The following is a 576,716-nucleotide window of genomic DNA, read 5'->3' on the forward strand; positions in this document are numbered from 1 at the left end:
TGCTGTGTACCAGACCTGATGTAAACCTTGCCGTAAGTTTGGTAGGAAGGTACCAAAGTAATCCCGGCAAGGAACACTGGACAGCGGTCAAGAATATCCTGAAGTACCTGAAGAGGACTAAGGATATGTTTCTCGTCTATGGAGGTGACGAAGAGCTCGTCGTAAAGGGTTACGTCGACGCTAGCTTCGACACAGATCCGGATGACTCGAAGTCACAGACCGGATACGTGTATATTTTGAATAGAGGAGCAGTAAGCTGGTGCAGTTGCAAGCAAAGCGTCGTGGCGGGATCTACATGTGAAGCGGAATACATGGCAGCCTCGGAGGCAGCACAGGAAGCAGTCTGGATGAAGGAGTTCATTACCGACCTAGGGGTGATTCCCAATGCGTCGGGCCCAATGACTCTCTTCTGTGACAACACTGGAGCTATTGCCCTTGCGAAGGAGCCCAGGTTTCACAGGAAGACCAGGCATATCAAGCGTCGCTTCAACTCCATTCGTGAAAGTGTTCAAAATGGAGACATAGATATTTGTAAAGTACACACGGACCTGAATGTAGCAGATCCGTTGACTAAACCTCTCCCTAGGGCAAAACATGATCAACACCAGGACGCAATGGGTGTTCGATTCATCACAATGTAACTAGATTATTGACTCTAGTGCAAGTGGGAGACTGTTGGAAATATGCCCTAGAGGCAATAATAAATGGTTATTATTATATTTCTGTGTTCATGATAATAGTCTTTTATTCATGCTATAATTGTATTGTCCGGAAATCGTAATACATGTGTGAATACATAGACCACAACCTGTCCCTAGTAAGCCTCTAGTTGACTAGCTCGTTGATCAACAGATAGTCATGGTTTCCTGACTATGGACATAGGATGTCATTGATAACGGGATCACATCATTAGGAGAATGATGTGATGGACAAGACCCAACTTAAGCATAGCATAAAAGATCGTGTAGTTTCGTTTGCTAGTGCTTTTCCAATGTCAAGTATCTTTTCCTTAGACCATGAGGTCGTGCAACTCCCGGATACCGTAGGAGTGCTTTGGGTGTGCCAAACGTCACAACGTAACTGGGTGACTATAAAGGTGCATTACGGGTATCTCCGAAAGTGTCTGTTGGGTTGGCACGGATCGAGACTGGGATTTGTCACTCCGTGTAAACGGAGAGGTATCTCTGGGCCCACTCGGTAATGCATCATCATAATGAGCTCAATGTGACTAAGGCGTTAGTCACGGGATCATGCATTGCAGTACGAGTAAAGAGACTTGCCGGTAACGAGATTGAACTAGGTATTGGGATACCGACGATCGAATCTCGGGCAAGTAACATACCGATTGACAAAGGGAATTGCATACGGATTGATTGAATCCTCGACACCGTGGTTCACCCGATGATATCATCGTGGAACATGTGGGAGCCAACATGGGTATCCAGATCCCGCTGTTGGTTATTGACCGGAGAGGCGTCTCGGTCATGTCTGCATGTCTCCCGAACCCGTAGGGTCTACACACTTAAGGTCCGGTGACGCTAGGGTTGTAGAGATATATGTATGCGGAAACCCGAAAGTTGTTCGGAGTCCCGGATGAGATCCCGGACGTCACGAGAGGTTCCGGAATGGTCCGGAGGTGAAGAATTATATATAGGAAGTCCAGTTTTGGCCACCGGGAAAGTTTCGGGGGTTATCGGTATTGTACCGGGACCACCGGAAGGGTCCCGGGGGTCCACCGGGTGGGGCCACCTGTCCCGGAGGGCCCCGTGGGCTGAAAGTGGAGGGGAACCAGCCCCTAATGGGCTGGGGCGCCACTTTGGGCCTCCCCCCCATGCGCCTAGGGTTGGGAACCCTAGGGGGGGAGTTTCCCCTTGCCTTGGGGGGCAAGGCAACCCCTTCCCCCTTGGCCGCCGCCCCCCCCCTTGGAGATCCCATCTCCAAGGGCTGCGCACCCCCCTTGGGGGCCTATATAAAGGGGGGGGAGGGAGGGCAGCATACTACAGCCTTTGGCGCCTCCCTCCTCCCCTGCAACACCTCTCTCTCGCGCGCAGAAGCTCGGCAAAGCCCTGCCGGAGAGCCGCTACATCCACCACCACGCCGTCGTGCTGTTGGATCTCCATCAACCTCTCCTCCCCCCTTGCTGGATCAAGAAAGGAGGAGACGTCGCTGCACCGTACGTGTGTTGAACGCGGAGGTGCCGTACGTTCGGCACTCGGTCATCGGTGATTTGGATCACGGCGAGTACGACTCCGTCATCCACGTTCATTGGAACGCTTCCGCTCGCGATCTACAAGGGTATGTAGATCCACTCCTTTCCCCTCGTTGCTAGTAGACTCCATAGATGCATCTTGGTGAGCGTAGGAAAATTTTAAATTATGCTACGATTCCCAACACAAACCGGATACGTATTTATATTGAATGGTGGAGCTATCAATTGGTGCAGTTCCAAGCAGAGCGTCGTGGCGAGATATACGTGTGAAGCGGAGTACATAGCTACTTCGGAAGCAGCAAATGAAGGAGTCTAGATGAAGGAGTTCATATCCGATCTAGGTGTAATACCTAGTGCATCGGGTCCAATGAAAATCTTTTGTGACAACACTAGAGCAATTGCCTTGGCGAAGGAATCCAGGTTTCACAAGAGAACCAAACACATCAAGAGACGCTTCAACTCCATTCGTGAACAAGTCAAGGATGGAGACATGGAAATTTGCAAGATACATACGGATCTGAATGTAGCAGACCCGTTGACTAAGCCTCTTCCACGAGCAAAACATGATCAACACCAAGACTCCATGGGTGTAAGAATCATTACAATGTAATCTAGATTATTGACTCTAGTGCAAGTGGGAGACTGAAGGAAATATGCCCTAGAGGCAATAATAAAGTTGTTATTTTATATTTCCTTATTCATGATAAATGTTTATTATTCATGCTAGAATTGTATTAATCGGAAGCCTAAATACATGTGTGAATACATAGACAAACATTGTGTCCCTAGTGAGCCTCTACTTGACTAGCTCGTTGATCAAAGATGGTTAAGGTTTCCTAACCATGGACATGAGTTGTCATTTGATAACGGGATCACATCATTAGGAGAATGATGTGATGGACAAGACCCATCCGTTAGCTTAGCATTATGATCGTTCAGTTTTATTGCTATTGCTTTCTTCATGTCAAATACATATTCCTTCGACTATGAGACTATGCAACTCCCGGATACCAGAGGAATGCCTTGTGTGCTATCAAACGTCACAACGTAACTGGGTGATTATAAAGATGCTCTACATGTATATCCGAAGGTGTTTGTTGAGTTGGCATAGATCGAGATTATGATTTGTCACTCCGAGTATCGGGGAGGTATCTCTGGGCCCTCTCGGTAATACACATCATAAGCTTGCAAGCAAACGACTAAGGAGTCGGTCACGAGGTGATGTATTACGCAACGAGTAAAGAGATTTGCCGGTAACGAGATTGAAATAGGTATGAAGATACCGACGATCGAATCTCGGGCAAGTAATATACCGATGGACAAAGGGAATTGTGTACGTTGTCATAACGGTTCGACCGATAAAGATCTTCGTAGAATATGTAGGAGCCAATATGAGCATCCAGGTTTCGCTATTGGTTATTGACCAGAGAAGTGTCTCGGTCATTTCTACATAGTTCCCGAACTAGTAGGGTCTGCACGCTTAACGTTCGATGACGATATTGTATTATATGAGTTATGTGATTTGGTGATCGAATATTGTTCGGAGTCCCAGATGAGATCACGGACATGACGAGGAGTCTCGAAATGGTTGAGGTAAAGATTGATATATAGGATGATAGTATTCGGACACCAGAAGTGTTCCGGAGTATATCGGGTATTTATCGGAGTACCGAGAGGGATACAGGAACCCCCGGGGGGGGGACATATGAGCCATATGGGCCATGAGAGGGGAGGGGTGGCGCCCCCCCTCCCCTATGGTAGGTGGCTGAATAGGAGAAGGAGAAGATGGGGTTCGACCCTCCTTCCTTCTCTTTGTCCCCCTTCCTTTTTTCTCCGGTGGAAATAGGAAAGGGGGGGGCACTTGGGGAAACCCCAAGTAGGATTTGGATCCTACTTGGGGCGCCCCCTGGCTGCCTCTCCTCCCCTCCCACCTATATATATATATATATATATATATATATATATATATATATATATATATATGTGTGTGTGTGTGGGGGGGGGAGGGTGGCGCCTAGAACACACAACATCAACTGTTAGCCGTGTGCGGCGCCCCCTCCATAATTTACACCCCCGGTCATATTCTCGCGGTATATAATTGTTTTTGTTTTCCATGCAACGATTCTCAACACTTGGGTCCTTGTAGTCGTCGCTAGATGTCTATGAATTTGGATGTAATTTTTATTATTTCTTATGTTGGTTGTACTACCATGATTGAAGATGAATAGACTGGAAGATTTATCGTAAAAAGAAATACTCCATAACTTTCTTTTGTGACTTGCATTTCCATCATATAAGCTTTTGGTATGTGAGTGATATTTTGAGTCCCCCGTGGTGATGAGTGTGAAAAAGCGAAGCGCCGAACCGCAGCCCTCCTCATGCGTGCCGTTTGCTGGGGTCGATCCAACGGTCCAAGCGAGTCCCCTCTTTCCCTTGACGCCGGTTTCCCTGCTGCTGTATTTTGGATCCCCCTTCTCCTTCCTCGCCCGATCCCCAAATCAAATCGCTTTCTCCACCCTAACCCTAACCCTAACCCTAGCCGCGCCGCCACCATCGATCCCCAAATCCCTTCTCCTCCCTCCAGCAAACCCTAACCCCTAGCCGCCATGGCCCCCCCGATGGTTCTGCTCAAGCGCCATGTTGATTTCTCCCACGACGAGGCGGAGGCGGTATCCGCCGCAGTGTCAATCCCCTCCCCCTGCCCGTGGGGAGCAAGCAACAAAGTGAAGAGTGATGCAGTCATCGAGTACCTGCGCGCCCTCAAGGCCCGCGCAGTCGTCGCCTCTCCGCCGCAACTCTCCTCCCTCCGCATACTACCGCCGCCGAATTCCGCCCCGCTCCTAGGCCTGGGCTCGGGCCGCATCTCCAGCGCGGACAAGAACCTGGTCGCCCTGGCGCCGATACGATTGCGGAGATGGGAGCCTATCTCATCTACGACGCCAGGGATGGCTCCCTCTCCGTCATCCCCCCTATCCCCTCTGACGACGAGTATATGGCCATGGGGCACCAGTCGGCCGTCGTCATGTGCGACGCCACCGTGACCGGGGGTGGCTACCTTCTTGCCGAGCTCGTCTGGGTCATGCCAGGGTTCTCTCGAGCCGCCGTCTGGCTGTGGGAGTCGTCTGCCAAAGAATGGGTCTTGAAGCCCGGCTGCCTGCCCCTTCCACCCAACATCGCCATGGATTTCTCCATTCACTCGTGCTTCTCTTATCGGGGCTCTACCTTCTGCTGGGTAGATCTCCACCAAGGCATGGTGCTCTGTGATCTGCACCAAGGCTGCAAGTTCAGCTTCATTGAGTTGCCCCAAGGACGTCCAAACTATGATGCGTCCGACTATCCAGGCGGCCTCTGCGCTGAGGAGTTCCGTTCCGTGGCCTGTGTTAGTGGCTGAGATATTTACCCAAAACCACCACACTTGGGGCTAGGGTAACAGGTCAGTACCACATTTGAGCCATGTCACAAGAAACCACCAACTCTGGGACTAATTGGTAACGCGGAGCACTGACGGGCCGTTTTAGCCGCGGAAACAGCGAATCCGACAGGTCGGGCCCACCTGTCGGGTCGACGTGGCGCGGGCTGACGGACGACGTTAGACGGGGGTTGACGGCCGTTTCCGCGCACGTGTAATAGGCGCCGCACCGCCGTTTCGTCCTCCAATCCCCGATTCAGTTTCCCTCCCACGCGTTCCTCCCGCTCTGCTCATGGCGACTAGCTCTGGCGGCGGCGATGGCGGAGAAGGTCCCGACGGCTCCGGCGGCGGTGGTCGTTCTTCCGGTGGCCGCCGCCCGCAATGCGACCCCGTTGGCAAGTTGGGCCCCAACCCCGATGGCGATTTGCACTCGACGGCTGATTGGGGAAAATTTGTCCTGCCGCCGCCGTCGCAGTATGCGGAAGAGGCAGAGAAGGCTACTGCGGACGCAGAGAAGGCGTCGGCGGCGGCTTATTCGTTGGGGGAGGAAGTACCCCCCGGGCATCCATCTCCACCCAGGTAAATCTGAGTGCAAAAAACCTAGGGTTAGGGTTCTAGCAATACTGCTTAGTTAGAGTACTCGCTTAGTTAGCATATACTTGTAGCAATACTGCTTCGTTCGGGGAGGAAGCTCCTATGCCTAGATGAAAATGAAGTTTTTTCTTTGTTTTTTTTTTCTGAATTACTAAATGTATCATAGTTTATTCTGCATTTGTTGGTTCTTGTGGCATAGATCTTATTGCTGTTACTTTGTTTTATATGTGAATATGTCATAGTTTTTATCGTGCCACTCAAAATGTCATGGTCCTGAATTTGATTTGTGTTCTGTAGGCCTGAAAATGTTACTGCAAATGTCATGGTCATTAATATGTTTTAATATGTTTTGTGTTCTGTAGGCCTGAGGAGCCATGGTCATTATATTTTCAGTTTCCTTCTAAAGATGCTGCCAAAAAATATGCCCTTGTGAAGATGTATGAGAGAGACATCACTTATGGCAGTTTGCTTAATGTGATGGTCAGAAATGGATATGGAAGTGATGACAGTATTTGCTACTTGAGGAAGGATGGCACAGGGCTGCAAGGGATTACTTTCATCAGAAACAACACTGAAGTGGATGAGATGATAAAGCATTTTAAAAGCAGTCAGACACTGTGTTTGTATGTTAAAGAGGGGAAATTAGATATAAAGCAAGCACCAGTTTACAAAAGTGCAGAAGAAGAAGAAGTGGACCCAGATGAAACAATTGAAGATTTAACAGTGGACCCACCAGTTGTATTTGCTGTTAATGATTCAGGTGTTGTGCACAAAACAACACATGATTATGTTGGTACACAAGAAAGTGTGAACTATATGCCAATAAAATCAGTTCCTCCACCATGCCAGTTACTGCTTGGGACACAAGATCACCCAATTGAGCCAGAGATGCTAGATGCAGATGAGGAAAATAATGCATTGCAGCAGGTTAACACTCAAGTTAGTGTAAATTATGCTGATTTCTAGTTTGATACAGATGAGGAGGAGCATGCAGGAAATGAGGACACATCTGATGAAGATGATGACTCAGTATTTGATGAAGACTTTGTAGCTCATGAAGACCTCCCAGATGCAGATTCAGATTCAGATTCCATGGACTATGAAGAAGAAGATATTGTAGCTAGAGAAGAAGAACAGAGGAGGAAAGTGGACAGTGATCTGAAAGACACAATTGCTGACATTAAGAGGAAGAGAGCTCAATACATGAGCAGTACACACTGTGAAGGGGACACAGACCATGAAGATTTGTATGACATAGAAATGGAGGAAGAGGATGATGAGTGTCAAGAGATACCTGTTCCTGAGCCTGTTGAGAAGAAGATAAAGAGGGGGCCTACTAGTAGGTCCCACTCTAGTGCTAACAGAAGCATGACTGAGGACTGGTATCCATCTTCAGAAGAGGATGATACAGGCTTTGAAGCTGATGATGATGGCAATGAACCAATGTCCTTCATAATCCCCTCTGGAAGAAAGAGCAGAGCTAAGAAAAGACCACCCAGGGTCTGGTACGATGAGAACAGGCTGCATCCAGAGCAGCAATTCCAGCTCAGGCTCTGTTTCAGAGATGTGTACCAATTTAGAGAGGCTCTTCTAAATTTGCATGTGAAACAACTTAGAAGATACAAATATCACAGAAACTGCAGTGACAGGGTGATAGTGTGCTATGATGGAGAGGGTTGTCAGTTCCACATGGTTGCAGCAAAGATCAGTAATGAGCCCACTTTCTGCATTAAGAAGATGTTATTGGAGCACACATGTCCCACCCAATCTGAGAAGACAAGGATCAGCTCAAAGTGGCTTGGCAACAAAATGCTTGAAACTATCAGATCAGACCCCAACACTAATGTACCTGCTATAGTTGACAAGGTAAAGAGGCAGTTTGGTGTTGAGGTGCCCAAGATGATGGCATGGAGAGCAAAGAGGAAAGCAAAGGAGATTGTGCTTGGAGATCACAAGAGGCAATACAAGAGGCTGAGAGATTATTTGGAGACTGTGAAAGCTACAAATCCTGGATCAAGATGCATTGTTGCTACTGTGAGTGGAAAAACAAGAGAAAATCCTACTGCAGGACCAAGGTTTCATGGTCTTTTTTCTGTTTGAATGCATGTGTTGAGGGATTTCTGAATGGATGCAGGCCATTCATAGGCCTAGATGGTTGTTTCATTAAGTTGACTAGTGGGGCACAAATACTAGCTGCTACTGGAAGGGATGCAAACAACAATATGTACCCCATAGCATTTGGAGTGGTTGGAGTTGAAGACACACCAAACTGGTCTTGGTTTTTGACTCAACTGAAGTATGCCCTAGGAGGGACTGAAGAGGGAAAATTTGGGAAGTACACATTCATGTCTGATAGACAGAAGGTGAGTTCATCTACATCTTCACATGTCCCTAAATTAGTAGTATATCCTCTTCATTTATTTGTTCTGCATTCAGTTTAATTACTTCACTAATTTGTTCTGCATGTAGTGTAATTAGTTCAGCACTTAGTATAATTAGTTCATTATTTTGTTTTGCATTCAGATTAATTACTTCATTAATATGTTCTGCATTTAGTCTAATTAGTTCAGCACTTAGTATAATTAGTTCAATAATTTGTTGGGGGGGTCAGTTTAATTAGTTCATTCATTAGTTCTGCATTTAGTGTGATTAGTTCATTAATTAGTTTAGCACTTAGCCTAGTTGGTATGTGTCGAGGGGTAACGTGTCTTGTCGACAATTAGGTCAAGAGGGTCTAGGGTGGCCCAAAAGGGCCAACATAGCCTAACCAACCTTTCGTTGACCCCACCTACCCTAGTTGGCATGTGTCGAGTGGTAACGCGTCTTGTCGACAATTATGTCAAGATAGCTTAGGGTGACACAAAAGGGCCAACCTAGCCCAAGCAACCTTTCTTTGAACCCACCTACCCTAGTTGGCATGTGTCTAGTGGTAACGCGTCTTGTCGACAATTATGTCAAGATAGCTTAGGGTGACACAAAAGGGCCAACCTAGCCCAAGCAACCTTTCTTTGAACCCACCTACCCTAGTTGGCATGTGTCAAGTGGTAACGCGTCTTGTCGACAATTATGTCAAGATAGCTTAGGGTGACACAAAAGGGCCAACCTAGCCCAAGCAACCTTTCTTTGAACCCACCTACCCTAGTTGGCATGTGTCGAGTGGTAACGCGTCTTGTCGACAATTATGTCAAGATAGCTTAGGGTGACACAAAAGGGCCAACCTAGCCCAAGCAACCTATCTTTGAACCCACCTACCCTAGTCATTATTTTGTTGTGCATTTAGTTAATTTAGTTCATTATTTTGTTGTGCATTAAGTTAATTTAGTTCATTATTTTGTGTTGCACTAAGTTAATTGAAATTCCTTTGCAGGGTCTGTTGAATGCAGTCACAGCAGTCTTTCCAAGCTGCCCTCATAGGTACTGCTTGAGGCACATTTATGCCAACTTTCAGAGAGCAGGATTCAGAGGAGAAGACTTGAAGAAATGCATGGATGCAGCTGCATATGCTTACACTGAACATGACTTTCAGTTGGCAATGGAGAGCATGAAGGCTGAGTGCAAGGAAGCTTGGGAGTGGATGTCAAGGATTCCTGCAAAAGCTTGGTCAAGACATGCAATGGATACTAACTGCAAAACTGATCTGGTGGTCAATAACTTAAGTGAAGTTTTTAATAAGTACATACTTGATGTAAGGAACAAGCCAATTGTCACCATGATCAATGAGATCAAGGACAAACTTCTGGTAAGGTATCAGCAAAAGAGAGAGGGTGGACTAGTTGCAAGATGGGAAATTGCACCAACTTATGTTGAGAAGTTAGAGATGAACAAGAGATTTGCAAGGGACTGCAAATCATTGATAGCTGGACCAGGTCTTTTCCAAGTGAGTAGTGGGGACAAGACCTACTCTGTTGACACTAACCTGAAAACATGTGGTTGTAAGAAGTGGGACATCTCTGGAATTCCTTGCAACCATGGTTGTTCTGCCATCTACAGGTCCAAACAACTACCAGAGGACCATGTAAATGTGTTCTTCAAAAAGGCTATGTACTTGGAGTCATACAAGCCTATAATTTACCCAGTTCCTGGTCCTGATTGTTGGGTGAAAACTGCAACTCCTGACATTGACCCACCTCAGTTCAAAGAAGACAAGAAGGGACCAGCAGAAGAAAAAAGGAAGAAAGGCAGGTTTGAGCCTCCTCAAGCAAAGGAGACATCAAGGATGGCTACAATAACTTGTAGTAACTGCAAGTTGCAGGGCCACAAATACACAAGCCGTGCAAAGCCATTGAGGCCAGATCTGCAAATCAGGAAGAACAAACACATGGTACGTTCTTTTTGACTTCCTTCTCTGTCTCATCATTCATTAAGTATCACTGATTTTTATCCAACAAAAATAATTGCAGGAAAACAGGACAGCCCCTGCATGGCAGCAAGGTGGAAGCTCAACATCTGGTACAACAACTCCTAGGGGTGCAAGCTATGCATCTGCTTCAAGGGGTTCTTCTGCTGCTGCTTCAAGGGGCAAATCTGGTAGAGCTGCTGCTACATCTGCTAGAGCTGCTGCTACAGGCACTAGAGCTGCTGGTTCATCTGCTAGAGCTGCAAATTCTTCTCCTTCTGGTGCTGGTACTGCTGCTGCAAGGAGAGGTGCAAAAACAGGTGCAAGAAGCTTCAATCCTCCAAGAACTACTGCAGAAGCTTCAACTAGCCAGCCAACAGGAAATAGGTCCAAAAGGACAAGATACATGAGCAAAAGGATGGAGGGGTACTTCTATGCCAGTGGGAACTACTGAGAGTTCTTGTTTTGACTATGTATCCAAGTGCATTTGTGCTCCATCAAGCACTAGAGCACTTTATCTATGCCAAGACTAAATTTGAACTTATGTAATGCTATGTTGAACCTATGTGTGGCACTAAGAACTACTGCCGTGTAATGCTATGTTGAACCTATGTTGAACCTATGTGTGGCACTTTATCTATAATTCTGTGCTTGCACTGCTATATTTACTTTGTCCTGCTATGTTGATTGCACTCCCTGATCATCACATTCTGTGCATATTAATAATGCCATAAGTTCCTGGTATACTCATGCCATAATTTACTAGTATTTTAAATTTTTCTGTGCACAAAAATTTGACTATCACACCAGTTTCACCTGGAGTGAGGTAAATATAATAGAGTACTCAATATAATACAAGAGATAGTACTGCAAATTAAGTTCAAATTCATGCCATAAGTTCAAATTCTAGACTTGCATATAAACTGCATAATTCAGTACAAATTTAACCATTACAATACCAGTACAATACCACATTACAAACTTGTAGTTAGGTCTGAGTATTCAGTGCAACAGAGCACAGCTACACCAGTACAATACCACATTACATAATTAAAATTCGTCACAGATCTCCTTCAACTTCTTGATCTTGTCCTTGTAGCCATGCTTCTGTTTCAGCAAATCAGAGATGATGTACTCCAGCTTCTTCTTCTCTTCCTTTAGTTGGTCTCTCTCAGTCAGCACTTGGTCTCTCTCTGCCACAAGCTTGTCCCTCTCCTTCTCTGCCTTTGCCCTGAGTAACTGATGTAGGTTTGTGCAACCATGCTCTGCCAGCTTCTTCTTCTCCATCTCCTCTTTCAGATCATTGAGAGCCAACCTAGTATTGCCCAGCTCAGTAATAGCATCCTCCTTGTCAGCCACCATTTTTGCAAAATCAAGTTTGAAAAATCTCAGCTCTTCTTCCATCTTTCTCTTTTCTCCAACTACTTTGTAATTGTGTTCAGCAAGCTGAACATTGTCTCTCAGCCTGTCCTTGTTTTCTTTGTCATACATGCTCCACAATTCAGTTAGGCAGAACTGCAAAGGCAGTGACCACTCAGGGTCTACCCACTCCAGATAGTTGCACTTTAGTTCAGCCTATAATTCAGAAAAAATATTGTCAATCATACTACACAAGAAATTGTGTTCATTGAAATCCACAAACAATTAAGAAAGCCTATGAAATTAATATGTGTTGTCAATAAGAATTTTTTTGGAGCAAATTACTACTGTCACTAACAATTTCCACCAAATTATTTAATATACCATAATTTCCTACTGGCACTAACAATGTTGTACACTACTAAATTATTTGGAACAAATTACACTGTCAGAGCATAATTATATCCAAAATAAGCAATGCCAGTACTAATAAGCAGAGCAAAATTTCCTTCTGGCATTTGAATGGAGCAAAAACTAACAAAGATTAACTAAAGACAGTACTAACCAACATACCTTCTCCTCAGCACAAGCAAGAAAGCGTCGGCCAGTGTCCGTAGAGTCAAATGCTACTAGCCTGAGGCAAGGCTCGCGATGCAGACAGCGAGAGGAGAGCTCATGAGCAATGCCACTCCATTCATAGCATGGGATGGTCCTAGGAAGCTTAAAACCAAAGAGATTGAACAAATCAGCGAGTTGGTAAGAAATCCCCAACTCAAGAACCCTAACCCTAACACTAAATGCTGGAATCCCCAAATGAACGTACCTGGCTAGTCACTGACTCGTCGTCCGAAGAAGAATAGCTTGACCCCTCGCTCCAGGAAACCATGGCGGACCGGCGGACAGCGGCGAGACGACGGTGGCGGCAGCGGCGGCGGCGGTCGTCGAGGTCGAGACAGAGTGGTCGTATGTGGATGGGTGCTCTGGTGCGGTCTGGTCGGACCAGCGACCCGCGCGGCGCCTATTACACGTGCGCGGAAACGGCCGTCAACCCCCGTCTAACGTCGTCCGTCAGCCCGCGCCACGTCGACCCGACAGGTGGGCCCGACCTGTCGGATTCGCTGTTTCCGCGGCTAAAACGGCCCGTCAGTGCTCCGCGTTACCAATTAGTCCCAGAGTTGGTGGTTTCTTGTGACATGGCTCAAATGTGGTACTGACCTGTTACCCTAGCCCCAAGTGTGATGGTTTTGGGTAAATATCTCTTCGTGGCTCCATCAAGTTCCTTGCCTTCAATCTATTTGTTGAACGCAAGCCCGGCCAAGAATATGGACTGACCGTCTGGACTCTCTACCCTGACCACTCAGGGTGGAGCATAAGCTACCAGTGCAGCGTCCGAGACATCTGGGCAAACGCCAACTACCAGTCTGCTGGTTTGGGACAGCTTGCTCCGTCGTTCCCTGTCCTGAGCATCCATCAAGACGGCGTCGTCTACCTAGTCGTAAACGATACCCGTGTGGTGGGGAAGGACCGTCGACTAGTGCACAAGGCCCAGTATTTGCTTCGTGTCGACATGGGGAATAACAACGATGTCCAGGTCTATCAACAGAAGACGACACATATTTATTCCCAGCTCTTTGCAAGTGAGTTCAGTGCGCACCGACGACAGGATCACCCGGTACTACTACCACCACCAAGCATGGTTTCATTTGCATACTACTGTCATTTTATCTATGTATGTTCACTATCACTGAACATGCTTTCATTTGCAGGCGTGCTACTATAATTTTGCTTAGGTTTTATAAAATGATTAAAATTCCAATGCTTGCTTATCGCGTCCAGTTTGCTTCATACTTGCTAATAGAAATCAAGATATTTGGCCACCTCCTCATGTTGAACAGTAGATGTCTGATGTAGATGCTCATCCGCAATCATGATTCTGTAATCAATTGTCACTACCTGAACATGCTTTCATTTGCAGGCGTGCTACTGTAATTTTGCTAATATTTTATAAAATGATTAAAATTCCAATGCTTGTTTATTGCATCCAGTTTGCTTCATACTTTTGAATAGAAATCAAGATATTTGGTCACCTCCCCTTGTTCAACAGTAGATGTCTGATATTGATGCTTATCGGCAATCATGATTCTGGAATCAATTTTTACTATCAAATTACTCTGCCCCCTTGTCATGTCAGTACCAAACTTCTTGCACATCATGATGACACTCTTTTGCATGTTTTAAGGCTGTTTTTTCTTATCTTTTTTCTTGTCATATCAGTACCGAACTTCTTGCAAACCATAGTGTTGTCATTAGCTTCACCCCTACACTTTAAGGCATTCAGTGAATATAGCAGCGTATGTGTAGTTCGTTTCTGAACTTGGAATTGGTATGAGCCAAGTCCATTCAAAGATGCACATAGCAGATGAAGCATAATTTCAAAGTAGAGCTGAGCACTGACAGTGTCTGAATGAAAGATGTCAAAAGTAAATAAATGTACCCTTGACACAGATGGCTGTTTCAACAATTTTAATTCAGAGCATCCTAGACTGACCTTTAGACATTGTGTTGGGTGTTTCCCAAATAATTAATATCGACGCATGTTTACTCTAGCTTGCAGTTTTTTCATTTTTAAAATTGTTTTTAGGTAATTATAACCTGTCATATGGTCACACTAAAGGTATTATGTTTCGTTTTGCCAGAGAGAGATAGAAGCAAGCGAGTTTGGTGCAAGTGGAAAGAAGACGAAGGCCTGAGATGTTGCAACACATCAAGTGGAAATTTGGACCGCATCATTATCACTTGATGTTGTGTGGGTCCACTGGAGGCATTTAATGTGGTCATTATCAACTGTTTTTATTTATTAAACTGGTTTTTGGGTAGAATGCATTATGTACTCCCTCCGTTCCGAAATATAAGTCTTTTTAGACATTTCAAATGGACTACAACATACGGATGTATGTAGACATATTTTAGAGTGTTGATTCATTCATTTTGCTCTGTATGTAGTCATCTATTGAAATCTCTAGAAAGACTTATATTTTGGAACGGAGGGAGTATGAGTCATGGCTCTATGTCTAGTGAGCGGCTTCTTCTGGATTGTAACTTGCATCATTGTCATTTTCTTACATGAATTCTACTACTATGATGCCTCCCTCGGCTGTTTGCTTGCCCATGATTTGACTGGCATTGACAGACCAAAAACAAGATAAATTGTGGATTTTAAAAGGAAACAATTTGTTAACTATTAGACATGAGGCATTGGCTCTTGTTCTGTAGCGTGAACTTGTGGTGTTTGAAAAAAAATGAAAAAACCCATGTTCATAAAGTTTAAAAATAATTTGAAAACAAATGTCTAAAGTTGAATGTGTTTACCACATGAAATTTGGTTTGCACACACGTAATATACATTTGTTCGGTGGCATGGCTGGATTTGTTTGACCCTCTGGACTAGTGGTCAAAGATTGATGCCTTCAAAGACTGGTTGCACCACAAGGCGTACAATCGCTTGTTTTGAGTGTGCCTATTTTGAATTAATGAAACAAAAAAATTCAAGCTGAAAAAAGTGAAAAGGTCCAGTTGGATGACAATCTCGTTGAAACAATATATTTTCAAGCTGAAAGAGCCTGGAATTGTGTACGTACACGATGACTCAACCAAAGGTGCAACAAAACCAAGGAATGAACAAACACACACAACAAGCCGCCACCCGAGTGTCCAGCACAAGAACAAACACCAAAGAGTAGCAGTGCATTTGGGTGGGTGGGTGGGTGGGGGTTGGAGCAGATCTCAGCCAAACCAACTCGGAAGCTTGAAAATATATTGTTTGTAATGTTGAACCCTCACAAAAAGGGTTACAACAATTACCACTTGCCACTAGTATTAGACATGAATTCAACTCTCACAAAAAGCGTAGCAGGCCCATCTAGCTAAACAGTCAGTCACCCGCAGGCATTGCGCTTGAAATCAGTTATTTTGGACCATCTCACAATCAACTGTGTGATCACCAAGCAAAAAACATATCAGCTAAGTTGACATATTATGTATGAGTACCAACTAGCAAGTGCATAGCTCACATTTGAATCACTTCATCAACAAAAGTCTCAATCGATGCAGGGCATGGCTGCTGGCATTTGCTTTTGAATCTAACTAAAATTTTAAACAGCATAGTAGCTAGAAAATATTCGTCAGCCACCACCAATGAGAACGCTGCTTCAAGCTTATCTAATGGGAACCCCTGCATCAAAATAAGTTTTATCAGCTTGTCATACAAAAATAGCTTGTCAAACTTATATACAAGAGAGAATATTTGAAAAAATATCTTACTAAGCGGTGTTTGAAGAAATTGTGAGAAAACGCGAGCAAACTGACTCCATTATTCTTGTACGGGTACCATATGTTCCCAAAATCATCTTCCCACCAAATATAAGTGTACGTTTGATTCATTGCTGGAATCTGCCTCAACCTGAGCTCCCAATCAAATTGCACGAGAATTTTTTTCAAGGCGATTAGATCATCTTCACCAAGCCTTTTAATCAAAAGGTCCAGAAATGCACTGTGATTGATCCTTTCAGAATATGTCAAGAGAGAAACGTGATTTGTGACAAAAGCAATCACTGCCTTACTTTGACAGTCAACATTTGGACCTTCAGCTGACAAGAAGTCAATCAGATGATAAAAATCCATTGGATATTTGTCAGCTGCGTCTCCTAAGGCCCGGTCAAAGATTCCAGAAACAGCATTGTAGTCCAACAAGGCAGAAGGCCGACTATATTCTTCTGGGGCAGCATCGATACGGACATTTCCATCACTGTCAAACATAATTTGCTGGGAACTGAAGTTTCACTACTCACGCCACCTGGAACACCACAATGTAATGGTGTCCGAACGTCGTAACTGTACTTTATTAGATATAGTACGATCTATGATGTTTCTTACCAATTACCACTATCGTTTTGGAGTTATGCATTAGAGACAGCTGCATTCACGTTTAAAAAGGGGGCACCATCTAAATCCGTTGAGATGACACCATATGAACTGTGGTTTAGCAAGAAACCTCAGCTGTCGTTTCTTAAAGTTTGGGACTGCGATACTTATGTGAAAAAGTTTCAACATGATAAGCTCGAACCCAAATCGGAGAAGCAAGTCTTCATAGGATACCCAAAAGAAATTATTGGGTACACCTTCTATCACAGATCCGAAGCTAAATTGGATCCTTTCTAGAGAAGGAGTTTCTCTCGAAAGAAGTGAGTGAGAAGAACGTAGAACTTGATAAGGTAATTGTACCTTCTCCCAAATTGGAAATTAGTTCATCACAGAAATCAGTTCCAGTGATGCCTACACCAATTAGTGAGGAAGTTAATGATGATGATCATGAAACCTCAGATCAAGTTACTACTGAACCTCGTAGGTCAACCAGAGCACAAACTGCACTAGTGTGGTACGGTAATCCTGTTCTGAAAATCATGTTACTAGACCATGACGAACCTACGAATTATGAGGAAGCGATGATGGGCCCAGATTCTGCAAAATGGCTTAAGGCCATGAAATATCTGAGATAGGATCCATGTATGAGAACAAAGTGTGGACTTTGGTGGACTTGCCCAATGATCGGCAAGCCATTGAGAATAAATGGATCTTCAAGAGGAAGACGGACGCTGATAGTAGTGTTACTATCCACAAAGCTCGAATTGTCACAAAAAGATTTTCGACAAAGTTCAAAGTGTTGACTACGATGAGATTTTCTCACTCGTATCGATGCTTAAGTCTGTCCGAATCATGTTAGCAATTGCCGCATTTTTGAAATCTAGCAAATGGATGTCAAAACTGCAGTCCTTAATGGATTTCTGAAAAGAAGAGTTGTATGTGATGCAACCAAAAAGGTTTTGTCGATCTTAAAGGTGCTAACAAAGTGTGCAAGCTCCAGCGATCCATCTATGGACTGGTGCAAGCATCTCGGAGTTGGAATTTACACTTTGATGAGTTGATCAAAGCATATGGTATTTTACAGCTTTCGGAGAAGCCTGTATTTACAAGAAAGTGAGTGGGAGCACTACAGCCTTTCTGATAAGTACATGTGAATGACATATTGTTGATCGGAAATGATGTAGAATTTTCTGGAAAGCATAAATGAGTGTTTGAAAGAAGTTTTTCAAAGACCTCGGTCAAGCTGCTTACATATTGGGCATCAAGATCTATAAAGATAGATCAAGACGCTTGGTGAGACTTTCAATGAGTACATACCTTGATAAGATTTTGAAGGAGTTCAAAATGGATCAGTCAAAGAAGGAATTCTTGCCTGAATTATAAGGTATGAAGTTGAGTAAGACTCAAAACCCGACCACGGCAGAAGATAGAAAGAGAATAAAAGTCATTCCCTATGCCTCAGCCATAGGTTCTATAAAGTATGCTATGCTGTATACCAGACCTATTGTGTACCTTGCCATGAGTTTGGTAAAAGGGTACAATAGTGATCTAGGAGTAGATCACTGGACAGCGGTCAAAATTATCCTTAGAGGACTAAGGAAACATTTCTCGGTTATGGAGGTGACAAAGAGTTCGTCGTAAAGAGTTACATCGATGCAAGCTTTGACATTGATCTAGATGACTCTAAGTCCCAATCTAGATGCATATTGAAAGTGGGAGCAATTAGCTAGAGTAGCTCCGTGCAGAGCATTATAGACATAGAAATTAGCAAATTCCTTACAGATCTGAATGTGTCAGACCCGTTGACTAAACTTCTCTCACAAGCAAAACATGATCACACTTTAGTACTCTTTGGGAGTTAATCACATAACGATGTGAACTAGATTATTGAATCTAGTAAAGCCTTTGGGTGTTGGTCACATGGCGATGTGAACTATAGGTGTTAATCACATGGTGATGTGAACTATTCGTGTTAAATCACATGGCGATGTGATCTAGATTATTGACTCTAGTGCAAGTGGGAGACTGAAGGAAATATGCCCTAGAGGCAATAATAAAGTTATTATTTATTTCCTTAATTCATGATAAATGTTTATTATTCATGCTATAACTTTACTAACCGGAAACATAATACATGTGTGAATACATAGACAAACAGAGTGTCCCTAGTATGCCTCTACTTGACTAGCTCGTTTATCAAAGATGGCTATGTTTCCTAGCCATGGACATGTGTTGTCATTTGATGAACAGGGTCACATCATTAGGAGAATGATGTGATGGACTAGACCCAATTGTTAGCTTAACATTATGATCGTTGTTATTTATTGCTACTGCTTTCTTCATGACTTATACATGTTCCTCAGACTATGAGATTGTGCAACTCCCGGATATCCAGAGGAACACTTTGGGTGTAATCAAACGTCACAACGTAACTGGGTGATTATAAATATGCACTACAGGTGTTTCCGAAGGTGTTTGTTGGGTTGGCATATACCGAGATTAGGATTTGTCACTCCGTGTTTCGGAGAGGTATCTCTGGGCCCTCTCGGTAATACTCATCACTCCAAGCCTTGCAAGCAATGTGACTAATGAGTTAGTTGCGGGATGAAGTATTACGGAACGAGTAAAGAGACTTGCCGGTAACGAGATTGAACTAGGTATGAGGATACCGACGATCGAATCTCGGGCAAGTAACATACCGATGACAAAGGGAACAACGTATGTTGTTATGCGGTTTAACCGATAAAGATCTTCGTAGAATATGTAATATGAGCATCCAGGTTCCGCTACTGGTTATTGACCGGAGATTGTCTCAGGTCATGTCTACATAGTTCTCGAACCCGTAGGGTCCGCACGCTTAACGTTTGGTGACGATCGGTATTATGAGTTTATGTGTTTTGATGTATCGAAGGTAGTTCGGAGTCCCGGATGAGATCGGGGACATGACGAGGAGTCTCGAAATGGTCGAGACGTAAAGATCAATATATTGGATGACTATATTCGGACATCGGAAAGGTTCCGAGTGATTCGGGTATTTTTCGGAGTACCGGGTAGTTACGGGGAAGCAATGGGACTTGATGGGCTTTAGTGGGAAGAGAGAAAAGGCCACAAGGGCTGGCTGCGCCCCCTCCCCCTCTGGTCCGAATTGGACTAGGGGAAAGGGGCTGCCACCCCTTTCCTTTTCCTCTCCCTCCCCTTTCCTTCTCCTTCCTTCCTCTCCTAGTCCAAACTAAGGAAAGTGAAGGAATCCTACTCCCGGTGGGAGTAGGACTCCCTTGGACGCACCCTAGGGGTGGCCGGCCTCCTCCTCCCTCCCTCCTTTATATACTGAGGCAAGGGGCACACCATGGACACACAAGTTGATTCCCTTAGCCATGTGCGGTGCCCCCCTCCACAGTTACACACCTCGATCATATCGTCGTAGTGCTGAGGCGAAGCCCTGCGTCGGTAACTTCATCATCACCGTCATCACGCCTTCGTGCTAACGAAACTCTCCCTCGGCCTCAACTGGATCAGGAGTACGAGGGATGTCATCGAGCTGAACTTGTGCTGAACACGGAGGTGCCATACGTTCGGTGCTAGGATCGGTCGGATCGTGAAGATGTACGACTACATCAACCGCGTTGTCATAACGCTTCCACTAACGGTCTACGAGGGTACATGGACAACACTCTGCCCGCTCATTGCTATGCATCACCATGATCTTGCATGTCCGTAGGAATTTTTTTGAAATTACTGCGTTCCCCAACAGTTACCGGTATTGTTCTCTTTTCTCGTTACCGTGTTCTGGCATCCCGATGATCAAATCACAAAGTGTCTGCCCAGAAGATGATGGATACCGTAACACCGAGAGGGCCCAGAGATATCTCTGCATCGTCGGAGGAGCAAATCCCAATCTTGAGCTATTAAGTTACTTGACATACTTTTCCATGAACCCGTAAGCCGCCGTAATAGCCACCCATTTACGGATGACATTTAACAAACCCCAAAGTTCATGAAGCAAGCATGAAGAAACTCGATACTCTCATGGTGTAAGGAATCATGCAAACGTTAACCATCTCTGTGTTATTAACTTGCGACAAAAATATCTCATAGCATAACATTAATTTGGGTCGATTCAACACAAGTGTTCTACTAACATCGTTCCCTCAAAATTGCCAGCATCGACATGCCCATGATCAGGAAAACAAGATCATCATGCAATACTTGAGCCAGTCTTAGAGGCAAGACTAGGAACACATTTTACCGTTTAGGTGCCACACGTGCACATGAGTTTCCCTCCGAGCCTCGTGGATATTGCAGACTCGAGAATCATTGCAGTTATAGCATGGAAGCTAAACATTCATTACAAACTCGGAGATACTAAATAACTGATGTTACTGACTCTAGGGCATATCTCCTACAATCAATCCTTGGCGGAGGCGTTTCTTGGTGAGAATTTTTTTGTCGAATCGGTGATTCCCACCCCTTTTCCCACCCTTCTTCGTGAGCGGCGGCGGCGGTGATGTATCGGGCGGCGTTGACGGAGAGGTTCATGGTGGCGGTGTGGAGGCGCTGGAGTCAGTGAGAGTTCGGGCATGGACCAGTAGAGCAGAGGTGGTTGTTCCAGTACTTTGCTCGAGTAGTAAAATCCCACGTTCAGGCGTTGATCTGTGTGCCAGGGATGCGTGGATCTCGGTGGCGGCAGGATCAGAGGTTTAGGGACGTTTTCTAGGTGATTCCTAGTGGTAAAATTCCCAATCTACGCCTCATATCAAGGAGATGGGACGCGCAAAAGCAATCGATGAGGCGGATCTTCAAGAGGTTCTATCCTTGCGCGATGATTTTGGTGTCCTGCAAAAAGATAGTGCCCAAATGCAAACTCAGGTGTCTAAATTACAAGAGGAAGCACAGTCGATAAGTTTCAAGCAAGGGGAATTTCATTACAAGTTGGGTATGTAGAGAAAGTACTTTTGGACTACCAGTTCTGTTCTTCACACATTGGTGAAACAAATGTAGAACATGCCTCAAAGTGATAACCCTTCCAGTTTGACTCAAGTGCTCAGATCTCCTATCTTGCATCATGAGCAAACACATGAAAAAGTTGAAAGAGTGAATCTGTTGAGGAAGCAATTAGTAGCAGAGAATGAAACGTCTAAGCAAGTGGAGAACTTAGAAATGCAGAATTTGCCACCTATTAGAACTAACAGAGCAACAACGCCTCCTGGGTTTCCCAACCAGGTGAGACACGACACTAATAGTGTGGCAGGAAACCCAGTTACTGCAAGAAACAATGTACACACTCATGCATTCAATCAGTTTTATCAACAGGACAAAGACATGCAACTATGGCAAGGTTACTATAGAACATATGTACAAGAGGTGCAAGCAGAGTTCATGAAATCCTTAACTAAAGGTCCCAAACTATATTTCTCGGAGAATATCCAGTAGACTGGATAAGGTAATGTAATAAATATTTTTAGATGTTTGTTGCACCTAAGGATTACAAAGTATCTCTTGCTCAAATGTATGTCACCGATGAAGCTGATATATGGTTGAGAAGACATGGGAAATCGAAGAAACAACTCTCCTTGAAATAGTTTGGAGTTGAGATGGCGAGGATATTTTCAGAGCAAGGCTCTTATGACTTAACTGAAAAATTCAATTCCTTGAAACAATTCAACGGTTCAGTACCTGAGTACACTAAAACCTTTGAAGGGCTAATGGAAGATGTGCTGGAAGAAAATGCTGAGCTGGGAGAATTGTGGTTTGTTAGGTGTTATGTGAATGGTTTAAGGGAGGGAATTAAATCACAGATTAGACCATTAAGGCCACAATCACTCACTCGTGCTTATTGTCTAGCCAAGGAAGTGGAACCTAACTATCCTCCAATTAGTGCAATTCCTAAAAAGCAAATCAGTCCTTATGTCAATTATTATCAGAAGAACAACGGAAGTTTCTAGAACAAAAACAATAACACAACAACACATATACAACAAAGTATACCTGTCAAACAAACATAAAGCACTACTAGCATATTTCAGAAACTCGGGAAAGTAGGAGAATGTTGGAGGTGTGGAGACAAGTGGATGCATGGTCATACATGCAAGCTCATTCCTAATGTTCACTTAATGCAACAATAATTGGGAGAGCAAACTTCTAATGCAGAAGAAACTATTCGAAAAATACAAGAGGAAATTCTTGAAGAAGGGGAACAAACTATGTTCATTACTTAAGGATGATGTTATCAACCGCTCCTCGGTGACCTCCCTAGCAGGGGAGACGAAGACCCTCTTGCATGGGAGCACAGAGCATCTTATCGAGCATGTCCTCGCTCCATCAACGACGCTGCTCACCTAGCGACTCACATTGTGGCGTACCACTCGACGCGATAGACTTATATCTACACGCAGCAAAACTTATGTAGTGTTTGAGTTTGTTGGTTTGTTGCACCTTGGATGTTATCTTCTTTCTTTCGTTATGGTACCTTTCTGATAGTGGGACATGATCCATTTTTTGATCGAATGTGAAAAAATTACGCCCACTAACAAGTGTATTTGCACATGTATTGTGGAAAGGACCTCCGTCCGGAAATAATTGTTGGAGAAATGGATGTATCTAGACATATTTTAGTTATAGATACATTCATTTCATGAGTAATTCCATATGAAGTGAGTAGAAAATAATCCATCTCTATGTATGGCAACAACATTCTTCGGTTGGGTTGACTAGCCCGCGCGTGTCGAATCCGTGTGGCACACAATTTTATTTTCTATCTCCTTCTCTCCCCACAAACATGTGGGACTTGCTACCACGGTGGCATGACATGTAGGCGGAATCCACAAACCACTGACAGCGAGTGACGGAAATCTGCCCCAAGTGTTCCCGAACATCAAGTTACATGATCAACTTGTGTCTTTCTTAAGTTGTTGTATGACTATGTACCCATCGTGCAAGTTCATGTACCGTAGGTACAATTACTCTTTTTAGTCTTCCTTCTACCTATCACCTCCGTCTTCTCACCGAGGAAGCCGTCGGCCTGGTCCTTGCTCTCACAGTGCAAAAGTCGGTGCCCTACATTGTATCGTATGCCTCGTCCTTTGTCGCATGCATCGTCTACTACATTTCGACCTTAGTTGTGTCTGCCATCTGGGACGTTTTGTCCATGTCCTCGCCATTTGTAAGTTTGTTGTCGTGGCGGTGACGGCAGCTCCCCTTTACAATTTGGTCATACAGACTCCTCTTCGTCATGTTTGTGCGGGCTCCGATGTCGTCATGAGGCGTGTGAACTTATTTTGAAGATTGTGATCTTGGATGTGTGGATCTTCCGGCGGCGATTGCTTCGACGTTTGTTTTATCGAAAGCATTGGTCATGTAGGTCTTGATGGCTTACTGCGCGCAATCTACAATGACGAGCTAGCTCTGCCGATGGAGAGGCATCAGGGGTGGCGCGCCATCAGCTTGTTCTCGAGGAAGAAGACAATCAGACCGTAGGGACATTGGTGTATTTTTGTTTATTTTAGAGGGGCGTGATGCCTTTTTCGTAAAAGAAAGTAAAGCAAAACAAAAATACAAACCTGGGTCCCTCTTCGCTGATTTTGTAACAAAGAAATATTATTTTTCACAATGTGCATTTTTTTTTAACAAAGAAGAACGGGCGTAATGCAAAAGGAATAACATAAACTTTCCAAAACCATAGTGAGTACTCCAGATTAATCGTGTTCGAAGGCTTTATGGGAAAACAAAACAATGTAGGTTAGTTTTTAAAATAAATACTTTAAATATATTGTTGTCTAATCTTCGGCTTTTATTTCTCTTTGTATAAAAAATAATAATCGATGTCCAGTTAATGTAAGGCAAAAAAGAATCATGTAAACTTTCTAAAACTATAGTAAGCACTACAGATTAGGCACCTTTGAAGGCTCAATGGAAGAGCAAAATAACTTTGGTTAGTTTTCAAGATACGTACTTTTATTTCTTTTTTATCTAATACAAAATCTCTGGCATTTAGTATATCTTGCTTTTTCAGAGTTTTTGAACTCCAATTTCCTCATTTGCTCAAAGTAGAAAATGGATAAGCAAGCAAACACTTATCCATATGTGCACCCGTGATACTACACACACAAAAAAAGTGCGCCCGTGATACACATACACTACACAGAGGGGTCACACACGCCCACAGACGTACATGGTCATCCAGTCAAAAGTGGGGACGAGTCCTACTCCCTCCGTTCCTAAATACTTGTCTTTCTAGACATTTCAACAAGTGACTACATACGGAGTAAAATGAGTGGATCTACACTTTAAAATATGTCTACATACATCCGTATGTGATAGTCATTTGAAATGCCTAGAAAGACAAGTATTTAGGAAACGGGGGGAGTAGATGGTAAGGTGGTACGCTTGTTTACTCGAGCGGTAGAACCCTTGCCCGTCTCAAATCGGCAAACGAAGTCAGCCCTCCCCTCCCTCTCTCTCTACACACATTTTCCTCGAATCTCGGCCTGCTTTTCCTCTCTCTCCATCCCCAACTCCCATGATCATGCAGGACCCATCCTCGGTCCGCTTCTTGCTTGTGTTGTCTTGATTGATTGGTTGCCTGACACTACACGACACGGAGCTGGAGGCCGCGCGACGTACGTACGTCCGTCCGGCCGGGAGGACTCGGCCCGGACGCAGCGAATGCAAGCAGCACCGCACCGCGGCGGCCGATGAACGTAGCCGTACGTATGTACGTAGGTGAGACACCGGCCGGCTCCACTCGCGGTGGGGGCGTCGATCGCCGCGAGCGCGCTCGCCGGCGCTCGGCATTTGGCGGGGCCCGGAAGGAGGAAGCCCGGCCGACGTGTCCGTGCATGCGTGCTCGTGGACGCGACGGCAAGGGAGGGAACGGGGGCGGGGCGGCGTGCGTGCATGCATGCATGCAAGGACGGACCGGGCGGCGGCCGAGGCGCAGCGCGATCGCAACGCACAGGAGCTCGCTCGCAGGCTTTGGTGCGCAGTCTGCGTGCCAGTCTGCTGCCCGGCCGGCCCCGTCGCGATGCGCAGCGCACCTGACAAGCCCCGTGAAGGAGTAAGCCAGCAACGCGTGCCCGGGCTTCCCGGGGCTCGGAGTGAACGCTTTGCATGTTGCAACCAAGCGTACCCTTTCGTGCGTGCGTGCCTCTTCGGTACGTACATGCCCCTGTCTCCACACATGGATGATGGAAAGGCTACACACTCAACGATGCCCTCCAATGAAAGATGACGACTTGCTTAGTGCAAGTTTTAAAAAAAGGAGGCATCCTCTACTTGGAAAAGCATCGTGGCATATATATTAGCAAAAAGAAAACATTGTGGCATGCGAACACCGAAATTCCGCTTCGGCACCCACACACCCCTCTAAAAAAGTTTACATATTTCGATGCAGGTTAAAGGTGAAGATTATAAGTTGCCCCTTCAATAAAAATAAATAGATTGTTCTGACCTCTTATCCGGTCCATTGGGAGAACAAGGATCAACTAGAAAGGATTGTTGGTGCTATAATCCGTGATCATAACGGGAACTTCATAGCGGTAACCAATGAGAAGATGGGCTTCTGTTTCGATGCTTTCACCGCAAAAGCGACAACGGTTAGATTTCAGATAAACTTGACTAGAACAGTCGGATGAAACAACCTAGAGTAGGAATCTGCTAATGCCAAGTTGGTTTCGGCCTTTCAAGCGGTGATGGGACCTATCTTTTTTTTTTCGAAACGGAGGCAGGAGTTTTGCCTCATCTATTAATTAAGCAAAAGAGAGTTGGTCGGTTAATTAACGGGAAACCGGGCTAAAACCATCACAACCGCTGAACGACACACATAAGATATCTCACATAGACCACTCGAAATAGTGCCTCGTCGAGACAACACACATGCATCATCCTCGTCATTCCTCCCCTAGAGGCGTCATCCCCAACCCTAAACCCCGAGCAAACGACTCCAATTCCGTTGTAGGCGATCGTTGACTCAACCCACACTGTAGAGGCCGAGTGAAGTTGTATGAAGATCCGCGCCAAACTCAGCCACCACCTACGACCAGACAACGCAGCTCCGACTCTGACGGAGAACAACGAATGACAAAACAAGGCACGACTGGCGCCGCGGAAGATCACCCAACAGTCCACCTGCACCAGTCATCATATACCACTGGGCCCGCCACCACAGCTTCGACTTCACAGCAACAGAACAAAACCGAGGAAATCCCGTTGACACGCCAAAAAAGAACCGACTACCTCAACCATTGCCGCGCCGCTGATGTCGCTCCCACCATCGTCATTGCCACAAACGGACGGGCCGCGGTATTTTAATCAAGAAGGAGAGTGTGAAGCACACTTGTTTAACAATGACCATGCATGCACGCATGTGGTTCCATTATTATTTTTGTTTGCCATGTCATGCCATGACACACGATGCATTTTATTTTATTTTTGCGAAAAAACACACAATGCATGTTCTCAAACGGACCTTTGCTACGTAGGACTGTGAGCCCGTGCATACAACTGGAAGTTAAAATACTGACATGAAGGTTGTGCACATGCATGGAAGAAGCTAGAGGCGAAGTAGGAGTAGGCGCACAAGTCAACCGACGACACAACAGCCTCAGCACTCCATCCATCCAGCAGGCCAAGAGGATGTCGGAACACACACACACACTCCACTGTTGGACGAGCCGAGCCCCACATGGATGGATGGATGGATGAGACGACCTCGGTCTTGGTCTTGCCATGCATCCCCGAGCCGAAACAAGACAAGGATGCCAACACATGGCCACCTACGCCATCGCCACCTAGTGGCTACTGGCTAGTAATAATATACGTATATACTCTACGTAGGTTTAGACGCAGCATGCAGTCGTCAACCTCCCATCCCATCCCATCCCGACCTGTCTCGCCTCGCTAGCTGCTGCCCGTGGCGTGCGACCCGGCCGGCCATACCGCTGACTGCTGCCGTGCCGCGGGTGATGGTGCCCGCGACGACGCCGGGCGGGCTCGAGACACGCACCTCTCTCCATCCTGCTTGCCTGTGGACTCATACTGGATAGACACACCATGACACGAGACGAGACGCACCCCCCGCGGCGCGCTCGACCCCCGCGCTCCACAAAGCCAAGGTACCGCCAGCCGATTTTAATGTGGCTCCGGCCTATCGCGGCCCGTCCATACGCCGCCCCTCTCTGCGACTGGGCCATACCCCACTCACCCTAGGTCTGGCGCTGACGTCCTGCCTGCATGCTGGTATTGCATGCACTCGAGTGCTCCTCACCCATCCACGCCTTGCCCTTGCCTTGTCACCCATCCCGCAGCCTAGCTAGCTACAGTCGTCCATCGCCGGCCGGAGAAAGCCTATCCACTTACCCTACCCTACCCTACCCCGGCGTCTCGTCTCGATACCGCTGCTGCCCCGCCGTCTCGTCTCTCGTGCGTGACGTCAGGTGAGGTTGCACGCCTCAGCTTCGATCGCTCACCTAGCCAACCCCATCCCAGCGCACCAGCTACATCCGTGACGCTCTACCCACGCACCGCACCGTGTCAGCCCGCCCGTCGCGGTGTCGTTGGGCACGCCGGCGGAAAAAGTCCAAAATAAACCCTGAACTCGTAGACCCTAGCTAAATCGAACCCTCAACTCCTAATTCCGGTAATCAGCACTCTCAACTCTCCAATCCCGGTCCAAAATGAACCCTGAGCCCACTTCCAAACAGGGATTGATGAGGTGGCAGACCAAAACTGGGATCCGTGGGTGTTGGCCGCGTTGCGGAGAAAAGTTGGGCCGGCCCATAAGGCCCAGAGCGTCCACGCAAGGGGCAGTCCATCCCCACTCGCGGTGTCCCCTGAAATTCCCCTGCTCGAGCGGCGGCAATGGCGACGGGCGGGTGATCGGCTCCGACGACAGCGATCGTGACGGCTTGACGACGAGCGACGTCAAAGGTACGGTCTCCGACCTCCTCCTCCTCCTATGGCTGCAATTGAAGCTCTGGCTGCACTGTTACTATTAGGGTTTCAGAGAGAAAAATTGGGGATTTTCTGCGATTAGAGAGTTAGGGTTTTTGGCGATTTTCTATTCGTTTTTGTCAGTCCAATTGCTCGGATTAGCACAATGTAGTGATATACTCTTGTTTGTTGCTGCTCAATCATGGACCCTAGTGAGATTTTGAATGTCAGATTTCATTTTGGGGGCCAGTTCGTCCACATTGGTCCTGTTTTGGATTATGTGGGGGGAGATGAAGCACTTTCATTGATTGAGAGGGACAAGTTGTCATTGTTTGAAGTTCAAGGGCATTTGAAAGACCATCTGGAGTTCAAGGAATCGATGAAGTTGTATTTTCATGTTCCTGGGAAAGAACTAGCTGATGGTTTGAGGTTTTTGTTTGATGATAGTGGTTGTGCTAGCATGTCAGACTACATTTGTGTTGGAGATGTAGCTGATATTTATGTGGAATACCATGGGGAGCAGGACAGTGAGAGTAGCAGCAGTGCTAGTGATTATGAGAATGAGATTGTTGATGTTGGTATGGATGATGATGAAGCTGAAGAACCTGACATGGTCATTACTGCAGAACCAGATGATAATGGTGTGCTCACTCAAATGAACAACATCCAATTTGAGCATCCTAGGGCAAGCAAAACCATAGTGGCAAATGAGGTTGATGAAGTGGCAGGAACTCAGTTGATATTTTCTCAAATATGCAGTCCAGATGAAGTGCCAGATGCAGTGCATTTTTAGAGCAATTTGAGGACAGATGCAGTGAACTTTCAGAGGAATGTGAGGACAGAGGAAGTGAAGGATCAGAGCAACAACCCAGCAGATCAAGTGAATGTTGAGAGCAACAATGCAGTTTCAGCTAGTGATTCTGAAGAAGATATAGAGTACATACCACACAGTGAGGACAGTGGAGAAAATTCAGAGGTTGTTGAGCTCAGAAGGCATGCTAGAAAATTTAAGAAGAGGATGAGAGATACAAAGAGTTGGCTTGCAGGTGATTCAACAGCTCCTATTCCTATTGACTTAATTGCAAATATGGAAGATCAGTTAGAGGGAGAGGAGAAACAGTGGGGCTATGATTCATCTAATGAGGATTATTCTTATGATGAAGATTCTGATGGGCACATGGTGAGGAGGAAGAGCCAGTATCCAAGATACAATAATGACTCAGAAATTCCACACTTTGCATTGACAATGGTATTCAGGAGCAAGAATCAGCTTGTGAAAGCATTGAAGAAATATGGGATTGTGACCAAAAAAAGCATTGTGTTCTTGAAGTCAGAGAGTAACAGAGTTAGGGCTAAGTGTGGATGGCCTGGCTGCCCTTGGCTTATTTATGGAGCCAAAACCTCAAGAACAAGCAGGTTTCAAATCATAACATTTAATGATGAGCACCATTGTGCACAAAACAGGGAGAACAGACTTGTGACAGCTAAGGTTATTGCTGAAAGATATGAGCACTTCATTTTAGCTAATCCAATGTGGAAAATTGAGAGCATGAAAGCAACAGTTCTTCAGGACATGTTTGCTGATGTATCAACTTCTAAGTGCAAGCATGCAAAGAAGCTTGTCATGGACAAGTTAAGGGCTAGAATGAAGAATGAATACACCAGGGTTTTTGATTATCAGCTGGAGCTACTTAGAAGTAATCCTGGAAGCACTGTTGCAGTCTGTTTGGATCCAACAAACATGGAACAAAACATATTTCAGAGTTTCTATGTCTGCTTTAATGCACTGAAGTTGGGATTTAAGGCTGGCTGCAGGAAAGTGATTGGTTTAGATGGTTGTTTTTTTAAAGGTGCTGTCAAAGGAGAGCTATTGTGTGTTGTTGCAAGAGATGCAAACAATCAAATGTATCCAGTGGCATGGGCAGTTGTTGAGAGGGAAACTAATGATACATGGAAGTGGTTCATTGCCATGCTTATTAAAGATCTTGATATTAATGACAATGGAGCTGGCTGGGTGTTCATTTCAGATCAGCAGAAGGGACTGATAAATGCAATGAAGGATTATTTGCCAAATGCAGAGCACAGAATGTGTGCTAGGCATATCTATGCCAACTGGAGGAAGAAGCATAGGGAACATCAGTGGCAGAAGAAGTTCTGGGCAGTTGCCAAAGCAGCAAACAAGCAGGACTTCAACTACTATAAAGCAAAGCTTGCCCAAGAAACTCCAGAAGGTGCAAAAGACATCATGAGAACAGAGCCAGTGCACTGGGCAAGGGCTTTTTTTCCAGTGGGACCAATTGTGAGTCTATTGATAATAATTTGTGTGAATCCTTCAATCATGCAATTGTTGAAGCAAGGTTTTATCCAATAATTTCAATGCAAGAAAAAAATAAGGAAAAATGTTATGGTTAGAATTCAGGAACAAAGGGAAAAAGGTCAGAACTTCCATGGAAAAATATGTCCAAGTGCATTCAAGAAATTGAACAGCAGCATAGCAAGAACCCGGTTCATGGAAGTACTTTGGAATGGCAAAGATGGATTTGAAGTGAAACTTGTCACTGGGAGAAAAAGGCAGTACACAGTGAGTCTTGACAACTGGACATGTTCATGTGGCTACTTCCAGCTAGCAGGTCTACCTTGTTCCCATGCAATAACAGCTATCTACAAGTGTGGAAAAAAAGTGGAAGATTTCATTGCCCCTTGCTATTTTGTTAATGGTTTCAACAATATTTATGAACATTGTTTGATGCCTGTGGAAGGTGAGGAAATGTGGCCAGTTTCTGAGAAACCTAGGCCTCAAGCTCCAGCATATGCAACCATACCAGATAGCATGCCAGGCAGGCCTAAGAATAATGATAGAAGGAGAGAAGAAAGTGAGAAACCTAAGCCTCACAAAAAATGACCAAGCATGGCACTGTAATTATTTGCTCAATGTGTGGCACTGCTGGACACAACAAAACAGGTTGCAAGCAAAACCCATACAGAGGCAAAAAGAAGAAGACTACCAAAAAAAGGGACACAGCAAAGGTGAGTTTTATTTTTTCCATGCATTTCTCTGGATTTAAATGATTTAAGTTGGTTCTTTGCAATTTAAATTATCTAAGTTAACATCACTTCAAATATTTTGACATGTAGCAAACTGGAGCTAGTGCACCTGCTACTGGCCCAACAACAGCATTTGCAGCAGCTACTGCCCGAGCAAGAACTTTTGCAACAACTACTGCCCAAGCAAGAGCCTCTACACTAGCCACTGGCCAAGCAAGAGCATCTGCAGCAGCCACTGCCCCAGGAAGAGCATCTGCATTTAAGCCCCCAAGAGCAAGAGCTGGCCGAACAAGTGCACAACCTGGGCCATCTACTGGCTATAAGAGAAAAGGAGCTCCTGCATCATCTATTCCTAGCTTCAAGTACTTTATTGCTAGTGGCAATGTGTAATCTTGCCTAGTTTCATTTGTTGCAAACATTAAGGTTGTGTTGCAACAGAAATCTTTTGCAATGCCAGGCATATTAAGGCTATGGTCCTAGCTTTTGTAATCTATTTGCAAACATGGATTTGATGTTGCAGATTCTATCTACTAATAATGCCAAAGATATTTGCTACAATTTTCTTACGATGTTGTTTGCAAATGCTCAGGGTAAATGATATTTGCTATAATTTTCTTATTACAATTGGCAGCAAATGCAAATGCTATCTTATATTGTGTACATTCCAATGATCAGAGAAGTAATATATAACTTGGTTGCAATTGACTGCCAGATCACAAATTTCATTCCATACATTGCATTTCAAACAGAGTTACACAACTTGACAGATAATTGGAATGATCCATACAGATAATTGGAATGACAGATAATTGCATTGCATACAAGATCCATACATTGCACATGCATACACTTGTGAGATCACAGCAACTTGACATTCAGTTCACTACAAATTTCCCTAGCACTAAACCAAGCACAAAGACAATCAGGACAAATATCACATTCATATACTTGCTCTTCATTGCATCTATTTCTTCATTCTTCAACCTCAACTGCTCTTGCAGAGACATAGCCAGCATTTCACCTCCTGCTTCATCCTCACTCATAGCCACAGCTGCAAATGCATCTTCAGTTCGAGCAACAGTACCTCCACCCTTCAACCTCCACACCTCATCTCTCAAATCTCCAATTAAGTCGCTAAAAAACTTTGGCAACGGATCATCATGCCATTCAACATACCCACAACCACCATGCTACGCAATTGAACAAAAGAAATAAATCAGAATGAGGGGATGAGGAAGAACAGAAGAATGAGCAGAAAAATCGGGGCTAACCATTGCATTGACGCACGTGTAATACCTCCTCCCCGGGTTCTGACGGCTCCAAGAAATCCATCTCGGTGCTTTCCGCCGTGGATTGCAGCGGCATAACTTCGTCGGCTCGTACGCCATAGGCTGCTCACGATAGCGCACCAGCGACCTCGCATCCGTGTCCCTCCTTCCCGACGCTCACCGGAATCCAGGAGCAGAAGAACCGCCTGATGACCATGACATCGAGTGTCCGCCGGCGCCGCCGCCGCCGCCGCACCAATCGCCCACTCCTCTCTCCCTGGCCGCCGCCGGGCTAACCCTAGCTGTGCTGAGGAATTCCCCAATTTGATTTGGATCGGGATATATTCCACCTGCGCGCGCACCGGTCAACTGGCCCACCTGACAGAAGAATCCCGGTTGACTATGCCACGTAAGTGTTTTCCTGCCCAAATCGACTGCAGGGTTCATTTTGGACCTGGATTAGAGAGTTGAGAGTGCTGATTACCGGGATTAGGAGTTGAGGGTTCGATTTAGCTAGGTTCTAGGAGTTCAGGGTTTATTTTGGACTTTTTCCCACGCCGGCCGGGCAACCGGTCCGTCGTCTCCTTCCACGACCTCGCCTGCCTGGACCGAGGCCTACAACAACGCCATCTATCGCACGCTGCTGCGGGCCCCGCTCGACTACTCACTTGGAGCACATCGCCGGCGTCGGTCACGCCGACCACTCTCGGCTCACCGGAGCTCCTGACCGCCCTCAAGACCGATTATACGAGTACAAATTTGGTTTTAAGGGGTTAAACCGACCTAGTGATCCCTGGCCGATTTTTTTCCTCCTCGTGTCGGCCATCGCTTATATTTACTTGGCCGAGGCATGTTCACTAGAAAAAAAAATCTCCTTCTCCCTCACTCACACCGCATCCACTCCAGTGCCACCCAATTAAATCCCCCCGCCCGTACCGCAGCTACCCCAACACCCCCAATGACACTTCCAATCGGTTTGCACAATGAGGAGCCCTGCCGGATGCATCTAGAGCTCGTCGCCGAGGAGCGTCGGCGACTCAAGCTGCACAAGAAGGGGGCTGCCGACGAGGACGAGGTCGGTCCGTCAGATGGGGAGGATGAACCGGAAGTCATCGATCTTTTGTCCATCGACCCTCACCCCGACGCGGTGTGAATTGGAAGATATCCTAGCCTAAAAAGGCTACAACTAGTTTATTTTTTAGTTTTTTCGTTCGAATCAACCAGTTTAAATCTGTGTTATGCAATGTAGTTCCAACCGAATTGTGTTATCTATGTTTATATTCTTTTTTTGAGTGAACTCTATGTTTATATTCGTGTTATGCAATGTAGTTTGAACCAAATTGAATTATCTATATTTATGTTCTTTTTTGAGTGAACTCTATGTTTATATTCGTGTATGCAATGTAGTTTGAACCGAATTGGGTTATCTATGTTTATATTTGTGTTAATGCAATGTAGTTTGAACCGATTTGGGTTAACTATGTTTATATTTGTGCTAATGCAATGTAGTTTGAACCGAATTGTGCTATCTATATTTATATTTGTGTAATGCGAAGTTGTTTGAGTCAGATTGGGCTAGCGATGTTTAATTTGTGTGATTTTTTAGGGAGTTAAAATCAAGAGCCCAACACCATCCACAACATTTGGGCCATACCTCTGGTCACCGGCCTAGACATCTGTCTGTGGTCCACCATGGCCCTATCCAACCTATGGAAAATTTGGGACTCTCGAAGTGCGCATGTCTTTCACAATGATGTGCATGCTTCAAATGTAACGATCCAAACCATTGTTCGAGACATCTACCTGTGGCCCACCATGTCCCTATCCATCCTATGGAAAATTTGGGACTCTAGAAATGCACATGTCTTCCGCAATGATTTGCATGCTTCAAATGTAACGATCCAAAATATTATTCGAGATATCTACTCGTGACCCACCATGTCCCTATCCATTCTATATAAAATTTGGGACTCTCGATATGCGCATGTCTTGCACAATGATTTGCATGCTTCAAATGTAACGATCCAAAACATTATTCGAGACATCTCCCTGTGGACCTTTGGATGTAATGCTCCCTCTCTAAAGGTGACGGCCAGGTCTTTCGTTTTTAACAACTACACTTTGAGTAATGATTCAGGTGGCAACCCTCTCCCCTCGGTGATTGTTAAAACACACACACACACACACATGAAAAATTAGCATTAGCTATGATACAACTTATAAAAGCAATTCTCTATTCGGTATCTCCCCTATATCATCAACTATCATACACCGCAGAATTAAGAGAGATTTTTGTTTTTGAAGTTGAATTAAGAGACATTTTGATATAATCATCAAAATGTGTCCACGAAATTTGGAGCCATCTTGCCTCGACGCTGGCCCAACTTCTTGTCCCGCTGACGCGTGGGGCCTCCCAGCCAACCAAAAGTTTGCAGGAACCATTTACGTTCACCATGGGACCCACTCGTTAGCAATCGCCAATCTCCTGCTGCCTGCCCAAACCACGACCACGAGGCTCCTCCCCCCTAGCCACCGGCGAGCCGTGTCGGCGCCCAGCATGGACCATCCCCGTCGCGGCTCGTGCGGAGCCACGGTGGTCGCCGGCTTCAAGTGAGGGGAGGGAGGGAGGAGAGGACCTGGCTAGGTCAACTGCGATCGAGCACCCTAGGGGCTGGCCGACGGCGAAGTGCGCCGCCGCGATGCCCTGCGAGCTCTCCGGAATCGGCGGTAATTTGAATCTAAACCTGCCCCATTTCCCGAAATCACGATGAATTTACCGATTTCGTGGGAGGCGCCTCGTAGACAGACTTCTTAATCTGAATTTTTACTGATTGCAAGTGTAATCTGGCCTGATCCAAGTCTTTGCGGCATCCACACAACGACACGACACACCGTAGAGATTCATCTTCCTACATATAGCTTTATGGGTTTGATGGGATGGTGCCATGGAGTTAGTTACCTATGGCAAAATGCTAGTCAGAAGTTTTTTTGTATTGTTGCTAGTCAGAAGTTCAGAACCATGCCAAGATGATCATGCTTGTTAGTTTATTTAATTTTTGTTTCATTAGTAACCCACTTTGCTGAGACTAGCCAGAGGTAGTACTGAGTAGTAGTAGTAGGTAATTCGATTTCAATGATGTTCTTGCTTATCTAAGAAGCGCAGGAGGGGTTGGTAGATCTGATTAAACATACAAGTTTGTTGTACACTAAGTCGTTAATTGGTATATGTAATACATTTAGTTGAATAGTATATACGAACACATCCGTTTGTCATGTATCAGGAAGAAAAAAGATTGGCACTCATTATCGCTTCCTCCCTGGCAAGGCACTACCTTGATGTGTATCCTGAGCACGACTTGTAACAAATTTAGGGAAAGATTTATGAGGGGGTATCCTTCATTCCCATGCAATTAGAGTGAAGTCCCCGTTCGGTCTAACACTAGGATCTGTTATAAGTCCCCCAAATGTCACACTTCACCATTCCTTCTTGATTGAGACATTAACACTATAAGGTGCCATGCTAAGTGGATGTTAAGCAATGCCCGTTATGTCCACTGGATGGCCTTTGCCACAACACGTTGCCGCGGCGATTGCCGGACGTGAGCAGAGTATACAAGCTGCTGTGGAGAGCAGCCACACCAAGGAAGAAGAAGATTCAGGGTAGAAGAAGCAAGCAGGCGATGTAGAAAGTTTGTTTAGTTCGGTTCGATGATTTTCCTTGGCAGTTGCTGCATCGATCTTATCGTCACCAAGCTGAACCACAAGTCCATCGCGTTAGCCTATGGTCCATGTCCGATGAGCCCAGTGTACCTCTACTCATGGATATGACAGCTTTGTTCCATATGCATGGTTGGGTGCACGCCATATATGTAGAGGATCTTTTAGCCATTCTTATCGCCTTGTCCAAAATATGCAATGCCAGAACTGAACATTGAGTCTGCTTGTCAACCCATCCATGAACATATTTATTGGGACAAGTGAGTGAGGCTACAGTCTCGTAGAGAGATGGAACAACATAGATCCCCAATCCTTGACCAGGTTCTTATTCTGATCATCACCACACACATGAGCAACCGAAGTTTTCTTCCCAACTGCGACACCACCTATGAGTGGAAGAACGTGCAATACATGATCACTTGGAGGATCGTTCTGCTCCAGCAAGAAGCTCAAGAGCCTTTTCTTTTCAGCGTGTTGGCTGAACATAAAGTTGTCAGGTGTAAAGATAAGTGTCGTATGGCCTGCTAGTCATGCACTCACATCCACCCAGAAGCACAACAAATTCTGACATGTTAGCAACAACAATTTTTAAGCTCTGCAAAGCAGCATGTGGCTTGAGGAGCATGGCCTTGTCGTCTTTCCCCGTTGTTGTTAGAGAACACTTGAGGGGAATGGCTAAATATAAACTGCTGCTACATGAGACATTGCTGCTAACCTTGTCGAAGCCTGCAGTATCTTCGAGGGCTATGTACCTCGAGGTATCATGCAGATGGTGTCCTCTGGGAGCATCTTGAGCTGCATCATCATCCCGGAGTTGCTTATGTATTGACTATCCGCCTCCTTGACTATGGTGCCAACTCTTATCAGGAGATGCTGCAACCTGTCCACCACCTTCTCCTCTAATTGTGCATGGCTGGAGGAGTGGTACTTGCTCATCAGGAAGGAGACGAATAAGCTCACTAGTTCACTTGCAACTGCAGATATGGTAACCTCCATGGCCGGGTTGATGAGGTAAGCTGCTGGTAGGTCTGTGGACAAATTTAACTAGGCTGGCCTCTGCCAAGTCTTGAAGAGACTATTGCTAAAATTGAAAATGCTCCAGGGATGACTAAACCATTGACTGTGAAGAGTGAGTGGGTGGGTCGGTGGGAGGCACAGATATTTTTTTAAATGCCCAAACACGTGACAAGAACAAGCCAAGTTTCCAAGTAGCTAGCATAGAAAAAGTTGACCGACCAGTATTTGTAACATTCACGGTTGTCCCGCTGCAAAATGTATATTTAACCATCTTTGCATTTGTCATTCTTTGGACTCCTTATGTTTTACATACGAGGGAATGACATCCCATATATGTGCAGTCTACTATTGCAATGTTTGACCATGGAAATTGTTTGGGTTTTTCCAGATGAACTTCAGTAGAGAGAAGCAACGGACAGCTCATTCACAAAGAAATGGCATGCACACTTTTATCTTGGTCAGTGTTGAGAATCACAATTCTTTACATTAGAAATCTTTCAGAGCACATGTATAGTTTGTTTCTACATTTGCTCATTTGGTTTCGTCAGAACCTAAAAATCGAACAGGAAGGCCTCAAGGAGTTCTTGCACCACTACATGTACATGCCACTAGATAAATGTAGAGTTCCCAGGATGTCAAAAAAAAGTTGAATTCCAGGGTCCCACTTAATGGTGGCACTCATGCTCAGTCGCACTTAATGCGCAAGCATGCGATCGAATAGGGCACACCACTAACCTATGGATTCGTGTGGTTGTTGATCACACATTTACCACCATAGAAGTTTCGGAGATCATGCTGATAACGTATTTCAGAACCATAGAGAGTCTACCGAGAGTGGACGATCCCATATTTGCCTCAAACTAATCAGTGGCTATTAGTACAGAAGGTCAAGAGGTTTAGCTACTACTTTGGTATATGTATGTACAGAAACAGAAAGTCTTAAAAGCTACTGGAATGAAAGGCCACTATCGTCAATTAGTAGTAAAACTGGAATCAAAGGTGTCATAATCACTATTGGCGAACTGGGGATACATATGCGCACTGTTCTGTACGCTAGAGCCTTATACAGAAAATATATCTAGATACCATGATTCCTCTTGACCTCTATTCTTGATAACAGGACATGGCAAACAGGGAGCAGAGATGATGAGCTGGGCTCTGTAGAACAGAAGATGATGGTTTCATCATTAACCTTCCTATGCAGCCTCCTTTGCAATATAGGTGATCATTATTACCAGTACTTATTATAGTATTTTTGCTAGGAAAATCTGCTTAATATTGATGATGAATCATTACAATTCTGATGCCGCATACTAGAGTACAGTTCTATATTATTTTTCAAGAAAAAAATACTGGTCTGAACATGAGAAATTTTTTGCAACGAGAAATGCTGGATGATAAGAGATAGAGATGAATAACATATTTCGAAGACATGCCAAATGTTTTCAACCATTGACTGATGAGTTCAAGGATGTGTGATTTCACATAGTTAATTAGTTAAATGTCCAAACACGTGACAAGGACAAGCCAACTTGTCCAAGCATTTTAATGAAAAAACCGACTAGTATATTTAATATTTGTGGTAGTTATGTCCAATTTAATTGTTTGTTCCATGTATATTTAATCATCTTCATATTTGTCTTCCGTTGGACTCCTACATTTTACATATGAAGGAATGGCAAGACCGGGACCTCTCCCATATGCTCTGTGTAGACATCCAAAGGATCACTCATGTAGACTAATGTGTGCTCATCTTCCAGAACAAGCAGACATGTGGCTTATCTTTATTTCTGCCCATATGAATCTCATACCTTTTGAACTGTTTGCTGTCTCAGTTTGTTATTTTATTTTCTAATTCATTGTGTATGCATCTATTAGTCCATGCATGCTTTGAATCTTTTCAATCACATTTCCTTAGTACATATACGTACAAACAATTTAAGGCTAAACATTTAGCATATAGTGTTTTATGAGGTCATGCGTTTTCCGGGCAAGATGTTGACTACATACAACAATATCCTCAATTCATCATCAAATGTACATTTATTTGTTTATCAGGAGTTTAATTTTGGCCTTGGTATTATTTATAACTACTAGCTGGGTACCCGTGCGTTGCTAAGAAATAATAGAAGATGTATATGATAGTGATTTTTTTGCTTCGCCCATACATAGCAAGTGTGTGATTCCAAACAACACTAAACACCTCTCTGCCCCCTCCCCTAGACTGCCATGCACCCGTTCGGGCATCTTCCTCCTTGTTGTACATCCTCCTCTGCACCCTCATCCTTGATAACTGATTGTGTGTTTGGTTCCTGCATGAGCTTGTCACAAATTACATCCCCCTCTCCGCCCTCATCATGCCAGCCAAAATCCCTTGAAATTAGAACCCTTGTCACAAATTCATAACTGAAGTCGCAAAATCATACCGTAAATATTCTTCATTTTTATTTTGCAATTTGCAGTAGTTCAAATAATGTATCAGTTACCCCAACACCATAGTTGAACTTGTAGCCGAGAAGATATCCCAAGGGCAATCCAAAAACTTGCCATCCTCCTCCAATATCAACCTCTTGAACCATCATCCGATCAATGTCATCAATTCTAGAGATGAGGTTGAGGCGACTTGAACGAAACAAAATCATTATGTTGTGAGATGAAAAAGCATAACTGAAACCCATAGGCTGCACGCTGTTGCACCATTGTCAAGCCAAGCAGTCCTCTGCTGAATCTTCTGTTCTTTGCCTCTTATGTGGCCGCTTATCATCTAAGCCTAGGCGCTAATCCAGCTTCACTGAGCATGATAAAACCCTCGATTTTAAAATCTAGACATTCTTATTGGACCGCTCAAGTTAGCACCAAAGATACAGAATGAGTTCAAAAGATTCTGTTGATCGAATTCTTTTGTCATTCCCAGGGAAATTGCTCTTCTTACACACAAACAAAAAGATTGAATATCCATGAAACTTGATCAAATTAAGCAGAACAAAGAGTTAGAAAGTGGAAATATTTCTTGCCCAAGCAGGGAATTCAAATATTGAGCTACAGCAGAGAGTACTTGCGGACATATGTTGTGCTTCTTGGCAAGAGATAGGCAAAGAGTTCATTCTGAATTCTACCCATGAAAACCAGCAGTAATTCATGGTATGATAATAGTGCTGCGAACAAGGGCTAGCTCATTGTCGAGCAAAGAGTTCATTGTTCGTTCTTCTCTCCATCGGACAAGACATCAGTTGCCACTGCCGCCATTGTCACCGCTGGGGCAGCGATGGCGACCGAGATGAGGGCGGTATGACGGGGACGGAGACAAGCGTAGGACAACGATGGTGAAGGGCCGGTCGTCGTGCAGATGTGAGTGGTGGGAGGTGCAGGGCATCGTCATCCATGCCAGGACTGCGGCCACCGCGACCATGGGGTGGACGAGGAGGGAGTAGCGGCGGGAGGCATGGATTGGCCACACGGAGCAGAGCACACGACGGCGGATAGAGATCTGGGCCAGTGAGGTGGCATGCAGAGGAGTGTGAGGGCGGGCGGTGAAGCATAGGCTGTGGTGATTTTTACTTTGGAGAGAAATGAGATCAGGAGCGAGGGGACCGGGGGAGATGGGGGCTTGGGACCTGTGTTGGTGGGTCTTGGTTGTTTGCTTTTCCCTCGGTTTTTCTGCTATTTACTTTGAGCGAGGATGGGACAAGGGGTGGACTGGTTTTTCAGGAGAGTGCGAGGGATATCGATCGATTAAGACAGCAGACTTGCCTTTGTAGTAAGGATAAGAGAAACTGCTAAGATAACTGTACCGAACATATTACTATTACTATTCATCTCTGGAGAAGCAGGTCATGTGCAACTTGTGAAGCAGCACTTGGTAATTTTTTAACTTTCTAATCCAAACATACACCCACCACTACATGTACATGCTGCTAAATGCATGTTTGCCGTAGTGATATGGTGGATTTGAGATGAGGATACCAGGGGAATTAGGCAAAAAGGAAAGATCAGTAAAAAGGAAAAAGGTTAATTCTTGTTGCATTTCATTCAGTCAAGCTGGGGCTATAGTACTTCCACAACGGTCACATTAGGCACTTGGAAGTTAGTTCACCTAAGATTAGCAGCTTAAACCAGGCTTAAACAGCTAACTAGAGACAACAAGGAAATGATAAATGACAAGTATAATCGTTCCGCTGGCTACACTTGGTCACTCCTGAACTATCGATGAACCTTGAGTGAAGGTGGCAAAGCGATTGCCTGCATCGTCTTGGAGGGCTCAGTACCTTGAGGTATCAAGCAGACGGTGTCCTCTCATGGCCTCTGAGAGCATCTTGAGCTGCATCATCATCCCAGAGTTGGTAATGTATCAAACGTGCGCCTCCTCGACGATGGTGCCAACTCTGATCAGGAGATGCTGCAACCTCTCCACCACCTTCTCCTCTGATCATGCATGGATGGAGGAGTGGTAATTGTTCATCAGGAAGGAGATGAACCGACTTACAAGTTCACCTGTAAGTGCAGATATGGCAACCTTCATGGCCAGGATTCATGACATAAGCTGCTTGTTGATCTCTGGTTAAATTTAACTAAGCTGGCCTCTGCCAAGTCTTGAATTATTCGTGCATTTAAACAAACTATCCCTGAATGAGTTGGTGGGTGAAAGACATGGAGTAGTTTAAAGGCCCAAAGACATTACCGGGACCTGTCAACTTTCCAAGCAGCTTGAAAAAGAATTAACCAACCAGTATTTGTAATGTCCATGATAGGTCCAAATCAGTTATTGTCCTATTGCAAAATGTATATTTAACCGTTTTTGCAATTTTTTTGGTTGTACTTTTACATTTTACGTATGAGGGAATGGCATCCCATATACATGCAGTCTACTACTGCAAGGTTTGACAATGGACATTGTCTGGGTTTTTAACAGATAACTTCAGTGGAGAGAAGCAGCGCACAACTCATTGACAAAATATGGGCCCCTTTATCTTGTTCAGTGAAAATCACAACTCTATACCTTGGTAATTTTTCTGAGCACATGTAACTAGCTTGTTTCCACATTTTCTCCTTTTGTTTTGTCAGAACCTATCAATCTCTGTGTGGCTTATCTTGTGCTAATTCAGTTTTTAATCGGAATTGTTGTACCGTGTGCATTTTTAGATTCCAGGCTTACCTGACGTTGATCTCCACAATGGTAAAAATTGGAAAGCAAATACTGTGATCCAACTTGGTTTTGTTGTTAAAAAAACTAAAAGTAGTCGTCCTACAAGAAATTGTTTGTACCCTTGTATATCTGCTCCATGTATTGAGTACGGTCAGAACAGTTACCAGAGCACGAGACAGTCTAAAATTTACGAAAAAAATGCTTCATCACTGTGGCCCAAAATCGAACAGGAAGGCCTCAAGGATGACCGAGTGGTCCAAAAGGAATTCTCTACCAAAGGTTAGCTGGGGCTATATACTTCTGCAGCAGTCACATTAGGCACTTGGCAGTTAGTTCAGCTAAGATTAGTGGCTTAAACTGGGCTTAAACAACAACCTAGAGACAACAAGTAAATGGCAAATGACAAGTAGAATCATGTCGTTGGATACACTTGGTCACTCCTGAACCGTCGGCAAACCTTGAATGAAGGCGGCAAAGCAAACGATCTCCTGTTTTTGCCAGCTTCAAGTTTAAAGTGCGTTCTGAATGTTCAGAAGTTCCATAATCCTTAAACTAGACAACACTTGAACAAATATTCTTTTCTTATTTCAGTTATCGTTTCTCACCTTTATGGATCAGGATTCATTCAATGGTGCGAGATGATGTTGTTTGTTATCAAGAAAGTGCAGGGGGGTTGGTGGATTGGATAAAACAGAATTTTATTTATAATTGAGATCTCCAACTCATTTAGTTGAATGGTACTCCCTCCAGTGCAAACCCACGACACCTATTTTTAATCGGAGGGAGTATATAATCATCCTGTAAAATGGTTCCTCCATGGCCACTTGAACACATGTGTTTGTCATGTAATGTAAAAAAGTACCAAGGGTCACATTACACGAGTTCTGAACAAAATTAGATTGGCACTCCTTGCCGCTTTCTCACCTTCTTCATGTGTATCCTAAGCATGACTTGTAACAAAGTGAGCAAATGAGTTATGAGGGGGTATCCATGATTCCCATGGAAATAAAACTAAGTCTTATTTTGGTCTAACATTAGGAATGCTAGCAATTACCCAAATATTTCACTTGGCGATTCCTTCTTAATTGAAACATTAACTGTATGGCGTGTTGTGCTAAGTGGAGTCCAATATGTCAATCTTCTTCCTCATCCTCGTCTGATTCCACCAAGGACGCGTTGTCGGAGTCTTCGTCTTCTGATTCAGACTCGGGCTCAGCAGCAGAAGGCTCGTACCCCTGGTCTGATTCCTATGTTTCCTTTGCCCCAGAATCACTTGCCTCCATGTTCAGGAACTCCCAGCCACCATCGTCAACAAACTTCTAAGGATCATTAATGATAGTCTTCAGGATAGGATGCCAGTTCAGATACAACCTGCTCTCATAGTACTTGAGATCAGTGGTGTCAATCCACTCCTTTATCGCGTCAAGTGAGGTTGACTGGAGGGAATATCGATGCGGAGAACATCCCTCTTGAAGTCCTTGAACACGATAGCCATGTCAAAGTTCTTTGTTCCAAAGCCCACCCTCTCCAGATTAACAATCTCTATATCACCCAGGGTCACCACTAGGAAAGTGAAAGTGCAACTAATCTCTGGGTGGTTTTGGTAATTCTTAACAACATATAGCACATTGAACTAATACTCTTTCAAGATGATCATTTCAGAAAGTTCAGTGATTGGCATTGGCATGGACTTGAGATGTGGACCCCTCAAAATGCTAAGGACACACATTGGCAAAAGCTCAAGACTCTACATTTTCATTTTAGCGATCCAAGATCACATTGAGTCCATAGGAAAAGCCAATACTATTAAAAGGGGATGAGGTGTTGCTTAATGGCTTGGTTGCTCAAAATGCTTAGTGATATGCTCCAAAACCCTTAGCTACTTCTCACTTTCCACATTTGTCCTAAACCTAAAAGTCAAACTCGGCCCCACCAATTTGATCTATCCAGCGCCACCGAGTTCACTTGACATAGCCACAGCCAGAAACCCTAATCAGTTCGGTCTCACCGATAGGGATCTCGGTCTCACCGAGATGGGATAGCAAACTCTCTGTTTCCTTCGCAACGTTTCGGTCTAGCCGAGATGAGCGATCGATCCCACTGAGTTCGCAATGCGAACTCTCTGTTTCCTTTTCGTAATGTTTGGGTCTCACCGAAATGACCGAATCGGTCCCACCGAGTTTGCCTGACCAACTCTCTGTTAGCCTTTTACTGAAATCGGTCTCACCGAGTTCATGTGATCGGTCTCAACGAGATTATGTTATGCCCTAACCCAAATGAAATCGGCCCTACCGAGTTGATCATATCGGTTCCATCGAAAATCCTAACGTTCACATTTGGAACTAAATCGGTCTGACCGAGTTTCACTATTCGGTCCCACCAAGTTCGGTGAATTGTGTGTAACGGTTAGATTTTGTGTGGAGGCTATATATACCCCTCCACCCATTCTTCATTCATGCAGAAAGCCATCAGAACGGGCCTACACTTCCAGCATACATTTTTTGAGAGAGAACCACCTACTTATGTGTTGAGACCAAGATATTCCAATCCAACCACAAGAATCTTGATCTCTAGCCTTCCCCAAGTTGCTTTCCACTCAAATCATCTTTCCACCAAATCCAAATCTGTGAGAGAGAGTTGAGTGTTGGGGAGACTATCATTTGAAGCACAAGAGCAAGGAGTTCATCATCAACACACCATCTATTACCTTTTGGAGAGTGGTGTCTCCTAGATTGGTTAGGTGTCACTTGGGAGCCTCCATCAAGATTGTGGAGTTGAACCAAGGAGTTTGTAAGGGCAAGGAGACCGCCTACTTCGTGAAGATCTACCCTAGTGAGGCAAGTCCTTCGTGGGCGATGGCCATGGTGGGATAGACAAGGTTGCTTCTTCGTGGACCCTTCTTGGGTGGAGCCCTCCGTGGACTCGCGCAGCCGTTACCCTTCGTGGGTTGAAGTCTCCATCAACGTGGAGGTACGATAACACCACCTATCGGAACCACGCCAAAAATCTCCATGTCTACATTGCGTTTGCTCCCTCTAAACTCCTTCCCTTTACCTTCATATGCAATGATTTACATTCCTCTGCTATACTCTTAGAATTGCATGTGTAGGTTGATTGCTTGACTTGTGCTAAGATGCTAAAATCTGCCAAGACTTAAAATTGGGAAAAGCTAGATTTTTATTTGGTCAAGTAGTCTAATCACCCTCCCTCTAGACATACTTTCGATCCTACAATTGGTATCAGAGATTTGGTCTCCATTTGCCTTGATTTCCATAGGTTTGGTGATCATAGCTTTGATTTCACAACCTAGGAGAGTATGGCGTCTAGCGAGGGAAATTACCACCGTAGAGGTCCTTACTTTGATGGTACTGATTTTGCTAGTTGGAAGCATAAGATGAAAATGCATATTCTTGGACATAACCCCGCCGTTTGGGCTATTGTGTGTATTGGCTTGCAAGGTGAATCCTTTGATGGGAGAGAACCAAATCATGAAGCTACCGCGGAAGAATTGAAGATGTTGCAATAAAATTCTCAAGCTAGCGATATCCTCTTCAACGGATTGTGCCCCGAAAAAATCAACAAAATCAGCCGTCTTGAGAATGCAAAGGAAATTTGGGATACTTTGATTGATATGCACAAAGGTACCGACTCTGTCAAGGAATCCAAATTGGATGTGCTTCAAAGTCAGCTTGACAAGTTCAAAATGAAGGATGGTGAAGGTGTCGCTGAAATGTACTCTAGGCTTGCTCTCATCACAAATGAGATTGCCGGCTTAGGAAGTGAAGAGATGACCGACAGATTCATCATCAAGAAGATCCTAAGAGCCTTGGATGGAAAATATGACACCGTGTGCACATTGATCCAAATGATGCCCAATTACAAAGATCTCGAGCCAACCGAAGTCATTGGTAGAATTGTTGCTCATGAGATGTCACTCAAGGATAAAGAAGAGCTTCACAACAAGTCTAGTGGTGCTCACAAAGCATCGTGTGATGCTCCTACATCATCAAGTGAGAAACAAGCCTTCAATGAAGAATTGAGCCTAATGGTGAAGAACTTCAACAAGTTCTACAAGAGTAGAAGCAAAGAAAAGAGCTACAAGTCAAGGTCCTACAATGACAAAAGATCTTCTATTCGTGAGCGTAATTGCTACAATTGTGGAAGACCTGGACACTACTCCAATGAGTGTACGGCTCCCTACAAAAGAAGAGAAGACTCACCTAAAAGGATAAGCAAAAGAGAAGAATCACCACCAAGAGAGAGAAGGAGTAGAGATGATCGTTATGAACGAAGATCCTTTTGAAGAAGCAAGGATTCGGAAAGGAAGGACAAGTCATCAAGGAGCTATACAAAACGAAGACATCAAGCTCATGTTGGTGAATGGGTATCCGGCTCCGACTCCGACAACTACTCCGAGAGAAGTTATCACTCCGACTCCGAACATACTCAAGATGAAGGTGTTGCCGGTCTCGCACTTGTGTCATCCAACTCCTACGATATATTTGATTCACCAAATGAAGGGATTGGAAGATGCTTCATGGCTAAAGGCCCAAAGGTATCACACCCCGAGTATGTTGATTTCAATAGTGATGAAGATGATTTGCTAGGTGATGATGATTTGCTTGTTGACAATGCTAGTGATGAAAACTATGATGAAATTGCTATTAATCATGCTAATCAAGATAAAACGAATGACAATGATAAGAAGGATATTGAGTGTCTAACTAAAGAACTAAACACTCTTAAGTTAGCTCATGAAACTACTTTAGATGATCATTGAGAACTTTTGAAGACTCATGAGAAGTTACGCTTTGAAAAGCTCAATCTAGAGCAAGAACATGAGTTTTTAAAGGCAATCAATGATGATCTTCGAAAGAAAAGTTCTTCTTACATTGCCAAACGTTTACTCTTGTCTACTTACATGCCTCAATTAAAATCTAGCGATATTTAATTTGTGTGATTTTTTAGGGAGTTAAAATCAAGAGCCCAACACCATCCACAACATTTGGGCCATACCTCTGGTCACCGGCCTAGACATCTGTCTGTGGTCCACCATGGCCCTATCCAACCTATGGAAAATTTGGGACTCTCGAAGTGCGCATGTCTTTCACAATGATGTGCATGCTTCAAATGTAACGATCCAAACCATTGTTCGAGACATCTACCTGTGGCCCACCATGTCCCTATCCATCCTATGGAAAATTTGGGACTCTAGAAATGCACATGTCTTCCGCAATGATTTGCATGCTTCAAATGTAACGATCCAAAATATTATTCGAGATATCTACTCGTGACCCACCATGTCCCTATCCATTCTATATAAAATTTGGGACTCTCGATATGCGCATGTCTTGCACAATGATTTGCATGCTTCAAATGTAACGATCCAAAACATTATTCGAGACATCTCCCTGTGGACCTTTGGATGTAATGCTCCCTCTCTAAAGGTGACGGCCAGGTCTTTCGTTTTTAACAACTACACTTTGAGTAATGATTCAGGTGGCAACCCTCTCCCCTCGGTGATTGTTAAAACACACACACACACACATGAAAAATTAGCATTAGCTATGATACAACTTATAAAAGCAATTCTCTATTCGGTATCTCCCCTATATCATCAACTATCATACACCGCAGAATTAAGAGAGATTTTTGTTTTTGAAGTTGAATTAAGAGACATTTTGATATAATCATCAAAATGTGTCCACGAAATTTGGAGCCATCTTGCCTCGACGCTGGCCCAACTTCTTGTCCCGCTGACGCGTGGGGCCTCCCAGCCAACCAAAAGTTTGCAGGAACCATTTACGTTCGCCGTGGGACCCACTCGTCAGCAATCGCCAATCTCCTGCTGCCTGCCCAAACCACGACCACGAGGCTCCTCCCCCCTAGCCACCGGCGAGCCGCGTCGGCGCCCAGCATGGACCATCCCCGTCGCGGCTCGTGCGGAGCCACGGTGGTCGCCGGCTTCAAGTGAGGGGATGGAGGGAGGAGAGGACCTGGCTAGGTCAACTGCGATCGAGCACCCTAGGGGCTGGCCGACGGCGAAGTGCGCCGCCGCGATGCCCTGCGAGCTCTCCGGAATCGGCGGTAATTTGAATCTAAACCTGCCCCATTTCCGGAAATCACGATGAATTTACCGATTTCGTGGGAGGCGCCTCGTAGACAGACTTCTTAATCTGAATTTTTACTGATTGCAAGTGTAATCTGGCCTGATCCAAGTCTTTGCGGCATCCACACAACGACACGACACACCGTAGAGATTCATCTTCCTACATATAGCTTTATGGGTTTGATGGGATGGTGCCATGGAGTTAGTTACCTATGGCAAAATGCTAGTCAGAAGTTTTTTTGTATTGTTGCTAGTCAGAAGTTCAGAACCATGCCAAGATGATCATGCTTGTTAGTTTATTTAATTTTTGTTTCATTAGTAACCCACTTTGCTGAGACTAGCCAGAGGTAGTACTGAGTAGTAGTAGTAGGTAATTCGATTTCAATGATGTTCTTGCTTATCTAAGAAGCGCAGGAGGGGTTGGTAGATCTGATTAAACATACAAGTTTGTTGTACACTAAGTCGTTAATTGGTATATGTAATACATTTAGTTGAATAGTATATATGAACACATCCGTTTGTCATGTATCAGGAAGAAAAAAGATTGGCACTCATTGTCGCTTCCTCCCTGGCAAGGCACTACCTTGATGTGTATCCTGAGCACGACTTGTAACAAATTTAGGGAAAGATTTATGAGGGGGTATCCTTCATTCCCATGCAATTAGAGTGAAGTCCCCGTTCGGTCTAACACTAGGATCTGTTATAAGTCCCCCAAATGTCACACTTCACCATTCCTTCTTGATTGAGACATTAACACTATAAGGTGCCATGCTAAGTGGATGTTAAGCAATGCCCGTTATGTCCACTGGATGGCCTTTGCTACAACACGTTGCCGCGGCGATCGCCGGACGTGAGCAGAGTATACAAGCTGCTGTGGAGAGCAGCCACACCAAGGAAGAAGAAGATTCAGGGTAGAAGAAGCAAGCAGGCGATGTAGAAAGTTTGTTTAGTTCGGTTCGATGATTTTCCTTGGCAGTTGCTGCATCGATCTTATCGTCACCAAGCTGAACCACAAGTCCATCGCGTTAGCCTATGGTCCATGTCCGATGAGCCCAGTGTACCTCTACTCATGGATATGACAGCTTTGTTCCATATGCATGGTTGGGTGCACGCCATATATGTAGAGGATCTTTTAGCCATTCTTATCGCCTTGTCCAAAATATGCAATGCCAGAACTGAACATTGAGTCTGCTTGTCAAACCATCCATGAAAATATTTATTGGGACAAGTGAGTTAGGCTACAGTCTCGTAGAGAGATGGAACAACATAGATCCCAATCCTTGACCAGGTTCTTATTCCGATCATCACCACACACATGAGCAACCGAAGTTTTCTTCCCAACTGCGACACCACCTATGAGTGGAAGAACGTGCAATACATGATCACTTGGAGGATCGTTCTGCTCCAGCAAGAAGCTCAAGAGCTTTTTCTTTTTAGCGTGTTGGCTGAACATAAAGTTGTCAGGTGTAAAGATAAGTGTCGTATGGCCTGCTAGTCATGCACTCACATCCACCCAGAAGCACAACAAATTCTGACATGTTAGCAACAACAATTTTTAAGCTCTGCAAAGCAGCATGTGGCTTGAGGAGCATGGCCTTGTCGTCTTTCCCCGTTGTTGTTAGAGAACACTTGAGGGGAATGGCTAAATATAAGCTGCTGCTACATGAGACATTGCTGCTAACCTCGTCGAAGCCTGCAGTATCTTCGAGGGCTATGTACCTCGAGGTATCATGCAGATGGTGTCCTCTGGGAGCATCTTGAGCTGCATCATCATCCCGGAGTTGCTTATGTATTGACTATCCGCCTCCTTGACTATGGTGCCAACTCTTATCAGGAGATGCTGCAACCTGTCCACCACCTTCTCCTCTAATTGTGCATGGCTGGAGGAGTGGTACTTGCTCATCAGGAAGGAGACAAATAAGCTCACTAGTTCACTTGCAACTGCAGATATGGTAACCTCCATGGCCGGGTTGATGAGGTAAGCTGCTGGTAGGTCTGTGGACAAATTTAACTAGGCTGGCCTCTGCCAAGTCTTGAAGAGACTATTGCTAAAATTGAAAATGCTCCAGGGATGACTAAACCATTGACTGTGAAGAGTGAGTGGGTGGGTCGGTGGGAGGCACAGATATTTTTTTAAATGCCCAAACACGTGACAAGAACAAGCCAAGTTTCCAAGTAGCTAGCATAGAAAAAGTTGACCGACCAGTATTTGTAACATTCACGGTTGTCCCGCTGCAAAATGTATATTTAACCATCTTTGCATTTGTCATTCTTTGGACTCCTTATGTTTTACATACGAGGGAATGACATCCCATATATGTGCAGTCTACTATTGCAATGTTTGACCATGGAAATTGTTTGGGTTTTTCCAGATGAACTTCAGTAGAGAGAAGCAACGGACAGCTCATTCACAAAGAAATGGCATGCACACTTTTATCTTGGTCAGTGTTGAGAATCACAATTCTTTACATTAGAAATCTTTCAGAGCACATGTATAGTTTGTTTCTACATTTGCTCATTTGGTTTCGTCAGAACCTAAAAATCGAACAGGAAGGCCTCAAGGAGTTCTTGCACCACTACATGTACATGCCACTAGATAAATGTAGAGTTCCCAGGATGTCAAAAAAAAGTTGAATTCCAGGGTCCCACTTAATGGTGGCACTCATGCTCAGTCGCACTTAATGCGCAAGCATGCGATCGAATAGGGCACACCACTAACCTATGGATTCGTGTGGTTGTTGATCACACATTTACCACCATAGAAGTTTCGGAGATCATGCTGATAACGTATTTCAGAACCATAGAGAGTCTACCGAGAGTGGACGATCCCATATTTGCCTCAAACTAATCAGTGGCTATTAGTACAGAAGGTCAAGAGGTTTAGCTACTACTTTGGTATATGTATGTACAGAAACAGAAAGTCTTAAAAGCTACTGGAATGAAAGGCCACCATCGTCAATTAGTAGTAAAACTGGAATCAAAGGTGTCATAATCACTATTGGCGAACTGGGGATACATATGCGCACTGTTCTGTACGCTAGAGCCTTATACAGAAAATATATCTAGATACCATGATTCCTCTTGACCTCTATTCTTGATAACAGGACATGGCAAACAGGGAGCAGAGATGATGAGCTGGGCTCTGTAGAACAGAAGATGATGGTTTCATCATTAACCTTCCTATGCAGCCTCCTTTGCAATATAGGTGATCATTATTACCAGTACTTATTATAGTATTTTTGCTAGGAAAATCTGCTTAATATTGATGATGAATCATTACAATTCTGATGCCGCATACTAGAGTACAGTTCTATATTATTTTTCAAGAAAAAAATACTGGTCTGAACATGAGAAATTTTTTGCAACGAGAAATGCTGGATGATAAGAGATAGAGATGAATAACATATTTCGAAGACATGCCAAATGTTTTCAACCATTGACTGATGAGTTCAAGGATGTGCGATTTCACATAGTTAATTAGTTAAATGTCCAAACACGTGACAAGGACAAGCCAACTTGTCCAAGCATTTTAATGAAAAAACCGACTAGTATATTTAATATTTGTGGTAGTTATGTCCAATTTAATTGTTTGTTCCATGTATATTTAATCATCTTCATATTTGTCTTCCGTTGGACTCCTACATTTTACATATGAAGGAATGGCAAGACCGGGACCTCTCCCATATGCTCTGTGTAGACATCCAAAGGATCACTCATGTAGACTAATGTGTGCTCATCTTCCAGAACAAGCAGACATGTGGCTTATCTTTATTTCTGCCCATATGAATCTCATACCTTTTGAACTGTTTGCTGTCTCAGTTTGTTATTTTATTTTCTAATTCATTGTGTATGCATCTATTAGTCCATGCATGCTTTGAATCTTTTCAATCACATTTCCTTAGTACATATACGTACAAACAATTTAAGGCTAAACATTTAGCATATAGTGTTTTATGAGGTCATGCGTTTTCCGGGCAAGATGTTGACTACATACAACAATATCCTCAATTCATCATCAAATGTACATTTATTTGTTTATCAGGAGTTTAATTTTGGCCTTGGTATTATTTATAACTACTAGCTGGGTACCCGTGCGTTGCTAAGAAATAATAGAAGATGTATATGATAGTGATTTTTTTGCTTCGCCCATACATAGCAAGTGTGTGATTCCAAACAACACTAAACACCTCTCTGCCCCCTCCCCTAGACTGCCATGCACCCGTTCGGGCATCTTCCTCCTTGTTGTACATCCTCCTCTGCACCCTCATCCTTGATAACTGATTGTGTGTTTGGTTCCTGCATGAGCTTGTCACAAATTACATCCCCCTCTCCGCCCTCATCATGCCAGCCAAAATCCCCTGAAATTAGAACCCTTGTCACAAATTCATAACTGAAGTCGCAAAATCATACCGTAAATATTCTTCATTTTTATTTTGCAATTTGCAGTAGTTCAAATAATGTATCAGTTACCCCAACACCATAGTTGAACTTGTAGCCGAGAAGATATCCCAAGGGCAATCCAAAAACTTGCCATCCTCCTCCAATATCAACCTCTTGAACCATCATCCGATCAATGTCATCAATTCTAGAGATGAGGTTGAGGCGACTTGAACGAAACAAAATCATTATGTTGTGAGATGAAAAAGCATAACTGAAACCCATAGGCTGCACGCTGTTGCACCATTGTCAAGCCAAGCAGTCCTCTGCTGAATCTTCTGTTCTTTGCCTCTTATGTGGCCGCTTATCATCTAAGCCTAGGCGCTAATCCACCTTCACTGAACAGGATAAAACCCTCGATTTTAAAATCTAGACATTCTTATTGGACCGCTCAAGTTAGCACCAAAGATACAGAATGAGTTCAAAAGATTCTGTTGATCGAATTCTTTTGTCATTCCCAGGGAAATTGCTCTTCTTACACACAAACAAAAAGATTGAATATCCATGAAACTTGATCAAATTAAGCAGAACAAAGAGTTAGAAAGTGGAAATATTTCTTGCCCAAGCAGGGAATTCAAATATTGAGCTACAGCAGAGAGTACTTGCGGACATATGTTGTGCTTCTTGGCAAGAGATGGGCAAAGAGTTCATTCTGAATTCTACCCATGAAAACCAGCAGCAATTCATGGTATGATAATAGTGCTGCGAACAAGGGCTAGGTCATTGTCGAGCAAAGAGTTCATTGTTCGTTCTTCTCTCCATCGGACAAGACATCAGTTGCCACTGCCGCCATTGTCACCGCTGGGGCAGCGATGGCGACCGAGATGAGGGCGGTATGACGGGGACGGAGAAAAGCGTAGGACAATGATGGTGAAGGGCCGGTCGTCGTGCAGATGTGAGTGGTGGGAGGTGCAGGGCATCGTCATCCATGCCAGGACTGCGGCCACCGCGACCATGGGGTGGACGAGGAGGGAGTAGCGGCGGGAGGCATGGATTGACCACACGGAGCAGAGCACACGACGGCGGATAGAGATCTGGGCCAGTGAGGTGGCATGCAGAGGAGTGTGAGGGCGGGCGGTGAAGCATAGGCTGTGGTGATTTTTACTTTGGAGAGAAATGAGATCAGGAGCGAGGGGACTGGGGGAGATGGGGGCTTGGGACCTGTGTTGGTGGGTCGTGGTTGTTTGCTTTTCCCCCGGTTTTTCTGCTATTTACTTTGAGCGAGGATGGGACAAGGGTGGACTGGTTTTTCAGGAGAGTGCGAGGGATATCGATCGATTAAGACAGCAGACTTGCCTTTGTAGTAAGGATAAGAGAAACTGCTAAGATAACTGTACCGAACATAGTACTATTACTATTCATCTCTGGAGAAGCAGGTCATGTGCAACTTGTGAAGCAGCACTTGGTAATTTTTTAACTTTCTAATCCAAACATACACCCACCACTACATGTACATGCTGCTAAATGCATGTTATCCGTAGTGATATGGTGGATTTGAGATGAGGATACCAGGGGAATTAGGCAAAAAGCAAAGATCAGTAAAAAGGAAAAAGGTTAATTCTTGTTGCATTTCATTCAGTCAAGCTGGGGCTATAGTACTTCCACAACGGTCACATTAGGCACTTGGAAGTTAGTTCACCTAAGATTAGCAGCTTAAACCAGGCTTAAACAGCTAACTAGAGACAACAAGGAAATGATAAATGACAAGTATAATCGTTCCGCTGGCTACACTTGGTCACTCCTGAACTATCGATGAACCTTGAGTGAAGGTGGCAAAGCGATTGCCTGCATCGTCTTGGAGGGCTCAGTACCTTGAGGTATCAAGCAGACGGTGTCCTCTCATGGCCTCTGAGAGCATCTTGAGCTGCATCATCATCCCAGAGTTGGTAATGTATCAAACGTGCGCCTCCTCGACGATGGTGCCAACTCTGATCAGGAGATGCTGCAACCTCTCCACCACCTTCTCCTCTGATCATGCATGGATGGAGGAGTGGTAATTGTTCATCAGGAAGGAGATGAACCGACTTACAAGTTCACCTGTAAGTGCAGATATGGCAACCTTCATGGCCAGGATTCATGACATAAGCTGCTTGTTGATCTCTGGTTAAATTTAACTAAGCTGGCCTCTGCCAAGTCTTGAATTATTCGTGCATTTAAACAAACTATCCCTGAATGAGTTGGTGGGTGAAAGACATGGAGTAGTTTAAAGGCCCAAAGACATTACCGGGACCTGTCAACTTTCCAAGCAGCTTGAAAAAGAATTAACCAACCAGTATTTGTAATGTCCATGATAGGTCCAAATCAGTTATTGTCCTATTGCAAAATGTATATTTAACCGTCTTTGCAATTTTTTTGGTTGTACTTTTACATTTTACGTATGAGGGAATGGCATCCCATATACATGCAGTCTACTACTGCAAGGATTGACAATGGACATTGTCTGGGTTTTTAACAGATAACTTCAGTGGAGAGAAGTAGCGCACAACTCATTGACAAAATATGGGCCCCTTTATCTTGTTCAGTGAAAATCACAACTCTATACCTTGGTAATTTTTCTGAGCACATGTAACTAGCTTGTTTCCACATTTTCTCCTTTTGTTTTGTCAGAACCTATCAATCTCTGTGTGGCTTATCTTGTGCTAATTCAGTTTTTAATCGGAATTGTTGTACCGTGTGCATTTTTAGATTCCAGGCTTACCTGACGTTGATCTCCACAATGGTAAAAATTGGAAAGCAAATACTGTGATCCAACTTGGTTTTGTTGTTAAAAAAACTAAAATTAGTCGTCCTACAAGAAATTGTTTGTACCCTTGTATATCTGCTCCATGTATTGAGTACGGTCAGAACAGTTACCAGAGCACGAGACAGTCTAAAATTTACGAAAAAAATGCTTCATCACTGTGGCCCAAAATCGAACAGGAAGGCCTCAAGGATGACCGAGTGGTCCAAAAGGAATTCTCTACCAAAGGTTAGCTGGGGCTATATACTTCTGCAGCAGTCACATTAGGCACTTGGCAGTTAGTTCAGCTAAGATTAGTGGCTTAAACTGGGCTTAAACAACAACCTAGAGACAACAAGTAAATGGCAAATGACAAGTAGAATCATGTCGTTGGATACACTTGGTCACTCCTGAACCGTCGGCAAACCTTGAATGAAGGCGGCAAAGCAAACGATCTCCTGTTTTTGCCAGCTTCAAGTTTAAAGTGCGTTCTGAATGTTCAGAAGTTCCATAATCCTTAAACTAGACAACACTTGAACAAATATTCTTTTCTTATTTCAGTTATCGTTTCTCACCTTTATGGATCAGGATTCATTCAATGGTGCGAGATGATGTTGTTTGTTATCAAGAAAGTGCAGGGGTTGGTGGATTGGATAAAACAGAATTTTATTTATAATTGAGATCTCCAACTCATTTAGTTGAATGGTACTCCCTCCAGTGCAAACCCACGACACCTATTTTTAATCGGAGGGAGTATATAATCATCCTGTAAAATGGTTCCTCCATGGCCACTTGAACACATGTGTTTGTCATGTAATGTAAAAAAGTACCAAGGGTCACATTACACGAGTTCTGAACAAAATTAGATTGGCACTCCTTGCCGCTTTCTCACCTTCTTCATGTGTATCCTAAGCATGACTTGTAACAAAGTGAGCAAATGAGTTATGAGGGGGTATCCATGATTCCCATGGAAATAAAACTAAGTCTTATTTTGGTCTAACATTAGGAATGCTAGCAATTACCCAAATATTTCACTTGGCGATTCCTTCTTAATTGAAACATTAACTGTATGGCGTGTTGTGCTAAGTGGAGTCCAATATGTCAATCTTCTTCCTCATCCTCGTCTGATTCCACCAAGGACGCGTTGTCGGAGTCTTCGTCTTCTGATTCAGACTCGGGCTCAGCAGCAGAAGGCTCGTACCCCTGGTCTGATTCCTATGTTTCCTTTGCCCCAGAATCACTTGCCTCCATGTTCAGGAACTCCCAGCCACCATCGTCAACAAACTTCTGAGGATCATTAATGATAGTCTTCAGGATAGGATGCCAGTTCAGATACAACCTGCTCTCATAGTACTTGAGATCAGTGGTGTCAATCGACTCCTTTATCGCGTCAAGTGAGGTTGACTGGAGGGAATATCGATGCGGAGAACATCCCTCTTGAAGTCCTTGAACACGATAGCCATGTCAAAGTTCTTTGTTCCAAAGCCCACCCTCTCCAGATTAACAATCTCTATATCACCCAGGGTCACCACTAGGAAAGTGAAAGTGCAACTAATCTCTGGGTGGTTTTGGTAATTCTTAACAACATATAGCACATTGAACTAATACTCTTTCAAGATGATCATTTCAGAAAGTTCAGTGATTGGCATTGGCATGGACTTGAGATGTGGACCCCTCAAAATGCTAAGGACACACATTGGCAAAAGCTCAAGACTCTACATTTTCATTTTAGCGATCCAAGATCACATTGAGTCCATAGGAAAAGCCAATACTATTAAAAGGGGATGAGGTGCTGCTTAATGGCTTGCTTGCTCAAAATGCTTAGTGATATGCTCCAAAACCCTTAGCTACTTCTCACTTTCCACATTTGTCCTAAACCTAAAAGTCAAACTCGGCCCCACCAATTTGATCTATCCACTGCCACCGAGTTCACTTGACATAGCCACAGCCAGAAACCCTAATCAGTTCGGTCTCACCGATAGGGATCTCGGTCTCACCGAGATGGATAGCAAACTCTCTGTTTCCTTCGCAACGTTTCGGTCTAGCCGAGATGAGCGATCAATCCCACTGAGTTCGCAATGCGAACTCTCTGTTTCCTTTTCGTAATGTTTGGGTCTCACCGAAATGACCGAATCGGTCCCACCGAGTTTGCCTGACCAACTCTCTGTTAGCCTTTTACTGAAATCGGTCTCACCGAGTTCATGTGATCGGTCTCAATGAGATTATGTTATGCCCTAACCCAAATGAAATCGGCCCTACCGAGTTGATCATATCGGTTCCATCGAAAATCCTAACGTTCACATTTGGAACTAAATCGGTCTGACCGAGTTTCACTATTCGGTCCCACCAAGTTTGGTGAATTGTGTGTAACGGTTAGATTTTGTGTGGAGGCTATATATACCCCTCCACCCATTCTTCATTCATGCAGAAAGCCATCAGAACGGGCCTACACTTCCAGCATACATTTTTTGAGAGAGAACCACCTACTTATGTGTTGAGACCAAGATATTCCAATCCAACCACAAGAATCTTGATCTCTAGCCTTCCCCAAGTTGCTTTCCACTCAAATCATCTTTCCACCAAATCCAAATCTGTGAGAGAGAGTTGAGTGTTGGGGAGACTATCATTTGAAGCACAAGAGCAAGGAGTTCATCATCAACACACCATTTATTACCTTTTGGAGAGTGGTGTCTCCTAGATTGGTTAGGTGTCACTTGGGAGCCTCCGTCAAGATTGTGGAGTTGAACCAAGGAGTTTGTAAGGGCAAGGAGACCGCCTACTTCGTGAAGATCTACCCTAGTGAGGCAAGTCCTTCGTGGGTGATGGCCATGGTGGGATAGACAAAGTTGCTTCTTCGTGGACCCTTCTTGGGTGGAGCCCTCCATGGACTCGCGCAGCCGTTACCCTTCGTGGGTTGAAGTCTCCATCAACGTGGAGGTACGATAACACCACCTATCGGAACCACGCCAAAAATCTCCGTGTCTACATTGCGTTTGCTCCCTCTAAACTCCTTCCCTTTACCTTCATATGCAATGATTTACATTCCTCTGCTATACTCTTAGAATTGCATGTGTAGGTTGATTGCTTGACTTGTGCTAAGATGCTAAAATCTGCCAAGACTTAAAATTGGGAAAAGCTAGATTTTTATTTGGTCAAGTACACTACAGGAAACAGCTACTTTGCCATCTGCCATGGCGGACGGCAAAGGCTCGAAAGGCGGACGGCAAAGACCTTTGCCGTTAGCCGGGGACGGCAAAAGGCTCCGGCAAAGAACGCTACGGTAAACAGCTCCTTTGCCGTCTGCTTCCTGGCGGCGGACGGCAAAGGCTCTTTGCCGTCTGCGGCCGACGGCAAAGAGGGCGGACGGCAACAATTGCGCTGTCAGTCCGTTAAGTGGCTAACGGCAGACCTTTGCCGTCCGCCGCAGACGGCAAAGAGCCTTTGGTCTTTGCCGTCCGCCTTATGATGTCATCTACACGTCACTAGATGGCAGGTTCTTTGCCGTCTGCCACTGATGGCAAAGTGCAGGTTCTTTGCCGTCTGCCACGGACGGCAAAGTCTTTGCCGTCTGCCACTGTAGGCAAACTGACCAAATGGGTCAGCTCCCAGGAAGCACAGTTGGCTGCCACGTGGCTTCTTTGCCGTCCGCGGCAGACGGCAAAGGCTCTTTGCCGTCCGCGGCAGACGGCAAAGAGCCTGCATATTGTCTGTTTTTTCTGTTTTTTGTTAAATCCCACAATTTGCACAGAAAATATATATGTCATATAGATATATTTCACAGGCATTCATCACATAAACAAGTTCATACATCATTTCATACATAAACAAGGTCCATCCATCATTTCATACATAAACAAGTTTCATCCATCATTTCATACATAAAGAAGTTCCATCCATACATAAAGTAGCACTCCATAGCTAAGGTGACTAGAATGAGAAGACAAGAATGAGAAGACAAGAAGAAGAAGAAGAGTAGAACAAGCACTCCATCCAGCACATAATGAAATCTGCAAAATGGCAAAATAAGAAAGTTAGAAATGGATCGTTTTTGAGGTAACTAAGGTGAAATGGATCGTTTTTGAGGTAACTAAGGTGAAATGGATCTTTTTTAGCTCACTTAGGTCAAATGGATCGTTTTTGAGCTAACTTAGTTGAAATGGATCGGTTTTGAGCTAACTTTGTTGAAATGGATCATTTTAGAGCTAATTTAGTTGAAATGGATCTTTTTGAGCTAACTTACGTGAAATGGATCATTTAAGAGCTAATTTAGGTGAAATGGATCGTTTTTTAGCTCACTTAGGTCAAATGGATCGTTTATGAGCTAAATTAGTTGAAATGGATCGTTTATGAGATAACCTAGGTAAGATGGGTCATTTTGGAGTTAACCTAGGTGAAATGGGCCATTTTAAAGCTAACGTAGGTAAAATGGATCATTTAGGAGCTAATGTAGGTAAAATGGGTCATTTCTGAGCTAACTTGGATGAAATGCATCATTTATAAGCTAACCTAGGTAAAATGGGTCATTTTGGAGGAAAATAAGCTAACTCTAGGTCATTATGGTAAGCATATTGGAGGAAATAAAGCTAAGTCTAGGTCTTTATGCATTTGTTAAGCAAAACACTAGAGAAACTTACCGTGATCAGGGAGGTGTAGGAGCGGGGTGGCTAGTGCCGCTACCTGGAGAAGGATCGTGCGATGCGTTTCTGGAGTTAAGCTGCACCAAATATCATTTCCAATGTCTCGTTAGCATTACGACACTCAAATGTTAAGACTACCAAGTAATGTCCATTCAAACTAAACTCACCGTGCTCCCAGGAGCAATCACTGGCATCGGCGGAGCGGGCTGACCGGACTTCTCGCACACAGACTGCACATTTGGTTTTCAGAACAGAGTCATACTAGTTAGTAATGAGACTCAAATGTTAAGACTAGCAAGTAATCTGCATAAGAAACTTACCACAAGGAGCTCGTACATGGCCCTTGCCTGCATGTCATTTCGTGCCCTCTCCTCCTCCATCATCTTTCTCGTCCTCTCCTCCATCTCCCGCTGCCTCTCCGCCGCCTCCGCCAGAAGTTTCTCCGTTCTATCTCTCTCAGTCTGTATAGCAGCCTGCAACACCACTCACATGACCATTTGTAATCATTGATGGAAGCGCACACAATGTAATGGAGAAAGATAACTGAGTACGTATCACTAACCTTGATGGCGAGTTGCACTGGCCGTTCACGAGGCCTTATCTCAGGAGCGGAGCTCGACTGGCGCGCCTTGATCTCCGGGAGAGTGCTAGGGCAACGGAAGCCATGGGACCTCCCGCCACCAGATATCAACACCAGCTCTGGATCAATGGGACCCTGGCTCGGGTTAAAGTCCTCCCCTTTCCTCGCCTTCCCCTCATCTCTATATCTCACGAGCTTGTTGTGGGAGGAGATGTTGGTGAAGTTGTTTGCATCATCGAGGTCAGACTGAGAGAAAGCCTTGACTTTCTTGTAAGAGCCAGTGTGGGCCATGGCATACAGGTCGTACACCTCTGGCACCTTATCCGCCTTATTGTGGCGTGCCTGAAAGAGAGAAACAATGAAAATTAGTAATTAAAGGGCTCAAGCTAGCATGATGAATGAATTGCATGAATCATGAAGCAAACCACATACCCAGTTGCGCCCGAACTGATATAAGTTGGAGCTGCCTTGATGGTGTGGCACACCTTCCATTTGGGCATGTTTGTCCTTGGCCTGGTTGTGGAGGGCTAGCCATTCTTGTGAGCACCACTCATCGACCAACACCTCCCAACAATCCATCCGATCCGCACACCATCTCGGAGGCGCCTAAGTTAGCAAATAGAAACTTGAGCGTTACGGCTAAGAATTACTAAATGAAGGAACTTAAGTAGAAGGCCTTAAGAATTACCTTCATGTACTCCTCCTTACTCAGGAACTTATCGCGGCACGCCGGCTTGGTCTTCTTGATACCACGCAAGGCGTAGTAGTCTCGAACAGCCTGCACCCGAGCCTCGTGCCGTAAGTTCTGGAGTAGGCGCTTGCAGACGTTCTGGATAACATTTGCGCAGTCCTCCTCGTATCCCTCCTCACACCTGTAGAATGTCTGCAATCAAATGAGACAATATTGATTAGTACAATTAATAACTAGCTAGTTGAAGATTTTGAAATGTGTAAAGGAGAAATTACCCAGAACGTCCTGATCACCATGTCTGCCCTCGTGTCGCACACGACACCGTCGATAATGACATCCGGCGGGGCCGGGGCAGCCACGTAGTGCTCCCAGCTCAACCCAAGCTCTGGAAGCCGACCCTCACCAGGCAACGTGACAAACCCCGGGAAGTTTTGCCGGCAAAGAACTCCAAGGACGGAGTTGGGCCGGCGGACACTATGATGGTGGTCCCAACCCCTGCAGCATGACAAGGCCAACGCATTAGTTATTTGAAGAAACGTGAATGCAGAAGGTACAAAAATATTAAATGCACTTACGTACCTCTCCCCATCAGGGAAGATCAACCACCTCTGCTCGCGGGTCGCCGGCACGGACGGGAGCCGTGTAGCACCACGCTGGTAGACGGTGCCACCCTCCTCCTCAAGATCAGTCGGCTCCCCGCCATCATCAGCATGGCCACTCGGCTCCTCGGGCTGATCCGGCCAGGTACCCCATCCGGACATGTGCTCCTCAGGGGTCTCGTGGGCCGAACTCTCATGGGCCGAAGGCCAGTCGACCCGAGGCTCGTGGGCCCAAGACCCGTGGACCGGAGGCTCGTGGACCGGAGTCCGTGTAGCCTCCTCCTCGGATGAGTCCACCCTAGCAGTCACGTGCTCGGGTGAAACAGCTGGGGGTGGCGGCGAGGAAGGCGCCCTAGGAGTCACCCTACCTCCTCTCCCGCGACCACGTGCCCCACCTCCTCTCTTCCTACCTCGTCCCCTGCTGGGCACCGCGGTGGACGAAGAAGGGCCCGGCGGTGTGGACATACTGTCCAGCAACGCTCGGCGAAGAGGTACGTCTGGAATCGAAGACCTCAGACCACGCGCCGAGGAAGAAGGGGCCTTGGCGCGCTCCCGACCAGCGCCCACCATCTTTCAACACCTGCCATGACAAACAGTAAACGAAATTAGTACAACATAAAAAAAAGACCGACATGAATAATAATATGTGTATCACTTAAGTGTATCATCATCAAGTACAACATTAAAAAATTTAATACCTGACACTACTAATAATCTCGATTAGTATCATCAATAAATGCATAATCATCATCATCACTATAATCAATGATGGGCTCATAGGGTTCAGTGGCATCAACATGTGCAAGGCCACCTTGACGTAATCGGTCAAGCAATGACAGGTCATCCGCAGCAGTAACCTCTTCTTGTTCCGGCTCTTCTTGTTCCTCCTCTGGGGTGATGTCGGATTCACTGTCGCTGTCTACTTCAATGTTTTGGGGTGAAGTATAGCGGTTCTTGAAACGCTTTTTGGAAAGACGTGTCTCTTGGAAGAATTCTCCTTCATATGTGTCTGGGTTAATGTGAGGTTCATAATCCTCTTCCTTTGGGGGAGATAGTCTAGCACGTGGCGGCACTTCATAAACGACATCCCAACCTTTCAGATTTGGATTAGTTTGGCAGGCCCACGGTAGATAGAATACTTGGGTCGCCTGTTGAGCCGTAATATAGACATCAGGAACATCTAAATGGGTGCTTTGGTTGATTTCAACTAGCCCTATATGTTCATGAGTTCTTCTAGTCTCCTTCGGCTGAAACCAATAACATTTGAAGACTACGACATTCGGTGGGTTTTCACCATAGAATAGAAGTTCATAAATTGCTTCAACTCTCCCATAATACTCGGTACCTCCTTCGCCGATAGCAGATACACAACAATTTGTAGACTTTCGGTCGGCCATAGATAGCTCTTTGCCATAGGTACGAAAGCGATACCCGTTGATGTCGTATTTGTCAAATGAACGGACCTTATAGTCAAAACCATTAGCGACTTGTCTCAATTCGGCGTCCATAGACTCTGAATTAGCCTACAAGTTTAATATGAAAGGATTGTTGCATTACGCACAAATTAGCGAATGAAACCGGGATAGCCGCCTACAAATTAGCCTACAGTCTAATAGAAATTACCGTTTGTTTGAACCAAGAGATGAAACCGGGATAGCCGCCACCTTGCTTTGCGAGAAGCTCATACTCTTCGACAGAATCCTTTTGGATCACCGCTCCATACGAGAATAAGGCGACGTATCGACTGTATGAAATATCTAGGAATAAGAGCAGTTCAAAGGAAATAGAAGTTGCGAAACTATGTACCGAGAACTTACTCGATGTACGACCGCACTTCTATCAGGTTGTTGAAGATATACAACGAAATGGTCCGCCATTGTTCGTTATCCAAAGATACTGGATTTGAAACACTGGCTGGTGCGAGATTCCCTTTGAATAGGCTGAGGTTGGATCCACCCTTTTTAGGGTCGTCAGCATTGTACCGAGGCTTCGGATTATGCAAATGACGATTTTTGGCTTCGTAGTGTGCTGTCATGAAGTTTGCCGCCTCCTCAGTGATGAATGCCTCAGCCATCGATGCTTCAATTCTACGTTTATTTTTACATTTTTGTCGAAGCGTCTTCTGCATCCTCTCAGTTGGGTAGCACCAACGATTTTGCACGGGCCCCCCCAATCTTGCCTCGGTCAGGAGATGCAAAATCAAATGTTGCATTGGATTAAAGAAGCCCGGTGGAAAGATCTTCTCTAACTTGCAGATCAACTCCGGCGCCAACTCTTCCATTTCTTCTAGCACGCCAGGCGATAGTTCTTTCGCACAAAGAACACAGAAGAAATAGCTGAGTTCTGCCAGTACTAGCCATTCATCCTCAGGGATGAAGCCACGCAACATCACCGGCATTACCCGCTCAATCCATATGTGCCAATCATGACTCTTGAGACCAAATATCTTCAATTTATCAAGACTGGCTCCCCTCTGTAGATTCGCTGCATACCCATCGGGGAACATCAACTGCATTTTCACCCACAAGATAATTTCCCTCATAGCCGGCCTTCCAAGATTGAACCATGCCTTTGGCTTCGTCTAGTTCTGCTTTCCTTTCGGTTCTTTCATGTTTTGTAACGGCCTATCACATAGCGCCTCCAGATCGACTCTAGCCTTAGTATTATCCTTTGACTTCCCATCTATGCCGAACAATGTACCAAAAAGTGCCTCGGCGATATTCTTCTCAGTGTGCATCACGTCGATGTTGTGTGGGCAAAGGAGGTCTTTGAAGTAAGGCAGATCCCATAAGCATGTTTTGTGAGTCCAGGCGTGCTTAGAATTATACCCCTTGAAGTACCCTGGACGCTCGGGATCTGGCTCGAGAGTGTTTAACTGATCCAGGGTCTGTTGGCCTGTCAATGCATGTGGTGCAGAGTTTTTGACAACTCTACCTCTGATGAAGTTCTTCTTGTCTTTCCTGAACTTATGGCGAGGATTCAGGAACTCTCTATGCATGTCGAAGCAAGAAAACTTGCGACCGGCCTGAAGCCAACGAAACTCAAGAGCTCCCTTGCATGTGGGGCACGGGAACCTTCCATGCACACACCAGCCAACGAATAGCGCATACGCCGGCAAGTCATGCGTCGAGTACATGTACCAGACACGCATTATGAAGTTCCGTTTGCTATAGGCATCGTATGTCTTGAACCCATTATCCCAGGCTTCTTGCAATTCGTCCTTAAGCGGTTGCATGTACACATTCATATTTTTCCCCGGATAGTTGGGCCCTGGAATTATCAACGTCAGGAAAATGTTCTTTCTTTGCATAATCTGTCCGGGGGGGAGATTGAGTGGAAAGACAAATACGGGCCAACAACTGTATTGGGCTGCCGTCATACCAAACACACTGAACCCATCTGTGCTGATGCCGACTCGAGGATGCCTCGGATCTGCCGCTTTGTCACCATGTAATTCATCAAACTTTTTCCACGCAACACCATCCGATGTGTGTACAATCATCAGATTCCCATCTGCATCTAGTTCGGTTCTTTTGCCCGTTTTGTGCCATGTCATCTGTCTGGCCGTCTCTTCGACCATGAAAAGACGTTGAAGTCTTGGTACGATTGGCATATACCGAAGAACACTAACGGGGATTTTGGTCTGTGTCTTCTCACCCATACCGTTGTCTACCACAACATACCTGGAAGACTTGCAAATGGGACAATAGTTCAAGTCCGCATAGTCAAGCCTAAACAAGACACATCCTTTCTCACAGGCATGTATCTTATCATAGGGCATCTTCAGTGCACGGAGGATTTTGTCCGACTGGTATAGGTTTGCAGGCATTACATGGCCTTTGGGTAGAAAGCGTCCAAATACTGTCATCATTGCATCGTAGCATTCTCTGCCCAAGTTGAACTGAGCCTTCAGAGCCATTACTTGTGAGATGGCATCCAACTGACAAAGCTCAGTGTGCTCATGGAGCGGACGTTTTGAAGACTCCAACATTTCATTGAAGGCCTTTGCAGATTCCTCCATCTCCTCGTCCGAATCCCGAGCATCATCAAAGTCTTGCACCATGTTTTCCATCCCGGTACCATGCTCGTCGGTGCGACGACGATCCACCTCAGCTCGGTCACGTTGGGCAGACTCACCATGAAATGTCCACACCATATAATCGGGCGTAAAACCACTCTTCTGCAGGTGTTTGCCCATTTCAGCCTCTGTCCTCTTTTCCCAATTGCCGCACCGTAAACAGGGGCACCAGGTTTTCCTCTGGCCATTCGCAAATGCGGCTCGCACAAACCCCTTGGTTTTTGTGAACCATTCAGTGCTCCATTTGTTCTGACCAGTTTGACCAGTGTACATCCACGCACGATCACTCATCTTGACTTTCAGAGCTACTAGACACACAACAAATATATATATATATATATAATTCACCATGTATGTATTCATCAGTTGATCTACTTTGTCAATTTTATTACGTCCATGCAACCTACACTCTAATAGGTAATGATAGGTCCTAATCCCACCCGAGTATGTTTAGATTGGGTTCATTTTCCCATGCTATGCTCCGGATCCTACGCAAAATTTCGGCAGCACCTCCCCGCTGTTCTCCTGATACACGTCTCTGCAATAAACAGAGAGGATGTGTACCCGGAGAACAACAGGGGAGGCACTGACGAAATTTATGCGTCGGATCCGGAGCAAAGCATATGGGAAAACGAACCCAATCTAAACATACTCGGGCTGTCCATGGATAGCGTTGGACAATTCGAAAGAATCAAGGTTATAAATATGCAAATGCATGCATATTTATAACTATGACGCTTTCGAACGGGAGACACATATTGGTTACGCATACTGATGATTCAAGACACATATGTAGCTAGCTATCAAGTTTCATCGGAATAGATCAAATAATTAATGGGGGAGGAGGACATGTCATTTGTGCTCACCCACGAACGAAGGGGCAGAGCTCGTCAAACGCACGGCGAGGTCGTCGAACACCAAACCTCGCAGCGATGAAACAACTGCACATTTAAAACTACCCGATCAACACAATTATATATGATGTTTTACATAACAAAATCGAAAGATATATGACCTAACTAATAATTCACAAATATATGACCCCGTCGGCTTCTGGAAGGCCAAAGAACACCTTTTCGGGAGGTGTCGGGGGTCGGGGTGTCGTGTCGGTCTCGGGGTGCCGTGTCGGGGTTGGGGTCTCGGGGTCGGGGTGTCGGGTCGGGGTGCCGGGTCGGGGTCGGTGTGCCGTGTCGGTGTCGGGGTCGGGGTGTCGGGTCAGGCTCGGGGTCGGGGTGTCGGGGTCGGGGTCCGGGTCGGGGTATCGTGGTCGGGGTCTCGGGGTCGGGGTGCCGGGTCGGGGTCGGGGTGCCGTGTCGGTGTCGGGGTCGGGGTGTCGGGTCAGGCTCGGGGTCGGGGTGTCTTGTCGGGGTGCCGGGTCGGGGTCGGGGTGACGTGTCGGTGTCGGGGTCGGGGTGTCGGGTCAGGCTCGGGGTCGGGGTCTCGGGGTCGGGGTGTCGGGTCGGGGTGCCGGGTCGGGGTGTCGGGTCGGGGTGTCGGGTCGGGGTGCCGTCTCGGGGTCGGGGTGCCGGGTCGGGGTCGGGGTGCCATGTCGGTGTCGGGGTAAGGGTGGGTGTGGTGTCAGGGTGTCGGTGTCGGGGTGTCGTGTCGGTGTCGGGGTCGGGGTCTCGGGGTCGGGGTGTCGGGTCGGGGAGCCGGGTCGGGGTCGGGGTGCCGTGTCGGTGTCGGGGTCGGGGTGTCGGGTCAGGCTCGGGGTCGGGGTGTCTTGTCGGGGTGCCGGGTCGGGGTCGGGGTGCCGTGTCGGTGTCGGGGTCGGGGTGTCGGGTCAGGCTCGGGGTCGGGGTGTCGGGGTCGGGGTGCCGGGTCGGGGTGTCGGGTCGGGGTGCCGTCTCGGGTTCGGGGTGTCGGGTCGGGGTGCCGGGTCGGGGTGCCGGGTCGGGGTCGGGGTGTCGTGTCGGTGTCGGGGTAAGGGTGGGTGTGGTGTCAGGGTGTCGATGTCGGGGTGTCGTGTCGGTGTCGGGGTCGGGGTCTCGGGGTCGGGGTGTCGGGTCGGGGTCGGGGTGCCGTGTCAGGGTCGGGGTGTCGGGTCAGGCTCGGGGTCGGGGTGTCGGGGTCGGGGTCGGGGTCGGGGTGCCGTGTCGGTGTCGGGGTCGGGGTGTCGGGTCAGGCTCGGGGTCGGGGTGTCGGGGTCGGGGTCTAGGGGTCGGGGTGTCGGGTCGGGGTCGGGGTGCCGTGTCGGGTCGGGGTTTTTTCCTCTTTTTTCCTTTTCTTCTTCTTCCTATTCTTCCTTTTCTTCCTCTTCTTCTTTTTTCTTCTCCTCCTCCTCTTCTTCTTCTTCCTTTCCTTTTCCCTCTTCTTCTTCTCCTCCTCTCCTCTTTTTTCTTCTTCTTCTTCCTCTTCTTCTTTTTTCTTCTCCTCCTCCTCTTCTTCTTCTTCCTTTCCTTTTTCCTCTTCTTCTTCTCCTCCTCTCCTCTTTTTTCTTCTTCTTCTTCTTCCTCTTCTTCTTTTTTTCTTCTCCTCCTCCTCTTCTTCTTCTTCCTTTCCTTTTTCCTCTTCTTCTTCTCCTCCTCTCCTCTTTTTCTCTTCTTCTTCTTCTTCCTCTTCTTCTTTTTTCTTCTACAACCTAAACCTAAAACTAAACCTAAAACTAAAACTAAACCTAAAACTACAACTAAAACTAAATCTAAACTAAAACTAAAACTAAAAAGGAAAAAAAAGAAAAAAACTGAAAAAAAAACTGAAAAACGGGGGCTCACCTGGGGGGTGGAGGAGGCCGGTGGAGGAGGGGGCGGGGCGGTGGAGGAGGCGGCCTGGGGGCGGCGGCGAGCCGGGGCGGCGGCGGCGACGGGGCGACGGGGCGGCGGGGGGCGCGGGGCGGCGGGGGGCGCGGGGGGCGCGGGGCGGCGGGGGGCGCGGGGCGGCGGGGGCCCGGGGGCGGCGGGGGGGCGGGGCGGTGAGGGCGACGGGGCCCCGGGGCGGCGGCGAGCCGGGGCGGCGGGGGCGACGGGGCGGCGGGGGGCGCGGGGCGGCGGGGGGCCGGGGTGGTGAGGGCGACGGGGCCCCGGGGCGGCGGCGAGCCGGGGCGGCGGGGGCGACGGGGCGGCGGCGGCGCGCGGCGGGCGGCGGCGTGGGAGGAGAGAAACGGCGGCGTGGGAGGGAGAGGGAAGAAGCGAGTAACGGGCGGGGGTACGGGCCGTTAGGTAGTAGGCTCTTTGCCGTCCGCCCCCCTTTGCCGTCGGCTTTTTTGCCTCTTTGCCGTCTGCTAGCGGACGGCAAAGAGGTGGCCCGTTAAGTTTTTCAAAAACGGGCGGGGGGTGGGGGCCACCTCACTCTTTGCCGTCCGCCAGCGGACGGCAAAGATTCTTTGCCGTCAGCTGGCCGACGGCAAAGAGCTGGCAGACGGCAAAGAGCTTCTTTGCCGTCTGCTTTTGGGTAGCTGATGGCAAAGAGCTGGCAGACGGCAAAGAGCTTCTTTGCCGTCAGCTAGCAGACGGCAAAGAGCTGGCAGATGGCAAATTAGCTGATTCCAGTAGTGGAAGTCTAATCACCCTCCCTCTAGACATACTTTCGATCCTACAATTGGTATCAGAGATTTTGTCTCCATTTGCCTTGATTTCCATAGGTTTGGTGATCATAGCTTTGATTTCACAACCTAGGAGAGTATGGCGTCTATCGAGGGAAATTACCACCGTAGAGGTCCTTACTTTGATGGTACTGATTTTGCTAGTTGGAAGCATAAGATGAAAATGCATATTCTTGGACATAACCCCGCCGTTTGGGCTATTGTGTGTATTGGCTTGCAAGGTGAATCCTTTGATGGGAGAGAACCAAATCGTGAAGCTACCGCAGAAGAATTGAAGATGTTGCAATAAAATTCTCAAGCTGGCGATATCCTCTTCAACGGATTGTGCCCCGAAAAAATCAACAAAATCAGCCGTCTTGAGAATGCAAAGGAAATTTGGGATACTTTGATTGATATGCACAAAGGTACCGACTCTGTCAAGGAATCCAAATTGGATGTGCTTCAAAGTCAGCTTGACAAGTTCAAAATGAAGGATGGTGAAGGTGTCGCTGAAATGTACTCTAGGCTTGCTCTCATCACAAATGAGATTGCCGGCTTAGGAAGTGAAGAGATGACTGACAGATTCATCATCAAGAAGATCCTAAGAGCCTTGGATGGAAAATATGACACCATGTGCACATTGATCCAAATGATGCCCAATTACAAAGATCTCGAGCCAACCGAAGTCATTGGTAGAATTGTTGCTCATCAGATGTCACTCAAGGATAAAGAAGAGCTTCACAACAAGTCTAGTGGTGCTCACAAAGCATCGTGTGATGCTCCTACATCATCAAGTGAGAAACAAGCCTTCAATGAAGAATTGAGCCTAATGGTGAAGAACTTCAACAAGTTCTACAAGAGTAGAAGCAAAGAAAAGAGCTACAAGTCAAGGTCCTACAATGACAAAAGATCTTCTAGTCGTGAGCGTAATTGCTACAATTGTGGAAGACCTGGACACTACTCCAATGAGTGTACGGCTCCCTACAAAAGAAGAGAAGACTCACCTAAAAGGATAAGCAAAAGAGAAGAATCACCACCAAGAGAGAGAAGGAGTAGAGATGATCATTATGACCGAAGATCCTTTTGAAGAAGCAAGGATTCGGAAAGGAAGGACAAGTCATCAAGGAGCTATACAAAACGAAGACATCAAGCTCATGTTGGTGAATGGGTATCCGGCTCCGACTCCGACAACTACTCTGAGAGAAGTTATCACTCCGACTCCGAACATACTCAAGATGAAGGTGTTGCCGGTCTCGCACTTGTGTCATCCAACTCCTACGATATATTTGATTCACCAAATGAAGGGATTGGAAGATGCTTCATGGCTAAAGGCCCAAAGGTATCACACCCCGAGTATGTTGATTTCAATAGTGATGAAGATGATTTGCTAGGTGATGATGATTTGCTTGTTGACAATGCTAGTGATGAAAACTATGATGAAATTGCTATTAATCATGCTAATCAAGATAAAACGAATGACAATGATAAGAAGGATATTGAGTGTCTAACTAAAGAACTAAACACTCTTAAGTTAGCTCATGAAACTACTTTAGATGATCATTGAGAACTTTTGAAGACTCATGAGAAGTTACGCTTTGAAAAGCTCAATCTAGAGCAAGAACATGAGTTTTTAAAGGCAATCAATGATGATCTTAGAAAGAAAAGTTATTCTTACATTGCTAAGCGTTTACTCTTGTCTACTTACATGCCTCAATTAAAATCTAGCAACAAGAGTAAGAAAGATTCTTCATCTAGTAGTAACAACAATCATGCTAAAAACAATATTGTTGCTTCTAGTAGTCCTCTTGATTCCACTAATGATTCTCTTAGCCAAGTTACACTTGAGAAAGAAAATAGCGTATTGAAGGGAATTATAGAGAAAGGTGTTTACAAGAGCCTTGCCAGAAGTAAGCAATTTGAGGAAATTGTACGCAAGCAAGGAAGGCACCGGAAGAATCAAGGTGTTGGTTTTGAACGAAAGTTCAATGCCAATGGAGTTGAGTGGGAGGAAGATCAATACCCCAAGACGAAGTTATTCCTCAACAAGAGAAGTATGATCCTACTTCTTTTCAAGGAACACAAGCTCAAGATGATCTTCCACCACAAGACCACAAGCTAAAAGGCAAGGACAAGCTTCAAGAGGAGATTGATGCATTTGAAGAAGCTCCTAAGGCCTTAGTCAAGTGGGTTCCCAAGACTACATCAAGTTCTACTTCATCAAGTATGACTACAACTCCAAGGATTCCTATCAAGTTGATGTGGATTCCAAAGAAGAAGAACTAGAGAGTTCTTGAGGGTGACTCCACCAACAAAATTCACTCATATTCATCTGGCAAGAACAAGTGCAAACAACCTCCACATCTTGCACTAGTTCAAGGAGTCACAAACCCTCTTGTTTGTAAGACAAGGGACAAGGTAAACTAATGCTTTCATGGACATCATCTTGTGTGAACTTCACTCTATGTCTATGGATATCCTTGTTTGTTCCTTATGGGACTAACCTGTGTAGGTATTGAAAGTGCAACTCACTCCAATGGATTGCTCCGAATGATCTACATCAACAATGAGCATCCACATCTTCAACACCTACATGAAGTCATCATCGACAAAACCCAAGGTTAGTTCATCCCTCTTAGGGGGGATATCACATCTAGGGGGAGCTTTACTCTAAGAATTGAGCTAAAGCAACTCTAATGGTGTGAACACAACAATGCTTTATGTAAAAGTGGTAACCCCACTTATGGTTAAACGATGAGTATGACCTATCAAATGCTCTCATTTGACTCCTAAGTCAATATACTCATATATAGATGACCTAGTCATCGCCAATTCCTTGATAGATGCTAGAGTGTTTGTGCATGCTTTGTCACATATTTCATTTGCCATTTTATTGTGTGAGTATGTTGATTGCATATTTCTCTCATTCGAGGACATCCATTTGTTACTTTGATTGTTTGGGTCTTCTTCTCTTGCCAAATGGATGGACAAGAACGCCTAAGAACTTCCTCTAGCTATCTATTCTTTTCTCGTCTCAAACTCTATTCATGCTACATCACAAAGTTTGGTCAAGTCAGATTCGAACCCTCTGGGTGAGGAGCACTCGGAGTCACCGATTAGTCATAGACTTAAACTTCCAAAACCTCTCTGTGCATTTCTGTCTGACCGATTCATCCTTTTCGGTCATACCGAGTTCACTGAGTTGATCTAGTTTTTCGATCTCGGTGCAACCGATTTGAACTGTTCGGTCACACCGAGTTGCAGTAACCGCTTGCGATTCTGCATCTCGGTGCCACCGAGTTGTTCCACCCGGTCACACCGACAGGGCCAGGATATATATATATCGACGGGTCCAAATTTGGAAATTTCTCCAAAGTCTCTTCGCCCGCGCATGTCCTGCTTTGCCGACTCGGGTCTCCGGATCGTCCTCTCGTCGCCAGCAACCTCCCGCCGTTGGTCTCCGTCGCCGTCAACGGGAATCTTCACCGCCGTTGCCACCGTAGCGAGCTCATCGCCAAGTTAGGGTATGAGTTCGACCCTTTGTGCAATCTTTACCTCCGATTCTTGCACTTAGGTCATTGCCATGATTCTTACCACGTATGAGATCATCCTATCCAACAAAAACTTCCTTTAGATTAGTTTATTCGAAAATTTAAGGTTAGGTTTCCGCTGAACTCATCTCGGACCGACCGAGTTGTAGAAATCGGTATCACCGATTTGGCTTAGGCCATTGCCCTTGTAATTTTCGGTCTGACCGAAACTTGCAAATCGGTGTGACTGACTTCAATTCTCTGTGAAACCCTAGCAATCTTGGAGTCACCGAAATGTGTCTCGGTCTGACCGATGTCACTAGTTTAGACTCCAAAGTTGCTTCGGTGTCACCGAGTTCAACAAATCGGTAGCTCCGAAATGCTTTCTGTGGAAAACTAAAACTAAGTTTTTGACTCATTTGCTTTGCAAAACCTCTTCACTTTGTGATACTCATCCACTCTACCTCATCTACAGCTATTCACAGGGTCAGCTTTTAGTTTGCAAAGTCAACAATGTCTGGTCAGAGTGATAGCCAGAACCAGTCTGAAGAGCAAGTGAACATGAGTGAGGGCACTAGTCCCTCTGACAGCAGTTATGATGAGGGTAGTAGAAGCACCCCAAGCAACCTGCCCAAAGCTGCAACAAGGACAAGGAAGAAAAGAAACTCAGATTCAGAGGATGAGGACTATGTTGCTGTTGAGCAAGAAGTCAGTTCCAAAAAGAAAGTTGTCAAGAAAGAGTTTGGCACAGCAGCTTCAACAAAGCCTGGTTTGCAGAATAAAGCTCCTACCAGAAGAGTTCCCACTTCCAAACCAAGAAAGTTTGCTACTGGAGAAACCTTGCAGTTCACAATTGAACAATCTGATGATGAGGCAGCTGGAGAAGGAAAGGAAAATAAAAGGGCTAGAACAACCACTGCCAAGGTGCTTGGATATTCTTCCATGAGAAGAAGTGATGATGAAGATGCAGAAGAGGATGCTGCACCAGCACCCAAAGCACAAAAACTGATGGGGGATGCCATCAATTCTGGGCTGCTCCATCAAAGCCCAAGACTGCCCCCAAAGCTACTGCTCCAGCCACCAAGTCTGCACCAAAGAGAAGCACCAGGAACATACCAGCAGCTGAGAAGAACAAGACCCAGTGCTTGAAATTGAAGAAGAAGATGAGGAAGCTCAAGTGCTCAGAAAATTAAAACCAAAGATCCCGGATCATGATGATACTCATCCAGTGGCTGAAAATATGAAGCTCAGAAAGGATGCAGGTCTGAGGAGATGGAGACAAACAGATCCATATGCTATGAGAAGGAGAACTGTTGTAGACTATAGAATTCACACCAAGGAACAACATGACTTCTATGAGACAGTCCTTCTTGACAAGAAGCCCATAGTGAGTATTATGAGATGGGTTGATTGGAAGCACATTGACAACAATGAAGATCAATTCCCTGGAGTGCACGAGAGTTTCAGACTATGTGGAGTAGACACTTTTGTGGGTCCGAAATTGACCAAGTGGAATGATGAGCTCATTATGCAATTCTACTCTACAGCTCATTTCTATCCTGATGGAAGGATTGTTTGGATGTCTGAAGGTACAAGGTACCAATCAACAGTTGATGAATGGGCCAAGCTGATCAATGCCCCTGCAGAACTTGAGGATGACATAGATGTCTATGCCAAGAAGAAGAAAGATCACAACTCCATGGCCGACATGTACAAGGAAATACCTAACAAGGCCTTGGAGAATCACAAGCTAGGGTCTGTGTATTTTCTGCTATCTGGACTGGCCACTATTAATACCATTTTGAGGCACACCTTGTTGCCCAAATCAGGAGATCACAGGATGATCATAGGCCAGTCCATCAATTTGCTTCAGTTATTTGATGTTCCCCAAAAGTTTAAAGTGATGAGTTTGATTGTTGAGACAATCAAGAGGACAACTGCTGACCAAAAGAGATCTTGTGGGTATGCTCCACACATCCAGATGCTCATCAACTCCAAGATGGGCACATGCACATACTTGTTAGACATAGAACACCTTCCTTTGAGGCCTGACTTTGAGGACAACACGGCTGTCATGGATGCTGAAGATCCTACATTAGTAGAGGCTCAAGAGGAGAGGGAGAAAGCACAAGTAGAGAAGGCAACCAAGACTCCAAGTGCTGAAGAGGTCTCTCAAATCCTTCTCAAATATACAAGATCAACTTAGCTATCTTATTCTAGCCACCTGGAGGCTTGAGAAAGGATTGGCTACTTTGTCTCAGAATCAAGAGAGCCTTGAGAGAGTCTTTGAAACAAAGCTTCATGACATGGATGTCAAAGTGACAGAAATTCAAACTTCTGTGGAGAAGATTCAAGAAGAGCTTGAGGAAAGGAGTGACAAGAACACAACCAATATGTATCAGAGGGTGCCCAGGAGACAGAGGTCTGCAGCAGTACCAGTGCCTGACACTAGAGCTACAACTTCAGCACCTGCAGCCACAGCTTCAGTTGCCCCTTAAGTTGACACTCCACCAGCTCCAACAACTTCTACAGATGCATTTGTCCTTGGAGTCCTCTCAACACCACTTCCTACAGATCAAGCTTAGAGAGCCGCATAGCACTATGCATTTTCAAGCTTTTTGGTAACTTGTTGCCAAAGGGGGAGAATGTGTATAGATCATAGGCTTCGAGAGAGAGAGAGAGAGATCTTTGCTTTTTATTGCCTCTTATTTGCTACTTGCTTGATACTTACTTGTGTGCTTGTTTGGATGATACTCTATGTTTATGTGTGTGAGATATTTGTATGGTCATGTGTTTGATCATATCATACTTTATGTTTGTGCTTGGATGATGATATTATTTATCTCTCATATATGATCATTCACTTTGCCTTGGTGATGAGTGCATATTTCATATTCTATCATTTTGAGCGCTCCACCAAGATGTATGTGACATGGAAGACTAACCCATGATCCTAATTGATTGTGCATTTGCATTCAAAGCAAATTTTAAATAATGCACAAATTTAGGGGGAGCTATTACTTATCACATACTTCTCAAAGCGACTATGTATTACATTCTTATTATCATTTGTCGAAGCTTTGATCTATATGTTGTCATCAATTACCAAAAAGGGGGAGATTGAAAGTGCAACTAATCTCTGGGTGGTTTTGGTAATTCTTAACAACATATAGCCCATTGAACTAATACTCTTTCAAGATGATCATTTCAGAAAGTTCAATGATTGGCATGGCATGGGCTAGAGATGTGGACCCCTCAAAATGCTAAGGACACACATTGGCAAAAGCTCAAGACTCTACATTTTGATTTTAGTGATCCAAGATCACATTGAGTCCATAGGAAAAGCCAATACTATTAAAAAGGGATGAGGTGTTGCTTAATGGCTGGCTTGCTCAAAATGCTTAGTGATATGCTCCAAAACCCTCACCTACTTATCACTTTCCACATTTTTCCTAAACCTAAAAGTCAAACTCGGCCCCACCGATTTGATCTATCCGGCACCACCGAGTTCGCTTGACATAGGCATAGCCAGAAACCCTAATCAGTTCGGTCTCACCGATAGGGATCTCGGTCTCACCGAGATGGGATTGCAAACTCTCTGTTTCCCTTCGTAACGTTTTGGTCTCACCGAAATGACCGAATCGGTCCCACCGAGTTTGCATGACCAACTCTCTGTTAGCCTTTTACTGAAATCGGTCTCACCGAGTTCATGTGATCGGTCTCAACGAGATTACGTTATGCCCTAAACCTAATGAAATCAGCCCCACCGAGTTGATCATATCGGTTCCACCGAAAATCCTAACGTTCACATTTTGAACTAAATCGGTATGACCGAGTTTCACTATTCGGTCCCACCGAGTTTGGTGAATTGTGTGTAACGGTTAGATTTTGTGTGGATGCTATATATACCCCTTCACCCACTCTTCATTCGTGCAGAAAGCCATCAGAACGTGCCTACACTTCCAGCATACATTTTCTGAGAGAGAACCACCTACTCATGTGTTGAGACCAAGATATTCCAATCCAACCACAAGAATCTTGATCTCTAGCCTTCCCCAAGTTGCTTTCCACTCAAATCATCTTTCCACCAAATTCAAATCTGTGTGAGAGAGTTGAGTGCTGGGGAGACTATCATTTTAAGCACAAGAGCAAGGAGTTCATCATCAACACACCATCTATTACCTTTTGGAGAGTGGTGTCTCCTAGATTGGTTAGGTGTCACTTGAGCCTCCGTCAAGATTGTGGAGTTGAACCAAGGAGTTTGTAAGGGCAAGGAGATCGCCTACTTCGTGAAGATCTACCCTAGTGAGGCAAGTCCTTCGTGGGCGATGACCATGGTGGGATAGACAAGGTTGCTTCTTTGTGGACCCTTCTTGGGTGGAGCCCTCTGTGGACTCGCGCAGTCGTTACCCTTCGTGGGCTGAAGTCTCCATCAACATGGATGTACGATAGCACCACCTATCGGAACCACGCGAAAAATCTCCGTGTCTACATTGCGTTTGCTCCCTCTAAACTCCTCCCTTTACCTTCATATGCAATGATTTCCATTCCGCTGCTATACTCTTAGAATTGCATGTGTAGGTTGATTGCTTGACTTGTGCTAAGATGATAAAATCTGACAAGACTGAAAATTGGGAAAATGCTAGATTTTTATTTGGTCAAGTAGTCTAATCACCCCCCCCTCTAGACATACTTTCGATCCTAGAGAAAGGAGTCTCAATTAACTCAACCAGACAAGTTGAAGTTGGAATGATGAAAACTGAAGCTTTATACAGAACCCCATGGAATCCAAGCTCTCTAAGAGGGATATGGAACTCCAGATCAAGCCCCTTGAACTATGGTTGCGACCAATGGTCATTAACCTTGTTGATATAGTTCTGGAACTACATGTTGATTCTGTTCTTCCAGTCCCTCTCACGCTGCTCTTCTTCAATCTCATCAAGATCAAGGGCTGATCTCCTTGTGCCACCAACAGTTTGAACAACATCCATCACTTCAACATAAAATTGGACATCCTTCGTCTTCTTGTTTCCAACCATGATATGATTGTACAAATGGAAATGAAGGAGGGTAATCATTTCTTTCTCTGCTGGCTGGAAAAAAAGTATATGTTTTATATTCCCGTACATGATATCCATACGCTCATCAGCCCTTGAAGTAGAATATCTGAAAAACATGGGCCTCAAGAGTTCCCGTCAGCTTTCTCCCACGACCACCAAATGCAGGTCGTATCCACACATCATTAGGCCTCATTTGCTTTGTTATGGTGCTTTGTCCTGGTGGTTGGTCACACTCTTTAACAGTAGAAACATGGAAGGGACCATGCTGCCATAAATAGGTAAGAGAACAATTTCATTCCTCTGATCCACTTGTATCACCAACTCTCTCTGAATAAGGTACATCATTCACATTCTTTTATGCAACAAGCTCATTTGAAGACCTAGAAGGACCACGGCCATCGCCAGAACCAGAACCACCCACAGCAAGGCTCGTAGCAGTCCTCTTCAATAACCTTCTCCATGGTCGGTACCACAAAGTTTTTCATTACATATGAAGTTAGGCAAGCAGCCTTTTCCACACATATGATCTCTGTGGCATCTTTCATGGCAAAAATCTCAGAAAACCCACGTGTTACGTCTGCAAGCTGTACAGATCCACCAGATAACTTTTCTGCCTATGTTTCAAGGAGCTTAATTACCCTCAGGTGCCTCTTTTGCAATGTGACCAACAACTTAAGTGTCAGATTTCGATTGAGCACAAACAGCACGCAGTATTATCATCCATCAGGTCAATGCCATCCCCATTCTTGCTTTTCACATGCAAGACAATATCAGAACCAACAGCCTCACTTGCAGCAGCATCCTTGATGGTTCCAATAAGATTTGCTTTCTTCTCGCTGCATAAGAAATGTATCTGCTTCTGCATGAAGACAATTATCGTTTCTGGAAATTCATCATATCCAAGTAACCAAACATCCAGAGCTGTGGATTTCAAATGACGGAGATCCTCAGAAGGAGGGGGAGTCGCAATTGCAATGGCATCGGAAGAAGCCCAAAGATGAGACTTATTTTCGTTCCAATGGTCATAAAACACCTTAAGCCGCTTACTGAAGGTCTCTAGATTGGTTGTATAGGCTGCTCCTGAGCCTAATTTTGCTTTACCATTATCTGCCATCTTTACCACGAAGCCAACTGCAGGGAAATTGATGATAATTAGCTAGTTCAATCGTCTGAGGAATACCAGTTTACAGGATCTGGTATGCATGTAGCTAAAACTTTTTATAAGCTAGCTAGTAGTAAAATGAGAATCAACGGCGTCAAAGTCATAGTACTGACAAAACGTGGGACATTTACGTACGTGGTCTAGAGCCTTATACAAATGCTTTTGCTTAGATATTGTGATTTGTTTTCATGACTTGTGTTCTCGATTGATGACAGGACACAACAAACAGGGAGCCACGGAGATGATGAGCAGGACGATGTAGGCCAGAAGATGATGATGGTTGAACCTTTGTATGCAGCCTGCCAGGGAAGCGATACCAAATCATCGACCTTGACCTGCTTTGCAATCGAGGTGACCATTCTTACCAGTAGGTACTTGTTGTTATGCATGAACCTAGCGTGCAATTTCGATGTGATATACTGGAGTACAAATTTGTGGAGGGAGAGAGAGGGAAAAAAAACCCAATGTGAAGATGATAAACTTTTTGGAGTGGAGAAATGCTTGCTGGATGCTAGAGATGGAGATGAACACCATAGTCTGTTGTGAACTGCTTGGTGTGTCAGCTTGTTTTTCTGATTCATTTTGTCTGCATATATCTAATGGCGATGCCGACACAAGGACCAAGAGCTGACATGAAGGCTAGCGGTGATGACGATCAGCTCCATCAGTGTACGTACAATGTAGATAGCTCTATTACATTCACAGGTGCAATGAAAAGAAAGGGATGGGGAAAATAAAGACTGATGAATGAATACAATTTTTGTTTTGCGGGAAGATTCAATGTATTACTCAAATCACACTCATGAGAGTGCAGCATATTACATACTCCCTCCGTTCCTAAATGTAAGTCTTTGTAGAGATTCCACTATAAACCACATACGGATGTATATAGATGCATTTTAAGTGTAGATTCATTCATTTTGCTCCGTATGTAATCTACCTACTGGAATCTCTACAAAGACTTATATTTAGGAACGGAGGGAGTATATTATTTCAGTTCTGAAAGAAAACTCTATATATATTGGTAAATAGCGACAAGAAGAAATAAAAGACACCGCTGCTGCTTGTACGCTACTTCTTTGATGTGTAAGAAAAGGTTCACACTCCATAATAAATCTAATCTTCTTGGAGTGAGCAGCAGCTCTCAAGCTTGATCGGTTTGAAGCAAAAGTCTGTATATCCTCCACGGATCACTGGAATAAACATGGTCGAAGGGTCCCCGTTAAACATATTATTTGCAAATATGGGTATTGTAGTATTAGAACTTGTGCCTGCCTCCGAATATCCCTGCTTCACAATAAGACGGAAACTATTTACAACTGTTGTGTTAGAATTAAATTGCTCGGAATATGTTCAAGAATTTCAATATTTGTTCCCTTCTATTAAAAAAATGTTTGCAATTTAAAAACCAATTATCGATTACCATTTTTAGTTTAGAATTTTAATTTTTTTTTACATTTTTTAACAAATTCAGAAAATATTAGTGAATTTCAAAAAATGTTCCCACTTTTAAAATTGGTTCACAAATTCGAAAAATGTTCATGTTTTCAAAGAAATCGAAAACGAAAAAATGTTTGACAATTGCAGAAATTTTCCCACTTTAAAAATTTGTTCACAGTCCAAAAAATGTTAATGTTTTCAAAATTTGTTCGAAAACTAAATTTTTTTTGGGGATTTAACAAATGTTCCCACTTTTAAAATTTGTTCACAAATTCGATTTATTTTCATGTTTTCAAGATTTAGAATTTTAAGTGGGGAATTATAGAAAATGTTTGCATTTTGAAGTTTTGTTCGCAAATTCAGAAAATGTCCGTGAATTTTAAAAATATTCCTGCTTTCCATTGTTCATTACAAATTCAATAATTGTCCATATTTTCAAAATTTGTCTGCTAGTTAAAACAATGTTCACATTTTGAAAATGTTCATAAATTTGAAAAATTTAGGGCTGTCAATTTTTGTTCCTGATTTTCATAATTTAGAAAATGTTCATGTTTGTAAATTTGTTTATTTTTTGAAAAAATCTTTGAGTTCCCAAAAAATGTTATGTTTTCGCAAAATGTAAGAGTTTTGTTTTTTTTCAGAAATCTCAAAAATAAAGTCACATTTGAAATTTTGAAAAAAGTTCATATAAACTGGGCTGCCATTTTGGGTACCAAATATTTAGAAATTACTGTGGCTAGCGATGTTGATCACGCGCAGTAGGTCTTCGATTCAAGTCCTCGCACAAACTTTAGTTTTTGGGAATTTTAGGGAATTGTTGTTTCGGTTTTGCCGCTGTCGTTTGTTTCTTTATATATGGCGCTGCAAATCTAGCATGAGTGTTTGTTAGGCGCAACGGCTAGCTCAGCACATGGATTTTGTTTTTGCATGGCGCAACACGTGACTTGCTAAGGTGGGGTCGTGGGAGCAAATCACAGCGAGCACGGTCCTATCTTTGCCTTTTTCAACTCTCGAAGACTCGAACGTGATGCCTCCGCCTGCCACTGCAAATGGACCGGCCTCGGTGCGAAACGCCGACCTTTTGCCGCAACGAGCGGCATATAGGAGGTCCCCGAAATGAGATGCAAGTAACTGACTGGTGGGCCTCCGAGAAAACTGTGTGGGATCTCGGCCCAACGAAACAAGGAAGCCATGTGTATAATGGCCATCAGTCCAGAGTCATCCGGCCACTCTCTCCTTGCCTCAAAAAAGAAAAAGAAAAACAAATAGCAGACCACTCTTCCGCTTCACTCGCCACCCCCAAACCCTCGCCGCCTCGTCGTCCGGCGACCATGGCCGGCCGGCCGCCGTTCACCAACGTGGACTCCGCGACGGAGGCCGATCTGCGGCGCAGGGGCCTCGACCCGCACGAGGTGGACCGATCCACGGAGCAGCGGCTCACCCACATCTGCACCGATCTCGTCCCCGCCCTGCCGGCCTCCGACCCCCGGCGGCACACGCCCCTGCACAAGATTCTCTCCCGCCGCGCCGTCACGGACCCCGCGCGCAACCCCGCCCTCCCCGCGCCCGACGGCGTCGACCGCCTCAGCCTCCTCCGCGACGCGCTCCTGCGCGAAATCCTCTGCCGCCTCCCCGTCAAGGACGGCGCGCGCACCTCCGTCCTCGCCTCGCGCTGGCGCCGCGTCTGGCTCTCCACGCCCCAAGTCCTGGCCGACGCCCACCTCCGCCCCAAAGGCTGCGGCTTGCCCCCCACGCCCGCCGACTCGCCGGCCATCGTCGCCGCCTTCTCCAGCATCCTCGAAGCGCACACGGGCGCCATCCCCACCGTCCACCTCACCTGCACCCACACGAACGCGTACCAGGCCCAGCTCGCGCGCTGGCTCCACCTCCTCGCCACCAAGGGCGTCCAGGAGCTCGTCCTCGTCAACCGCCCGTGGCCGCTCGACGTGCCCCTCCCGCCCGCGCTCTTCAGCATCACCACCCTCGCTTGCCTCTACATCGGCCTCTGGAAGTTCCCGGACGTGGCCAGGTTACCGCCCGGCACCTCCTTCCCCCATCTCCGTGAGCTCGGCATCTGCAGCGTCGTCATGGAGGACGGGGACATCGACTTTGTCGTCGCCAAGAGCCCCATCCTGGAGACCCTCAACATCCATGGATGCAACAAGGGGCTGCGCCTTCGCCTCGTCAGCCAGAGCCTCCGGTGCGTCCAAATTTGCAGCTCTGTTCTGGAGGACATTGCCGTGGTGAAGGCACCTCGCCTCGAGCGGCTCATCCTGGAGGGCCTTCGGAGCAACGCCGGTGGCTTGTGCACCAGAGTCAGGATTGGCGATGCTCCCAAGCTGCACGCATTAGGAATCTTGGAGCCAGGGAACACCATGCTAGAGATCCGAGACACCATCGTTATGGTACATGCTTCTCCTGTCTGCAGTCTAACAGTTTGTTCAGTTAGCAAAATGTCCAGCTGATGGAGGTCCATGACTAAATGTGTGACTTTTGTTTTTTGTTCAATTGGGTTCATTCCAGGCCGGGATGAAGGCAAGCTCAAGCACCATGGCCACCAGCGTCAAGGTCCTGAGTCTGAATGTGCGTTTCGCAAACCACACGGATGCCAAGATGGTTCCCTCCTTCCTCGGCTGCTTTCCCAATTTGGAGGCACTGCACATTATTGTAAGTTCTTTCCATTTCATGTTTTGCGTACATTCATACTGGTTTCCACTAGTATGCCTTATTTGTAGAATGTTTGTAGCAGCAGATTTTGTTCACTGCAGATGGGGTGTTTTCATCTTCTGTTTGATTAATTGCAGATAATGTGCTGTGCAGTTCTCCTGATGTCGATTGCTTTTCTTCTTTAGCTCTTGTTATATAGCGTCTCTCACTGTGGTCATATATCAATATTCATGCTGTCGATGTTGTAAGTGGCAGGCAGTGCTTGTTTCGGACTAAGAAATTTACACATGATAAACCAAACACATTGCCACCTACTGTTTTTTGGAGGTCTGTGTGGTTTATCATATTACTCTAAACCGCGCATATGAGGGAGTTCTCAATGGTTAATTAATAGCAAGGTATTTGTCATGGTTCACACCTGAACTTTGTTTTAAAGAACACATCTCACAAAATATGCACACGGTCCATTGTATATATTTGGTAAACACTGTGCACCTGTTTGGGACCCCATCAATGCAGAATATGTTTGATTTGTTCAGCAACAGCCTTGATTGGTTGGACCATGTTTTAGTTGCGATCGACAATGGTAGCAAGCACATGAATAGTTGAGTGAGATCTCTGGTGATACTAACTAACATGGGGAACTGCATAGTGCATACAAGGTATCAATTTCTGGTCTTTCACGTGTGGGCTACTTGGTAGTTGTTACTTTCTGCTAATTTCACGTATGAAAATATTGATCGTTGATTTGCATAGCTCTGTCTAAGTCAATGATCATAAATGTCAAGCATTCCATTTATTATCAGCCATCAGGTTTTCTCTTCTTACACCCACTAACTTTTGGAAAGCAACCTTCACCTTTAGGGCCTGTATTTCAGCTGTCAAGTTTGCAACTTATATATAATCATCTTGCTCATTCCTGCCTACATTTTTCTGGTGATCTGTGTGATATTACCACAGTGCCGTGTTAGTTCTTTGGTACTAGACCGTATCATGACATGAGTTATGTCTACTTAACTAATTGCACAGTTCTTTTCAGGCTTCCATTTATTCTTAGCCACCAGGTCTTCTCTGCACATACTAAACAGTGACTAGAGTACAAAATGATAATTCTGGGGTTTGCATGTTGATTTCAGTTTGTTATGAAATTTGTTATGAATTCTGGGGTTTGCACATTGCTGCCTACTATTTGTTGGAGGTCCATGTAGCATGCCATAATGCCATATTGATGCTGGTAAATTGTGCACTTGTTAGGAGAGCTAATCTGCAGCTCAAATGTGTAGCCTAACTTCTTAATTTGTTATACATGAAGTGTGATCATGAGGCCACCGTAGTTGCTGTTCTATCTGTACTACTAGGATAGTTGGTACTTTGTCTAGCTTCATTCATGGGAAGCATTGGCATCTCATATCTCTCTCATATATCAGAACCCACATTTAGGTATGCATGCTGTTTGTTTCACGGGACAATAACTGCCGCTTTTCAATTAATATGAAGCGCTGTGTGGTATTAATTTGCACCGTGTTTGTGTGTACCAGCATTATATACTCAGCATGATTCATCATAGCTGAACTGTGAGTGATTTAATTGTTTTTTTTCTTGCAGTCTGAAAAATGTGATCATCAAGCCGGCAGTGCCAGGATGAACCTCAACTTCTGGAAGCAGGCCAAGCCCACTGAAAGCCTCAAGTCGTGTATCAAGGTGTTCTCTTACAGAGAATTCCGAGGGGAGCTTGGGGAGGTTGCCTTCATCAAGTTCTTCTTCCGGAACGCGAGGGCGCTGAGGACTGCGTCCATCTCCATGGCTAACCCGAGCTTCATGACATTCTCGATGGATGAGGCGACTTGTAAAGCAAAGCAAGCTTCTAACAATATGGCCAGTAGGTCCTGCGAAATGGTGCTTCTCGGAAGCACAGGTCCTGAAGGAGGTAGCCCCTGGAGCTTCAAGAGAGGGACGGATTACTCCTTTGAGGACCCTTTCTCAGCGGTGCAGATTCACAACATAGCTTAATATCCGTATCTGCTTCTTTTGGTACCTGACTTTGGTGGTACTTACATTGCAGGCTCTGTTAAATTCGTCGTCCGATGTTTGATGAGAATCAGAAATACTATGGACTGATGATAGCTTGCTTGCCGCTTTCCCATAGTAAATGCTCCTTACAACTTTTTGATTGTGGCAGCATGCTTTAACTGTATTTTGTGGATCATGTCGTCCTGATCGCCATGCAGATCAATTATCATCAGAACTCTATGGTCTTCAGGCATGCATTGTTTTGATTATCATCAGAACTCCGTCTTCCTCACCCTGTCAGAGTCGTCGGTCTGCTGCTGCAAAGAGGGGACATCCCTGCGATCGATCGCATCGAGCAGTTTACCGAGTGGTGACCCTTTGGGAAGCAGCACCAAGCACCGTTCCCACGCGCCATGGATTACCGTGCAGAGGAGCAGCCGAAGCTCACACATGGAGACCTGTACGGACCGATCATCCGGGCCGGCGACATCAGCTAGTAACAAGTACTTCCTCCTCATTGTTGATGACGCGATTGGAAACACGTGGGCTTTTTTTTTCCCATTCAGTCATTCGAGTATAAATAAGACACTTTTCCTTCTGTACAACTCTAAATACATCAACTGATGAGAGCTCTCCGTACCTCTTCATAATAAAGAATAGGGTGTTTTTTTAATACATCGCCGGACGCTGTAGCATGCCTGCGATAAGCAAGCCGGATGACATGAAGCAAATATCTTGATTTCTATTAGCAAATACATGAAGCAAAAGCATTGGAATTTTAATCGTTTTACAAACCTAAGCAAAATTACAGTAGCATGCCTGCCTGCAAATGAAAGCATGTTGAGTGATGGTGAACATATATTATATCTCTATTATAAATGAAATGACAGCAGTATGCAAATGAAACTATAGAATCAAATGACAGGGTGAGATGCTGTAAACGCTGTGTGTCGGTGCGCACTGAACTCGCTGGCAAAGAGTTGGGAACAAATACGCCTTGTAGGCTGTGGAGAGACGCGGACCTCGTCGTTCTCCATGTCGACGCGAAGCAAATACTGGCCTTTGTGCACCAGTCGACGGTCGACAATGGTTTCGTCATTTACGACCAAGTAGACGACGCCGTCTTCGTGGATGCTGAGGACAGGGAGCGACGGAGCAAGCTGTCTCAAACCTGCAGACTGGTAGCTCACGTTTGCCCAGATTTTTTCGACATTGTACTTGCAGGTCATGGTCCAGCCTGAGAGGTCAGGCGACAGCGTCCAGACGATGAGTTCCAATCCATACTCATCCAAGGCGATGAGCTTTATGTGTGCAGCACAAACACAGGCCATGGACCGGAACTCGTCTGGGCGGACGATGTCTGGATACTCGGGGTTTACATCATAGGTTGGACAGTCTTGTGGCAGGTTGATAAAGCTGAACTTGTTGTTGCAGTCTTGGTTGAGATCACAGAGCAACATGCCTATGAGAAGATCCACCCAGCAAAGGAGAGAGCCCCGGTAAGAGAAGCACAAATCAATGGAGAATCTGCTGGATGGAAGGGGATGGCTCCCGGACAGCAAGACCCACTCTTTGGCAGACGACTTCCAGAGCCAGACCCCGGCTTGGGAGAATCCTGGCATGACGAGCTCGGCAAGAAGGTAGCCCTCCCCTTGGGCGTCGCACATGACGACGGCCGACTGGTGCCCCATGACTCCATGCAAGTCGTCGTCGTCGTCGGGGAGACGGGGGATGACGGAGAGGGAGTCGTTGCTGGCGTCGTAGATGAGGTAGCCTCCCCGCAAGCTAGAGCCAGGGCGGTACCCGCCGGCGTAAAGGGCGACCAGGTTCTTGTCCGTGCTGGAGATGCGGCCCGAGTCCAGGCCCATGTATGGCGGCGGGAGCGGGAGGGATTGCGGCGGCACAAGTATGTGGAGGAAGGAGAGTTCCGGCGGGTTGCCGACGATTGCCCGGGCCTTGAAGGTCCGCAGGTACTTGATTACCTGATCACTTATGGCTTTGCGGTTTGGTAGTCCACTTCCTTCCCAGAATCCCCACGGGTAGGGGATTGACTCTCCGCCGGATACGGCCTCGTCGGGAGAGAAATCAATCTCGCGGTCGAGCAGAACCATGGAACGGGCCATGGCGGCGCTAGCTAGCTCGCTAGGTAGGGATTAGGGTTGGGTGGACCGGTGGATTTGGGGATCGATGGTGGCGGCTCGGCCTGGGTCCTGCAAAAACTTGGTCTGTAAAATATACGGTTCGCACTAAAACGGATAGGCTGTACCGCGCGGTATCGCAAATCCGTTACGGCAAACCAAGTTGTAGACCGAGTTGGAAACCGTTAAAGGTTCCGGTCCAAATTTTGTGACGTGGGTCTGCCGTATTTGTTTCGCCCGATTTCGTGCGGTACCGCAAATCTGTTTTAGGGGAATAGGCAAAATCATGATTTCAAATAACAGTCTTGCTAAGTCTAAGTCGATTAAGACTTAACAAAGTCTCACTCGACACTATATCCGTAAGATCTTACATTGAGATTCGTGCAGGATTTTCTTTTTGGTTTTTTCATTTTCGCTCTTGCACGTTATGCCACTTGACTAATACTTGGTTAAATCTCAGTCGACTGAGACCTAGCCACACCCTTTAATATAATCTTGAAATAACAACAATATAAATCAAACTTAATAATGTTTTCCAGTTACTTTTTCTCAAGCTCCTAACCTCCTAGTAGTCAGCGTATGTATGACCCTTAAGCGTGTGACACCGTGGATTCAGTGAAATATAGACATGACCGAAACTCTTTCCGATCAATGATCAATAGCGGAACGGTAAACATCCTTATTGACTCCAATACCCACACGAATGGATATTTGAGTGAACCTTTAGTTACTGTGTGTTGTTCTTGTTGCTTTGCTATATGTTACAAAAACCTGAGGTGAGATTTATCGGCATCCCCGTGAATCAACAACTTGTTCACTATGCTAGTTTGCTCGTTGCAAGTTTTGTTCTCTTTTCTCATCCTCATGTTCTGGCATCCCTGTGATCAAATCACACTGTGTCTGACTAGACGATGATGGATACCATCAAACCAAGAGGGCCCCAAGAATATGTCTCCATCATCAGAGGAGCAAATCCTGATCTTGAGCTATCTAGTCCCTTGTCATACTTTTTCGTGAACCCATAAGTTGCCGTAATAGCCACCCTATTACAGATGACGTTTAACAAACACCAAAGTTCACGAAGCAAGTATGAAGGAACTCGATACTCTCATGGTATATGGAATTATGCAAACATTTACTTTCTGTTTGTTATAAACCATTAAATTGTGACAGAACGTATCTCATAGCATAACATCAATTGGGTTAGTTGAACACAAGTGTTCTTCTAACATTGTGTCCTCAAATTTGCCGCCATAGTCATGCCCATGATCTGGAAAACAGAACCATCATGCAACACTTGAGTTAGTATTAAAGGCGGGACTAGGAATCTATTTATCCATTAATTATTTCACACGTGCACATGAGATTCCTTACGAGCCTCGTAGTTATTGCAGACTCATGAATCATTGCATTTATAGCATAGAACATAAACATCAATTACAACGTGGAAGATAAATAAATAAATAAATAAATAATAATAATAATAATAATAATAATAACCTTTGGGGCATCTCTCCTACAAACTCCCACTTACATTAGAGTCAATAATCTAGTTACATAGCTTCTTTAACACCAATGGCTATCTGGTGCTGCTGATGCTTTGCTTGTGGTAAAGGACGTGAACATGATTTACGTCACTCACATCCCCAAACCGGAGCGAAAATGGTTACTTCGGGACGTTTACGCCTTAGAGCCCGTCGCCCCGAAGTATAACCCATGGTCTGCCTACCCGATCACGTTCGACAAGCGCGACCATCCGACCAGCATACGACACGAAGGATTGGCAGCCTTAGTCTTGGATCACATTGTTGATGGATTCCATTTAACACGCGCCCTCATGGATGGAGGCAGCGGCCTCAAATCGATTTATGCGGATACGGTCAGAAAGATGGGCATTGACTCATATTGGATCAAGCCCATCACAACCACCTTTAAAGCTATCATACCTGGTTTCGAAGCTCGCTGCACGGGAACAATCACGCTAGAAGTAGTCTTCGGCTCACCCGAAAACTTCCGGAGCGAAGAGATATCGTCCCCTTTCGAAGCGGCTACCACACACTGCTAGGGCGCACCGCATTCGCTCGCTTTAACGCAGTCCTGCACTACACATATTTAAAGCTAAAAATGCCGGGACCAAACAGTGTTATCATAGTGAATGGTAACACCGAACGCTCCCTCCACATAGAGGAGCAAACCGCGGTTTTCGCAATCGAGGTCCAGGCAACCGAGGAGGCGGCCCGTGCAACAAAAAGCACGCCCGGCTCGTCAAAGCGTACACGGGCCACACTGGCCGATCTTGGACAGCCATCCACCCACCCCAAATAGGGGTACAGGCTCCTCCTTCGCCTCCCTCTGGAAGGGCACTACATCCCTAGGGTGCATAATTTTGCACTCAAAAATCCCATGGGAGGCCGAGGAGCCGAAACACATGACACGTCGTTCTCGGCTCAACCAAGCAACGACAAATTAAAGACTCGCACACCAATAAGGCATTGTAAAAGGCCTAAACGGGAGCGACATGACTACATGGCTTCAACCATCAAGCGGCAACTGCAGGCCTTTTTGAAGGACCCGACCGTCAACAGCATCAAGCAAATGAACGGCCGAGGTGGCAGACCGCACACACCAGCCTCGCCTTAAACGAGGTTAAGCTGGTCAACAGCAAGGAGGTGCAGACATGCGACAGGGAAGGATCCGGACTAACTAACCCGACAGCGTCCACCCTATTCTTACTCCATTTCTTTTTTATCTCCTTTTCTCACCACATTGTATCTTTTATAAGTCTATTTTGATAAAGCTCGGCATGTACGCTTGACCATATGAAATAAAGAAGAATAGACCCTTCCAGGTCACCATGCATATTCTTATGTTCCTTTCATTGACTGCCTTTGAGTTAAGATACAACCTTATGGGGTCAACTTTAACACTAGTCCCAAATTACAAGTCCGAATTGTCTATTCGTCGTCTCGGATGTTGTGTTTGGTCCTCGATTTTGGTCAATAGTTGGGTTGCCCGACTTCTGTGCTTACCTCTTATGTTCCCGATCTATTCGGCTAAGAGTGTAAAGGAGAACCATAGCGATTGCGCTTCCTACTCTTATGGTACAGCGCCTCAGTGGAGAAAAGCTGAAAACTGACTGTTGTGGTAAGCGTAAACTGGTCGGCTAGCCGATGACAATGTCAAACAAAGGATCGTTAGAGATCCCCTGTGACAAACGAAGGGCTTTTCTTATTAAAATAAGCCAAAGTGACTAGTGGTGTAAACCCTAACAACCACCAAGCACTTCACACACCGGGTGCTTGTCACCAGCCCCAACAATTAAGCTTCTATGACTAAGTGAAAGCTATACAACCAATATAGTATGATTGCCTTGTTTCATATGCACGAACTGCCTTCGGGAACCGAGACATCGGCCAAGGGTCAAGACTGCGTATGAGACACCCTTCGTATCTTGTAAAAAGGGGCCGAAGCCGACGAATGGTTGCTTTCAGTTTTAAATCGGTTGCACGGGAGTAAAAAATATATAATACACACTGACACGTCGGAATTTAAAGCCACATTCATTCTAAACGAAAGCATGTCTTTACATCTTGCAAATTCGGCATTCCAAAGTATAATATAAAAATACAAAGAGTCCTTGGGACATTAGTCCTCGGTGATCCGAGCTCCCTCTCCATCACCCCAGCCAAGAACTGCTCCGCCGTCCGGTCCTTCCCTTCGGAGGGGGGGGGGTCCCGAGGCCACGAGTGTCGCATCAAGACGCGGATAGTGCGTCTTCATGCAAGCATACGCCCGTTGGACGCCCTCCAAGCACGTGGACCGCTTCCGGCACCACTTGAGGGCCGACCTCTTGCAGACGGGCCACCAGTCTGAAGAAACTGGCCTGCATAGCCTCCGTGGGCATGCTACTTCTTGAGTTTGCATTGGTTTTTCCCTTGAAAAAGAAATGGTGATGCAGCACAGTAGAGATGATTATTTCCCTCAGTTAGAGAATCAAGGTATCAATCCAGTAGGAGGCACAAGCAAGTCTCCAATCTATGCACCTACACAAACAATCAAACACTTGCACCTAACGCGGTAAAGGGGTTGTCAATCCCTTCACGGTCAATTGCAATGGTGAGACCTGATAGAGATAGAAATAAAAGATTACTAAAATGTAAAATAAAATAAATGTAAATAAATTGCAGCAAAGTATTTTTGGGTTTATAGGTCTGAAACATATATAATGGAAAATAGACCCGGGGGCCATAGGTTTCATAGAGGCTTCTCTCTTGAAGGAAAATAATATGATGGGTCAACAAATTACTGCCGAGCGATTGATAGAAAAGCGCAAAGTGACGATGATATCCAAGGCAATGATTATGCATATAGGCATCACGTCCGTGTCAAGTAGACCGAAATGATTCTGCATCTACTACTATTACTCCACACATCGACCGCTATCCAGCATGCATCTAGAGTATTAAGTTCATAAGAACGGAGTAACGCCTTAAGTAAGATGACATGATGTAGATGGATAAACTCAAGCAATATGATGAAAACCCCATCTTTTTATCCTTTATGGCAACAATACAAATACAAATACGTGCCTCGCTACCCCTACTTTGTCACTGGGTGAGGACGCCGCAAGATTGAACCCAAAACTAAGAACATCTCCCATTCCAAGAAATACCAATCTAGTTGGCCTAACCAAACCTATAATTCAAAGAGAAATACAAAGATATCAAATCATGCATATAAGAATTCATAGAAGATTCAAATAATATTCATAGAATCTGATCATAAATCCATAATTCATCGGATCTCGAGGAACACACTGCAAAAGAATATTACATCGGATAGAACTCCAAGAATATCGAGGAGAACATGGTATTGAAGATCATAGAGAGAGAAGAAGCCATATAGCTACTAGCTATGGACCCGTAGGTCTGAGGTAAACTACTCACGCTTCATCAAAAGGGCAATAGGGTTGATGTAGATGCCCTTGTTGGGGATCGTTGCAGAAATTAAAAAATTTCTACGCATCACCAAGATCAATCTATGGAGTTTCTAGCAACGAGAGGGGAGTGCATCTTCATACCTTTGAAGATCGCGATGCGGAAGCGTTGCAAGAACGCGGTTGGAGGAGTTGTACATGCAGCGATTCAGATCGCGGCAGAATCCGATCCAAGCACCGAACAACGGTGCCTCCGCGTTCAACACACGTGCAGCCCGGTGACGTCTCTCGTGCCTTGATTCAGCAAGGAGGAGGGAGAGGTTGAGGAAGAAGGCTCCAACAGTAGCACGACGGCGTGGTGGTGGTGGAGTGGCAGTTCTCCGGCAGGGCTTCGCCAAGCTCACGCGGAGGAGGAGAGGTGTTGGGGAGGGGAGGGGCTGCGCCTTGGATGTGGTCCTGCAGCCCTCCCTCCACCCCTCTATTTATAGGGAGAAGGGGGGCGGTCCCTCTAGATGAGATCTAGAGGGGGGCAGCGGCCAAGGGGAAGGGGGCTTGCCCCCCAAGCAAGGGGGGCGCCCCACTTTAGGGTTCCCCCCAACCCTAGGCGCATGGGCCCTAGGGGGGATGGCGCCCAGCCCACTTAGGGGCTGGTTCCCTTCCACCTATAGCCTATAAGGCCCTCCGGGGCAGGTGGACCCTCCCGGTGGACCCCTGGAACCCCTCCGGTGGTCCCGGTACAATACCGGTATACCCCAGAATATTTCCGGTGACCGTATGATGACTTCCCATATATAAATCTTCACCTCCAGACCAATCCAGAACTCATCGTGACGTCCGGGATCTCATCTGGGACTCGGAACAACATTCGTTAATCACATACAAACCTTCCTTATAACCCTAGCGTCATCGAACCTTAAGTGTGTAGACCCTACGGGTTCGGGAATCATGCAGACATGACCGAGACACCTCTCTAGCCAATAACCAACAGTGGAATCTGGATACCCATGTTGGCTCCCACACGTTCGACGATGATCTCATCAGATGAACCACGATGTCGAGGATTCAAGCAATCCCGTATACAATTCCCTTTGTCAATCGGTACGTTACTTGCCCGAGATTCGATCGTGGGTATCCCAATACCTCGTTCAATCTCGTTACCGGCAAGTCACTTTACTCGTTCCGTAATGCATGATCCCGTGACCAACTACTTGGTCACATCGAGCTCATTATGATGATGCATTACGGAGTGGGCCTAGAGATACCTCTCCGTCATACGGAGTGACAAATCCCAGTCTCGAACTACGCCAACCCAACAGACACTTTCGGAGATACCTGTAGTGCACCTTTATAGTCACCCAGTTACGTCGTGACGTTTGGTACACCCAAAGCATTCCTACGGCATCCGAGAGTTGCACGATCTCATGGTCTAAGGAAATGATACTTGACTTTAGAAAAGCTTTAGCAAATGAACTACACGATCTAGTGCTATGCTTAGGATTGGGTCTTGTCCATCACATCATTCTCCTAATGATGTGATCCCGTTATCAATGACATCCAATGTCCATGGTCAGGAAACCGTAACCATCTATTGATCAACGAGCTAGTCAACTAGAGGCTCACTAGGGACATGTTGTGGTCTATGTATTCACACATGTATTACGATTTCCGGATAACACAATTATAGCATGAACAATAGACAATTATCATGAACAAGGAAATATAATAATAACCATTTTATTATTGCCTCTAGGGCATATTTCCAACAGCCCTCCATGATCGAATCCCCCTCTGGCAGATCGCCGGAAAAGGCCCCAAGATGGGATCTCACGTGAACACAGGCTTGTGGCGGTGGAAAAGTATTTTCGTGGATGCCTCCGGTGGTTTGGGAATATTTGGGAATTTATAGGCTGAAGATTAGGGTTAGGGGAGCTCCGAGGGACCCACAAGGCAGGGGGCGCGCCCCCCTGGGGCGCGCCCGGCACCCTTGCCATAGCCTCAGGACTCCTTTTCCTTGGTCTCCAAGTCCTACATGTGTCTTCTGGTCCAAGAAAAATCATCGTAAATTTCATTCCGTTTGGACTCCGTTTGATATTCTTTTTCTATGAAACTCAAAAACAAGGAAAAACAGAAACTGGCAATGGGCAAACATCCGAAACAGATAATATAATAGCATGGAACAATAAAAAGTTATAGATACGTTGGAGACGTATCAAGCATCCCCAAGCTTAATTCCTGCTCATCCTTGAATAGGTAAATGATAAAAACATAATTTTTGATGTGGAATGCTACCTAACATATTTATCCATGTAATTTTTTTATTGTGACATGAATAATCAGATCCATAAGATTCAAAACAAAAGTTTAATATTGACATAAAAACAATAATACTTCAAGCATACTAACAAAGCAATCATGTCTTCTCAAAATAACATGGCCAAAGAAAGTTATGCCTACAAAATCATATAGTCTGGCTATACTCCATCTTCATCATACAAATTATTAAATCATGCACAACCCCGATGACAAGCCAAGCAATTGTTTCATACTTTTAATGTTCTCAAACTTTTTCAACTTTCACGCAATATATGAGCGTGAGCCATGGATATAGCACTATAGGTGGAATAGAATATGGTGGTTGTGGAGAAGACAAAAAAGAAGGAGATAGTCTCACATCAACTAGGCGTATCAATGGGCTATGGAGATGCCCATCAATATATATCAATATGAGTGAGTAGGGATTGCCATGCAACGGATGCACTAGAGCTATAAGTGAAGGAAATATGCCCTAGAGGCAATAATAAAGTTGTTATTTATATTTCCTTATATCATGATAAATGTTTATTATTCATGCTAGAATTGTATTAACCGGAAACTTAGTACATGTGTGAATACATAGACAAACAGAGTGTCACTAGTATGCCTCTACTTGACTAGCTCGTTGAATCAAAGATGGTTAAGTTTCCTAGCCATTGACATGAGTTGTCATTTGATTAACGGGATCACATCATTAGAGAATGATGTGATTGACTTGGCCCATTCCGTTAGCTTAGCATTTGATCGTTTAGTATATTGCTATTGCTTTCTTCATGACTTATACATGTTCCTATGACTATGAGATTATGCAACGCCTGAATACCAGAGGAACACTTTGTGTGCTACCAAACGTCACAACGTAACTGAGTGTTTATAAAGGTGCTCTACAGGTGTCTCCGATGGTACTTGTTGAGTTGGCATAGATCAAGATTAGGATTTGTCATTCCGATTGTCGGAGAGGTATATTTGGGCCATCTCAGTAATTGATACATCCATTTTGCATCATGCTTTTATATCGATATTTATTGCATTATTGGCTGTTATTACATGTTATGTCACAATACTTATGCCTATTCTCTCTTATTTTACAAGGTTTACATGAAGAGGAGAATGTCGGTAGCTGGAGTTCTGGGCTGGAAAAGGAGCAAATATTAGAGACCTATTCTGCACAACTCCAAAAGTCCTGAAACTTCACGGAGGCAGTTTTTGGAATTAATAAAAAATACTGGCGAAAGAATTAACCAGAGGGGGCCCACACCCTGGCCACGAGGGTGGGGGGCGCGCCCCCTGCCTCGTGGCCCCCCGAGCAGGCCTCCGGTGCCCATCTTCTGCTATATGAGGTCTTTTACCCTGAAAAAAATCATAAGCAAGCTTTCGGGACGAAACACCGCCGCCACGAGGCGGAACCTTGGCAGAACCAATCTAGGGCTCCGGCGGAGTTGTTCTGCCGGGGAAACATCCCTCCGGGAGGGGGAAATCATCACCATCGTCATCACCATCGATCCTCTCAGCGGGAGGGGGTCAATCTCCGTCAACATCTTCACCAGCACCATCTCCTCTTAAACCCTAGTTCATCTCTTGTATCCAATCTTTGTATCAAAACCTCAGATTGGTACATGTGGGTTGCTAGTAGTGTTGATTACTCCTTGTAGTTGATGCTAGTTGGTTTATTTGGTGGAAGATCATATGTTCAGATCCTATATGCATATTAATACTCCTCTGATTATGAACATGAATATGATTTGTGAGTAGTTACGTTTGTTCCTGAGGACATGGGAGAAGTCTTGCTATAAGTAGTCATGTGAATTTGGTATTCGTTCGATATTTTGATGAGATGTATGTTGTCTCTCCTCTAGTGGTGTTATGTGAATGTCGAATACATGACACTTCACCATTGTTTGGGCCTAGAGGAAGGCATTGGGAAGTAATAAGTAGATGATGGGTTGCTAGAGTGACAGAAGCTTAAACTCTAGTTTATGAGTTGCTTCGTAAGGGGCTGATTTGGATACATATGTTTCATGCTATGGTTAGGTTTACCTTAATACTTCTCTTGTAGTTGCGGATGCTTGCGATAGGGGTTAATCATAAGTGGGATGCTTGTCCAAGAAAGGGCAGTACCCAAGCACCGGTCCACCCACATACCAAATTATCAAAGTAACGAACGCGAATCATATGAGCGTGATGAGAACTAGCTTGACGATAATTCCCATGTGTCCTCGGGAGCGCTTTTCTCTATATAAGAGTTTGTCCAGGCTTGTCCTTTGCTACAAAAAGGATTGGGCCATCTTCCTGCACCTTATTTACTTTTGTTACTGGTTACCCGTTACAAATTACCTTATCACAAAACTATCTGTTACCGATAATCTCAGTGCTTGCAGAGAATACCTTACTGAAAACCGCTTGTCATTTCCTTCTGCTCCTCATTGGGTTCGACACTCTTACTTATCGAAGGACTACGATAGATCCCCTACACTTGTGGGTCATCAGTAATGCACATAAATATAAGCCTTGCAAGCAATGTGACTAATGAGTTAGTTGCGGGTTGATGCATTACAGAACGAGTAAAGAGACTTGCCGGTAACGAGATTGAACTAGGTATTGAGATACCGACGATCGAATCTCGGGCAAGTAACATACCGATGACAAAGGGAACAACGTATGTCGTTTTGCGGTTTGACCGATAAAGGTCTTCGTAGAATATGTAGGAACCAATATGAGCATCCAGGTTCCCCTATTGGTTATTGACCGGAGACGTGTCTCGGTCATGTCTACATAGTTCTCGAACCCGTAGGGTCCGCACGCTTAACGTTCGGTGACGATCGGTATTATGAGTTTATGTGTTTTGATGTACCGAAGATAGTTCAGAGTCCCGGATATGATCACTGACATGACGAGGAGTCTTGAAATGGTCGAGACATAAAGATCGATATATTGGACGACTATGTTTGGACATCGGAAGGGTTCCGAGTGAGTTCAGACATATATCGGAGTACCGGGGGGTTACCGGAAACCCCCGGGGAGTGTAATGGGCCTTATGGGCCTTAGTGGAGAGAGAGAGAGGGGTGGCCAGGGCAGGCCGCACGCCCCCTCCCCCTCTAGTCCGAATTGGACTAGGTAACGGGGGCGGCGCCCCCCTTTCCTTCTCCCTCTCTCCTCCTTCCTTCTCTCGTACTCCTACTACATGGAAGGGGGAATCCTACTCCTGGTGGGAGTAGGACTCCCCATGGGGCGCGCCATAGGAGGGCCGGCCCTCCCCCTCCTCCACTTCTTTATATACGGGGGAGGGGGCACCCCATGGACACACAAGTTGATCATTGATCTCTTAGCCGTGTGCGGTGCCCCCCTCCACCATAATCCACCTCGGTCATATCGTCGTAGTGCTTAGGTGAAGCCCTGCGCCGGTAACTTCATCATCACCATCATCACGCCGTCGTGCTGACAAAGCTCTCCCTCGAAGCTCTACTGGATCGTGAGTTCATGGGACGTCACCGAGCTGAACGTGTGCAGATCGCGGAGGTGCCGTACGTTCGGTACTAGGATCGGTCGATCGTGAAGACGTACGACTACATCAACCGCGTTGTCATAACGCTTCCGCTTTCGGTCTACAAGGGTACGTGGACAACACTCTCCCCTCTCGTTGCTATGCACCACCATGATCTTGCGTGTGCGTAGGAATTTTTTTGAAATTACTACGTTCCCCAACGGTGGCATCCGAGCCAGGTTTATGCGTAGATGTTATATGCACGAGTAGAACACAAGTGAGTTGTGGGAGATACTAGTCATACTGGTTACCAGCATGTCATACTTTGATTCGGCGGTATTGTTGGATGAAGCGGCCCGGACCGACATTACGCGTACGCTTACGCGAGACTGGTTCTACCGACGTGCTTCGCACACAGGTGGCTGGCGGGTGTCAGTTTCTCCAACTTTAGTTGAATCGAGTGTGGCTACGCCGGGTCCTTTTTGAAGGTTAAAATAGCACATACTTGACGAAATATCGTTGTGGTTTTTATGCGTAGGTAAGAACGGTTCTTGCTCAGCCCGTAGCAGCCACGTAAAACTTGCAACAACAAAGTAGAGGACGTCTAACTTGTTTTTGCAGGGCATGTTGTGATGTGATATGGTGAAGACATGATGCTAAATTTTATTGTATGAGATGATCATGTTTTGTAACAAAGTTATCGGCAACTGGCAGGAGCCATATGGTTGTCGCTTTATTGTATGAAATGCAATCGCCGTGTAATTGCTTTACTTTATCACTAAGCGGTAGCGATAGTCGTAGAAGCAACAGCTGGCGAGACGACAACGATGCTACGATGGAGATCAAGGTGTCGCGCCGGTGACGATGGTGATCATAACGGTGCTTTGGAGATGGAGATCAAAGGCACAAGATGATGATGGCCATATCATATCACTTATATTGATTGCATGTGATGTTTATCCTTTATGCATCCTATTTTGCTTAGATCGACGGTAGCATTATAAGATGATCTCTCACTAAATTTCAAGGTATAAGTGTTCTCCCTGAGTATGCATCGTTGCGAAAGTTCATCGTGCCGAGACACCACGTGATGATCGGGTGTGATAAGCTCTACGTTCACATACAACGGGTGCAAGCCAGTTTTGCACACGCAGAATACTCGGGTTAAACTTGACGAGCCTAGCATATGCAGATATGGCCTCGGAACACTGAGGCCGAAAGGTCGAGCGTGAATCATATAGTAGATATGATCAACATAGTGATGTTCACCATTGAAAACTACTCCATCTCACGTGATGATCGGACATGGTTTAGTTGATATGGATCACGTGATCACTCAGATGATTAGAGGGATGTCTATCTAAGTGGGAGTTCTTAAGTAATTTGATTAATTGAACTTTAATTTATCATGAACTTAGTACCTGATAGTATTTTGCATGTCTATGTTGTTGCAGATAGATGGCCTGTGCTGCTGTTCCGTTGAATTTTAATGCGTTCCTAGAGAAAGCTAAGTTGAAAGATGATGGTAGCAACTACACGGACTAGGTCCGTAACTTGAGGATTATCCTCATTGCTGCACAGAAGAATTACGTCCTGGAAGCACCACTAGGTGCCAAACCCGCTGCAGGAGCAACGCCAAATGTTATGAACGTCTAGCAGAGCAAAGCTGATGACTACTCGATAGTTCAGTGTGTCATGCTTTACGGCTTAGAACCGGGACTTCAACGATGTTTTGAACGTCATGGAGCATATGAGATGTTCCAGGAGTTGAAGTTAATATTTCAAGCAAATGCCCGGATTGAGAGATATGAAGTCTCCAATAAGTTCTACAGCTGCAAGATGGAGGAGAATAGTTCTGTCAGTGAGCATATACTCAAATGTGTGGGTATAACAATCACTTGATTCAACTGGGAGTTAATCTTCCAGATGATAGTGTCATTGACAGAATTCTTCAATCACTGCCACCAAGCTACAAGAGCTTCGTGATGAACTATAACATGCAAGGGATGGATAAGACCATCCCCGAGCTCTTCGCAATGCTAAAGGCTGCGAAGGTAGAAATCAAGAAGGAGCATCAAGTGTTGATGGTCAACAAGACCACTGTCGTGGTATTCTCACGGGGGGCTTGCGAGTCGACAGATGCCACAAGGGCTTAGTGTGAGGGTAAGACTGCAGCTGATAGGCCCGGGAGCGGATATGCGAGTAGCACACACTAGTTTACCCAGGTTCGGGGCTCTCCGGAGAGATAATACCCCTACTACTGCATGTCTGAATATCTCTGGTATGTATATCTGGTACAGAGTGCTCCTGGAGCTGTATCTAAGCTCAGTGCCATAGGCATCTGGCTTTGCATATGTATGTGGCATGGTGGCCGTTGCCTCTGGCCGTATGGGTGTGCCTGGGCATACTTGCCCGTGGGAGTGGATGGATGGATGGCTAGCTAGCTCTCTTGCTAGCTAGCTTGCTTGAGGGTGTGTGCGTGAGAGTCCCTCCTGGATGGATGGATGTGTGCCCATATATATAGGCATGGCTAGCTTAGAGAGTAAGTTATGTGGTGGCATGGGCAAGGCATGGTGGGGTGTCACACTTGTCCCCTGGGTCACTTCATAAATAGTGCCCAGGGACAAGTGTCACTGTACATGATGGCGTCGTGGTACAACTGTCTCGTCCGCGGTATGGCCGTCTCGTCGGGGTCTTGTCGGTGTTGGGTCGGGCTACAGTCACCAGCCGGCTGGTCGGCGCAGTCGGCAGCCGGCATCCGGCCGGGCAGAGCAGTCGGACGGGGAGCCGGCAGGAGCAGCCGGGCAGTCGGACTGAGGGGCTTTGCTAGCCCCGATGTCTTGAATTATTGTCTTGCCGTCTTTGGGGTATCCGTGGCCAATTACTCCGACAGTAGCCCCCAAGCCTCCGGGCAACTTGGCAAAGTTGGGCGAAGGTTTTTTGGCGGGTGTTCATGGAAATGATCATGCAAAAAGACAAAGTTAGTCCACGCAGATATATCAAATGATTGCTTTTAGCATTGAAGTTTTATGCGGAGGGTGCCGACTCGGTTTCGTTCGAGCCCCCTTCAATCTTTTTCATGTTCCCTCCGCTTTTTGGCTGGTGCTCTCGCTCGCCGGACAGCCGCTCTGCGGTCTGTGGCTGAGAGTGGGCTGCGAAGTGGAGTGTACAGTACTCAGAGTCTGAGGGCAGATTCGACCGAGCAGATACTTGTAAAGGAACGGCCGGGTCGCCCGAACCGTTTTTCTTCCCAGACGTCTTTCGCGTGGGTGGCCTCCAGCGTTCACTCTTGCTAGCCGGACAGCCGCTCTGCGGTCTGTGACTAAGAGTGGGCCTTTGGTACCGCGCACGCTACTAAGCCGTCTGCGGGAACTAACGTCTCAGGCCAAGCGGCCAGCCCCCGGGCCAACTCTGGCTGGCGCCGGGGCGAAGAGTGATGCAACTATAATAAAATGCGGAGATAGCCCCCGAGCATCGCTCAAGGTTATCCGTGCTCTCGTGATGCAAAAATATGCGGGTGAGGAGCTCACATTGATTTTCGTGTAGCCGAGGCGGAGGTCGTCGAAGACAGCCGGCGCGGCTCGGCGCTCGCGGAGCGCGTCGGCGCACCCGCTGGGTGTAGCCCTCGAGCCTCTAGGCGCTCGAGGAGGGTCTAGCCGGTCGGGCCTGACCGGCCAGGCGGCAAGCAGAACGCAGCCGAGCCGGCCTGGCACAGCCGGCCTGGCGGCGAGGCGTCTGCCAGCGCCCTTTTCTTTCTTTTCTCTTCTACCGGCTGCTGGGAGCCGGACATAACTCTTCTCTTGTCTGCAATCTTCCGTGGGGGCGCGCCAGTGCACCCACTGGGTGTAGCCCCCGAGATTCGGGCCGACTGCTGAGCAGTCGGGCCGGATCTTCCGGCAACTATTTTGTCTTCTTCTTCACAGGGGCGCGTCAGCGCACCCGCTGGGTGTAGCCCCCGAGATTCGGGCCGGATGCTGAGCAGTCGGGCCGGATCTCCCGGCGACTACTTTGTCTTCTTCGCAGGGGCGCGTCAGCGCACCCGCTGGGTGTACCCCCGAGATTCGGGCCGACTGTTGAGCAGTCGGGCCGGATCTCCCGGCGACTACTTTGTATTCTTCTTTTTCTTCTTCAGCTGGCTGGGCAGGCAGACTCCGACACATCAGTCGGGATTTTTGCAGCCGGCCAGGCAGCCATCGGTTGGACGCACATCTGGCAGTCGGACGCACATTTCTTTCATCTTTTCTTTTATTCCAGCCGACTCTCGGGCAGCCGGCCATCTCACCCGGCCACTTTTTTTTCACCAGCCGGCTGTGGGCAGTCGGCCCTTGGCTTTTTTAGCCGGATCTCGGGCAACCGACCCTTTTATTTTTCTCCCAGCCGGCCTTGAGCAGTCGGACACAGCTCTTCATTTTTTTCAGCCGGGCCGTGGGCAGTTGGCCCTTGACTTTTCCCTCACTCGACCCTATTTATTTTTCTTTCTCTCGGCTGCCCGAACGACACCGACAGGCTGCGGCAACGAACAACGGGAGCCGGCCGAGGCGCACCCGGGAGCCCGGAGGTGGGGCGGCGAGCGAGCCAGCGCGGGAGCCGGACGGTGGGCCGAGCACCCGGAGCCAGGTTGCGGCCAGGGCGGAGCGAAGGGGCGCGGCGACCCGGCCGTCGGGCGCTGGTGAAGCCGGTCGCGCGGACAGAGCCGGGTGATGCGGGAGGGAGCCGGCGGCCGCGGGCGCACGGGCGGAGGCAAAGCCGGCGCGGCGCTCGAGGCCGGACGGCGCGGGATAGGCCGAGTCGAAGCCGGCATGGTGCTTGGGGCCGGACGGAGGCGAAGCCGGCTGCTGGAGAGGCCGGGCAAGCGCGGCACGGCCGGAGCCGGGCGCGACGGAGGGGGCTCGTTGTGCGCGTGAGACGAAGGCGGCCAGGTGCGGCCGGGGGCCTGCTGGCGGACGACGAAGCCGGACTGAGGAGGAGCTAGCCGGGGAACCTGACGGCGAGAACAGGCGGAGGAGATGCAGGAGCCGGCCGGAGAGGCAAGGCTGCAGCCGGCGTGGGAGACTCGGAGCCGGCCCTAGCCGGATGCGCAGAGGAGGCGGAGGCCGGATACTAATGGAGCGGGGCGGAGGCCGGCGGCTCGGGAACCCGGCGGAGGCGGGGTCGCGGCAGGCCGGGCGCTGCAGCCGGCGGTCGGGTGCGGGGCAGCCGGCGCGGGGCCAGCAGCCAGGGGCTGGAGTAGCACAGGCAGAGCCGCGGCCGGCAGCAGCGCGGGCTGAGCAGCGCCGGCGTGTGGGGGTGAGACGCGTGCGGGAAGTAGCAGCACGCGGGCGCATGCACCTCTGGAGGCCGCGCCAGCTGCAGAGGAGAAGGCCCGCGCGGACGTGTGGCCACGGAAGCAGAGGCGTCGGGCAGTCCGGCTGGGTTAACGCAGCGCGACTGGAGATGCACGAGGCATGGTGCAGTATGGGCGCCAACAAGAAATCATGTCGTTCTTTGAGTAGTGTATGGATGATGTATGACCACGGTTTGACTTGCATCTAGCTAGCTCGCAAAGATGGCATGTGGAGGAGTGAACATGCGTTTCAGCCGAAGCAAGGCGCAACGCGGAGGGGAGCATACGCGAGCGGTGCGTGGATGGGCACGGCCGACTGAAGCGAGGCCCCGCGCGCAGCGCGCGTGGACCGACGGCCGGCGTCGCAACGGTGGTGGTGAAGAAGGCAAGGCCGACGACGAGGGCGCGCCGCCCCTCGCGGCCACTCCGGGGGCATGTCGATGTCGGGCCCCCGAGCGCCACCGAAGAGACGATGGCGACGCCGCGGTGACGATGAAGATGGCGAAGCCGACGGCGAGGGCGCGCTGCCCCTCGTGGCCACTCCGGGGGCATGTCAGATGTTGAGCCCCTGACCGCTATCGGAGAGACGGCGCGACGCCGCGGCGGTGAAGGCGAAAAATGGTCCCGCCCGGACTGCGAAACCAGCAGCAGCGTGGTAGCATAGTAGTAGTACCACACCACGGTGGGCGCCAACTGTCGTGGTATTCTCACGGGGGGCTTGCGAGTCGACAGATGCCACAAGGGCTTAGTGTGAGGGTAAGACTGCTGCTGATAGGCCCGGGAGCGGGTATGCGAGTAGCACGCACTAGTTTACCCAGGTTCGGGGCTCTCCGAAGAGATAATACCCCTACTCCTGCATGTCTGAATATCTCTGGTATGTATATCTGGTACAGAGTGCTCCTGGAGCTGTATCTAAGCTCAATGCCATAGGCATCTGGCTTTGCATATGTATGTGGCATGGTGGCCGTTGCCTCTGGCCGTATGGGTGTGCTTGGGCATACTTGCCCGTGGGAGTGGATGGATGGATGGCTAGCTAGCTCTCTTGCTAGCTAGCTTGCTTGAGGGTGTGTGCGTGAGAGTCCCTCCTGGATGGATGGATGTATGTGTGCCCATATATATAGGCATGGCTAGCTTAGAGAGTAAGTTATGTGGTGGCATGGGTAAGGCATGGTGGGGTGCCACACTTGTCCCCTGGGTCACTTCATAAATAGTGCCCAGGGACAAGTGTCACTGTACATGATGGCGTCGTGGTACAGCTGTCTCGTCCGCGATATGGCCATCTCGTCGGGGTCTTGTCGGTGTTGGGTCGGGCTACAGTCGGCAGCCGGCTGGTCGGCGCAGTCGGCAGCCGGCATCCGGCCGAGCAGAGCAGTCGGACAGGGAGCCGGCAGGAGCAGCCAGGCTGTTGGACTGAGGGGCTTTGCTAGCCCCGATGTCTTGAATTATTGTCTTGCCGTCTTCGAGGTATCCGTGGCCAATTACTCCGACAACCACCATTTTCAAGAAAAAGGGTAAAGCGAAGAAAGGGAACTTCAAGAAGAACGGCAAGCAAGTTGCTGCTCAAGTGAAGAAGCCCAAGTCTGGACCTAAGCCTGAGACTGAGTGCTTCTACTGCAAAGGGACTGGTCACTGGAAGCGGAACTGCCCCAAGTATTTGGCGGATAAGAAGGATGGCAAGGTGAACAAAGGTATATGTGATATACATGTTATTGATGTGTACCTTACTAATGCTCGCAGTAGCACCTGGGTATTTTATATTGGTTCTGTTCCTAATATTTGCAACTCGAAACAGGGACTACGGATTAAGCGAAGATTGTCTAAGGACGAGGTGACGATGCGCGTGGGAAATTGTTCCAAAGTCGATGTGATCGCGGTCGGCACGCTACCTCTACATCTACCTTCGGGATTAGTTTTAGACCTGAATAATTGTTATTTGGTGCCAGCGTTAAGCATGAACATTATATCTGGATCTTGTTTGATGTGAGACGGTTATTCATTTAAATCAGAGAATAATGGTTGTTCTATTTATAAGAGTAATATCTTTTAGGGTCATGCACCCTTAAAGAGTGGTCTATTTATATTGAATCTCGATAGTAGTGATACACATATTAATAATATTGAAGCCAAAAGATGCAGAGTTGATAATGATAATGCAACTTATTTGTGGCGCTGCCATTTAGGTCATATTGGTGTAAAGCGCATGAAGAAACTCTATTCAGATGGACTTTTGGAATCACTTGATTATGAATCACTTGGTACTTAAGAAACCATGCCTCATGGGCAAGATGACTAAAAATCCGTTCTCCGGAACAATGGAGCGAGCAACAGATTTGTTGGAAATCATACATACTGATGTATGTGGTCCGATGAATGTTGAGGCTCGCGGCGGGTATCGTTATTTTCTCACCTTCACAGATGATTTGAGCAGATATGGGTATATCTACTTAATGAAACATAAGTCTGAAACATTTGAAAAGTTCAAAGAATTTCAGAGTGAAGTGGAAAATCATCGTAACAAGAAAATAAATTTTCTATGATCTGATCGTGGAGGAGAATATTTGAGTTACGATTTTGGTCTTCATTTGAAACAATGCGGAATAGTTTCGCAACTCACGCCACCCGGAACACCACAGCGTAATGGTGTGTCCGAACGTCGTAATCGTACTTTACTAGATATGGTGCGATCTATGATGTCTCTTACTGATTTACCGCTATCATTTTGGGGTTATGCTTTAGAGACGGCTGCATTCACGTTAAATAGGGCAGCATCTATATCCGTTGAGCCGACACCTTATGAATATGGTTTGGCAAGAAACCAAAGTTGTCGTTTCTTAAAGTTTGGGGCTGCGATGCTTATGTGAAAAAGCTTCAACCTGATAAGCTCGAACCCAAATCGGAGAAATGTGTCTTCATAGGATACCCAAAGGAGACTATTGGGTACACCTTCTATCACAGATCCGAAGGCAGGACATTCGTTGCTAAGAATGGATCCTTTCTAGAGAAGGAGTTTCTCTCGAAAGAAGTGAGTGGGAGGAAAGTAGAACTTGATGAGGTAACTGTACCTGCTCCCTTATTGGAAAGTAGTTCATCACAGAAATCTGTTCATGTGACTCCTACACCAATTAGTGAGGAAGCTAATGATGATGATCATGTAACTTCATATCAAGTTACTACCGAACCTCTTAGGTCAACCAGAGTAAGATCCGCACCAGAGTGGTATAGTAATCCTGTTCTAGAGGTCTTGTTACTTGACCATGACAAACCTACGAACTATGAGGATGCGATGATGAGCCTAGATTCCGCAAAATGGCTTGAGGCCATGAAATCTGAGATGGGATCCATGTATGAGAACAAAGTGTGGACTTTGGTTGACTTGCCCGTTGATCAGCAAGCCATCAAGAATAAATGGATCTTCAAGAAGAAGACTAACGCTGACGGTAATGTTACTGTCTACAAAGCTCGACTTGTTGCAAAAGGTTTTCGACAAGTTCAAGGAGTTGACTACGATGAGACCTTCTCACCCGTAGCGATGCTTAAGTCCGTCCGATGTTAGCAATTGCTGCATTTTTTGATTATGAAATTTAGCAAATGGATGTAAAGACTGCATTCCTGAATGGATTTCTGTAAGAAGAGTTCTATATGATGCAACCTGAAGGTTTTATCGATCCAAAGGATGCTAACAAAGTGTGCAAGCTCCAGCGATCCATTTATGGACTGGTGCAAGCATCTCGGAGTTGGAATAAACGTTTTGATAGTGTGATCAAAGCATATGGTTTTATACAGACTTTTGGAGAAGCCTGTATTTGCAAGAAAGTGAGTGGGAGCTCTGTAGCATTTCTAATATTCCCTAGAGGCAATAATAAAGTTTTTATTTATATTTCCTTATATCATGATAAATGTTTATTATTCATGCTAGAATTGTATTAACCGGAAACTTAGTACATGTGTGAATACGTAGACAAACAGAGTGTCACTAGTATGCCTCTACTTGACTAGCTCGTTGAATCAAAGATGGTTAAGTTTCCTAGCCATTGACATGATTTGTCATTTGATTAACGGGATCACATCATTAGAGAATGATGTGATTGACTTGACCCATTCTGTTAGCTTAGCATTTGATCGTTTAGTATATTGCTATTGCTTCCTTCATGACTTATACATGTTCCTATGACTATGATATTATGCAACTCCCGAATACCGGAGGAACACTTTGTGTGCTACCAAACGTCACAACGTAACTGTGGTGATTATAAAGGTGCTCTAAGGTGTCTCCGATGGTACTTGTTGAGTTGGCATAGATCAAGATTAGGATTTGTCACTCCGATTGTCGGAGAGGTATCTCTAGGCCCTCTCGGTAATGCACATCAATATAAGCCTTGCAAGCAATGTGACTAATGAGTTAGTTGCGGGATGATGCATTACGGAACGAGTAAAGAGACTTGCCGGTAACGATATTGAACTAGGTATTGAGATACCGACGATCGAATCTCGGGCAAGTAACATACCGATGACAAAGGGAACAACGTATGTTGTTATGCGGTTTGACCGATAAAGATCTTTGTAGGATATGTAGGAACCAATATGAGCATCTAGGTTCTACTATTGGTTATTGACCGGAGACGTGTCTCGGTCATGTCTACATAGTTCTCGAACCCGTAGGGTCCGCACACTTAACATTCGGTGACGATCGGTATCATGAGCTTATGTGTTTTGATGTACCGAAGATAGTTCAGAGTCCCGGATATGATCACAGACATGACGAGGAGTCTCGAAATGGTCGAGACATAAAGATCGATATATTGGACGACTATGTTTGGACATCAGAAGGGTTCCGAGTGAGTTCAGGCATATACCGGAGTACCGGGGGGGTTACCGGAAACCCCCAGGGAGTGTAATGGGCCTTATGGGCCTTAGTGGAGAGAGAGAGGGGAGGCCAGGGCAGGCCGCGCGCCCCCTCCCCCTCTAGTCCGAATTGGACTAGGTAACGGGGGCGGCGCCCCCCTTTCCTTCTCCCTCTCTCCTCCTTCCTTCTCTCCTACTCCTACTACATGGAAGGGGGGAATCCTACTCCCGGTGGGAGTAGGACTCCCCATGGGGCGCGCCATAGGAGGGCCGGCCCTCCCCCTCCTCCACTCCTTTATATACGGGGCAGGGGGCACCCCATAGACACACAAGTTGATCATTGATCTCTTAGCCGTGTGCGGTGCCCCCCTCCACCATAATCCACCTCGGTCATATCATCGTAGTGCTTAGGCGAAGCCCTGCGCCTGTAACTTCATCATCACTATCATCACGTCGTCATGCTGACGAAACTTTCCCTCGAAGCTCTACTGGATCGTGAGTTCGTGGGACGTCACCGAGCTGAACGTGTGCAGATCGCGGAGGTGCCGTAGTTCGGTACTAGGATCGGTCGATCGTGAAGACGTACGACTACATCAACCGCGTTGTCATAACGCTTCCTCTTTCGGTCTACGAGGGTACGTGGACAACACTCACCCCTCTCGTTGCTATGCATCACCATGATCTTGCGTGTGCGTAGGAATTTTTTTGAAATTACTACGTTCCCCAACAATAAGTGTATGAGAGCTCAAAAGAAACTAAGTGGGTGTGCATCCAACTCGCTTGCTCACGAAGACCTAGGGCAATTTGAGGAAGCCCATCATTGGAATATAAAAGCCAAGTTCTATAATGAAAAATTCTCACTAGTATATGAAAGTGACAATATAGGAGACTCTCTATCATGAAGATCATGGTTCTACTTTGAAGCGCAAGTGTGGAAAAAGGATAGTAACATTGTCCCTTCTCTCTTTTCTCTCATTTTTTATTTTTTTATTTTTTGGCGGGCTTCTATGGCCTCTTTTTTTATTTGGGCTTCTTTGGCCTCTTTTATTTTTCATAAAGTCTGGAGACTCGTCCCAACTTGTGAGGCAATCATAGCTTCCATCATCCTTTCCTCACATGGGACAATGCTCTAATAATAAAGATTATCATACTTTTATTTGCTTACAACTCAAGAATTATAACTCGATACCTAGAACAAAATATGACTCTATGTGAGTGCCTCCGTCGATCTACTGGGATGTGCAATAATCTAGCGTAGCAAATGACATAAAAAAAGGGCAAGCCATAAAAACATCATGTTAGCTATATTATGATCATGCAAATCAATATGATAATAATGGCATGTGTCATAATAAAACGGAACGAGTGAGCTCGACGAACCCCTTGCGGCCAAAAACACACTGAAGCAAAAATATCTTACCAGCAGCGATCTGCCTGACTTGCTGGAGTACTTCGCGGTCCGCCCGGGCCCGGGTCTAGACCTCGGCGTGTGCCAAGCTCAGCTGCTTGAGCTCCACAATCGCCTCGTTCTCCTCCTTCTTAAGGGCGTCGCATTCAAGGTACACGCCCTTCAGGGTGTCGTCCACCTCGAGGACCCGGGCCTGGTCCTTGCCCCGAGCTGCCTTCTCTTCGGCAAGCTCCTTCTCGGCCAGTGCGGCCGCAACCTTTTGCTGCTCCGCCTCCCACTATATGTATGTATGTGAAAATTTTGCATGAACACACAATTTAGCAACATCATGCGGACCAACCGAAATATTCAATATATATGTATGTATGTGAAAACTTGTGTCTAACAATATCAAATTCTAGCCTTATCCTAGAAAGGTAATACCAACACACCACTACAAGATTCAACTTTTATAGACTTTGTTAACTGGAAAATTGTAAAATCCACCCCACCAAAAATGATTTTTTAGACAAGATATGACTGACATCTCCACCTTGGCCTGCACACCTATACACATATAGTGGCGTTGTGTGCACAACCAACACCGCCAAGGTGGTCCGGCACAAATAAAGGAGGGGGGTCTTATCCACCCAGTGGGAGTGGATTAATCTTATCCACTCCCCCCGCGCCCCCACAAACCCTTCCTCTTGCATCGGCGCCCACCATTGCACCTCTCCGGCCCTCCTTACACCCAACGCCGTCGTCCTCCTTCATGTTCAACGAGCTGACGAAGGTCCTGGCCATGCTGCCATTGACCCAGCCAATTGTCGGTGTCCCGCAAGTAGCCGAGATGCACACGCCGGCTTCCTGATGGATGCGTCACTGGATCAGTCCCCAACCCCTTCTCCGGCTGGTTCACCGCCACCATTCCCGACACGGACGCCGCCTCCGTCGGCATCCTGGGGCGTCAACATGGTGGGTGAGGTGGCTTTGTGAGAGCATCTAGTGGCTGCGCCGCGGCTCGCTGACGCTAACAGCATGGCTTTGTACCGTGCCGACCCAAAATTTGAGGAGGAGGAGCCCGCCATCGACTACTCCTTCGAGTCCCTCCGAGAGGACGAGGAGAAGAGGGAGGAAATGCGGAGGCAGGAGATGCAACCTCCTCAGGCTTCGCCTCCGCCTCCTGCATGCCATGACATGGAGGAGTTGTGAACGGTGGACACGCTTCTTGAGGTTCACATGATATTTTCGTCGCTTCCTCCCGATGAGTGAGCGGAGATTCTAGCGTTGCGAACCAACCTCCTGCATCCGACGTCGTGGAGGCCTCCAACTCTGGCTACAGACACGAGGACGTCATCGTCATCTCGGACGACAATGCGTAGAAGGCCCGGCGGTAGCGGTTGCAACGAAGACAGCGCGTCAGCATGGAATCAGACTCGCTGTCTAGTTTTAATTAGATTTTTTGTGATTTGATTATTTGAACTGTGTTGTTCAAGTCTGTGTAATATATGGATACAAACTAGTTTAATATTAATGTTTAAGTAAGATTTATTTTAATTACTGTGTTAACTCAATTTGTGTAGCTAGGGGTTATTAGATAGTAGGGATTTACTGACAATGGGGACGCACGGGGCAAAGCGAGCGTCAACCAAATGACGCATGACTTCTATTACTGTTGTCTACCATACATCTTGTGCTACTGATAATTTGTCTATTAGTGGCATTGCACATTGATACAACTGATGAGACATATACTAGTGGCGTTGGAAGCATACGCAGGTAATACCAGCCTAGCACGGGCATCATACTAATGGCGTCGGCATGCGGCGCCACTAACAACGTTCTCCGAACACTGCTAGTAGGCATTTTTGCACTAGTGTGGCCCTATTCCCAAATGTTCTCGACGAAAGCACCGGGCCCGGATTAATTCCTAGCTCAAGTTTTTCAAAATAATTGGCACGTGCAAGGTGAGAGGACGGACGTTACCAATGTTGTGATTAGGATATTGAAGGGAGGAGATTATGCGGAGGAGATTAACATGATGCTCATTGTTAGTAATCCTAAGGTACAAACAATACTTTTTTCGTAGTCCTGCTCTATTAGCTTGCTTAGTGTGGTTTATAAAGTCGATTCAAAAGTACTCGCAAACCGACTTAAGCAGGTTCTCCCTGAAATTATCTATGAACAACATCGACCTTTGTGCCGGATAAACTTATTGTTGACAGTGTCATTGCGACCTATGAGTGTTTGAATTTTATGAAAAGAAAGAGGCAAAAAGAATTATCATTATGCGGTGAAACTAGACATGCAGAACGCATTTGAGACAAAAAAAAACTAGCATATTGCAGAGCTCTGCAACCCAGGTGCGCTAGGGATATATCTCACTTACAGTGTGATGTATCAGATGTGGCTATGTGCCCCCCGCAGCAATACCTATCACAGGGTCAGCCCAGTGACCCCACCTGCTGACGTGACATTGAAGTCACCCATGCATTTCCATTTTTTTCCGTACAATTTTGTTTTCCTTTTTTGCATTTTTATTTTACTATTTATATTTCGAAATGTTTATATTTTGTACCATAAAAAATGTTTTGAACTATTAGAACTATGTACGTGACATTTTGAAGAAAAATTCCGGGGATTCAAAACTGTTTGTGACATTTAAAAAATATTTATACAATATAAAACATGTTTCCATAGGATAGAAAAATGTTTATTTCCATTAAAAATGCACAAATTTAATTTGTAAAAAATGTTACTGTGTATTCAAAAAAATGTTTACAAACATGCATTTGTAAAAAATGTACATCATGCATTTGAAATATTTCCAAAGTGTATCATAAAATTGTTTCATAAGTGCTCTAAATACGTACATTGTATACTGAGGAAAAAGAGGACATGTGTGGAAACAAAGTGGACCAATAAAAAATGAGAAAGGAACAAAAATAAAAGCAAAAGGATCATACAAAACAAAGAAAACCAAGAAATAAAAAAAGAAAACCAAAGTATAACGAAGAAAGAAAAACCATAGCAATACAAGGAAAATGTTCTCGACAAAACCATAGCAAAATAAACAAAAGTAAAAGCAAAAGGATCATACACTACAACTAGTGTGGCCCTATTCCCAAATGTTCTCGACAAAAGCACCGGGCACGGATTAATTCCTAGCTCAAGTTTATCAGAATTATTGGCACTTGCATGGTGAGAGGACGTTACCAATGTTGTGATTAGGATATTGAAGGGAGAAGATTATGCGGAGGAGATTAACAGGACGTTCATTGTTATTAATCCTAAGGTACAAACCATACTTTTTTCGCAGTCCTGCCCTATTAGCTTGCTCAGTGTGATTTATAAAATCGATTCAGAAGTACTCGCTAACCGACTTAAGCAGGTTCTCCCCGAAATTATCTCTAAAAAACAATCGACCTTTGTGCTGGATAAACTTATTATTGACAATGTCATTGCGACCTATGAGTGTTTGAATTGTATGAATAGAAAGAGGCAAAAAGAATTATCATTATGTGGCGAAGCTAGACATCCAGAAGGCATATGAGACGAAAAAAAACCCAGCATTAGCTCTGCAACCCAGGTGCACTAGGGATATATCCCGCTTGTAGTGTGATGTATCGGATGTGGCTATGTGCCCCCGGCAGCAATCCCTATCGCAGGGTCAGCCCAGTGACCCTGCCTGCTGACGTCACACTGAAGTCTCCCATGCATTTCCCTTTTACCCGTACATTTTTGTTTTGTTTGCATTTTTATTCTACTGTTTATATTTTGTACCGTAAAAATGTTTTGAACCATTAGAACTATGACGTGACATTTTGAAGAAAATTCCGGCAATTCAAAAATGTTTGTGACAATTAAAAAATATTTATACAATGTTTATTTCCATTAAAAATGCACAAATTTAATTTGTAAAAAAGTGTTACTGTTAATTCAAAAAATGTTCACAAACATTCATTTGTAAAAATATAAATCATGCAATTAAAATTTTTCCAAAGTGTATCATAAAAATGTTTCATGTGTGATCTAAAAATGTACATTGTATACCGATAAAAAGAGGACGTGTGTGGAAACAAAGTGAAACAATAAAAATGGCAAAGAAACAACAAAAAAAGCAAAGAAGATCATAGAAAACTAAGAATTAAAAAAACCAAAGTATAACAAAGAAAAAAAACAGTGAGAAAAAAATCATAGAAAAATAAAGAAAATGAAGGAAATCCGAAGAAAACCAACGATAAAACAAAAAAGAGGAATAAAATAAATAGGAAACCCTACAAGAACCTAAAACACGCAATGAAGGGAACCTCGCTACTGGGCCGACCCGCTTGACATCACCTGTAGGCAATTCCTATTAGGAATCGGTATGGGCAACTTATAGCCATAGCGTGATGTATCACCGTCTTGCCTCAGCATTCCGTGTGTGATCACATTAGTGGGTCAACCCATTAGATCGTTTTCGGGAAGGTTTGATAGATCGGTATGGATTGGATTTAGAACATTTCGTGCACTATATTTTTCGTATTTTGTTTGTTAACAGTTTTCTTTGGTTTTTATTTTTATATGTTTTCTTTGTTAGTGTTCATCCCTATTTTCCATTTTATTTTACTTTTTTTTCTATTCAATTTTTTCTTCTTCTTTTTCTATTTCTTTTTAATTTTTCAATATGCTAATTTTTTGTATACACGGTATACACTTTTCAATTACATGATGAACATTTTCTGAAATACATGTTTGAACATTATTTTGATTACCTGTTAAACATTTCTCAGGTACACATTAAACATTTTTTGAATACACGTTGAAGATTCTTTGAATACATGTTAAAAAATTCAGATACACATTGAACATTTTTTAAAAATACATGATTGTTTTCTCAAAAACTCGTCGATCATGTTTTGAATAGATACTATTTTTTTATACACGTAGAAAGTTTGTCAGAAACCTGAACAATTTTTTAATACATGTTAAACATATTAAAATGCATGTTGAATATTTTCTGGATATACGTTGAATAATTTTTAATACACGTGAAACATTGTTTTAATGGTGCAAACGTTTTTACTTGTGCCAATAATTGTTTACACTGCATGAAAGTTTAATTAAATGCTATGAAATTTTTCTGAGAATGAGATGAACATTTTTTACAAATTACATGATCTTCGAACACTTCTTAGTGTGCGGTGAGAATTTTAATTTTTAAGTAAAGTAATTTCTGAAAAATATGTATATTTAAAAGTTTTCAAAATATAAGCGGAAATAAAAATGAAAAATAAATTACGTAATGTACCGTAGACATGCAGACGGGGTGACAATTTCAGAAAACAATGAAATTTGCTCTCTTATTTCTGCGGGTACGAAATATTACAGTTAACATGAAAATTGTCAGCTTTTGAGGAGTCCCGCATTGCCCCTTCCCTGACGTTTGTGGAAATAGACCTGAGTTGCACGTTTCTTGAAACAACATCCACAGATTTCCCTCCAGACACGGTGCTTCCATATCCTAGAAACAGTCGAACGACACAAGTCGTCGCCTCGTCTCCCTTTGTTAGCTGGTGCCCATCGCTGTCACAGGGTTACCCAGCACCGACGATAGTGGATTAGTGGTTGCAACTACCAACTGAGTCTTTACGACTAGTTTGAAGTGGCTGTCATTATCTATAGCCTAGAGCTGGATCGATTTGGCGCAGAGTGTCAGTACAATATAGAGTTGGCTTCTTTTGACATATCATGTATTTGATTTGAAGAAAGAATAAAGCTGTGATAATAAAATGAGAAAAAACTGTCAAGTGCACAAAGACCGCTCCATAGTCAAGTGTGGACGTGTGGAAATATAAGCCACATAGACTAACTGGGTTCTGAACAAACCAAAGGAGAAGAACAAACATGTTACTAGTGCCCTTAGATTACTGAAGTAATGAGCTGTTGTAACTCCAAGACAAGAGTCTCTGCAAGTCTTGGCGGAAGCCGGACTGGTAAATTATTTCTTCAAACAGCCCGACTTACAGAAGCTTTACCTAATCAATCCTGGCCATGGAGGTTGCCATATCTGCGGTTGCAGGTGAACTTGCAAGTCGTTTCATCTCCTTCCTGCTGAACAAGTACCACTCGAAGCCTTCACGCTCGGAGGCAGAATAGCTAATAGAGAGGTTGCAGCACCTCCTGATGAGAGTAAGCATGGTCGTTGAGGAGGCGGATGCACGGTACATAACCAACTCCGGTATGTTGTTGCAGCTCAAGATGCTCTCAGAGGCCATGTACAGAGGATACCGCGTCTTGGACACCTCGAGGTACCGAACCCTCCAAGACAGTGCATGCTTCGATGAGGTTAGCATCAAAGACTCATCTAGCAGCAGCATATATTTAGCAATTCCCCTCAAGCGTTCTCGAACAACAACCGAGAAGGATGATAAGGCCATGTGCCTTGAGTCACTAGGTGCCTTGGAAAGCTTAGGAGTTGCTATTGCTAACATGGCAGAATTTGTTCTGCTTCTGGGTGGATGCGAGCGCATGTCTCGTAGGCCATACGACATCTATCTTTACACCGACAACTTTATGTTCGGACGGCATGCTGAAAAGCAAAAACTCTTGAGCTTCTTGTTGCAGCACAGACCTGCTGGTGATGCACCAGCCATTCTTCCGATCATAGGGGGTGCCAAAGTTGGGAAGAAAACTTTGGTTACTCATGTGTGTGGCGACGAAAGGGTTCGCTCGTGCTTCTCTTCTGTTTTGCACTTGAGTGGCGATAGTTTTTTGAGGCATGGAAGGACCATGTCTGGGATGAAGACGCTTGTAGTTATTGAGTTTGCTTCTGATGTAAGTGATCATGACTGGAAAAACTTCCACTCATTTCTCTTAACAAAGGGCAGAGGAAGCCATATCAACATCATAAGTAGAATTCAAAGATTAGCCCGATTTGGATCCGTGAAACCGATTTTTCTTAGTGTTCTGTCTTATGACGAGTGGAGGTACCTATTCAAGACACTAGCATTCGGGAGCGTAGATCCGGCAGAACATCCACGTCTACTCAAAATAGCAGATGAAGTTGCCAGGCAGTTGCACACACAAGGTTCACTTGTCGCAACAAATGCTTACGCAGATTTGTTGAGAAGAAATCTCAATGCCCAGTTTTGGCATTGCCTATTGGACAAGGGGATAAGAATGATTAAAAGAAACATCGCCATGTATGGTGTGCATCCAAGCATGCTTATAGAACCCCGGTGGACATAACAGACTTTGCTATGCATCCACTTAGAATGATACCTTATACGACTAATGTTTCAATCAAGAAGGAATCACCAAGTGTGACATTTGGGGAGTTGCTAGCGGATCCTAGTGTTAGACCGAAAGAAGACTTCATTCTTATTTCCTGGGAATCAAGGATACCCCCTCATAATGTATTTTCTAATTTTGTTATAAGTCGTGCTCAGGACACAGATGAAGGGAGTGCCTTGCCAGGGAGGAAGCGACGAGGTGTGCCAATTTAATTGTGCTTCAGCAACTTGAATAATGTGGCACTTTGATGTATTTTCAAACATATGTGTTTATGTGTCCATGGACATATAAATTTAAGGAGTGATAATACATTCAATTAAATGTATTGGAGATCAGAACTTTATATCCCCCCCCCCCCCCCCCCCCCGGGTGCGGGGCACTGTCTAGATAACAAATACCATCATCTCGCACAATTGCATTAATCCTTGAATGGGGTCAAATCTTAAGTGACAGGGCATGCAGTCTCTAGAAATTCGGGGGCCCATTGCGAAAAGCAAATGGGGTCATAAAATTTGTAATCTTTTTTACTCAAGCATGTATAATTTCTAAAACTTATCAAATATCAACGCAAAAGATTAAAAGTATAACTAAGTCAATAAATTGACGTTCGACCGAAAAGTGTCTTTCTTCTTGTGTTCCTTGAAATGAAATCTTCAACTATATCTTATATTTACTAATTGGAGGCACCATCGAAACCTCCACGTTAATTCTAGAAAATGCCTAATAATAGCTTTCGGATCATAATTATGCAGCTGAGATAACATGACAGAAAAAGAGTCCTATTTCTATACGGAAGTGGTAGAAAAAGAGTCCTATTTCTCTACTTATGTGACAGAAAAAGAGTCCTAGCTATTTTCATATGTACGTCCGAGACACCCTTCCAACAGCCCCACGTGATCTGAACATCCTATAAGCTGTTCGGCCTCTACCTTCCAACAACCTTACGTGATTATTCTAAAAAAAATCTGCATGTGATATAAAAAAACACATCCATATGTAATATCCACAAGTTGTGTTTGGTGTAACTAGGAACCAAAATAAAATACAAAGATGTCACTTAGAACACGCAAAAAAGATACTTCATTTAGAATGTTAAATATAGTTTATATTTAATTAGGTCACACAAAATTAGGATAATGCATATTTTAGTCAAACAGTCACCAAAAATATTGTAGGTCAATCTAATAACAATAAATACATGAAAAGTCTAATAAAAAATAACTGAAATGTCAGAAGTAAACCAAGGCAAACAATATATTTTCTAATCTACAATAATATATCGTAATCAATATACAGGGCCACTTTGGAACACATTTTTAACTGGCTGACTGAATTACAATTACATGGCCAGTCGAACAATACAAGAATATCAAACGCATGCATTGCTTTGAAATTAGTGTTTAAATTTTGCGTAGGAAAAAAGACATGAATTACCTCAAAAATATGTGCGACCTGCTAAAAGAGAAAACAGATAAAGATAGAAGTTATATTCACACTCTTATAGAAAACATTGCATGACATTCGATTTCATCGTCCGATTCCTCCAAAACTTGGAGGAGAAAAATTATATCCTATGATGTTCGTGAAATACAATTTCCGATTGCAATCCCCCATTTCTCATTCAAAAGTCCCTTACAGCCTACAGGGCCTTGAGTTTTGGTATTCCTAACAACCTGCTTTTTACAAGTAGTGTTTTTACAAGACAAAGTCATCTGATTATTTTAGATGCTAGACCGTGCTGTAGCACGGGCTGCTGACTAGTGTTCATAATTAATATTCTCGAAGACATCATTTTCATGTGCTATTGTTGCCAATCCATTGGATCTTTCTTCTGTCATAGTAGAACGCAAGTATGATTTCAACAACTTGAGTTTAGAAAAGCTTATTTCCGCAAATGCAACTGCCATTCATAGGAATGGTTAACAAAATTATGTGTGCAATTATAGCATTGTTAGGATAGAAGGGGCACTTCTTCAGAAACTCAAGAATATCAAGTGGGCTCATATAATCCTTAAGTGATCCCTGGATGATGAGAAGTAACTTGCAACACAATTGAGGTCCAACAATCTCTATGTTCTCCACTCTTAAGTGCGTCCTCACGATTAGCGGCCATGAAAAATTAATGCATTTGAACCAAACAAAAATAGTATCAATGCATTGGAACTCCATGTATTATAGACTTGACAAGATAGTACAATAGAAATAGAATGAGCCTTGATTTTAAACGATCAACCACTAAATATCTTGGGTGCGTGACATTATATTCCCCAAACAATCCAAATTTGTTCCAATTTTTTTTAATAAACTAAGATGGCAACGGTAGGGCTTTATATTTTATATCAGTAAAAAAATTAAAAAGGGAGGAGTTGTAGCCTATAGGGCACTAATTACTTGAACGATGGTCTTCAGTTCGGGACAGTGCAACCATGTCCGACGCAATGGCGTGAGCCGATGCTTACAACTTTTTCTGCAGTTCCGGTGTGCTACCGGTTGCCTACAGATTGTCGATCTATAGACGATACAGATCATCGATTTCAATCGAATCAAGAGATAGGCAGGAAATCCCATACGCTTGTGCTACCGTTTCGTCTCTCAGCCGGTCAATTCGGGAAAAAGACTGCTTGTGATCGGCTCTAGATGACTAGGCCCGAGAGGACCTAAAGAAGAACTTCAGGCGACTAGCTAACATAGGCAGATCCTACCCAAAATCTATTTGGCGCCCGTAGCACCATTTAAAGGAGTTTCAGCAAATGGTTGCCCACCCCCTCCGACACAGCTAGCTAACAGGGTCCACCGACATAGATTTTTCTTTCTTGACCACATATGGGTGAAGTAGACTAGCAACGCTGTTTATTTTCTCGTGAAAAGACCCAACCCGTTCTGTAAAGCTTCTAGAACCTTCCGATCTGTTTGTGATGCTTCTAGAAGGTTCTGATAGGGGTTTTTCTTTTTCTGGTTTTTCGAACGGTTTAATTTGGTCTTTCCTTATTATTTTTACCTTTTTATTTTATTTTCTTTTCATAAATTCGTGAACTTTTTCTCAAATCCATGATATTTTTTCAAAATGGGTGAAATTTTTTCAAAGTTAATTCTTTTTCAAAATGCATGATTTTTTTCAATGTCGGTGAGTTTTGTTTTCAATTTGTTGGATTTTTTTTTTTCAAAATGCACGATCAAATTTTCTTTCAAAGTCGGTGAGTTTTGTTTTAAATTTTTTGGACTTTTTTTCAAAATCGATGAACTTTTTTAAAATCCATGAACTCTGTTACAAAAATGATGAACTTTTTTCAAATTGATGAGCTTTTTTATGATATTTTGGACTTTTTCCATTTTTCAAGTCTATGAACTTTTTTAAAATCCAAGTTTTTTTTTTACAAATTTCGCTCCATTTAAAGAAAGACAAACGGTCAATGGCTATCCCGTGAACGGTTGACTGGTCAACCATTAACCGATTGATCTACTATGCGACCCATCCGACCAGAGCGATCTTTCTTCCTTTGTTTGGCCAGCCCAGACAGCTAGGTAAGCTTCCCGACCCTAAAGGCACCAAAGAGGAGCTCTCTTATACGCGTGTGCTATATCTTGCTTACAGCGAGAGTAGCATATGTCTTGCTTAAACCTTATTCGTGTAATCGTGTGGCTGAACAATACTGGGCCGGCCCATGCCAAGCCCTAATTCGCAGTACAACCTTATTCCGTTTCCATTCCTTCCTAGTTTTGATTTTTTTTCTTTCTTCACCGGTTTCTTTGTTTTGTATTTGTTTTTCACTGATTTTCTACATTTCATTCTCGGTTTTAATGGTTTTTTATCTTTTGTTTTTCTCTGATTTTGTTTTGTTTCTTTCTATGTTTTATTCGGTTTTCTTTGGTCTTTCATTTTTTCCTTATTTATATTTCATTTTCTTTGTTTTCGTTTGTTTCATCGTACTTTCTTTCTTTCTCAGTTTTCACCGATTTCCATTCTTTCGCACTACATTTTACTGATATTCTTTGTTTTTTCTTACACATGTCCACATTTATCATATACGTAAAAAAACCAATATATGTTAATTGTTTTTTGAATAAATAATCAACATGTTTTGCCAAATTTATGTTTAGATGCCTATTGTTTTTTTCACATTGTACATTTTTGGATTATATCTAAAACATTCTTTTATACAGGTTTAAAATTTTCATGTACAAGAATATTGTTTCAAATATATGTTCTGATGTCTATTTTTCTTGGTAAACATCGTACATTTTTCTTATACATCTAAAACATTTTTATACATGCTTAATATTTTCCATACAGATATAACATTGTTAAATATGATTAACACTTTTTTCAATATGTGTTTTTTATGTCTATTGTTTTCATACACATTGTACATTCTTGGTATAGATGAAAAGTTTTATATATATTGTATACATGATTAAAAAATTGAAAATATATGTTTCAAAGTCTACTTTCTTACGATCAAATCATACATTTTTCTTATACATCTGAAGTATTTTTTATGTCATTTCTTTGGAATTACACTGACATTTTTTTACATTGTATAAGCATCCCATGTACATTTTTTGATACATATGAGCATTTTTTAAAATGTAGGAAGCATAAGTATTGAAAGCTATCCACATTTCTTTTAACGTTTGCTAACTAAAACAATTACATTGGGTTAAAAAAAATCTGTTTCTCGATCATATATCTTTTGTAGTAATGCATGTTTTTGAAAACATGTATATTAAATATCTTCAACTTTTTTTAGAAAAAGTAAAACAAAAGAATAAATCAACCTTAAAAAGGAAAATACCAAAAAGTTGGACCATCCAGTAATTCCAAGTGGCATTACAGGACCGGCCAACCGGTACATCCTTGACGCGAGGTTACAACATGGTGGGCCGGTCCTACCATAATCTAGCTTAGGGCGAGTTCACCTACCATCTGGCCTGAAGCCTTTTCACCGTGGTTTAGCTATTGGGCTGGTCTATTGTTTCTGATTTTTTTCATTAGCTCGGTTTCCTTCCCTATATATTTTCTGTTTTCTTATTTCTTTTTCCTTTTTTCGAGTTTTCCTTGTTTCCTTGCTAGTTATCTTCATTTGTTTTCTCCCTTTTAGTGTTTTTTCTTTTATTTTCACAAGTTATCCCCGGTTTTTCAGTTTTTCTCATAGGTTTTCTTCGTCTATTTCTGGGGTTTCACTGTATTTTTCTGACTTCTTCATTGGTTTTCTCTGTCCTTTCTTTGTTTTCATTGGTTTTTTATTTATTTCTTCCTATTATTCAGTTTTATTGTTTTTCTTTGTCGGTTTTCAATGGTTTTCTCTGCCTTAACACAAATCTATTTTTTATCAATACACAATATAATTTTTAGTGTGCACATCAAACATTTTTTTGATACACCGCGAACATTCTTCAAATAAATGATGCACATTTATCATTTATGTGGTCACAAACATTTCTTCAAATGCATGAATATTTCTCTAAAATATAACATCCATTTGTTAATTGCAGTACACATTTTTAAACTAAAGAATCATTATTTTTATTTTTACATCATGTTAAATATTTTTAGATGTCCCAATTATTTTTGGAAATGCGAGAATATTTATTTAAAATATCATGTACATTTCGTTAATGGTAGAAAATAGTTTTTTATACTAAAAATATCTTTTTCATTGTATAAACTTATCTCAAAATTTATTATATGTTGTTTTTAAAGCATTTGAACATTTTTTTCATCTCCTGAACATTGGTTAATTGTACTAATATATTTATATATTGTATTGCATTTTTCAAATTCATGGTTTGGTAAAAATAGTAACTATTTGTTTGAAATATATACATTGAAAATATATTAAAAAAATTAAAAACAATAATAAGAAAATATAAATTGGGATGATGTCAGCATGGCCAACCCTCTTCTTCTTCGCACGCGCGGGTGAGTGAAGGAGCGCTGCTCCGGTGTGCGCTGGGCTGGTCTTGTATGTAATCACTGGCAATGCTGGCATTTGTTTCGCGTCAAGCGGGACATAGGTGCCCCGTAAGTGACATATTGTCACGCCCGATCCTATATACCGACTGCAGCGATAAATAGGAGTGGCTTCAATCGAATCGCCCACAGGTGGGCCGGCCCAGTTTGTGGCAGCGTGTTGCTTGTTTGTTTTTTCTTTCTGCTTCTTTGTTGTTCGGTTTACTCTTGCTATTTGTCCTGAGTTTTTCTTTTGTTTTTAATTTTTTGCATTTCTTTTATTAATATATGGTGAACGTTTCAACTACATGTTGACCAATTTGTTAATATACGTTGAACATTTGTTTGTTTGGGATTTTTAACACACGATGAACAATTTGTTATTGGTCATTGCGTATTAATTAATATTTCACAGTATAATAGAAAAAAGTTCACTGTGTTTTTTCAATAAGAGTTCAGCGTTTATTAAAATAAGTTCACTATGTTTTTTAAAAGAGTTCACGGTGTCTTATAAAAATTTCGATTATATAGTAGAAAATTGTTCACTATATATTAAAAACAATCACCTTGCATTATAATTTTTCTATTTAAATATTATTAAAAGATACAATTTATATTTAAAAATACAACTTGTATTTAAAAAACAATTCTACATATATGATTAAAAGTTCACCGTAATAAAAAAATATTCGACATATATTAAAACAATGTTCGGTGTGTATGTTAAATAATAGTCACCGTATATTATAAAAAGGTGTATAGTACAGGAAATTATAAAAAGAATTCAAAAAGAGAAAACCAATAAGAAAAACTAAATCAGGAAGGCAAATAAAAAAAGGTGACAGGAAAAAAAACTGGGTCTCTACAGTGAACCGGCCGCTGCTGTACACCTGGCGGCTACTGTAACCCATCTTCTAAAGTACGCCATCAGCTACAGTACACTTACGGGGCAGGCCCAATGCCCCTGTGAGTCACCTCGCCTGTTTGTCGCCTGCGGGCGTCGAACAGGATGACTCGGTAACGTGTTTGGTAGACTGCACAAGCAGGGACAGATCTATAGGCATCAGGGTCAAACGGAAATTAGCATAGCAATTTGGTACATCTTCCGTCCTATAATATAGGATGTTTTTTGACACTAATGTAGTGTCAAAAAAGTCGTACATTATGGGACGGAGGGAGTACAAAATTAACAAGTGCGTCAGGTAAATTTATGAGGGGTGCATCAGGTACATCAAAAAAAGTCTTACTTAAGACATGCAATTCGGGCCCATGAAGCGTTAGCGTGGCCGTGTTGCCTATTTCAATCCCTAGCACGTTGTTCCTGCTATCTTTTCTGCGTGAAGTAACTCTAAATTTTTTAGCCTGGCCGTGAAGCCGCCACTTGACATGTCACATTCTGTGAGGCGGATAACTACAGTCGCACTTGAAGCCGGCGCGCATCAGGGAGCTGCTGGAGTGCCGCAGTCAAAGGGCCCTAAGGAGAGATTATTAATTTTTAGTATAGTTGTCTTTCATTATTTATGTATTTGTAGTAGTACTTAATTTGTATGATCACATATATGTGATGATATATATCATGTAATGAATGACTGAATAATATTTTGAATTTCCTATTTCTATCATTTTTCCTACTCAATGTCTTAATTATTTTTGTGAATCAAACGATACATGGAGGATTTATTTACCCCCATGTCAATCCCACACGTGTTCTAAGAATGAATTGTATGTGACTCTGGCAAAAATAACACCTGTACACAAGGCGGCGTGATCTGTACTGTTCTTTGCAGAATAGTTGTGTGTCAAAGCTCAATCATCACACACAATTTATTTTGAACAATCATGTGAACTATAGCGCTCACGACACAATTTTTGAAATTGTTTACTTTCTCAGGTCGTGCGTGATGGCCCAACGATCGCAAACAACTAATTTTCCTGCAAACAATTTTATTTTCTAAGCGTGTGTGATGTGGTTATCACACACAGTTTTTTCGCTATCCTGTGCGATTTGTTGGGGGGGGGGGGGGCTTAATAGCCCCATTGAGTACTAATGATATGTAAAGCTTTTACAACCGAATAAGCTCAACCCAATGATACTTTGTTAGTTGTCCCCAAAATATTGTTTGGTCTGACTTCTATCACCGGACGAAGGCAAAACTGTTTCAATCCTCTGATCTGACCCCGAAGATTCACCAATCTCGTCGAGTTGTACTGTCCTCCCATTCACCTTTTTCATGATAAATTGTTTCTCCAGAAACACTCATGTCAATCCCACACGTGTTCTAAGAATGAATTGTATGTGACTCTAGCAAAAATAACACCTGTACACAAGGCGGCGTGATCTGTACTGTTCTTTGTAGAATAGTTGTGTGTGAAAGCTCAATCATCACACACAATTTATTTTGAACAATCATGTGAACTATAGCACTCACGACACAATTTTTGAAATTGTTTACTTTCTGAGGTCGTGCGTGATGGCCCAACGATCGCACACAACTAATTTTCCTGCAAACAATTTTATTTACTAAGCGTGTGTGATGTGGTTATCACACACAGTTTTTTCGCTATCCCGTGCGATTTGTTGGGGGGGGGGGCTTAATAGCCCCATTGTTTACTAGTGATATGTAAAGCTTTTACAACCGTATAAGCTCAACCCAATGATACTTTGTTAGTTGTCCCCAAAATATTGTTTGGTCTGACTTCTATCACCGGACGAAGGCAAAACTGTTCTCCGCAAAGGACAGAGTGTTTCTGGAGAAACAATTTATCATGAAAAAGGTGAATGGGAGGACAGTACAACTCGACGAGATTGGTGAATGTTCGGGGTCAGATCAGAGGATTGAAACACCGAAAGTTGTTCCGGAGATCATTCCTGAGACAGAACCGAAAGATTCCACATGTTATGTCGAAACTTCGACCGAGACTGTAGATGAACCACATAAGACATAAACAACTCAGTCTCTAATACAAAGGTTCCAGGATGAACTTTTCTTGTTAGAAATGAATCCAAAAGTGTTCCGGGAGGTCCCAGCAGTGTCCGGAAGTGTAAGTGCCTAGGAAGTCTTGGAAGGCAATGAAAACTTTCAGTAGATTCTAGGAGATTCCTGATAGGCCAAACCCCCACCACCTTCGGTGGAAAGTGGCCACCAAGGGCCCAAGTTGGCTAGACAAATAAGTCCAAAGGTGCCAAGGCACCCCTAGGGAGGAGTCCTCCTAGATGGGGACTGCCAGGGTGGCTGACTCGTTGAGGACTCTTCGTGCTAGGTCGGCCAATCCCTTGACCCTTCCACATATATATGAGGGTGGGGACACACAAAGGCATCGCAAAGCCCACAACTACCCCCTCCCTTGCTGCCCGTGCCCCATCTCTCTCTCTGATCTAGATTGGTTCTAGATTGATACGATGCTAGGTTGTTCTCCTCTAGTTTCCTCAGTGATTTTTTTGTGTTGTTCCATGGAGTGCTACCGAACCTCTAGACCGGTATGTCCGGATACCCTAGACGTACCATCTACTTCGGTACTAGATCGGCAAATCATCTAGGCAAAATTCTCGTGGCATGGAGGGTTAACCTGGCTGTGGGAATCAGCAAATCTTCACTAGCATATTTGATGTCGCTTGAAGCTACGTCGGTATTTCCCCAAAGAGGAAGGGATCGATGATGCAGCACAACGGTGGTAGGTATTTCCCTCAGAAATGAAACCAAGGTTATCGAACCAGTAGGAGAACCAAGCAACACAACGTAAACAGCCCCTGCACACAAATAACAACACCTCGCAACCCGACGTGTTAAAGGGGTTGTCAATCCCTTTCGGGGTACGGTGCCAGAAATTGCGTGTTGACGGGAGAAAGTTGTAATAGATTGAAATAATAGATCGCAAATAAAATAAAGTGCAGCAAAGTATTTTTGTATATTTGGTATAATAGATCTAAATAAAAAGAGCAAATAAAATAGATCGCAAAGCAAATATATGAGAAAGAGACCCGGGGGCCGTAGATTTCACTAGTGGCTTCTCTCGAGAAAGTTAGCAAACGGTGGGTAAACAAATTACTATTGGGCAATTGATAGAACTTCAAACAATTATGACGATATCCAGGCAATGATCATTACATAGGCATCACGTCCAAGATTAGTAGACCGACTCCTACCTGCATCTACTACTATTACTCCACACATCGACCCCTATCCAGCATGTATCTAGTGTACTAAGTTGATGGAAAAATGGAGTAATGCAATAAGAACGATGACATGATGTAGACAAGATCCGTTTATCTATGGCAGTAGATATAGATCCCGTCTTTTTATCCTTAGTAGCAACGATACATACGTGTCGGTTCCCTTTCTGTCACTGGGATCGAGCACTGTAAGATCGAACCCACTACCGGGCACCTCTTGCCATTGCAAGAAAAATAGATCAAGTTGGCCAAAAAAAACCCAAATATGGGAGAAGTAATACAAGGCTATAAGAGATCATGCATATAAGAAACTCAAATAACTTTCATGGATATAAAAAGATATAACTGATCATGAACTCGAAGTTCATCAGATCCCAACAAACACACCACAAAAGAGTTACATCATATGGATCTCCAAGAGACCATTGTATTGAGAATTCAGCGAGAGAGAGAAAGCCTCTAGCTACTAACTACGGACCCGAAGGTCTACAAAGAACTACTCACGCATCATCGGAGAGGCACCAATGGAAGTGGTGAACCCCTCCGTGATGGTGTCTTGATTGGATCTGGTGGTTCTGGACTCTGCGGCGGCTGGATGATTATTTCGTCGATGCTTCTAGGGTTCTGGTATTTTTGGGGTATTTATAGAGCAAAGAGGCGGTCCGGGGGCACCCGAGGTGGGTAAAACCCACCAGGGCCCTGGTGGGTTGTGCCCCCCTCGAGGCACCCCCCAGGTGCAACCAGGGCCCATTGCCTTCCTTCTGGCCCATAAAAAATCATCGTGGAGTTTCGTGGCATTTGGACTCCGTTTGATATTGATTTCCTGCGATGTAAAAACATGGAAAAAACAGCAACTGGCACTTGGCACTATGTCAATAGGCCAGTAACAAAAAAAGATATAAAACGATTATAAAACATCCAAGATTGATAATAAAACAACATGGAACAATCAAAAATTATTGATACGTTGGAAACGTATCAGCATCCCCAAGCTTAACTCCTACTCGTCCTCGAGTAGGTAAGTGATAAAAACAAAAAGTTTGATGTGGAGTGATGTTCATCAAGTCATATCATATTCTTTTCTTTCTAGCATGGACATTTGGACTTTTATGTGATTCAAAGCAATAGTCTAGTTTTGACATAATAATTTAGATACCCAAGCATATCAACAAGCAACCATGTCTTTCAAAATATCAATGCTAAAACAAGTTATCCCTAGCCCATCATGCTCAAACATTCATCCATTCATGAAACACACTCGAATATTAACTACACCCAATACTTAAGCATGATCATATTGCCTCCTAGTTGGTGCTTTTTGTAAGAGAAGATGGAGACTCAAAATAAAAATAAAAATTGCATAAAGTAAAGGAAAGGCCCTTCGCAGAGGGAAGTAGGGATTTGTAGAGGTGCCAGAGCTCAAAGCGAAAAAATAGAGATAAAAAAATTTTGGGAGGTGTATCCATCCCACCAACGAAAATGATTCAGAGTTACGAATACTTTCCATGCTAGATATGCCATAGGCGGTTTCCAAACAGAAAATAAAGTTTATTCCTTTTTCGACCATTCTTTCACTTTCCATGGCTAGCCGTATCCACGGGTGCCCTCCATACCAACACTTTCCAAGGAATTTATTATTTGACAACATAAAGTAAATTCATTTTTGCATTTCAGGACTGGGCATCCCTAAAACCTTTGCCTTACTCTCATGCAATGACAAGTGAATAAGCACTCATCGTGAGAATAACACATCTAGCATGGAAAATATTAGCCACCCGTTACCATTCCGCGAGTGAAACAAACACACAAAAGAGAATTTTATTTTGAAAATTAGAGATGGCACATGCAAATTTGCTTAGAACGGCAAAAGAATACCACATATAGGTAGGTATAGTGGACTCATATGGCAAAACTGGTTTAAAGGATTTTGGATGCACAAGTAGAGGTCATACTTAGTGCATAATGAAGTCTAGCAAAAAGATTGAGAAGCGACCAACCAAGAAACGAACAATCTCATAAGCAAGCTTAAGCATAATTAACATCGAATAATGCACCACAAGTAGGATATAATTTTCATTGCATGATTATTGACTTTCGTGCATGCATAGGGAATCACAAACCTTAACACCAATATTCTTACTAAAGCATAATTACTCATCAACATAACTCACGTATCACATCATCATATCTCAAAACTATTACTAAGAATCAAGTTTATTTTTTCCAATGATCTTCATGACATTTTTTTACTTTATCCTTCTTGGATATCTATCACTTTGGGACTAATTTTCATGTGTTGCTTTTCACAAGCTCAAACAAATATAAGTGAATATCATGAGCATAACAAATTTTCTTTCTCTCAAAATAATTTAAGTGAAGCAAGAGAGAATTTCTTCAAAATTTTACTAACTCTCAAATAAATCTAAGTGAAGCAAGAGAGCATTTCTTCAAAAATAACAAAGCACACCGTGCTCAAAAATATATAAGTGAAGCACTAGAGCAAGTCCTAGCTCATAAAAGATTTAAGTGAAGCATAGAGAGCAATTCTAACAAGTCATGATATAATTTTGGCTCTCTCAAACAAGTGTGTCCATCAAGGATTGATGACTTAAAACACAAAATAAAACAAGCAAAGACTCAAATCATACAAGAAGACGCTCCAAGCAAAACACATATCATGTGATGAATAAAAATATAGCCTTGAGTAAAATACCGATAGTTGTTGGAAGAAAGCGGGGATGCCACTCGGGGGCATCCCCAAGCTTACTTGGTTTCTCATTCTTGGATAATAGCTTGGGATGCCGGGGCATCCCCAAGCTTAGGCTCTTGCATCCTTCCTTCATCCATCGTAAGATAACCCACAACTTGAAAACTTCAATCACACAAAACTCAACAAAACCTTTGTGAGATCCATTAGTATAAGAAAGCAAACAACTACTATAAATGATGTATCAAACCAATTCATATTTTGTTTTTGTATTATATATACTGTATTCCAACTTTTCTATGGCAAAAACTCATCAAAGAAAACGATAGAGCCATCAAAATAAGCACACAACACAAAGAAAACATAATCTGTCAAAACAGAACAGTCTGTAGCAATCTGACTAGCGAATACTTCTGTAAATCCAAAAATTCTACCAAATTAGGACGTCCAGGGTAATTTGTATATTAATCTTCTACAAAAATAATCAGAGCAAAAGCTCTTTTCTGTAATTTATGAAAATTATTTTCGTGAGCGCAAAGTTTCTGTCTTTTTCAGCAAGATCAAACAACTATCACCCAAGATCCTAAAGGCTTTACTTGCAAACACTAATTAAAACACAAAAAACACAATCATAACAGTAGCATAATTGTGCTAACACACAAGAACAGAAAGCAAAAAGCAAAAATAAATTTTATTCATTGGGTTGCCTCCCAACAAGCGCTATAGTTTTACGCCCTTAGCTAGGCGTAAGGCAAGGACCTAAGTTTTGTCATCTTTGGTTCGAGATCCATAAGATGCCCTCATGATTGATTCATAAGGTGGACTAATTTTTGTTCTAGGAAAGTGTTCCATACCCTTCCTCAAAGGAAATTGGAACTTGATATTGCCTTCTTTCATATCAATCACGGCACCAATAGTGCGTAAAAACGGTCTATCAAGAATAATTGGACAAGACGGATTGCAATCAATATAAAGAACAATAAAATCTATGGGCACATAGTTCCTATTTGCAAGAATAAGAACATCACTAATTCTTCCCATAGGCCTTTTAATAGTATAATTCGCCAAGTGCAAATTCAAGGAACATTCTTCAAGATTGGTAAGACCAAGCACGTCACATAAAGATTTCGGAATTATAGAAACACTAGCACCCAAGTCACACAAAGCAAAACACTCATAATTTTTAATCTTGACTTTGATAGTAGGTTCCCACTCATCATGCAATTTTCTAGGAATTGATACTTATAATTCCAATTTTTCTTCAAGAGCTTTCATCATAGCATCAACAATATGTTTAGTAAAAGCTTTATTTTGTTCATAAGCATGGGGTGAATTTAGCATGGACTGCAACAAAGAAACACAATCAATCAAAGAGCAACTATCATAATTAAAGTCTTTGTAATCCAAAATAGTGGGTGCAGCACTAACTAAAGTTTTGACCTCTCCAAACCGACTTTTATCAATTTTCTCAACAAGATTTTCACCCTCCAAAATATTGGGATGCCTTCTACCTAAAGTTCACTCTTCTCCAGTCCCTTTTTCATCATTCTTAACTTTACTAAACAAGGAATCAATAGAAGAAACACCAATCATTTTAAGATCTTCAACATTATTATCTTCTAACGAGATTGGTTTAGCAGCCATTTGATTTACCAAGGTAGCTTGTGCATCAGATATTTTTTCCAACAAACTTTCAACAAAGGCATACTTAGATTGAAGATTGCAAACTTCTCTACTAATATCATCAAGTTGTTTTGTAATAGCATCTAGCACAACGGAGTGCTCCTTAAGTTCTTCAGTAAAATACTTATTATGCTCAAATTGTGTAGTCATATATTCCTTAGTACTTTTCTCAATTTCAAGCAAAATATTTGGGTAAGGAACATCATAATATTTTCTTTCAGGCATCATGACTACGCAAACAAGAACGCACAGAAAAACAGATCCGGCAAGAAAACGGCAAACGGGAAAAGAGAGGCGAATAAAATGACAAATATTTGTGAAGTGGGGGAGAGGAAAACGAGAGGCAAATGGCAAATAATGTAAATTGTAAGGAGATGAGATTTGTGATTAGGAACCTGGTTATGTTGAAGATCCTCCCCGGCAACGGCGCTAGCAATTCCTTTTGATGTCGCTTGAAGCTACGTCGGTATTTCCCCAAAGAGGAAGGGATGATGCAGCATATATAGCGGCGGTAGGTATTTCCCTCAGAAATGAAACCAAGGTTATCGAACCAGTAGGAGAACCAAGCAACACAACATAAACAGCCCCTGCACACAAATAACAACACCTCGCAACCCGATGTGTTAAAGGGGTTGTCAATCCCTTTCGGGGTACGACGCCAGAAATTGCGTGTTGACGGGAGAAAGTTGTAATAGATTGAAATAATAAATCGCAAATAAAATAAAGTGTAGCAAAGTATTTTTGTATTTTTGGTATAATAGATCTGAATAAAATGAGCAAATAAAATAGATCGCAAAGCAAATGTATGAGAAAGAAGACCCGGGGGTCGTAGATTTCACTAGTGGCTTCTCTCGAGAAAGATAGCAAACGGTGGGTAAACAAATTACTGTTGGGCGATTGATAGAACATCAAACAATTATGAAGATATCCAGGCAATGATCATTACATAGGCATCACGTCCAAGATTAGTAGACCGACTCCTTCCTGCATCTACTACTATTACTCCACACATCGACCGCTATCCAGCATGCATCTAGTGTATTAAGTTCATGAAAAAACGGAGTAATGCAATAAGAACGATGACATGATGTAGACAAGATCTGTTTATCTATGGCGGTAGATATAGATCCCGTCTTTTTATCCTTAGTAGCAACGATACATACGTGTCGGTTCCCTTTCTGTCACTGGGATCGAGCACCGTAAGATCGAACCCACTACCGGGCACCTCTTCCCATTGCAAGATAAATAGATCAAGTTGGCCAAACAAAACCCAAATATCGGAGAAGAAATACGAGGCTATAAGAGACCATGCATATAAGAGATCAAAGAAACTCAAATAACTTTCATGGATATAAAAAGATATAACTGATCATAAACTCGAAGTTCATCAGATCCCAACAAACACACCGCAAAAGAGTTACATCATATGGATCTCCAAGAGACCATTGTATTGAGAATTCAGCGAGAGAGAGAAAGCCATCTAGCTACTAACTACGGACCCGAAGGTCTACAAAGAACTACTCACGCATCATCGGAGAGGCACCAATGGAAGTGGTGAACCCCTCCGTGATGGGGCACCCGAGGTGGGCACCACCCACCAGGGCGCGCCAGGGCCTCCTGGCGCGCCCTGGCGGGTTGTGCCCCCCTCGGGGCACCCCCCAGGTGTAACCAGGGCCCATTGCCTTCCTTCTGGCCCATAAAAAATCATCATGGGGTTTCGTGGCATTTGGACTCCGTTTGATATTGATTTCCTGCGATGTAAAAAACATGAAAAAAATAGCAACTGGCACTTGGCACTATGTCAATAGGTTAGTACCAAAACATGATATAAAATGACTATAAAATGATTATAAAACATCCAAGATTGGTAATAAAACAGCATGGAACAATCAAAAATTATAGATACGTTGGAGGCGTATCAATATACTCCCCTTCCCCTATGTTCTGTTGGTGAGTTGATAGTTAATCTGCACCTTCATAGTGTTCCTAGTGAGATCGTGTATGGTAAAAACAAATTGTTACGTTGCACGTTCCCCTACTATGAGATACCACACGATGCGTAGGCATGGCCTACGAGGACACCAACACCTCTATCTGTGTCCACGCCGCCGTCTGAGCCGACGTCTTCATTGCGCCAATGGTGGAATGCCCACCAAGAGTCGTGGCATCCCTTCCCGGTCGTTGTGGTGCGCTCTCACTTGAGAGGCTCTGCCTCATTGATACATCCAATTTGCATCATGTTTTCCTACTGTTATTTATTATGTTTTGGGTCATTACTTCACTTTATGATACTATTCTGGACCGGAAAAGGCTACAACAGAGATAGCTATTCTGCACAAATCAAAATGACCCAAACATTTACGGAGAATTATTTTGGAATATATAAAAAATATTGGTGGAATAAATACTAGGAGGGGGGCCACCAGGGAAAGACAACCTCAGGGGGGGTGCCCTACCCCCTGGGTGCGCCCTATGTGCTTGTGGGCCCCCTAGCAGGCCTCCTGTGCCCATCTTCTACTATATGAGGCTATTTTCCCTATTAAAAAATAATAAGAATACCTTTGGGACGAAGCGCCGCCGTCTCGAGGCGGAACCTGGGCAGGAGCACTTTTGCTCTCTGACGGAGCGATTCCACCGGGGAAACTTCCCTCCAGGAGAGGGAAATCGAAGCCATCGACATCACGAACGATCCTTTCATCATGGGAGGACCAATATTCAGCAACATCTTCACCAGCACAATCTCATCTCAAACCCTAGTTCATCTCTTGTATCCAGTCTTTGACCCAAATACTCAGATTGGTACCTGTGGGTTGCTAGTAGTGTTGATTACTCCATGTAGTTGATGCTAGTTGGTTTATTTGGTGGAAGATTATATGTTCAGATCCTTATTGATATTCAATACTCCTCTGATATTGAACATGAACATAATTTGTTAGTAGTTACCTTTGTTCTTGAGGATATGGGAGAAGTCTTGTCATAAGTAATCATGTGAAATTGGTATACCCGTTCCATATTTTGATGATATGTATGTTGTTGCTTCCTTTAGTGGTGTCATGTGAACGTTGACTACATGACACTTCACCACACTAGGGCCTAAGGGAAGGCATTGTGGAGTAATAAGTATACGATGGGTTGCTAGAGTGACAGAAGATTAAACACTAGTTTATGAGTAATCTGTAAGGGGATGATTTGGATCCATATGTTTCATGCTATGGTTAGTTTTATGTTAATTCTTCTTTCATAGTTGCAGATGCTTGCGAGAGGGGGTAATCATAAGTGGGTTGTTTGTTCAAGTAAGAACAACACCCAAGCACTGGTCCACCCACATATCAAACTACCAAAGTAGCGAATTATAATCAACTAAACATGATGAAAGTGACTAGACGATAATTCCCATGTGTCCTCGAGAATGCTTCGCTCTATATAAGAGATCGTTCCGGCTTGTCCTTTGCTATAAAATGGATCGGTCCACCTTGTTGCACCTTTTTTTACTATTGCTACTTGTTACTTGTTACGAATTACCTAGCTACAAAACTATCTGTTACCGCTACTTCTAGTACTTGCAGAGAATACCTTGCTGAAAATCGCTTATCATTTCCTTCTGCTCCTCGTTGGGTTCGACACTCTTACTTACGGAAAGGACTACGATTGTTCCCCTATAATTGTGGGTCATCAACAATCTTCTCTGGCACCGTTTCGAGGGAGCGAAGCGCCTTTGGTAAGTGGAATTTGGTAAGGAAACATTTGTATTACGCGGTAAAATTTATTGTCACTTGTCACTATGGAAAATAATCCTTTGAGGGGTTTGTTCAGGGTATCACCACCTCAACTGGAAGCAATAACAGTTTCCCCTCAACCTACTAAACCTACTGAAAATATTTATTTTGAGATTCCTTCAGGTATGTTAGAGAAACCGCTAGCAAATCCTTATGCAAGAGATGGAACGGTGCATCCTGATATGCACTAGATATATATAGATAAAATTTGTGGATGGTTTAAGCTTGTAGGTTTATCCAAGGATGGAGTTAAGAAGAAGGTATTCCCTTTATCTTTGTAGGGAAGGGCATTGACATGGTATAGGCTATTGGATGATACTGGAACATGGGATTGGAACCGGCTGAAGCTGGAATTTTATCAGAAGTTTTACCCTATCATTTGGTTCATCGTGATCGGAATTATATATATAATTTTTGTCCTCGTGAAGGAGAAAGTATCGCTCAAGCTTGGGGGAAGCTTAAATATATGACGCATACATGCCCCAATCATGAGCTCTGAAGAGAAATAATTATTCAAAAAAATTATGCTTGGCTTTCTCATAGTTATCAATCCATGCTCGATACTTCTTCTACTGGTTCCTTCATGAAGAGAACTATTGAATTAAAATGGAATCTTTTGGAAAGAATTAATGGCAACTCTGAAGATTGGGAATTCAACAAAGGTAAAGAGTCAGGTATAAATATTCAGTTTGATTGTTTTAAATCTTTTATGGAAACCGATGCTTTTCATAAGGTTAGTACTAAATATGTAGTTGTCGGTGTACAAAAGTAGGGGCTCTCCTTTTGACCCCTTTACTTGTGCACGGGCAGTCAGAGCCGCGCCCGTGGCCACACTTAACAAGGCAGAGGAGGGAAGCCGGAGGGGAACCAAAGCACTGGACGAACAAGGCAACGCCAAGACCAGAAGCACTAAAGAGCAGAGAGGCGAGGTGGACCCCCCCGGCAAGACCGGGGCGGCCTCCGCGGCCCCGGCAAGAGCCTTGCCGGGGCAACTTGCCCAACACCAGCAGAGCGAGCCACCCTTGAGCCCACGGGTTCCCAACACCACCAGCTATCCACATCGGAACCAAGGCTCGGGAGGCGCCTCTGTGGTGGCATGCAGATCTTTGTCAAGACCATAAACATACGAGATCAGATGAGGACCAGAAGACGACGACCCTCGGCGGGATCCTAGCCGAGGAAATCCACAAGACCCCCGGCAAGATCCTTGCCGGGGACGACCACGAAGCCACGACAAGACACTTGCCGGGGCCCCGACAAGACTCTTGCCGAGGACAACAGCGGGGCCGCGGCCAGGCCCATGTCTGCCAAGATACCACCGCCGTCCCCATGCAGCTGCTAGCTCAACCAGCTGGGCAGGCACCTGCGTGGCGACGGGCGGCCTCCACACCAACCCAACAAGCACCTGCGTGGTGGCATGCAGGTCTTCGTGAATACTCCACCATCGCGCCACCTCAGCTGACTGCCTGCCTACATGGCACCGCACGCATCGCTGGCCCGGGCGAGTGTCGAAGCGAGGCGGAGGGGCGACGGACGGGACGGGCCTCGTGCCCGTCCCCGATAAAGCTAATGGACACCTAAGTAGCGCATTGAATGCGCTTTGTCCCGTAATGACGGGTGATAAGCTCACGCACTGTACGCCTTTCCACCTCCTGTGTGCCACTGTGGCAACCCCTTTTCGACTATAAAAGGAGGCCGGAGGCATACTGGAGGAGGATTCGGCTCTTTGGAACGGCGCAGCCACCGTAGCTAGTTCGAGAGCTCAAGAACACTCTGAAATACACACCAAAGCAGGACTAGGGTATTACGCATCCTCGCGGCCCGAACCTGGGTAAACGATCTTTGTGCTAGCTCCTAAACCTGCTCTTCTCACAACCCCGCGCCCGCCAACCGTAGAAGGGATTCCAGTGATCCCATAGGTGTCGTTTCCCCGACATCTTTGGCGCGCCAGGTAGGGGGGCGCAGTTGTGGGAATCTGGTCTAGCAGTTAGCCTAGGAGTTCTTCATCGCCATGGCTCCCAAGAAGAAGACGATCACGGCGATCGGCTCGCCGGGAGCCGAACGGCCCGTGCCAGTGCGGGCGGGCAGCGGCCGGTCACGGACAGAACCCGAGCCGCGGCCCGCGAGCACCAGCATCGCTCTGGCAGTCAGAGCCTGGCGAGCGGCGTCGTTCGTGCGCCAGACGACGGGCCGCACACCGCCAAATCCAAAGACGGGGCTGGGCCCCCGCAGGCGGCGCGGGGCCCTCCAGGGGTGTCGCTGTGCCCCCTATGGGCGGCGCAGCAACCTCCAAGATGCCTACACCGGCGCCCACAACGCGTTCTTCCCAGGGTGCGCGCGACGAGCAGCGCCACCACGCTGGAGACCCCGGACGCCGCCGTGGGAAGAGTCCTGTGCATCATCTGCGGGACGAAGGAGGCCAGCATGCCCGCCGAAGTGCTGGCGAAAATGGCACGCAGCCGCTGGGCCGTGATAGAGCTCCTTCTAACGTGGTTAGAAGTTGAAGCATGCCACGGTCCACGCAGCTCTCACCGCCACCCACGCCAGCAGAAGCTTTGGCGCGCGCACAGCTACTCCTCGACTTCCCTCCTGCTGCGGAAAAGCTCGATGAGTGGAGGGCCACCATCTGGAGCCTTGTCGGCGTCGCTAACCAAGACGAGCCACGACCAGTAGGGCCCTCAGGCCAGCTCTCTGTCGAACCACCGCATGCCAGCGGTGGAGGGGCCGGAGGTGCTGCGGCCACGGTGCACTCTCCTCCTCCACGCCAGCCACCGCGGGTGTCGATCCATCGTGATGACGCTTGTGATAACATTTCCATAGCGTCGACCGACCCACGGACCCACCGCGACCAGCGCCAAGTTCTTCGGGAGCGAGCCCATGAAGACGCTCGAACCACCATCGAGCGCCGGCGCGATACACGCCACCAGTCAGATAGGCGGGCGGGGCCCGCTATGGACCACCCAGCACCGAGAGGCTCCGGCGGCCTACCTTACGAGGTGGGTTTCCCGGCCTTTACCCGTGAGCTGCGGCAGTTCCAGTGGCCGTCCCACCGTACATTCAAGCCCGATGTCGGCGAGAAGTACAACGGCAAGACCCACCCGTCGGAGTTCCTCAGCATCTACACCATCTCGATGCAAGCCGCTGGAGCTCGCGACGACAAGGTGCTTGCCAATTACTTCCCGTTGGCCCTGAAACCCAATGTCATGTCTTGGTTGATGCACTTGCCGGCGGATTCCATTTCTTCTTGGTCGGATCTGTGTCATGAGTTCGTTGGTGCCACCAAGCTCATGGCCAGGCGAGTGATTTGCATATCATTCCCCAGAAGGAAGGTGAAAACCTGCACAAGTACATACAGAGGTTCAGCCGGGTGCAATACAATATCCCAGATGTTCATCCTACCGCCGTGATCAGCGTGTTCCATCAGAATGTGCGCAACCGCAAGATGCGTGAAGAGCTGGCGATGAACAAGGTCAAGGATGTGGCCGAACTTTATGTTCTGGCCGATAGATGCGCCCGGGCTGAAGAGGGAAGGAAGTACCCCGGCGAGGACGCCGGTAGGGAAACCGACTCGATAGACGAAGAGACCGCCGCCCCAGCAAAGAAGGGCCGGCGCCGCAACAGTAAACGCAAGGACAAGACCGTGCTTGCCGTCGAGGGATCCGAGGACACCGGTGCTGCCAAGAAGGCCAAGGCAGACGACCCCGGCAAGGAAATTGTCGGGTGCGCTGCTTGCCGGGCCTTGGCGTCCGCCGACAAGCCGGGAGGCTCCGACAAGCAATACTGCAAGATCCATCGCACCAAAGGCCACGACCTCCAGAACTGCCGACAAGTCGAGGTGCTTGCTGAGAAGCAAAAGGCCGAGTATGAGAGGCGGGACAAGGACAAGGGTCAGGATGGTGCCGAGGGATCCAGCAAGAAGCGTGGCGGCCAAGGAGGTCACCGCGGCAAGGATAACCAACAAGAGAGGTCCGCTCGGGGCCGCGACAAGAAGCAGGAAGACGACGATCATGACGAGGACGACGAGTCCGGCGAGCAAGAGTTTCAGAAGGCTACGGAGGCCATGTGCGTCGATGGTGGCGCCTCGCTGCACACTTCTCACCGCCAGCTCAAGCAGTGGGCGCGTGAGATCACAGCAGCGGAGCCATCGTTCGACGCTCAAAGGCCGCTGAAGTGGTCTAGCACGCCCATCATTTTTTACGCCGAGGATCACCCTGATCGCACAACTGCGGTCGGGTGTTTGCCGTTGTTGGTTTCACCAATGATATGCAATCTCAAGGTGAACAAGATGCTGGTTGACGGCGGGGCCGGTCTGAACTTGATCTCACCCGTTGTGATCAAAAGGCTGCAAATTCCTGATGGAGACCTCGAGGAGACGGGGACGTTTCAAGGGGTCAACCCGGGAAGGAGCCAGCCGAAGGGGAAGGTCACGTTGCCTGTGACGTTTGGAGGCGAGTTGAACTACAGGACGGAGAGGATTGTCTTTGATGTAGCCGAGATCCCTTTGCCCTACAATGGGATCCTCGGCCGCCCGGCACTAGCTAAGTTTATGGCAGCGTCGCATTACGCCTATAGCACGCTGAAGATGCCTGGGCCCAGTGGCGGAGCCACCGCCCAGCGACCCTGGGCAATTGCCCGGGCTCGCTGGTCCACGACAAGAGCGATCGACCGAATTAATGAAGGGCTAAATACGTACCGTAGCTTGCTTTACCCGGGCAAAAAAACTTTTGGGCCTTCGTTTCTCACAGGTGCGCTCTGTTCAGGGCCCAACAACAGCCTGCGGCCGAGCTGCCCACGCCGAAACAATTTCTGTATCACGAGTTCGATCGATTGCACGAACACCCTGACTCCCTGTCTGTTTCGTTTCTCCCAGGCGGCAAGCGCAGCCTAACAGGCTAACCCTAGACCGCGAGGCGCATGGCCGGCGGCGAGCGGACGCCATCACGCCAGGCGCCCAGCCGGCCAGGCAGTCTACTTGAGTACACGTCCCTCAACACCTCCTTCCTCTCATTCGGCTTGGGCCACCTCCGGTAGGAAACTAAGAATCCTCCACCGAAATTACGGTTAGCCGGCTAGGTAATAGTGGGTCTGGGCTAGGGAATGAATTATTCTTTCAGAATTAATTGGAAGGCAACTCACATCACTGACCATGTGTCCCCATCTTGAAGAAGAGAAGAAAAAACATATTACTTTGTGTTGATCACTGGCCGGGGCATGTCCTTAGAAATTTTTTGATCCTCATATGATTTTTCTCATTTATAAGTATTTATTTTCAGGCCGATTAATCTATAGGAGAACTAGCATATTCATCTTGCAGCACATGGTATTCATGCAATATTTTTATACCTTCTGGTTCCTTCATACTCATAGAATGCATTTTTTTTTCTTGATGTGCAGTTTGTGGTCTTTCTGCTGGTAAAGAGAAAGAATTATTTCACTGTTTTTGTTTGGTTGACCGCAAACTAAATATTGCTGGTGTCAACGGCATTTGGTGGGAGAGCTTTTTCAACAATGAAGATTATTAAGAATAAACTACTTAGCAAGATCAATAATGAATGGTTCAACACCGAGCGGGGGTCATTCAAGCCAGTTGATGATAAGGATATTATTTGAACATTTACTGCAATGAAGTCTTGGAAAGGGCATTTGCCTCATTATTTTCTTTAGCGCATTGTCGATATATTCCATCTGACCATCTATTTTCTTGCAACTTTCTATTTTGAATATATTTATATCTCACAACTAAATTTATCTTAATTACATATCCATTTTTTTTATCTTGTAGGGCCTTCTAGGATTTTGTCAACACGAGTTTGCCTCCATGCAAGGCTGGTTATGTGTCTTTCTTTTGGCAAAAATGAACAAGTGAGAGATGATTCCGACTGTGGTGGAAGAAATTGCACAATGACATCTGGTATGAATAGCTTTACTTTTGTTGGTGACATAGCGAGTTTGCCTCTGTGCAAGGCTTGTTAGATACTCCCTCTGTCCAGAACTACTTGTCTTAGAAATGGAAAATAATGGATGTATCTATAACTAAAATAAGTCTAGATACAACCATTTCGAGGACAAGTATTTCCGGACGGAGGGAGTATCTTTTGTTGTCAAGTCTCAACTTTGTTTAGTCTATGAAATGGATATTGTATTATATATTAGTTCACTAATTACCTTTTGTGTGACTATTATATTTATTCATTCCCTTCATTATTAATGTGGATTTCTGGTTCGGAAATTTGGTGCTATATTATATGTTGCGTATCCGGATACCCGATTTTTTATTTTTAGATTTTACACTTCAAGTCCGGGAAACAACCTCGTGCAGAAATGTAGGAAAATACTACATACAAAAAACCCAAAGTGATAGAACTCTACATGCACCGGGCTGCCCTTTTACACTTAGGCTCAACTTGCCTAGGCTCCACAAAAGTTCTGGCTCCGCCACTGCCTGGGCCGATGACCATCATCACCGTTCCCTACGACAAGAAGGATGCGTTGATCTGTGCCGACCTACTCTACCGGGAAGCAGTTGCAGCAGCTGCCGCCAAGGCACTTGCTCCTGCCGCTGAAGCCCCGGGAGGGAAGAAGAAGACCGGCAAGACCTCTCGCACCCACTCCGGCAAGCGCACCTCTTTGGAGTGTTGTGCTACCATCCAGGACGTGCCAGAGAGCTCCACCAGCAAGAGCAAGAAATCTAGAGCTGCGCCACCAGAGACCAAGAAGGTGTCCGTCAAGGAGGATGGCACGGGAGGGGCTTTCACCATAAGCTCCACCCTCGATAGCAAATAGGAAAGCGCGCTCGTCACTTTCCTCCGGGCGAATGTCGATGTGTTTGCATGGCAACCATCTGACGTCCCCGGCGTTCCCAGGGAAGTGATTGAGCACCATCTTGCTGTCTGCCCCCATGCGCGACCCGTCAAGCAGAAGGTCAGGAAGCAAGCTTTGGAGCGGCAGGAGTTCATCACAGAGGAGATCAGGAAGTTGGAAGCAGCAAGCTTGGTGAGGGGAGTGCTCCATCCGACGTGGTTGGCCAATCCGGTGGTGGTGTGCAAGGCAAACGGGAAGTGGAGGTTGTGTATTGACTACACAGATATCAATAAGGCTTGTCCTAAGGACCCCTTCCCATTGCCGCGCATCGACCAGATTGTTGACTCCACGGCCGGGTGTGATCAGTTATCATTCCTCGACGCCTACTCGGGCTACCACCAGATGTTCATGACAAGAGAAGACGAAGAGAAGACAACATTCATCACCCCATGTGGTACGTATTGCTTTTTACGGATGCCTTTCGGGTTGAAGAGTGCTGGCTCGACGTTCGCGAGGGCGGTCCAAATTGGTTTTCAGCCCCAGCTACATAGAAATATGGAAGCTTACATGGATGACATAGTGGTCAAAACCAAGGACAAGGCAACTCTCGTACAAGACTTAGAAGAGACGTTTGCCAACCTGCGCAAGATCAACCTCAAGCTGAACCCTGAGAAGTGTGTCTTCGGCGTTCCGTCCAGCAAACTTCTTGGGTTCTTTGTGTCGCAGCGTGGGATCGAGGCAAACCCAGACAAGATCAAGGCTATCGAGCAGATTGAGGCGCCCAAGCGGATCAAGGATGTGCGTCGGCTCACTGGCTGCGTTGCCGCCATGAGCCGATTCATCTCCAAGTCTGCCGAGCGCGCCCTTCCCTTTTTCAAGATTTTGAAAAAGGCGGGCCCAACGGAGTGGACCCCGGAAGCCGAAGCAGCACTGCTGGATCTGAAGAAATACCTCTCTTCTACACCAGTACTGGTGGCGCCTAAACCGCAAGAGCCGTTGCTGCTGTATCTGGCGGCGACGAATCAAGTGGTCAGCGCCGCACTGGTGGCACAAAGGGAGGTCGAGGAAGAGGCAATGGCAACGGCAAGACCGGCGGATGGCAAGTCAGAGATTCCCCTGGCAGGGCCTGGGGCAGGCAAGGCAGGGCCCCCGGCGGAGTCTGACGCCATCGGGATAGGGCCCGCGCAGCCGAATGAAGTGGTGTAGAAGAAAAAGATGATGCAGCACCCGATTTACTTTGTCAGCTCCCTCTTGCATGGGGCTAGGTCAAGGTACTCCGGTGTGCAGAAATTGCTCTTCGGCCTCCTTATGGCCTCGAGGAAGCTGCGTCATTACTTCCAAGCCCACGAGATCACTGTCGTCACCCGCCTCCCGTTGCAACGGATACTGCACAACCCAGACGCAACCGGAAGGATTGTAGAGTGGGCCTTGGAGTTATCGAGCTTTGGGTTGAAGTTTGAAAGTACTTCAACAATCCAGAGTAGAGTCCTGGCGGAGTTCATTGCAGAATGGACCTCAACGCCTGATGAAGAGGTCCAGGAGACCACTCTCCCCAGCAAGGAAATAGCTCGCGACTGGATTATGTACTTTGACTGGATTATGTGCTGCTCGTCGCACCCACCGGAGAGCACCTCAAGTATGTAATCCAGATGCACTTTCCCAGGAGATGTCCACCAACAACACTACTGAGTACGAGGGGTTGTTTGCCGGTCTCAGGATCGCGGCAGACCTCGGGGTTAAGAAGCTCATCGTCAGGGGTGATTCGCAGCTTGTCGTCAGACAAGCCAACAAAGATTACCAGAGCCCGTTGATGGAGGCCTACGCAGATGAGGTGAGGAAGCTGGAGGAGCGCTTTGACGGTATACAAGCGGAGCACATTCCCCGAGCGGAGAACGACATCGCCGATTACCTGTCAAAGCGCGCTGCACTCAAGCTACCTATGGAACCAGGTACTTTTTTTTCTTCGGTTAACTCAACCATCCGTCGAACCATCAACGGAGCAGAACAAATGGAGGAAATCAGGCCCCGGCAAGTACTTTCCCGCTGAGCCCTCGGGGGGCCGCCGACAAGGGTGTTGCCGTGGATTCTGAGCCTGCCGAGGAGCGACTGACTCCAGCAGGACGTCAAGTCCTGGCCGTAGAGACGACCGCTCCCATGGCAGAAGAAATGCCTTTGGTCCTTGCCGTCGAGCCCCAGGCTCCGGCATGGGCACAACATACTGTCCGATTCCTCCAAACATGGGAGCTTCCTGAGGAGCAGGAAGAAGCGGAGAAAGTAGCCCGTCGGTCTGCTATGTATCAGTTCGTCGATGACGTCCTGTACAGGAAGAGACCGAACGGTGTGAAATTGAAGTGCATTCCCGGGAGGAAGGACTGGAGCTGTTGGCGGAGATACACGGAGGCATATGTGGCTCCCACATAGGGTCGAGGGCCCTTGCCGGCAAGGCGTTCCGGCAGGGTTTCTTCTGGCCCACTGCCCTCCAGGATGCAACGACACTAGTAACCAAGTGTGAAGCGTGTCAGTTCCATTCGAAGAAGCTTCATCAACTAGCTCAAGCCTGTTAAACAATTCCTCTTTCCTGGCCATTCTTGGTTTGGGGGCTCGACATCCTGGGCCCTTTCCCCCACGTTGTCGGGGGCTTTGAGTACTTGTACGTTGCGATCGACAAGTTCACAAAGTGGCTGAAGGTGGAAGCAGTGAGGAAGGTGACAGCACAGTCAGCCGTCAAGTTCTTCAAAGGGCTAGTTTGCCGTTTTGGTGTGCCAAACAGAGTCATCACCGACAACGGCACGCAGTTCACAAGCCACACCTTCATGCTATACATCCAAGACCTCGGCAGCAAGGTATGTTTCACTTCCGTGGCACGCCCACGGAGCAACGGCCAGGCGGAGAGGGCAAATGCTGAAGTGTTGCGAGGCCTAAGGACAAAGACTTTTGACAGGCTGCACAAGAGCGGAAGGCACTGGATTGATGAGTGGCCGGCGGTTCTTTGGTCGATCAGGACGATGCCAAATTGAGCCACCGGCCAGACACCCTTTGCCCTGGTATACGGGGCAGAAGCAGTTCTCCCCACGGAACTCATATACGGGTCACCTCGAGTGCTCGCTTACGACGAGCTTGAGCAAGAGCAATTGTGGCAAGATGACGCAACACTCCTTGAGGAAGATCGTCTTCGGGCGGCTGTGAGAGCAGCACGCTACCAGCAAGCCTTGCGCCGCTACCATAGTCGCAAGGTTCATGCCCAAAGCTTTGAGGAAAGCGACCCTGTTCTTCGGCGCGTTCAATCGGCCAAGAATTCGAACAAGTTGACACCGAAGTGGGAAGGCCCTTATCGGGTAATACGAGTCACCAGGCCCGGCGCAGTCCGCCTGGAGACCGAAGATGCTATTCCAGTGAGCAACTCCTGGAACATTGAACATCTTTGCAAGTTTTACCCATAAGGCGCGGTTGCCGCCCCCCGGCAAACCACCTTTTGTACAAGCCTTGCCGACAAGGCATGTAACCCTCTGTACAAAGCCAGGCGCAGACCCTGAGCATAAATAAATGAAGCGCTGGCGCCCTAAGTTATAGCATGCATGCTAGGTTAAGTCTCTCCCTCAGTTAGGGTTGATAGTTCTTAGCGGCGACTAACCCCTAGCCTAGAGGTCGAGTGCGCGTCTTTCTGTCCTCTTTGGTTCGCAGGGCACGTGGACACTTCTACTGAGCCACTTGGAAGAAAGAGAACGAACCGGCGCTCCGACCCCGGCAAGCCAAGACTGCCGGGGGCTGAAGACACAAGGATCCAACCATGGCAAGCCAAGGTTGCCGGGGGCTGCGGATTCAGATAAGTCTTTCATCCCCTGTTATGCATTTCTGTATGGAACTGGGACATATGAAACCTCGTTTAAATTCTTAAACCACCGTGCTCCCCTTTTCCTGTACCCAAGAACTATCCCCTGGGTCGGAACTTGGTCGTAGTCGTGGTGGCAAGAAAATGAACGAGGGGCCCAGCTCTACTTCGCCCCTGCCTCCTCCAAGAGCGTGAGAATGGTCGACTGAAATGGGGGGACGGCAAGGCCTGTGCCGGGCGACAATGTTTATCTTCAAAATAACAAGGATTCGTTCCTTGGCATGGGCCTCGCTCATGCACAAAGAACCCGGCAAGCACCCTTTTTCATTAAAAACGTCCCATATAGGTACAGTTCATACGGGACGAAAAACATGAGCAAGGGGATTACAAGTTTTAAATCTAACAAGTGCCCGCAGGCTTACAAACTAAAAAAAGATAAGATGCCTGTAATCCCTTTCTTGTCCCTCTCCTCAGGAGATGGAACAAGGTAGCAGGAGGGCGAAAGGAGCGCCTAGGCGAGGTGCGAGAAGCAGAAGGCACCAAGAGAGCATCCCGGTGCCGGAGCTGGAAGATGAGGCAGCGGCCCGACAATACGCGACGAAGGCGTCGGTGCACTCGTACTCCGACTTGACGGCCGCCGCCCGCCTTTCTCTCCTTCTCCGCCAGCCGCACAAGGGGGCGATGGGGAACGCGCCGATGGAGAGCTTGACGAGGAAGGTCCTCGGCAGGGTGCGTGGCCGAGGGAGGGGCGACGCGGTCAGTCGAAGTCGGGGTCGGCGCCCCGCCGCTTGACACCCTCGTCGTCGCTGTCGCTATCCTCCTCGTCACTCCCGCTCGAGGAGGAATCTTCATCGTCGGAGGAGCTCTCCACGCAGCACTTCAGGCGAGTTCCAAGATCTCCAAAGACCTTGACGGAGAGCAGGCCGTCCTCCATTAACTTGAAGAAGAGGACGAGCCCCGCCGTCAGGCTGTGGATGCGAGCGAACGTCTTCCATTCGCGACGGAGGTACATGATGTGAGGAGCGGGGAATTCGACGTCGACCCGCGAGGCCGGAGCGCCGCCCCGTCCCCCTCTTCCCCGAGCGCCATGGCAACCTCGGCCTCGCCCCCTCCCCCTTCCTCTCGTGGCCGGCTCCGCCGCCACGAGTTCTTGGGAAGGAGGGACGCGCTGTCGAGCAGCGACCCTCGCCGCCACCGTTGAAGGCCCGGCGCCTCCTCTCGCCATGGCAGGCGGAAGAAAGGAGCCGAAGTGAATGGGGATGGATGATGAAAGGATGTGGGATGTCGTCCCCCTCCCCCTTCTTATAAATGGGCGGGGTCGGGGCCCGGCCGCCCCGCTCGGCCAATCTGGCCATCGGGGGCGCAGGGAATCGAGACCGACCCGCTGCCCCAATCAGCGACGGCCCGGTTTCCCGCCTCCACCGCCTGCCACTTGCATGGGGGACACGTGGCGAGCAAGCAGAATCGAGGGGACGGGTGAGGCGACCGTTCCCCGCCCCGTGATCGTGGGGCGCGGACGCCTTGAAGACCATGACCCGAGTCCACTTAGTAAATGAGCCGCTCCTCTGCGCCTCCCTCTTATTATGGGCAAGGTGTGAGCCGCCTCTTTACCACGATGTGACGCATGCGCGTGGGAACTGCCCCACGCATGACCCCCACGTCACGCATGACCCTCCACCTCGCGCGTTCAACGCGGGTCGCGGGGAAGCGCGGCGGACGAAAAGTTACTGCGGTATCCGCCCCACCTACCCGCGCACCGTCCTGGGCCTAGCCCAACAACGCGTCGCGCTTATGTGTGGCCCAGGCCCGGGGGCTCCTGTCGGTGTACAAAAGTAGGGGCTCTCCTTTTGACCCCTTTACTTGTGCACGGGCAGTCAGAGCCGTGCCCGCGGCCACACTTAACAAGGCAGAGGAGGGAAGCCGGAGGGGAACCGAAGCACTGGACGAACAAGGCAACGCCAAGACCAGAAGCACTAAAGAGAAGAGAGGCGAGGTGGTGCCGGGGCGGCCTCCGCGGCCCTGGCAAGAGCCTTGCAGGGGCAACTTGCCCAACGCAAGCAGAGCGAGCCACCCTTGAGCCCACGGGTTCCCAACACCACCAGCTATCCACATCGGAACCAAGGCTCGGGAGGCGCCTCTGTGGTGGCATGCAGATCTTTGTCAAGACCATAAACATACGAGATCATATGAGGACCAGAAGACGACGACCCTCGGCGGGATCCTAGCCGAGGAAATCCACAAGGCCCCGGCAAGATCCTTGCCGGGGACGACCACGATGCCACGGCAATACCCTTGCCGGGGCCCCGACAAGACTCTTGCCGAGGACAACAGCGGGGTCGCAGCCAGGCCCACGTATGCCAAGATACCACCGCCGTCCCCATGCAGCTGCTAGCTCAGCCAGCTGGGCAGGCACCTGCGTGGCGACGGGCAGCCTCCACACCAACCCAGCAAGCACCTGCGTGGTGGCATGCATGTCTTCGTGAAGACTCCACCATCGCGCCACCTCAGCTGCCTGCCTGCCTACATGGCACCGCACGCATCGCTGGCCCGAGCGCGTGTCGAAGCGAGGCGGAGCGGCGACGGACGGGACTGGCCTCGTGCCTGTCCCCGATAAAGCTAATGGACACCTAAGTAGCACCTTGAACGCGCTTTGTCCCGTAATGCCGGGCGATAAGCTCGCGCACTGTACGCCTTTCCACCTCCTGTGTAACACTGTGGCAACCCCTTTTCGACTATAAAAGGAGGCCGGAGGCATACTGGAGGAGGATTCGGCTCTTTGGAACGGCACAACCACCATAGCTAGTTCGAGAGCTCAAGAACACTCTAAAATACACAGCAAAGCAGGACTAGGGTATTACGCATCCTCGTGGCCCGAACCTGGGTAAACGATCTTTGTGCTAGCTCCTAAATCTGTTCTTCTCACAACCCCGCGCCCTCCAACCATAGAAGGGATTCCAGTGATCCCATAGGTGTCGTTTCCCCGACAGGAGTTGACTGTGAGATAGTAGCTTCCTTTTGCAAATCATTTGCTACTCATGTTGATCTCCCTAAGGAGAAGTAGTTTAAATTTCATCCACCTATTGAAAAATTGTTTTAGGAACCTATTATAGTTAAAGATGACACAATCATTTTTATAATGTAGATACGGTTGTGCCTATTTCTTATATTGAGAAACCTCCTTTCCCAGTTAGGATTAAGGAATATGCTGAAGCTTCAATTGTGGTTAATAAGAGTAATGCTAAAACACATAGACCCTATGAACAAATTAGAGTGGAACCTAATAGTGCAATGATTAAAGATCATTTGGGTGATAATATTGATGCACATGTCATATATTTTTGTGATGAAGCAACTAGAATTGCTAAACCAGAAACCTCTGATAAAAACAAACCTGTTGTTGGCATGCCTATTGTTTCTGTTAAAATAGGAGATCACCATTATCATGGTTTATGTGACATGGGTGCTAGTATAAGTGCTATTACTTTTACTTTATATCAAGAAGTCATGTATAATATTGCACCTATTGAGATAGAAGACATTGATTTTAATATTAAGCTTGCAAACAAATATACTATTTCACCGCCTGGGATTGTTAGAGATGTTGAAGTCTTATGTGGTAAGATCAAATGCCCTACTAATTTTCTAGTTCTTGGATCTTCACAAGAGGATTTTTGTCCCACTATATTTGGTACACCTTTTGTGAATACAGTTAATGCTAAGATTGATTGTACTAGGGAAATAGTCAGTGTTAACTTTGGTGATGTATCTCATGAGTTTAATATCTCTAAGTTTCGTAGACAACATCATGATAAAGAATTGTCTAGTAAAGATGAAATTATTGATCTTGCGTCTATTGTTGTTCCTCCTACCAATCCTTTAGAACAATATCTACTAGAGCATGAAAATGATATGCATATGAATGAAAGAAACGAAATAGATGAAATATTCTTTAGGCAAGCACCTATCCTTATGTTGGGAAACGTTGCATGGAAAACAAAAAAAATTCTATGCACATGCAAGATCTATCCATGGAGATGCATAGCAACGAAGGAGAGAGTGTTTCTACGTACCCTCGTAGACCGTAACCGGAAGCGTTTAGTAACGCCGTTGATGTAGTCACACTTCTTCGTGATCCAACTGATCAAGTACCGAACGTACGGCACCTCCGCGTTCAGCACACATTCAGCTCGGTGACGTCCTCGCCTTGTTGATCCAGCAAGACGGTGAAGTAGTGGATGAGTTCCGGCAGCACGCCGACATGGTGACGGTGGTGGTGATGCTATCCCCGTAGGGCTTCGCCTAAGCACTACGAAATTATGACCGAGGGAAGAAACTGTGGAGGGGAGCGCCGCACACGGCTAAGAGATTGTCGTGTTTATGTGTGGCGCCCCCCTCCGACATATATATATAGGTGGGGGAGAGGGGAGCAGCCAGGAGGCACCCCAAGTAGGGCCGAATCCTACTTGAGCTCCTGCCCTAGCCGCGCCCCCCTTACCATATATGCCGGAGGGGGAAAGGAATGGGGGGAGAGCGAAGGAAGGGGGAGGCCGAATCCACCTCCTTCCTTTCTCCTATAGGCCGGCTGCCATAGGGGGGTGCGCCAGCCCCTTGTGGGCTGGTGTGCTCCCCTCTCATGGCCCAATAGGCCCATCTTCCTCCCCGGGCTTCCCAGAACCCCTTCCGGTGATCCGATGACCACCCGGTACCTCCCAAAACTCTTCCAGTGTCCGAATAGTATCGTCCTATGTATCAATCTTTACCTCCAGACCATTTCGGAGCTCCTCGTCATGTCCGTGATCTCATTCGGGACTCGGAACAATATTCGGTCACCAAATCATATAACTCATATACCACTATATCGTCAATGAACGTTAAGCGTGCGGACCCTATGGGTTCGAGAACTGTGTAGACATGACCGAGACACCTCTCCGGTCAATAACCAATAGCGGAACCTGGATGCCCGTACTGGCTCCTACATATTCTACGAAGATCTTTATTAGTCGAATCGTTATAACAACATACGTAATTCCCTTTGTCTGTCGGTATGTTACTTGCCCGGGATTCGATCGTCGGTATCTTCGTACCTAGTTCAATCTCGTTACCGGCAAGTTTCTTTACTCGTTCCGTAATACATCATCTCGTAACTAACTCCTTAGCCATTTGCTTGCAAGCTTATTATGATGTTTATTACAGAGAGGGCCCAGAGATACCTCTCCGATACTCGGAGTGACAAATCCCAATCTCGATCTATGCCAACTCAACAAACACCTTTGGAGATACCCGTAGAGCATCTTTATGATCACCCAGTTACGTTGTGACGTTTGATAGCACACAAGGTATTCCTCCGGTATCCAGGACTCCACAAGATGACAAAATTGCATGAAGATCAAAGCAGAGCGCCATTTGTATTCACACAAAAATTGCCATGCAGAAATTCCTTTGGGTTGACCGGTTCTAAGTTGCACTTGATGCTACCCAATGTGAAATTAAGATAGCACTTGTTGCAATCCATGTAAAAGCCATGGTCCAGGAGTACTAATACAGAAGATTCACACTTTCGTCTGCTATTTTCATCATCAGTACAAAAATACCAGCGATTCGGCATAGTCCGTATGGGACTTCAAACAACGTCCGTCTACATCATGCTAGACGGCGGACACACAGACCATGCTTCAGCAGCTGCAGATCAAAGGTAAAAAATAGCGCAACTCAAAAAATTTGGTTAATTACTATGAGGCATAGGGTCTGTGTACGGAACTGTCGTCTAAATAAATCAGGTGATATTCACCCTATATATTTTGTTAGTACATGTTGATTTCCTCCAACAAACAACTATTCTGCCATGTGGTATTTTTGTACGCAGGACAAATTATCTACTGCAAAGGTGACTCTCATGTCACGGAGTTTGTTGAATGACTCGTACCGGTAGTATACAACAAGTATTGCAAGGATAATCAACTCGCTTCAAGCTTCTGGTTTACATAAATTCCAGCGTTCTGCTGTTCAACTATATGCCGGTTTATATCGCGGTCAAGTATGGAGAATCTCAAGCCAACTCCTTGAGTCGTCTTAAGACTCGGGGGCTACACTGAGATGACTGAGCAAGTTTTGCAAGTTTCACCAAATTCAAGAACCCCGGGACATTGGAGGGAAAAATAACCCGGTCCCGGAGGCTACTGCCATATTGATGAAAATTTAAAGGCCGCCAGAAAATTTCCGGCTTAAAAAGAAGGATTCCGGTTTAAAATCCGGCACAAGGGAAATCTGTCTCTCACAAAGTTTTGAGCTCTCAATATCTGGCTCAACATCCGGTTCAGGAGGAGGCCCTCTCTCGCAAGTTTGAGTTCTCAGAAAAATTAAAGGTTGCCAAAGAGAACTTGCTGCCATGAAGTGCGGTTCAAACATGGGTATCCTGCCTTATGGGCTTATCTTATTATGATCAATATAATAGTGCCGGCATCCCTAATAATTCAGGGCCTCTGTCGTTAAACACCTCTAAGTATTTGAGTCTTTATTATTTTGTTCACAAGGTCACTTGGCGGCTTCCAACCCACCGGGTTTAGCTTTCATACCCTCTTGACCAGGCGTGGACGCTGAATCCCGAGTTATCCTGCCTGTTTGCATGATGCTACTCCGCCAGGTAATCCTGAGTGATCCGCCATACTCTTAACTATCAATCTTCTTCAAGACGCTAAACTCGTTTAGGTTAAAATGGTGGTTTGTCACGTGAGGGCCGGCTTGCAGTGAGCGAGGATTAACTCTAAGGCTGTGAGGCCTATGAAAGCACATGGCTCTGCTAGTCAGTCTGGCCGTGCTTTGGTGAGCCGGACAGATAATTTTAAGGTTGTGCGGCTGATGAAAGCACTTGGATTTTTTGAATTTCTTTTCTTGTGAATATTTTGGATTTGTATCCTTTAAAGATTTTTCCTACTAAAGTGCGGATTTTACGATTCGGGCCATGCAGCCCTGATTGTAATACTCATATTTGAGCATTTTGGGTTTGGCAAACCGCCCTGGCTATGGACTTTAAGTCATCAGTATGCTTTGGTTTGCGCAATTGGAATCATGTGCTTACAAAATCTTTGGGTTGTCACCCTCACTGGATATGGCGATGTAAGCCGAAAGTGTAAGTCAATTCTATAGTTTGTTTTCCATGTTATATAAGTATGCGAGGTTTGATAACCCCCTGGCTTTTGACGTTAAGTCGCCAGTATATTTTAGCTTGAACGTCCACAATATTGGTCTTTTATGTACTTACATAAGACTATATTATGTTTGGGTTGTTATCCGCCTTGGCTTTTGACGTTAAGTCGCCAGGGCATATGTTGTTTAAACTTTGTGCAGGACATGCAGAGCTATGGTTTACATAAATTGTTAAGTTCAAGCCCATCATCAAAGATTAAAATTGGTGTTTCAAAAGGGTTATCATTTCTTGATTTTTACAAAGGCTATAAGCCGCCGGGTTAAAAAAATCCCGGATTACAATGAATGTGCATTAAGTTGCCATCGGCCAAGAGCCACTAAGTATTTAACTCCAGATTAACTTGTCAACAGACAAGATCTTGTGATTATTTTCATACCAGATTATATTATTCAAATCTTTAATAGCCAACATGGCTGGATTTTTATTATGGTTATCAATAACCGGTATTTTGATTGAGGTTTTCAAAGCTCCTTCAGAATGATGGCTATTATTTTCTCATCCAAAAATACCAGCTTACAACAAAGAGCATGGTTCAATATTGATATGCAGGGCTTTCAACAACATCATCCAGACAATGGATATGGTTTTATATTATAATGGAAGGAATAGTCCCGAGTTGCTGCAGGCATACGACCCGACACTTGGAGGCTCCATTATTCAAATCAGGATTATATCAAAGTATGCAAGTCCCATGTCGCTGCAAGCATGCACCATGGCACTTGGGGGCTAATGCAAGTTGCTTTTCAAATCATCACATTGTGAACGGACCCGGCTATCTCAAAGAGATGAGTCCCAGCCTAGTATTATCGTACGGAACTGGTAATTGGGGGCTACACATTGCTCCTCAAGTCTATAATCAGATCTGCAAAAGTCCCTGCTCATTATTGCATAATGACCCGGCCCTTGGGGGCTACACTAGCTGAAGTTCTATAAGCATAAGACTGCTATAAGTCCTTGATTGCTGCAGGAAAGACAACCAGACACTTGGGGGCTATACATGTGAGGTAAAAAATATTCAGTTTATGACTAGTGACTGAGATGAACAACCCGGATTTCTTCAAGGTTGCAGTATTTATATTGAAGCAAGTCTTAATCTATCACTTTGTTCTAGTCAAGACTTGGGGGCTACAGGTGAAGGAGAACACCTTCAAAAAAATTCAGTGTTGAGTAAACTAGGTCTCATGTTTTTTTATGGAGAAATTTGCAAAGATTATTTGCTATAAGCTATTCAGACAACTTAACATCATACGAATTTTTGATCGAAGTCTGAAGTATTGAAAGTTGGCACAACATCAGACCAATTTTATCAAGCCAAGGCAATTGAAGATAATAAAGGTTATTTTTTCCTCAAGGAGCCAGCCTCAGTTTATTGATATGACAAAGATTCATAATTTTTAGGAGCTGGTCAACTGGTCTTTTTGAGTGAGCCGGTCCCTTTACATATTATTATTTCAAGAGTTTAGCGTGAATGAATTCAAAGCTAAACTGGGAGCTAATGTTGGGGATATTCCCCACGACCAAGACCCGGCTCATAAGGATAAGCCGCCTTAAGACTTAAGTCATTTTTGGGTTTAAGTCGCCTGGACGTTAAGTCACCTCTAGACTTAGGCGACCCTGTTAAGTCATCTCAGATCCTGACCCGGCAGGTGAAACCCGGCTGGTGAGACCCATCTGGTGAGACCCGACAGGTGAGACCCAGCAGGTGAGACCTGACTGGTGAGACCCGGCATGAGAGACCCGGCAGGTGAGACCCGACAGACAATTATAACCCAGCAGACAGTTATGACCCGGCAGACAGTTATGACCCGGCAGACAGATTGTGACTCGACAAGTGCATGGAGTCACGGAGATGAGTCTCAGAGATGAGTCGGTTGGGGTTAAGAAGCCCAAGACGTTATGAAGCCCACGGAGAGAAGCCCAAGACGTTAAGAATCCCACGGTGAGAAGTTAGAAGAGTTTAAGTCTTAATCCGACTTGGACTCTACATGTAACCCGCCCCTTCAACTTATATAAGGAGGGGCGGGGCGCCCCAAGAGGGGGAAGGTTTTTCTAGAGGTCTCAATAGACAAGTCTTAGACAACATCAAAGTAGATGCTCTCAAGATAGAGGTAGCGAAACCTCGCCCTTGTAACCGAGATCGTCATGATTATCAATATCAATCAAGCAGGATGTAGGCTTTTACCTACTTCGTGAGGGGCTGAACCTGGGTAAAATCTCGCATCTCTCGTCCCGCTCAATCCCTCTCAAGCTACCAATTAGTTGTGTTGGCCTCACGACTAAGTCCTGACACTAAGGACATTTTCCATGACAAATCCACGATAAAAGCAATAGCAATAAACTAAATGATCATATGCTAAGCTAACGGATAGGTCTTATCCATCACATCATTCTCCTACTGATGTGATCCCATTATCAAATGACAACACATGTCTATGGTTAGGAAACCTTAACCATCTTTGATCAGCGAGCTAGTCTAGTAGAGGCTTACTAGGGACACGGTATTTGTTTATGTATTCACACATGTATTTAAGTTTCCGATCAATCACTACTGCAGGATGCTGCTAACGCGACACTACGATCAGAGACCCTTCGAGGAAACTGTGTGCGATGCAATAATCGCAAATTGTGGTGTAAAAAACCATAAAAAAGGTGCAAAACGTTTGCGATGGAGGATGCATCAAACACGGTTCAGATTTTAGATGCGTGTGTGATGCAGGGCATACAGTTCAGTTCAATCAACTGTTTGTGATGAGGAGGAACAAGGGAAACGGGCAGCCAGATGGAGGTGTGTGCGATGTACAACATATGGTTTACTCGGATGAACTATTTGTGATTAGCTAACACAAAAGAAATGGTCAGCCGGATCAAGGTGTGTGCAATGTACAGCATACGGTTCACCCTCCATGAACTGTTTGTGATTAGGCAACACAAAAGAAACGGTCAGCCAGATCAAGGTGTGTGCGATATACGACATGCAGTTCACTCGGATGAACTATTTGCGTTGAGATAAGAGAACAGAAATGGTTCAATATAACAAATGCCACAAATATTGCAAGGTTCAAATTCAAAGATTACAACGCCCAAATTCAAACATTGCAAGCATCGTCATTTCTGCAAAGGGATCATCCGCTGACAAGTCATGTTTGGGTTTGACACAGTGACTTACAATTGCTCCGGCATATGCTCTTCCAATACGTAGTTTAGCTTTTTTGGAGGCTCTTCCATTCCGCAGTACCTGCCGGCTCTGATAATCATACCATTCATCTTTCCTAATTAAATCCGTGTTCAACCTCAGTACCCTCAGCACCTTTGCTCTGGCAAGAAAGAACCTGGCGAGTGTAATCTCCGGTAAGGTCCCTCGATAGGAGTTCAAAGTAATATTTGGGAGAGGCAGATCCAGGCATTCGATGTGATTGTCGTTATAAACATTATCCACCTCCGGGCCTATTATTATCTACAAAAGAAGAGAACGTGTTAGTGCCTACATGCAGTTTTGAACACTGGTACACGCCCATTTGGTTTGCAGGATTTGTAAAATGCACCAACGTGCCATCTTCGATCTGACATGATTAACATGGGCATTTGATTACAATCTAGAAATATGTAGCCTTCTTCACAAGAGGTTGGATTGGGTGAAAAATTCCCTAAGAAAACTAGTACAAATGAATCCAAATGAGAAATGCTTATGGATGATTGTAACCATATGAATGAAGCAACCAATATGCGGTGGGGGTGTATGTCCTAAAATCCTCCAAAATTCCTTCAGAAATCTTAGTACATTGTCATTGTAAACTTGGGAAAAGGTGCAAAAATTGAACTCCCTTACGGTTAACATTTAACAAGAAAGGAACATCACCTCGATATACAGCTTCTTCAGGCACGGAAAGCATCTCAGGCAACCGACAACTTGGTCCAGGTTGGGGCCGACAGATTCTAGTGCCAAGACCTTCACTATGCCCGGAATCTGGGTGAAGCTTTCAATTTCGGCGCAGAAGTGACATTGATTCTTGTTGGACCTTGTTGATCAAATACAAGTAATCTCTCAAGTGAAGGTGTGTCCTCAATGACCGTATTCTGGTCCACCTTTTGTGATCTCTCGTTGCAGCACCAGCAACACACATAAATAGTTCAGAGAGTCCTGGAGGTGATGTGCAAGGTACTCGACCAATTCATCGCCTGAAGACGAAGGAACTCAAGTGCAGTACAACGGCGGAGTAGGCGCTCCATGTCATCCTTTGGGATGCAGACGGTGACGAGCTCGAGGTGCTTCAATCATGGTAGAAAAAGAGCAGGCGCGTCATTAGGGGGGATGGCAGTTCATGAACTTGGCGAGGCGAAGCGGAGCGCGGACGTTGGCAGCAAGCACATATGCCCATCATTAAAACTAAGCTTCTCGAGCTGATCTATGGCAGGGGATTGGAACAACTCGTTAAGCTTGGCTCGGTCCTTGCCATTGGAACGAAACTTGCCTGTGATAAGGTCTTTGATTGGGCCATGGTGACTGCCGAGGATCTGGGAGAATGCATCCAAGCTTTGGCGATAGCCATGGTAGAGCTCGTGGGCGTCGAGGAGGTCGACAGGGGTGAGGAGCCATAGGGGGCGCCACCGCCGGGAAAGGGCGGCTGTCCTCGCCCGATATTTGATTGGGAGGAGGGATATGATGACTATCAACATATCATCGGGGAGGTTGTTGATGAAGTCTAGGCCTACTGGAGTCGCTTGCGGTTCTTTCTCGACCCGCCTCCGCTTGTTGGCAACCTCGTTCTCCACCTCGTCGGTGGCGTCGGGAACCTCTGTCTCCATATTCACGCCGTGCTCCGGTGCTTCAGCAGCCCCGGCATCGCCACTCCCTCCGATGGGGCACTTCGGTGGCATCCTCGTACACTGACGACTTTGAGGACTCAGAGCGGTGTCGAGGATGCGGGCGGAGAGAGAGGATTGTGTGTGTGGCAAGGATGGGGGGGGTGCGGCCACTCGGCGGCGCCATTAATACAGACCAGTGCGAGCGAGGCGGGCAGCGGTCCAAGGCTGTCTCGCTTCCCGGTGAGAACGACTGCTTAATCTATGAATGAAATCTATGCTTAATTACTGAATTTTAGTTGCAAAAATAGATAGTGCTATTGATTTTTAGCTGCATATTTTGACAAATCACAGTGTCTCTTGGCTTAGCGCCGAAGTCTGGCTTTAATTTGAGTACCGTAATCTAAACCGTTTGCGTTGAAAAGATGCACAAATCCTGCGTTGAACAGCTTGCATGCTTCTCGGTGAGCCTGCGCACCGGACTGCGCTCGCATGCCTCCTGTTCAATCAAGCAGCTGTCCGCACGGCACCTCTTATAGCCATTAAAGCCAAGACACGTGGGGTCACGTGAATGGTTAACAAAATGCACATGGTTTGAATTATACAAACGTTTGAGATATTAAAGTGGCAACTATTTTTTCAAAATGCCTTTGTTGGTTGTTATTCGAGTGCGCCATCTCTCAAAATGGACACGAAAAATACCACAGCATGTCGGATGCCATTCCATGATAGCATGCCAAGTTTCATGACTTCCAGACGAGTTTTGGATTTACTAGAATAAAAAAAAACAGGTATCTCAATGTTTTGCCGGCAATCAGCGGTGCTCTGCTGTTTGAAATTCATTTCCATTTCTTGTATGGGACTTAAGCATGCACCCAAGGACACAGATTTGATTTTTCAACCAATTTATATGTACTGGAGCATGTGCATAGTTCAAATTTGAATTATGCACATAAATGCATTGAAAACCCAGTTAATGTATAAAAATGTCCAAATGAACCCTGAAAAATCACAAAAACTGACACAACACTCCTGTTGTTCTATGTTGACACGAGAAATTTTTTGAAAGCAATAAGAGGCAATAGCTATCATTTTCGTCCCCAAAGGTGGGACGTTCCCTACCGAAACCATCATGCTTGTTGTGAGAAGCTCTGGTTTGTGAGAAGCATATACCCAAACCTACCCCAAATGGGACAAAAAATTTACCACGGCATGTTGATGCCGCTCCATGATAGCATGCCAAGTTTCATGAATTTCAGACGAGTTTTGGATTTACTAGAATTAAAAAAACAGGTATCTCAATGTTTTGCCGGCAATCAACGGTGCTCTGGTGTTTGAAATTCATTTCCATTTCTTGCATGGGACCTAAGCATGCACCCAAGGACACAGATTTGATTTTTCAACCAATTTATATGTACTGGAGCATGTGCATGTAGTTCAAATTTGAATTATGCACATAAATGCATTGAAAACCCAGTTAATGTATAAAAATGTCCAAATGAACCCTGAAAAATCACAAAAACTGACACAACACTCCTGTTGTTCTATGTTGACACGAGAAATTTTTTGAAAGCAATAAGAGGCAATGGCTATCATTTTCGTCCCCAAAGGTGGGACGTTCCCTACCGAAACCATCATGCTTGTTGTGAGAAGCTCTGGTTTGTGAGAAGCATATACCCAAACCTACCCCAAATGGGACAAAAAATTTACCACGGCATGTTGATGCCGCTCCATGATAGCATGCCAAGTTTCATGAATTTCAGACGAGTTTTGGATTTACTAGAATTAAAAAAACAGGTATCTCAATGTTTTGCCGGCAATCAACGGTGCTCTGGTGTTTGAAATTCATTCTCATTTCTTGCATGGGACCTAAGCATGCACCCAAGGACACAAATTTGATTTTTCAACCAATTTATATGCACTGGAGCATGTGCATGTAGTTCAAATTTGAATTATGCACATAAACGCATTGAAAACTCAGTTAATGCATAAAAATGTCCAAACGAACCCCGAAAAATCACAGAAATTGACACAAAACTCCTGTTGTTCTATGTTGACACGAGAAACTTTTTGAAAGCAATAAGAGGCAATGGATATCGTTTTCATCCCCAATGGTGGGACGTTCCCTACCGAAACCATCATGCTTGTTGTGAGAAGCTCTGGTTTGTGAGAAGCATATACCCAAACCCGCCCCAAATGGGACAAAAATTTTACCACGGCATGTTGATGCCGCTCCATGATAGCATGCGAAGTTTCATGAATTTCAGACGAGTTTTGGATTTACTAGAATTTAAAAACTAGGTATCTCAATGTTTTGCCGGCAATCAACTGTGCCATGGTGTTTGAAATTCATTACCATTTCTTGCATGGCACCTAAGCATGCACCCAATGACATAGATTTGATTTTTCAACCCTTTATATGCACCGGAGCATGTGCATGTAGTTCAAATTTGAATTATGCACACAAATGCATTGAAAACTCAGTTAATGCATAAAAATGTCCAAATGAACCCCGAAAAATCACAAAAATTGACACAACACTCCTATTGTTCTATGTTGACACGAGAAATTTTTTGAAAGCAATAAGAGGCAATGGATATCGTTTTTGTCCCCAAAGGTGGGTCGTTCCCTACCGAAACCATCATGCTTGTTGTGAGAAGCTCTGATTTGTGACAAGCATATACCCGAACCTGCCCCAAATGGGAAAAAAATACCACGGCATGTTGATTCACTCCATGATAGCATGCCAAGTTTCATGAATTAGACGAGTTTTGGATTTACTAGAATTAAAAAACCAGGTATCTCAATGTTTGCGGCTGAGTGACGGTGGTAGGGTGTTTGACATTCATTCCCATTTCTTGCATGGGACCTAAGCAGGCAACCAAGGACACAAATTTGAATTTTCAACTAATTTATATGCAATAGAGCATGTGCCTATAGTTCAAATTTGAATTATGCACATGAATACATAGAAAACTCAGTTAATGTATAAAAATGTCCAAGCGAACCCCGAAAAATGCCAAAAATTGACACAACTCTCCTGTTGTTCTATGTTGACACTAGGAAAAAATTTGAAATCGAGAAGAGGCAACGGATATCATTTCGTCCAGAAAGGTGAAACGTTCCCTACCGAAACCATCACACTTGTTGTGAGAAGCTCTGGTTTATGAGAAGCTTATACCCAAACCTGCCCCAAATGGGACAAAAAATTTACCACGGCATGTTGATGCCGCTCCATGATCGCATGCCAAGTTTCATGAATTTCGGACGAATTTTGGATTTACTAGCATTACAAAAGCAAGTACGTCGACGTTTGCCGGAGTCACGGTGCCGTGGTGTTCGAATTTCATCCCCATTTCTTGCATGGGACATAAGCATAAACCAATGGACACATATATGATTTTACAACCCATGTTGGTGCACCAGAGCATGTGCATGCAGTCTAATTTTGAATTGTGCACCTGAAATGGCTACAAAACCAATTTAATGTATAAAATGTTCAAACGAACCCTGAATAATTCCAATTCTTTTACTACACATATATAGTTGCATGTTCACTGCAGATAAAAGGTATAGCAATTCAAACACCGTCCATTGCCGCTGTGACCTCATTATGTAATTCAAATCAAGATGAAAAATCAAGTAGATCGCACACAGTTTATTATCACCATCCGTGTGAAATGCAACACAAAATAACCTGGAGCACCGTCAGTGTATAGTACACCTATGGCTTACGCGAGAAGGTGCGTCGGCTACAGTCCACAGCAGGTGTGTCAAGCACACTAGCTCGCTCCCCAAATACTCCCGCCTCTGCATCCCTCGCAATCTCGAAAATATTACTGCCTTGTAATCTCAAAAATATCTACCGCCTGGAAGGTTTTAATGTTTGATAGCACACGATTAGTATGTGCGGACCGTGTGCGATGTCTGTTACTCCCTCTCTGCTTTAGTCCCTTGATTCAAATTTTCAGTAGCCCCGGCATTTTACCGTCCCGAAGAAGCTCGCGGACGACATCGTAGTACTCCTCCAGCCCGCGCGCCCAGGCTCCTCATTGCCTGCCACCCTAATCGGCCTCCATGGCCGAAACCTCTTTCAAGCACTGGTGGCCCTGCGACTGCCCGCCGATGCCATGAAGAATGTCCACCTGGAGGTCGCACTCGCCGCGTGGCGCCTTGCCCTGCAAGAACTCGTCGACCTACACATCCACGTGTACGAGCAAATCGTGTACATAGGTATCTGCAAGGCCAGTGAGGACGCTACGACGTTGGCCTTCCTCAACCGGCTGGAAGACTTGGATGCCTTTGCTGAGAAGCACCTTGACCTCGCCACAAAAGCCGCCGCTCCTTCGCCATCGGTCGGTGGCCCGGCGCACTAAGTTGAGGAGGAGGAGGTCGTACGTTGATTGATGCATCTTTCTTCTTGCCTCCTGTAACCACCACTGCGATCGCATCATCGTGGCCCTAATTCTTATTGTGCTATTGCATTCTCGTTCCAGTCAATACCGACATGTGCGATCCCTTTGCTTAATTATATGCATCACTGTAACTAGTACTCCATCCATCAATTTGTGCTTACCTTTTCCATGAACTTCGTGCAACGCACGGGAATCTTGCTAGAAACACTAGAACATGTCAGACCGCATGTGACCAAACTGACGATGCGCTAACCTAGCTACTACGTACCCTACTTATCTAGTGGAAATAGGCCCGCCCGATAATTTCCAATTGTTATTTCTATCTATCGATCGTGCCAAGGAGCAAAACCAAATGTTACAATTTAGACATGTTTCTCTAGTCCAACTCCTATAAAAGACTCAGTTGGTGATGGTGGTGTGTCTGCCATCCATCGTTTCTGACCATTAGATCTGCATCTAACGGTTGTGAGGTAAGTTGTGGCATTTTTGCAACAATAGCCCACTTCTCTGCTCCAATTTGCAGAAAACCCTCAAAACAGCCTGAGAAATATATTTTGAGTGAAAAGTAATATATTAGGAGTATATCAAAACAAGAGTGATTTCTTTCAAGTTTGTGAACAAGTACTACTATTCTACTACTTTGGATCCGTCGCAACGCACGGGCACATTGCTAGTAAAAGGAAAAGGACTGCCACGTTCGCGTCGCACCCCCACACGCCTGGGAATCGGGAGTACTCCACGGCTCGTCCGGCACGCCACATAGCTTGGGAAGGAGCATTGCCTAGCATTTTCACTTGCAGGTGGGACCGCCGTTGAGCAAACTGACTATTGGCAAACCGCACCCCGCCCGCTGCTGGGTTGGAAAACATAAACGAGGGGAAGATCTAGCTGTAGCACAGAAGCCAAGAAATTTGGTGTCTGATGGGGCTCGTTGATAGAGTAGGTGCATTCCGTACTACTACTCCTACAAGTACGAAGTTTGTACTACAACTAGTACAACCACTATACAACTAGGTACGTGCACGGCACAGCATCGCGGGAGGATCTTGTTTTGGGTGATTTATCTTTTTTAGTCAACGTAGTATGAATAATATGATGTGGGGGCACCCACGAAGCTTATGTGGCTCGGTTGCATGGCCACGGAAGGTTAGAGAAAAATAAGCAGATAATGTGTTTAGAGTGCACTCCACTAAATAGATCTACTTTGGATCCATTGCAACACACGGGCCAGCACATCTATACCCCTACTAGCAAGATGCCCATGTGTTGCACGGAACATCAAGATGCAGTTCTATGAGTAGTTTATCTTGTGAGAGAAAAGGATGAACGAGGGAAGGCCTTATTTGCAAATGTGGAGAGGGGTGTGGGTATCTTTTTGCAAAATTGCCATAGTTTCCTTCCTATCCGTCAGATATAAATCGGGCGGTCTATATTGCAGGACGGCAGGCACACCATCATCACCAACTCCATTTTTTACATAAAAAAATATAAGAGTAGAGATGCTAGCAAGATGCCCGTGCATTGCACGGAACATCAAAATGTGTTTTTTTACAAAACACCTGTTGTGATTGACCCATGCAAGAGTAATCCCATGTGTAAAAAGTAATGATATCTCGAGAATTTTATCGAAAAAATGGTATCTCGAGAATTTCATTGAAAAAATGATATCTCGAGAAAGATGAGAGATAAGGTGAGGAGGAGTGGGGCATGGTGGTGACTGGTGGTCGGACTGGGCGGAGGCATGGGGATGGACGGCGCCAGCAGGCGGCCACCATGCCAGATTGTTCAAGAGACTTCCTTTTTTAATTGCTCAGCAATAAGGTTGTGGGAGATAAGGATGAACGAGGCAAGGCCTTATCTGTAAATGTGGAGAGAGGTGCGTTTTTTTTTTGTAAAATTGTCATAGTTTGCTTTCTATCCGTCAGATATAGATCGGACGGTCTATATTACAAGTTGGAAGGCACACCATCATCACCAACTCGGTTTTTTTATAAGAGTAGAGAAGAGATAGTGTGTGCATAACTTTGAAAGTTGGTCGTTGGATGAAGCCAATTCGACGGTACAAAGATGGCAAATCCGAGCACTACTCGTCGTTGGACATCATCTACATTCCACCAGATTCTGCCACATGTAGAATCTAGAAGACTCCATGTTTGAACTAAAGCATAAGGCACAAACCTCAAAACACAAACACTTCTCCTTTGTTCTAGAATCTTCCATATCTTAATTGCCCAAATTCTTTTTTCAAAATGAATTGTCACTATTTGTTTTTACTTTATGCTTTACAATGCACAATTCCATGAATCTTAAGATAGATTTTTTTTATAAAACTAATTGATTTTGAACTAGATGAACTATAAGAATTAAACGAACATCTACATCATGCATATATGACTCAAAGCTTACATGCTATAGTGTGTTATTTATTCATAATTTGGTTACCAAATCTCATGCGTGCAATGCACTTGTACTTACTACTCCCTCCGTTGAAAGCACAAGTGCTCCCTGGGTGGTTTTGGTAATTAATGTCAACATATCTCTTGTTGGACTAATGTTTTTATCTAGAATATTTCAGACAAGTTCAACAGATGGAGTGGCATGGAGAAGAGGATGTGGAACCCCTTCAAGATGCTATGGACAAAAGATTGGCTCAAGCTCTAAAGCTCAAGAGTCTACTTTTTACTGTTAGTGATCCAAGATCACATTGAGTCCATAGGAAAAGCCAATACTATTAAAAGGGGATGAGGTGTTGCTTAATGGGTTACTTGCTCAAAATGCTTAGTGATATGCTCCAAAAACCCTCAACCACTTTCTCATATCCACATATGTCCCAAACCAAAAGTCAAACTCGGCCCCACCGAAACTTTCTATGAGTTCACTTGACATAGCCACTGCCACAAACCCTAGTCACTTCGGTCTCACCAATAGGGATCTCAGTCTTACCGAGATGGGATTGCAAACTCTCTGTTTCCCTTCGTAACGTTTCGGTCCAACCGAGATGAGCGATCGGTCCCACCAAGTTCGCAATGCAAACTCTCTGTTTCCCCTTCGTAAGATTTCGGTCTCACCAAGATGAGCGAACCGGTCCCACCGAGTTTTCCTGATCAACTCTCTAGTTAGCTTATTACCAAAATCGTTCCAACCGAGTTTGTGTAATCGGTCTCAGCGAGATTACGTTATGCCGTAACCCTAATGAAATCGGTCCCACGGAGTTGACATGTCGGTCCCACCGAAATGCCTAACGGTCACATTATGAACTAAACCGGTGCGACCGAGTTTCATTATTCGGTCCCACCGAGTTTGGTGATTTGTGTGTAACGGTTAGAATTTGTGTGGAGGCTATATATACCCCTCCACCCACTGTTCATTCGTGAGGAGAGCCATCAGAACATGCCTACACTTCCAGCATACATTTTCTGAGAGAGAACCACCTACTCATGTGTTGAGGTCAAGATATTCCATTCCAACCACATAAATCTTGATCTCTAGCCTTCTCCAACTTTCTTTCCACTCAAATCATCTTTCCACCAAATCCAAATCTGTGAGAGAGAGAGTTGAGTGTTGGGGAGACTATCATTTGAAGCACAAGAGAAAGGAGTTCATCATCAACACACCATCTATTACCTTTTGGAGAGTGGTGTCTCCTAGATTGGTTAGGTGTCACTTGGGAGCCTCCGTCAAGATTGTGGAGTTAACCCAAGGAGTTTGTACGGGCAAGGAGATCGCCTCCTTCGTGAAGATCTACCCTAGTGAGGCAAGTTCTTCATGGGCGATGGCCATGGTAGGATAGACAAGGTTGCTTCTTCGTGGACCCTTCGTGGGTGGAGCCCTACGTGGACTCGCGCAACCGTTACCCTTCGTGGGTTGAAGTCTCCATCAACGTGGATGTACGATAGCACCAAGTATTGGAACCACGCCAAAAATCTCCGTGTCTCCAATTGCGTTTGCGCACTCCAATCCCATCCTTTACATTCTTGCAATTTGCGTGATTTACTTTCCGCTGCGCATATACCCTTGTCATGCTTGCTTGATATGTATTGTGAATGTTTAAACATGTTCTAAAACTCCACTTCAACTTAAAGAAATTAAAAACTGTAACTTTTTCTTGCTAAGAGTCTATTCACCCCCCTCTAGACACCTCTTCTCGATCCTTTCAATTGGAATCAAAGCTTTGTTCTCCATTGCTTTGGTTTAAACACCTTTGGAGGAAGATGGATGAGTCTACGTTGGGGAGTCATAGACGTAGTGTGCCTATTCTTAATGGAGAGTACTTTCATGAGTGGAAAAATTTTATGCTTGAGATTTTCAATGAATATCACTTGAACAAGTACAGTACTAGTCCTTGCATTTCCCCTAGTGATCCTTTGCATCCCTCTCCCGATGAGGATCTTGACATAATTCGCAATCTTAGAACTATCAATCTTATTGTTAGAGGATTGCCAAAAATTTTGATTGCTAGCTTACCTGCTCTTGATTGTGCTTACACCATATGGAGATTTCTTGAGGAACGATTCCCAGATTATTCCTTGAAAATCTAGATGAGATTCTCCATAAGTCTATTGCCTTGAATTGTCCGGACCCCAATTCTAAGTCACATCGATCTAGCATGTAACACCTCATATCACTTTGCGGACTCACGCACGGTATTCCCACGGGTGTCGCCTTACCTTGCCCGGGACCGTTTGCGCCTTTTGGCTCACGTATATGATAGTGTCGCTAGCATCCATATGACAGAGAACCCGGGGCGACATGACTAGTCATGAACCCAAAGTGGCACTAACTTACGGGGACAGGCATACATGAAACAACATCGAGCATGTCGGTCATCAGCGTGTGAATCCGGGCTGTAGCAACTGGGCTAACAGGACTCCGGGAACCCGGGCTGTAGCAGGCTAGCAGGACTCCGGAAGTCACCGCATGACATTTCCCCGAAGGGACAGACACAGGAACGAAGTGAATCACATGCCGGCCAGTCTAAGTGTTCCGGAGCAGTAGTGCTGGGCTAGCAGGACTCCGGTGAACCGGGCTGTAGTGGACTACCATGGCTCAGTGGAAGCACTAGACAACATTTCCCCATAAGAGAGGCTACCAAGGATAGACAAGTAGGCTGTCGGATCCCACACATACCAAGCATTTCAATCATACACACAATATGCTCGATATGTGCAAATACAACATGGCATCACAACAAGACTCTACTACTCGAAGTATTTATTCATTAGGCTCCGAGGAGCCATGTATTACAAACATGGGTCACATGACCCAACATACAGAGCATACAAGCAACTAGTGTAAGCATAACATGTCTGAGTACAGAAAACTACAAATGAAAAAGGCTAAGAAGCCTGACTATCTACAAGACCCTCCCAAGGGTGCAAGATCGTAGCTGAGGTAACAAGCTAAACGTCGATGTCCTCACGGAACTACTAGTGAGACTTTCATCTCTCTGCAAAAACATAAAATAGGCAAACGTGAGTACAAATGTGCCTAGCAAGACTTACATCAGAACTATCTACATATGCATTGGTATCAATAAAGGGGTGGTGGAGTTTGACTGCAACAAGCCAGCTTTGACTCAGTGGCTATCATAAACTATGACTACAAGTAACTCTTTTGAGGTGGCGCACACAAGTCCACATATTCACCATAACAATACACTACTATGGATCCGCTCCCGTCTACCTATGAGAACGCCATCCATAGCACTCACACTTATCTTGCGAGTTTTAGAGTATCCACTTCGAGTTATCTATGAATTGTACAGGCAACCAAGAAGTCCTTTACCGCGGACACGGCTATTCGAATAGATCATATTAACCCTGCAGGGGTGTACTTCTTCACACATGCTCTCGCCACTTATCGCCATATACACGTCATGTATCTCGGCAACCTTCAAGTGGAAGCCTGGCGAGGGTGTCGGCCACGACCTGACTAACCACACAAATCCCTAGTCCAGGTTTATCGCCTCTTCAGGTTCCATCCGAAGGGAGTCTGGCCGAGGTTTCTACTTATGGCCCCGAAACTTATGTGCAGGGTTCCCGAGACACCAAACGGGCGAATCGGTACACCGTGCCACGTGCCTACCGCATCACAGCCTACCCCTCGGGTCAGCGCTGCGCACGGCCTCTAGCATACTACAAACACCAGAAACTACTTGCAACTCCTGGACCGAGGACAAGGGTGGCTAATAAGTCGAGAGAGTCAATTAAGGATCCCAATGTGAACACAGAACTCAGTTCCTGAGGACGGCTTCAATGAGGCAACCCACCATGTACTCCTACATGGCCTCTCATCAATACCTTTACCAAATCGTGTTCACACACTTAGCTCTCAACAGCAGGACATGTTCACACACCTCCGATTCATCCCCGATGAATCAGACCTGACTCAACTCTAAGCAGCAGCAGGCACGACAAACAAGCATGAATGAGTAGGCACATCAGGGCTCAAACAAATCCTACTTATGCTAGTAGGTTTAATCTATTTACTGTGGCAATGACAGGTCATGCAGAGGAAAGGGATTCAGCTACCGCAGCATGTAACAGTTGAATTGTTGTTGTCCTAATGTAGTAAAAGAGAGCAGAAGTGAGAGGATGGGATTGTATCAGAATGAACAAGGGGGTTTTGCTTGCCTGGCACTTCTGAAGATAGTATAGTTCTTCATCGGTGTCATCGATCATGTCATCGGAAACATCGTCTACTGAGAGGCAACGGTTACCGGCAAACAGAGAAGGACAGAATCAATGCAATGCGACAATATGATGCATGATCATGTCATGGCAATAAGACGTGATTTGGGCTAATGCAGCTAAGAACAGAAGGGTTTGAGCTTATTTGAACCAAAGATTCAAATTCAAACTCAAACTATGAATTTATAAAGTGCATTATCATGTTTTGATAAGAACAGTAAGGTTAAGTTGCTTAAACATGCATGAAAATGCCATATTCATATTCTATGGATTTTTTTGATAATGTTTCATATATAACTTATTTCATTTGGAGCTATAGATTAATTTCTATCATTTTTCAAAGTTTTGGATATTTTTTGAAATAAACAAATCATTTAAGATTAATTTAAATTCCAGAAAGGAATTATTGCGTCAGCATGATGTCATAGTGACGTCAATAGGTGAATGGCTCGGTCCAGGTCAAACCTGACGTGTGGGGTCCACACGTCAGTGACACAGTTAACTAACAAAGTTAGTTAAAATTAAACTTAACTTAATCTAAATTAGTTAATGCCCGGGACCACATGTCAGTGGCTCATTTAGTTAACTAGGTTAATTAACACTAATTAAAACTAACACTAATTATGTAGGTGCCTGGCCCACTTGTCAGCGACACACGGGGGGCGGGGGGGGGGGGGGGGTCAAACCCGCCGGACCTGGTCCACGGCTCGTCGCCGGTGAAGCCCGAGACGGCGGAGGGGCTCAGAATTCGCCGTCCGGCGACCATTTGACTCGCGGTTTGCGGCTATGGGTTGCTGGCGCACCCGCGCATCCAGCGGTGGCCACAGGAGGGAACGAGGTGGACTATAACGGCGATGGCGTCGAGCCGGGCGGCGGCTGGAGCTGGGGCGTTGATGAGAACGACGCCATAGAGCACGGGAGAAGGAGCTGGTGGTGGTGTTCGTCTCATGGGAGGGTGCCGAGCTCGCTGGCGGGCCCGGATGCGGGTTGCAGTAGCTCTAGCCATGGCGGCGTCATGGCCAGTGGTGGCGAGCTCGGGTGCTTGCGGAAACGGCGACTAGAAGACGTGCGAGGCCGGGGCGAGAGAGGGGTTTCGTTCGCGAGCTCACCACGGTTCAGGTGGATTTGAAGAAGAGGACGGGGAAGCGTTGGACGGCGTGAATCGAGCGACGGCGATCACCGGGAAAGGCGGCGATGAAGACAACGGGGATGACGTTGTGGCGCGTCTGTCGTCCCATGGCTCGGTGGAGAGGTTGAGGACGATGCTGCGGTGCCTACGTACGCGGAGAGCGGTCGTGGGGAGCTTGGTGGCTGCGGCTATGGCGAACGGCGGCAACGGCGCGCTCGGGCGTTCGCGGGAGAGTGAGACAGAGGAGGGGAGGGGCGCGGGAAGAGACGAGAGGGAGTCGGGGGTGCGTGGCATCGTCCGGGTGACGGTGTCCTGGACTAGGGGGTACTCACCACGTCGTCTCCCGATCAGTTGGATTGGGCCGAGGACCCCAGGGCCGTATACTCATGGGCCAGTTCGGACGGCCGATGCATGCACCAGGAAGATTCCACAAGACTTGGTGATCAAGACAAGGACTCCTCCCCGCCGGCGTATTCGACTAGGACTCTTGTAATCCTAGGCCTCTGGTACATTATATAAGCCGAGGCCAGGCTAGTCAATAGATAGATGATATATGCTAGATCATTATGACATTACTCATCATACCTCTAGGGCTTAGAGCACAACATATGATCTCGAGGTAGATCAACTCTGTACTTCATACTCCATCAATATAAACAAGAGCAAGACATAGGGTTTTACCTCCATCAAGAGGGCCCGAACCTGGGTAAAACACCGTGTTCATCGTCACTGTTACCATTGATCCTAGACGCATAGCTTGGGACCCCCTACCCTGAGATCTGCCGGTTTTGACACCGACAATGGTGCTTTCATTGAGAGCTCCGCTGTGTGTTCGGCAAAGGATCGATGGCTCGCCTGCAGATCGACTGCGACGTCGGCATCTTCGTCACCAGCTCGACTGGTCACCTTGGTTCGACCAAGAACTGCGCCCCGTCTTCGGATCACCATGTTCGGGCGAGGGCCTTCATCAACATCAACTCCGATCTCTATCAAGATCATGGAGGAATCATCCATGGAGCTCGGGGGCTCAACGTCAACATTGCCCTCGAGCGACCTTGCTATTTTTTCCGGACAGCGAACTCGTATCTGCCGCCACCGCATCCTCGAGCATCGCTTTGACGATTGCTTCGGTGGGATTGTGCCGATTTTTATATATTCATATTATTGTTTTTCGCCTGCACTATTTTACATGTGCAGGTAATGGACTTCGACTACGTCACGTGGTCTCTTCGGCAAGCCGACGCCGTCGTCCCAATCGGCGTAAATCGGCTCGCGTGATCACCTTGTTGGTCGTGTTGCCATGCCAACGTGTTCGGTTGCCTCGGGGACTTCGGCATCATTGAGAGAGCTCTACCTCATCGAGTGTTCGTCACACGGGCCATATTTCTTTTGTTACTCACTTTGCATAAATTATTAATTATGCAACTAATTTTTTTTAATTTATTATTATTACTATTATCTTCGGCTTGCACTATTTTCTGTGCACAGATAAATGATCCGGATTGGATAGCGTTGTCACCTCGGCGTACCGAGGTACCACGTCACCTCGGCTGGACCGCGGCTTTGTCATCACTTCATTAACCCACACCGGAGACTTCGACGTCACACTGCTGGCCTGCTCCGTCGCCTCGGTCGGACTGGGGATCCACCTCGCCACATTGGTCGTACGTCGCCACTTCGGAGTGCCGAGCTCTTCGCTCTGCCACCTTGGGACCGGCTTGAGGGCTGGGACCTCATCCCGTCGTAAGCTCGGATCGCTTCCCAAGCACATTAACCAGCTAAGTCGCTTTCATGCTCAGAAACTTTCGGTTTTAAATTTTGTTCGGTTTGACCAAGCAGTATACTTTTTTGATGAGAAGTTGTTTGTGAAAACTTCCTTGTCAAAACTTTGTTTGTGACGCACAAATTCAAATACCCTGTTTACTTGGGGGCTTCCTTTATGAAGCCTTTCCTCTCGCATATGATTACTACTTGTACGGCTTCGTTCCTTGTTCGTGTATTATGCCACAATATGCACCATGTTGACTTAAGTGTTCCGCAAGCTGGGTTGCCTTGCTCCTGTGTTTACCCCTACGTTCCCGATTATTCGGCTAGGGAGTAAAGGGAGCACCTCTGCGATTGTCACGATCGGGTCATCCGAGCTCGGACCTCAGACTGAGTGAAGACGAAACCTAGCGCTCTTATTGTTTTCAATCATGGTCGGCACACAACGGAACACATGAGTACAAAAAAATCTATTGCACAAGTCTCGTAGTAACAATGATCAACCGAAGAAAGATATCGATGGGGGTACTATTTTCTTTGAAGATGCTTCTTACACTTCATCAGTAATATAGCATAAGTTCCCCAAGCGCGCTTTGTCTGTTACAGCCTTATTGCCTGATTGCCTGGTGATCGGAAACACCGTCGATATTCTTGACAGGTGGAGTACATAACACTTTTCGGCCCTTGACCGAAGAGGGAGAAGCCGACGGTCGGTTAAGACGCGTTTAAAGTTCGGGTGAACACAGATATGATATAAGTACTTCGGTACATACAATCATCATACATAAAATTCTTTTACCCAAATAACTTGGGGGCTCTTAAATCTACATGAGCCATTTGATAGTAAATGTGTTTTCTTCTTGGTCGTTGCAAAGTCTTTCTCTATCGCTCCCTTTTTCGACGCGAGTGTGTGCTCAATAGCCAAGGAGCATAATTTCTCTCTCAAAACCGCTAGAGTTTAGTTTGCTAAACTGGCCTAACGATAAATACTCCACCTTCGGGATAGGAGGTTGAAGCCGTAGGCTGACCCGCTTGACGTCTTGAGACAGGATGCGTCATGTTAAAGCACGACAAAAGCACAATTTTCTTTTTCTAAGACCAATTTTCGGATTGGCACCGAACACTTGATCTAGTTCGAACATTAAACTTTTGAATAAGTTTGTTTTGGCTTTTCGAGCCTATGGCACTTTTAAACTATTTGTGTGTTTCCAGCATTAGTCTCGCAGTGCAACGCTGGACACCCTTAGAGATTCGGCAAAAACATTCTCGGATATTGCTATATATGCATCGGTTTCGAATTGTGTCTTCGGTCAATAGTTGGGTTGCCCGGCTAACATGCTTGCCTCCTACGTTCCGCTTTGTTTGGCTAGGTGTGCAAAGGGAGAACCACTGCGATTGTGCTTCCAGCTCGCATGGTTAAGCACCTCAGTGGAGAAAGCCGAAAACTGGCTGTCACAATAAGCGTAAACTAGTCAGCGATCTGATGACTGTGTTAAATTATGGGCCATTCATAACATTGGCCGAAGTGTTTACAGCTTGACCTCGACTGTCACCGAAGACTAACTGGGGGCTCGTAACTGGCCTCCCAACTTTAAACTCCTATGACTAAGTGAAAGTTATAAAGCCCACATATCCGATTGCCTCGATTCCGCTAACACAACCGCCTTCGGGCACCGAGACGTCGGCTAAGGGTTGTTTTGTTATTGCGAAAACACCCTGCGTAGCATCTACAAGGGGGTGGAAGCCGACGATGGGCCACTTTCAAATGATAAACGATCGCAACAGAGTCAAAATAAACATATCATCGGCATTTGTATTTAATATACAAGGGCCTCCTTCCGCAATCATCCTTATAAAGCCATAAATATGCATCAATTTGACTTAAGATTTTGGCCAAGCTGGGTTGCCTGGCTCCTGTGCTTACCACTACGTTCCCGATTGTTTGGCTAGGTGGTAAAGGGAGCACCTCTGTGATTGTTACTCCCGGGTTATTCGAGTAAGTACCTCAGACTAGGTGAAGCCGAAAGCTAGCAATCTTAAAGGATCACATTGGTCGGCAACGACGGAAGTGAAAATTTTGGTTTATTAATACCATAGAGTTCGGGAACTTTCCCCGAACTAAATCCTCAATATTTTTCTCCCACATTGATCGTGGGTAAGGTTTCATGATCATGGTCGGCATGACAGCCCAAAGAAAGGAACCGTTAGCGGGACTATTTTTTGGAAGATGTTTCTTACGTTAGAAAGTAATATAACATATCTCTCCGCGTACCTTTGTTTATAAAACCGTATGGCCGGATTGCCTTGTTTTCCATAAATCTTTGCCCTTATCACGACTTTATAAAGTAGGAAAACACTCCTCGGCTACTGGCCGAAGAGGTTGAAGCCAATGGTCGGTCAACAAAGTCTTGTACAATGCGGATCCAAGCATTAATGATGTAAAGTACTTGGATACGTAGAATCATTACACATACATTGTGAGCAAAAATCAATTTTTTCGCAGCCAATCTTTTAAAGAGTCAATGGCACAGTCTCTTTGAGACACCCGAGCAGCTGACATAACGCTCTCATAGTTCCTTATTGGCATTAATTTCCTATCTATTGAGCCCCTTGAGGCCTACCTTGGCGAGTTCAGCTTTCATTAGCTCTAACTCCTTTATGAGATCTTTATTCTCTTTCAGAGAAGTTTGTGTTAAACATAAACAATTTTTTTTCTATCAAATGGATATCGATCCTTAATTCAGCCACCCGTGCCCACATTAATGCTCGGGGGCTATTGTGCTTCATGCTCATTATTTATAAATATTGGAAAGGGCACATCGTTCCCCTGATCTGGTGTTGCCACCCGTCCAGTGCCTCGGGGGCTACTGCATTGCCTATACAATGCAGAAAATTCAAATTGCCCAGTGTTCGGCTGGACCGTACTATGCGCAAACGCGTCTTCGGACAACAATAGGTACCATATGAATCTATCTGGCATCAAGCTAATATATTGCGACAACTTATCAAGACCCTCTCTTAAGGGCTCGTTCGCCGATCACTATTATCTCTAATATACTGCACCGCTTTTCTATTCCTACGTATGCTACCAAGCTAGGAGTTAATCCTCAGGCCGATTTCGCGCATCGACCTGAGTCTCAGGGGCTACTAGGATCAGCAGTTTCATGTTTTCCTTCGGGTGCATCTCGGGTTTTACACTGACACACACCTTGAGGGCTACTAGTTATACATATTGACAGCAAATTAATTTACATGCATGAGAAATAAAATCCATAAACAATCTGCCCAAGTCCGAGGTGGTGCATCACCTCGGAAGCAGTCCGGCATAAAGCTCGGATTCGAATGGCTGGATCCATAGAGGGCATTCCCGGCATTAAGCTCGGCTAAACTCCGTCAACTTTTTTGAACCAAGGTGTTCTATGAGACCTCGGATATAGTCCAGCATTGGAGCTTGGACATTGTCCGGCATTTGAGCTTGGATACAATTCGGCGTTGGAGCTCGGAAGCTGTCCGGCATTTGTGCTCGGCTGCGAAAGATACCTCGAATGCAGTCCGGCGTTGGAGCTCGGACGTGAGAAGACACCGCCCCACGGGAAACACTTCAAACCCGAGGTGTGGCATAAAATATAGGAAGGCATTGATAAAGGCCAAGAACTGAAAGGGGCTCCTCGGATACCCGACATGTAAACTTTTCGGATTCACTTCGGCGATCCTCAAGATCGAAGATGAGAAGATTTGTTGAACCAGCTTTCAAGACCGACGACCAAAGATGAAGAACAGTTCGGAAGAATTGAGGAGCGTCCCCAAATTGAAGACCGGTTCAGGGGGCTACTAACGGTGTCCTGGACTAGGGGGTACCACCACGTCGTCTCCCGATCAGTTGGATTGGGCTGAGGACCCCCAGGGCCGTATACTCATGGGCCAGTTCGGACGGCCGATGCATGCACCAGGAAGATTCCACAAGACTTGGTGATCAAGACAAGGACTCCTTCCCGCCGGCGTATTCGACTAGGACTCTTGTAATCCTAGGCCTCTGGTACATTATATAAGCCGAGGCCAGGCTAGTCGATAGATAGATGATATATGCTAGATCATTATGACATTACCCATCATACCTCTAGGGCTTAGCGCACAACATATGATCTCGAGGTAGATCAACTCTGTAGATCAACATAGGTTTTCTCTCCTTTTCTTTAATTTCTGTTTTCTAATTATTTCGATCTGTTTTGAATTAGTAGAAATACTAACTCATCTAGTAAAATCCTGAAAATAATTTTGGGCACTAACTGAAATATATAGAACAGCCCTCATTTAGTTTCAGAATTATTTGAGCATTTAAATTATTTATAGCATTTAAATGCCCAAATCCAAATACTTAATGAATTAATTCAACAATCCAAAATGGACCTAGAAATATGTGCACCATTTTTGGCAGAGGTTTTCAACCAATCCAAAAATGATGAACTTTTCTGAAGGGCACTTTGGGTTCATTGAGAATATTTTTTTATTTGAACTGAGATGATTTGATCTGGTGCTAGGGTTTGAGAAATCCCCATTTCAACTTTAAATGGAATTTAAGCATGATGCATGGATGCCTATGCAGCTAGTTGCAATCAAGTTCTAGGGCTGTGACATGAATAGGATGAGTACTAGTGATCCTAAGTTTGATGATTGCCTGTTTGAGCTTCGTGATCTCATGCGTGCCACAGGAGATGTTGGAATCATTAGCAATATCATTTCTGAAGTCATTAGAATCCATAGAGATGAACACTGTTACGGTCATACTTCTAATGAATCACCTTCTCTAGGAAATGGTCAATTACAAGATGATGTTGAACATGGATACTATGATGAGGATGATGATTGTGACATTGATCTCGATGAGTCTATGAGACATTTTGGTCTTATGGCTAATCTTCGTGGCTACATGGCTGGAGGAAAGGAATGGGTCCTTGATACTGGATGTACCGATCATATGACCAGAGACAAGGATATGTTTTGTGAGCTTGCTGAAAACGACGGCCCTCGGAAGTATGTCACTTTTGGTGATAACTCAAAGGGTAAGGTGGTTGGCCTTGGTAAGGTGGCCATCTCACATGATAGCTCCATACAAAATGTTATGCTCGTTGAATCTCTTGCCTACAATTTACTTTCTCTATCAAGACTTGCTGACTTTCGTTTCAATGTCCTATTTACTGAAGTAGATTGCCAAGTGTTTCATAGAGATAATCATAAAATGGTCATTACCGGTATACGTAGAGGTGATCTTTACATTGTTGACTTCACTAAAAAGGCTCAACCTAGAACTTGCTTTATTGTTAAATCTTCTAAAGGCTGGTTGTGGCATAGAAGGTTAGGTCATGTGGGCATGTGAAATCTTGATAAGCTTATTAAAGGTAATCATATCCTTGGAGTGAAAGATGTTATTTGACAAGGATAGATTGTGCAGTGCTTGTCAAGCAGGAAAACAGGTTGGAGGAAGTCGCCCCGTGAAGAACATAATGACCACGAGAAGCCCGCTCGAGCTACTTCATATGGATCTTTTTGGTCCCAATGCCTATAAGAGTCTCGGTGGAACTTATTTCGTCTAGTTATAGTCGATGATTTTTCAAAATTTACGTGGGTGTTCTTTCTTGATGGTAAATCGCAGGTCCAAAAGATCTTCAAGAACTTCGCTAGGAAGGCCCAAAATCAATTTGAAGTGAAGATCAAGAAGGTTCGCAGTGACAACGGAACGGAGTTCAAGAACGCAAATGTGGATACCTTTCTTGACGAAGAAGGAATTTCACATGAGTTCTCGGCTACGTACACACCTCAACAAAATGGAGTTGTTGAGAGGAAGAACCAAACTCTTATTGAGATGGCGAGAATGATGTTTGATGAGTACAAGACTCCAAAACACTTTTGGGCGGAAGCGGTTGAGACGGCATGTCATTTAACAAATCGCTTGTATCTTGACAAGCTACTCGGCAAGACGGCATATGAGCTCCTCACCGGTAACAAACCCCAAGTTGGATACTTTTGAGTATTTGGCTCAAATTGCTACATTCTTGATAAGCATCGTCGTTCTAAATTTGCTCCTAAATCTCATGAGGGTTTCCTACTCGGTTATGGCTCAAACTCTCGCACTTACCGTGTCCACAACAACTTCACCCGAAAGGTTGAAGAGACAGTAGATGTGAAGTTTGATGAATCTAACGGCTCGCAAGTAGAGCAATTGCAAATTGATGTAGGAGACAAAGACCCTTCGGAAGCAATCCAAGACTTGTCTATTGGCAAGATTCGTCCAACGGAGGTGAAGGAGAGTACCTCGTCCATCCAAGTGGAAGCTTCTACCTCACGACAAGGTGAACCTAGGATTGAAATGGAAGCATCCACAAGTGGGACACATCAAGATGAAGAAAATGAAGAAGTACACCAAGATGAACCTCATCAACCTCCACGACAAGAGAACGACAACGTCAACAATGAAGAAGGCCAAGAAGAAGGACAAGATGATGAAGAAGATGTTCCACCCTGACCCAAGCAAAAGCTCTCACGAGTTCGAGCAAGAGTCTCAAGAGACCATCCCGTCGAATAAATCTTCAATGATATTCAAACCGGGAAAATCACTCGCTCTAAAACTCGTTTGGCTAACTTTTGTGAACATTATTCATTCATCTCTAGCATTGAACCTATGAAGTTTAAAGAAGCATTGGAAGATCCGGATTGGATAAACACCATGCATGAAGAGCTACACAACGTTGAGAGAAATCAAGTGTGGACATTGGTCGAGAAGCCCGACAACAACCACAACATCATTGGTACCAAATGGGTGTATCGCAACAAGCAAGACGAAGATGGTCAAGTCGTCCGCAACAAAGCATGTCTCGTCGCCCAAGGCTACACTCAAGTTGAAGGTATGGACTACGGTGAGACATATGCCCCCCGTTGCTAGACTTGAGTCCATCCGCATCTTACTTGCCTATGCTAATCACCATGATATCACCTTGTACCAAATGGACATTAAAAGTGCTATTCTAAATGGTGAAATTGAGGAGGAAGTTTATGTTAAGCAACCCCCCGTCTTTGTCAATCCTAAGAAACCCGACCATGTTTACAAACTGCACAAAGCTCTTTATGGTCTTAAACAAGCTCCTAGAGCATGGTATAAATGCTTGACCAAGTTCCTTATTAAAAAGGCTTTGAGATTGGAAAAATAGATTCTACTCTTTTTACTAAAAGGGTTAATGGTGAATTATTTGTGTGCCAAATTTATGTTGATGATATCATATCTGGTTCGACTAACCCTGATTTTAGTGAGAAGTTTGGGAAGCTAATGTCAAAGAAGTTTGAGATGTCTATGATGAGTGAACTCAAGTTCTTTCTTGGTTTGCAAATCAAGCAAACTAAGGAAGGCACCTTTGTTTCTCAAACTAAGTACACCAAGGACTTATTCAAGAAGTTCGACATGCAAGAAAGCAAAGGTATGAAAACACCTATGCCTACTAGTGGACATCTTGACTTGACCAAGGATGGCAAATCGGTTGACCAAAAGGTTTACCGCTCTATGACTGGTTCATTGTTGTATCTATGTGCCTCTCGTCCCGATATTATGCTAAGTGTGTGCATGTGTGCACGATATCAAGAAGCCCCCAAAGAATGTCATCTTAAGGCCGTGAAAAGGATAGTGAGATACTTAATACATACACCAAATTTTGGCATTTGGTATCCTGAGAGGTCTTCTTTTGATCTTGTTGGCTACTCCGATTCGGACTATGCCGGAGACAAGATTGATAGAAAGTCCACTTCGGGTACTTGTAGACCTCTTGTGTTTCACCAAACCGCTTGATGAGAAAGTATTTTGCCGTTTGAGAGGTGAATTAAACATCATTGATGCTTCAAACCTGGAGTAGGAACTCCATTTGGATACATGCAAGGCATGAGCCTATGACTAGTCCTTGACTTTTTTCTCTTATGATCCAGTGTCTCAGATATATTGGTGCCCTTGCATGCTATCTAACCCTTGTAGGTACTTGGATGAATCAAAATCCATGAGATTACAACTCACTCACATCTTGAGCAATATCTCCATCACCAAGTCTCTACAACATGGTGGTTGAAGACAAGGAAGCATGAAACCCTTCAACATATCCTTTGACAAATTCTATATATCAAATTTCATCTGGTATCAAATTTCAAGATTGTCCTTTTGGATACACAAGTGCTCTTCCTTGCAAGACTAACCTATGTAGGTAGATGAACTCAAATCCAAGTGGTACTCCCAATACTTGATGAGCTACATCAACCTTGAGCAACCCACACAAGTTCAACTACATGATCAAGATCAACACCACCACCCAAGGTATGTTATTCCATCATAGAGAAGCTTTAACCCAAGTCATGGGTCAAAGCAACTCAGCAAGATGAGAATACATCAGATGCTTAAACAAAAAATGGTAACCTCATTTTGAGCTTAAACAATGAGTATGACTTATGATCAAGTGTTCTCACTTGACTCCGCAGTCAATATACTCTAACATAGGTGACTTTGTCGCCACCCACTCTAGATGAAGTTCTCTAGTGTTTCTCTGAGTTTTTGCATTTGTTTCTTGCATATCTGTTCCCCTTCCTTTTATTTAAAAAAACTTCATCTAGATTTTCTTTTCTCTGTTTTATTCTGCATTTCCTGCATCCAATTCATTGCAAATCCTTCAGTTAATTCCTTGCAAATATTTGTCAGATCTTATTTGCCTAGTGACCTGAGGTGACTATTGCTTTTTCTCTGTGTTGAACTCGGTCACACCGGTTTGTCACTTTCGGTCAAACCGAACCCTTTCGGTGCAACCGAAGAACACAACTCGGTGTCACCGATTTCACTTCAGAAAAGAAATTTTGCCACTTGATTCCTGTACTTTTGTTCCAGCTCCACTCGACGATTCTTGTCCTCTACCAGAATCACAATCTATATGCTGCTTTGCTCTATAACTCAAGGACCAAACCTATTTTGACTCACACTCCAGAAGATCCCTTCTTGGAAATTGATGTCAAAGGGGGAGCGAGAGATCACATCAAAGCTTAATCCTTCAAAAAGGGAAAGAATACTTCAAACAAGGGAAAGAGGTAATCACATCAAAGGCCCCAGATGCTTGGTATTCAAGAGGAGAGAAGTCACATGTCTTTAAGAGGGGAAAGACATGTCTACATTATGTTATGTGATCTGATATGTTTCTGGCTCCGATTTTCTCCCATTATCCAATATGAGATTCAGGGGGAGAAAGACTGCTAGGGAAGGAAGTCTTTGATTTCATTGAATTTCTTTTACCCTTGGGGATATGTCTATATCCAATAGAGTACCTAGTACTCACTCTCTACATGTTATCCCAATCTTGGTACTCTTGGGGCTCTTTTGGTTTGCTCTGTCTAGTAGTTATATCTGTGTTATCTAACCTTGTTTACTCAGGTTCATCTCTTTCTAAGCCAACTCAAGACCACAAGGTAAGTATATGCATTACACTCATGTGCATGATGATTTCTTGCTGATGTACATATTGTTTGCAAGAAGGAATCATGAACATGAAGTTACACTTCATATATTCATATCATTTGCTATGATGCATATAGCCAAGAAACATGTAACACATTGCTTGCTCTCTCATGTCTATGCATTCACATGCTCTTACATTCCTTATTTACATGACTGCATACATGTAGGGGGAGCCTATGCATGTTACAAGTCCTTACAAAGCTTTACTTGTTATTCTCTATATCTTTATGTAAAGCTTTGATGTGTGTTGTCATCAATTACCAAAAAGGGAGAGATTGAAAGCACAAGTGGTCCCTGCGTGGTTTTGGTAATTAATGTCAACATATCTCTTGTTGGACTAATGTTTTTATCTAGAATATTTCAGACAAGTTCAACAGATGGAGTGGCATGGACAAGAGGATGTGGAACCCCTTCAAGATGCTAAGGACAAAAGATTGGCTCAAGCTCTAAAGCTCAAGACTCTACTTGTTACTTTTAGTGATCCAAGATCACATTGAGTCCATAGGAAAAGCCAATACTATTAAAAGGGGATGAGGTGTTGCTTAATGGGTTACTTGCTCAAAATGCTTAGTGATATGCTCCAAAAACCCTCAACCACTTTCTCATATCCACATATGTCCCAAACCAAAAGTCAAACTCGGCCCCACCGAAACTTTCTATGAGTTCACTTGACATAGCCACTGCCACAAACCCTAGTCACTTCGGTCTCACCGATAGGGATCTCGGTCTTACCGAGATGGGATTGCAAACTCTCTGTTTCCCTTCGTAACGTTTCGGTCCAACCGAGATGAGCGATCGGTCCCACCAGGTTCGCAATGCAAACTCTCTATTTCCCCTTCGTAACGTTTCGGTCTCACCGAGATGAGCGAATCGGTCCCACCGAGTTTGCCTGACTAACTCTCTGGTTAGCTTATTACTAAAATCGGTCCCACCAAGTTTGTGTAATCGGTCTCACTGAGATTACGTTATGCCCTAACCCTAATGAAATCGGTCCCACCGAGTTGACATGTTGGTCCCACCAAAATGCCTAACTGTTACATTATGAACTAAATCGGTCCGATCGAGTTTCATTATTCGGTCCCACCGAGTTTGGTGATTTGTGTGTAACGGTTAGATTTTGTGTGGAGGCTATATATACCCCTCCACCCACTGTTCATTCGTGAGGAGAGCCATCAAAACATGCGTACACTTCCAGCATACATTTTCTAAGAGAGAACCACCTACTCATGTGTTGAGGTCAAGATATTCCATTCCAACCACACAAATCTTGATTTCTAGCCTTCTCCAACTTGCTTTCCACTCAAATCATCTTTCCACCAAACCCAAATCTGTGAGAGAGAGTTGAGTGTTGGGGAGACTATCATTTGAAGCACAAGAGCAAGGAGTTCATCATCAACACACCATCTATTACCTTTTGGAGAGTGGCGTCTTCTAGATTGGTTAGGCGTCACTTGGGACCCTCCATCAAGATTGTGGAGTTGAACCAAGGAGTTTGTACGGGCAAGGAGATCACCTACTTCGTGAATATCTACCCTAGTGAGGCAAGTCCTTCGTGGGCGATGGCCATGGTGGGATAGACAAGGTTGCTTCTTCGTGGACCCTTCGTGGGTGGAGCCCTCCGTGGACACGCGCAACCGTTACCCTTCATGGGTTGAAGTCTCCATCAACGTGGATGTACGATAGCACCACCTATCGGAACCACGCCAAAAATCTCCGTGTCTCCAATTGCGTTTGCACACTCCAATCACATCCTTGACATTCTTGCAATTTGCTTGCTTTACTTTCCACTGCTCATATACCCTTTTCATGCTTGATTGATATGTATTGTGAATGTTTAAACATGTGCTAAAACTCCACTTCAACTTAAAGAAATTAAAAACTGCAACTTTTTCTTGCTAAGAGTCTATTCACCCCCTCTAGACACCTCTTCTCGATCCTTTCATCCGTTCCTAAATATTTGTTTTTCTAGATATTTTAAAATGTGACTATATACTGAAGAAAATGAGTGAATCTACACTCTAAAATATGTCTACATACATCCGTATGTGGTAGCCATTTAAAATGTCTAGAAAGACTTGTATTTAGGAACGGAGGGAGTAGTCGGTAGTAGTAAGAAACAAATTCCGGGTTTGGCACGAGCTCGTACTGCAGGAGCACCACAAGGCCTGCCGCAGGAGTTACATTTCCCTCTCGGGGCCCACGGGGCCGAGCTTCAGTGGCTTAGTGCACCGGCCTATGATTCAATGACATGCAGACCTTAAATGCGGTTGGCCCACATGTCATTCTCATGGTGTGGTGGCGTGGTTCGCGACTCACTTGTTCGAGATGAACCAGCCGGTGGTGGCGTGGCTACGGCGAGGTTGCCACAACTGCGCGTCGAGGCGTTACGAGGCGTAGATGGCCACACCGGCGGGTATTGAATCCAGGGACTATAGTATAGAAGTACTCCAACCGAGGATTGAATCCAGGGACAAAATGTGTCACAGCCGCTGGATGAAAATTCGATGGAGCGGGAGTACGGATTGGAGTAGGCAAACCGCGTCCAATCGGGTGTGGCTGTGGTAGAAAGTTGATGGTCGCCGCAGTTCAGCTGGCCCGTGATACATCTCCGTCGTATCTATAATTTTTTATTGTTCCATGCCAATATTCTACAACTTTCATATACTTTTGACAACTTTTTATACTATTTTTGGGACTAACATATTGATCCAGTGCCCAGTTCCTGTTTGTTGCATGTTTTTTTGTTTTGCAGAAAATCCATATCAAACAGAGTCCAAACGGGATAAAAACTTACGGAGAGTTTTCTGGAATATATGTGATTTTTGGGAAGAAGAATCAACGCGAGACGATGCCCGAGGGGGCCACGAGGCAGTGGGGTGCGCCCTAGGGGGTGGGCGCGCCCCTGACCCTCGTGGCCACCCCGTAAGGCGGTTGGTGCCCTTCTTTCTCCGCAAGAAAGCCAATATTCGGATAGAAATCGTGTTTAAATTTCAGCTCAATCGGAGTTATGAATCTCTGGGAATTTAAGAAACGATGAAGGGCCAGAATCTGGAACACAGAAACAGAGAGAGACAGAGAGATAGATCCAATCTCGGAGGGGCTCTCGCCCCTCCCATGCCATGGAGACCAAGGACCAGAGGGAGAACCCTTCTCCCACCTGGGGAGAAGGCCAAGGAAGAAGGAGAAGGAGGGGGCTCTCTCCCCCTCGCTTCCGGTGGCGCCGGAGTGCCACCGGGGCCATCATCGTGCGACAGCGATCTACACCAACACCTCCGTCATCTTCACCAACATCTTCATCACCTTCCCCCATCTATCTACGGCGGTACACTCTCCCGCAACCCGCTGTACCCTCTACTTGAATACGGTGCTTTATGCTTCATATTATTATCCAATGATGTGTTGCCATCCTATGATCTCTGAGTAGATTTTCGTTGTCCTATCGGTAATTGGTGAATTGCTATGATTGGTTTAATTTGCTTGTGGTTGTGTTCCTGTCCTTTGGTGCCCATCATATGAGCGCGTGCGTGGATCACACCATAGGGTTAGTTGTATGTGTAAGTGCATCTAGTGCCACCCCTAGTTGGTTTTGGAGTATTGACGACAAACCTGGTTGAGGGACTAATGTGTTTGTGAGAATTGCAGGATAACACAGGTAGTAGTCCCTCATTGATTCGGTTTACCAACGAGAGATGACCCCTAAAATGTGTGAAGACACTGAAGACAATGGTAGTATGTGAAGATATTCACAGCGAAGATTATGACTCAAGAGGACATTTTCGTGAAGACTATGGAGTGCGAAGACATAGATGTTTCGTAGTTTCCTTTTCTTCTTTGTTGAGCCATAGGAACCACCGTACTGTTAAGTGGGGTCCAAGTGAACAAAGTCAGAGTGACTGAAGTGATGCTCAACCAAATCCTATATCTTCGAGCGAAGACAATGAGAGCAAATCTTATCCAGGGCTGGATGAGTCAGCTTTACTTGTTGCCCAAGTCAAGCTGCCGCGTGTGTTTGAAATATGACCGTTGGAACACGTGTCAGTTCCTTAGTGACTCGATGTCATTTCGGACAAATCAGGTCGGGTTGCCAAGTGGCTATAAATAGTCCACCCCCTACACCATCAATTGGTGGCTGCTCAGAGTTAGTACACGGCTTTTGTCGTTTGAGAGCAACCCACCTCCGAAGCTTTTGAAAGAAAGATCCTTGCAAGGACAAAGCCCAAAACACCCAGAGCCAAAGGGTGTTAGGCATCACTGAAATCTTTCTGTCCGCGTGACCTGAAGACTTGTTACACTTGAGGAGTGTGAATCCTCCAGCTGGTTAGGCGTAGCGTTCTGAGCATCCAAGAGTCATTGTGGATTGTCGGTGAACAAAGTCTATGAAGGTTCGGAAGTCTACCTTGAAGGCTTACCAGAGTGATTGGGCAAGGACTAAGTGTTCTCAGCTCAAGGTGAATAAGGTGAAGACGCGGTCTTCTGAGTTGAATCTCAGCCTCCATAACCATACGTACAGTTGTCACAGCAACTGGAACTGGTCCAACAAATCCTTGTCCTCACCCAGAAACTGGTTCTATCTTCCCTCTCTTTATTTACTGTATATCTTCGTGAAGTCATTTGCTTGCATGCCTGATTTGATTGACTTCACTATGTGACGACTGTTGTTGTTTGGCTTCATACTATCTTCCATCCTAATCTACACTACCTAGCTGCTAATAGTCTTCGAGCTTTCACTTCATTTCTTACCTGACTATGGCCTGTCTAGTGTAGTCTACCTTCCGCTTCATATCAATAGGTTCAATTGTTGTGTTTGTCTTCAAAGCATCTGTGTTTTGAAGACTTTCATAAAAATCGCCTATTCACCCCCCTCTAGTCGATAACTAGCACTTTCAATTGGTATCAGAGCAAGGTACTCCCTTGTTCTGTGCGATTCTGTTTAACCACCAGGAGTTTTAGCTATGTCGACTGCAGGGATAATCAAAGTCTCCGCTGTGTGCCCCGTCTTCGATGGCAATGATTACCCCTACTGGAAGAATAAGATGCGTATGCATCTTGAAGCCATTGATGTTGACCTCTGGTATGTCGTCAAGAACGGCGTTCCCAAGGCCGGTGAAGGTGTCACTCCTGCTGATGTCAAGAGGTTCATTCAACTGGATTCGACTGCCAAGAACATCATCTGTGGTCATCTGACCAAAGGACAATATGGTCGTGTGAGTGCTCTGGAAACTGCGAAGCTAGTCTGGAACTAGCTCTCCAAGGTTAATGAAGGCGTCTCAACCCAGAGAGACTCAAGGATCAGTGTTCTTCGCAATCTCTTCAACCGCTTCAAGAGAAATGACAATGAGAATGTCCAGATTACATTTGATCGCCTTACTGATATCACGAATGAGCTTCATGCTCTCGGCACCACTGAGATCACCAAGCATGAAATCGTCAAGACACTCCTAAGATCACTTGACAGCTCATTTGATACTCTGGCCCTGATGATTCAGGAACGTCCTGACTTCAAGACTCTCGATCCGTCTGACATACTCGAGAGGCTCAACACACATGAGTTCCAGCAATCTGAGAAAAGAGATATCTATGGTCCTAACTATGGCCGAAATCGCGCTTTGAGGGCAAAGGTTATTTCCTCGTCTGAAGAAGAATCTGACTGCAGCTCTGGCAATCCTGAAGACATTGCTAAGGAGCTTGCTATGCTGGTGAAGAAGTTTCAGAAGTTCTCCAAGAAGAAAGGCTTCATAAAGTCTTCAAGATCCAGCTCAAGAAATGATGAAGCAACTACTCATGATCACAAGAAGAGAACATGCCACAAGTGCAAGAAACCTGGTCACTACATGTCTGAGTGTCCTCAGTGGGACAATGAGAACAAGAAGAAGAAGAAGAAGAAGAAGAAGAAGAGCAAGGAATATGATTCTGATGACAAGAAGACAAACAAACCTTCAAAGTCTTCTTCGAAGTCTTCATCTCACAAGAAGAGCTCATCAAGCAAGGCTCGTGCGTTTGTTGGCAAGGAGATGGATTCAGAGGAGGAGTCTGCTTCTGAGGCGGCAGAGGTGGAGTCTGAGGAGGAGTCCGACTCTGGCGTCGCAAGTCTGGCTCTAGCCACAGCCTACGTTGCCAAGTCCATCTTCAACATTGAAGACAATGGCTCCGTCACCAACGCTGATGCTAATGACAAGGACGACTCTGCCCCCACCTACTGCTTCATGGCACGTGGTGCCTAGGTAAACTCACACGATGCTTACTTTCAAACATCCAATGAAGATGACTCTGATTGTGAATCTAAACCTAGCAACAAAACACTTGCTAAAATTGCAACTAAACAATAGAATGCTATGGAACATATTCAAAAATTGCTAGACAAAAGCGATGACCAGTTGGACGCGGAAATGACTAAATCTCAGTCCTTAATTGAAGACATCAAAAACCTTGACGTTAAGTACCAGGAACTTGAAAGTCGTCATGAAACACTCTCAATGACTCATGAGAAGCTTTTATATGATTATCTTCAAAGGAAGCAAGAGCTTGAGAACTTGAGAGTGGCCCATGAAGATCTTCAAAAGGAGAATGAGTCACTCCGCGCTCAATAGATCAGTTCCGCTCAGGAAGGTTTTGAGCCTCCATGTTTAAAATGTATTGAGCGTGAAAATGTTGTCTCTGTTGCTAAATGTTCTACTCCTGCAACTGTTACAATATCTTCAACTGCTGATGTGGTAACTAACCCCTCTACTGAGTATACCACTACTATTGCTGATGAGAATGCTAGGTTGAAGACTTTACTTGAAACAGGGATGTATAAAAGTCTCAAAGGGCATCAGATACTATGTGATGTCCTTAAGAAACAGATTCTGAACTGAAACCCTAGGAAGGAGGGTGTTGGGTTCGAGAGAAAAATGAATGTTGATGGTTCTTACTGGATGCCTGAGCAGTACCCCAAAACCACATGGGTTGCTGCTAAGGAATCCATCGTGGATCCATCCACCTTGTCTGGCTTCACATGTGCTAACACCATTATTATTGATGATTCCTTTGATGCAAACTATAAGTTGTTTAAGAATCAGAATGGTGAAGTGTTTGCCAGGTATATTGGTACTAACTACAGGAATGGACCTCCCTTGAAGAAGATTTGGGTGCCCAAAAGATGTCTTGAGAAGCTTCCTGTGAATGTCATCATGACACCACCAGGGAAGAAGACAAACCCCAGACCAAAGGCTTCATATGGTCCAAAGGCTTCATACAGACAGAGGACTCACCAGAGTCACCCTAACGCCAATGTTTTGCAGGGAAATCATACTCAGACTAAATATGAGTGTGTTTCTTCCAACCGCTAAGTTCATAAAACAAAGAATTTTTCTGCCTATTCTTATGAGTACTATACTCCTCCTGCAAGGCTATTTGCTAGGGCTCCAAAGCCGAAATTTTCAGATGCTGCACTAAGACTCATTGCTTCAAAGCCACCCCTGGAAATGTGGGTGGTTAAGAAAACTTTACTCTCTTTTGCAGGGAACGGTCTCCACCAAAAATCAATGGCGTCAGAAGCTTATGCTAGGGACCTTAAAAATCTTGTGGGGCGCAAGATAAAATGCCCAAATGATCTTATTATGTATTTCATTCCAGGATTCCTTGATGATCATCCTATTTACCCTAACCTTGATCTGAACTTTCATAATCCGCTTGTTCGTCAAATGTTTATGCTTCAAAATACGCTTGGTGAAGCCTATCCCCCCAACTACCCTGTAGGGTATGACACCAAAGGCTTCAGAATGGATTATGGACAGTGGATGCACTAACCACATGACTGGTGATCGAAGTCTTCTCAATGACTCAACCTTACGACCATCTGACAAGAGTCACATCACGTTTGCTAACATTGGTAAAAGCAAGGTATTGGGTCTAGGTAGAGTTGCAATCTCAAAGGATCAGCACATGGATAAAGTGATGCTTGTTGAATCCCTTGGTTTCAACTTGATGTCTGTCTCGATGCTTTGTGATTTGAACATGATTGTGATATTTGGAAAATATCGTTGTCTTCTACTAATCCAATCTGACAAGTCTCTAGTCTTTGAAGGATATCGAAAAGATGATCTGTACATGGTAGATTTCCCAGCAGGACCAGAGTTAGTTGTATGTCTTCTAGCCAAAGCTTCAGAGTGCTGGCTCTGGCATCGGAGGCTAGGACATGCTGGTATGAGGAACCTGTACACTCTCATGAAGAAGAAGCATGTCATATGCATCGAAGGCGTCAAGTTCAAGAAAGATCATCTGTGTGGTGCCTACGAAGTTGGAAAGATGACTAGGGCCAAGCATCCCTCGAAGACAATCATGACGACATCCCAACCCTTCGAGCTGCTTCACATGGACTTATTTGGCCCTACTCACTACTCTACTCTTACTACCACTACTTGTCTCTATGGCTTCGTCATTGTTGATGATTATTCAAGATATACATGGGTGCATATAATTCTATACAAGAATGAAGTGCAGGATGTCTTCACACGCTTCACAAACCGTGTCATGACGAACTATGGCGTCAAAATCAAGCACATCAGAAGTGATAACGGCACAGAGTTCAAGAACACAGGCCTCGACACCTTTCTTGACACATTGGGCATCACTCATGAGTTCTCTGCTCCATACACACCTCAGCAAAATGGCATCATCGAGCGCAAGAACAGAACACTCATTGAGATGGCTCGGACGATGCTTGATGAGTACAAGACTCCAAGGAAGTTCTGGCCTGAAGCCATTGACACTGCTTGCCAAGTCATCAACCATGTTTATCTTCACAAGCTTCTGAAGAAGACATCCTATGTGCTTCTGACTGGTAAAAAGGCTAATGTAAGTTACTTTAGAGTATTTGGTGTTAGGTGCTGGATCAAAGATCCACATCACACTTCAAAATTTGCACCGAAAGCACATGAAGGTTTTATGCTTGGTTACGGAAAGGATCCGCACTCCTACAGAGTTTTCAACCTCTTTCACTACAAAGTGGTTGAAACTGCGGATGTGCAGTTCGATGAAACTAATGGCTTGCAAAGAGAGCACCTGCCAAATGTGCTAGATGAAGTTGCACCAAGTGAAGCTATCAAGCTTATGGGTACCGGAGAGATCATACCAACAGAGGCTCAGGCTGAAGAGGAACTTATCATTTCTGCACCAAATCAACCTGAAGACAATGCTCAGCCTGAAACCAATACTCAAAATGAAGACAATAATCAGCAAGAGCAAAGTCTTCGCCCAGCTCATCCTCGAGCTGCAAATGAAGTACAGATTGAAAAGATTATCGATAGCATCAATGCACCTGGTCCACTCACTCGTTCAACAGCAACGCAGCTAGAAAATTTCCATGGAAACTTTGCATTTGTCTCTATATCTGAACCCAAGAAAGTTGTTGAAGCCTTCATGGAACCTGAATGGATTCCAGCTATGCAAGAAGAGCTACAGCAGTTCGAGTTTAACAATGTGTGGGAATTAGTCAAGCGTCCTGACCATCGCAAGCACAATATCATTGGCACCAAATGGATCTATCGCAACAAACAAGATGAGCATGGACAAGTCGTCAGAAACAAAGCTCGTCTGGTTGCTCAAGGATACACTCAAATTGAAGGTAACTTCGCATTCTGCTAGCCTATGCCAATCATCATAATATTCTTCTATACCAAATGGATGTAAAGAGTGCCTTTCTCAATGGCAAGATTAAAGAAGAAGTATATGTTGCACAACCACCTGGCTTTGAAGATCCAAAACATCCTGATATGGTACACAAGCTCAAAAAGGCATTGTGTGGCCTCAAACAAGCCCCTCGTGCTTGGTATGACACACTGAAAGACTTCCTGAAGAGAAAAGGCTTCAAACCTGGTTCCCTGGATCCTACTCTCTTCACAAAGACATATGATGGTGAACTGTTTGTGTGCCAGATCTATGTGGATGACATTATCTTCGGCTGCACTAACCAGAAATAAAGTGATGAGTTTGGACATATGATGCAAGAGCAATATCAGATGTCCATGATGGGTGAGCTGAAGTTCTTCCTAGGTCTTCAAATTCGTTAGCAAAGCAACGACATCTTCATATCACAAGACAAATACCTTAAAGACTGCCTGAAGAAGTTTGGAATGCAAGACTGCAAAGGTTACACGACGCCAATGCCAACCAAAAGTCATCTAGGTCCTGACGCCAATGGTAAAATGTTCAATCAAAAGGTATACCGCTCCATGACTGGTTTTTTACTTTATTTATGTGCATCTAGGCCAGATATAATGCTTAGTGTTTGCATGTGTGCCCGATTCCAAGCGGCACCAAAGGAATCGCATCACTTAGCTGTGAAGCGAATTCTTCGATATTTGGCTTACACCCCAACGCTAGGATTATGGTTTCCAATGTTGGGGAACGTAGTAATTTAAAAAAAAATCCTACGCACACGCAAGATCATGGTGATGCATAGCAACGAGCGGGGAGAGTGTGTCCACGTACCCTCGTAGACCGAAAGCGGAAGCGTCAAGTGACGCGGTTGATGTAGTCGAACGTCTTCGCGATCCAACCGATCAAGTACCGAACGCACGGCACTTCCGCGATCTGCACACGTTCAGCTCGGTGACATCCCTCGTACTCTTGATCCAGTTGAGGCCGAGGGAGAGTTTCGTCAGCACGACGGCGTGGTGACGGTGATGATGAAGTTACCGGCGCAGGGCTTCGCCTAAGCACTACGGCAATATGACCGAGGTGTGTAACTGTGGAGGGGGGCACCGCACACGGCTAAGAGAAACTTTGGTGTGCCTTTGGGGTGCCCCCTGCCCACGTATATAAAGGAGGGAGGAGGAGGCCGGCCCTAGAGGGGGCGCGGCAAGTGTGGGGAGTCCTACTAGGACTCCCAAGTCCTAGTAGGATTCCCCTTTCCTTTCCGGAGTAGGAGAGAAGGAAAGAGGGGGAGAGGGAGAAGGAAAAGGGGGCTGCACCCCTTGTCCAATTTGGACCCATCGGGGGCTGCGCGCCTCCTTCCCTTTGGCCTGCCTCCTCTATTCCCGTATGGCCCATTACTTCTCCCGGCGAATTCCCGTAACTCCCCGGTACTCCGAAAAATACCTGAATCAGTCGGAACCTTTCCGATTTCCGAATATAGCCTTCCAATATATGAATCTTTACCTCTTGACCATTTCGAGACTCATCGTCATGTCCCCGATCTCATCCGGGACTCCGAACAAACTTCGGTAATCAAAGCACATAACTCATAATACAAATCGTCATCGAACGTTAAGCGTGCGGACCCTACGGGTTCGAGAACTATGTAGACATGACCGAGACTCATCTCCGGTCAATAACCTAGATGCTCATATTGGCTCCCACATATTCTACAAAGATCTTTATCAGTCAAACCGCATAACAACATACGTTGTTCCCTTTGTCATCGGTATGTTACTTGCCCGAGATTCGATCGTCGGTATCTCAATACCTAGTTCAATCTCGTCACCGGAAAGTCTCTTTACTCGTTCCGTAATGCATCATCCCGTAACTAACTCATTAGTTACATTGCTTTGCAAGCCTTATAGTGATGTGCATTACCGAGAGGGCCCAGAGATACCTCTCCGACAATCGGAGTGACAAATCCTTATCTCGATCTATGCCAACTCAACAAACACCATTGGAGACACCTGTAGAGCACCTTTATAACCACCCAGTTGCGTTATGACGTTTGGTAGCACACAAAGTGTTCCTTCGGTATTCGGGAGTTGCATAATCTCATAGTCATAGGAACATGTATAAGTCATGAAGAAAGCAATAGCAATAAACTAAATGATCAAGTGCTAAGCTCACGGAATGGGTCAAGTCAATCACATCATTCTCCTAATGATGTGATCCTGTTAATCAAATGACAACTCATGTCTATGGCTAGGAAACTCAACCATCTTTGATCAATGATCTAGTCAAGTAGAGGCATACTAGTGACACTATGTTTGTCTATGTATTCACATGTGTATCATGTTTCTGGTTAATACAATTCTAGCATGAATAATAAACATTTATCATGATATAAGGAAATATAAATAACAACTTTATTATTGCCTCTAGGGCATATTTCCTTCAGTCTCCCACTTGCACTAGAGTCAATAATCTAGTTCACATCGCTATGTGATTTAACACATATAGTTCACATCACCATGTGATTAACACCCAAAGGGTTTACTAGAGTCAGTAATCTAGTTCACATCGCCATGTGATTAACACCCAAAGAGTACTAAGGTGTGATCATGTTTTGCTTGTGAGAGAAGTTTTATTCTACGGGTCTGCCACATTCAGATCCGTATGTATTTTGCAAATTTCTATGTAAACAATGCTCTGCACGGAGCTACTCTAGCTAATTGCTCCCACTTTCAATATGTATCTAGATTGAGACCTAGAGTCATTTAGATCAGTGTCAAAGCTTGCATCGACGTAACCCTTTACGACGAACCTTTTGTCACCTCCATAATCGAGAAACATATCCTTATTCCACTAAGGATAATTTTGACCAATGTCCATTGATCTACTCCTAGATCACTATTGTACTCCCTTGCCAAACTTAGGGCAGGGTATACAATAGGTATGGTACACAACATGGCATACTTCATAGAACCTATGACTGAGGCATAGGGAATGACTTTCATTCTCTCTCTATCCTCTGCTGTGGTCGGGCTTTGAGTCTTACTCAACTTCACACCTTGCAACACAGGCAAGAACTCCTTCTTTGACTGTTCCATTTTGAACTACTTCAAAAACTTGTCAAGGTATGTACTCATTGAAAAAACTTATCAAGCATCTTGATCTATCTCTATAGATCTTGATGCTCAATATGTAAGTAGCTTCACAGAGGTCTTTCTTTGAAAAACTCCTTTCAAACACTCCTTTATGATTTCCAGAAAATTCTACATCATTCCGATCAATAATATGTCATTCACATATACTTATCAGAAAGGCTGTAGTGCTCCCACTCACTTTCTTGTAAATACAGGCTTCACCGCAAGTGTGTATAGAACTATATGCTTTGATCAACTCATCAAAGTGTATATTCCAACTCTGAGATGCTTGCACCAGTCCATAGATGGATTGCTGGAGCTTTGCACACTTAGCACCTTTAGGATCAACAAAACCTTCTGGTTACATCATATACAACTCTTCTTTAAGAATCCATTAAGGAATGCAGGTTTGACATCCATTTGCCAAATTTCATAAAATGCGTCAATTGCTAACATACAAGTGAGAAAATCTCATTGTAGTCAACACCTTGAACTTGTTGAAAACATTTTTGTGACAATTCGAGCTTTGTAGATAGTAAGACTACTATTAGCGTCCGTCTTCCTCTTGAAGATCCATTTATTCTCTATGGCTTTCCGATCATCGGGCAAGTCAACCAAAGTCCACACTTTGTTCTCATACATGGATCCTATCTCAGATTTCATGGCCTCAAGCCATTTTGTGGAATCTGGGCGCATCATCGCTACCTCATAGTTTGTAGGTTCATCATGGTCAAGTAACATGACCTCCAGAACAGGATTACCGTACCACTCTGGTGCGGATCTTACTTTGATTGACCTACGAGGTTTGGTAATAACTTGATCTGAAATTTCATGATCATTATCATTAATCTTCCTCACTAATTGGTGTAGGCATCACTGGAACTGATTTCTGTGATGAACTATTTTCCAATTTAGGAGAAGGTACAATTACCTCATCAAGTTCTACTTTCCTCCCACTCACTTGTTTCGAGAGAAACTCCTTCTCTAGAAACAATCCATTTTAGCAACAAAAATCTTGCCTTCGGATATGTGATAGAAGGTGTACCCAACAGTTTCCTTTGGGTATCCTATGAGGACGCATTTCTCCGATTTGGGTTCGAGCTTATCAGGTTGAAAATTTTCCACATAAGCATCTCAACCCCAAACTTTAAGAAACGACAGCTTAGGTTTCTTGCGAAACCATAGTTCATATGGTGTCATCTCAATGGATTTACATGGTGCCCTATTTAACGTGAATGCAGCTGTCTCTAATGCATAACCCCAAAACAATAGTGGTAAATCGGTAAGAGACATCATAGATCGCACTATATCTAATAAAGTGCGGTTACGACGTTCGGACACACCATTACGCTGTGGTGTTCCAGGTGGCATGAGTTTGTGAAACTATTCCACATTGTTTTAATTGAAGACCAAACTCGTAACTCAAATATTCGCTTTTGCGATCAAATCATAGAAACTTAATTTTCTTGTAACAATGATTCTTCACTTCACTCCGAAATTCTTTGAACCTTTCAAATGTTTCAGACTTGTGTTTCATTAAGTAGATATACCTATATCTGCTCAAATCATCTGTGAAGGTCAGAAAATAACGATACTTCCCGCGAGCCTCAACACTCATTAGACCGCATACATCAGTATGTATTATTTCCAATAAGTCAGTTGCTTGATCCGTTGTTTCGGAGAACGGAGTCTTAGTCATCTTGCCCATGAGGCATGGTTCGCAAGCATCAAGTGATTCCAAAAGCCCATCAGCATGGATTTTCTTCATGCGCTTTATACCAATATGACCTAAACGGAAGTGCCACAAATGTGTTGCACTATCATTATCAACTTTGCATCTTTTGGCATCAATATTATGAATATGTGTATCACTACGATCGAGATTCAATAAACAATTGAGTGTATGACCATAGAAGGTTTTATTCATGTAAACAGAACAACCATTATTCTTCGGTTTAAATGAATAACCGTATTGTGATAAACATGATCCAATCATATTCATGCTCAACGCAAACACCAATAACCGTCTTGCAATAAACATGATCCAATCGTATTTATGCTCAACGCAAACACCAAATAGCATTTATTTAGGTTCAACACTAATCCTGAAGGTAAAGGGAGTATGCGATGGTGATCTTATCAACCTTGGAACCACTTCCAACACACATCATTACCTTGCCCTTAACTAGTCTTGGTTCCTTTTGCAACTCTTGTTTCGAGTTACTACTCTTAGCAACTGAACTAGTATCAAATACCGATGGGTTACTATGAACACTAGCCAAATACACATCAATAACATGTATATCACATATACCTTTGTTCACTTTGCCATCCTTCTTATTCGCCAATTTTTGGGGTAGTTCCGCTTCCAGTAACCAGTCCCTTTGCAGTAGAAACACTTAGTCTCAGGCTTAGGTCTAGACTTGGGTTTCTTCACTTGAGCAGCAACTTGCTTGCCGTTCTTCTTGAAGTTCCCCTTCTTTCCCTTGCCCTTTTACTTGAAACTTAGTGGTCTTTTCAATCATCAACACTTGATGCTTTTTCTTGATTTCTACCTTCGCTGATTTCAGCATCGCGAAGAGCTCGGGAATAACTTTCGTCATCCCTTGCGTATTATAGTTCATCACGAAGTTCTAGTAACTTGGTGATAGTGATTTGAGAACTTCTGTCAATTACTATCTTATCTGGAAGATTAACTCCCACTTGATTCAAGCAATTGTAGTACCCAGACAATCTTGGCACGTGCTCACTGGTTGAGCTATTCTCCTCCATCTTGTAGGCAAAGTACTTTCAGAGGTCTCACACCTCTTGACATGGGCATGAGTGTGAAATACCAATTTCAACTCTTGGAACATCTAATATGCTCTGTGGCGTTCAAAACATTTTTGAAGTCCCGGTTCTAAGCCGTAAATCATGGTGCACTAAACTATCAAGTAGTCATCATACCGAGCTTTGTCAAACGTTCATAACGTCTACATCTGCTCCTACAATAGGTCTGTCACCTAGCGGTGCATCAAGGACATAATTCTTCTGTGCAGCATGAGGATAATCCTCAGTTCACGGACCAAGTCCGCATCATTGCTACTATCATCTTTCAACATAGTTTTTCTCTAGGAACATATAAAAATAAATGGGGAGCTACATCGCGAGCTATTGATCTACAACATAGTTATGCAAATACTATCAGGACTAAGTTCATGATAAATTTAAGTTCAGTTAATCATATTACTTAAGAACTCCCACTTAGATAGACATCCCTCTAATCATGCAAGTGATCACGTGATCCATATCAACTAAACCATGTCCGATCATCACATGAGATGGAGTAGTTTTCAATGATGAACATCACTATGTTGATCATATCTTCTATATGATTCACGCTCGACCTTTCGGTCTCCAGTGTTCCGAGGCCATATCTGCATATGCTAGGCTCGTCAAGTTTAACCCGAGTATTCTGCGTGTGCAAAACTGGCTTACACCCATTGTATTTAAACGTTGAGCTTATCACACCCGATCATCACGTGGTGTCTCGGCACGACGAACTTTGGCAACGGTGCATACTCAGGGAGAACACTTGTGCCTTGAAATTTTTATAGTGAGATGTCATCTTATAATGCTACCGTCAATCAATGCAGAATAAGATGCATAAAGGATAAACATCACATGCAATCAATATAAGTGATAGGATATGGCCATCATCAACTTGTGCCTTTGATCTCCATCTCCAAAGCACCGTCATGATCACCATCGTCACCGGCGCGACACCTTGATCTCCATCATAGCATCGTTGTCGTCTCACCAACTATGGCTTCTACGACTATCGCTACCGCTTAGTGATAAAGTAAAGCAATTACAGGGCGTTTGCATTTCATACAATAAAGCGACAACCATATGGCTCCTGCCAGTTGCCGATAACTCTGTTACAAAACATGATCATCCCATACAATAAAATATAGCATCATGCCTTGACCATATCACATCACAACATGCCCTGCAAAAACAAGTTAGACGTCCTCTACTTTGTTTTTTGCAAGTTTTACGTGGCTGCTACGGGCTTAGCAAGAACCGTTCTTACCTACGCATCAAAACCACAATGATAGTTCGTCAAGTTAGTGTTGTTTTAACCTTCAACAAGGACCGGGTGTAGTCACACTCGATTCAGCTAAAGTTGGAGAAACTGACACCCGCCAGCCACCTGTGTGCAAAGCACGTCGGTGAAACCAGTCTCGCGTAAGCATACGCGTAATGTCGGTCTAGGCCGCTTCATCCGACAATACCGCTGAACCAAAGTATGACATGCTGGTAAGCAGTATGACTTGTATCGCCCACAACTCACTGGTGTTCTACTCGTGCATATAACATCTACGCATAAACCTGGCTTGGATGTCACTGTTGGGGAACGTAGTAATTTCAAAAAAAAATCCTACGCACATGCAAGATCATGGTGATGCATAGCAACGAGCGGGGAGAGTGTGTCCACGTACCCTCGTAGACTGAAAGCGGAAGCGTCAAGTGACGTGGTTGATGTAGTCGAACGTCTTCGCGATCCAACCGATCAAGTACCGAACGCATGGCACCTCCGCGATCTGCACACGTTCAGCTCGGTGACGTCCCTCGTACTCTTGATCCAGTTGAGGCCGAGGGAGAGTTTCGTCATCACGACGGCGTGGTGACGGTGATGATGAAGTTACAGGCGCAGGGCTTCGCCTAAGCACTATGGCAATATGACCGAGGTGTGTAACTGTGGAGGGGGGCACCGCACACGGCTAAGAGAAACTTTGGTGTGCCTTTGGGGTGCCCCCTGCCCACGTATATAAAGGAGGGAGGAGGAGGAGGCCGGCCCTAGAGGGGGCGCGCCAAGTGTGGGGAGTCCTACTAGGACTCCCAAGTCCTAGTAGGATTCCCCTTTCCTTTCCGGAGTAGGAGAGAAGGAAAGAGGGGGAGAGGGAGAAGAAAAAGGGGGCAGCACCCCTTGTCCAATTCGGACCCATGGGGGGCTGCGCGCCTCCTTCCCTTTGGCCTGCCTCCTTTATTCCCGTATGGCCCATTACTTCTCCCGGCGAATTCCCGTAACTCCCCGGTACTCCGAAAAATACCCGAATCAGTCGGAACCTTTCCGATGTCCGAATATAGCCTTCCAATATATGAATCTTTACCTCTCGACCATTTAGAGACTCCTCGTCATGTCCCCGATCTCATCCGGGACTCCGAACAAACTTCGGTAATCAAATCACATAACTCATAATACAAATCGTCATCGAACGTTAAGCGTGCGGACCCTACGGGTTCAAGAACTATGTAGACATGACCGAGACTCATCTCCGGTCAATAACCAATAGCGGAACCTGGATGCTCATATTGGCTCCCACATATTCTACGAAGATCTTTATTAGTCAAACCGCATAACAACATACATTGTCCCCTTTGTCATCGGTATGTTACTTGCCCGAGATTCGATCATCGGTATCTCAATAACTAGTTCAATCTCGTCACCGGCAAGTCTCTTTACTCGTTCCGTAATGCATCATCCCGTAACTAACTCATTAGTTACATTGCTTGCAAGGCTTATAGTGATGTGCATTACCGAGAGGGCCCAGAGATACCTCTGTGACAATCGGAGTGACAAATCCTAATCTCGATCTATGCCAACTCAACAAACACCATTGGAGACACCTGTAGAGCACCTTTATAATCACCCAGTTACGTTATGACGTTTGGTAGCACACAAAGTGTTCCTCCGGTATTCGGGAGTTGCATAATCTCATAGTTATAGGAACATGTATAAGTCATGAAGAAAGCAATAGCAGTAAACTAAATGATCAAGTGCTAAGCTCACGGAATGGTCAATTCAATCACATCATTCTCGTAATGATGTGATCCCGTTAATCAAATGACAACTCATGTCTATGGCTAGGAAACTCAACCATCTTTGATCAACGAGCTAGTCAAGTAGAGGCATACTAGTGACACTATGTTTGTCTGTGTATTCACACGTGTATCATGTTTCTGGTTATACAATTCTAGCATGAATAATAAACATTTATCATGATATAAGGACATATAAATAACAACTTTATTATTGCCTCTAGGGCATATTTCCTTCATCCAAAGGGCTCAGAGTTTGATCTAGTTGGATTCTCAGATGCTGATTATGCTGGTGACAAGGTTGATCGCAAGTCCACATCAGGCACATGTCACTTTCTTGGACGATCTCTTGTCTGTTGGTCTTCAAAGAAGCAGAACTGTGTGTCACTCTCCACTGCTGAATCTGAATATATTGCTGCTGGTGCTTGCTATGCTCAGCTTGTATGGATGAAGCAACCTCTTAAGGACTATGGCATTCATCTGAAGCAAGTGCCACTCTACTGCGACAATGAAAGCGCCATCAAGATTGCCAACAACCCAGTTCGGCACTCGAAGACAAAGCACATTGAAATTCGTCATCACTTTCTCAGAGATCATGTCATGAAGGAAGATATTGATATCATTCACGTCAACACTGAAGAGCAATTGGCAGATATCTTCACAAAGCCCTTGGATGAGAAAAGGTTTTGCAAGTTGCGGTGTGAGCTAAATATCTTAGAATCCTCAAATGTCTTGTAATAGGAGACACATCCTAACACTTATGCTTATTGATGACTTAGATGTGCAACACACGAAGTAAAGTATATCTTCAATCAATGAAGACATACACTCTAAGTGTGAATACATTAATGCGGAATTTTACTTCGGAGCGCCATGATAATTGTGCGCCGTGTCTGGGTCTAATACTTCCTATACGGTGGGTAACGCCACCACCAAACTTTTGTTTGAATTGTTTCATCTGGCGTATCTTTTGCAAAGTCTTCGCATTTGATTTGTCTTCAACATTGATTTGACTTCATGTTTATTTTCATAATGTTGATTTGGTTTGATTCAGCTATATACATATATTTGAGTTCCGTCCTCTATAGCATTCACTTATAGCTATGTCTTCATGCTTGAATCTTTTGATCTAAGTGAATGTGATCGGGCCCTAACCTCATCTATGCTTCTTCCACAAATTCTATCTATCCAAATCATATGCATTCTATTTAAACTGTCAAATGTTTTCTCTGCGTCCTTGTCAGCAGAAGATAGAAAGACAAAAGTTGAATCTGTTTTAAATGCTCTATCCTTATTGCCTGAAACCCGGAGAAACCGGAATGACCACCCGACAGTCCAGGCGTGCGTGGGGACATGGAATATCTTCAAATGTGTTACATGTTTGCCACGTGTCCCTCAAATGTGAACCGCCAGGGGCACCTGCGTAATTGCGTTGTGCTGTCCCTTTCCTTATAAATGCTCAACTCACCGCGGTCACAATCTCTTCTTCCTCCCGCCACCTCGGAAAAACCCTAGCGCCTCTGCTAGCTTGCGTCGATGCCGAAGACGAAGCGCTTAGCTGCTGCAACTTCTTCAACGTCGTCCTCACGCCGGCCGCGGACCTCGTCCTCTCCGCCGCCGCCGTAGGTGTCTTCCACCGCCAAGTTAGGGCACGGAGGATTGAACTGCTTGGCCTCCCTCTCAACTTCGTCTAGCAGTTAGTCGTGCGGTAATTATTGCTTACCTTCTTCTGCCTGTTTGATCCGATAGATTCATCCTTCTTTACCAAAAGTGGTTTCTATGCCTACAAAATTGGATCTATCCTGTTCTGCATCTCATATCATGCCTAGTATATTCACTTATGCTTCACAACTAGTTAGATTCCTCACTTGTACTTATTCTTGGATTCGTACAAATCTGGAACCAACTCTCATCTGATAAGTGAATGTCTTCGCACTATGAGGTCAATGTCTTCAAACTGATTTATCTTCAAAATCTTCTGAGAATGCATATGACCTCTTCCCCTTCCCTCGCATCTCTAATGCTATCACAGGTACATGTCCGTGGGAGAATCCCTTGGTTCTCATAGTCTGCATTCATTTGCAGAGTTCCTACAGCATCACATTCATTCACCAGAAGCAAGTTCTTCACTGACCAGCAAGCGGAAGCCATTCACTGTACTGAAGCCATTCTGCTTGAATACAATGGCCACTAAAAAGTCTGCAAAGAAAGGCGGCAGACAGCGCCGTGGAGATGCATCCAAAGATTTGCCTCCTGATCTGTATGACTTGTACAAGACAGATCCTAAAGAAAACTATGGCCAGCGCAAAACACGAATCCAATGGATTCAACGATATTGGGCAGAACAATGGTTCAAGTATAACGTTGTGACCAAAGAGTATGCTGAGAAGTATGCCATCAAGTGTCCTTGGGGTGATATTCTCTTTAAAAATCTTCAACCCAAGAACAAGTCTGAAGCTATTGCTCAGGGTTTCTACCCTTGCATGGTCCGTGGACCACAGCCTGCAAATGCCGACCCATCATCACTGCTATGGTGTCGTGATGAAGCACCCCTTCCACCGAAGTCTCAGAAGCAGAAAACAACAAAGACTTCAAAGCCTTCTGCTGCACCTAAAGCTTCGCGTGCGAAGCCACTGGCCACTGCACCTCCTAAAGACAGTGTGCAATCTGAAGACTTATCTCGTGTCTCCAAGAAGATAGAAAAGTCTAAGACAAAGAAGCCCATCAAGAGCTCAGCGCAAGCACTGACCCCAGCTGACATTCTGCGGAATGAAGAAGCCATCATTTATCTGTACAGCCACGACGATCTTGATGATGATGCTCTTGAGATGCTCATAAAGAGCAAGGAGGAGGCGGAGATCTTCAACGATCTGCCCCTCTTTGATGTGGCAATATTGAATAACTTCATTGATGAATGGTTTGAAAACCCAAGCATCAGCTTCGATGATCTAGAGCTTCCAATTGGCATCAATGTCTCTTTCCACGGTGCCATTGCAAATGAGCTGGCTTTGCCTCAGAAGATTGTTGAACTGAAGAACAAGATTGATCATGAGAAAGATCAGTTCAAGAAGAACATGGCCAATCTCAGTGTGGTTGATGTTCAAAGCTTCAAGAAGATGCTCCATGAGCTCAAAGAGTAGTTTCAACAGAAGCGTGAAGCAGATAAAGGTTCACGAGAGCGGATGAAGCTCTCCGCAAGTAAATGTGTTCAAGTTCATAATGAAGCCGAAAAGCGCAAGGCTCTTGGGCGTCCTGGCATCGAGCCCAAGATGACTGCCAAGAAGAAGAAGCCAGCTGTGGCCCAAGCTGAAGCTTCAGGGCGGGAAGCACCTCGCATTGTCTTCCCTGCCAGCATGACAGGCTTGAAGCCTAAGGTCCCCACAGCTGCTTCTGAACTAAAGAAGACTAGGGAAGCTGAAGCCGAAGCCAGAAAGCACAAGTACAAGAATACTACTGACGATGCTCCACTGACCAATAAGAGGAAGACAAAGTCTTCATAGAAAGATCAGGCTGCTCCCACAGAGCCCCTTGTTGTCGATCCCATCTCAGTTGCTCGTCCTGCATCCGAAAACCAAGAGCGTCAGCTAGTAGTTCACGAGCCTGCTTTCACAGAGGCTCCTGCAGATGAAGAGATTCTAGCTGTTGACCCCATCTCTACTGAAGACATTGGTCATGAAGACAATGTAAATGATGATGAAGTCCTTCCTCAGATTGAGCACCAACCGGTATCATCGCCTGTTCTCACGAACAACGAACACATCAGCATTGGTCGTCCCTTGACGCCAATTGCTCAGGATGCATCATGGGTGGATCGCCCTCAACAAGAATCACCCTCTACTCCCCCAACTCAAGTCAACACTTCGGTGCTTAACGATGACGACTATGTGGCCCAGCCAACTCCCTCTCCAAAAGTGTCGCCCGCATTTCGCAGGCTTCGCAAAGGACCAAAGCCACAAGTCACTCTGCCGAGCGTTCCAGAAGGAGAAGTGCAACAAAGCTCAGTAGCATGACAAGTGTTTCCTGAAGCCACTCCAACTGTGAACGACTCTGTGTCTGAAGCCAAAGCTGCTGAAGACATACCGGCTGCATCAGCCGAAGAACACCAAGAACCCCAACAAGAAGAAGAGCGAGTTGCTACACCCCCTACCAACCAAGAAGCTGTTCTCGAGGAGAACGTGTCTGTGCTTGACCCTCTTGCTCCGGAAGAGGAGGTTGATAACAATCAGATGGCCACAACCAACACTGCTGACGCTAATGACGTTGTCATGGCTGAAAACACTGTGGCGCCTGAAGCTAATCTGGTGCCTGAAGCCAATGCTACACCAGAAGCTGCTGTTGCACCCGAAACTGTGGTGCAACCTGAAGCCAATCTTGATGCCGAAGCTTCTGTACCTCCGCCAAGACCACATACCATTGTGCAGGCATTTGATCGCGACAATCCAGTCACTGTGAAATGGCCTATTCTGGTTCCATACCTGGTCCCGGACCACAATTTGACTATCATATGGAGCACAGGCCTCAGGTCCAGAAGCCAAAACCCACGCTGCCAAGGTTTCCAGGTACTGCAACCTCACCAGGATCGTTCAATGTAAATGGCTACAAAGCACACAACACCTTCTTTGATAGTGCCAAGAACCCATATTCAAAGCCAAGAATTTCATCTGATCGGTTCTGGAGCTATCAGCAGCGTAGTTACTATTCTTGTGTCCTATACAATCAAGGTCGCATTTTTCCTCATATGTGCCTAGACTGCGAAGCCATTGCTGGTCTGCCCTGCTTGGAAGAAGCCCTAGACTGCTTCAGAGATGTTGGCCTTCTGCAGCTTGTGATCGATAAAGAAAATTGGAATGAAGAGCTTCTGTTACAATTCTATGCCACTCTTCACATTCGCGGCTACAACAGGGATCCGAAGACTTGGGTCCTTGAGTGGATGACAGGCAATGTACATCATGAAGCCAACGCCCAAGATATGATTGAGCTTTCTACCCTGCCCACTCCAGGTGAACTGTATGAACCTGATTGTCAGTTTCACTGCAATGCTTTGGAGAGCATATTCCAGAAGGCTGAGCCCACTATGAGCCAAATGATGAGTATAATGAAGCCACTGCCGCAAGATGCTGAATATCCAAAGGAATTCCTTGTTGAAGACCTAGAGTATCTGCCCCGCACTATTTATCATATCATAAGGCGAACTCTATGGCCTGTCAAAGGACATTCTCCTGCAGCAAAGCTTGAAGGCGCCATGAAGACATTGGTTTTCTATATATTCCATGGCATCAGCTTCAATGATCAGGATTTCTTCATGAGGCAACTTGCTGCATCTGGCTCTGATCTTTTTGGCTTGAAGTTTTATGCTCCATGGGTAATGCGCCTCATCAAGCTTCACTCTGCTGTCAACTATCAGCCCTCTGCGCGCAACCATATTATCTTCTTGCCTGAGGTTGATATGTCTGTCGAAGCCATCTACCCTGAGCCTGCCAAGGATCCAATTTATCTTCATAATATCGATCGGCAAAGTTTTTCGCAACCTATTAAAGGAGTTCTTGCTGGAACTCGTGTTTTTCCTCTGCCTAGAAATACTCGTGCACCTCTTTGTGCTGCTACTGAAGCCAATGAAAGCACCATTGCTCAAAGGCCTCGGAAGCGATCTCGTGTGCTCAATGACCGAGAGCTTCTAGTGGCCTTGCATCACAAACAGGATAAGCACCATGACTGGATGAAACTTCAGATGCAAAGTCTCTTGAGTGATGTCAATCGTATCAAAATCTATCCACCAAGAATGCCTTTGTTGCTCATGAAGCCCGTCGGCGGTCCTGGAAGAGCCTCACTCTGCTATGTTCTGAAGATGATCTAAGTGCAGATGGCTTCACTAAGCGATTCAAATTTGATTCCACTCCTCCATAGAATGCAATCCTACATCGCACGCAATCCATTGAAGACTCTGAGTATTCATCTTCGGCTGCGACTGTCGATGCCAGAGTCATCGATGACGAAGATGATGCTACTTCACCAACTACAACTTCACCACTTATCGACACTGTACCAAGTTCTTCTGCACCACCGGACTCCAACGTTGACCCTCCACCTTCACTTACTCCTCATGGGAACGAGTAGAAGCTCTATGTCTTCAAACCTTTTTGGTCCTTACTGACAAAAGGGGGAGAAGCATATGAGTTGATAGTCTTCAAGCGGGTCCTTATGGGTGGTTGCTATACTTTTTGCCAAGTGTTTACAACTCTCGTTTTTCATACATTTGGTTCCTTGAGTTGTAACACTTAAACTTGATGGTCGTCTGCTACCTTTTCTGTCAACTATGTGATGCGACGATAAATTCCGCACGAAGTCATTCTACAGACGTCCATTTGTCATTATGCATGTCATTATCTTTGATTTATCTTTTCATGCAAGATGCATTGTCTTCTTAAGTTGAAGAGGATCTCCACAAGTACAACCTGCCATGTGCATTTGCATTCAAAAGCAAGATACTTATATGCACATCTTCAGGGGGAGCCTTTTTGCTACTTATGAAGACAATACCTTAACCCCTCCAGTTTCACATACTTGTATCCCCATTGAAAACTTCAACCAGTTTGTCATCAATCACCAAAAAGGGGGAGATTGTAAGTGCATCTAGTGACACCCCTAGTTGGTTTTGGAGTATTGACGACAAACCTGGTTGAGGGACTAATGTGTTTGTGAGAATTGCAGGATAACACAGGTAGTAGTCCCTCATTGATTCGGTTTACCTACCAGAGATGACCCCTAAAAATGTGTGAAGACATTGTGGTATGTGAAGATATTCACAGTGAAGATTATGACTCAAGAGGACATTTTCGCGAAGACTATGGAGTGCAAAGACATAGCCGTTTCGTAGTTTCCTTTTCTTCTTTGTTGAGTCATAGGACCACCGTACTGTTAAGTGGGGTCCAAGTGAACAAAGTCAGAGTGACTGGAGTGATGCTCAACCAAATCCTATGTCTTCGAGCGAAGACAATGAGAGCAAATCTTATCCAGAGCTGGATGAGTCAGCTTTACTTGTAGCCCAAGTCAAGCTGCCGCGTGTGTTTGAAATCCGACTGTTGGAACACGTGTCAGTTCCTTAGTGACCCGAGGTCATTTTGGACAAATCAGGTCGGGTTGCCAAGTGGCTATAAATTTCCCACCCCCTACACCATAAATTGGTGGCTGCTCAGAGTTAGTACACGGCTTTTGTCGTTTGAGAGCAACCCACCTCCGAAGCTGTTGAGAGAAAGATCCTTGCGAGGACAAAGCCCAAAACACCCAGAGCCAAAGAGTGTTAGGCATCACTGAAGTCTTTCTGTCCGCGTGACCTGAAGACTTGTTACACTTGAGGACTATGTATCCTCCAGCCGGTTAGGCGTCGCGTTCTGAGCATCCAAGAGTCATTGGGGATTGCCGGTGAACGAAATCTGTGAAGGTTCGGAAGTCTACCTTGAAGGCTTACCAGAGTGATTGGGCGGGGACTAAGTGTTCTTCACTCAAGGGGATTAAGGTGAAGACGCGGTCTTCTGAGTTGAATCTCAGCCTCCCTAACCAGACGTACAGTTGTCATAGCAACTGGAACTGGTCCAAAAAATCCCTGTCCTCACCAAGAAACTGGTTCTATCTTCCCTCTCTTTATTTACTATATGTCTTCGTGAAGTCATTTGCTTGCATGCCTGATTTGATTGACTTCACTGTGTGACGACTATTGTTGTTTGGCTTCATACTATCTTCCATCCTGATCTACACTACCTAGCTGCTAATAGTCTTCGAGCTTTCACTTCATTCCTTACTTGACTATGGCCTGTCTAGTGTAGTCTACCTTCCGCTGCATATCAATAGGTTCAATTGTTGTGTTTGTCTTCAAAGCATCCGTGTTTTGAAGACTTTCATAAAAATCGTCTATTCACCCCGCTCTAGTCGATAACTAGCACTTTCAGTATGTTGATATGACTATGTATTAGAGGGCAAGAGTGACAGAAGCTTCAACCTATGATGTGGAACAAATAGAAGAATTTGTTGATTTTATGGGTGCTATGAAATTTAATCTTTGTTTAAAGAGTGTGAAAATCTTTATGATGCTGTTTACAGACCTGAAAATTTTGCTATACTTAAATATTGCTATGATAATTATGAATACAATGCCGATATTGATGCGCTTATTGAGAAAGTCTCCGTTGTCCAAGAAGAGACTAATATTTTGCAGGAGCCTATGGAAGAAGAAATTGATGAATCTATGAGCTCGTTGGATGAAAAAGATGATGAGGAGAGTGAAGAACAAAAGGAGGAAGAGCGGATTAGCTACCCGTGCCCACCTTCTAATGAGTGTAAATCTTCAACTCATACATTGTTTAATTTCCCTTCGTCCTTACCGAAGGATGATTGCTATGATAATTGCTATGATCCCTTTAATTCGTTTGAAATATCCCTTTTTGATGAACTTGATGCTTGCTATGCTTGTGGCCATGATGCCAATATGAATGATGCTTATGGAGATGAACTTGCTATAGTTCCTTATGTTAAGAATGAAATTGTTACTATTGCACCCACACATGATAGTCCTATTATCCTTTCGAATTCTCCCAACTACACTATATCGGAGAAGTTTGTTTTTATTAAGGATTATATTGATGGGTTGCCTTTTACCGTTGCACATGATGATTTTGATGAATATAATATGCATGTGCTTTCTGCTCCAACTTGCAATTATTATGAGAGAGGAACTACATCTCCACCTCTCTATGTTTCCAACACGATAAAATTGCAAGAAATTGCGTATGCTATGTATTGGCCTTTACTTGATGTTCATGAATTGTTCTTGTATGACATGCCGATGTATAGGAAGAGAGTTAGACTTCGTCATTGCTTCATATATGTTGCTTTGTGCTCACTACTAAATGCCAAATCATTGCTAATTCAAATTGGCTTTGATATACCTTGGGATCCGGGTGGATTTATTACTTGAGCACTTTATGCCTAGCTTAATGGCTTTAAAGAAAGCGCTGCCAGGGAGACAACCCGGAAGTTTTAGAGAGTCATTTATTTCTGTATTATAAAAATAATGTGTCAAGATTTGCCTTTAGGATGTTTAAATTTCTTGTTGGTTTGTGCGGTGCAAAACAGAAACTTTGGCTGTAGTGCGCGATTTTACATTTTTTACTGGAACGTCAAACGGTTCTGAAACATTTTGCAATGTCTTTCTATACAATTTTTTTATTTTTCCTAATTGTTTCAGAATTTTTGGATTACGAAAAGTATGGTTAATGTTCAGATTACTACAGACTGTCCTGTTTAAGACAGATTCTGTTTTTGATGCATTGTTTGCTTGTTTTGATGAAACTATCGATTTCTATCAGTGGATTAAGCCATGAAAAATTTATATTACAGTAGCTACAATGCAAAAACAAAATATGAATTGGGTTGAAACAGTATTTAGAGTAGTGATTTGCTTTATTATACTAACGGATCTTACCGAACTTTCTGTTGAGTTTAGTGTGGATGAAGTGTTCGAAGATCGAGGAGGTCTCGATATGAGGAGAAGGAGAGACAAGATCTCAAGCTTGGGGATGCCCAATGCACCCCAAGTAAATATTCAAGGAGACTCAAGCGTCTAAGCTTGGGGATGCCCCGGAAGGCATCCCATCTTTCTTCAACAAGTATCGGTATTTTTTCGGATTCGCTTCGTTCACATTATATGTGCAAATCTTGGAGCGCCTTTTGCGTTTATTTTTCATTTTTCTTTTATGCACCATGCTGGTATGAGATAGTCCTTGGTTGATTTATAGAATTCTCTTTGCACTTCACTTATATCTTTTGAGTATGGCTTTATAGAACGCTTCATGTGCTTCACTTATAACATTTGAAGTTTGGATTGCCTGTTCCCCTACACATAGAAAACCGCCATTTGTAGAATGCTCTTTTGCTTCACTTATATTTGTTAGAGCGAGGGCATATCTTTTGAAGAAAGAATTAAACTCTCTTGCTTCACTTATATCTATTTAGAGAGATGCCAGGAATTGGTCATTCACATGGTTAGTCGTAAAATCCTACATAAAACTTGTAGATCACTGAATATGATATGTTTGATTCCTTGCAATAGTTTTGCGATATAAAGATGGTGATATTAGAGTCATGCTAGTGCGTAATTGTGGATTGTAGAAATACTTGTGTTGAAGTTTGTGATTCCCGTAGCATGCACGTATGGTGAACCGTTACTTGACGAAGTTGGAGCACGAGGTATTTATTGATTGTCTTCCTTATGAGTGGCAGTCGGGGACGAGCGATGGTCTTTTCCTACCAATCTATCCCCCTAGGAGCATGCGCGTAGTACTTTGTTTCGATAGCTAATAGACTTTTGCAATAATATGTGACTTCTTTATGACTAATGTTGAGTCCATGGATTATACGCACTCTCACCCTTCCATCATTGCTAGCCTCTTCGGTACCATGCATTGCCCTTTCTCACCTCAAGAGTTGGTGCAAACTTCACCGGTACATCCAAACCCTGTGATACGATACGGTCTATCACACATAAGCATCCTTATATCTTCCTCAAAACAGCCACCATACCTACCTATTATGGCATTTCCATAGCCATTCCAAGATATATTGCCATGCAACTTCCATCATCATCATATACATGACTTGAGCATTCATTGTCATATTGCTTCGCATGATTGTAAGATAGCTAGCATGATTTTTTTCATGGCTTGTCCGTTTTATGATGTCATTGCTACGCTAGATCATTGCACATCCCGGTACACCGCCGGAGGCATTCATATAGAGTCATATCTTTGTTCTAGTATCGAGTTGTAATACTGAGTTGTAACTAAATAAAAGTGTGATGATCATTATTAGAACATTGTCCGATGTGAGTTTATCAAAATAAAAGTGGCCAAGAAGCCCTCCCAAAAAAGGAGAGAGGCCAAAGAAGCCTACAAAAAAAAGAAAATAAAAAATGAGAGAAAAGAGAGAAGGGACAATGTTACTATCCTTTTACCACACTTGTGCTTCAGAGTAGCACCATGTTCTTCATATAAAGAGTCTCTTGAGTTATCACTTTCATATACTAGTGAGAATTTTCATTATAGAACTTGCCTTGTATATTCCAACGATGGGCTTCCTCAAATGCCCTAGGTCTTCATAAGCAAGCAAGTTGGATGCACTCCCACTTAGTTTTGAGTTTGAGCTTTCATACACCTATAGCTCTTAGTGCATCTGTTGCATGGAAATCCCTACTCCTCGCATTGACATCAATTGATAGGCATCTCCACAGCCCGTTGATTAGCCGCGTCGATGTGAGACTTTTTTCCTTTTTGTCTTCTCCACTCAACCTCCACCATCATATTCTATTCCACCTATAGTGCTATATCCATGGCTCACGCTCATGTATTGCGTGAAAGTTGAAAAGGTTTGAGAACATCAAAAGTATGAAACAATTGCTTGGCTTGTCATCGGGGTTGTGCATGATTTGAATATTTTGTGTGGAGAAGATGGAGCATAGCCAGACTATATGATTTTGTAGGGATAACTTTCTTTGGCCATGTTATTTTGAAAAGACATGATCGCTTTATTGGTATGCTTGAAGTATTATTGTCTTAATGTCAAATGATAGACTATTGCTTTGAATCACTCGTGTCTTAATATTCATGCCATGATTAGATTACATGATCAAGATTATGCTAGGTAGCATTCCACATCAAAAATTATCTTTTTTATCATTTACCTACTCGAGGACGAGCAGGAATTAAGCTTGGGGATGCTAATACGTCTCCGTCGTATCTATAATTTTTGATTGTTCCATGCCAATATTCTACAACTTTCATATACTTTTGGCAACTTTTTATACTATTTTTGGGACTAACATATTGATCTAGTGCCCAGTGCCAGTTCTTGTTTTTTGCATGTTTTTTTGTTTCGCAGAAAATCCATATCAAACGGAGTCCAAACGGGATAAAAACTTACGGAGATTTTTTTTGGAATAAATGTGATTTTTGGGAAGAAGAATCAACGCGAGACGATGCCCGAGGGGGCCACGAGGCAGGGGCGCGCCCCTGGCCCTCGTGGCCACCCCGTAAGGCGGTTGGTGCCCTTCTTTCGCCGCAAGAAAGCCAATATCCGGATAGAAATCGTGTTCAAATTTTAGCCCAATCAGAGTTACGGATCTCCGGAAATTTAAGAAACGGTGAAGGGCCAGAATCTGGAACGCAGAAACAGAGAGAGACAGAGAGACGGATCCAATCTTGGAGGGGCTCTCGCCCCTCCCATGCCATGGAGACCAAGGACCAGAGGGAGAACCCTTCTCCCACCTAGGGAGATGGCCAAGGAAGAAGCAAAAGGAGGGAGGCTCTCTCCCCCTCGCTTCCGGTGGCGCCGGAGTGCCACCGGGGCCATCATCGTGCGACGGCGATCTACACCAACACCTCCGTCATCTTCACCAACATCGTCATCACCTTCCCCCATCTATCTACAGCGGTCCACTCTCCCGCAACCCGGTGTACCCTCTACTTGAACATGGTGCTTTATGCTTTATACTAGCAAAACATGCCCGTGCGTTGCAACGGGAGAATAAAAAGTCACCCCTAGCCCGATGACTCAAGAGCTCCTCATATGGCATCACGAGAAACAACATGATAAATGTTGTTGCACAAAGTCATAAACATGACAGCACTTCATGCTATTCCTGCAAGTAAGAAAAGTATTTTGATCATGATAATTTGCTAAATACATATTCTTAGTACTCATGAGAAGCGGGGAGAGAAAACCTGAAAATGTGAAGCACTTGTAAGAGTGGCCAAGAAAAAGAGCCTAGTTTCTGACCATCTCCTGTGTAGAAACTGTATAAGCATCAGACAATGGAGGGGTGGGAGTTAAAATGTGAAAGTGGAGTTTAATATTTCGCACTCTATAGTTAACTCTTAACTGCAACTTCATACGGTGAAAAGCTTTAGAATTGTTGTAGTCCAGCAATACATTTACTAACTTGGAAAAATGCAATCTCGTATGTCTCTAGTCTTTACAGTATTGATAGCATAGTCTGACTTCTCTTGTGTGTAAGGCCAACTCTAAGCGATCCTCTAAAAATAGAGGAGAAAATCGGGGGAGTAAACTTAGTGGAGGATTTTTACTCCACTAAGTTTTGATCTGACCTAGTCGGACTCCAAACTTTAACAGAGTAAAAAGCAAATTTTGATAAGTTCAACATAGATTCGATTTAAACAACTGAAATTCGACACATAATGTACATAAAACAAAATCTTGTTTTTAGACCTAAACATGAACTTGAAGTTAAAAGTAAACATGAACTCAAACTAAAACCAAATATCGTCACCCTTGTAGAGGGCGAGCCAATCTGCCTGCAAAATCCCACTGCCCATGGGGTCTGGCCCTGTGCCGTCGTCGCCGCAGTCGGGGAAGATCCGCCGCTACTATTCAACGTCGAAGTCATCGCCGTATGCGTCATCGTCCGAGAGCATGATGACTTCCCGTCGGCCCTGCGCTTCGGATCCATGAAGAGCTTGCACTCCACTGCCACCAGCTCGCAGTGCCTGCGGAGGAGGTCCGCCATGTACTCCTTGTCGGTGGCGTCCTCCGCGATGCGCTCACTCGCCCCCTGGTCCCCCCTAACCATAGCTGCAGTCACCACCACCCCCCCCCCCCCCCGCAGCAGTGGAGGCTGCAGAGGACCCTCACCAAATGCAAATTTGAGGCGGGCGGCGGCGGCGTGCAGCCAGACCTGCCACCGATCATACTCTTTTGCGGCATGCTCGGCAGTGTGAAAAGAGCCCACCCAATGCTTCTTGTGGGTCTCCTGGTCCATGATTTCGGCCATCCACATCCCTGGTGCCCGCTGCGGTGGTGGCGGCGCGGAGAGGCCAGGAAACCGACAAGCCCGCTAAAGGAGGCCGCGGCGTCGTGGAGACGGAGCAAGGAGGACGCGCCCGTGCTCCGCTCAAGGCGGCGGCGGCGCGGATCCGCGCTACGGATGCGTGGCATGGACCAGCGGCCACGAGATCCGGCCATTGGGGCGGCGGGGTACGACGAGGGGTGGCGCGAGATTCGCCGGTTGCGAGGATTGGAGAGGAGGAGCGACAGAGGAGGTTGAAGATTTTTTACTCCGTCGCCGAGCAGTGGAGTAAATATAGGCATGGAATAAGCAGTGGAGGAAAAAATTTAGTCCTCTAACAGTGTTTGGGACTCGGCTAGGTCCTGATTAGAAGAGTAAAACCGGACGTTTACTCCTCTAACTGGTTATAGAGAATCGTTTAGAGTTGGCCTAACATAGACTCGTATACAACCGGTATATTGACATCACATTTTCCATACAAATTAACATACGCGAAATTGCAGTTTTGAGTTCAACTATGAATAGTATACCTGAGTTTCCCGAGAGAATATGAGCTCACTGTTATCAGTGTTATCATTCTGGAACTTTATCCAGAGAAAAATATTGTTTGCATATATAGATGCTGCATCCATAGTAGAAAATTAGGCAATCGATTGACCAGGTAGTGTTATTCGGAATAGAAGCACACAGAAAACAAATAAACAAATATTGTTGTACAACTACCATACAAAAACATCTCGTGGAGACATTGAGATGGTAGGTCAACAATTCTACATACCAATATAATAGGTAATGCAAAAACATATTGACTTTAATTTTGCGATTTTTTAGTAGAGTTTTCAGTCTAAGGGTAAGAACAAATATTGAAAGGCAAGTCCGATTATTCCGTTCTTTCTAATGCTGTGGACAAATTACTAAATCATGCTATTTTTAGCAGGAACTCATCAGAATATCGTACGTTTTGGTTGCCCAAATGCAGAGTAAAACAGATATGATAACAATGTTTATCCATGCAATTTATCCCTTCTACTCTAGAGTATTTTCCCATGCACTCTCTCAGAGTTGGCTATCAATACTTGTTCAACATTAGTAGTTAGTTCATTGCTAATATTTCGTTCATGATGCCACTCAATTATTGTGGAATCATTGAAACTGAAATGTCCCTTTTCAGGGTGGCTGAAAAGTTTTCCAATAGACATATTTGCAAACAGAGGAACTGGGGAGCCTATATATTTTGCGTTCTTCTCTCTTGAAACTGAATCCGCATAGCTCAATGACACTAATTTCTTCTCTTGCTAAAATTATTGTATGCCCAAAATAATTACCCTAAAAAACAACGCACTTCACACACGGAAAATCTTAATTTCTCTTAGCTTTGAACTACAAATAAATTTTCAACTAAAAGAAAATTAACCCTGCCATGTTGAACTCTCATGTGCACAGTTTAAACACTCAAACTGCAGTAAGCAAATCAAGCCACTATTTAGGTTAAACACGTGATTAGTTGTCAGAATAATAACTTACTTGCTGTCAGTTATCACCTTTCATGATGACTGGCCCAGATCCAGGGCTCGCCTAGTTGACACGGCCCAAGCTCCTCAACAGTGGACGGATCTATGCCAGATTTCTAATGGAACCGTACGCCATGGACTCTCATCCAGCCCAGTCATCGAGGCCATACAACCAGTTGATTCCGTCAGACTGTAGCCCTGCGATAGTAACATATACATGAATTTGCTAGATAATAAAATCATATCGCATATCAGATTCAGTAATATTATTCTGCCATTATGGAGTTTCGGGCAATAGGGGTTTAGCCAGGAAAGGTGGCAGCGAAGCTCGCGGCAAATTCACTGTCAAGGGCGTTGCCGTCGACGCTGATGACATCAGCAAAGGAGAGGTCACAGAGGCTTGTGTGGCGCCCGGGTAGCAGCATATAACACAATAACGCTCTATGGCGCACTGCGCGGCGCCGAAGTCGAACCGCTACATGAGTATGGTCATCTCTCCATGGACGCAGAACCAGGACTGTCGTGAATTCAAACACATGAAAGCGTACCCCTGACTGATCCTTGAGGATCCTTATTGTTGTAGTTAGTTGTGGCTCCGCTTCGGTGGCTCTCTCTGCCTGACGTCGGGGCTGACAGCTGCCTTGGGCGGGAGCGTGTCATGCGGCAGCACTGCAAGTTGAAGGCCATCGTCTTGCGTCCGCGTGGGTGCCATGCAGATGGTGTCGCCTCTCATCGGAGGTAGTCAAGCCGACGGCCACCACGTCGGGGATGGGAGCCGCGTCCACCGGCGTTACCGTTCTTGGAGAATAGTCGAGCCGCGGAGGAGCCATGCAGGGAGTCCGCCGTCGCGAGTGCCACCGGCGAGGGCCAGTGCATGGACTGAGCTTCATAAAATGTACTCTAGGACAATCTGCGGCAACTTGGCCAATGAATTCTTCGTCTATGATTAGCCCTACAGCCTGAAGACTTGCACTGAACTCATCATCCTGTTGCCTGAAGGAAATTTGGTGAACCATAATAGCAGATTACATAACTTGGTAGTTTCATGTTTAACAAGTTCTAATCTGATACGGTTTCGACAGCTGGATGCAAAAGCTCGACCGAATAACATGCACTACCGGACTCGCGCCCTATGCCTACAGCCCAGGGCCGTCGGCATAGGTCCTTTGCCGTCGGCATAGATCTATGCCTACGGCTGCCGTCGGCATAGCCCCGTCGGCGTAGATCACGTCAGTGTAGTCTTGTCAGACCGTCGGCGTAGTATAGCCGTCGGCATAGGGGCCTATGCCGATGGCCGGGCGTCAGCCGTCGGCAGTGTTTCTCGCCTGACGGCAACGGACGGCGCCGTCAAAAGCGCTAACGATTCACGGAATGCCACGTGGCAGAGGTATGCCGACGGCAAGCCGTCGGCATACCTCTGCCACGTGGCACTCCCTGGTGCCTCCTGGTGGCGGGGCTATGCCTACAGCTTTGCCGTAGGCATAGATGAAAACTATGCCGACGGCTTTGCCGTCGGCGTAGCCGTGCCACGTGTCGTCCCCTGGTGCCTCCTGGTGGCAGAGCTATGCCTACGGCAAAGCCGTCGGCATAGATTAGCTCTGCCACGTGGCGCGTCCTGGGAAGTCCTGGGCTTATATATGCCGACGGCTTTGCCGTAGGCATAGTTTTTTTATTTTTTATTTTTCCTGTTTTCTCTTTTTCAATTCATTTGACAGCATTTCAAAGCAGAATAATATGGGAGTATGCAAAAATATGACAGTTCATCATCTAAACATACTCAAGTTCATCATCATCATTGAAACATAGTCAAGTTCATCATCTAAAGATCATCACCGGCGAAAGTTCATGAACATAAAAGTAGTGCAAGACATGGAACATCATAAAAGTAGGAACATGAAAGGTATGGCACGACGGCCACATGCACGGAATCATCATCGACATCAAGCAAGACCACCTCCGCCAAAACCACCACCACCAAGACCACCACCGCCAAGACCACCTCCGCCAAAATCGCCACCGCCAAAACCGCCACCGCAACCACTGTCACTCTGGAAGATCGGAGTGACTGGGGTCGACGGAGCAGGAGTCGAGCCACCGGTCCCCTACATGTTTGAGAGAAGATTCTAACGGTAAATATGATATGATAGTGTTGAATGAATGAGAACTAGTTTGTCAGTAGTTAGGCAAATGTACTAACCGGACTATCACTGCGTAGTGCCACCCATTCATCGAACGTGGGCACGTGTGGGGGTTCTCCCGCGGGTGGTGGTTGGGGTCCCTTGTGGTGGATCCGTGCGGTTACTCCAAGACGCCAACATAGCCTGGATGTTAGTTAAACAAGCAAACTAGAAGGTCAGAAGGAATGAAAGTGCAAAAATTTAGCTTGGTTTTAAGAGGGCAAAACTAACCGCCATCATCTGACGGTTGTAATCATCATTTGCCTTCACTCGTTGCAAGTGCTCTCGCACCTCGAGATTCCTATGCTCGACAAAGGCCTTATATGCCTACATAATTTAGGTTGTTTCTAAGTGAGCAATGCTGAAAATAAACTGAGAATGCTAGAGAGAAAAAGATAAAGGGGAAGTACTTACAGAATGCTGGCGGGCTAAGGGAGTCTGTGAACGCCCCGTACTCTCTAACTGTCTCGGGTTGGTAGCCCGAAGCCGTGTGTACGAGATCGAAGGAGTGATCAAGCCATCGAAACACGGATACCGGCCATGTGACTTCCCCTGGATGGCCACCACCGCCGTGTCATCGATCTGAGACTGGGCGACCTCAGGAACAGGAACATCCGGATGCAACTTCTGAAAGTGCTGAGTGTAAGACTCCAGGTGCTCCTCAGTCTTGCCGTAGTACTGGATCTCGCCCTCCTTGGGATCACTCCGTTCGCGGGCCAGCTTCCACGACTCAATGTCTGAGAGCGGCCTCTTCAACTTGTCCTCCTGCAACGTCAAACAGAAGTTAGCCATACATAAGAACATGACGGTAAAGAAGAACAAAAATGCATCATGCATATAGATATACCTTCATGGCCTTGAAGCCCCAGTGGTTCCTGTTTCCTTGGCCGTGTGTCCCGTCTTTTCCACGGTTAGCCCGGGCCTTGATGCTCTTCGCAGCAAACTCTGCATCATCGCCGAGCCACCTCTCCACCAAACTCGCCCATCCGTCATGCCTTCCATAGCACCAACGAGGAACAACCTATGCAAATTTTGGAAGCATGACATGTGAGCACGAAACATATAGTTGATTTCTTGAAACAATGAAAAGTTAGTAATAGTTACCATCATGAACTGCTCCCTGTTCAAGGTAAGTCGTTGCTTCTACGCTTGAGTTTTGGTCATCTTTTGGTGCAGGTAGGAGTGGTAGTACTGCGAGACGGCAACCCAGCGCACCTCGTACTGCAACTGACGAGCTTTCTTCTTCGCAGCCGCAAGCAAGACCACGTCGGCTCTGGCCTTGTGCTCATCAAGAACTCTATAGAGTTGCTGCAATCATGCATAAACCAGAAGCAAACAAGGCATGAGTTGAGTGATTCAATGATAAACTCTGAACGAAACTGAAGATAAGTGATTCAGAAGAGAACTTACCCAAAATTTGGTGATCACGGCCTTAGCGGCCGTCCCGTACTCCGCGTTGCTGCAAGCCTCGTAGTGGGCCCAGCTCGTGGCCAAAACCCGCAGCTGCGGGTCCCTCTCTAGCCGCGGGCAGAATAGGCCAGGCCAAAACTCCTTCAACATGACAGTGACAAGGCCGTTCGGTTTACGGCCCTTTCCGCGAAGGATCCAGTTACTGCAAAAGAATCAAAGGATTGCCATGTGTACAATAAGAAAATGTTGTCTTGTGTTGAAAATATGATTGAGAGGCACTTACTCTGTCCCCGCGGGTTCAATGAGCCACTTGTGCGCCTCAATAGAAGGTGGTGTAGGTAGTCCGGCATTACCACGCAGCCACCCCTGCGGAGCACCCGGTGGCAAGGTACCCCACAACTCGAGATCAACCTCCCCTCCACCACCCTCCTCGCCCTCCTCCTCACCCTCCTCCTCGGCCTCCTCCTCCTCGCCCTCCTCCTCCTCGCCATCAGGAACATACTCCTCCTCCTCAGACTCAGAAGGTGCCTCTGTATAGGAGGGCATCGAAGAAGACCCTCCTATTTCGGACACGGCCCGGAGTTTTTTGCCCCGACTGCCTCTCCCTCCACCTCCTCCTCCTCTAGGGGCTCTCCCCCCACCGCCTCCTCCCCCGACCCCTCCACCTCCCTATGAGGTGTCATCCTCGCGTAGTTGGGAGGGAACCTTGTGGGCTCGTCCACTCCGAGTAAGTCCTTTGAATTTACTGAGGAAACTGGCGCCGCTGGACTTGCCCATGATTAGCAAACTTGCATTGAGAAGAGAATAAACAATTAGTAAGGATATCAAATAAACAAGCATACAGGAAAAACATTAATAGCAGAAGAGCACATTAAGCATACTATTGTAATGATCATTAAAAGAACTTACATTTTCTAGAACCCATGTGAATCATCACTATTGTAATCTATTTGTCGACCGGTCTCATCATCACTATCATGCATATCTTCTTTGTTGTCTGACGGAGGTGGAGGCTCTTCCTCATCGTCAGGGTCTTCATTTAACTTTTCAAGCATAATTATGTCTCTTTGATTCACAACTGCCTCACCATCAATCTGTGCGTCCTCGTCGTTTGGGTCCAGGTCAACATAACCCAAGTCATCATCCTCGTTGTTTCGGACCACGTCATCATGTTCCTCTTGATAGAACACTCCCTCGTATGTCATGGGGTTTATGTTGTAGTAATCATCATCGTTCGGGTTCGGTAGCTTACCATGTGGTGACACCTTGAACACAACTTCCCAACCCTTTAGGTACTCTTTCTGGCATGGGTAAGGCAGATAATATACTTGTGTGGCCTGGTTAGCGGCGATAAAGAGATCAGCTCCGGCATAGACGGTTGATGGTTTAACTTCAACTAAACCAACAGAAGGCGTATGTCTCAGACCCTTTTTGGGGTCGAACCATCGGCATTTGAACACAGTGAGACTTAGGTGTTCGCGGCCACGTTTGAATGTAAGCTCGTATATTTTTCCTACCCTTCCGTAGTAATCTAGTTTATTATCTCCTTCAGTGAAGACTCTGGTATTTATGGTTTTGGGATCAGGCCGACTGTTCTGGTGCTCCTCTGTATGGAAGCGATACCCATTCACATCATACTTTTGGCATGTCACGACGGCAGGGTCAAAACCCATGGAAACCCATCTCAATTCTTCATCCATTGATTCGTTCAGATCATTTCCCTACAAGTTTGAGGTCCTTAAAATAGGGAAGTTGCGTGAAGGGGGTAATGTGAGTCCAGTTGTGCGTCTCACCATATCCTTCAAAACATTTTTTCCCTTTACCTTTTCCTTTGCCCTCGCCCTCGTCTTCGCCTGTGGCTTTGCCTTTGTCTTTGCCTTTGCCTTTGCCTTTCCCTTCACCGGCAGGCTTAAGAGCTTTCAGCTGAGCAAGCACATCCGCACCAGAAAACGTTGGAATCTCGTTTACTTAATGGACAACTTTGCCTTTTGTGAAGTTCTTCTTGTCTTCCCTATCAGGATGGTCTGGACGAAGGAACTGTCGATGCATGTCAAAGGCAACATACTTGCCACCCTTCTTCAGCCAAATGAAAATCAAGGCCTGCATGCACACTGGCAAGGCATCTTTCCACTTGTACACCATCCCCATAACAGGGCATAGCCGGGAAAGTCATGCATGCAATACTGTAGCCAAACTTTCATCAAGAAATTTTTCTGCAGATGCCGGTCGTATGTCAACCTCGGGAAGTACCAAGAATGGTGCAAATCATCCACCAACGGCTGCATAAACACACTCAAATTCTTCCCCGGATATTCAGGCCCCGGAATTATAAGCGACAGGAACATGGTCTTCCGTTGCATTATGGCGCCAGGAGGGAGATTGAGCGGAATAACAAATACGGGCCATATGGATTGAACCCATCACCTGTTATAGCAATTCTGACATTCCCAGCCTCGGCTGCTTCCTCCAGGTACTCTATATCGAATGACTTCCATGCTTCACCTTCTGATGGATGTATAATTTTTTTTGGATTGTACCTTTTCCCTTCCTTGTGCCACTTCATCATTTTGGCAGACTCCTCGGTGATGAAAAGGCGCTGCAGACTTTTTATAAAATCAAGATACCGAAGAACCTTCACAGGGATTTTTAGCTGCTGCTTCTGACCAAGCTTATCGACCACCTCAATATACCGAGAGGAACCGCACTTCCTACAGTAGTTGTCATCCGCATACTCATGCCTAAACAACAGGCAATTCTTTGGACAAACATGTATTTTCTCATAGTCCATGGAGAGCGCCTTCATGATTTTCTTCGTAGCGTACATGCTTTTCGGCAGTTCATGGCCCTCAGGCAGGCTGTTAGCCCATACTCCCAGAAATGCTTCGAAGCAACCTCGGCTACAGCCGTACTCAGCCTTGACTGCCATCAGTTGCGAGATGGCATCCAGCACAGACAGCTTGGCACCCTCATAGAGAGGTTTCTTTGACGAGGCCAAGATTTCCAGGAAGGCCTTTGCGGTTTCCTCCGGCTCCTCCGGTTCATTCGCTGAATGTGACGGAGGTGTCGGCTGTGCAGCAAAGACATCATCTAGCATGTCTCTAACCCCATCGTCCTCATAACCAGTGACGCATTGTCGTATCACCTCCTCTCTACCACGGCCCCGCTGGGCAAAGTTTATTGGCATATTAAAGTTGGGCATAAATCCATGCGTGCGAAGGTGCTTAGTCATCTCACTCTTATCTCTGCGCATACGTCTCTTACATTTGGCACACGGGCATTCTGGCACCATCCTCATTGGACTACGGAATATCTCTTTCAAAAACACATCAGTTTTCTCGACCCACTCTGTTGTTACTTGATTCCGACGGAAAAACCCACTATACATCCACTGATTATCTGTCATCTCTGCTTTATTGGAGGCCACAAAACAAAATTAAGGATTCATTTAAATTACTCACATCAATATTTTATTTTTTACAAGGTTGACGAGAAACGACATTTAATCCACCTACATCTCTAATAGGTAAAGATGGGTCCTAATCCTACCCGAGAATGTGTAGATTGAGTACGTTGTCCATACTCTACCCCATTCCGAGACAAAATTTCGGCAGCACCTCCCCGCTGTTCTCCAAATACACGTCTCGGCAAAATGCCGAGAGAATGTGCATCCGGAGAACAACAGGGAGGCGCCACCGAAATCCTGTCTCGGAACGGGGTAGAGCATGAACAACGTACCCAATCTACACATCCTCGGGCTGTCCGTGGAAAGCGCTGGACAATCCGAAAGAGTTGCAGTGATAAATATGCAATTGAATGCATATTTATCGATGCAACCCTTTCGGATGGGAGACCTAGGTTACGCGACTTGATGTGAAAATTTAATCTACTGACATAGAAAAAAAAAGTGGACGAGGTCATGGAATTGTTGCTCACCCTCCGATGTAGAGGATGTAGTCGACCAAAGAAGGGACGATCGTGGACCAACACCTCCAACGTCGACGGTCACTCCACGAAGATGGAACACCACAAATCCTGTTAATTCCACCGAGTGCAAAAAAAAAGGTTAAGCATTGACACTTTAAACTATGAAAAAAATTCATATTTCGTCAAGTGTCAAATTTTGTCCTTCAATTTTTTTAGCAAGATAATCATGATTAAATAACCACTCATCATATGCCAATTTTGGAGCACATCTGACACAACTATTTTAGAAACTAAATGTCACATAGCAAGGATTCAGACACAACTCCACCTCTTATCCATGCCATCTCTAGACGTCAACAACTCAAAGAAGATGACACAAACATCAACTCAAAAAATTGTTTTGCATGCATATGTGAATAAACTTAGGGGTTGAATACACCATTCTTGAGACTCACACGAGACTCACAAATATAAACTTTTTTTGTTAATTAATCCCATATGCTTGTGCATGGCAGCACAAAAGAAGATCCTGCTTATGAACATTATATGTCATATTGTCATAATCCATTAATCCCACATGCATATATTGTCATAATCCATTATATATCATATTGGTCCATACATAGTAGTTATTTGCAGCAAATTAACATAAAACTATGAATGTCACAGTAGGAAAAATGAAAAAAAAAAGAGCCTAGCTCACCACCGAGCAGAGGGGCGTCACGGCGATGGAGGGGACGGGAGGGACGGGGCTGGGCGTGGTCGGCCGGAGCAGAGGAGGCCGGGACGGGGCTGGGCGTGGTCGGACGGAGCAGAGGAGGCCGCCGACCGGAGTTAGCACCAGGGCCGGCCGGGCAGGGACGCGGGCCGGCCGGAGCCGCGGCCAGGCGACCTCGGGGCGGCCACAGCACGGGGTCAGGGAGGCCGAGGCGGGGTCGGGGAGGCCGGTGCGACGGGTGGAGCGGCGGCGGGCGGGGCAGAGAGCTGGGGTGAAGGGGGGACGGGCGAGGGAAGGGCAGGGGCGCGGGTGAAGTGGCGGCCGGGCGGGGCAGAGAGCTGGGGTGGAGGGGGGACAGGCGAGGGGAGGGGAGGGGCGCGGGTGGAGCGGCGGCCGCGGCGGCGGCGAGGGTCGGGCTCGGGGGCGCGCGGGATCTCGGGGTCGGGGAGGAATGAGTGGAGGGGTGACCCGCCTGGGGATGGATAAGGGGAACTGCGCCGACAGCTAAGCCGTCGGCATACGCCCCGATGCCGTGTGGCACCTATGCCGATGGCTTAGCCGTAGGCATTTTTTCTTTTTCTTTATTTTTTATTAGCAACAAATTTTAAATTTTAAATTAAAATCTACTACTAATTTTAATTTTAGTTTTCTTATTAGCAACAAATTTATATTTTTAAAATAAATCTACTACTAACCTAGCATCCTAGAGTTTGAAATGTGGACATTTCAGGAATCTACAAAAAATAATGAATATGCGAGCCAAGTCAAGGTTCGAGATCGGAAGAAAGCTCCAACATCTAAAAAGAAACCCAAGCAGCACCAACCAATGCACCGACTTGACACCAGCCAGCCATCACATATAAACTTGGACCTGCCCCTCAACTCCCCACTAACACAGAGCGCCCGGTGCTTCCAACTTCCTTCAAGCCCCTGCCAACCTACTCATTCCACCGTGCTCACTGCTCAGCTTCTACGTGGTGTAACCAAGAGGAGAAGAGGAGAAATGGCAAGCTACCACCGGGTCCACCCGGTGATCGTCGACGGCGCGCCGCCCCCGTTGCCGGAGCAAAACAAGGACAAGCTGCCACCGCCACCCAGCGCTGACTACGGTGACCGGCTGCCGATCACCGCCCCGGCACCTGGCACAGCTGCCACCGTCATGATTTTATCGCGTTCCGTTTATTTAATAATATTCACGCCGCACCGTTACCGCAGAACGTCTACGACTGTGTCATCGCCGTCCGTGAGGGGGGCCACACCCCGGAGACGCGTGCCGCCTCTTCGGACATGCCACAACACCACCCCGCATGTATGAGGGGCCGGTGCGACGCTCCGGTGGCATTGCTACCCCCCCCCCCCCCCCCCCCCCGACCCCGTCCCGCCTAACCCTGTAGCATTTGACCACGGGATCTAGCCCTTTGACTTTGCACGGACGGGCTTTGACCAGTGGACCTCTCCACCCGGTTGTGTCAGGTCAGCGCAGAGGGACACATGGAAGCAAAGTCCGGGCCAAACCGACAGCTACATCCCCTACGTGTAGACCCGACGCGTCCGTTTCCCCCATCCAGGTGCCGCCGGCGGCGCCGTCCGTGAGCTGGGAGGCCACGCCCCGGAGATGCGTGCCAGGCGTTTGCAACCGCCACAACACCTTCAGACTTGTGAGAAGCCGCGTATGCAAGATTGGCGGCATGCTAGCCCATGGAGGCCGCCGGCCATAGTCGTAGACATGCGAGGGGCAATCTGCGTAGAGGGAATTGTTCGGATAGTTCTCCATCACCAAAAATTATTAAAAATTACCATCGTTCCTATAGCACATGTGCCCATGTCGTGTAAAAAAGTCATGATTTTATCGCGATCTGAGTATTTAATAATTTTCACGCCGCACCGTTACCGCAGAACGTCTACTACTGTGTCATCTCCGTCCGTGAGGGGGGGCCACACCCCGGAGACGTGTGCCGCCTCTTCGGACATGCCACAACACCACCCCGCATGTATGAGGGGCCGGTGCGACACTCCGGTGGCATTGCTACCCCCCCCCCCCCCCCCCCAGGGACCCCGTCCCGCCTAACCCTGTAGCATTTGACCACGGGATCTAGCCCTTTGACTTTGCACGGACGGGCTTTGACCAGTGGACCTCTCCACCCGGTTGTGTCAGGTCAGCACAGAGGGGCACATGGGAGCAACATCCGGGCCAAACCGACAGCTACATCCCCTACGTGTAGACCCGACGCGTCCGTTTCCCCCATCCAGGTGCCGCCGCCGGCGCCGTCCGTCAGCTGGGAGGCCACGCCCAGGAGACGCGTGCCGGGCGTTTGCAATCGCCACAACACCACCCCGCATGTATGAGGGGCCGGTGCGACGCTCCGGTGGCATTGCTACCCCCCCCCCCCCAGGGACCCCGTCCCGCCTGACCCTGTAGCATTTGACCACGGGATCTAGCCCTTTGACTTTGCACGGGCGGGCTTTGACCAGTGGACCTCTCCACCCGGTTGTGTCAGGTAAGCTCAGAGGGACACATGGGAGCAACATCCGGGCCAAACTGATAGCTACATCCCCTCCGTGTAGACCCGAGGCGTTCGTTTTCCCCCTCCAGGTGCCGGCGGCGGCGCCGTCCGTTAGGGGGGCCACGCCCCGGAGATGGGTGCCGCCTCTTCGGACATGCCACAACACCACCCGGTTGTGGTAGGTCATCCCATAGAAACACTTGGGAGCAACATCCCCACCGTATAGACCCGATGCGGCTGTTTCCGCCCTCCAGTTCCTGGCGGCGGCGCCGTCCGTGAGGGGGGCACACCGCGGACGTGAGGGGGTCACACTCCGGAGATGGGTGCCGGGCGTTTGCAACCGCCACTAAACTTCTGTCGCATAGCTGTTTTTGATTTTAATAAAATATAAGGTCCTATATTCAAAAGAACATGACGGCACATTATTAATGTGCACAAAAAAATACAAACTATATATATATATATATATATATATTCATAATCTATGGAAAAAATTACAAACTACATATATATTCATATAATACATAAAAAAGCATAAAAACATATTAAAAAAAAGCATAAAAACATATGTAAAAAGAAGCATAAAAACATATGCAGAAAAATGGATGTAAAAAAATAGCTATGCCGACGGCATGGGTGGGCGCCGTGCCGCGGATCGTTGACGTGGCACCTATGCCGACGGCTGCCGTCGGCATACCTACGCCGCGGATCGGTGACGTGGCATGCGGAGATATGCCGACGGCCGCCCGTTCCGACCGTCGGCATAGGTTTGACGGCGTTAGCCGCTGGTCACGGGCGGGGTCGCCGGGCCCACAGGTATGCCGACGACTGGTTTATGCCGACGGTTGCTGTCGGCGTGTCTGCATCTAGGTCGACGGCCGTTCTGTGCCGACGGCTGCCGTCGGCGTAGATAGGTGTAGCCCGACGGCCAGGATAAGCCGACGGCCAGGACTAGGCTGTCGGCATAGCTCGAAGTAGGCCGACGGCAGCCGTAGACATAGTTTTGGCCGTCGAGGTAGGACCGTTTTCCGGTAGTGATGGTTACAACTAACCGTCTGATGGCCTAACGCAAGTTGTTCCCACTGACGGGGAACTGACTCCACCATAGGTTCAAGAGCTTCCCGGGGATCTATTAAGAACCGTGAGCGGGATAACTAATAAGAAAGAGCATCCCTGCATTCTTTTGACCAAAAATATTCATATTTCTGCAGTGCATCTATCCATTAGCTATAGTAACATTGTTCAGTAGTTTTTGCGGTATTAGTGGCTGGTAAACAAATTCCTGAGGTTAACTCTTTTATAAAATTGAATTCATGGCAAGTTCAACTCACCAAATAGTTGGAGTACATTGTCAATGTCAATGTCAAATAGCAAACAAAAAAGGAGCATTCAGACTGGCAGAGAAAAGTGTGGATTGAACCTGACAAGCAAAAGGAGATGTTGGCTGCACAGAGTACTACAACCCGTTGTTGACGCTGATGGAGTCCCAAGGTCCGGTCACCTGCAGGGCATTTGAATTTACTTTCTCCTCTTCCATGTTCTCTATGAAGTGGTGGTTGTATGCTGCCGTAATGAACTCCCTATAGCGAGTAGACACATATAGTGGCCACACACCAACAGAAAGAACAGGTTGCATACAGGCAACAGAGAAGAGCAACGGCGGGGTCGGGGCTACTGGTGTTGGACGGAATTGAAGGATGTTCGTGGAGAGGCTCACCGTAGTGGAGAAGTTGGGTGCCGCAGCTGGTGAACAGTGAGGAGCGTCAAAGCACGAACCGACGTCGGCGAGACCCTCAATTAATCTGCTATATGCCAGGGCGGCGGTGGGTGGAGGACAGTGAGCAGGAGAGTTTCGAGTAGTGGCACATGAGACGACCTGGCGCGCGGGATGGCCTGGCGGAGGCTCGCAGGCGGCTGAGAGCGGCGACACTCAAGGTCCAGGGGAGCGCAGGGCGAGGCCCTTTAGATGGGGGGTGGGCATGAAGGGAGCCGATGACGACGGGGAACCTCGGCAGTGGTGACTGACCCAGCAATGAGCAGAGGTGAGGGGTTCCTAGGCGGCGGCCATCGTGGGGAGGTTGGCGCAGTGGGCGCCGTCGATGGTGCGGGGAGGTCAGGGCGTCAGGCATCTAGATTGGGGAAGAAGCACTGGTAGAAAAATAGGCTTCCATACGCCTCCATTAGTCCCCAAAACAATCGAACCGCGACCAAAGGGGTCTTTAGTCGCGGTTCGGGAGGAGACCCGCGACCAACTATCTGGGCCCAGCGCGCTCAGTCGACAGCTGGCGGACTGGAGGGGCTTTAGTCCCGATTGGCCTGGCCAACCGGGACTAAAGGTCCCCGAAGGCCTTTAGTCGCGGTTGGCCAGGCCAACCGGGACTAAAGGAGCCTTTAGTTGCGGTTGGCCAGGCCAACCGGGACTAAAGGCCCATCCCTATATATAGGACTCAGCTCACTTCACTTAGCCACAATTCAGAAGGGGGGTGGTGGGTTTGCTTTTGGTTCCTCCTATGCACACAAGGTGTTCGATGAAATGCCCGAGAGCATGAAACAAACATGATATGAAGTGTCCGAGCCACACTTGAGCTTTCTCATTTATTTTTCCTCCGCGATCGCGGTTAGCAACTTGAACCTTTCATGTGTCATTGATAAAATATGCATGTGTGTAGTTCATTGTTTAATTTGTATTATTTCTAGCTAGTTAGTTTAACAAATGCATGATGGTTAATTATATACTTTATATAATAATAATGCAGATGAATCGGCAATGGATGTACGGTCCCCGACTCTTCGGCGAGTTCACTACGGGTTTGAAAGATTTCCTTGTAGTGGCAAATGCGAACAAGCAGCAAGGTTTTATTATCTGTCCATGTGCTGTCTGTAAGAATCAGAAGGGTTACTCCTCCTCAAGAGACGTTCACATGCACCTGCTTCGGCATGGTTTCATGCGAAGCTATAATTGTTGGACCAAGCATGGAGAAAGAGGGGTTAGAATGGAAGAAGCTGAAGAAGGGGATGATATCGATGACAACTATCATGATCATTTCGGTGATACTTTCATGGAGGATGATGCTGAAGGTGGGGAAGGGTTAGGTGAAGGTGAAGAAGAGGCACATGATGAGCCCGCTGATGATCTTGGTCGGACCATTGCTGATGCACGGAGACGCTGCGAAACTGACAAGGAGAGGGAGAATTTGGATCGCATGTTACAGGATCACAAAAAGTCGTTGTATCCAGGATGCGATAATAGTCTGAAAAAGCTGGGCTGCACACTGGATTTGCTAAAATGGAAGGCACAGGAAGGTGTAGGTGACTCATCATTTGAAAATTTGCTGAAAATGTTGAAGAATATGTTTCCGACGAGTTGCCCGCCAGTACGTACGAAGCAAAGAAGGTTGTCTGCCCTCTAGGTTTAGAGGTTCTAAAGATACATGCATGCATTAACGACTGCATCCTCTACCGCGGTGAATACGAGAATTTGAATGAATGCCCTGTATGCACTGCATTGCGTTATAAGATCAGAGGCGATGACCCTGGTGACGATGTTGAGGGCGAGAAACCCAGGAAGAGGGTTCCCGCCAAGGTGATGTGGTATGCTCCTATAATACCACGGTTGAAACGTCTGTTCATGAACAAAAAGCATGCCAAGTCGTTGCGATGGCACAAAGAGGACTGTAAGTCCGACGGGGAGTTGAGACACACCGCTGATGGAACGCAATGGAGAAAGATCGACAGTGTTCAAAGATTTTGCAGCTGACGCAAGGAACATAAGATTTGGTCTAAATACTGATGGCATTAATCCTTTTGGCGAGCAGAGCTCCAGCCATAGCACCTGGCCCGTGACTCTATGCATCTACAACCTTCCTCCTTGGTTGTGCATGAAGTGGAAGTTCATTATGATGCCAATTCTCATCCAAGGCCCTAAGCAACCCGGCAACGACATCGATGTGTACCTAAGGCCATTAGTTGAAGAACTTTTACAGTTGTGGGCCAGACCTGGTGTACGTGTCTGGGATGAGCACAAAGGAGAGGAATTTGACCTACGAGCGTTGCTTTTTGTAACCATCAACGATTGGCCTGCTCTCAGTAGGGACAGACAAATAAGGGATACAATGCATGCACGCACTGCTTACATGAGACTGAAAGTGTACGTTTGGTTAATTGTAAGAAGAACGTGTACCTGGGTCATCGTCGATTTCTTCCCCGAAATCATAACGTAAGAAAGAAAGGCAAGCATTTCATCGGGAAGGCAGATCACCGGCCGAAGCCTGCGGAACGTACTAGTGCTGAGATATTTGATATGGTCAAGGATTTGAAAGTCATCTTTGGAAAGGGTCCTGGCGGACAATCAGTTCCGCGGGGAGTTGACGGGCACGCACCCATGTGGAAGAAGAAATCTATATTTTGGGAGCTAGAATATTGGAAAGTCCTAGATGTCCGCTTTGCAATCGACGTGATGCATGTTACGAAGAATATTTGCGTGAACCTGCTAAGCTTCTTGGGCGTGTATGGGAAGACAAATGATACAAAGGAAGCAAGGCAGGACCAGCAACTTTTGAAAGACCCAGATGACCGGCATCCGGAATGGTGATGATCCAAAGCGCCACATTGTTCTTTCATGGAAAAGAAACATCGTGGGAGTGGAGGACAAGACAGACATGTCAGAAGATTATAATATGTTTGGTGAAATTCCGCCCTTCAAAGTGAACACTGACCCAAGCATTAAGTTAAGGCCTTGTACAATGGAAGGTGCTTAGAGGAGGTGCTTAGAGAAATAAACCAGGCTTTCCTTAAGCACCGGTGCTTATTTGTACAGGGTATATAAATAGGCACCGGTGCTTCAGAAAAACTCGGTTTATTTTTTTAAGCATCTCTCTAAGCATCTTTCATTGTATAAGGCCTAAATGATGAGGATGCTCCATGGATACGGCACAATCGTAAGCAAGCAGGGACACAAGGGAAGAATTGATGTGTAATAATTTATTGTACCAAACTTTGTATTTGGTCGATGAACTGAATGATGTATCAAACCTTTTGTCAAACCTTTGAATTAGTTTTATTTTTCTGATTTTTTTGATATATAATTGTATTTTTAAGATTTTAAAATGAATTAGTTTTATTTTTCTGATTTTAAAAGGAAAAAGGAAGAAGAAGAAAGAAGGAAAAAGGAAGAAAAAAACAGAAGAAAAAAACAAAAGAAAAAAGGAAAAATAGAAGAAAAAAACAAACAGAAGAAAAAAGGAAAAAGGAAAAAAGGAAGAAAAAAAGAAGAAAAACAAAACAAAATAAATAAAGCAAAAAAGAAAACAAAAAACAGGCAAAAAATAAAAAATATGCCACCTACTGGGCCACCACGGCCTGAATACGACTAGAAACCCATTAATGGGCCAGGATTCAGGCCCGCAGAAGGCCCAGTAGGCCCACAGGCACATAGTGACAGAATAGGCCCGTAAGCCTGCATTTGAGAGGAGCTCGAAGTGGTGAGCGCAGCCGCGCTTATAAACCACTGTCGAAGCCTCTCGGCTAGCGAGGTGGGACTAAACATCCCACCGCACCGCGCCAGTTCCAGCACAGACCCTTTAGTCCCGGTTGGGGAGGCGGACCGCGACTAAAGGGTACCCTTTAGTCGCGGTTGTTGTCCCCAACCGCGACTAAAGGGTCTTTCTGCGCGGGAACGAAAGCGGCGCCAAAACCCTTTAGTCCCGGTTAGAGACAACGTCCCGATCACCGTCCAGGAATGGAAGGAGCCAAAGAAGGCACGTCTTGGTTTCAGTTTTGTCGACAAGAGAACGAAAAAGGATTGCTGGAGAAAGCTTATGGAACATTTCATTCTACCTCCGGAATACAACAAAGTCGATGAATTCGGTAACGAGGTTCCGGGTGGACGTCAGAGGAGGAGGCTAGTTAAAGAGTTCGCTCTTCAGAAGATGGGCGAAGCATTCCGGAACTTCAAGAAAAATTTAACCCGTGACTATGTCAACAAGGGCAAGACTCCGGATTTCAATGTACAACATGAGAAACTGAAAGATGATTGGCCAGAATTTGTGAGGCAAAAGCAATCGGAGCATTTCAAGGAAATATCGAAAAAAAAATAAGGATAATGCGAGTAAGAAAAAGTTCCATCATATTATGGGGCCAGGAGGATACCGCCTTTCAGAGCCTAGGTGGCAGAAGATGGAGGAGGACCTGAGGGTGCGAGGAATCCCTCTAGGTACAGAGGGATGGGACCCAAGGGCCAAAAGCTGGTGGTACGGGCATGGGGGATCGCTAGACCCGGAGACAGGGGTGTGTGTTCACCGGCAGAGACAGTTTGCTCCCACCCAAGCCCTTATTGACGCAATGACCCAAGCTCAAGAGGGCTTGATCAAGTTCAACAGAGAGAAAGACGCACTGACAACAGCCCTCGGGAATGATGAACACGGAGGACGTGTACGAGGCAAAGGCAAAGTTCCGTGGAAAGTAGGGTTTTCCCAGGACAATGACCCGTACTGTTACAGAAGCCGTAAGAGAAAGACGGACCGGGATGCAGATCTTATGACGAAGTTTGCATCGGAACTCCATGAGTTGAAGCAGACCGTGCATGAACTAGTGAAAGAAAAATCGGCTGCAGGGCCGCATGAAGATCATGAAGCGGATCGCGGAAGCCAGCAGCGGAGAAGCAGCGTGGCTTCCACGGATGCCCCGCCTGGTGCTAGTGCACCGATGATCGAGATTCGTGCACCGGAGCCTCACTACCCCGTGGATGATGTAAAGGAGATGAAAGAATGTGATCTGCATTATCCCGTGGGGAACGTTTCCACGAAGGTAGCTAGCGGCAGTGCTTTACCCTGTACACCTGGAGCACTCCACCACAACAACCCCATTGCATATGGCTATGCTCGTGTCACGGTGGAAGACATAGTCCAAGGGTTTGAGGACCTGGAGATTGACAAACCTACACCCGAAGGGGAGAGAAGACTTGGAGATGTCAAGCGCCAGTTCATTCTATGGAAAAAGAAGTACATAGTGTTTCCAGGCGAGGCGCCAAGGCTAGCAAGTCCACCCCCCTCCGATGGTGGTGGTGGTGGTGGTGGCGGTGGTGGCGGTGGTGGTGGTCGTGGTGGTTCACCTACACCTCCTTCACGCCATTCGACGCCGTCCCTCGATCCACAACCTCCGGCGGGTACGAAGCCCCCCAATCCTCCTCCGGCGGGTACGACGCCCCCCAATCCACCTCCGGCGAAGAAGCAGAAGCAGGCGAACAGCAAGGAAACCCGCTCCTGGACTATTAACCCGGACCCTTATGTACCTAAGACCACAAGGGTACCGGAGCCATCACTGAAGCCTCTCCTCCCAAGGCCTGGGGAACTTAGTAAAGCTGAAACCAAATTGGCCGCGTCTGCTGATTATGAGAAATGGAAGGCGGATATGAAGGCGAAAAAAGAGCCTGAGCCCAAGCAAGTATTCACTAAGAAGCAAAAGAAGTGGGCTAAGGATTTTTTGACGACACCGTCCCAAGCCGAGCTGAATATGCCTGACGACTATGGACATGAACTTCGTAGGCAAGCAAAAATATTGAAGGAGGAGAAAGAAGAAAGTAAAAAAAGCGGGAAACAAGTTGACCAGCTCGGGATGCAGAAGAAACAATCGATCCCCCCGCTCATAGTGAAAGCCGGTCCGGAAGAGGACCCCGAGATCATAGCAGCTGCGGCAGCACTTGGATTGACTGTAGCGGGTGCCATGAAACAAGCGTCCGAGATGGGTTTGACTCTTCGTGCCTTCGTAGGCCTTGAGGATGCGCCAGTATGTGAGATAGCATTACAATATGTGCGGAATGGGCCTCTCGTCGAGCCTGCGCGGGAAAAGAGTCTACCACCACAAATGCGAAATCTGCTACGTTGGTACAAGCAATTCATAACATGGGCTGACAAAGAATATGTTTATGCGGATGTTACAGATGAGCATCACACCAAATGGTACTCTGTAGAAGTTCATATGAGTGAATTGTTCCAGCTGTTCAATCTGCGCGACCTCGACAAATCTATGCTGAGTTGCTACGTTCTGTAAGTGATTTATTTCTACCTCATCTCGTTCTTCATTGCCTGTACTATATATATATATATATATATATATATATATATATATATATATATATATATATATATATATATATATATATATTGTCCTAACTATATTGTTGCGTACGCTATTATGCAGATTGAAGATTTGGGAATGCAAAATAAGAAACATCCATGATGTTGGGTTCATTGACCCACATATCGTTAATGGACATGTGTTACAACATCACCCCGAAGACGTGTAGAAAGACCTATACAAGTTTCTTAGAAAGCATCAACTCAAAAGTCATATTCTATTTCCTTACCATTTTGGGTGAGTGTTTCTCTCTTGTTCCCATTCTCTTTTGTTTACTCCATGCATGGTATGTCTAATCGATGAGTTATGCATGACTGTGCATGTAACGTGTCCGCAGGTTCCACTGGATTCTGCTAAATATTGAACTTCACACCTCCAGAGTTCTAATCATGGACTCTATGGATTCGGATCCAAAGCGTTGGGCCGACATGAGAAAAATGCTGCAAAAGTAATTATTTTCAATCATTTGAGCTCTATATCAATCGGTCTCTTTCGTTCATTTCCTAATATCAAGTAACTAATAACTCCCTTATTCATTTAATTTTCTTTGCCCTGTAGGGTTTGGAGACGGTTCTCAGAAGAAATTGTCGGTGAATTCAAACATGAGCTAGATTTCAGAAGGTTAGTTAATGTGGATAAGCAGCCACCAGGGACCAATCTATGTGGATACTATGTTTGTGAGAACATCCGGAGACACACCTCTGAGCGGAAGGCATCGGATAGCGTGCGGAACGCGACGGATAACTTGCGGAGGAGGCTTAGTCCAGAAGCTCGCTTCCGACCAATTCAAGAAGAATTAGCAGGATTTTTCATGAGGGAAGTCATCAATCCTAAAGGAGAACACTATACCGAGGACGAAGAAATTTATATGCATACCCGAGATTGAAACTTGTACGAAGTTGTATATGGTCATCCATCCTAATTGTGTATGGAAACTTGTTCGAAGTTGTATATGGTCACCCGAGATTGAATATATATTATATATTCCTCTTGAATTCTTCTTGTTTGAAATTTCATATGCATGTATATAGTAGCGTAAAATATGTGTACTGAAACTTTATCAAAATTAAAATAAACACAAAATATAATATAAAAGAAATAAAACACTCCAAACTAAAAAGAAACCAGGTTTAGGGGGGCTAAAACCCTAAACCTACGGAGGAGCCCTTTAGTCCCGGTTGGCCACGAGAACCGGGACTAAAGGTCCTCCGCCCCGACGGACCACGGGCGCCCACGTGGACGGGCCTTTAGTCCCGGTCAGCCAGAAGAACCGGGACTAAAGCCTTTAGTCGCGGTCCGTAAGAGGCGCGACTAAAGGGGGGGGGTCTTTAGTCGCGCATATTTAGTCCCGGTTGCACAGCCGGGACTAAAGGCTGTTGCGAACCGGGACTAAAGGGCTTTTTTCTACCAGTGAAGGTCGGGTCGGGCAGCTTTTTTTTCCTGAGCTATTTCGTTTTTTCCACGGAGTAGATCTTTAGCTATTTTTTTACGGTAGATCTTTAGATAGTCTGCAACCGGACGTACATTGGAAACGATCGTGTTTTCCTGATAGGATACGGTTGCTTTTTTTCCGAGAGGGTGCAAGGAACGATGGACACTCGATCTTGTTGGCCAGCGTTTCGTTTTTCCTTACATGGTGTGTAGATCTATTTTTAAATCTAAGCCGTCAATCTTCATAATTAATGCAAAACCAACGGATATAAAAGGGATGATGTATGAAGAACTATAAAAGCCTTCGTCCTTTATTATTAGGTAAAGATAAAGATAAAGATTATTATCCAATGATGTGTTGTCATCCTATGATGTCTGGGTAGATTTTCGTTGTCCTATCGGTAATTGGTGAATTGCTATCATTGGTTTAATTTGCTTGTGGTTATATTGCTGTCTTTTGGTGCCCATCATATGAGCGCGCGCGTGGATCACATCATAGGGTTAGTTGTATGTCGATAGGACTATGTATTGGAGGGAAAGAGTGACAGAAGCTTCAACGTAGCATAGAAATTGATGCATACGGGATTGAAGGGGGAACAATATATCTTAATGCTATGGTTGGGTTTTACCTTAATGAACGTTAGTAGTTGTGGATGCTTGCTAATAGTTTCAATCATAAGTGTATAGAATTCAAAGTCGGGGATGACATGCTAGCAGTGGCCTCTCCCACATAAAACTTGCTATCGGTCTAGTAAAGTAGTCAATTGCTTAGGGACAATTTCGCAACTCCTACCACCACTTTTCCATACTCGCTATACTAACTTTATTGTTTCTTTATCTAAACAGCCCCTATTTTTTATTTACGCGCTCTTTATTATCTTGCAAACCTATCCAACAACAGCTACAAAGTACTTCTAGTTTCATACTTGTTCTAGGTAAAGCGAACGTTAAGCGTGCGTAGAGTTGTATCGGTGGTCGATAGAACTTGAGGGAATATTTATTCTACCTTTAGCTCCTCGTTGGGTTCGACACTCTTACTTATCGAAAGAGGCTACAATTGATCCCTTATACTTGTGGGTTATCAGCCTGCATGTCATGCACACAAAGGCAGAGGAGCGGTGGGGCCGAGAGGGATGAGGCGCACGTCGGGGGACGTCGTGCCGTTGGTTGGAGCGGCGTCGTGGGAATCGCGAGTGGCAGTGGATGAAACGTGATGGTCGTCGTGGTTCAACTTCCATGGACAAGCTGTCATGTCCGCTGACACATGCATTGCATACCGCTCACGGCAAGGAGCAGTACTAGGGAAAACTTGCATAGGTTAGGCTCCCCCTGCCCACTGTTTCACAAGTTAGGCTCGGTGCGAGTGGAGATTGGCTTGCATATGTATGGAAGGGTACCAACATCAATTTGCACAACATTTACAACGGTGACATCGTTCCCGTAGAACATTTGTCCAACAACAGGCCACCACCTGAATTGGTACGATGGAACCACGGTGAGATTGAAGAAGATAGTACGAACCTTGCACATGGCAGTCAAAGGAGGCATGCTGTCTGCGATCGATTTGTTGCCGTATGAGTACAAAGACGTTGTGCTCCTTTCTAACCGCATCTTCGCGGTGACAAAGCAGGGGACTTGTTTCGTATGGGACAGATCCTACGGTATACTCCCTCTCTCCCAGTTTATTTGTTTTGAATTTTTTTTGTTTTATAAGTTTCAAATGCAAATTTAAAGCTCCCCATCACATGTTGAGATTACAATGTCCATTAAATCATTGTGTGCATGTATAGTAAAGAAACAAATCTCGAGTTTGGCACGAGTTCGTGCAGCAGTAGCACCACAAGGCCTAGCGCAGGAGTTATATTTCCCTCTCGGGGCCCTCGGGACTGAGCTTCAGAGCCTTACTACACTTGCCTTTGAGTCAGTAACATGTGGACCCGACAGGTGGCTGGTCCACATGTAATGCTCCCGAAGGCAGAGGGGCAATGGGGACGAGAGGGGTGAGCCGCGGGTCGGGGGACGTGTGGTGTCATGGGTTCGAGCGGCGTCGTGGGAATCGTGTGTGGCTGTGGTAGAAACTTGATGCTCACCGCATTTCAGATGGCCCACATGTCAAGCACACAAAGGCAGAGGGGTGGTGCACCGAGAGGGGTGAGGCATACATCGGGGGACGTGGTGCCGTGGGTTGGAGCGGAGTCATTGGAATTGCGAGTGGCAGTGGATGAAACGTGATGGTCGTCGTAGTTGAACTTGCATGGACAAGCTGTCATGTCTACGGACACATGCATTGCATACCGATCACTGGAAGGAGTAGTAGTAGAGAAAGCTAGGGGGATAAATAGTTCCGTATAGTCAAGCGGACCCACGTTACTACTTGTTTCAAAGACATGCACACCATCGAAATAGTCCATCTATATCAATATACACAAAGAGGGGATATTTTTTTTACAAGAGAGGAAATAGTTCATCCATCCATAATGCCCTGCTGCTGGTGCAGCTTCTTCTTCTTCTTCTTCTTCTTCTTCTTCTTCTTCTTCTCATTTTCTATGGGAGACGACTTCGCAACAAGCTCTCTGGACCTTGCAGCTATCTCAAAACTCACACGGGCATCAAGGGCAGCATATTTTATCCGCTCATATGTCAAGGGATAATTCTCCCATCCAGACGACCTTAATGCCAGTGTCTCGTCACCCTTCTGAAGATTTGTTCCGAGCACAAAATTTGCTACGTCGAATAGGGATGGTGTCAGTTTATCACAATCTTCTACAGAAATCGTTATTTTGGTTTGTACGTCAGCGATGCTTTTCAAATCAAGGTTGTACGGCTCCAACTTCAGTTTGTCCCCTGCAGTGGCTGCCCCACAGAAGTATATGTCCTCCCGAGACAAGAAATCGTGAAGCTCACCTGGTATGGAGGGCACGTGTATGATGTGGTACACCAAAACATCATCTTCGAGGCACAGCTGAAGGACGGCGGCGCGTTGGATCTTCCCAGTGGCACGCTCCGTGTACTCTGCATCGAGACCGATGACCTTCATCTCCACCTTTTAGAGGGAGTTGGATACATTGTTGATCCACTTCCGAACAACCCTTGGGTGGTCGGTGACTGTGGCAACTATGGTCAACGAGCCTTCGACGAGGACATGTTGGACGCTAAAAACATGCATCTCGATCTCTTTCGCCATTTGGAACCGCTGGACCGGAGGGCTATGGTTTGGATAATTAGGATTAGATGGCTAGTCTAACTGAAGAAGATGATTATTTAAAGGGGCTTTGGAATTACTCTAGGAGGATGTGAAGAGGTTAAAACAATGTGAATGCAGTGTGGTTTGGATGCAAATGAAGATGAAGGAGTAGTGAAGAAGCCGAGGAAAATCGGTTCCCGATGGAGAAGTAAATGGGAGAAGTGGCCTGCAGGCAGTTGATTAGACGGCTAGGTAGACTAAACAAAAAGGCTACGCGGGTAGACTGGGGAGTGGTACCTGTCCCTGTACGTGCACATCCTTCTAGCGCTACATGTGCCACTTGCTAGTTGAGGTTACTCTTTCGAATCACCGTGGCAAGACATTTTATGATTCCTTTTTGTTTCTGCACCCCTCCTGACAGGTGGGACCTATGCAAATGGATAAAAAATATGTGTCATAGCTGGTTCAGATGGATATTGGCGCATGCGTGGGAGACAGAACATTCTCTAGTTAAGGAATATGCGGTTATCCTCAAAAAAGAAAAGTCCTTCTTTGCGCTTCCACATGCACGAGAATTTGTTTCTGCTCGCAATATGGATGATACCTGGAGGATGAAGTGAACCCAGAGGCATGCTAGCACAGGAGTACTACTCATGTTCCTACTACTCCAACTACTACTACTAGTAGTAGTAGTAGTACAACTTTGGTACACTTGATGGTCAAAATACTATTATTCATCCGGTCCTCACAGTGAAGTGACAAGACCCTGCGCCCGAGGTGACACCAGTCCAGGCGGCGTGTCCGGGTTACCAAAGTCAGCCTCACCTTGTGCACTGTGCAGTCACTATCATCGCCGCTGTATAGCATGCCTCGCCTCGTCTCCCTCTCCCCTAGCACCACTCCATCTCCATCTCCGTCTCGCCGAAGATCCTGAGGTCACTCTTCATCATCTCACTGTGCCCCCGCGTACCCTCGCCTCGCTCACCTCCCTCGGTACCACTATTCCCTCGCTAGCCGCTCCAGCACCGAGAGCCTTCTCCCCCATAAATCAAGCCCCCCAAAACCCCACCTTCCAAAATCCACCATGGCTGAACGCGAACCGCGCAGCATCCATATGAGCCGCGATTGGAGCAATCTTCCCAGTGACGTCCTCGACCTCTGTTGATCGTGTATGGATATGTCGAGCGCCCTGCGGCTGGCTGCATGCTCGAGGGGCATGCACACGGCTATCGTCGAAGCGAGGCCTAAGCTTTTCAAGACACCCTGCTTGCTGCTATCTGGTCTTGCGAGATTTGCTCACCATGATACGGAGGCGTACATGATGCCCCTCGACTTCAATCCGACCTCCATTAGCCAAAACTTCTTTACAGGTATGTAGTGGGTCGCCGTACATTATTTCCCTCGACTTCGATCCGATCTCCATCGCCCGAAACTTCTTGCAGGTATGTACTGGGTCGGCATTAACTCCCACTGGATGGCTGCCATTAGAGAAGACGGGAAAAATTTGGTGCTTCGTGAACTTACAGACCTCCCATGAGATTATCCTTCCTCCGTTGGATGATATAGAGTTTTACCGTCGCGGTCCAAGTCATCTAGATTACGTCGTCAGTTGGACGCACCTCGTTTTGCAAAAGATTGTAATCTGCCAAGTGCCCACACGACATGCGGATTACACAGACTTCAAGCTAATTGCCTTGTTCGACAAGGGACTCGCCTATCTTTCCGCCGGTGCCTTCTTTAGCTGGAGACAGCTCAGCTCGCAGTGGATCGTCGTGAAAGCTCATACACACTTCTATGATGATATTGAACACAATGGTATCATCTACGCGATTGACAAAGCAGATGGCACCACGTATTGCTGGGACGGCACGTGTAAGTCGTTTTGTCTGATGTTAATGATGACGCCATGACACTGTTTGAACTTTTTGTGATGATTGACATATCCCTGTTTGAGCAGAATTTGAGTAGAACTATGTGTTGGAAATATGCCGTAGAGGCAATAATAAAATGGTTGTTATTGTATTTCATTGTTCATGATAATTGTCTATTGTTCATGCTATAATTGTATTAACTGGAAACCGTAATACATGTGTGAATACATAGACCACAACATGTCCCTAGTAAGCCTCTAGTTGACTAGCTCGTTGATCAATAGATGGTTATGGTTTCCTGACCATGGACATTGGATGTCATTGATAACGGGATCACATCATTAGGAGAATGATGTGATGGACAAGACCCAATCCTAAGCATAGCACAAGATCCTGTAGTTCGTTTGCTAAGAGCTTTTCTAATGTCAAGTATCGTTTTCCTTAGACCATGAGATTGTGCAACTCCCGGATACCGTAGGAATGCTTTGGGTGTACCAAACGTCACAACGTAACTGGGTGGCTATAAAGGTGCACTACAGGTATCTCTGAAAGTGTCTGTTGGGTTGGCACAAATCGAGACTGGGATTTGTCACTCCGTATGACGGAGAGGTATCTCTGGGCCCACTCGGTAATGCATCATCATAATGAGCTCAATGTGACTAATGAGTTAGCCACGGGATCATGCGTTACGGAACGAGTAAAGTGACTTGCCGGTAACGAGATTGAACGAGGTATTGGGATACCGACGATCGAATCTCGAGCAAGTAACATACCGATAGACAAAGGGAATTGTATACGGGATTGATTGAATCCTCGACATCGTGATTCATCCGATGAGATCATCGTGGAACATGTGGGAGCCAACATGGGTATCCAGATCCCGTTGTTGGTTATTGGCCGGAGAACGTCTCGGTCATGTCTGCATGGTTCCCGAACCCGTAGGGTCTACACACTTAAGGTTTGGTGACGCTAGAGTTGTTATGGGAAATAGTATGTGGTTACCGAAGGTTGTTCGGAGTCCCGGATGAGATCCCGGACATGACGAGGAGCTCCGGAATGGTCCGGAGGTAAAGATTTATATATGGGAAGTCATCATACGGTCACCGGAAGTGTTCGGGGGTATGCCGGTATTGTACCGGGGCCACCGAAGGGGTTCCGGGGGTCCACCTGCCCCGGAGGGCCTTATGGGCTGTAGGTGGAAGGGAACCAGCCCCTAAGTGGGCTGGGCACCAACCTCCCCCTAGGGCCCATGCGCCTAGGGTTGGGGGAAACCCTGGAGGGGGCGCCCCCCTTGACTTGGGGGGCAAGCCACCCTCCCTGGCCGCCGCCCCTCCCACCAGATGGGCTCTAAGGGGCCGGCCCCCTCTCCCTTGCCCCTATATATAGTGGAGGGGTGGGAGGGCAGCCGCATCCCTGGCCTGGCGCAGCCCTCTCCTCCTCCAACTCCTCCTGCTCCTCCGTAGCGCTTAGCAAATCTCTGCCGGAGAACCACGAGCTCCATTGCCACCATGCCGTCGTGCTGCTGGAGTTCTCCCTCAACTTGTCCTCTACCCTTGCTGGATCAAGAAGGAGGAGACGCCCCCGGACTGTACGTGTGTTGAACGCGGAGGCGCCGTCCGTTCGGCGCTAGATCGGATCTTCCGCGATTTGAATCGCCGCGAGTACGACTCCATCAACTGCGTTCTTGTAACGCTTCTGCTTAGCGATCTTCAAGGGTATGAAGATGCACTCCCTCTCTCTCGTTGCTAGCATCTCCTAGATTGATCTTGGTGACACGTAGGGAAATTTTGAATTATTGCTAGGTTCCCCAACAGTGGCATCATGAGCTAGGTCTATGCGTAGATTCTATGCACGAGTAGAACACAAAGTAGTTGTGGGCGATGATTTGGTCAATTTGCTTGCCGTTACTAGTCTTATCTTATTCGGCGGCATTGTGGGATGAAGCGCCCGGACCGACCTTACACGTACTCTTACATGAGACAGGTTCCACCGACTGACATGCACTTGATGCATAAGGTGGCTAGCGGGTGTCTGTCTCTCCCACTTTAGTCGGATCGGATTCGATGAAGAGGGTCCTTATGAAGGGTAAATAGCAATTGAAATATCACCATTGTGGCTTTTGCGTAGGTAAGAAATGTTCTTGCTAGAAACCCTTAGCAGCCACGTAAAATATGCAACAACAATTAAAGGACGTCTAACTTGTTTTTGCAGGGTATGCTATGTGATGTGATATGGCCAAAAGGATGTGATGAATTATATATATGTGATGTATGAGATTGATCATGTTCTTGTAATAGGAATCACGACTTGCATGTCGATGAGTATGACAACCGGCAGGAGCCATAGGAGTTGTCTTAATTTATTGTATGACCTGCATGTCAATGAAAAACGCCATGTAATTACTTTACTTTATTGCTAACCGTTAGCCATAGTAGTAGAAGTAATAGTTGGCGAGACAACTTCATGAAGACACGATGATGGAGATCATGGTGTCATGCCAGTGACGAAGGTGATCATGCCGCGCCTCGAAGATGGAGATCAAAAGGCGCAAGATGATATTGGCCATATCATGTCACTTTATGATTTGCATGTGATGTTTGTCATGTTTACATCTTATTTCCTTAGAACGACGGTAGCATAAATAAGATGATCCCTCACTAAAATTTCAAGAGATGTGTTCCCCCTAACTGTGCACCGTTGCGAAGGTTCGTTGTTTCGAAGCACCACGTGATGATCGGGTGTGATAGATTCTAACGTTCGCATACAACAGGTGTAAGCCAGATTTACACATGTGAAACACTTAGGTTGACTTGACGAGCCTAGCATGTACAGACATGGCCTTGGAACACAAGAGACCGAAAGGTCGAACATGAGTCGTATAGTAGATACGATCAACATGGAGATGTTCACCGATGATGACTAGTCCGTCTCACGTGATGATCGGACACGGCCTAGTTGACTCGGATCATGTATCACTTAGATGACTAGAGGGATGTGTATCTGAGTGAGAGTTCATTAAATAATGAGATGAACTTAACTATCATGAACATAGTCAAAAGGTCTTTGCAAATTATGTCGTAGCTTACGCTTTAGTTCTACTGTTTAAGATATGTTACTAGAGAAAATTTAGTTGAAAGTTGATAGTAGCAATTATGCGGACTGGGTCCGTAAACTGAGGATTGTCCTCATTGCTGCACAGAAGGCTTATGTCCTTAATGCACCGCTCGGTGTGCTGAACCTCGAGCGTCGTTTGTAGATGTTGCGAACATCTGACATACACGTTTTGATGACTACGTGATAGTTCAGTGTGTAATGTTAAAAACGGTATAGAATTGAGGCACCGAAGACGTTTTGAAAGATCGCAGAACATATGAGATGTTTCAAGGGCTGAAATTGGGATTTCAGGCTTGTGCCCACGTCAAGAGGTGTGAGACCTCCGACAAGTTTCTTAAGCCTACAAACTAAGGGAGAAAAAGCTCAATCGTTGAGCATGTGCTCAGTTTGTCTGAGTACTACAATCGCTTGAATCGAGTGGGAGTTTTCTTCCAGATGAGATAGTGATGTTTCTCCAAAGCCACTGCCACCAAGCTACTGGAGCTTCGTGATGAACTATAACATATCAGGGATAGATATGATGATCCTTGAGCTATTCGCGATGTTTGACACCGCGAAGTAGGAGCATCAATTGTTGATGGTTAGTAAAACCACTAGTTTCAAGAAGGGCAAGGGCAAGAAGGGATACTTCATGAAACGGCAAATCAGTTGCAGCTCTAGTGAAGAAACCCAAGGTTGAACCCAAACCCGAGACTAAGTGCTTCTGAGATGAGGGGAACGATCACTGAAGCAGAACTACCCTAGATACTTCGTAGATGAGAAGGCTGGCAAGGTCGACAGAAGTATATTGGATATACATTATATTAATGTGTACTTTACTAGTACTCCTAGTAGCACCAGGGTATTAGATACCGGTTCGGTTGCTAAGTGTTAGTAACTCGAAATAAAAGCTGCGGAGTAAATGGAGACTAGCTAAAGGTGAGATGACGATATGGGTTGGAAGTGTTTCCAAGGTTGATGTGATCAAGCATCGCATGCTCCCTCTACCATCGAGATTGGTGTTAAACCTAAATAATTGTTATTTGGTGTTTGCGTTGAGCATAGACATGATTGGATTATGTTTATCGCAATACGGTTATTCATTTAAGGAGAATAATGGTTACTCTTTTTATTTGAATAATACCTTCAATGGTCTTGCACCTAAAATGAATGGTTTATTGAATCTCGATCGTAGTGATACACATGTTTATGCCAAAAGATATAAGATAGTAATGATAGTACCACATACTTGTGGCACTGCCACTTGAGTCATATTGGTATAAAACGCATGAAGAAGCTCCATGTTGATGGATCTTTGGACTCACTCGTTTTTGAAAAGATTGAGACATGCGAACCATGTCTATTAGTATATATGCATGAAGAAAGTCCATACAGATGGATCGTTTGGACTTACTTGATTTTGAATCACTTGAGACATGCAAATCATACCACATGGGCAAGATGACTGAAAGGCCTCGTTTTCAGTAAGATGGAACAAGAAAGCAACTTGTTGGAAGTAATACATTTTGATGTGTGCAGTCCAATGAGTGCTGAGGCATGCAGTGGATATCGTTATGTTCTTACTTCACAGATGATTTGAGTAGATGCTGAGTATATTTACTTGATGAAACACAAGTCTGAATTATTGAAAGGTTCAAGTAATTTCAGAGTGAAGTTGAAGATCGTCGTGACAAGAGGATAAAAATGTCTATGATATGATCATAGAGATGAATATCTGAGTTACGAGTTTGGCACACAATTAAGAAATTGTGGAAATTGTTTCACGACTAATACCGCCTGGAACACCATAGTGTGATGGTGTGTCCGAGCATCATAACTGCACCCTATTGGATATAGTGCATACCATGATGTCTCTTATCGAATTACCACTATCGTTTATGGGTTAGGCATTAGATACAACCGCATTCACTTTAAAGAGGGCACCACATAATTCCGTTGAGACGAAACCGTATGACCTATAGTTTAGAGAAACCTAAGTTTTCGTTTCTTAAAAGTTTGGGGTTGCGATGCTTATGTGAAAAGTTTCAGGCTGATAAGCTCGAACCCAAAGCGGATAAGTGCATCTTCATAGAATACCCAGAACAGTTGGGTATACCTCCTATTTCAGATCCGGAAGCAAGGTGATTATTTCTAGAAACAGGTTCTTTCTCGAGGAAAAGTTTCTCTCGAAAGAATTGAGTGGGAGGATGGTGGAGACTTGATGAGGTTATTGAACCATGACTTCAACTAGTGTGTAGCAGGGCACAGGAAGTTGTTCCTGTGGCACCTACACCAATTGAAGTGGAAGCTTATGATAGCGATCATGAAACTTTGGATCAAGTCACTACCAAACCTCGTAGGTCGACAAGGATGCGTACTACTTCAGAGTGATACATAATCCTGTCTTGGAAGTCATGTTGCTAGACGACAATGAACCTACGAGCTATGGAGAAGCGATGGTGGGCCCGGATTCCGACGAATGGCTCGAGGCCATAAAATCCGAGAGGATCCATGTATGAAAACAAAGTATAGACTTTGAAAGAACTACTTGATAGTCATAAGGCAGTTGGGTACAGATGGATTTTAAAAGGGAAAACGGACAATGATGGTAAGTATCACCATTAAGAAAGCTCGACTTGTCGTTAAGATGTTTTCTGACAAGTTCAAGGAGTTGACTGCGATGAGATTTTCTCACTCGTAGCGATGCTAAGAGTCTGTTGAAATTATATTAGCAGTTACTGCATTATTTATGAAATCTTGCAGATAGGATGTCAAAACATTGTTTCCTCGACGATTTTCTTGAGGAAAGGTTGTATGTGATACAACTAGAAGTTTTCGTCAATCCTGAAAGATGCTAACAAGTATGCAAAGCTCCAGCGATCCTTCTAAGGACTGGAGTAAGCATCTCGGAGTTGGAATATACGCTTTGATGAGATGATCAAAGATTTTGGGTTTATACAAAGTTTATGAGAAACTTGTATTTCCAAAGAAGTGAGTGGGAGCACTATAGAATTTTTGATGAGTATATGTTGTTGACATATTGTTGATCAGAAATGATGTAGAATTTCTGGAAAGCATACAGGGTTATTTGAAAAGTGTTTTTCAATGGAAAACCTGGATTAAGCTACTTGAACATTGAGCATCAAGATCTATAAGGATAGATCAAAAAACGCTTAATAGTACTTTCGAATGATTACATACCGTGACAAGATTTTGATGGAGTTCAAAATAGATCGGCGAAGAAGGAGTTCTTGGCTATGTTATAAGGTGTGAGTATTGAGTAAGACTCAAGACCTGACCACGGCAGAAGAGAGAGAAAGGACGAAGGTTGTCCCCTATGCTTTAGACATAGGCTCTTCAGTATGCTATGTTGTGTACCGCACCTGAAGTGTGCCTTGCCATGAGTTAGTCAAGGGTTACAATAGTGATCCAGGAATGGATCATATGACAGCGGTCGAGCTTATCCTTAGTATCTAGTGGACTAAGGAATTTTCTCGATTATGGAGGTGGTAAAAGAGTTCGTCGTAAAGGGTTACATCGATGCAAATTTTCACACTAATCCGGATGACTCTAAGTAGTAAACCGGATTCGTATAGTAGAGTAGTTATTTGGAATAGCTCCAAGTAGCGCGTGGTACCTGCATCTACAAGATGACATAGAGATTTGTAAAGCACACACGGATCTGAAAGGTTCAGACCAGTTGACTAAAACCTCTCTCGTAAGCATAACATGACCAAACCCTAGAACTCATTGAGTGTTAATCACATGGTGATGTGAACTAGATTATTGACTCTAGTAAACTCTTGGGTATTAGTCACATGGCGATGTGAACTTTGAGTGTTAATCACATGGTGATGTGAACTAGATTATTGACTCTAGTGCAAGTGGGAGACTGTTGGAAATATGCCCTAGAGGCAATAATAAAATGGTTGTTACTGTATTTCATTGTTCATGATAATTGTCTATTGTTCATGCTATAATTGTATTAACTGGAAACCGTAATACATGTGTGAATACATAGACCACAACATGTCCCTAGTAAGCCTCTAGTTGACTAGCTCGTTGATCAATAGATGGTTATGGTTTCCTGACCATGGACATTGGATGTCATTGATAACGGGATCACATCATTAGGAGAATGATGTGATGGACAAGACCCAATCCTAAGCATAGCACAAGATCCTGTAGTTCGTTTGCTAAGAGCTTTTCTAATGTCAAGTATCGTTTTCCTTAGACCATGAGATTGTGCAACTCCCGGATACCGTAGGAATGCTTTGGGTGTACCAAACGTCACAACGTAACTGGGTGGCTATAAAGGTGCACTACAGGTATCTCCGAAAGTGTCTGTTGGGTTGGCACGAATCGAGGCTGGGATTTGTCACTCCGTATGACGGAGAGGTATCTCTGGGCCCACTCGGTAATGCATCATCATAATGAGCTCAATGTGACTAATGAGTTAGCCACGGGATCATGCGTTATGGAACGAATAAAGTGACTTGCCGGTAACGAGATTGAACGAGGTATTGGGATACCGACGATCGAATCCCGGGCAAGTAACATACCGATAGACAAAGGGAATTGTATACGGGATTGATTGAATCCTCGACATCGTGGTTCATCCGATGAGATCATCGTGGAACATGTGGGAGCCAACATGGGTATCCAGATCCCGCTGTTGGTTATTGGCCGGAGAACGTCTCGGTCATGTCTGCATGGTTCCCGAACTCGTAGGGTCTACACACTTAAGGTTCGGTGACGCTAGAGTTGTTATGGGAAATAGTATGTGGTTACTGAAGGTTGTTTGGAGTCCCGGATGAGATCCCGGACATGACGAGGAGCTCCGGAATGGTCCGGAGGTAAAGATTTATATATGGGAAGTCATCATACGGTCACCGGAAGTGTTCGGGGGTATGCCGGTATTGTACCGGGACAACCGAAGGGGTTCTGGGGGTCCACCGGGAGGGTCCACCTGCCCCGGAGGGCCTTATGGGCTGTAGGTGGAAGGGAACCAGCCCCTAAGTGGGATGGGCACCAACCTCCCCCTAGGGCCCATGTGCCTAGGGTTGGGGGAAACCCTGCAGGGGGCGCCCCCCTTGACTTGGGGGGCAAGCCACCCTCCCTGGCCGCCGCCCGTCCCACCAGATGGGATCTAAGGGGCCGGCCCCCCTCTCCCTTGCCCCTATATATAGTGGACGGGTGGGAGGGCAGCCGCATCCCTGGCCTAGCGCAGCCCTCTCCTCCTCCAACTCCTCCTGCTCCTCCGTAGCGCTTAGCGAAGCTCTGCCGGAGAACCACGAGCTCCATTGCCACCATGCCGTCGTGCTGCTGGAGTTCTCCCTCAACTTCTCCTCTCCCCTTGCTGGATCAAGAAGGAGGAGACGTCCCCGGGCTGTACGTGTGTTGAACGCGGAGGCGCCGTCCGTTCGGCGCTAGGTCGGATCTTCCGTGATTTGAATCGCCGCGATTACGACTCCATCAACCGCGTTCTTGAAACGCTTCCGCTTAGCGATCTTCAAGGGTATGAAGATGCACTCCCTCTCTCTTGTTGCTAGCATCTCCTAGATTGATCTTGGTGACATGTAGGAAAATTTTGAATTATTGCTACGTTCCCCAACACTATGGCAATGTATTAGAGACGCCATAAATCAGCTATATTTGGAATGAGTTAATTCATGCGATTGTGACCATGTCATTACAACCAATTTGTACCCCTGAATAATCAAACGGTTAGGAAGATATTGATATTCTCCTTATTTTATAGTAATCTATATACTAATAAATATGAGTGTGTATCAATGGCCATGTTAGTTTCCTCATTTTCATGATGTAGAAACATGCATCACACTGTTGGTTTCATCTAACCATACATTAGGGAAGTAAATGTGCATATGGAGAACTCTATATTTGGAAGTAGTGAAATCCTGTATTGCTTACCATGTGTACATACCTATGTTCGCCCTTCAGCAATCAATGGGTAGAATAATATGCTCACAAAAATTTTGCCCACGGAACATGAGTATATAACAATGCATGGTCTGTTAGTTTCCTTGAAGAATTTGTCTGTGAGGACAGAACATGATTACATAACATGCATGACATGGTAGTTTCCTATGAAGAATCAATTGTGAGATAACATGAGTATAACCATGCATGGCACTTCTATATTTTTGAACCCAGTATACATTTCCCTGTATTTTCCTCCCAGTTCCAACAGGGACATATCAATGCTATTTCTTGCATTATCCTACTCATACTCTGAACAATGCTGATCTTACATTAACAATGCCTGTCCTTTTTGATATGATGTAGTGTCCCTACAGTTACTGCCCTTTGTAATCACATCACCTTTGCCAAAAACAGGGAAGCACAACTGGTTCCTCGCTCGATCAGACGACGGAAAAAGACCGATGATCATTCGAACACATGAGCCGGAAAAAGTTATATTGCAAAAAACCCACTGTATGCAAGCACCGTGAAATACGTGAGTATCCGGACAGTGGTTGTTACGTCTATAAGCAGGATACCAGCTTGTTGGGGCCTTCGGGATTTTTGAGTTGGAGGCGGGTAAACAGCCTTGGTTCACACTCTCTGTTTCTCGGACTCAATTATCCGATTAACCAGGAGATCACCGTTGGCAAGGACCTTGATGGTAGAGAGGCTCTGTTTGCTATGGAAAACTGTGTCTACACGGCGAGCCCTAGGAGTTCGGGAGCAAACTCCCCTGATTGTCAACGATACAGCCTGCAGCCAAAAGAAGGTGAGAATGACAAAGGCATCTGGATTAACTTTGATCCTTGGATGTGTCGAGTCTGACAGGCAGTGATGTGGTTCAAGCCTTCGGGTTGATAGGTAATTGGGCTGTTGCGTCGAAAGGGTGGAGTACTGGTGTCTCCGGATCACTAGTGGCTGAACCGGGGCTGCAAATTATGATGGTGTTGGATCATCCCTCTTCGAATGACTTGTTGTCTTTGCTGCTTATTCTGGATGGGTAGTTCTCTCTTTTGTTATGCATATTCCTTGTCATTTGGTCATCCTCATCTATGTCACTCTTACTATGTAATAGTTGCCTCTATTTAGAATGTCATTCTCGTCTGGATCACGAGAGTCTGAGCGTTGCAGATGGGTGCATTTTGGTGGTGTAGCAAGACTTCTTATGAACTATCATGTCTTGTTGTTTATGTCAGTAGTAGTCACTAGTCAGTGTTTGAATGTTGTATATATCATTGTTTTGAACTGTTTATTGTCTCGAACTGCTGGTGGGCTAAATGAGGGCATCACCATTCTCCAGTGTTCAGAGTATATCTCCTTTTTTCAAGTTATAATTTGAGCTCAGTGTCTTTTTGATGATGTACACTTGTTTGGGCCAGTGAGGTGTGGTTGAATATGGGCCGAGTAGTAACGCAATGCCAAACAGGTCAGTTATGACTCTCAGGCCGGGCTCTCAAAAGATCCTCAAAAAAAAAGGCCGGGCTCTCCAAAAAAGAAAGAATAAGGACTCTTAGGCCAACATGTGGGTGCCACCGGTGTTTTCGTGCGCTTGCACGCCGAGAGCATATTGGCGCATGTTCGAAATTCATGCTACCTTTTCATCCCCAATCTCCTGCCCCTCCCCCACCTCTGGAATCTTGATTCCTACTCCAGTGCCCCCAAATCCCCCTCCTGTACTCCCTGTACTCAAGCGCACTATCATGTCGCCGGTCAACGCGGATCTCCGGCTGAGGTCCGTCCTACCTTCGGGCGCTGCGTGCTGTCGCTCAATAGTGGCATGGCGGCGCTTGACGACCAGTTTGCCGGCAAAGTGCTGATGGTAACCATCAACGGAGACCGGCCTCCCGTCTCGCCGGACGACCTTGTCAAAGCTCTTGGCATTACACACGGCATCCAAATAAGTGACTTGCTTGTCGAAGTCTGTCCGCCACCGGCTGATTTCTTCGTCAGGTTCCGGACAACTTTCGACTGCAGTCCTATGTTTGAATCTTCCCGGCGTTTATTCAGCAATGGCGCGCTGGTGAGCTTTGATTGGTGGCACCCAGGATGGGGCTCGGTGCCCTCTGATCTTGAGTTTTTAACAAAGCTTACCTTCCACGGCATGCCCCGACATGCTTGGAACAGTGAGTCCATGAATGAGCTTATCAACAACCTTGGAGGTGAGCTCGTAAGTATGTTTGTTCCTCCAGACAGCTGGGCTCTGACGGTTATGGCATGGATGAAGAAGCCATCCACCATACCGAAGGTGATTGGTGTTGAGATACCGGTGCAAGAACCGGGGTTGTACTATTCGTCGCCACCAAGGCCGCCGCGGACCACGTTAGGGATGTACCTGTATCGAGTGTTCGTGCATCTCGAAGAAGTGGTCAATCCATCAATCGAAGTCCTGCCGCCGTCGCTGGTGCCCGGGTCCGTTGACGACGTCCATTACAGGAGTCAACATCAGACTTTCCCCATGTTGCTCGGAACGATGGATGGCACAGGGCCTACTCCATCGCGCGGTGGAGGCCACTGCATATTTGGGAGAAGAGGCAGGGCTGGCAGCCTGGATATGCTCTAATTTGAGGTAACAACTGAATCTTGTCAGATACTAGTTAAATCCGAGCTATGGGTGTGAAGCACTGATGTGCCAGTACATTTGATTGTGACATGTTCTATTTTTACCTGAACATTTTTTAGAAAGGGTTGTACGTCAACTTAATGTTCTAGCAGAACTTATATATTATGTTGTCTGTCTGTTTTCTTTGCACCACATTCAAGATATTTCCCCGTCATTGATAAAGACGATGAACCGTTATGTACGAGTTCGTTGGTTTCAACATAGCCCTACCCATAGCGATCCACTGCTTCCACCCTGATTGTGCCGCCTGCGTGAAATTTTTGTATGCAAGTTCAGTGTGTTATGATGTTCTATATGATTGTGTCAACTATATAAGTTTTTACTGAGCATCATCAATGCATATGGCTGAAAGATGTATTTATGAGCATCGACCGATGGGTCTCTCTCTCTCACACACACACACACAAACAAACACACACACACATGCACACACGCACAAGTGGGACCCGTTGAATTATTTCTTCGCTCGTGACAGCTTTTAATTAGGTTCCACTTTACTCTAACTCTTTTCTTAAGTTATTAATTGAGCTCTGTGACTTCAAAAAGTTGTACAAAAGCCTTGTTTCGGCCTTCCCGGCGTCGCTGAATGTGGGCTGAGTAGCCATGTAAGGTTGCACTGTACTACACATGCCTTTTTTTAACATCAGCAATGCAACTGGGCCGACAGTTGTACACAATCCAGGTCAACTTGTTATTCTCCGCCCCGCTGGGCTGCAGATCTTTCCTAGGAAGAATGAATTAGGCTTAACAAGAAAATGGGCTTTAAGAAATAATAAATGGGATGTAATTATAAAAACTGGGCAGTAACTATAAAAACATGGACCAAACACGTAATTAGTTTATAAAATATTACTTTTGGATTTTGAAAATTTTAATTTCATTAATTGTTGCGCGCGCAGTGTTTCGTTCGATTTTTACGTAATAAAATTTATATTGAAATTGTATTTAATCTGACTAGAAATTCCGGGATAAAAATAATTTGGATCCCATCAAAATGTGGGAAATTTTATTAAATTCTGTTTTGAACGGTTGGTTGAAATTAATAACCGTTGTCCTATCTAGAAAATAGGTTGTACTTTTAACAAACTGTAAATGGGTTGTAGTAAGTTCCATTAGAATTCAAAAATGGGTTGTACATTCTTACAAATCGCAAATGGGCTATAAGTTCTCTGCCACACACTTGTGGGCCTACTAAGTTGACGCGTCCCCTAAAAAAAGTAAGTTGACGCGTTTGCAAGGCTTTGTCAACTTATAGTCAACACACGGTTCTAGCAGCAGTGTCCGTTGGATGTCCATCCAACGGATGTCGTGCTCCTTCTTCAATCTCGGATATTCTAGCTTCAGCCGCCCAAAAAATGATTCCTGCCCCTGACATCTAGGGCACACCATTTCGGAGGCTAACCTGTGGGCCTACTAAGTTGACGCGTACCAAGGGCTTTGTCAACTTAGTCAATATAAATGATTCTACCTGCAGTGACTGTACGATGTCCATCCAACGGCCGTCGTGATTCTTCAACCTGTGGTCTTCTTGCTCCAGCCGCCCAAAGCAGCGCTGGTCGTGCCGCCTGCTCCTGCCTCCCGTGGTCGGCTGTGCTGCCGCGGAGGCCTCACCGCCCCCTACCACTCCCACCGCTGGCCAGGCCCTGCGGCGACGGCAGCCTCACACCGCAGTCGAAGCAGTCAACCCACGTACTCCCCTCCGCGTGGGCATCCACTTCCGCATCTTCCCCGGCTCCGCGTCGTCCCCTTCCTAGGCCTCGCTGTCGTCCACCGCCCTGGTGCTGCTTTGGGCGTCTGGAGCAACTACGTGATCAACGTGGTCAACAAACGACTTCCATCGGAAGAGTACTGTACGTGAAGATGCTGACAGCTAGTGAGGGAGTCCTGGATTAGGGGGTCCTCGGATGTCCGGACTATATACGTGAGCCGGACTGTTGAAGCTGTGAAGATACAAGACCGAAGACTTATCCCGTGTCCGGGTGGGACTCTCTCCAGCGTGGAAGGCAAGCTTGGCGTCCAAGATATGAGGATTCCTTCTGTTGTAACCGACTCTGTACCAACCCTAGTCCCCTCCGGTGTCTATATAAACCAGAGGGCTTAGTCCATAGGGACAATCATAATCACATAGGCTAGACTCCTAGGATTTTAGCCATTACGATCTCGTGGTAGATCAACTCTTGTAACACTCATATTCATCAAGATCAATCAAGCAGGAGTAGGGTATTACCTCCATAGAGAGGGCCCGAACCTGGGTAAACATCGTGTCCCCCGTCTCCTGTTACCATCGACCTCTAACGCACAATTCGGGACCCCTACCCGAGATCCGCCGGTTTGGACACCAACATTGGTGCTTTCATTGAGAGTTCCACTGTGTCGCCTCCAAAAGATTCGATGGCTCCATCAATCATCTTCAACGATGCGGTTCAGGGAGAGACTTTCCTTCCCGGACAGATCTTCGTGTTCGGCGGCTTCGCACTGCGGGCCAACTCGCTTGGCTGTCTGGAGCAGATCGATAGCTACGCCCCTGGCCATCAAGTCAGATTTGGGAGCTTGAATTACGTTGCCGATGTCCGTGAGGACTTGATCTTTGATGGATTCGAGCCTATGGCAGTCGCTCCTCGCCACCACGATGAACATGACTTAACTCTGTCATCGGCCCATACTCAGGAAATAGCACATGTAACTACTTCGGCCTTAGATCCGGAACAGACTGCGCCATCCGAGGACGGGAGGCTCAACCCTGCTACGGGGGCCACAGACTCCGCGGCACTAGAGCCGCACACCGACTCAACCCAGAACGGGACCGGTGTCATCGGAACCCCAGAGCCATCTCCGGCTACAGGACCCGAACCACGTGGATCCGCGCCCGTCAAGCTAGATCAGGCGTCGATCCTTGAGTTCACCTCCGCGGATATTTTCCGGCACTCGCCCTTAGGCGATGTGCTAAATTCACTAAAAGCTCTCTCCTTAATGAGTGGCTCGCAGTCGAACTATATCCGATTTGAACTGGAGGCTGATAATGGAGGATTTCGCTCCCCACCCACCACCCACTTTATAGCCAGTGTCGAAGACTTAACTGACATGCCTGACTACGGCTCCGAAGACATCGACGTATGGACGATGATGACGGAGAGGAGCAGGCAGAACAGCCACCGTGTACAGGGCGCCGGACAACCACCTCCTCATATGACGTATACATGGTGGATACACCCAAAGAGAACAACGGCGACAAGGAGAAGGATCCAACTAAGAATATACCCCCTGAAACACAGCAAAAACGCCGACGGCAGTGGCGCCGCTCTAAACCACACCGTGGCAAAAGCAGCAATACCGGCACAGAATACAATATTACTGCGGATGATGCCGAAGACAACAACGAAGACCCCGTTGAGCCAACTTCCGACCAGGATGAACGGGAAGACGGGCGAGTCAGCCCTCAGGAACAGGCCAGCAACAAAGACTCGGAGGACAGAAATTACTTTCCACCCTCTGAGGATGAGGTGAGCCTCGGCACTGAAGATTTCATCGTGCCTGAGGAACCTCTCGAGCAGGAGCGCTTTAAGCTTCAGCTAATAGCCACTGCAAGGAGCCTGAAAAAGAAGCAGCAACAGCTTGAAGCTGATCAGGATCTGCTCAATGATAGATGGACTCACGTCCTAGCAGCCGAGGAATACGGCCTCGAACGCCCAACCAAAAGTTACCCGAAGCATAAACTGCTACCCCAATTCGACGACGAGGTGCTAGAGCCCATCCAAACAACCCACAATACGGCTAACCGACCACCACGTGGCCAGGATAAAGCGGTTGTTCAAGCCGAACACCAGCCCGTATTACCTCGCCATACAGGCAGAGGCATTACAGCTCAGGAACACACGTACGACCTACGACAAGACCTGGACAATAGAGCAGGTCAGACATGATCGATTTACGGATCATGGGGGCGCATCCCAATGCGCAATGACGGCTACTTGGCCGAACACGCCAGGCACAGCTACGACCGAGACGAAAACCGCATACGGACTCAATCCGAATTGCGTCATGATTTGGCCCGATACAGAGGCGCCGCACACCCCCTCTGCTTCACTGATGAAATAATGGAGCATGAGTTCCCCGAAGGGTTCAAACCCATGAATATCGAATCATACGATTGAACAACAGACCCCGCGGTATGGATCGAGGATTTTCTTCTCCATATTCATATGGCCCGCAGTGATAATCTACACGCCATTAAATACCTCCCACTGAAACTCAAGGGACCAGCTCGGCACTGGTTAAACAACCTACCCGAAAACTCCGTTGGCAGCTGGGAGGACCTGGAGGATGCCTTCCGCAGCAACTTCCAAGGGACATATGTCCGGCCACCAGACGCCGATGACCTAAGCCACATCATCCAGCAGCCTGAAGAGTCAGCCAGGCAACTCTGGACTAGGTTCTTAATTAAAAAGAACCAAATTGTCGACTGTCCGGACGCGGAAGCCCTCGCGGCCTTCAAACATAGCGTCTGGGACGAGTGGCTCGCTCGCCACCTTGGTCAAGAAAAATCAAAGTCCATGACAGCCCTTACGGCTCTGATGACCCGCTTTTGCACGGGAGAGGACAGCTAGCTCGCTCGCAGAAGTAACAGCTCTAATGATCCGAACACTTCCGAAGTCCGAGACGGCAATGGCAAACCACGACGCGTCAAGCATAAGCATCGCACCGATAATAAAGAAAAGCATGATACGGCGGTCAACGCCGGATTCAGCGGTTCCAAACCCGATCAACCAAAAAAGCCATTCAAGGCTAACAGAGATGGACCATCCAATCTAGACAAAATACTAGATCGGCCCTGCCAGATCCACGGCACCCCAAATAGGCCAGCCAATCATACCAACAGAAACTGTTGGGTCTTTAAGCAAACAGGCAAGCTAAAGGCCGAAAACAAGGGGAAGGGGCCACCCAGTAACAGCGACGACGAAGAGACTGGCCGATCACACACCGGGAGTCAGAAACAATTTCCCCCCAAAGTAAAAACAATGAATGTGATATATGTGGCGGGGGAAGATCCTCCAGTCCACCACAACAGATCGGCAGCTCGGATCGGTGATCGAATCATCGATGGGTCCCACCTCACCGAAGTACATAATACGGCTCTTATAGTCGGAGTACAAAACGGCCTTTTCAAGCTGCATACCCCATCGGCCATTACGCCACCAGTCGCTATTAAGCAGGACCAAATGATCTCAGAGTTGGATTAGCAGTTCGGCCTCCGTCGTCCGCCCTCTACACCCACGAAATTTGTACCACGCATACATAATTATGCACTGAAAATACCCTGGCCATCGGCAGAGGCATTATACGGACAGGCTTACAGTGCGGACCGCACTATTACAGTCCTTATCTCTTTCTTTTTTTTAAACTAACTTTCATTATTTACCACAGGTGACTCAAAGCCTGATCACTTTCCAGATTCTTTCCGAACCATCCAATAGCCTAAAGCTACTCAAGCTGAGAAGTCCTTTCACCAAGGCATGGCAACGCAGACGTGCGACAGGAGGTCCGAATGATCTTAGTAAGACCACACCTTTTCATTTCAAACCTGTACAATGCCTTTTTCTCAGCCCGAGGCCCCCGACATATTATATAGTTCGGGCAGAGGTGTTCTATACTGTACGATCACGTTCGACGTGTTAATCAAATCCAAGCGAACATAACCTGTATCGAGTACTCGCCCTTTTTATACGAATCGAATTCCTTAATCATCTCACGAGTACACCTCGGCGCAAATTGCCAGGGGCTCGATACGGCAACCATTTGAGCCGCCAAAAAGTCCGAACAACTTTTTTCAACACACTTCGAAGGCACGAGTTTTGGCCTTATATGCATCAGCTCCGAATCATGTCTTTGGTCAATAGTTGGGTTGCCCAGCTCCTGTGCTTACTACCTTACGTTCCACTCTATCGGCTAAGGTGGTAAGGGAGAACTACTGCGATTGTCTCCTGGCTCGTCCGGATGAGCACCTCAGTAGAGAAAGCCGAAAACTGACTGTCATGATGCGGCGAGAGCTGGTCAACCACTCGATGACTCATCGGAATCTTCGCGATTCCCTCTGTGTTACACGAAGGACCGTTCTTCCGGTCACATATGTAAATGCATCTAGACAAACAACGTACATACCAGGGACTATATCATAGACCCGCCGTCAAACTCCTATGGCTAAGTGAAAGTGTTAAAGCCCTATAGTCCGATTGCCTGGTTTGCCGCATTGACACCTCCTTAATGGACCAACACGTTGGGTCAAGAGTGATCAAGCGTTTTTTTCCGAACACCCCCGCACTATGTGCAAGGGGGCAGAAGCCGACGACTGGTTAACTTTTAGATTATATAAACGGCCGCATAGGAGGCACCAAAAAAAATTTAGGCAAAACGCATAAGAAACAAGCATAAGCCATAATATTTCATAACATTGTTTCTTACAATCTTGGCCTATTTCATTCAAACATTACATCTTTCGAGCACTGACCCTCTATTAAGAGGGCACCTTCCAGGACGTCTTCAAAATAAAACTCTGGCGTCTGATGTTCCTTGCCCTTGGGCGGACCTCTCGCTGCAATATCAGTGGCCTTGATCTTTGCCCAGAACGTCTTGACGCGGGCAAAAGCCATCCTTGCACCTTCTATGCACGTCGACCGTTTAATGGCGTCGATACGTGGCACCGCTTCAACAAGCCGTTGCACCAATCCGAAGTAACTATTCGGAACTGGCTCAGTTGGCCACAGCTGAACAACGACGTCCTTCATGGCAGATCCGGATAACCTATGGAGCTCAGCTCACTGGATCATCTATTCGTTCAACAGCAGCGGACACTCGGACATACTGAATTGCGACCAGAACAATTTTTCCGTCGCATGATCTTTTTGCATTTGGAAAAACTGCATCGCATCGGAAACACTCTTCGGCAAGTCCAAGAAAGTGTCCGGAGAGCTCCACATTTGCCTAAGAGGGGCATACTTCGGATCCCCGAACTTAGTTTGCAATAAAAACGGCTTACCAGCCGCTATCTCTCCAACTTGTCGGATTTCCTCCCGAGCTGCCCTAGATTTGGACCGTGCCTCTTTAGCCTCTTGCAAGGCTTTGTCGAGATCAACCGCTTTGGCTTTGTAATCCTTCTCAAGGGCTTCACACCGATCATGAGAGTCCTTTAGCTCACGCGTCAGATTAGATATCTTCTCTTCGCATTGACGCCGAGCGGCCTGTTCGGCCTTTAAATCATCAGCTGCCTTATCGGCAGCCGCATTGCTTCTCCTGGCCTGCTCCTTGGCTTGACTAAGCTCAGCCCAGAGGGCCTCCATGGCGGCAGCACTATCTGCATTCATGCACATATAAGTACACAGATTTTTTAAGCGTCATGCTTATGTTATAATATGTGTACTAATTGTCCCTTAAACATACCTTGCACCTCGTCGAGCCGCCTGTGTATGAGCGTGATGTCGTCATCCGCCACATCAAGTTTTTGCTTCAGCCTTTCCACCTCTAAAGCCTGCGCAGTCGTCATGGATGTAACATCCTGCGTGGAAAATTAATCAAAACATATCAGAGATAATATCTTTCTTTTGATCCTCTGATCGCCTCCCCCCTCATAACACCAATCAGAGTCTCAGGGGCTACTACCTATATACAGGTTCATTTTTTCACGTCAAAGTGCCATTAAAGACAATGCATACCTCGAAGCCTCTTAGCAGGCTCATACAGGCTTCATTCAATCCGCTTCTCGCGGACAGAATCATGTCAACCACCGTACCCATTAAGGTACGTTGCTCCTCTGAGACAGACGCACTTTGCAGCATACCTGTCGCTATGTTCGGCACTCCCGGATTATTGGGAGCGGTCGTGGGAGCCAAGACTCCCTGCGGAGGGATACATTTACTCGACTCTAGGACTGTCTCCGGCTCCGCACCGGACATATCGGGCCTTTTATTGTTGGTCCCCGCAGGGTCTGCACAATCCAGACCCATGGTGGCCGAAGCGCCGCCTTCTGGCCCAGTCTTTATGGTCTCCGGCACCACCTATTTATCAGGAAGGATCCTCCGGGACGACACTTCGGAGTCATCCGCCCTGTCGGGGGAGAGGGCATGAGGAGGCGTTTCGCTTTCCATCATCTCTGGAAGAAGATCCCTCGAGGAGGAGCACTGTTGAGGTAGACTGCAAGCCGGACTGCCAAACATATATCTTAAATGTTACCCTGGTGATCGAAAAGTAATGGGATGTGTTCGGAGCGCCTTCGTTCACTTACGATTCGGCCGAGGGATTGTCCTTGCGAAGGAACTGTGCGGCTATGTCGTCTTCCGAGCCCGAACCACCCGACGGAGACATCTTCCCCCGTTTAGGGGCCTTCATCTCCAAATCTTTGGAGGCGGCCCTTTTCTTCCCACCAGAGGAGGGGGTTTCGATTCCCCCAGGCGTTGTGCCTGGTGCACTTGTGGCCTCCTCGCTCTCCTCCTCGACCTCCTCTGCCGATTCTTGATATGGCGCCGGAACCAGCATCCTTGTTAATACAGGATCCGCCGAGTCTTCGGGAAGAGGGGCCGAACACCGGATTCTCTCTGCCTTCTTGATCCAGCCCTGGTCAAAGACAGTTCCCTTAGTGGTTACGAGATGTTCTGCTAAAATATGTTCAGGAGTCGAGAGCTTACCGCGGTATCCGGATGGTTACAATCAAGGCCGGTGTCTTTGGCAGTATCCGGCCACTATCTTCGTGTCCCGAAGAATAACTTCCACATTCCTTTATGCGTGATGCCAAAGAAATGCTGGAGAATCCATGGTCCTTCCGGGTTGAACTCCCACATGCGGAGGGGCCGTCGCTGGCTCGGCAGGACCCTACGGACCAACATCACCTGGATTATGTTAATGAGACCGGTGTCCTTTTCAAGAAGGCTCCGAATACGGCTTTGTAGCATCAGCACTTCGTCCGCTAATCCCCGGTCCAGCCCCTTGTTAATCCATGATGCTAGCTGTAATGGAGGGCCGGACCGGAATGCCGGCGTAGCGGCCCACTTCGTGCCGCGGGGTTCGGTGATGTAGAACCACTCCAGTTGCCACAGGTCGGCAGATTCCGCAAAAGAGCCGTTCGGCCAGGGTGCATTGACAAGTCTGCTCACCACAGCACCACCGCACTCCGATTGTTTCCCATTGACTACCTTCGGCCTCACATGAAAGGTTTTGAGCCACAAGCCGAAGTGTAGAGGAATTCGGAGGAAGGCCTCACACGTGACAATGAACGTCGAGACATGAAGAAGCAAGTCTGGAGCTAGATCATGAAAATCTAGTCCGTAATAGAACATGAGCCCTCAAACGAAGGGATTAAGAGCAAACCCCAGCCCTCGGAGGAAGTGTGAGATGAAGATGGCCCTCTCGCCGGATCTGGGAGTAGGGATAACCTGCCCTTGTGCAGGAAGCCTGTGGGGGACCTCCGCGGTCAGGTATCTTGCCGCCCGGAGTTTCGTGATATCCTCCTCTATGACGGAGGAGGCCACCCAGCGGCCCCGAGAGCCGGATCCAGACATAACTGGAAGCTCGAAACAGTTGATTTGAGTTTTGGGTGTTGGAACTCGAGGTCGGACAAGTTGGAGGAAGGGTTGACGTAAAGATAGACGGGTCTTGGTCCCTTTATAAAGGCAACGAATACCAAACATCTCCTCCTCCCAGACCATAAAACTTGCCTATTCCTGAGGGATAATGCTAACCGGACGGTTGAGTTACCCACGTCCATATTGATGAGGATCCCGTGATAAGGGGACACGATCTCTGCTTCGACAAGACGTGCCAATAAAACCGCGTCTCGGAACATGGGAGGACAGGATAATAAATGATTCAAAATAATAACCAAGTGGTCACGTCCCCAAAAGTTGTCAGCAGCTAGCATTCGTGGAGTATTATACACTCTATGGTGGTATGTGGTGTTTATTTTGCAGAGCCGGACACATTCGTTGTATTCAAGAACTATTCGGAGCGGAACCCGCCTTGCAATGCCGAAGATTATCAGCACGCCGGACTTCTCGTCATTGAAGCCTGGTTCAGGGGCTACTGAGGGAGTCCTGGATTAGGGGGTCCTCGGATGTCCGGACTATATACGTAAGTCGGACTGTTGAAGCTGTGAAGATACAAGACCGAAGACTTATCCCGTGTCCGGGTGGGACTCTCTCCAGCGTGGAAGGCAAGCTTGGCGTCCAAGATATGAGGATTCCTTCAGTTGTAACCGACTTTGTACCAACCCTAGTCCCCTCCGGTGTCTATATAAACCGGAGGGCTTAGTCCATAGGGACAATCATAATCACATAGGCTAGACTCCTAGGATTTTAGCCACTACGATCTCGTGGTAGATCAACTCTTGTAACACTCATATTCATCAAGATCAATCAAGCAGGAGTAGGGTATTACCTCCATAGAGAGAGCCCGAACCTGGGTAAACATCGTGTCCCCCGTCTCCTGTACCATCGACCTCTGACGCATAGTTCGGGACCCCCTACCCAAGATCCGCCGGTTTTGACACCGACAGCTGGGTCCAAGGCTGCAGCAAGGAAGTGCCTCCTTATTACGCGGAAAATAATGATTCCTCCACCTGACAGCAGGGACCCACCGAACGGGCCACCGTATTTCATGAAAAAACGTTTCCCCCTGGCTACTGGGACCCACCAGCTACATCTTCGCACGCAAGGAAGTGCGTCCATATTACGGGCAAAAAATGGACTCGCCCTCCTGACTGCTAGGACCCACCAGCTACATCTTCGCACGCAAGTGCCTGACAGTCGGGACCCACCTGGTCGAAGTGTACGTAGCGTTGTCATTCTGGTCGCAAACATGTATGTACATACTGGTCGATCGGTCTGTCTGCAGGCTGCAGCGATGAACCGTGATCGTGTAAGAAAGGGCACGTGTCGTAGTAGAGGCACGCACGTGTCGTAGTAGAGGCGCGCACGTAGCATGTACACGTACGTACAGCGGCCAGGGTGCAAGAAAGTAAATACGGCCACGTATGTACATACGGGCGGGTCTCGAACGCCTACTCGCGCATACGTATGGCCAGGTCTCGTGTACATGGCTGGGTCGGAACAGAGAAACTGCGTCGTCGTCATGTTCATGGAGAGGCAACGAAATGCGCCATGTTCATCGAGAGGGAACGGAATGCGTGTTGTTCATCGGGAGCCAACCGGCTTGGATGGAACAGCCGATGGAAACGAGGCCTGCCGTATCGCAGAACGGAGGAAACGGCCTTGTGTTCGACTGGCCACGGTCAAAACGGGATCCTGTTCATCGGGAGGGGTCTGGCGTACCGCAAAATGGAGGAAACGGACTTCTCTTCGACCTCCTACGGTCGAAATAGGGTCCTACTGATCGGGAGGGGTGTGGCGTACCGCAAAACGGAGGAAACAGACTTATGCTGGAGCGCTACAGTCAAAACAGGGGTCCTGTTCATCGGGAGGGGTGTGGCGTACCCCAAAACGGGACTCCACGGGATACTGTTCATCTCCATCGTCGACTACCTCCACGGGCTACTGGTCATCCACCGTCGACCTCCTCCAGCCTCCATCTGCGACTGTTCATCCACGGGCTCCTGTTCATCCAGCCTCCACCACGCGCTCCTCCACCGCTACTGTTCAACCAGCCCTCTCCACGGGGTCCTGTTCAACCACCCCTCCACGGGCTACTGTTCATCCAGCCCTCCACCGGCTACTGTTCAACCAGCCCTCCACGGGGTCGTCCTGTTCATCCAGCCCTCCACGGGGTCAGGTTCATCCAGCCCTCCACGGGGTCCTGTTCATCCACCTACTCGATCGATTGCGGTACTGTTCATCCAGCGGCAACGGCCTCTACTACCACGGGGTCCTGTTCATCCAACCCCCCGCCGGGAACTGTTCATCCAAACCCCCCAAGAACGCTCACTGTTCATCAAGGGAAGGAGGCAGGAGTGTTCGATCGGCTTCAGTTAGCAGCAGTAGCGAAGGAATCGCTCGATCGGGTTCAGTTAACAGCCATTGATCGATCGCTCGGGTTTAGTAACTCGTAGCCTGCAGTGCAATCGCTTGGGTTCAGTTAGAGCCCAACGCCTCGCACCCACGCGCCTACGCGCCCGACCACCCACCGTAACTGGGAACTCCCCAATATTTTCCTCGCCCTCGCTTCTACCACGGTTTTCTCTGTCATGGACGGCCCAAAGAATGTCATGCAGCTGCGTCTCCGGCTCGCCCAGGACGAAAAGCCCATTTTCTGTCATGATTTTTTGTCATAGAAGTAGGAGCCCACCACATTTATGATAATACTGGGTTTTGTCACAATTATCATCATAGAAGTGTCATAAGAATGACAAAAAAAATTCGTTCGGCCCAAAATGTCATGGATGTGTCTTTTTTTTGTAGTGAAGTATGCATATTATCTTCCAAGGAGACGAGTAACTAGTTTGTGTCACCTTGCAGAGGGGCTGCAATAAAGATAAGATTGAGGATTTTCAAGTACAACATATTAGGAAGGAGCCTTGCAAGAGAGGGAGGAGTGGCGCTGAGCCTGTTCAACCAGTTAAGGTAAGTCACTGTATCCAACTCAACAGTTCAATTGCTTGTTTGTTTCAGGCTTAGTTAAATTGCTCATTCCAATTGCTTTATTTGTCCTCAGTTAATGAGATGCCCAAACAATGAGGCTAGTACTCTGCGCCGGTCCGCCGGCCCAAACTTTGGGTCGGTCCAACCCTGGTCGTCAGATGCGAAGTGTGAAAACCGTCAGATCTAAGAATCCCGTCCGCACTCCCGTATTCCCCGGGCGGACGACTCTCGCTTCCCCACCTCCTCATCTCAGATCGGGAGAGAATGTTCAGGACGGGAATGAGAGGACGAAGCTTGCCAGATCGTCGGCGTTCGCTGGATCGCCCCCGCTCGTCGGATCGCCGCTGCTCACGACGGCGAGGCCGCACGTCGTCTCCGGCGATGGTGCTTGCCGGAGAACCTCCCCCGCTCTCAGTTTGTGCTCCAGATCCCATCGCTGACCGATCGCAGACGGTCCATGGTTGCATCACTCTGGTGCATCGCCCCGGCCTCGCCGTCGACTGCATGAGTTTCGGAGATACAAATGGCACCAATCGCACCATAAAACGGATGTAGCAAAAAAAACTTGTTCGTCATAGCAAAAAAGCAATGGCGGTTGCAGCAAAAACACTGTCATCGTCGCTGTGGGTCGCAACTCGTCATGAATGGATGTACCAAAAACATTTGCCGGTTGTAGCAAAATCGACGACGGTTCCAGCAAAATCCAAAGATGGTAGTAGCACAAATAGGTGCTAGTTCCAGCAAAAACTAAGACAATGGTAGCAAAAAATCATTTGGTTCCAGCAAAACTCAAAGACAGTGGTAGCAAAAATGATGCTAGTTCCAGCAAAAAGCAAAAAAATGGTACCAAAAAAAGAGTATTGGATCCAGCAAAATTGGAGACGATGGTAGCAAAGAAATCCTTTGGTTCCAGCAAAAACACTTAATTTGCGAATACTAGCAAGAAAAAGTCGCTGATTCCAGCAAAAAAACACGGATGAAGCAAAAATTGCCGCTGGTTGCAGCTCCCACCGAGGCCAGTTCCGGCACCTCGTCCACCCACGACGTAGCCGTTGTCCCCGGCACAGCAGCCTGGGCTTGCAGCACCAACAACTTTTGGTTCCAGCTTCAGATGAGGACTATTGCAGCATCGCCCCTGGGATGGAGCTCGGATCATGGCGTGGCGGCTGTCGCCGGCGCGACCACGCAACCAATGGGAAACACCTCATCGGATCTATGAGGGATTTGCTTTGCAATGAAGGGGGGCACCAAGGAGAAGGAGAAAAAACTATGTGAGAAATGGGGATGGGAAAGAAGGAAGAAGGAAGAACCCAGGCGACACTCGTAGCGCCAGGGCAGCGGCGGTGGCCGGCGCTGACCATTACCGGAGATGAGGAAAGCCATGGGATCCAGTGGGGAAGAAAAGAAATCTATGGATGGTGTTGTCTCACGTGAGAAGATAAGTGTGATGCGTGTGGGCCCTTTGAGAAGGACGTGGGCGTGAAAGAGGGTAGCACTTGGGTTGTAAGTTGTTTTATGGCTGTGTGATTAGCTCGAATCGAGCGGACCGTGCGCGACCGGCGGAACACTCGGTCGGTGCACCGGGTATAAACATTTCCCAAACAATGATGCCTGATGTTGGGTACTTGTATAACTATTAGTTGACATAACTAAAGGTCTTACCATTTAATTACTCTAGCAAAGTGTGCCTGAAGCTTTGAAGTCTATTAACCAACTATTACTGCATGAGGCTCACAATCTAGTTTATACTAGGCTAATGATTGCATAGTTTTGCTTGCTGTGGTAGGTTTGTATGAATCCCTCTGTTGTTCATTATGCTCCCTAAGATTTTAATTGAGCTACAGAATGGCCAACTGCCTGCTTACTTATACGCAACGTGTTGTCTAAATTTGTAACCTGTCTGTGTTTTGGATTTGGCCCCAACATCATGCTCCTCTGGTGAGTTAAAAGAGATTTCTGTATGCGGGCTGCACATACTACCATTTGTATAATTATTAAAATATCACCTGCTTATGCTTCATGACGTGTAACATTATTGTTAGTCCTGTTTTGCCATGTACAAAATAGTCTGTCTTGCTCGCTTCACTGTTGTAACTATATTTTTGCCCTAGTTATGTGTACTTATAGAAACATTTCAGGATGAAGTGACATCAACACAAAGATCTGCGAGCAGTGCGGCATGGCCGTTACCAATGATTATGGATCGAAATTGTAATGTGCTGATGTTCTCGAGCATCAACTAGAGGTGGCAAGACAACATGTACATGATTCTCAACGTACAATCAACAAGTTGAGACTGGACTTGCAGGTATTAGATGCAGGAGTCAAAAAACTAAAACGAGACACTGAGGTAACCACGAAGGAATTGGAGATTTTGCAGACTGAAATTTGTGCTATCTGAATCCGGCCAATCCTATTTTCTGAAAAGATTATAGTTCAAATGGTAAGTTCTATTGATGCGTGTCCATGATGTATGAGTTTTATTTGTCCAGTGTATGTAATTTGCTATTTGTGTGCGCTTTATTATCACTGGTGCCGAACTATAATGCCCAGTGGTATATTCGGCTGTAATTTCTTTATTGTATAGTGTAGGATTATTCTACGTTTCTATGCCTTAGTCTTGTTATTGTATATTGTATGTTTTTTAGAGGCGATAGTATAGAGTAGGATAATTCTTGAATATGCTATATCGCTGAAACGGGGGCCAACACGCCCAAACATTTCCTGGACGCCATACAAACGAACAAACATGTGTAGTCAAAGCGGGCCTTAATTGGGCTGGTCAAAATAATATTTAGTGGATCCCAAATGATGTGGCCCACCGTAACAACGGCTCTTAGCATGCCGTTAACAGGCCAAAAGCTCGATAGGGCCGTATAAATGGAAATGGCCCACGGACCTCTAGCAGGCCGAAATAAATTTCACTCGGCCCTTTTACTTTACGGGCCAGTAAGAGGCCGAAAGTGTTATGGGCCAGAGGAGGCCCAATTTGCAAACTAGGCTTTTAACAGGCTGAAAGTCACGTCGGGCTGAAATTTTGCCCTGCGGAACATGGGCCCCTAATGGATCCAAAGTCAAAGGCCCAACTGTTGTGCGAGCCGTTAACAGGCCAAAAGACAAAATGGGCTAGGAATTGGCCCATTTACCGAATGCGCCGAGGACAGGCCTAAAGTCACAACGGGCTAGAATTGGCCCAACTGCAAAATGGACCGAGAAAAGGCCGAAAGACGTCCCGGGCCATTAACGGGCTAGAACTGACGATGGGCTGCTAACAGGCCGAAAGAAGCTCGGGTCGTAATTGGGCGCAAAGACATAGCGGGCCGTTAACGGGCTGAAACTGACGATGGGCTGGAAATTGTAAAATCTAGAATGGGCCCTTGATGGGCCGATTCTATGTAACTTGTATGGGCCGTGCTTGTGAATGGGCCTGACTCAAGTAGGCCGCTAGTGGGAAGGCCCGCTTATTTTGCCAGGCCCGGCCATTTAACCTGAATGGGCCACTGTTGGGCCGAGACACGTGTTGACATATCATAGGCGCGTTCCGTCCATTCGCTGGATGACAACTGTCTAAACGCCGGACCGACACGTGGATCTACCGGCGAATGAGAATTTTACACGTGGAAAATCCCTATTGGTCCGGGCTATTAACGGGTTATCGGATCCAAAACCGGACCTGATAGCTTAACAGCGACCCGTTACGGTGGATGCCACGTGTCGGTCACCCTTGACGAAACCACTTCTATGACGCGCGATTTATCGTCATGGAAGTGGACACTTCCGTGATGATAATTTTGGTAATGTCATGGAACACTTCTACGACAGCACAGGTATGACTATCTTGATTCTGTCATAAAGTCGTCATGGATGTACATGCGTGAAAGAAAAACGTGACCTACTGTGACAAACACGTATCATCACGGAAGTGTATTTTTTTGTAGTGGAGCATCGTGGATAATGCGGCTAACCTCATTTGGACCAAGACCACAAAGAAGCATCATGCTCCTCCTTTTGCTTAGAAAGGGCCTATTCCAAATCCTCATGAGTGAAGGAATTGACTTCTGAAGAAGTCGCGCCCTTCTCCTTCGGATCTGCAACAAGGGGGGTCCCATCGGGGTTCATCTCGCTCTAGGGCGGTTAAGCCACAAGAATAGAGCGCGAGGCTCTGATACCAATTGAAAGGATCGAGATGGACCTCACTAGTAGAAAATAGGGCTTTGGTCACAGGGCAATATTCACATTAGTCCCGGTTCAGTCACGAACCGGGACTAATGTTAGCATTGGTCCCGGTTCGTGAGGTCAGGGGCCTGCCGGGCCTCGTGGGGGCATTGGTCCCGGTTTGTCTGGCCCCTTTGGTCCCGGTTGGTGGGACGAACCGTGACCAATGGGCCTCGCTCCTGGCCCACCACCATTGGTCCCGATTGGTGGCTTGAACCGGCACCATAGACTGCCCTTTAATCTCGGTTCATGCCACGAACCGGGACCAATGAGGTGCCTATATATACCCCTCGCCCGCGAGCAGAGCACTCCAGTGCTCTATTTTTCTCTGGCCGGCGAGGGGAGGGCTTTGTGGTGCTCTAGCTCACCTCCTATGCACATGAGGTGTTCGATGAAATGCCCGAGCCACAGTAGTTAAGCTTTCTCCTCTCGAAGCTCGACCTCAAAGCTCCATTTTCCTCGAGATTTGTCTAGGTTTAGCGGAATGCACGCGAATGAACCGGCAATGGATGTACGGTGACAGACACACCTCCGAGTACATTAAGGGCGTGCATGATTTTCTCGAAGTGGCTGAGGCAAACAAGCAGAATGGTTTTATGTGTTGTCCATGCCCTACATGTGGGAATACGAAGTCTTACTCTGACTGGAAAATCCTTCACACCCACCTGCTTTACAAGGGTTTCATGCCACACTATAATGTTTGGACGAGGCACGGAGAAATAGGGGTTATGATGGAAGACGGCGAAGAAGAAGAGGACGATGACAACTATGTGCCCCCTGAATACGGTGATGCTGCAACGGGGGAAGCTGCTGAAGATCAAGAGGAACCAGACGATGTGCCCAATGATGCTGCAACGGGGGAAGCTACTGAAGATCAAGAGGAACCAGTGCCCGATGATGATGATCTCCGCCGGGTCATTGTCGATGCAAGGACGCAATGCGAAAGTCAAAAGGAGAAGCTGAAGTTCGATCGCATGTTAGAGGATCACAAAAAAGGGTTGTATCCCAATTGCGAAGATGGCAACACAAAGCTCGGTACCGTACTGGAATTGCTTCAGTGGAAGGCAGAGAATGCTGTGCCTGACAAAGGATTTGAGAAGCTATTGAAAATATTGAAGAAGAAGCTTCCAAGGATAACGAATTGCCCGACAGTACATACGCAGCAAAGAAGGTCGTATGCCCTCTAGGATTGGAGGTGCAGAAGATACATGCATGCCCTAATGACTGCATCCTCTACCGCGGTGCGTACAAGGATCTGAACGCATGCCCGGTATGCGGTGCATTGCGGTATAAGATCAGACGAGATGACCCTGGTGATGTTGACGGCGAGCCCCCCAGGAAGAGGGTTCCTACGAAGGTGATGTGGTATGCTCCTATAATACCAAGGTTGAAACGTCTATTCAGAAACGAAGAGCATGCCAAGTTGATGCGATGGCACAGTGAGGACCGCAAGGAAGACGGGAAGTTGAGAGCACCCGCTGACGGGTCGCAGTGGAGAAAAATCGAGAGAAAGTACTGGGATGAGTTTGCAGGTGACCCAAGGAACGTATGGTTTGGTTTAAGCACAGATGGCATTAATCCTTTCGGGGAGCAGAGCAGCAATCACAGCACCTGGCCCGTGACTCTATGTATGTATAACCTTCCTCCTTGGATGTGCATGAAGCGGAAGTTCATTATGATGCCAGTTCTCATCCAAGGCCCTAAGCAACCCGGCAACGACATTGATGTATACCTAAGGCCATTAGTTGAAGAACTTTTATAGCTGTGGAATGGAAACGGTGTACGTACGTGGGATGAGCACAAACAGGAGGAATTTAACCTGCACGCATTGCTGTTTGTAACCATCAACGATTGGCCCGCTCTCAGTAACCTTTCAGGACAGACAAACAAGGGATACCACGCATGCACGCACTATTTAGATGGCACTGAAAGTATATACCTGGACAAATGCAGGAAGAATGTGTACCTGGGCCATCGTCGATTTCTTCCGACCAACCATCAATGTCGAAAGAAAGGCAAGCATTTCAAAGGCGAGGCAGATCACCGGAAGAAGCCCGCCATGCGTACCGGTGATCACGTACTTGCTATGGTCAATTATTTACACGTAATCTTTGGAAAGGGTCCCGGCGGACTAGCTGTTCCGAATGACAATTAGGGACACGCACCCATGTGGAAGAAGAAATCTATATTTTGGGACCTACCCTACTGGAAAGAGCTAGAGGTCCGCTCTTCAATCAACGTGATGCACGTGACGAAGAACCTTTGCGTGAACCTGCTAGGCTTCTTGGGCGTGTATGGGAAGGCAAAAGATACACCTGAGGCACGGGAGGACCTGCAACGTTTGCACGAAAAAGACGGCATGCCTCCGAATCAGTATGAAGGTCCTGTCAGCTACGCTCTTACAAAGAAGAGAAAGAAATCTTCTTTGAATGCCTTCTCAGTTTGAAGGTCCCGACTGGCTTCTCGTCGAATATAAAAGGAATAATAAATATGCTAGAGAAAAAGTTCCAGAACCTAAAGACTCATGACTGCCACGTGATTATGACGCAACTGCTTCCGGTTGCATTGAGGGGGCTTCTACCGGAAAACGTCCGATTAGCCATTGTGAAGCTATGTGCATTCCTCAATGCAATCTCTCAGAAGGTGATTGATCCAGAAATCATACCAAGGCTAAGGAGTGATGTGGCGCAATGTCTTGTCAGTTTCGAGCTGGTGTTCCCACCATCCTTCTTCAATATCATGACGCACGTCCTAGTTCATCTAGTCGACGAGATTGTCATTCTGGGGCCCGTATTTCTACACAATATGTTCCCCTTTGAGGGGTCCATGGGAGTCCTAAAGAAATATGTCCGTAACCGCGCTAGGCCAGAAGGAAGCATCTCCATGGGCCATCAAACAGAGGATGCCATTGGGTATTGTGTTGACTTCATTCTTGGCCTTAAGAAGATAGGTCTCCCTAAATCGCGGTATGAGGGGAGACTGACTGGAAAAGGCACGCTTGGAGGGGACTCAATAATATGCAGGGACGGATATTCTTGGTCTCAAGCACACTACACAGTTCTACAGAACTCTACCTTGGTGACCCCGTATGTCGATGAACACAAGAATAGTCTGCGCTCCAAACACCTGGAGCAGTGCGACGACTGGATTACATGTGAACACATCAGGACTTTCAGTAGTTGGTTGGAAACACGTCTCAGAGGTGACAACACTGTTTGTGATGAGCTGTACTCATTGTCCAGGGGACCATCTTTGACTGTATTGACTTACAAAGGATACGAGATAAATGGGAATACATTTTACACGATCGCCCAAGATCAAAAGTGCACCAACCAAAACAGCGGTGTCCGCTTTGATGCAGCAACCGAGAGGGGAAAGGACACATATTATGGTACATAGTGGACATATGGGAACTTGATTACGGACATGATTTTAAGGTCCCTTTGTTTAAGTGCAAATGGGTCAATCTGTCAGGAGGCGGGGTACAGGTAGACCCACAGTACGGAATGACAACAGTGGATCTGAACAATCTTTGGTACACTGACGAACCGTTTGTCCTAGCCAATGATGTGGCACAGGTTATCTATGTGAAGGACATGTCTACCAGACCGAGAAAAAGAAAAGATAAGGAAGCGAATGCATCATACGATGAGCCAAAGCGCCACATAGTTCTTTCAGGAAAAAGGGACATCGTGGGAGTGGAGAGCAAGATAGACATGTCTGAAGATTATGAAAAGTTTCATGAAATTCCTCCCTTCAAAGTCAAGGCTGACCCAAGCATCCTGATAAACGATGAAGATTATCCATGGTTACGGCGCAATAAGCAAAGGGCACAAGCGAAGAAAAAGTGAAGACTTTCTCTCCACAACTATTATGATGATACCATGTCAACTTTCAACCTTTTCGTAGTTCATTTGAAATGCCTGTTGTAACAGTCGAGTTTCCGTATGAAACCCTGATATCTCGAAACAGATTGTCCATTTTGTACACGAACTGCATCTAATTTTTGACGTAACCCTCTCAACTTTTTAGCACATGCTATGTGGGTGAAATGATGACACCATGCCAACTTTCAACCTTTTCAGAGTTCATCTGAAGTGCTTTTCAGTTTCAGGGTCATTTAGCTCAAAAAATTCAGTAAATGCATGAAAAATAACAAATGAAGTCAGAAAGGGTTGAAAATTGATGATGTGGCTTTGAATGGTGCATTTTGAACACACAAAAAGTCTGCAGTTCAAATAAGTTCAAAAAAATGAAATGCCTTTGTAACAGATGAGTTTTCGTCCGAAACTCTGATAGTTCGAAAGAGATTGTCCGTTTTATACACGAAGTGCATCCAGTTGTTTCCGTAACCCTCTCAACTTTTTAGCACATGCTATGTGGGTGAAATGATGATACCATGCCAACTTTCAACCTTTTCAGAGTTCATCTGAAGTGCTTTTCAGTTTCAGGGTCATTTAGCTCAAAAAATTCAGTAAATGCATGAAAAATAACAAATGAAGTCAGAAAGGGTTGACAATTGATGATGTGGCTTTGAATGGTGCATTTTGAACACACACAAAATCTGCAGTTCAAATAAGTTCAAGAAAATGAAATGCCTTTGTAACAGATGAATTTCCGTCCGAAACCCTGATAGTTCGAAAGAGATTGTCCGTTTTGTACACGAAGTGCATCCAGTTTTTTCCGCAACCCTCTCAACTTTTTAGCACATGCTATGTGGGTGAAATGATGATACCATGCCAACTTTCAACCTTTTCAGAGTTCATCTGAAGTGCTTTTAAGTTTCAGGGTCATTTAGCTCAAAAAATTCAGTAAATGCATGAAAAATAACAAATGAAGTCAGAAAGGGTTGAAACTTGATGAAATGTCTATGAATGGTGCATTTTGAACACACAAAAAGTCTGCAGGTCAGTTCAAAAAAATGAATGCCTTTGTAACAGATGAGTTTCCGTCCGAAACCCTGATAGTTCGAAAGAGATTGTCCGTTTTGTACACGAAGTGCATCCAGTTTTTCCCGTAACCCTCTCAACTTTTTAGCACATGCTATGTGGGTGAAATGATGATACCATGCCAACTTTCAACATTTTCAGAGTTCATCTGAAGTGCTTTTCAGTTTCAGGGTCATTTAGCTCAAAAAATTGAGTATATGCATGAAAAATAACAAATGAAGTCAGAAAGGGTTGAAAATTGATGATGTGGCTTTGAATGGTGCATTTTGAACACACACAAATTCTGTAGTTCAAATAAGTCCAAAAAAATGAAATGCCTTTGTAATAGATGAGTTTTCGTCCGAAACTCTAATAGTTCGAAAGAGATTGTCCGTTTTATACACGAAGTGCATCCAGTTGTTTCCGTAACCCTCTCAACTTTTTAGCACATGCTATGTGGGTGAAATGATGATACCATGCCAACTTTCAACCTTTTCAGAGTTCATCTGAAGTGCTTTTCAGTTTCAGGGTCATTTAGCTCAAAAAATTCAGTAAATGCATGAAAAATAACAAATGAAGTCAGAAAGGGTTGACAATTGATATGTGGCTTTGAATGGTGCATTTTGAACACACACAAAATCTGCAGTTCAAATAAGTTCAAGAAAATGAAATGCTTTTGTAACAGATGAGTTTCCGTCCGAAACCCTGATAGTTCGAAAGAGATTGTCCGTTTTGTACACGAAGTGCATCCAGTTTTTTCCGCAACCCTCTCAACTTTTTAGCACATGCTATGTGGGTGAAATGATGATACCATGCCAACTTTCAACCTTTTCAGAGTTCATCTGAAGTGCTTTTAAGTTTCAGGGTCATTTAGCTCAAAAAATTCAGTAAATGCATGAAAAATAACAAATGAAGTCTGAAAGGGTTGAAACTTGATGAAGTGTCTATGAATGGTGCATTTTGAACACACAAAAAGTCTACAGGTCAATTCAAAAAAATGAATGCCTTTGTAACAGATGAGTTTCCGTCCGAAACCCTGATAATTCGAAAGAGATTGTCCGTTTTGTACACGAAGTGCATCCAGTTTTTGCCGTAACCCTCTCAACTTTTTAGCACATGCTATGTGGGTGTAATGATGATACCATGCCAACTTTCAACATTTTCAGAGTTCATCTGAAGTGCTTTTCAGTTTCAGGGTCATTTAGCTCAAAAAATTGAGTAAATGCATGAAAAATAACAAATGAAGTCAGAAAGGGTTGAAAATTGATGATGTGGCTTTGAATGGTGCATTTTGAACACACAAAAATTCTGCAGTTCAAATAAGTCCAAAAAAATGAAATGCCTTTGTAACAGATGAGTTTTCGTGCGAAACCCTGATAGTTCGAAAGAGATTGTCCGTTTTGTACACGAAGTGCATCCAGTTTTTTCCATAACCCTCTCAACTTTTTAGCACATGCTATGTGGGTGAAATGATGATACCATGCCAACTTTCAACCTTTTCAGAGTTCATCTGAAGTGCTTTTCAGTTTCAGGGTCATTTAGCTTAAAAATTCAGTAAATGCATGAAAAATAACAAATGAAGTCAGAAAGGGTTGAAAATTGATGATGTGGCTTTGAATGGTGCATTTTGAACACACAAAAAGTCTGCAGTTCAAATAAGTTCAAAAAATGAAATGCCTTTGTAACAGATGAGTTTCCGTCCGAAACCCTGATAGTTCAAAAGAGATTGTCCGTTTTGTACACGAAGTGCATCCAGTTTTTTCCGTAACCCTCTCAACTTTTTAGCACATGCTATGTGGGTGAAATGATGATACCATGCCAACTTTCAACCTTTTCAGAGTTCATCTGAAGTGCTTTTCAGTTTCAGGGTCATTTAGCTCAAAAAATTCAGTAAATGCATGAAAAATAACAAATGAAGTCAGAAAGGGTTGAAAATTGATGATGTGGCTTTGAATGGTGCATTTTAAACACACAAAAAGTCTGCAATTCAAATAAGTTCAAAAAAATGAAATGCCTTTGTAACAGATGAGTTTTCATCCGAAACCCTGATAGTTCGAAAGAGATTGTCCGTTTTGTACACGAAGTGCATCCAGTTTTTGCCGTAACCCTCTCAACTTTTTAGCACATGCTATGTGGGTGAAATGATGACACCATGCCAACTAAAACAACTATAATATTCTTCAATAACAAAAAGAATCAACTAAAAAGCTTTTATAAAACTCCAATAGCAAAAGGAATCAACAAAAAAACTTTTATAAACCTCTAGTATTATTGAAACTAAAATTTTATAAAATTTATGCAACTAAAATTATCAAATCATTTTCTGTTCAAAACATTAAAAGAAAAAAGAATTTTCATAAAGAATGTTTTTGTTAGACATTTGAATAGCAAAAAGCATTATCATAAAGATTTTTTGTTAGAAACTAAAATAGCAAAATCTGTTTTTGAATAGAATCATAAAACACAGTAATATTAAATAGCAGGAAAAAGAATCATAGAAATTTCAAAGAATTCAAATTTGAAAACTATTGGCACTAACAGAAAGTTTATAATTTTTGTGACCTAAAAGCAAAAAGAATTAAAAAATAAAATTTAATAAAATAAATAAAAATAGCAACAGTAAGTATTTTGTTGTAAGTAGAAACAAAATAAAATAAATAAAGCAACAAAGAAAAAAAAGTGCCACCTACTGGGCCACCACGGCCTGAATACGACTAGAAACACAACCATGGGCCAGGATTCAGGCCCGCAGGAGGCCCAGTAGGCCCACAGGCACACAGTGTACGGTTAGGCCCGAAAGCCTGCAATTGAGAGGAGCTCGAGAGGGTGGGCGCAGCAGCGCTTATAAACCACTCTCGAGCTCTCTCAACTAGCGAGGTGGGACTAAACTTTGGCCGCGATGCGGGCAGCACATATCCTTTGGTCCCGGTTGGTGGCACCAACCGGGACTAAAGGTGGGCATTGGTCCCGGTTGGTGGCACGAACCGGTACCAATGCCCCCCCCTTTAGTCCCGGTTGGTGCCACCAACCGGGACCAAAGGCCGCCACTTCCCGCCCTTTGGGCTGCTGAAAAGAGGCCTTTGGTCCCGGTTGGTGGCACCAACCGGGACTAAAGGGTGTCTTTGGTCCCGGTTGCTGCTATGAACCGGGACCAAAGGCCTGGGTATATAAGTAGCACTTAGGAAAATTTGACCAACTCTGTGTTGGTCCCGGTTGGTGGCACCAACCGGGACCAATGCTCTGTGTATATAAGCTGGACTTGTGAAATTTTTCATTCAGTTCTTCGATCAGCCTCTCTGCCGCCGAACGCCTCGACACCGATGAACACCTCGACGCCGATGTCGTCGCCGCGCCCTGCCTGCCCCGACGCTGACGTCGTGCGCCCCTGCCCTGCCCCGACGCCGACGCTGTGTGCCATGCCTCGCCCCGACGCCGTCGCGCCCCTACCCTGCCCCGACGACGCCGTCGTGCGCCCCTGCCTCGACCTCGACGCCAACGCCGCTGCGCCCCTGCCCTGCCCCGACGCTGCGCCACGCCCCTGCCCTGCCGTCAACGCCGCCACACCACTGCCTGCCGGACAGGCCGGTACTCCCTCCTCCCTCCCACCCCTCTCCTCTGTCCTTCCTTCATGTATGTGATGATGGTGAAGTTGGTTCAGTGCAAAGTTTCAGAGAATTGCATGTTTTCAGCCATGTCCACAAGGTGTTTGATGAAATGCTAGGGCTAACTAGGGAACTTTGTTTTATGTGAAACTTCGCAGGATGATGTCTCCTTGGATGTTGGTGAAGATGGTCAAGTTGGTTTGTTAAAGGAAAAACTTGTTAGTGCAAGTTTTATTAAAATTTAGTGCTGGACAGAAACTACATGAATTTTTTTGGTGGACTTGCTAGATGAAATTGGGGCTGCCCTTCTGGACTTAAGGGTTTAGTAGGAAGGACTACAAGATGTAAAAAATTCAGAATTTTTTTAGCAAGGAAAAATAGGGTTGTAGTTCAATGCCAAGATTGGACCAAAATTGAAAAATGGAAGTTGTGCTCAAAATTTTCAAATGACCAAAATGGGTTTTTGAATAAAAATGATCTATAGGCATCAGAGGACTTCTCAAAAATTTTGTGGCATTTGAAAGGAATTATTTGAAATAGTTCTAGTGCAAAAAGTTACATTTAAGAAAAAAAATAAGAAAATTCTACTGATGTTTTTGTTCATAGCATTTTTTTGTGCATGTATGTATGTATGAATGGATGGATGGATGGATATGGATGTATATACAAAATATTCATATATGATGTTTTTTTGTTCATAGCGATTTTTTTCCATGTATGTATAATTTATGTATGTATGTTCATATATGCAAAAGTTACATTGAAGAAAAAATAAGAAAATTCTACTGATGTTTTTGTTCATAGCATTTTTTTGTGCATGTATGTATGTATGAATGGATGGATGGATGGATATGGATGTATATACAAAATATTCATATATGATGTTTTTTGTTCATAGCAATTTTTTCCATGTATGTATAATTTATGTATGTATGTTCATATATGCAAAAGTTACATTGAAGAAAAAATAAGAAAATTCTATTTTTTTCTTCTTCTCTTCTATCCCGATAACTTCAACACGGGAGGGGGGTGATATACCCCGTCCCCGATAACATTATTTTCCCATGTATGTATGTCGTCGTTGTAGATATAACCCCCTCCCGGATAACTTCGACATGAGGGGCGGTCGATATATATACCCCCTCTCGACCGTGATAACTTATACCACGGGAGCACCCCCCGGCCCTCTCGCTCGACCAAAACTCTCGAGGACACCCAAACCGTAGAAAAAAACGATGTCGGTCTCCTACCCCCTCCCGCCGCGCCCCTACCCTTGAAGCGTTGCGGAGGCCAACCCCAAACACGGAATAAGCTAGGTCTACGTTTGCACTAATATATCCACATGCTGTCATGTTTGTGTAATAATTGCCATGTTGTAATATTTGCAGAAACAATGGAGCACGGACGAGACGAGGAAGCAGAAGAGGTGTTGGGGGACATAATCTTAGCCGGAGGTGATGTCTTGTCGTATCTTAACGACAATGATGGTCTGGAAGAACAGGGTGAAGAAGCAGGCTACGGTGATCGAAGAGTGGAGGAGGAAAGACATGATTATGATGGCTCCGGTGACCCAATGCTGGTGCAAGAAGGAGCCCGTGGTGACGGCTCCGGTGACCGAACAGAGTCCGGCCAGGTAAATATATTAGTTAAGCCTGTGCTGACTAGCTAATTGATGCATTCATTGTTTTGGTATGTACACATATTAATTAACTCTCGTCTTTCTTCTTTTTTCTAGCCCTCCGGATCAAGCACAACTTCGGTAAAGAGACGAGGTCCGAAGAGAAAGTTGCGCTCGGATGAAATTTGAGATCACAGCAATCGCGCGCGACGGCCAACCAATTGAACCCATCCGGACAAAGGAAGCATTTGCTGCTCAGTGCGGGGTTCTTGTTAGGGACAAGATCCCGATCAGCATCCACCAATGGTATAAGCCTAAGAAGGAAGACCCTGAGGTGTCTTATGTCAATGATATGCAGAAAGATGATCTCTGGACTGAGCTGAAGGCAAATTTCACCCTACTGCCAGAGGAGGATCCGAAGAAGCCAGTTAAAGAGCAATTAATCAAGTCTCGTGCTCTTAAGAAGATGGCAGACCTATTCAGGAGGTGGAAGAATGAGCTGAAAACGTTTGTCGACAAAGAAGAGACACCAGAATTCATCGGCCGGTATGAGAAGATCAGAGATCACTGGCCCGCATTTGTGGCCCACAAGACATCGGAAAAGAGTAAGAAGATGTCAGCGACAAACAAGAAGAATGCTGCGAAGAAGAAGCTTCACCATCGCACGGGGTCAGGTGGCTACCTCAAAGCCCGGCCTAAGTGGGCCAAGGCTGAGAATGATCTGCTTGATAAAGGGATCGAACCATAGACAATGAACTGGCCAGACCGTTGCCGGACTTGGTTCTTCAGGGCTGGCGGAAAATTGGACCCTGTATCAGGGAGGTGCGTTTGGACGGACGAGCTTTTGAGCATACCAGTCAAGAAGATTCAGCAGTATAACAATGCAGCGCAGGAAGGGACGTTCATTCCAGACAGATAGAACGACGAGCTCACAATGGCCCTTGGGAATCCTGAGCACCCTGGACGGACATGAGGCACGCCAGGCTCCGTTCCGTGGATGGCTGGTTTTCCGGACGCAGGCGGTTACAAAAGCCAGGAGAGGAGGAAAAAATGGAGCAGACCCAAATTCAGAAGCTGCACGAAAGGGTTCAAGCGCTAGAGGAACGAGACGGCAATCGACATGCCGAAACTACCCCCGAAGCTACCCCGCCATCTCAGCGGAGAAGCAGCGTGGCTTCCACCGAGCTGCTTCAGCCGGAGCATGTCTTGACGGCTCCTGCTAGCTACCCCGTGGATGCTATCACGGAGTCTCAACATTGCCACCTTATGGTGCAATGGCGGAACTTCAAAGTCAAGGCGGCTGTTGGCTCTGTTTTACCTCCTGAACCCGGCGCAACCTACCACTGCCGGCTGATTCCAGAAGGATATGCTAGGGTGATGGTGGATGAAATAACAGAGGGATTTGAGGACCTCCAGCTTGACCACCCTACCGGTGAAGGGGAGACTCGGCTGGGTTCTGCTCTGAAGACTCCATGCCTATGGCGGAAGGAGCTCATTAACCTTCCGAACTGGACGCCTCCGGCGAGTAAGGGGACTCCGCCTCCTCCTCCGGCGAGTGATCAGGGCACTCAGCCTCCTTCTCCGGCGCGTGGCGTCACTCTGCCTCCTCCTCCGCCTCCTCCTCTGGCGAGTGATCAGGGCACTCAGCCTCCTGCTCTGGCGCGTGGCGGCACTCCGCCTGCGCCGGCGTGCCAGAGCAGCCAGCCTCCTCCTTCTCCGCCTTGTCAGCAAGGGCGGAAGAGACCCGCCGCCGCTCCGGCTGCTCCGGCGCGTCGTAGTCCTTCTCCTCCGCCTCGTAAGCAAGGAAAGAAGACAGCCGCAGCCGCTCCGTCTGCTCTGCCGGCGTCTAGCAGTACAGCTGCCAGAGGCGGGAGGTAATATAGATTCGGTCCTTCTCTAAAGACTCCAGAGAAGTTACCATATGAGAGGAACGAGGAGGAAACCACGAAGATCATGCGAGCCGAAGTGACAAACTACTTTGAAGGGGTGAAAGCAAAGAAACATCCACCTCTAGAGGAGAAGGTAGATCCGGTGAAAGCGAAGCGCACTCTGGCTGCCCTGACAAAACCACCAAAGTCTCCGCCGAGAGGCAACTATGAGCGCATTCTTGCAAAGACATTTGCCGAAGCGGAGCTGTCGGGAAGTACTGTCAGTGATCAAAGGTTAAAAGAACGACAAGCTAGGAAAAAAATTGCCCAGCTCGGCGAACAAGCGAACCAATCGTGCCCCCCGCTCAAGGTGTCTAGCGACATCGTCGCTGCAGATCCGAGGATGGTGCCCGGTTATAGCAATCTTGGAGATTACCTGCCCGACGATTTACATTATTGATTTCTTGGAGGTGGACGAACACAAATACCATTACGGGAAGCCTCTCGTCAAAGATGAAAGATCTCTAACAACGATGATGCGAAGATTACATGATTGGTACATGAAAACCTGCAGAGAGTCTGGGGGGAGGGATACTTTGACGCTGAGAGTTAAACCGGAGCATGACCTCGTCGGAATTGAACTGTTGAAAGTTCCATTTGAGGAGTTCTTCCAGTTTTTCAATCAAAAGGCCCTCGATAAATCAACGATCACTTTCTACTGTCTGTAAGTAGTACTACTTATGTCATTAAGTCTCTCTATATAGGTCAGCTCTTTCATTGCATGTATTTATAATTATCCTCACTATATTATGCAGATTGAAGATCGCCGAATTGAAGAAAAGACAAATCGGTGATATTGGGTTCATTAACACAAATCTCAACTGAGGTTAAATATCATGCCGAAAATACCGAGGCCAACTTGCTACGATTGTTGGTAATAAATGAAAACAAAGATATAATACTCTTTCCTTACAACTTCAAGTGAGTGTTACTGTCTTGTGCATATTCGGTTTCCCTTATTAGTCCAGGTTATGGTAACGTAATTGATGACTTATGCATGCGTGTGCAGCTTCCACTATATTCTCCTAGAGATTAAGCTTGAGCAGGGAGTAGTAACCGTCTTAGACTCGAGACGAAAAGATCCCCAGGACTATGCGGACATGACTCAAATGCTCGAGAAGTAAGTTAAATCAATCATTATCCACCATATCAGCAACTTTGTTCATTTCCTGATATCAAGTAATTGTTTTCTTTGTCTGGCAGGGTTTGGATAAAATTCACCAAAAAAGCTCCGGGACTGCCGAAGAAGCAGCAATTTAGACACCCGAAAGTAAGTACTATAGTAGCATGTTCCGCGCATCTCCTAGTGATTCAAGCGCTAGTTTCATCAATACCATTTAGCATGCTTGCTTATCAGTTTGATTGACCTCTATTTCTTGTAAAGTGGTTGTGGCAGGAACAAGGGAATGATTTCTGAGGATACTACGTTTGCGAGTCCATCCGCCACACGACCTGTGAGCGGGGCTACTCTGACGAACAATATGAAGTGCGTAAGCAATAATATTCACAATTTTATTTTATTACCATCATTTGTGTCGAGTTTCATTTATTCATATATATATATATGTATTGACCCCCTTCTTCAAATTAGATCTTTCGGATGCGGGATGAACTCCTAGCACCAGATCGTATGCGAGCAATTCAAGAGGAATTGGCGGCATTCTTCCTTGACCACGTGATCGCTGAAAACGGAGAATACTATGTGGACCTTGTGTTCATATATAATTAGGAGATTATATTGTAAGAGATAATTATTGTATATATGCAGCCGGTAGTGTCGGATAGATATACGAGAACTTGTTGTTCGACCAATCTCTCGGAGAAGGAGAGGTGGTCGATATCACTTCTCTCTGTATGCATATGTTCATGACGATCTTCTGTTTCCTTCATATGCGTCGACCAAGCACGGAGATAAGAGAGGACACTTCCCTCTATTAATTAGCTAGCTAACACAATATATGAAACACCTAAATTAACCCCCCAAAACCCCCAACCCCCCCCCCTTTCAGAAAAAAAAACAAAAACCCCAGCCCCTGAAATGCTGACGCATGGATGCCTATTGGTCCCGGTTAGTGCCACCAACCGGGACCAAAGTGTTGGGGAACGTAGCAATAATTCAAAATTTTCCTACGTGTCACCAAGATCAATCTAGGAGATGCTAGCAACGAGAGAGAGGGAGTGCATCTTCATACCCTTGAAGATCGCTAAGCGGAAGCGTTACAAGAACGTGGTTGATGGAGTCGTACTCACGGCGATTCAAATCGCGGAAGATCCGATCTAGCGCCGAATGGACGGCGCCTCCGCGTTCAACACACGTACAGCCCGGGGACGTCTCCTCCTTCTTGATCCAGCAAGGGGAGAGGATAAGTTGAGGGAGAACTCCAGCAGCACGACGGCGTGGTGGCAATGGAGCTCGTGGTTCTCCCGCAGGGCTTCGCCAAGCACTACGGAGGAGGAGGAGATGTATGAGGAGGAAGGGGCTGCGCCAAGCAAGGGGTGCGGCTGCCCTCTCTCTCCCTCACTATATATAGGGGAAAGGGGGTGGAGGAGGCGCCCTAGGGTTCCCTAGGGGAGGGGCGGCGGCCACAGGGGAAGCCCTAGATGGGTTTGGGCGCCCCCACCCCTGGGAAACTTGCCCCCCAAGCCGGGAGGGGTGGCTGCCCTAGGGGAGGCGCCCCCACCTCTCCACGTTATGTGAGAGGGGTTGGGAGGGGCGCACAGCCCCTTAGTGGGCTGGTGTGCCCCTCCCCTTGGCCCATAAGGCCCCCCAACGCTTGCCGGGGCCTCCGAAACACCTTTCGGTCACACTAGTCGTCACCCGGTACTCCCAGAACAATTCCGGACTCCAATACCCTTCGTCCAATATATCGATCTTCACCTCCGGACCATTCCAGAGTTCCTCGTCATGTCCGGGATCTCATCCGGGACTCCGAACAACCTTCGGTAACCACATACTATTTCCCATAACAACTCTAGCGTCACCGAACCTTAAGTGTGTAGACCCTACGGGTTCGGGAACCATGCAGACATGACCGAGACACCTCTCCGGCCAATAACCAATAGCGGGATCTGGATACCCATATTGGCTCCCACATGTTCCACGATGATCTCATCGGATGAACCACGATGTCGGGGATTCAATCAATCCCGTATACAATTCCCTTTGTCTATCGGTATGTTACTTGCCCGAGATTCGATCGTCGGTATCCCAATACCTCGTTCAATATCGTTACTGGCAAGTCTCTTTACTCGTTCTGTAACGCATGATCCCGTGGCTAACTCATTAGTCACATTGAGCTCATTATGATGATGCATTACCGAGTGGGCCCAGAGATACCAAAAGTACTAAAAGTAAGTTAAGTGGGACGCTGAGTTCATTGCTGCGATCGAGGGTCCAAAGCCAGCCAATTTGATGCTCTCCGTCATACGGAGTGACAAATCCTAGTCTTGATTCGTGCCAACCCAATAGACACTTTCGGAGATACCTGTAGTGCACCTTTATAGCCACCCAGTTACGTTGTGACGTTTGGTACACCCAAAGCTTTCCTACAGTATCCGGGAGTTGCACAATCTCATGGTCTAAGGAAACGATACTTGACATTAGAAAAGCTCTTAGCAAACGAACTACACGATCTTGTGCTATGCTTAGGATTGGGTCTTGTCCATCACATCATTCTCCTAATGATGTGATCCCGTTATCAATAACATCCAATGTCCATGGTCAGGAAACCCATAACCATCTATTGATCAACGAGCTAGTCAACTAGAGGCTTACTAGGGACATGTTGTGGTCTATGTATTCACACATGTATTACGGTTTCCAGTTAATACAATTATAGCATGAACAATAGACAATTATCATGAACAAGGAAATACAATAATAACCATTTTATTATTGCCTCTAGGGCATATTTCCAACAATCTCCCACTTGCACTAGAGTCAATAATCTAGTTCACATCACTATGTGATTGTAATGAATCCAACACCCATGGGGTTTGTTCATATCTCGCTTGTGAGAGAGGTTATTAGTCAACGGGTCTGAACCTTTCAGATCCGTGTGTGCTTTACAAATCTCTATGTCATCTTGTAGATGCAGCTACCACGCGCTACTTGGAGCTATTCCAAATAACTGCTCTACTATACGAATCCGGTTTACTACTTAGAGTCATCTGGATTAGTGTCAAAGTTTGCATCGACAACCCTTTACGACGAACTCTTTTACCACCTCCATAATCGAGAAAATTCCTTAGTCCACTAGTTACTAAGGATAAGTTCGACCGCTGCCATGTGATCCATTCTTGGATCACTATTGTGCCCCTTGACTAACTCATGGCAAGGCACACTTCAGGTGCGGTACACAGCATAGCATACTATAGAGCCTACGTCTAAAGCATAGGGGACGACCTTCGTCCTTTCTCTCTCTTCTGCCGTGGTCAGGTATTGAGTCTTACTCAATACTCACACCTTGTAACACAGCCAAGAACTCCTTCTTTGCTGATCCATTTTGAACTCCTTCAAAATCTTGTCACGGTATGTATTCATTTTGAAAGTACTATTAAGCGTTTTTGATCTATCCTTATAGATCTTGATGCTCAATGTTCAAGTAGCTTAATCCAGGTTTTCCATTGAAAAACACTTTTCAAATAACCCTGTATGCTTTCCAGAAATTCTACATCATTTCTGATCAACAATATGTTAATAACATATACTCATCAAAAATCTATAGTGCTCCCACTCACTTCGTTGGAAATACAAGTTTCTCATAAACTTTGTATAAACCCAAAATCTTTGATCATCTCATCAAAGCGTACATTCCAACTCCGAGATGCTTACTCCAGTCCTTAGAAGGATTGCTGGAGCTTTGCATACTTGTTAGCATCTTTCAGGATTGACAAAACCTTCTGGTTGTATCACATACAACCTTTCCTCAAGAAAATCGTCGAGGAAACAATGTTTTGACATCCTATCTGCAAGATTTCATAAATAATGCAGTAACTGCTAATATAATTCCAACAGACTCTTAGCATCGCTACGAGTGAGAAAGTCTCATCGCAGTCAACTCCTTGAACTTGTCGGAAAACATCTTAACGACAAGTCGAGTTTTCTTAATGGTGACACTTACCATCATTGTCCATCTTCCTTTTAAAATCCATCTGCACCCAACAGCCTTACGACCATCAAGTAGTTCTTCCAAAGTCTATACTTTTTTTTATACATGGATCCTCTCTCGGATTTTATGGCCTCGAGCCATTCGTCGAAATCCGGGCCCACCATCGCTTCTCCATAGCTCGTACGTTCATTGTTGTCTAGCAACATGACTTCCAAGACAGTATTATGTACCACTCTGAAGTAGTACGCCTTGTCGACCTACGAGGTTTGGTAGTGACTTGGTCCGAAGTTTCATGATCACTATCATAAGCTTCCACTTCAATTGGTGTAGGTGCCACAGGAACAACTTCCTGTGCCTGCTACACACTAGTTGAAGTCATGGTTCAATAACCTCATCAAGTCTCCACCATCCTCCCACTCAATTCTTTCGAGAGAAACTTTTCCTCGAGAAAGGACCCGTTTCTAGAAACAATCACTTTTGCTTCCAGATCTGAAATAGGAGGTATACCCAACTGTTTTGGGTATTCTATGAAGATGCATTTATCCGCTTTGGGTTCGAGCTTATCATCCTGAAACCTTTTTTACATAAGTGTCGCAGCCCCAAACTTTTAAGAAACGATAGCTTAGGTTTCTCTAAACCATAGTTCATACGGTGTCGTCTCAACGGAATTGCGTGGTGCCCTATTTAAAGTGAATGCGGTTGTCTCTAATGCCTAGCCCATAAATGATAGCGGTAATTCGATAAGAGACATCATGGTATGCACCATATCCAATAGGGTGCAGTTATAATGTTCGGACACACCATCACACTATGGTGTTCCAGGCAGTATTAGTTGTGAAACAATTTCCACAATGTCTTAATTGTGTGCCAAACTCATAACTCAGATATTCATCTCGATGATCATATCACAGACATTTTATCCTCTTGTCATGACGATCCTCAACTTCGCCCTGAAATTACTTGAACCTTTCAATAATTCAGACTTGTGTTTCATCAAGTAAATATACTCAGCATCTACTCAAATCATCTGTGAAGTAAGAACATAACGATATCCACTGCATGCCTCAGCACTCATTGGACTGCACACATCAAAATGTATTACTTCCAACAAGTTGCTTTCTTGTTCCATCTTACTGAAAACGAGGCCTTTCAGTCATCTTGCCCATGTGGTATGATTTGCATGTCTCAAGTGATTCAAAATCAAGTGAGTCCAAACGATCCATCTGTATGGACTTTCATCATGCATATATACTAATAGACATGGTTCGCATGTCTCAATCTTTTCAAAAACGAGTGAGTCCAAAGATCCATCAACATGGAGCTTCTTCATGCGTTTTATACCAATATGACCCGAATGGCAGTGCCACAAGTATGTGGTACTATCATTACTATCTTATATCTTTTGGCATGAACATGTGTATCACTACGATCGAGATTCAATAAACCATTCATTTTAGGTGCAAGACCATTGAAGGTATTATTCAAATAGACAGAGTAACCATTATTCTCCTTAAATGAATAACCGTATTGTGATAAACATAATCCAATCATGTCTATGCTCAACGTAAACACCAAATAACAATTATTTAGGTTTAACACCAATCTCGATGGTAGAGGGAGCATGCGATGCTTGATCACATCAACCTTGGAAACACTTCCAACACATATCGTCATCTCACCTTTAGCTAGTCTCTGTTTATTCCGTAGCCTTTTATTTCGAGTTACCAACACTTAGCAACCGAACCGGTATCTAATACCCTGGTGCTACTAGGAGTACTAGTAAAGCACACATTAATATAATGTATATCCAATATACTTCTGTCGACCTTGCTTGCCTTCTCATCTACCAAGTATCTAGGGTAGTTCTGCTTCAGTGACCGTTCCCCTCATTACAGAAGCACTTAGTCTCGGGTTTGGGTTCAACCTTGGGTTTCTTCACTAGAGCAGCAACTGATTTGCCGTTTCATGAAGTATCCCTTCTTTCCCTTGCCCTTCTTGAAACCAGTGGTTTTACTAACCATCAAAAATTGATGCTCCTACTTGATTTCTACTTTCGCGGTGTCAAACATCGCGAGTTGCTCAAGGATCATCATGTCTATCCCTGATATGTTATAGTCCATCACGAAGCTCTAATAGCTTGGTGGCAGTGACTATGGAGAACCATCACTATCTCATCTGGAAGATTAACTCCCACTCGATTCAAGCGATTGTAGTACTCAGACAATCTGAGCACATGCTCAACGATTCAGCTTTTCTCCCTTAGTTTGCAGGCTTAAGAAACTTGTCAGAGGTCTCATACCTCTTGATGTGGGCACTAGTCTGAAATCCCTATTTCAGTCTTTGGAACATCTCATATGTTCTGCGACGTTTCAAAAACGCCTTTGGTGCCACAATTTTAAACCGTTAGCATTACGCACTGAACTATCACGTAGTCATCAAAATGTGTATGTCAAATGTTTCACAACATCTACAGACGACACTCGAGGTTCAGCACACCGAGCGGTGCATTAAGGACATAAGCCTTCTGTGCAGCAATGAGGACAATCCTCAGTATATGTGTTGGAAATATGCCCTAGAGGCAATAATAAAATGGTTATTATTATATTTCTTTGTTCATGATAATTGTCTATTGTTCATGCTATAATTGTGTTATCCGGAAATCGTAATACATGTGTGAATACATAGACCACAACATGTCCCTAGTGAGCCTCTGGATACCCATATTGGCTCCCACATGTTCCACGACGATCTCATCGGATGAACCACGATGTCGGGGATTCAATCAATCCCGTATACAATTCCCTTTGTCTATCGGTATGTTACTTGCCCGAGATTCGATCGTCGGTATCCCAATACCTCGTTCAATCTCGTTACTGCCAAGTCTCTTTACTCGTTCCGTAACGCATGATCCCGTGGCTAACTCATTAGTCACATTGAGCTCATTATGATGATGCATTACCGAGTGGGCCCAGAGATACCTCTCCGTCATACGGAGTGACAAATCCCAGTCTCGATTCGTGCCAACCCAACAGACACTTTCGGAGATACCTGTAGTGCACCTTTATAGCCACCCAGTTAAGTTGTGACGTTTGGTACACCCAAAGCATTCCTACAGTATCCGGGAGTTGCACAGTCTCATGGTCTAAGGAAACGATACTTGACATTAGAAAAGCTCTTAGCAAACGAACTACACGATCTTGTGCTATGCTTAGGATTGGGTCTTGTCCATCACATCATTCTCCTAATGATGTGATCCCGTTATCAATGACATCCAATGTCCATGGTCAGGAAACCCATAACCATGTATTGATCAACGAGCTAGTCAACTAGAGGCTTACTAGGGACATGTTGTGGTCTATGTATTCACACATGTATTACGGTTTCCAGTTAATACAATTATAGCATGAACAATAGACAATTATCATGAACAAGGAAATACAATAATAACCATTTTATTATTGCCTCTAGGGCATATTTCCAACACAAAGGCCCTCCTGCCCGGGCTCGCCGCACCGGCCACGTGGAGGCTATTGGTCCCGGTTGGTGCCACCAACCGGGACCAAAGGCCCTCCTGCCTGGGCTCGCCGCGCCGGCCACGTGGAGGCCCATCTGTCCCGGTTCGTGTAAGAACCGGAACTAAAGGGTTAGGGCATTAGTAATGACCCTTTAGTCCCGGTTCAAAAACCGGGACAAAAGGCCCTTACCAACCGGGACAATAGGCCATTTTTCTACAAGTGCCTAGAGGGGGTGAATAGGTACAATTACAAATTTTAATTCTTACTAAGCAATTTTAGGCTATAAAGCGGAATGTGAAGGTGAGCCTAACAACTGCAAGGATGATACAATGGTCTAAGCAAGGTGAAAAAGTTAAATAAGTATATGAATAAGTAGCACAATATAGTTCAAGTAAAGACTAAGAGACAAGTAACCAAAAGTAGGGAGCTAGGGTTAGGAATAACCGCAACTCTGAGAGACGAGGATGTATGCCGATGTTCATTTCCTTGGAGCAAGGCTACGTCACCGTTTAGAGAGGTGGATGTTACCACGAAGGCACACCAACGCCACGAAGGCTCACCCTATTCTCTCTTTGAGATATCACCACGAAGGTGATTCTCAACCACTAGTGGTAGACCTTGGGGTGGTCTCCAAACCCTCACAAACTTTCCGGGGGTAATCACAACGAACGATTCCTCTCCGAAGAACTCCTACCGCCTAGGAGTCTCCAACCTCCAAGAGTAATATGAACGATGGGGAAAAGCTCAAGACTTGCTCAAATAACGAATTCCTTTGGTGAGAAGAATGGGAAGGAGTGGATCTATCACTTGATCGGACAACTTCTCACAAATGCTATCAAATCCTTAGGGGATAGGATTTGGTGTATGAGATTGAGAGAGAGAGAGAGAGTGAGTGAAATGTGTTCTTGAGGGTGCTCAAAGTGAATGGTCAACTCTCTCACGGGATAGGAGAGAGATATTTATAGTATCCCCCAATAAGTGGCCGTTGGAGCCACTTGAGTGTAGGAGATGTCGGACGTCCGAAGCTTACCGGACGTCCGGTGCCTTGGTAGACACCAGACAGCCGACACATTACCGGACGTCCGACAGCTCTTTGGTGAAACGATAAATGTGGAAGAATATTAGTGATATGTATGTATCCATGGATATCTGGAAATAACCGGTCATTTGGTGCACCGAGATACACCGGTCGACCGCTACAGACCCGACGTCCGACAGGATGTCTCTGTTGGGATGACACCGGATTTTTGGCAAAGACGGGTTGTCCAATGTTTTGGCTCGGGGTAGTGAGTACTGGATTTCCGGCATAAGCCGGTCGTCCGAATCATCGGACGTCCGACAGGGACCGGATGTCTGATGTTTTGGCTTTGTTAGGGACAGACCAGATTTCTGGTGGGGACCAGAAATCCAACGTTTTGGCTCTGTATAGAAAGTACCGGACTTCCGGTGAATACCGGTCATCCGGTGTGCATTGGGTCCCCGGACGTCCGACAAGTACCGGACGTCCGAGAAATACAGAGACAGTGACCAGAGGATGAAAGGAAAAAAGAGAGGAAACCCATGAGTTTTTGAGCAAGACCTTCATGAGACCCCATGTTCCCCTCTTAATAGTGCGAGATCCATATACTCAAGAACAAACATAAAAGCCTAAGCTAGTTGTCTTGTTTCCTCGTTCTTGAGCAATATATGTATGTTCATAGTCATGACCCACACACGGTCCTGTGGGGACTAATCCTGAGATAAACTTGACAAACACTATTAGTCCCCTATGTGTATATTGTCATCAACATCAAAATACAATTAAGGGCATGATTGCACTTTCACTTTTTAAATCTCAAAATATGTTTGCACGGCTCTTTTTGAATAACAAAATAAGAATCTCTTACATGAATGAGATGAACTTGACACTCGATGAACAATCTTCGGTTGATGAAATGCAATCTAGTGGCGAGCTACCTCTTTCACACAACAAGAATTGAACGACCTATGCAATTAATAGAGAAGCTTGGCGCAACTATTTAAGCCGGTTGGCGTTCGGCTCGCGCGGCCAGGTGGGACTAAAATTTGGGTCGACGAGCGCGCCGGAGCAGAAGCACGCAAGAGCAGCTCCTTTTCGGGTGGCTGCAGGTGGGACCACTATGAAACGGAGCGGGGTGCTCAGCCGCGATTTGAGAGGTGACGGTTAGAGCATCTCCAATAGATGATTCAAATTTTGGCGGTCGAAAACCGAAGATGTAAAATATGGACCGCCAAATGGTGCGTTTTTGGAGCTCCGAAAAATGCTCAACTCCAACGGATGATCCAAATCGGAGATGTAAAAGAGCTTCTCCAACAGATGGTCCAAAACAAGATTAAAAAATCGGCCAGCAGCCGCGCGAACACCTTGTTCGCGCGGTGGAAGAAGATGGCCGCCGGTTGGATTGGCTGTTGCGGACGGCGACGGTGATGAGAGCTAGCTCGGCGGCCGGCGAAGAGAAGTTCGGCGGCCGACGGGGAGGAGGTCGTGCGGGCTAGGTGCAGCGGTCATGCAGCCGGCGACAGGGTCGTGGAGAGGCCCGTGGCCGACGGGGAGGAGGCCGACGGAGGCCTACAGGGCCAGCCGGACCGCCGGAGGCGCCGAATCCCACCGCGGCTGCCTCCCGATTCGGTGGCGCCCGGGTGGCGGCGGGGATTCGGGGCGGTGGCGGCGACGGCGGCGGCGAGGATTTGGGCGGTGGCGCCAGCGATTTTCGGCCAGCTGGTGTTCGGGTGGGCGGACGGACGCGACTGTGAAATGAAATAAAGGGCGGTTGGGCGTTGGCGGGCGGCCGCCAAATTTGGAGCAGTTGTATCTCGCGATGCAAATTTGCACCACGAGGTGTTGTATTTTACATCACCAGGAGGCCGCGGTTCAATTTTTCTTAAATATGGACCGTCTGTTGGAGCAGCGTTTTTTACCCCAGACGGTCCAAAAGTTAGGTATTTCTATATTTAGACCATTTATTGGAGATGCTCTTAGTCCGGACATATAGGAACTAAGTGAAATGTCCGGTTGGATCGACTTCTTTGGACCGGTCGGCGGGCGTTTAGAGAGGAAATAAGGGTACCTATCCACCGTCCGCTGACCGATCGCACGGTCCGAGCGAGTGCCCACCTCCCCATGACACCGTTTTCCCTGCTATTTTAGATCTACCAGGCAGGCAAACCCCAGCTTCTCCTTCCTCGCTCGATCCCCAAATCAAATCGCTGTCCTCCACCCAACCCTAACCCTAGCCGCGCCGCCACCATCGATCCCCAAATCCCTTCTTCATCCACCCTCCACCCAACCCCAATCCCTACCTACCTTAGCTAGCTAGCCGCCATGGGCCGTTCCATGGCTCTGCTCCACCGCGAGATTTACTTCTCCGACGACGAGGCGTTATCCGGCCGACTGTCGTCAATCCGCTGCCCGTGGGAAGGACGAGATGATCTACCAAGCCGCCAAGAGATCAGTGACGCAGTCACCGGTTACCTGCGGACCTTCAAGGCGCACGCAGTCGTCGCCGATCCGCCGGCGCTCTCCTTCCTCCACATACTGCGGCCGCCGGTATCCGTCGGGCTCCCGGTGCATTTCCACAGCCTCACCATGGCCACTCTCTCCAGCGCGGACAAGAACCTGGTCGCCATGTACGCCGGAGGGTACCGCCCTGGCAACCGTTTCCCTGGAGGCTACCTCATCTACGACGCCAGGAACGACTCCATCTCTGGGATCCCCGAGCTCCCCTCCGACCACTCACATAGAGCCATCGGGTGCGAGTCGGCCGTCGTCATGTGCGAAGCCGCCGCCGCCGGGAACGACTACTTTCTTGCCGAGCTCGTCAGGGTCTGGCCAGATGGCTCCCAAGCTGCGCTCTGGCTGTGGAAGTCGTCCGTCCAAAAATGGGACTTGCATCCCAGTCGCGTGCCCCTTCCATCCAGCACCACCGGCCACTTCTCCCCTGACTTGTGCTTCTCTTGTTGGGGCTCTGTCCTCTGCTGGGTGGATCTGCTCAAAGGCATGGTGCTCTGTGATCTGAAACAAAACTGCAAGTTCAGCTTTATTCAGTTGCCCAAAGATTGTCCAACCTATGATGCCGACAGCGACGACTTTACATACTCCTCTGCCGAGGAGTTCCGTTCCATGGCCTGTGTTGCTGGCGAAATCAAGTTCGTCGCCCTGGATGAATGTGATGAACACCAGCCCGAAAAAGGATTGGAACTGACCATGTGGACTCTCTCGCATGACCTCTCAGGGTGGAAGGAAAGCTGCAAGTACAATGTTGAAAACATCTGGGCAAACGAGGCCTACAAGCCTGCTGGTATAAGAAATCTTCCTCCGTCGTACCCTGTTCTGAGCATCCATGAAGACGGCGTCGTCTACCTAGTCTTAAATGATCTCAGGGAGTTGGACTATGGACTAGAGCACATGGGCCAGTGGATGCTTCGTGTTGACATAGGCAATGACAAGGTCCAGTTCTATCCAAATGGTGAAAAGAATTCTGTTAATTCCCTGCTCTTTGCCAGTGAGTTCAGTGCGCACCGACAGCATTTACAGGATCACCCGGTATTACTACCACCACTAAGCACCGTTTCATTTGCATACTACCGCCATTTTATTTATGTTTACTATCACTAAACATGCTTTCATTTGCATACTAATGTAATTATGCTTAGGTTTTTAAATGATAAAAATTCCAATGCATGTTTATCACATCCAGTTTGCTTCATTACTTGCTAAAAAAATCAAGATATTTGGCCACCTCCCCATGTTGAACAGTAGATGTCTGATATTGATGCTCATCCGCAATCATGACTCTGTAATCAATTGTCACTACCTAATTACTCTGCCCCCTTGCCATATTAGGACCCAACTTCTTGCACATCATGATGACACTTATTCAGGTTTTAGGGCTGTTTTTTCTTCCTTTTTTGCTTGATGGAGATAGTGTTATCATTAGCTTCACATCTCCACTTTAACATTTGAAGACATGGGCATTCGGTGAATATAGTAGTGTATGTGTTATTTTAGTAGTCGTTTCTGAACTTGGAATTTGTATGAGCCATGGCCGTTCAAAGATGCACATAGCAGATGAAGCATAATTTCAAACTATAGATGAACAGTGGCAAGTGTCTGAATGAAATATGTCAATCAAAAGTCAAAAAAATGTACTCTCTCTGTCCCATAATATAAGAGCGTTTTTTATACTAGTGTAGTGTCAAAAACTTTCTTATATCATAGGATGGAGGGAGTACCTTTGACACATACATCTGTTTCCACAAATTTTTTTAATAAGGTCATGTTGGACTGACGGTAGACATTGTGTTGGAGTTGCCCAATTTATTAATATCAGTAACACATTTGATAGGAAATGGCAAATGTGGTCACATTAAAAGTATTATATTTGACAGGCATCTTTATTTATTTTTGCAGAGAGAGATAGAAGCAAGCGAGTTTGTTGCAGGGGAAAGAGGATGAAGCCTTGAGATCTTGGCAACATATCATGAGGAAATTTGGACCGATGGCCGCCACTTGATTTTGCTTAGGCCCAGTGAAGACATTTAATGTCATCTGTATCGATTAGTAGTACAGTAGTTATAAACTTATCAGTCATGGCATTATGCCTATTGAGTGGCTTCTTTTGGATTGTAACTGAGCATGGTTTATCAGTCTTGACTTTATGCCTATTGGAGTGCTTCTTTTGGATTGCACTAGCTGGTTGTGGCCGTTTACGGTGTATTATTTTTTATTGTGTTGATTCTGGCTTCATACTTGTACCCGTATAAAGGGTGTGCGTGTGTGTCTTCTACTGTTTTAGTACGTCTCCTCTTGCCGCGGCCCCGCCGTCCCCGGCCGGTGCCGCCCTCCACCGCCGGCAGCAGCCCCAACTCCGGCGAGAGCCCGAGCCGGCGAGCTCCCTAGCCCCGATCTTGATCCGGTTTGACCGAAGGTTGATTTTGAAAATAATATTAGATGAGCCAGATATCTGGATGTTTGCTTTGCTTGACCATCATACTGACTTGTCACAAACCAAACATGACATATAAGTCTGGCTTTCAAAACAAGATAGGCATTTAATAAGTTTTGGTTCTTTTGTTTGGTTTGGTTTGCGACATGGCTTTGGTTTTGCCAACCCTTTGGACTGGTGGTCAAGTAATCTTGGTACGATAACCTCACATAATCTTGATGAATGCAATCCTCACATAATCTCATTTCTATATGCGAGTGACTAATTCAAAGCCTAATACGACGATGGCATTTGCAGGTGTTTCTTTTCAAGTCGATCCAACCAATGGTGTCACTTTTTCTTACTATCAATTCAGTGCAATTTTGTTTTCCTTCTTAACTACTCCCTCCGTTCCGATTTACTCATCGTGGTTTTAGTTCAAATTTGAACTAAAACCACGACGAGTAAATCGAAACGGAGGGAGTATTAGATAAGGGTAATTCCAACGCGTATCACCAAAGCACACCCAAATGTTTGCATCATGTGATTCGAACACTTCCATTGAGAGTGTATTTTCTGACGTTCTCGTTGTTTAACATGAAACAAGCATGATGGCAGCAGGATACTCCGTGAGGGAGGATGCATGGTTGTACTCATGAGAATTTTGTAACTTGGTGATCACGACATTGTATAGCCCGGACACGTTGTCGTGCGGTTCTACCAAAGGATGGAGGGCAAGCCCATCACATTGATGCATTGTTGGATGAAGCTCAAGGGGCAGAACATCTGGATAAACAACATGTGTCAATGAAGAAGTTGAAGCTCGAGGAGAGAAAGCTTGAGATAAAGGCCGCTTTTGAGGAGTATGATTGAATTTGGGATTGATAAATTTATAAAAATATGTTAAACATCGGCACTTTTATGATCTAAAGATGATTCAAACTGAGGCTGCGTAACAGACATTTGGTTCAGTTTTATGCTTTAAAAAAGAAGTGGAGCGAACATTTGGTGTAGGGGTCGATGGTCACCCCCCCCCCCCCCCCCCCCCCACCAACCGTTGTCCGTGAACACTCCGGATGTGTCTGCAGATATTTGATGTGTCCCTTTTGGCGAACTGCGTTGGAGTTGCCTCAAGACACTCTTTGACTTACCATGGATTGTTTTGTTGGTTCTTCCATGCCTCTAGAGCATCATACGCAAATTTTTATACTATGGCAGATTTACGCATTTTTTATACCAACGGCACATTTTTTCATTCATGAATCTACAGGTGCTGTGCGGATTAAACACAGACGTGAACCTGATGTTAATTGGGTTATCAGCCCATAGGGCAGCTTGTTTTTTCTTCTTTAGGCGTGCACAATCCTGAAAGGTTGTGCATGGCCATGACAAAGAAAATGAAGCTCCCTCGCCAATCACCATCTACTTGTACGTACTTTGATCACAACTGAATAAATGACGGATGTTGAGATCAAAAAAGAAAAACGAAGCTCCAACATACACCACAGGTCCACCAAACCGACACAAGAAACAAATGGCAACACAAGGGAGACGACCCTACATGCGCTTGATGCATCTTCTCCAGTCAAAAGAGAGCAAATCACCTTTCTTCGACACAGAAAACTCTCATGGGAAATAAAGTGTAGTGGCATTATGCTCATTAGACATCAGGCACTCGATGCATTCCATGCAGGCCGTTCTTACAATCAGAATCAACGGTGAAACAGATAGTCTGCCTAGGCAGCCGAAGCCCCAAGGCATTACAGCCGCTCCCCCTACTCCCCTACTGAGCTGTTTCTCCCCAGAACAGTTGAAGCGATGCTTTTCATCCTTCACCAACTCAACCCTTGGTACAACCAATTGTGTTCTTTCCAAGCCTGCGGATAATTAATAAATGCATCAGCTACAGTTCAAAAATTATGTGAAATTATAAACTACAAGCTCGGAACTTACATCGCAATAACTCGGTCCACAAATTCATGGACTTTGGCAGTACAGGGTTTCTGCCCATCTTTAAAAGTCACTAGAGCATCGTACACCAGCTGCGCTATGAAACTCTCCGATGCCGTGAAGAAGGAGAACGCAGCCTCTAACTCCTCTGGAGAGAACTGCATCAAGACAGGTCATAAGCATTGTTGTATCCAGTAGTTATCACAAGTATATGAGCGATTGTATCCAAAGAATAAGATTAACGTACTTTTGGGGAATGCTTGAAGAAGTTTGTAGAAAAACGGAGTAAACTGATTCTGTTATCCTCGTACGGGACAAATTTTTTCTTTTTGTTCATATGTTTAAAGTGGTTGTAGATGGTATTCATTGCTGGAATAAATTGCACCTTAGCAGTCCATTTAACAAACTTAAGGTAAGTTCTGAACAGCTCCTTATCTTCCTTATCAAGCCTTGAAAACAACAGATCCAGAAGAGCGCTGATAGCAATACGCTCGGTGTGGGACAGGAGTGCCATGTGATTGGTCAAGTATGCGATGATAGAATCGCTTTGGGGGTCAATTGCAGGAGGAGGACTGTGCAGAAAACTAAGCAAATTTAAGGTATGAATAGGCTGTCTGTTGCCTTCATCTTTAAACGCTTTGTCAAATATGTCATATAGTCTGTTGTAGTCAAGAACAGCCAATATTTTGGTGTACTGTTTCCGGGCAGCATTGATTTTGACATTCCCGTCCTCATCAAACACAATCTGCTCTGAAGTAAATTCTCCACCGAAGCATACTCCACTGAAATGCCTTCTGCATAAATGGATCAGCACCTTTCGAGAACAGAATTGCAGAACTTCTCCCAAGTACTTCACCTCTACTACTGAACCTTGGTTGGCCAGGGACGGGAGAAATAGCGCTTGTGGTATAGACACGGTGTGCAAGCGGAAGAGACCCAAACCACTAATTATTGCATCCCAGTTTGAGGAACTGTGAAAAACAAACATAATCAGTCTTTTCCAATACAAGAAATAAAGGCCTAGAACTGTCAAAAAAATGTTTTAAATGTGAAATAGCAGAGCACAGTCAAGGTAAAAATAACAGAAGCATGGTTTGTCCATGACCAGAAATGATTGATGGCTAGAATCATACAGAACCAAATAGTGTTCCTTTTACCAAATTAATCTTTTACGATCAATGATGGCTAGTTGACACTGTGCTAGTATAAATTATATATAGTTTAGCCACATCAAACTGTCACTTTACCTTAACTTATTTACACCATAACAACTAAATATTCAAATAGATCTAACATGATTCTAAAAAACAACAACAAGTTATACACCTCCACACATGAACCCTGCAAATAATAATCACATCACTATTATATAAAATCATACTTAAATTGGCAATTTAGGGCTAAATCAACTAATGGAGTGATGCCAATCAATAATTATCATAACTAAGCTAGATTGGTGAACTCGGACAGCACCTTCAGAGTTGAGACTCACACACTAGCTAAATGAAGTCTCTACCTTTATTAGGGTTAAAAGACAACAGTGTGCATCAATTTCCAATCAGCACAGACCCCTAAAAAAATGTTCTTCCTCATACTACAACAGCACAGACACCTAAACATGTTGAACTTAACATATGCCATGAAGGAATTCACAGATAACAGCCCATTGCATAAATCAACCAGTACTACCGATGTCATCCAATATTTCCAAATAGGAAGACCTCTTTCTGGGTAACTATCGTATAAAATAAACAGTACTATCCATGTCGGACTGACAAAAATGAACTAAAAGCATACTGAGGTTAAACAGAGACCTAATCAGCCAGTTTTACTAGATAGCGATGCCAAACAAACAAATTGACAAGCTGACAAACGAAACTCAGAGAAGGGTTGTCGAATATTCTGCGAGCAAATTGACAGGCTGACCCATGAAAGCTATAGAGGAAAGTATATAGCTCAGCGTCTAGTCAATGCATGTGCTAACATCACCATCTAGAATACAAAGCTTGGAGTTTAGTTACACAGAGTCAAAAGTCAAGATAAGCTCAACTTTCAGGAAAAGTTGGTGCATATTTCCATGTGCGTCTATAAGAAACTTAACAATTTAGTGATGCCAAGGTCTCTATGGATACAAATAAACTCGCAGACAAGAAAACTACAGAAACATGATACAATGGTTCAGAATGAAGCAACAGTATTTGTGAAACTTCAATTTTAGTATCCATCATACCAGGAATTGAACAAAATAACAATATAGAACCTATCCACCAACGGAATGTATAGCACACTTGCAAGAAAAATTAACATCATAAAGACAGAAAGTAGCTGTGAGGAATAGTAAGTTGAAGAAGCTGGTAATAAACCTCTACCAATAAAAATAATTTACTGCAAAGCTGTGAAGGACAAACAAAAGCATGATTGGTCACTCAAGATCATGACTGGGTATTTGTTCCATGTAGGCCTAGTTATAGTTCAACAAGATCTATTATGACTAACTATACAGAAAAGTCAGTCTCGCTGTTAAGCAAGATACCATAGCATTGAATGACCAAATACAAAATTACTGAAAATTAGTCTAGCGCAATTTATTACATACCAGCCACCTCTTAGTCTTGAATTAATTCTGATTGTGGAATCCTTCTTTACGTGATAATATGATAAAAGTTGCTCAGGATGCAAAACTTTTCCACAAAAAGTTGAGTAAAAATCATTCGATTTTACACCCACTTTATCACATGCTGCTTTCATCAGCATATTCACATTTGAAGTGTAAAGATTTTGTTGATGAGAGATGGTTGAGCCACAAAGATATATAAACACTTGAGAAACTCCCTGCAAATAATTGTTGGCTAAGACGTTAATTAAATTGGAAGGGAGGTAGTAATTGACAGAAGTATAATGAATACACCAAATAGACAAAACATTCAAGTGACTATTTTCTTGAAAAGCAAGGAGATGCATTGTTTCACAAGTACTTTACAGAAAACAAAGAAATGTAGAAGTGGAGCAGTCATCTGGTGGTCATAAAAAGAATACTGGTTTACGATTAAGACGGAGAGAAAGCTATACAAATATAAGGCATAATAAGCAGATAACATAATTATGTTCAGTTTAAATCTAGATTTGACCTTCGTTAAAATTAATGTAATATCCATCCAAAGATAATCTATGGCTATTTTCTTCAATATGATGATACCTACAATCATTAATACCAAATACAAATTCAGACAGCTAGAATTCACTAGATTTAACGGTTATGCTTGCTGGAGACATGAAGATAGCAAGCTTCTCAACAAATCAACTAAGTAAAAACTTAGAGCCATAGTAGTTAGATGCACAAATGGCAACCATAGAATGGATGGACATGACCCTGATAATCTATATAGAGCTGACGGTTTGGTGACAAGACCACATTGTTCCAGATCAAGTTGAACCCACTGCCCGCATTTACAACAAACATTCGATTCAACATCCAACATCCAAAATACTACCATGAAGCATTGCAACGCAAAATTACCTCAGTATAATAGTCGCTGTCTATCTTCTGCACTAGGCCCTTTGAGCTGTTGGAGGAATTCTTAAAACCCTGACATAACATAAGCAATTGATGAAACCATGTAACAACTCATTGAAATAAACAGACAAACATACAATTGAATAACTATGAAGAATCATAACCCACCCAATGTCATTTAAGGTATTGTTTCTAGAAATATCACCTTTATAATCACATATTTATTGAAAATTAATTGAAAGGTGCTGCTAGTCTACCACACATGGACAGATAATAACACAGCATTTTCCAACATATAGCAACAGCAAGTTCCTATAAAATTTTATCTTTCAGCAATGATCAGGAAATTGTAACATATGCACGGGTCCGAAGAAAATCAGAATTAGCGACAAGCTAGACTATATCTTGAAGTAGGACTAAATGGGTCCAAACAAAATCAGAAATAGGACAAACTAAGCTATGCTGTAGCTTGAATGCAAAGCGCTATTTTAGAATCTTGCCTTTAACTCTTCAAATCGAAGAGAATAATTACTTGATTCATCTCCATCAGAAACTAGTATCACATCATCACTCATGGAACCAGCCCTGAGATAAAAATTCATCTACAAGCAATTTTACAAAATATTATCAGCCAGAATGTAAAAGCATAGTAGAAGAGCTGCTGCTTTATTCTCCAGCCCTCAAGTAATAGTTCATCTACAATATATGATCATCCAAAATGTAAAAAAAAAATCAGTACATTGATGCAAGCTCTGAGATAATTAGTGTGTCAAAGTACCTTCGAGATATAATTGCATTTTCCATTATTAGACCCAGGGTAGCCTCCCCTATCACTACAGACAAAATCTGGAAAATCACTAAATGCCTGCAATGAACAGAAAGTATTAGTGCAAAACAATGGGTATGTTCCATCTAAAAAGGGAACACTCTTTGAGCAAGCCAAGAATATCTGATCAGCATGATTTCATACTTATCAATGTATTATGCGTCACATACCTCATAGTCTTGTGGTTTTAAGCTGTTATCCCTCGCTCTTTGAGCCAACCGCTTCACCTCCTCACCGATTGTAGCAAGTCCTGTCTTGTCTGCATCCTGCCACACAAGTAATGAGTTAGAAAAGAGAAAGACACAAAACGTAGATGGTTATACATTCTTTGGGCAGTAAATGTATACCCAGCCAACTTTATTCTCTTTGGCAAACCTTCCACATGAGCGACTTAAAAGACAACAATATACGTATAAGAACCGGTGATTACCTTTCTAACAAGGTCTTTAGATATCTTCTTTCCACCAGATGCTTCCTGCAGTGGGTTCAGTTCCCCTCGCAACCTGTATCACAACAAAATGAAGAACTCTTCTTTATACAAAAGTTCGGTACTTAAATGGTCAATTGCATGCTTTGCAACATCAGGCCTGAAACATACTTGATAAGTTTGTTGACGGGTGTGTCAACTGTCAAGTAGTAATGTGGGATGGTTTGTTTAGAGGCTAAGAGGCGGTCTGCAGTAACCTGAAATGAACAGGACTTAAACCACTACAAGGCAGATAGGATCAACCAAAAAAATCCCATCGGCAATCTTCACAGTTGAAACATACCTTTCTTATCTGCGCATTTGGAATATCAGTGCAAGCTAATCCTGAAGCTGCAAAAGACTCGCTCTTGCCACCCTTGGCTACAGAAGCTTTGTTAAGAAAAAATAGTCATTAGATGCAGGCTGGGTTTCATTTGATTCACATGATATAAGGAAAGCATAAGCCAAATGCATGACCTAATGAGCTTAGAGGCAGGCTCAAGCTTAGTGCAGAACTTTTACTTGGATCTCACAAGAATGCTGGTAAAAATGATTATTACGGAATTCGCGCACACATTTTGAAGTAGAGAACTAACATGAAAAGAAAAGGAAACAATAAGGAATGGCACATAAAAAAGCATGGAGTTATTTTTTTATGAGACCGGGATAGAGGTCTGATTAGGATAAACAATCAAGAATGGTACATAAAAAAGCATGGAGTTATTTTTTTATGAGACTGGGATAGAGGTCTGATTAGGACAAACAATCAAGAATCGCACATAACAAGTGTTGCAACATTGAAACAAGGTTGAACTATAGTTCAAAACTGTGACCACTTATTTTGCATCGAAGGGAGTAATTCACAAGAGCTTTAGAAATCACATTTAACAAGAACACACGACTACACAGCAAGTTAACAACAAACAGAAGTGATTTACAACCAAATCTAGCTAGGAAGAGAGTTCAGTTTGTATAATAATTAATGCTTTCACCCATCTGGGGAATGCAATCAGAGAGAAAATAGCATACCCAAGTAATCTTCAATGTCTGCCTTCAGAATACCACCGTCAGGACCGGTGCCTTTTACACTTGACAGTTGGACCTCCTGTTTGACAAAACACAGACATATGTCTTAATTGACTGCGCACTGCCTACAGCAACTATCTAGATAGACTAGCTCAACTAAAGACTTCCATAGTTATCCTCTGCGAAATTTCTGGAAAGGGAACACTTACATTGTTAGGCTTGGGAGGTTCCCGCTTAGCCTTTGATACATCTGCAGCCGATGGTTTGTAACCTTTAAACTTATCGATGTCACCTTCTTCTTCCAGAATCAAACAAATTACCTAATGGCATAGGCCACGCAGTACAAGCAATAGTACAATGTTAGCAGAACATGCAAGCACTAGTACTACAACATGAAACAATAGGTAGATATCCCTCTTCCATCCATTCTATCTCAGATCTGGCTTGACCCTGATTAAATTGAGTGCATACAGATGTAATTTAGCTTCTGCTGCAGCAGAGCAATACTGTACGGCGACCCGCAAAGCACAAGAATGTACGCAGCACAAGCGAGAGAGAGAGAGAGAGAGAGAGAGCGAGACGAGAGACCTTGGGCGCGAGATCGCTTGTTGGCGCGAGCTTGGAAGCCTGCGGCCTTGAGGTGCAGCCGTAGATGTACACGCACCTGTCACCGCGACCCCCTCCGCCTCCTCGCCCTCCACTCGCCACCGGGACGCAGGAAGCCGCGGGGCCGATCTGCGAGCACGTCCGCACGGCCTCCTCGGCGCCGGCTGCGGAGGTGCCCTCGCCGAACTGTAGAGGGCGTCGGCGAGCGGGGTGGCGGCAGAGCCCGAGCCTCTGGACGACGTCCTGGACGCCATCGGCAGGCGCGCCCTTGCCGCTCGTCTCCTCCACCACGACCTGCTTGCCGCGGGGAGCGGGGTTGGGGTAGCAGCCGCGCCTCGCCGCGGCCTCCTCCTCCTCCTCCGCGACGCCGTCGGCCTCGCACTCGCCCGCCGCGGCGGGCCTGTCGCGCATGGACGGGCGCGCGCGGTGGTCGCCGCCGGGTCCGTCGGACGGCGCCATGCTCGACCCTCGTCGTCGGCCGCTAAAACCCTAGGGGAGAGGAAGGGGACGGAAAAAATGGAGACGACCAAGGCCGCGTCTGTCGCTGCGCATTCCTCTCCTCGCTGTGCGTGTTTGGGGGTGTGGGGTGGCGCCGCGGCGGCTGGGGGGTAGGCTAGGTGCGCGCGGTGCATGGACCCAGTAGAGGAGGGCAGCGTACGATAACTCCGGATGGGCCGTGGACACGCCACTCGGGTCAGCTGCGTGGACCCGGTGCACGGCGCGGGGGGCGCTCCTGCCCGTCCGATCGCATTGGAGGCGCGAGGACGCGGCCTAGGGTCTTCACGCGCGGGGCGAAGCGTGGAGCCCACATATCGAGCCATACGCCTACATGCGGCCAACGGACCCGCCAATCAGAGCCCGGCACCTCGGGTGGGCCAGGGCTAGGCCTAGACACCATGGGTAGACGGGCACGTACATGTAGGGCTTTCTTGTTCGGCCACCTGCTCCAAACCCAAAATTCTACCCTTCCTTGCTCGTTCTTGTTCCGTGCATGGGCATGTGCTGCTTCGGTAGGAGTTCATTTCAAAATTCAAATCACGGCAGCAGCCCAAGCACAATGGTTCATCATGGAGAACGTGCATCTTTTCCCCAAAACTTTTATTTACGCGTATTTTTATTTATTTGGTACTAAATAAAACTTTTGGATCTTACTACTTCTCGGCACATATTTTTCAAATGTGTGTTTTTGTTACTTCTCTAGTCATTCTTAACTCTATATATGCTCCCTCGAGGAGAAACTTCAGACGTTTGCGTGCGCCACCAGTAGGTCACTGGACAACAACCGCGTCGTCTCCAAGGGCCAAGGCGGTGTGGAGATACCCTGCTCCTCCTAAGACACACATCTTTGGGGTGGCGACTCGCGGTAGATTCTCTACCCACTACGGGAACAAAATGTAAGAGAAAACTTGAAACTCTGGCATATGTGCTCTTTGTGGTGTCTAACATGAGGATATCTCTCATGTCGTCTGCAGGTGTCCAATGCACGGAGCTATGTGGGAAGAAGTGAGGGAGCATGGCGCTACTCGGACTTCAAAGCATTCAAAACACAGGCCCCGGATGGCTTCTCCACCTACTGGATCAGTGTATCGAGACAAAACGACTAATCTCCCTCATGAAGTTTTTGCGCATGTGGCATTGCACGAACGAAGTCACCCACCATAAGGCGCTGCCGCTAATGGAGAGCTCAAGGAGACTTTTGAATAGCTGCATTGAGTCTCTCACGTGTATCAAGCAAAACCCTCATTACGAATTTGGTGAGATGGTGGTCACCATCAACAACAAGTCAACGCAAGTGCGACCCGACCCATGGCCTATACGACACGAAAGAAGGCGGAGGAACATTGGGACAGGTGGGACTTACTACCACGGTGGCGTGCCATGTAGGCAGAGTCAGCAAACCACTTGACGGCGAGTGACGAAAATCAGCCCAAGTGTTCCCGACACTTTTTTCAAGTCGGTGCATGACTATGTATCCACCATGCAAGTTCATGTATCATAGGTGCAATTACTCTTTTTAGCCTTCCTTCCACTTCTCACCGAGGTGGTTGTCGGCCTGGTCCTTGCTCTCACGGTGCGGAAAATTGGTGGCCTACATTGTCTCTAATGCCTTGTTCTTCGTCGCATGTGTCGTCAATGACATCTCATCCTTAGTTGTCTCCGCCATCTGGGACGTCTTGTCCATATCCTCGCCATTTTTAAGTTCTTTTTTTTTTGCGATGCCATTTGTAAGTTTGTTGGCATGGTGGTGATGGCAACTCCCCTTCGCAATTTGGCCATTCGGACTCCTCTTCGTCACATTGGTGAGGGCTCTGGTGTCATCATGAGGCGGAAGTTAGTTTGGAAGGTTGTGATCTTGGATGCGTGTATCTTTCGGCGGCGATTGCTTCGACGTTTGTTTTATCGAAAGCATTGGTCAGGTAGGCCTTGATGGCTTACCACGCGCAATCTACAATGATGAGCCGACTCTGCCGATGGAGAGGCATCAGGGGTGGCGCGCCATCAGCTTGTTCTCGAGGAAGAAGACAATCAGACCCTGGGGACCTTTGTTTATTTTAGAGCAGTGTGATGCCTTTTTCGTAAAAGAAGGAAGGCAAAACAAAAATAGAAACTTGGGTCCCTCTCCGCTGATTATGTAACAAAGATTCGTTTTTCACAATGTGCATTTTTTTTAACAAAGAAAACCTGGTGTAATGCGAAAGGAATAACGTAAACTTTGTAAAACCATAGTAAGTACTCCAAATTAATCGTGTTTGAAGGCTTTATGGGAAAACAAAATAATGTAGGTTAGTTTTTAAAAAACATACTTTAAAAAATAATAACGATGTCCAGTTAATGTAATGCAAAAAAGAATAATGTACACTTTCTAAAAGTGTAGTAAGCGCGACAGATTAGTCACCTTTGAAGGCTTAATGAAAGAGCAAAATAAATTAGTTTAGTTTCGAAGATACGTACTTTTATTTCTTTTTTATCTAATACTCCCTCTGTAAACTAATATAAGAGTGTTTAGATAACTAAAGTAGTGATCTAAACGCTCTTATATTAGTTTACAGAGGAAGTACTATATAATCTCTGGCATTTAGTAAATCTTGCTTTTTCAGAGTTTTTTAACTCCAATTTTCTCATCTCATTTGCTCAAAGGAGAAAATGGATAAGCAAACAAACACTTATCCATATGTGCACCCGTGATACACAGAGAGGTCACGCACACAGACGCACACGGTCATCCAGTCAAAAGTGGGAACGAGTAGTATAGTAAGTAGATGGTAAGGTGGTACGCCTGTTTACCGGAGCGGTAGAACTCTTGCCTGTCTCAAACCGGCAAACGAGAAGTCAGCCCCTCCTCTCTCTCTCTCTCTCCACATTATTTTCCTCGAATCTCGGCCTGCTTTTTCCAAGTCCCATGACCGCCGTTGTGTTCTCTTGATTGATTGGTTGCCTTGCCTGATACACGGCACAGAGCTGGAGCCCACGCGACGTACGTACGTACATATGGCTCGGCTTGGACGCAGCGAATGCAAGCAGCACCGCACCGCGGCGGCCGATGAACGTCGCCGTACGTAGTTAGGCGAGACACCGGCCGGTTCCACTCGCGGCGGCGGGGCCGGAAGGAGGAAGCCCGGCGTGTCCGTCCGTGCGTGCTCGTGGACGCGACGGCAAGGGAGGGAGGGAGAGGCGTGCGTGCGTGCGTGCGTGCATGCATGCAAGGACGGACCGGGCGGCGACCGAGGCGCAACGCGATCGCAACGCACAGGAGCTTGCTCCCAGGCTTTGGTGCGCAGTCTGCGTACCAGTCTGCTGCCCGGCCGGCCGGCCATCGCAGGTGTTCAGGCTTTGGTGCGCAGTCTGCGTGCCAGTCTGCTGCCCGGCCGGCCGGCAATCGCAGGTGTTCAGGCCTGGCCCCGTCGCGATGGGCAGCGCACCTGACAAGGCCGCCCCGTGAGGGAGGGAGCCAGCAACGCGTGCCCGGGCTTCCCGGAGCTCGATCGCAGTGAACGTTTGCATGTTGCAACCAGGAGTGGCCTGCCCTGCACTACCATTTCGTGCGTGCCTCTTCGGTACGTACATGCCCCTGCCTCCGTTCATGGAAAGACTACACACTCAACAATGCCCTCCAATGAAAGATGACGACTTGCTTAATGCAAGTTTTATATAAAAAAAGGAGGCATCCTCTACTTGGAATGCATCGTGGCATATTCGCAAAAAAAAAGAGAGAAAACATTGCGGCATGCGAACACTGAAATTTTGTTTTCGGTACCCACACACCCCTCTAAAAAAGTTTACATATTTCGATGCAGGTTAAAGATGAAGATTACAAGTTGCCCCTTCAAAAAAATCAGATTGTTCTAATATTTTATTTCGGTCCGTTGGAAGAACGAGGATCAACTAGAAGGGATCGTTGGTGCTATAATCCTTGATCATAACGGGAAGTTTATAGTGGCAACCAATGAGAAGATGAGCTTCTGTTTCGATGTTTTTCATTGCAAAGGTGATAACGGTTAAATTTCGGCTAAACTTGGCTAGAATAGTCGGATGTAGCAAGGTAGAGCTGGAATCTGATAACGTCGGGGTGGTTTCGACCTTACAAGAGGGAAGATCGAGTTCAGTGACGGGACCTACCCTTGATGATTTCTACTACATGACTTAGGACTTTAGGCATGTTTTGTTCACTCGTTCTAACAGGGAGAGTAATAAAGTTGCCCATGAAATAGCGAAGTTGGGTGGATTTTCTACCCTTGGTACCTGGATGGAGTCACCTCTAGTTGAGGTGGTCACGTTTATTCTATCTGATATGTCAGTTCTCACAAATAATTAATTAAAGTATCGTTTGTCAAAAAAAGGATTAGAATTAGTTGATTGTGAGTGTCTGAGAATACCCTTTTAAATAACTTTGAGATTCATGTAGACATTTAAGGTGGTGTACTGAAGCAAAATGGGTCAAAGGCAAGAAACCACTATATTTGCGCCATCACTTGGGCCATCCAAGATGGAGGTAGAGGAGGAGGTGGCTATGAGGACGTGTAGATGGAAGACTTAGATCCCACCCAGTCCGGCAACTACACCCACACACAGTAGTCCTACACCCAGACGGGCACGGGCACACATCAGCAAAATTGGGCCGCTGGATGGCAGGAGGAGGAAGGAGGAGGTCGGCGAGAACGATGATCCAGATGATTTTATCGGCGATCCAAAGAGCAAGGGTGGAGGAGAAAGCTTCAACATGCAGGAGGACGAGCTGTTATGCGATGCATGGTTGGTCACTAGCCTCGATCTGATCCATGGCATGGAGCAAAAGGGCACAACATTTTGGCAAACATTCACACATGGTTTCATGAACACAAGCATTTTGCGTCCTGCCCCGACGCGGTCATTCGCAACCGTGAATCAAAGTCCCTCAACCATTGATGGTACACCATCCAAGAGGCCGCGTCGAAGTACTGCAGACACTTGGTGCATCTCATCGCATGGTGGCCTAGTGGCGCGCAAATCACCGAGCAAGTAAGTTCATTTGGCCGGATTTGCATACTTTTGTTGATCACTAGCCGTATATACATAATTTTGTAGCCAGATATGCATAGTTTTGCTGATCACTAGCCGGATATGCATAGTTTTGTTGCCAGATCTAGCCGGACATGCATAGTTTTGTTGGTCACTAGCTGGATATGCATTGTTGACAATGTTTTATTTTGTAGCCTTCTCGTGCGTATACAGTGTTCAAGAAGTTGGAGAAAAAAAGTTCACCGTCATGAATTGCATATCCGGCTACAAAACTATGCGAACACTGAAATTTCATTTCGGTACCCACACACCGTTTAAAAAGGTTTACATATTTCGATTCATATTAAATGTGAATATTTTATGTTACCCCTTCAATAAAAAATAGATTGTTATAATACCTTATTATTTCGGTCCATTGGGAGAAAGACGATCAACTAGAAGGGGTTGTTGGTGCTATAATCCGTGATCATAACAGAAAGTTTATAGCGGCAACCAATGAGAAGATGAGCTTCTGTTTTGACGCTTTCACCGCAAAGGCGGGCAACAGAACAGTCGGATGTAACAAGGTAGAGCTGGATTCCGATAATGTCGAGGTGGTTTTTGGCCTTTCAAGCAGTGACGGGAACTATCTTTGATGATTGCTACTATATGACTCAGGACTTTAACCATGTTTTGTTTGCTCATTGTAACAGGGAGTGCAATCAAGGCCCCTTTTTTTTGACAGAATCTGGGGATTCTCCCAAGTTGCCCATGAAATAGCTAAGTTAGCTAGATTTTATACCCCCAGTACCTGGATGGACTTGCATCCGGTTGAGGTGGTCTCCTTTATTGTATTTGATACGTTGGTTCTCACAAATGATTAAATAAAAGCATCGTTTGTCAAAAAGCAAAAGGATTAGAATTAGTTGATTGTGAATGTTTGAGAATACCCTTTTAAGTTAGTTTAAGATTCGTGTAAACTTTTAAGGCGGTGTACTGAAGCAAATCGAGTGAAATAAAAGAAACCACCACATTTGCATCATCGCTGGCAGAAAAGGTGATCTTTAAGGGATTTTGTATAAAAACAATCGTGCGCAGGCACTGATCGCTTGTTTTTGGCTCCGTTAATCCCCTGAACTGACAGACCGGGCCCGCTTGCAGATGTTGACGTGGCAAAAAATAATATCAATTGCATACGGATTTAAGTTTCTTTTGCAGAAAGACTCCTCAAAAGAAAAGAAAAAAAAAAGTGATCGGGTCCCTCCCTCCAACTCCAGCCCCATGCGCCTTCATCTTCCCCTCGTCCAGTGGTGGAGGCCGGCTGCCATACACAAGACACGTCCTCGTCGCTCTTGGTCACGTTCGGCTTGGCAGCGTGCCTGGCCGGCTCCGTCATGGGGAAGGAGCCCCGCGGTATTTTAATCAAGAAGAAGGGTGTGCGTGAGGCACTGAATGCTAAGAAGCACACTTGTTTAACAATGACCATGCGTGCATGCATGCATGTGGTTCCATTATTATTTTTGTTTGCCATGCCATGACACACGTTGCATGTTCTCAAACGGACCTTCGCTACGTAGGAAATGGTTCCCTGTGCTGTGAGTCCCTGCATATAACTGGAAGTTAAAATATTCAAGCGACCGGGAGGTTTGTGCACATGCATGGGAGAAGAGACGAAGCAGGAGTAGGCGCACAAGTCAACCGACGACACAAGAAGAGCCTCAACACTCCATCCATCCAACAGGCCAAGAGGATGTCGGAGCCGAGCCCCACATGGACATGGATGAGACGACCTGGGTCTTGGTGTTGCCATGCTGCATCCCCGAGCCGAAACAAGACAAGGACGCCAACACATGGGTTCTGTACGCCTACGCCATCGGCTCCCACCTAGTAATAATATATAGTACGTAGGTTTAGACGCGGCAGTCAACCGCCCATCCCATCCCGATTGACCTGTCTCGTCCCCCGGCCCTCGCCTCTCTAGCTGCTGCCCGTGGCGTGGCGTGCGACCCGGCCGGCCGGCCATACCGCATTTTACCGCTGACTGCTGCCGTGCTGCGGGTGGTGGTGCGCGCGACGCCGGCGCGGGCTCGAGACGACACGCACCTCTCTCTCTCCATCTTGCTTGCCTGTGGACTCATCATACTGGATAGACACATGAGGAGAGTGACATACGAGACGCATCCTGTGATGGCGCGCTCGATCCCCGCGCTACACAAAGCCAAGGTCGATTTTAATGAGCCCCGGACCTATCCCGCCTGTCCCTACGCCCAGTCCATGCGCCGCCCCTCTCTGCAACTGGGCCACGCCCCACCCGCCCTCGGCCTGGCGCTGACGTCATGCCTGCATGCTGGTCTTGCATGCACTCGAGTGCTCCTCACCCACGCCTTGCCGTGTCACCTCCGCAGGCTAGCTACAGTCGCCCATCGCCGGCCGGCGAAAGCCTATCCACCTACCCTACCCTACCCTACCCCAGCAATCGCTTGGCCATGCCAAACCCCGGCGTCTCGTCTCGACACCGCTGCTGCCTCGTCTGTCGTCTCGACACCGCTGCTAGCTACACCCCCGTGCCGTGACGCTCTACCCAGGCCACGCACCGTGTCAGCCCGCCCGTCGCGCGCGGTCACATTTCCCTTCTCCTCTCCTCTGCTCGTTGGGCACGCCGGCCGGGCAACCGGTCCGTCGTCTCCTCCCACGACCTCGCCTGGACCGAGGCCTACTACGAGGCCATCTGTCGCACGCTCAGCGCCAGCGTCGGCGTCGGTCACTACGGGCCCCGCTCGACTACTACCTCACCTGGAGCACATCGCCGGCGTCGGTCACGCTGATTTCGTCTCCGTCCGCCTGCCCGACCACTGTCGGCTCACCGGAGCTCCTGCCCGCCGTCATTCATCACCTCGTGCGCCCTCAAAATCGATTATATAGGGTAAAAATTTGGTTTTAAGGGACCTACCGATGCCTGATCGATTTTTTTACTCCTCATGTCGGCCACCACTATATTTACTCGACTGAGGCATGTTCACTTGACAAAAAAAATATCCTTCTTCCTCGCTCACACCGCATCCACTCCAATGCCACCCAAATCCCCTCCGCCCGCACTGCAGCTACGTACCCCCACACCCCCGTTGACACTTCCAATCGGTTTGCACAATGAGGAGTACATGGCCGACCCCTGCCGGATGCATCCGGAGCTCGTCGCCGAGGAGCGTCGCCGGCTCAAGCTGCACGAGAAGGGGGGCGACGGACCGGAAGTGATCGATCTTTCGTCCATCGACTCTCACCCCGACCACAACGGTGTGAATCAAGATGGCAACGAGGATGAAACCCATCGGATTTTGCTTGCCCAAATCCATCCCCATGAGAAAATCACAAGCCTGTCCCCGTCCCCGTTACCGCGCGCGGGACTTGTTTTTTGCCCATCCTCTAAACCCACATGGAACCGGTCCCCGCGAGAAGTCAATGAAGACAACAACATTTGAAAGAAAAATAGGAGATGAGATCGCGGCTACTACGAGATGGGATCGAGCCTAGGAGGCGGTTGGGGAACCTAGGTTTAGGTGTTTTGCTGTGTGGGAGAAAGAGATTTGAGGAGCGAGCGACACTACAATGACCGAGCGAGGGGTTGGTTTGTACTCCACGGCCTCGACGCTGGGGGCTCGTCCGCTCGGGCGCTGTGGCTTTGGGCCGCTTGAGTCAACATGGATCAATGCATGCTAAAAAAACATATTTTGATGGGTGTTGTTGGGTTTTGGGTTCGGGTACTACTGACACGGGTTTAAACTCGCGAAACTTATCGGGTTTTATAAAGTACCCACTAGTAGTCTCGCGGGGATAGAAAGACGCCCATCCTCGTCCCCTAACAGCGTAAAAAACCAACGGGGACGCGGGTTTCGGGGCCCCATTACCATCTTGAGGTGTGAACTGGAAGATATATATCCTGGCCTAAGAAGACTACAACTAGTTTTCTTAGTTTTTTCGTTTGAATCAGACTAGTTTGAATTTGTATTATGCAATGTAGTTTGAACCCAATTGTGTTATCTATGTTTATATTCTTTTTTTGAATGAACTCTATGATTATATTCGTGCTATGCAATGTAGTTCGAACCGAATTGTGATATCTATGTTTATATCTGTGTTACGCAATGTAGTTTGAACCAAATTGTGCTATTTATGTTTATATTCGTGTTATGCAAAGATGTTTGAATCAAATTGGGCTAGTGATGTTTAATTTGTGTGATTTTGTAGGGAGTTAAATTCAAGAGCCCAACACCATCCACAACATTTGGGCCATACCTCAGGTCACCGGCCTAGACATCCACTTGTGGCCCTATCCATCCTATGGAAAATTTGGGACTCTCTTTTTTTTTGCGGGTAAGAAAATTCGGGACTCTCGAAATGCGCATGTCTTCCACCATGATTTGCATGCTTCAAATGTAACGATCCAAAACATTATTCGAGACATCTCCTTGTGGACCTTTGGATGTAATGCTCCCTCTCTAAAGGTGACGGCCATATCTTTCGTTTCTAACAACTACACTTTGAGTAATGATTCAGGTGGCGGCCTTCTCCCCTCGTTGATTGTTAAAAAAAGCACACATGAAAAATTAGCATTAGCTATGGCACAACCTATAAAAGCAATTCTCTATCGGGCTTGCTAAAAATCAGTCGACTGAGATTTAACCAAGTCTCAATCGACCATGTAACATCTTGTCCCAACGTTTGTAACCTTTTTTCCTACCGGTTGCAGCATCCGTCTTGTTGGTTGTAGCATGTTGTCCCTCATTGATTATAGCACATCATCTCACCGGTTGTAACATCCGTCATTGACGGTTGTAGCATTTTAATCACACCGGGTTGGAGCATCAGTTGTCAATGGTCGCAAAACTATTGCAACATTTTTCATCATAGGTTGTAGGCTGTAGCATCTAGCCGTGCCGCTTGCAACAAAACAACTATGCTGACGTCACTCGACTGAGACTTTGTTAAGTCAAGTCTCAGTCGACTGAGTTCTAGACAGACTCATTTTCTATTCAGTATCTTCCCTATATTATCAACTATCATACACCGCAGAATTAAGAGAGATTTTTGTTTTTGAAGTTGAATTAAGAGACATTTTGATATAATCGTCAAAATGTGTCCACGGAATTTGGAGCATCTTGCCTCGACACTGGCCCAACTTCTTGTCCCGCTGACGCGGGGGGCCTCCCAGCCAACAAAAAGTTTGCAGCAACCATTTCCGTTCACCGTGGGACCCACTCGTCAGTAATCCCCAAACCACGACCACGAGGCTCTTCCGCCCCTCCAGGCCGCCGGCGAGCCGCGCCGCCGCGCAGCACGTAGCATCCCCGTCACACCTCCTGCGGAGCCACGGCGGTCGCCGACCTCAAATGAGGGGAATGGAGGGAGGCGAGGCGCCTGGCTAGGCCAACTGCGATCGAGCACCCCAGGGGCTGGCCGGCGGTGACGTGCGCCTCGTGGACGCAGTGCGCCGCCGCGATGCCCTGCGAGCTCTTCGAGATCTTCGGTAATTTGAATCTAAACCCGCCCCGTTTCCCGAAATCACGCTAAATTTATCGATTTCGCGGGAGGCGCCTCGCGGACAGACAGACCTCTTAATCTGAATTTTATTGACTGCAACTGTAATCTGGTCTGATCCAAGTCTTCAATTGCGGCATCCACCACGCAGCAGCACGACACACCACACAGCTTCAGTCTTCCTGCATATAGCATTGTCGGTTTGATGGGATGGTGCCATGGAGTTACCTATAGCAAAATGCTAGCCAGAAGTTTTTTCTGAATTGTTGCTAGCCAGAAGTTCAGAACCATGCCAAGATGATCATGCTTGTTGGTTTATTTAATTTCTGTTTCGTTAGTAACCCACTTTGCTGAGACTAGCCAGAGGTAGTACTGAGTAGTAGTAGTAGTAGTAGTAGTAGTAGTAGTAGTAGTAGTAGTAGTAGTAGGTAATTCGACTTCAACGATGTTCTTGCTTATCTAAGAGGCGCAGGAGGGGTTGGTAGGTCTGATTAAACATACAAGTTTGCTGTACGTACGCTAAGTCGTTAATTGGGATCTGTAATACATTTAGTTGAATGGCATATATGAACACATCCGTTTGACATGTATTAGGAAGAAAAAAGATAGGCACTCCTTGTCGCTTCCTCCCTGGCAAGGCACTACCTTGATGTGTATCCTGAGCACGACTTATAACAATTTTAGGGAATGATTTATGAGGGGGTATCCTTGATTCCCATGCAATTAGAGTGAGGTCTCCTTTCGGTCTAACACTAGGATCTGTTATAAGTCCCCCAAAATGTCACACTTCACCATTCCTTCTTGATTGAGACATTAACACTATAAGGTGCCATGCTAAGTGAATGTTAAGCAATGCCCGTTATGTCCACTCGATGGCCTTTGCCACAACACGTTGCCGCGGCGGTCGCCGGACGTGAGCAGAGGATACAAGCTGCTGTGGAGAGCAGCCACACCAAGGAAGAAGAAGATTCAGGGTAGAAGAAGCAAGCAGGCGATGTAGAAAGTTTGTTTAGTTCAGTTCGATGATTTTTCCTTGGCAGCTGCTACATCGATCTTATCGTCACCAAGCTGAACAACAAGTCCATCGCGTTAGCCTATGGTCCATGTCCGATGAGCCCAGTGTACCTCTACTCATGGATATGACAGCTTTGTTCCATATGCATGGTTGGGTGCACGCCATATATGTAGAGGATCTTTTAGCCATTCTTATCGCCTTGTCCAAAATATGCAATGCCAGAACTGAACATTGAGTCTGCTTGTCAACCCATCCATGAACATATTTATTAGGACAAGTGAGTTAGGCTACAGTCTCGCAGAGAGATGGAACAACATAGATCCCCAATCCTTGATCAGGTTCTTATTCCGATCATCACCACACACATGAGCAACCGAAGTTTTCTTCCCAACTGCGACACCACCTATGAGTGGAAGAACGTCCAATACATGATCACTTGGAGGATCGTTCTGCTCCAGCAAGAAGCTCAAGAGCCTTTTCTTTTCAGCGTGTTGGCTGAACATAAAGTTGTCAGGTGTAAAGATAAGTGTCATATGGCCTGCTAGTCATGCACTCACATCCACCCAGAAGCACAACAAATTCTGACATGTTAGCAACAACAATTTTTAAGCTCTGCAAAGCAGCATGTGGCTTGAGGAGCATGGCCTTGTCGTCTTTCCCCGTTGTTGTTAGAGAACACTTGAGGGGAATGGCTAAATATAAACTGCTGCTACATGAGACATTGCTGCTAACCTCGTCGAAGCCTGCAGTATCTTCGAGGGCTATGTACCTCGAGGTATCATGCAGATGGTGTCCTCTTGGAGCATCTTGAGCTGCATCATCATCCCGGAGTTGCTTATGTATTGACTGTCCGCCTCCTTGACTATGGTGCCAACTCTTATCAGGAGATGCTGCAACCTGTCCACCACCTTCTCCTCTAATTGTGCATTGCTGGAGGAGTGGTACTTGCTCACCAGGAAGGAGACGAATAAGCTCACTAGTTCACTTGCAACTGCAGATATGGTAACCTCCATGGCTGGGTTGATGAGGTAAGCTGCTGGTAGGTCTGTGGACAAATTTAACTAGGCTGGCCTCTGCCAAGTCTTGAAGAGACTATTGCTAAAATTGAAAATGCTCCAGGGATGACTAAACAATTGACTGTGAAGAGTGAGTGGGTGGGTCGGTGGGAGGCACAGATATTTTTTTAAATGCCCAAACACGTGACAAGAACAAGCCAAGTTTCCAAGTAGCTAGCATACAAAAAGTTGATCGACCAGTATTTGTAACATTCACGGTTGTCCCGCTGCAAAATGTATATTTAACCATCTTTGCATTTGTCTTTCTTTGGACTCCTTATGTTTTACATACGAGGGAATGACATCCCATATATGTGCAGTCTACTATTGCAATGTTTGACCATGGAAATTGTTTGGGTTTTTCTAGATGAACTTCAGTTGTAACGCCCCGGATCCGATGCGCCAGGTGTCTGCCAGTTATTCGTCGTTGTTGCCATGTCTTCTGCTTGCGTGTTGCATTTTTGTTCATGTCATGGATCCCATATCATGTCATCATGTGCATTGCATTTGCATACGTGTTCGTCTCATGCATCCGAGCATTTTCCCCGTTGTCCGTTTTGCAATCCGGCACTCCCAACTCCTCCGGCACACCCCTCTTGTTTCTTTCCGTGAGCGGGTGTTGAACGTTCTCGGAATGGACCGAGTCTTGCCAAGTGGCCTTGGTATACCACCGGTCAAGTTTCGTTCCATTTGAAGGTCGTTTGGTGATCCAACGGTTAACCGGGCAACCGCAAAGTTCGTTTGTGTGTTGCAGAACCCCCCCCTCAAAACCAGCCCAAAACCCACCAAACTCTCTTCCATGCTGTAGGTCGTTCGATCACGATCGTGTGGGCGAAAACCGCACCTCATTTGGACTCTCCTAGCTCCCTCTAGCTATATAAGTGCATCCCCTTCCGAAAACAATCGCAGACGAAACCCTAACCTCGCCTCCGGCGCCGCCGGACATTTCTTCCACCGACGGACGTGTCCATTTTCACCGCCGCCGCCACGTGTCGCCTCCGGATTCGCCGCCGCCGCGCCCACTTCGCCGTCGCCGCCGGCCCGCCCGAGCCCGCGGGAGGCCCTCCCGGGTCCGAGCGCCTCACGCCTCCGCCGCCTCCGCCCGGCCGGCCCCGTCGCCCTCGCCGCTCCGCCGCACCTAGCCCGCACCGCCGCGGTCCGCCGGCCGGCGCCGCCGTTCGCCGCCCGCGGCCTCGCCGCCATCTCCGCCGCCCGTGGCCGGCTCCTCCCGCCGCGGCCCCGCCGTCCCCGGCAAGCGCCGCCCTCCGCCGCGGCCTCCCTCTCCTCTCCCGTCGCCGGCGAGCTCCCTCGAGCCAGCCCCGATCGGATCTGGTGAGCCCGCGCGTTTGACTTTCTCCTCTCCTCCCCCGAAAAATTCTCCAAGTCCTCTAAGTTTCACAGTATATGGCCATGTTCTCAGCATCATAACTCTCTGCATATAGCTCCGTTTCGCGCGTGTAATATATCAAATTGTTCGTCTCGTGATGCTCTTCATTTTGTTCAATTGCACCATGTTCATTAGAGGCCATCTTGATGCCCAAAGCTCTGGTGCAAGAGTGGTAGTTGCTGCTGTCTGCTGGTTCTTAGCAGAACTTGGAGATTTGACATTTTTGTATCATTTAATCGGTGCATCTTATGGGAATGAGCTCTACATCTGTTTTGTTGTATGCCGTGCCATTCCAGTGGTGTATTCCATGTATTTTTTTGATCTCTGTGGTGACTAGCACAAGCATGCAAACTAGGCCCCGTAATGTTTCTGATTTCAGAGACTTAGTAATTTCTCCAAGTCTTTGTCTGCTGTTATTTTGTTGCCATGTAAACTTGATGTTACAGAGAGATTCATGCATATTTTTGAGATGTCCAGTAAGGATGTTTTGTAGATATTGTTGTAATAGATCCATTCCTGCCCTTGTTTGCAATTATGGAGTGCCATAGCATGACTTAATATTGCTCTACTTTAGCTATAAAATGTTCCTGATAGATTGTTTACGTGTTATTCAATTTTGCCAAACTTGTTGTAGTTGATCCTTTCATGCTATGTATTTGCTCTTGCCATGGATAGCTTCATAAACATGCCATCTTGCTGTAGTTATGCTTTTTTGGTCATGAATTGCTTTGTGGTGAGTGCATCAAGCTCGCAAAGATGCCTTCATATTATAGTTTCTGCCATGCTCTGTTTTCTGCCAAGTCTGAAACCTGTTAACGAAACTTGCTATGTTTACATGGTTTCCATCATATCTTCTGGTCCTTTTTGGCTTATGGTCAGTAAGGGACATTTGTTATATGCGTTGAGTAGATTCATTCCATGCCTTTCTTTGCTATGATAAGTTCCTGTAGCATGTTGATTTCGTGCTCTGAACATTGTAACCTGATGTTATTTCTGGCATGCCCAGTCTGTGAATCTGTTATTATTTGCAATCTTGCCATGTCCTTTTGAGCTTGTTCTAGTGATTTCTGGAGATAGATTAGTGTTCATGTTTTGTTGTGCTTTACCTGTACATCATGTCCATGCCTTTTGTTTTCATGTTGAGGTGCTGTAGCATATTGTTTTGATGCTTGCTAGTTGCATAGTTGCTGTTTTGGACAGATTGTTGCTATATATGGTTTGGAGTGTATGTGTTGCACCGTTGCTCCGTTTTGATCATGCTCCATATGAAACTTGCTTAGATTTGTATGTAGTTCCATATTATCTTGTTGCATCCTTGTTTTGAGGTGTTTGTTTGATGTTTGTATGCATTTTGCATCAATGCCATGTTTACCTTGTTTTGTTCATATCTTCTAGACCGTAGCTCTGAATCTGATGAACTTTATATGTAACTTGACTAGATTTTCGTGTAGATCATCGTGGTGCATCTTAACTTGCTGTTTAACAACTTCAACTTAATGCTTGTTCAGTTCTGGACCAATATATGAGGACTTACCGGAATTGTTATATGTTGTTTCCGGCCTCATTTAAACTTGCCTTGGTGTGTTGTTCTTGTATGCATCATCTCTCGTCATGAGTAGCTTCATATAGCCTTGTCATGCATCATACTTGGTTGAGCATCATGCCTTGTTCATGTGTGGTGTGTTTACCATGTTGTGTGCTTCTTCTCGATAGTTTCCGTGTCGTTGCGATCGTGAGGATTCGTTCGTCTTCGTGGCTTCATCTTCTTCATGGATTCGTTCTTCTTCCTAGCGGGATTTCAGGCAAGATGACCGTCACCTTGGATCTCATTACTATCATTGCTATGCTAGTTGCTTCGTTCTATCGCTATGCTGCGCTACCTATTCACTTGCTCTCCAAGCCTCCCACATTTCCATGAACCTCTAACCTTTGTCACCCTTCCTAGCATACCATTGTTTGGCTATGTTACCGCTTTGCTCAGCCCCTCTTATAGCGTTGCTAGTTGCAGGTGAAGATGAAGATTGCTCCATGTTGGATTATGTTTATGTTGGGATATCACAATATCTCTTATATTATTAATGCATCTATATACTTGGTAAAGGGTGGAAGGCTCGGCCTTATGCCTGGTGTTTTGTTCCACTCTTGCCGCCCTAGTTTCCGTCCTACCGGTGTTATGTTCCTTGATTTTGCGTCCCTTACGCGGTTGGGTGATTTATGGGACCCCCTTGATAGTTCGCCTTGAATAAAACTCTTCCAGCAAGGCCCAACCTTGGTTTTACCATTTGCCTAGCCTATTTCTTTTCCCTAGGGAGTCGCTCTCTCGAGGGTCATCTTATTTTAACCCCCGGGCCAGTGCTTCTCCAAGTGCTGGTCCAAACCGAGCGATGTCCGGCGCCCCCTGGGCAACCAGGGTCTATGCCAACCCGACGTCTGGCTCATCCGGTGTGCCCTGAGAACGAGATATGTGCAGCTCCTATCAGGATTTGTTGGCACATCCGGGCGGCTTTGCTGGTTTTGTTTTACCATTGTCGAAATGTCTTGTAACCGGGATTCCGAGACTGATCGGGTCTTCCCGGGAGAAGGAATATCCCTCGTTGACCGTGAGAGCTTATAATGGGTTAAGTTGGGACACCCCTGCAGGGTATAAACTTTCGAGAGCCGTGCCCGCGGTTATGTGGCAGATGGGAATTTGTTAATATCTGGTTGTAGAGAACTTGACACTTGACCTTAATTAAAACGCATCAACCGCGTGTGTAGCCGTGATGGTCTCTTCTCGGCGGAGTCCGGGAAGTGAACACGGTTTCTGGGTTATGTTTGACGTAAGTAGGAGTTCAGGATCACTTCTTGATCATTGCTAGTTTCACGACCGTTCCTTTGCTTCTCTTCTCGCTCTTATTTGCGTAAGTTAGCCACCATACATGCTTAGTCGCTGCTGCAACCTCACCACCTTATCCATTCCTTTCCCTTTAAGCTTTGCTAGTCTTGATACCCATGGTAATGGGATTGCTGAGTCCTCGTGGCTCACAGATTACTACAACACCAGTTGCAGGTACAGGTTTTTGTGATGATCATGGCGCGAGAGCGATGTTGATTGTTTTTGGAGTTCTTCTTCTGCTTCTTCTTCGATCAGGGGATAGGTTCCAGGTTGGCAGCCTGGGCTAGCAGGGTGGATGTCGTTTGATCTTCTGTTTATCTTTCATCCGTAGTCGGATGTTGAGCTTATGTATGATGTATTGTTGTATTCTTGCGGCATGTGTATGCCTTGTATGTATCCCCAAATATTATGTAATGTTGATGTAATGATATCCACCTTGCAAAAGCGTCTTCAAGATGCCCTTCTATCCTTGGTGGGACCTTCGTGTTCCTTTCGGATAGGGTCGCATCTTGGCGTGACAAGTTGGTATCAGAGCCTCGACCGACCCTAGGACCCCCCCTTGATTGATCGTGTAGCTTGGCCATTGTTGAGTCTAGAAGAAAACTTTTTCTGATTCTAGTTTTATCGGAGAGTAGGAATTCTTTTTACTCCTCAGCCCCTTCGTCGCTCTGGTGAGAAATCTTGACGTAGGTGTTTCGACTTACTTCTCTTCCCCTTCAAATTTTTCTTCAGGATCACGTGGTTAGTTTTCGTTCGTTGCCCATCCTCTTTTCAATCCGGCGCATTTCTCTTCGAGTGGTTTCGATACTCGTCATCTTTTGCTAGATTATTTCTCATCTCTTTTCAACCGAGGTCGTTTTCCCTGTCTGTCGTGGAATTGTCACGGCAGATGTCCTTAGCGTGAGGACTTAGTGGTGAGGCCAGCGCATCTATGTAGTAGCTTGAGAGGGGTTGGTTGGGATCGAGAGACGCAACACAAGACAAGGGATTTAGACAGCTTTGGGTCCCGGGAAACATCATCCGGTAACAACCCTACGTGCTGTTTGGGGCTAGGTCTCATTATGATCACGGGAGAGTCGCCGGTCCGGCTCTCGGTGTTTAGCCCTAGAGATTATTTCTTTTTTGCTTGTCCCTCTTTGGGGTGCCCTGCCCCTCCTTATATAAGTTAGAGGGGCGGGTTACATGTGGAGTCCTAGTAGGACTAGGACTAATCTATCTTCTCTTACAAGTTAATTACAAGTCCGGGTCTTGCTTCCTCGTAAAGGAAATATTCGTCATCCCTTTCTTCTTAAGCCGGCCTATCATAAACGTGAGCCGGCCTTCTGGGCCTTGGGCCTAGTCTTCTATCTGACCCACCGTCTGGGTCATCCGTGAGTCGTCAGGCTCGTGAGTCGTCTGACAGTGAGCCGCCAGACCCGTGAGTCTCCAGTCCTCCGGCGGGTCACGGTGAAGCGCCAAGTCCGGCCGGGTCATACTTCCGGCCGGGTCATACCGCGGGGTATATCCCCGACATTAGCCCCCAGTTTAATTTGGATTTATCCATGTTAAACTAATCTGCAATATAAACACAAGAACAAATTTGACAGGTTGTGTTCCGGGTTAAATATTCTTTGTAAGCCGGCACTTTGATCATCCTTAAGTCCTTGTCATCTTCCTTCTTGATATATATCCATAATCTCATAGCAAATCTCTTTAGCAGATATGTTCAAATTTTGCCAATGCAAAAAATCCAGATACTTCCTTTGAAAAATCCGGGTCAACAGGCCAGCTTCAGAGTCAATTTGCTGACATTGGTCTCTTGTTGAGAAATATTGTAAGAGATAATCCACTTGAGTCGTCTTTCAATGCTCTGACTTGAAAAAATATTGGTCTTCAAATATTCAACTTATATTCAGCGGGCTTAAAGATATAAAACTTGCCGGTTTATGAGTACCAAAATTGCCGGGTTATAAATAGATGATGCCAAGTCATAATTGTCGCCGACGCCGGTTTATGATTTTTGCAGACACCAGATCAATCTGATTTACTCAAAACTGAGAATTTGAAGATATTTCTCCCTTATATCCATATTACCTGTAGCCCCCAAGAGCCGGTTTAATCAGCATGAATAATCCGGAACTTATCACCATGGCTTTAAATAAAATCCAGTTGTGTAGCCCCCATGAGTTGGCTATAGTCATAGTAGTGTAGCCGGGTCATCCTAGAATTGTCTTGAATTTTTGGCAGGACCAATTGGCAGCCCCCAAGGGCCGGCTCATTTAGAATGTGATGAGTCGTGTCTTCAATAAGTTGAGCAAAAAATGACTTTGCATTAGCCCCCAAGTGCCATGGTACATGCTGGCAGTGACATGGGACTTGCATATTTGATGTAATATCAAATTGAATAATGTAGCCCCCAAGTGCCGGGTCGTAAGCCTGCAGCGACTCGGGACTATTCCTTCCATTGTAGAATAAATCATATCCATTGATAAAATAATAGCCATTGCGGCAAAGCGATTTTGAATACCTCATCTGTTGATAAGTAAATCCGGAGTTTAAATACCCAGCGGCTCTTGGCCGATGGCGATTTAATACGCCTCCATTGTAAGCCGGGATTTGTACAACCCGGCGGCTTATAGCCTTTGAGAAAATCAAGAATTGACAACCCTTTTGAGACACCAATTTCCATCTTTGATGATGGGCTTGAACTTAATCATTTATGTAAGTCATAGCTCTGTAAATCCTGCAGAGTTTAAACAACATATGCCCTGGCGACTTAACGTCAAAAACCAGGGCGGGTAACCATCCAAATGTAAACTTATCCTGCACATAATTAGATCACAAGAACCCTTGGCGGTTTACTGTGATATTGAATTTTCACTGCCGGTTTATATGACCTGTGCAGTAAGGGTGATAACCCAATCCTTAGAAGCCAATGCTTCCACATAGATGATGATTGTCATAAGATGGCGACTTATCATCCAAAGTCATACCGGGTTAAATAGCAACCACTCATATACACTTTAGATATGATCAAAAGAGCTTCAAATAAAATCCAAAAATTGTTTGCAAAAAGAGATTTCAAAAAATTTGAGGCTTCTGATTCGAATATGATCAGAAAACCGTCCCAAAGGGGTTAAGCTAAGATTCGAATATGATCATATAGCCCCCAGTGGCTTTGGCGTTGCCGATCAAGAGGGTACCGACAGCTATGTTCTCTTTGGTTCGAATACGACCTATGTTTGAACAGGAAGCCCCCAAATGACCTTGAGAGTTGTTTAACGACGCTGATTCGAATACGATCCACGTCGGTTCCCAAAGGGGGTTGAGCTATGGTTCAAATATGACCAAGAAACTCCCCAATGAGCTCAGCAGTGTGCCGATCAAAAGGGTATCGACAGCTATGTTCTCTTTGGTTCGAATACGACCTATGTTTGAACAGGAAGCCCCCTAGTGATCATGAGAATATTTAACGACTCCGACTCGAATACGATCAGGGTCACACCAAAAAGGGTTAAGCTAAATTTGAATACGATCAGCTCCCAATGGTCATTAAAGCAGGGTACCTATGTTTGGGTTGTGCTTTGCAACAGACTCTTTTTGGTCCCTTTAATTTTTCCTGAGAACTCGAACTTTTGCGAGAGACAACCTCTTTTTGAACCGGAAATTTGTAAACCGGATATTGAGAGCTTCAAAGCTTTACAAGATATAAATTTACCTTGAGCCGGATGTTAAACCGGATATGGAGATCTTCAAAACTTTGAGAGAGACAGATTTCTCTTGAACCGGATTTCAAACCGGATATTGGCAAGACTTGCTGAGTCATACCATTGTAGCCCCCGAGTCTTAAGACGACTCGAGGAGTTGTCTTGAGATTCTCCATATTTGACCATAGCAGAAGGTATAGACATTGGTGTTGATAGCGCGATGTGAATCCACAGAATGTTGAGGTGACTGCGGTGGGTTATAAATGATCCCCTATGAGCCGTGTCAGCAACTCGGCCAATGGTTCCTTCCAACTGGATGTTTTTGAAGTTAATCAAACTGTAGTGGCGGCGACTTATGCGCCTGCCCATTGAGCCGTCCAGTGCAGACGGCGGCTGATAACACATGATAATTTGCCTCCAATTTGTCGGAACAAAACTGGGCTTCCCAAGCAGTGACTCGCTCATATTCAATAAACAACTCATGCATACAGGTGCGGCCCAGTGTGGTTATATACACCAACCCGCGAGAGACGGATGGTAAAGACGACGATTGCATCAGAGGCGGCACAGACAGATGATCCGGCCGTGGTGTTGTAAGCCGGTGCGGATGAGCGAGTTAAGCACATCGTTTTGATGTAGTGAACAATTGTCCTGCATCAACACTATTGCAGACCAAGACAAAGATAAACTGCTCTTTGATAAAAAATAATATGTACCAATAAAATATATTTTAGATAGATATCACCTGATGTGACAGGCCGGAAATAATCCGCCATGAAATTAACAATTGCTAGGTGAAGTTGACGTCGCTCACGGGTGAACCGGCCGCGGCGTGGTAAACCGGTGCAGACGGGTGAGTCTACCGTGGCGTTGTAAGCCGGTGCAAACGGGTAAATTGTCCTCCTCGTTGTAAACCGGCGCGGTCGCAAGAAACGACCACGATGTTTTAAGCCGGTGTGGTCCGCATCCGCGGTATAAGGCCACTTTTGTAGTAAATGGTTACCCTGCATATAAAAAACACTGTAGAGCAGAGTAGTTGTGCTCGAATAAATTAATACGTGCTTTAAAAAATAAGCAGGATAAAATAGCACCTGGTATTTTTATCGGATGAATACGGATGCGGCCTTTAGCGCGTAATTGGTCTCCACGTGTGGGTACCTCATGCATTTTACGCAGATTGATCTCTCTGTAGCAACAGTAGTAGCTCTAGTAACCAAGGGGTACAACATCCTTGAATTCACGTGGATTGAATAGTACTCCCAGTAGTTGACATGACTTGTCTTGATCAAAATGGAAGCAGCAATGGCCACAACAAAGCCAGTGAAAAGAATAAGGGAACCGGCAACTCTCCTTCGCTTGATTCTTCTCACGCGTGCACCAATATTAGAAGTAGTATGACGACAACTCAGTAGGGATGAGCGAGTCATGATAGCGCGTGCGCGGAGCAAAGCAGGCGGCTCACTTGGCGACTCACGCCCCTGCTGGAGGCGAAGACCAGGTTGAGCGCGGAGGAGCGACGGGCCAAGGCAGCAAGGCAGAGGCAACACAAAGGCGCAACGGAAGAGGTGTGAACACAGCAGCTCGTAGACAGCATGAGATAGCATGGCGGTTTCAGCGACAAGGGCCACAACAGCTCGGGGCCCGACGGCGCCTTGCAGGCGGCTGCGGCGGCTCGACGGGGTTCATCTCATAACGGCTTGGAGGAAACCAAGCAGAGGGGCGGCTCTCAGGCAGCGCACGGCCGGGGCGGCTCACCACGTCAAGATGAAGCCCCAGCCACGACGGGTCAAAGGCCGGCGACTCAGCGGAGGCGAGTCCGTGGCGAGGTGAGGGCGGCTCATGGTGCGGGATCTTGCGCAGGGGGAAGCCGGTTCACTGGCGCCGTGGTGCCGATGTGAACAGCCTGCGATTTGACTTTGGCAGTAGCGATTCATGATAACCGGGCTGGTAAAAACCGGCTTGCCCCGTAGCGGTGACAATTCTCGTAAAAGCCCTTAGCGGATCACAGTCCTGGTCAAAGAGGCACATAAATCGGCAGCCAGGATCGAGGCGCGGACGCAGAGGCGCGTGGCCGCGGGGCCGGCTTGAAGCTTCGACGGAGACGGCCACGAGGCCGGACGGCTTGATATGGTAGGCCACGGCGGCGGATGCAGAAAACTGCAGGATGAAGTCGCGGTGGCGGTAGAAGATACTGCGGGCGGTTGGCTCGCGCCTGCGGAGGCGACGAGACGGGTGCTGTTCAGCCGTAACCCGGAGGCCGGCTCACGGCGGATGTTGTGCGAGGCCCAGACAGCTGAAGGATGCCAACGCGAGGCGGCTTGGTGCTACCGCGAGGGTGGAGGCGAACTTGTGGGCGTCAGTTTTCGCAGAGACGCGCCGGCTCAATCTGCAGGCGACGTCGCGTAAGGGCGGAGGTGACCTCAGCAGCAGCTCAGAGTAATCCGGGTCGTGGCCGATTCTGCAGCGTTTTGAGGTAACGCACACGATAAAAAAACCAAGATGCGCCCCGGTGTCGTCTCAGAAGCGATGCAGGCGGCTCGTCTAAGCCCAACGGCGACCCGGGGGAGGTGAAGCGCGACGACGACTCAGCCGGGAGGCGAGGGGTGATGCAGGCGGCTTAGAGGTAGCATTGCAGACCGGGGCGGCTCTTCATGCATCGGCCATGGTGGGTCAGCGAAGCGCGGGTGCCCGTGGTGGATATGAACCGGGCCGGTTGACCCTCAGTCCACGCCCATGCCCTCTACATCGCGGCTCTCTTCTTTTTTTAACTCTTTTCCCTGAAATCCATGCAGGTACAGTAATTGCACAGGGGCTCTTCCCGTGGACGAGACATGGGCATCCATTAGCCCCGTAGACATTTGATTTTTCCACGTCTGTCTGCGATCCGTACTGTAGATATTGGTGCTAGGCTGATCTAGAAACCTTGCGAGGCCGCAAGCGGCCGCCGTGCGTGACTCGGGTTCGGACGGTTGTATTGGAAGTAGTGATAGCAACTCGCATATTACCATAAAGCGGCGATTTATCTCAGCAAGACCAGATCTTTTGCCGGTCTCGGCGGATCGGTGGTGCGGCAGTGCACAGCTGGAAATATCTCCTGTTGGCTTCGACGGATCATCAGACGAGAGCGGCAGTAACCCTAATTTTTCCTGAACCTTAAATTTCATAGATCCTAAATCTGGACTGGTGACTTTTGAAGTTGACGCAAGTCCTCTTAAACCGGTTCATCCGGAAAATTGCAGACTTCTCGATCCCTAAAAGTGATCCCTTCAAGAACTCAACACCACCGTGCGCAGGCCCCACGGTGGGCGCCAACTGTCATGGAATTGTCACGGCAGATGTCCTTAGCGTGAGGACTTAGTCGTGAGGCCAGCGCATCTATGTAGTAGCTTGAGAGGGGTTGGTTGGGATCGAGAGACGCAACACAAGACAAGGGATTTAGACAGCTTCGGGTCCCGGGAAACATCATCCGGTAACAACCCTACGTGCTGTTTGGGGCTAGGTCTCATTATGATCACGGGAGAGTCGCCGGTCCGGCTCTCGGTGTTTAGCCCTAGAGATTATTTCTTTTTTGCTTGTCCCTCTTTGGGGTGCCCTGCCCCTCCTTATATAAGTTAGAGGGGTGGGTTACATGTGGAGTCCTAGTAGGACTAGGACTAATCTATCTTCTCTTACAAGTTAATTACAAGTCCGGGTCTTGCTTCCTCGTAAAGGAAATATTCGTCATCCCTTTCTTCTTAAGCCGGCCTATCATAAACGTGAGCCGGCCTTCTGGGCCTTGGGCCTAGTCTTCTATCTGACCCGCCGTCGGGGTCATCTGTGAGTCGTCAGGCTCGTGAGTCGTCTGACAGTGAGCCGCCAGACCCGTGAGTCTCCAGTCCTCCGGCGGGTCACGGTGAAGCGCCAAGTCCGGCCGGGTCATACTTCCGGCTGGGTCATACCGCGGGGTATATCCCCGACACTGTCCGAACTTGTCTTTGTTTTTTCCCCACCCGCCAACCCTTTTTCTTCTCAGAACTGGAGTTCGTAGTCGAGTATCCATCCTACTCGTGCAAAGCCTTTGCATTATTTCCTCAATGATTTCAGACGGTGCTTTTTCTCTTCAAAGCTATTCGTCGATTTCCCCTTCCAAGTTGCCGTTGTTTTACCGCCCTCCCACCCTTTTATTCCCGGAGTCTGAGCCGCTATTCAAGCATCTATTTCATTCGTGTGGAGCTTCTTCAGTTTTTCCTCAATTATTTCAACCGATGAATTTTTGCCTCGTTCGACATTCTTCATCTCTTTTTGTTCTCCGGTGGATTCAATTCCAATTTTCGGTAGTGATTATATTCTTTTCCTTGGATCAAATGCTTCCACTTGTTCGTTCGCTTCTCGCCAGTTTATCCTTCCGTAGTGCTCAAGACATCTCAGGAGATTTGTCTGGGTTCAAATTAATTCGAGGTTGTCACCTCATTCAAATATCTCAATTCTTCCGGTGCATCATCTATCTGATCAACAATCCTTTTCTCAACGGTGTTTCTTTTCAGTGGGCCCTAACCCACAGGTCTTTTCCCAGGATCTTACCTGACTCTTCTAATTTTCCGGAGCTATTCTCAAATTCTTTTCGATGTTTGACGCAAGTATGTATTTCATCAGTCAGACATTTTTCCAAGATCAATTTCAAATTCTGTCATGATCGGGTCAACCTTTTTCCTCTTTTCATTCTCCCGGAGTATCTCATCAATTGCGGTGTTGTTTCTCGTCGTCATTCCAATATTTGAGGACCGAAGTAGAGTTTTCCTCTAAATCTTGCCCGTTCTCCCGGAGATTCGCGGTGCTAGCTCGATGTTACCCTATCAAATTGTTTCTACTCGTGCAATTATTTTCACCCATCCGGAGTATCTCAGGAGTTGTTTTCCGTCTCAATTATCCGGAGGCCTCCATTTCAGAATATTTCTTCGTTCTAAGTTGTCAAATCCGTTCTCCGATTATTCTGTATTCATGCCTTTCCGTTCGTCTCCATATTCTTCCGGTGCTTTGCTCTTTAATCAGTTTGCGATCTCTTCGATCTCTGGTCTTAGATTTCTTCAAGTATCTTCGTACTTTGCTAATTCTTTCCCGGTGAGTCATTCTTTTTCGTCATTCAATTTCGAATTCTAACAATGGCTCGTTCAAGATCCCTTATGTTGTTATCATATCAATTAATTCGTTCTTTCCAAATCCTACCGGTGGTTTATGAAGACTTTCTCAAGTTTTGGGCTATATCCCCCCTTTATATTTTCCCAATGTGAATAAGTCGTATGCAATCCATGGTATCTCATCAATTTAATTGGTGGAGGATAAGCATAACGTAATCCTTATTCTCCTTTCTTCAAGTGCTTTTTATCTCTTCTTTTCGGAGATTGTTCATCTTATCACATTCTCGGTTCAAGGTGTTTCCATCTTTTCTTTTCCGGAGTTCTAAGCTTCTCGCCGATTTCGTCGCGATCTTCCATCCAAATCATCGCAAGGATTTGAATCTTACCCCTTTCATCCTTCAATTTTATCTCGGCATTCTTTTTGTTACCGGAGTTCATCACGGTGGCTCGTCTTGAGTTAATTCACTCCTCAAGTATTCATCAAGATTCTTATCGAAGGAGCTCAAGTACCTTTCCTTCTTGCTTTTCAAAGTGCAATTAATTCTTCGTATTCTTTTGAAGTGGAGTTTTGCATTTCTTCGTTCTTCTCAGCTATACAATCATTTCCATTTGTGGCCGGTTATCACCTTATGATCTTGAGATGTTATCCATAAGTCCACAACAAGCGTATTCTTTTGTTGTTGAATTTCCAACAACTCCGTTCAATCCTTTCTTCTAAGGTTACGTTCTATGTCATTCGTGGCACAAGTTTTCATTTTCTTCTCCGTTCGTTACATTCAACTATTTTATTTTTCCGGAGGTCTTGTGTCATGCCTTCATCAAGTACCATTCCATCCTCTCAAGCTCGTGTTCTATTCCTCCCTGTTTCAGTCGGAGTGCTGCCTAAATCCTTTCAGTCTTATTCGTTTCTTATCTTGTCTAACCGGAGTTGTCGTGGAATTGTCACGGCAGATGTCCTCGAGTTAGGACTTAGTCGTGGAGCCATCGCAACTAGGAAGCTTGAAGGGGTTAAGTGGGATAAGGAACACGAGGGGTTATACTGGTTCGGCCCCTTACGGTGAAGGTAAAAGCCTACGTCCAGTTTGAGGTGGTATTGATTAGGGTTTCGATGATCAGGGAGCTTAACTGCTATGCCTGGCTCTCGATGAAATCTTTCTTGTCCCTAAACCGCTGCCGGGTCGTCCCTTTATATAGGGAGGCTGACGCCCAGCAGCTCTCAGAGTCCCGGCTGGCTCATAAGAGTGTCCGGCTCGGACTCTCGACTATTCTTGCCTTACACTACAAGTTCTACCATAATAATGATTGTAACTACGGGCCTTAAGCCATATCCGGGTCTTAAGCCCATCTTTGGCCCACCGTCTTCAAGCTTGGCGCCGGGCTTCTGGCAATGACCATTATGAGTAACCCGGCCCCTTCTGGCGGGTGACTCTAAGGTCTATATCCTCAACATTAGGCCCCAGATTGATTTGAGCCGGCTCATGTCAATCTTCAATTCCTTCGACAGAAAAAATCTCCGGCTTACCATTTGTGTGAAGGCCATAACCCGGCGTGACGTCATCCTCTGGACTCCGGGTAATCCGCCGTGACGTCATCTTCCATTAAGCCCGTTTTTTACTCCACCAGATCCGCAACGGATCTTATCTTTACCGCCATCCCGAAAATCGAGGCGTTTCGTGGGGGGATAACCACGCCGCGGTCTCCTCGTTTCTCGCGCCCACTTATGAGCTCGCCCTTATAAATAGCCCGGCCCGACGGGCCTTTCTCACTCTCCTTCCTCTGTCGTCTCCTTCCTCTCACTGTTCCCGTGCTGCTCGAGCTCCGCCGCCGTCGCCGCCGCGGGTCTTCTCATCGTCACCAGCTCAGGCCGCTACATCACCCTGATTTGACCAGAGAAACGCGACGACCTCCGCAACTCCCCAGCCCCTGTAAGTCCTGGCTGCCCTATAGAACAGATCTGCAGTAGGGTTTGAGCAGTTTGTCTGTGTTCTTCGCCGTCACCCACAAGTTCTTCGGTAGTTTTCATTTTTACTGCCCTTCTTGATCTTAGACCTATATAGACCTGCCGCGGTAGTTGTTTGGCACTCATTTCAGATGCAAGTAGATCTCTTTTAACTGCCTAAAGGTCCCATTCAAGCCCAAGAACTTCCCTCGCATCTGTTTTTAGGTCTAGAATTTTTCTTTTTCAGCTGACTACTTGATCCAAATTATTTACCGCAATGTGTGAAACTTGTTTTCACCACACTTAGTAAAAAACTGCACTCGTTGAGCCATGGCGGTTTACATTTCCGGCTTAAAGAAAACACGCGCCGTAGAACCTTCCGACTTAAAGGAGACCATGCGCCATAGAACTTTCCCGCTCATCTGTGATAGGGCCGTAGACAATCGAATTACTCTCAATACTTCAGGCGGCTTAAATAGCCCGGTGCACTGACATATATGTCATTAGTCCCCTTCATAAGCCGCCACTTTAACATTGATCTGTAAATTTCCTCCGGCTTATAGTTAAACCGGATGTTTCCTTTTATCATAGGCTGCCGACTTTCACGATGCCTCCCAAAGCTCCTAAAGCCTCCATCACTTGCAATTGGATGAGGTCCAATGTCACCAACGAGACCTTAGCAGATTTTGTCAAGTCAGGCTATCTGCCCAAGAAGGACGTCATGTCCTACCGTGCCCCCGACCCATCAGAGGAGAGACCACAGCCAAGGGACGGGGAGGTGGTCATTTTTGCGGATCACATGAGCCGGGGCTTCGCACCGCCCGGCTCAAAGTTTTTTAGAGACGTGCTGAACTTCTTTGACCTGTGGCCATAAGATATTGGACCCAACTCGGTGTCCAACATATGCAATTTCCAAGTGTTCTGCGAGGTTTACCTTGGAGAAGAGCCCAGTCTGCTGCTCTTCAGAGAGCTTTTCTATTTAAACCACCAGAACGAGTGCGCCAACGGGCCAAGTTTGGAGCTAGGCGGCATCTCCATTCAGTGGCGGAGGGACTGCCTTTTCCCTTACGCAGAGCCGCCAAGCCACCCCAAAGACTGGAATCTGACGTGGTTTTACTGCCAAGACACGTCGCTGGCTGATGAGAGTCCGTTGCCCGGCTTTCGCCCCTCGCGTCTGGAGCCGACTCACCCACTGTCAGACAAGCTGACTCAAGCGGAGCGCCAACCTCTGCTCCCCACCATCAACATGATCAAGGCTCTCCTGGGCAATGGTCTCAACGGAATCGATCTGGTCCGGGTCTGGATCTCGTGGTGGGTGATCCCATTGAGCCGCCGCCCCGGCTTAATGTGCGAGTACACGGGCCGTAAGGATGACCCCCAGAGACATAGCCGCAACGATCTTCCTGAAGATGTTGCAGAGGATATGACCAAGGCTCTTTTGAACGAGAGCCTGGCAGATTGCGGGAGGACCGGGTTAGCCCCCTTCTGCAAGACCAACCCAGCCCCAGCGGTAAGCCGCTGATCTGAACATCTTATCTTCTTCTGTATATAGCTTTCATCTGAACCGTTTTAAGAAATCATCATTGTACTTTTCAGGCTGATGACAAGTTCTGGCGGGTCAAATATGACCATGAGGCGGCCAAGAAGGCCAGAAAGGCGAAGAAAGCCGCCAAGAAACCACCCCTCGCAAGAAAGGAAGTAGGCCTACTGCTTCAGAGCTGATGCAACTAAGCGACAGCTCCGAGTCAGAGGTAACCCCTGAGCCCGTAAGTCCTTGTTGCATTTGTTGTTTATTGCTGTCCGCCTTATCAATACTTGTTCATGGACAGGATGACACCGGCGCAAGTAACCCGGTGGTTGAAGAGGTAATGTCACTTTCCTCCGACTCAGAGCCCTTGCCAAGGCTGAAAGTCCGAAGGGTAACCCGGAAAGTAAGCTTTTCCAATCCTTTAGCTTATCAAGATCCTCAATTTATTTTGAAGCGACAGGTTCATGAAAGCCGGCGGCACAACTGGACCAACAAAGACACTGACCTTTCCGCCGGGTTACCTGACGCATCAAGGAAACGCCGGACCGAGGTGATCTCAAAGTTGTACCCTTTTCATCCTTTGGCAGGTGTTATACGTCAACCGCTCAACTCTTCTGACTCAAATTATCAGGAAACTTCCCCCTCTTCTGGCGACTCTATGCAGTCGAATCTTCCGGCTTTCAAGACCGTGCCCAGGTAATGATGACCATCCCATGTTATACTTGTCTTTTACTTACACTGTTGTGCTTAATCTTTTTTTTGTCTTTTCAATGCCCAAGCAAAACTCAGCAAAAGGGCGAAGAAGCACAAGCCGGTCGATGAGCCAGACTTGCCTGAGCCAGAGGCAGCCGCTCAAGAGCCGCCAGCTGCCTCTGCTCCTGAGGCCGCTGCTCCAACCAACAAGCCCGTAACAGAAGCTTCTGTTAACCCGGAGGCCTCCAGCTCGGCTCAACCAGCAGATGACCCGGACGGAGTTTGTTGAGCCGGGTAGACCTACTGCGCTGGCCAAGTGCTCCGCCAAAGGGGAGCTGCTAGAGTCCCGCCGGGTTAACCTGGACCTCACCGACTATGCCAATTTGAACATTGGAGAGATCGTCTCCGGCTTCGTCAGCCAAGTGCACAAGAGCCGGGACGCAGAGATTGCCATGGTGAACCAGATCCAGCAGAAATCCGAGGTATTATTCTTCTGTCCTCTTACTTACTGCATAGTTACCTTTACCATGCTAGCCTCCAAGTCGACGACTTATGATTGAGTATGTTGTAGACTTAAGTTCCGGCTTACTCCATTGAACCGGTAAGTTGTAGATATAAACGTTCAATATGCATTAGCCCCCAAGTGCCAAGTGTCTTTGCTTGGAAAACGCTTGGGACTTTAAATTTGCATAGTAACTGTTCATGCCATAACCCAGAAATTTATGCAGGCTGCTGGCAAGAACTTTGAGGCTGACATCTCTGATCTCAAGAACCAGCTGAAGATGCAAGAAATGGAGACCTGGAAGGCAAATGCCAAATTTGTCTCCAGTATTGCCGCGCAAGAAAAGCTGAAGACGGAGTTTGACGCTGAACGGAAGGCTTGGGCCGAAGAAAAGGTCGCGCTGGTGAATCGGGCTGAACAGGCGGAGAAGGCTCTCTCCGAGAAGACCGCCGAACTCTCCGGTTTAAAGCGCCAAGTGTCCCAGATGGTCACCGCAATCTTCGGTAAGTCATTGCACCGGCTTTCATCAAGTTTAGAATTTTTATGTCTCATAACTCATCCTTGTCGGCGGCCTATCTTATTCTGTTAAACAGGTCCCAGAAGTGCCAACCTCAACCAGAGTGTGGTAACCAAGCTGAAGGCCGTGTACACCCTGGTGGAGCAACTCTACACCGGGTCACAGCGTGCCTTGGCTGTGGTGGCCCTATCTAACGAGGTGCCGACTCACCTGGTGGAAGTCCTTCGCCGGCTCGCCGTTCTGCCTCAACGTATCCAAGAGCTGCGACGGGCCTCAGCAAGAGCCGGAGCGATCGCCGCGCTGAGCCAGGCCAAGGCGTTCCTTCCAGAGTTAGACCCGGCGGACATCGCCCTCGGCTATCCGAGTCTGAAGGAAGACGGCACCGCCTTCGATCAGAAGGACTTCGCAGCTTGCGTGAAGGCCGTACGCCCGGTGGCCACTCTGATTGGCAATGATACAGATCTGACTAAGTATCAGCCGGGTTACGATGCAGAAAATCAGAATATCCCTACTCCGCGCTATGAAGCCCTTAGCTTGATCCCGCCGGCTCGTCAGCACACCTTCGCCCCGGAGATTGACCTGGCCGGGTTAATTGACGAGGAAGCTCAATTCGAAGCTCTCAGCGGCATCGACTGGAAGTCATCAACTTTCTAGGGCTTGGGAACAGCCGGAGGAGAAGAGAGGGACGAGCCGGAGCCTTCAACCCAGCAAGCGTCTTAACTCTGCGGGCGGCTTATAAAACAATGCTCCACCCTTTTGGACACAATGAGTCTTGTAATAGAGTAGGACCAACACTTTAACTTGGCCGTGCCATCGTGCACGCGTTGAATGCCGAAGTCCATTGAAGTTGTCTCCTTTATATTCTCCGGGTCATGATTGATCATTCATTTTCCTTAAACTCAAAATAGTTGCCTTTAACTATCCTGCATAAAAGGACAAATCACAAGTCTCTAGGCGGCTTACCGCACTGAGAATCATATGCTTTAGACATATAACCCGGAATATGAATCAAAAAAGACTGGCCCTCAATTATGTCCTTAATACAGCCGTAATAACACACTTAGCGGCCTGCAAGTATACTTCCGGTTTAGATAACCCGGGTAGTAAGGTTGGTACCTTAATTCCGGTTTACCTGTCTTAACACTGTAAATCAACGTTAAGCCGGCAAAGTGAGACCCGGCTGTACACACTTTGAAATAATCAAAAGAAACTTGCTATAAAGCAGAAGAACTTAGGGGCTTCCGGTTCGAATACGACCAGAGACCCGGCCCAAAGGGGTTATGCTAGGATTCGAATACGAGCATATAGCCCCCAGTGGGTGTGGCGATGCCAATCAAGAGGGTACTGACAGCTATGTTCTCTTTGGTTCGAATACGACCCATGTTTGAACATGAAGCCCCCAAGTGATTTTAAGAATTGTTTAACGACGCTGATTCGAATACGATCCACGTCGGTTCCCAAAGGGGTTAAACTATGATTCAAATATGATCAAAGAAAACTCCCCAATGAGCTCGGCACTTTGCCAATCAAATGGGTATCGACAGCTATGTTCTCTTTGGTTCGAATACGACCTATGTTTGAACAGGAAGCCCCCAAGTGACCTTATTACCTACGGCTAGATTCGAATACGATCGTAAGCCGGATCCTCCTTCAAGTTATCGTGTTAATCTTGCAATGAAAACAACACGTGCACATTTGGAGGAGAAAAAGGACAGAGGTCTTGCTTTATTGCTTATCATAATATATACATGGCTGAGAGAAATATGTACATTATGAGAGCCGGTGGCTCAAGTGTAGTAAGGCCGAAGCTGAGCTATGTTCCACGGCCGACGGGTCTCTTCCTCCGACTTACGTGAATCTTTATGCTCCCGAATGTCAATGAGGTAATATGACCCGTTGTGCAAATTCTTGCTGACCACAAAGGGCCCTTCCCAAGGTGGAGATAGCTTATGCGCATCAGTTTGATATTGGATGAGCTGGAGCACGAGATCGCCCTCCTGGAAGACCCGGGATTTAACCCGACGACTATGATAACGGCGCAGGTCTTGTTGGTAAATCGCTGAGCGAGCTGCTGCCACATCACGCTGTTCGTCCAACAAGTCGAGAGCATCTTGGCGCGCCTGTTCATTATCCGCCTCAACATAAGCCGCCACTCGAGGTGAGTCATGACGGATGTCACTGGGGAGGACTGCTTCTGCCCCATAAACCATGAAGAAAGGCGTGAAACCTGTAGACCTGTTAGGAGTAGTGTTGATGCTCCATAACACGGAGGGCAACTCCACCCAACAACCCGGCGTCCGTTGCAAAGGGACCAAAAGCCGGGGCTTGATGCCTTTCAGAATCTCCTGATTAGCTCTCTCAGCTTGACCATTGGATTGAGGATGAGCCACTGAGGAAACATCAAGTCGGATATGCTCTCGTTGACAAAACTCTTCCATGGCGCCATTGGATAGATTGGTGCCATTGTCAGTTATAATGCTGTGCGGAAAGCCAAAGCGAAAAATCACCTTTTTCATAAATTGAACCGCCGTGGCTGCATCACACTTACTAACTGGCTCCGCTTCAACCCACTTGGTAAATTTGTCAACTGCCACCAAGAGGTGGGTCTTCTTATCCTTGGACCTTTTAAAAGGCCCAACCATATCAAGCCCCCATACCGCAAAGGGCCAAGTAATTGGGATCATCCTCAGCTCCTAAGCCGGCACATGAGCCCGTCGTGAGAACCTTTGGCAACCATCACATTTACTGACCAAGTCCTCCGCATCAGCATGAGCCGTCAGCCAATAAAAACCATGACGAAAAGCCTTGGCCACAAGAGAGTTTGAGCCGGCGTGATGGCCACAATCCCCTTCATGAATCTCACGCAAGATCTCTTGACCTTCCTCAGGGGAAACACAGCGCTGAAACGCTCCCTTAACATTGCGGTGATGCAACTCGTCATTGATAACAATCATTGACTTAGCCCGCCGGGTTATTTGTCTGGCCAAAGTTTCATCCTCAGGCAACTCCCCCCGGGTCATGTAAGCCAGATAGGGCATTGTCCAGTCCGGTATGATGTGGAGAGCCGCCACCAGTCGTGCCTCCGGGTCAGGGACAGCCAAGTCTTCCTCTGTAGGCAACTTAACAGAAGGGTTATACAGGACGTCCAGGAAAGTATTAGGCGGCACCGGTTTTCGCTGAGAGCCCAGCCGGCTTGAAGCATCAGCCGCCTCGTTCTTCCTGCGATCGATGTGCTCTACTTGGTAACCCTGAAAGTGCCCAGCAATGGCATCAACTTCGCGGCGATAAGCCGCCATGAGAGGGTCCTTAGAGTCCCACTTGCCTGATACTTGTTGAGCTACCAAGTCTGAGTCGCCGAAACACCTTACCCGGCTCAAGCTCATCTCCTTAGCCATCCGAAGACCATGGAGCAAGGCCTCGTACTCAGCTGCGTTGTTGGTACAAGGAAACATCAATTGTAGCACATAATGGAACTTATCACCCTTAGGGGAAGCCAATACGACTCCAGCCCCCGAGCCCTCCAACTGCCTGGACCCATCAAAGTGAATAGTCCAATATGTGTTATCCGGCTTTTGCTCGGGCACTTGTGATTCTGTCCAATCATTGATGAAATCCACCAAGGCCTGAGGTCCGAGCTCTATAGCCCACTTAGCCACTCTCCCTGTGGCCTCTCTGTTTTGAATGATATCACCAAGAGGGGCAGAACTGACCACAATGATAGGATGACCCTGGAAATAATGCTTAAGCTTCCGGCTTGCCATGAACACACCATAAACAAGCTTCTGCCAATGTGGATACCGCTGTTTGGACTCGATAAGCACTTCGCTGACATAATAAACCGGCCGCTGAACCGGATGCTCCTTACCCTCCTCCTTGCGCTCCACCACCACAGCCACACTGACGGCTCGTGTGTTCGCCGCCACGTACAGTAATAAGGGCTCCTTATCGACCGGAGCAGCAAGGACTGGGGGCTCTGCCAACTGCTTCTTCAAATCCTCAAAAGCGGTATTAGCTGCATCATTCCAGACAAAGTTATCAGTTTTCTTCATCAACTGATATAATGGCATGGCCTTCTCACCCAAACGGCTTATAAACCGGCTTAATGCAGCGATGCGACCCGCCAAGCGCTGAACGTCATTTATACACGCCGGCTTAGCCAGGGAGGTGATGGCCTTGATCTTCTCCGGGTTAGCTTCAATGCCTCTGTCAGAAACCAAATAACCCAAGAGTTTGCCTGCAGGAACACCAAAAACACACTTGGCCGGGTTAAGCATCATCTTGTAGACCCGGAGATTATCAAAGGTTTCCCTTAAATCATCTATCAGGGTTTCCTCCTTTATGGACTTAACCACAATGTCGTCCACATAAGCATGAACATTGCGCCCAATTTGGTTATGAAGACAGTTCTGCACACAACGCTGATAAGTTGCCTGTGCACACTTGAGTCCAAAGGGCATAGACACATAGCAGAAGGCTCCAAAGGGAGTGATGAACGCCGTCTTCTCCTGGTCCTTAACTGCCATTTTAATCTGATGATATCCGGAATAAGCATCCAAGAAACTTAAGCGCGCACAACCTGCCATAGCATCAATAATTTGATCAATACGGGGAAGGGCGAAAGGATCAGCCGGACACGCCTTGTTTAAGTCCGTGTAGTCCACACACATCCGCCAAGTGCCGTTCTTCTTGAGTACGAGCACCGGGTTAGCTAACCACTCTGGGTGAAAGACTTCAACAATAAACCCGGCCGCCAAGAGCCGGGCCACCTCTTCACCAATAGCTTTCCGCCTCTCTTCATTAAACCGCCGAAGGAACTGCCTGACCGGCTTAAATTTCGGATCAACATTGAGAGTGTGCTCAGCGAGTTCTCTAGGTACACCCGGCATGTCAGAAGGTTTCCATGCGAAGATGTCCCTATTCTCACGGATGAACTCGATGAGCGCGCTTTCCTATTTTGGATCCAGATTGGCACTGATGCTAAACTGCTGAGATGAATCTCCTGGAACAAAATCAACAAGCTTAGTTTCATCAGCCGACTTAAGTTTCATCGCCGGCTCATTTTCCGTAGTCGGCTTTTTCAGAGAGGTCATATCTGTTGGGTCAACATTGTCTTTGTAAAACTTCAACTCCTCTGTTGCACAAACAGATTCTGCATAAGCTGCATCGCCTTCCTCACACTCCAGAGCCACTTTCCGGCTACCGTGAACCGTAATGGTCCCATTATGACCCGGCATCTTGAGCTGTAAGTACACATAACACGGCCGTGCCATGAACTTGGCGTAAGCCGGCCGCCCAAATATGGCATGGTACGGACTTCTTATCTTAACCACCTCAAAGGTCAATTTCTCCACCCTGTAGTTGTTCTCATCTCCAAAGGCCACTTCCAACTCGATCTTGCCGACTGGATAAGCCGACTTACCAGGTAACACACCGTGGAAAATAGTGTTGGACTGGCTGAGGTTCTTATAAATCAACCCCATACGACGGAACGTCTCGTAATAGAGGATGTTGATGCTGCTGCCGCCATCCATGAGCACCTTAGTGAACTTATATCCTCCCACCTGAGGAGCCACCACCAGGGCCAAGTGACCCGGATTGTCCACCCGGGGAGGGTGATCCTCCCTACTCCACACTATAGGCTGTTCAGACCACCGCAAGTAGCGTGGAACCGCCGGCTCAACAGCATTCACAGCCCTCTTATGAAGCTTCTGATCTCTCTTACACAGACTGGTGGTAAACACATGATACTGTCCACCGCTGAGCTGCTTTGGATTGGTCTGATAACCCCCCTGCTGCTGTTGATGACCCTGGCCGGACTGCTGGTTAAAGCCCCCTTGACCATTCTGATGATTAGAATTTGAGCCGCCGCCCGGGCCATGAAAGCCGCCGGCGCCTGAGCCGCCGCCCGGGCCATTGTAATTCTTAAAGGCCTTCATGATTGCACAATCCTTCCATAGATGCGTCGCTGGCTTCTCTCTAGAGCCATGCCTAGGACAAGGCTCATTCAATAGTTGCTCCAGCGTCGGGCCTGACCCGCCGCCTCGGGGAGGGGGCCTCCCCTTGCGTCGCTGGTTATTACCTTGTGAGCTGGCGTTGGCTACAAACTCTAGGCTGCCATCGGCCTTGCGCTTGCCACCTCCTTGGTTCCCCGGGTTATGCTGAGGACCCTTGCCATTGCCGTTCTTCTTTCCCTTCCCTGTCCTTTCATCATCTGAAGGGGGATCCTTGGTACCATCAGAATCGGCGTACTTGACAAGAGCCGCCATTAGTGTACCCATATCATTGCAGTCGCGCTTAAGCCGCCCGAGTTTCATCTTCAGGGGCACGAAACGACAATTCTGCTCCAACATTAAGACTGCAGAGCCGACATCCATCTTATCCGATGAATGTATGATCTCCTTGACCCGGCGAACCCAATGCGTCGTGGATTCACCCTCCTGCTGCTTACAGTTAGTCAAATCCACAATTGACATAGACTGCCTACAGGTATCCTTGAAGTTTTGGATGAACCGGGCTTTCAGCTCAGCCCAAGACCCGATGGAATTCGGTGGTAGCCCTTTCAACCAAGTGCGGGCAGTCCCATCCAACATCATGGTGAAGTACTTGGCCATTGCCGCCTCACTGACCTCCAGTAGTTCCATGGCCATCTCGTAACTCTCGATCCAGGCTGCGGGTTGTAAGTCAGCCGTGTAATTGGGCACCTTCCTAGGGCCTTTGAAGTCCTTGGGTAGACGTTCATTGCGGATAGCCGGCACTAAGCAAGGGACACCCCCAGTCCTGGTAGGGATACCCACGTCGATGGACGTCGTTAGATAAGCCGGGGGAGTCTGGTAAGCCGTCAATTGAGGCACCTGCTCCGCCTCTTGCCGCGCTCTGTCTTGGTCTGCTGCGTGAAGGGCTCCATTGTGAGCCGGGCCATGGCCAGGGGGCGGGTCATGGCGTCGGACGTTACTTGAGCCGGTCGCTGAGACCATGTGTCTGCTGTAACTCGGGCTCCGGCCTGGATGAGGGGTCGAGTGGATCCTGTCCTGGCTGTAGGAGTACGCCTCTTGCTGCGCCAGTGCTGTCTGAAGGAGTTCCCTGACCCGGCGGGTTTCAATAGCCGTCGGAGAGTCGCCGCCGACTGGGAGAGCCGCCAGCCGTGCTGCCGCGGCGACCATGTTCTCCAGTGGGTTATTGTAATGACCCGGTGGTATTGGCACGTACTGAGGCGGGGCAGGGGGCACCTGGGGAGGCCCCATCACTTGTGGCTGAATAGGGGTCCCAGACCCGGGCACTATGACCCCTGACGGGTTACTAGACCCTACACCTGGCGTGTTGAAGAGGTTGCGTGGATCGTAAGCCGGAGGGAGTCGAGATTGGGCCTTTTGATGCCTCCTTCTCATGACCTCATTGGACGCGTTTTGATCCATCGTGAGCCGGAAGGACTGCGCTTGAATCAACTGGGTTTGGGTATCGAGAGCCGCCCTCTCCGCAGCCATCCTGATCCTTTCTGCTGCCAGATCCTCCTTAGCTTTCACTAGTTCCAACTTTAATTGTGCCACCTCCACATCATGTTGAGCTTGATCCGCCGGGTCAACCGTGGCGGTTAATAGGGCCGTCATCTTGTCCGTGAGATCCATTAGCACCTGAGCCGGCGAAGGCACCGGGTTTCCCGCTCCAGCAGCAGGGTTCTGAACAGGCTGCGCACCGGCCATGAAGATTCCAACCCAGCTTGGCGGCTCAAACAGGTCCGGAATACTGTCACCATCGGAACAACCCATGAGCCTGCCATCTTGTAGTTGATACAACGAGTTTGACTCATCGGTGGACGACTCGCCGTCAGAGCCGGCGGCCGTCTCATCACCAGATCCGGATCGATCAGAGAGCCCTCCATGGATACATCCCACAAAAGCATGCCTTACGGCAGGCCGGGCCCGGGCGGGTCGTGCACGCTGAGCCGTCTCGATGAGATCGGCGCAGAGATCCGGCTCAGGGCCCGGCTCACCAATCTTGCCAATGAAAACATGAATTCCGCCGAAGGGTACCCGGTACCCGTACTCAATTGAGCCGGCGTCGGGGCCCCAGTTTGCATCGTCGATGTAGAGCTTGCCGCGACGACTCTTGGTCATCCGGCCCACAGCGTATCCCTTGAGCCCTTCGAAGCTGCCCTTCAAGAACTCAAATCCACCGTGCGCCAGCCCCACGGTGGGCGCCAACTGTCGTGGAATTGTCACGGCAGATGTCCTCGAGTTAGGACTTAGTCGTGGAACCATCGCAACTAGGAAGCTTGAAGGGGTTAAGTGGGATAAGGAACACGAGGGGTTATACTGGTTCGGCCCCTTACGGTGAAGGTAAAAGCCTACGTCCAGTTTGAGGTGGTATTGATTAGGGTTTCGATGATCAGGGAGCTTAACTGCTATGCCTGGCTCTCGATGAAATGTTTCTTGTACCTAAACCGCTGCCGGGTCGTCCCTTTATATAGGGAGGCTGACGCCCAGCAGCTCTCAGGGTCCCGACCGGCTCATAAGAGTGTCCGGCTCGGACTCTCGACTATTCTTGCCTTACACTACAAGTTCTACCATAATAATGATTGTAACTACGGGCCTTAAGCCATATCCGAGTCTTAAGCCCATCTTTGGCCCACCGTCTTCAAGCTTGGCGCCGGGCTTCTGGCAATGACCATTATGAGTAACCCGGCCCCTTCTGGCGGGTGACTCTAAGGTCTATATCCTCAACAGGAGTGGTTTCAGAGTCTATCTGATTCCGTGAGCATTCGATTCTCGTCATTCTTGTCGTTCCTTTTCTTCTCGAGTGCTCTTGATTCTTTGATTTCCTCTTGCGTTCTTATTTCACCTGATTCCTTTTTCCCTTCCGTCTCGGTTCTAAGATCTCGGGACGAGATCTCTTGTTAGTGGAGGAGTGTTGTAACGCCCCGGATCCGATGCGCCAGGTGTCTGCCAGTTATTCGTCGTTGTTGCCATGTCTTCTGCTTGCGTGTTGCATTTTTGTTCATGTCATGCATCCCATATCATGTCATCATGTGCATTGCATTTGCATACGTGTTCGTCTCATGCATCCGAGCATTTTCCCCGTTGTCCGTTTTGCAATCCGGCACTCCCAACTCCTCCGGCGCACCCCTCTTGTTTCTTTTCGTGAGCGGGTGTTGAACGTTCTCGGAATGGACCGAGTCTTGCCAAGTGGCCTTGGTATACCACCGGTAGACCACCGGTCAAGTTTCGTTCCATTTGGGGGTCGTTTGGTGCTCCAACGGTTAACCGGGCAACCGCAAAGTCCGTTTGTGTGTTGCAGCAAAACCCCCCTCAAAACCAGCCCACAACCCACCAAACTCTCTTCCATGCTGTAGGTCGTTCGATCACGATCGTGTGGGCGAAAACCGCACCTCATTTGGACTCTCCTAGCTCCCTCTAGCTATATAAGTGCATTGCCTCCCGAAAACAATCGTAGACGAAACCCTAACCTCGCCCTCCGGCGCCGCCGAACATTTCTTCCACCGACGGACGTGTCTGTTTTGACCGCCGCCGCCACGTGTCGCCTCCGGATTCGCCGCCGCCGTGCCCACTTCGCCGTCGCCGCCGGCCCGCCCGAGCCCGCGGGAGGCCCTCCCGGGCCCGAGCGCCTCTCGCCTCCGCCCGGCCGGCCCCGTCGCCCTCACCGCGCCGCCGCACCTCGCCCGCGCCGCCGCGGCCTCTTCGCCGGCCGGCGCCGCCGTTCGCCACCCGCGGCCTCGCCGCCATCTCCGCCGCCCGTGGCCGGCTCCTCCCGCCGCGGCCCCGCCATCCCCGGCCAGCGCCGCCCTCCGCCGCGGCCTCCCTCACCTCTCCTGTTGCCGGCGAGCTCCCTCGAGCCGGCCCCGATCGGATCTGGTGAGCCCGCGCGTTGACTTTCTCCTCTCCTCCCCCGAAAAATTCTCTAAGTCCTCTAAGTTTCACAGTATATGGCCATGTTCTCAGCATCATAACTCTCTGCATATAACTCCGTTTCGCCCGTGTAATATATCGAATTGTTCGTCTCGTGATGCTCTTCATTTTGTTCAATTGCACCATGTTCATTGCAGTCCATCTTGATGCCCAAAGCTCTGGTGCAAGAGTGGTAGTTGCTGTTGTCTGCTGGTTCTTAGCAGAACTTGGAGATTTGACATTTTTGTATCATTTAATCTGTGCATATTATGGGCATGAGCTCTACATGTGTTTTGTTGTATGCCATGCCATCTTTCCAATGGTATATGCCATGTATTTTTGTGATCTCTGTGGTGACTATCACAAGCATGCAAACTAGGCCCCGTAATGTTTCTGATTTCAGAGACTTAGTAATTTCTCCAAGTCTTTGTCTGCTGTTATTTTGTTGCCATGTAAACTTGATGCTACAGAGAGATCCATGCATATTTTGGAGATGTTTATTAAGGATATTTTGTAGATATTGTTGTAATAAATCCATTCCTGTCCTTGTTTGCAATTATGGAGTGCTATAGTATGGCTGAATCTTGCTCTACTTTAGCTATAAAATGTTCCTGGCAGATTGTTTACGTGTTATTCAATTTTGCCAAGCTTGTTGTAGTTGATCCTTTCATGCTATGTATTTTCTCTTGTGATGGATAGCTTCATAAACATGCCATCTTGCTGTAGTTATGATTGTTTGGTCATGCATTGCTTTGTGGTGAGTGCATCAAGCTCACAAAGATGCCTTCATATTATAGTTTCTGCCATGCTCTGTTTTCTGCCAAGTCTGAAACCTGTTAACGAAACTTGCTATGTTTACATGGTTGCCATCATATCTTCTGGTCCTTTTTGTCTTATGGTCAGTAAGGGTCATTTGTTATATGCTTTGAGTAGATTCATGCCATGCCTTTCTTTGCTATGATAAGTTCCTGTAGCATGTTGATTTCGTGCTCTGAACATTGTAACCTGATGTTATTTCTGGCATGCCCAGTAATTTCACTAAGTCTGTGAATCTGTTATTATTTGCAATCTTGCCATGTCCTTTTGAGCTTGTTCTAGTGATTTCTGGAGATAGCTCATTGTTCATCTTTTGTTGAGTCCATATGAAACTTGCTTAGATTTGTATGTAGTTCCATATTATCTTGTTGCATCCTTGTTTTGAGGTGTTTGTTTGATGTTTGTATGCATTTTGCATCAATGCCATGTTTACCTTGTTTTGTTCATATCTTCTAGACCGTAGCTCCGAATCTGATGAACTTTATATGTAACTTGACTAGATTTTCGTGTAGATCATCGTGGTGCATCTTAACTTGCTGTTTAACAACTTCAACTTAATGCTTGTTCAGTTCTGGACCAATATATGAGGACTTACCGGAATTGTTATATGTTGTTTCCGGCCTCATTTAAACTTGCCTTGGTGTGTTGTTCTTGTATGCATCATCTCTCGTCATGAGTAGCTTCATATAGCCTTGTCATGCATCATACTTGGTTGAGCATCATGCCTTGTTCATGTGTGGTGTGTTTACCATGTTGTGTGCTTCTTCTCGATAGTTTCCGTGTCGTTGCGATCGTGAGGATTCGTTCGTCTTCGTGGCTTCATCTTCTTCATGGATTCGTTCTTCTTCCTAGCGGGATTTCAGGCAAGATGACCGTCACCTTGGATCTCATTACTATCATTGCTATGCTAGTTGCTTCGTTCTATCGCTATGCTGCGCTACCTATTCACTTGCTCTCCAAGCCTCCCACATTTCCATGAACCTCTAACCTTTGTCACCCTTCCTAGCATACCATTGTTTGGCTATGTTACCGCTTTGCTCAGCCCCTCTTATAGCGTTGCTAGTTGCAGGTGAAGATGAAGATTGCTCCATGTTGGATTATGTTTATGTTGGGATATCACAATATCTCTTATATTATTAATGCATCTATATACTTGGTAAAGGGTGGAAGGCTCGGCCTTATGCCTGGTGTTTTGTTCCACTCTTGCCGCCCTAGTTTCCGTCCTACCGGTGTTATGTTCCTTGATTTTGCGTCCCTTACGCGGTTGGGTGATTTATGGGACCCCCTTGATAGTTCGCCTTGAATAAAACTCTTCCAGCAAGGCCCAACCTTGGTTTTACCATTTGCCTAGCCTATTTCTTTTCCCTAGGGAGTCGCTCTCTCGAGGGTCATCTTATTTTAACCCCCGGGCCAGTGCTTCTCCAAGTGCTAGTCCAAACCGAGCGATGTCCGGCGCCCCCTGGGCAACCAGGGTCTATGCCAACCCGACGTCTGGCTCATCCGGTGTGCCCTGAGAACGAGATATGTGCAGCTCCTATTAGGATTTGTTGGCACATCCGGGCGGCTTTGCTGGTTTTGTTTTACCATTGTCGAAATGTCTTGTAACCGGGATTCCGAGACTGATCGGGTCTTCCCGGGAGAAGGAATATCCCTCGTTGACCGTGAGAGCTTATAATGGGTTAAGTTGGGACACCCCTGCAGGGTATAAACTTTCGAGAGCCGTGCCCGCGGTTATGTGGCAGATGGGAATTTGTTAATATCTGGTTGTAGAGAACTTGACACTTGACCTTAATTAAAACGCATCAACCGCGTGTGTAGCCGTGATGGTCTCTTCTCGGCGGAGTCCGGGAAGTGAACACGGTTTCTGGGTTATGTTTGACGTAAGTAGGAGTTCAGGATCACTTCTTGATCATTGCTAGTTTCACGACCGTTCCTTTGCTTCTCTTCTCGCTCTTATTTGCGTAAGTTAGCCACCATACATGCTTAGTCGCTGCTGCAACCTCACCACCTTATCCATTCCTTTCCCTTTAAGCTTTGCTAGTCTTGATACCCATGGTAATGGGATTGCTGAGTCCTCGTGGCTCACAGATTACTACAACACCAGTTGCAGGTACAGGTTTTTGTGATGATCATGGCGCGAGAGCGATGTTGATTGTTTTTGGAGTTCTTCTTCTGCTTCTTCTTCGATCAGGGGATAGGTTCCAGGTTGGCAGCCTGGGCTAGCAGGGTGGATGTCGTTTGATCTTCTGTTTATGTTTCATCCGTAGTCGGATGTTGAGCTTATGTATGATGTATTGTTGTATTCTTGCGGCATGTGTATGCCTTGTATGTATCCCCAAATATTATGTAATGTTGATGTAATGATATCCACCTTGCAAAAGCGTCTTCAAGATGCGCTTCTATCCTTGGTGGGACCTTCGTGTTCCTTTAGGATAGGGTCGCATCTTGGGTGTGACATCAGTAGAGAGAAGCAACAGACAACTCATTCACAAAGAAATGGCATGCACACTTTTATCTTGGTCAGTGTTCAGAATCACAATTCTTTACATTAGAAATCTTTCAGAGCACATGTATAGTTTATTTCTACATTTGCTCATTTGGTTTCGTCAGAACCCAAAAATCGAACAGGAAGGCCTCAAGGAGTTCTTGAACCACTACATGTACATGCCACTAGATAAATGTAGAGTTCCCAGGATGTCAAAAAAAAGTTGAATTCCAGGGTCCCACTTAATGGTGGCACTAGTGCTCAGTGTCACTTAATGCGCAAGCATGCAATCGAATAGGGCACACCACTAACCTGTGGATTCGTGTGGTTGTTGATCACACATTTACCACCATAGAAGTTTCGGAGATCATGCTGCTAACGTATTTCAGAACCATAGAGAGTCTACCGAGAGTGGACTTTCCAATGATCCCATATTTGCCTCAAACTAATCAGTGGCTATTAATACAGAAGGTCAAGAGGTTTAGCTACTACTTTGGTATATGTATGTACAGAAACAGAAAGTCTTAAAAGCTACTGGAATGAAAGGCCACCATCGTCAATTAGTAGTAAAACTAGAATCAAAGGTGTCATAATCACTATTGGCGAACTGGGGATACATATGTGCACTGTTCTGTACGCTAGAGCCTTATACAGAAAATATGTCTAGATACCATGATTCCTCTTGACCTCTATTCTTGATAACAGGACATGGCAAACAGGGAGCAGATATGATGAGCTGGGCTCTGTAGAACAGAAGATGATGGTTTCATCATTAACCTTCCTATGCAGCCTCCTTTGCAATATAGGTGATCATTATTACCAGTACTTATTATAGTAGTTTTGCTAGGAAAATCTGCTTAATATTGATGATGACTCACTACAATTCTGATGTCGCATACTAGAGTACAGTTCTATATTATTTTTCAAGAAAAAAATACTGGTCTGAACATGAGAAATTTTTTGCAACGAGAAATGCTGGATGATAAGAGATAGAGATGAATAACATATTTCGAAGACATGCGAAATGTTTTCAACCATTGACTGATGAGTTCAAGGATGTGTGATTTCACATAGTTAATTAGTTAAATGTCCAAACACGTGACAAGGACAAGCCAACTTGTCCAAGCATTTTAATGAAAAAACTGACTAGTATTTTTAATATTTGTGGTAGTTATGTCCAATTTAATTGTTTGTTCCATGTATATTTAATCATCTTCATATTTGTCTTTCGTTGGACTCCTACATTTTACATATGAAGGAATGGCAAGACCGGGACCTCTCCCATATGCTCTGTGTAGACATCCAGAGGATCACTCATGGAGACTAATGTGTGCTCATCTTCCAGAACAAGCAGACATGTGGCTTATCTTTATTTCTGCCCATATGAATCTCATACCTTTTGAACTGTTTGCTGTCTCAGTTTGTTATTTTATTTTCTAATTCATTGTGTCTGCATCTATTATTCCATGCATGCTTTGAATCTTTTCAATCACATTTCCTTAGTACATATACGTACAAACAATTTAAGGCTAAACATTTAGCATATAGTGTTTTATGAGGTCATGCATTTTCCGAGCAAGATGTTGACTACATACAACAATATCCTCAATTCATCATCAAATGTACATTTATTTGTTTATCAGAAGTTTAATTCTGGCCTTGGTATTATTTATAACTACTAGCTGGGTACCCGTGCATTGCTAAGAAATAATAGAAGATGTATATGATAGTGATTTTTTTTGCTTCGCCCATACATAGCAAGTGTGTGATTCCAAACAACACTAAATTAAGACCTCTCTGCCCCCTCCCCTAGACTGCCATGCACCCGTCCGGGCATCTTCCTCCTTGTTGTACATCCCCCTCTGCACCCTCATCCTTGATAACTGATTGTGTGTTTGGTTCCTGCATGAGCTTGTCGCAAATTACATCCCCCTCTCCACCCTCATCATGCCAGCCAAAATTGTAGGAGATATGCCCTAGAGGCAATAATAAATGTTATTGATTATCTCCTTGTTCATAATTATGTTTATGTTCCATGCTATAACTGCTGTGGTTCCCGAGCCCGTATATCCATAAAGGCTCTGGGGAGAACCCATATGCACGTGTGGAATAATAAACGGTAAAATGTATTCCTAGTCGTGCCTCTAAGACTAGCTCAAGTGTTGCATGATGATTATGTTTTCCCAATCATGGGCATGTCTATTCCAAGCAACTTTGAGGGCACAATGTCAGGAAGGACATTTGTGTTGAATCGACCCAAATTGATGTTATGCTATGAGATACATTCGTCACAAGTTAATGGTTTATAACACAGAGATAGTTAATGTTTGCACAATTCCTTAGACCATGAGAGTATCGAGTTTCTTCATGCTTGCTTCATGAACTTTGGGGTTTGTTAAACGTCATCCGTAACTGGATGGCTATTACGGCGGCTTACGGGTTCATGGGAAACTATGTTAAGTAACTTGATAGCTCGAGATTGGGATTTGCTCCTCCGACGATGGAGAGATATACTCGGGCCCACTTAGTGTTACGGTGTCCATCATCGTCTGGCCAGACACTTTGTCATTTGATCACGGGGATGCCAGAACACGAAACGAGAAAAGAGAACAAAACCGGTAACGAGGTAACTTGCATAGTGGACAAAGTGTTGGCCCACGGGGATGCAATAAATCTCACCTCAGGTGTTTGTGATATATCGTGAAGCAACAGGAATAGCTCACCTCAACTGGAGGTTCACTCGAATATTCATTTGTGTGGGTATAGGGGTCAATATGGGTGTCCACGGCTCCGATGTTGATCATTGATCGGAAGGGGTTCCAGGTCATGTCTATACTTCACCGAACCTATAGGGTCACACGCTTAAGGGTCATCTATCTGCTGAATACTAGACAGGGAGTCTGAGAGAAAATCACCGAAAAAGTTTCGGACACCGAAAAGTTTCGGACAGCGGAATCGTACCACAGAGAGAGGTCATCGGATGAGTTTCGGTGAAACCGAAAAAGTTGTTTCGGGGTATGCCATTAAGTCAAAATGGTTTCGGCACATGCCTGATAATTCTTGGAGGGTGCCAGAATCATTCTAGAAACTTTTTGGAATTTTCAGAAATAAAAACCGAAAATGTTTCGGAGCTGCCGGTACCGCTTTGGCTGTTTTTCGCAGATGAAATTCACTAATCTGAAATTGTTTCAGAATGAATCCAAAATCATTTTAGTGGGTACTGGAATTATTCTAAGACCCACAGAAATATTTTCGGATTTAGTGAACGCGAAAAATTGTCTTCATGAATAGTGAAAACGCATTCTTGTTTGCTTTTCGCAGATGAAAATCACTAAACCGAAATTGTTTCGGAACGCGTTGAAAATTATTTTAGTGGGTACTGGAAATGTTCTGAGCCCACATAAATATTTTCAATTCGAACGGACGCTGAAAAATGTCGTCATGAATAGTGAAAGTGTTTTTTGCTTGGCTTCTTGGAGAAGCCACCTTGAGGGCCTTTTTGGTATTTCCCCCCTTGGCTTCTTGGAGAAGCCACCCTTGGGCTTGGCCTATAAATAGGGGTGGAGGGGGCTGCCTAAAGGATCATCCCTTCTCACATACATGCCATTGCAATGATCTGGCTTCTTCTCTCCCTCCCAGCGAAATAGTTTCGTAGAGCCGAAAGGCTGTCTGGGTTCCGGCAGGAACTAGTTCTGGACGGCGAAGCCCTGCCGGATAGCTGACACCGTATGTGTGCAACTCTGTAGAGAGGTCGTAGTTTCGATCTTAGTGCCCTGAGGGGCTGTTCGAGAGTGCCTCCCGAAGGGCTATCCAAGTGACGGTCCGAGTTCTGTGGGTCCTCCCGGAGGGCTGTCCGAGTGACCGTTCGAGTTTCAAAGGTCCTCCCGAAGGGCTGCCCACGACACCGTCCGGGGACTGTTCGACCGCCTCCTGGAGGGCTGTCCATATGGCGGATGAGGGTATTCATCCTCGCGGTTGGGAGGTTGTAAATCCTAGCTGCGGGGATCTGCACCGCCGATCGTCATCGACTCTACTTCCCGCTGCGCTACGAGTCGGTAACGAAAAAGATCAAACCTTGTATGCAGTCTCCATAGTGGTCCTGGGCTGGTGTGTAGGTCAGAAATTTTTTGTTTTCTGCTACGTTACCCTACAGTGGCATCAAGAGCCGTGCTATGCGTAGATGCAGGTTTCGATCTAGAATTCATGGAGATGTATGGGTATTGCATAATATAATTAGGTAGTAGATGAGATCTATTGCTGAAAATTATTTATGCGGGTGACAGATGAAATCTGTTACCCGACGTTCTTGTTGCTTCCCTAGAATTTGCGTTTGCTCAATCTCGAGAGAGCATGGTGGAATTTGACAAAGTTCTGGCAATCCGTGATCCTGATTGATCATGGAAGTGCTATCAGTTCTTTGGGTTCTGCCGTAGTCAAAAGAAAGATGAAATTCGCAGATGAAAGGGCATTGCAGATATTATCTGCACGGGGGTCATGCGTATGACGAAGTTTAGTATGGGGCTCGAGATTTAATTATCTCGTGTTTCATACACCCCGAGATGTTAATCTAGCAACTTGAATAATCATACTTGATGATAAAATGTTGGTAGCTGCGGTTTAAGTCAAAACCTTAGAAGCCACGTAAAATAAAATTTTGCATAAACCGATTAGAGGTGTCTAACTTGGTTTTGCAGGATGTGCATGTGATGTGGTATAGCAGTGCTCATACTAATTCGATTATGTATGAGATGACTATATGATGTAATTTGATTAACATGACCTGCGTGTCATGGTTCGGCATGATGGCTGGAGCCATATGATTGCACTTTAATGACCTGCGTGTCAGCCTTAAGTAATGCATTAATTTTATACGCTATGGAGATAGCAATATTATCTGGTGCATCGACAAGGTGGTGGCAATCTTCGCGAAGGTGAACACCAACACGAATGCCGAAGACGAAGAAATGAAATACTTCTCCGTCAGAAAGGGCTATACCATATCATGCTATTATGAATTGCCTGAGATGTTTATCCCTTATGTTGCACCCTTCTTGATTGCGCGGTAGTCGCTTTTTATTAGGGTGATCTCTCACAAAAATACCAAGTAGTTAGTGTTCTCCCAAGTGTAGCACCGTCACGGCACCTATCTTTTCGAGGTGCGCCGTGTCACACGGGTACGAACGATTAGAGAAGTGTGAGGCGGGTGAGTTGAGACCTCGCAGCGAGATCACTTGGTTGTCTTGACGTTCAGGCATGACCGTCATGAGTTCGGAACACACGCATCGAAAGATGAACAAGAGTCACATAGAGATGTGATTGGCAAGTTGGCCTACCGGTTGAGATTTTTCATCATCAGTGGTGTTACACCAATGGCGAACAATTGAAATGTGGGTCTTGTATCACTCACAATCAATTTTGAGAGACATTGATTTGAGTGGGAGCGCACTGTTGAATTAACATGTTTAATTCTTAGTGCAATTAATTATGAACACTGTCTAAGTGTTTCTTGCAAAATAGTTGTAGAATAATGGCTCGCGTTTCCACCTTCCCTATTAAAATTGAATAGCTGTTAAATATCTGGTTAAAACTTTACGATTGGTAACGTAATATGAGGATTGTCCTCAAAAGTGCCGAGAAGGACTTTGTCCTACCGCATGCTTTCCGTATCCTCCCGCTAATGCTATGGATCATGTGACTCTCGTCCTTCGATCCAAAAGCTATAATTCCGTTTCAGTCAAGTGCAATATGTTTGCTTCCATGAAACCCAAACTTCGAAAGTTGGGATAGTTATATGATATTCATGGAACTGAAAATTATTTTCAGATACAAACAAAGCAATGTTTGTTTGCAAGTATTAGTAAAAGTGTTTACTATGCATTTGACTGTTGGGAAAGGGATCCAGAAGAACGCCTGTCATATAATGAAAGGTGAATAAAACAACAACTTAAAGAGAAAGGAAGTGTCCACAGGGTGTTAGTATGACTTACACGCCTAGGAAGTTCGGGGCTAACGCCACTCTTAAGTTGGGTGCTTCTTTTGCGAGTAGGAGAAATACTAAAAGTTAAACTATTAGAAGTATAAAGGCAGAAAGAAAGATGACTGGAATATCCAGCTCATGTATGAATGTCATACAAGTTTTTGATGTATAGTAGGTTGTTCAAAGATATAGTTCTTGGGAATTATGGTTAAACATGTTAATCACTAATTCCTGGGTATTGTGAGTTAATCACAAAGATACCCGCTCGATTGCATTCAATTGCGAATCACTGTAAGAGCTACTGTGGCCTAAAAAGACTAGCCAGAAATGAGGTTAAGGTATACACAGGGAACATAGTAAATGTTACTATACCTTCCATCGGTGTATTGCCGTCTGTATTTATTTTCATAATTCATTTAGAGTTTTACAAACTCTAGCCCATTGCATAAGGTATCTTGCAAGAAGGTTGTTCATAAGAGAACCTTTTATGTTCGATGTTATGAATAACACAAGGGCCATACTTTCATTATGAATGAGATGTATGTTATGAATATTGATAATAATACAATACCTCTGGGTTTACTTTCATAATTCAATTTAGAGTTTCATAAACTCTAGCCCATTGCACAATGTTTGTTGCAAAAGAGTTGTTCATAAAAACAACAATTGTTGTTAAGTATTATGAATAACATGAAGGGCCATGCTTCCATCCAAGATGGGACGTATGTTATGAATATTGAGGGTAATATGATACATCCATAACACTGACGCTAAATGTCGCAAGACTAAAAGAATACCACACAAGTGTGGCACTACATTTGGTCACATTGGAGAAACCCGCATGGAAAATTCCATTATGATGGATTTTGAAGTCTTTTTGATTTTGAATCATCTGACACTTGCAACTTTCCTCCAAAAAGTGAAGTGACTAAAATACCGTTCACATGCCATAAGGAACGAACAACAAACTTATTAGTGATCATACATTTGATGTGTATAGTCCGATAAGTGTTGTTAGTGGTGGATTTATTTATCTTCAGAAATGACTCAAGTAGATATATGGATATTTACTTGATGAGACGTAAGTCTGGATCTTTTGAAATCATTCGAAAGGTTTTCAAAAATGAAGTAGAAGTTATTGTAACAAGAAAATTATGTTTCTGCAATTTGATTGCACAAAGGAATATTTGAGTTACATGTTTAGCGAATGTCTGATGAGTTGTGAAAGGGGTTTCATAACTTGCACCTCCCGGAACACCACTGCAAGTGAAAAGTCCGTGGAGATGTAATCTAACCATTTATGACATGGTAAGGTCAAAGATGACATAAATAAATTTGCCATTATCCTTTTAAAGTGATGCTTTAGAGACTGCGGCTTTTACACTGAAAAGAGCTACATCGGGTCTGTTGAAATGAAGCCATGGTATGGTACGCCCAACCATGTTGTATCTTTTCTTAACATTTGGAATATGGGGCTTGTGTAAAAGGTTACAAACCTATTCCAAATCAGACAAGTGCTACTTTGTAGGTTATCCCAAGTCATTGGGTATTCCTCCCTCACTATACCGAGGCAAATAGGTTTGCCACAAAGAACGGTATGCTTTTAAAGAGAATGGTTCTTTCTAAAATGTGAGTGGGAGAATAGTGCAACTCGACGAGATAAACAGTATCTTCATCAGATCAAAGGAAAGAGACCTTCGAAGTAATTCCAGAGTTTCCTACTGCGACTGATACGGAAGTCTCTACAATAAAATGTATAAACTTCGGTCGAACTTGCAGCTGAACCACGTAGGCAAGGCTCGTGCAAACCTCTCAGGTGCGCAAACGAGATATTGTTGTTAGACAACATTATACCTACGATACACAAGGAAGCGTTGATGGGCCTTGACTCCAGAATTGGCTAAATGCCAATACAACCCGAGTTTGTTTCCATATAAGTGATTCAAGATTAAAACCTTGATACACCTTTCGGAAGACTTAGAGTCTAACGAATATTTATGGAACTTAAAACTGATACGGATAAAAATGTTTTATCCATAAAGCTTGACTTGTTGAAATAACAAGTTCAAGAGTTGACTACGATGAGGTTGTTTTCATCGTAGCGATGCTTAAAGTCGGTTCGGGTAACTAGCAATTAATACATATTTCAATCATGAGATATGAAACATGGATGATAAAAGGATTTCCATCTGATGGAAATGAAAGCTAGGACTTGTATATGATACAGTCCAAAGTAATTTGTCGATCCAGAGGATGCTAGTAGGTATGCAAACTTCAGAGTTCCAGCAATGGACAGAAGAGAGCAAAATGGAGTTGGAATCTTCGTGTTTTGATGAAATGGTCAAAGGGGTTTTGACTTCATCAATGGGTAACGAAGATGCTTGTAATTCAAGAAAGTAAGTGGGAGCGTAATAATATTTCTAAAAACCTTATGTGCTTGGCACATTGGTAATTGGAAATAAATTTCTTGACACAAATTAGGACTTATTTGAAAATAGTTTTTCGATGAAGTGCTTAGGCTAAATAGCCTCAATATTAGGCATGATGATCTATGGAGATAGATTTACCTAATGGGGCTAAGCAATGAATACATATTGACAAGATGCTAAAACCTTTTAGCATTTAAAACGCCAAGGAGTGATTCTTGCCAAAGTCACATGGAAAGAGTTTTTGCAAGACTCGGTGTCCCAAAACACTGATGAGTAAAATACATGATGCAGATTCCACACACTTTTGTGTTTGGATTAATCATGTATTCCATGGTATGTAAAACAACCAGATATGTCCGATACTCCCTAGGTGTTGTGAGTATGGATACCAAAGTGATCAAATTACTGATCATGGGACAACAGTGAAAGATGTCACAGAGTACTAGAGTAAGTACTGATGACATGGTTTTCTTGCAAGCAGAGATCATGAAGAGTTCGTTGTAAAATGTTACATCGATATAGTCTTCATCTTTTCTCCATGCGATTTTCGATTTAAATTAAGGGTTTTGTGTAACACACAATGTGGTGGCACAGTTAGTTGGAATTTGTTCAAACTAGTTACTGTGGCGAATTCTATAACAAGGGCTAAGTATGTTGACGCTTTAGAAGCGACAAAGAAGATGTTGAATCATATAGTTCATTCATGAACTTAGTATAGTTCCAAGATGGCTTTTGACAATGGGACACTACTGCAGGTAGTTGCTCCATAACTCAGTCTGAGGAATCCAGGTTCGACCTGTGATTCACATACATACAAAGCCAAGTCCACACAAAATATGAATTTTGTGAAAACGCGAGGACATGCAAAGATACACACGGAACTGAAGTCGTCAGATCCGTTGGACATCAGGCTATACCACAAGCGAAGCATATTTACACCGGTGTGCCACAGGTGTGAAGTGCATTAGCATAAGCTAGATTACTGTCTCTAGTGCAAGTGGGAGTCTGTAGGAGATATGCCCTAGAGGCAATAATAAATGTTATTGATTATCTCCTTGTTCATAATTATGTTTATGTTCCATGCTATAACTGCTGTGGTTCCCGAGCCCGTATATCCATAAAGGCTCTGGGGAGAACCCATATGCACGTGTGGAATAATAAACGGTAAAATGTATTCCTAGTCGTGCCTCTAAGACTAGCTCAAGTGTTGCATGATGATTATGTTTTCCCAATCATGGGCATGTCTATGCCAAGCAACTTTGAGGGCACAATGTCAGGAAGGACATTTGTGTTGAATCGACCCGAATTGATGTTATGCTATGAGATACATTCGTCACAAGTTAATGGTTTATAACACAGAGATAGTTAATGTTTGCATAATTCCTTAGACCATGAGAGTATCGAGTTTCTTCATGCTTGCTTCATGAACTTTGGGGTTTGTTAAACGTCATCCGTAACTGGATGGCTATTACGGCGGCTTACGGGTTCATGGGAAAGTATGTTAAGTAACTTGATAGCTCGAGATTGGGATTTGCTCCTCCGACGATGGAGAGATATACTCGGGCCCACTCGGTGTTACGGTGTCCATCATCGTCTGGCCAGACACTTTGTGATTTGATCACGGGGATGCCGGAACACGAAACGAGAAAAGAGAACAAAACCGGTAACGAGGTAACTTGCATAGTGGACAAAGTGTTGGCCCATGGGGATGCAATAAATCTCACCTTAGGTGTTTGTGATATATCGTGAAGCAACAGGAATAGCTCACCTCAACTGGAGGTTCACTCGAATATTCATTCGTGTGGGTATAGGAGTCAATATGGGTGTCCACGGCCCCGATGTTGATCATTGATCGGAAGGGGTTCCAGGTCATGTCTATACTTCACCGAACCTATAGGGTCACACGCTTAAGGGTCATCTATCTGCTGAATACTAGACAGGGAGTCTGAGAGAAAATCACCGAAAAAGTTTCGGACACCGAAAAGTTTCGGACAGCGGAATCGTACCGCAGAGAGAGGTCACCGGATGAGTTTCGGTGAAACCGAAAAAGTTGTTTCGGGGTATGCCATTAAGTCAAAATGGTTTCGGCACATGCCTGATAATTCTTGGAGGGTGCCAGAATCATTCTGGAAACTTTTTGGAATTTTCAGAAATAAAAACCGAAAATGTTTCGGAGCTGCCGGTACCGCTTTGGCTGTTTTTCGCAGATGAAATTCACTAATCTGAAATTGTTTCAGAATGAATCCAAAATCATTTTAGTGGGTACTGGAATTATTCTAAGACCCATAGAAATATTTTCGGATTTAGTGAACGCGAAAAATTGTCTTCATGAATAGTGAAAACGCATTCTTGTTTGCTTTTCGCAGATGAAAATCACTAAACCGAAATTGTTTCGGAACGCGTTGAAAATTATTTTAGTGGGTACTGGAAATGTTCTGAGCCCACATAAATATTTTCAATTCGAACGGACGCTGAAAAATGTCGTCATGAATAGTGAAAGTGTTTTTTGCTTGGCTTCTTGGAGAAGCCACCTTGAGGGCCTTTTTGGTATTTCCCCCCTTGGCTTCTTGGAGAAGCCACCCTTGGGCTTGGCCTATAAATAGGGGTGGAGGGGGCTGCCTAAAGGATCATCCCTTCTCACATACATGCCATTGCAATGATCTGGCTTCTTCTCTCCCTCCCAGTGAAATAGTTTCGTAGAGCCGAAAGGCTGTCTGGGTTCCGGCAGGAACTAGTTCTGGACGGCGAAGCCCTGCCGGATAGCTGACACCGTATGTGTGCAACTCTGTAGAGAGGTCGTAGTTTCGATCTTAGTGCCCTGAGGGGCTGTTCGAGAGTGCCTCCCGAAGGGCTATCCAAGTGACGGTCCGAGTTCTATGGGTCCTCCCGGAGGGCTGTCCGAGTGACCGTTCGAGTTTCGAAGGTCCTCCCGAAGGGCTGTCCACGACGCCGTCCGGGGACTGTTCGACCGCCTCCCGGAGGGCTGTCCGTATGGCGGATGAGGGTATTCATCCTCGCGGTTGGGAGGTTGTAAACCCTAGCTGCGGGGATCTGCACCGCCGATCGTCATCGACTCTACTTCCCGCTGCGCTACGAGTCGGTAACGAAAAAGATGAAACCTTGTATGCAGTCTCCATAGTGGTCCTGGGCTGGTGCGTAGGTCAGAAATTTTTTGTTTTCTGCTACGTTACCCTACAAAAATCCCCTGAAATTAGAACCCTTATCACAAATTCATAACTGGAGTCGCAAAATCATACCGTAAATATTCTTCATTTTTATTTTGCAATTTGCAGTAGTTCAAATAATATATCAGTTACCCCAACACCATAGTTGAACTTGTAGCCGAGAAGATATCCCAAGGGCAATCCAAAAACTTGCCATCCTCCTCCAATATCAACCTCTTGAACCATCAATCGATCAATGTCATCAATTCCAGAGATGAGGTTGAGGTGACTTGAACGAAACAAAATCATTATGTTGTGAGAGGAAGAAGCATAACTGAAACCCATAGGCTGCACGCTATTGCACCATTGTCAAGCCAAGCAGTCCTTTGCTGAATCTTTTGTTCTTTGCCTCTTATGTGGCCGCTTATCATCTAAGCCTAGGCGCTGATCCACCTTCCCTAAATAGGATAAAACCCTCGATCTTAAAATCTAGGCATTCTTATTGGACCGCTCAAGTTAGCACCAAAGATACAAAATGAGTTCAAAAGATTCTGTTGATCGAATTATTTTGTCATTCCCAGGGAAGTTTCTCTGCTCACACACACAAACAAAAAGATTGAATATCCATGAAACTTGATCAAATTAAGCAGAAAAAAGAGTTAGAAAGTGGAAATTTTCTTACGCAAGCAGGGAATCCAAATATTGAGCTACAACAGAGAGTACTTGCGGACATATGTTGTGATTCTTGGCAAGAAATAGGAAAAGAGTTCATTCTGAATTTTACCCACGAAAACTAGCAGTAATTCATGGTATGATTATAGTGCTGCGAACAAGGGCCAGGTCATTGTCGAGCAAAGAGTTCATTGTAGTTCTTCTCTCCGTCCGACAAGCCATCAGGTTCCACTACCGCAATTGTCACCGCTGGGGCAGCGACGGCGACTGAGATGAGGGCGGTACGACGGGGACGGAGACAATCGTAGGACGACGATGGTGAAGGGCGGGTCGTCGTGCAGATGAGAGTGGTGGGCGGTGCAGGGCAGCGTCATCCATGCCAGGACTGCGGCCACTATGACCATGAGGTGGACGAGAAGGGAGTGGCGGCGGGAGGCATGGATTGGCCACGCGGAGCAGAGGACACGACGGCGGATAGAGATCTGGGCCAGTGAGGTGGCTTGCAGAGGAGTGTGAGGGCAGGCGGTGAAGCACAGGCTGTGGCGATTTTTACTTTGGAGAGAAATGAGATCAGGAGTGAGGGGATTCGGGGAGATGGGGGCTTGGGACCTGTGTTGGTGGGTCGTGGCTGTTTGGGTTTTCCCCGGTTTTTTTCTGTTGTTTCTTTTTGAGTGGGGATGGGAGGGGTGGCTGGTTTTGCAGGAGAGTGCAAAGGATATTGATCATTAAGACCGTAGACTTCCCTTTGTAGTAAAGATAAGAGAAACCGCTAAGATAACTGTACCGAACATAGTAGTAATAGTATTCATCTCTGGAGAAGCAGGTCATGTGCAACTTGTCAAGCACTTGGTAATTTTGTAACTATATAATCCAAACGTACTCCAACCACTGCATGTACATGCTGCTAAATGCATGTTTGCCGTAGTGATATGGTGGATCTGAGATGAGGATAAAAGGAATTAGGCTAGCTCTAGTGTGAGAAAGTAAAGATCAGCAAAAAGAAGGAAAAGTTAATTCTTGTTGCATTTCATTCACCCAAGCTGGGGCTATAATACTTCTACAACGGTCACATTAGGCTCTTGGCAGTTAGTTCACCTAAGATTAGCAGCTTAAACCAGGCTTAAACAGCTAACTAGAGACAACAAGGAAATGATAAATGATAAGTATAAACCGTTGGCTACACTTGGTCACTCCTGAACTGTGCATGAACCTTGAGTGAAGGTGGCAAAGTGATTGCCTGCATTGTCTTGGAGGTCTCAGTACCTTGAGTTATCAAGCAGATGGTGTCCTCTCATGGGCTCTGAGAGCATCTTGAGCTGCATCATCATCCCAGAGTTGGTAATGTATCAAGCGTGCGCCTCCTTGACTATGGTGCCAACTCTGATCAGGAGATGCTGCAACCTCTCCACCACCTTCTCCTCTGATCATGCATGGTTGGAGGAGTGGTAATTGTTCATTAGGAAGGAGATGAACCGACTTACAAGTTCACCTGTAAGTGCAGATATGGCAACCTTCATGACCAGGATTCATGACATAAGCTGCTTGTTGATCTCTGGTCAAATTTAACTAAGCTGGCCTCTGCCAAGTCTTGAAGTATTCGGGCATTTAAACAAACTATCCCTGAATGAGTTGGTGGGTGAAAGACATGGAGTAGTTTAAAGGCCCAAAGACATTACCGGGACTAGTCAACTTTCCAAGCAGCTTGGGAAAGAATTAACCAACCAGTATTTGTAATGTTCACGATAGGTCCAAGCCAGTTATTGTCCCGTTGCAAAATGTATATTTAATCGTCTTTGCAATTTTCTTTGGTTGGACTTTTACATTTTACGTACGAGGGAATGGCATCCCATATACGTGCAGTCTACTATTGCAAGGTTTGACCATGGACATTGTCTGGGTTTTTAACAGATAACTTAAGTGGAGAGAAGCAGCGCACAACTCATTGACAAAATATGGGCCCCTTTATCTTGGTCAGTGAGAATCACAACTCTATACCTTAGTAATATTTCTGAACACATGTAACTAGCTTGTTTCCACATTTGCTCCTTTTGTTTTATCAGAACCTATCAATCTCTGTATGGCTTATCTTGCGCTAATTCAATTTTTAATCGGAATTGTTGCACCATGTGCATTTTTAGATTCTAGGCTTTACCTGACTTTGATCTCCACAATGGTAAAAATGTGAAAGCAAATAATGTGATCCAACTTGGTTTTGTTATTAAAAAACTAAAAGTAGTCATCCTACAAGAAATTGTTTGTACCCCCTATATATTTGCTCCTTGTACTGAGTATGGTCAGAACAGTTACCAAAGCACGAGACAGTCTAAAATTTACGAAAAAATGCTTCATTATTGTGGTCGAAAATCGAATAGGAAGGCCTTAAGGAGGACGGAGTGACCCAAAACGAATTCTCTGCCAAAGATTTGCTAGAGCTATATACTTCTGCAGCAGTCACATTAGGCACTTGGCAGTTAGTTCAGATAAGACTAGCGGCTTAAACTGGGCTTAAACAGCAAACTATAGACAAGAAGGAAATGGTAAATGATGAGTAGAATCATGCCGTTGGATACACTTGGTCACTCCTGAACCGTTGGTGAACCTTGAGTGAAGGCGGGAAAGCAAACAATGTTTTTCTCCTGTTTTGGCCAGCTTCAAATTTAAAGTGTGCTCTGAATGTTCAGAAGTTCCAGAATCCTTAAACTAGACAACAGTTGAACAATACTCTTTTCTTATTTCAGTTAAGTTTTCTCACCTGCCTATATGGATCAGGATTCATTCAATGGCGCGACATGATGTTGTTTGTTATCTAGAAAGTGCAGGCGGGTTGGTGGATTGGATAGAACATACAATTTTATTTATAATTGAGAACTCCAACTCACCTACCCCAACTTGTTTGGGACTAAAGGCTTTGTTGTTGTTGTTGTTGGTCAATTTGAACTAAAGCCACGCCAGTTATTTTTGATCGGAGGGAGTATATAATCACTCCATAAAATGGTTTCTCCATGGCCACTTGAACACATCTCTTTGTCATGTAATGTAAAAAAGTACAAGGGTCACCTTCTTCATGTGTATCCTGATTCCTGAGCTTGACTTGTAACAAAGTGAGCAAATGAGTCATGAGGGGGTATCCATGATTCAAATGAAAATAGAACTAAGTCTTCTTTCGGTCTGACATTAGGAATGCTAGTAATTCCCCAAATGTTTCACATGGTGATTCCTTCTTGATTGAAACATTAACTGTATGGCGTGTTGTCCTAAGTGGAGTCCAATATGTCAATCCTCTTCCTCATTCTCGTCTGATTCCACCAAGGACGCGCTGTCGGAGTCTTCGTCTTCTAATTCAGACTCGAGCTCAGCAGTAGAAGGCTCGTACCCCTGGTCTGATTCCTCCGTTTCATCTTCCCCGGAATCGCTTGCCTCCATGTTCAGGAACTCCCAGCCACCATCGTCAACAAACTTCTGAGGATCATCAATGATAGTCTTTAGCATAGGGCGCCAGTTCAGATACAGCCTGCTCTGAAAGTACTTGAGATCAGTGGTGTCAATCCACTCCTTCATCGCATCAAGTGAGGTTGACTGAATGGAGTCGATGCGGAGAACATCCTTCTTCAAGTCCTTGAACATGATAGCCATGTCAAAGTTCTTTGTTCCAACCCTCTCCAGATTAACATGAAGGAAATATGCCCTAGAGGCAATAATAAATTTGTTATTTATATTTCCTTATATCATGATAAATGTTTATTATTCATGTTAGAATTGTATTAACCGGAAACTTGGTACATGTGTGTATACATAGACAAAAACAGAGTGCCCCTAGTATGCCTCTACTTGACTAGCTCGTTAATCAAAGATGGTTAATTTTCCTAACCATAGACATGAGTTGTCATTTGATGAACGGGATCACATCATTAGAGAATGATGTGATGGACAAGACCCATCCGTTAGCTTAGCATATATGATCATTAAGTTTTATTGCTATTGCTTTCTTCATGACTTATAAATATTCCTTTGACTATGAGATTATGCAACTCCCGGATACCGGAGGAACACTTAGTGTGCTATCAAATGTCACAACGTAACTGGGTGATTATAAAGATGCTCTACAGGTGTCTCCGAAGGTATTTGTTGGGTTGGCGTAAATCGAGATTAGGATTTGTCACTCCGTGTAATGGAGAGGTATCTCTGGGCCCTATCGGTAATGCACATCACTATAAGCCTTGCAAGCAATGTGACTAATGAGTTAGTTGCGGGATGATGCATTACAGAACGAGTAAAGAGACTTGCTGGTAACGAGATTGAACTAGGTATGATGATACCGACGATCGAATCTCGGGCAAGTAACATACCGATGACAAAGGGAATGATGTATGTTGTTATGCGGTTTGACCGATAAAGATCTTCGTAGAATATGTAGGAGCCAATATGAGCATCCAGGTTTGGCTATTGGTTATTGACTGGAGATATGTCTCGGTTATGTCTACATAGTTCTCGAACCCGTAGGGTCCGCACGCTTAACGTTCGATGACGATTTGTATTAAAGAGTTATGTGATTTGATGACCGAAGATTGTTCGGAGTCCCGGATGAGATCACGGACATGACGAGGAGTCTCGAAATGGTCGAGAAGTAAAGATTCATATATTGGAAGGCTATATTCGGACATCGGATAGGTTCCAAGTGATTCGGGCATTTTTCGGAGCACCGGAGAGTTACGGGAATACGGGGGAAGAAGTAATGGGCCTCATGGGCCTAGTGGTGGAAGAGAGGAGGCAGGCCAAGGAGTGGCGCGCGCCCCCCCTAGCCCAAACTGAATTGGACTAGGGCAGGGGGCCGGCCCCCCTTTCCTTCTCTCCTTCCTCTCCTTCCTTCTCCCTCTCTTCCTTTTGGTGGACTCCTACTAGGACTTGGAGTCCTAGTAGGACTCCACACTTGGGCGCGCCCCTAGAGCTGGCCGGGCTCCCCTCCTCTCCTCCTGTATATACTAAGGCAAGGGGGCACCCTAGAACACACAAGTTGATCTTTTAGCCGTGTGCGGTGCCCCCCTCCACAGTTACACACCTCGGTCATATCGTCGTAGTGCTTAGATGAAGCCCTGCGCCGGTAACTTCATCATCACTGTCACCACGCCGTCGTGCTGACGGAACTCTCCCTCGGCCTCAACTGGATCAAGAGTACGAGGGACGTCATCGAGATGAACGTGTGCTGAACTCGAGGGTGCCGTATGTTTGGTACTTGGATCGGTCGGATCGTGAAGACGTACGACTACATCAACCGTGTTGATAAAACACTTCGGCTTTTGGTCTACGAGGGTACGTGGACACACTCTACCCGCTCGTTGCTATGCATATCCTAGATAGATCTTGCGTGATCGTAGGATTTTTTTTGAAATTACTGCGTTCCCCAACAGTGGCATCCGAGCCAGGTCTATGCGTAGATGTTATTTGCACGAGTGGAACATAAAGGAGTTGTGGGCGTGTGTGTATACATATTGCTTGACGTTGCTAGTTGTTACTTGGTTCGGCGGTATTGTGAGATGAAGCGGCCCAAACCGACATTACGCGTACGCTTACGCGAGACCGGTTTCACCGCTTCGAGCACTCATTGCTTAAAGGTGACTAGCGGGTGTCTGGCTCTCTCACTTTAGTTGAACCGGTTTCAATGAAGAGGGTTCTTTTAGAAGATCAAAAAGCAATGACTACACCACGTTGTGGTTTTGCGTAAGTAAGAATCAGTTCTTCTAACCCCGTGGCAGCCACGTTAAACTTGCAACAACAAAGTAGAGGACGTCTAACTTGTTTTTGCAGGGCATGTTGTGATGTGATATGGTCAAGACGTGATGAGATATAAGTTGTTGTATGAGATGATCATGTTTTGTAAAGTTATCGGCAACTGGCAGGAGCCTTATGGTTGTCGCTTTATTGTATGCAATGCAATCGCCATGTAATAGTTTTACTTTATCACTAAGCGGTAGCGATAGTCGTAGAAGTAATAGTTGGCGAGACGACAACGACGCTACGATGGAGATCAAGGTGTCAAGCCGGTGACGATGGAGATCATGATGATGCTTCGGTGATGGAGATCATGAGCACAAGATGATGATGGCCATATCATGTCACATATTTTGATTGCATGTGATGTTTATCTTTTATGCATCTTATTTTGCTTAGTACGGCGGTACCATTATAAGACGACCTTTCACTAAATTTCAAGGTATAAGTGTTCTCCCTGAGTATGCACCGTTGCTACAGTTCTTCGTGCCGAGACACCACGTGATGATCGGGTGTGATAAGCTCTACATTCACATACAACGGGCGCAAGCCAGTTTTGCACACGCGGAATACTCGGGTTAAACTTGACGAGCCTAGCATATGCAGATATGGCCTCGGAACACTGAGACCGAAAGGTCGAGCGTGAATCATATAGTAGATATGATCAACATAAGATGTTCACCATTGAAACTACTCCATCTCACGTGTTGATCAGACATGGTTTAGTTGATTTGGAGCACGTGATCATTTAGATGACTCGAGTGATGTCTATCTAAGTGGGAGTTCTTAAGTAATATGATTAATTGAACTTTAATTTATCATGAACTTAATCTTGGTTGTATTTGCAAATTATGTTGTAGATCTATAGCTCGCGATATAGCTCCATGTTTTTTTTTGATATGTTCCTAGAGAAAAATTAGTTGAAAGATGATAGTGGCAATGATGCGGACTTGGTCCGTGATATGAGAATTATCTTCATTGCTGCACAGAAGAATTATATCCTTGATGCACCGCTAGGTGACAAATCTATTATAGGAGCAGATGCAGACGTTATGAATGTTTGACAAAGTTCAGTATGATGACTACTTGATAGTTTAGTGCACCATGCTTTACGACTTAGAACCAGGACTTCAAAAACGTTTTGAACGCCATGGAGCATATGAGATGTTCCAAGAGATGAAATTAGTATTTCAGTCTCATGCCCGTGTCAACAGGTTGAGACTTCTGACAAGTACTTTGCCTACAAGATGGAGGAGAATAGCTCAACCAGTGAGCATGTGCTCAGAATGTCTGAGTACTACAATCACTTGAATCAAGTGGGAGTTAATCTTCCAGATAAGATAGTGATTGACAGAGTACTCTAGTCACTATCACCAAGTTACTGGAACTACGTGATGAACTATAATATGCAAGGGATGACGAAAACGATTCTCGAGCACTTCGTGATGTTGAAATCGACGAAGGTAGAAATCAAGAAAGAGCATCAAGTGTTGATGGTTAACAAGACAACTAGTTTCAAATAAAAGGGAAAAGGGAAGAAGGGGAACTTCAAGAAGAACGGCAAGCAAGTTGCTGCTCAAGTGAAGAAACCCAAGTCTTGACCTAAGCTTGAGACTGAGTGCTTCTACTGCAAAGGGACTGGTCACTAGAAACGGAACTGCCCCAAGTATGTGTGGATAAGAAGGATGGCAAAGTGAACAAAGGTATATTTGATATACAGATTATTGATGTGTACTTTACTAGTGCTCATAAGCAACCCCTCAATATTTGATACCGGTTCAATTGCTATGATTAGTAACTTGAAACAGGAGTTGCAGAATAATAGAGACTAGTTAAAGGGCAATGTGACGATGTGTGTTGGAAATGTTTCCAAGATTGATATGATCACCATCGCACACTCCCTCTATCTTCGGGATTAGTGTTGAGCCAAAATAAATGTTATTTGGTGTTTGTGTTGAGCATGAATATGATTAGATCATGTTCATTGCAATACGGTTATTCATTTAAGACAGAGAATAATTGTTGTTCTGTTTACTTGTATAAAACCTTCTATGGTCATACACCCAATGTGATTGGTTTATTGAATCTCGATCATGTGATACACATATTCATAATATTGATGCCAAAAGATGCAAAGTTAATAATGATAGTGCAACATATTTATGGCACCGCCATTTAGGTCATATTGGTGTAAAGCGGATGAAGAAACTCCATGCTGATGGGCTTTTGGAATCACTTGATTATGAATCACTTGATGCTTGCGAACCATGCCTTATGGGCAAGATGAGTAAGACTCCGTTCTCCGGAACAATGGAGCGAGCAACTGACTTATTGGAAATAATACATACTGATGTATGTGGTCCAATGAGTGTTGAGGCTTGCGGCGGGTATCGTTATTTTCTGACCTTCACAGATAATTTGAGCAGATATGGGTATATCTACTTGATGAAGCATAAGTCTGAAACATTTGAAAAGTTCAAATAATTTCAGAGTAAAGTGGAGAATCATCATAACAAGAAAATAAAATTTTCTATGATCTGTTCGCAGAGATAAAATATTTGAGTTACGAGTTTGGCCTTAATTTAAAATAATGTGAAATAGTTTCACTACTCACGCCACCTAGAATACCACAGTGTAATGGTGTGTCCGAACGTCGTAACCGCACTTTATTAGATATGGTGCGATCTATGATGTCTCTTACCGATTTACCACTATCATTTTAGGGGTTATGCTTTAGAGACAGCTGCATTCACGTTAAAAAGGGGCACCATCTAAATCCGTTGAGATGACACCGTATGAACTATGGTTTTGCAAGAAACCTAATCTGTCATTTCTTAAAGTTTGGGATTGCAATGCTTATGTGAAAAAGTTTAAACATGATAAGCTCGAAGCCAAATCGGAGAAGCAAGTCTTCATAGGATACCCAAAATAAACTATTGGGCAGACCCTCTATCACTGATCCTAAGGCAAGATTTTTTTATTACTAAAATGGATCCTTTCTAGAGAAGGAGTTTCTCTCGAAAGAAGTGAGTGGGAGGAAAGTAGAACTTGATAAGGTAATTGTACCTTCTCCCGAATTGGAAATTAGTTCATCACAGAAATCAGTTCCAGTGATGGCTACAGCAACTAGTGAGGAAGTTAATTATGATGATCATGAAACTTCGGATCACGTTACTACAGAACTTCGTACATCAACCAGAGCACGATCTGCACCAGATTGGTATGGTAATCATGTTCTGGAAATCATGTTACTAGACCATGACGAACCTACGAACTATGAGGAAGCGATGATGAGCCCAGATTCCGCGAAATGGCTTAAGGCCATGAAATCTGGGATAGGATCCATGTATGAGAACAAAGTATGGACTTTGGTGGACTTGCCCGATGATCGGCAAGCCATTGAGAATAAATGGATCTTCAAGAGGAAGACTGACGCTGATAGTAGTGTTACTATCTACAAAGCTCGAATTGTCGCAAAAGGTTTTCGACAAGTTCAATGTGTTGACTACGATGAGATTTTCTCACTCGTATCAATGCTTAAGTCTGTCCGAATCATGTTAGCAAATGCCGCATTTTATGAAATCTGGCAAATGGATATCAAAACTACATTCCTTAATGGATTTATTAAAGAAGAGTTGTATATGATGCAACCAGAAGGTTTTGTCAATCCTAAAGGTGCTAACAAAATGTGCAAACTCCAGCGATCCATCTACGGACTGGTGCAAGCATCTCGGAGTTGGAATATACACTTTTGATGAGTTGATCAAAGCATATAGTTTTGTACAGACTTGCGGTGAAGCCTGTATTTACAAGAAAGTGAGTGGGAGCATTACAACCTTTTTGATAAGTATATGTGTATGACATATTGTTGATCAGAAATGATGTAGAATTTTCTAGAAAGCATAAAGGAGTGTTTGAAAGGATTTTTTCAAAAGAAAGACCTCAGTGAAGCTGCTTACATATTGGGCATCAAGATCTATAAAGATAGATCAAGACGCTTGATAAGACTTTCGATGAGTACATACCTTGATAAGATTTTGAAGGAGTTCAAAATGGATCAGTCAAAGAAGGAACTCTTGCCTGAGTTATAAGGTATGAAGTTGAGGAAGACTCAAAACCCGACCACGACAGAAGATAGAGAGAGAATGAAAGTCATTCCCTATGCCTCAGCCATAGGTTCTATGAAGTATGCTATGCTATATACCAGACCTATTGTGTACCTTGCCATGAGTTTGGTAAAAGGGTAGAATAGTGTTCTAAGGAGTAGATCACTAGACAACGGTCACAATTATCCTTAGAGGACTTAGGAAATATTTCTCGGTTATGGAGGTGACAAAGAGTTTGTCGTAAGGAGTTACGTCGATGCAAGATTTTACATCGATCCAGATGACTCTACGTATCAATCTGGATACATATTGAAAGTGGGAGCAATTAGCTAGAGTAGCTCCGTGCAGAGCATTGTAGACATGGAAATTTGCAAAATACTCACGGATCTGAATGTGGCAGACCCATAGACTAAAACTTCTCTCACATGCAAAACATGATCACACCTTACTACTCTTGGGTATTAATCACATAAGCAATGTGAACTAGATTACTGAATCTAGTAAACCCTTTGAGTGTTGATCACATGGCGATGTGAACTATGGGTGTTAATCACATGGTGATGTGAACTATTGGTGTTAAATCACATGGCGATGTGAACCAGATTATTGACTCTAGTGCAAGTGGGAGACTGAAGGAAATATGCCCTAGAGGCAATAATAAATTTGTTATTTATATTTCCTTATATCATGATAAATGTTTATTATTCATGCTAGAATTGTGTTAACCGGAAACTTGGTACATGTGTGAATACATAGACAAAAACAGATTGTCCCTAGTATGCCTCTACTTGACTAGCTCGTTAATCAAAGATGGTTAAGTTTCCTAACCATAGACATGAGTTGTCATTTGATGAACGAGATCACATCATTAGAGAAAGATGTGATGGACAAGACCCATCCGTTAGCTTAGCATATATGATCGTTAAGTTTTATTGCTATTGCTTTCTTCATGACTTATACATATTCCTTTGACTATGAGATTACGCAACTCCCGGATACCGGAGGAACACTTAGTGTGCTATCAAACGTCACAATGTAACTGGGTGATTATAAAGATGCTCTACAGGTGTCTCCGAAGGTATTTGTTGGGTTGGCGTAAATCGAGATTAGGATTTGTCACTTCGTGTAATGGAGAGGTATCTCTGGGCCCTCTCGTTAATGCACATCACTATAAGCCTTGCAAGCAATGTGACTAATGAGTTAGTTGCGGGATGATGCATTACGAAATGAGTAAAGAGACTTGCCGGTAACGAGATTGAACTAGGTATGATGATACCGGCGATCGAATCTCGGGCAAGTAACATACCGATGACAAAGGAAATGACGTATGTTGTTATGCGGTTTGACCGATAAAGATCTTCGTAGAATATGTAGGAGCCAATATGAGCATCTAGGTTCCGCTATTGGTTATTGACTGGAGATATGTCTCGGTCATGTCTACATAGTTCTCGAACCCGTAGGGTCCGCACGCTTAAAGTTCGATGACGATTTGTGTTAAAGAGTTATGTGATTTGATGACCGAAGATTGTTCGGAGTCCCGGATGAGATCACAGACATGACGAGGAGTCTCGGAATGGTCAAGAAGTAAATATTCATATATTGGAAGGCTATATTCGGAAATCGGAAAGGTTCGGAGTGATTCAGGTATTTTTCGGAGCACCTGGGAGTTACGGGAATACGGGGGAAGAAGTAATGGGCCTCATGGGCCTAGTGGTGGAATAGAGGAGGCAGGCCAAGGAGTGGCGCGCTCCCCCCTAGCCCAAACCGAATTGGACTAGGGCCGGGGGGCCGGCCCCCCTTTCCTTCTCTCCTTCCTCTCCTTCCTTCTCCATCTCTTCCTTTTGGTGGACTCCTACTAGGACTTGGAGTCCTAGTAGGACTCCACACTTGGGCGCGCCCCTAGGGCCGGCCGGCCTCCCCTCCTCTCCTCCTTTATATACTGAGGCAAGGGGGCACCCTAGAAAACACAAGTTGATCTCTTAGCCGTGTGCGGTGCCCCTCTCCACAGTTACACACCTCGGTCATATCGTCGTGGTGCTTAGGCTAAGCCCTGCGCCGGTAACTTCATCATCACCGTCACCATGCCGTCGTGCTGACGAAACTCTCCCTCGGCCTCAACTGGATCAAGAGTGCGAGGGACGTCATCGAGTTGAACGTGTGCTGAACTCGGAGGTGCCGTACGTTCGGTACTTGGATTGGTCGGATCGTGAAGACGTACGACTACATCAACCGCATTGATAAAACGCTTCCGCTTTCGGTCTACGAGGGTACGTGGACACACACTCCCCGCTCGTTGCTATGCATCTCCTGGATAGATCTCGCGTGATCGTAGGATTTTTTTTGAAATTACTGCGTTCCCCAACATAACAATCTCTATCTCACCCAAGGTCACCACCAGGAAAGGAGTCTCAATTTGCTCAGCCAAACAAGTTGAAGTTGGAATGATGAAAGCTGAAGCATATGTTCTATATTCCCGTACATGATATCCATACGCTCATAGCCCTTGAAGTAGAATATCTGAAACCATTAACATGGGCCTCAAAAGTTCGTGTCAGCTTTCTCCAATGACCACCAAATGCAGGCCGTATCCACACACCATTAAGCCTCATTTGCTTTGTTTTGGTGCTTTGATTGCTGGAGTTTCTCCTAAGTAACAAGGGTGGTTGCCTGCTGGAGTTTCTCATGAGTATCAAGGGTGGCCCTGTCTGACTCCCTTGAAGCTAATTGTCTCCTCAATGTTTTGATCTGCTGCACAACTTCACTGCTATGTCGTGGATCCTTCGAGCGGAATGTAATCTCTTTCAAGTAGATAGCTCCTTGAGCCTTCAGATCTTTGTCATTTGACAATTGGCATGCCAGGTACATTAAAGAAAATACGGATAGTCCCTTCATTCTTTTGACAAAGGATTGTCATTTGAGCCTAGAAGGACCACGGCCATCGCCAGAACCAGAACCACCCCCAGCAAGCTTTCTAGCAGTCTCTTCATTCTTTTGACGGGCAAGTACAACCTAGTGCTGTCTCCGGAGCTCTTCCTTGGGCATCTCCGGTTGTCTGACCCAAGTGTTGCCTTGGATGGTAGTGCTTCCAGGCCATCCGGCTTCGGAACTTCCTCCTCATCATTAAATGAATATGCAACATCTTTAATAGCCTTGGAGCAATTGGTCAAGATCTCTGCAGTCTTGTCACTAACTAATGCTGTATCAGCTAATAGCAAAGAGAACTGCTTTGTCTTCTCATTGTTTGTTTCTGCCTGTATATTACTCAAACCAAGGTTGACATTGAAAATCTTGCCCTCTTTTATCAGGCGGCCATTCTTGTCTGTCAACTTTAAGCCTGATTCTAGGAACTCAATGCTAATTCCAGTTCTAGCTGACTTTGTTAGATTAGGAAGCAGTTCAGGGGCATTCCTCTCAAACACTGCAACTCCAGCCTTAAAAACTGCAGACATCTGATTGCCTGGTTTACATGCTGCTAAAGCAGCTTCCTGGGCTTTCAAAAGTGTCTCATACGCCTTACTCTGTGCCGGGGTAGCATCTATCAAAGATGTTCTGGCGACATTGGAACAGTAGTTACTGTACCTGGACCCAATTGTACAGATGATATGTTAGAGTACGTAATGGGCCGAATGGGCCTGGGCTGGCGGTATAGCCCGTTAGTCTTAGGGTTAATTAGAGATAAGGGTCACTTGCTTAGGGGTCAAGTAAACCTCTCTATATAAGGGGAGGAGATGTATCAATCTAATCAAGCAAGAATTAAGAAGGAAATCCCTTCCCTCTTTCCCGGCCGTGGGCAAAAAGGCCCCCAGCCAGCCCTCTCGCGCCCTCCTTCTAGCAGCCACATAAAAATTTAGTATCAGCTAGCTTTGGTTCGATCATGTCTTCATCGCAGACCAACCCGTCTCTTCCGCTGACGGCCACCTCGTCGCCTCTGGCGACCACCACGACCGTCGCCCCGCTCCTGCCCGCGCCAGGATCCTCCATCACGCCCGCCCCCGCCGTCCTCACCCCGGAGGAGGTGTCTGGGGCGCTGCGGGACCTAACCCAGGCGGTCCAGGAGATCCGCCTGTTCTTGGCCGGGTCCTACGGGCCGCACCCGGCTGCGCCGCCCATCGCCACCACCGTGCCGCCGCACCAGGCGGCCTCTGCCGCGCTCGCCGGGCTGCTGCAGCAGCCGCTGCAGCTGCCATCCACCACCACCACCGCCCCGCCCTAGCTGCAGTGGAAGCCGTCGCTCCGGGCGGCCTCCGCCACGCCCGGCGCTCCGCTGCAGCAGCCGTTGCCGCTGCCCGGCGCGGCACCGCAGCAGCCACTGCAGCTGCAGCTGCCATCCGCCGCCACCACCGCCCCGCCCTGGCTGCAGTCGCAGCTGCCGCTCCTAGCGGCCTCCGCCGCGCCCGGCGCTCCGCCACAGCAGCCGATGCATCTACAACAGCCACCGCCGATCAGCTCCAGCCCCGCATCGACCGCGCCGGCGGGAGTCCCGATCTACCAGATCAAGTTCCCGCCGTCGTCATCACCGCTTCCCCAGGGCATCCCCATCCAGCAGATCAAGTTCCCGCCGTCGCCGTCACCGCTTCCGGCTTGGATTACTAACCGTCACGTGTCGGCGGCGGTGAGGCTGCAGGCTGCTGCACGTGGCCTCCTAGCGCGTCGGCGTGTGCGGGAGATGCGTGGTCTGCAGCTGCCGCTCCTCCCAGTTGTGCTTTGCTGCGCAAAGGACCTCGATCTCGTCCGCTGCGTCGGGGATCTTGGGCATGTTGTTTTCCCCATGGACAACGACCTCAAAGTCTGCGACATCGGCGGTTGGGGGGAGCACCCCTCCTCGCCATTCTCCATCGAAAGCCCTCCACTCTTCTCTCTGCGGTGCAGACCAATAGCCGTTCGGCGGGGAGAAGGCATGGTGTCACTGACAGGAGCGCACGGCGTAGCACCACTGCATTCCGCCGCCGGCCGCCGCGAGGGCGCCTCTGCTGGTCGCTCTTGCGACCATTTCCAGGTGGCCATACTGAAGGAAATATGCCCTAGAGGCAATAATAAATTTTTTATTTATATTTCCTTATATCATGAAAAATGTTTATTATTCATGCTAGAATTGTATTAACCGGAAACTTAGTACATGTGTGAATATATAGACAAAACAAAGTATCCCTAGTATGCCTCTACTTGACTAACTCGTTAATCAAAGATGGTTAAGTTTCCTAGCCATAGACATGAGTTGTCATTTGATGAACGGGATCACATCATTAGAGAATGATGTGATGGACAAGACCCATCCGTTAGCTTAGCATAACTGATCGTTAAGTTTTATTGCTACTGCTTTCTTCATGACTTATACATGTTCCTCAGACTATGAGATTGTGCAACTCCCGGATACCGGAGGCACACTTAGTGTGCTATCAAACGTCACAATGTAAATGGGTGATTATAATGATGCTCTACAGGTGTCTCCAAAGGTGTTTGTTGGGTTGGCATGAATCGAATTAGGATTTGTCACTCCGTGTTTCGGAGAGGTATCTCTGGGCCCTCTCGGTAATGCTCATCACTATAAGCCTTGCAAGCAATGTGACTAATGAGTTAGTTGTGGGATGAAGTATTACGGAACGAGTAAAGAGACTTGCCAGTAACGATATTGAACTAGGTATGGTGATACCGACGATCGAATCTCGGGCAAGTAACATACCAATGACAAAGGGAACAACGTATGTTGTTATGCGGTTTGACCGATAAAGATCTTCATAGAATATGTGGGAGCCAATATGAGCATCCAGGTTCCGCTATTGGTTATTGACCGGAGAAGTGTCTCGGTCATGTCTACATCGTTCTCGAACCCGTAGGGTCCGCACGCTTAACGTTCGATGATGATCGGTATTATGAGTTTATGTGTTTTGATGTACCGCAGGTAGTTCGGAGTCACGGATGAGATGACGTACATGACGAGGAGTTTCTAAATGGTCGAGACGTAAAGATTCATATATTGGAAGGCTATATTCGGATATCCGAAAGGTTCCGAGTTATTCGGGTATTTTTCGGAGTACCGGGGAGTTACGGGAATTCACCAGAGGAGTTAATGGGCCTTAATGGGTCATGGTGGGAGAGGAGGAGGCGGCCAAGTGGGAGGCGCGCGCCCCCCAAGCCCAATCCGAATTGGGAGGGGGGGTCGGCCCCCCTTTCCTTCTCTCCTTCTCCCTCTTCCTTCTCCTACTCCAACTAGGGAAGGGGGAAACATACTCCTACTAGGAGTAGGAATCCCCCTTGGGCGCGCCATAGAGAGGGCCGACCCTCCCCTCCTCCACTCCTTTATATACGGGGGAGGGGGGCACCCCATGGACAAACAAGTTGATCTTTTAGCCGTGTGCGGTGCCACCCTCCACAGTTACATACCTCAGTCATATCGTCGTAGTGCTTAGGCGAAGCCCTGCGCCGGTAACTTCATCATTACCGTCACCACGCCGTCGTGCTGACAGAACTCTCCCTCGGCCTCAACTGGATTAAGAGTACGAGGGACGTCATCGAGCTGAACGTGTCCTGAACTCGGAGGTGCCGTGCGTTCGGTACTTGGATCGGTCGGATCATGAAGACGTATGACTACATCAACCGGGTTGATAAAACTCTTCTGCTTTTGATCTACGAGGGTACGTGGACACACTCTCCCGTCTTGTTGCTATGCATCTCCTAGATAGATCTTGCGTGATCGTAGGAATTTTTTTGAAATTAATGCGTTCCCCAAAAGTGGCATCAGAGCCAGGTCTATGCGTAGATGATGTTATATGCACGAGTAGAACACAAAGGAGTTGTGGGCGTGGGTGTATACATATTTCTTGCCATTACTGGTTGTTACTTGGTTCAACGGTATTGTGAGATGAAGCGGCCCGGACCGACATTACGCGTACGCTTACGCGGGACTGGTTTCACCGCTGCGAGCACTCGTTGCTTAAAGGTGACTGGCGGGTGTCTGTCTCTCTCACTTTAGTTGAACCAGTTTCAATGAAGAGGGTTCTTTTAGAAGATAAAAAAGCAATCACTACACCACATTGTGGTGTTGCGTAAGTAAGAATCGGTTCTTCTAAACCCGTAGCAGCCATGTAAAACTTGCAACAACAAAGTAGAGGACGTCTAACTTGTTTTTGCAGGGTATGTTGTGATGTGATATGGTCAAGACGTGATGAGATATAAGTTGTTGTATGAGATCATCATGTTTTGTAAAGTTATCGGCAACTGGCAGGAGCCTTATGGTTGTCGCTTTATTGTATGAAATGCAATCGCCACGTAATTGCTTTACTTTATCACTAAGCGGTAGCGATAGTCGTGGAAGCAATGTTGGCGAGACAACGACGACGCTACGATGGAGATCAAGGTGTCGCACCGGTGACGATGGAGATCATGACGATGCTTCGGTGATGGAGATCATGAGCACAAAGTTGATGATGGCCATATCATGTCACATATTTTGATTGCATGTGATGTTTATCTTTTATGTATCTTATTTTGCTTAGTACGACGGTAGCATTATAAGATGACCCCTCACTAAATTTCAAGGTATAAGTGTTCTCCCTGAGTATGCACCGTTGCTACAGTTCTTTGTGCCGAGACACCACGTGATGATCGGGTGTGATAAGCTCCACGTTCACATACAACGGGTGCAAGCCAGTTTTGCACACGCGGAATACTCGGGTTAAACTTGACGAGCCTAGCATATGCAGATATGGCCTCGGAACACTGAGACCGAAAGGTCGAGCGTGAATCATATAGTAGATATGATCAACATGAGATGTTCACCATTCAAAACTACTCCATATCACGTGATGATCGGACATGGTTTAGTTGATTTGGATCACGTGATTATTTAGATGACTCGAGGGATGTCTATCTAAGTGGGAGTTCTTAAGTAATATGATTAATTGAACTTTAATTTATCACGAATTTAGTACCTGATAGTATTTTGCATGTCTATGTTATTGTAGATCAATGGCCCGTGCTACTGTTCCTTTGAATTTTAATGCGTTCCTAGAGAAAGCTGAGTTGAAAGATGATGGTAGCAATTACACGGACTGGGTCCGTAACTTGAGGATTATCCTCATTGCTGGACAGAAGAATTACGTCCTAGAAGCATTGCTAGGTGTACCACCTACGCCGGCAACTGTAGACATTGTGAATGCCTGGCAGTCGCGTGTTGATGACTACTCGATAGTTCAGTGTGCCATGCTTTATGACTTAGAATCGGGACTTCAAAGACGTTTTGAACGTCATGGAGCATATGAGATGTTCCAGGAATTGAAGTTAATATTTGAAGCAAATGCCCGAGTTGAGAGATATGAAGTCTCCAACAAGTTCTATAGCTGCAAGATGGAGGAGAATAGTTCTGTCAGTGAACACATACTCAGAATGTCTGGGTACAATAATCACTTGATACAACTGGGAGTTAATCTTCCAGATGATTGTGTCATTGGCAGAGTTCTTCAACCACTGCCACCAAGCTATAAAGGCTTCGTGATGAACTATAATATGCAATGGATGGAAAAGACTATTCCGAGCTCTTCGCGATGCTAAAGGCTGCGTAGGTAGAAATCAAGAAGGAGCATCAAGTGTTGATCGTTAACAAGACCACTAGTTTCAAGAAAAAGGGCAAAGGGAAGAAGGGGAACTTCAAGAAGAACGTCAAGCAAGTTGCTGCTCAAGTGAAGAAGCCCAAATCTGGACCTAAGCCTAAGACTGAGTGCTTCTACTACAAAGGGACTGGTCACTAGAAGCGGAACTGCCCCAAGTATGTGGCGGATAAGAAGGATGGCAAAGTGAAAGGTATATTTGATATACATGTTGTTGATGTGTACCTTACTAATACTCGTAGTAGCACCTGGGTATTTGATACTGGTTCTGTTGCTCATATTTGCAACTCAAATCAGGGGCTATGGATTAAACGAAGATTGTCTAAGGACGAGGTGACGATGCACATCGGAAATGGTTCCAAGGTCGATGTGATCGCTGTTGGCACGCTACCTCTACATCTACCATTAGGATTAGTTTTAGACCTGAATAATTGTTATTTGGTGCCAGCGTTGAGCATGAACATTATACCTGGATCTCGTTTGATGCGAGACGGTTATTCATTTAAATCAGAGAATAATGGTTGTTCTATTTATATGAGTAACATCTTTTATGGTCAAGCACCCCTGATGACAGGTCTATATTTACTAAATCTCGATAGGAGTGATACACATATTCATAGTATTGAAACCAAAAGATGTAAAGTTAATAATGATAGTGCAACTTTTTTGTGGCACTGCCATTTAGGTCATATTGGTATAAAGCGCATGAAGAAACTCCATGCTGATGGGCTTTTAGAATCACTTGATTATGAATCACTTGATGCTTGCGAACCATGCCTTATGGGCAAGATGACTAAGACTCTGTTCTCCGGAACAATGGAGCGAGCAACTGACTTATTGGAAATAATACATACTGATGTATGTGGACCAATGAGTGTTGAGGCTCGCGGCAGGTATCGTTATTTTCTGACCTTCACAGATGATTTGAGCAGATATGGATATGTCTACTTGATGAAGCATAAGTCTGAAACATTTGAAAAGTTCAAAGAATTTCAGAGTCAAGTGGAAAATCATCATAACAAGAAAATAAAGTTTCTACGATCTGATCGTGGAGGTGAAGAATTGAGTTATGAGTTTGGTCTTCTTTGAAAAATTGTGGAATAGTTTCGCAACTCACGCCACCTCGAACACCACAGTGTAATGGTGTGTCCGAACGTCGTAACCGTACTTTATTAGATATGGTGCGATCTATGATGTCTCTTACCGATTTACCAGTATCATTTTGGGGTTATGCTTTAGAGACAGCTGCATTCACGTTAAATAGGGCACCATCTAAATCCATTGAGACGACACCATATGAACTGTGGTTTAGGAAGAAACCTAAGCTGTCGTTTCTTAAAGTTTGGGGCTGCGATGCTTATGTGAAAAAGCTTCAACCTGATAAGCTTGAACCCAAATCGGAGAAATGTGTCTTCATAGGATACCCAAAGGAGACTGTTGGGTACACCTTCTATCATAGATCCGAAGTCAAGATTTTTGTTGCTAAGAACGGATCCTTTCTAGAGAAGGAGTTTCTCTCGAAAGAAGTGAGTGGGAGGAAAGTAGAACTTGATGAGGTAATTGTACCTTCTCCCGACTTGGAAAGTAGTTCATCACTGAAATCAGTTCCAGTGATTCCTACACCAATTAGCGAGGAAGTTAATGATGATGATCATGAAGCTTCAGATCAAGATACTCCCGAACCTTGTGGGTCAACCAGAGTTCGGTCCGCACAAGAGTGGTACGGTAATCCAGTTCTGGAAGTCATGTTACTAGACCATGACGAACCTACGAACTATGAGGAAGCGATGATGAGCCCGATTCCGCGAAATGGCTTGATGCCACGAAATCTGAGATGGGATCCATGTATGAGAACAAAGTGTGGACTTTGGTTGACTTGCCCGATGATCGGCAAGCCTTAGAGAATAAATGGATCTTCAAGAAGACTGACACTGACGGTAATGTTACTGTCTACAAAGCTTGACTTGTTGCGAAAGGTTTTCAACAAGTTCAAGGAGTTGACTACGATGAGACCTTCTCACCCGTAGCGATGCTTCAGTCTGTCCGAATCATGTTAGCAATTGCCGCATTTTATGATTATGAAATTTGGCAAATGGATGTCAAAACTGCATTCCTTAATGGATATCTTAAAGAAGAGTTGTATATGATGCAACCAGAAGGTTTTGTCGATCCTAAAGATGCTAGCAAAGTGTGCAAGCTCCAGCGATCCATTCATGGACTGGTGCAAGCCTCTCGGAGTTGGAATAAACGTTTTGATAGTGTGATCAAAGCATATGGTTTTATACAAACTTTTGGATATTTACAAGAAAGTGAGTGGGAGTTCTATAGCATTTCTAATATTATATGTGGATGACATATTGTTGATTGGAAAAGATATAGAATTTCTGGATAGCATAAAGGGATACTTGAATAAAAGTTTTTCAATGAAAGACCTCAGTGAAGCGGCTTACATATTGGGCATCAAGATCTATAGAGATAGATCAAGACGCTTAATTGGACTTTCACAAAGCACATACCTTGATAAAGTTTTGAAGTTCAAAATGGATCAGTCAAAGAAAGGGGTCTTGCCTGTATTACAAGGTGCCGTACGTTCGGTGCTGAGATAGGTTGGATCGTGAAGATGTACGCCTACATCAGCCGCGTTGTCATAACGCTTCCGCTAACGCTCTACGAGGGTATGTGGACAACACTCTTCCCCGCTTGTTTCTATGCATCACCATGATAGATCTTGCGTGTCCGTAAGAATTTTTTTGAAATTACTGCGTTCCACAATAGGTAGGTGAACCTCGATTGGGGGGGCATGCATTCATAGCTTAGGATTCCCTTCGTGCCGACACAAGGGAGGGAGGGCTGCTAGCTACTTCGCACTTTGTTAGGTGAACCTCGGTTGGGGGGGAGGGGCATGCATTCATAGCTTTGGATTCCCTTCGTGCCGACACGAGGGAGGGGGGTTGCTAGCTACTTCGCACTTTGCTAGGTGAACCTCGGTTGGGGGGAGGGGGCATGCATTCGTAGCTTAGGATCCCCTTCGTGCCGACATGAGGGGGGTGGGGGCAAGCAATATCGTGCGCTTTGCGAGATAGGTGCCACATTGAAGTTGCATTTGGTATTTGAAAATCAAACCACCCTTTTCATACATAAATTTGGTCCACATGCAAGTGTGTTCGTGTTCTGACCCTCTCCCGCGTCATTTTTCGCCAAATTTATGAACATTAGACAAGTCGGATGACGCAATAGACACGGTTCGCTCAAACTAACCGTGTGCCACGCCGTTGCCCCTGTCGCGCACATGTCCGCACAGTACATTGGGCTCCACGAGGCTTCCCCTCTCAAAAATATCTACCCGCCTACAGCTTTTTTCAGTTTGATAACACACGGTTATTCTGTTTCGACCGTGTGGGATGTTTCTTGTTCCCAATCCCGCTTGCATCCATAGAAAATATCTGCCCGCCTCGAGGGTTTTTCTGTTTCATAACACACGGTTGTTATCTCCGGACTGTGTGCGATGTTTCTTGTTCCCAATCCCGCCTGCATCCCTCAAAAATATCTGCCCGGCTCAAGGGTTTTTCTGTTTCATAACACATGGTTGTTATCTCCGGACCGTGTGCGATGCACCATCATCAAAATTTTCAATAGCCCTGGCATTTCACTCCCGCGTAGTAAAATTTTCAATACACGCGTCATTTCCTCAAACACCTCCCGCCCCCCTCCACACACACAAACACATAGACACCCTCCCTCGCTCGAAACCCTAGATAGGTCCCCGCCGCCGCCGCAAGGCCTCCCTTGTCAACATCTACCGGTTGCCCGTGCAGCTTACCCACCGATCTCCATACCCAGGCCGCCCTGACTTTCTTAGATGACGCCTACCAAATGCCCCCTTTCCCACAGATCCCCATCCCCCACTCCAGAGCATCGCAGCCTAAGCCCGGCTACGCTTCCCATGGAGCTCGAGGAGCGACTGGCCCAAAAGAGGTGTATCACGGTCTCTTCGCCCGACGTCGCCGAGGAAGCTGACGACCATTACTGGCGGCAGGCACTCAAGCAGCGAGCTAGAGTATGCGGGCATGTCTCGGCCGCCGGCTACGACATCGAGGTCATCGACAGCGACGGCCTGAGGCGTGCTATGTCATAGGTTAAGTGGCCCACCCCCAACCCCTCGGGTTCAACCGCCGTCGATATCATCCATGGCCCCGCCGCTGATCTCCTCTGGCTCGCTGTCAACAATTTGCCATCCTACATCACCATCGAGCCCCTTTTGTCATTTCTGAAGGACACGTTCTGCTACGCTGGCTTGGGATCCACAACTTCCAAGTCAGACCTCATCGTCGGCGACCACGAGGAGGGCACCATCTCCAGCTCTTCCAAGGGGAAAGAGCCCATCTGCTCTTCCAAGGGGAAAGCGCCCGTCTGCAACATCAGATAGGGCACCCTACAGCCGTGCTCTTCCAAGGGGAAGGAGCCCATCTGCGACAACGTGGAGCGCATCCAGGGTTCATTCTCTTCCCACGGGAACGAGCCCATCTATGACAAGTGAGGAAACCCATGATTTGTTTTGCCATGCCTCTTCACAGGGGGAAACCCATGATTTGTTTTGTCGAGTCCCTTTTGTAGTGTAGTGAGAATATGTCCGGTTTAATTACTATATCTGGTTGTTTGCAGTATCCCTTGTTTATTTCAGTTGTTCACAATGTGATGCTCTATATGTGCAATTATTTACTGTGCAATACATTTCATCAATGAAGTTTTAAACATACCGATAGGAATGCATATATTTGCTTGCTATTAAGCCTGTTATAGCTAGCATATGCCTCTTTTAAAGTTTTTTGATTGTTCGGTTGTTTGTAGTTAGCATATGTCCAGTTTCAAATGCTATCTTTGGTTGTTCGTAGTATGCCTTGTTTATTCTAGTTATTCACAACGTGATGTTCTATATGTGCAAGTATGAACTGTGCATTTCAATTTCATCACTGCCGGTTTCAACAATACCACTACGAATGACTACATTTGGTTGTTGCATCTTGTAGTTAGCACGCCTTTCCATTTTTATTTAACAACAACCAGTGTACTCAGACCGGCACAATACCAGTTTGAATGACTATGTTTGCTTGTTGTTAAATGTTAGGCCTGTTGCAGTTAACACACCTTTCCACTTGTTTTGCTTTAGTAGCGTGCTTAAACCTGCACACTGAAGCTAACTTTTGGATATTATTTTATATGCCATGGATAATTTTGGTTGATGTTTAGCCTGTTGTGCTTAACATGCTTCTCGATGTACCTACACAGGACAATTTTGGGAACGACTGTTATTTTCCATCAAGGTTAGTTTCATCCCATGGCTTATATATACTCACTGTTCAGGATATCGATAGCTGGTACGATATAGGCCGGGGGCTGATAAGGGACTAATCGGTGAATCAGACTTTTAACGGAATATATCTGCAACCCATTTATCGTTAGGTTAACTAGGGTCATATGTAATATATCTGAGGCTACATAGCAACAAGCACTGTACTTAATGTCTAAATATGCAATCCTAGGCTACATTGCAACAAGGAAGAGTGTTACATTAATGTTCTAATGATGTCTAGATATACGTAGAAGAGAAGCAGTAGCAACAACAACAACACAGCCCTGTTTGGATACTCAACTTAGCTAGAGGTTAGAGTTAGTTTCTAGATCAATACTAACCCTGAACTAACTCATCCAAAAAGAGTTGTTTGGATGGCAGGGTTAGATTGACAATAAATGCACTAGGAGAACTAACTCCAATTAGCACCTCTTGGGTTGGATAGTTTTTTTGGGTGGGTTATAGATGCAACTAGCTCAAACTAGCCCTCATGTTTAGATATACTTTAGGGCTATTTGAGCCCGAACTAGCTCAAACTAACTGTAACCCATGGATACAGCAGTTAATCAGCCGATAATTTGTAAGAATGCACTAAACTCCTTCCGGCCCATAATATAAGATGTTAATTCATCTAATGTGTGAGTATATTGGATGTTATAAGATATTATAAAAGAGTGTTGTACTACATCATTGTGCAATTGTTTAGCTTCTAATATTAAATTGGTGCTTTTAGGTACATATGTCATTGGTAAAGATCCGCGCTTCGACCCTTTCTGCGTATGAGGCAATGAGATATCGATGAACCAGCATCAAGTGAGGAAGCTAGTAAAGATTGTTAGTAAAATGGGTCCAAAGATGGTAATTAGACCATTTGATTACACTTTATCCAAGACCACAGCGAACTGCAGGATGGTAAGTAAGAACTCTGCAACCTTCTTTTTACTGCCCATAATGAGTTGTGTTAGATGACAATGTCTAAATCTTTTTCCTTTGCAGTGGTTGCCAAAGAAGTTTACTCAAGATTACCTCTCAAACTACATGATTGGTGGGCATGCAAAGGTTAAAGTATTTCTACCAGAACACGATGATTATCTAGATATTTTCATGAAGACCGTGAAGGATGGGCGGTCGGCCATCACAAGGGGTTGGACCAGAGTCGTGCGTGCCTTATGCATGGAGGAGGGCACAATATGGGCATTCCGCTTCACCTTTTTCAGCAACCAGAATGTATTTCGCCTCTTTCTTTACCGTCTTTAATAGTACAAGTATACAATTGTGCTTCATCATTCTTTATTTGGTTCTTATGTAATTCTTGAACATTGGTTGTTTGAACCTGATGGATATGAATAAAGCTACAGCATACATTCAAATTCAAATTCAAATTCAAATTCAAATCCGGTACAATTTGAAATAGCAGCAATTAAATTATGGTGAAATTACGCTCTGCGGGTCGTTACGGCACACATCGTTGGTAAAACACAAACGTTTGTGATATACACCATAATTCGACACGGTTCACAAAGAGGAAACGTGTGCAAGCATGCACACAGTTGCGTTTGCAAAAGCGTGTGCGATGTCAGACAATATCACAAATGGTGCGGGCAAACTAAACGTTTGTGTTAGTTGCCTTACCGTACACGATTCGCAACCATGAACTATTTCTGATGAGTTATGCATCGTAAACGTTGCACCACAGAATAGCGTGTGCGATAGTTGTCGTGTACGACGATGTTACAACGGTCCGACGTTTCGTAATCCTGTCCGACACTCGTACGACGGTTAGCTAATCTTCTTAATTAATTATCGCATACGGTTTGGGAAAAGCGAATGTGTGTGATTGTATGCTTATCATACACGTTCTATAATAGTGAACCATTTGTGAAGATCCGCGCATCATAAACGTAGCATCAGATAATACCGACTGCGATGGCAATGCGAGCACAAACGAGTAGGAGTACTGTAGAGTCCCTATCCCCGACGGTTTCTGGTTCGTGTGGGAAGGACCCCCCTATCGCCATCACTCACTAGGCGACGGTTCCAAATGCCGTCGCGGAAAGGGGTTAAAAACCATTTGTATAGCACCGACGCGCACCAGTGATAGACCGTCCGATCTATATCTGAAGGATAGAAAGCAAACTATGACAATTTTACAAAAGATACCCGCACCTCTCTCCACATTTATAGATAAGGCCTTGCCTCGTTGATCCTTATCTCCCACAACCTCATTGCTGAGCAATTAAAAGAGGAAGTCTCTGGAACAATCTGGCATGGTGGCCGCTGCCGGCGCCGTCCATCCCCATGCCTCCGCCCAGTCCGACCACCAGTCACCACCACGCCCCACTCCTCCTCACCTTATCTCTCATCTTTCTCGAGATATCATTTTTTCGATGAAATTCTTGAGATACCATTTTTTCGATAAAATTCTCGAGATATCATTAGTTTTTACACATGGGATTACTCCTGCATGGGTCAATCACAACAGGTGTTTTGCAAAAAAAATGCATCTTGATGTTCCGTGCAATGCACGGGCATCTTGCTAGTTTTTTGCATATAATTCCAAACACCATGTAGACACGGTCCTTGACCATTTTACAACTATGTTAGTATCATTGTTAGTGGTCAGCCGGTGCAAGTTATAGCCCCGGGTGTTTTAACCATTTTTTTAGTAATGATATCTGGCAATTGTTCGCCATGAGCTCAATCCTGGCGAATCCCACGTAACCGTCAGATTTCCGTCCGACGGTGGCCTGTTTTTAAGCCATAGTATTTGACAAAACCGCCACCCTTACACACATACTGTAACTGCGTCGCGGGCGTTTGCAACTGTCATGTCTCCCAGCAAACGTTTGCTGGGGATTGGAGTTAGCACCGATGGCGGTTCGTAGTTGTTCCATGCTCGGGCATTGAAGTTTGTAACTATTTTAGATTAGAATATACTACTCCTCCGATGCTAGTTGTAGAGCAGAGTCCTACTCCACTACTCTATATGCAAACTAGGGCATAGTAGTAGGTATTGTAGGCAGTACTAGTACTGTGATCACTCAAGCAAGTTGTCTGGCATCGATATGACCCTACGCTGCTGGTATGTGTCTTGTAAGTCAAGCGGCGTGATGTAGTCATCATCACCGGTCCACTTCCCGCAGCACATATTCGCTTCTCCATCTTTGTCCACACATAATCATCCAATCTTCCATCCCCGCTAAGGCGCCTCCCCCCTCTTCCGAAACCCAAGCACTATCAATGGCAGAACCGAGCACCGTCCGCCGAAAGAGTGGCTGGAATTCGCTCCCCACAAAGGTAATCAAGCTCATTGTTTCGCGTGTGGACAATCTCAGTACCATGCCGCTCGCCGCATGCTCGCCGGGGCTGTACCGTTTACTCAAAGCCCTCAGGCCGGAGCTTTTTAAGCCAGCTCCTTGCTTGCTGATGCCGCCTGATCTTCAGAAATGGCGTGTCACGTAGAATAACGATCGTAGGGTGGTGAGCATTAACCCCCTTGATTACGATCCGATCCCCGTCACCCTCAACTACATTAACGGTATGTACTGGGTCAGCATGAACATGTCTTGGATGGTGCTCGTCGACGGTCGCGGCAGCTGGATGCTCGTGGAGGTCTACACCCGGTGATTGATCCCCCTTCCTTCGATTAACACTGCACTGCTTTGGCACCGCGGCCCAGAATACTCAGAATCTTACAGTGGCCAACATGATACCAAGTTTGATTTGCTCAAAGTTGTAATCTGCCAAGTGCCCACAAGATCTGCGAATTATAAAGACTTCAAGATAATTGCATTCTTCAACCGCGGTCTCGCCTATCTGATAGGTCATTGCGGTAAGTGGATAAATCTGCACGTCCATCGCAGGATCATACATCATCCATGGTTCTCTGATGCCATTGAACACAAGGGCTTCATTTACGCTATCGACTCCTTCTATGGCTGGACGTATTGCTGGCCCACTCCAGTCATCGCTACAAACGGCTGTTACAGTAGTATGTTACTTTCCTATGATATCATGATGGTTTTCTTATATTACTGTCAACATTTACTAAAAAAATATTCATGCTCATAAACATGTTGTTCTTAAGATTGACTACAGTAAGAGCCCTTTTTTATTTGACTCCAACTTGATATGATGTTGTAGGCCGCCTGGTGTCCCTACCCTTGCTAATCCCAGAACCTTTCAAAGAAAAGCGGCATGGCGGTTGCAAGTGATTCCTGGCTAGGTCAGACAACGGCGAACGATTGATGATTGTTCGCACGTATCGGACGTGTTGTTTCGCGGAATAAAACACAGTCACTGCAAGGTCTTTGAGCAGGATCCCAGCTTCTCTGGGCCTTCAGGAATTTTTGACTGGAGGCTGGTAAGTAGCCTTGGTACACGCTCTCTGTTTCTCGGACTGAATTATCCGATTAACCAGGAGATAACCGATGGCAAGGATCATGATGGCAGCGTAGTTTCGTTCATCAGGCAAAACTGTGTGTACACAGCATACCATGCGTCTCTGCATGCACCATACCCTGATATGTGCCGCCATGCTCTGTAGCCCAAAGTAGGAGAGAGGGTAGCAAGTATCAGACTTCGACCTGCTAGCTAGAGTTTCCCCCATCAGGCACCTATCTGGTTCAAGCCATCAGCCAATCTCCACAGCTTAATAAATAGTAACGTCTAACTGAGCTAGTTAGTTAGATGCGTACACTTGGTGTAGTAGGATCTTTATTTAGTTTGATGCATAGACTTGTTCTTTTTTGGTAGCCCTTTTTTAATGATGGCTGATGTTTGGTTTAGAAGAGAGAGTTGCATCTTTACACTTGTGGCCTGCTTACTGCTTTTGTTGCACCCCCCGCCCTGGTTGCTGCTTCTTCTGTTTTCAATGTACAATCAGTAGTATATTTTGTCTGTTGGTTGAATAAATGTGTTGTTAGAATGACAAACATAATGTTTTGGAAGTCGTTGCACGGTCTGATCCTTTAGTGCCCCGTACCGTACGTACCGCATACTAATTTTGGTACGGAACACATTTTCCACTTGTCGATAACATGCAGCCCACTGATGAAGGCCCAATAGAGGAGCCCATAATTAACTGGAAGGGAGGCTCTCACATGAATCCGGCCCAGGTACATGCTCATGGTCCCCTAAACATAAATAAGTAAATAAATAAATAAATAAAGCTAAATGCTCATGCATCAGTTCTTTAAATTCACGATTTGAAAAGTCAAATTTAAACAGGAGGATATTATTTCCTATGATAGTGTCGTTACATTCAGTCGATATTATTCTTAGGCAAAGATAGCGACCAGTCTTCTTTCTCCCGTCATTTTCTTCTTGCAACCAGCGGACCCATGCAAATCGTAGTCACCGTCATAAATAGTTCCGGAAGATTTTTATTTTTCGATAAGAATGTCCAACCTAGCCCAACACATTAGCGACAACACTTTATCCTCCGCCTTGGTGCGCTCGCCGCGGCGCCGCCGTCCGGCCCTGTCACAATAGTGAATCGGGAGAGGACTGTAGTTGTGAGTATGATAGTATGGACCCACCAGGTCCACTCCCAAACACAAGCAAGCGCCTCTTTTAGTACTCAGATGCACCCCTCGTTTTTTTACTCTAATCCACCCTGCTAATATCGAGGACCCACATCATTGTCAACGTATAGTCAATTAACGAAAGAATTGCACAACTTTTTTTTGAGGATTTGTTCGGAGGAGCAGGCTATAAACTGGGTTGTGCGGTCTCTGTGGCCCGTCTAACAACATGACCAGCCCAGCAGTTTTTTCTTTGGGAAAATAGGTAGCCCACTATTTCTTTTTGAAGAATACCCAAGATAGGCCTATTTCTTTTCTCCGACTTACTGGGCTGCAAATCTTTCAAGGCGAGGAGGGATGCATTCCGGCCTGGCCAAACAGTATGGTCAGTATATCTAAAAAGTAATATCAAAGGGTTGCTAATTTTTGGATTTCATTGGATTTTGTTCTTCACTGATGTTTTATATTTCATTGGATTTTAACATGACATAGTACTAATTTATTTTTAAATCTGTTTTAGTATGGCTACTAATTTTTGGATTAAGAATATTTTGTTCCCCAGCAAAAATATGTGAATTTTTAAAATTTCGCACATTTTTTAGCTCAATTTTTTAACCCTGGCACTAGTCAGAAAATGGGCAGCAATTCTAAAAATGGAAAATGGGCTGCAATAAATTCCATATGAATTAGCAAATGAGTAAAAGTTATAAAATAATAGCAAATGGGTTGTACACGCCACAGATTTCGAGGCTGACTTGTTTACGCAAGGCTTTGTCAGTCAACACACGATTCTAGCAGCAATGATTGTTGGATGTCCATCCAACGGTCGACGTGCTTCTTCAATCTCTGATCTTCCTGCTCCAGCCGCCTAAACCAGCGTCTATGGGACTGCCTGCTCCCTCCTCTTGTGGCCCGCTGTGATGTCGTGCAGGCTTCACCGGCCCACCCTACTCCCTCTGCTGGCCTGGCCGCACGCAATCAACTGCCTCCTTATTACGCGAAAAAAATGATTCCTCCCACTGACATCTGGGCGCACCGGTTCGGAGGCTGACCTGTGGGCCTACTAAGTTGTCGCGTATGCAGGGCTTTATCAACTTAGTCAACAAACGATTCTAGCAGCAGTGACCGTTGGATTTGAATTGAACGGTCCTGTTGCTTCTTCAATCGCTGCTCTTCTTGCACCAGCGCCGGCGAGACCGCCTGCTCCTGCCTCTAGTGGCCGGCTGTGCTGCCGCGCATGCCTCACCGCCCCACCCTACTCCCACCGCTGGCCAGGCCATCCCTCTACTGTCTACTCACCCATAACCCGTGTTATTCTGCGGCGACAACAGCCTCGCACCGCAGCCGAACCAGTCAACCCTCGTACTCCTCTCTGCATGGGCATCCACTGCCGCGTCTTCCCCGGCTCCACGTCGTCCCATTCCAGGCCTCGCCGTCGTCCACCGCTTTGGTGCTCTTGGCGCGGCGTGGTCAACATGGTCGAGGATTGACTTCCATCGGAAGAGGACTGAACATGGAGAGGCTGATAGCTGGGTCCACGGCCGCAGCAAGGAAGTGCAACCTTATTACGTGTAAAATAATTATTCCTTCACCTGACAGCTGGGACCCACCGGAAGGGACTCTATATTTTGCGAAAAAAACATTTCTCCCTGACAGCTGTGACTTACCAACTACATCTTCGCACGCAAGGAAGTGCCTCTATATTAGGCGCGAAAAAATGAATCCTCGCCCTGACTGCTGGGACCCACCAGCTACATCTTCGCACACAAGGAAGTCCCTCCTTATCCTCCCTGACAGCCGGGACCCACCTGGTCAAAGCGTACGTAGCATTATCATTCTAGTCGCGAACATGTACGTACATACTGGTCGATCGGTCTGTCTGCAGGCTGCAGCGATGAACCATGGCCGAGTAAGGAAGGGCACGTGTCGTAGTAGAGGCAGGCACGTAGCATGTACACGTACGTATAACCATGGTGCAAGAAAGCTAATACGGCAACGTACGTACATACAGGCGGGGTCTCGAATGCCTACTTGCGCATACGTACGGCCAGGGCTCGTGTACATGGAGAGGCAGTGACGGCGTCCTGTTCATCGGCAGCCAACCGGCTGGGTCAGAACGGAGAAACTGCGTCATCGTGTTCATCGAGAGGCAACGGAATGGGTCGTGTTCATCGGGAGCCAACCAGCTTGGACGGAGTAGCCGATCGAAACGAGGCCTGGCGTACCGCAGAACGGAGGAAACGGCCTTGTGTTCGACCGCCTACGGTCGAAACAGGATCATGTTCACCGCGAGGGGTGTGGCGTACCGCAAAACGGAGGAAACGGACTTCTCTTCGACCTCCTACGGTTGAAACAAGGTCCTGTTGATCGGGAGGGGTGTGGCATATCGCAAAACGGAGGAAACGGACTTCTCTTCGACCTCCTACGATCGAAACGGGGTCTTGTTGATTGGAAGGGGTGTGGCGTACCGCAAAATGGAGGAAACGGACTTGTGTCGGAGCGCTACGGTCAAAACAGGGGTCCTGTTCATCGAGAGGGGTGTGGCGTGCCGCAAAACAGGACTCCACGGGCTACTGTTCATCTCCACCGTCGACCTCGAGCCTCCACGGGCTACTGTTCATCCACCGTCGACCTCATCCAGCCTCCACCTCCGACTGTTCATCCACGGGCTCCTGTTCATCCAGCCTCCACCGCTCCTCCACTGGCTTCTGTTCAACCAGCCCTCTCCACGGGGTCCTGTTCAACCACCCCTCCACGGGCTACTGTTCATCCAGCCCTCCACCGGCTACTGTTCAACCAGCCCTCCACGGGGTCGTCCTGTACATCCAGCCCTCCACAGGGTCCTGTTCATCCACCCCCAACCCGCTCAATCGATCGGGGTCTTGTTCATCCAGCGGCAATGGCCTCTACTACCACGGGGTCCTGTTCATCCAACCCCACCGGGAACTGTTCATCCAACCCCCCAACAATGCTCACTATTCATCAAGAGGCAGCAGGTTCGATCGGCTTCAGTTAGCAGCAGTAGCGGAGGAATCGCTCGATCGGGTTCAGTTAACAGCCAGGGATCGATCGATCGCTCGGGTTCAGTAACGCGTAGCCTGCAGTGCAATCGCTCGGGTTCAGTAGGCGAAAGCCTCGCTCAGGTTCAGTTAGAGCCCAACGCCACGCACCCATGTGCGTACGTGTATGAGAGAAACGCACATTGCTCGGCCCCCGACCACCCACCATAACCAAGAACTCCCCAATATTTTCCTCGCCCTCGCTTCTACCACGGTTTTTTCTATCATGTACGGCCCAAAGAATGTCATGCAGCTGCGTCTCCGGCCCGCCCAGGACGAAAATCCCATTTTCTGTCATGATTTTTTGTCATAGAAGTAGGATCCTACCACTTCTATGATGATACCGGGTTTTGTCACAATTATCTTCATAGAAGTGTCATAAGCATGACAGAAAAAAAATTGTTCGGCCCAAAATGTCACGTTTGTGTCTTTTTTTTGTAGTGATAGCCTCTATGATATTTATGTTCATGGTGTTCATATCCTACTCATGCTAGTATTCAATGTTACTTATGCATAACGCATGTTCATGACCGTTTTCGCTCTCTAGCTGGCCGCTTCTCAACCTAATTGCTAGCCTTCACCTGTACTAAGCGGGAATTTTGCTTGTGCATCAAAAAACCCGAAACCCAAGTTATTCCAGATGAGTCCACCATACCTACCTATATGTGGTATTGCCCTGTCATCCTAAGTAAATTTGCATGTGCCACCTCTAAAAACTTCAAATAATTATCCTTTTTGTGTGCCTGAATTGTTCATAGAGTGACAGGAGGTAGTCAGTATCTTCCATGCTAGGCGGGTTATACTCATGATGAGTGTTTATTCACTCGTCCTTGCACAAGAGGGGCAGTAATAGGGATTCCCAGTCCCGAATTCAAAATTACAAATAATTAAACAAAACTCCCCTGGGACTGTTGTTGGTATGGACGGCACCCGTTGTTTTGGACAAGCCGTGGAATGTGATTGTTGGTGGAGGGGGAGGAAACCTTTACTTTTATCGCTTGGGAACCGCCACTAATGTGTTTAGCATGGAAGATACCGATAACTAATGGTCACGAAGTAAACAAGAAGGGTGCATTTCTCAAAATTTCGTTTACCTCTGTTTTAAAACTTGAGCTCTAGCACCACTGCAAATCACTGCTTCCCTCTACGAAGGGAGTATCTATTTACTTTTATGTTGTGTCATCACTTTCTCAAATAAGCACCAGAACCTGAGATCACTATTGTCATCCTCATGCATTGTGTGTAGCTAATGTTGGGTGCATCATGACTGGACCTTTTCTACCATGAATTACAATGTTTAGTCGTTGCTTGAACTTTGGAGGTGCTCTGCATTTATGTTTTGCGGTCTCAGAAAGGGCTAGCGAGATACCACTATTGTCATATTATATCATGGTTGTTTTGACAACGTGTTGCCGTTTGAGATATCTTATTATTGCTCGCTAGCTGATTATGTCATTGATATGAGTTAATATAATTTTAAGAGTTATTGTCGACATGGTTAGTTATAACCTTGGCTGAAAACCTGGGTGTTGTTTAAGCTTATTTATGCAAACAAGACCAAAAGAGTTCGTAAACGTTTTTTCTTTTTCACTTTCAGTTTATCAACCGAATTGCTTGAGGACAAGCAAAGGTTTAAGCTTGGGGGAGTTGATACGTCTCCAACGTATCTACTTTTCCTAACGCTTTTCCTCTTGTTTTGGACTCTAATTTGCATGATTTGGATGAAACTAACCCTGGACTGACGTTGTTTTCAGCAGAACTACCATGGTGTTGTTTTTGTGCAGAAATAAAAGTTCTCGAAATGGAACAAAACTTTGCGGGGAATTTTTATATCAATAAAGAAAAATACTGGAGACAAGAACCACCGGAGGGGGGCACCTGGGTGGGCACAACCCACCAGGGCGCACCCCCCTCCAGGCGCGCCCCGGTGGGTTGTCCCCACCTAGTGGCCCCGCATACCCTGAAATCGACGCTATAAAATCCTATTTTTCCAGAAAAAAATCAGGGAGAAAGAATTATCGCGTTTCACGAGACAGAGCCGCCGCCACCTCCTGTTCTTCATCGGGAGGCTAGGTCTGGAGTCCATTTGGGGCTCCGGAGAGGAGGATCTTCGATCTACGTCATCACCAACCTATCTCCATCGCCAATTCCATGATGCTCCCCACCGGGAGTGAGTAATTCCTTCGTAGGCTCGCTGGTCAGTGAGGAGTTGGATGAGATTCATCATGTAATCGAGTTAGTTTTGTTAGGGCTTGATCCCTAGTATCCATTATGTTATGAGATTGATGTTGCTATGACTTTGCCATGCTTAATGCTTGTCACATTGGGCCCGGGTGCCATTATTTCAGGTCTGAACCGTTTATCTTATCACCATTATATCTATGTTCTAGATCCGATCTTGCAAGTTATAGTCACCTACTATGTGTTATGATCCGTAAACCACGGAGTGACAGAAGTCGGGATACTTCCTGGTGATGACCGTAGTTTGAGGAGTTCATGTATTCACCGTGTGTTAATGCTTTGTTCCGGTTGTCTATTAAAAGGAGGCCTTAATATCCCTTAGTTTCCAATAGGATCCTGCTGCCACGGGAGGGTAGGACAAAAGATGTCATGCAAGTTCTTTCCATAAGCGTGTATGACTATTTACAGATACATGCCTACATTATATTTATGAACTGGAGCTAGTGCCTGATACGTCTCCAATGTATCTACTTTTCCTAACGCTTTTCCTCTTGTTTTGGACTCTAAATTCCATGATTTGAATGAAACTAACCCCGGACTGACGTTGTTTTCAGCAGAACTACCATGGTGTTATTTTTGTGCAGAAATAAAAGTTCGCGGAACGGAACGAAACTTTGCGCGGATTTTTTATATCAAATAAAAGAATTTCTGGATCCAAGACCTACCGAAGGGGGGACCTAGGTGGGCACAACCCACCAGGGCGCGCCCCCCTCACCAGGCGTGCCCAGGTGGGTTGTCCCCACCTGGTGGCCCCGCGGACGATGCCCCGGATACTATAAAATCCTATTTTTCCAGAAAAAAGGTGGAGAAATAATTATTGTGTTTCACGAGACGGAGCCGCCGCCACCTCCTGTTCTTCATCGGGAGGCCAGATCTGGACCCCGTTTGGGGCTCCGGAGAGGGGGATCATCGATCTTCGTCATCACCAACCTATCTCCATCGCCAATTTCATGATGCTCCCCACCGGGAGTGAGTAATTCCTTCGTAGGCTCGCTGGTCGGTGAGGAGTTGGATGAGATTCATCATGTAATCGAGTTAGTTTTGTTAGGGCTTGATCCCTAGTATCCACTATGTTCTAAGATTGATGTTGTTATAACTTTGCCATGCTTAGTGCTTGTCACTTTGGGCCCGGGTGCCATGATTTCAGATCTGAGCCGTTTATGTTATCACCATTATATCTATGTTGTAGATCCGATCTTGCAAGTTATAGTCACCTACTACGTGTTATGATCCGGCAACCCCGGAGTGACAATAGCCGGGACCACTCCCGGTGATGACCGTAGTTTGAGGAGTTCATGTATTCACCGTGTGTTAATGCTTTGTTCCGGTTCTCTATTAAAAGGAGGCCTTAATATCCCATAGTTTCTGATAGGACCCCGCTGCCACGGGAGGGTAGGACAAAAGATGTCATGCAACTTCTTTCCATAAGCACGTATGACTATTTACGGAATACATGCCTACATTATATTGATGAACTGGAGCTAGTGCCGTATCGCCCTAGGTTATGACTGTCTCATGATGAATATCATCCAACAAATTACCGATCCCATGCCTACGAATTTATCCCATATTGTTTCTGCTAAGTTACTACTGCTATCATCACTGTTACACTTGCTACAAAAATACTGCTATCACTGTTACTATTACTATTGTTGTTGTCACTACTATCAAAACTATCATACTACTTTGCTACTGATCACTTTGCTGCAGATAATTAATCTCCAAGTGTGGTTGAATTGACAACTCAGCTGCAAATACCTTCAAATATTCTTTGGCTCCCCTTGTGTCAAATCTATAAATTTGGGTTGAATACTCTACCCTCGAAAACTGTACCGATCCCCTATACTTGTGGGTTATCAAGACCTTTTTCTAGCGCCGTTGCCGGGGAGCATAGCTATATTTGTTGAGTCACTTGGGATTATTAACATATTATCACTATGAAGAATCTGAAGGACGCTAACACTAAGATTTTCCCCTCTAAGACGAGGGGAGGTAAGGAACTGCCATCTAGTTCTGCTTTAGATTCACCTTCTGTTATAAGTAAACTTGCAACACCACCACATGCTATCAATTCTGATATGTCGCAAGTTATTGATGATGCTACTTCTGTTATGGATAATGCTTATGATGATGCTAGTACCTTGCTTGATGATAATGTGCCACTTGGTGACTTTCTTGATAAACAAATTGCTAGAGTAATACAACATGATGTTGTTGAATCTGATGATGAGCTTGAAACTGAAAATCTTGAAACACCTGCAAGAACTAGCCTTCCTAGATATGAATTGTCTAAGGTACCGGAAGGTTATGTTATGAATGAGGAGACAACTAGAGATATTCTTGCTTGTAAGGATAGAGAAAATCTAGAGAAATTACTATGCAAGTATAAAGAAAAATCTTTGAATGCTAGAATGAAATATGATCCTAAGTTTGCTACCTCACCTATCTTTATTACTGATAAGGATTATGAATTCTCTGTCGACCCAGAGTTAATTACTTTGGTTGAATCTGATCCTTTCCATGCATATGAAACTGAAACTATTATGGCACATCTTACTAAGTTGAATGACATAGCCACCCTTTTTACTCATGATGAGAAAACTCGCTATTACTATATTCTCAAATTATTTCCGCTCTCATTAAAGGGTGATGCTAAAGCTTGGTACAATACTCTTGCTCCTGGTTGTGTGCGTAGTCCCCAGGATATGATTTATTACTTCTCTGAAAAATATTTTCCTGCGCATAAGAAACAAGCTGCCTTACAGGAAATATTTAATTTGTGCAAATTAAAGAAGAGAGTCTCCCACAAGCTTGGGGGAGGCTTTGCCAGTTACTTAATGCTTTGCCTGATCGTCCTCTTAAGAAAAATGAAATACTTGATATCTTCTATAATGGACTAACCGATGCTTCTAGGGACTTCCTAGATAGTTGTGCTGGTTGTGTTTTTAGGGAACGAACTATTGGACAAGCTGAAGAATTATTGAATAACATATTGAAAAATTATGATGATTGGACTGTTCCTGAACCACCACCTAAACCTACTCCGAAGAAAAGGGGTATATTATATCTCAGTCCAGAAGATATGCAAGAGGCAAAGAAATCTATGACGGAAGAAGGTATTAAATCTGAGGATGTTAGAAACTTACCACCTATTGAAGAAATACATGGGCTTGATACACCACCACCACCCAAGGTGGTAGAGGTAAATTCTTTAATGGAGTTTAATTATAATGACAATATTCATAATATGCACCCTAGCCAATGTCTTTATGAGTTTGAGAATTACATTAGAAAACAAGATCACTTCAATGCAAATATTATGAAACAATTGAAATACAATTCTGATATGATTGCTCGCTTGAGTGACTTGTTATTTAGAATCTCAAATGATGTTAGAGGTGTAGGAAATCATGCTTCTATGGTTCAAACTCAGTTAGAACCAGTTGCTAAATCTCAAAGAGAGTTACTTGATGAAATGAATCATAATATAAATGACTTTGTTGTTAGAGTTGCAACTAGAGGAGGTAAGATGACTCAGGAACCACTTTATCATGAAGGTCATCCAAAAAGAATTGAACAAGACTCCCAAAGGGCTAATGCTAATGTACATTGTCCATCTAGAAAGAAAAAGAAGAAGAAAAATGATAGGACTTTGCATGCCTCTAGTGAACCTGAAATAGACAAACCTCCTGATAATGATAATGAAGTATCTATCTCTGATGTTGAAACCCAATCTGGTAATGAACATCCACTTAGTGATAATGAAAAAGATAATGCTGATGTTCATGAAGATACTCAACCAAGTAATGAAAAAGAACCAGATAATGATGTTGAGATAGAACCATCTATTGATAACCCACAACCCAAAAATTAAAGATATGATAAAAGAGACTTTGTTGCTAGGAAACACGGTAAAGAAAGAGAACCGTGGGTGCAAAAACATATGCCTTTTCCACCTAAGTCAACTAAAAAGAAAGATGATGAAGAATTTGAACGCTTTGTTGAAATGTTGAGGCCAGTCGTTTTGCGTACTCGCTTGACTGATATCTTGAAAATGCATCCTTATGCAAAGTACATGAAAGAAATCATCACTAATAAGAGAAAAATACCGGGAGCTGAAATCTCCACCATGCTTGCTAATTATAGTTTTAAGGATGGAGTACCTACAAAACTTGGAGATCCGGGAATACCAACTATACCTTGCTCCATCGAAAAGAATTATGTGAAAACTGCTTTATGTGATTTAGGAGCTGGTGTTAGTTTTATTGTCGTGGAATCGTCACGGCAGATGTCCTAGCATAAGGGCTTAGTCATGGAGCCATCGCAACTAGGTTAACTTGAAGGGTTTAAACGGGACAAGAGACACAGGAAGTTTTATACTGGTTCGGCACCTTGGGGTGAAGGTAAAGGCCTAATCCAGTTTGGGGTTGTATTGCTTGGGCATCGATTACTAGGGAGCGAATATGCTTGACCTAGCTTTCGACCTCTTTTCTCTCCTCTCCTAAACCGCCGCCAGGTCACCCCTTTATACACATAGGCTGATGCCCGGTGGCCTACAAAGTCCCGGCCGGCTCATACACAATGTGTCCGGCTCGGTGACAGAATCTATACTTTCCTTAATATACAAGTTAACATACGGTGGCTTACGCCCGTGGGCCTTGAGTCGCCTTTGGGTCATGGGTCTTCAGTAAGCCTGCTTCGTAAACTGCCATCTTCAGCATCTTCATATCAATCTTCAATACTTAAAAAATCCTTACTCGCTTGCTCTTGCGAGATCTTGTAACCTACCATGACATCACTCCTAGGATTGTGGTAACCCGCTGTGACGTCACCTTTCCAGCCTTATAAATAGGGCTAGGGGTCCCTTTTCTTTTCCCCCCTTGCCCTCTTGTCTTCATCTTCTATCTCACGACGTCTCTGCGCCAGAGCTCCGCCACCACCGTCGACCTTCACCACTGCCTCGACTACGACCGTTGCATCATCCTGAATCGATCAGAGTTCGTCCGCGCGCCTCTGCTGTTCAGCAGCTCCGGTGAGTTTTCCCATTTCCTTCTGCCATAGATCCCATTAGGGTTTCCACAAGTTCATCGCAGTTCATCTCCGCCCTTCCTCGTTCTTCACTGCATTTTGGGATTTCAATCCAGACTTTATACTCCTCCTGCGCGGCGGCAGTTGTAGTACTAATGATTTTAAAACATATCCTCTGTGTGAGAAACCCAATCTGCACACATGAACTGCTCAACTGCTGCCACTTAAGTTTAGCTATTTTCCATTATTTGAAGTGTCGTAGATCCAAAATCATAGCATCAATCTGTGAAATCTGTTTTTTCAACACTTAGCAACTTCTCCATGATCTGTAAATCAATAACTGCGTAGGCGGCTTATATCAGAAACCGTAACCCGCCAGATACCATTAGTCCCCTTTTAAGCCGCCAATAGCTCACCTTTGTAACTTCAATGCCATCCTCCGGTTTAACACCTTTACATACATGCTTCAACATGACTTACCTTTACACCAATAACCTGCTTAACCACATAATTTTAAACAGGCATAATTTTCCTTTCATATCATCAAAAAATGTCTAAGACATACACTTCCTGCAATTGGGTCCCATCCCGAGTCACCGAAGAAGACCTGAATAACTTCGTTTCAGCTGGTGCCTTAGCCAAGCAAGAGGACATCCACTGGAGGATCCCAAGCGAAGAAAATCTTCCTGAACCCAAAGATGGAGAAGTGATTGTTTTCACTGACCACCTGATTCAAGGGTTCAGCCCACTCGGCTCAAAGTTTTCCCGTGATGTGCTTCATTTTTTCCAACTTCATCCTCAAGATATAGAACCCAATTCTGTGTCCAACATTTGCAACTTCCAAGTATTCTGTGAAGCTTATCTTCAAGAGGAGCCCAGAGTTGAATTATTCAGAGAATTTTACTACTTAAACCGTCAAACAGAGTTTACTGACGGGCCCAGCTTGGAACTTGGTGGGGTTTCAATTCAGAAGAGGAAAGAATCTAGCTTTCCCTACGCCAAGCCGCCAAGTCATCCCAAAGATTGGAACCAAACTTGGTTCTATTGCCAAAATACATCTCCAGTAGACGAAAATCCTCTGCCAGGTTACCTCGTCCACTGGCTTAGCAACACACATCCATTCCCCCCACGGATCAGTACGAAGGAGCGGACCAAATATGCGCAAACTTTTTCAAAGCTCAGAGCCTTCATGGCTAATGGCCTAACCGGCATCGACCTTGTTCGGTGCTGGGTATCCTGGAGGATCTTGCCATTAAGCCATCGCCCCGGCTTAATGTGCTAATATACCGGCGATTAAAAAATCCCCAACGCCACTGCGACATTCAACTGTCTGACGCAGAAATTACTGAAGCCACAGAGGCATTGTTGAACGAATCTTGGGCAGACTGCAGCAAAACAGGACTTAGTACTTTCTGTACCTTCAACAAGCCGCCAGCTGTAAGTGTTGCACGCCTTCCATTCAATCAAATTTGCATTAATATTGCCCACTTATGATCTTTTAACTTTAACAGGCCAACTCTTCTTTTTGGAAGAAGAAACCGCAAGAAAAACCGGCCAAACCAACTCGTACCAAAACCAAGGTCACCCAGAGACCTGCTAAGAAGAAGAACACTGAGCCCGCCGGGTTAATCTTGGATGATGACGATGATGATGATGAGTCGGAGGTAGAACTTGACTCTCTTGGCTCATTTTTTATACATCTCATTGACGATGATTGTTATCAGGATGAAGCCGCGGCCGGCCGTGCGGGCGACGACGAGGTAATTGTTCTTTCCTCCGGCTCACAACCTGTGCCAAAACAGAAAACTCGCCAGGCAAGCCGGAAAGTAAGGTTTTCTCATCCTTTGGCTTATTTGGATCCCAACTTTATTTTGAAGAAGCAGCAACATGAAGCTCGCCGCACGACCCGGAATAGCGAAAACGGGATCCTGTCCTCCGGCTTACCAAACACCCCAGCCCCTCGCAAACGTTGTCCAGAGGTTTCAACCAATTCTGACTTAACTTATCCCAAGGCCGGTCTTTACCGACAACCTCTTAATCCCTCTGATTCAAACTATCAGGGAACGTCGCACTCTTCCTCTGGCGACTCAACAGGGACTCATATCCCGGCCTTCAAACCAGTGCAAGGGTAAGACTATCCAGCTTCTGCTTTCAATCTTACCTTGTGTTTCATTCATAGGGCCATAGCAAAGCCCAGCAAGAAGGCAAAAGTGACCAAAACTCCTGAGAACCCTTCTGAGTCAGAGCAGCAAACAGCAGAAACCTCTCCTCAAGCTCGTGAAGCCAAAGTTGATGAACCGCCACTGGCTGAGCAGAATGCTGACGCTGACCAGATGAATGTTGACCCGGTCACCACAAATCCGCCAAGCCCTATCAAGCCGACAAGTCCTATTAAGCTGGCTGAAGACCAAAATGATGACATTACCATCACCGGACATGGCTATACAGAGCCAGGTAAACCTACCGTCCTATCCAAGCACGATGCCAAGGAAGAAATCTCCATTGCTGACAAGGGCAAGTGGCCAGCCAATCTGGACAATTATGCCAATTTAAATGCCCAAGAAATTCACTCTGGGTATTTGAACCGTCTTTACACAAGCCGCGACTATGAAGCCAGCTTAATAAATTTGATGAAGGAGCGCTATGAGGTAAACACTGCAACTATTTTCCATATGAGTACACTACCATTAGCCGCCAAGTTTATTGGACATGATAGAATCGAATGTGCTGTAAACTTTAATAGCTTCATCAATCAAATCCAGTAGCCCCCAAGGGCCGGCTTATGCTGTCAAGATAAACCGGGACTTTCAATAAGGACTTCAACTTTGCATGTGTAGCCCCCAAGGGCCGGCTTAATCTGTCAATATAAGCCGGGTCTCAATACTATATATATCCAGAAGTGTTAAGCACATAGCCCTCATGAATCGGCTATAATCAGCATATAACAATCAGATCATCATAAACTTGTCCTGAAAAAGAGCAAGGTGCATTAGCCCCCAAGTGCCAAGTAAAATACCTGTATTGTGCTTGGGACTTTTCAAATGGATTCATTGCCATCTCACTCATCTGTTTATATCTTTTCAGGCTGATCTTAATAACAAAGCATCCCAAGTCACCGACCTCCAAGAGAACATCAAGTCTCAGCAAGCAGAAACCTCCAAAGCCAAAAATGAGCTGACCACTGCCTTAGCAGATATGGAGAAGCTAGAGAAAAACTTCAAAACTGAACAAGCGGGCTAGGATACAGAGAGAGCAGCCCTGTTGAAGAGAGATGCTGAAGCGGCCCTTAAACCGGTGACTACAGAGCTCGCCGGCTTAAGACATCAAATTAACGCCATGACCGTTGCCATCTTCGGTAAATAACTTCCTCTCAATCTTTTTCTTTTAATGTATCTTAAATAATATGCTCCCGGCTTACAAACTTTCCTTGATAATACAGGCTCCAGAGTTTCCCACCTTGGCTCAGACATGCGGAAAAAATTGAAAGCCACCTACACACTCCTAGAGCAGTTATACACTGGCGCACAATGGGTCATCTACACAGCTGCTCATAAAAAGCAGCCTCCAACCCTCATCAAGGATACATTGGACAAGCTATCTATGCTGCCTCTGCGGATCGAAGAATTGAAGAAATCAGCTGCCAGAGCCGGTGCACTTACAGCGCTAACTTGGGCCAAAGCATGGCTAACTGATCTTGAACCGGCAGACTTAGCAAACGGCTGCCCGAGCGTAAAATAAGATGGGTCACCTTTCAGCGCAGAAGACTTTGCCGCCATTGCAAGGGAAATGCGTCCTCTAGCCAGTAAATTGGCTGAAGATACCAATCTTTCACATTATCAGTCGGTTTACGATGCCGACAACAAGAAGGTCAAGGCGCTGGTTCATGATCCTCAGGACCTGACTCCTCCAATCTGTAAGCACACTTTTGCCCCTGATGTTGATCCATCAACGCTTATAAGTTATGAAGCTGTATTTAGAGCTTTGACTGGGATCAACTGGCCAACCCCTGATTTCCAGCCATTGGGTGAAGAAGAGAAGGATGAACCTGTGATGGACGATCCACAACCTTCGACTCATCAAAGCCAAGATCAATAAGCCACAGGCCGGCTTAGCATCTGCTTTGTGTGAAACTGCAAAAACAATTATTCTTGTGGGCCATCAGTTGCCTTGTAATAGGCTAGCTATCAAACAATTTGTCTGCCATGCCATTGCGCATGTTTATTTGCAAAACTTTTTGATGAGATGTATTGATCCTCTTTGACGATCTAACATTGAAGCTCATAATCCTTTATCAATTTCGCCGAAGCATATTGTCATATACCCTGCATACAAACAGAGCACAAGTACCTTGGCGGTTTACCCCAAGGTGGGTCAAAGAAACCCCATATAAACAACCACTAGTGACCATATCGTCCAAAACCAGGGTCGGCTTATCAAAACCTTATGTAAATATAACCCAATAAATATCATACCTGTGATACTTGTGTGTATTGTCGGCTTACAAGGCCAAATGCAATAAGGGCAACAATCCCGATGCAGAGCACAGCACTCTGCAATTTATCCACGTCGCCAGCTTACAACGCCTCGGACAGAATTTCATGAATCAAAACACTGGCAACTCAATGTCCAGAACCAGGCCGGGTTATCAAACACCGGATCCTATCAAATCAAGATCAAGGCATCATGGCCTAAACTAAATTTTAACCATATATCAATATGGTACAAATATATGAGCTATAAAAAATATTCAAAAGGCAAACAGAAAACAGAAAAAATCGAGGCATTCAAAGGCTGCCAGGTCTCAACATCAAGTGCTATTCAAGGGTTGCACAGCCACTGAGTTACTCCTTAATTCAAACCTGTAAGTCGGGCCTCACATGACAAAACCGCTGTTTTAACTTTGACAAGTTCAGGGTCTTTTTTTTAAGATTAACTGTCAAGCGTTCGGCGAGTCATTCTAGGATTACCTGGTCGGAGTGGCAAACTTACACAGGCAGGATAACCCAGTTTATTGGTGAATACACCTGGCGACCAAGCCTATTACGAGGGACAACAAAGCTTTTGTTCATTTAACAAAGGGCCCCCAAGTAATATTGTGATCCAGGCATATAAGCCGGATCAATAGGGTAGTCACAGTTGTGCTCAATGAGCAGGAAGCCCCCAAGTTTTTGCAATCAAGGCGTACAAGCCGGATCAAAAGGGTCATAGCTATGCTCAATGAGCAGGAAGCCCCCAAGTGACCTTATAAAGTAAGCAAAGACTCAGATGCTCAGAAATGAAACAACAGAGGCCCTGAATCATCAGGGATGCCGGCTTTATTATACTTATCATAATATATATATTGATAAAAATATGTACATCACAGGAGCCAGTAGCTCAGGTGTAATAAGGCCAAAGATGAGCAATATTCCATGGCCGGTTGGTCTCCTCCTCCGACATGCGTGAGTCCTTGTGGTCTCGAACATCGATAAGGTAGTATGACCCATTGTTTAGATTCTTGCTGACCACAAACGGTCATTCCCAAGGTGGGGATAGCTTGTGCACATCAGTTTGATCCTGGATGAGCCGCAGCACCAAATCTCCTTCTTGAAAGGTCCTGGTCTTAACCCTGCGGCTGTGATAACGACACAGATCTTGCTGGTAAACCGTCGAACGAGCCGCCGGACGGTCACGCTCCTCATCTAACAGGTCAAGAGCATCCTGACGTGCTTTCTCATTATCAGCTTCAACATAAGCCGCCACAAGAGGCGAGTCGTGACGTGTGTCACTAGGGAGAACCGCCTCAGCTCCGTAAACCATGAAGAAAGGCGTGTAACCCGTAGATCTGTTGGGGGTGGTATTGATACTCCAAATTACTGAAGGCAGCTCCTCTACCCAACAACCCGGTGTCCTCTGCAAAGGGACCATAAGTCGGGGCTTGATACCTCTCAAGATTTCTTGATTAGCTCGCTCAGCTTGGCCATTAGACTGGGGGTGAGCCACCGACGACACATCAAGTCGGATATGCTCTTGTTGACAGAATTCTTTCATTGCCCCCTTAGACAGATTAGTACCATTATCAGTGATAATACTATGAGGACATCCAAAATGAAAGATCACCTTTTTCATGAATTGAACCGCTGTGGCTGCATCACATTTACTGACCGGCTCAGCCTCAACCCACTTTGTAAATTTATCAACTGCTACCAAGAGGTGAGTCTTTTTATCCTTGGACCTTTTGAAAGGCCCAACCATATCCAACCCCCAGACTGCAAATGGACAAGTAATTGGAATCATCCTCAATTCTTGAGCCGGCACATGAGCTCGTCTTGAAAATTTCTGACATCCATCACACTTACTGACCAGATCTTCTGCATCAGCCTGAGCCGTCAGCCAATAAAACCCATGACGAAAAGCCTTAGCAACGAGAGATTTAGAGCCGACATGATGACCGCAATCTCCTTCATGAATTTCCCTTAAAACCTCACGGCCCTCCTCAGGGGAAACGCATCATTGAAATATTCCAGTAATACTACACCTGTGGAGCTCACCCTTGCAATAGTCATTGACTTAGACCTCCGGGTTATTTGCCTGGCCAATGTTTCATCTTCAGGTAACTCGCCCCGGGTCATATAAGCCAGATATGGAACAGTCCAATCAGGGATAACACGGAGAGCCGCCACCAATTGTGCCTCCTTGTCAGGAACTGCCAAGTCTTCCTCTGTAGGCGACTTTACTGATGGGTTATGCAAAACATCAAGGAAAACATTAGGGGGGACCGGCTTACGCTGAGACCCCAGCCGGCTTAAGGCATCAGATGCTTCATTTTTCCTGTGATCAACATGCTCCACTTGATAACCCTTGAAGTGACCAGCAATGGTATCAACCTCTCGGCGGTAAGCCGCCATGAGTGGATCTTTTGAATTCCAAGTCCCTGACACTTGCTGAGCCACCAGGTCTGAGTCTACAAAGCATCTTACCCGGCTTAGATTCATCTCTTTAGCCATCCGAAGACCATGGAGTAAGGCTTCATACTCAGCTGCATTGTTAGTACAAGGGAACATCAACCTTAAAACATAAGAAAATTTATCACCTCGTGGGGAAGTCAATATAACTCCAGCCCCCGAGCCTTCCAATTGCCTGGATCCGTCGAAATGAATAGTCCAATATGTATTGTCCAGCTTATCCTCGGGCATCAGCAGTTTTGTCCAATCATTGATAAAATCCACCGGTGCTTGAGATTTTACAGCCGTTCGAGGCACATATTTCAAACCATGGGGTCCCAGCTCAATGGCCCACTTAGCTACCCGACCTATGGCTTCTCTGTTTTGAATAATATCCCCCAATGGAGCAGAGCTAACCACAGTGATGGGATGACCAAGGAAATACTGTTTCAACTTGCGACTAGCCATGAACACGCCATAGACCAGCTTTTGCCAATGTGGATATCGTTGTTTAGACTCAATGAGCACCTCACTGACATAATAAACCGGCATTTGAACCGGATACTCCTTGCCTGACTCCTTCCTTTCAACCACAACTGCCACACTGACAGCCCTGTTGTTTGTAGCCACATATAACAGCAAGGGCTCCTTCTCAATAGGAGCTGCAAGAACCGGCGGCTCAATCAGTTGCTTCTTAAGTGCTTCAAACGCCTCATTAGCAGCATCGCTCCAGACAAAGTCATCTATCTTTTTCATCATCTGATATAAAGGGATAGCCTTCTCTCCCAGGTGGCTTATAAACCGGCTTAAAGCTGTGATACGACCAGCCAAACACTGGACGTCATTGACACATGCCAGCTTAGCCAAAGAGGTGATGGCCTTGATCTTCTCCGGGTTTGCTTCAAGGAACCTTGGAAGTGATTCCATAGTTTCCTACTGCGACTGATATGGAAGCCTCTACATGAGATGTATGGACTTCGTTCGAACTTGCAGCTGAACAACGTAGGCAAAGCTCGTGCAAACCTCTCAGGTGCGCAAATGAGATATAGTTGTTAGACAACAGTATACCTACGATACACAAGGAAGCGTTGATGGTCCCTGACTCCGGAATTGGCTAAATTCCAATACAATCCGAGATAGTTTCCATATAAGTGATTCAAGATTAAAATCTTGATACACCTTTCGGAAGACTTAGAGTCCAACGAATATTTATGGAACTACAAACTGAAACGGATAAAAATGTTTTATCCATAAAGCTCGACTTCTTGCAATAACAAGTTCAAGGAGTTGACTACGATGAGGTTGTTTCACCGTAGCGATGCTTAACGTCGGTTCGGGTTGAACTAGTAATTAATACATATTTCAATCATGAGATATGAAACATGGGTGATGAAAGGATTTCCATCTGATGGAAATGAAACAAAGGACTTGGATGTGTTACAGTCCAAGGTATTCTGTCATTCCAGAGGATGCTAGTAAGTATGCAAACTTCAGAGTTCCAGCAATGGACAGAAGAGAGCAAAATGGAGTTGGAATCTTTGTTTTTGATGGAATGGTCAAAGGGGTTTGACTTCATCAATGGGTAACAAAGGTGCTTCTGGTTTCAAGAAAGTAAGTGGGAGCATAATAACATTTCTAAAAACCTTGTGTACTTGACACATTGTTAATTGGAAATAAGTTTCTTGACACGAATTAGGACTTCATTTGAAAATAGTTTTTCGACGAAGTGCTAGCGCTAAATAGCCTTGATATTAGGCATGATGATCTATGGAGATAGATTTACCTAATGGGGCTAAGCAATGAATACATATTGACAATATGCTAAAACTTTTTTAGCATTTAAAACGCCATGGAGTGATTCTTGCCAAAGTCACATGGAAAGAGTTTTTGCAAGACTCGGTGTCCCAAAACACTGATGAGTAAAATACATGATGGAGATTCCACACACTCCTATGTTTGGATTAATCATGTATTCCATGGTATGTAAAAACAATCAGATATGTCCAATACTCCAAGGTTGTTGCTAGTCTTTGATAAGCTAGGCCTTTCCCTTCTCTTTTGGCATTTCTGCAATTCAGTCCAAAGATATAGCCCCATTCATTTGATATTGATGCATACTTAGTATAGATCTGGTGCAAGTCCTACGAGTACTTTGTATGAGTACTCACGGTTACTTTGCTACCCCTTTTCCCTTATACCCAATTGTTGCGATCAGATAACGGAGTCCAAGAGCCAGCTGACACCGCCGATGACTACTACTACCCCGACGGAACCTACTACTACATGGAGACCGCCGACGACCAGGAGTAGTTAGGAGGCTCCCAGGCAGGAGGCCTTGCCTTTTCGATTGTTGTTGATGTTTGTCCTAGCCTTCTTAAGGCAGACTTGTTTATCTTATGTATGTACTCGGATATTGTTGCTTCTGCTAACTCGCTTGTGCTTGAGCTTATGTATTCAAGCCCTCGAGGGCCCTGGCTTGTAATATGAAGCTTGTATTATTTTAAATTTGTGTCTAGAGTTGTGTTGTGATATCTTCCCGTAAGTCTCTGATCTTGATCATGCACATTTGCATGTATGATTAGCGCATGATCAAGCGGGGGCGTCACAAACGCGTGCCCGAAAATGGACCGGCGCCCTTTTTATCCGCCGTCGACCCATTTCCGGCCCAATTCTGGGCCGCATTTGCGTCCAAACGGATGCGTGGACGTCATGGGCGCTCACTTTATCCCCCTTGGCCCGCCAGTCGGTGAGAGAATGGCCCTTTCTCCTTCCCCTACACGACCTGCACCTCCCGCCCGCCACCCGCCCCCGCCATAGCCACCGCCGCCCATCTTTCGGCCGCGACGTCGTTGTGCAAGCCAGTCAGCCAAGGCCCGACAAAATCGCCCTGCCGACCCCCCCCCCTCGGCCATTTTTTGGAGGTGTTCTTTCCGGTGGTTGTGAACTTTCTTGGCAGTCACAGCCGCCGGCGATGACCATCGGCCGCGACACCGCCCGCCTCGCGCGTCTTCGCTTCAACAAGCCAGCTGCCTCCACGTGGGAGGCCGAGGTGCTCTTCACTGGTCGTGTATCCACCACGACCGCAAGGTGTTAGACACTTTGCTCAAAAGGTACCATGGACAGTGGGGATGAGTATTTTTCAACAACTTCATTTGTTCATCGGATGATTCATCGTCGGATAGTGAAGAGCTTGGGTTTGCTGCATTGGTCATCAATAACCGCATTGCTAGTAGCGATCTAGGTTCAGAGGATCAATCCCGGGCCATGCTCCAGCGCTGAACCGCAATAGGGAGAGTGGTCATGCCTTGCTCTATAACGATTACTTTGAGGACTCCCCGCTCTTCAAACCCCGTCTTTTTCGGCTCCACTTTCTGGATGGCAAGGCATGTGTTCAATTGTATTCGAGAGGGAGTAGTAGGATTTAATGATTACTTTGAGTGCAAGGAGGATGCCGTCGCAAGGTTGGTTTCTCCTCTTATCAGAAATGCACTATGGCTATTCATATGCTTGCATATGAAATTCCCGGTGATCTTGTGGATGAGTATGTCCGCATGAGTGAGTCCACATGTCTGGCATCAATGTAAAGGTTCTGCAGAGCAGTGGTAGTAGTGTTTGGCCCTTAGTACCTGAGAGAGCCAAATGTCGCAGATACAACCCAGCTCTTGGCGATCAATGCAAATAGAGGCTTTCCGGGAATGCTTGACCGCATAGGTTGCATCCACTAGAGGTGGAAGAATTATTTGCTTGGCATGGGCAGTACACGGGACATGTGAAAGGTTTGCACTGTCATATTAGAAGCGGTGGCTGCACTAGATCTTTGAATATGGCACTATTTCTTTGGCATGACTGGTTCTCACAATGATATCAATGTACTTTGGTGTTCTCCAGCATGACTAGCGGAAGGCCACTACCCAGAGGTCCACTTTGAGATCAATGGCCACCATTACAACAAAGGATACTACCTGGCTGATGGTATTTATCCTCACTTGCCAACTCTTGTGAAGACAATATCCAATCCAGAAGGAGAGAAGAGTCATCGATTTGCCCAATCACAAGAGAGTTCTTGGAAGGACGTCGAGTGTGCTTTTGGTGCGCTTCAGTCTCGATGGGCTATCGTTGAACACCTAGTATTGTCATGGAGCATCGAGAAGCATTGGGAGGTGATGCCTACTTGTGTGATCATGCACAACGTTATCGTGGAGGATGAGTGTGACGACAAGCTGTACAACCAAGGGTTTGAATATCAGGGTGAAAATGTTGTGCCCGAGCACCAAGAACCAGCAACGTTTGAGAAATTCACCCTATTCTAGCATGAAATGCGTGATTGGCCTACTCATATGCAACTACAAGATGACTTGGTTGAGCATATCCGAAATCATATTGGAAACCAGTAGATGTATCTGTTCATTTTATTTCCATGTAATCAAGATGAATTCAATTGGGTTGTAAACATTATGTTTTTAGTAGGTTGTGAAACTATTTGATTGTAAAACTATTACAATGCTTAATTCAAGAATTGTCTGTACATTTGGCGCTCGGTCGGCCCTGACGGTCCAGATGCATCGGCCGCATTGGGCGCACTACCGATGCATACAGAAAAACGGCGACCCAAACGGATAAAATTCGGACAAAACAGACGTCCATTTGGGTTCGCTCGTTGGAGTTGTCCTAAGGACATGTACAACCGCAACCTGCAAACTTGGTCCCTCAAACATGCACGGACGCGCCCGCGGACAATGACTGGGCAGGCCTCAATTTTTTTTCATTTGCAGCCACAAAACCAATTTCCAAAACATCAAAATACATGCAAAGACATGCATGTCGATCATCACGTTCGTGTTGGGCCGACGGGACGCCGAATAAAATTCTCATACATAAGATTTTCACATCCGTATTGACCCCGCGGGTTTCGGATGTTTTTAGTCCCACCTCGCGGCCTCAGGAGCTAATGCTTAAATAGTCGGGTCGTCAGCTTCATTCATCATTGTATCCTTTGTGGATCAAATGAACTATTACTATCAATTTTCTTTGTTTATTACAGAGAAGATTCATAGGCATGCCCTATCTCCTTCACAATTGAAACATTGATGTTTGCACGACTCTTTTTAATCACAAAATAAAAATCTCTTACATGAATGATATGAATTTGACACTCGATGAACAATCATGAGTTGATGAAATGCAATCTAGTGTCAAGCTACCTCATTCACATAACAAGAATTGATCGACATATGCCATTAATAAAGAAGCTTGGTGCAAACCGTCAGCGCGACTATTTAAGCCAGTCGGCGTCTGGTATGGTGCGGCAATCCGGTTGGGTCGACTTCTTTTGACCGGTCATTGATCAGGCGGATGTTTAGAGAGGAATTAAGGTCCCTCTAGATGCAATAACATATCCACCGCCCGCTGACCGATCCCACCTCTCCTTGACGCCCGTTTCCCTGCTATCTTAGATCTTACCGGGCAACCCCAGCTTCTCCTTCCTCGCTCGATCCCCAAATCGCTGCGTGCCTGCCTGCTTCCTCCACCCGACCCTAACCCTAGCCGCGCCGCCACCATCGATCCCCAAATCCCTCCCCCCTCCGCCCTCCACCCAACCCTAATCCCTACCTACCTTAGCTAGCTAGCCGCCATGGGCCGTTCCATGGCTCTGCTCCACCGCGAGATTTACTTCTCCGACGACGAGGCGTTATCCGGCCGAGTGTCGTCAATCCGCTGCCCGTGGGAAGGACGAGATGGTCCACCAAGCCGCCAAGAGATCAGTGACGCAGTCACCGGTTACCTGCGGACCTTCAAGGCGCACGCAGTCGTCGCCGATCCGCCGGCGCTCTCCTTCCTCCACATACTGCGGCCGCCGGTATCCGTCGGGCTCCCGGTGCAGCTCCACAGCCTCACCATGGCCACTCTCTCCAGCGCGGACAAGAACCTGGTCGCCATGTACGCCGGAGCGTACCGCCCTGGCAACCGTTTCCCTGGAGGCTACCTCATCTACGACGCCAGGAACGACTCCATCTCTGGGATCCCCGAGCTCCCCTCCGACCACTCACATAGAGCCATCGGGTGCGAGTCGGCCGTCGTCATGTGCGCCGCCGGGAACGACTACTTTCTTGCCGAGCTCGTCAGGGTCTGGCCAGATGGCTCCCAAGCTGCGCTCTGGCTGTGGAAGTCGTCCGTCCAAAAATGGGACTTGCATCCCAGTCGCCTGCCCCTTCCATCCAGCACCACCGGCCACTTCTCCCCTGACTTGTGCTTCTCTTGTTGGGGCTCTGTCCTCTGCTGGGTGGATCTGCTCAAAGGCATGGTGCTCTGTGATCTGAAACAAAACTGCAAGTTCAGCTTTATTCAGTTGCCCAAAGATTGTCCAACCTATGATGCCGACAGCGACGACTTTACATACTCCTCTGCCGAGGAGTTCCGTTCCATGGCCTGTGTTGCTGGCAAAATCAAGTTCGTCGCCCTGGATGAATGTGATGAACACCAGCCCGAAAAAGGATTGGAACTGACCATCTGGACTCTCTCGCATGACCTCTCAGGGTGGAAGGAAAGCTGCAAGTGCAATGTTGAAAACATCTGGGCAAACGAGGCCTACAAGCCTGCTGGTATAAGAAATCTTCCTCCGTCGTACCCTGTTCTGAGCATCCATGAAGACGGCGTCGTCTACCTAGTCTTAAATGATCTCAGGGAGTTGGACTATGGACTAGAGCACATGGGCCAGTGGATGCTTCGTGTTGACATAGGCAATGACAAGGTCCAGTTCTATCCAAATGGTGAAAAGAATTCTGTTAATTCCCTGCTCTTTGCCAGTGAGTTCAGTGCGCACCGACAGCATTTACAGGATCACCCGGTATTACTACCACCACTAAGCACCGTTTCATTTGCATACTACCGCCATTTTATTTATGTTTACTATCACTAAACATGCTTTCATTTGCATACTAATGTAATTATCCTTAGGTTTTTAAATGATAAAAATTCCAATGCATGTTTATCACATCCAGTTTGCTTCATTACTTGCTAAAAAAATCAAGATATTTGGCCACCTCCCCATGTTGAACAGTAGATGTCTGATATTGATGCTCATCCGCAATCATGACTCTGTAATCAATTGTCACTACCTAATTACTCTGCCCCCTTGCCATATTAGGACCCAACTTCTTGCACATCATGATGACACTTATTCAGGTTTTAGGGCTGTTTTTTCTTCCTTTTTTGCTTGATGGAGATAGTGTTATCATTAGCTTCACATCTCCACTTTAACATTTGAAGACATGGGCATTCGGTGAATATAGTAGTGTATGTGTTATTTTAGTAGTCGGTTCGAACTTGGAATTTGTATGAGCCATGGCCGTTCAAAGATGCACATAGCAGATGAAGCATAATTTCAAGCTATAGATGAACAGTGGCAAGTGTCTGAATGAAATATGTCAATCAAAAGTCAAAAAAAATGTACTCACACTGTCCCATAATATAAGAGCGTTTTTTATACTAGTGTAGTGTCAAAAACGCTCTTATATGATAGGATGGAGGGAGTACCTTTGACACATACATCTGTTTCCACAATTTTCTTTAATAAGGTCATGTTGGACTGACGGTAGACATTGTGTTGGAGTTGCCCAATTTATTAATATCAGTAACACATTTGATAGGAAATGGCAAATGTGGTCACATTAAAAGTATTATATTTGACAGGCATCTTTATTTATTTTTGCAGAGAGAGATAGAAGCAAGCGAGTTTGTTGCAAGGGGAAAGAGGATGAAGCCTTGAGATCTTGGCAACATATCATGAGGAAATTTGGACTGATGGCCGCCACTTGATTTTGCTTAGGCCCAGTGAAGACATTTAATGTCATCTGTATCGATTAGTAGTACAGTAGTTATAAACTTATCAGTCATGGCATTATGCCTATTGAGTGGCTTCTTTTGGATTGTAACTGGGCATGGTTAAACTTATCAGTCCTGACTTTATGCCTATTGGAGTGCTTCTTTTGGATTGCACTAGCTGGATGGCACCGACAGCATTTACAGGATCACCCGTTTCTACTGCCACCACTATGCATCGTTTCAATTGCATACTACTGTCATTTTATTTGTGTTCACTATCACTAAACATGCTTTCATTTTCACACTAATGTAATTATGCTTAGGTTTTTAAACGATTAAAATTCCAATGCTTGTTCCCGTTTGCTTCATGTAGTTGCCAATAGAAATCAAGATATTTGGCCACCTCCTCCGCGATCATGAATCTGTAATCCATTGTTACTACCTAATTACTCTGCCCCCTTGTCATATTAGCCTCACCTCTCAACTTTAAGATTTGAAGACATGGGCATTCGGTGAATATAGTTTGGCATGTGTTAAACTTTAATAGTCGTTTCTGAACTCAGAATTTGTATGAGCCAAGGCCGTTCAAAGATGCACATAGCAAATAAAACACAATTTCAAACTAGAGTTGAACACAGCTGACACGTGTTTGAATGAAAGATGTCAAAGGTACAAAAGAAATACCTTGGACGCTAGCTGTTTTAACAATTTTATAATTCAGAGCGTGTTTGACTGAAAGATGTCAAAAGTACAAAAAAAACTACCCTGGACGCCTAGCTGTTTTAACAATTTTATAATTCAGAGCAACTTGGCCTTTCACATTGTGTTGGCGGTGCCCAATTAATTAATATCGGTAGCACATTTATACATTCACAGCTTAAACCACAAATCAGACAGGTCGCTGCAGATCTACTCTGCTCATTCTTTCTCCTTTTTTTTTACGGCAATACTAGCCTGACATATGGTCACATTAAAAGTATTATATTTGATAGACATTCCTTTCTTTTGCAGAGAGAGATAGAAGCAAGTGAGTTGGGGGCATGTGGAAAGAGGATGAAGCTTTGAGGTCTTTTTTTGAACATGTAGGACTACGTTGTATTCATACGAGAAAGGAATATTGCAAATACGCATACAAGTACAGAAACCTGAGAATGATACAAGCTATGACACTATTGAATAGTAACAACACAGTAGCCAAGACCCATAGAAAACAGAAAACACAAAAGGATCCTTTCAGGGCTCCATCTTCGTCTTGGCCACCAAGCGGCCAAGACTTCCGCCGTTGCTAAAGACGGAGAGCACCGCTGGCCCAAAAGAACCCTTGGATTAGATTGAAGTGAAGGCAACATGTGCTGCATGTTGAAAGTAGTACTAATCCAAACTAAGAACAATTAAATGGAAAACGCAAAATTAAAGGAAAAAAGAAATCATAAACCCTAAACCCCCTAAACCTTTTAGTACCGGTTGGTGTTACCAACCGGTACTAAAGGTCTCCCAGCCCCCGGCGCGGGCTCGTGCCACGTGGTGGCCCTTTAGTGGCGGTTCGTGTTGAACCGGTACTAAAGGGGGGACCTTTAGTCCCCACCCTTTAGTGCCGGTTACAGAACCAACACTAAAGGGTCTTACAAACCGGTGCTATAGCCCGGTTCTGCACTAGTGGTAGCGTGCTGTCACGAAGTTTGCCGCCTCCTCAGTAATGAATGCCTCAGCCATCGATGCTTCAATTCTACGTTATTTTTTACATTTTGCTCGTAGCGTCTTCTGCATCCTCTCAGTTGCGTAGCACCAGCGATTTTGCATGCCCCCCCCCCAATCTTGCCTCCGTTGGGAGATGCAAAATCAAGTGCTGCATTGGATTAAAGAAGCCCGGCGGAAAGATCTTCCCTAACTTGCAGATCAAATCCGGCGCCAACTCTTCCATTTCTTCTAGCAGGCCAGGCGATAGTTCTTTCGCACAAAGAACACGGAAGAAATTAGCTCACCTCTGCCAGTACTAGCCATTCATCCTCAGGGATGAAGCCACGCAACATCACCGGCATCACCCGCTCAATCCATATGTGCCAATCATGACTCTTGAGACCAAATATCTTCAATTTATAAGACTCGCTCCCCTCTTTAGATTCGCTACATACCATCGGGGAACATCAACTGTTGTTGCACCCAGAAGATAATTTCCCTCATAGCTGGCCTTCCAAGATTGAAGCATGCCTTTGTCTTCGTCCAGTTCTGCTTTCCTTTCGGTTCTTTCATGTTTTGTAACGGTATATCACATAGCGCCTCCAGATCGACTCTAGCCTTAGTATTATCCTTTGACTTCCCATCTATGCCGAACAATGTACCAAAAAGTGCCTCGGCGATATTCTTCTCAGTGTGCATCACATCGATGTTGTGTGGGCAAAGGAGGTCTTTGAAGTAAGGCAGATCCCACAAGCATGTCTTGTGAGTCCAGGCGTGTTTCGAATTATACCCCTTGAAATACCCTGGACGCTCTGGATCTGACTCAAGAGCGTTTAACTGATCCAGGGTCTCTTGGCCTGTCAACGCAGGCGGTGCAGAGTTTTTGACAACTCTATCTTTGATGAAGTTCTTCTTGTCTTTCCTGAACTTATGGCGAGGATCCAGGAACTGTCTATGCATGTCGAAGCAAGAAAACTTGCGACCGGCCTGAAGCCAACGAAACTCAAGAGCTCCCTTGCATGTGGGGCACGGGAACCTTCCATGCACACACCAGCCAACGAATAGCGCATACGCCGGCAAGTCATGTGTCGAGTACATGTACCAGACACGCATTATGAAGTTCTGTTTGCTAAAGGCGTCGTATGTCTTGAACCCATTATCCCAGGCTTCTTGCAATTCGTCCTTCAGCGGCTGCATGTACACATTCATATTCTTCCCCGGATAGTTGGGCCCTGGAATTATCAACGTCAGGAAAATGTTCTTCGTTTGCATAATCTGTCCGGGGGGGGATTGAGTGGAAAGACAAATACGGGCCAACAACTGTATTGGGCTGCCGTCAGACGAAACACACTGAACCCGTCCGTGTTGATGCCGACTCGAGGATGCCTCGGATCTGCCACTTTCTCATCATGTAATGCATCGAAGCGCTTCCATGCTTCACCGTCCGATGTGTGCGCCATCATCAGCTTCCCATCTGCATCTAGTTGGGTTTTTTTTGCCCGTTTTGTGCCATGTCATCTGTCTGGCCGTCTCTTCGACCATGAAAAGACGTTGAAGTCTTGGTACGATTGGCATATACCAAAGAACATTAACGGGGATTTTGGTTTGCGTCTTCTCACCCATACCGTTGTCTATCACAACATACCTGGATGACTTGCAAATGGGGCAATAGTTCAAGTCTGCATACTGAAGCCTAAATAAGGCACATCCTTTCTCACAGGCATGTATCTTCTCATAGGGCATCTTAAGAGCACGGAGGATTTTGTCTGACTGGTACAGGTTTGCAGGTAGTACATGGCCTTTGGGTAGAAAACGTCCAAATACTGCCATCATTGTGTCGTAGCATTCTCTTCTCAAGTTGAATTGAGCCTTCAGAGCCATTATTTGTGAGATGGCATCTAGCTGACAAAGCTCAGTGTGCTTGTGGAGAGGACGTTTTGAAGACTCCAACATTTCATTGAAGGCCTTTGCATATTCCTCCATCTCATTGTCCGAGTCCCGAGCATCATCAAAGTCTTGCACTATGTCTTGCATCTCGGTACCATGCTCGTCGGTGCGACGACGAAGCACCTCAGCTCTAGCACGTTGGGCAGACTCGCCATGAAATGTCCACACCGTATAATCTGGCGTAAAACCCCTCTTCTGCATGTGTTTTCCCATTTCATCCTCTGTCCTCTTGTGCCAATTGTTGCACCCGGCACAGGGGCACCATGTTGTCCTCTGGCCATTTGCAAATGCGGCTCTCAGAAACCCCTTGGTTTTTGTTAACCATTTAATGGTCATGTCTTTCTGACTAGTGTGACCGGTGTACATCCACGCACGATCACTCATCTTGCCTAGCTACTGAACACATAAGAAATATATATATATATATATATATATATATATATATATATATCAGCATATATATATATTCATCAGTTAATGGAGTTTGTCACTTTTATTACGTCCATGCAACCTAGACGCTAATAGGTAAAGATAGGTCCTAATCCCACCCGAGTATGTGTAGATTGGGTTCGTTTTCCCATGCTCTGCTCCGGATCCGACGCAAAATTTCGGCAGCACCTCCCTGCTGCTCTCTTGATACACGTCTCGGCAATAAGCAGAGAGGATGTGTACCCCGGAGAACAATAGGGAGGCACTGATGAAATTCTGCATCGGATCCGGAGCAGAGCATATGGGAAAACGAACCCAATCTACACATACTTGGGCTGTCCATGGATAACGTTGGACAATTCAAAAGAATCACGGTTATAAATATGCAAATACATGCATATTTATAGATGTAACCCTTTCAAACGGGAGACGCATAGTGGTCACGCATACTGATGATTGAAGACACCTATAGCTAGCAAGTTTCATCAGCACGAAGACCGGAACAGAGCAAATGAAGGGGGAGGAAGAGATGTCATTTGTGCTCACCCACAAATGCAGGGGCGGAGCTCGTCGAACACTAGACCCTCGCAGCAACGGAAAAACTGCACATTTAGATCGAAAGAAGAGTAACATAGTTTTTTTTCCCCGTCAACCTAACTAAATATTTACAACAGGACGAGCGGGTTAGGGGGTTCCTCAACGTTGATGGAACCCTAAATAGCAAGTATCATCGGTGCGAGATACATGTGGCTCTCGGCGTTGAACACTAAATCCACATCCCACAAGTGACGCCAGCGCCTGGCGTCTCGCGCGCAGCAATAGTTCTAGGGGCCGATGATGGTCAAACACCTTGGCGAATTTGTCGGGCAGTCTATGCGATGAGGATTAAAGCCAAGTTTTGAAACTTCAAACAACCAAACCAACTAGAGTTAGTTTGGGTGTTTCAAGTTTCAACATTTGGCTTTTAATCATCATCGCAGAGACTGCAAGACAAATTTGCAAAGTTGTTCGACCGCCATCGACCCCGACAACTTTTGCTGCGGGACGCCGGGCGCTGGCGTCACTTGTGGGACGTGGATGTAGTGTTCGACACCGACGGCCACATGTATCTCGCACCGACAATACTTGCTATTTAGGGTTCCATCGATGCCGAGGAACCCCCTAACCCGCTCGTCCCCGGGCGCCCCCTTTTCCTACTTATTTTTTTCATCTTTCTACTTCTACTTCTTTTCATCATCATCATCATCATCATCTTCTTCTTCTTCTTCTACTTATTGTTCTTTTTTTATCTTCTTCTTCCTCTTCTTCTTTTTCTTCCTCTTCTTCTTTTACTTCTTTTTTTCATCTTTCTTGTTTATTCTTAAATGTAAATCAAAACTTAAAAACAGAAACAAAACCTAAAGTAAACCTAAACTAAACAAAGCCTAAATTAAACTAAACCTAAACTAAATCTTAAAAAAGGGAAAAAAACCAAGGTCTCACCGAAGAAGGGGTCGCCGGAGCGACGGGGGTGGCGCGGCGGTGGAGGAGAGGGGCGCCAGGGCGGCCGGGGTGGAGGAGGGGGCGTCGGAGCGGCAGGGCGGCCGCGGGGGTGGAGGAGAGGGTCGCCGAGGTGGCCGGGCTGGAGGAGGGGGCGCCGGAGCGGCGGAGCGGCCGTGGTGGTGGAGGAGAGGGGCGCCAGGGATGCCGGGGTGGAGGAGGGGGCGCCGCGGCGACGGCTGTTGGGGAATGTAGTATTTCAAAAAATTTACCTACGATCACGCAAGATCTATCTAGGAGAGGTACAGCAACGAGCGGGGAGAGTGTGTCCACGTACCCTCGTAGACAGAAAGCGGAAGCGTTTAGTAACATGATTGATGTAGTCGAACGTCTTCACGATCCGACCGATCCAAGTACCGAACGTACGGCACCTCCGTGTTCAGCACACGTTCAGCTCGATGATGTCCCACGAACTCTTGATCCAGTTGAGGTCGAGGGAGAGTTCCGTCAGCACGACGGCGTGGCGACGGTGATGATGATCTTTCCGGCACAGGGCTTAGCCTAAGCACCACGACGATATGACCGAGGTGTGTAACTGTGGAGAGGGGCACCGCACACGGCTAAGAGATCAACTTGTGTGTCTTTGGGTGCCCCCCTCCCCACGTATATAAAGGAGGTTGGAGGAGGAGGCCGGCCAAGAGGAGGCGCGCCCAAGGGGGGGAGTCCTACTCCAAGTACGAATAAACTCCCCCCCCATTCCTAGTCCAACCAGGAGAAGAAGGAAGGAGAGGGGAGAAGAGAAGAAAGGGGGGCCAGCCCCCTAGTCCAATTCGGTTTGGGCTAGGGGGCGCGCGCCACTCCTTGGCCTGCCTTCTCTCTTCCACCACTAGGCCCATGAGGCCCAATACTTCCTCCGGTGAATTCCCGTAACTCCCCCGTACTCCGAAAAATACCCGAATCACTCGGAACCTTTCCGATGTCCGAATATAGCCTTCCAATATATGAATCTTTACGTCTCGACCATTTTGAGACTCCTCGTCATGTCCATGATCTCATCCGGGACTCCGAACAATCTTTGGTCATCAAATCACATAACTCTTTAATACAAATCGTCCTCGAACGTTAAGTGTGCGGACCCTACGGGTTCAAGAACTATGTAGACATGACCGAGACACATCCCCGGTCAGTAACCAACTGCGGAACCTGGATGCTCATATTGGTTCCTACATATTCTATGAAGATCTTTATCGGTCAAACCGCATAACAACATACGTTATTCCCTTTGTCGTCGGTATGTTACTTGCCCGAGATTCGATCGTTGGTATCATCATACCTAGTTCAATCTCGTTACCGGCAAGTCTCTTTACTCGTTCCGTAATGCATCATCCTGCAACTAACTCATTAGTCACATTGCTTGCAAGGCTTATAGTTATGTGCATTACCGAGAGGGCCCAAAGATACCTCTCCGAAACACGGAGTGATAAATGCTAATCTCGATTTATGCCAACCCAACAAACACCTTCGGAGACACCTGTAGAGCATCTTTATAATCACCCAGTTACGTTGTGACGTTTGATAGCACACTAAGTGTTCCTCCGGTATTCGGGAGTTGCATAATCTCATAGTCAAAGGAATATGTATAAGTCATGAAGAAAGCAATACCAATAAAACTTATCGATCATAATACGGATGGGTCTTGTCCATCACATCATTCTCTAATGATGTGATCCCGTTCATCAAATGACAACTCATGTCTATGGTTAGGAAACTTAACCATCTTTGATTAACGAGCTAGTCAAGTAGAGGCATACTAGGGGCACCTTGTTTTGTCTATGTATCCACACATGTATCAAGTTTTCGGTTAATACAATTCTAGCATGAATAATAAACATTTATCATGATATAAGGAAATATAAATAACAACTTTATTATTGCCTCTAGGGCATATTTCCTTCAGTCTCCCACTTGCATTAGAGTCAATAATCTAGTTCACATCGCCATGTGATTTAACACCAATAGTTCACATCACCATGTGATCAACACCCATAGATCACATCGCCATCTTATCAACACTCAAAGGGTTTACTAGAGTCAGTAATCTAGTTCACATCGCTTATGTGATTAACACCCAAGAGTAATAAGGTGTGATCATGTTTTGCATGTGAGAGAAGTTTTTGTATACGGGTCTGCCATATTCAGATCCGTAAATATTTTGCAAATTTCCATGTCTACAATGCTCTGCACGGAGCTACTCTAGCTAATTGCTCCCACTTTCAATATGTATCCAGATTGAGACGTAGAGTCATCCGGATCGGTGTAAAATCTTGCATCGACGTAACTCTTTACGATGAACTCTTTGTCACCTCCATAACCGAGAAATATTTCCTTAGTCCTCTAAGGATAATTTTGACCGCTGTCCAGTGATCTACTCCTAGATCACTATTGTACCCCCTTGCCAAACTTATGGCAAGGTACACAATAGATCTGGTATAAAGCTTGGCATACTTCATAGAACCTATGGCTGAGGCATAGGGAATGACTTTCATTCTCTTTCTATCTTCTGCCGTGGTCGGGTTTTGAGTCTTGCTCAACTTCATACCTTACAACTCAGGCAAGAACTGCTTCTTTGACTGATCCATTCTGAAATCCTTCAAAATCTTATCAAGGCATGTACTCATTGAAAAATCTTATCAAGCGTCTTGATCTATCTCTATAGATCTTGATGCCCAATATGTAAGCAACTTCACTGAGGTCTTTCTTTGAAAAAACTCCTGTCAAATACTCCTTTATGATTTCCAGAAAATTCTACATCATTTCCGATCAACAATATGTCATTCACATATAGTTATCAGAAAGGCTGTATGGCTCCCAATCACTTTCTTGTAAATACAGGCTTCACCGCAAGTCTATATAAAACTATATGCTTTGATCAACTCATGAAAGTGTATATTCCAACTCCGAGATGCTTGCACCAGTCCATAGATGGATCACTGGAGCTTGCACATTTTGTTAGCACCGTTAGGATCGACAAAACCTTTTTGGTTGCATCACATACAATTCTTCTATAAGAAATCCATTAAGGAATGAAGTTTTGACATCCATTTGGCAGATCTCAAAAATGCGGCAATTGCTAACATGATTCAGACAGACTTAAGCATCGATACGAGTGAGAAAATCTCATCGCAGTCAACACTTTGAACTTGTCAAAAACCTTTTGCGACAACTCGAGCTTTGTAGATAGTAACACTACTATCAGCGTTCGTCTTCCTCTTGAAGATCCATTTATTCTCAATGGATTACCGATCATTGGGCAAGTCCACCAAAGTCCATACTTTGTTCTCATACATGGATCCTATCTCAGATTTCATGGCCTCAAGCCATTTTGCGGAATCTGGGCTCATCATCGCTTCCTCATAGTTCATAGGTTTGTCATGGTATAGTAACATGACTTCCAGAACCGGATTACCGTACCACTCTGGTTGACCTACGAGGTTCGGTAGTAACTTGATTTGAAGTTTCATGATCATCATCATTAGCTTCCTCACTGATTGGTGTAGGCATCACTGGAACTGATTTCTGTGATGAACTAATTTCCAATTCGGGAGAAGGTACAATTACCTCATCAAGTTCTACTTTCCTCCCACTCACTTCTTTCGAGAGAAACTCCTTCTCCAAAAAGGATCCATTCTTAGCAATGAATATCTTGCCTTCGGATCTGTGATAGAAGGTGTACCCAATAGTTTCTTTTTGGGTGTCCTATGAAGACTTGCTTCTCCGATTTGGGTTCGAGCTTATCATGTTGAAACTTTTTCACATAAGCATCGCAGTCCCAAACTTTAAGAAACGGCAGCTTAGGTTTCTTGCCAAACCGCAGTTCATACGGTGTCGTCTCAATGGATTTAGATGGTGCCCTATTTAACGTGAATGCAGCTGTCTCTAATGCATAACCCCAAAACGACAGTGGTAAATCAGTAAGAGACATCATAGATCTCACCATATCTAATAAAGTACGGTTATGACGTTCGGACACACCATTACGATGTGGTGTTCCAAGTGGCGTGAGTAGTGAAACTATTTCACATTGTTTTAATTAAAGGACAAACTCGTAACTCAAATATTTTACCTCTGCGATCATATCGTAGAAACTTTTATTTTCTTGTTATGATGATTCTCCACTTCACTCTGAAATTCTTTGAACTTTTCAAATGTTTCATACTTGTGTTTCACCAAGTAGATATACCCATATCTACTCAAATCATCAGTGAAGGTCAGAAAAAAACGATACCTGCCGCGAGCCTCAACACTCATTGGACCGCATACATCAGTATGTATTATTTCCAATAAGTTAGTAGCTCGCTCCATTGTTCCGGAGAACGGCGTTCTATTCATCTTGCCTATGAGGCATGGTTCGCAAGCATCAAAATGATTCATTAATCAAGTGATTCCAAAAGTCCATTAGCATGGTTTGTTCATGCACTTTACACCAATATGACCTAAACGACAGTGCCACAAATATGTTGCACTATTATTATTAAATTTGCATCTTTTGGCATCAATATTTTGAATATGTGTATCACACGATCGAGATTCAATAAACCATTTACATTGGGTGTATGACCATAGAAGGTTTTATTCAAGTAAACGGAACAACACTTATTCTCTGACTTAAATGAATAATCGTATTGCAACGAACATGATCTAATCATATTCATGCTCAACGCAAACACCAAATAACATTTATTTAGGCTTAACACTAATCCCGAAGATAGAGGGAGTGTACGATGGTGATCATATCAATCTTGGAAACACTTCCTTGCCCTTAACTAGTCTCTATTATTCTGCAACTCCTGTTTCAAGTTACTAATCATAGCAACTGAATCGGTATCAAATATCGAGGGGTTGCTTATGAGCACTAGTAAAGTACACATCAATAATCTGTATATCAAATATACCTTTGTTCACTTTGCCATCCTTCTTATCCACCAATTATTTGGGGTAGTTCTGCTTTCAGTGATTATTCCCTTTGCAGTAGAAGCACTCAGTTTCAGGCTTAGGTCTATCTTTGGGCTTCTTCACGGCAGCAGCAACTTGGTTGCCGTTCTTCTTGAAGTTCCCCTTCTTTCCTTTGCCCTTTTACTTGAAACTAGTGGTCTTGTTAACCATCAACAATTGATGCTCTTTCTTGATTTCTACCTTCGTCGATTTCAGCATCACGAAGAGCTCGGGAATCATTTTTTCGTCATCCCTTGCATATTATAGTTCATCACAAAGTTCTACCAACTTGGTGATAGTGACTAGAGAATTCTGTCAATCACTCTCTTATCTGGAAGATTAACTCCCACTTGATTTAAGCGATTGTAGTACCCAGACATTCTGAGCACATGCTCACTAGTTGAGCTATTCTCCTCCATCTTGTAGGCAAAGTACTTGTCGGAGGTCTCATACCTCTCGATTCGCGCATGAGTCTGAAATACCAATTTTAGCTCTTGGAACATCTCATATGCTTCGTGTCGTTCAAAACGCTTTTGAAGTCCCGGTTCTAAGTTGTAAAGCATGGTGCACTAAACTATCAAGTAGTCATCATACCGAGCTTTTGTCAAACGTTCATAACGTCTGCATCTGCTCCTGCAATAGGTTTGTCACCTAGCGGTGCATCAAGGACATAATTCTTCTGTGCAGCAATGAGGATAATTCTCAGATCACGGACCAAGTGCATCATTGCTACTATCATCTTTCAACTTATTTTTCTCTAGGAACATATCAAAAATAAACAGGGAGCTATATCGCGAGCTATTGATCTACAACATAATTTGCAAATACTAACAATACTAAGTTCATGATAAATTAAAGTTCAATTAATCATATTACTTAAGAACTCCCACTTAGATAGACATCCCTCGAGTCATCTAAATGATCACGTGATCCAAATCAACTAAACCATGTCCGATCATCACGTGAGATGGAGTAGTTTTCAATGGTGAACATAACTATGTTGATCATATCTACTATATGATTCACGCTCGACCTTTCGGTCTCGGTGTTCCGAGGCCATATCTGCATATGCTAGTCTCGTCAAGTTTAGCCCGAGTATTCTGCGTGTGCAAAACTGGCTTGCACCCGTTGTATGTGAACGTAGAGCTTATCACACCCGATCATCGCGTGGTGTCTCGGCACGAAGAACTGTAGCAACGGTGCATACTCAGGGAGAACACTTATACCTTGAAATTTAGTAAGGGATCATCTTATAATGCTACCGTCGTACTAAGCAAAATAAGATGCATAAAAGATAAACATCACATGCAATCAAAATATGTGACATGATATGGCCATCATCATCTTGTGCTCATGATCTCCATCACCGAAGCATCGCCATGATCTCCATCGTCACCGGCGCGACACATTGATCTTCATCGTAGCGTCGTTGTCGTCTCGCCAATGTTGCTTCCACGACTATCGCTACCGCTTAGTGATAAAGTAAAGCAATTACATGGCGATTGCATTTCATGCAATAATGCGACAACCATAAGGCTCCTACCAGTTGCCGATAACTTTACAAAACATGATCATCTCATACAACAATTTATATCTCATCACGTCTTGACCATATCACATCACAACATACCCTGCAAAAACAAGTTAAACGTCCTCTACTTTGTTGTTGCAAGTTTTACGTGGCTGCTACGGGTTTAGAAGAACCGATTCTTACTTACGCAAAACCACAACGTAGTGTAGTGATTGCTTTTTGATCTTCTAAAAGAACCCTCTTCATTGAAACCGGTTCAACTAAAGTGAGAGAGACAGACACCCGCCATTCACCTTGAAGCAACGAGTGCTCGAAACGGTGAAACCAGTCTCGCGTAAGCGTACGCGTAATGTCGGTCCGGGCCGCTTCATCTCACAATACCGCTGAACAAAGTAACAACTAGTAACGGCAAGCAATATGTACACACCCACGCTCACAACTCCTTTGTGTTCTACTCGTGCATATAACATCTACGCATAGACCTGGCTCGGATACCACTGTTGGGGAACGTAGTATTTCAAAAAAATTACCTACGATCACGCAAGATCTATCTAGGAGAGGCATAGCAACGAGCGGGGAGAGTGTGTCCACGTACCCTCGTAGACCGAAAGCGGAAGCGTTTAGTAACGCGATTGATGTAGTCGAACGTCTTCAAGATCCGACCGATCCAATTACCGAACGTATGGCACCTCCGTGTTTAGCACACGTTCAGCTCGATGACGTCCCACGAACTCTTGATCCAGTTGAGGTCGAGGGAGAGTTCCGTCAGCACGACGGCGTGGCGACGCTGATGATGATGTTACCGGCGCAGGGCTTCGCCTAAGCACTACGACGATATGACCGAGGTGTGTAACTGTGGAGGGGGGCACCGCACACGGCTAAGAGATCAACTTGTGTGTCTTTGGGAGCCCCCCTCCCCACGTATATAAAGGAGGGAGGGAGGAGGAGGCCGGCCAAGAGGAGGCGCGCCCAAGGGGGGGAGTCCTACTCCAAGTACGAATAAACTCCCCCCTTTCCTAGTCCAACAAGGAGAAGAAGAAAGGAGAGGGGAGAAGAGAAGGAAAGGGGGGTCGGCCCCCTAGTCCAATTCGGTTGGGGCTAGGGGGGTGCGCGCCACTCCTTGGCCTGCCTTCTCTCTTCCACCACTAGGCCCATGAGGCCCAATACTTCCTCCGGTGAATTCCCGTAACTCCCCGGTACTCGGAAAAATACCTGAATCACTCGGAACCTTTCCTATGTCCGAATATAGCCTTCAAATATATGAATCTTTATGTCTCGACCATTTCGAGACTCCTCGTCATGTCCGTGATCTCATCCGGGACTCCGAACAATCTTCGGTCATCAAATCACATAACTCTTTAATACAAATCGTCATCGAACGTTAAGCATGCGGACCCTACGGGTTCGAGAACTATGTAGACATGACCGAGACACATCTCCGGTCAATAACCAACAGCGGAACCTGGATGCTCTTATTGGTTCCTACATATTCTACGAAGATCTTTATCGGTCAAACCGCATAACAACATACGTTATTCCCTTTGTCATCGGTATGTTACTTGCCCGAGATTCGATCGTCGGTATCATCATACCTAGTTCAATCTCGTTACCGGCAAGTCTCTTTACTCGTTCCGTAATGCATCATCCCGCAACTAACTCATTAGTCACATTGCTTGCAAGGCTTATAGTGATGTGCATTACCGAGAGGGCCCAGAGATACCTCTCCGAAACACGGAGTGACAAATGCTAATCTTGATTTATGCCAACCCAACAAACACCTTCGGAGACACCTGTGGAGCATCTTTATAATCACCCAGTTACGTTGTGACATTTGATAGCACAATAAGTGTTCCTCCGGTATTCGGGAGTTGCACAATCTCATAGTCAAAGGAATATGTATAAGTCATGAAGAAAGCAATAGCAATAAAACTTATCGATCATAATGCTAATCTAACGGATGGGTCTTGTCCATCACATCATTCTCTAATGATGTGATCCCGTTCATCAAATGACAACTCATGTCTATGGTTAGGAAACTGTACCATCTTTGATTAACGAGCTAGTCAAGTAGAGGCATACTAGGGACACCTTGTTTTGTCTATGTATCCACACATGTATCAAGTTTCTGGTTAATACAATTCTAGCATGAATAATAAACATTTCTCATGATATATGGAAATATAAATAACAACCTTATTATTGCCTCTAGGGCATATTTCCTTCACGGGCACGGGGGCGGGGTGGGGCGGCGGCACGACGGGGGTGGTGCGGGGCGGAGGAGGGGGTCGCCAGGGCGGCACGTCGACGGGGTTGGCGCGGGGCGGCGGCGGCACGGGTGTAGGGCGACCGGCGACGGGGGTGGCGCGGGGCAGCGGCGGCTCAGGCACGGGGCAGAGAGAGAGGGAGGGGACAGAGAGGGGTGGGGCACGGGCGTTGGCTTTTTAGTTATGGCACGGTTCTTTGCCGTCTGTGAGCAGACGACAAAAGAGCCTAGCTAACGGACGTTAGTTTGGCCACTTTATTTGCCGTCTGCTAGGTGACGGCAAAGAAAGTGGTCGTTAGGTGGTTCTCGCTAGTGGGCCACCCTCCCTCTTTACCGTCTGCTAGCGGACGGCAAAGCTTCTATGCCGTCCGCTAGCTGACGGCAAAGAGCTGGCTGACGGCAAACATGATCTTTTCCGTCAGCTTTCCTTTAGCTGATGGCAAAGAGCTTCTTTGTCGTCAGCTTTCCTTTAGCTGATGGCAAAGAGCTGGCTGATGGCAAAGATCCTGATTCCAGTAGTGATAGAGAGAAAATGAATGTCATTCCGTATGCCTCAGCCATAGGTTCTATCATGTATGCTATGCTATGTACCAGACCTAATGTGTGCCTTGCTATAAGTATTGGTAGGGAGGTACCAAAGTAATGCAGGAGTGGATCACTGGACAGCAGTCAAGAACATCCTAAAGTACCTGAAAAGAACTAAGGATATGTTTCTCGTTTATGGAGGTGACAAAGAGCTCGTCATAAATGTTTACGTCGATGCTAGCTTTGACACTAATCCAGATGACTCTAAGTCACAAACTGTTGGAAATATGCCCTAGAGGCAATAATAAATGGTTATTATTATATTTCTGTGTTCATGATAATAGTCTTTTATTCATGCTATAATTGTATTGTCCGGAAATCGTAATACATGTGTGAATACATAGACCACAACCTGTCCCTAGTAAGCCTCTAGTTGACTAGCTCGTTGATCAACAGATAGTCATGGTTTCCTGACTATGGACATAGGATGTCATTGATAACGGGATCACATCATTAGGAGAATGATGTGATGGACAAGACCCAACTTAAGCATAGCATAAAAGATCGTGTAGTTTCGTTTGCTAGTGCTTTTCCAATGTCAAGTATCTTTTCCTTAGACCATGAGGTCGTGCAACTCCCGGATACCGTAGGAGTGCTTTGGGTGTGCCAAACGTCACAACGTAACTGGGTGACTATAAAGGTGCATTACGGGTATCTCCGAAAGTGTCTGTTGGGTTGGCACGGATCGAGACTGGGATTTGTCACTCCGTGTAAACGGAGAGGTATCTCTGGGCCCACTCGGTAATGCATCATCATAATGAGCTCAATGTGACTAAGGCGTTAGTCACGGGATCATGCATTGCGGTACGAGTAAAGAGACTTGCCGGTAACGAGATTGAACTAGGTATTGGGATACCGACGATCGAATCTCGGGCAAGTAACATACCGATTGACAAAGGGAATTGCATACGGATTGATTGAATCCTCGACACCGTGGTTCACCCGATGATATCATCGTGGAACATGTGGGAGCCAACATGGGTATCCAGATCCCGCTGTTGGTTATTGACCGGAGAGGCGTCTCGGTCATGTCTGCATGTCTCCCGAACCCGTAGGGTCTACACACTTAAGGTCCGGTGACGCTAGGGTTGTAGAGATATATGTATGCGGAAACCCGAAAGTTGTTCGGAGTCCCGGATGAGATCCCGGACGTCACGAGAGGTTCCGGAATGGTCCAGAGGTGAAGAATTATATATAGGAAGTCCAGTTTTGGCCACCGGGAAAGTTTCGGGGGTTATCGGTATTGTACCGGGACCACCGGAAGGGTCCCGGGGGTCCACCGGGTGGGGCCACCTGTCCCGGAGGGCCCCGTGGGCTGAAAGTGGAGGGGAACCAGCCCCTAATGGGCTGGGGCGCCACTTTGGGCCTCCCCCCATGCGCCTAGGGTTGGGAACCCTAGGGGGGGAGTTTCCCCTTGCCTTGGGGGGCAAGGCAACCCCTTCCCCCTTGGCCGCCGCCCCCCCTTGGAGATCACATCTCCAAGGGCTGCGCACCCCCCTTGGGGGCCTATATAAAGGGGGGGGGGAGGGAGGGCAGCATACTACAGCCTTTGGCGCCTCCCTCCTCCCCTGCAACACCTCTCTCTCGCGCGCAGAAGCTCGGCAAAGCCCTGCCGGAGAGCCGCTACATCCACCACCACGCCGTCGTGCTGTTGGATCTCCATCAACCTCTCCTCCCCCCTTGCTGGATCAAGAAAGGAGGAGACGTCGCTGCACCGTACGTGTGTTGAACGCGGAGGTGCCGTACGTTCGGCACTCGGTCATCGGTGATTTGGATCACGGCGAGTACGACTCCGTCATCCACGTTCATTGGAACGCTTCCGCGCGCGATCTACAAGGGTATGTAGATCCACTCCTTTCCCCTCGTTGCTAGTAGACTCCATAGATGCATCTTGGTGAGCGTAGGAAAATTTTAAATTATGCTACGATTCCCAACAGTGGCATCATGAGCCAGGCCTATGCGTAGTTACTATGCACGAGTAGAACACAAAGAAGTTGTGGGCGTTGATGTTGCCAATTCTTCTTGCCGCTACTAGTCGTTTCTTGTTTCGGCGGCATTGTAGGATGAAGCGGCCCGGACCGACCTTACACGTACGCTTACGTGAGACAGGTTCCACCGACTGACATGCACTAGTTGCATAAGGTGGCTAGCGGGTGTCTGTCTCTCCTACTTTAGTCGGAACGGATTCGATGAAAAGGGTCCTTATGAAGGGTAAATAGAAATTGGCAAATCACGTTGTGGTCATACGTAGGTAAGAAATCGTTCTTGCTAGAAACCTACAAACCACGTAAAAACTTGCAACAACAATTAGAGGACGTCTAACTTGTTTTTGCAGCAAGTGATATATGTGATTTGATATGGCCAGAAGATGTGATGAATGATATATGTGATGTATGAGATTGATCATATTCTTGTAATAGGAATCACGACTTGCATGTCGATGAGTATGACAACCGGCAGGAGCCATAGGAGTTGTCTTTATTATTTTGCATGACCTGCGTGTCATTGAATAACGCCATGTAATTTAACTTTACTTTGTTGCTAAACGGTTAGCCATAGAAGTAGAAGTAATCGTTGGCGTGACAACTTCATGAAGACACAATGATGGAGATCATGATGATGGAGATCATGGTGTCATGCCGGTGACGAAGATGATCATGGTGCCCTGAGGATGGAGATCAAAGGAGCATGATGATATTGGCCATATCATGTCACTATTTGATTGCATGTGATGTTTATCATGTTTTTGCATCTTATTTGCTTAGTACGACGGTAGCAAGTAGGATGATCCCTTATAATAATTTCAAGAAAGTGTTCACCCTAACTGTGCACCGTTGCGAAGGTTCGTCGTTTCGAAGCACCACGTGATGATCGGGTGTGATAGATTCTTACGTTCGCATACAACGGGTGTTGACGAGCCTAGCATGTACAGACATGGCCTCGGAACACACGCAATACACTTAGGTTGACTTGACGAGCCTAGCATGTACAGACATGGCCTCGGAACACGGAGGACCGAAAGGTCGAGCATGAGTCGTATAGAAGATACGATCAACATGGAGATGTTCACCGATCTTGACTAGTCCGTCTCACGTGATGATCGGACACGGCCTAGTTGAGTTCGGATCATGTTTCACTTAGATAACTAGAGGGATGTCTATCTGAGTGGGAGTTCATTAAATAATTTGATTATATGAACTTAATTATCATGAACTTAGTCTAAAAATCTTTACACTATGAATTGTAGATCAAATGGCCCACGTTGTCCTCAATTTCAACGCGTTCCTAGAGAAAACCAAGCTGAAAGATGATGGCAGCAACTATACGGACTGGGTCCGGAACCTGAGGCTCATCCTCATAGTTGCCAAGAAAGATTATGTCTTAGAAGCACCGCTAGGTGAAGCACCAATCCCTGAGAACCAAGACGTTATGAACGCTTGGCAGCAGCGTGCTGATGATTACTCCCTCGTTCAGTGCGGCATGCTTTACAGCTTAGAACCGGGTCTCCAAAAGCGTTTTGAGAAACATGGAGCATACGAGATGTTCGAGGAGCTGAAACTGGTTTTTCAAGCTCATGCCCGGGTCGAGAGATATGATGTCTCCGACAAGTTCTTCAGCTGTAAAATGGAGGAGAACAGTTCTGTTAGTGAGCACATACTCAGAATGTCTGGGTTGCACAACCGCTTGTCTCAGCTGGGAGTTAATCTCCCGGATGACGCGGTCATTGACAGAATCCTCCAGTCGCTTCCACCAAGCTACAAGAGCTTTGTGATGAACTACAATATGCAGGGGATGGAAAAGACCATTCCCGAGGTATATTCAATGCTAAAATCAGCGGAAGGGGAGATCAAAAAGGAACATCAAGTGTTGATGGTGAATAAAACCACTAAGTTCAAGAAGGGCAAGGGTAAGAAGAACTTCAAGAAGGACGGCAAGGGAATTGTCGCGCCCGGTAAGCCGGTTACCGGGAAGAAGTCGAAGAATGGACCCAAGCCCGAGACTGAGTGCTTTTATTGCAAGGGAAGTGGTCACTGGAAGCGGAACTGCCCCAAATATTTAGCGGACAAGAAGAAGGCCGGCAACACCCAAGGTATATGTGATATACAAGTAATTGATGTGTACCTTACCAGTACTCGTAGTAGCTCCTGGGTATTTGATACCGGTGCGGTTGCTCATATTTGTAACTCAAATCAGGAACTACGGAATAAACGGAGACTGGCAAAAGACGAGGTGACGATGCGCGTCGGGAATGGTTCCAAGGTCGATGTGATCGCCGTCGGCACGCTACCTCTGCATCTACCCACGGGATTAGTTATAAACCTCAATAATTGTTATTTAGTGCCAGCTTTGAGCATGAACATTGTATCTGGATCTCGTTTAATTCGAGATGGCTACTCATTTAAATCTGAGAATAATGGTTGTTCTATTTATTTGAGAGATATGTTTTATGGTCATGCCCCGCTGGTCAATGGTTTATTCTTGATGAATCTCGAACGTGATGCTACACATGTTCATAGTATGAATACCAAAAGATGTAAAGTTGATAACGATAGTCCCACATACTTGTGGCACTGCCGCCTTGGTCACATTGGTGTCAAGCGCATGAAGAAGCTCCATGCAGATGGACTTTTGGAGTCTCTTGATTACGAATCATTTGACACGTGCGAACCATGCCTCATGGGTAAGATGACCAAGACTCCGTTCTCCGGAACAATGGAGCGAGCAACCAACTTATTGGAAATCATACATACCGATGTGTGCGGTCCAATGAGTGTTGAGGCTCGCGGAGGATATCGTTATGTTCTCACTCTCACTGATGATTTAAGTAGATATGGGTATGTCTACCTAATGAAACACAAGTCTGAAACCTTTGAAAAGTTCAAGGAATTTCAGAGTGAAGTCGAGAATCAACGTGACAGGAAAATAAAATTCTTACGATCAGATCGTGGTGGAGAATATTTAAGTCACGAATTTGGTACACACTTAAGGAAATGTGGAATAGTTTCACAACTCACGCCGCCTGGAACACCTCAGAGAAATGGTGTGTCCGAACGTCGTAATCGCACTCTATTGGATATGGTGCGATCTATGATGTCTCTTACCGATTTACCGCTCTCATTTTGGGGTTATGCTTTAGAGACTGCCGCATTCACTTTAAATAGGGCACCGTCTAAATCCGTTGAGACGACACCGTATGAATTATGGTTTGGGAAGAAACCTAAGCTGTCGTTTCTAAAAGTTTGGGGATGCGATGCTTATGTCAAGAAACTTCAACCTGAAAAGCTCGAACCCAAATCGGAAAAATGCGTCTTCATAGGATACCCTAAGGAAACTATTGGGTACACCTTCTACCTCAGATCCGAAGGCAAGATCTTCGTTGCCAAGAACGGGTCCTTTCTAGAGAAGGAGTTTCTCTCGAAAGAATTGAGTGGGAGGAAAGTGGAACTTGATGAGGTGATAGTCACCCCTTCCGAGTCGGAAAATAGCGCAGCGCGGGAAAATGTTCCTGTGGTGCCTACACCGACGGGGGAGGAAGTTAATGATGATGATCATGAAGCTTCGGATCAAGTTGCCACTGAACTTCGTAGGTCCACAAGGACACGTTCCGCACCAGAGTGGTACGGCAACCCTGTCCTGGAAATCATGTTGTTAGACAACGGTGAACCTTCGAACTATGAAGAAGCGATGGCGGGCCCGGATTCCGACAAATGGCTAGAAGCCATGAAATCCGAGATAGAATCCATGTATGAAAACAAAGTATGGACTTTGACTGACTTGCCCGATGAGCGGCGAGCCATAGAAAACAAATGGATCTTTAAGAAGAAGACGGACGCAGATGGTAATGTGACCATCTACAAAGCTCGACTTGTCGCTAAGGGTTATCGACAAGTTCAAGGGGTTGACTACGATGAGACTTTCTCACCCGTAGCGAAGCTGAAGTCCGTCCGAATCATGTTAGCAATTGCCGCATACTATGATTATGAGATATGGCAGATGGACGTCAAAACGGCATTCCTTAACGGCTTCCTTAAGGAAGAGTTGTATATGATGCAGCCGGAAGGTTTTGTCGATCCTAAGAATGCTAACAAAGTATGCAAGCTCCAGCGCTCAATCTATGGGCTGGTGCAAGCATCTCGGAGTTGGAACATTCGCTTTGATGAGATGATCAAAGCGTTTGGGTTTACACAGACTTATGGAGAAGCCTGTGTTTACAAGAAAGTGAGTGGGAGCTCTGTAGCATTTCTCATATTATATGTGGATGACATATTATTGATGGGAAATGATATAGAATTCTTGGAAAGTATAAAGGCCTATTTGAATAAATGTTTTTCAATGAAGGACCTTGGAGAAGCTGCTTACATATTAGGCATCAAGATCTATAGAGATAGATCAAGACGCCTCATTGGTCTTTCACAGAGTACATACCTTGACAAGATATTGAAGAAGTTCAGTATGGATCAGTCCAAGAAGGGGTTCTTGCCTGTATTGCAAGGTGTGCAATTGAGCACGGCTCAATGCCCGACCACGGCAGAAGATATAGAAGAGATGAGTGTCATCCCCTATGCCTCGGCCATAGGGTCTATTATGTATGCCATGCTGTGTACCAGACCTGATGTAAACCTTGCCGTAAGTTTGGTAGGAAGGTACCAAAGTAATCCCGGCAAGGAACACTGGACAGCGGTCAAGAATATCCTGAAGTACCTGAAGAGGACTAAGGATATGTTTCTCGTCTATGGAGGTGACGAAGAGCTCGTCGTAAAGGGTTACGTCGACGCTAGCTTCGACACAGATCCGGATGACTCGAAGTCACAGACCGGATACGTGTATATTTTGAATAGAGGAGCAGTAAGCTGGTGCAGTTGCAAGCAAAGCGTCGTGGCGGGATCTACATGTGAAGCGGAATACATGGCAGCCTCGGAGGCAGCACAGGAAGCAGTCTGGATGAAGGAGTTCATTACCGACCTAGGGGTGATTCCCAATGCGTCGGGCCCAATGACTCTCTTCTGTGACAACACTGGAGCTATTGCCCTTGCGAAGGAGCCCAGGTTTCACAGGAAGACCAGGCATATCAAGCGTCGCTTCAACTCCATTCGTGAAAGTGTTCAAAATGGAGACATAGATATTTGTAAAGTACACACGGACCTAAATGTAGCAGATCCGTTGACTAAACCTCTCCCTAGGGCAAAACATGATCAACACCAGGACGCAATGGGTGTTCGATTCATCACAATGTAACTAGATTATTGACTCTAGTGCAAGTGGGAGACTGTTGGAAATATGCCCTAGAGGCAATAATAAATGGTTATTATTATATTTCTGTGTTCATGATAATAGTCTTTTATTCATGCTATAATTGTATTGTCCGGAAATCGTAATACATGTGTGAATACATAGACCACAACCTGTCCCTAGTAAGCCTCTAGTTGACTAGCTCGTTGATCAACAGATAGTCATGGTTTCCTGACTATGGACATAGGATGTCATTGATAACGGGATCACATCATTAGGAGAATGATGTGATGGACAAGACCCAACTTAAGCATAGCATAAAAGATCGTGTAGTTTCGTTTGCTAGTGCTTTTCCAATGTCAAGTATCTTTTCCTTAGACCATGAGGTCGTGCAACTCCCGGATACCGTAGGAGTGCTTTGGGTGTGCCAAACGTCACAACGTAACTGGGTGACTATAAAGGTGCATTACGGGTATCTCCGAAAGTGTCTGTTGGGTTGGCACGGATCGAGACTGGGATTTGTCACTCCGTGTAAACGGAGAGGTATCTCTGGGCCCACTCGGTAATGCATCATCATAATGAGCTCAATGTGACTAAGGCGTTAGTCACGGGATCATGCATTGCAGTACGAGTAAACAGACTTGCCGGTAACGAGATTGAACTAGGTATTGGGATACCGACGATCGAATCTCGGGCAAGTAACATACCGATTGACAAAGGGAATTGCATACGGATTGATTGAATCCTCGACACCGTGGTTCACCCGATGATATCATCGTGGAACATGTGGGAGCCAACATGGGTATCCAGATCCCGCTGTTGGTTATTGACCGGAGAGGCGTCTCGGTCATGTCTGCATGTCTCCCGAACCCGTAGGGTCTACACACTTAAGGTCCGGTGACGCTAGGGTTGTAGAGATATATGTATGCGGAAACCCGAAAGTTGTTCGGAGTCCCGGATGAGATCCCGGACGTCACGAGAGGTTCCGGAATGGTCCGGAGGTGAAGAATTATATATAGGAAGTCCAGTTTTGGCCACCGGGAAAGTTTCGGGGGTTATCGGTATTGTACCGGGACCACCGGAAGGGTCCCGGGGGTCCACCGGGTGGGGCCACCTGTCCCGGAGGGCCCCGTGGGCTGAAAGTGGAGGGGAACCAGCCCCTAATGGGCTGGGGCGCCACTTTGGGCCTCCCCCCCATGCGCCTAGGGTTGGGAACCCTAGGGGGGGAGTTTCCCCTTGCCTTGGGGGGCAAGGCAACCCCTTCCCCCTTGGCCGCCGCCCCCCCCTTGGAGATCCCATCTCCAAGGGCTGCGCACCCCCCTTGGGGGCCTATATAAAGGGGGGGGGAGGGAGGGCAGCATACTACAGCCTTTGGCGCCTCCCTCCTCCCCTGCAACACCTCTCTCTCGCGCGCAGAAGCTCGGCAAAGCCCTGCCGGAGAGCCGCTACATCCACCACCACGCCGTCGTGCTGTTGGATCTCCATCAACCTCTCCTCCCCCCTTGCTGGATCAAGAAAGGAGGAGACGTCGCTGCACCGTACGTGTGTTGAACGCGGAGGTGCCGTACGTTCGGCACTCGGTCATCGGTGATTTGGATCACGGCGAGTACGACTCCGTCATCCACGTTCATTGGAACGCTTCCGCTCGCGATCTACAAGGGTATGTAGATCCACTCCTTTCCCCTCGTTGCTAGTAGACTCCATAGATGCATCTTGGTGAGCGTAGGAAAATTTTAAATTATGCTACGATTCCCAACACAAACCGGATACGTATTTATATTGAATGGTGGAGCTATCAATTGGTGCAGTTCCAAGCAGAGCGTCGTGGCGAGATATACGTGTGAAGCGGAGTACATAGCTACTTCGGAAGCAGCAAATGAAGGAGTCTAGATGAAGGAGTTCATATCCGATCTAGGTGTAATACCTAGTGCATCGGGTCCAATGAAAATCTTTTGTGACAACACTAGAGCAATTGCCTTGGCGAAGGAATCCAGGTTTCACAAGAGAACCAAACACATCAAGAGACGCTTCAACTCCATTCGTGAACAAGTCAAGGATGGAGACATGGAAATTTGCAAGATACATACGGATCTGAATGTAGCAGACCCGTTGACTAAGCCTCTTCCACGAGCAAAACATGATCAACACCAAGACTCCATGGGTGTAAGAATCATTACAATGTAATCTAGATTATTGACTCTAGTGCAAGTGGGAGACTGAAGGAAATATGCCCTAGAGGCAATAATAAAGTTGTTATTTTATATTTCCTTATTCATGATAAATGTTTATTATTCATGCTAGAATTGTATTAATCGGAAGCCTAAATACATGTGTGAATACATAGACAAACATTGTGTCCCTAGTGAGCCTCTACTTGACTAGCTCGTTGATCAAAGATGGTTAAGGTTTCCTAACCATGGACATGAGTTGTCATTTGATAACGGGATCACATCATTAGGAGAATGATGTGATGGACAAGACCCATCCGTTAGCTTAGCATTATGATCGTTCAGTTTTATTGCTATTGCTTTCTTCATGTCAAATACATATTCCTTCGACTATGAGACTATGCAACTCCCGGATACCAGAGGAATGCCTTGTGTGCTATCAAACGTCACAACGTAACTGGGTGATTATAAAGATGCTCTACATGTATATCCGAAGGTGTTTGTTGAGTTGGCATAGATCGAGATTATGATTTGTCACTCCGAGTATCGGGGAGGTATCTCTGGGCCCTCTCGGTAATACACATCATAAGCTTGCAAGCAAACGACTAAGGAGTCGGTCACGAGGTGATGTATTACGCAACGAGTAAAGAGATTTGCCGGTAACGAGATTGAAATAGGTATGAAGATACCGACGATCGAATCTCGGGCAAGTAATATACCGATGGACAAAGGGAATTGTGTATGTTGTCATAACGGTTCGACCGATAAAGATCTTCGTAGAATATGTAGGAGCCAATATGAGCATCCAGGTTTCGCTATTGGTTATTGACCAGAGAAGTGTCTCGGTCATTTCTACATAGTTCCCGAACTAGTAGGGTCTGCACGCTTAACGTTCGATGACGATATTGTATTATATGAGTTATGTGATTTGGTGATCGAATATTGTTCGGAGTCCCAGATGAGATCACGGACATGACGAGGAGTCTCGAAATGGTTGAGGTAAAGATTGATATATAGGATGATAGTATTCGGACACCAGAAGTGTTCCGGAGTATATCGGGTATTTATCGGAGTACCGAGAGGGATACAGGAACCCCCGGGGGGGGGGGACATATGAGCCATATGGGCCATGAGAGGGGAGGGGTGGCGCCCCCCCTCCCCTATGGTAGGTGGCTGAATAGGAGAAGGAGAAGATGGGGTTCGACCCTCCTTCCTTCTCTTTGTCCCCCTTCCTTTTTTCTCCGGTGGAAATAGGAAAGGGGGGGGGGGCACTTGGGGAAACCCCAAGTAGGATTTGGATCCTACTTGGGGCGCCCCCTGGCTGCCTCTCCTCCCCTCCCACCTATATATATATATATATATATATATATATATATATATATGTGTGTGTGTGTGTGGGGGGGGGAGGGTGGCGCCTAGAACACACAACATCAACTGTTAGCCGTGTGCGGCGCCCCCTCCATAATTTACACCCCCGGTCATATTCTCGCGGTATATAATTGTTTTTGTTTTCCATGCAACGATTCTCAACACTTGGGTCCTTGTAGTCGTCGCTAGATGTCTATGAATTTGGATGTAATTTTTATTATTTCTTATGTTGGTTGTACTACCATGATTGAAGATGAATAGACTGGAAGATTTATCGTAAAAAGAAATACTCCATAACTTTCTTTTGTGACTTGCATTTCCATCATATAAGCTTTTGGTATGTGAGTGATATTTTGAGTCCCCCGTGGTGATGAGTGTGAAAAAGCGAAGCGCCGAACCGCAGCCCTCCTCATGCGTGCCGTTTGCTGGGGTCGATCCAACGGTCCAAGCGAGTCCCCTCTTTCCCTTGACGCCGGTTTCCCTGCTGCTGTATTTTGGATCCCCCTTCTCCTTCCTCGCCCGATCCCCAAATCAAATCGCTTTCTCCACCCTAACCCTAACCCTAACCCTAGCCGCGCCGCCACCATCGATCCCCAAATCCCTTCTCCTCCCTCCAGCAAACCCTAACCCCTAGCCGCCATGGCCCCCCCGATGGTTCTGCTCAAGCGCCATGTTGATTTCTCCCACGACGAGGCGGAGGCGGTATCCGCCGCAGTGTCAATCCCCTCCCCCTGCCCGTGGGGAGCAAGCAACAAAGTGAAGAGTGATGCAGTCATCGAGTACCTGCGCGCCCTCAAGGCCCGCGCAGTCGTCGCCTCTCCGCCGCAACTCTCCTCCCTCCGCATACTACCGCCGCCGAATTCCGCCCCGCTCCTAGGCCTGGGCTCGGGCCGCATCTCCAGCGCGGACAAGAACCTGGTCGCCCTGGCGCCGATACGATTGCGGAGATGGGAGCCTATCTCATCTACGACGCCAGGGATGGCTCCCTCTCCGTCATCCCCCCTATCCCCTCTGACGACGAGTATATGGCCATGGGGCACCAGTCGGCCGTCGTCATGTGCGACGCCACCGTGACCGGGGGTGGCTACCTTCTTGCCGAGCTCGTCTGGGTCATGCCAGGGTTCTCTCGAGCCGCCGTCTGGCTGTGGGAGTCGTCTGCCAAAGAATGGGTCTTGAAGCCCGGCTGCCTGCCCCTTCCACCCAACATCGCCATGGATTTCTCCATTCACTCGTGCTTCTCTTATCGGGGCTCTACCTTCTGCTGGGTAGATCTCCACCAAGGCATGGTGCTCTGTGATCTGCACCAAGGCTGCAAGTTCAGCTTCATTGAGTTGCCCCAAGGACGTCCAAACTATGATGCGTCCGACTATCCAGGCGGCCTCTGCGCTGAGGAGTTCCGTTCCGTGGCCTGTGTTCGTGGCTGAGATATTTACCCAAAACCACCACACTTGGGGCTAGGGTAACAGGTCAGTACCACATTTGAGCCATGTCACAAGAAACCACCAACTCTGGGACTAATTGGTAACGCGGAGCACTGACGGGCCGTTTTAGCCGCGGAAACAGCGAATCCGACAGGTCGGGCCCACCTGTCGGGTCGACGTGGCGCGGGCTGACGGACGACGTTAGACGGGGGTTGACGGCCGTTTCCGCGCACGTGTAATAGGCGCCGCACCGCCGTTTCGTCCTCCAATCCCCGATTCAGTTTCCCTCCCACGCGTTCCTCCCGCTCTGCTCATGGCGACTAGCTCTGGCGGCGGCGATGGCGGAGAAGGTCCCGACGGCTCCGGCGGCGGTGGTCGTTCTTCCGGTGGCCGCCGCCCGCAATGCGACCCCGTTGGCAAGTTGGGCCCCAACCCCGATGGCGATTCGCACTCGACGGCTGATTGGGGAAAATTTGTCCTGCCGCCGCCGTCGCAGTATGCGGAAGAGGCAGAGAAGGCTACTGCGGACGCAGAGAAGGCGTCGGCGGCGGCTTATTCGTTGGGGGAGGAAGTACCCCCCGGGCATCCATCTCCACCCAGGTAAATCTGAGTGCAAAAAACCTAGGGTTAGGGTTCTAGCAATACTGCTTAGTTAGAGTACTCGCTTAGTTAGCATATACTTGTAGCAATACTGCTTCGTTCGGGGAGGAAGCTCCTATGCCTAGATGAAAATGAAGTTTTTTCTTTGTTTTTTTTTCTGAATTACTAAATGTATCATAGTTTATTCTGCATTTGTTGGTTCTTGTGGCATAGATCTTATTGCTGTTACTTTGTTTTATATGTGAATATGTCATAGTTTTTATCGTGCCACTCAAAATGTCATGGTCCTGAATTTGATTTGTGTTCTGTAGGCCTGAAAATGTTACTGCAAATGTCATGGTCATTAATATGTTTTAATATGTTTTGTGTTCTGTAGGCCTGAGGAGCCATGGTCATTATATTTTCAGTTTCCTTCTAAAGATGCTGCCAAAAAATATGCCCTTGTGAAGATGTATGAGAGAGACATCACTTATGGCAGTTTGCTTAATGTGATGGTCAGAAATGGATATGGAAGTGATGACAGTATTTGCTACTTGAGGAAGGATGGCACAGGGCTGCAAGGGATTACTTTCATCAGAAACAACACTGAAGTGGATGAGATGATAAAGCATTTTAAAAGCAGTCAGACACTGTGTTTGTATGTTAAAGAGGGGAAATTAGATATAAAGCAAGCACCAGTTTACAAAAGTGCAGAAGAAGAAGAAGTGGACCCAGATGAAACAATTGAAGATTTAACAGTGGACCCACCAGTTGTATTTGCTGTTAATGATTCAGGTGTTGTGCACAAAACAACACATGATTATGTTGGTACACAAGAAAGTGTGAACTATATGCCAATAAAATCAGTTCCTCCACCATGCCAGTTACTGCTTGGGACACAAGATCACCCAATTGAGCCAGAGATGCTAGATGCAGATGAGGAAAATAATGCATTGCAGCAGGTTAACACTCAAGTTAGTGTAAATTATGCTGATTTCTAGTTTGATACAGATGAGGAGGAGCATGCAGGAAATGAGGACACATCTGATGAAGATGATGACTCAGTATTTGATGAAGACTTTGTAGCTCATGAAGACCTCCCAGATGCAGATTCAGATTCAGATTCCATGGACTATGAAGAAGAAGATATTGTAGCTAGAGAAGAAGAACAGAGGAGGAAAGTGGACAGTGATCTGAAAGACACAATTGCTGACATTAAGAGGAAGAGAGCTCAATACATGAGCAGTACACACTGTGAAGGGGACACAGACCATGAAGATTTGTATGACATAGAAATGGAGGAAGAGGATGATGAGTGTCAAGAGATACCTGTTCCTGAGCCTGTTGAGAAGAAGATAAAGAGGGGGCCTACTAGTAGGTCCCACTCTAGTGCTAACAGAAGCATGACTGAGGACTGGTATCCATCTTCAGAAGAGGATGATACAGGCTTTGAAGCTGATGATGATGGCAATGAACCAATGTCCTTCATAATCCCCTCTGGAAGAAAGAGCAGAGCTAAGAAAAGACCACCCAGGGTCTGGTACGATGAGAACAGGCTGCATCCAGAGCAGCAATTCCAGCTCAGGCTCTGTTTCAGAGATGTGTACCAATTTAGAGAGGCTCTTCTAAATTTGCATGTGAAACAACTTAGAAGATACAAATATCACAGAAACTGCAGTGACAGGGTGATAGTGTGCTATGATGGAGAGGGTTGTCAGTTCCACATGGTTGCAGCAAAGATCAGTAATGAGCCCACTTTCTGCATTAAGAAGATGTTATTGGAGCACACATGTCCCACCCAATCTGAGAAGACAAGGATCAGCTCAAAGTGGCTTGGCAACAAAATGCTTGAAACTATCAGATCAGACCCCAACACTAATGTACCTGCTATAGTTGACAAGGTAAAGAGGCAGTTTGGTGTTGAGGTGCCCAAGATGATGGCATGGAGAGCAAAGAGGAAAGCAAAGGAGATTGTGCTTGGAGATCACAAGAGGCAATACAAGAGGCTGAGAGATTATTTGGAGACTGTGAAAGCTACAAATCCTGGATCAAGATGCATTGTTGCTACTGTGAGTGGAAAAACAAGAGAAAATCCTACTGCAGGACCAAGGTTTCATGGTCTTTTTTCTGTTTGAATGCATGTGTTGAGGGATTTCTGAATGGATGCAGGCCATTCATAGGCCTAGATGGTTGTTTCATTAAGTTGACTAGTGGGGCACAAATACTAGCTGCTACTGGAAGGGATGCAAACAACAATATGTACCCCATAGCATTTGGAGTGGTTGGAGTTGAAGACACACCAAACTGGTCTTGGTTTTTGACTCAACTGAAGTATGCCCTAGGAGGGACTGAAGAGGGAAAATTTGGGAAGTACACATTCATGTCTGATAGACAGAAGGTGAGTTCATCTACATCTTCACATGTCCCTAAATTAGTAGTATATCCTCTTCATTTATTTGTTCTGCATTCAGTTTAATTACTTCACTAATTTGTTCTGCATGTAGTGTAATTAGTTCAGCACTTAGTATAATTAGTTCATTATTTTGTTTTGCATTCAGATTAATTACTTCATTAATATGTTCTGCATTTAGTCTAATTAGTTCAGCACTTAGTATAATTAGTTCAATAATTTGTTGGGGGGGTCAGTTTAATTAGTTCATTCATTAGTTCTGCATTTAGTGTGATTAGTTCATTAATTAGTTTAGCACTTAGCCTAGTTGGTATGTGTCGAGGGGTAACGTGTCTTGTCGACAATTAGGTCAAGAGGGTCTAGGGTGGCCCAAAAGGGCCAACATAGCCTAACCAACCTTTCGTTGACCCCACCTACCCTAGTTGGCATGTGTCGAGTGGTAACGCGTCTTGTCGACAATTATGTCAAGATAGCTTAGGGTGACACAAAAGGGCCAACCTAGCCCAAGCAACCTTTCTTTGAACCCACCTACCCTAGTTGGCATGTGTCTAGTGGTAACGCGTCTTGTCGACAATTATGTCAAGATAGCTTAGGGTGACACAAAAGGGCCAACCTAGCCCAAGCAACCTTTCTTTGAACCCACCTACCCTAGTTGGCATGTGTCAAGTGGTAACGCGTCTTGTCGACAATTATGTCAAGATAGCTTAGGGTGACACAAAAGGGCCAACCTAGCCCAAGCAACCTTTCTTTGAACCCACCTACCCTAGTTGGCATGTGTCGAGTGGTAACGCGTCTTGTCGACAATTATGTCAAGATAGCTTAGGGTGACACAAAAGGGCCAACCTAGCCTAAGCAACCTATCTTTGAACCCACCTACCCTAGTCATTATTTTGTTGTGCATTTAGTTAATTTAGTTCATTATTTTGTTGTGCATTAAGTTAATTTAGTTCATTATTTTGTGTTGCACTAAGTTAATTGAAATTCCTTTGCAGGGTCTGTTGAATGCAGTCACAGCAGTCTTTCCAAGCTGCCCTCATAGGTACTGCTTGAGGCACATTTATGCCAACTTTCAGAGAGCAGGATTCAGAGGAGAAGACTTGAAGAAATGCATGGATGCAGCTGCATATGCTTACACTGAACATGACTTTCAGTTGGCAATGGAGAGCATGAAGGCTGAGTGCAAGGAAGCTTGGGAGTGGATGTCAAGGATTCCTGCAAAAGCTTGGTCAAGACATGCAATGGATACTAACTGCAAAACTGATCTGGTGGTCAATAACTTAAGTGAAGTTTTTAATAAGTACATACTTGATGTAAGGAACAAGCCAATTGTCACCATGATCAATGAGATCAAGGACAAACTTCTGGTAAGGTATCAGCAAAAGAGAGAGGGTGGACTAGTTGCAAGATGGGAAATTGCACCAACTTATGTTGAGAAGTTAGAGATGAACAAGAGATTTGCAAGGGACTGCAAATCATTGATAGCTGGACCAGGTCTTTTCCAAGTGAGTAGTGGGGACAAGACCTACTCTGTTGACACTAACCTGAAAACATGTGGTTGTAAGAAGTGGGACATCTCTGGAATTCCTTGCAACCATGGTTGTTCTGCCATCTACAGGTCCAAACAACTACCAGAGGACCATGTAAATGTGTTCTTCAAAAAGGCTATGTACTTGGAGTCATACAAGCCTATAATTTACCCAGTTCCTGGTCCTGATTGTTGGGTGAAAACTGCAACTCCTGACATTGACCCACCTCAGTTCAAAGAAGACAAGAAGGGACCAGCAGAAGAAAAAAGGAAGAAAGGCAGGTTTGAGCCTCCTCAAGCAAAGGAGACATCAAGGATGGCTACAATAACTTGTAGTAACTGCAAGTTGCAGGGCCACAAATACACAAGCCGTGCAAAGCCATTGAGGCCAGATCTGCAAATCAGGAAGAACAAACACATGGTACGTTCTTTTTGACTTCCTTCTCTGTCTCATCATTCATTAAGTATCACTGATTTTTATCCAACAAAAATAATTGCAGGAAAACAGGACAGCCCCTGCATGGCAGCAAGGTGGAAGCTCAACATCTGGTACAACAACTCCTAGGGGTGCAAGCTATGCATCTGCTTCAAGGGGTTCTTCTGCTGCTGCTTCAAGGGGCAAATCTGGTAGAGCTGCTGCTACATCTGCTAGAGCTGCTGCTACAGGCACTAGAGCTGCTGGTTCATCTGCTAGAGCTGCAAATTCTTCTCCTTCTGGTGCTGGTACTGCTGCTGCAAGGAGAGGTGCAAAAACAGGTGCAAGAAGCTTCAATCCTCCAAGAACTACTGCAGAAGCTTCAACTAGCCAGCCAACAGGAAATAGGTCCAAAAGGACAAGATACATGAGCAAAAGGATGGAGGGGTACTTCTATGCCAGTGGGAACTACTGAGAGTTCTTGTTTTGACTATGTATCCAAGTGCATTTGTGCTCCATCAAGCACTAGAGCACTTTATCTATGCCAAGACTAAATTTGAACTTATGTAATGCTATGTTGAACCTATGTGTGGCACTAAGAACTACTGCCGTGTAATGCTATGTTGAACCTATGTTGAACCTATGTGTGGCACTTTATCTATAATTCTGTGCTTGCACTGCTATATTTACTTTGTCCTGCTATGTTGATTGCACTCCCTGATCATCACATTCTGTGCATATTAATAATGCCATAAGTTCCTGGTATACTCATGCCATAATTTACTAGTATTTTAAATTTTTCTGTGCACAAAAATTTGACTATCACACCAGTTTCACCTGGAGTGAGGTAAATATAATAGAGTACTCAATATAATACAAGAGATAGTACTGCAAATTAAGTTCAAATTCATGCCATAAGTTCAAATTCTAGACTTGCATATAAACTGCATAATTCAGTACAAATTTAACCATTACAATACCAGTACAATACCACATTACAAACTTGTAGTTAGGTCTGAGTATTCAGTGCAACAGAGCACAGCTACACCAGTACAATACCACATTACATAATTAAAATTCGTCACAGATCTCCTTCAACTTCTTGATCTTGTCCTTGTAGCCATGCTTCTGTTTCAGCAAATCAGAGATGATGTACTCCAGCTTCTTCTTCTCTTCCTTTAGTTGGTCTCTCTCAGTCAGCACTTGGTCTCTCTCTGCCACAAGCTTGTCCCTCTCCTTCTCTGCCTTTGCCCTGAGTAACTGATGTAGGTTTGTGCAACCATGCTCTGCCAGCTTCTTCTTCTCCATCTCCTCTTTCAGATCATTGAGAGCCAACCTAGTATTGCCCAGCTCAGTAATAGCATCCTCCTTGTCAGCCACCATTTTTGCAAAATCAAGTTTGAAAAATCTCAGCTCTTCTTCCATCTTTCTCTTTTCTCCAACTACTTTGTAATTGTGTTCAGCAAGCTGAACATTGTCTCTCAGCCTGTCCTTGTTTTCTTTGTCATACATGCTCCACAATTCAGTTAGGCAGAACTGCAAAGGCAGTGACCACTCAGGGTCTACCCACTCCAGATAGTTGCACTTTAGTTCAGCCTATAATTCAGAAAAAATATTGTCAATCATACTACACAAGAAATTGTGTTCATTGAAATCCACAAACAATTAAGAAAGCCTATGAAATTAATATGTGTTGTCAATAAGAATTTTTTTGGAGCAAATTACTACTGTCACTAACAATTTCCACCAAATTATTTAATATACCATAATTTCCTACTGGCACTAACAATGTTGTACACTACTAAATTATTTGGAACAAATTACACTGTCAGAGCATAATTATATCCAAAATAAGCAATGCCAGTACTAATAAGCAGAGCAAAATTTCCTTCTGGCATTTGAATGGAGCAAAAACTAACAAAGATTAACTAAAGACAGTACTAACCAACATACCTTCTCCTCAGCACAAGCAAGAAAGCGTCGGCCAGTGTCCGTAGAGTCAAATGCTACTAGCCTGAGGCAAGGCTCGCGATGCAGACAGCGAGAGGAGAGCTCATGAGCAATGCCACTCCATTCATAGCATGGGATGGTCCTAGGAAGCTTAAAACCAAAGAGATTGAACAAATCAGCGAGTTGGTAAGAAATCCCCAACTCAAGAACCCTAACCCTAACACTAAATGCTGGAATCCCCAAATGAACGTACCTGGCTAGTCACTGACTCGTCGTCCGAAGAAGAATAGCTTGACCCCTCGCTCCAGGAAACCATGGCGGACCGGCGGACAGCGGCGAGACGACGGTGGCGGCAGCGGCGGCGGCGGTCGTCGAGGTCGAGACAGAGTGGTCGTATGTGGATGGGTGCTCTGGTGCGGTCTGGTCGGACCAGCGACCCGCGCGGCGCCTATTACACGTGCGCGGAAACGGCCGTCAACCCCCGTCTAACGTCGTCCGTCAGCCCGCGCCACGTCGACCCGACAGGTGGGCCCGACCTGTCGGATTCGCTGTTTCCGCGGCTAAAACGGCCCGTCAGTGCTCCGCGTTACCAATTAGTCCCAGAGTTGGTGGTTTCTTGTGACATGGCTCAAATGTGGTACTGACCTGTTACCCTAGCCCCAAGTGTGATGGTTTTGGGTAAATATCTCTTCGTGGCTCCATCAAGTTCCTTGCCTTCAATCTATTTGTTGAACGCAAGCCCGGCCAAGAATATGGACTGACCGTCTGGACTCTCTACCCTGACCACTCAGGGTGGAGCATAAGCTACCAGTGCAGCGTCCGAGACATCTGGGCAAACGCCAACTACCAGTCTGCTGGTTTGGGACAGCTTGCTCCGTCGTTCCCTGTCCTGAGCATCCATCAAGACGGCGTCGTCTACCTAGTCGTAAACGATACCCGTGTGGTGGGGAAGGACCGTCGACTAGTGCACAAGGCCCAGTATTTGCTTCGTGTCGACATGGGGAATAACAACGATGTCCAGGTCTATCAACAGAAGACGACACATATTTATTCCCAGCTCTTTGCAAGTGAGTTCAGTGCGCACCGACGACAGGATCACCCGGTACTACTACCACCACCAAGCATGGTTTCATTTGCATACTACTGTCATTTTATCTATGTATGTTCACTATCACTGAACATGCTTTCATTTGCAGGCGTGCTACTATAATTTTGCTTAGGTTTTATAAAATGATTAAAATTCCAATGCTTGCTTATCGCGTCCAGTTTGCTTCATACTTGCTAATAGAAATCAAGATATTTGGCCACCTCCTCATGTTGAACAGTAGATGTCTGATGTAGATGCTCATCCGCAATCATGATTCTGTAATCAATTGTCACTACCTGAACATGCTTTCATTTGCAGGCGTGCTACTGTAATTTTGCTAATATTTTATAAAATGATTAAAATTCCAATGCTTGTTTATTGCATCCAGTTTGCTTCATACTTTTGAATAGAAATCAAGATATTTGGTCACCTCCCCTTGTTCAACAGTAGATGTCTGATATTGATGCTTATCGGCAATCATGATTCTGGAATCAATTTTTACTATCAAATTACTCTGCCCCCTTGTCATGTCAGTACCAAACTTCTTGCACATCATGATGACACTCTTTTGCATGTTTTAAGGCTGTTTTTTCTTATCTTTTTTCTTGTCATATCAGTACCGAACTTCTTGCAAACCATAGTGTTGTCATTAGCTTCACCCCTACACTTTAAGGCATTCAGTGAATATAGCAGCGTATGTGTAGTTCGTTTCTGAACTTGGAATTGGTATGAGCCAAGTCCATTCAAAGATGCACATAGCAGATGAAGCATAATTTCAAAGTAGAGCTGAGCACTGACAGTGTCTGAATGAAAGATGTCAAAAGTAAATAAATGTACCCTTGACACAGATGGCTGTTTCAACAATTTTAATTCAGAGCATCCTAGACTGACCTTTAGACATTGTGTTGGGTGTTTCCCAAATAATTAATATCGACGCATGTTTACTCTAGCTTGCAGTTTTTTCATTTTTAAAATTGTTTTTAGGTAATTATAACCTGTCATATGGTCACACTAAAGGTATTATGTTTCGTTTTGCCAGAGAGAGATAGAAGCAAGCGAGTTTGGTGCAAGTGGAAAGAAGACGAAGGCCTGAGATGTTGCAACACATCAAGTGGAAATTTGGACCGCATCATTATCACTTGATGTTGTGTGGGTCCACTGGAGGCATTTAATGTGGTCATTATCAACTGTTTTTATTTATTAAACTGGTTTTTGGGTAGAATGCATTATGTACTCCCTCCGTTCCGAAATATAAGTCTTTTTAGACATTTCAAATGGACTACAACATACGGATGTATGTAGACATATTTTAGAGTGTTGATTCATTCATTTTGCTCTGTATGTAGTCATCTATTGAAATCTCTAGAAAGACTTATATTTTGGAACGGAGGGAGTATGAGTCATGGCTCTATGTCTAGTGAGCGGCTTCTTCTGGATTGTAACTTGCATCATTGTCATTTTCTTACATGAATTCTACTACTATGATGCCTCCCTCGGCTGTTTGCTTGCCCATGATTTGACTGGCATTGACAGACCAAAAACAAGATAAATTGTGGATTTTAAAAGGAAACAATTTTTTAACTATTAGACATGAGGCATTGGCTCTTGTTCTGTAGCGTGAACTTGTGGTGTTTGAAAAAAAATGAAAAAACCCATGTTCATAAAGTTTAAAAATAATTTGAAAACAAATGTCTAAAGTTGAATGTGTTTACCACATGAAATTTGGTTTGCACACACGTAATATACATTTGTTCGGTGGCATGGCTGGATTTGTTTGACCCTCTGGACTAGTGGTCAAAGATTGATGCCTTCAAAGACTGGTTGCACCACAAGGCGTACAATCGCTTGTTTTGAGTGTGCCTATTCTGAATTAATGAAACAAAAAAATTCAAGCTGAAAAAAGTGAAAAGGTCCAGTTGGATGACAATCTCGTTGAAACAATATATTTTCAAGCTGAAAGAGCCTGGAATTGTGTACGTACACGATGACTCAACCAAAGGTGCAACAAAACCAAGGAATGAACAAACACACACAACAAGCCGCCACCCGAGTGTCCAGCACAAGAACAAACACCAAAGAGTAGCAGTGCATTTGGGTGGGTGGGTGGGTGGGGGTTGGAGCAGATCTCAGCCAAACCAACTCGGAAGCTTGAAAATATATTGTTTGTAATGTTGAACCCTCACAAAAAGGGTTACAACAATTACCACTTGCCACTAGTATTAGACATGAATTCAACTCTCACAAAAAGCGTAGCAGGCCCATCTAGCTAAACAGTCAGTCACCCGCAGGCATTGCGCTTGAAATCAGTTATTTTGGACCATCTCACAATCAACCGTGTGATCACCAAGCAAAAAACATATCAGCTAAGTTGACATATTATGTATGAGTACCAACTAGCAAGTGCATAGCTCACATTTGAATCACTTCATCAACAAAAGTCTCAATCGATGCAGGGCATGGCTGCTGGCATTTGCTTTTGAATCTAACTAAAATTTTAAACAGCATAGTAGCTAGAAAATATTCGTCAGCCACCACCAATGAGAACGCTGCTTCAAGCTTATCTAATGGGAACCCCTGCATCAAAATAAGTTTTATCAGCTTGTCATACAAAAATAGCTTGTCAAACTTATATACAAGAGAGAATATTTGAAAAAATATCTTACTAAGCGGTGTTTGAAGAAATTGTGAGAAAACGCGAGCAAACTGACTCCATTATTCTTGTACGGGTACCATATGTTCCCAAAATCATCTTCCCACCAAATATAAGTGTACGTTTGATTCATTGCTGGAATCTGCCTCAACCTGAGCTCCCAATCAAATTGCACGAGAATTTTTTTCAAGGCGATTAGATCATCTTCACCAAGCCTTTTAATCAAAAGGTCCAGAAATGCACTGTGATTGATCCTTTCAGAATATGTCAAGAGAGAAACGTGATTTGTGACAAAAGCAATCACTGCCTTACTTTGACAGTCAACATTTGGACCTTCAGCTGACAAGAAGTCAATCAGATGATAAAAATCCATTGGATATTTGTCAGCTGCGTCTCCTAAGGCCCGGTCAAAGATTCCAGAAACAGCATTGTAGTCCAACAAGGCAGAAGGCCGACTATATTCTTCTGGGGCAGCATCGATACGGACATTTCCATCACTGTCAAACATAATTTGCTGGGAACTGAACTTTCACTACTCACGCCACCTGGAACACCACAATATAATGGTGTCCGAACGTCGTAACTGTACTTTATTAGATATAGTACGATCTATGATGTTTCTTATCAATTACCACTATCGTTTTGGAGTTATGCATTAGAGACAGCTGCATTCACATTTAAAAAGGGGGCACCATCTAAATCCGTTGAGATGACACCATATAAACTGTGGTTTAGCAAGAAACCTCAGCTGTCGTTTCTTAAAGTTTGGGACTGCGATGCTTATGTGAAAAAGTTTCAACATGATAAGCTCGAACCCAAATCGGAGAAGCAAGTCTTCATAGGATACCCAAAAGAAATTATTGGGTACACCTTCTATCACAGATCCGAAGGCAAGATTTTTGATTGCTAAATTGGATCCTTTCTAGAGAAGGAGTTTCTCTCGAAAGAAGTGAGTGAGAAGAACGTAGAACTTGATAAGGTAATTGTACCTTCTCCCAAATTGGAAATTAGTTCATCACAGAAATCAGTTCCAGTGATGCCTACACCAATTAGTGAGGAAGTTAATGATGATGATCATGAAACCTCAGATCAAGTTACTACTGAACCTCGTAGGTCAACCAGAGCACAAACCGCACTAGTGTGGTACGGTAATCCTGTTCTGGAAATCATGTTACTAGACCATGACGAACCTACGAATTATGAGGAAGCGATGATGGGCCCAGATTCTGCAAAATGGCTTAAGGCCATGAAATATCTGAGATAGGATCCATGTATGAGAACAAAGTGTGGACTTTGGTGGACTTGCCCAATGATCGGCAAGCCATTGAGAATAAATGGATCTTCAAGAGGAAGACGGACGCTGATAGTAGTGTTACTATCCACAAAGCTCGAATTGTCACAAAAAGATTTTCGACAAAGTTCAAAGTGTTGACTACGATGAGATTTTCTCACTCGTATCGATGCTTAAGTCTGTCCGAATCATGTTAGCAATTGCCGCATTTTTGAAATCTAGCAAATGGATGTCAAAACTGCAGTCCTTAATGGATTTCTGAAAAGAAGAGTTGTATGTGATGCAACCAAAAAGGTTTTGTCGATCTTAAAGGTGCTAACAAAGTGTGCAAGCTCCAGCGATCCATCTATGGACTGGTGCAAGCATCTCGGAGTTGGAATTTACACTTTGATGAGTTGATCAAAGCATATGGTATTTTACAGACTTTCGGAGAAGCCTGTATTTACAAGAAAGTGAGTGGGAGCACTACAGCCTTTCTGATAAGTATATGTGAATGACATATTGTTGATCGGAAATGATGTAGAATTTTCTGGAAAGCATAAATGAGTGTTTGAAAGAAGTTTTTCAAAGACCTCGGTCAAGCTGCTTACATATTGGGCATCAAGATCTATAAAGATAGATCAAGACGCTTGGTGAGACTTTCAATGAGTACATACCTTGATAAGATTTTGAAGGAGTTCAAAATGGATCAGTCAAAGAAGGAATTCTTGCCTGAATTATAAGGTATGAAGTTGAGTAAGACTCAAAACCCGACCACGGCAGAAGATAGAAAGAGAATAAAAGTCATTCCCTATGCCTCAGCCATAGGTTCTATAAAGTATGCTATGCTGTATACCAGACCTATTGTGTACCTTGCCATGAGTTTGGTAAAAGGGTACAATAGTGATCTAGGAGTAGATCACTGGACAGCGGTCAAAATTATCCTTAGAGGACTAAGGAAACATTTCTCGGTTATGGAGGTGACAAAGAGTTCGTCGTAAAGAGTTACATCGATGCAAGCTTTGACATTGATCTAGATGACTCTAAGTCCCAATCTAGATGCATATTGAAAGTGGGAGCAATTAGCTAGAGTAGCTCCGTGCAGAGCATTATAGACATAGAAATTAGCAAATTCCTTACGGATCTGAATGTGTCAGACCCGTTGACTAAACTTCTCTCACAAGCAAAACATGATCACACCTTAGTACTCTTTGGGAGTTAATCACATAACGATGTGAACTAGATTATTGAATCTAGTAAAGCCTTTGGGTGTTGGTCACATGGCGATGTGAACTATAGGTGTTAATCACATGGTGATGTGAACTATTCGTGTTAAATCACATGGCGATGTGATCTAGATTATTGACTCTAGTGCAAGTGGGAGACTGAAGGAAATATGCCCTAGAGGCAATAATAAAGTTATTATTTATTTCCTTAATTCATGATAAATGTTTATTATTCATGCTATAACTGTACTAACCGGAAACATAATACATGTGTGAATACATAGACAAACAGAGTGTCCCTAGTATGCCTCTACTTGACTAGCTCGTTTATCAAAGATGGCTATGTTTCCTAGCCATGGACATGTGTTGTCATTTGATGAACAGGGTCACATCATTAGGAGAATGATGTGATGGACTAGACCCAATTGTTAGCTTAACATTATGATCGTTGTTATTTATTGCTACTGCTTTCTTCATGACTTATACATGTTCCTCAGACTATGAGATTGTGCAACTCCCGGATATCCAGAGGAACACTTTGGGTGTAATCAAACGTCACAACGTAACTGGGTGATTATAAATATGCACTACAGGTGTTTCCGAAGGTGTTTGTTGGGTTGGCATATACCGAGATTAAGATTTGTCACTCCGTGTTTCGGAGAGGTATCTCTGGGCCCTCTCGGTAATACTCATCACTCCAAGCCTTGCAAGCAATGTGACTAATGAGTTAGTTGCGGGATGAAGTATTACGGAACGAGTAAAGAGACTTGCCGGTAACGAGATTGAACTAGGTATGAGGATACCGACGATCGAATCTCGGGCAAGTAACATACCGATGACAAAGGGAACAACGTATGTTGTTATGCGGTTTAACTGATAAAGATCTTCGTAGAATATGTAATATGAGCATCCAGGTTCCGCTACTGGTTATTGACCGGAGATTGTCTCAGGTCATGTCTACATAGTTCTCGAACCCGTAGGGTCCGCACGCTTAACGTTTGGTGACGATCGGTATTATGAGTTTATGTGTTTTGATGTATCGAAGGTAGTTCGGAGTCCCGGATGAGATCGGGGACATGACGAGGAGTCTCGAAATGGTCGAGACGTAAAGATCAATATATTGGATGACTATATTCGGACATCGGAAAGGTTCCGAGTGATTCGGGTATTTTTCGGAGTACCGGGTAGTTACGGGGAAGCAATGGGCCTTGATGGGCTTTAGTGGGAAGAGAGAAAAGGCCACAAGGGCTGGCTGCGCCCCCTCCCCCTCTGGTCCGAATTGGACTAGGGGAAAGGGGCTGCCACCCCTTTCCTTTTCCTCTCCCTCCCCTTTCCTTCTCCTTCCTTCCTCTCCTAGTCCAAACTAAGGAAAGTGAAGGAATCCTACTCCCGGTGGGAGTAGGACTCCCTTGGACGCACCCTAGGGGTGGCCGGCCTCCTCCTCCCTCCCTCCTTTATATACTGAGGCAAGGGGCACCCCATGGACACACAAGTTGATTCCCTTAGCCATGTGCGGTGCCCCCCTCCACAGTTACACACCTCGATCATATCGTCGTAGTGCTGAGGCGAAGCCCTGCGTCGGTAACTTCATCATCACCGTCATCACGCCTTCGTGCTAACGAAACTCTCCCTCGGCCTCAACTGGATCAGGAGTACGAGGGATGTCATCGAGCTGAACTTGTGCTGAACACGGAGGTGCCATACGTTCGGTGCTAGGATCGGTCGGATCGTGAAGATGTACGACTACATCAACCGCGTTGTCATAACGCTTCCACTAACGGTCTACGAGGGTACATGGACAACACTCTGCCCGCTCATTGCTATGCATCACCATGATCTTGCATGTCCGTAGGAATTTTTTTGAAATTACTGCGTTCCCCAACAGTTACCGGTATTGTTCTCTTTTCTCGTTACCGTGTTCTGGCATCCCGATGATCAAATCACAAAGTGTTTGCCCAGAAGATGATGGATACCGTAACACCGAGAGGGCCCAGAGATATCTCTGCATCGTCGGAGGAGCAAATCCCAATCTTGAGCTATTAAGTTACTTGACATACTTTTCCATGAACCCGTAAGCCGCCGTAATAGCCACCCATTTACGAATGACATTTAACAAACCCCAAAGTTCATGAAGCAAGCATGAAGAAACTCGATACTCTCATGGTCTAAGGAATCATGCAAACGTTAACCATCTCTGTGTTATTAACTTGCGACAAAAATATCTCATAGCATAAAATTAATTTGGGTCGATTCAACACAAGTGTTCTACTAACATCGTTCCCTCAAAATTGCCAGCATCGACATGCCCATGATCAGGAAAACAAGATCATCATGCAATACTTGAGCCAGTCTTAGAGGCAAGACTAGGAACACATTTTACCGTTTAGGTGCCACACGTGCACATGAGTTTCCCTCCGAGCCTCGTGGATATTGCAGACTCGAGAATCATTGCAGTTATAGCATGGAAGCTAAACATTCATTACAAACTCGGAGATACTAAATAACTGATGTTACTGCCTCTAGGGCATATCTCCTACAATCAATCCTTGGCGGAGGCGTTTCTTGGTGAGAATTTTTTTGTCGAATCGGTGATTCCCACCCCTTTTCCCACCCTTCTTCGTGAGCGGCGGCGGCGGTGATGTATCGGGCGGCGTTGACGGAGGGGTTGAGGTTCATGGTGGCGGTGTGGAGGCGCTGGAGTCGGTGAGAGTTCGGGCATGGACCAGTAGAGCAGAGGTGGTTGTTCCAGTACTTTGCTCGAGTAGTAAAATCCCACGTTCAGGCGTTGATCCGTGTGCCAGGGATGCGTGGATCTCGGTGGCGGCAGGATCAGAGGTTTAGGGACGTTTTCTAGGTGATTCCTAGTGGTAAAATTCCCAATCTACACCTCATATCAAGGAGATGGGACGCGCAAAAGCAATCGATGAGGCGGATCTTCAAGAGGTTCTATCCTTGCGCGATGATTTTGGTGTCCTGCAAAAAGATAGTGCCCAAATGCAAACTCAGGTGTCTAAATTACAAGAGGAAGCACAGTCGATAAGTTTCAAGCAAGGGGAATTTCATTACAAGTTGGGTATGTAGAGAAAGTACTTTTGGACTTCAGTAAGCAACTTTCAGCTACCAGTTCTGTTCTTCACACATTGGTGAAACAAATGTAGAACATGCCTCAAAGTGATAACCCTTCCAGTTTGACTCAAGTGCTCAGATCTCCTATCTTGCATCATGAGCAAACACATGAAAAAGTTGAAAGAGTGAATCTGTTGAGGAAGCAATTAGTAGCAGAGAATGAAACGTCTAAGCAATTGGAGAACTTAGAAATGCAGAATTTGCCACCTATTAGAACTAACAGAGCAACAACGCCTCCTGGGTTTCCCAACCAGGTGAGACACGACACTAATAGTGTGGCAGGAAACCCAGTTACTGCAAGAAACAATGTACACACTCATGCATTCAATCAGTTTTATCAACAGGACAAAGACATGCAACTATGGCAAGGTTACTATAGAACATATGTACAAGAGGTGCAAGCAGAGTTCATGAAATCCTTAACTAAAGGTCCCAAACTATATTTCTCGGAGAATATCCAGTAGACTGGATAAGGTAATGTAATAAATATTTTTAGATGTTTGTTGCACCTAAGGATTACAAAGTATCTCTTGCTCAAATGTATGTCACCGATGAAGCTGATATATGGTTGAGAAGACATGGGAAATCGAAGAAACAACTCTCCTTGAAATAGTTTGGAGTTGAGATGGCGAGGATATTTTCAGAGCAAGGCTCTTATGACTTAACTGAAAAATTCAATTCCTTGAAACAATTCAACAGTTCAGTACCTGAGTACACTAAAACCTTTGAAGGGCTAATGGAAGATGTGCTGGAAGAAAATGCTGAGCTGGGAGAATTGTGGTTTGTTAGGTGTTATGTGAATGGTTTAAGGGAGGGAATTAAATCACAGATTAGACCATTAAGGCCACAATCACTCACTCGTGCTTATTGTCTAGCCAAGGAAGTGGAACCTAACTATCCTCCAATTAGTGCAATTCCTAAGAAGCAAATCAGTCCTTATGTCAATTATTATCAGAAGAACAACGGAAGTTTCTAGAACAAAAACAATAACACAACAACACATATATAACAATGTATACCTGTCAAACAAACATAAAGCACTACTGGCATATTTCAGAAACTCGGGAAAGTAGGAGAATGTTGGAGGTGTGGAGACAAGTGGATGCATGGTCATACATGCAAGCTCATTCCTAATGTTCACTTAATGCAACAATAATTGGGAGAGCAAACTTCTAATGCAGAAGAAACTATTCGAAAAATACAAGAGGAAATTCTTGAAGAAGGGGAACAAACTATGTTCATTACTTAAGGATGATGTTATCAACCGCTCCTCGGTGACCTCCCTAGCAGGGGAGACGAAGACCCTCTTGCATGGGAGCACAGAGCATCTTATCGAGCATGTCCTCGCTCCATCAACGACGCTGCTCACCTAGCGACTCACATTGTGGCGTACCACTCGACGCGATAGACTTATATCTACACGCAGCAAAACTTATGTAGTGTTTGAGTTTGTTGGTTTGTTGCACCTTGGATGTTATCTTCTTTCTTTCGTTATGGTACCTTTCTGATAGTGGGACATGATCCATTTTTTGATCGAATGTGAAAAAATTACGCCCACTAACAAGTGTATTTGCACATGTATTGTGGAAAGGACCTCCGTCCGGAAATACTTGTTGGAGAAATGGATGTATCTAGACATATTTTAGTTATAGATACATTCATTTCATGAGTAATTCCATATGAAGTGAGTAGAAAATAATCCATCTCTATGTATGGCAACAACATTCTTCGGTTGGGTTGACTAGCCCGCGCGTGTCGAATCCGTGTGGCACACAATTTTATTTTCTATCTCCTTCTCTCCCCACAAACATGTGGGACTTGCTACCACGGTGGCATGACATGTAGGCGGAATCCACAAACCACTGACAGCGAGTGACGGAAATCTGCCCCAAGTGTTCCCGAACATCAAGTTACATGATCAACTTGTGTCTTTCTTAAGTTGTTGTATGACTATGTACCCATCGTGCAAGTTCATGTACCGTAGGTACAATTACTCTTTTTAGTCTTCCTTCTACCTATCACCTCCGTCTTCTCACCGAGGAAGCCGTCGGCCTGGTCCTTGCTCTCACAGTGCAAAAGTCGGTGCCCTACATTGTATCGTATGCCTCGTCCTTTGTCGCATGCATCGTCTACTACATTTCGACCTTAGTTGTGTCTGCCATCTGGGACGTTTTGTCCATGTCCTCGCCATTTGTAAGTTTGTTGTCGTGGCGGTGACGGCAGCTCCCCTTTACAATTTGGTCATACAGACTCCTCTTCGTCATGTTTGTGCGGGCTCCGATGTCGTCATGAGGCGTGTGAACTTATTTTGAAGATTGTGATCTTGGATGTGTGGATCTTCCGGCGGCGATTGCTTCGACGTTTGTTTTATCGAAAGCATTGGTCATGTAGGTCTTGATGGCTTACTGCGCGCAATCTACAATGACGAGCTAGCTCTGCCGATGGAGAGGCATCAGGGGTGGCGCGCCATCAGCTTGTTCTCGAGGAAGAAGACAATCAGACCGTAGGGACATTGGTGTATTTTTGTTTATTTTAGAGGGGCGTGATGCCTTTTTCGTAAAAGAAAGTAAAGCAAAACAAAAATACAAACCTGGGTCCCTCTTCGCTGATTTTGTAACAAAGAAATATTATTTTTCACAATGTGCATTTTTTTTTAACAAAGAAGAACGGGCGTAATGCAAAAGGAATAACATAAACTTTCCAAAACCATAGTGAGTACTCCAGATTAATCGTGTTCGAAGGCTTTATGGGAAAACAAAACAATGTAGGTTAGTTTTTAAAATAAATACTTTAAATATATTGTTGTCTAATCTTCGGCTTTTATTTCTCTTTGTATAAAAAATAATAATCGATGTCCAGTTAATGTAAGGCAAAAAAGAATCATGTAAACTTTCTAAAACTATAGTAAGCACTACAGATTAGGCACCTTTGAAGGCTCAATGGAAGAGCAAAATAACTTTGGTTAGTTTTCAAGATACGTACTTTTATTTCTTTTTTATCTAATACAAAATCTCTGGCATTTAGTATATCTTGCTTTTTCAGAGTTTTTGAACTCCAATTTCCTCATTTGCTCAAAGTAGAAAATGGATAAGCAAGCAAACACTTATCCATATGTGCACCCGTGATACTACACACACAAAAAAAGTGCGCCCGTGATACACATACACTACACAGAGGGGTCACACACGCCCACAGACGTACATGGTCATCCAGTCAAAAGTGGGGACGAGTCCTACTCCCTCCGTTCCTAAATACTTGTCTTTCTAGACATTTCAACAAGTGACTACATACGGAGTAAAATGAGTGGATCTACACTTTAAAATATGTCTACATACATCCGTATGTGATAGTCATTTGAAATGCCTAGAAAGACAAGTATTTAGGAAACGGGGGGAGTAGATGGTAAGGTGGTACGCTTGTTTACTCGAGCGGTAGAACCCTTGCCCGTCTCAAATCGGCAAACGAAGTCAGCCCTCCCCTCCCTCTCTCTCTACACACATTTTCCTCGAATCTCGGCCTGCTTTTCCTCTCTCTCCATCCCCAACTCCCATGATCATGCAGGACCCATCCTCGGTCCGCTTCTTGCTTGTGTTGTCTTGATTGATTGGTTGCCTGACACTACACGACACGGAGCTGGAGGCCGCGCGACGTACGTACGTCCGTCCGGCCGGGAGGACTCGGCCCGGACGCAGCGAATGCAAGCAGCACCGCACCGCGGCGGCCGATGAACGTAGCCGTACGTATGTACGTAGGTGAGACACCGGCCGGCTCCACTCGCGGTGGGGGCGTCGATCGCCGCGAGCGCGCTCGCCGGCGCTCGGCATTTGGCGGGGCCCGGAAGGAGGAAGCCCGGCCGACGTGTCCGTGCATGCGTGCTCGTGGACGCGACGGCAAGGGAGGGAACGGGGGCGGGGCGGCGTGCGTGCATGCATGCATGCAAGGACGGACCGGGCGGCGGCCGAGGCGCAGCGCGATCGCAACGCACAGGAGCTCGCTCGCAGGCTTTGGTGCGCAGTCTGCGTGCCAGTCTGCTGCCCGGCCGGCCCCGTCGCGATGCGCAGCGCACCTGACAAGCCCCGTGAAGGAGTAAGCCAGCAACGCGTGCCCGGGCTTCCCGGGGCTCGGAGTGAACGCTTTGCATGTTGCAACCAAGCGTACCCTTTCGTGCGTGCGTGCCTCTTCGGTACGTACATGCCCCTGTCTCCACACATGGATGATGGAAAGGCTACACACTCAACGATGCCCTCCAATGAAAGATGACGACTTGCTTAGTGCAAGTTTTAAAAAAAGGAGGCATCCTCTACTTGGAAAAGCATCGTGGCATATATATTAGCAAAAAGAAAACATTGTGGCATGCGAACACCGAAATTCCGCTTCGGCACCCACACACCCCTCTAAAAAAGTTTACATATTTCGATGCAGGTTAAAGGTGAAGATTATAAGTTGCCCCTTCAATAAAAATAAATAGATTGTTCTGACCTCTTATCCGGTCCATTGGGAGAACAAGGATCAACTAGAAAGGATTGTTGGTGCTATAATCCGTGATCATAACGGGAACTTCATAGCGGTAACCAATGAGAAGATGGGCTTCTGTTTCGATGCTTTCACCGCAAAAGCGACAACGGTTAGATTTCAGATAAACTTGACTAGAACAGTCGGATGAAACAACCTAGAGTAGGAATCTGCTAATGCCAAGTTGGTTTCGGCCTTTCAAGCGGTGATGGGACCTATCTTTTTTTTTTCGAAACGGAGGCAGGAGTTTTGCCTCATCTATTAATTAAGCAAAAGAGAGTTGGTCGGTTAATTAACGGGAAACCGGGCTAAAACCATCACAACCGCTGAACGACACACATAAGATATCTCACATAGACCACTCGAAATAGTGCCTCGTCGAGACAACACACATGCATCATCCTCGTCATTCCTCCCCTAGAGGCGTCATCCCCAACCCTAAACCCCGAGCAAACGACTCCAATTCCGTTGTAGGCGATCGTTGACTCAACCCACACTGTAGAGGCCGAGTGAAGTTGTATGAAGATCCGCGCCAAACTCAGCCACCACCTACGACCAGACAACGCAGCTCCGACTCTGACGGAGAACAACGAATGACAAAACAAGGCACGACTGGCGCCGCGGAAGATCACCCAACAGTCCACCTGCACCAGTCATCATATACCACTGGGCCCGCCACCACAGCTTCGACTTCACAGCAACAGAACAAAACCGAGGAAATCCCGTTGACACGCCAAAAAAGAACCGACTACCTCAACCATTGCCGCGCCGCTGATGTCGCTCCCACCATCGTCATTGCCACAAACGGACGGGCCGCGGTATTTTAATCAAGAAGGAGAGTGTGAAGCACACTTGTTTAACAATGACCATGCATGCACGCATGTGGTTCCATTATTATTTTTGTTTGCCATGTCATGCCATGACACACGATGCATTTTATTTTATTTTTGCGAAAAAACACACAATGCATGTTCTCAAACGGACCTTTGCTACGTAGGACTGTGAGCCCGTGCATACAACTGGAAGTTAAAATACTGACATGAAGGTTGTGCACATGCATGGAAGAAGCTAGAGGCGAAGTAGGAGTAGGCGCACAAGTCAACCGACGACACAAGAGCCTCAGCACTCCATCCATCCAGCAGGCCAAGAGGATGTCGGAACACACACACACACTCCACTGTTGGACGAGCCGAGCCCCACATGGATGGATGGATGGATGAGACGACCTCGGTCTTGGTCTTGCCATGCATCCCCGAGCCGAAACAAGACAAGGATGCCAACACATGGCCACCTACGCCATCGCCACCTAGTGGCTACTGGCTAGTAATAATATACGTATATACTCTACGTAGGTTTAGACGCAGCATGCAGTCGTCAACCTCCCATCCCATCCCATCCCGACCTGTCTCGCCTCGCTAGCTGCTGCCCGTGGCGTGCGACCCGGCCGGCCATACCGCTGACTGCTGCCGTGCCGCGGGTGATGGTGCCCGCGACGACGCCGGGCGGGCTCGAGACACGCACCTCTCTCCATCCTGCTTGCCTGTGGACTCATACTGGATAGACACACCATGACACGAGACGAGACGCACCCCCCGCGGCGCGCTCGACCCCCGCGCTCCACAAAGCCAAGGTACCGCCAGCCGATTTTAATGTGGCTCCGGCCTATCGCGGCCCGTCCCTGCGCCCAGTCCATACGCCGCCCCTCTCTGCGACTGGACCATACCCCACTCACCCTAGGTCTGGCGCTGACGTCCTGCCTGCATGCTGGTCTTGCATGCACTCGAGTGCTCCTCACCCATCCACGCCTTGCCCTAGCCTTGTCACCTATCCCGCAGCCTAGCTAGCTACAGTCGTCCATCGCCGGCCGGAGAAAGCCTATCCACTTACCCTATCCTACCCTACCCCGGCGTCTCGTCTCGATACCGCTGCTGCCCCGCCGTCTCGTCTCTCGTGCGTGACGTCAGGTGAGGTTGCACGCCTCAGCTTCGATCGCTCACCTAGCCAACCCCATCCCAGCACACCAGCTACATCCGTGACGCTCTACCCACGCACCGTGTCAGCCCGCCCGTCGCGGTGTCGTTGGGCACGCCGGCGAAAAAAGTCCAAAATAAACCCTCAACTCGTAGACCCTAGCTAAATCGAACCCTCAACTCCTAATCCCGGTAATCAGCACTCTCAACTCTCCAATCCCGGTCCAAAATGAACCCTGAGCCCACTTCCAAACAGGGATTGATGAGGTGGCAGACCAAAACTGGGATCGGTGGGTGTTGGCCGCGTTGCGGAGAAAAGTTGGGTCGGCCCATAAGGCCCAGAGCGTCCACGCAAGGGGTAGTCCATCCCCACTCGCGGCGTCCCCTGAAATTCCCCTGCTCGAGCGGCGGCAATGGCGACGGGCGGATGATCGGCTCCGGCGGCAGCGATCGTGACAGCTTGACGACGAGCGACGTCAAAGGTACGGTCTCCGACCTCCTCCTCCTCCTATGGCTGCAATTGAAGCTCTGACTGCACTGTTACTATTAGGGTTTCAGAGAGAAAAATTGGGGATTTTCTGCGATTAGAGAGTTAGGGTTTTTGGCGATTTTCTATTCGTTTTTGTCAGTCCAATTTCTCGGATTAGCACAATGTAGTGATATACTCTTGTTTGTTGCAGCTCAATCATGGACCCTAGTGAGATTTTGAATGTCAGATTTCATTTTGGGGGCCAGTTCATCCACATTGGTCCTGTTTTGGATTATCTGGGGGGAGATGAAGCACTTTCATTGATTGAGAGGGACAAGTTGTCATTGTTTGAAGTTCAAGGGCATTTGAAAGACCATCTGGAGTTCAAGGAATCGATGAAGTTGTATTTTCATGTTCCTGGGAAAGAACTAGCTGATGGTTTGAGGTTTTTGTTTGATGACAGTGGTTGTGCTAGCATGTCAGACTACATTTGTGTTGCAGATGTAGCTGATATTTATGTGGAATACCATGGGGAGCAGGACAGTGAGAGTAGCAGCAGTGCTAGTGGTTATGAGAATGAGATTGTTGATGTTGGTATGGATGATGATGAAGCTGAAGAACCTGACATGGTCATTACTGCAGAACCAGATGATAATGGTGTGCTCACTCAAATGAACAACATCCAATTTGAGCATCCTAGGGCAAGCAAAACCATAGTGGCAAATGAGGTTGATGAAGTGGCAGGAACTCAGTTGATATTTTCTCAAATATGCAGTCCAGATGAAGTGCCAGATGCAGTGCATTTTCAGAGCAATTTGAGGACAGATGCAGTGAACTTTCAGAGGAATGTGAGGACAGAGGAAGTGAAGGATCAGAGCAACAACCCAGCAGATCAAGTGAATGTTGAGAGCAACAATGCAGTTTCAGCTAGTGATTCTGAAGAAGATACAGAGTACATACCACACAGTGAGGACAGTGGAGAAAATTCAGAGGTTGTTGAGCTCAGAAGGCATGCTAGAAAATTTAAGAAGAGGATGAGAGATACAAAGAGTTGGCTTGCAGGTGATTCAACAGCTCCTATTCCTATTGACTTAATTGCAAATATGGAAGATCAGTTAGAGGGAGAGGAGAAACAGTGGGGCTATGACTCATCTGATGAGGATTATTCTTATGATGAAGATTCTGATGGGCACATGGTGAGGAGGAAGAGCCAGTATCCAAGATACAATAATGACTCAGAAATTCCACACTTTGCATTGACAATGGTATTCAGGAGCAAGAATCAGCTTGTGAAAGCATTGAAGAAATATGGGATTGTGACCAAAAAAAGCATTGTGTTCTTGAAGTCAGAGAGTAACAGAGTTAGGGCTAAGTGTGGATGGCCTGGCTGACCTTGGCTTATTTATGGAGCCAAAACCTCAAGAACAAGCAGGTTTCAAATCATAACATTTAATGATGAGCACCATTGTGCACAAAACAGGGAGAACAGACTTGTGACAGCTAAGGTTATTGCTGAAAGATATGAGCACTTCATTTTAGCTAATCCAATGTGGAAAATTGAGAGCATGAAAGCAACAGTTCTTCAGGACATGTTTGCTGATGTATCAACTTCTAAGTGCAAGCATGCAAAGAAGCTTGTCATGGACAAGTTAAGGGCTGGAATGAAGAATGAATACACCAGGGTTTTTGATTATCAGCTGGAGCCACTTAGAAGTAATCCTGGAAGCACTGTTGCAGTCTGTTTGGATCCAACAAACATGGAACAAAACATATTTCAGAGTTTCTATGTCTGCTTTAATGCACTGAAGTTGGGATTTAAGGCTGGCTGCAGGAAAGTGATTGGTTTAGATGGTTGTTTTTTAAAGGTGCTGTCAAAGGAGAGCTATTGTGTGCTATTGCAAGAGATGCAAACAATCAAATGTATCCAGTGGCATGGGCAGTTGTTGAGAGGGAAACTAATGATACATGGAAGTGGTTCATTGCCCTGCTTATTAAAGATCTTGAGATTAATGACAATGGAGCTGGCTGGGTGTTCATTTCAGATCAGCAGAAGGGACTGATAAATGCAATGAAGGATTATTTGCCAAATGCAGAGCACAGAATGTGTGCTAGGCATATCTATGCCAACTGGAGGAAGAAGCATAGGGAACATCAGTGGCAGAAGAAGTTCTGGGCAGTTGCCAAAGCAGCAAACAAGCAGGACTTCAACTACTATAAAGCAAAGCTTGCCCAAGAAACTCCAGAAGGTGCAAAAGACATCATGAGAACAGAGCCAGTGCACTGGGCAAGGGCTTTTTTTCCAGTGGGATCCAATTGTGAGTCTGTTGATAATAATTTGTTTGAATCCTTCAATCATGCAATTGTTGAAGCAAGGTTTTATCCAATAATTTCAATGCAAGAAAAAAAAAAGGAAAACGGTTATGGTTAGAATTCAGGAACAAAGGGAAAAAGGTCAGAACTTCCATGGAAAAATATGTCCAAGTGCATTCAAGAAATTGAACAACAGCATAGCAAGAACCCAGTTCATGGAAGTACTTTGGAATGGCAAAGATGGATTTGAAGTGAAACTTGTCACTGGGAGAAAAAGGCAGTGCACAGTGAGTCTTGACAACTGGACATGTTCATGTGGCTACTTCCAGCTAGCAGGTCTACCTTGTTCCCATGCAATAACAGCTATCTACAAGTGTGGAAAAAAAGTGGAAGATTTCATTGCCCCTTGCTATTTTGTTGATGTTTTCAACAAAATTTATGAACATTGTTTGATGCCTGTGGAAGGTGAGGAAATGTGGCCAGTTTCTGAGAAACCTAGGCCTCAAGCTCCAGCATATGCAACCATACCAGATAGCATGCCAGGCAGGCCTAAGAATAATGATAGAAGGAGAGAAGAAAGTGAGAAACCTAAGCCTAGCAAAAAAATGACCAAGCATGGCACTGTAATTATTTGCTCAATGTGTGGCACTGCTGGACACAACAAAACAGGTTGCAAGAAAAACCCATACAGAGGCAAAAAGAAGAAGACTACCAAAAAAAGGGACACAACAAAGGTGAGTTTTATTTTTTCCATGCATTTCTCTGGATTTAAATGATTTAAGTTGGTTCTCTGCAATTTAAATTATCTAAGTTAACATCACTTCAAATATTTTGACATGTAGCAAACTGGAGCTAGTGCACCTGCTACTGGCCCAACAACAGCATTTACAGCAGCTACTGCCCGAGCAAGAACTTTTGCAACAACTACTGCCCAAGCAAGAGCCTCTACACCAGCCACTGGCCAAGCAAGAGCATCTGCAGCAGCCACTGCCCCAGGAAGAGCATCTGCACCAGCCACTGGCCAAGCAAGAGCATCTGCAGCAGCCACTGCCCCAGGAAGAGCATCTGCATTTAAGCCCCCAAGAGCAAGAGCTGGCCAAACAAGTGCACAACCTGGGCCATCTACTAGCTATAAGAGAAAAAGAGCTCCTGCATCATCTATTCCTAGCTTCAAGTACTTTACTGCTAGTGGCAATGTGTAATCTTGCCTAGTTTCATTTGTTGCAAACATTAAGGTTGTGTTGCAACAGAAATCTTTTGCAATACCAGGCATATTAAGGCTATGGTCCTAGCTTTTGTAATCTATTTGCAAATATGGATTTGATGTTGCAGATTCTATCTACTTATAATGCCAAAGATATTTGCTACAATTTTCTTACGATGTTGTTTGCAAATGCTCAGGGTAAATGATATTTGCTATAATTTTCTTATTACAATTAGCAGCAAATGCAAATGCTATCTTATATTGTGTACATTCCAATGATCAGAGAAGTAATATATAACTTGGTTGCAATTGACTGCCAGATCACAAATTTCATTCCATACATTGCATTTCAAACAGAGTTCCACAACTTGACAGATAATTGGAATGATCCATACATATAATTGGAATGACAGGTAATTGCATTGCATACAAGATCCATACATTGCACATGCATACACTTGTGAGATCACAGCAACTTGACATTCAGTTCACTACAAATTTCCCTAGCACTAAACCAAGCACAAAGACAATCATGACAAATATCACATTCATATACTTGCTCTTCATTGCATCTATTTCTTCATTCTTCAACCTCAACTGCTCTTGCAGAGACATAGCCAGCATTTCACCTCCTGCTTTATCCTCACTCATAGCCACAGCTGCAAATGCATCTTCAGTTCGAGCAACAGTACCTCCACCCTTCAACCTCCACACCTCATCTCTCAAATATCCAATTAAGTCACTAAAAAACTTTGGCAACGGATCATCATGCCATTCAACATACCCACAACCACCATGCTACGCAATTGAACAAAAGAAAGAAATCAGAATGAGGGGATGAGGAAGAACAGAAGAATGAGCAGAAAAATCGGGGCTAACCATTGCATTGACGCACGCGTAATACCTCCTCCCCGGGTTCTGACGGCTCCAAGAAATCCATCTCGGTGTTTTCCGCCGTGGATTGCAGCGGCATAACTTCGTCGGCTCGTACGCCATAGGCTGCTCACGATAGCGCACCGGCGACCTCGCATCCGTGTCCCTCCTTCCCGACGCTCGCCGGAATCTAGGAGCAGAAGAACCGCCTGATGACCACGACATCGCAGTGTCCGCCGGCGCCGGCGCCGCCGCCGCACCAATCGCCCACTCCTCTCTCCCTGGCAGCCGCCGGGCTAACCCTAGCTGTGCTGAGGAATTCCCCAATTTGATTTGGATCGGGATATATTCCACCCGCGCGCGCACCGGTCAACTGGCCCACCTGACAGAAGAATCCCGGTTGACTATGCCACGTAAGCGTTTTCCTGCCCAAATCGACTGCAGGGTTCATTTTGGACCGGGATTAGAGAGTTGAGAGTGCTGATTACCGGGATTGGGAGTTGAGGGTTCGATTTAGCTAGGGTCTACGAGTTCAGGGTTTATTTTGGACTTTTTCCCACGCCGGCCGGGCAACCGGTCCGTCGTCTCCTTCCACGACCTCGCCTGCCTGGACCGAGGCCTACAACGACGCCATCTATCGCACGCTGCTGCGGGCCCCGCTCGACTACTCACTTGGACCACATCGCCGGCGTCGGTCACGCCGACCACTCTCGGCTCACCGGAGCTCCTGATCGCCCTCAAGACCGATTATACGAGTACAAATTTGGTTTTAAGGGGTTAAACCGACCTAGTGATCCCTGGCCGATTTTTTTCCTCCTCGTGTCGGCCATCGCTTATATTTACTTGGCCGAGGCATGTTCACTAGAAAAAAAAATCTCCTTCTCCCTCGCTCACACCGCATCCACTCCAGTGCCACCCAATTAAATCCCCCCGCCCGTGCCGCAGCTACCCCAACACCCCCAATGACACTTCCAATCGGTTTGCACAATGAGGAGCCCTACCGGATGCATCTAGAGCTCGTCGCCGAGGAGCGTCGGCGACTCAAGCTGTACAAGAAGGGGGTTGCCGACGAGGACGAGGTCGGTCCGTCAGATGGGGAGGATGAACCGGAAGTCATCGATCTTTTGTCCATCGACCCTCACCCCGACGCGGTGTGAATTGGAAGATATCCTAGCCTAAAAAGGCTACAACTAGTTTATTTTTTAGTTTTTTCGTTCGAATCAACCAGTTTAAATTTGTGTTATGCAATGTAGTTTGAACCGAATTGTGTTATCTATGTTTATATTCTTTTTTTGAGTGAACTCTATGTTTATATTCGTGTTATGCAATGTAGTTTGAACCAAATTGAATTATCTATATTTATATTCTTTTTTGAGTGAACTCTATGTTTATATTCGTGTTATGCAATGTAGTTTGAACCGAATTGGGTTATCTATGTTTATATTTGTGTTAATGCAATGTAGTTTGAACCGAATTGGGTTGCCTATGTTTATATTTGTGCTAATGCAATGTAGTTTGAACCGAATTGTGCTATCTATATTTATATTCGTGTAATGCGAAGTTGTTTGAGTCAGATTGGGCTAGCGATGTTTAATTTGTGTGATTTTTTAGGGAGTTAAAATCAAGAGCCCAACACCATCCACAACATTTGGGCCATACCTCTGGTCACCGGCCTAGACATCTGTCTGTGGTCCACCATGGCCCTATCCAACCTATGGAAAATTTGGGACTCTCGAAGTGCGCATGTCTTTCACAATGATTTGCATGCTTCAAATGTAACGATCCAAACCATTGTTCGAGACATCTACCTGTGGCCCACCATGTCCCTATCCATCCTATGGAAAATTTGGGACTCTAGAAATGCACATGTCTTCCGCAATGATTTGCATGCTTCAAATGTAACGATCCAAAATATTATTCGAGATATCTACTCGTGACCCACCATGTCCCTATCCATCCTATATAAAATTTGGGACTCTCGATATGCGCATGTCTTGCACAATGATTTGCATGCTTCAAATGTAACGATCCAAAACATTATTCGAGACATCTCCCTGTGGACCTTTGGATGTAATGCTCCCTCTCTAAAGGTGACGGCCAGGTCTTTCGTTTTTAACAACTACACTTTGAGTAATGATTCAGGTGGCAACCCTCTCCCCTCGGTGATTGTTAAAACACACACACACACACATGAAAAATTAGCATTAGCTATGATACAACTTATAAAAGCAATTCTCTATTCGGTATCTCCCCTATATCATCAACTATCATACACCGCAGAATTAAGAGAGATTTTTGTTTTTGAAGTTGAATTAAGAGACATTTTGATATAATCATCAAAATGTGTCCACGAAATTTGGAGCCATCTTGCCTCGACGCTGGCCCAACTTCTTGTCCCGCTGACGCGTGGGGCCTCCCAGCCAACCAAAAGTTTGCAGCAACCATTTCCGTTCGCCGTGGGACCCACTCGTCAGCAATTCCCAATCTCTTGCTGCCTGCCCAAACCACGACCACGAGGCTCCTCCCCCCTGGCCACCGGCGAGCCGCGTCGGCGCCCAGCATGGACAATCCCCGTCGCGGCTCGTGCGGAGCCACGGTGGTTGCCGGCTTCAAGTGAGGGGATGGAGGGAGGAGAGGAGCCTGGCTAGGTCAACTGCGATCGAGCACCCTAGGGGCTGGCCGACGGCGAAGTGCGCCGCTGCGATGCCCTGCAAGCTCTCCGGAATCGGCGGTAATTTGAATCTAAACCTGCCCCATTTCCCGAAATCACGATGAATTTACCGATTTCGTGGGAGGCGCCTCGTAGACAGAATTCTTAATCTGAATTTTTACTGATTGCAACTGTAATCTGGCCTGATCCAAGTCTTTGCGGCATCCACACAACGACACGACACACCGTAGAGATTCATCTTCCTACATATAGCTTTATGGGTTTGATGGGATGGTGCCATGGAGTTAGTTACCTATGGCAAAATGCTAGTCAAAAGTTTTTTTGTATTGTTGCTAGTCAGAAGTTCAGAACCATGCCAAGATGATCATGCTTGTTAGTTTATTTAATTTTTGTTTCATTAGTAACCCACTTTGCTGAGACTAGCCAGAGGTAGTACTGAGTAGTAGTAGTAGTAGTAGGTAATTCGATTTCAATGATGTTCTTGCTTATCTAAGAAGCGCAGGAGGGGTTGGTAGATCTGATTAAACATAGAAGTTTGTTGTGCACTAAGTCGTTAATTGGTATATGTAATACATTTAGTTGAATAGTATATATGAACACATCCGTTTGTCATGTATCAGAAAGAAAAAAGATTGGCACTCATTGTCGCTTCCTCCCTGGCAAGGCACTACCTTGATGTGTATCCTGAGCACGACTTGTAACAAATTTAGGGAAAGATTTATGAGGGGGTATCCTTGATTCCCATGCAATTAGAGTGAAGTCCCCGTTCGGTCTAACACTAGGATCTGTTATAAGTCCCCCAAATGTCACACTTCACCATTCCTTCTTGATTGAGACATTAACACTATAAGGTGCCATGCTAAGTGGATGTTAAGCAATGCCCGTTATGTCCACTGGATGGCCTTTGCCACGACACATTGCCGCGGCGATCGCCGGACGTGAGCAGAGTATACAAGCTGCTGTGGAGAGCAGCCACACCAAGGAAGAAGAAGATTCAGGGTAGAAGAAGCAAGCAGGCGATGTAGAAAGTTTGTTTAGTTCGGTTCGATGATTTTCCTTGGCAGTTGCTGCATCGATCTTATCGTCACCAAGCTGAACCACAAGTCCATCGCGTTAGCCTATGGTCCATGTCCGATGAGCCCAGTGTACCTCTACTCATGGATATGACAGCTTTGTTCCATATGCATGGTTGGGTGCACGCCATATATGTAGAGGATCTTTTAGCCATTCTTATCGCCTTGTCCAAAATATGCAATGCCAGAACTGAACATTGAGTCTGCTTGTCAACCCATCCATGAACATATTTATTGGGACAAGTGAGTTAGGCTACAGTCTCGTAGAGAGATGGAACAACATAGATCCCCAATCCTTGATCAGGTTCTTATTCCGATCATCACCACACACATGAGCAACCGAAGTTTTCTTCCCAACTGCGACACCACCTATGAGTTGAAGAACGTGCAATACATGATCACTTGGAGGATCGTTCTGCTCCAGCAAGAAGCTCAAGAGCCTTTTCTTTTCAGCGTGTTGGCTGAACATAAAGTTGTCAGGTGTAAAGATAAGTGTCGTATGGCCTGCTAGTCATGCACTCACATCCACCCAGAAGCACAACAAATTCTGACATGTTAGCAACAACAATTTTTAAGCTCTGCAAAGCAGCATGTGGCTTGAGGAGCATGGCCTTGTCGTCTTTCCCCGTTGTTGTTAGAGAACACTTGAGGGGAATGGCTAAATATAAACTGCTGCTACATGAGACATTGCTGCTAACCTCGTCGAAGCCTGCAGTATCTTCGAGGGCTATGTACCTCGAGGTATCATGCAGATGGTGTACTCTGGGAGCATCTTGAGTTGCATCATCATCCCGGAGTTGCTTATGTATTGACTGTCCGCCTCCTTGACTATGGTGCCAACTCTTATCAGGAGATGCTGCAACCTGTCCACCACCTTCTCCTCTAATTGTGCATGGCTGGAGGAGTGGTACTTGCTCATCAGGAAGGAGACGAATAAGCTCACTAGTTCACTTGCAACTGCAGATATGGTAACCTCCATGGCCGGGTTGATGAGGTAAGCTGCTGGTAGGTCTGTGGACAAATTTAACTAGGCTGGCCTCTACCAAGTCTTGAAGAGACTATTGCTAAAATTGAAAATGCTCCAGGGATGACTAAACCATTGACTGTGAAGAGTGAGTGGGTGGGTCGGTGGGAGGCACAGATATTTTTTTAAATGCCCAAACACGTGATAGGAACAAGCCAAGTTTCCAAGTAGCTAGCATAGAAAAAGTTGACCGACCAGTATTTGTAACATTCACGGTTGTCCCGCTGCAAAATGTATATTTAACCATCTTTGCATTTGTCTTTCTTTGGACTCCTTATGTTTTACATACGAGGGAATGACATCCCATATATGTGCAGTCTACTATTGCAATGTTTGACCATGGAAATTGTTTGGGTTTTTCCAGATGAACTTCAGTAGAGAGAAGCAACGGACAGCTCATTCACAAAGAAATGGCATGCACACTTTTTATCTTGGTCAGTGTTGAGAATCACAATTCTTTACATTAGAAATCTTTCAGAGCACATGTATGGTTTGTTTCTACATTTGCTCATTTGGTTTCGTCAGAACCCAAAAATCAAACAGGAAGGCCTCAAGGAGTTCTTGCACCACTACATGTACATGCCACTAGATAAATGTAGAGTTCCCAGGATGTCAAAAAAAAGTTGAATTCCAGGGTCCCACTTAATGGTGGCACTCGTGCTCAGTCTCACTTAATGCGCAAGCATGCGATCGAATAGGGCACACCACTAACCTATGGATTCGTGTGGTTGTTGATCACACATTTACCACCATAGAAGTTTCGGAGATCATGCTGATAACGTATTTCAGAACCATAGAGAGTCTACCGAGAGTGGACTTTCCAATGATCCCATATTTGCCTCAAACTAAACAGTGGCTATTAATACAGAAGGTCAAGAGGTTTAGCTACTACTTTGGTATATGTATGTACAGAAACAGAAAGTCTTAAAAGCTACTGGAATGAAAGGCCACCATCGTCAATTAGTAGTAAAACTGGAATCAAAGGTGTCATAATCACTATTGGCGAACTGGGGATACATATGCGCACTGTTCTGTACGCTAGAGCCTTATACAGAAAATATATCTAGATACCATGATTCCTCTTGACCTCTATTCTTGATAACAGGACATGGCAAACAGGGAGCAGAGATGATGAGCTGGGCTCTGTAGAACAGAAGATGATGGTTTCATCATTAACCTTCCTATGCAGCCTCCTTTGCAATATAGGTGATCATTATTACCAGTACTTATTATAGTATTTTTGCTAGGAAAATCTGCTTAATATTGATGATGAATCATTACAATTCTGATGTCGCATACTAGAGTACAGTTCTATATTATTTTTCAAGAAAAAAATACTGGTCTGAACATGAGATTTTTTTTGCAACGAGAAATGCTGGATGATAAGAGATATAGATGAATAACATATTTCGAAGAGATGCCAAATGTTTTCAACCATTGACCGATGAGTTCAAGGATGTGTGATTTCACATAGTTAATTAGTTAAATGTCCAAACACGTGACAAGGACAAGCCAACTTGTCCAAGCATTTTAATGAAAAAACCGACTAGTATTTTTAATATTTGTGGTAGTTATGTCCAATTTAATTGTTTGTTCCATGTATATTTAATCATCTTCATATTTGTCTTTCGTTGGACTCCTACATTTTACATATGAAGGAATGGCAAGAACGGGACCTCTCCCATATGCTCTGTGTAGACATCCAGAGGATCACTCATGTAGACTAATGTGTGCTCATCTTCCAGAACAAGCAGACATGTGGCTTATCTTTATTTCTGCCCATATGAATCTCATACCTTTTGAACTGTTTGCTGTCTCAGTTTGTTATTTTATTTTCTAATTCATTGTGTCTGCATCTATTAGTCCATGCATGCTTTGAATCTTTTCAATCACATTTCCTTAGTACATATACGTACAAACAATTTAAGGCTAAGCATTTAGCGCATAGTGTTTTATGAGGTCATGCATTTTCCGAGCAAGATGTTGACTACATACAACAATATCCTCAATTCATCATCAAATGTACATTTATTTGTTTATCAGAAGTTTAATTTTGGCCTTGGTATTATTTATAACTACTAGCTGGGTACCCGTGTGTTGCTAAGAAATAATAGAAGATGTATATGATAGTGATTTTTTTGCTTCGCCCATACATAGCAAGTGTGTGATTCCAAACAACACTAAACACCTCTCTGCCCTCCTCCCCTAGACTGCCATGCACCCGTCCGGGCATCTTCCTCCTTGTTGTACATCCTCCTCTGCACCCTCATCCTTGATAACTGATTGTGTGTTTGGTTCCTGCATGAGCTTGTCACAAATTACATCCCCCTCTCCACCCTCATCATGCCAGCCAAAATCCCCTGGAATTAGAACCCTTGTCACAAATTCATAACTGAAGTCGCAAAATCATACCGTAAATATTCTTCATTTTTATTTTGCAATTTGCTGTAGTTCAAATAATGTATCAGTTACCCCAACACCATAGTTGAACTTGTAGCCGAGAAGATATCCCAAGGGCAATCCAAAAACTTGCCATCCTCCTCCAATATCAACCTCTTGAACCATCATCCGATCAATGTCAACAATTCTAGAGATAAGGTTGAGGCGACTTGAACGAAACAAAATCATTATGTTGTGAGATGAAAAAGCATAACTGAAACCCATAGGCTGCACGCTATTGCACCATTGTCAAGCCAAGCAGTCCTCTGCTGAATCTTCTGTTCTTTGCCTCTTATGTGGCTGCTTATCATCTAAGCCTAGGCGCTAATCCACCTTCACTGAACAGGATAAAACCCTCGATTTTAAAATCTAGACATTCTTATTGGACCGCTCAAGTTAGCACCAAAGATACAGAATGAGTTCAAAAGATTCTGTTGATCGAATTCTTTTGTCATTCCCAGGGAAATTGCTCTTCTTACACACAAACAAAAAGATTGAATATCCATGAAACTTGATCAAATTAAGCAGAACAAAGAGTTAGAAAGTGGAAATATTTCTTGCCCAAGCAGGGAATCCAAATATTGAGCTACAGCAGAGAGTACTTGCGGACATATGTTGTGCTTCTTGGCAAGAGATAGGCAAAGAGTTCATTCTGAATTCTACCCATGAAAACCAGAAGTAATTCATGGTATGATAATAGTGCTGCGAACAAGGGCTACGTCATTGTCGAGCAAAGAGTTCATTGTTCGTTCTTCTCTCCTTCGGACAAGACATCAGTTGCCACTGCCGCCATTATCATCGCTGGGGCAGCGATGGCGACCGAGATGAGGGCGGTATGACGGGGACGGAGACAAGCGTAGGACAACGATGGTGAAGGGCCGGTCGTCGTGCAGATGTGAGTGGTGGGAGGTGCAGGGCATCGTCATCCATGCCAGGACTGCGGCCACCGCGACCATGGGGTGGACGAGGAGGGAGTAGCGGCGGGAGGCATGGATTGGCCACACGGAGCAGAGCACACGACGGCGGATAGAGATCTGGGCCAGTGAGGTGGCGTGCAGAGGAGTGTGAGGGCGGGCGGTGAAGCATAGGCTGTGGTGATTTTTTCTCTGGAGAGAAATGAGATCAGGAGCGAGGGGACTGGGGGAGATGGGGGCTTGGGACCTGTGTTGGTGGGTCGTGGTTGTTTGCTTTTCCCCCGGTTTTTCTGCTATTTACTTTGAGCGGGGATGGGACAAGGGGTGGACTGGTTTTTCAGGAGAGTGCGAGGGATATCGATCGATTAAGACAGCAGACTTGCCGTTGTAGTAAGGATAAGAGAAACTGCTAAGATAACTGTACCGAACATAGTACTATTACTATTCATCTCTGGAGAAGCAGGTCATGTGCAACTTGTGAAGCAGCACTTGGTAAATTTTTAACTTTCTAATCCAAACATACACCCACCACTACATGTACATGCTGCTAAATGCATGTTTGCCGTAGTGATATGGTGGATTTGAGATGAGGATACCAGGGGAATTAGGCAAAAAGGAAAGATCAGTAAAAAGGAAAAAGGTTAATTCTTGTTGCATTTCATTCACTCAAGCTGGGGCTATAGTACTTCCACAACGGTCACATTAGGCACTTGGAAGTTAGTTCACCTAAGATTAGCAGCTTAAACCAGGCTTAAACAGCTAACTAGAGACAACAAGGAAATGATAAATGACAAGTATAATCGTTCCGCTAGCTACACTTGGTCACTCCTGAACTATCGACGAACCTTGAGTGAAGGTGGCAAAGCGATTGCCTGCATCGTCTTGGAGGGCTCAGTACCTTGAGGTATCAAGCAGACGGTGTCCTCTCATGGCCTCTGAGAGCATCTTGAGCTGCATCATCATCCCAGAGTTGGTAATGTATCAAACGTGCGCCTCCTCGACGATGGTGCCAACTCTGATCAGGAGATGCTGCAACCTCTCCACCACCTTCTCCTCTGATCATGCATGGCTGGAGGAGTGGTAATTGTTCATCAGGAAGGAGATGAACCGACTTACAAGTTCACCTGTAAGTGTAGATATGGCAACCTTCATGGCCAGGATTCATGACATAAGCTGCTTGTTGATCTCTGGTTAAATTTAACTAAGCTGGCCTCTGCCAAATCTTGAATTATTCGTGCATTTAAACAAACTATCCCTGAATGAGTTGGTGGGTGAAAGACATGGAGTAGTTTAAAGGCCCAAAGACATTACCGGGACCTGTCAACTTTCCAAGCAGCTTGAAAAAGAATTAACCAACCAGTATTTGTAATGTCCACGATAGGTCCAAATCAGTTATTGTCCTATTGCAAAATGTATATTTAACCGTCTTTGCAATTTTTTTGGTTGTACTTTTACATTTTACGTATGAGGGAATGGTATCCCATATACATGCAGTCTACTACTGCAAGGTTTGACAATGGACATTGTCTGGGTTTTTAACAGATAACTTCAGTGGAGAGAAGCAGCGCACAACTCATTGACAAAATATGGGCCCCTTTATCTTGTTCAGTGAGAATCACAACTCTATACCTTGGTAATTTTTCTGAGCACATGTAACTAGCTTGTTTCCACATTTGCTCCTTTTGTTTTGTCAGAACCTATCAATCTCTGCGTGGCTTATCTTGTGCTAATTCAGTTTTTAATCGGAATTGTTGTACCGTGTGCATTTTTAGATTCCAGGCTTACCTGACGTTGATCTCCACAATGGTAAAAATGGGAAAGCAAATACTGTGATCCAACTTGGTTTTGTTATTAAAAAAACTAAAAGTAGTCGTCCTACAAGAAATTGTTTGTACCCCTGTATATTTGCTCCATGTATTGAGTACGGTCAGAACAGTTACCAAAGCACGAGACAGTCTAAAATTTACGAAAAAAATGCTTCATCATTGTGGCCCAAAATCGAACAGGAAGGCCTCAAGGATGGCCGAGTGGTCCAAAAGGAATTCTCTACCAAAGGTTAGCCGGGGCTATATACTTCTGCAGCAGTCACATTAGGCACTTGGCAGTTAGTTCAGCTAAGATTAGTGGCTTAAACTGGGCTTAAACAACAACTTAGAGACAACAAGTAAATGGCAAATGACAAGTAGAATCATGTCGTTGGATACACTTGGTCACTCCTGAACCGTCGGCGAACCTTGAATGAAGGCGGCAAAGCAAACGATCTCCTGTTTTTGCCAGCTTCAAGTTTAAAGTGCGTTCTGAATGTTCAGAAGTTCCATAATCCTTAAACTAGACAACACTTGAACAAATATTCTTTTCTTATTTCAGTTATTGTTTCTCACCTTTATGGATCAGGATTCATTCAATGGTGCGAGATGATGTTGTTTGTTATCAAGAAAGTGCGGGGGGGGGGGGGGGGGTTGGTGGATTGGATAAAGCAGAATTTTATTTATAATTGAGATCTCCAACTCATTTAGTTGAATGGTACTCCCTCCAGTGCAAACCCACGACACCTATTTTTAATCGGAGGGAGTATATAATCATCCTGTAAAATGGTTCCTCCATGGCCACTTGAACACATCTGTTTGTCATGTAATGTAAAAAAGTACCAAGGGTCACATTACACGAGTTCTGAACAAAATTAGATTGGCACTCCTTGCCGCTTTCTCACCTTCTTCATGTGTATCCTAAGCATGACTTGTAACAAAGTGAGCAAATGAGTTATGAGGGGGTATCCATGATTCCCATGGAAATAAAACTAAGTCTTATTTTGGTCTAACATTAGGAATGCTAGCAATTACCCAAATATTTCACTTGGCGATTCCTTCTTGATTGAAACATTAACTGTATGGCGTGTTGTGCTAAGTGGAGTCCAATATTTCAATCTTCTTCCTCATCCTCGTCTGATTCCACCAAGGACGCGTTGTCGGAGTCTTCGTCTTCTGATTCAGACTCGGGCTCAGCAGCAGAAGGCTCGTACCCCTGGTCTGATTCCTATGTTTCCTTTGCCCCAGAATCACTTGCCTCCATGTTCAGGAACTCCCAGCCACCATCGTCAACAAACTTTTGATCATTAATGATAGTCTTCAGGATAGGATGCCAGTTCAGATACAACCTGCTCTCATAGTACTTGAGATCAGTGGTGTCAATCCACTCCTTTATCGCGTCAAGTGAGGTTGACTGGAGGGAATATTGATGCGGAGAACATCCTTCTTGAAGTCCTTGAACACGATAGCCATGTCAAAGTTCTTTGTTCCAAAGCCCACCCTCTCCAGATTAACAATCTCTATATCACCCAGGGTCACCACTAGGAAAGTGAAAGTGCAACTAATCTCTGGGTGGTTTTGGTAATTCTTAACAACATATAGCACATTGAACTAATACTCTTTCAAGATGATCATTTCAGAAAGTTCAATGATTGGCATTGGCATGGACTTGAGATGTGGACCCCTCAAAATGCTAAGGACACACATTGGCAAAAGCTCAAGACTCTACATTTTCATTTTAGTGATCCAAGATCACATTGAGTCCATAGGAAAAGCCAATACTATTAAAAGGGGATGAGGTGTTGCTTAATGGCTTGCTTGCTCAAAATGCTGAGTGATATGCTCCAAAACCCTTAGCTACTTCTCACTTTCCACATTTGTCGTAAACCTAAAAGTCAAACTCGGCCCCACCAATTTGATCTATCCGGCGCCACTGAGTTCACTTGACATAGCCACAGCCAGAAACCCTACTCAGTTCGGTCTCACCGATAGGGATCTCGGTCTCACCGAGATGGGATAGCAAACTCTCTGTTTCCTTCGCAACGTTTCGGTCTAGCCGAGATGAGCGATCGATCCCACTGAGTTCGCAGTGCAAACTCTCTGTTTCCTTTTCGTAATGTTTGGGTCTCACCGAAATGACCGAATCGGTCCCACCGAGTTTGCCTGACCAACTCTTTGTTAGCCTTTTACTGAAATCGGTCTCACCGAGTTCATGTGATCGGTCTCAACGAGATTATGTTATGCCCTAACCCAAATGAAATCGGCCCCACCAAGTTGATCATATCGGTTCCATCGAAAATCCTAACGTTCACATTTGGAACTAAATCGGTCTAACCGAGTTTCACTATTCGGTCCCACCGAGTTTGGTGAATTGTGTGTAACGGTTAGATTTTGTGTGGAGGCTATATATACCCCTCCACCCATTCTTCATTCATGCAGAAAGCCATCAGAACGTGCCTACACTTCCAGCATGCATTTTTTGAGAGAGAACCACCTACTCATGTGTTGAGACCAAGATATTCCAATCCAACCACAAGAATCTTGATCTCTAGCCTTCCCCAAGTTGCTTTCCACTCAAATCATCTTTCCACCAAATCCAAATCTGTGAGAGAGAGTTGAGTGTTGGGGAGACTATCATTTGAAGCACAAGAGCAAGGAGTTCATTATCAACACACCATCTATTACCTTTTGGAGAGTGGTGTCTCCTAGATTGGTTAGGTGTCACTTGGGAGCCTCCGTCAAGATTGTGGAGTTGAACCAAGGAGTTTGTAAGGGCAAGGAGACCGCCTACTTCGTGAAGATCTACCCTAGTGAGGCAAGTCCTTCGTGGGCGATGGCCATGGTGGGATAGACAAGGTTGCTTCTTCGTGGACCCTTCTTGGGTGGAGCCCTCCGTGGACTCGCGCAGCCGTTACCCTTCGTGGGTTGAAGTCTCCATCAACGTGGAGGTACGATAACACCACCTATCGGAACCACGCCAAAAATCTCCGTGTCTACATTGCATTTGCTCCCTCTAAACTCCTTCCCTTTACCTTCATATGCAATGATTTACATTCCGCTGCTATACTCTTAGAATTGCATGTGTAGGTTGATTGCTTGACTTGTGCTAAGATGCTAAAATCTGCCAAGACTTAAAATTGGGAAAAAGCTAGATTTTTATTTGGTCAAGTAGTCTAATCACCCTCCCTCTAGACATACTTTCGATCCTACAATTGGTATCAGAGATTTGGTCTCCATTTGCCTTGATTTCCATAGGTTTGGTGATCATAGCTTTGATTTCACAACCTAGGAGAGTATGGCGTCTAGCGAGGGAAATTACCACCGTAGAGGTCCTTACTTTGATGGTACTGATTTTGCTAGTTGGAAGCATAAGATGAAAATGCATATTCTTGGACATAACCCCGCCGTTTGGGCTATTGTGTGTATTGGCTTGCAAGGTGAATCCTTTGATGGGAGAGAACCAAATCGTGAAGCTACCGCGGAAGAATTGAAGATGTTGCAATAAAATTCTCAAGCTGGCGATATCCTCTTCAACGGATTGTGCCCCGAAAAATTCAACAAAATCAGCCGTCTTGAGAATGCAAAGGAAATTTGGGATACTTTGATTGATATGCACGAAGGTACCGACTCTGTCAAGGAATCCAAATTGGATGTGCTTCAAAGTCAGCTTGACAAGTTCAAAATGAAGGATGGTGAAGGTGTCGCTGAAATGTACTCTAGGCTTGCTCTCATCACAAATGAGATTGCCGGCTTAGGAAGTGAAGAGATGACCGAAAGATTCATCATCAAGAAGATCCTAAGAGCCTTGGATGGAAAATATGACACCGTGTGCACATTGATCCAAATGATGCCCAATTACAAAGATCTCAAGCCAACCGAAGTCATTGGTAGAATTGTTGCTCATGAGATGTCACTCAAGGATAAAGAAGAGCTTCACAACAAGTCTAGTGGTGCTCACAAAGCATCGTGTGATGCTCCTACATCATCAAGTGAGAAACAAGCCTTCAATGAAGAATTGAGCCTAATGGTGAAGAACTTCAACAAGTTCTACAAGAGTAGAAGCAAAGAAAAGAGCTACAAGTCAAGGTCCTACAATGACAAAAGATCTTCTAGTCGTGAGCGTAATTGCTACAATTGTGGAAGACCTGGACACTACTCCAATGAGTGTACGGCTCCCTACAAAAGAAGAGAAGACTCACCTAAAAGGAGAAGCAAAAGAGAAGAATCACCACCAAGAGAGAGAAGGAGTAGAGATGATCGTTATGAACGAAGATCCTTTTGAAGAAGCAAGGATTCGGAAAGGAAGGACAAGTCATCAAGGAGCTATACAAAACGAAGACATCAAGCTCATGTTGGTGAATGGGTATCCGGCTCCGACTCCGACAACTACTCCGAGAGAAGTTATCACTCCGACTCCGAACATACTCAAGATGAAGGTGTTGCCGGTCTCGCACTTGTGTCATCCAACTCCTACGATATATTTGATTCACCAAATGAAGGGATTGGAAGATGCTTCATGGCTAAAGGCCCAAAGGTGTTACACCCCGAGTATGTTGATTTCAATAGTGATGAAGATGATTTGCTAGGTGATGATGATTTGCTTGTTGACAATGCTAGTGATGAAAACTATGATGAAATTGCTATTAATCATGCTAATCAAGATAAAACGAATGACAATGATAAGAAGGATATTGAGAGTCTAACTAAAGAACTAAACACTCTTAAGTTAGCTCATGAAACTACTTTAGATGATCATTGAGAACTTTTGAAGACTCATGAGAAGTTACGCTTTGAAAAGCTCAATCTAGAGCAAGAACATGAGTTTTTAAAGGCAATCAATGATGATCTTCGAAAGAAAAGTTCTTCTTACATTGCCAAGCGTTTACTCTTGTCTACTTACATGCCTCAATTAAAATCTAGCAACAAGAGTAAGAAAGATTCTTCATCTAGTAGTAACAACAATCATGCTAAAAACAATATTGTTGCTTTTAGTAGTTCTCTTGATTCCACTAATGATTCTCTTAGCCAAGTTACACTTGAGAAAGAAAATAGCGTATTGAAGGGAATTATAGAGAAAGGTGTTTACAAGAGCCTTGCCAGAAGTAAGCAATTTGAGGAAATTGTACGCAAGCAAGGAAGGCACCGGAAGAATCAAGGTGTTGGTTTTGAACGAAAGTTCAATGCCAATGGAGTTGAGTGGGAGGAAGATCAATACCACAAGACGAAGTTTGTTCCTCAACAAGAGAAGTATGATCCTACTTCTTTTCAAGGAACACAAGCTCAAGATGGTCTTCCACCACAAGACCACAAGCTAAAAGGCAAGGACAAGCTTCAAGAGGAGATTGATGCATTTGAAGAAGCACCTAAGGCCTTAGTCAAGTGGGTTCCCAAGACTACATCAAGTTCTACTTCATCAAGTACGACTACAACTCCAAGGATTCCTATCAAGTTGATGTGGATTCCAAAGAAGAAGAACTAGAGAGTTCTTGAGGGTGACTCCACCAACAAAATTCACTCATATTCATCTGGCAAGAACAAGTGCAAACAACCTCCACATCTTGCACTAGTTCAAGGAGTCACAAACCCTCTTGTTGGTAAGACAAGGGACAAGGTAACCTAATGCTTTCATGGACATCATCTTGTGTGAACTTCACTCTATGTCTATGGATATCCTTGTTTGTTCCTTATGGGACTAACCTGTGTAGGTATTGAAAGTGCAACTCACTCCAATGGATTGCTCCGAATGATCTACATCAACAATGAGCATCCACATCTTCAACACCTACATGAAGTCATCATCGACAAAATCCAAGGTTAGTTCATCCCTCTTAGGGGGGGATATCACATCTAGGGGGAGCTTTACTCTAAGAATTGAGCTAAAGCAACTCTAATGGTGTGAACACAACAATGCTTTATGTAAAAGTGGTAACCCCACTTGTGGTTAAACGATGAGTATGACCTATCAAATGCTCTCATTTGACTCCTAAGTCAATATACTCATATATAGATGACCTAGTCATCGCCAATTGCTTGATAGATGCTAGAGTGTTTGTGCATGCTTTGTCACATATTTCATTTGCCATTTTATTGTGTGAGTATGTTGATTGCATATTTCTCTTATTCGAGGACATCCATTTGTTACTTTGATTGTTTGGCTCTTCTTCTCTTGCCAAATGGATGGACAAGAATGCCTAAGAACTTCCACTAGCTATCTATTCTTTTCTCGTCTCAAACTCTATTCATGCTACATCACAAAGTTTGATCAAGTCAAATTCGAACCCTCTGGGTGAGGAGCACTCGGAGTCACCGATTAGTCATCGACTTAAACTTCCAAAACCACTCTGTGCATTTCTGTCTGACCGATTCATCCTTTTCGGTCATACCGAGTTCACTGAGTTGATCTAGTTTTTCGATCTCGGTGCAACCGATTTGAACTGCTCGGTCACACCGAGTTGCAGTAACCGCTTGCGATTCTGCATCTCGGTGCCACCGAGTTGTTCCACCCGGTCACACCGACAGGGCCAGGATATATATATCGACGGGTCCAAATTTGGAAATTTCTCCAAAGTCTCTTCGCCCGCGCATGTCCTGCTTTGCCGACTCGGGTCTCCGGATCGTCCTCTCGTCGCCAGCAACCTCCCACCGTTGGTCTCCGTCGCCGTCAACGGGAATCTTCACCGCCGTTGCCACCATAGCGAGCTCATCGCCAAGTTAGGGTATGAGTTCGACCCTTTGTGCAATCTTTACCTCCGATTCTTGCACTTAGGTCACTGCCATGATTCTTACCACGTATGAGATCATCCTATCCAACAAAAACTTCCTCTAGATTAGTTTATTCGAAAATTTAGGGTTAGGTTTCCGCCGAACTCATCTCGGACCGACCGAGTTGTAGAGATCGGTATCACCGATTTGGCTTAGGCCATTGCCCTTGTAATTTTCGGTGTGACCGAAACTTGCAAATCGGTGTGACCGACTTCAATTCTCTGTGAAACCCTAGCAATCTTGGAGTCACCGAACTGTGTCTCGGTTTGACCGATGTCACTAGTTTAGACTCCAAAGTTGCTTCGGTGTCACCGAGTTCAACAAATCGGTAGCTCCGAAATGCTTTCTGTGGAAAACTAAAACTAAGTTTTTGACTCATTTGCTTTGCAAAACCTCTTCACTTTGTGATACTCATCCACTCTACCTCATCTACAACTATTCACAGGGTCAGCTTTTAGTTTGCAAAGTCAACAATGTCTGATCAGAGTGATAGCCAGAACCAGTCTGAAGAGCAAGTGAACATGAGTGAGGGCACTAGTCCCTCTGACAGCAGTTATGATGAGGGTAGTAGAAGCACCCCAAGCAACCTGCCCAAAGCTGCAACAAGGACAAGGAAGAAAAGAAACTCAGATTTAGAGGATGAGGACTATGTTGCTGTTGAGCAAGAAGTCAGTTCCAAAAAGAAAGTTGTCAAGAAAGAGTTTGGCACAACAGCTTCAACAAAGTCTGGTTTGCAGAATAAAGCTCCTACCAGAAGAGTTCCCACTTCCAAACCAAGAAAGTTTGCTACTGGAGAAACCTTGCAGTTCACAATTGAACAATCTGATGATGAGGCAGCTGGAGAAGGAAAGAAAAATAAAAGGGCTAGAACAACCACTGCCAAGGTGCTTGGATATTCTTCCATGAGAAGAAGTGATGATGAAGATGCAGAAGAGGATGCTGCACCAGCACCCAAAGCACAAAAGCTGATGGGGGATGCCATCAATTCTGGGCTGCTCCATCAAAGCCCAAGACTGCCCCCAAAGCTACTGCTCCAGCCACCAAGTCTGCACCAAAGAGAAGCACCAGGAACATACCAGCAGCTGAGAAGAACAAGGCCCAGTGCTTGAAATTGAAGAAGAAGATGAGGAAGCTCAAGTGCTCAGAAAATTAAAACCAAAGATCCCGGATCATGATGATACTCATCCAGTGGCTGAAAAATATGAAGCTCAAAAAGGATGCAGGTCTGAGGAGATGGAGACAAACAGATCCATATGCTATGAGAAGGAGAACTGTTGTAGACTATAGATTTCACACCAAGGAACAACATGACTTCTATGAGACAGTCCTTCTTGACAAGAAGCCCATAGTGAGTATTATGAGATGGGTTGATTGGAAGCACATTGACAACAATGAAGATCAATTCCCTGGAGTGCACGAGAGTTTCAGACTATGTGGAGTAGACACTTTTGTGGGTCCGAAATTGACCAAGTGGAATGATGAGCTCATTATGCAATTCTACTCTACAGCTCATTTCTATCCTGATGGAAGGATTGTTTGGATTTCTGAAGGTACAAGGTACCAATCAACAGTTGATGAATGGGCCAAGCTGATCAATGCCCCTGCAGAACTTGAGGATGACATAGATGTCTATGCCAAGAAGAAGAAAGATCACAACTCCATGGCCGACATGTACAAGGAAATACCTGACAAGGCCTTGGAGAATCACAAGCTAGGGTCTGTGTATTTTCTGCTATCTGGATTGGCCACTATTAATACCATTTTGAGGCACACCTTGTTGCCCAAATCAGGAGATCACAGGATGATCAGAGGCCACTCCATCAATTTGCTTCAGTTATTTGATGTGCCCCAAAAGTTTAAAGTGATGAGTTTGATTGTTGAGACAATCAAGAGGACAGCTGCTGACCAAAAGAGATCTTGTGGGTATGCTCCACACATCCAGATGCTCATCAACTCCAAGATGGGCACATGCACATACTTGTTAGACATAGAACACCTTCCTTTGAGGCCTGACTTTGAGGACAACACAGCTGTCATGGATGCTGAAGATCCTACATCAGTAGAGGCTCAAGAGGAGAGGGAGAAAGCACAAGCAGAGAAGGCAACCAAGATTCCAAGTGCCGAAGAGGTCTCTCAAATCCTTCTCAAATATACAAGATCAACTTAGCTATCTTATTCTAGCCACCTGGAGGCTTGAGAAAGGATTGGCTACTTTGTCTCAGAATCAAGAGAGCCTTGAGAGAGTCTTTGAAACAAAGCTTCATGACATGGATGTCAACAGAAATTCAAACTTCTGTGGAGAAGATTCAAGAAGAGCTTGAGGAAAGGAGTGACAAGAACACAACCAATATGTATCAGAGGGTGCCCAGGAGACAGAGGTCTGCAGTAGTACCAGTGCCTGACACTAGAGCTACAACTTCAGCACCTGCAGCCACAGCTTCAGTTGCCCCTTAAGTTGACACTCCACCAGCTCCAACAACTTCTACAGATGCATTTGTCCTTGGAGTCCTCTCAACACCACTTCCTACAGATCAAGCTTAGAGTGCCGCATAGCACTATGCATTTTCAAGCTTTTTGGTAACTTGTTGCCAAAGGGGGAGAATGTGTATAGATCATAGGCTTCGAGAGAGAGAGAAAGATCTTTGCTTTTTTATTGCCTCGTATTTGCTACTTGCTTGATACTTACTTGTGTGCTTGTTTGGATGATACTCTATGTTTATGTGTGTGAGATATTTGTATGGTCATGTGTTTGATCATATCATACTTTATGTTTGTGCTTGGATGATGATATTATTTATCTCTCATATATGATCATTCACTTTGCCTTGGTGATGAGTGCATATTTCATATTCTATCATTTTGAGCGCTCCACCAAGATGTATGTGACATGGAATACTAACCCATGATCCTAATTGATTGTGCATTTGCATTCAAAGCAAATTTTAAATAATGCACAAATTTAGGGGGAGCTATTACTTATCACATACTTCTCAAAGCGACTATGTATTACATTCTTATTATCATTTGTCGAAACTTTGATCTATATGTTGTCATCAATTACCAAAAAGGGGGAGATTGAAAGTGCAACTAATCTCTGGGTGGTTTTGGTAATTCTTAACAACATATAGCCCATTGAACTAATACTCTTTCAAGATGATCATTTCAGAAAGTTCAATGATTGGCATGGCATGGGCTAGAGATGTGGACCCCTCAAAATGCTAAGGACACACATTGGCAAAAGCTCAAGACTCTACATTTTGATTTTAGTGATCCAAGATCACATTGAGTCCATAGGAAAAGCCAATACTATTAAAAAGGGATGAGGTGTTGCTTAATGGCTGGCTTGCTCAAAATGCTTAGTGATATGCTCCAAAACCCTCACCTACTTCTCACTTTCCACATTTTTCCTAAACCTAAAAGTCAAACTCGGCCCCACCGATTTGATCTATCCGGCACCACCGAGTTCGCTTGACATAGGCATAGCCAGAAACCCTAATCAGTTCGGTCTCACCGATAGGGATCTCGGTCTCACCGAGATGGGATTGCAAACTCTCTGTTTCCCTTCGTAACGTTTTGGTCTAGCCGAGATGAGCGATCGGTCCCACCGAGTTCGCAATGCAAACTCTATATTTCCTTTTCGTAACGTTTCGATCTCACCGAAATGACCGAATCGGTCCCACCGAGTTTGCATGACCAACTCTGTGTTAGCCTTTTACTGAAATCGGTCTCACCGAGTTCATGTGATCGGTCTCAACGAGATTACGTTATGCCCTAAACCTAATGAAATCAGCCCCACCGAGTTGATCATATCGGTTCCACTGAAAATCCTAACGTTCACATTTTGAACTAAATCGGTATGACCGAGTTTCACTATTCGGTCCCACTGAGTTTGGTGAATTGTGTGTAACGGTTAGATTTTGTGTGGATGCTATATATACCCCTTCACCCACTCTTCATTCATGCAGAAAGCCATCAGAACGTGCCTACACTTCCAGCATACATTTTCTGAGAGAGAACCACCTACACATGTGTTGAGACCAAGATATTCCAATCCAACCACAAGAATCTTGATCTCTAGCCTTCCCCAAGTTGCTTTCCACTCAAATCATCTTTCCACCAAATTCAAATCTATTTGAGAGAGTTGAGTGCTGGGGAGACTATCATTTTAAGCACAAGAGCAAGGAGTTCATCATCAACACACCATCTATTACCTTTTGGAGAGTGGTGTCTCCTAGATTGGTTAGGTATCACTTGGGAGCCTCCGTCAAGATTGTGGAGTTGAACCAAGGAGTTTGTAAGGGCAAGGAGATCGCCTACTTCGTGAAGATCTACCCTAATGAGGCAAGTCCTTCGTGGGCGATGACCATGGTGGGATAGACAAGGTTGCTTCTTTGTGGACCCTTCTTGGGTGGAGCCCTCTGTGGACTCGCGCAGCCGTTACCCTTCGTGGGCTTAAGTCTCCATCAACGTGGATGTACGATAGCACCACCTATCGGAACCACGCGAAAAATCTCCGTGCCTACATTGCGTTTGCTCCCTCTAAACTCCTCCCTTTACCTTCATATGCAATGATTTCCATTCCGCTGCTATACTCTTAGAATTGCATGTGTAGGTTGATTGCTTGACTTGTGCTAAGATGATAAAATCTGACAAGACTGAAATTGGGAAAATGCTAGATTTTTATTTGGTCAAGTAGTCTAATCACCCCCCCTCTAGACATACTTTCGATCCTAGAGAAAGGAGTCTCAATTAACTCAACCAGACAAGTTGAAGTTGGAATGATGAAAACTGAAGCTTTATACAGAACCCCATGGAATCCAAGCTCTCTAAGAGGGATATGGAACTCCAGATCAAGCCCCTTGAACTATGGTTGCGACCAATGGTCATTAACCTTGTTGATATAGTTCTGGGACTACATGTTGATTCTGTTCTTCCAGTCCCTCTCACGCTGCTCTTCTTCAATCTCATCAAGATCAAGGGCTGATCTCCTTGTGCCACCAACAGTTTGAACAACATCCATCACTTCAACATAAAATTGGACATCCTTCGTCTTCTTGTTTCCAAAACCATGATATGATTGTACAAATGGAAATGAAGGAGGGTAATCATTTCTTTCTCTGCTGGCTGGAAAAAAGTATATGTTTTATATTCCCGTACATGATATCCATACGCTCATCAGCCCTTGAAGTAGAATATCTGAAAAACACAGCTTTCTCCCACGACCACCAAATGCAGGTCGTATCCACACATCATTAGGCCTCATTTGCTTTGTTATGGTGCTTTGTCCTGGTGGTTGGTCACACTCTTTAACAGTAGAAACATGGAAGGGACCATGCTGCCATAAATAGGTAAGAGAACAACTTCATTCCTCTGATCCACTTGTATCACCAACTCTCTCTGAATAAGGTACATCATTCACATTCTTTTATGCAACAAGCTCATTTGAAGACCTAGAAGGACCACGGCCATCGCCAGAACCAGAACCACCCCCAGCAAGGCTCGTAGCAGTCTCTTCATTCTTTTGACGAGCAAGTTCAGCCTGGTGCTATTTCCGGAGCTCTTCCTTGGACATCTCCGGGTTGTCTGACCCAAGTGTTGCCTTGGATGGTAGTGCTTCCAGGCCATTTGACTCAACCTAAGCCCGCTCCGGCTTCGGAACTTCCTCCTCATCATTAAATGAATATGCAACATCTTTAACAGCCTTGGAGCAATTGGTCAAGATCTCTGCAGTCTGAGTGAATTGCAAAAAACATCGACATTGAAGGCTAGGGTTGCAGAAACCACAATTCCACAGTTTTGTGCCAAAAACCACTAATTCCGAGCCTAATTTTTTGCAAAAAACACTAGTCAATGGCTTAGGTCGTTTTGAGCATGATTATGACAGGTGGGCCCCGCTGTACAGGGTGACATGGCAAACAAAAAATCTAATTACATCCTGATATAATTTTCTTTCACAAGAAGACCCCTGAAAAAAAGCAATCGGGTCCTCCATGCTCTTCATGCGGCCACTCCCTCCCCGTGCGCAGCCGGCGCATCTGCTGCTAGCTCCGGCGGCGAGGCACAGGGCAGGTCCGGCATGGTCGGGGACGGGCAGGACGGCTCGATTGCCTGGCTGGCGGGGGCGAGGCAGTGGTCGGGTCCAAGCATCAGGGTTCGCTGGGCGGACCGTCAAGGGCGGCGGTGGCTCGATTCCCGACCGGATCCCGCCGGAACCGGTGCGGGTCGACACGACGAGGCTGGGGAGTGGCTGGTTTGGGCGCGAAGGTCCCTGGGTTGGTGGCGCCGGCTCCTTGTCCAGTCAACAACGGGGGCGGCGACGAGCACGACTAGAGTACGCCTGTGGAGGCAGGGTGCACGGCGACAACGGTGTGTGGCTCTGAGACGACGGACGGCGCCGGTTCCGGCTGCCAAGCTAGCCTCGGCCCGCACGCCAGCGAGCTCGAGCGCGCCGGCTCCTTGATCCAGTCAACGACGGGGCAGCACGGCGACGACGGCGATTGGAGTGCGCCGGTGGAGCCAGGGTGTACGTCGACGGCGGTGGGTGGCACTGCGGCGACGGACGGCGCCGGTTCCGGCTGCCACGGCGGCCTCGGCCCGCACACCGGCGAGCTCGAGCGCGCCGGCTGCGGAGGCCGTTGCTGCTCTCTGTCGCGAACTCGCGATTCCCTCCTCTTTCTTTTTTCTTTTATGAAAAGATGATTTTATCTTTCTTATGCCCTTTTACAGTTTAGTCTATGATGTTCTATCTATTTGTGATCTGTTATGTCCTGCCACGTCACCCTGTCCACCGGGACCCACTTGTCATAATTGTGCTCAAAACGACCTAAGCCATCGACTAGTGTTTTTTGCAAAAAATTAGCCTCGGAATTAGTGATTTTTGGCATAAAACTGTAGAATTGTGGTTTCTGCAACCCTAGCCTTCAATGTCGATGTTTTCTGCAATTCACTCGTGCAGTCTTGTCACTAACTAATGCTGTATCAGCTAATAACAAAGAGAACTGCTTTGTCTTCTAATTGTTTGTTTCTGCCTGTACATTACTCAAACCAAGGTTGACATTGAAAGTCATGCCCTCTTTTATCAGGCGGTCATTCTTGGCTGTCAAGTTTAAGCCTGATTCTCGGAACTCAAGGCCAATTCCAGTTCCAGCTGACTTTGTTAGATTAGGAAGCAGTTCAGGGGCATTCCTCTCAAACACTGCAACGGCAGCCTGGTTTACATGCTGCTAAAGCAGCTTCCTGGGCTTTGAAAAGTGTCTCACACACCTTACTCTGGTCGTGCCGGGGTAGCATCTATCAAAAATGTTTTGGCGACATTTACTGTACCTGGACCCAATTGCACAGACGATAATACTTGCAGGATCATAGTAGAGATAATCATCATTGCTGGAAGCACGCGACCTAATTAAGATCAAACTTGCCTCCACTTTGGAAGATAGGAGGGTAGCATATATCAATATTTTCAGGCTTCAATTTCACCTTGGCCTTCGAAGGATCAAGAATAACCTTCTCTGTGTCATCCATCAATGAGAAGTGTGAGACTTTTCTCTCCTCTTCAATAACCTTCTCCATGGTCGGTACCACAAAGTTTTTCATTACATATGAAGTTAGGCAAGCAGCCTTTTCCACACATATGATCTCTGTGGCATCTTTCATGGCAAAAATCTCAGAAAACCCACGTGTTACGTCTGCAAGCTGTACAGATCCACCAGATAACTTTTCTGCCTATGTTTCAAGGAGCTTAATTACCCTCAGGTGCCTCTTTTGCAATGTGACCAACAACTTAAGTGTCAGATTTCGACTGAGCACAAACAGCACACAGTATTATCATCCATCAGGTCAATGCCATCCCCATTCTTGCTTTTCACATGCAAGACAATATCAGAACCAACAGCCTCACTTGCAGTAGCATCCTTGATGGTTCCAATAAGATTTGCTTTCTTCTCGCTGCATAAGAAATGTATCTGCTTCTGCATGAAGACAATTATCGTTTCTGGAAATTCATCATATCCAAGTAACCAAACATCCAGAGCTGTGGATTTCAAATGACGGAGATCCTCAGAAGGAGGGGGAGTCACAATTGCAATGGCATCGGAAGAAGCCCAAAGATGAGACTTATTTTCGTTCCAATGGTCATAAAACACCTTAAGCCGCTTACTGAAGGTCTCTAGATTGGTTGTATAGGCTGCTCCTGAGCCTAATTTTGCTTTACCATTATCTGCCATCTTTACCACGAAGCCAACTGCAGGGAAATTGATGATAATTAGCTAGTTCAATCGTCTGAGGAATACCAGTTTACAGGATCTGGTATGCATGTAGCTAAAACTTTTTATAAGCTAGCTAGTAGTAAAATGAGAATCAACGGCGTCAAAGTCATAGTACTGACAAAACGTGGGACATTTACGTACGTGGTCTAGAGCCTTATACAAATGCTTTTGCTTAGATATTGTGATTTGTTTTCATGACTTGTGTTCTCGATTGATGACAGGACACAGCAAACAGGGAGCCACGGAGATGATGAGCAGGACGATGTAGGCCAGAAGATGATGATGGTTGAACCTTTGTATGCAGCCTGCCAGGGAAGCGATACCAAATCATCGACCTTGACCTGCTTTGCAATCGAGGTGACCATTCTTACCAGTAGGTACTTGTTGTTATGCATGAACCTAGCGTGCAATTTCGATGTGATATACTGGAGTACAAATTTGTGGAGGGAGAGAGAGGAAAAAAAACCCAATGTGAAGATGATAAACTTTTTGGAGTGGAGAAATGCTTGCTGGATGCTAGAGATGGAGATGAACACCATAGTCTGTTGTGAACTGCTTGGTGTGTCAGCTTGTTTTTCTGATTCATTTTGTCTGCATATATCTAATGGCGATGCCGACACAAGGACCAAGAGCTGACATGAAGGCTAGCGGTGATGACGATCAGCTCCATCAGTGTACGTACAATGTAGATAGCTCTATTACATTCACAAGTGTAATGAAAAGAAAGGGATGGGGAAAATAAAGACTGATGAATGAATACAATTTTTGTTTTGCGGGAAGATTCAATGTATTACTCAAATCACACTCATGAGAGTGCAGCATATTACATACTCCCTCCGTTCCTAAATGTAAGTCTTTGTAGAGATTTCACTATAAATCACATACGGATGTATATAGATGCATTTTAAGTGTAGATTCATTCATTTTGCTCCGTATGTAGTCTACCTAGTGGAATCTCTACAAATACTTATATTTAGGAACGGAGGGAGTATATTATTTCAGTTCTGAAAGAAAACTCTATATATATTGGTAAATAGCGACAAGAAGAAATAAAAGACACCGCTGCTGCTTGTACGCTACTTATTTGATGTGTAAGAAAAGGTTCACACTCCATAATAAATCTAATCTTCTTGGAGTGAGCAGCAGCTCTCAAGCTTGATCGGTTTGAAGCAAAAGTCTGTATATCCTCCACGGATCACTGGAATAAACATGGTCGAAGGGTCCCCGTTAAACATATTATTTGCAAATATGGGTATTGTAGTATTAGAACTTGTGCCTGCCTCCGAATATCCCTGCTTCACAATAAGACGGAAACTATTTACAACTGTTGTGTTAGAATTAAATTGCTCGAAATATGTTCAAGAATTTCAATATTTGTTCCCTTCTATTAAAAAAATGTTTGCAATTTAAAAACCAATTATCGATTACCATTTTTAGTTTAGAATTTCAATTTTAATTTTTTTTAATTTTTTAACAAATTCAGAAAATATTAGTGAATTTCAAAAAATGTTCCCACTTTTAAAATTGGTTCACAAATTCGAAAAATGTTCATGTTTTCAAAGAAATCGAAAACGAAAAAATGTTTGGCAATTGCAGAAATTTTCCCACTTTAAAAATTTGTTCACAGTCCAAAAAATGTTCATGTTTTCAAAATTTGTTCAAAAACTAAAAAAATATTTGGGGATTTAACAAATGTTCCCACTTTTAAACTTTGTTCACAAATTCGATTTATTTTCATGTTTTCAAGATTTAGAATTTTAAGTGGGGAATTATAGAAAATGTTTGCATTTTGAAGTTTTGTTCGCAAATTCAGAAAATGTTCGTGAATTTTAAAAATGTTCCTGCTTTCCATTGTTCATTACAAATTCAATAATTGTCCATATTTTCAAATTTGTCTGCTATTTAAAATAATGTTCACATTTTGAAAATGTTCATAAATTTGAAAAATTTAGGGCTGTCAATTTTTGTTCCTGATTTTCATAACTTTATTCATAATTTAGAAAATGTTCATGTTTGTAAATTTGTTTATTTTTTGAAAAAATCTTTGAGTTCCCAAAAAATGTTATGTTTTCGCAAAATGTAAGAGTTTTGTTTTTTTTTCAGAAATCTCAAAAATAAAGTCACATTTGAAATTTTGAAAAAAGTTCATATAAACTGGGCTGCCATTTTGGGTACCAAATATTTAGAAATTACTGTGGCTAGCGATGTTGATCACGCGCAGTAGGTCTTCGATTCAAGTCCTCGCACAAACTTTAGTTTTTGGGAATTTTAGGGAATTGTTGTTTCGGTTTTGCCGCTGTCGTTTGTTTCTTTATATATGGCGCTGCAAATCTAGCATGAGTGTTTGTTAGGCGCAACGGCTAGCTCAGCACATGGATTTTGTTTTTGCATGGCGCAACACGTGACTTGCTAAGGTGGGGTCGTGGGAGCAAATCACAGCGAGCACGGTCCTATCTTTGCCTTTTTCAACTCTCGAAGACTCGAACGTGATGCCTCCGCCTGCCACTGCAAATGGACCGGCCTCGGTGCGAAACGCCGACCTTTTGCCGCAACGAGCGGCATATAGGAGGTCCCCGAAATGAGATGCAAGTAACTGACTGGTGGGCCTCCGAGAAAACTGTGTGGGATCTCGGCCCAACGAAACAAGGAAGCCATGTGTATAATGGCCATCAGTCCAGAGTCATCCGGCCACTCTCTCCTTGCCTCAAAAAAGAAAAAGAAAAACAAATAGCAGACCACTCTTCCGCTTCACTCGCCACCCCCAAACCCTCGCCGCCTCGTCGTCCGGCGACCATGGCCGGCCGGCCGCCGTTCACCAACGTGGACTCCGCGACGGAGGCCGATCTGCGGCGCAGGGGCCTCGACCCGCACGAGGTGGACCGATCCACGGAGCAGCGGCTCACCCACATCTGCACCGATCTCGTCCCCGCCCTGCCGGCCTCCGACCCCCGGCGGCACACGCCCCTGCACAAGATTCTCTCCCGCCGCGCCGTCACGGACCCCGCGCGCAACCCCGCCCTCCCCGCGCCCGACGGCGTCGACCGCCTCAGCCTCCTCCGCGACGCGCTCCTGCGCGAAATCCTCTGCCGCCTCCCCGTCAAGGACGGCGCGCGCACCTCCGTCCTCGCCTCGCGCTGGCGCCGCGTCTGGCTCTCCACGCCCCAAGTCCTGGCCGACGCCCACCTCCGCCCCAAAGGCTGCGGCTTGCCCCCCACGCCCGCCGACTCGCCGGCCATCGTCGCCGCCTTCTCCAGCATCCTCGAAGCGCACACGGGCGCCATCCCCACCGTCCACCTCACCTGCACCCACACGAACGCGTACCAGGCCCAGCTCGCGCGCTGGCTCCACCTCCTCGCCACCAAGGGCGTCCAGGAGCTCGTCCTCGTCAACCGCCCGTGGCCGCTCGACGTGCCCCTCCCGCCCGCGCTCTTCAGCATCACCACCCTCGCTTGCCTCTACATCGGCCTCTGGAAGTTCCCGGACGTGGCCAGGTTACCGCCCGGCACCTCCTTCCCCCATCTCCGTGAGCTCGGCATCTGCAGCGTCGTCATGGAGGACGGGGACATCGACTTTGTCGTCGCCAAGAGCCCCATCCTGGAGACCCTCAACATCCATGGATGCAACAAGGGGCTGCGCCTTCGCCTCGTCAGCCAGAGCCTCCGGTGCGTCCAAATTTGCAGCTCTGTTCTGGAGGACATTGCCGTGGTGAAGGCACCTCGCCTCGAGCGGCTCATCCTGGAGGGCCTTCGGAGCAACGCCGGTGGCTTGTGCACCAGAGTCAGGATTGGCGATGCTCCCAAGCTGCACGCATTAGGAATCTTGGAGCCAGGGAACACCATGCTAGAGATCCGAGACACCATCGTTATGGTACATGCTTCTCCTGTCTGCAGTCTAACAGTTTGTTCAGTTAGCAAAATGTCCAGCTGATGGAGGTCCATGACTAAATGTGTGACTTTTGTTTTTTGTTCAATTGGGTTCATTCCAGGCCGGGATGAAGGCAAGCTCAAGCACCATGGCCACCAGCGTCAAGGTCCTGAGTCTGAATGTGCGTTTCGCAAACCACACGGATGCCAAGATGGTTCCCTCCTTCCTCGGCTGCTTTCCCAATTTGGAGGCACTGCACATTATTGTAAGTTCTTTCCATTTCATGTTTTGCGTACATTCATACTGGTTTCCACTAGTATGCCTTATTTGTAGAATGTTTGTAGCAGCAGATTTTGTTCACTGCAGATGGGGTGTTTTCATCTTCTGTTTGATTAATTGCAGATAATGTGCTGTGCAGTTCTCCTGATGTCGATTGCTTTTCTTCTTTAGCTCTTGTTATATAGCGTCTCTCACTGTGGTCATATATCAATATTCATGCTGTCGATGTTGTAAGTGGCAGGCAGTGCTTGTTTCGGACTAAGAAATTTACACATGATAAACCAAACACATTGCCACCTACTGTTTTTTGGAGGTCTGTGTGGTTTATCATATTACTCTAAACCGCGCATATGAGGGAGTTCTCAATGGTTAATTAATAGCAAGGTATTTGTCATGGTTCACACCTGAACTTTGTTTTAAAGAACACATCTCACAAAATATGCACACGGTCCATTGTATATATTTGGTAAACACTGTGCACCTGTTTGGGACCCCATCAATGCAGAATATGTTTGATTTGTTCAGCAACAGCCTTGATTGGTTGGACCATGTTTTAGTTGCGATCGACAATGGTAGCAAGCACATGAATAGTTGAGTGAGATCTCTGGTGATACTAACTAACATGGGGAACTGCATAGTGCATACAAGGTATCAATTTCTGGTCTTTCACGTGTGGGCTACTTGGTAGTTGTTACTTTCTGCTAATTTCACGTATGAAAATATTGATCGTTGATTTGCATAGCTCTGTCTAAGTCAATGATCATAAATGTCAAGCATTCCATTTATTATCAGCCATCAGGTTTTCTCTTCTTACACCCACTAACTTTTGGAAAGCAACCTTCACCTTTAGGGCCTGTATTTCAGCTGTCAAGTTTGCAACTTATATATAATCATCTTGCTCATTCCTGCCTACATTTTTCTGGTGATCTGTGTGATATTACCACAGTGCCGTGTTAGTTCTTTGGTACTAGACCGTATCATGACATGAGTTATGTCTACTTAACTAATTGCACAGTTCTTTTCAGGCTTCCATTTATTCTTAGCCACCAGGTCTTCTCTGCACATACTAAACAGTGACTAGAGTACAAAATGATAATTCTGGGGGTTGCATGTTGATTTCAGTTTGTTATGAAATTTGTTATGAATTCTGGGGTTTGCACATTGCTGCCTACTATTTGTTGGAGGTCCATGTAGCATGCCATAATGCCATATTGATGCTGGTAAATTGTGCACTTGTTAGGAGAGCTAATCTGCAGCTCAAATGTGTAGCCTAACTTCTTAATTTGTTATACATGAAGTGTGATCATGAGGCCACCGTAGTTGCTGTTCTATCTGTACTACTAGGATAGTTGGTACTTTGTCTAGCTTCATTCATGGGAAGCATTGGCATCTCATATCTCTCTCATATATCAGAACCCACATTTAGGTATGCATGCTGTTTGTTTCACGGGACAATAACTGCCGCTTTTCAATTAATATGAAGCGCTGTGTGGTATTAATTTGCACCGTGTTTGTGTGTACCAGCATTATATACTCAGCATGATTCATCATAGCTGAACTGTGAGTGATTTAATTGTTTTTTTTCTTGCAGTCTGAAAAATGTGATCATCAAGCCGGCAGTGCCAGGATGAACCTCAACTTCTGGAAGCAGGCCAAGCCCACTGAAAGCCTCAAGTCGTGTATCAAGGTGTTCTCTTACAGAGAATTCCGAGGGGAGCTTGGGGAGGTTGCCTTCATCAAGTTCTTCTTCCGGAACGCGAGGGCGCTGAGGACTGCGTCCATCTCCATGGCTAACCCGAGCTTCATGACATTCTCGATGGATGAGGCGACTTGTAAAGCAAAGCAAGCTTCTAACAATATGGCCAGTAGGTCCTGCGAAATGGTGCTTCTCGGAAGCACAGGTCCTGAAGGAGGTAGCCCCTGGAGCTTCAAGAGAGGGACGGATTACTCCTTTGAGGACCCTTTCTCAGCGGTGCAGATTCACAACATAGCTTAATATCCGTATCTGCTTCTTTTGGTACCTGACTTTGGTGGTACTTACATTGCAGGCTCTGTTAAATTCGTCGTCCGATGTTTGATGAGAATCAGAAATACTATGGACTGATGATAGCTTGCTTGCCGCTTTCCCATAGTAAATGCTCCTTACAACTTTTTGATTGTGGCAGCATGCTTTAACTGTATTTTGTGGATCATGTCGTCCTGATCGCCATGCAGATCAATTATCATCAGAACTCTATGGTCTTCAGGCATGCATTGTTTTGATTATATATGTACTTGAACTTGTGGAGGCACCATTTTATTTCGGGCCTTACTTGCATGTCTGAGTGAGCTTGTCAATATTATTTAATTTCTAATTTCACATTGCATTGATTCTCGACATGCCAAAGAGGAAGCGTACCGATGTTCTGTGTAAATTTTTTTGGCCTTAAGGATCCATTAATTTGCATATGAATCCTTTGACTTCTTCTAGGTACATATGAACGACCTGCATGATTCTGTAAACTAACATGTGCTTATTTATTATGTTCTGCTAGGTACACGTGAGAAAACCACAAATTCAGGCCTCAAAAGTCTGGATCCCACAACAGTGCTATACTGAATGAGTTGATCTCATTTTTGCGATAATTCAAAATGGTGCCTAAGCTCTTTTGCTCCTGGTGAACAGTAAATTCTAAAAAAAGAGCAAACAAATTCTGAACTTTTTACACATGAAAGATGAGAGAATTTTCTAGGTGCGTGCAAAATTTCAAGGTGTTTGGACATTTCACGAGCTCATGGTGAAAAAAAAACAACAAAATTCGGTCTGCACAGTGCACTTTTTGAAAGTTTCTTTGACAAGCCAAATTTGTTATTTTTGCTACGAGCTTGTCAAAATGTCCAAACACCGTGAAATTTTGCACGCACCTAGAAGATTCTATCAACTTCCATGCGTAAAATTTTCAGAATTTTTTTGAACATTTTTGCTATTTTTTTTATTTTACTGTTCATCGACAGGTGCAGCTGAGCCCGGGTGCAGAAACGCTGCACTCTCTCCTTCCTATCTCCAACAAGTAGTAGTTCTTAGCAACTGCTTGATTTTACAACAAAAATAACTCGACTTTTTCTCGATATTAAAGTAACTTGATTTTACAGCTACTGCTCAGTTTTATTATATTGATCGATTTTGCAATCAATTTAACTACAAGGGACTCTAACGTTGAGTGTAGGCTAGGGAAATTGGAAAGATTTCTCTAATTGAAAAATTGTCTTAGTTCTATAAATACTTGGCTGAAAAATCTGCCAGCTGTATGAGATCAGCGTGAAGACAGTGGTAGAACCGTAGAAGAGGACGTCATGAGCCTGTAAGACCATCAGATGGTGCACGCGCGCGTGAGGCGGATGCCCAACCGCCTCTACTCTGTCTTCCTCACCCTGTCAGAGTCGTCGGTCTGCTGCTGCAAAGAGGGGACACGGCCTGCACGACCTCGCCGCCAAGGCCATGGCCGTCGACATCCCTGCGATCGATCGCATCGAGCAGTTTACCGAGTGGTGACCCCTTGGGAAGCAGCACCAAGCACCGTTCCCACGCGCCATGGATTACCGTGCAGAGGAGCAGCCGAAGCTCACACATGGAGACCTGTACGGACCGACCATCCGGGCCGGCGACATCAGCTAGTAACAAGTACTTCCTCCTCATTGTTGATGACGCGATTGGAAACACGTGGGCTTTTTTTCCCATTCAGTCATTCGAGTATAAATAAGACACTTTTCCTTCTGTACAACTCTAAATACATAAACTGATGAGAGCTCTCTGTACCCTTCACGATAAAGAATAGGGTGTTTTTTTAATACATCGCCGGACGCTGTAGCATGCCTGCGATAAGCAAGCCGGATGACATGAAGCAAATATCTTGATTTCTATTAGCAAATACATGAAGCAAAAGCATTGGAATTTTAATCGTTTTACAAACCTAAGCAAAATTACAGTAGCATGCCTGCCTGCAAATGAAAGCATGTTGAGTGATGGTGAACATATATTATATCTCTATTATAAATGAAATGACAGCAGTATGCAAATGAAACTATAGAATCAAATGACAGGGTGAGATGCTGTAAACGCTGTGTGTCGGTGCGCACTGAACTCGCTGGCAAAGAGTTGGGAACAAATACGCCTTGTAGGCTGTGGAGAGACGCGGACCTCGTCGTTCTCCATGTCGACGCGAAGCAAATACTGGCCTTTGTGCACCAGTCGACGGTCGACAATGGTTTCGTCATTTACGACCAAGTAGACGACGCCGTCTTCGTGGATGCTGAGGACAGGGAGCGACGGAGCAAGCTGTCTCAAACGTGCAGGCTGGTAGCTCACGTTTGCCCAGATTTTTTCGACATTGTACTTGCAGGTCATGGTCCAGCCTGAGAGGTCAGGCGAGAGCGTCCAGACGATGAGTTCCAATCCATACTCATCCAAGGCGATGAGCTTTATGTGTGCAGCACAAACACAGGCCATGGACCGGAACTCGTCTGGGCGGACGATGTCTGGATACTCGGGGTTTACATCATAGGTTGGACAGTCTTGTGGCAGGTTGATAAAGCTGAACTTGTTGTTGCAGTCTTGGTTGAGATCACAGAGCAACATGCCTCTGAGAAGATCCACCCAGCAAAGGAGAGAGCCCCGGTAAGAGAAGCACAAATCAATGGAGAATCTGCTGGATGGAAGGGGATGGCTCCCGGACAGCAAGACCCACTCTTTGGCAGACGACTTCCAGAGCCAGACCCCGGCTTGGGAGAATCCTGGCATGACGAGCTCGGCAAGAAGGTAGCCCTCCCCTTGGGCGTCGCACATGACGACGGCCGACTGGTGCCCCATGACTCCATGCAAGTCGTCGTCGTCGTCGGGGAGACGGGGGATGACGGAGAGGGAGTCGTTGCTGGCGTCGTAGATGAGGTAGCCTCCCCGCAAGCTAGAGCCAGGGCGGTACCCGCCGGCGTAAAGGGCGACCAGGTTCTTGTCCGTGCTGGAGATGCGGCCCGAGTCCAGGCCCATGTATGGCGGCGGGAGCGGGAGGGATTGCGGCGGCACAAGTATGTGGAGGAAGGAGAGTTCCGGCGGGTTGCCGACGATTGCCCGGGCCTTGAAGGTCCGCAGGTACTTGATTACCTGATCACTTATGGCTTTGCGGTTTGGTAGTCCACTTCCTTCCCAGAATCCCCACGGGTAGGGGATTGACTCTCCGCCGGATACGGCCTCGTCGGGAGAGAAATCAATCTCGCGGTCGAGCAGAACCATGGAACGGGCCATGGCGGCGCTAGCTAGCTCGCTAGGTAGGGATTAGGGTTGGGTGGACCGGTGGATTTGGGGATCGATGGTGGCGGCTCGGCCTGGGTCCTGCAAAAACTTGGTCTGTAAAATATACGGTTCGCACTAAAACGGATAGGCTGTACCGCGCGGTATCGCAAATCCGTTACGGCAAACCAAGTTGTAGATGGAGTTGGAAACCGTTAAAGGTTCCGGTCCAAATTTTGTCGTGGGTCTGCCGTATTTGTTTCGCCCGATTTCGTGCGGTACCGCAAATCTGTTTTAGGGGAATAGGCAAAATCATGATTTCAAATAACAGTCTTGCTAAGTCTAAGTCGACTAAGACTTAACAAAGTCTCAGTCGACACTATATCCGTGAGATCTTACATTGAGATTCGTGCAGGATTTTCTTTTTGGTTTTTTCATTTTCGCTCTTGCACGTTATGCCACTTGACTAATACTTGGTTAAATCTCAGTCGACTGAGACCTAGCCACACCCTTTAATATAATCTTGAAATAACAACAATATAAATCAAACTTAATAATGTTTTCCACTGACTTTTTCTCAAGCTCCTAACCTCCTAGTAGTCAGCGTATGTATGACCCTTAAGCGTGTGACACTGTGGATTCAGTGAAATATAGACATGACCGAAACTCTTTTCGATCAATGATCAATAGCGGAACGGTAAACATCCTTATTGACCCCAATACCCACATGAATGGATATTTGAGTGAACCTTTAGTTACTGTGTGTTGTTCTTGTTGCTTTGCTATATGTTACAAAAACCTGAGGTGAGATTTATCGGCATCCCCGTGAATCAACAACTTGTTCACTATGCTAGTTTGCTCGTTGCAAGTTTTGTTCTCTTTTCTCATCCTCATGTTCTGGCATCCCTGTGATCAAATCACACTGTGTCTGACCAGACGATGATGGATACCATCAAACCAAGAGGGCCCCAAGAATATGTCTCCTTCATCAGAGGAGCAAATCCTGATCTTGAGCTATCTAGTCCCTTGTCATACTTTTTCGTGAACCCATAAGTTGCCGTAATAGCCACCCTATTACAGATGACGTTTAACAAACACCAAAGTTCACGAAGCAAGTATGAAGGAACTCGATACTCTCATGGTATATGGAATTATGCAAACGTTTACTTTCTGTTTGTTATAAACCATTAAATTGTGACAGAACGTATCTCAGAGCATAACATCAATTGGGTTAGTTGAACACAAGTGTTCTTCTAACATTGTGTCCTCAAATTTGCCGCCATAGTCATGCCCATGATCAGGAAAACAGAACCATCATGCAACACTTGAGTTAGTATTAAAGGCGGGACTAGGAATCTATTTATCCATTAATTATTTCACACGTGCACATGAGATTCCTTATGAGCCTCGTAGTTATTGCAGACTCATGAATCATTGCAATTATAGCATAAAACATAAACATCAATTACAATGTGGGAGATAAATAAATAAATAATAATAATAATAATAACCTTTGGGGCATTTCTCCTACAAACTCCCACTTACATTAGAGTCAATAATCCAGTTACATAGCTTCTTTAACACCAATGGCTATCTGGTGCTGCTGATGCTTTGCTTGTGGTAAAGGACATGAACATGATTTACGTCACTCACATCCCCAAACCGGAGCGAAAATGGGTACTTCGGGACGTTTACGCCTTAGAGCCCGTCGCCCCGAAGTATAACCCATGGTCTGCCTACGCGATCACGTTCGACAAGCGTGACCATCCGACCAACATACGACACGAAGGATTGGCAACCTTAGTCCTGGATCACATTGTTGATGGATTCCATTTAACACGCGCCCTCATGGATGGAGGCAGCGGCCTCAAATCGATTTATGCGGATACGGTCAGAAAGATGGGCATTGACTCATATTGGATCAAGCCCATCACAACCACCTTTAAAGCTATCATACCTGGTTTCGAAGCTCGCTGCACGGGAACAATCACGCTAGAAGTAGTCTTCGGCTCACCCGAAAACTTCCGGAGCGAAGAGATATCGTCCCCTTTCGAAGCGGCTACCACACATTGCTAGGGCGCACCGCATTCGCTCGCTTTAACGCAGTCCTGCACTACACATATTTAAAGCTAAAAATGCCGGGACCAAACAGTGTTATCATAGTGAATGTTAACACCGAACGCTCCCTCCACATAGAGGAGCAAACCGCGGTTTTCGCAATCGAGGTCCAGGCAACCGAGGAGGCGGCCCGTGCAACAAAAAGCACGCCCGGCTCGTCGAAGCGTACACGGGCCACACTGGCCGACCTTGGACAGCCATCCACCCACCCCAAATAGGGGTACGGGCTCCTCCTTCGCGTCCCTCTGGAAGGGCACTACATCCCTAGGGTGCATAATTTTGCACTCAAAAATCCCATGGGAGGCCGAGGAGCCGAAACACATGACACGTCGTTCTCGGCTCAACCAAGCAACGGCAAATTAAAGACTCGCACACCAATAAGGCATTGTAAAAGGCCTAAACGGGAGCGACATGACTACATGGCTTCAACCATCAAGCGGCAACTGCAGGCCTTTTTGAAGGACCCGACCGTCAACAGCATCAAGCAAATGAACGGCTGAGGTGGCAGACCGCACACACCAGCCTCGCCTTAAATGAGGTTAAGCTGGTCAACAGCAAGGAGGCGCAGACATGCGACAGGGAAGGATCCGGACTAACTAACCCGACAGCGTCCACCCTATTCTTACTCCATTTCTTTTTTATCTCCTTTTCTCACCACATTGTATCTTTTATAAGTCTATTTTGATAAAGCTCGGCATGTACGGTTGACCATATGAAATAAAGAAGAATAGACCCTTCCAGGTCACCATGCATATTCTTATGTTCCTTTCATTGACTGCCTTTGAGTTAAGATACAACCTTATGGGGTCAACTTTAACACTAGTCCCAAATTACAAGTCCGAAGTGTCTATTCGTCGTCTCGGATGTTGTGTTTGCTCCTCGATTTTGGTCAATAGTTGGGTTGCCCGACTCCTGTGCTTACCTCTTATGTTCCCGATCTATTCGGCTAAGAGTGTAAAGGAGAACCATAGCGATTGCGCTTCCAACTCTTATGGTACAATGCCTCAGTGGAGAAAAGCTGAAAACTGACTGTTGTGGTAAGCGTAAACTGGTCGGCTAGCCGATGACAATGTCAAACAAAGGATCGTTAGAGATCCCCTGTGACAAACGAAGGGCTTTTTTTTATTAAAATAAGCCAAAGTGACTAGTGGTGTAAACCCTAACAACCACCGAGCACTTCACACACCGGGTGCTTGTCACCAGCCCCCACAATTAAGCTTCTATGACTAAGTGAAAGCTATACAACCAATATAGTATGATTGCCTTGTTTCATATGCACGAACTGCCTTCGGGAACCGAGACATCGGCCAAGGGTCAAGACTGCGTATGAGACACCCTTTGTATCTTGTAAAAAGGGGCCGAAGCCGACGAATGGTTGCTTTCAGTTTTAAATCGGTCGCACGGGAGTAAAAAATATATAATACACACTGACACGTCGGAATTTAAAGCCGCATTCATTCTAAACGAAAGCATGTCTTTACATCTTGCAAATTCAGCATTCCAAAGTATAATATAAAAATACAAAGAGTCCTTGGGACATTAGTCCTCGGTGATCCGAGCTCCCTCTCCATCACCCCAGCCAAGAACTGCTCTGCCGTCCGGTCCTTCCCTTCGGGGGGGGGGGTCCCGAGGCCACGAGTGTCGCATCAAGACGCGGGTAGTGCGTCTTCATGCAAGCATACGCCCGTTGGATGCCCTCCAAGCACGTGGACCGCTTCCAGCATCACTTGAGGGCCGACCTCTTGCAGACGGGCCACCAGTCTGAAGAAACTGGTCTACATAGCCTCTGTGGGGCATGCTACTTCTTGAGTTTGCATTGGTTTTTCCCTTGAAAAAGAAATGGTGATGCAGCAAAGTAGAGATAATTATTTCCCTCAGTTAGAGAACCAAGGTATCAATCCAGTAGGAGGCACAAGCAAGTCTCCAATCTATGCACCTACACAAACAATCAAACACTTGCACCTAACGCGGTAAAGGGGTTGTCAATCCCTTCACGGTCAATTGCAATGGTGAGACCTGATAGAGATAGAAATAAAAGATTACTAAAACGTAAAATAAAATAAATGTAAATAAATTGCAGCAAAGTATTTTTGGGTTTATAGGTCTGAAACATATATAATGGAAAATAGACCCGGGGGCCATAGGTTTCATAGAGGCTTCTCTCTTGAAGGAAAATAATATGATGGGTCAACAAATTACTGCCGAGCAATTGATAGAAAAGCGCAAAGTTACGATGATATCCAAGGCAATGATTATGCATATAGGCATCACGTCCGTGTCAAGTAGACCGAAATGATTCTGCATCTACTACTATTACTCCACACATCGACCACTATCCAGCATGCATCTAGAGTATTAAGTTCATAAGAACGGAGTAACGCCTTAAGTAAGATGACATGATGTAGATGGATAAACTCAAGCAATATGATGAAAACCCCATCTTTTTATCCTTTATGGCAACAATACAAATACGTGCCTCGCTACCCCTACTTTGTCATTGGGTGAGGACGCCGCAAGATTGAACCCAAAACTAAGAACATCTCCTATTGCAAGAAATACCAATCTAGTTGGCCTAAACAAACCTATAATTCAAAGAGAAATACAAAGATATCAAATCATGCATATAAGAATTCATAGAAGATTCAAATAATATTCATAGAATCTGATCATAAATCCATAATTCATCGGATCTCGAGGAACACACTGCAAAAGAATATTACATCGGATAGAACTCCAAGAATATCGAGGAGAACATGGTATTGAAGATCATAGAGAGAGAAGAAGCCATATAGCTACTAGCTATGGACCCGTAGGTCTGAGGTAAACTACTCACGCTTCATCAAAAGGGCAATAGGGTTGATGTAGATGCCCTTGTTGGGGATCGTTGCAGAAATTAAAAAATTTCTACGCATCACCAAGATCAATCTATGGAGTTTACTAGCAACGAGAGGGGAGTGCATCTTCATACCTTTGAAGATCGCGATGCGGAAGCGTTGCAAGAACGCGGTTGGAGGAGTTGTACACGCAGCGATTCAGATCGCGGCAGAATCCGATCCAAGCACCGAACAACGGTGCCTCCGCGTTCAACACACGTGCAGCCCGGTGACGTCTCCCGCGCCTTGATCCAGCAAGGAGGAGGGAGAGGTTGAGGAAGAAGGCTCCAACAGCAGCACGACGGCGTGGTGGTGGTGGAGTGGCAGTTCTCCGGCAGGGCTTCGCCAAGCTCACGCGGAGGAGGAGAGGTGTTGGGGAGGGGAGGGGTGCGCCTTGGATGTGGTCCTGCAGCCCTCCCTCCACCCCTCTATTTATAGGGAGAAGGGGGAAGGGGGCCGGTCCCTCTAGATGAGATCTAGAGGGGGGGCGGCGGCCAAGGGGAAGGGGGCTTGCCCCCCAAGCAAGGGGGGCGCCCCCCTTTAGGGTTCCCCCCAACCCTAGGCGCATGGGCCCTAGGGGGGATGGCGCCCAGCCCACTTAGGGGCTGGTTCCCTTCCACCTACAGCCCATAAGGCCCTCCGGGGCAGGTGGACCCTCCCGGTGGACCCTCGGAACCCCTCCGGTGGTCCCGGTACAATACCGGTATACCCCCGAATATTTCCGGTGACCGTATGATGACTTCCCATATATAAATCTTCACCTCCAGACCAATCCAGAACTCATGGTGACATCCGGGATCTCATCCGGGACTCGGAACAACATTCGTTAATCACATACAAACCTTCCTTATAACCCTAGCGTCATCGAACCTTAAGTGTGTAGACCCTACGGGTTCGGGAATCATGCAGACATGACCGAGACACCTCTCTAGCCAATAACCAACAACGGGATCTGGATACCCATGTTGGCTCCCACACGTTCGACGATGATCTCATCAGATGAACCACGATGTCGAGGATTCAAGCAATCCCGTATACAATTCCCTTTGTCAATCGGTACGTTACTTGCCCGAGATTCGATCGTGGGTATCCCAATACCTCGTTCAATCTCGTTACCGGCAAGTCACTTTACTCGTTCTGTAATGCATGATCCCGTGACCAACTACTTGGTCACATCGAGCTCATTATGATGATGCATTACCGAGTGGGCCCAGAGATACCTCTCCGTCATACGGAGTGACAAATCCCAGTCTCGATCTACGCCAACCCAACAGACACTTTCGGAGATACCTGTAGTGCACCTTTATAGTCACCCAGTTACGTTGTGACGTTTGGTACACCCAAAGCATTCCTACGGCATCTGGGAGTTGCACGATCTCATGGTCTAAGGAAATGATACTTGACATTAGAAAAGCTTTAGCAAACGAACTACACGATCTAGTGCTATGCTCAGGATTGGGTCTTGTCCATCACATCATTCTCCTAATGATGTGATCCCGTTATCAGTGACATCCAATGTCCATGGTCAGGAAACCGTAACCATCTATTGATCAACGAGCTAGTCAACTAGAGGCTCACTAGGGACATGTTGTGGTCTATGTATTCACACATGTATTACGATTTCCGGATAACACAATTATAGCATGAACAATAGACAATTATCATGAACAAGGAAATATAATAATAACCATTTTATTATTGTCTCTAGGGCATATTTCCAATAGCCCTCCATGATCGAATCCCCCTCTGGCAGATCGCCGGAAAAGGCCCCAAGATGGGATCTCACGTGAACACAGGCTTGTGGCGGTGGAAAAGTATTTTCATGGATGCCTCCGGTGGTTTGGGAATATTTGGGAATTTATAGGCTGAAGATTAGGGTTAGGGGAGCTCCGAGGGACCCACAAGGCAGGGGGCGCGCCCCCCTGGGGCGCGCCCTGCACCCTGGCCGTCGCCTCAGGACTCCTTTTCCTTGGTCTCCAAGTCCTACGTGTGTCTTCTGGTCCAAGAAAAATCATCGTAAATTTCAGTCCGTTTGGACTCCGTTTGATATTCTTTTTCTATGAAACTCGAAAACAAGGAAAAAACAGAGACTGGCAATGGGCAAACATCCAAAATAGATAATATAATAGCATGGAACAATAAAAAGTTATAGATACGTTGGAGACGTATCAAGCATCCCCAAGCTTAATTCCTGCTCATCCTTGAATAGGTAAATGATAAAAACATAATTTTTGATGTGGAATGCTACCTAACATATTTATCCATGTAATTTTTTTATTGTGACATGAATAATCAGATCCATAAGATTCAAAACAAAAGTTTAATGTTGACATAAAAACAATAATACTTCAAGCATACTAACAAAGCAATCATGTCTTCTCAAAATAACATGGCCAAAGAAAGTTATGCCTACAAAATCATATAGTCTGGCTATACTCCATCTTCATCACACAAAGTATTAAATCATGCACAACCCCGATGACAAGCCAAGCAATTGTTTCATACTTTTAATGTTCTCAAACTTTTTCAACTTTCACGCAATATATGAGCGTGAGCCATGGATATAGCACTATAGGTGGAATAGAATATGGTGGTTGTGGAGAAGACAAAAAAGAAGGAGATAGTCTCACATCAACTAGGTGTATCAATGGGCTATGGAGATGCCCATCAATATATATCAATATGAGTGAGTAGGGATTGCCATGCAACGGATGCACTAGAGCTATAAGTGAAGGAAATATGCCCTAGAGGCAATAATAAAGTTGTTATTTATATTTCCTTATATCATGATAAATGTTTATTATTCATGCTAGAATTGTATTAACCGGAAACTTAGTACATGTGTGAATACATAGACAAACAGAGTGTCACTAGTATGCCTCTACTTGACTAGCTCGTTGAATCAAAGATGGTTAAGTTTCCTAGCCATTGACATGAGTTGTCATTTGATTAACGGGATCACATCATTAGAGAATGATGTGATTGACTTGGCCCATTCCGTTAGCTTAGCATTTGATCGTTTAGTATATTGCTATTGCTTTCTTCATGACTTATACATGTTCCTATGACTATGAGATTATGCAACGCCTGAATACCAGAGGAACACTTTGTGTGCTACCAAACGTCACAACGTAACTGAGTGTTTATAAAGGTGCTCTACAGGTGTCTCCGATGGTACTTGTTGAGTTGGCATAGATCAAGATTAGGATTTGTCATTCCGATTGTCGGAGAGGTATATTTGGGCCATCTCGGTAATTGATACATCCATTTTGCATCATGCTTTTATATCGATATTTATTGCATTATGGGTTGTTATTACACGTTATGTCACAATACTTATGCCTATTCTCTCTTATTTTACAAGGTTTACATGAAGAGGGAGAATGCCGGCAGCTGGAGTTCTGGGCTGGAAAAGGAGCAAATATTAGAGACCTATTCTGCACAACTCCAAAAGTCCTGAAACTTCACGGAGGCAGTTTTTGGAATTAATAAAAAATACTGGCGAAAGAATTAACCAGAGGGGGCCCACACCCTGGCCACGAGGGTGGGGGGCGCGCCCCCTGCCTCGTGGTCCCCCGGGTAGGCCTCCGGTGCCCATCTTCTACTATATGAGGTCTTTTACCCTGGAAAAAATCATAAGCAAGCTTTCGGGACGAAACACCGCCGCCACGAGGCGGAACCTTGGCAGAACCAATCTAGGGCTCCGGCGGAGTTGTTCTGCCAGGGAAACATCCCTCCGGGAGGGGGAAATCATCACCATCGATCCTCTCAGCGGGAGGGGGTCAATCTCCGTCAACATCTTCACCAGCACCATCTCCTCTCAAACCCTAGTTCATCTCTTGTATCCAATCTTTGTATCAAAACCTCAGATTGGTACATGTGGGTTGCTAGTAGTGTTGATTACTCCTTGTAGTTGATGCTAGTTGGTTTATTTGGTGGAAGATCATATGTTCAGATCCTATATGCATATTAATACTCCTCTGATTATGAACATGAATATGATGTGTGAGTAGTTACGTTTGTTCCTGAGGACATGGGAGAAGTCTTGCTATAAGTAGTCATGTGAATTTGGTATTCGTTCGATATTTTGATGAGATGTATGTTGTCTCTCCTCTAGTGGTGTTATGTGAATGTCGACTACATGACACTTCACCATTGTTTGGGCCTAGAGGAAGGCATTGGGAAGTAATAAGTAGATGATGGGTTGCTAGAGTGACAGAAGCTTAAACCCTAGTTTATGAGTTGCTTCGTAAGGGGCTGATTTGGATACATATGTTTCATGCTATGGTTAGGTTTACCTTAATACTTCTCTTGTAGTTGCAGATGCTTGCGATAGGGGTTAATCATAAGTGGGATGCTTGTCCAAGAAAGGGCAGTACCCAAGCACCGGTCCACCCACATACCAAATTATCAAAGTAACGAACGCGAATCATATGAGCGTGATGAAAACTAGCTTGACGATAATTCCCATGTGTCCTCCGGAGCGCTTTTCTCCATATAAGAGTTTGTCCAGGCTTGTCCTTTGCTACAAAAAGGATTGGGCCATCTTGCTGCACCTTATTTACTTTTGTTACTTGTTACCCGTTACAAATTACCTTATCACAAAACCATCTGTTACCGATAATTTCAATGCTTGCAAAGAATACCTTACTGAAAACCGCTTGTCATTTCCTTCTGCTCCTCATTGGGTTCGACACTCTTACTTATCGAAGGACTACGTTAGATCCCCTACACTTGTGGGTCATTAGTAATGCACATCAATATAAGCCTTGCAAGCAATGTGACTAATGAGTTAGTTGCGGGTTGATGCATTACGGAACGAGTAAAGAGACTTGCCGGTAACGAGATTGAACTAGGTATTGAGATATCGACGATCGAATCTCGGGCAAGTAACATACCGATGACAAAGGGAACAACGTATGTTGTTTTGCGGTTTGACCGATAAAGATCTTCGTAGAATATGTAGGAACCAATATGCATCCAGGTTCCGCTATTGGTTATTGACCGGAGACGTGTCTCGGTCATGTCTACATAGTTCTCGAACCCGTAGGGTCCGCACGCTTAACATTCGGTGACGATCAGTATTTTAAGTTTATGTGTTTTCATGTATCGAAGATAGTTCGGAGTCTCGGATATGATCACGGACATGACGAGGAGTCTTGAAATGGTCGAGACATAAAGATCGATATATTGGACGACTATGTTTTGACATCGAGAGGGTTCCGAGTGAGTTCGGACATATATCGGAGTACCGGGGGGTTAGCGTTAACCCCCGGGGAGTGTAATGGGCCTTATGGGCCTTCGTGGAGAGAGAGAGGGGTGGCCAGGGCAGGCCGCGCGCCCCCTCCCCCTCTAGTCCGAATTGGACTAGGTAAGGGGGGGGCGGCGCCCCCCTTTCCTTCTCCCTCTCTCCTCCTTCCTTCTCTCCTACTCCTACTACATGGAAGGGGGGAATCCTACTCCTGGTGGGAGTAGGACTCCCCATGGGGCGCGCCATAGGAGGGCCGGCCCTCCCCCTCCTCCACTTCTTTATATACGGGGGAGGGGGCACCCCATAGACACACAAGTTGATCATTGATCTCTTAGCCGTGTGCGGTGCCCCCCTCCACCATAATCCACCTCGGTCATATCATCGTAGTGCTTAGGTGAAGCCCTGCGCTGGTAACTTCATCATCACCGTCATCACGCCGTCGTGCTGACAAAGCTCTTCCTCGAAGCTCTACTGGATCGTGAGTTCATGGGACGTCACTGAGCTGAACGTGTGCAGATCGCGGAGGTGCCGTACGTTCGGTACTAGGATCGGTCGATCGTGAAGACGTACGACTACATCAACCGCGTTGTCATAACGCTTCCGCTTTCGGTCTACAAGGGTACGTGGACAACACTCTCCCCTCTCGTTGCTATGCACCACCATGATGTTGCGTGTGCGTAGGAATTTTTTTGAAATTACTACGTTCCCCAACAGTGGCATCCGAGCCAGGTTTATGCGTAGATGTTATATGCACGAGTAGAACACAAGTGAGTTGTGGTAGATACTAGTCATACCTGTTACCATCATGTCATACTTTGATTCGGCGGTATTGTTGGATGAAGCGGCCCGGACCGACATTACGCGTACGCTTACGCGAGACTGGTTCTACCGACGTGCTTCGCGCACAGGTGGCTGGCGGGTGTCAGTTCCAACTTTAGTTGAATCGAGTGTGGCTACGCCGGGTCCTTTTTGAAGGTTAAAACAGCACATACTTGACGAAATATCGTTGTGGTTTTGATGCGTAGGTAAGAACGGTTCTTGCTCAGCCCGTAGCAGCCACGTAAAACTTGCAACAACAAAGTAGAGGACATCTAACTTGTTTTTGCAGGGCATGTTGTGATGTGATATGGTCAAGACATGATGCTAAATTTTATTGTATGAGATGATCATGTTTTGTATCAAAGTTATCGGCAACTGGCAGGAGCCATATGGTTGTCGCTTTATTGTATGAAATGCAATCGCCGTGTAATTGCTTTACTTTATCACTAAGCGGTAGCGATAGTCGTAGAAGCAACAGCTGGCGAGACGACAACGATGCTACGATGGAGATCAAGGTGTCGTGCCGGTGACGATGGTGATCATAACGGTGCTTTGGAGATGGAGATCAAAGGCACAAGATGATGATGGCCATATCATATCACTTATATTGATTGCATGTGATGTTTATCCTTTATGCATCTTATTTTGCTTAGATCGACGGTAGCATTATAAGATGATCTCTCACTAAATTTCAAGGTATAAGTGTTCTCCCTGAGTATGCACCGTTGCGAAAGTTCATCATGCCGAGACACCACGTGATGATCGGGTGTGATAAGCTCTACGTTCACATACAACGGGTGCAAGCCAGTCTTGCACACGCAGAATACTCGGGTTAAACTTGACGAGCCTAGCATATGCAGATATGGCCTCGGAACACTGAGGCCGAAAGGTCGAGCGTGAATCATATAGTAGATATGATCAACATAGTGATGTTCACCATTGAAAACTACTCCATCTCACGTGATGATCGGACATGGTTTAGTTGATATGGATCACGTGATCAGTTAGATGATTAGAGGGAAGTCTATCTAAGTGGGAGTTCTTAAGTAATTTGATTAATTGAACTTTAATTTATCATGAACTTAGTACCTGATAGTATTTTGCATGTCTATGTTGTTGTAGATAGATGGCCTGTGCTGCTGTTCCGTTGAATTTTAATGCGTTCCTAGAGAAAGCTAAGTTGAAAGATGATGGTAGCAACTACACGGACTGGGTCCGTAACTTGAGGATTATCCTCATTGCTGCACAGAAGAATTACGTTCTGGAAGCACCGCTAGGTGCCAAACCCGCTGCAGGAGCAACGCCAAATGTTATGAACGTCTAGCAGAGCAAAGCTGATGACTACTCGATAGTTCAGTGTGCCATGCTTTACGGCTTAGAACCGGGACTTCAACGATGTTTTGAACGTCATGGAGCATATGAGATGTTCCAGGAGTTGAAGTTAATATTTCAAGCAAATGCCCGGATCGAGAGATATGAAGTCTCCAATAAGTTCTACAGCTGCAAGATGGAGGAGAATAGTTCTGTCAGTGAGCATATACTCAAATGTGTGGGTATAACAATCACTTGATTCAACTGGGAGTTAATCTTCCGGATGATAGTGTCATTGACAGAATTCTTCAATCACTGCCACCAAGCTACAAGAGCTTCGTGATGAACTATAACATGCAAGGGATGGATAAGACCATCCCCGAGCTCTTCGCAATGCTAAAGGCTGCGGAGGTAGAAACCAAGAAGGAGCATCAAGTGTTGATGGTCAACAAGACCACTGTCGTGGTATTCTCACGGGGGGCTTGCGAGTCGACAGATGCCACAAGGGCTTAGTGTGAGGGTAAGACTGCTGCTGATAGGCCTGGGAGCGGGTATGCGAGTAGCACGCACTAGTTTACCCAGGTTCAGGGCTCTCCGGAGAGATAATACTCCTACTCCTGCATGTCTGAATATCTCTGGTATGTATATCTGGTACAGAGTGCTCCTGGAGCTGTATCTAAGCTCAGTGCCATAGGCATCTGGCTTTGCATATGTATGTGGCATGGCGGCCGTTGCCTCTGGCCGTATGGGTGTGCTTGGGCATACTTGCCCGTGGGAGTGGATGGATGGATGGCTAGCTAGCTCTCTTGCTAGCTAGCTTGCTTGAGGGTGTGTGCGTGAGAGTCCCTCCTGGATGGATGGATGTGTGCCCATATAAATAGGCATGGCTAGCTTAGAGAGTAAGCTCTGTGGTGGCATGGGCAAGGCATGGTGGGGTGTCACACTTGTCCCCTGGGTCACTTCATAAATAGTGCCTAGGGACAAGTGTCACTGTACATGATGGCGTCGTGGTACAGCTGTCTCGTCCGCGGTATGGCCGTCTCGTCGGGGTCTTGTCGGTGTTGGGTCGGGCTACAGTCGGCAGCTGGCTGGTCGGCGCAGTCGGCAGCCGGCATCTGGCCGGGCAGAGCAGTCGGACGGGGAGCCGGCAGGAGCAGCCGGGCAGTCGGACTGAGGGGCTTTGCTAGCCCTGATGTCTTGAATTATTGTCTTGCCGTCTTCGGGGTATCCGTGGCCAATTACTCCGACAGTAGCCCCCAAGCCTCCGGGCAACTTGGCAAAGTTGGGCGGAGGTTTTTTGGCGGGTGTTCATGGAAATGATCATGCAAAAAGACAAAGTTAGTCCACGCAAGTTTTATGCGGAGGGTGCCGACTCGGTTTCGTCCGAGCCCCCTTCAATCTTTTTCGTGTTCCCTCCGCTTTTTGGCTGGTGCTCTCGCTCGCCGGACAGCCGCTCTGCGGTCTGTGGCTGAGAGTGGGCCGCGAAGTGGAGTGTACAGTACTCAGAGTCTGAGGGCAGATTCGACCGAGCAGATACTTGTAAAGGAAACGGCCGGGTCGCCCGAACCGTTTTTCTTCCCGGACGTCTTTCGCGTGGGTGGCCTCCAGCGTTCACTCTTGCTAGTCGGACAGCCGCTCTGCGGTCTGTGACTAAGAGTGGGCCTTTGGTACCGCGCACGCTACTAAGCCGTCTGCGGGAACTAACGTCTCAGGCCAAGCGGCCAGCCCCCGGGCCAACTCTGGCTGGCGCCAGGGCGAACAGTGATGCAACTGTAATAAAATGCGGAGATAGCCCCCGAGCATCGCTCAAGGTTATCCGTGCTATCGTGATGCAAAAATATGCGGGTGAGGAGCTCACATTGATTTTCGTGTAGCCGAGGCGGAGGTCGTCGAAGACAGCCGACGCGGCTCGGCGCTCGCGGAGCGCGTCGGCGCAGCCGCTAGGTGTAGCCCTCGAGCCTCTAGGCGCTCGAGGAGGGTCCAGCCGGTCAGGCCTGACCGGCCACGCGACAAGAAGAACGCAGCCGAGCCGGCCTGGCACAGCCGGCCAGGCGGCGAGGCGTATGCCAGCGCCCTTTTCTTTCTTTTCTCTTTTACCAGCTGCTGGGAGCCGGACAGAACTCTTCTCTTGTGTGCAATCTTCCGTGGGGGCGCGCCAGCGCACCCACTAGGTGTAGCCCCCGAGATTCGGGCCGACTGCTGAGCAGTCGGGCCGGATCTTCCGGCAACTACTTTGTCTTCTTCTTCGCGGGGGCGCATCAGCGCACCTGCTGGGTGTAGCCCCCGAGATTCGGGCCGACTGCTGAGCAGAAGGGCCGGATCTCCCGGCGACTACTTTGTCTTCTTCTTTTTCTTGTTCAGCTGGCTGGGCAGGCAGACTCCGACACATCAGTCGGGATTTTTGCAGTCGGCCAGGCAGCCAGCGGTTGGACGCACATCTGGCAGTCGGACGGACATTTCTTTCATCTTTTCTTTTATTCCAGCCGACTCTTGGGCAGCCGGCCATCTCACCCGGTCACTTTTTTTTCACCAGCCGGCTGTGGGCAGTCGGCCCTTGGCATTTTTAGCCGGATCTCGGGCAGCCGGCCCTTTTATTTTTCTCCCAGCCGGCCTTGAGCAGTCGGACACAGCTCTTCATTTTTTCAGCCGGGCCGTGGGCAGTTGGCCCTTGACTTTTCCCTCACTCGGCCCTTTTTATTTTTCTTTCTCTCGGCTGCTCGAACGACACCGACAGGCTGCGGCAGCGAACAACGGGAGCCGACTGAGGCGCACCCGGGCGCCCGGAGGTGAGGCGGCGAGCGAGCCAGCGCGGGAGCCGGAAGGTGGGCCGAGCACCCGGAGCCGGGTTGCGGCCAGGGCGGAGCGAAGGGGCGCGGCGACCCGGCCGCCGGGCGCTGGTGAAGCCGGTCGCGCGGACAGAGCCGGGTGACGCGGGAGGGAGCCGGCAGCCGCGGGCGCATGGGCGGAGGCGAAGCCGGTGCGGCGCTCGGGGCCGGACGGCGCGGGATAGGCTGAGTCGAAGCCGGCATGGTGCTTGAGGCCGGACGGAGGCGAAGCCGGCTGCTGGAGAGGCCGGGCAAGCGCGACGCGGCCGGAGCCAGGCACGACGGAGGGGGCTCGTTGTGCGCGTGAGACGAAGGCGGCCAGGCGCGGCCGGGGGCCTGCAGGTGGACGACGAAGCCGGACTGAGGAGGAGCTAGCTGGGGAACCTGACGGCGAGAACAGGCGGAGGAGATGCAGGAGCCGGTCGGAGAGGCAGGGCTGCAGCCGGCGTGGGAGACTCGGAGCCGGCCCTAGCCGGATGCGCAGAGGAGGCGGAGGCCGGATACTGCCGGAGCGGGGCGGAGGCCGGCGGCTCGGGAACCCGGCCGAGGCGGGGTCGCGGCAGGCCGGGCGCTGCAGCCGGCGGCCGGGTGCGGGGCAGCCGGCGCGGGGCCAGCAGCCAGGGGCTGGAGTAGCACAGGCAGAGCCACGGCCGGCAGCAGCGCGGGCTGAGCAGCGCCGGCGTGTGGGGGTGAGACGCGTGCGGGAAGCAGCAGTACGCGGGCGCATGCACCTCTGGAGGCCGCGCCAGCTGCAGAGGAGAAGGCCCGCGCGGACGTGTGGCCACGGAAGCAGAGGCGTCGGGCAGTCCGACTGGGTCAACGCAGCGCGGCTGGAGATGCACGAGGCATGGTGCAGTATGGGCGCCAACAAAAAATCACGCCGTTCTTTGAGTAGTGTATGGATGATGTATGACCACAGTTTGACTTGCATCTAGCTAGCTCGCAAAGATGGCATGTGGAGGAGTGAACATGCGTTTCAGCCGAAGCAAGGCGCAACGCGAAGGGGAGCATACGCGAGCGGTGCGTGGATGGGCACGGCCGACTGAAGCGAGGCCCCGCGCGCAGCGCGCGCGTGGACCAACGGCCGGCGTTGCAACGGTGGTGGTGAAAAAGGCGAGGCCGACGACGAGGGCGCGGCGCCCCTCGCGGCCACTCCGGGGGCATGTCGATGTCGGGCCCCCGAGCGCCACCGGAGAGACGACGGCGACGCTGCGGTGACGACGAAGATGGCGAAGCCGACGGCGAGGGCGCGCCGTCCCTCGCGGCCACTCCAGGGGCATGTCGATGTTGAGCCCCCGACCGCTATCGGAGAGATGGCGCGACGCCGCGGCGGTGAAGGCGAAAAATGGTCCCGCCCGGACTGCGAAACCAGCAGCAGCGTGGTAGCATAGTAGTAGTACCACACCACGGTGGGCGCCAACTGTCGTGGTATTCTCACAGGGGGCTTGCGAGTCGACAGATGCCACAAGGGCTTAGTGTGAGGGTAAGACTGCTGCTGGTAGGCCCGGGAGCGGGTATGCGAGTAGCACGCACTAGTTTACCCAGGTTCGGGGCTCTCCGGAGAGATAATACCCCTACTCCTGCATGTCTGAATATCTCTGGTATGTATATCTGGTACAGAGTGCTCCTGGAGCTGTATCTAAGCTCAGTGCCATAGGCATCTGGCTTTGCATATGTATGTGGCATGGTGGCCGTTGCCTTTGGCCGTATGGGTGTGCTTGGGCATACTTGCCCGTGGGAGTGGATGGATGGATGGCTAGCTAGCTCTCTTGCTAGCTAGCTTGCTTGAGGGTGTGTGCGTGAGAGTCCCTCCTGGATGGATGGATGTGTGCCCATATATATAGGCATGGCTAGCTTAGAGAGTAAGCTATGTGGTGGCATGGGCAAGGCATGGTGGGGTGTCACACTTGTCCCCTGGGTCACTTCATAAATAGTGCCCAGGGACAAGTGTCACTGTACATGATGGCGTCGTGGTACAGTTGTCTCGTCCGCGGTATGGCCGTCTCGTCGAGGTCTTGTCGGTGTTGGGTCGGGCTACAGTCGGCAGCCGGCTGGTCGGCGCAGTCGGCAGCCGGCATCTGGCCGGGCAGAGCAGTCGGACGGGGAGCCGGCAGGAGCAGCCGGGCAGTCGGACTGAGGGGCTTTGCTAGAGGCAATAATAAAGTTGTTATTTATATTTCCTTATATCATGATAAATGTTTATTATTCATGGTAGAATTGTATTTACCGGAAACTTAGTACATGTGTGAATACATAGACAAACAGAGTGTCACTAGTATGCCTCTACTTGACTAGCTCGTTCAATCAAAGATGGTTAAGTTTCCTAGGCATTGACATGAGTTGTCATTGATTAACGGGATCACATCATTAGAGAATGATGTGATTGACTTGACCCATTCTGTTAGCTTAGCATTTGATCGTTTAGTATATTGCTATTGCTTTCTTCATGACTTATACATGTTCCTATGACTATGATATTATGCAACTCCCGAATACCGGAGGAACACTTTGTGTGCTACCAAACGTCACAACGTAACTGTGGTGATTATAAAGGTGCTCTACAGGTGTCTCCGATGGTACTTGTTGAGTTGGCATAGATCAAGATTAGAATTTGTCACTCCGATTGTCGGAGAGGTATCTCTGGGCCCTCTCGGTAATGCACATCAATATAAGCCTTGCAAGCAATGTGACTAATGAGTTAGTTGCGGGATGATGCATTACGGAACGAGTAAAGAGACTTGCCGGTAATGATATTGAACTAGGTATTGAGATACCGACGATCGAATCTCGGGCAAGTAACATACCGATGACAAAGGGAACAACATATGTTGTTATGCGGTTTGTCCGATAAAGATCTTCGTAGAATATGTAGGAACCAGTATGAGCATCTAGGTTCTGCTATTGGTTACTGACCGGAGTCGTGTCTCGGTCATGTCTACATAGTTCTCGAACCCGTAGGGTCCGCACGCTTAACATTCGGTGACGATCGGTATCATGAGCTTATGTGTTTTGATGTACCGAAGATTGTTCAGAGTCCCGGATATGATCACAGACATGACGAGGAGTCTCGAAATGGTCGAGACATAAAGATCGATATATTGGACGACTATGTTTGGACATCAGAAGGGTTCCGAGTGAGTTCAGGCATATACCGGAGTACCGGGGGGTTACCGGAAACCCCCGGGGAGTGTAATGGGCCTTATGGGCCTTAGTGGAGAGAGAGAGAGGGGCGGCCAGGGCAGGCCGCGCGCCCCCTCCCCCTCTAGTCCGAATTGGACTAGGTAACGGGGGCGGCGCCCCCTTTCCTTCTCCCTCTCTCCTCCTTCCTTCTCTCCTACTCCTACTACATGGAAGGGGGGAATCCTACTCCCGGTGGGAGTAGGACTCCCCATGGGGCGCGCCATAGGAGGGCCGGCCCTCCCCCTCCTCCACTCCTTTATATACGGGGCAGTGGGCACCCCATAGACACACAAGTTGATCATTGATCTCTTAGCCGTGTGCGGTGCCCCCCTCCACCATAATCCACCTCGGTCATATCATCGTAGGGCTTAGGCGAAGCCCTGCGCCTGTAACTTCATCATCACTATCATCACGCCGTCATGCTGACGAAGCTCTCCCTCGAAGCTCTCTGGATCGTGAGTTCGTGGGACGTCACCGAGCTGAACGTGTGCAGATCGCGGAGGTGCCGTACGTTCGATACTAGGATCGGTCGATCGTGAAGACGTACGACTACATCAACCGCGTTGTCATAACGCTTCCGCTTTCGGTCTACGAGGGTACGTGGACAACACTCACCCCTCTCGTTGCTATGCATCACCATGATCTTGCGTGTGCGTAGGGATTTTTTTGAAATTACTACGTTCCCCAACAATAAGTGTATGAGAGCTCAAAAGAAACTAAATGGGTGTGCATCCAACTCGCTTGCTCACGAAGACCTAGGGCAATCTGAGGAAGCCCATCATTGGAATATAAAAGCCAAGTTCTATAATAAAAAATTCCCACTAGTATATGAAAGTGACAATATAGGAGACTCTCTATCATGAAGATCATGGTTCTACTTTGAAGCGCAAGTGTGGAAAAAGGATAGTAACATTGTCCCTTCTCTCTTTTCTCTCATTTTTTTATTTTTTTATTTTTTTGGCGGGCGTCTATGGCCTCTTTTTTTATCTGGGCTTCTTTGGCCTCTTTTATTTTTCATAAAGTCTGGAGACTCGTCCCAACTTGTGAGGGAATCATAGCTTCCATCATCCTTTCCTCACATGGGACAATGCTCTAATAATAAAGATCATCATACTTTTATTTGCTTACAACTCAAGAATTATAACTCGATACCTAGAACAAAATATGACTCTATGTGAGTGCCTCCGTCGATCTACTGGGATGTGCAATGATCTAGTGTAGCAAATGACATAAAAAAAGGGCAAGCCATAAAAACATCATGTTAGCTATATTATGATCATGCAAATCAATATGATAATGATGGCATGTGTCATAATAAAACGGAACGAGTGAGCTCGACGAACCCCTTACGGCCAAAAACACACTGAAGCAAAAATATCTTACCAGCAGCGATCTGCCTGACTTGCTGGAGTACTTCGCGGTCCGCCCGGGCCTGGGTCTAGACCTCGGCGTGTGCCAAGCTCAGCTGCTTGAGCTCCACAATCGCCTCGTTCTCCTTCTTCTTAAGGGCGTCGTCCACCTCGAGGACCCGGGCCTGGTCCTTGCCCCGAGCTGCCTTCTCTTCGGCAAGCTCCTTCTCGGCCAGTGCAGCCGCAACCTTTTGCTGCTCCGCCTCCCACTATATGTATGTATGTATGTGAAAATTTTGCATGAACACACAATTTATCAACATCATGCGGACCAACCGAAATATTCAATATATATGTATGTATGTGAAAACTTGTGTCTAACAATATCAAATTCTAGCCTTATCCTAGAAAGGTAATACCAACACACCACTACAAGATTCAACTTTTATAGACTTTGTTAACTGGAAAATTGTAAAATCCACCCCACCAAAAATGATTTTTTAGACAAGATATGACTGACATCTCCACCTTGGCCTGCACACCTATACACATATAGTGGCGTTGTGTGCACAACCAACACCGCCAAGGTGGTCCGGCACAAATAAAGGAGGGGGGTCTTATCCACCCAGTGGGAGTGGATTAATCTTATCCACTCCCCCCGCGCCCCCACAAACCCTTCCTCTTGCATCGGCGCCCACCATTGCACCTCTCCGGCCCTCCTTACACCCGACATCGTCGTCCTCCTTCATGTTCAACGAGCTGACGAAGATCCTGGCCATGCTGCCATTGACCCAGCCAATTGCCGGTGTCCCGCAAGTAGCTGAGATGCACACGCCGGCTTCCTGATGGATGCGTCACCGGATCAGTCCCCAACCCCTTCTCCGGCTGTTTCACCGCCACCATTCCCGACACGGACGCCGCCTCCGTCGGCATCCTGGGGCGTCAACATGGTGGGTGAGGTGGCTTTGTGAGAGCATCTAGTGGCTGCGCCGCGGCTCGCTGACGCTAACAGCATGGCTCTATACCGTGCCGACCCGAAATTTGAGGAGGAGGAGCCCGCCATCAACTACTCCTTCGAGTCCCTCCGAGAGGACGAGGAGAAGAGGGAGGAGATGCGGAGGCAGGAGATGCAACCTCCTCAGGCTTCGCCTCCGCCTCCTGCATGCCATGACGTGGAGGAGTTGTGAACGGTGGACACGCTTCTTGAGGTTCGCATGATATTTTCGTCGCTTCCTCCCGATGAGTGAGGGGAGATTCTAGCGTTGCGAACCAACCTCCTGCATCCGACGTCGTGGAGGCCTCCGACTCTGGCTACGGACACGAGGACGTCATCGTCATCTCGGACGACAATGCGTAGAAGGCCCGGCGGTAGCGGTTGCAATGAAGACAGCCCGTCAGCATGGAATCAGACTCGCTGTTTAGTTTTAATTAGATTTTTTGTGATTTGATTATTTGAACTGTGTTGTTCAAGTCTGTGTAATATATGGATAATAACTAGTTTAATATTAATCTTTAAGTAAGATTTATTTTAATTAATGTGTTAACTCAATTTGTGTAGCTAGGGGTTATTAGATAGTAGGGATTTACTGACAATGGGGACGCACGGGGCAAAGCGAGCGTCAACCAAATGACGCATGACTTCTATTACTGTTGTCTACCGTACATCTTGCGCTACTGATAATTTGTCTGTTAGTGGCATTGCACATTGATACAACTGATGAGACATATACGAGTGGCGTTGGAAGCATACGCAGGTAATACCAGCCTAGCACGGGCATCATACTAATGGCATCGGCATGCGGCGCCACTAACAACGTTCTCCGAACACTGCTAGTAGGCATTTTTGCACTAGTGTGGCCCTATTCCCAAATGTTCTCGACGAAAGCACCGGGCCCGGATTAATTCCTAGCTCAAGTTTTTCAAAATAATTGGCACGTGCAAGGTGAGAGGACGGACGTTACCAATGTTGTGATTAGGATATTGAAGGGAGGAGATTATGCGGAGGAGATTAACAGGACGTTCATTGTTATTAATCCTAAGGTACAAACAATACTTTTTTCGTAGTCCTGCTCTATTAGCTTGCTTAGTGTGGTTTATAAAGTCGATTCAAAAGTACTCGCAAACCGACTTAAGCAGGTTCTCCCTAAAATTATCTATGAACAACATCGACCTTTGTGCCGGATAAACTTATTGTTGACAGTGTCATTGCGACCTATGAGTGTTTGAATTATATGAAAATAAAGAGGCAAAAAGAATTATCATTATGCGGTGAAACTAGACATGCAGAACGCATTTGAGACAAAAAAACTAGCATATTGCAGAGCTCTGCAACCCAGGTGCGCTAAGGATATATCTCACTTACAGTGTGATGTATCAGATGTGGCTATGTGCCCCCCGCAGCAATACCTATCACAGGGTCAGCCCAGTGACCCCACCTGCCGACGTGACATTGAAGTCACCCATGCATTTCCATTTTTTTCCCGTACAATTTTGTTTTCCTTTTTTGCATTTTTATTTTATTGTTTATATTTCGAAATGTTTATATTTTGTACCATAAAAAATGTTTTGAACTATTAGAACTATGTACGTGACATTTTGAAGAAAAATTCCGGGGATTCAAAAATGTTTGTGACATTTAAAAAATATTTATACAATATAAAACATGTTTCCATAGGATAGAAAAATGTTTATTTCCATTAAAAATGCACAAATTTAATTTGTAAAAAATGTTACTGTGTATTCAAAAAAATGTTTACAAACATGCATTTGTAAAAAATGTACATCATGCATTTGAAATATTTCCAAAGTATATCATAAAATTGTTTCATAAGTGCTCTAAATACGTACATTGTATACTGAGGAAAAAGAGGACATGTGTGGAAACAAAGTGAACCAATAAAAAATGAGAAAGGAAAAAAAATAAAAGCAAAAGGATCATACAAAACAAAGAAAACCAAGAAATAAAAAAAGAAAACCTAAGTATAACGAAGAAAGAAAAACCATAGCAAAACAAGGAAAATGCTCTCGACAAAACCATAGCAAAATAAACAAAAATAAAAGCAAAAGGATCATACACTACAACTAGTGTGGCCCTATTCCCAAATGTTCTCGACAAAAGCACCGGGCACGGATTAATTCCTAGCTCAAGTTTATCAGAATTATTGGCACTTGCATGGTGAGAGGACGTTACCAATGTTGTGATTAGGATATTGAAGGGAAAAGATTATGCGGAGGAGATTAACAGGACGTTCATTGTTATTAATCCTAAGGTACAAACCATACTTTTTTCGCAGTCCTGCCCTATTAGCTTGCTCAGTGTGATTTATAAAATCGATTCAGAAGTACTCGCTAACCGACTTAAGCAGGTTCTCCCCGAAATTATCTCTAAAAAACAATCGACCTCTGTGCCGGATAAACTTATTATTGACAGTGTCATTGCGACCTATGAGTGTTTGAATTGTATGAATAGAAAGAGGGAATTATCATTATGTGGCGAAGCTAGACATCCAGAAGGCATATGAGACGAAAAAAAACCCAGCAGAAGCTCTGCAACCTAGGTGCACTAGGGATATATCCCGCTTGTAGTGTGATGTATCGGATGTGGCTATGTGCCCCCGGCAGCAATCCCTATCGCAGGGTCAGCCCAGTGACCCTGCCTGCTGACGTCACACTGAAGTCTCCCATGCATTTCCCTTTTTACCCGTACATTTTTGTTTTGTTTGCATTTTTATTCTACTGTTTATATTTTGTACCGTAAAAATGTTTTGAACCATTAGAACTATGACGTGACATTTTGAAGAAAATTCCGGCAATTCAAAAATGTTTGTGACAATTAAAAAATATTTATACAATGTTTATTTCCATTAAAAATGCACAAATTTAATTTGTAAAAAAGTGTTACTGTTAATTCAAAAAATGTTCACAAACATTCGTTTGTAAAATATAAATCATGCAATTAAAATTTTTCCAAAGTGTATCATAAAAATGTTTCATGTGTGATCTAAAAATGTACATTGTATACCGATAAAAAGAGGACGTGTGTGGAAACAAAGTGAAACAATAAAAATGGCAAAGAAACAACAAAAAAAGCAAAGAAGATCATAGAAAACTAAGAATTAAAAAAACCAAAGTATAACAAAGAAAAAAAAAGTGAGAAAAAAACATAGCAAAATAAAGAAAATGAAGGAAATCCGAAGAAAACCAATGATAAAACAAAAAAGAGGAATAAAATAAATAGGAAACCCTACAAGAACCTAAAACGCACAATGAAGGGAACCTCGCTACTGGGCCGACCCGCTTGACATCACCTGTAGGCAATTCCTATTAGGAATCGGTATGGGCAACTTATAGCCATAGCGTGATGTATCACCGTCTTGCCTCAGCATTCCGTGTGTGATCGCATTAGTGGGTCAACCCATTAGAACGTTTTCGGGAAGGTTTGATAGATCGGTATGGATTGGATTTAGAACATTTCGTGCACTATATTTTTCGTATTTTGTTTGTTAACAGTTTTCTTTGGTTTTTATTTTTATATGTTTTCTTTGTTAGTGTTTATCTCTATTTTCCATTTTATTTTACTTTTTTTTCTATTCAATTTTTTCTTCTTCTTTTTCTATTTCTTTTTAATTTTTCAATATGCTAATTTTTTGTATACACGGTATACACTTTTCAATTACATGATGAACATTTTCTGAAATACATGTTTGAACATTATTTTGATTACCTGTTAAACATTTCTCAGGTACACATTAAACATTTTTTGAATACATGTTAAAAAATTCAGATACACATTGAACATTTTTTTAAAATACATGATTGTTTTCTCAAAAACTCGTCGATCATTTTTTGAATAGATACTATTTTTTTATACACGTAGAAAGTTTGTCAGAAACCTGAACAATTTTTTAATACATGTTAAACATATTAATATGCATGTTGAATATTTTCTGGATATACGTTGAATAGTTTTTAATACACGTGAAACATTGTTTTAATGGTGCAAACGTTTTTACTTGTGCCAATAATTGTTTACACTGCATGAAAGTTTAATTAAATGCTATGAAATTTTTCTGAGAATGAGATTAACATTTTTTACAAATTACATGATCTTCGAACACTTCTTAGTGTGCGGTGAAAATTTTAATCTTTAAGTAAAGTAATTTCTGAAAAATATGTATATTTAAAAGTTTCAAAATATAAGCGGAAATAAAAATGAAAAATAAATTACGTAATGTACCGTAGACATGCAGACGGGGTGACAATTTCAGAAAACAATGAAATTTGCTCTCTTATTTCTGCGGGTGCGAAATATTACAGTTAACATGAAAATTGTCAGCTTTTGAGGAGTCCCGCATTGCCCCTTCCCTGACGTTTGTGGAAATAGACCTGAGTTGCACGTTTCTTGAAACAACGTCCACAGATTTCCCTCCAGACACGGTGCTTCCATATCCTAGAAACAGTCGAACGACACAAGTCGTCGCCTCGTCTCCCTTTGTTAGCTGGTGCCCATCGCTGTCACAGGGTTACCCAGCACCGACGATAGTGGATTAGTGGTTGCAACTACCAACTGAGTCTTTACGACTAGTTTGAAGTGGCTCTCATTATCTATAGCCTAGAGCTGGATCGATTTGGCGCAGAAAATAGAAACCTCTGCTACGTAGTGTCAAGTGCACAAAGACCGCTCCATAGTCAAGTGTGGACGTGTGGAAATATAAGCCACATAGACTGACTGGGTTCTGAACAAACCAAAGGAGAAGAACAAACATGTTACTAGTGCCCTTAGATTACTGAAGTAATGAGCTGTTGTAACTCCAAGACAAGAGTCCCTGCAAGTCTTGGCGGAAGCCGGAATGGTAAATTATTTCTTCAAACAGCCCGACTTACGGAAGCTTTACCTAATCAATCCTGGCCATGGAGGTTGCCATATCTGCGGTTGCAGGTGAACTTGCAAGTCGTTTCATCTCCTTCCTGCTGAACAAGTACCACTCGAAGCCTTCACGCTCGGAGGCAGAATAGCTGATAGAGAGGTTGCAGCACCTCCTAATGAGAGTAAGCATGGTCGTTGAGGAGGCGGATGCACGGTACATAACCAACTCCGGTATGTTGTTGCAGCTCAAGATGCTCTCAGAGGCCATGTACAGAGGATACCGCGTCTTGGACACCTCGAGGTACCGAACCCTCCAAGACAGTGCATGCTTCGATGAGGTTAGCATCAAAGACTCATCTAGCAGCAGCATATATTTAGCAATTCCCCTCAAGCGTTCTCGAACAACAACCGAGAAGGATGATAAGGCCATGTGCCTTGAGTCACTAGGTGCCTTGGAAAGCTTAGAAGTTGCTATTGCTAACATGGCAGAATTTGTTCTGCTTCTGGGTGGATGCGAGCGCATGTCTCGTAGGCCATACGACATCTATCTTTACACCGACAACTTTATGTTCGGACGGCATGCTGAAAAGCAAAAACTCTTGAGCTTCTTGTTGCAGCACAGACCTGCTGGTGATGCACCAGCCATTCTTCCGATCATAGGCGGTGCCAAAGTTGGGAAGAAAACTTTGGTTACTCATGTGTGTGGCGACGAAAGGGTTTGCTCGTGCTTCTCTTCTGTTTTGCACTTGAGTGGCGATAGTTTTTTGAGGCATGGAAGGACCATGTCTGGGATGAAGACGCTTGTAGTTATTGAGTTTGCTTCTGATGTAAGTGATGATGACTGGAAAAACTTCCACTCATTTCTCTTAACAAAGGGCAGAGGAAGCCATATCATCATCATAAGTAGAATTCAAAGATTAGCCCGATTTGGATCTGTGAAACCGATTTTTCTTAGTGTTCTGTCTTATGACGAGTGGAGGTACCTATTCAAGACACTAGCATTCGGGAGCGTAGATCCGGCAGAACATCCACGTCTACTCAAAATAGCAGATGAAGTTGCCAGGCAGTTGCACACACAAGGTTCACTTGTCGCAACAAATGCTTACGCAGATTTGTTGAGAAGAAATCTCAATGCCCAGTTTTGGCATTGCCTATTGGACAAGGGGATAAGAATGATTAAAAGAAACATCGCCATGTATGGTGTGCATCCAAGCATGCTTATAGAACAAGGGCACCCGGTGGACATAACAGACTTTGCTATGCATCCACTTAGAATGATACCTTATACGACTAATGTTTCAATCAAGAAGGAATCACCAAGTGTGACATTTGGGGAGTTGCTAGCGGATCCTAGTGTTAGACCGAAAGAAGACTTCATTCTTATTTCCTGGGAATCAAGGATACCCCCTCATAATGTATTTTCTAATTTTGTTATAAGTCGTGCTCAGGACACAGATGAAGGGAGTGCCTTGCCAGGGAGGAAGCGACGAGGTGTGCCAATTTAATTGTGCTTCAGCAACTTGAATAATGTGGCACTTTGATGTATTTTCAAACATATGTGTTTATGTGTCCATGGACATATAAATTTAAGGAGTGATAATACATTCAATTAAATGTATTGGAGATCAGAACTTTATATCCCCCCCCCCCCCCCCCCCGGGTGCGGGGCACTGTCTAGATAACAAATACCATCATCTCGCACAATTGCATTAATCCTTGAATGGGGTCAAATCTTAAGTGACAGGGCATGCAGTCTCTAGAAATTCGGGGGCCCATTGCGAAAAGCAAATGGGGTCATAAAATTTGTAATCTTTTTTACTCAAGCATGTATAATTTCTAAAACTTATCAAATATCAACGCAAAAGATTAAAAGTATAACTAAGTCAATAAATTGATGTTCGACCGAAAAGTGTCTTTCTTCTTGTGTTCCTTGAAATGAAATCTTCAACTATATCTTATATTTACTAATTGGAGGCACCATCGAAACCTCCACGTTAATTCTAGAAAATGCCTAATAATAGCTTTCGGATCATAATTATGCAGCTGAGATAACATGACAGAAAAAGAGTCCTATTTCTATACGGAAGTGGTAGAAAAAGAGTCCTATTTCTCTACTTATGTGACAGAAAAAGAGTCCTAGCTATTTTCATATGTACGTCCGAGACACCCTTCCAACAGCCCCACGTGATCTGAACATCCTATAAGCTGTTCGGCCTCTACCTTCCAACAGCCTTACGTGATTATTCTAAAAAAAATCTGCATGTGATATAAAAAAACACATCCATATGTAATATCCACAAGTTGTGTTTGGTGTAACTAGGAACCAAAATAAAATACAAAGATGTCACTTAGAACACACAAAAAAGATACTTCATTTAGAATGTTAAATATAGTTTATATTTAATTAGGTCACACAAAATTAGGATAATGCATATTTTAGTCAAACAGTCACCAAAAATATTGTAGGTCAATCTAATAACAATAAATACATGAAAAGTCTAATAAAAAAATAACTGAAATGTCAGAAGTAAACCAAGGCAAACAATATATTTTCTAACCTACAATAATATATCGTAATCAATATACAGGGCCACTTTGGCACACATTTTTTAACTGGCTGACTGAATTACAATTACATGGCCAGTCGAACAATACAAGAATATCAAACGCATGCATTGCTTTGAAATTAGTGTTTAAATTTTGCGTAGGAAAAAAGACATGAATTACCTCGAAAATATGTGCGACCTGCTAAAAGAGAAAACAGATAAAGATAGAAGTTATATTCACACTCTTATAGAAAACATTGCATGACATTCGATTTCATCGTCCGATTCCTCCAAAACATGGAGGAGAAAAATTATATCCTATGATGTTCGTGAAATACAATTTCCGATTGCAATCCCCCATTTCTCATTCAAAAGTCCCTTACAGCCTACAGGGCCTTGAGTTTTGGTATTCCTAACAACCTGCTTTTTACAAGTAGTGTTTTTACAAGACAAAGTCATCTGATTATTTTAGATGCTAGACCGTGCTGTAGCACGGGCTGATGACTAGTGTTCATAATTAATATTCTCGAAGACATCATTTTCATGTGCTATTATTGCCAATCCATTGGATCTTTCTTCTGTCATAGTAGAACGCAAGTATGATTTCAACAACTTGAGTTTAGAAAAGCTTATTTCCGCAAATGCAACTGCCATTCATAGGAATGGTTAACAAAATTATGTGTGCAATTATAGCATTGTTAGGATAGAAGGGGCACTTCTTCAGAAACTCAAGAATATCAAGTGGGCTCATATAATCCTTAAGTGATCCCTGGATGATGAGAAGTAACTTGCAACACAATTGAGGTCCAACAATCTCTATGTTCTCCACTCTTAAGTGCGTCCTCACGATTAGCGGCCATGAAAAATTAATGCATTTGAACCAAACAAAAATAGTATCAATGCATTGGAACTCCATGTATTATAGACTTGACAAGATAGTACAATAGAAATAGAATGAGCCTTGATTTTAAACGATCAACCACTAAATATCTTGGGTGCATGACATTATATTCCCCAAACAATCCAAATTTGTTCCAATTTTTTTAATAAACTAAGATGGCAACGGTAGGGCTTTATATTTTATATCAGTAAAAGAAATTAAAAAGGGAGGAGTTGTAGCCTATAGGGCACTAATTACTTGAACGATGGTCTTCAGTTCGGGACAGTGCAACCATGTCCGACGCAATGGCGTGAGCCGGTGCTTACAACTTTTTCTGCAGTTCCGGTGTGCTACCGGTTGCCTACAGATTGTCGATCTATAGACGATACAGATCATCGATTTCAATCGAATCAAGAGATAGGCAGGAAATCCCATACGCTTGTGCTACCGTTTCGTCTCTCAGCCGGTCAATTCGGGAAAAAGACTGCTTGTGATCGGCTCTAGATGACCAGGCCCGAGAGGACCTAAAGAAGAACTTCAGGCGACTAGTTAACATAGGCAGATCCTACCCAAAATCTATTTGGCACCCGTAGCACCACTTAAAGGAGTTTCAGCAAACGGTTGCCCACCCCCTCCGACACAGCTAGCTAACAGGGTCCACCGACATAGATTTTTCTTTCTTGACCACATACGGGTGAAGTAGACTAGCAACGCTGTTTATTTTCTCGTGAAAAGACCCAACCCGTTCTGTAAAGCTTCTAGAACCTTCCGATCTGTTTGTGAAGCTTCTAGAAGCTTCTGATAGGGTTTTTTCTTTTTCTGGTTTTTTGAACGGTTTAATTTGGTCTTTCCTTATTATTTATACCTTTTTATTTTATTTTCTTTTCATAAATTCGTGAACTTTTTCTCAAATCCATGATATTTTTTCAAAATGGGTGAAATTTTTTCAAAGTTAATTCTTTTTCAAAATGCATGATTTTTTTCAATGTCGGTGAGTTTTGTTTTCAATTTTTTGGATTTTTTTAAATGCACGATCAAATTTTCTTTCAAAGTCGGTGAGTTTTGTTTTAAATTTTTTGGACTTTTTTTCAAAATCGATGAACTTTTTTAAAATCCATGAACTCTGTTACAAAAATGATGAACTTTTTTCAAATTGATGAGCCTTTTTATGATATTTTGGACTTTTTCCATTTTTCAAGTCTATGAACTTTTTTAAAATCCAAGTTTTCTTTTACAAATTTCGCTCCATTTAAAGAAAGACAAACGGTCAATGGCTATCCCGTGAACGGTTGACTGGTCAACCATTAACCGATTGATCTACTATGCGACCCATCCGACCAGAGCGATCTTTCTTCCTTTGTTTGGCAAGCCCAGACAGCTAGGTAAGCTTCCCGACCCTAAAGGCGCCAAAGAGGAGCTCTCTTATACGCGTGTGCTATATCTTGCTTACGGCGAGAGTAGCATATGTCTTGCTTAAACCTTATTCGTGTAATCGTGTGGCTGAACAATACTGGGCCGGCCCATGCCAAGCCCTAATTCGCAGTACAACCTTATTCCGTTTCCATTCCTTCCTAGTTTTGATTTTTTTTCTTTCTTCACCGGTTTCTTTGTTTTGTATTTGTTTTTCACTGATTTTCTACATTTCATTCTCGGTTTTAATGGTTTTTTATCTTTTGTTTTTCTCTGATTTTGTTTTGTTTCTTTCTATGTTTTATTCGGTTTTCTTCAGTCTTTCATTTTTTCCTTATTTATATTTCATTTTATTTGTTTTCGTTTGTTTCATCGTACTTTCTTTCTTTCTCAGTTTTCACCGATTTCCATTCTTTCGCACTACATTTTACTGATATTCTTTGTTTTTTCTTACACATGTCCACATTTATCATATACGTAAAAAAACCAATATATGTTAATTGTTTTTTGAATAAATAATCAACATGTTTTGCCAAATTTATGTTTAGATGCCTATTGTTTTTTTCACATTGTACATTTTTGGATTATATCTAAAACACTCTTTTATACAGGTTTAAAATTTTCATGTACAAGAATATTGTTTCAAATATATGTTCTGATGTCTATTTTTCTTGGTAAACATTGTACATTTTTCTTATACATCTAAAACATTTTTATACATGCTTAATATTTTCCATACAGATATAACATTGTTAAATATGATTAACACTTTTTTCAATATGTGTTTTTTATGTCTATTGTTTTCATACACATTGTACGTTCTTGGTATACATGAAAAGTTTTTTATATATTGTATACATGATTAAAAAATTGAAAATATATGTTTCAAAGTCTACTTTCTTACGATCAAATCATACATTTTTCTTATACATCTGAAGTATTTTTTATGTCATTTCTTTGGAATTACACGGACATTTTTTTACATTGTATAAGCATCCCATGTACATTTTTTGATACATATGAGCATTTTTTAAAATGTAGGAAGCATAAGTTTTGAAAGCTATCCACATTTCTTTTAACGTTTGCTAACTAAAACAATTACATTGGGTTAAAAAAATTCTGTTTCTCGACAATATATCTTTTGAAGGAATGCATGTTTTTGAAAACATGTATATTAAATATCTTCAACTTTTTTTAGAAAAAGTAAAACAAAAGAATAAATCAACCTTAAAAAGGAAAATACCAAAAAGTTGGACCATCCAGTAATTCCAAGTGGCATTACAGGACCGGCCAACCGGTACATCCTTGACGCGAGGTTACAACATGGTGGGCCGGTCCTACCATAATCTAGCTTAGGGCGAGTGCACCTACCATCTGGCCTGAAGCCTTTTCACCGTGGTTTAGCTATTGGGCCGGTCTATTGTTTCTGATTTTTTTCATTAGCTCGGTTTCCTTCCCTATATATTTTCTGTTTTCTTCTTTCTTTTTCCTTTTTCGAGTTTTCCTTGTTTCCTTGCTAGCTATCTTCATTTGTTTTCTCCCTTTTAGTGTTTTTTCTTTTATTTTCACAAGTTATCCCCGGTTTTTGAGTTTTTCTCATAGGTTTTCTTCGTCTATTTCTGGGGTTTCACTGTATTTTTCTGACTTTTTCATTGGTTTTCTCTGTCCTTTCTTTGTTTTCACTGGTCTTTTATTTATTTCTTCCTATTATTCAGTTTTATTGTTTTTCTTTGTCGGTTTTCAATGGTTTTCTCTGCCTTAACACAAATCTATTTTTTATCAATACACAATATAATTTTTAGTGTGCACATCAAACATTTTTTTGATACACTACGAACATTCTTCAAATAAATGATGCACATTTATCATTTATGTGGTCACAAACATTTCTTCAAATGCATGAATATTTCTCTAAAATATAACATCCATTTGTTAATTGCAGTACACATTTTTTAAACTAAAGAATCATTATTTTTATTTTTACATCATGTTAAATATTTTCAGATGTACCAATTATTTTTGGAAATGCGAGAATATTTATTTAAAATATCATGTACATTTCGTTAATGGTACAAAATAGTTTTTTATACTAAAAATATCTTTTTCATTGTATAAACTTATCTCAAAATTTATTATATGTTGTTTTTAAAGCATTTGAACATTTGTTTCATCTCCTAAACATTGGTTAATTGTACTAATATATTTATATATTGTATTGCATTTTTAAAATTCATGGTTTGGTAAAAATGGTAACTATTTGTTTGAAATATATATATTTAAAATATATAAAAAAATTAAAAACAATAATAAGAAAATATAAATTGGGGTGATGTCAGCATGGCCAACCCTCTTCTTCTTCGCACGCGCGGGTGAGTGAAGGAGCGCTGCTCCGGTGTGCGCTGGGCTGGTCTTGTATGTAATCACTGGCAATGCTGGCATTTGTCCCGCGTCAAGCGGGACATATTGTCACGCCCGATCCTATATACCGACTGCAGCGATAAATAGGAGTGGCTTCAATCGAATCGCCCACAGGTGGGCCGGCCCAGTTTGTGGCAGCGTGTTGCCTGTTTGCTGTTTTGTTTTTCCGTTCCTTTTTTGTTGAATTTTGTTTGTTTTTTCTTGCTGCTTCTTTGTTGTTTGGTTTACTCTTGCTATTTGTCCTGAGTTTTTCTTTCGTTTTTAATTTTTTGCATTTCTTTTATTAATATGTGGTGAACGTTTCAACTACATGTTGACCAATTTGTTAATATACATTGAACATTTGTTTGTTTGGGATTTTTAACACACGATGAACAATTTGTTATTGGTCATTGCATATTAATTAATATTTCACAGTATAATAGAAAAAAGTTCACTGTGTTTTTTCAATAAGAGTTCAGCGTTTATTAAAATAAGTTCACTATGTTTTTTTAAAAAAGTTCATGGTGTCTTATAAAAATTTCGATTATATAGTAGAAAATAGTTCACTATATATTAAAAACAATCACGTTGCATTATAATTTTTCTATTTAAATATTATTAAAAGATACAATTTATATTTAAAAAATACAACTTGTATTTAAAAACAATTCTACATATATGATTAAAAGTTCACCGTAATAAAAAAATATTCGACATATATTAAAACAATGTTCGGTGTGTATGTTAAATGATAGTCACTGTATATTATAAAAAGGTGTATAGTACAGGAAATTAAAAAAACAATTCAAAAAGAGAAAACCAATAAGAAAAACTAAATCTGGAAGGCAAATAAAAAAAGGTGACAGGAAAAAAAAACTGGGTCTCTACAGTGAACCGGCCGCTGCTGTACACCTGGCGGCTACTGTAACCCATCTTCTAAAGTACGCCATCAGCTACAGTACACTTACGGGGCAGGCCCAATGCCCCTGTGAGTCACCTCGCCTGTTTGTCGCCTGCGGGCGTCGAACAGGATGACTCGGTAACGTGTTTGGTAGACTGCACAAGCAGGGACAGATCTATAGGCATCAGGGTCAAAAGGAAATTAGCATAGCAATTTGCTACTTCTTCCGTCCCATAATATAGAATGTTTTTTGACACTAGTGTAGTGGCAAAAAACGTCGTACATTATGGAACGGAGGGAGTACAAAATTAACAAGTGCGTCATGTAAATTTATGAGGGGTGCATCAGGTACATCAAAAAAAGTCTTACTTAAGACATGCAATTCGGGCCCATGAAGCGTTAGCGTGGCCGTGTTGCCTATTTCAATCCCTAGCACGTTGTTCCTGCTATCTTTTCTGCGTGAAGTAACTCTAAATTTTTTAGCCTGGCCGTGAAGCCGCCACTTGACATGTCACATTCTGTGAGGCGGATAACTACAGTCGCACTTGAAGCCGGCGCGCATCAGGGAGCTGCTGGAGTGCCGCAGTCAAAGGGCCCTAAGGAGAGATTATTAATTTTTAGTATAGTTGTCTTTCATTATTTATGTATTTGTAGTAGTACTTAATTTGTATGATCACATATATGTGATGATATATATCATGTAATGAATGACTGAATAATATTTTGAATTTCCTATTTCTATCCTTTTTCCTACTCAATGTCTTAATTATTTTTGTGAATCAAACGATACATGGAGGATTTATTTACCCCCATGTCAATCCCACACGTGTTCTAAGAATGAATTGTATGTGACTCTGGCAAAAATAACACCTGCACACAAGGCGGCGTGATCTGTACTGTTCTTTGCAGAATAATTGTGTGTCAAAGCTCAATCATCACACACAATTTATTTTGAACAATCATGTGAACTATAGTGCTCACGACACAATTTTTGAAATTGTTTACTTTCTCAGGTCGTGCGTGATGGCCCAACGATCGCACACAACTAATTTTCCTGCAAACAATTTTATTTTCTAAGCGTGTGTGATGTGGTTACCACACACAGTTTTTTCGCTATCCTGTGCGATTTGTTAGGGGGGGGGGGGGGGGCGCTTAATAGCCCCATTGTGTACTAATGATATGTAAAGCTTTTACAACCGAATAAGCTCAACCCAATGATACTTTGTTAGTTGTCCCCAAAATATTGTTTGGTCTGACTTCTATCACCGGACGAAGGCAAAACTGTTTCAATCCTCTGATCTGACCCCGAAGATTCACCAATCTCGTCGAGTTGTACTGTCCTCCCATTCACCTTTTTCATGATAAATTGTTTCTCCAGAAACACTCATGTCAATCCCACACGTATTCTAAGAATGAATTGTATGTGACTCTGGCAAAAATAACACCTGTACACAAGGCGGCGTGATCTGTACTGTTCTTTGCAGAATAGTTGTGGGTGAAAGCTCAATCATCACACACAATTTATTTTGAACAATCATGTGAACTATAGCACTCACGACACAATTTTTGAAATTGTTTACTTTCTGAGGTCGTGCGTGATCGCACACAACTAATTTTCCTGCAAACAATTTTATTTACTAAGCGTGTGTGATGTGGTTATCACACACAGTTTTTTCGCTATCCCGTGCGATTTGTTGGGGGGGGGGGGGGTTGGGGGCTTAATAGCCCCATTGTGTACTAGTGATATGTAAAGCTTTTACAACCGAATAAGCTCAACCCAATGATACTTTGTTAGTTGTCCCCAAAATATTGTTTGGTCTGACTTCTATCACCGGACGAAGGCAAAACTGTTTTCCGCAAAGGACAGAGTGTTTCTGGAGAAACAATTTATCATGAAAAAGGTGAATGGAAGGACAGTACAACTCGACGAGATTGGTGAATGTTCGGGGTCAGATCAGAGGATTGAAACACCGAAAGTTGTTCCGGAGATCATTCCTGAGACAGAACCGAAAGATTCCACATGTTATGTCGAAACTTCGATCGAGACTGTAGATGAACCACATAAGACATAAACAACTCAGTCTCTAATACAAAGGTTCCAGGATGAACTTTTCTTGTTAGAAATGAATCCAAAAGTGTTCCGGGAGGTCCCGGCAGTGTCCGGAAGTGTAAGTGCCTAGGAAGTCTTGGAAGGCAACGAAAACTTTCAGTAGATTCTAGGAGATTCCTGATAGGCCAAACCCCCACCACCTTCGGTGGAAAGTGGCCACCAAGGGCCCAAGTTGGCTAGACAAATAAGTCCAAAGGTGCCAAGCCACCCCTAGGGAGGAGTCCTCCTAGATGGGGACTGCCAGGGTGGCTGACTCGTTGAGGACTCTTCGTGCTAGGTCGGCCAATCCCTTGACCCTTCCACATATATATGAGGGTGGGGACACACAAAGGCATCGCAAAGCCCACAACTACCCCCTCCCTTGCTGCCCGCACCCCATCTCTCTCTCTGATCTAGATTGGTTCTAGATTGATACGATGCTAGGTTGTTCTCCTCTAGTTTTCTCAGTGATTTTTTTTGTGTTGTTCCATGGAGTGCTACCGAACCTCTAGACCGGTATGTCCGGATACCCTGGACGTACCATCTACTTCGGTACTAGATCCGCAAATCATATAGGCAAAATTCTCGTGGCATGGAGGGTTAACCTGGCTGTGGGAATCAGCAAATCTTCACTAGCATATTTGATGTCGCTTGAAGCTACGTCGGTATTTCCCCAAAGAGGAAGGGATCGATGATGCAGCACAGCGGCGGTAGGTATTTCCCTCAGAAATGAAACCAAGGTTATCGAACCAGTAGGAGAACCAAGCAACACAACGTAAACAGCCCCTGCACACAAATAACAACACCTCACAACCCGACGTGTTAAAGGGGTTGTCAATCCCTTTCGGGGTACGGCGCTAGAAATTGCGTGTTGACGGGAGAAAGTTGTAATAGATTGAAATAATAGATCGCAAATAAAATAAAGTGCAGCAAAGTATTTTTGTATTTTTGGTATAATAGATCTAAATAAAAAGAGCAAATAAAATAGATTGCAAAGCAAATATATGAGAAAGAAGAACCGGGGGCCGTAGATTTCACTAGTGGCTTCTCTCGAGAAAGTTAGCAAACGGTGGGTAAACAAATTACTGTTGGGCAATTGATAGAACTTCAAATAATTATGACGATATCCAGGCAATGATCATTACATAGGCATCACGTCCAAGATTAGTAGACCGACTCCTGCCTGCATCTACTACTATTACTCCACACATCGACCCCTATCCAGCATGTATCTAGTGTACTAAGTTCATGGAAAAATGGAGTAATGCAATAAGAACGATGACATGATGTAGACAAGATCCGTTTATCTATGGCAGTAGATATAGATCCCGTCTTTTTATCCTTAGTAGCAACGATACATACGTGTCGGTTCCCTTTCTGTCACTGGGATCGAGCAATGTAAGATCGAACCCACTACCGGGCACCTCTTCCCATTGCAAGATAAACAGATCAAGTTGGCCAAACAAAACCCAAATATGGGAGAAGTAATACAAGGCTATAAGAGATCATGCATATAAGAAACTCAAATAACTTTCATGGATATAAAAAGATATAACTGATCATGAACTCGAAGTTCATCAGATCCCAACAAACACACCGCAAAAGAGTTACATCATATGGATCTCCAAGAGACCATTGTATTGAGAATTCAGCGAGAGAGAGAGAAAGCCATCTATCTACTAACTATGGACCCGAAGGTCTACAAAGAACTACTCACGCATCATCGGAGAGGCACCAATGGAAGTGGTGAACCCCTCCGTGATGGTGTCTTGATTGGATCTGGTGGTTCTGGACTCTGCGGCGGCTGGATGATTATTTCGTCGATGCTTCTAGGGTTCTGGTATTTTTGGGGTATTTATAGAGCAAAGAGGCGGTCCGGGGGGCACCCGAGGTGGGTACAACCCACCAGGGCCCTGGTGGGTTGTGCCCCCCTCGGGGCACCCCCCAGGTGCAACCAGGGCCCATTGCCTTCCTTCTGGCCCATAAAAAATCATCGTGGAGTTTCGTGGCATTTGGATTCCGTTTGATATTGATTTCCTGCGATGTAAAAAACATGGAAAAAACAGCAACTGGCACTTGGCACTATGTCAATAGGTTAGTACCAAAAAAGATATAAAATGATTATAAAACATCCAAGATTGATAATAAAACAACATGGAACAATCAAAAATTATTGATACGTTGGAAACGTAGCAGCATCCCCAAGCTTAACTCCTACTCGTCCTCGAGTAGGTAAGTGATAAAAACAAAAAAATTGATGTGGAGTGATGTTCATCAAGTCATATCATATTCTTTTCTTTATAGTATGGACATTTGGACTTTTATGTGATTCAAAGCAATAGTCTAGTTTTGACATAATAATTTAGATACTCAAGCATATCAACAAGCAACCATGTCTTTCAAAATATCAATGCTAAAACAAGTATCCCTAGCCCATCATGCTCAAACATTCTTCCATTCATGAAACACACTCGAATATTAACTACACCCAATACTTAAGCATGATCATATTGCCTCCTAGTTGGTGCTTTTTGTAAGAGAAGATGGAGACTCAAAATAAAAATAAAAATTGCATAAAGTAAAGGAAAGGCCCTTCGTAGAGGGAAGTAGGGATTTGTAGAGGTGCCAGAGCTCAAAGCGAAAAAAATAGAGATAAAAACATTTTGGGAGGTTTATCCATCCCACCAACAAAAACGATTCAGAGTTACGAACACTTTCCATGCTAGATATGCCATAGGCGGTTTCCAAACAGAAAATAAAGTTTATTCCTTTTTCCACCATTCTTTCACTTTCCATGGCTAACCGTATCCACGGGTGCCCTCCATACCAACACTTTCCAAGGAATTTATTATTTGACAACATAAAGTAAATTCATTTTTGCATTTCAGGACTGGGCATCCCTAATACCTTTGCCTTACTCTCGTGCAATGACAAGTGAACAAGCACTCATCGTGAGAATAACACATCTAGCATGGAAAATATTAGCCACCCGTTACCGTTCCGCGAGTGAAATAAACACACAAAAGAGAAGTTTATTTGAAAATTAGAGATGGCACATGCAAATTTGCTTAGAACGGCAAAAGAATACCGCATATAGGTAGGTATAGTGGACTCATGTGGCAAAACTGGTTTAAAAGATTTTGGATGCACAAGTAGAGGTCATACTTAGTGCATAATGAAGGCTAGCAAAAAGATTGAGAAGCGACCAACCAAGAAACGAATAATCTCATAAGCAAGCATTAAGCATAATTAACACCGAATAATGCACCACAAGTAGGATATAATTTTCATTGCATGATTATTGACTTTCGTGCATGCATAGGGAATCACAAACCTTAACACCAATATTCTTACTAAAGCATAATTACTCATCAACATAACTCACGTATCACATCATCATATCTCAAAACTATTACTAAGAATCAAGTTTATTTTGTCCAATGATCTTCATGACATTTTTTACTTTATCCTTCTTGGATATCTATCACTTTGGGACTAATTTTCATGTGTTGCTTTTCACAAGCTCAAACAAATATAAGTGAAGATCATGAGGATAACAAATTTTCTTTCTCTCAAAATAATTTAAGTGAAGCAAGAGAGAATTTCTTCAAAATTTTACTAACTCTCAAATAAATCTAAGTGAAGCAAGAGAGCATTTCCTCAAAAATAACAAAGCACACCGTGCTCAAAAATATATAAGTGAAGCACTAGAGAAAGTCCTAGCTCATAAAAGATTTAAGTGAAGCATAGAGAGCAATTCTAACAAGTCATGATATAATTTTGGCTCTCTCAAACAAGTGTGTCCATCAAGGATTGATGACTTAAAACACAAAATAAAACAAGCAAAGACTCAAATCATACAAGACGCTCCAAGCAAAACACATATCATGTGATGAATAAAAATATAGCCTCGAGTAAAATACCGATAGTTGTTGGAAGAAAGCGGGGATGCCACTCGGGGGCATCCCCAAGCTTAGTTGGTTGCTCATTCTTGGATAATAGCTTGGGATGCCGGGGCATCCCCAAGCTTAGGCTCTTGCATCCTTCCTTCATCCATCGTAAGATAACCCACAACTTGAAAACTTCAATTACACAAAACTCAACAAAACCTTTGTGAGATCCATTAGTATAAGAAAGCAAACTACTACTATAAGTGATGTATCAAACCAATTCATATTTTGTTTTTGTATTATATATACTGTATTCCAACTTTTCTATGGCAAAAACTCATCAAAGAAAACCATAGAGCCATCAAAATAAGCACACAACACAAAGAAAACATAATCTGTCAAAACAGAACAGTCTGTAGCAATCTGACTAGCGAATACTTCTGTAAATCCAAAAATTCTACCAAATTAGGACGTCCAGGGTAATTTGTATATTAATCTTCTGCAAAATAATCAGAGCAAAAGCTCTTTTCTGTAATTTATGAAAATTATTTTCGTGAGCGCAAAGTTTCTGTCTTTTTCAGCAAGATCAAACAACTATCACCCAAGAAGATCCTAAAGGCTTTACTTGGCATAAACAATAATTAAAACACAAAAAACACAATCATAACAGTAGCATAATTGTGCTAACACACAAGAACAGAAAGCAAAAAGAAAAAAAAATTTATTCATTGGGTTGCCTCCCAACAAGCGCTATAGTTTTACGCCCTTAGCTAGGCGTAAGGCAAGGACCTAACTTTTGTCATCTTTGGTTCGAGATCCATAAGATGCCCTCATGATTGATTCATAAGGTGGCCTAATTTTTGTTCTAGGAAAGTGTTCCATACCCTTCCTCAAAGGAAATTGGAACTTAATATTGCCTTCTTTCATATCAATCACGGCACCAATAGTGCGTAAAAACGGTCTACCAAGAATAATTGGACAAGACGGATTGCAATCAATATAAAGAACAATAAAATCTATGGGCACATAGTTCCTATTTGCAAGAATAAGAACATCACTAATTCTTCCCATAGGCCTTTTAATAGTATAATTCACCAAGTGCAAATTCAAGGAACATTCTTCAAGATTGGTAAGACCAAGCACGTCACATAAAGATTTCGGAATTATAGAAACACTAGCACCCAAGTCACACAAAGCAAAACACTCATAATTTTTAATCTTGACTTTGATAGTAGGTTCCCACTCATCATGCAATTTTCTAGGAATTGATACTTCTAATTCCAATTTTTCTTCAAGAGCTTTCATCATAGCATCAACAATATGTTTAGTAAAAGCTTTATTTTGTTCATAAGCATGGGGTGAATTTAGCATGGACTGCAACAAAGAAACACAATCAATCAAAGAGCAACTATCATAATTAAAGTCTTTGTAATCCAAAATAGTGGGTGCAACACTAACTAAAGTTTTGACCTCTCCAAACCCACTTTTATCAATTTTCTCAACAAGATTTTCACCCTCCGAAATATTGGGATGCCTTCTACCTAAAGTTGACTCTTCTCCAGTCCCTTTTTCATCATTCTTAACTTTACTAAACAAGGAATCAATAGAAGAAACACCAATCATTTTAAGATCTTCAACATTATTATCTTCTAACGAGATTGGTTTAGCAGCCATTTGATTTACCAAGGTAGCTTGTGCATCAGATATTTTTTCCAACAAACTTTCAACAAAGGCATACTTAGATTGAAGATTGCAAACTTCTCTACTAATATCATCAAGTTGTTTTGTAATAGCATCTAGCACAACGGAGTGCTCCTTAAGTTCTTCAGTAAAATACTTATTATGCTCAAATTGTGTAGTCATATATTCCTTAGTACTTTTCTCAATTTCCAACAAAATATTTGGGTAAGGAACATCATAATATTTTCTTTTAGGCATCATGACTACGCAAACAAGAACGCACACAAAAACAGATCCGGCAAGAAAACGGCGAACGGGAAAAGAGAGGCAAATAAAACGACAAATTTTTGTGAAGTGGGGGAGAGGAAAACGAGAGGCAAATGGCAAATAATGTAAATTGCAAGGAGATGAGATTTGTGATTAGGAACCTGGTTATGTTGAAGATCCTCCCCGGCAACGGCGCCAACAATTCCTTTTGATGTCGCTTGAAGCTACATCGGTATTTCCCCAAAGAGGAAGGGATGATGCAGCATATATAGCGGCGGTAGGTATTTCCCTCAGAAATGAAACCAAGGTTATCGAACCAGTAGGAGAACCAAGCAACACAACATAAACAGCCCCTGCACACAAATAACAACACCTCGCAACCCGACGTGTTAAAGGGGTTGTCAATCCATTTCGGGGTACGGCGCCAGAAATTGCGTGTTGACGGGAGAAAGTTGTAATAGATTGAAATAATAAATCGCAAATAAAATAAAGTGTAGCAAAGTATTTTTGTATTTTTGGTATAATAGATCTGAATAAAAAGAGCAAATAAAATAGATCGCAAAGCAAATATATGAGAAAGAAGACCCGGGGGTCGTAGATTTCACTAGTGGCTTCTCTCGAGAAAGATAGCAAACGGTGGGTAAACAAATTACTGTTGGGCAATTGATAGAACTTCCAACAATTATGACGATATCCAGGCAATGATCATTACATAGGCATCACGTCCAAGATTAGTAGACCGACTCCTTCCTGCATCTACTACTATTACTCCACACATCGACCGCTATCCAGCATGCATCTAGTGTATTAAGTTCATGAAAAAACGGAGTAATGCAATAAGAACGATGACATGATGTTGACAAGATCTGTTTATCTATGGCGGTAGATATAGATCCCGTCTTTTTATCCTTAGTAGCAACGATACATACGTGTCGGTTCCCTTTCTGTCACTGGGATCGAGCACCGTAAGATCGAACCCACTACCGGGCACCTCTTCCCATTGCAAGATAAATAGATCAAGTTGGCCAAACAAAACCCAAATATCGGAGAAGAAATACGAGGCTATAAGAGATCATGCATATAAGAGATCAAAGAAACTCAAATAACTTTCATGGATATAAAAAGATATAACTGAACATAAACTCGAAGTTCATCAGATCCCAACAAACACACCGCAAAAGAGTTACATCATATGGATCTCCAAGAGACCATTGTATTGAGAATTCAGCGAGAGAGAGAAAGCCATCTAGCTACTAACTACGGACCCGAAGGTCTACAAAGAACTACTCACGCATCATCGGAGAGGCACCAATGGAAGTGGTGAACCCCTCCGTGATGGGGCGCTCGAGCTGGGCACAACCCACCAGGGCGCGCCAGGGCCTCCTGGCGTGCCCTAGCGGGTTGTGCCCCCCTCGGGGCACCCCCCAGGTGTAACCAGTGCCCATTGCCTTCCTTCTGGCCCATAAAAAATCATCATGGGGTTTCGTGGCATTTGGACTCCGTTTGATATTGATTTCCTGCGATGTAAAAAACATGAAAAAAAACATCAACTGGCACTTGGCACTATGTCAATAGGTTAGTACCAAAAAATGATATAAAATGACTATAAAATGATTATAAAACATCCAAGATTGGTAATAAAACAGCATGGAACAATCAAAAATTATAGATACGTTGGAGGCGTATCAATATACTCCCCTTCCCCTATGTTCTGTTGGTGAGTTGGTAGTTAATCTGCACCTTCATAGTGTTCCTAGTGAGATCGTGTATGGTAAAAACAAATTGTTACGTTGCGCGTTCCCCTACTATGAGATACCACACGATGCGTAGGCATGGCCTACGAGGACACCAACACCTCTATCTGTGTCCACGCCGCCGTCTGAGCCGACGTCTTCATTGCGCCAGTGGTGGAATGCCCACCAAGAGTCGTGGCATCCCTTCCCGGTCGTTGTGGTGCGCTCTCACTTGAGAGGCTCTGCCTCATTGATACATCCAATTTGCATCATGTTTTCCTACTGTTATTTATTATGTTTTGGGTCATTACTTCACTTTATGATACTATTCTGGACCGAAAAGGCTACAACAGAGATAGCTATTCTGCACAAATCAAAATGACCCAAACATTTACGGAGAATTATTTTGGAATATATAAAAAATATTGGTGGAAGAAATACTAGGAGGGGGGCCACCAGGGAAAGACAACCTCAGGGGGGTGTGCCCTACCCCCTGGGTGCGCCCTATGTGCTTGTGGGCCCCCTAGCAGGCCTCCTGTGCCCATCTTCTACTATATGAGGCTATTTTCCCTATTAAAAAAATAATAAGAATACCTTTGGGACGAAGCACCGCCGTCTCGAGGCGGAACCTGGGCAGGAGCACTTTTGCTCTCCGACGGAGCGATTCCACCGGGGAAACTTCCCTCCAGGAGAGGGAAATCGAAGCCATCGACATCACCAACGATCCTTTCATCATGGGAGGACCAATATTCAGCAACATCTTCACCAGCACAATCTCATCTCAAACCCTAGTTCATCTCTTGTATCCAGTCTTTGACCCAAATACTCAGATTGGTACCTGTGGGTTGCTAGTAGTGTTGATTACTCCATGTAGTTGATGCTAGTTGGTTTATTTGGTGGAAGATTATATGTTCAGATCCTTATTGATATTCAATACCCCTCTGATATTGAACATGAACATAATTTGTTAGTAGTTACCTTTGTTCTTGAGGATATGGGAGAAGTCTTGTCATAAGTAATCATGTGAAATTGGTATACCCGTTCAATATTTTGATGATATGTATGTTGTTGCTTCCTTTAGTGGTGTCATGTGAACGTTGACTACATGACACTTCACCACACTAGGGCCTAAGGGAAGGCATTGTGGAGTAATAAGTATACGATGGGTTGCTAGAGTGACAGAAGATTAAACACTAGTTTATGAGTTATTCTGTAAGGGGATGATTTGGATCCATATGTTTCATGCTATTGTTAGTTTTATGTTAATTCTTCTTTCGTAGTTGCAGATGCTTGCGAGAGGGGGTAATCATAAGTCGGTTGTTTGTTCAAGTAAGAACAACACCCAAGCACCGGTCCACCCACATATCAAACTACCAAAGTAGCGAATTATAATCAACTAAACATGATGAAAGTGACTAGACGATAATTCCCATGTGTCCTCGAGAATGCTTCGCTCTATATAAGGGATCGTTCCGGCTTGTCCTTTGCTATAAAAAGGATTGGTCCACCTTGTTGCACCTTTTTTAATATTGCTACTTGTTACTTGTTACGAATTACCTAGCTACAAAACTATCTATTACCGCTACTTCCAGTACTTGCAGAGAATACCTTGCTGAAAATCGCTTATCATTTCCTTTTGCTCCTCGTTGGGTTCGACACTCTTACTTACGGAAAGGACTACGATTGTTCCCCTATAATTGTGGGTCATCAACAATCTTCTCTAGCACCGTTTCGAGGGAGCGAAGCGCCTTTGGTAAGTGGAATTTGGTAAGGAAACATTTGTATTACGCGCTAAAATTTATTGTCACTTGTCACTATGGAAAATAATCCTTTGAGGGGTTTGTTCAGGGTATCACCACCTCAACTGGAAGCAATAACAGTTTCCCCTCAACCTACTAAACCTACTGAAAATATTTATTTTGAGATTCCTTCAGGTATGTTAGAGAAACTGCTAGCAAATCCTTATGCAGGAGATGGAACGGTACATCCTGATATGCACTAGATATATATATATAGATAAAATTTGTGGATGGTTTAAGCTTGTAGGTTTATCCAAGGATGGAGTTAAGAAGAAGGTATTCCCTTTATCTTTGTAGGGAAGGGCATTGACATGGTATAGGCTATTGGATGATACTGGAACATGGGATTGGAACCGGCTGAAGCTGGAATTTTATCAGAAGTTTTACCCTATGCATTTGGTTCATCGTGATCGGAATTATATATATAAGTTTTGTCCTCGTGAAGGAGAAAGTATCGCTCAAGCTTGGGCGAAGCTTAAATATATGACGCATACATGCCCCAATCATGAGCTCTGAAGAGAAATAATTATTCAAAAAATTTATGCTTGGCTTTCTCATAGTTATCAATCCATGCTCGATACTTCTTCTACTGGTTCCTTCACGAAGAGAACTATTGAATTAAAATGGAATCTTTTGGAAAGAATTAATGGCAACTCTGAAGATTGGGAATTCGACAAAGGTAAAGAGTCAGGTATAAATATTCAGTTCGATTGTGTTAAATCTTTTATGGAAACCGATGCTTTTCATAAGTTTAGTACTAAACATGGAGTTATCGGTGTACAAAAGTAGGGGCTCTCCTTTTGACCCCTTCACTTGTGCACGGGCAGTCAGAGCTGCGCCCGCGGCCACACTTAACAAGGCAGAGGAGGGAAGCCGGAGGGGAACCAAAGCACTGGACGAACAAGGCAACGCCAAGACCAGAAGCACTAAAGAGCAGAGAGGCGAGGTGGACCCCCCCCCTCCCGGCAAGACCGGGGCGGCCTCCGCGGCCCCGACAAGAGCCTTGCCGGGGCAACTTTCCCAACACCAGCAGAGCGAGCCACCCTTGAGCCCACGGGTTCCCAACACCACCAGCTATCCACATCGGAACCAAGGCTCGGGAGGCGCCTCTGTGGTGGCATGCAGATCTTTGTCAAGGCCATAAACATATGAGATCAGATGAGGACCAAAAGATGACGACCCTCGGCGGGATCCTAGCCGAGGAAATCCACAAGACCCCGGGCAAGATCCTTGCCGGGGACGACCACGAAGCCACGGCAAGACACTTGACGGGTTCCCGACAAGACTCTTGCCGAGGACAACAGCGGGGACGCAGCCAGGCCCATGTATGCCAAGATACCACCGCCGTCCCCATGCAGCTGCTAGCTGAACCAGCTGGGCAGGCACCTGCGTGGCGACGGGCGGCCTCCACACCAACCCAGCAAGCACCTGCGTGGTGGCATGCAGGTCTTCGTGAAGACTCCACCATCGCGCCACCTCAGCTGACTGCCTGCCTACATGGCACCGCACGCATCGCTGGCCCGGGCGCGTGTCGAAGCGAGGCGGAGCGACGACGGACGGGACGGGCCTCGTGCCCGTCCCCGATAAAGCTAATGGACACCTAAGTAGCGCATTGAATGCGCTTTGTCCTGTAATGCCGGGTGATAAGCTCGCGCACTGTACGCCTTTCCACCTCCTGTGTGCCACTGTGGCAACCCCTTTTCGACTATAAAAGGAGGCCCGAGGCATACTGGAGGAGGATTCGGCTCTTTGGAACGGTGCAGCCACCGTAGCTAGTTCGAGAGCTCAAGAACACTCTGAAATACACACCAAAGCAGGACTAGGGTATTACGCATCCTCGCAGCCCGAACCTGGGTAAACAATCTTTGTGCTAGCTCCTAAACCTGCTCTTCTCACAACCCCGCGCCCGCCAACCGTAGAAGGGATTCCAGTGATCCCATAGGTGTCGTTTCCCCGACATCTTTGGCACGCCAGGTAGGGGGGCGCAGTTGTGGGAATCTGGTCTAGCAGTTAGCCTAGGAGTTCTTCATCGCCATGGCTCCCAAGAAGAAGATGATCACGGCGATCGGCTCGCCGGGAGCCGAACGGCCCGTGCCAGTGCGAGCAGACAGCGGCCGGTCACGGACAGAACCCGAGCCGCGGCCCGTGAGCACCAGCATCGCTCTGGCAGTCAGAGCCTGGCGAGCGGCGTCGTTCGTGCGCCAGACGACGGGCCGTACACCGCCAAATCCAAAGACGGGGCTGGGCCCCCCGCAGGCGGCGCGGGGCCCTCCAGGGGTGTCGCTGTGCCCCCTATTGGCGGCGCAACAACCTCCAAGACGCCTACGCCGGCGCCCACAACGCGTTCTTCCCAGGGTGCGCGCGACGAGCAGCGCCACCACGCTGGAGACCCCGGACGCCGCCGTGGGAAGAGTCATGTGCATCATCTGCGGGACGAAGGAGGCCAGCATGCCCGCCGAAGTGCTGGCGAAAATGGCACGAAGCCGCTGGGCCATGATAGAGCTCCTTCTAACGTGGTTAGAAGTTGAAGCATGCCACAGTCCACGCAGCTCTCACCGCCACCCACGCCAACAGAAGCTTTGGCGCGCGCACAACTACTCCTCGACTTCCCTCCTGCTGCGGAAAAGCTCGATGAGTGGAGGGCCACCATCTGGAGCCTTGTCGGCGTCGCTAACCAAGACGAGCCACGACTAGCAGGGCCCTCAGGCCGTCTCTCCGTCAAACCACCGCATGCCAGCGGTGGAGGGGCCGAAGGTGCTGCGGCCACGGTGCACTCTCCTCCTCCACGCCAGCCACCGCGGGTGTTGATCCGTCGTGATGACGCTTGTGATAACATTTCCATAGCGTCGACCGACCCACGGACCCACCGCGACCAGCGCCAAGTTCTTCGGGAGTGAGCCCATGAAGACGCTCGAACCACCATCGAGCGCCGGCGCGATACACGCCACCAGTCAGATAGGCGGGCGGGGCCCGCTATGGACCACCCAGCACCGGGAGGCTTCGGCGGCCTACCTTACGAGGTGGGTTGCCCGGCCTTTACCCGTGAGCTGCGGCAGTTCCAGTGGCCGTCCCACCGTACATTCAAGCCCGATGTCGGCGAGAAGTACAACGGCAAGACCCACCCGTCGGAGTTCCTCAGCATCTACACCATCACGATGCAAGCTGCTGGAGCTCGCGACGACAAGGTGCTTGCCAATTACTTCCCGTTGGCCCTGAAACCCAATGTCATGTCTTGGTTGATGCACTTGCCGGTGGATTCCATTTCTTCTTGGTCGGATCTGTGTCATGAGTTCGTTGGTGCCACCAAGCTCATGGTCAGGCGAGTGATTTGCATATCATTCCCCAGAAGGAAGGTGAAAACCTGCGCAAGTACATACAGAGGTTCAGCCGGGTGCAATACAACATCCCAGATGTGTAGGGTAACGCAGCAGAAAACAAAAAATTCCGACCTACGCACCAGCCCAGGACCACTATGGAGACTGCATACAAGGTTTGATCTTTTTCGTTACCGAATCGTAGCGCAGCGGGAAGTAGAGTCGATGACGATCGGCGGTGCAGATCCCCGCAGCTAGGATTTGCAACCTCCCAACCGCGAGGATGTATACCCTCATCTGCTCCTCAGACAGCCCTCCGGGAGGCGGTCGAACAGCCCCCCCGGACGGTGTCGCGGACAGCCCTTCGGGAGGACCTTCGAAACTCGAACGGTCACTCGGATAGCCCTTCGGGAGGACCTTCGAAACTCGGACGGTCACACGGACAGCCCTTCGGGAGGCACTCACGAACTAAGACCGAAACTACGATCTCTCTACAGAATTGCACACATACGGTGTCATCTATCCGGCAGGGCTTCGCCGTCCAGAACTAGTTCCCACCGGAACCCAGACAGCCTTTCGGCTCTACGAAACTATTTCGCTGGGAGGGAGAGAGAAGCCAGATCATGCATGGCACTTGTATGTGAGAAGGGATGATCCTTTAGGCAGCCCCCTGTTGGAAATATGCCCTAGAGGCAATAATAAATTGGTTATTATTATATTTCCTTGTTCATGATAATCGTTTATTATCCATGCTAGAATTGTATTGATAGGAAACTCAGATACATGTGTGGATACATAGACAACACCATGTCCCTAGTAAGCCTCTAGTTGACTAGCTCGTTGATCAATAGATGGTTACGGTTTCCTGACCATGGACATTGGATGTCGTTGATAACGGGATCACATCATTAGGAGAATGATATGATGGACAAGACCCAATCCTAAGCCTAGCACAAGATCGTGTAGTTCGTTTGCTAAGAGCTTTTCTAATGTCAAGTATCATTTCCTTAGACCATGAGATTGTGCAACTCCCGGATACCGTAGGAATGCTTTGGTGTACCAAACGTCACAACGTAACTGGGTGGCTATAAAGGTGCACTACAGGTATCTCCGAAAGTGTCTGTTGGGTTGGCACGAATCAAGACTGGGATTTGTCACTCCGTGTAAACGGAGAGGTATCTCTGGGCCCACTCGGTAGGACATCATCATAATGTGCACAATGTGACCAAGGAGTTGATCACGGGATGATGTGTTACGGAATGAGTAAAGAGACTTGCCAGTAACGAGATTGAACAAGGTATCGGGATACCGATGATCGAATCTCGGGCAAGTACTATACCGGTAGACAAAGGGAATTGTATACAGGATTGATTGAATCCTCGACATCGTGGTTCATCCAATGAGATCATCGAGGAACATGTGGGAGCCAACATGGGTATCCAGATCCCGCTGTTGGTTATTGACCGGAGAGTCGTCTCGGTGATGTCTGCATGTCTCCCGAACCCGTAGGGTCTACACACTTAAGGTTCGGTGACGCTAGGGTTATAGAGATATTAGTATGCGGTAACCCGAAAGTTGTTCGGAGTCCCGGATGAGATCCCGGACGCCACGAGGAGTTCCGGAATGGTCCGGAGGTAAAGATTTATATATGGGAAGTCTTATTTTGGTCGCCGGAAAGGTTTCGCGCATTATCGGTATTGTACCGGGAGTGCCGAAAGGGGTCCGGGGGTCCACCAAGGGGGTCCACCAGCCCCGGGGGGCCACATGGGCTGTAGGGGTGTGCGCCTTGGCCTATATGGGCCAAGGGCACCAGCCCCAAGAGGCCCATGCGCCAAGAGATAAGGGAAAGGGAGAGTCCTAAAGGGGGAAGGCACCTCCGAGGTGCCTTGGGGAGGATGGACTCCTCCCTGGCCGCACTCTTCCTTGGAGGAAGGGACAAGGCTGCCCCCCCTCTCCCTTGGCCCTATATATAGTGGGGGGGAGGGAGGGCAGCAATACCTAAACCCTGGCGCCTCCCTCTCCGTCCCGTGACACATCTCCCTCCTCCCGCAGCGCTTGGCGAAGCCCTGTTGGAATCCCGCTACTTCCACCACCACGCCGTCGTGCTGCTGGATCTCCATCAACCTCTCCTCCCCCCTTGCTGGATCAACAAGGAGGAGACATCGTGCTCCATACGTGTGTTGAACGCGGAGGTGCCGTCCGTTCGGCGCTAGGATCTTCGGTGATTTGGATCACGACGAGTACGACTCCATCAACCCCGTTCTCTTGAACGCTTCCGCTCGCGATATACAAGGGTATGTAGATGCACTCCTTCCCTCTCGTTGCTAGTAAACTCCATAGATTGATCTTGGTGATGCGTAGAAAATTTTGAATTTCTGCTACGTTCCCCAACACCCCCTCCACCCCTATTTATAGGCCAAGCCCAAGGGTGGCTTCTCCAAGAAGCCAAGGGGGGAAATACCAAAAAGGCCCTCAGGGTGGCTTCTCCAAGAAGCCAAGCAAAAAGCACTTTCACTATTCATGACGACATTTTTCAGCGTCCCTTCAAACTGAAAATATTTATGTGGGCTCAGAACATTTCCAGTACCCACTAAAATAATTTTCAACGCGTTCCGAAACAATTTCGGTTTAGTGATTTTCATCTGCGAAAAGCAAACAAGAATGCGTTTTCACTATTCATGAAGACAATTTTTCGCGTCCACTAAATCCGAAAATATTTTTGTGGGTCATAGAATAATTCCAGTACCCACTAAAATGATTTTGGATTCGTTCTGAAACAATTTCAGATTAGTGAATTTCATCTGCGAAAAACAGCCAAAGCGGTACCGGCAGCTCCGAAACATTTTCGGTTTTTATTTTCTGAAAATTCCAAAAAGTTTCCAGAATGATTCTGGCACCCTCCAAGAATTATCAGGCATGTGCCGAAACCATTTTGACTTAATGGCATACCCCGAAACAACTTTTTCGGTTTCACCGAAACTCATCCGGTGACCTCTCTGCGGTACGATTCCGCTGTCCGAAACTTTTCGGTGTCCGGAACTTTTTTGGTGATTTTCTCTCAGACTCCCTGTCTAGTATTCAGCAGATAGATGACCCTTAAGCGTGTGACCCTATAGGTTCGGTGAAGTATAGACATGACCTGGAACCCCTTCCGATCAATGATCAACATCGGAGCCGTGGACACCCATATTGACCCCTATACCCACACGAATGAATATTCGAGTGAACCTCCAGTTGAGGTGAGCTATTCCTGTTGCTTCACGATATATCACAAACACCTGAGGTGAGATTTATTGCATCCCCGTGGGCCAACACTTTGTCCACTATGCAAGTTACCTCGTTACCGGTTTTGTTCTCTTTTCTTGTTTCGTGTTCCGGCATCCCCGTGATCAAATCACAAAATGTCTGGCCACACGATGATGGACACGTAACACCGAGTGGGCCCGAGTATATCTCTCCATCGTCGGAGGAGCAAATCCCAATCTCGAGCAATCAAGTTACTTAACATACTTTCCCATGAACCCGTAAGCCGCCGTAATAGTCATCCAGTTACGGATGACGTTTAACAAACCCCAAAGTTCATGAAGCAAGCATGAAGAAACTCGATACTCTCATGGTCTAAGGAATTATGCAAACATTAACTATCTCTGTGTTATAAACCATTAACTTGTGACGAATGAGTCTCTTAGCATAACATCAATTCGGGTCGATTCAACACAAATGTTCTCTTAACATTGTGCCCTCAAAATTGCTGGCATAGACATGCCCATGATCAGGAAAACAGAACCAGCATGCAACACTTGAGCTAGTCTTAGAGGCCAGACTAGGAATACTTCTAACCGTTTATTATTCCACACGTGCATATGAGTCTTCCTCCGAGCCTCGTGGATATTGCAGACTCGAGAATCATTGCAGTTATAGCATGGAACATAAACATAATTATGAACTCGAAGATAAATAATATCATTTATTATTGCCTCTAGGGCATATCTCCTACAGACTCCCACTTGCACTAGAGTCAATAATCTAGCTTATGCTAATGCAGTTCACACCTGTGGCACACCGGTGTAAATATGCTTCGCTTGTGGTATAGCCTGATGTCCAACGGATCTGACGACTTCAGTTCCGTGTGTATCTTTGCATGTCCTCGCGTTTTCACGTTTTCACAAAATTCATATTTTGTGTGGACTTGGCTTTGTATGTATGTGAATCACAGGTCGAACCTGGATTCCTCAGACTGAGTTATGGAGCAACTACCTGCAGTAGTGTCCCATTGTCAAAAGCCATCTTGGAACTATACTAAGTTCATGAATGAACTATATGATTCAACATTTTCTTTGTCGCTTCTAAAGCGTCAACATACTTAGCCCTTGTTATAGAATTCGCCACAGTAACTAGTTTGAACAAATTCCAACTAACTGTGCCACCACTTCGTGTGTTACACAAAACCCTTAATTTAAATCGAAAATCGCATGGAGAAAAGATGAAGACTGTATCGATGTAACATTTTACAACGAACTCTTCATGATCTCTGCTTGCGAGAAAACCATGTCATCAGTACTTACTCTAGTACTCTGTGACATCTTTCACTGTTGTCCCATGATCAGTAATTTGATCACTTTGGTATCCATACTCGCAACACCTTGGGAGTATCGGACATATCTGGTTGTTTTACATACCATGGAATACATGATTAATCCAAACACAAAAGTGTGTGGAATCTGCATCATGTATTTTACTCATCAGTGTTTTGGGACACCGAGTCTTGCAAAAACTCTTTCCATGTGACTTTGGCAAGAATCACTCCTTGGCGTTTTAAATGCTAAAAGGTTTTAGCATCTTGTCAATATGTATTCATTGCTTAGCCCCATTAGGTAAATCTATCTCCATAGATCATCATGCCTAATATTGAGGCTATTTAGCCTAAGCACTTCATCAAAAAACTATTTTCAAATGAAGCCCTAATTTGTGTCAAGAAATTTATTTCCAATTACCAATGTGCCAAGCACATAAGGTTTTTAGAAATATTATTACGCTCCCACTTACTTTCTTGAATTTCAAGCATCTTCGTTACCCATTGATGAAGTCAAAACCCCTTTGACCATTTCATCAAAACACGAAGATTCCAACTCCATTTTGCTCTCTTCTGTCCATTGCTGGAACTCTGAAGTTTGCATACCTACTAGTATTCTCTGGATCGACAAATTACTTTGGACTGTATCATATACAAGTCCTAGCTTTCATTTCGATCAGATGGAAATCCTTTTATCATCCATGTTTCATATCTCATGATTGAAATATGTATTAATTGCTAGTTCAACCTGAACCGACTTTAAGCATCGCTACGATGAAAACAACCTCATCGTAGTCAACTCTTGAACTTGTTATTTCAACAAGTCGAGCTTTTATGGATAAAACATTTTATCCGTATCAGTTTTAAGTTCCATAAATATTCGTTATACTCTAAGTCTTCCGAAAGGTGTATCATGGTTTTAATCTTGAATCACTTATATGGAAACTAACTCGGGTTGTATTGGCATTTAGCCAATTCCGGAGTCAGGGCCCATCAACGCTTCCTTGTGTATCGTAGGTATAATGTTGTCTAACAACAATATCTCGTTTGCGCACCTGAGAGGTTTGCACGAGCCTTGCCTACGTGGTTCAGCTGCAAGTTCGACCGAAGTTCATACATTTTATTGTAGAGACTTCCGTATCAGTCGCAGTACGAAACTCTGGAATTACTTCCAAGGTCTGTTTCCTTTGATCTGATGACGTAGATACTGTTTATCTCGTCGAGTTGCACTATTCTCCCACTCACCTTTTTGAAAGAACCATTCTCTTTAAAAGCACACCGTTTCGCGGCAAAACTATTTGCCTCGGTATAGTGAGGGAGGAATACCCAACATTTTGGTATAACCTACAAAGTAGCACTTGTCTGATTTGGAATAGGTTTGTAACCTTTTACACAAGCCCCATATTCCAAATGTTAAGAAAAGATATAACATGGTTGGGCGTACCATACCATGGCTTCATTTCAACAGACCCGATGTAACTCTTTTCAGTGTAAAAGCCGCAGTCTCTAAAGCATCACTTTAAAAAGGATAATGGCAAATTTATTTATGTCATGTTTGACCTTACCATGTCATAAATGGTTTGGTTACATCTCCACGGACTTTCCACTTGCAGTGGTGTTCCGGGAGGTGCAAGTTATGAAACCCCTTTCACAACTCATCAGACATTCGCTAAACATGTAACTCAAATATTCCTTTGTGCAATCAAATTGCAGAAACATAATTTTCTTGTTACAATAACTTCTACTTCATTTTTGAGAACCTTTCGAATGATTTCAAAAGATCCAGACTTACGTCTCATCAAGTAAATATCCATATATCTACTTGAGTCATTTCTGAAGATAAATAAATCCACCACTAACAACACTTATCGGACTACACACATCAAATGTATGATCACTAATAAGTTTGTTGTTCGTTCCTTATGGCCTGTGAACGGTATTTTAGTCACTTCACTTTTCGGAGGAAAGTTGCAAGTGTCAGATGATTCAAAATCAAAAAGACTTCAAAATCCATCATAATGGAATTTTCCATGCGGGTTTCTCCAATGTGACCAAATGTAGTGCCACACTTGTGTGGTATTCTTTTAGTCTTGCGACATTTAGCGTCAGTGTTATGGATGTATCATATTACCCTCAATATTCATAACATACGTCCCATCGATGATGGAAGTATGGCCCTTATGTTATTCATAATACTTAACAACAATTGTTGTTTTTATGAACAACTCTTTTGCAACAAACATTGTGCAATGGGCTAGAGTGTATGAAACTCTAAAATGAATTATGAAAGTAAACCCAGAGGTATTGTATTATTATCAATATTCATAACATACATCTCATTCATAATGAAAGTATGGCCCTTGTGTTATTCATAACATCGAACATAAAAAGTTCTCTTATGAACAACCTTCTTGCAAGATGCCTTATGCAATGGGATAGAGTTTGTAAAACTCTAAATGAATTATGAAAATAAATACAGACGGCAATACACCGATGGAAGGTATAGTAACATTTACTATGTTCCCTGTGTATACCTTAACCTCATTTCTAGCTAGTCTTTCAGGCCATAGTAGTTCTTACATCGAGTTGCAACAGAATGCAATCGAGCGGGCATTTTTGTGATGAACTCACAATACCCAAGAATTAGTGATTAACATGTTTAACCATAATTCGCAAGAACTATATCTTTGACCAGCCTTCTATACATCAAAAACTTGTATGACATTCATACATGAGCTGGATATTCCAGTCTTCTTTCCTTTTGCCTTTATACTTCTAGCAGTTTAACTTTTAGTATTTCTCCTACTCTCAGAAGAAGCACCCAACTTAAGAGTGGCATTAGCCCCGGACTTCCTAGGCGTGTAAGTCATACTAACACCCTTTGGACACTTCCTTTCTCTTTAAGTTGTTGTTTTATTCACCTTTCATTATATGACAGGCGTTCTTCTGGATCCCTTTCCCAACAGTCAAATGCATAGTAAACACTTTTACTAATACTTGCAAACAAACATTGCTTTGTTTGTATCTGAAAATAATTTTCAGTTCCATGAATATCATATAACTATCCCAACTTTCGAAGTTTGGGTTTCATGGAAGCAAACATATTCCACTTGACCGTAACCGAATTCTAGCTTTTGGATCAAAGGACGAGAGTCACATGATCCATAGCATTAGCGGGAGGATACAGAAAGCATGCGATAGTACAAAGTCCTTCTCGGCACTTTTGAGGACAATCCTCATATTACGGTACCAATCGTAAAGTTTTAACCAGATATTTAACAGCTATTCAATTTTAACAGGGAAGGTGGAAACGCGAGCCATTATTCTACAACTATTTTGCATATAACACTTAGACAATGTTCATAATTAATTGCACTAAGAATTAAACATGTTAATTCAACAGTGCGCTCCCACTCAAATCAATATCTCTCAAAATTGATTGTGAGTGATACAAGACCCACATTTCAATTGTTCGCCATTGGTGTAACACCACTGATGACGAAAAATCTCAACCGGTAGGCCAACTTGCCAATCACATCTCTATGTGACTCTTATTCATCTTTCGATGCGTGTGTTCCGAGCTCATGACGGTCATGCCTGAACGTCAAGACAACCAAGTGATCTCGCTGCGAGGTCTCAACTCACCCGCCTCACACTTCTCTAATCGTTCGTACCCGTGTGACACGGCGCCCCCCGAAAAGATAGGTGCCGTGAAGGTGCTACACTTGGGAGAACACTAACTACTTGGTATTTTAAGTGAGAGATCACCCTAATAAAAGCGACTACCGCACAATCAAGAAGGGTGCATCATAAGGGATAAACATCTCAGGCAATTCATAATAGCATGATATGGTATAGCCCTTTCTGACGGAGAAGTCTTTCATTTCTTCGTCTTCGGCATTCGCGTGGGTGTTCACCTTCGCGAAGATTGCCACCACCTTGTCGATGCACCAGATAATATTGCTATCTCTATAGCTAACAAAATAATGCATTACAACAAGGTTGACACGCAGGTCATTAAAGTGCAATCATATGGCTCCAACCATCATGCCGAATCATGACACGCAGGTCATGTTAATCAAATTACATCATATAGTCATCTCATACATAATCGAATTAGTATGAGCACTGCTATACCACATCATATGCACATCCTGCAAAACCAAGTTAGACGCCTCTAATCGGTTTATGCAAAATTTATTTTACGTGGCTTCTAAGGTTTTGACTTAAACCGCAGCGACCAACGTTTTATCATCAAGTATGATTATTCAAGTTGCTAGATTAACATCTCGGGGTGTATGAAACACGGGATAATTAAATCTCGAGCCCCATACTAAACTTCGTCATACGCATGACCCCCGTGCAGATCATATCTGCAATGCCCTTTCATCTGCGAATTTCATCTTTCTTTTGACTACGGCAGAACCCAAAGAACTGATAGCACTTCCATGATCAATCAGGATCACGGATTGCCAGAACTTTGTCAAATTCCACCATGCTGTCTCGAGATTGAGCAAACGCAAATTCTAGGGAAGCAACAAGAACCTCGGGTAACAGATTTCATCTGTCACCCGCATAAATAATTTTCAGCAATAGATCTCATCTACTACCTAATTATATTATGCAATACCCATACATCTCCATGTATTCTAGATCGAAACCTGCATCTACGCATAGCACGGCTCTTGATGCCACTGATGGGGAATGCGACAGAAAACAAAATTTTTCCGACCTATGCACCAGCCCAGGACCACTATGGAGACTGCATACATGGTTTGATCTTTTTCGTTACCGACTCGTAGCGCAGCGGGAAGTAGAGTCGATGACGATCGGCGGTGCAGATCCCCGCAGCTCGGATTTACAACCTCCCAACCGCGAGGATGTATACCCTCATCTGCTCCTCAGACAGCCCTCCGGGAGGTGGTCGAACAGCCCCCCGGACGGTGTCGCGGACAGCCCTTCGGGAGGACCTTCGAAACTCGAACGGTCACTCGAACAGCCCTTCGGGAGGACCTTCGAAACTCGGACGGTCACACGGACAGCCCTTCGGGAGGCACTCACGAACTAAGACCGAAACTACGATCTCTCTACAGAGTTGCACACATACGGTGTCATCTATCCGGCAGGGCTTCGCCGTCCAGAACTAGTTCCTGCCGGAACCCAGATAGCCTTACGGCTCTACGAAACTCTTTTCGTGGGAGGGAGAGAAGAAGCCAGATAATGCATGGCATGTGTATGAGAGCAAGGGATGAGTGTGGAGGGCTGCCCCTCCACCTCTATTTATAGGAAATCCCAAGGGGTAGGGTAGTTTCACAAAAAACCCAAAATGCACATGAATGAAGTCCTTCCACAAGGACCTAGGAGTGAAACCAAGGAACAAGAGGGTCCCCAAGGGGGGATACCCCATGTGGCCGGCCACACCCCCATGAGGGGCCCAAAAAATGGCTCCTATCCATCCATGTCATCCCCAAGATCTTTTGGAGCAAAGCCCCAAAAGGTGGCTTTCCATAAAGTAACCATAAAGCTGATTTTCACTATTCACGACGACATTTTTCAGCGTCTGATCGAACTGAAAATATTTATGTGGGCTAAGAACATTTCCAGTACCCACTAAAATGATTTTCAACGCGTTCCGAAACAATTCCGGTTTTAGTGATTTTCATCTGCGAAACGCATCTGAAGTGGCTCCGGCAGCTCCGGAACATTTCCGGTTTTTATCTCAGAAAATTCCAAAAAGCTTCCAGAATGATTCTGGCATCCTCCAAGAATTATCAGGCATGTGCCGAAACCAATTTGACTTAATGGTGTATCCCGAAACAACTTTTCGGTATCATCGAAACTTATCCGATGACCTCTCTCTGCGGTACGATTCCGCTGTCCGAAACTTTTCGGTGTCCGAAACTTTTTCGGTGATTTTCTCTCAGACTCCCTGTCTAGTATTCAGCAGATAGATGACCCTTAAGCGTGTGACCCTATAGGTTCGGTGAAGTATAGACATGACCCGGAACCCCTTCCGATCAATGATCAACATCGGAGCCGTGGACACCCATATTGACCCCTATACCCACACGAATAAATATTCGAGTGAACCTCCAGTTGCCGTGTGCTATTCCTGTTGCTTCGCGATATGTTACAAATACCCGAGGTGAGACATGTTGGCATTCCCGTGGATCAACAACTTGTCCACCATGCTAGTTACCTCGTTACCGGTATTGTTCTCTTTTCTCGTTATCGTGTTCCGGCATCCCCGTGATCAAATCACAAAGTGTCTGGCCAGACGATGATGGATACCGTAACACCGAGAAGGCCCAGAGATATCTCTCCATCGTCGGAGGAGCAAATCCCAATCTTGAGCTATCAAGTTACTTGACACACTTTTCCATGAACCCATAAGCCGCCGTAATAGCCACCCATTTACGGATGACGTTTAACAAACCCCAAAGTTCATGAAGCAAGCATGAAGAAACTCGATACTCTCATGGTCTAAGGAATCATGCAAACGTTAACCATCTCTGTGTTATGTACCAATAAACTTGTGACGAATGAATCTCATAGCATAACATCAATCCGGGTCGATTCAACACAAATGTTCTCTTAACATTGTGCACTCAAAGTTGCTGGCATAGACATGCCCATGACCAGGAAAACAGAATCATCATGCAACACTTGAGCTAGTCTTAGAGGCCAGACTAGGAATACTTCTTACCATTTATTATTCCACACGTGCATTTGAGTCTTCCTCCGAGCCTCGTGGGTATTGTAGACTCAGAGAATCATTGCAGTTATAGCATGGAACATAAACATAATTATGAACTCGGAGATAAATAATATCATTTATTATTGCCTCTAGGGCATATCTCCTACAGCGCCGCCGTGGCCGCGCCCAGCACGGGCTCGTCCGCATTTCCTCGTATGGTGCTACCAGAGTCGCTGCGCACGTCTGCCACGCACCCGATTCCCGACTTCCACGTCTATCCGTAAGCCTCTAGCTTCTCCAGGGAATGCTCGGCGGAGGTGGGCGTGGTGGCGCCGTCCACTCCCGTGCTCGCGCCGATGTCCATCGACCTCAATGCCACGCCGGTGGCCGGTGCTTCATCCTCCGGAGGGGCGAAGGGAAACGCCCGCGGGAAATGCCAGCCGACGTGCTCCCCGGCGCCCGCAACTTGTTCGACAGAGTGCCGTCGACCGGCGACGACGAAATGACCAACCATTCCATCATCGAGAACATCATCTTCGAAGGTAGTGTGGCGGCTTCTGGCTCCGCTGACGGTGCTACCGCGGCTACCTACGATCCCGATGAAACCCAAAGCCAAGACAGCCGAGCTTCATTCACGCCGGCAACCTATGATCATCTGGCATGCACGACTCCTTCATGGGAAATCAGGTCGGCCTGGACGGTTTTCTGCTCGACCATGAGTTCCTGGAGGACTATGGCCTCGAGGAAGAGGATCAAATGGGCATCAACGAGGAGCCTTTGTTCGAGGACAAGCTCGCCAACCATGCCGCCGGGGCGAAGACGAAGCGCAAGAGAAAGCGGATGAAGGCATACACACCGTCCGAGGACAAGCTTCTTTGTGAGTGTTGGAGGGACATTGGGCAAGACCCCAAGGCCAGCGCCGAACAAAAGGCATCAACCTTTTGGATTCGTGTCCATCATGAGTTCCATGAACGCAATAAGTTTCCGACGTACCAAATGCATCGCACGCGTGGGTGAGTGTACATTTCGAAGCGATGGAGGGTGATACAACAAGAGTGAACAAGTTTAGTGTCACCCTTGAGAGCATCAAGGCACGCCCCGTGAGCGGCATCGGCATGCAAGATATGGTATACATGCGCCCCTCTTTGTTTCCATTCCCGTTATGCTTGCATGTCCATTTGCCCATATGCTTGCATGCTATTCATTTGTAGGCATTCAAGGTCCAACATGACGGCAAGTCCTTCAACCTCTCCATTGTTGGATGATCATCAATGGGGAGGAGAAGTTCAAGGCGCAATATGCTGCCCTCATGGTGCATGGGGGGAAGGCAACAGTGGAGGAGGTTGGGGTGGGCGAAAAGCCACGGCCGCGGGGGAAGAAAAACTCCAAGAAGGAGGACAAGCGGGATGCAGCATCGATCGCCTTGCTTGCAACCGTGGAGGGCATGATGAGCAAAAACGCCTCAAGGAAGGAGAAGCGCCGGCAAGACAAGGAGTAGAAAATGAACGCCTTCATGAAGATCCAAAGGAGGAGGGCTTGACATGGAGGCGGAGAAGCAAGTCAGGATGCTTGAGATGGAGGCGGAGAAGCAAGCCAAGATGCTCGAGATCAAGGCCGCCAATGCCAAGACCAAGGCGAAAGAAGTGGTGCTCGCTAGCTTGATGACGGGGGTGGAGATCATGAAGGTGGACCTGAACACCATGTTGCTGAGGAAGAGGCTATGGTTCGAGAAGATGCAGGTTGACATGCTCAAGTTCGACGACGCGTGATCTATGACGGAGAGTGCCATCCCTTTTTTGTACGCCGGCAAGTGTGCTGGCATGACCACGGCCGAGATGGCATGGTCGAATTCCCGCCCCTTTTTGTGTGCTGGCATGTGAACCCGCCGCTAGCAAGTGCGCCAGCATGAACTGTGTGGTGTGAAGGCTGGCATTGTATGCCGGTCGCTGGCATGGTGCCAGCATGAACATTTGCGACGGCATGGCCACTAGCATGATCTATGACCACGGACCTTTAGCCTATCCAAACAGAAATAGGACGGACACTAAACGGGCTGTCAAACTAAACGGATGAAAAAGGACAATCCGTTTAGGTTGGAGTGTTGGAAATGAAATACTAGCTCTTTGCTTTTTGTAATTTTCTAGTCCCATGTGAGCGGGTCCGCAGGGTACGAAAGAGGCACGGCAGAGGAGCCGGTTCCGGGTTACTCAATCAAAAAACAAAAAGGAGCCGCATGATCCATAGCATTAGCGGGAGGATACGGAAAGCATGCGATAGGACAAAGTCCTTCTCGGCACTTTTGAGGACAATCCTCATATTACGTTACCAATCGTAAAGTTTTAACCAGATATTTAACAGCTATTCAATTTTAATAGGGAAGGTGGAAATGCGAGCCATTATTCTACAACTATTATGCAAGAAACACTTAGACAGTGTTCATAATTAATTGCACTGAGAATTAAACATGTTAATTCAACAGTGCGCTACCACTCAAATCAATATCTCTCATAATTGATTTAGAGTGATTCAAGATCCATATTTCTATTCGATGCCATTGACGGGTTCATCACTGATGACACGAATTTCAATCGGTAGGCCAACTTGCCGATCACATCTCTATGTGATTCTTGTTCATCTTTCGATGGGCGTGTTCCGAGCTCAGGACTCTCCTGCCTGAACGTCAAAGACAACCAAGTGATCTTGCTGCGAGGTCTGACCTCACCCACCTCATTCCTCTCGATTCGTTCGTGCTCATGTGTACATGGCGCACCCCGAAAAGATACGAATTTTAGACGGTGCTACACTTGGGTGAACACTAACTACTTTGATATTTTAAGTGAGAGATCACCCTAATAAAAAGCGACTACCGCGCAATCAAGAAGGGAGCATCATAAGGGATAAACATCTCAGGCAATTCATAATAGCATGATATGGTATAGCCCTTTCTGACGGAGAAGTATTTCATTTCTTCGTCTTCGGCATTCGCGTCGGTGTTCACCTTCGCGAAGATTGCCACCACCTTGTCGATGCACCAGATAATATTGCTATCTCTATAGCTAACAAAATAATGCATTACAACAAGGTTGACACGTAGGTCATTAAAGTGCAATCATATGGCTCCAGCCATCATGCCGAATCATGACACGCAGGTCATGTTAATCAAATTACATCATATAGTCATCTCATACATAATCGAATTAGTATGAGCACTGCTATACCACATCACATGCACATCCTGCAAAACCAAGTTAGACGCCTCTAATCGGTTTATGCAAAATTTATTTTACGTGGCTTCTAAGGTTTTGACTTAAACCGCAGCTACCAACATTTTATCATCAAGTATGATTATTCAGGTTGCTAGATTAACATCTCGGGGTGTATGAAACACGGGATAATCAAATCTCGAGCCCCATACTAAACTTCATCATACGCATGACCCCCGTGCAGATCATATCTGCAATGGCCTTTCATCTGCGAATTTCATCTTTCTTTTGACTACGGCAGAACCCAAAGAACTGATAGCACTTCCATGATCAATCAGGATCACGGATTGCCAGAACTTTGTCAAATTCCACCATGCTGTCTCGAGATTGAGCAAACGCAAATTCTAGGGAAGCAACAAGAACCTCGGGTAACAGATTTCATCTGTCACCCGCATAAATAATTTTCAGCAATAGATCTCATCTACTACCTAATTATATTATGCAATACCCATACATCTCCATGTATTCTAGATCGAAACCTGCATCTACGCATAGCACGGCTCTTGATGCCACTGATGGGGAATGCGACAGAAAACAAAAAATTCCGACCTACGCACCAGCCCAGGACCACTATGGAGACTGCATACAAGGTTTGATCTTTTTCGTTACCGACTCTTAGCGCAGCGGGAAGTAGAGTCGATGACGATCGGCGGTGCAGATCCCCGCAGCTAGGATTTACAACCTCCCAACCGCGAGGATGTATACCCTCATCTGCTCCTCAGACAGCCCTCCGGGAGGCGGTCGAACAGCCCCCCGGACGGTGTCGCGGACAGCCCTTCGGGAGGACCTTCGAAACTCGAACGGTCACTCGGACAGCCCTTCGGGAGGACCTTCGAAACTCGGACGGTCACACGGATAGCCCTTCGGGAGGCACTCACGAACTAAGACCGAAACTACGATCTCTCTACAGAGTTGCACACATACGGTGTCATCTATCCGGCAGGGCTTCGCCGTCCAGAACTAGTTCCCACCGGAACCCAGACAGTCTTTCGGCTCTGCGAAACTATTTCGCTGGGAGGGAGGGAGAAGCCAGATCATGCATGGCACTTGTATGTGAGAAGGGATGATCCTTTAGACAGCCCCCTCCACCCCTATTTATAGGCCAAGCCCAAGGGTGGCTTCTCCAAGAAGCCAAGGGGGGAAATACCAAAAAGGCCCTCAAGGTGGCTTCTCCAAGAAGCCAAGCAAAAAGCACTTTCACTATTCATGACGACATTTTTCAGCGTCCGTTCGAACTGAAAATATTTATGTGGGCTCAGAACATTTCCAGTACCCACTAAAATAATTTTCAATGCGTTCCAAAACAATTTCGGTTTAGTGATTTTCATCTGCGAAAAGCAAACAAGAATGCGTTTTCACTATTCATGAAGACAATTTTTCGCGTCCACTAAATCCGAAAATATTTCTGTGGGTCTTAGAATAATTCCAGTACCCACTAAAATGATTTTGGATTCGTTCCGAAACAATTTCAGATTAGTGAATTTCATCTGCGAAAAACAGCCAAAGCGGTACCGGCAGCTTCGAAACATTTTCTGTTTTTATTTTCTGAAAATTCCAAAAAGTTTCCAGAATGATTCTGGCACCCTCCAAGAATTATCAGGCATGTGCCGAAACCATTTTGACTTAATGGCATACCCCGAAACAACTTTTTCGGTTTCACCGAAACTCATCCGGTGACCTCTCTCTGCGGTACGATTCCGCTGTCCGAAACTTTTTCGGTGATTTTCTCTCAGACTCCCTGTCTAGTATTCAGCAGATAGATGACCCTTAAGCGTGTGACCCTATAGGTTCGGTAAAGTATAGACATGACCTGGAACCCCTTCCGATCAATGATCAACATCGGAGCCGTGGACACCCATATTGACCCCTATACCCACACGAATGAATATTCGAGTAAACCTCCAGTTGAGGTGAGCTATTCCTGTTGCTTCACGATATATCACAAACACCTGAGGTGAGATTTATTGCATCCCCGTGGGTCAACACTTTGTCCACTATGCAAGTTACCTCGTTACCGGTTTTGTTCTCTTTTCTCGTTTCGTGTTCCGGCATCCCCGTGATCAAATCACAAAATGTCTGGCCACGATGATGGACACCGTAACACCGAGTGGGCCCGAGTATATCTCTCCATCGTCGGAGGAGCAAATCCCAATCTCGAGCTATCAAGTTACTTAACATACTTTCCCATGAACCCGTAAGCCGCCGTAATAGCCATCCAGTTACGGATGACGTTTAACAAACCCCAAAGTTCATGAAGCAAGCATGAAGAAACTCGATACTCTCATGGTCTAAGGAATTATGCAAACATTAACTATCTCTGTGTTATAAACCATTAACTTGTGACGAATGAGTCTCTTAGCATAACATCAATCCGGGTCGATTCAACACAAATGTTCTCTTAACATTGTGCCCTCAAAATTGCTGGCATAGACATGCCCATGATCAGGAAAACAGAACCAGCATGCAACACTTGAGCTAGTCTTAGAGGCCAGACTAGGAATACTTCTTACCGTTTATTATTCCACACGTGCATATGAGTCTTCCTCCGAGCCTCGTGGATATTGCAGACTCGAGAATCATTGCAGTTATAGCATGGAACATAAACATAATTATGAACTCGAAGATAAATAATATCATTTATTATTGCCTCTAGGGCATATCTCCTACAAGATGTTCATCCTACCGCCGTGATCAGCGCGTTCCATCGGAATGTGCGCAAGCGCAAGATGCGTGAAGAGCTGGCGATGAACAAGGTCAAGGATGTGGCCGAACTTTATGTTCTGGCCGATAGATGCGCCCGGGCTGAAGAGGGAAGGAAGTACCCTGGCGAGGACGCCGGTAGGGAAACCAACTCGATAGACGAAGAGACCGCCGCCCCAGCAAAGAAGGGCCGGCGCCGCAACAGTAAACGCAAGGACAAGACCGTGCTTGCCGTCGAGGGATCCGAGGACACCGGTGCTGCCAAGAAGGCCAAGGCAGACGACCCCGGCAAGGAAATTGTCGGGTGCGCCGCTTGCCGGGCCTTGGCGGCCGCCGACAAGCCGGGAGGCTCCGACAAGCAATACTGCAAGATCCATCGCACCAAAGGCCACGACCTCCAGAACTGCCGACAAGTCGAGGTGCTTGCTGAGAAGCAAAAGGCCGAGTATGAGAGGTGGGACAAGGAGAAGGTTCAGGATGGTGCCGAGGGATCCGGCAAGAAGCGTGGCGGCCAAGGAGGTCACCGCGGCAAGGATAACCAACAAGAGAGGCCCGCTCGGGGCCGCGACAAGAAGCAGGAAGATGACGATCATGACGAGGACGACGAGTCCGGCGAGCAAGAGTTTCAGAAGGCTACGGAGGCCATGTGCGTCGATGGTGGCGCCTCGCTGCACACTTCTCACCGCCAGCTCAAGCAGTGGGCGCGTGAGATCACAGCAGCGGAGCCATCGTTCGACGCTCAAAGGCCGCTGAAGTGGTCCAGCACGCCCATCATTTTTTACGCCGAGGATCACCCTGATCGCACAACTACGGTCGGGTGTTTGCCGTTGTTGGTTTCATCAATGATATGCAACCTCAAGGTGAACAAGATGCTGGTTGACGGCGGGGCCGGTCTGAACTTGATCTCACCCGTTGTGATCAAAAGGCTGCAAATTCCTGACGGAGACCTCAAGGAGACGGGGACGTTACAACGGGTCAACCCGGGAAGGAGCCAGCCGAAGGGGAAGGTCACGTTGCCTGTGACGTTTGGAGGCGAGTTGAACTACAGGACGGAGAGGATTGTCTTTGATGTAGCCGAGATTCCTTTGCCCTACAATGGGATCCTCGGCCGCCCGGCACTAGCTAAGTTTATGGCAGCGTCGCATTACGCCTATAACATGCTGAAGATGCCTGGACCCAGTGGCGGAGACACCGCCCAGCGACCCTGGGCAATTGCCCGGGCTCGCTGGTCCACGACAAGAGCGATCGACCGAATTAATGAAGGGCTAAATACCTACCGTAGCTTGCTTTACCCGGGCAAAAAAACTTTTGGGCCTTCGTTTCTCACAGGTGCGCGCTGTTCAGGGCCCAACAACAGCCTGCGCCGAGCTGCGCACCCCGAAACAATTTATGTATCATGAGTTCGATCGATTGCACGAACACCCTGACTCCCTGTCTGTTTCGTTTCTCCCAGGCGGCAAGCGCAGCCTAACAGGCTAACCCTAGACCGCGAGGCGCATGGCCGGCGGCGAGCGGACGCCATCACGCCAGGCGCCCAGCCGGCCAGGCAGTCTACTTGAGTACACGTCCCTCAACACCTCCTTCCTCTCATTCGGCTTGGGCCACCTCCGGTAGGAAACTAAGAATCCTCCACCGAAATTACGGTTAGCCGGCTAGGTAATGGTGGGTCTGGGCTAGGGAATGAATTATTCTTTCAGAATTAATTGGAAGGCAACTCACATCACTGACCATGTGTCCCCATCTTGAAGAAGAGAAGAGAAAACATATTACTTTGTGTTGATCACTGGCCGGGGCATGTCCTCAGAAAGTTTTTGATCCTCATATGATTTTTCTCATTTATAAGTATTTATTTTCAGGCCGATTAATCTATAGGAGAACTAGCATATTCATCTTGCAGCACATGGTATTCATTCAATATTTTTATACCTTCTGGTGCCTTCATACTCATAGAATGTATTTTTTTCTTGATGTGCAGTTTGTGGTCTTTCTGCTGGTAAAGAGAAGGAATTATTTCACTATTTTTGTTTGGTTGACCGCAAACTAAATATTGCTGGTATCAACGGCATTTGGTGGGAGAGCTTTTTCAACAATGAAGATTATTAAGAATAAACTACTTAGCAAGATCAATAATGAATGGTTCAACACCGAGCGGGGGTCATTCAAGCCAGTTGATGATAAGGATATTATTTGAACATTTACTTCAATGAAGTCTTGGAAAGGGCATTTGCCTCATTATTTTCTTTAGCGCATTGTCGATATATTCCATCTGACCATCTATTTTCTTGCAACTTTCTATTTTGAATATATTTATATCTCACAACTAAATTTATCTTAATTACATATCCATTTTTTATCTTGTAGGGCCTTCTAGGATTTTGTCAACACGAGTTTGCCTCCAGGCTGGTTATGTGTCTTTCTTTTGGCAAAAATGAACAAGTGAGAGATGATTTCGACTGTGGTGGAAGAAATTGCGCAATGACATCTGGTATGAATAGCTTTACTTTTGTTGGTGACATAGCGAGTTTGCCTCTGTGCAAGGCTTGTTAGATACTCCCTCCGTCCAGAACTACTTGTCTTAGAAATGGAAAAAAATGGATGTATCTATAACTAAAATAAGTCTAGATACAACCATTTCGAGGACAAGTATTTCCGGACGGAGGGAGTATCTTTTGTTGTCAAGTCTCAACTTTGTTTAGTCTATGAAATGGATATTGTATTATATATTAGTTCACTAATTACCTTTTGTGTGACTATTATATTTATGCATTCCCTTCATTATTAATGTGGATTTCTGGTTCGGAAATTTGGTGCTATATTATATGTTGCGTATCCGGATACCCGATTTTTTATTTTTAGATTTTACACTTCAAGTCCAGGAAACAACCTCGTGCAGAAATGTAGGAAAATACTACATACAAAAAACCCAAAGTGATAGAACTCTACATGCACCGGGCTGCCCTTTTACACTTAGGCTCAACTTGCCCAGGCTCCACAAAAGTTCTGGCTCTGCCACTGCCTGGGCCGATGACCATCATCACCGTTCCCTACGAAAAGAAGGATGCGTTGATCTGCGCCGACCTACTCTACCGGGAAGCAGTTGCAGCAGCTGCCGCCAAGGCACTTGCTCCTGCCACTGAAGCCTCGGGAGGGAAGAAGAAGACCAGCAAGACCTCTCGCACCCACTCCGGCAAGCGCACCTCTTTGGAGTGTTGTGCTACCGTCGAGGACGTGCCAAAGAGCTCCACCGACAAGAGCAAGAAATCCAGAGCTGCGCCACCAGAGACCAAGAAGGTGTCCGTCAAGGAGGATGGCACGGGAGGGGCTTTCACCATAAGCTCCACCCTCGATAGCAAATAGGAAAGCGCGCTCGTCACTTTCCTGGGGGCGAATGTCGATGTGTTTGCATGGCAAGCATCTGACGTCCCCGGCGTTCCCAGGGAAGTGATTGAGCACCATCTTGCTGTCTGCCCCCATGCGCGACCCGTCAAGCAGAAGGTCAGGAAGCAAGCTTTGGAACGGCAGGAGTTCATCACACAGGAGATCAGGAAGTTGGAAGCAGCAAGCTTGGTGAGGGGAGTGCTCCATCCGACGTGGTTGGCCAATCCGGTGGTGGTGTGCAAGGCAAACGGGAAGTGGAGGTTGTGTATTGACTACACAGATATCAATAAGGCTTGTCCTAAGGACCCCTTCCCATTGCCGCGCATCGACCAGATTGTTGACTCCACGGCCGGGTGTGATCTGTTATCATTCCTCGACGCCTACTCGGGCTACCACCAGATCTTCATGACAAGAGAAGACGAAGAGAAGACAACATTCATCACCCCATGTGGTACATATTGCTTTTTACGGATGCCTTTCGGGTTGAAGAGTGCTGGCTCGACGTTCGCGAGGGCGGTCCAAATTGGTTTTCAGCCCCAGCTACATAGAAATATGGAAGCTTACATGGATGACATAGTGGTCAAAACCAAGGACAAGGAAACTCTCGTACAAGACTTAGAATGGATGTTTGCCAACCTGCACAAGATCAACCTCAAGCTGAACCCTGAGAAGTGTGTCTTCGGCATTCCGTCCGGCAAACTTCTCGGGTTCTTTGTGTCGCAGCGTGGGATCGAGGCAAACCCAAACAAGATCAAGGCTATCGAGCAGATTGAGGCGCCCAAGCGGATCAAGGATGTGTGTCGGCTCACTGGCTGCGTTGCCGCCATGAGCCGATTCATCTCCAAGTCTGCTGAGCGCGCCCTTCCCTTTTTCAAGATTTTGAAAAAGGCGGGCCCAATGGAGTGGACCCCGGAAGCCGAAGCAGCACTGCTGGATCTAAAGAAATACCTCTCTTCTACACCAGTACTGGTGGCACCTAAACCGCAAGAGCCGTTGCTGCTGTATCTGGCGGCGATGAATCAAGTGGTCAGCACGCCACTGGTGGCACAAAGGGACGTCGACAAAGAGGCAATGGCAACGGCAGGACCAGCGGATGGCAAGTCAGAGATTCCCCCGGCAGGGCCTGGGGCAGGCAAGGCAAGGCCCCCGACGAAGTCTGACGCCATCGGGACAGGGCCCGCGCAGCCGAATGAAGTGGTGTAGAAGAAGAAGATGATGCAGCACCCGGTTTACTTTGTCAGCTCCCTCTTGCAGGGGGCTAGGTCAAGGTACTCCGGTGTGCAGAAATTGCTCTTCGGCCTCCTTATGGCCTCAAGGAAGCTGCGTCATTACTTCCAAGCCCACGAGATCACTGTCGTCACCCGCCTCCCGTTGCAACGGATATTGCAGAACCCAGACGCAACCGGAAGGATTGTAGAGTGGGCCTTGGAGTTATCGTTGGGTTGAAGTTTGAAAGTACTTCAACAATCCAGAGTAGAGTCCTGGCGGAGTTCATGGCAGAGTGGACCTCAACGCCTGATGAAGAGGTCCAGGAGACCACCCTCCCCGGCAAGGAAACAGCTCGCGACTGGATTATGTAATTTGACGGGGCTTTCTCGCTGCAAGGCGCCAGTGCTGGTGTGCTGCTCGTCGCACCCACCGGAGAGCACCTCAAGTATGTAATCCAGATGCACTTTCCTAGGGAGATGTCCACCAACAACACTACTGAGTACGAGGGGTTGCTTGCCGGTCTCAGGATCGTGGTAGACCTCGGGGTTAAGAAGCTCATCGTCAGGGGTGATTCGCAGCATGTCGTTAGACAAGCCAACAAAGATTACCAGAGCCCGTTGATGGAGGCCTACGTAGATGAGGTGAGGAAGCTGGAGGAGCGCTTTGACGGTATACAAGCGGAGCACATTCCCCGAGCGGAGAACGACATCGCCGATTACCTGTCAAAGCGCGCTGCACTCAAGCTACCTATGGAACCAGGTACTTTTTTTTGCTTCGGTTAACTCAACCATCCGTCGAACCATCAACGGAGCAGAACAAATGGAGGAAATTAGGCCCCGGCAAGTACTTTCCCACTGAGCCCTCGGGGGGCCGCCGGCAAGGGTGTTGCCATGGATTCTGAGCTTGCCGAGGAGCGACTGACTCCGGCAGGACGTCAAGTCCTGGCCGTAGAGATGGCCGCTCCCATGGCAGAAGAAATGCCTTTGGTCCTTGCCGTCGAGCCCC

At 45.5% G+C, this 576,716-nt stretch overlaps 6 protein-coding genes and 5 pseudogenes across 7 annotated transcripts; 8 read left to right on the forward strand and 3 right to left on the reverse strand.

Moving 5' to 3' along the window:
• The first annotated feature begins 6,258 nt into the window (after positions 1–6,258).
• LOC141040601 (uncharacterized) lies at positions 6,259–11,002 on the forward strand (annotated as a pseudogene).
• A 46,587-nt stretch (positions 11,003–57,589) lies between these two features.
• LOC109772684 (FACT complex subunit SPT16) lies at positions 57,590–375,265 on the reverse strand. The gene is given in 6 exon segments (XM_073506711.1): positions 57,590–57,747; positions 78,551–78,985; positions 374,320–374,437; positions 374,439–374,663; positions 374,665–374,736; positions 374,885–375,265. Coding segments are annotated over 6 exon segments (1,389 nt in total).
• On the forward strand, positions 82,075–86,427 carry LOC109772685 (F-box/LRR-repeat protein 13-like). Of its 2 annotated transcripts, XR_006669127.2 has the most exons (5): positions 82,075–83,906; positions 84,025–84,168; positions 85,774–86,154; positions 86,231–86,313; positions 86,397–86,427. XR_006669127.2 is itself a non-coding variant. In XM_020331386.4 (4 exons), the coding sequence occupies exons 1-4, from the start codon at positions 82,551–82,553 to the stop codon at positions 86,258–86,260; spliced, it is 1,911 nt and encodes a 636-aa protein (XP_020186975.2). In that variant the 5' UTR covers positions 82,076–82,550; the 3' UTR covers positions 86,261–86,427. The 2 variants fall into 2 exon arrangements, 1 of the variants encoding a protein (XP_020186975.2); XM_020331386.4 differs by having other exon boundaries at positions 82,076–83,906; positions 86,231–86,427.
• LOC109772693 (putative disease resistance RPP13-like protein 1) lies at positions 116,566–118,088 on the forward strand (annotated as a pseudogene).
• Positions 294,053–296,560, forward strand: LOC109748106 (uncharacterized). The gene is made up of 2 exons (XM_020307154.4): positions 294,053–295,415; positions 296,283–296,560. Exons 1-2 carry the CDS (start codon positions 294,195–294,197, stop codon positions 296,325–296,327), a joined length of 1,266 nt encoding a protein of 421 aa, XP_020162743.1. The 5' UTR covers positions 294,053–294,194; the 3' UTR covers positions 296,328–296,560.
• On the reverse strand, positions 298,312–305,679 carry LOC109748105 (uncharacterized). Its single transcript, XM_073507690.1, has 14 exons — positions 305,167–305,679; positions 304,788–304,898; positions 304,582–304,657; positions 303,857–303,942; positions 303,685–303,770; positions 303,517–303,589; positions 303,257–303,352; positions 303,039–303,125; positions 302,761–302,862; positions 302,264–302,332; positions 301,343–301,578; positions 298,994–299,717; positions 298,750–298,904; positions 298,312–298,673 (listed from the first exon to the last, which is right to left on the reverse strand). The coding sequence occupies exons 1-14, from the start codon at positions 305,641–305,643 to the stop codon at positions 298,637–298,639; spliced, it is 2,415 nt and encodes an 804-aa protein (XP_073363791.1). The 5' UTR covers positions 305,644–305,679; the 3' UTR covers positions 298,312–298,636.
• A 38,769-nt stretch (positions 375,266–414,034) lies between the features above and the next one.
• LOC141041478 (uncharacterized) lies at positions 414,035–416,540 on the forward strand. Its single transcript, XM_073507691.1, has 2 exons — positions 414,035–415,389; positions 416,257–416,540. Exons 1-2 carry the CDS (start codon positions 414,178–414,180, stop codon positions 416,308–416,310), a joined length of 1,266 nt encoding a protein of 421 aa, XP_073363792.1. The 5' UTR covers positions 414,035–414,177; the 3' UTR covers positions 416,311–416,540.
• Positions 416,541–444,198: 27,658 nt separating this feature from the next.
• On the forward strand, positions 444,199–448,860 carry LOC120971804 (uncharacterized; annotated as a pseudogene).
• A 33,212-nt stretch (positions 448,861–482,072) lies between these two features.
• On the reverse strand, positions 482,073–495,942 carry LOC109737537 (FACT complex subunit SPT16-like; annotated as a pseudogene).
• Positions 495,943–497,528: 1,586 nt separating this feature from the next.
• On the forward strand, positions 497,529–502,486 carry LOC141041479 (F-box/LRR-repeat protein 13-like). The gene is made up of 4 exons (XM_073507692.1): positions 497,529–499,851; positions 499,970–500,113; positions 501,719–502,099; positions 502,176–502,486. Exons 1-4 carry the CDS (start codon positions 498,496–498,498, stop codon positions 502,203–502,205), a joined length of 1,911 nt encoding a protein of 636 aa, XP_073363793.1. The 5' UTR covers positions 497,529–498,495; the 3' UTR covers positions 502,206–502,486.
• Positions 502,487–531,026: 28,540 nt separating this feature from the next.
• On the forward strand, positions 531,027–532,487 carry LOC109772694 (putative disease resistance RPP13-like protein 1; annotated as a pseudogene).
• The last annotated feature ends 44,229 nt before the right edge of the window (positions 532,488–576,716 follow it).

The sequence above is a fragment of the Aegilops tauschii genome, chromosome 2 (genome assembly GCF_002575655.3).
Source record: "Aegilops tauschii subsp. strangulata cultivar AL8/78 chromosome 2, Aet v6.0, whole genome shotgun sequence".
Classification (NCBI taxonomy): Eukaryota; Viridiplantae; Streptophyta; class Magnoliopsida; order Poales; family Poaceae; genus Aegilops; species Aegilops tauschii.

Bases quoted from the DNA above. Each gene is read 5' to 3' on its own strand.
- LOC109748105 (XM_073507690.1), bottom strand. From the start codon at position 305,643: ATGGCGCCGTCCGACGGACCCGGCGGCGACCACCGCGCGCGCCCGTCC. The intron at 303,353-303,516 runs GTAATCACCGGT...CTTGTGTGGCAG, and splicing joins CTAAAGACCTTGTTAGAAAG to GATGCAGACAAGACAGGACT. The intron at 302,863-303,038 runs GTACTTTGACAC...AATTGCTTGTAG, and splicing joins AATGCAATTATATCTCGAAG to ATGAATTTTTATCTCAGGGC.
- LOC141041479 (XM_073507692.1), top strand. From the start codon at position 498,496: ATGGACCGGCCTCGGTGCGAAACGCCGACCTTTTGCCGCAACGAGCGG. The intron at 499,852-499,969 runs GTACATGCTTCT...GGTTCATTCCAG, and splicing joins TCCGAGACACCATCGTTATG to GCCGGGATGAAGGCAAGCTC. The intron at 500,114-501,718 runs GTAAGTTCTTTC...TTTTTCTTGCAG, and splicing joins TGGAGGCACTGCACATTATT to TCTGAAAAATGTGATCATCA.
- LOC109772685 (XM_020331386.4), top strand. From the start codon at position 82,551: ATGGACCGGCCTCGGTGCGAAACGCCGACCTTTTGCCGCAACGAGCGG. The intron at 83,907-84,024 runs GTACATGCTTCT...GGTTCATTCCAG, and splicing joins TCCGAGACACCATCGTTATG to GCCGGGATGAAGGCAAGCTC. The intron at 84,169-85,773 runs GTAAGTTCTTTC...TTTTTCTTGCAG, and splicing joins TGGAGGCACTGCACATTATT to TCTGAAAAATGTGATCATCA.
- LOC109748106 (XM_020307154.4), top strand. From the start codon at position 294,195: ATGGGCCGTTCCATGGCTCTGCTCCACCGCGAGATTTACTTCTCCGAC. The intron at 295,416-296,282 runs GTATTACTACCA...TTATTTTTGCAG, and splicing joins AGCATTTACAGGATCACCCG to AGAGAGATAGAAGCAAGCGA.
- LOC141041478 (XM_073507691.1), top strand. From the start codon at position 414,178: ATGGGCCGTTCCATGGCTCTGCTCCACCGCGAGATTTACTTCTCCGAC. The intron at 415,390-416,256 runs GTATTACTACCA...TTATTTTTGCAG, and splicing joins AGCATTTACAGGATCACCCG to AGAGAGATAGAAGCAAGCGA.